Source organism: Telopea speciosissima, chromosome 2 (assembly GCF_018873765.1).
Source record: "Telopea speciosissima isolate NSW1024214 ecotype Mountain lineage chromosome 2, Tspe_v1, whole genome shotgun sequence".
Classification (NCBI taxonomy): domain Eukaryota; kingdom Viridiplantae; phylum Streptophyta; class Magnoliopsida; order Proteales; family Proteaceae; genus Telopea; species Telopea speciosissima.
The window spans coordinates 66809916-67347730 of record NC_057917.1 but is presented as its reverse complement, the minus strand read 5'-3'; the positions used below and the strand labels follow the sequence as shown (position 1 = coordinate 67347730).

Here is a 537815-nt window from a genome sequence, read left to right as displayed (position 1 = left end):
ATAAGTACATAATCTGAACCGTCGATAAATTTATCTTTCCATTAAACTATTATCGATTGTTACAGACACGGCCGATTATTTATCCCATGATTCCCAGCCTCGCAATCCCCCATTGTGCAACACCTCTGCAACCCCACCACCACCTCCGCCCAGCTCCACCCTCCCCTGTCCCCGCGATGACCCCCTGTTCGGCTGTTCCGCTCTACCCTACACCCTACTTGCGGTGCCTTATCCTGCAACCCCATCCCACCATCCTCCCCCTTTCTTCCCTCACTTGCAAACCCACACCAACGGCTCACCAACCGCGAGCCATCTCGCATTACCCGTCGCATCCCCTGCACCCTTCCTCGCCTGGTGGTTCAGTTGATGTTGTTCGAACCGTCTAATCCTTAAACTTGGTCTGCGTCACCTGACCAAAGTCATTTGTGAGTATCAATTTCTTAAATCTCTGCAGAAGTATTCAATCATAGGATTGATAAACTTGAGTTAGAGGTTCGAAATTCAAATTACAACAGTCAATTTGAAACCCTAACTTCTTGATCTTTAAGGCATCACTAAAAGAGAGAAAGAAACCCTACCCATCTAATTGTAAGACCGACAACAATCTCAAAATAAACCAGGGAAGGAACATTAGAGCATCACCACAATAGAATGATTCTTAAACTAATTAAAAAGGAGAAAAATAATAAAATTAGATTTGATTTTGGTTAATTTGTAAAGGAAGAATTAGGCACTAGAGAGCCTTTTGGTTTGGGTATCACAATATGTGGGGCTGCAGAGGTGTAGCGCGTTGGTTCCGCTGCAACCGGCAGAAGAGGAGGAGAAGGAGACGAATAAGAAAAGAGTAACATTGCCATGATGATGAGAAGTTACGATGATAAGGCTCGGTTCAGATTCCCTTTCGAGGGCGACAGATTGATATCTGCAATTCTACTTCAATGGTGACGGGCCATGGCTGAGGCGATGACTGAGACAATAAAGACGGTGCAGGCAAGTGGTAGGTTGCAGCGGCTGCTGCGAGTGGTGGATATCTAGCCAAATTCCTAACGAGGAAAGGGAAATAACGGCAAGTGCGATGCTGGAGCTACGATTTGATCTCCAACGGAGAAAGACAAGAGTAGGAGGTCACAGCTAAGGTTCATCCAAACAGACGGTGGGAAGGTATTACCGAAACATCAAGTAGTCGGTTGCAACCAATGAACGACTCTGATTAACTATTACCAGATCAAAAACTCATATAAGCCTTAAAGTAGATCAATGGCTGGTATTAAATGTTGCGCTGCTACCACTATTTTAGAATGGCAGTGCTCGAGCGCTACGACCTTTTGGCCAACATTTGTAGGGAGTGAAAGTTTTCCGAGTCCTAAGCACAACTCAAAAAAATTGAAATTAGATCGGATTCATGTGATTCCTATTACAAAAAATATCGGGTTTTGTAAAATTAAAATTAGAATCGGTGGAGATTGATTCGGTTGCTGATTTTGAGTCTCCAAATAAGTCACTCAGCTCTCTTCATCCGTGGGTTGCGAATGCGGATCATGTCCTTGTACAAGTACCAGAGTCTTGAATGGTACTTGCACAAGCACATGATCCGATCTCCAATGTGATCTCATCATTACCTCTTTTTAATGTTCAAGGTACGAAATAAGCAATACTGATGCGGTGGCAGTACACATCCGACGGTACAACAAAGGCCATGGTTGTCATGTGTGCCACCTAGCCTTTGATGTACCGTCGGATGTACACCGCCGCCCCACCAGTATTGTAGAAGATCCTGGTAAGAGATTCTCTCTTCAACCTTAGCGAAGCAAAATTCTATCCTTTTCGAAAATGACAAAAATATTTTAGAGAAGGATAGGATGCCTAATGCCGGTATTTACATGTGCTGGAGCATGGGCTGTGCATGATCTCACTTGAGACTGTATACCCACAAAAAAAATTCTCACCTAAAACTTACATCCGCATGCACTGTAATAATTATCACGTGGCAGTTCATGTAAGGCTGAAAGTTTGCGTAGAAACCCAATATCCAATATAGTACCACCATGAGATTTTTTTGGGCAAGATTATATTTCATTTTGCAAAAATCAAGGACCACCATGGGCTGTGCATGAATCTCACCATTAAGATGGAAGCCAAGTTCTAACAGAAACAAACGATGACACAAGGTAGCTTGTCTAGTTGATACGTGCACAAATATGGGTGGAGAGAAAATAAAGGAGGAAAAAAAAAAATTAGCAGAGAAAATAGGATAGTGGTTGGCTTTCCAGATAAAACTTGACATCCTAGCTTTGATAAGGAAGCCAACCTCATTTCTTAAGAGATACATTTGAGATTTTCAATATTATCTTCTATTACTTTGGCATTCTTTAAATAAATAGTACAATCTATTCCGTGAGCCTTGGTGCAACGATAAAGGTTGCTCCATTATGACCAAGTGATTACGGATTCGAATCTGGAAACAGACTCTGCGCGAAAGAAGGGGTAAGGCTGCGTACATTATGACCCTCCTTAGACCTGCAGTGTTGTTACGGTAACTTACCATAACAACTCCTAATAACTTCTTCCATCACCACCATAACTATCCCAACTCCTAATAACACCTTCATGACTACTTAACGTAATCTTACTTACAACTTCACATATATCATGCACATAACCTACTTAAAATGTTGGATGCCAAGCATATAAGAGTAGCACGTAAGAAATGCTAGATTTTCCTTGCAGTAAGAAACCCCACTTGCCCTAGGACAAAGCCATTGAAAAGAAGAAAGTGACCAAGAAAATAATCAACCAGGAATTGGCACTTCATGAATGGTCGCACTCCATCATGGAAGCAAAGCCTCAGAACAGACTGAAAGCATGCCATATTGCTTATAATCATGGTGAGGCATCCAAAATTTTATCATCATCATTCTTATATCAACAATAAACCTCTCTGTTCAGATAGTTCTATATCATTTAAATGAACTAGCAGGCGATCCACCAGCCCAACAGTTCCCTTCCAACATTCATAAATCATGATTCAGGTGGCACAGAACAAAAGCACTCCATGAAATTGTTTCAGTCTCACATATACTTATATCAAATAAGTAGAATTAGAAAGGAAGAAAACAAAATTAAAACAAACAAATGAAGAAGAATTCATTCACTCCCCCCCCCCCCCTCCAAAAAATAAATGAAGAAGAATGCAGCCAATGAAGGACAGTCATTATTGAACTAATACTTCAGGTGACCTGAAGGAGAACTCGGGAACAAACAATGCAGCAAAATGATTATCCAAAAAAAGGGTGCATCAAGAGAGAACCATCATGCAACACACCTGTGAGGGATTCAGAACGGCAAGCACCTACAGCCAAGTTAGCAGCCGATGGCATTTCATCCCACTATATGTCAAGTGTCCATGCTGCAACAGGTTCTGCTATGACAAGTAAACAGGTACTATCAATTAATCTAAACATGACCAAAATCTTTGATTTCAAAATATGTATTGTGGAAGAGAAAGACTTCTGATGCAGTCTAGATCCTCAGATCCCAGTTAAGAATTAGTGAATCCCAACCGTAGGACAGGCCCATGGATTCAGATCAGATATCTGAATGTATATACAGATCTGTAACAGAATGGAGTTACTGCAGATTGACGGAAGGGAATAAGAAGGGGTTCAATCTGCTAGGAGGAAGAACAGAGAGAGAGAAGAAAGGAAAAGGACAACCCACAAACCATGGAAGGGAAGAAAGAAGACAGAAGAGGTAGCAAACTCTTTTAATTCAAAAAAACTAACTCAAATCGTGATGGTTCCCCTTTACTTGCCTTTATAACCAGCTATAAAACTTGACCACGACAGGTAAAGGAAACATAAATAAATGTAGAAAATCCAAACCCAAAATTAAAACTAACTCCTCTAACCGTAGGCTAAGTATGGAGTGTACTAATGCATTAATAACACTAAATAAAAAAAACGAAACTGCTAGACAATAGCTTGTGAAATCTTGGAATTCTGGATTCCGTAAGACAAGCTGTACATTGATAAGGATCATGATTTTTCAGGAATTTCAGAATCGCAAGCATTAAAACCTCCTTCAAATGGTTCCCCCCCCCCAAATGGCAGAACTGCTGCTGTTTCATTGAACCGGGTCACCCAATGAACTGAATTATATTTCGAACCAGAAAAGTTCAAATCTGGCCCAAACCAAACCAATCATGGATTAACTTCACATGCCGAAAACAACCCATAAAGGCTGCTAGGCCTTCAAATGACAATTTCACTATAGTACAAAATGTACACAATTTGATCTTAAAAGTGCTTCAAAAGAAATAATATTTACCAGGCTAATAAGCATATGATCACAAAACAAATTATAGGTCCATCAACCAAAACCAGCTCAGTCAACTGCTAGCTTGAAACATGCAACCAATTGAAGCTTTTGAAGAAGAGCAACTTTAAAAACAAAAAATCAGACTGCTGTCTGAAAATCCCCAAAGTCATCTTCTGGGATATCTTGTGGGCTCTCAAGAGAATATGGTTCTTTTGACTGATGATCTTCTGAAGAATGGAGGACCTCATCCTTCTTGGTTCCTTCAAGACTGAAGTTTGATGGCACAGGATAACTCTGACCAACATTAACAGGTGAAAGTGGTGCAAGAGGAGGGGGTGGTGGCTTGAGACAAATCGTGGACTCTCTTCTGTTTGCTTTCTCATCCAATGAGAGATTGTTGAGACCCTGCTCAAAGAATGTGGAATTGACAGTGCGGCCTCCTTTTGGCTGACACCACAATGCACCATACAGTTAATAGTTCTGCTTTAATTTACAACTCTTCAATTGGACAGTTTACATAAGAGTTGCAAGTGATCTTACATTCTTTATTTGGAGTACCAGAGTTTCCCCTTCTTTTAGACTGTAATCAACTGAAGAAGCTTGCTGGTAGTGCTGCTCCATTTCCTCAGCAGTCTTCTTTTTGTTCAGATATCTTACAAACAATTAAAGAATACAAATTTCAAGAGGTTTACACTGCTTGGTAGTTCAAAATTATAATCCAAGATGCATGTCACAAGGTCTAACCATATGGAAAGTGCTTAACAAGAATTGAGAGACATATAAAAGAATGGATGTGAGGATACTTCATATGGTCATGAAGGGCAGCTTGAAAATCGTAGGCTTGTGTTCTTTCTCTGAACCCAATACCAATGAAAGCATGCCGAAGACGACCACCTATATGAGATGCATGTCAATGACCAAACAAGTGCATAAAGACTTGCAACAGTATAGATGAGGAGAAAAATCAAATCAAAGCAGCAGAAAAACAGTAACAGTGATCGTGCTGCTGTTTTGATCAATGCAACTTATATTCAGTCCCATGTCTGATATTGCACTACTGAAGAATGCGTTTGAAGAATAAGGCTGGAGGTTCTTACCACACCAAAGGGATTAAAACTAGTTACATGCCAAGTTCATCAACATCAAATTCCTTTCCCTTCTTCTTTTCCTTATCCTCCTCCATTAGATTTCTATTGTTCTTTTCAACCTTCTTTTACAGATAGTTTTTTAAGCTAGCTTTCTAAGAAAAGATTTTGGATTGGTATCAGCCCATGATAAATGACATCCATGAAAAAGATAAAATCAGATGCGAATGGACAAAGGATTTTAAATCAAGTGATTGAAATGCTATAGTAAAATAAATGGAACACACTGGATTTAGCATCAACATCATAAGGATATGCCCTGCATTCATTATTAAAATGTTTTTATAAACATCTCACCACTACTAAATCAATAAATAAGTAATAAAATCTTATAGCTCACTACTACTTTCCCTGCATCAGTCATAGATGATATGAATAGGTAGTGCTTAATTCAGATAAGAATTTAAAACGACATTTTAAATCAAGTTTTGTTCCAACGAAAACCTTCTCACAAGTAAGATTGATTTGCACATCATGAATTAAAGATATTTGATTTCTTGGCCTGAGAAGCAAGGCTCACCTTGGCACTGTGTATCAACAAGAACAAGCCAGATCCAACCATAGCATTTAAGGTTGGATATACAGTTCTTGAGATGGGTAGATCACAAACATTTTAAATTCTTTCAGAACTACGAATTAATACTAAAAAATCGCTATCACCGAAAAAAAACAGTTAGGACAGAAGTAAAAGTAAGTGTATCTTACCAATGTTCTCTTCTACTCGTAGCACGAAGTATCTGAATGAACAATGATTACCCAATTACAAAATTGATTAATGAAATTGAAGGAAGGAGCTCCATAACTACAAAGCTCATTTCATGAATTAAATTCCTATTGCCAAAAAAAGAAAAGAAAAGAAGACTATAATTAAGGAATTAAGTTAATTACTAAAAATTAAATTGATAAAGATGAAGTTTAATTTCATTGACAAATGGGACTAACCTACTGCTGTCGATTACAGGTTCAACAGGATGTGGCTCTCCATTTCTCAGAAATGCACAAGCATACAGCTCCCCTGCTCCAGAAAACAAATGCTAATCGGAAACAATCTAACGAAAAACCATTTTCTGCTACCAACTAAATCAAAATTTCACCTGTTGTCTTATCCTCAAGCCTGATAATGCACTCCTCACCCTTGCCAATAACCTTCAATGTCCCCTCCCAAACCCATTTGTTAACATTCCATTCATCAGCCCTAAAAATACAGTTCACTGGTAAGAAATATTATTATAAGTTCCAAGTCCACCTGTCGTATGAATCAACACTGCATCTGGATGTAGTTATCTGAGTGTACAAACATCAAGGCATAGATATGCAGAAAGACAGTGCTAATTAAACAGTGACAGACTGGGAAATTAGGTGAAGCAAACGGAACAGAATCAAACAGAGCATGCTCCATAGCACATTTTTGCTGTTATTTTTGATAAATCATAAGTTCAGTTTATTACAGAGGAAATACAAAGCATAGTTGTCAAGGCGGCTAGGCGACCCAAGGCGGTAGAGAGATACCTAGGCCACAAGGTGCCCGACTAAGCACCGCCTGGGCACCCTAGGGCATGCATTATATGTAGTATTTATGCCATAAATATAATTATTAAAATAATGCAATGTGATCGCTTTAATGTAAATATTTCAATCCAATATGATATAATTATGCTAGAAATGACCTAATATGAAAAAACCAACAAATAATAAACAGAGTATAGGATATAATATAAGCATAATCGTCAAAAAAAAAGTAAAAACTAAGAACATAATAGCATATAATTAAGAAACAGAATTATAGAGCATGTAACCTTGTAACAATGAAGTATGATTCCACGTATCGCATGTGTTTCATAATCCCGTACACAAATTAATAATTGGGTTATAACCAGAATCAATTTCATATAATATGAAAATACAGTATGGCGTCCGCCAGGGCCAAAAGGTCGGCCCAGGAGTCCAAGCGATGCCCAGGTAATCGAGGTGGTCAACTCTCCTGCATCAAATAAGGCGTGCTGTTGCCTTGGACCCTAGACTGCCTGGACGGACACCTAGGTGGCGCCTAGCAACTCCTTGACAACTATAATAGAAATATTTCCTCAAAAAGAGCAGATGCTCATCAGAGTAAGAGAACTGACCAAAATCTCTAGCAATAAAAGCTATACACACACTTTGTTATATAAGTAATCCAGTGAAGGATAAAAAATAGACCAACACTAAAATTCAGCTCCGGGAAACAGATAGGAGGAACATAAGCTAACATGTGGTGAAGCTCTAACAACAGCTATCGGAAAAATACTTAAAACCTATGGAATTTAGATCCATCCCCCTTCAAGTGAGTTTGTTCTGGTGTCTGGACCAATGATATCACCGCAGAAAGATGCCACATTTTTAGTTGCTCTAATTTGTTGTTTGCCCCTATCTACACTAATTTTGCAAAATCCCAATTGGGTTATGTCACTCAATATATCTAATGCAACTCTATGAGTTTCACAGACCATTTCTCCAAATATTTTAGCAGCCAACTGCACATGAGGAGTCAGTGGCAATATTCATTCCTGTGATTTGTCGACATATGAGTCCAATATGCATTTAATGTTTTTCCTAAAGTCCTAGAATCCAAGATAGATGAGGAACAGCACCCAACAACGTAATCCATTGTAGTCTCTTGCCAACAAACAATTTTTATGAGCAACATCATCCAATATATTGTTGGGGTGAGCACGATGGAAGGGAGTTTGGAAATGAAGGGAAATGGATGGAGAGAGTATACCTACAAACACTTCCAATAAAAACTTATAATGCTATATGATGGTGAATTAACAGGTTAATAAGGTAGGTGGCAGACAGGTCATAGGGCATCAACATGAAACGGAAGAGTAATGAAATACGTAATGAATTCCAGTTTGAATTCAGCAATAACTCAGGAGTTATGATTCCACAACCGGCTTGAATTCCACCTTCACTGCATACAGTGTAAATTTTTGGGAAAGAATGCTGGTCAAAATTAATTGAATAGTACCTTTCTCTGTAGACTGTAGGTAGACAGATGCAGCACACCAAAATAAACAGGAGAAGCACCTTGAGATAGAATTTAAAAAGGTCAAAAAGATAGATCATAACTGTTAAAGTGTACTGTGGGGGTACATCTTTGGTGTGTACCATGATGGTACCACGATAGGGGGAGTGTCCCTATCGTGGTACATTCCTTTGCTTTATATCTTTGGTTGTCAGTACTTAGTAGGAGTTGGTTATTAGTAGTTATTCCTAGTTAGAATAAGTTCCCTATTCAGTCTATGATTGTAAGTTAGAAACATTATAAATAAAAGGGAATAGTCCACGATAGACTCTCTAAGCTGAGTCAATCGTAGTTCAGCAGTATTTCTCACTTTCTCTCTCTTCTTCTTCCTCTGAATCTTGGTTGCCGGTGCTATTTCTGTATACTCTGTTTCACTATCCTTGTGGCTCCATTGCTAGCAGTCTCTTTCCTTCTATCTTAAAAGAAAACCCACCACCAGCAGATCCTCTGATTGATATGCATTACTTACACAATGCATGTACCTAACTTCATCAGTAGCAATTCTTTGCCAAGTGCCAAGTTTCCTTTCTACTAAGAATGGAATAAAAGAAACAACATAGGTAACGAACACTTCTTCCCCCTGATAATGTTGCCATAACGCTACTGTCAATCAAGGCATCATGTTGACCCAACGATCATTCCTTATTATATTTGTGATGTAAGTCATAAGAAAGTTGTACCTTGCATCAATACCAAAATTCCAACAGTTTATCTCGGTTTTGACATGAAACAAAATAAAATCCTATGTGGAACACAGGGAAGTCCAGATTTCGACAAATTTTGATCATTTCAGCGAAATTCAAACATGGACCCATATATAAAAGCAAGAATTCAACGAAATTTTGACTTATTTTGCCAAAATTTTGAGGCTTCACCTCCTTCACCAGAGAGCTCCAGAACTGCTATAAAACCTCAAATTTTTGGAACAATTCTTCATTGTACTGCTGAAGCAAGGCTTGATGGTCAATAGTGGAGCATCGACCTCAGCATTTGGGTGGATTTGAAGCATCATTTGGCCAGATTTCCTCAAGTTTAAATTTCCCACCTATAGGGGTGCTGTGATGGATTTCGAGACATTTTCCAGGTAGAGAATGACAAGGCCATCATATGTCATAGAGTCTGAAGCCAAATTACCACTTTGAGTGTTAATTTTTTCTCCAATCAAATGATTAAAACATATGCAAACATGCTTAAATAGGCGCTCAACCGAAATGGACAAAATTTTGGTACCAAAATTCCAAAATATTTTGGTTTCCTAGAGGGTCCGAATTTGACCAAAATCCAATTTTTTTTACCTTGCCTTGCATTACTAATTTGGATGAGATAGAAAACATCTTTTGGTGATCTGAGTAGAGTTAGGAAGGCAAACATGATCTGTGTAGCCAAATCCATTTAGTTGGGATAAAACTTACTCGAGTTGAGTAGAAATTTTAAGCTCATTATTAAATAGTGGGTTAACCTACCTAACAAGAAACACTTTCGTGACTCAAAAATTGCCGTCCTAGGACTGATACCTGAGGGGCCGTATCTGTGTCTGTCCCCTAGGGAGTTCAAGAACAACATTTTAATGAATTCAGTCATATTCTCCCAAGATCATTAAACTCATCTACCATTTCTTTAACAAGTGAAATGTTTAAAGCCTCCTGTCTTTCTCTTCTTTTGGAAATATTTCAAGATATTGTTACTAATTCTCAGCATTGATCAGCAATACTGTATATGAAGTTAGTATAGTACATTATCCCCCTCTCATTGCGTAGGCAGAATTAAAAGTAAAAAAGGGTGTACCCAGTGCATGAGGCTCCCGCCACTGCGAGGTCTGGGGAGGGTCATAATGTACGCAGCCTTACCCCTGCTTTCACAGAGAGGCTGTTTCCAGACTCGAACCCGTGACCACTTGGTCACAATGGAGCAACCTTACCATTGCACCAAGACGGAATTAAAAGTAGTATGATAAAAATTGTATACATATCCAACCTAAAAAGGAGGTCTATACTGATATGGTGCACAAACTTTTTATGTATTTTTAGAGTACTATAATAGATGCTGCCACTTGATCACAGTTGTTCAAAGCCATGCGATGTTAGCCATTTGTGGTTTAGTATTTTACCCCATCTGCTAGGATTGACATAAAATCCCTATGGCTGCAGTAGAGATGTTCCCAATGAGTTTAGGACAGCCACACATAAGTATAGTAAGGAAAATGGGGAGGGGCATTTATGTTCATTAAAAAAATTGATTTACTAGGGATGAGTATGAATCATTTAAGGACCTGCATGATTTAGAGGAGGTGGCTGTATTTAAAATATGAATATTACAGGAAAAAAATAAAAGGACCATACCACAATTTATCAATAGTCACAACTGATATAATGACCATCATAAAATAGGTTTCTACAGATACCCACCAACATAAAGATGGAAAAAGAGAATGACACAAAGATATGTCGAGATACAAACCTGTAGGAAGCTGCACTTTTCCGTGGTGGAATCTGTAGCATTAGACAAATTAACAAAAGTATTAGCTTGAGGCCATGATAAAATCCAATACCCTCTATATTCCGATAGAGAAAAGATCATAAAACAGAACAAGTTTGTACACGCATCAAACAGTACCAAAAGATTTAGCTGCCACACTTGAGGTAAGCAAAACCAATACCAAGGTTTAGTTAAATAAACATATTAGTAACACTGGATACAATTTTTGGCAATATATTCCATATGCATCAACTGTTATTTTCCTCTTCGAGTCTTCAGAGAACCACAAAGAAACATCATCTTGAACTTCGATGTAGCATACACAGTACTTAAGATATATTTAAGTCAAAAGGGGGGGGGGGGAGCCTTAGGTTCTGCCAGTTCTCTGCAAGCACTTTGCATCACGAACTTTTAATTTTCTGAAGTAATAAAATCTCTTTGTCGTCCAGGGGAGGGGACTTATTTTCTGAAATTTGATTGTATTGACAACACGGCATATACAAACACAGGACTTTCATTAGAAGAAAAATTAGTTCATCACATATCTCTTGTTTATATGTGATATTTAGGTGCCTTTTAATCAGCCTATCCTAAGAGCCTTTGTGTTATTACACATTTATTTGGTAGGGGATCACATGCTTATCTGAACTAAAAAAATTTAAGAAATATCTCATAATACATATTATATAAAGTAAGTTGAATGTACATGATGCCATTTTCAACATTGCCAAGATCAGAGTGATGTTTAAGCAAGAATCATCTCTAATCACCATATATTAAAAGAGGTCAAGGATCAAAAGAGTATATTATGGATTAATTAACTTTTTGTTGAAAGAAGCAGATTCACATTTTGTTAAAAACTGGTTATCAAGCAGTGAAAATAATTTAAGGATACTTTACCTAATTCTAATTCAGAAGTTATCACAACAAAGAAAATGCAGTGCACAGGCATAGGACATAGAGATAGACTGCCGTCCTGTCTGAGTGAAAGAAATAACAGTGAAACTGTGATTCCAAAACTACAATAAAGGTGCCAGCTTGCTAAGTATTGAAGACCCACAGATCCAGCTTGTTGAATGTGATATTCAATTACCCGCCCAACTAACATGAAAAGCTTAGCCTATCCAAGAAAAACAAATTCACAGATTTCCTACTACAAATGATCTAGTTGTCCATAAAAGGATGTGCCCAAGACACAGTAAGATGTTTCATCTCTCGAAGCATCAAATGATACGAATTGTGTATATGACTGCTTCCTCTATCCACCGTGACCATAGGCGAACTGGCGAAGGAACCAATGAATAAAACCCGATCACAACCGGAGAAGCCGCAAAAGCCCTTACTTATCACAAAAGTTAGCTCCCACCCACCCCCTCCGTGGTCGCATTTATCCTATTTGTAGTAGAAATTTGCTATTTTTTCGATCACTCAACAAACTTCGAAAGCAGATATCAACATAGAATTCGTACATTATTGATTTACAAAAAACCCCCAAGTTAAAGAACTATCAAATACACAGAAAATACAAAAGAGAATCCGAGAACCTAATCAAGGAAAGGCAAGACAAGGCAAAAAGCTCACCAAATAAACGTAACATTCAGAAACTTGAAAGAGGACGAGTTCTATTGCTTCAGTTTTCTCATCCTCCCCTTTCCCTCCATGATCTTCCAACTCACTCGGTTTCTTCTCTTCTTTTTCTTTCTCCATGATCGAATCCAGAGAAGTAGATTCTGTCAACGATATCGAGATCAATATAAGGAAAAGGAATTCTAGTTCCGTAACTCGTCTTCAGTGGGAGTGACAAACGAGACACGTATGGAATTAACGAAAATGCTACTGGATTGTTAGGCAACTGAAGATTGGTTCGGCGAAGCAGAGGTGATAACACCGTCTTCCGCGTCTGCAGCGAGACGACGATGAACAAGCGAAGTGTCTTTCAGTGCAGGACAGATTAAGTGTGTGTCGTATATATTTTATGAATGTTAATAAGCGATAATCAACGGTCAACTTTGCTTAAAGTCTCTAATGATCATCCTTTGATCAAGCAATATCGATAGGGTCGATGAAAGGGACGGTCTAGATAAGTCAACATGGAAAAATTGGTGGAGAGAGAATTGTAGGAAAACAATATATATCGCTCGTCGCTTACTTCGCAAGTAAGAGATAAGTAAAAGCCGCCTTATCAAACAGTTTACTACTTCAGAATATTCGCTTCTGGGCCTCTGGGGGCGAATTTTAATAAAAAATTTCATAGCCTGTAAAAAATATGATCTGCACCAGCCGGGAATCGAACGCGGGTCTGTACCGTGGCAGGGTACTATTCTACCACTAGACCACTGGTGCTTTCATACAAAATTCCATAGGTAAATTCTATAAAACTCGTGTTATGACATTTTCTTGTCCTCAGGAAAAGATTTGACTTACATTTGTAATGGGTAAATGGCCATGTGATATTTTTACATTTCTGTTAGAATATTATCAAAGATTTTGTTTATGTATTTTAAAGTAGGATAGGTGTTTGATCTCTCTTGCGCAAGATCTGGCTATCAGGGCAGGAAGAGAGGATCCGAACTACTATGGATGTTTTTGTTTTGGGAAAATTTCACGGACACCCTATGGAAGTATCTAATATCTCAGAAATTTATCATACTTGGTCAAAATGTCACAGACACCCCCTATTTTTATGAATTTATTTCAATTTAGTCCACTCCATTAGTCTCTGTAGTTAAGTGTCTGTTAACTTTTTTTAAATGGCGAAATTACCCTTACCACAGTGAAATCCCTATAATACCCTTAATGATAAATTAATGATGTTAGAAGTTAGTTTTTAGAAAAAGATAATTTTGCCCTTGTTTTTATTCTATTCATTTTTTTTATTTCTTTTTTCTCCCCTTCTTCTTCTCCTTCTCCTTCTGCTATTTCTTCCGCTGCCGCCACCACCGCCACCCCCTCCAGCCCTCCTTCTATGTCCGCACAATTTCCTCCCCATCTTCTTCTTCTCCGCCCGAGTTTCCTCTTCTTCTTCCTAATCTTCTTCTATTTTTTTTGCTCCACATTTCTTTGCACCACAGCCAACAATGGATTCCAGAGAGCTTGAAAAAAATGATGGCAGCCAATGGATTCTGATTCTGTGTTGGGTTTGGAAAAATGGGAATAAAAGAAAAGAAATAGGGATCCGATGGTTATTGAGAGGGAAAATGGAAAAGGAAATCAAAAGCCATGATGGGATCAGAAATGATAAATTAGTTGAGGATGGGTGTGGTCATAGCTGGAATTCAGATTGGAGTTTTGTTTAGACAAGGATGAGGGTAAGATTAGAAGTGAAAAGAAATGGAGAGGAGAATCGGTGATGGTGGGATGAGGGTTTTTAGAATGAAAATGATAAAAAAATAAAGAGAAAAGAATAGGGATGAAAGGAGAAATAGGGGTTAGTGGAGATGATGGCGGTTTTAGCATAGATGGGTTTTGAGAGAGAGTCGGTGATGGGGTTTCGAAAATGGAAGATGTATTTGCCTCATTTTGTCGCCCTTCTTCAGCTCGCTTTCAGCCATGGGTGGAAATGGAAGTCCGATCATCTTCTCGTTTTGTCGCCCTTCTTCAGTTCGCTTTCTCCTTGCCTTGCCGCTGGTAATGGTCGCCGTAGCCGGAGCAGGTGATGGTCGCCGGAGCCAAAGCCATAGAGGGAAGAAGATGAAATGACAATTTTATCTTTTTATTTAAATAACTAAGGGGTACAATGGATATTTAGGGAAGAAAATGAAATGACAATTTTGTCCTTTTATTTAAATAACTAAGGGTTAAAATGGATATTTCACCTTTGGGTTCTAACTGTGCTTAACATTTAGGGTGTCTGTGACATTTTGACCAAGTATGGTAAGTTTCTGAGATATTGGATACTTTTAGGGGGTGTCCGTGAAATTTTCCGTTTTGTGTTTTTTCAAGTTTTATTAGTTATACTCAAAGGTACCCCAAAAGTAGTTTTCTTTCTTCTTGTATAATGATATTATGAACCATTGAAATTTTTACTTCTAAAGGTGGCAAAGCCAATAGAGTTATCTAGGCTAGCTAGCTAATATTTATTTATCTTGTGGCCATTCATCATCTTCTTCTTCTTCTTCAGTTAAGGGATGGAGGACTGACTTGTGATTATCATATTGGGTAATATATTCAAGCCATGCTAAGCAAAGCAAATCCACCGAGCAAGGCCATTCTTACTACAGCTTCCATGAAATCTTCTATTATTGGAATATAATAAGATAGGATAACATCGAGAGGTCATTGCAAGTTTCACAGAACTGGGTTCATTGGAGTGCTCAAGAACTCCCCTTGGCATTCCACTCTCAGTTTGTATAATTGAGTTCAATCAGCATGCCCCCCATCAGAAGAAAAAGAAAACAAGGGGAATCAAATGAACTTCTCAACCACCAGTATGTCTGACATATTGGAATTTAAGAAATATAAGTGGCGCCTGTTGTGTTATCAAGTAGGATAAGGCACTGGTTACAAAATTAAGACATGCGAAAGAGCTCAACGATAATTCATTTACTGATACCAGATGATCATGTATCCCAAGAATCTGATGGAATTTCATCGGTTGAAACCGTGGGTGATCCATTAGTGAGGTACAATACCCAAAACAGTCTGGTGTCTTGGGTCAGTGAGAACGGTACGTATGTTCACAAATCCAGTTCCTCTCATTGTCTCTTCCAGATCAGTCGTGTAATATTCATCTAGAAATGGTTCAGTGCTCTTCATTAAAGTAAATAACGCTGGGGACAGTTCCTGCATTAAACGCATCCATAAAATGCAATTTGTAAGAGTCTAGATATTCTAATGGTCATCTGTTTCCAATACAATCCATGGAGGCTTTTTAGATTTCTAGTGCCTTGTAGTCATGTGGAAAGATAACCAGATAAAAGTGAAAAGGTAAAAGAGACTGACCTGCAGGATCTTTGATTTTGGCTACAAAAGAGAGAAAAGGGAAATGGTTAAATTTTGATGGGATATGCTGGCAACAAGACATAGCATAATGATATGTAAAAGAAGATATGGTAGAGATGGTCACTGTACCGAGTTATCTGTCAAAACAATGATCCCTCCAGGCCGAAGAAGACGGAATGCTTCCTCTACTAAGCCAATTATTGCTCTCCTAGGACATTCATGGATCTGCAAAATTTTGTTTAACCAATTCAGAAGCTCAGTTAAATTTTCTTAGGATAAGACTTCGCTGAATTTAGTTGGGTTGCAGAATTACAGCTATTTACACCCTTAGGAAATTTTACCACATGTGTCACAGAGCTATAGAACTCCCAAAGTCCAAACCCCAAAAGATACTCTATACTTGCAGTCAATGTGAAACTTTTGGAAATCTATGGATCATAGGTAAGAATAGCTGCTACACAACTCCACTCCCTCCTTTCTCTCCCTTCAGTGGTACTGAAACCTTTATTCAATACTAATACCATTTTCTAGATATATACCATCAATGAAGAGTACTTTCTAAATATTTCCTTACTATGAGACACGAACTTGATATCTATGTAAGACATAAAATCCACGACTAGGACTCCTCCTAAATTACAAATGCTCCTGAAGCAATTAAAATTTATTGTCTTGAAATAAATTTAAATATTTAACAGACCCCCCCCCCCCTCTTTACTGAAGCTCAATGAATTCCCTTTATTTGATTATTCATCAGCATTGTCACCACTTGGAAGTCTTTAGCATACAGAGATATTGACATAACTCTACATAATGGACACGTCACATGAGAACATCTAAATATCAACAAAGAAATTTTACATTAGCAACGTTAATTTGTCATATCTGGGGAGTATTTACTTGAGCCTAACCAAAGAGAGTCTCTCATCCTTGAAAAGCAAGTCATCTGACCAATTTAATCAGATGACTGTCTAAAGCGAGTACCTCTAATATTTGTGTTGGGAAGAGCATGAGATAACAAAACCAAGCATTTAACATTTATAGATGTAAGATGCTCAATAAAGCTCTAAACTTTCATACCATGCCTACCATAGAGAACTTTATTCTTCTTCTGAACATCAATTTTACTTGAGAAATAGTATTCCTAAACTGAACAACATGATGCCTTTGTACAGATCTGTTAAAAGGATGAAACATACCACAAAAGCAAGTGAAACAAGATCAAACGATTTGGATGGCAAGCCGGTGTTTTCACCATTTGCATGGAACCATTTGATTGGGTTCTTTCGCAGGGCTCTTTCCCTTTCCTTGTATTGAGCTACAGAGAGAAAGTAAGGTGATAGATCTAGCCCCTGTAACAAAAGCATGAAGAAATAAATAATAAAAAAAAATTCTTTTCTTCAACTCCCTGATTTAAGTGTAACAAAAATCCAGTATGGTGCTTGATGTTTCGTTTACAGATAACAGAACGACAAGAAAACAAAATGATGCCCACCAGTAATTAGTTCATATTTCATATGCTCAAGTGAACTAATTTATTTGTCTTCTTTCTGTAGAACTTGACAAGTAGATACAGACTCACAGTGGCTTTAGCTTCAGGAAACTTGTCAGCAAGAAATCTTGTGCTCACACCAACAGAGCATCCAATATCTAAAATATCTTTGATCATGGAACCTCCAGAGTATTTTAAATGATGCTGTTCAATTTCTTGAAGCCAATTTCCACGCAATATTTGATTTGCTTCATCCAAGGAAGAAGCATAAGGTATCGCTCGTTTCACCATTGACATAGTTGCAGCTTCTGCTTCTGCTGCAGCCTGCCAGTTACAGTTCAATTATGTTTCATTATTATATTTGGCAACTGGAAACTTGTGTCACAATCAGAATCAAGCCAATCATTTGGCAACACATTGTATTTCAAAGGTAAAATTTACCATAAGCATGTAGTTGGATAAAAGAATGAAGGTTTACCAGCCATGAAAAGTTTCCCTCATCATATGCATGGAATGGTTTTAGATAATCTGTGCAGGAGCATTCACCCCATCATTCCTTTATGCTTTTCACATTTTGTAAAATAAAAGAATACAAAAAATGCAAGGCATCAGCAAACAGTTGAAAAGTGAGAGATCACGGAATTCTCATTCTATTCTACTCAAAATTGATGATACGTCTTAAGATCAATTCTGAATATAATGGCTATAACAGGAGTAATGGTTATAACGGTAGCAATAACAATGGGTCTGTTCTCAGATACTAAGATCATTTCTTCTTCTTCTATCTTTCTTTTCTTTCTTTCTTTATTTTATTTTTTTTTGGGGGGGGGGGGGGGATGGTGCTGGTGGTGGTGGTGGGCGGTTGGCGGGAAGTAATAAGAGTGATAATTCAATAATCTGATAATGAATCAAGATTTCCAGTTCATCCTTTTTATAGGTACTTCTGATAATAGAGATTTTAGTCTCAGAAGTTGCAAGCTCAATGTTGAACAGTTGGAGCGCAATGTTCTTATAACTGGACTGGATTCCTTTCTAAGAGTGAATCTTTACTCAACTTACTGAGTCCATGCTAGCCTAAGCAGGATATCCTTTGTTTAATATTACATCGATTAATTCCTCTGTAAATGAGTCAACTCACCAATTCAACAAAGACTCAAAGAAAGAACTGATAAAAATTACTATATAATAATTATCTAAAATTATTAATTTGCTTCAATGGATATCATATATGATTGAAATGCTTTTAATTTGTTCTAGATTCTAGATATTTACTCTCTCACCACCTAACAAATGCCCACACATGCAATTGCATGAGCAAGATAATGACCAACTAGATTGTGTGAAACTGGATCGGTCTATCTTGTGGAACTGTACTAAGTAGATTTCCTATACATCAGATAACGACGTGGGAAAGTTACTTTTTTTTTAAAATGGCTCTCAGACATGAAAATAGACAGCAATTTGAATACTTACAAAAACTACGCACTTTGGAGCATTATTGCCAAAATATGCTATATATGAGAACTGACTATGGGGCGTAGGTCAACAGTGGACTAAGTCTAGAACCCACAATTTTTGTTAAACTCTCATATGCCACCTTAAGTCGGTAATTTCTTTCATGTACATCTCATTCATCTACTCTAATCTATGCTAAGTCGACGACAAAAATTGTCTATTTTACCCGCAATCTCCTATCTCTTTCTACCACTATTTTCGCTCTGAAAACCTTCTAAAATACTAATCCCCCCCCCCCCCCGGGGTTCACCATCATGTGCAAGTAGGCATACATGATAGTAGAGTTGAAATAAAACGGAGGTAGGAGTTTGAAGGCAGAACAAAAAATTTTGATAGTTTACATGACATAAGATTAGAGTGTGGATGACTGTATGTAAAATAAATAAGAATCTAAGTTGTTGTATGAAATTAAAACAAAAGAAAATCTTTCATAGGGGAAGAATGAGCTGAACTCGTTGTAATAAAAATTTATGAACTTATGGGAACACTAATCCAAACCCCCCCCCCACCCCCCTATTAGTTTGTCTTAGGGCAACATGTAAGATGTAACCTCCCACTCCACAGTCCACACCCCAACAGAGGCAAGATTGGGTCTATCCTGGTTCTCTGCTTTTCAACATTGGAGATTTCACCTCCATTCTCTTCCAATGATTTTGGACCATTGAGAAAACACATTAGAAAAAAATGCAATACACAGTGAGCTATAAGTTGAATTAGGGGCTAAAATTTTGAGTAAACATAGCTACCTTGCTCATCTATTCTGGCCGTGGTGGGGAAAATTTTTAATAAAATAAGGCAAAACTAGAAATAGTCTAGAAAATGAGGAGAAAATAGAAATTACAGTCAGGATAAACGATGGAGGGGTCTTGGATGCGATCCATCTCCTCGTAAACTTGCGACTCCATAATCTCTCTCGTCATTTCTCGCCACGGAATGTTTGATTTCTCAGCTGTTCTGTTCTTTCCACCCAATTCCAAACAACGCAGCAACATTAACTTCAATTTTAACGTCCACATGAAAGTTAAATTTTTGCTAAAATTTAAACCCTTATACTTAGCCTAGTTGATAAAGAATTTAGTAATTACCTGATGAGAACCTGTCGGGCACCAAGCTTGAGTATGGAGTAGAGTGGCTTGAAGGAAATGACCGCTCCGACCAACCGTGACAGAGGCGTCTCCCCTGCCCACCTCGGCCTCTCCAACTCTCCTTCCTCGAACGACACTACTTGCTTTTGCATCACCACACCATCTTTTCTTCTTCTTCTTCCTCCTCCTCGTCCTCTTCTCCTTTCCGCATTAATGGTTTTGGCGGGAAAAAAGAGGGAAAGGTTACTGGTCTTGTAATGGGTAGTCGATCCGTATAGAGCCGCCATTGGGGTTTCTCAAACTCACTCACGTTGGCACCCACAAAGTAGAGAGTGAGGGAAGAGAGATACAGATCGAGACCCTATCTTTATGATTCTATGAATTTTATGTGATGAGGTTATACAATTGCAGGTTGAAGGCTCCGCCAAAGAAGAAAAGATAGAAGGCGACAGTCCATTATGCCTCATCACTTGTTTTCCGAGGGGCCCGGGGAGTCGATTTTTGAATCTTCACTGAGGCAATGGCACCCGAACGCGTAGATTCGAAACATTAAACAAACGGGCATATCATCCAATCCATCCAGCTAAGAACAAAAAAAAAAGAGGAAGAACGCTGTACGGTCGCGTGGCCTTTACACCAGCTCGAGAGCAATGGGAGTGTGTACAAGGGCATTGGCTAAGGGATTTTTTATTTTGTGGAGGGTAGGGTAGTGTCTGGGTGCAGGCTACACACAACTAGGTCACATTATTTTTCCCCAAAAAGAAAATCTGATAATGAAAATAAAAAGGCACTAGTTTTCATGCATGATCTGCATTGACTATAGTTGGATGGGCATAAATGCTCATCCAAAATGACCAAAGACCCCTCACCACCTGCCATAAGATGAGCTTCGATGGGGAGAATCTCCCGTGCGTGCACGAGTCCTGTCCCCAAAACTAAAATCTAAACTACCTACCTTTGGTCATTTAAGACTAGGTGTTTGGGTGAAGTTCAAACATTAGGCTTTCTCAAACGTGAACAATGCATATGATGTGGAGGTGGTTTCCATCTTTGCTCAACCATCTATTTTATTTTAGGGAGAATGTTTTCTCTGCCGCAGCGCAGCTTGTGCCCAGGCACATGGGCAGCTTGTGCAGGGGGCAAGGTGGTCATTGCACCCACCCCCATGTGCTTGGCGCAGGCTGCGCTGCGACACAGAGAACAACGTCCCTTTATTTATTTATATATTTTTTGGGGGGGGTGGGGGTGCTGGTGGTAAATTTGCTCAATCATCTTCACTCATGGTTTGAGGTATCGTTATCTTGCAAGTGACTAGGGGTGCAAGTTTGGCCCTGACGGCCCAAGCTCGCCTTGGCCCGCCCTGAGCCTGAACATGGCCTAGGTTGAGATACCTTGGCCCTGAGGGCAGGTCAGGGTTGAGAATTTTCGGCTTTGAGGCAAGGTCGAGCCGGGTTAGGGTTGAGGCCTTGGGTTGAGCCTGGCCTAGCCCAACTTGACCCTATCTTCTTCTTCCCCCTAGCCTGGCCAGCCCATGCATCTCCCTTCCCAAGGTCAGCCCCGGCCCGACACTGAGGGCGAGTCAGGGTCGGATTTTTCTAGCCCTGAATTAGGGCCGGGTCGGACTTGGGCCCAACTAAGGGACTCAAGGTTGGTCTGAGGTTTTAAAAAGCCCATCCCAATCCGACCTTGTTGCAGCCCTACAAGTGAACAATCCCAATACCATGTTGATATCATATCAATCACATGGTACGGACAAGGGGTAAAATAGTAATAAAAAAACAATTTTAAAAGAGAATTAAGACCAAATTTGTTTGATACAGCCCATACCGTATCGATTTCTGGGTTGATCAATGCCCGTCCCAACACCTTGTACTAAAACCATGTCTTCAGTCTTGTTTTCTTCTAGTTACCAAAAAAAAAGTCCTGTTTTCTTCTTTTCTTGCATTTTTTTGGTGTCTCCATTCTTGTGGGTGCTAACATTTGTTGTTCTCACCATTTCTCTTCCATTAATGATTCGGTGTTTTTGGTAAAGACCCTGCATAACAACACTTTGTAGTACATTCTTTTTTCTTTTTTAAACAGAACTTTTTTAAATTATTCGGACGAGCCAAATAGTTACGAAATTATATTGATTGCTTTTTGGTACCCATTTGGCTATGTAGGACAATATTAATACTTAATATGTCCCTTTCTTCCACAAAAATGACATTGTAATGCAAACAGAAGAAACAGTTCTTTTGTGTTTTCATAACTAATGGCACATTTAGGTCTGTCTACATGGTCCTTAATCTGTTTGGCACTCTATTTCCTTGGCCATGTAGCGAATTTAAAATCCGGGTTCTGTAAGTTAACTTCTCAACTGAATAGTTCCAAACAAAAAAAAACACACAAACAGAACCCACATCACCAAGAGGCATATAACTCCATCATGCCTTAACAGCAGCCCTCTTCATAATGCAAAGATAAAAGGAATTGCAGCCCCCTTCATAATGCAACCATAAAAGGAATTGATGACAGGAATCTGAAAACTAAGATTAACAAATGCGACACAGAAAATACCAATGAATCAAATATTAGAAGCATAGAGATATAAAGAACATGAATCAACTGCAGGATTTCATTTCTGCTTAAACCTTTACTGGTCTCTGAATAGCCAACCATCAACTGTACACAAAAACCCCTTTGACCAACTTGAACATTTATTCCAATTGGATTTGTCGGCAATACCTCTGTACGATAATAACAAGGTGTACAATTGATTCTAAGGTTACAATATGAGGATAACATCTGAAAGTAATGGAATCAGGTTTTTGTTACCTTCCCATTAACTATTGTACAGTAGCAACAATTTTCGCAATAAAAAGAATGGTGAGTTATAAATTAAAAAAAGAAAAAAGAAAAAGAGTGTCTCAGATCTCTGCATCATCATCGTCTTCATCAGTCTCGTTATCCCAATCCAATGTGAAGGAACTTGCAGACTTCATCAACTCTGTCAGTCCTGTAAGATCCTCCAAATAGGTAGGGTGGTTGATGGCTTGGAGAACAAAGTCCATCCCTCTTTCCCTAAACTCTGATATGACCTGAAACAGCAATTCAAACAAGAACTTGTAGCCAAAACATTTGTCACATTATATACTGGCATAAAAAATTTATATGTTGGTCATATACATAGAAATGCATATTTACCTATATGGATACAATAATTGCAAACAGAGCATTTTATGGGACAGTAACAGATGCCAACAGCAGTCCAGAATGGCATACATGGAATAAGAAATCATAACTAGGGTCAAACTGACTAAACATCATCAATCGGAGAATAGTGCTACACCATATGCGTATGTCCAAATGGATGAAGCACCAGAGTTAGACAACAAATTTCCAAACTCAGATTCTAGAACGAAGCTTCAAGACTTCCTCATTCTCTGTCTGGAACTATCTCAAATGGTACAAGTTAAATGCAACCACAAATTAAGGAGTTACAAACTTACTCCAGAAAGTTTGAAGGTGGATAAAAATAAATTGGTACATTCATTTATGCAAATCCTAGTGGATATATGATAACATTTGTAAATTTAATTTATTCACTAGTCACTAAGCATATGATATAATTCCTCAAGCATTCAATTTGTCAGACACTCAATTGTTTAATCCAAAATAAGGCTCATTACTGCATAAAATATTGTTTTCTCCACCTTGTTTGAATCTCCCCTAGTCAACCTCAAGTACAACCTCTTACGGTTCAGAAAATTGAACTTTCTGTCCCCATATCCGATGCTGACACTAAAATTACTGCAAACATGTCATGTTGAGCATGGAAAATTGGACTTTACATTTCAGTCCGTGATTTAAAAGATGATGAGATCAGTGTAAAAACTTACAGTGCTGCAACAGGCTGTACAACTGTTCGAACAGTGACCAACAAGTGTCATTTGAGAATACTGAGAAAGGGAACCTCGGATCTGATGGGGCAAAATACCAAGAGGTTGCTCACTGCTCAAAAAACCACTGGTGTTGGCAATCTCACCTGGGGCATGTAAACTGTAGAAAGCCACTCGAACGCCAAAACAAAAATCAGAACGGAGAAGGCAACCAAAATGGAAAAGAGGTCTGATTAGTATTCTAACTAATATAAAAAGCATATAATAAAAAATTTTAAAAAAAAACATGTCATCAGCACAATCAACTGGCCTTTGTTGACATAGTCCACTAGACTTACCCATCAGGGTGTTGAAGAATTCCCACTAAAAGTTCAACCGCAAGGGCAGAAGCTATAGGAGCAACCCCTGGACGTGTAACAGTGCACTGCTGATCCAATGTACGGTTGGAAGTTGACTGCATAAACAACGGAAACTATTATTTAGATGTTTTTCCTAATAAATTTGTCAGAGCACAATACAAAAGTTTCAAGGAAATTACATTGATAGGAGCAACAACATCATTGCAGAAATAGCAGCCCAACCGCTGCATTCCATCTCCTATAGGGAATAAGTTGCCCACAGCAGCAGAAGAAGCATCTTCAGTGACATGTTTAGTATCATTTGAAAAACTGAGAGGACTGGCTCCATGGCGCATAACTACAAAGCTATCAAAACCTAAAGCTGCAGTAATAGCGATCTGCAAATGAAATAAATAATTACAATGTAACACAATTGAAGTCAAATATGAATAATCATCCTGACCACCCTAGAATGCAGTCAATATCCACATATCACAAGTGCAGATGGGACATCCCTGAATCTTTGACAAAAGCAATGTTCAGTATCACTAGAGCCTGATGCAAGATTGCAAAGCTTATAACAACCACACATTTAAAATCCAGAAAGAAATGTGAGTAAGTATACCTTGTTAGAATTGGAACAAAGAAGTGTTGGAAGCCATCTACTTTCCCTTGTATCAGTCAACAAAAAAACTGCATCATGAGAAGAAATTAAATCTTGAAGATGTTTGCAGTCTTTGATCACACTCTCTTCTTCTTGGGTTGACACAGGATGCCCAGGCATTGGTATTGCCATCACAATGCCTTCAACTTCCTGGAAACACATGGACACAAACATTGAGAGACCATTTGCAAATGGTAGGTCAGGCTTATAAAAAAGGATATACAAGATGAATAAAATTACCACAGCAGGAAAAATTCTCTTCAGGCTGTTAGCTGCCGCCATGGCTTTCATCTCGCCACCATTGAGGCAGTCATCAAAGGTGTAGAGGGATTGTCTCAACGGATTAGACATAGCCACCCGGCCACTGTCGAGTAGGGTAATATTTCGGACACCCCAAGCCTGCATACGGATAAAATTTTCCATCACCAAAAAATCAGAAGAGGGAACGTTTTTCTTCTCAATCACTGTCAAATACTCACCATAAGCATACGGGCAACTTGGCAACCAAGTGTACCTGCTCCTAAGAGAAGGCATCTAATTTTAGACAAGATGTCTAGGTTAAGAGATGGCAAAGCACGCCACCTCATCAATTTTAAATTCAAATCAGCTGCGGATATGGCCAACCTGCACACATTTTTGTCTAAATGCTTAGAATGTGAAAATGAGAATACAGAGCTAAATTATATATAAAAACAAGTACCTGGTTGGATCCATGGATTCAGCAAGGCTGATACACCTTGGTACCCTCCTCCCTTTATTTAGTTCCCAGCCCACGACATTAGGTACACATTGTGGATCATTCCAGCCTAGATCAATATTATTACAATTTTAGGGAAGCAGGGAAACCAAATCAAACAAAAAGCAAGAGTGATGCAGATCAGCTAGACCGGTACTCTATGAAGTACCAACGAAAGAGAAGAACTCATTGAGTTGACTCAGTTAGAGGGTGTTCTGGAATCTGGATCACCCAACAAACCAGGTCATGGGCCACTACTTAGGATTTATTATTATTTTAATAGTTCCTTGTAAGGCTGGAATAATCTTTATAAATTCCAAGCCAAGTTGGATTTGTTTTCTAGCAGTCCTAGTTACATTAGGAATACTCCTACAGCCTAGCATGGGGGTAGTTTATTTTATTAGTTTGCTTTGTTCTAAAATCCATTTGTGAATACACTTGTTTCCTATTAGCTGCTGGCTATCCTATGGCCATATGAATCAAGTTATTTGTTTTCTATTTAAGAGCATGTAAGGCCTTGCAGCCCCACAATTTTTTAATGAAGTTCTTTATGGCCTTTGCCTGGGTTTGTGACAAACAAGCTAGCTACTGGGAGATTCAGCAGCAACCCTTAGGGGGATTCTAAAGGTCAGTTGGTGGGATACCAGCAAGTTCTCAGTGGGAAGCTGAGTTCATATCTTCTTCTTCTTCTTCTTCATTCTTTCTTCTCAATTATTCTCCAAGTACAATTTTCTGATTCTGTTTTAGAGCATCCCAAATTATTGAAACTCTCCAATTCTTCGACTTTACACAACCTTGGATTCAGAAACCACAGGTTAATCTACGGTTACCTACCGTTTTAGTTTTCAAATCAGCGGTCAGTTGAGTAGAGTCCCATAAATCTGGAACTATTCCCATTGATTTCTGAGCTTATTTGATCCATTAATCCGTGCTGTGATTACCTAATGGTTGCTGTAAGTTATCAACAGATCTGTTACTGGTTTATCATTGATATTAGCACTTTGAAATCTGACCTGCTCTAGCTATACAGTAACTGTTCTTAACTCCAACGGTCTCAGGGTTTTGGGTTTCCTGTCTCAAGTAGGACACTGCCATAGCTTCTAAAATCTGGCTGTTGGATTCAAATCATCTTATGAGGAGTTGTTTTTGTTATTAGCTCCATATCAGAATATTGCACCCATCTGAGTTGTTGATTTACTGTTATTAAATATTCTTCAGTTCTGGTCATACCACATTCACTACAATTCTGATTTACTATTGTGTTTCGGATCCTAAGCCTTCAGGCTTCTAGAAACCCATCAAAGAGACTAAACCAATTAAAATATTTACCCATCTTCTGCTATTATACCTTGTGGAACTGAAACTAGTGCTTCACCAACAAGAGATAATCCCAGATCTGCGAAGCCCTGTTTCTCTCGGTAACATAGAAAGCGAACCCGTTTCAGATTCCATCTTGTATAAATAAGTGCAAGGAAGTTGCGAAGAGGCCATCCAGGATTATTTGGAAGATGACATGGATCATAGAAACCAAAAAGAATCTGCAAACACCAAGTACACTAGCTATCAAAAATGAGGGGGGAAAGTAATCTTAAATATTGCATTCTGATGGCTCATCACCGGAACCATTTCAGAGTACGACTGAACGGATAGTTACAAAAGATAGAATTTGTAAATAAAAATTCACAAAGAAACGGTCAGGAAGGTCCTCAATACAAACAAAGAGCTAAGATGTGGGCAAACCTGTTGACCATCAGTCTGGCAGGTCTCCCAGTCTCTTAAAGACCTAATAGTTGCATGCGAATTGGAAGCTATACTAACCAAAAAGAATGGCACGTCTACAGTAGTTCTGAATTAAGTTAGCTTTCAGGAAGCCAAAGGAGATAAATATTATGTAGAAGAATCAAAGACAAAACAATACATGCAACAGCCCAACCTGCAGTTAAGCTCGAATTACGCCATTCATTACAAGCTGTCGACAGTGATTCTGCCTATTAGTTTGTACAGTAAGATATTCATCAGAATGATAAATGAAAATAATATCACAAACTGAATCATATATCGAAAAATATTTTATCCTCTTGGGCACCTCTTCTGGGCTGAAACACTGCACAGCTGGACGCAAATCAGTTAAGATTGCTGGAGGCTCAAGCACAATAGCAGGGAATGCAAACCAGTAATGGAAGCTCCACTTCTTCAGGTCGGCAAATGATATCAGGAGGAATCTCGAGAGTACTGCACAGTCCTCCTCTGCTTTACCATAGTGAATGTCCTCCCAGATCTAAAAAGGTTAAATTTGGATATGAGAATTTTAACCACATTTTGGTCCATCAGCTTCACTCATTTATACCATCAACTCACTTGCAAATCAAAAAAAAAACTTTTGCAGTAGAGAACCAAAGATAGTTGTACTCCTTTTTGGACTGATAAAACTGACACATTGATCTCATAAACACAAATCAACTGACTGATAAATAAAACTGGTAGCTTCTTTGGAAAAAGGATACCTTCTTTGCTTCTGCTTTCAACAGACTCTGTTTATCAAGGGCATGGAAGCTCTCCAGTGTATTTGTGTTGTAAATGATGCCTGGGACAGGACATCTATTCCTGTTGCCGTGACTTAACACCACTGATGATGTTTGTTCACTTGGGTCAGGTGGCAAAGATTCAGCAAGAAGTGTCAAGTGATTTGAAACTCGAGCATGAGAGCAAGGTGCATAGAAACCTGCTCACGGAGTTAGTTGTATATTAATAATACAAGTCATTAGAAAAAAATAAATAAAATCAGAATCCAGAAAATGCAAAAGAAGAAAGGAAATTTCATACAAGAAATGAATACTTCCATCTAATAAAGATCAAAGGGACCATAAATATAGCTAAATAAACAATAACTCAGGTTGATCAAATCTGGCATCGTAGTATACCATGTCATATTCATGTGGTAGGCATGTGAAGGACTTAATTATGACATGACCAATTAACATGATCTCAAAATTATCTTCCATTCCAACTATTGTTTCTATATAGCACTTAAGTAACTCTTCAAAAATTAGTTGACTTCAAGTAGATTCACATTGCATGCTTGCATGAAATAAATTATGGCTGAAAACATCTTGCAATAAATTGTAAAGACATGGCTGCAGTTGGAACTCAATCTTAGACACTCTGTATCAAGTTTACGTGTTAAAATTGGAACTTAAGATCGAGCTTGACCAACCAGCAAAGCATAACTTCTCACAATGTATTGGGGAAACAGAGAAAGAATTTCCTGCCAAGCGGATCATACCATAAGGTCCCTCTAGAACAGAAACTGCTCCCAGACCACCACTATTAGTCTACAAAAAGCTGTGCGGATAGATATGGTACTGCCATAAATCAAGCCTAAAAAATATGAAATCAGTGCCTTTGAAATATGGTCCAGGAAAGTCCGTCTTAGCATTACAATGGAATATTTTAGAATATTAACGACTATATCAGAAATATGACAGTTTCTGAGTTGAATCATTCTTTAGAAGGTGAGATTCCAAAATTCAAGAGAAAAGGAAGGATATGTGCCAAAGTAACACAGAACAACAGCGATCTTCCCTTCAAACCGTTTTCATGCAATAAAAATCTAGATTGAAGTTCAGAAAAAAGTACCAATATCAACAAAGTAACTAACAGAGAGAATATCTAAGCATAGAACACCTAGAGTGCAAGAAGAACTGCTGCAAACAGTAACCTTCAAAATCAGTTGGAGGGAGCAACTAAAAAAGCAAAGAGATAATGAAGAAGAACTTGCCGGTAATGGAGATCGGCGACTGGTCGATCCCCAAGGTATCGAGCTTCAGAGAAGATAATCGTCGCCAGAAACCCTCATGAACGGTACTCTGGAAGGGCGCGAATTGAAGAACCGGCTTGTCTTCGCTTTCCGCCATTGTTACTATAAATTTCGCTTCCTCTGAAATCTCCTTTCTAACGAGAGAGTCAAACCCATCCAAGGTGAAGAAGGTCCATGTTTCTGTAATTTGCAGTTTTGTGTCTCGAAGGCACCTTTAACGACACGAAACTCCTCTCTATACTCTACTCGATCCCTAGTCTCCACCTCCCTCACGGTTTATTTTACCAAGAAATTTCGTAGATTTTATGGGGAAAAAGAACTTTGTCCACGGGTGTGGTCTACGCCAGCATTCCCGGACAAAATATTACTTCCCAATTTTATATTCAAAAAGATAAAAAAGAGGGTTAGGCATGCCGCAGCACCAGCACCAACTTTCGGTAAGTTAGTGGCACACATCAACTACATGAAATGGCACCTCTACCCCCTTATTTTAAGGAGGAGTGATGCACACATGGTACTGCTACCATAGGCCACACTTTCGGATAAAATACTACTTTCCAATTTTATATTAAAAAAGAAAAGTGAGAGGGCAAGGGGGTCTTTTTCTCATGAAAATGTGGTTGATGATTTAATATACAAGGGACCCATATGGTCAAGAAGGAGAGAGATTCACCAAAAAAAAAGTCAAGACGGAGAGAGAGTGTAAAAGGGCATGCACTACCGGTTGTGTGCATATAATTTTTCCAAAAATTATAAACAGTTGTAAAATATATGGGGCGATGTTCTCTGTGCCGCAGCATAGGCTATGCCTAGGCACATGGGGGTGGGCGCAATGATCATCCTACCCCCTACACAGGCTGCCCATGTGCCTGGGCGCAACCTGTGCTACGGTACAGAGAACATTCTCCCAAAAAATATATATCGAGTTTTGCTAGAGCAAATCAACTATGACATGCATTTTCTATAAACCTCCCATTGAAGTTGGGGCACATGAAGAGACTTTCATCTAGAAAAGAAAAACTGGTCATGCATTGAGCTGTGGTTCTTAAAAGTTTCGTTAGGAGTTTCACAAAAATTAGTATTCACACCCTGCGGCTGTGCACCTAAATTAGTATTCTATCTCAACCATATGATCAATCATATTACTATTACTTACCACATGACAATTAGTATACCTTAACAAAGTTTTTTTTAGTAGAATAGTTCACAAACCATTGTATTCAAATTTCAAAGACTCCCTTACCAAAAAATAAATAAAAAATTCAAAGACCTCTGTGAGGCTGCTATGGCACAAAACAAGAAGGTGTTGGATAATGTTCACCAAGAATGAAGAAAGGTGTTGGATAAAAGTCATACTAATAAGTAATATTAGGACCCCAAAAACCTCAAAAATTTTAGATGTGATTCACTCAATTTTCGTTGAAGGTTTGAGTCTTCAAAAAGAAAAACAAGCAGCCTGAAGGATTAGGGATTCAAAGATAACATATCTTACCTGATTGGACTATTACATCAACATAATTTTATTTTATGTAAATATTAATCAACCCAAGTACCCACTCGGGTGACAACCTTCGCAGGAGCCACCTATACTAAATCAGGATCACAACCACGATCAATTTTTACCCTTTCCCTTCTATTTGTGGTATTGTTATATATTGAAATTTATTATTTTTTAGGGTAAGAGAATGTTGCCTGGTCGTGTGGCTCCTGAACCAACATGGAGTCAATAAGAACACGCGCAAGGGCGTCAACATGGATGAAATTCTTTATTTTATAGGAGATGAGGTGGGATGTATGTGTGTATGTAAGAGTAAATATTTTCAGATTAATAACTTTTCGTGCTGAAGAAAAGTTCTAACTCATTCTCATAAAAGGACAAAGTTTCCCTCCACCCATAGAAGAACATGTTGGGTAATTGTATTACAATTCCTTACAAATAATTGAAACAACACGAATTGCAATACAATAGATTAAGCAGGTAAAATAGGCTTGACCTTTGGTCGAAATGAGAAGACCAAAGCTTGAATTTGATGTAGAACCACACCCGCAACAACTTGAACAAGCTTGAGGTTGAGTCACACTTGTGGTCTGCCTTTAAGGTAATTGATGCCTCCCTTGCCGAGTGTTCTGCACCACTACCCCAAGATAAAACAACCTCCAACTAGAAGATGAAGCGGTCCTTCTAGTCCCTTGAAGGAGCAAGAGCTTCAACACAACAACCCTCTAACACACTTAGAAGAAAAGAGAGAGAGAGAGAATAATACTCTTAGTGATTGCTAAGTATGGGCATGAACATGTATCCAAAAAATATCTCTTACAAAGCAATTTGGTTGGATTTATATAGGCCCAAGACCAATCCTTGCACTCCCTTGGAATTCTCAAGAATAACCATCCACTTATGACCAAATTGAAGAATAAGATTTATGGGCATGAATATGGACATGAATTGGAGTTTAATTCCAAATTCATGGTCATTCCCCACTAAGGGTCATGAATGACCTTAAAATTCATTCATTCTCCACTAAGACCATAAAGGCCTTAAAACCCCATAAAATGGTCATTCTCCACTAAGGACCATAAATGCCTTAATACCCATAAAGGGAGAGACATCACCTATGGCCATGAATTGAGAAATCAATCTCATTCAATATCCTTGACCCACCTTCCCACTCATGATAGTGACCATGAATAGACTTTAGGATACCCATAGAATGTTACAACCTTTGGAATTACTTCTATGATCACATGGGTCCCACACCATAACAAAGCAATCAAAAAAAAAAAATTGAAACTTAAAATAAAATAAAATATATTTTAAATCTAACAATCCCCACAAGTTTCAAAATGACACGAGACACACATCTTGTGGTGAATTAGACACTATAGGATACATCGTTGTAGGTGTCTTCCGACTTGAACCTACACTAGGTCTAATGAACCGCTACAGAGTAGAGGTGAGTCGACTCCTTGAACCTTTTCTCATTGGTGTAGCGACCGTCCCATCAACCATATCCCATAGGTCGACTCTTGCGCTACCCATCATAAAATCACTTTGGACTTTTGAACCGCCATATCCCTTATCTTGAACTCGTGAATGTTTTAGAGAACTCGCCTATAAGTTCTCATACGACGACCACACCCCCTACATTCACTTAGGTTAGTCCCTAGTGTGCACCACAACCCACACCCCCACATTTCTGGGATTAGACTAATTAAGAGCTTTACCGCTCAACCTCTTTCTTTGTGGTAGTACTACTTTCACCATCTACTGACTTGGAATGAATATTTATACAAGTAGTAGTACAAAATCGGTCAACAGGTGATTTCGTTTGTACCCTTGAACCTAATTCGGACATTTAGCCTCTTCACATAGGTAGGGTGTCCATCACATGGCCTATGGATTCGGCATTAACCCCATTCCCAGTAGATGCACTACACAAGTTCTTGATGGACATAGGCTTTGTGAACATGTCGGCTTGGTTACTTTCGCCTTCACATAATCGATAGCTATCATTCCTTCATCTATGTCTTGTCTCACAAGGTTGTGTCTCGAGGTGTATGTGCCTCCTCTTACCATTGTATATCCGGTTCTTGGCTAGATGTATAGCCGCTTGGTTATCACAATGTAGTGATACCGATGGCGCCGATTTTGCCACAATGGAATACCCGCCATTAAATTTCTAAGCCATTCGGCTTAGTTCTGCCTTTTTCCAAGGCTATGAACTCGCTTCCATGGTAGAGCCTGTCCCACAAGATTGCTTTGTGGACTTCATGAGATTGCACCGCCGCTAGTGTAAACACATATCCACTAGTAGCTAAGGACTCGTTTGTATCCGAAATCCAATTTGCATCACAATACCCTTCAAAAAGCTGCTGGTTTACCACTATAGTGTAAACTATAGTTTATAGTGCCTTTTAGGTACCTTAATAACCTATCAACGGCGCTTCAATGTTCCTTACTTGGATTGTGAGTATGTTGACTCAACTTTCCTACCACAAGGACAATATCTCGGACGCGTACAATTCATTAGATATGTGACCGAACCAATAATTTGAGCATATCTTTTTTGATTCACCGGTTCACCTAGGTTCCTTTTCAAGTGACACCCCATATCAAAAGGTATTTTAACATGAAACTTCATGGTACCCATACCTTTTAAGTATGTTTTCGCATATCGGGCTTGGGATAATGAAATATGATTTCCTTGCTTGGTGATTTTGATCCCAAGGATCATATCGATCTCTCCTAAGTCTTTTTGTGTCGAAACTAGACATCAAAAGTTTCTTAGCTTGATTAACCATTTCCAAGTTTGTTCCCATTATGAGCATATCATCTACATATAGTAGTATGAATACATCCCTACCACCATGAAACCTCGCTTATATAAGCATCTTTCAGCGTCATTTACAACGAATCCATTTGAAATTAGAATCTTGTCTAATTTTTCATGCCATTAGCTCGGTGCTTGCTTCAATCCATATAAGGATTTTCAAGTTTGCAAATCTTTCGCTCTTGGCCAATTACAACACAACCTTACCGGTTGCTTTATGTAAATTTCCTCCTCTAAGTCCCCATTAAGAAATACCGTTTTCACATCCATTTGATGGATGACCAGGTTATATATATTGACGTCATTGCCAACATAACCCTTATCGTGGTAATTCTAGACACCGGGGCAAATGTGTCAAAGTAATCAATATTAGGCTTTTGCCTAAAACCTTGACAACAAGTCCGGCCTTGAAACGATCAAGTGACCCATCACTTTTTAATTTCTTTCGAAATATCCACTTGGTTTCCAAAGTTTTGGACCCGAATGGTAAATCCACCAATTCCCAAGTATTATTCGCCAAGATTGAATCTAGTTCACTCTTGATTGCCTCTTTCCAAAAGACGACATCCAGTGATGTAATTACCTCTTTGTATGTAAGAGGATCCATGTCTACTAAATAGACAAGCCACTCATCATCTGTATATTTGGGTCTTTTGAGTCGCTTGCTCATCCTAGGCCGACTTTCGTCATCATTACTCAATTCTTGATTGGTAACCCTTTCATTTGACTCCATTTTCCCATTAGTCAATTGACTATCCTTACTTATAGGTAATATGGACTTAAAGGGAAATAAATTTTTAAAAAACTCAACGTCTCTTGATTCTATGATGCTATTTGGTTCAATAACATCATCCATGGCTTTGATCACCATGAACCGGTATGCCGTACTATTTGTAGCATAACCCAAAAACACACAATCACATGTTTTTTATCCCAATTTTCTTTTCTTGGAATCCGTAACAACACCTTAGCCAAACAACCCCAAACCCGTAGATGTTTTAGACTTGGTTTCCTACAAAACCATTTCTCAAATGGAACCATACCAGCTTGCTATGGGGGATTCTATTTGATAGATAACATGCCGATAGCATGGTTTCCCCACATATCAAGTGGTACACTGAACTCAATAACATAGAGTTCATCATCTCTTTAAGAGACCTATTTTTCCTTCGGCAACCCCATTTGATTCCGTTGGTATGGAGCGGTTGTTTCATGGATAATTCCATTTTCCTCACAAAACTTATCAAGGTTAAAGTACTCAGCCCCTCTATCGGTTCTAAGTCTCTTAACCTTCTTACCAAGTTGATTTTCAACTTTCATTTTGTAAGATATGAACGTCTTTCGGCCTCATCCTTTGATTTGAGTAAATACACCATGGTATATCTAGAGTGGTCATCTATGAAAGTTATGACATAGTTGTTTTCTCCCTAGACTCATATGACTTGTAGTCACATAAGTCACTATGGATTAATTTCAAGAGATTACTCTTCCTATCCATAGTCTTGTGAGGTTTTTGGTTAACTTTGCCTCTACACAAGTTATGCACTTGTTTACTGGGATTCCACCTTATCGGTGATCATGCCTAACTTACATAGTTTGGTGATATATTTTACACTACTATGACCCAACCTACCATGCCACAAATCAAAAAGTTAGAAGAGACAATCATGTAAGCGTAAGAAGTACTAGTTTTCTCAATTACAATATTTCCAACACTTAGTACAAATAACCCTCACTAAGGTATCCCTTCCCCACAAAAATATTATTTTTAGTGATAACCGCCTTATCACTTTCAAAAGCCAATTTCATTCCTACTTTATTAAGCAAAGGAACTGAAATTAAATTACGCCTAATATCCGGCACATGAAGAACATTGGTGAGAACCATAGTCTTCCCTGAAGTGAGTTTCAAAATCACTTTTCCTTTTCCCATAACAGGAGCACTTTGGGAATTCCCCATATATACCTTTTTATCCTCTGTATTCATGGAATAAAAGGAAAACATCTTCATATCACCACAAATGTGTCTTGTGGCACCGGTATCTAATACCCAATCTTTTGATTTTTCAACCAAATTTGCTTCCGTGATCATAGCAATAAAGACATTGTCTTCAACTAAGTTCACTTTTTCAGAATTTTTCTTCCTGAACCGACAATCTTTTTTGAAGTGTCCTAGCTTACCACACACAAAACAAGTAAGTTTCTTCTTCTTGAAAGAAGGCTCATCATTGTCTTGACGATTCTTCCTTTTCTTGTTTTGTTTGTTGGTCTCTACCAAGTTCGCTTAGGCGTCTTTCCCCAAGGTCTTTTTCACCCTTGTCCTTGTGCCGGTTCTTCTCCTCAATTTTGATCCTTACAATCAATTGGTCTAGAGTCAACTCCGTCTTCTTATATTTCATAGACGCCTTAAAGGCATTCCAAGAAGATGGAAGCTTTTCAATCAAGGCACCGGTCACAAATTCTTCCGGTAGAACCATTTTTTCCTTTGCTAGCTTTCCAATCAAAATTTGAAATTGATCAATTTGGCTTGAGACGGTGTCACTATCTTTCATAGCAAAGTTTAGAAAGTTAGCTACCAAGTACTTCCTTGAACCAAGATCCTCAAGAGAGTACTTTTTACCAACGCATTCCAAATCGAACATGCATACTCCAAAGAACTATACACATGGTATAGGTCATTTGATAATGCATTCAAAATTCGATTCTTGCACCGGTAATCGCTTGAATCTAAGCCACCCTTTTGCCCTCCTTTTCAGGATCATTACTTTTTTCGGCATGGGTTCGGTCAAGGCAAATACCACCGCAATTTGGGCTAATGCAAACAACATCATTTGCCTTCATCGTTTGAAGTTTTGACCTCCAAACTGTTCGATCTTGTCAAATTCAGAGATAATCCTCATCTTACCCAAATTCGGGATAAGCTCGTCACCCGACGGATAACATTGGTGGGAATTGAGTCAACGGTAGGAAAAAGAGGAATCTCCTTACCATTGCGGCTAACAGAACTCCGCCTTCTTGGTTGTTGATTGCTCCTTCAATACTTGTGTTTGAAGGATTTCCTTCATTGACACTCCATCGGTGTTGTTGGTCGAAGCATCACCCTTGTTGCTTACGACTCCAAGATCAACCATGAGATCTTATAATATCAATTACCTTAAATTTGTTGGGTAATTGTATTACAATTCCTTACAAATAATTGAAACAACACGAATTGCAATACAATAGATTAAGCAGAGAAACTAGGCTTGACCTTTGGCTGAAATGAGAAGACCAAAGCTTGAATTTGATGTAGAACCACACCCGCAACAACTTGAACAAGCTTGAGGTTGAGTCACACTTGTGGTGCGCCTTTAAGGTAATTGATGCCTCCTGCCGGGAGTGTTCTGCACCACTACCCCAAGATAAAACAACCTCCAACTAGAAGATGAAGCGGTCCTTCTAGTCCCTTGAAGGAGCCAAGAGCTTCAACACAACAACCCTCTAACACACTTAGAAGAAAAGAGAGAGAGAGAGAATAATACTCTTAGTGATTGCTAAGTATGGGCATGAACATGTATCCAAAAATATCTCTTACAAAGCAATTTGGTTGGGTTTATATAGGCCCAAGACCAATCATTGCACTCCCTTGGAATTCTCAAGAATAACCATCCACTTATGACCAAATTGAAGAATAAGATTTATGGGCATGAATATGGACATGAATTGGAGTTTAATTCCAAATTCATGGTCATTCCCCACTAAGGGTCATGAATGACCTTAAAATTCATTCATTCTCCATTAAGACCATAAAGGCCTTAAAACCCCATAAAATGGTCATTCTCCACTAAGGACCATAAAGGCCTTAATACCCATAAAGGGAGAGACATCACCTATGGTCATGAATTGAGAAATCAATCTCATTCAATATCCTTGACCCACCTTCCCACTCATGATAGTGACCATGAATAGACTTTAGGGTACCCATAGAATGTTACAACCTTTGGAATTACTTCTATGATCACATGGGTCCCACACCATAACAAAGCAATCAAAAAAAAAAATTTTGAAGCTTAAAATAAAATAAAATATATTTTAAATCTAACAGAACATTTTACCTATTATCCTAGGGTTCACAAACGCCTCCTAGGGTTTCACTAAATTCAAGAAAATATCATTCCAGAAATTTTGGAACATACTAAAACCCTAGGAGGGTAAAAATATCATTTCCTCCACCCATATATATATATATATATATATATATATATATATATATATATAGAGAGAGAGAGAGAGAGAGAGAGAGAGAGAGAGAGAGAGAGAGAAATTTTTTATTTCCTAAAGTTTTTTAAGTCAAGGGTATAAAAATTAATTTTATCATAATATCAATCTCAAGAGCTTTAATTGTCTTACATATTTTTTCGATTTTCACATATTAAATGACAGGATTTTACCCTAATTGAAAGAATAAGAAAAAAATGTTATATTAAAAAATATAAAAAAGCAAAATTACAATTTCTTTTTCACCTACATTAGTTATAATAGGATTTTCCTATAGTATGTATCTAGTACACGTATTGATTAGCATATGGCTCCTTCTATTGTAGACAACTGTTAATTAGAATAACAAAAGGGCTCAACTTAATATTTAGCTAGGGGTATTTTTTGATAAAATGAGTTTAGTAGAGGTGCCATTATGAACAATATGATTGCATTGAGTAAGTTAAATATTGTAGACATGAGTCTACTAAATCATGGCGTTTGATTTGGTCATTAAAGATACATCCGAAGTTTATAATGTTTTTTGTGGAAATTGTTATCGGGTGTTGTACCTACTAAGTCTAAACTTCCTTGGCAGTTGCAGGATGAGGAATTGTGTGTTTTGTGTAAAAGTGGTTGTAAAATAGATTGGCATTTCTTCCTTTCTTATAATTTAACTAAGCATAGATATGCTACAGGGCCATTAGGCCTTTGGACTGAACACCTACATTTTTCTCCTTGATGCACTTGGTTAAATCATTTATGTTGAATGCTTATTTCTTTAAATCTTGGAGAAAGACTATGACAGAGTACCAAGAGGTTTAATTTGGCATGTTCTTGCGAAGAGAGGGGTGTCGAGTAGGTATATAGATGTAATTAAAGATATGTATGAAGGTGCGGTGACAAATGTGAGATTTGTGGGGGCCAGGGTAAGGAATTCTCAATTACGATTGCGTTGCATCAAGGATCAGCCCTAAGTTCTTATTTGTTTGCACTTAGCATGAATGAATTAACAAAGAGCATCCAAGACGAGATACCGTGGTGTATGCTCTTCGCCGATGATATCGTTTTGGTGGACTTGACAAAAACAGGGATTGACACTAAGTTAGAATTGTGGAGATCGACTTTGGAATCAAGAGGTTTTAAGATTAATAGATCAAAGACGGAGTATATGAGGTGTAACTTTAGTCACACTATGATTTCATCAAAAAAAAAAAACTTTAGTCACACTATGATGGATGATGACATGGTGAAAATTGAGAAGCGAGAGATACCGCCAAGTAAGTATTTCAAATATTTGGGATCTATCATACACAGATAAGGTGACATAGATGATGATATAACACAAAGAATTAAAGTTGGATGGATGAAATGGAGAGGTGTGTCCGAAGTTCTGTGTGACTAACACATTCATTTATGGATTAAAGGAAAGTTTTACAGGACTGTTGTCCACCCTATTATGATGTATGGGGCAGAATGATGGGCAATTAAGAAGTGTCATATAACGAAGCTATGTGTTGCGGAGATGAGAATGTTAAGATGGATGTGCGGCAAAACTAAGGAGGATAAAGTGAAGAACGAACGTATTAGAGCAGAGGTTTGGGGATGCTCCATTAAGGAGAAGTGATCTGATGCCAATTGAGGGAGCTAAAAGAGCTATGGGCAGGACTAAAATGATCATAGGGGAGGTTGTGAAGAATGACATGCATAGTCTGGGTCTTGTACCAAGTATGGCCTCAAATAGAGCCTATTGGAGGGCAAGAATCCACGTTATCGACACCATGTAGTTGAGATTTTCCTGAATTATTGGGCTATCGCTATCCTCTTTGCTTTTACTTACATCTTTCATTTTTCATTACTTACCTTATCCAATTTTTTTTTTAAGTTTCTCCTTACTTTCCTTTTCTTTTATGAGGACCTCAGTTTTTCCTATTTTGTTTTTGAAATGATCCATGTAGCTAACCCCATTTAGTTGGGATAAAGTTGTGTTATAGTTGTTATTGCTTCTTTCTCTAAATCTGAGTTCAAAAGACTTTTATCCATTTTTGCAATTACTTCTTATTTTGTGTGGTTATTGTGCAATAGAGTCATGTTTTCTGGTGTTAAGCCTGATCCATACGGAGTGATGACCTTGATTCTTAGATGAGTTCATGCTTTCTATATCTCTATATCTTCTTCATGCACTACAGTTCCTTCTTCTCCTCGTGTAGTGCATCAAATGACCTTGTTAGATTACTAAAGATTTCAAGGAAGTGGTAAACCAATGATTATCTATGATGGGAGCTAAGACCTGCATTCTTTAGATGTGGATTAGGCTTCAATGTTATTTCATAATGCTATCTTTATTGTGGTTTCTATAAATTATGGTGTTATAAGTCATGCATAAGAGTTTGAGGCCAGGGGTCTCCTTCAAGGTTTATAAGACATCAGAGAACAAGGCCGGATGGAAGTTGAAGTTTGGACCAACTACGAATCCTTAGTTTTTTTATTCAAAGGAGGTCAAGTGGAATGACCATGAAACTTATTTGCTATTTTATCTGATATTTAAGTGTTTTCACTATGGGGTTTTTGTAAAGATAGATCCTTACATACGTATGCAACATTTAAAGTTGCCACATCATCTTCTTTCCACGTGGGATATATAATTGGATGGACATAAATAAATTACCTTATGGATAAGCACTTCCATAAAACATTTTGCCGAAATTTTTTTTGATCTAGGTTGGGACTCTCTTCATAATGGAAAGAAGGAAGAGGCTAGGGAAGCTACTAGATTAGCATCTTCTATTGCGTGGCACATCTGGTTAGCCAGACACAATAATGTCTTCAAGCAAAGGAATTGGCAACCAATGGAGGTGGTTGACGTGGCTTGTCGAGCTCACTCTGAATTCCTTTTGGCACAACTCAAGTCCTCCTTGCTCAGGCCTACTACAGAATGTCAGGTTGAGGTCCAACGTAAGGGTAGATGGTTGCCTCCTCCTCGCAGCTTCTTCAAAATTAACTGCGACGCATCACTCCAAGGTAACTCACTTCAAGGAGGCCTAGGCTTCATTATTAGAGAACGTAGAGACTTATGTTATCTTGCTGTATCGCAGCAGGCCCAATTTCATAGCAGCCTAGTCGGGGAAGCTCTTGCTATGAGATCTGTGCTCCTTCATGCACTTGGAGAAGGCCTGGACAGAGTTTCGGTGGAAACGGATAACTTGGAATTCGCAAACCTCACCTCGGAGCTAGATAGGCATTGCCCCAGTGTTGTGGAGCCAATTATTCAGGACATCTGCCACTTAGCAGCTTATTTCAAACAATGCTCCATTCACCATATTTGTAGGGAGACTAACAGCACTGCTGACTCCCTAGCCAGGAAGGTTTTATCTTGTACGTGTAAAACAATTTGGTCACACTCCTCTCCCTAAAACAATTTGGTCACACTCCTCTCCCTGGCTCCAAAACCTATGTAATCTGGATGCCTCGACTGTAGCACGTCTTATTTATCAATAGATCTTTTTTCAACCAAATTTTTTGGATGCAATCAATCAAAACTACTCCTAATGGGAAGGAGAATGGCACAAACTTGTAAATTGTAAAAATGGTAACGGGTAATTCAGCTCGTCCGGTGTACTGGGTCCCCGGACTGGATCCAAAATCCACATTCCAGATATTTTGTATTACGCACGTATTTTTCAAGAAAATAAGGACATCGAGTGTCATTTCTTAAAGCTAAAGGGCATTTTATCGATAATCACTATAAAACCCCAAAACCTCTGTGTTCTTTTGCTCTCGCAAGTCTGAGTTAGGGTTTTGCGGATAAGAGAACATGGCGGTCGCGTTCTTGGGTCGGTCTTTCATCACCAAACCATCTGTAGCAGTGATTTTCTCTCGCTCTTTCACATCAGCTTTTATTTCTGTTCCTGGTTCTGCTTTCACTTCTCGTTATTCGTCACCTCTTCTTCGACTCCGGCCTCTCGTCGCCCTCACACAGTTTAATCGGATATCACCGGCACCATTTGGTCTGAGATGCTTTGCGACGCGTCAGACGTCATCGTCTCTCAACGATCCCAATCCCAACTGGTCCAATCGGCCACCGAAGGAGACGATACTTCTCGATGGCTGCGATTTCGAGCACTGGCTCATTGTCATGGAGAAACCTGAAGGAGACCCCACAAGAGACGAAATTATTGATAGCTACATCAAGACCCTCGCTATGGTGGTTGGGAGGTCAGTTGTTTTCTATTTGGTGATTTTATCTGAATATTCATTTCAAACGATTTATGTACAAAAATTCTGATCCCCAATGTTGAGCTGTACATATAATTGCTTAGCTGTGTAAGATCTTTGCGAAATTGTTCTGTGTTGTTTGTACAATAGTTTCGGAAATGTGTTGCTTTTTTGTACTTAAAACAATCTAGATGGAGATCGTCGGGGTGAGCATATTGTTTGGTGGATGCTCTGGTAGTGAAGATATATTTGGTGGATTTATAGAAGAACTTAAATATGTCTACTATGGATTGGATTCCCCCCCCCCAAGTCTTTTCCGACAGACTGCCTGATATTTCCTGTATAATTGTGACTGTTTTTAGCAAATTTATTTAGTATTTGGGAAGTGCAGAATTATATTATAGTGTATGAAATTGGAAGTCATGGTCAGGTCGCTATATACTACGTTTAGGGGTTTTGCTTATTCATTTATTTTTTGGGGGTTGTTTGTTTTCTAGTGAGGAAGAAGCGAGAATGAAAATTTACTCTGTCTCAACACGATGCTACTTTGCTTTTGGAGCTCTTATTTCTGAGGAACTCTCCTACAAGATGAAGGGTATGTTCATGTGTACGAGGCTCGGGGTTTCTCTTATTTCTTTTTATGGTTGAATATATAATCTTATTTCCCTTGAAAAATATGCAGAGCTGCCCAGGGTGCGGTGGGTTCTTCCTGACTCTTACTTGGATGTCAGGAATAAAGATTATGGAGGTAATGATACTCCTGAACTCCTGACTTTTACTTGTGACTTAATTAACTGTTTAAGTATCTCTTTCTACAAACATTCATCCATGTGAAGTTCCAAATATAATGAGAATTATAAAATAAAGTATGATTGGTGCATCCATTGCTGTACAAGCTCTAGATTATTTACATGCTATCAAAAGATTATTGTATTTCTATTCAAGTTTTCTATTCATTTTTATTATTTTCTTCCTATATGTCCATTAATATTTTTGTATTTGAGGATGCAAATGTGGTGCAAATTAGTTCCCTATCTTTGCTAGACTAGTCTATTTCAACTCTTGCCAAAAGCAATTGGATTTTATACATATCTAAGTTCAACATGTGAGGGGATTTCTTTTTGTTGATTCGTCTTCTTTAAGACCAAATGTGGATCTGTCCATCTAGCTACTCTGATTTGTTCCTGCTTTTGTTTTACTTTGATTTTTCCCTGCTTTTGTTACCTTGGTGTCTGATTGTACCCAAAGAGAAGTTAATGTAGACACATGCAGTGTCAACCTTTGTCTGGGTCCCGGATATTGTGTTTGAAGGATTTTAGACTTAGTTGTTTGTAGGATGGGGTGTGACAAGGGTTCATGATTTAGGTTTGGAGATATTTATTTTTTGTTCTTCAATTGGCAGGTGAACCTTTTATTAATGGGCAAGCAGTTCCATATGATCCTAAATATCATGAGGAATGGGTGAGGAACAATGCACGGGCAAATGAGAGGTCCAGGCGCAATGACAGACCTCGAAACTTTGACCGGTCAAGGAACTTTGAAAGAAGAAGAGAAAATATGCAGAACCGTGATTTCCAGAACAGAGAGATGCCTCCAATGCCTAACATGGGAGGGCCCACCACCCAACATGGGAGGGCCTCCACCCAACATGGGAGGGCCCCCACCCAACATGGGTGGACCGCCACGAAACCCAATGCCCAACATGGGTGGACCGCCGCGTAACCCAATGCCTAATATGGGAGGAGCACCGCCTAACCCAATGCCTAATATGGGAGGAATGCCAAATGTGCAGAACCAGATGACTAATAGAGATGCTGGACCAGGTGCAGGGTTTCCAAATGTGCCTAATAGAGAAATGGGCGGCATGCCACCAAGAGATTTTCAAAACAGGGATGCAGCTAACAGTGGAGCCATGCCCTATCAGAGCAGGGATATGCCTACTGGTTCCATGCAAAACAGAGATAACCAGAGCAGCTACGTACCTAACAGGGACATGGGGAACATGCCTAGTGGAAATCATTACCAGGTAAGAGATATTCCTGGTAGAGACTATCAATGAGGTTGAATTGTAGATAAGTGAGGTAAGCTTCGAGTGGCAGATCTATCTTGAATTTTTGGAACTAATTGTTAATGTGCAAATATGGATAAGAACGGTCAGTAGTCCATGAATATTAATGTAATTTGAGGGATAAGAATTAATTTTTTCTTTCCTTAGCCAGTAATTTGTAGACTACTGGGTACCATTGATATCTGCAATTTGGTTAGATCTCAATCCTTTCAAATGGTTACACTCAGTGATCATGTTCACTTTTTCACCTTTTTTGTTCTCCAATTGGCTTTTAGTTTGAGGGTTCTCTGTTTCTGTATTATCTGCTTTGTTGTTTTGCTTGTATGTGTTGATGATTATGCGGTTATGTAAGTCCGGGGGGTTTAGGGAGATTAACAACATAAGTAAGCAGAAGCAGTCCAATACAGCATTCCCCTCTCCCCCCAAAAAACCATAAGGACAAGCATATGTATTTCTTTCACCCAAGCCGGTTATAGAGGGGGGGGGGGGGGTTATGGGGTGGTAAGTTGGGGTTTGGGGAAGGGGAGGAGAAAATGCAGACAGGGACATGGGGGAGTGAGGGTGGGGCAGGGTTGGGAGCTGGGGGGTACCACGGGAGGTGATCGGGAGTTGACGGAGTTCATGCCGTGTGGGGGTATGGTGATCTGCGGGGCTCGCGAAGGAGGGAACATGATGCAGGTGAGGGTTGGGTGTAATCCAAGAATTTTAATATATGAGGAGAGAAATGGAGGAAGTTTTTTTTTTTTTTTTGGGGAAATCAGAGTTCTTAGTAGGGTCTTGAGTAATTATAGGACAAGTATAATGGAGTTACAATAATTTTCCTTTTAGTCAGCAGGTGGGGATGATTGGGCTCAATTACCAATTGGAATTTAGACCTTGACCAGTATGAGCTCTAAATGAAACACGAGAATTACCTATGGCAGATGGCAGTGATAACCTAATAATCCAAATTGGCCGGATTTTTTCAAACCATTAGGTAGGTTTGGATGTGGGAGTGCTGAGAGTCAGGAATCCATTGGTTTGGTCATGATTAGTGATCTAGCTGGTAGATCAAAATATAACCTAAGCAACATAAGCATCTGAATAGAAAGTCTTGGTTTTTTAATTTCCGAGTAGGATTGTTTTCACTGCTTCTTTTAACACATCTATTTCGCTCTTATTGGTCGGGAGGATCTCTTGCGGGTGAATCATTTATTCCTTGAGCTCTTTTCCTTTTTAGAAATTCCTCGCCAAGGTCTCTTCTGATCGGATTACCATGTGCCGGAGGTGGTGGAAACTCACTAGGTGACTTTCAAGTCTAATGTGTAAAGTTTTGTGGTTCTGCTTCTAGAGCTGCGGTTGACACCAAATTGGCGTGCCCACTTAGATTACTTTTTTCTGTGTGTTTTAACTGTTGTTGATCGGTGACACTCGATCTCAATTCAAAGTGATTAAGGCTAGTTTTTCCCTCTTGTTTTTCTTGCGTAATGTAGGAGCTCCACAACTAGGGTTTTAAAACACAGAATTGATCATTAGCGATTTTTTATCCGGATTGAATCAGAATCGGTGTTCAAGAGTCCTAGAGTCGGTCCTCGGATAAAAAAACAGGGAATTTCTAGGGTTTTTAAGTGTGAATCGGCCGTGTCAGATCAATGAAAATTGGGATTGATCACGGCCCAGAATAGACAGATTCACCGAGTTCTGATTCTTAAAACCCTGTCTAGTGTACAAAACTCTCTCTCTCCACCCTGCAGCAACAACTCTCTTCTCCACCTCCCTCGCCCTCTCTGTATATATATATTTTTATTTTTTTTATTTTCATTTCCTATGAAAATGCTTCTACATCGTCATATACATCAAGCTCAAGTCTGAAACGTCTAGCCCTATCTGCTAAACCAAAAGCTACAGACACTGGTAACTTGTCATTTAGAAATCTCAAGCAAATAAGGAAACAAATCCCATGGCCATGCATCCCTGCCAACTCTTTTCAGTAATCTAGTCCACCAGTTCTTGATCATCCATCCAAACTCTTTTTTTTTCTCCCCGCATCCGTGCCCTCTGTATACCTTGCAAAAGTGCTATTCTTGAACACCTCCTGCTATACCAAAATTACAAGATGCAGAAATAACACGAGAGTTATGTAATGACAAACCTTTTTCTCAACTACTAATTAAGAGTTAGATGAAAATTTAATTATCCGTAGAGCATTTCAGTATCAATCAGCTCATACAATGGAGGTAACAATGCAATAAAATTAGGGCTTCGTCCTCAATTTTAACATCGATATTCTTCATATCCATACTAATTTTATTTCCATTTCAACGACATCTTCCAATTTGTCGCCTCTAAAGGTTTCTTAATGCCTTCTTTTTCTTATCATTGGAGTTATTTAACAAAGACTTGCCATAGCGTGGTTAGGAAGAAGGGGGCAGGCTGGAAGACTACAAGGTAAGGAGACTATTTCAGGTATGGCTTGTTGGTGAGAGACCGCCATGTTCAGGCTTTCGAGCTTCAACCATAGTTTTGTGCCTTGTCTTCCTCTACGACTTTGCTTGCCTGTCAGACTCAAGTGAAGCGTACTCTGCACATTTTCATCAATCTTATCTTTCTCTATTGCAGACAACTTGTGCTATCTCAGAAGTAAAATTCACAAGTCCTATTGGATCAACAAAACCTGCATCTTAATGTACTATAAAATGAAACTAATTTTTACCATCAAATTTCTCTATTTCCCACGTCTTCAAAATATTCTACCTGAAACTCTGATTAGCTTTGATATCAGTTTGTTATGATAGGATCAATAATTATTGTTAAGAGATCAAGAGAAAATGGTGATATAAGGCACAAACAAAAGACACATACATAAACAAGACTAAGATTTACATGGTTCAACCTTTGGCCTACATCCACGCTCGAAGACACAATCAAGAATTCACTATAGAACGTGAATTGTACAACTGGTGATAGCTCATTCTCACTTCCTTCTTCACAAAATGTCTCTCTTTAGTGAGAGGAATCTGTAGTGCTTATGAAAAAATCTATAGAAAAGTTTCTTTTTAATTCCTCCTAATAGGAATAACTAAACAAGAGAGAGGAATTTGTAGTGCTTATGAATCATCTCTCTCATCCTTTATATAAAAGTTTCAGGATGAGAGGGATTCTGAATGTACCACATCATGTATGCGTTTCGACACCCATCGAACATCGGGTAAGTCATAGTTGATGACGACAAAAGTCACATAACCATCATACCTTGTCGTCATGCTTTGTTGCAACCACATAAAGAGATGGTTGCTTGGTTGTGTAGCCCTTACATCCGTGCAAGGGCCAATGAGAGCGCACACAAGGGTATCAATATGAATGATTTTTTTTTTTATTTCATAGGGGATAGAACGATAAAAAAAAATTTCCATGATATTTATTAACAATTGATCCTTGTATTTATTGGCAACAATCAATTTGTCATTGAAGCATTTAAAGACAAGAATTTATTACAATAAATAATGAGATTTTTAATATGAGAGCCCCACTAACTAATGCCATTCACACAAGAGAGGAAGAAAGAGTTGAGTTCACCTGTGCTTCCCTAGCTAATATGTGGGCAACATAATTAGCCGAATGACCGGCAATATAAGCTCAGTTAATTCTACTGAGTTATGGATTTCAATACAGCCTAGTTGAGCTGCTTCCCAATCTAAGATGTTCATAAAATTGAACCTCATTAAAGCAAGAGATTAGTCTTGTAGAGGGCTCAAACAGGCCTACGTTGTGCATATAATAATCTCAAGAGCAAACACAATACTACATTCGAAAAGGTTTCCAAAGCTTACATCTGCTCCAAAAATGGACTAATAGTACTTTGACAAATGCTATTAAATAAAAAATTGTTTCTCATTTTCTAGATGGGAATACCAACTTAAGAAAGTGCAATTAGAGATGTATTGTGTTGTTCTTTGCTTTTCAAATGGTTCTAGCCTTCTAGGTTGGTCCTCACATATGTGTAGGTCAGAGCTCTCTCTCTCTCTCTAATTAAATTACTCTTATGCTACAAAAAGATTCATTATTACTAAAATAATTAGGGACCAAAAATTTAAATCCCTATTTTATAACAATCACCAGGTCAGCCATCAGAGCGACCACCAAATTGGATTGGACATCATGGATTAGCAGTTCCATAAGAAAAGGAAATGACATAGGGATACCATATGGTGCAAGTGCAACAAATTTTTTTAAGAAGATAGTTGGTGGAGGGAGTTCCTCCCCCATGCCACCAATGTGGGGGAATCTCCATTGTCCTCAAGGCAGAATCAGTTTCTTCAACAATGGGAGTCACATGGTCATGGAGAAGAAAGCGAGAGGGTGTGGAAAAGGATCCCTACACTATCAATGTGGGAATAAGCCCCGAGGAGAAATAAACTTAAAATCTCTTAATTTGGAAGGTGTTGGTCCTTTGATCCTTACAAACTGAGCTACTCCTTGAGATATTTTCATAGAAATATTAATCAGTTGTATTGAAATCTCAAGCAAGGGGACTCTATCCTACCTTTTGGGACATCTTGAAGACTAATTCATCATGTAAAACGATCAGGACAATACCATATGTCCATTTCAGGGGCTTCCAACTCCGACCGTCTATAGGCCTCTCACAAGTCACTAAGTCACATTTTCGTTTTAGCTGCAAATCCTAGAATCTCAATAAACCAGCTCACGAAGAAACTAATTGTGAATCATGATCGAGTTTGATATTATTTTTTGAACATCTTTGGTTCATATGTCAAATTTCAGTCCAAATAGAGATTGATTGAGTGGCAAAACAAAGAATTGAAAGATTCTGAGAAAGTACACAAGAGTGGCTGGTGTACTAGAAGACTTTAATGAAAATCTATGCCAATATTCAACAGTTAGAATTGTCACATAATCTTACAACATGGGAAAATTAGGGGATCCAATGGAGAGAAGTCTCTCTACACGGCAAAATTGCCAAGAAATATTTGTGCAAAAAAATAATTATAAACTACTTTATAATCATCATAAAGAAATTCAAGGAAAGGAGAAATAATAATTTATCTTTTCCCCACTTTATTTTATCGACGAGTGAGTGACTGAGCCCTCTTAATTTCTAGTCCTGCAGCATCTGAACCACAAAATCAGAAAACAAAGCACTCTGTACCCAAAAATGAAACTCAACATCACCCCTAAATTGCTCCACTTCTGTGACTCTTTCAACCCCTGCTGCCTCAGTAACCCATCTCCATAGAAAACACAAGTTCCTTCCAAACTTTGCACACACCTAACCCTCCCTTTCTCCCCACCATACTCATTTATCAAGAAACTCTCAAATGGGTACTTAAATAGACTAAGGTAGTGCATGAAGATCCAGTAACAGGGTATGTTCTTCTTTGATATAAAATACCCAGAGAAGAGAAAAAAAGAACCCATAAACCCTGCTATCAAGGAGCTTCCCATGATGAAATTGGGCACCAGAGTACTGAAACAAGCCACAAATGAATTGGCCATCAGCACAACCAACCAAACCACCAAAGAAAAGTATAGGAACCCATCAATGTCTCTTCTCAATCCCACTAACCAGTAAACAGGGGTGGTATAAAGAAGAGCAACAGTTAAGAGGAAGGGAATGAAAACAAGGGTGTTGGCTATGACATAGGAAGACACTCTATAAGCTCCTCTAGAGGTTTCTCTCATTAAAATCCTCCTCTCTTGTAAGAAAATTGGTAACCCTTCAGTTGTGGTGGAAAGCAAGAATGTTAGAGTGAAAGCAAAGAATCCCAATCGAGTCTGTAAAGTGATCTGTCCACTCTTATTGCTAACATTCACGAATATGGTCCCCAGAACAATCCCAGCTACCAAGGCTTGAATGGTTCTTGCTGCAAAAAGCTGCTTCGTTCTAAATATGTTGTTGCAGAATCTTTGTCCTAGAATTAAGACCTCCTCGAATCTTGAATTTGGATAGAAGAATTTATTTTCTTGCTCCTCTTGATGATCCTCAGTTGAAACCAGTTCATTCAGAACAGAAGAGCTCTGTACAACAAGGCTCTCTGTGACATCAATGGCAAATTCAAGCACATTCACATGCCGAGGAATGCAATGGCCAGAGATCTTAAGCCGTTCTTCAAGAAGATCTAAAGACCCATGATGAAGAACAATTCCATTGGATAGCAACACAATTTGATCGAAAAGCTCAAGAATTCGGAACCCGGGTTGATGGATAGTCAAAACAATTGTCTTACCTTGATTAACCACCATAGATTTAAGCAGAGTTACGACATGAAAAGCAGAGGCTGAATCCAATCCTGATGTGGGTTCGTCGATCAGAAGCACAGCTGGGTCATGGACTACTTCAACTCCGATGGAGACTCGCCGCTTCTCGCCGCCGGAAATACCACGAGAACAATCCCCTCCAATTCTAGACCCGGAAACCCGCTCCAACCCAAGCTCCTTAATTAGAGCTCCCACTCTTGCCACAGCAACACTAAGATGACCACATATCCTTAGACGAGCACTGTACAGAAGTGTTTCTTCAACTGTAAGCAAAGGGAAGAGTGCATCATCTTGGGTTACATAACCCGAAACTCGCCGGAAAGTCGGAGCATTCATCGGCCGGTCATTGACTAGAACCCGACCTGAGATCCGACTCTGTGGAACCAACCCTGCAAGGACCTCTAAAAGTGTGGTTTTGCCAGCCCCACTAGGACCAGCAATGGCTGTGATTTCTCCAGGCTTTGCTACACAATTTACATTCTTTAGAATGTATCTTTGGCTTTTAGAATCATTAGAGTTTCCCCAACAACAAACCCAGTTGAATTCATGGCCTTGTGGATGTAATTGGTAAGAGAGTTTCTTGGTTTCTATCTTATACTGAATTCTCCGGCCACCGCCACCGGAACCGGTGACCTTAACAGGTAATTCCATGGAGAGGAATAGAGAGTGAGGGAGAAGAAGAAGAACTGTAGGAGGAGAAAGATGTAAGGGATGAAAGGAAAGGATGTGAAGAAAAGGGATAAAAGGAGATGAGCTAACACACCAAACAGCCACTTCTAATACACGCTAGCTTACAAGACTGTTTAGAATCTATGAAATTAATTTGCATGCATGGACATAAAAGCTTGACTTAGTTTCAATATTTTTTTTTCGTTTGGTTTAGAGATTTTGGTAAGGAAAAGCTTGGAAAGTTTCAAAGGAAGATCAAAGAGGGAGGGAAGGGGTGTTTGTAATGACATTTTCAGGTGAGCAGATATTGACCAGTGCTGAGTCATGAGTTGGGGTTGGTTGCCTCACCATCTCCCCCATCGCTCTCCATTTGAAGCTGACACCTCTGCCAGTTTCGATTCTTCTTAACACGCATCAGCAGCAACAGCAGCCGTTAGATGGTAATTTTGTAATTTCAAGAAATGTGACAGTTTAGACATCTATTTGGGACCCACGTTATTTTACCTTGGAAAGATAACCTGTTGCTGTTATATATTAAATGAAACATGCAGAAGGTGTTTATTTCTATCACTTACTGAGACGCCATTTCTTCTTCTCTTATTGGTTTAGATTTCCTTTTTCCTACATCCCACCAGCTAAAGTTGGGCCCGCAGTATTTAAAGAGAGATCTTTTAGTTATAGCAAAGTTCTTCTGAATCTGTTGGATTGGAATCTAATTCCATATTTTCTGATCAATAGTCTTGTGTTTGTTTCATACTATTAAATGAAGGGAGAATGTTCTCTGTGCCGCAGCGCAGACTGCACCTAGGCACATGGGCAGACTATGAGGGGGCAGGGAGGTCATTGCGTCCATCCCCATGTAAGGGTGTCAATCGGTTTGGTTTCGGTTCGGTTCCATGCATTGTAGGTGTGACCCAAAACCAAACCGATACTCGACTCGATTTTGTACTTGCAATCGAATCTGAACCCCTCTCGGTTCGGTTCGATCTCGGTTCTATTTCGATTTCATAAAACAGTTTTCATTCGGGTCTCATTTGGTTTTTACTGCAATATAATTCGGTTCTTGTATATGGTTCTTTTTTTTTTATGGAATGACAACACTATCAAATCTTCAAATTGACAATACTACTTTGTTTTTAGTAAATTTCAAAATGCCTTGCCGATTAGAAATTTGGATCGTTCAGACTTAGGAGAAAATGGAACGTTTGAATTTGAAAGAATTGTAAGATTAACTTGAAGTAAAAGAGTAAGACTAAAATAAAAGCAATAAAATAGGAAAGAGAATATGAAAAGCCAATCGGTTAGAGAATTAGAGTTATAATGATAACAATTACCAAAAAACAAATAAGGTTTTAATTACTTACTTATTTTAAATCTTTAATTACTTAATTATCTTATTAAATATTTTTTATCCAATTAAAAGAAATAGGGTTTGGGGATTAAATAGGTATTCGGTTCGATTTTGGTTCAAACTGACAGTTTTGGACATGGAACCGAACCAAACTAATATATCCAATATTTAAATCGAAACCAAACCGAATTAATTCGGTTTGGCTCGGCTCGATTAATTTGGCTCGTTTTCAATTTCGATTAGATATTGACACCCTTATCCCCATGTGCCTGAGCACAGTCTGCGCCGCTGTGGCTAAATACGTTGTGTTTGGTTTAACTACACAGCCGGCCTATGACTAGATCATTTCTTTTTGTAACTGTCAAAGTTTCAGTTTCTTTCTTTTTCTTTTCTTTTCCTTTTTTCAGGTCAAAAGACAACCCGAAAACACAAGTCTCATGACATGAGCCACATGACATTGGAAAGCTTGTGAGCAATTTACGTTTTAAATTTTTTGGTAAAAAATTGACGTTTTAAGTCAAGGTATCCGTAACCGTCTGGGCTTCTGGGGTTGAATTGAACGGTTTTGCCTTGTTTTTTATTTTTTTTAAAAAAAATCATTTTTAGACCTTTTGGTCCTTGATGTATGGAATGGTATCCACGTGGGCGGATGGTGATATCGGATTAGACATTGGATAGGAAAATTATCTCCGTTCAGGTAGGGATAGGATGATCATTGCGTCCCTTTATTACAGGCACCAGGGAATTAAAGGAGACAAAGATCCCATTGGATGGATCGAATTGGATTATTTTTGCCCTCCATTTTGAATAAAAAAAATTCAATTTGCCCTTGATACATGGAACGGTATCCATACCGGCCAATATTGATATTGGATCGGCCGATCCGGTATGGATACTTAGAATGGTGCTTGTGAGTTGCGCTGAGTCTTGTGTTTTGGGCATGGCAATCAGCATGTCTATAGATTTCAGGGATAGATGTTTAACTAGTCTTGGAGACAATCAATTGGATTGAAATAACTTTCTGGGCTTCAATCACTGACAACAAGTTGGGGGATATATTGGGATAATAAAATTGAATGTTTATAGTAGAACCCAACGAATCATGTTCCTATATTTTTGGTACAAGGATGTAGGACCACTATTAGCAAAAACGTGTTTAAAAGTCTGTTTTAAACACATTCTCGTTTCTTACTGTTTTAAACACGTTTTGCTGTATGCTTTCCAAACATACGGTGAAAAAGGCAAACGGCAAACATTCCCGTTTTAAACGCGTTTAAAACACGTTTCCCTTTTTTTTGGCATTTTTTAAGATCTTGGACTTAACTGATCATATCTCTCTCTCCCGAACTCTGATCGGCTTGATTATTTCACCAACGTAAAGATGACTCGAAGGGCTACATTTTTCATGATATCACCTTCAACTCAAAGTCAATGCATGGATACCGGAAATAGAAGCATGTATTTCAAATAAAAATTCATCAATTTATATGAGAATAGTGGCCTTTTTTTGGTTTCTTTTTTTGAAATATAAACGTTTAAAACCCGTACCGTCCGTTTTCCGTTTTTTACCGTTCTCTATTTTTTTGACCATCCGTTTACAATTTTTTAAAACATGTACTGTAAAACTCCGCTTTATTACCGTTCCCTTTTTTGCTAACAATGTGTAGGACCACTATGATCATACAGGAGTACAAGACCCATTGAGGGACCAGACAGAGACCGATAAGGGCTAGAGAAAGACCCACATATATAAGGGGCCCAACAGGAGGCCTATTAGAAGGAGAAGGGCCTCTTGGGCCAGACAAAGACCCATAAAAGTTCAATTTTCGTTTTCATTTTGATCAATTTAAATAAAAAATGAGATAGGTTTCGATGTAAGTGAAAAAAAACCCTAATATAATGTAACTTTCACTCAATTCATCCAACGATTCCTGGAGTAGGACCTCCTCTCCTCGGAGCCCCTGTTTCCTCTCTTCTACTCAAAGTGAGGTTTTCTTTTTCCGTTTGTTTTCTGTTTAAATCAAAGAAAAAAAAGAAGGAAGTTTGATCTCGATATCTGTAGATACAAGTGAGAATGGATCATCTGCACGTATATGTAAGTGAACATAAGGATCCGACTCCTCTTTACCACCTTGCTGTGTATAGGTCGCATGGCAGTACTGGACAGGCGGAAGTAGAGAAATCGAATTTGTGAACATAAACCACTTGTCCTTTTTGTTTCTACTAAAACCCCTATTCTTCTTGTAAATTACAAAAATGGGACAGGATTACCTCTCACACACAGGTGCACAAACGTGGAGAGGAATTGGACTCGATACAAGTTGTCTCGGTCTCTCTCTCTCTTCATGTTTGTTCGTGTGTTCTCTTCTCACCCTACAATTTAAATCTTGCCTTATTTCTTCGGTAATCACAAATTCACAAATTTGCTACTTCTCCGACTTGATTGCTTTCGTGGTCATAGAATTTGTGCTGTTCCTGCCTTATTATTGCTTCGGTAATCACAAGTTCACAACAGGTTCTGTCTGTCCCTTTTGCCTTAATTTCTTCGGTAATCTTTTCCAAATTTTTTTGAAAAAAACACTTATGATATGTGGTTGCATTACGTGATGGATGTCATGCTGCACGCTAAGACTATGTTTGTTTGGTTGCAAGGGAATTAAAGTGGAAGGAAGTGAAATTTTCAAACCATAAATTTTTGTAAGAATTACCCCATGTGATTGTAGAAACAACTTAAATTTCATAGTAATGATACATTTTACATGTAATTTTTATTTTATTTTTTAAACCAAAGAGAATTGGATGCAAAGTAAAGTGAAATTTAATAACCAAAGGGAATTGCTTGCAAAATTAGTGATGCCATGTGTGTTGATTTTCAGTTGGGCATAATCAATTTATTATTATTATTATTATATTTATTTTTTTTTTTTGTGGGATCAATAGCTAAAGAAATTTTAATAGGACAAAGTTTTCCTCCACCCATTGAGGGTGGGCCTTGATGCAACAGTAAGGTTGCTCCATTCCAACTAAGTGGCCATGGGTTCGAGTCTGGAAAATATCTCTCTGGAAAAACAGTACATTATGACCCTCCCCAAACTTGTAGTCAGAACATGAGCTGATTCCTTAAAACACTCACCACGGATTCTCGAGTATTAAGACACAAGAGTGATACTATCCAACAAGCTGCCACAAAGGGACACTAAAAGAAAGCGTGAACTATTGTTTCCTCCTCAGCAAAGCAGAATGGACAGATGACATTAGTAAGCAAATTTCTAATGAATAGAAGATGCTTAATTATTTTTTTTTGGTACGAAAAGATGCTTAATTAATAGCTAGGGAATTAGTACTAAATATCCATAGAAAGAATTTTATTTTGGTAATCAAAGATAAGTTCCAAAGGGCAAACCAATAAGGGTTAGAATTAGAGGAAGCATGACATATACCAGTCAAAGAATAAGCCCAAATCCAACTATCCACTTTTAGAGAGATGGATAGGGGAATCAGAAAAATTGCAGTTAAAAATTAAGATTGAATAAGAAAGGTATTCCACTGTTTAAAGGGTTGCAGAATCAGATTAGAAACTCTTACAGTATGGAGGCATTGTGGCAAGCTAACAATACATCCTCCATGAAGAGCAACCAAAGAAGCCCTAGGGCTGTAAGGTTGCCTCGATTCGAAATATAAATTTTTTTAAAGTAGTTTTCCTTCACCCATAGTGAATTGCGAATTCCTTACTTATAGATTTAAATGTCTTGTAATGAATATCGAATAATAATGACCCTAGATGGGTGGATGAACCAAACTCCACCGTTGGAGGAAAACTTTCTCCCAAACTTTTCTCATGAATGAACTGTGTTTCTAACACATTTAAGGCCGGAAGCCACTCTTGCATAACTGCTACTTTTGCATATCAGATTTCAGATATGGTCAAAAAGCCTTAAATTCAATGAAAATGGTCGTAATTCAATTCTTCGATGTAGAAAAGTTAAATCAATTGGAACTGTATGAAGAACATGCATGGCCACTAAAAACAAGGGGGTTAACATAATGGGCTACTAAAAATTAAACAAGTGGCCCATCTGGGCTATTCCTCGTCTACACAATCCTTGGGAACTCAAAATACCAAATCATCACTCCAAGCAGGTGCAAAGGTTACATGACCATGCATCTTGATACCTCTACATGCATTCTCATTGGCCCTTGCGCAGGTGCAAAGATTACATGATCATGTAGTGATCTCTTGTCCTTAAATTTAACACGGTCTATCCAAAAGATTCCACATCTATTCAATTATCAAAATGACTAAAAATCTTCCATCAACATTGCAAAATAAAGCAACAATCCAAACCAGCTGTTCTCCTATCATATCCCTGAGGCTCCGTTTGGTCGCAAGGGGAATTAAAGGAAAGACAATTTAAAATTTTAAACCTAAAAGATTATTGTAATTATTACCCCACATGTTTATGTTATTAACTCAAAATCATTTTTTATTTGATTATTAAATTTCATTTTACTTTGTATTCAAATCCTTTGAATTTAAAAAATGAAATAAAAAACGCATCCAAAAAGTATCCTTACTAGATGGGAAAAAGAACACTAATCGATGGTTAGCTTGATTCCTACGCCTAGACAAAAACCAATGCCTTTGTATGTGAAAAAACCATTCAACCCCTAGTGAAATTGAAAATCGCATTCAAACCAATGCCTTTGTGCATGCTTTCATTGGTTACCGCACTGGTGCAGGGGCTACCCAACTAGTTACCGTTCTCTTGCCCTTACTAAATATACTAAGAAGTTTAAATAGTTCATAAAATCATGTTGAACAATGATTACAAAATTTTCCTTTTTAAATTTGAAAATTTTCACTTCCCTTCCCTTTAATTCCCCTTGCAACCAAACAAAGCCAATAAATTATAGGACATAGTTTTCCTTCAATCACAAAAGAAGAAAGAATCTCTTCACCACTGGTGACTTGACCTTGTGATTGGACTCCAATGTCTCACCCCTATTTTGTAAGCTACTGCAAGTGAGCTGGGCTTTGTTGGAGGAATTGATAAAGTTTTTAAACAAGTAAAACCCAAGCCTGAGCGTGGCTCAAATGGGCAAACACGGATCCTGTGCATCCGGGCAGCTGGGCTGCATGTACAGCGCCAGACTCAAGGCGGTGCACTTTGACCACCTTAACCCTGCCCAAATGTCTTGCCCGAGCAGGGGTAAGGCGGTCAAAGCGTGCCACCTTGAATCCGGTGCTGCACATGCAGCCCGGCTGCCCGGATACACAGGATCTTTTTCACAAATGGGCTGAGCTTTGGTTGAGGAATATCTTCTTTCCTTCTGGACTTCTCTTCATAGTAGAAATCCATCTTTTTTATTATCAAATGAAAGTATAACATATTCACAATCAACAAGCAGGCAAGTTTTCCCTTTACATATATTATGAGCTTATGTAGCAGAGAATACATGTGGTTAGCAAAGCTTCATACCACGTCGGTGCAAATTTTTCCATATAAACATTAAAAAAAAAAAAAAGATATAGAAGATGAACAGAACCATAATTCCTATCAAGAGCTCAGATCTCATGAACATGAAGTCAAAGAATCAATAAGTGAAAGCCTTCGCCTCTTGTTTGGAAGTGTAGTAATTCCCGGTGAGAATTCTGAGGAGGCAGAAGAAGCCCTGTCAAGGACATTCCTCAAGGCCTGGTGCACAGAACTTGCAAGGAAGTGCCGTAGTTCAGCAGTGTCAGCAGTCCCTTCTATGCAACTTGTCATTACCAAGACATTCTTCACTCTCCCTCCCAAGGTTGAGATCTCTGCGCTCATAGTCTTCAAATGGAGAGCCTCAAGTGCTTGTCTTAGATCAGAGAGAAGCTCCGGACGATAATCACAACACAGAGTTGCTTGGATACAAAAAGGGTGTCCTGATGATGATCCATCCTCATGAGTTTCAACTCTCACCTCATCGACGTCCATTGGTATGACAAAACCTTTACTTGCTTCAATTGCATTTCGCTTCAGCTCCTTAACATTACTAATCACCTCTGCTAGCAATGTAGCCTTGTCTGTCTGAGCACAAAATCCACAAAATAGCAGCTTCATTTTAACGAGCTAATAACAAACTCTAAGGTTTTCAACAGTAACAAATGGTTTCTAATAACAAATTCTAAGGTTTTCAACTACCATTTTGATTTATAGAAGAAGAACATTTGGTTAATACTCCAATATTCCATTAGAGTAACAAAACTTTAGCTTGTCAATCTTGTTCCTACTGCATATATTTGTGTTTTTTCCATCTTTTTGTAAAATTAAAGATTCGAATCCCAATTATTAGCCATTAGAATGACTAGTTTTGCCATCAATATAATTGTAGCTCTTAAATGGCATTTCATTTAATAATTTCTTCAATTTAAAGAATAAAAGTTCATAAGATTCCTATTCTGCATCATTGGTATCCAAAATATGGATAAAGAAATAAAGCTAAAGAGAAATCAGAACCTCTATCTTTGTATTCAAACTTTTTGTTGAATTTGCTTTCCCAAATCCCAAAAAACTCTCCAGTCATTACAGAGGGCAAGAGACAGAGTAGGATTAAACCAGAGAGTGTAATTAACGCAAGCTCTGTCACCAACCGTTTGTATGTGCAGCAGTTTATCAACCTCAGTAACTCATGCTCACTCCCCATGGTGGTAAAAGAACAAACACAAAAAAAAAAAAAGCAAAAGCATTTAAAGGAAAAGCGAAAAGGAATGGAAATGATTCTAACAAAACACGAATATACGAGCAATATATAGATTTAATCCGAGGAAATTTGACTTTCAATGAAAGAAACTTGATTCAAAAGAACAAAGATCAGTAATAATAGCATTAAGTTCCAAAGATGAATTAAACAATTAACTGGAAGTAGCAACCCAATTCATAGAAAATCGGGAAAGGTAAAAGAGCAAATGAAAATAAGGAACCAAACCTTTTCTGTACAGGGGACAAGCTTCCGAAGCGTAGCGAGATGAGAATTAATCCTCTCCCTACGCCTTCTTTCGGCCTCGCTATGGCTCTTCAAGGCCGCAAGAGCCTTGGCTTCAGGTATCGTCTTCTGCCCTAATCTCGTTGGAGCCTTAACAAGCTCCCCCTTCTCACTGTCCAGAACCAACGAAGACGACCCACCTCGACCCATTAGGGTTCGCAACCCACCAGTATGTTGTGACTGTGAAAACCTATCGAACAATCTTGGAAAATCAGTAGAATAAGCATCGCGTGAATTCCAGGAGAAAGAACCCGCCATATATTTCAAGCTGATCAACAACCCAGTAATCTAAGAAACCCAAAGAAGAACAAACACAGAACCAGGTGGACGATTCGTAGGAATGGGCCAAAAGAACAACCTTCGACGATGCAACACCTCTTCTTTACCTCCACTAAGTCCCCATGTTGTGCTTCTTCTCATACTTTCCATTACGCACAAAAAGAAACACAATAATAGATTGGGACTAAAATCAATAGGAAAATGTCCACATTTTCTTCTTTATCGTGTTGAACTCGAACATTTCGATCTTGACTTTGATAGCTTTCTTGACCACTTGCAGAAAACTTAAACCCACTCAAATCCTAGAAGTTACCAAAAAAAGGCAGAGATTTGAGATCAAGAAGTGGAGAAGAACGGTAGGAGAGATGTTTGTTTTTTGGTCAGAGTGGAAGCAGCAAAGCAAAGAAAGAAGCAAAGAAGCACTGAAGCCCCCTACAAACAGACGAAAACCACTAATCAATATTTGCATAATGGATGGGGATGGGGATGGGGATGGGGATGGGGTTCCGCCATATATAGATGAGACAAAGCCTTTTTGTTTACATTATTTAATTTTGATTTACTTTAGCTGACGTAAGTTAGTACGTGCACCACTCTTTAAAGATTATAATACTTACCCCTAAATAATACAAATCAGCAAGTCTAAAAAAGTTGTTCGAAATAATGTTATGATTTTTTTTCTTCTTTTTCTTAAAAGAATATTCAGCTTCTGTGGTCCAGATTCCATATCAGCATGTCCTGTGTTTTCCAAGAGTGATGTAGCATTTCTAACAGTTTCATGTCTTTGCATTTGGCAACTTGCATTAAAAAAAAAAAAAAAGTATCCACAGTTCAAGGGCTGTGTTTGGTGTGCATTTCAGGTTGATTTCGTATTTTTAGCCGATAAAAACTGTAGTCATTCGATTTGTTTTGATGAATAAAATTTAAGACAAATTCAAGATTCAAAGAAAAAAAAGAAGGTGAATTCTAGTTTCAATGTGGATGAACATTACAAATGAGAAGCACTACGTTTGATCAATCTAATTCTACTTCAAGGGTTTGGAACTTTCCTTTCTAGATGGATCATGGAGGTGCAACAGCCTGGAAAGGCATGGGTTGCAGTGGCCGAAAATGGAGTGGGGTTGTAGCAGCCGGTTGCGAAGGTGTAGTTGGAAGTGGATCGTAGGTGATGCAGGGCAGCGACAACAAATAATTGAGTTACCACCTGATGCAGTTCAAAAATAAACTAAAAAATATAAAAGAATTGGGAGAGGGTTTCTTATACTGCTTGAGTGCAGTTTCATCTAAGAGTCATAAGATGTCAGCATGAGATATATAAGGCAAGGGAGAGATCCGTTGAAATATAACCGTTAAAACATAGCTATTGAAAATATAACCGTTGAAAATTAATGACTATTACATTGCCATCATTCCTGCCTCATTTGAGAGTCATAAGATGTCGGCATGAGAGATTCCATTACATACTACTAGCAAAACAAATGCTTCCTTCACTCACAGATATTTGCGAAGCAGGCTAGGGACAAGGCAATTTAGCCCCCCAAAAAAAAAATTATGGATGACAGTATTTTATCTTTGTTAATCTTGATAAAAAAAAAAAACCATTATTTGATCATAATTAACCATCTTCCAATTCATCCCAAAAAGAAAGATAAAATTAGGTTTCTTGTTCACTTTTTGTATGCATCTATTGATATTTTTTTTTTTTTTCTTTTTGATAGAATCTATTGAAAGTTAGGTGAGAAGCAATTGTAGCCTTCTAAGTTCTAATTATGGACATGAAATAAGAAACTATGAAAACTTATCAGCAGGGACATACACTATTTGCTCAAAATATTATAAATTTCTCTCTCTCTCTCTCTCTCTCTCTCTCTCTCTCTTCTCTTGCAATCAAAGTGCTTTTGCATCAATGACCTAAATTCTATTGACTTTCTTTGGTTGAGATATACATAATTGTCCATATCTTTCTGATAACTAGCTCTGAAATAACAAGCAAAAAAATTAAATATATTCTTAAACTAATTTTTTGTATCTAATGATATATATCCAAAAAAAGCGTCATTTATATGTTGGAGTTTTCAATCATGTTATATATGTGATTAAGAAATGTTCTTTGTTCTTACTATTTTGGATGGGTATATATTCACATTAATTAATTTTAAAATAAACAGGAGGGGTGGTACTTCTAGTCTTTTTAATTTATGTGAATGGAATGAAATTATAATCAAGTATATACCAAACATCAGAATAATTTTAACCGACTATTCAAACTGAGTCCAACAATGACATTTTTAGCAACTTTTAATTGGTTCTATAATATTTGATTCCAGTAGCAAGGAGAAGAAAGCTAGAAAATCACACAATCTTGTAGCTAGAATCCAGCTTGATCAACAGATAAAACCCACCAAAATATCAAGTATACATCCCACCCATTCATTAATTTGTGTGAGAAACATTACAATTCCGTTCTATTGGGTTTGGTGACTTTTATCTAGACCGGTTAAAGGTTTAGTTTAATGGTCCAGATGAGATAATGAAGAGGGTGGAGAGTTTGTTGTTATTGGGTCATGTTGGGTCTAAACCCTTGTGTGCAAATACCATATGAGTTGTGATAATCCAATTGAAGAGTGAAGATGTGAGGATCCAAATAAGGGTCTAAGAGGTACAACATGAGTACAATGTGTGTACAAAGATTAAGTGAAGATTGGATCTGAGATGAGAAAAGGGTGTCCATAGGGGCTTGGGTTTGATTGTCAAATCACAAGGGTTGTATTGTTTCTTCTCTTTATTTGTAATGAAAATTGGATCTCACTCTCTGGACGTAGGTTGTTTTTTTAAACTATGTAAATCTTTTGTCAACTCGTGTGTATGTGTTTGTTTTGATTTAATGTTCTCGTTGATACTGCACATACATGTTTGTGTGCCAAACACAATTTTGTGAATGTATGTAGCCTTGTGTATCACACATGATTTCGTGCATTACTCACATAAAAATAACCCCCCCCCAACAAGTTCTTCGTCTTTTGTTATGTGCCTAATGGGACTCAATCTAATGTAGGGCTTTAGATTGAGGTTAAAGGGCATGATTTAACGTATTTCATCAACTCTGGAGTTTTTGACGTATCAATCAAGTACCTAACATTTGGTATCAGAGTCAGTCATCACGTCACAGTTTTGAGTCACGAAAAGGACTACATAGGAGAAGAGCTCCCTAAAGTGGAGTAAAAACCGTCAAGAAAGGAGTCAAAGGACTACCTGTTACCCAGTAAAAACCTACCACCAAAGTGAGAGCTATCTGGAGTGAGAATCATCGAGGACGACAATTGTGGAAGCGTGATGGTTTATTATGTGACTAATGGGACCTAATCTATATGCACAAGATTGGACAAGCCTAATATCAGATAAATTAAAAGGCTTGATTTAACATGATCCATCAACTCTGAAGCTTTTGACCCTAAAATCTTTTAAATAGTCATTAACAACAGAAAAATATATATATCTTCTCAGCTCACATGGTTGGGACTTTGGATGATGAGTTATCCCATTAACAATGAATTTTCCGCTTTTCCGCACCAAGACCAACTTTCTCTTTCACTATGAATATGTGATGGGAAAAATAGACAAAGAAAGCTTTGTTTTACGCAATTCCCACTTATTTAAAGACTTTCGTAGGTGGTTCCTTGTCATCATCTACCAATGAAATGGGTTCTCATTTTCTCAAAGGACGCCAAACCCTTTTGAAGAAAAACATAAATTTTATTTTTAAGTCTTATTTCGAATTGGAGAAAGTGAGAGATGGTGATGTATGAACAGCCTAACTTGGACAAAGCCTTTGGGTTTATTACTAAATAAAACTTCTTAATGCAGCTTCTCTTTAAAGGGATTAGCTGAATCTAGACAACCACTTATAGCACTGGACCATTAAAAAATCTTATTTTCCCCCCTTAATGATGGATGAACTAATTAACATTGGGAGTAAGGATTCTCTGGTTTGTTTTAATTAATGAGAAGAGTTTACACTGGTTTATGATTATTAAATCTTGACATTGGATTCAAGGGAAATTAAAGAGAAGGAAAGTGAAATTATAAATTTAAAAAAAAAAAAAGAAAATTTGTAATCATTATCAAAATGATTATATTATTAACTTTAAATCATTTCATATTTGATTAAAAATCACTTTACTTTACATCTAAATCATTTGAATTTGACAAGTAAAATAAAAAGTGTATCTAAAAAGCATCATTAATAAATATGAAAAAAAATTTAAGTAGTTTATACAATCATATTGGATAATGATTACCTAAGTTTCTTTTCAAGTTTGAAATTTTTTTACTTCTCTTCCATTTAATTCTTTTTAATTTTCCTTGCAATCAAACAGAGTGCTAATAAGGGAACTTGCTGTCACCAAAGTTGTAACTTACTTTTAATTAACCCATCTCTTATTTACTAGAGTTATTTAATGTTGTTTTATTTTTCATTTATTGTAGTATATAATGTAAGGATAAGAAAATTTCCAAAAAGTTGAAAGTTATTTAATATATAGCATTTATATGAAATGACAAGATTTACCCTCATTAAAAAAAAAATATATTATCTTAAAAGACAAAAAAAATAAAGTTGCAACTTCTTAGTTCCCTTTGACGTCTAAGTACTAATATGGCTGAACAAACATTAACATGCTTATGCATCTCTTTGTTATTAAATTAACTTCCATATCTTTCTTTCGGGAGAGGATTTCCTCTTTCGCCCAAGTACTAATTCGGGTAAAATGGAGGGTCCCCATTACGATTAATAGAATAGAGAAGATTCGAGGATAGAAAAAGTGGGTGGGGTCCATGATTCTGTGTCTTGACAATGAAAAAATCTACACATAGATGGCACCATTTTCTTTTGCCCTTTTCTTATAGATGGCACCCCAAAAAATAAAAAATTAGATAATTGCACACAGTAATAAATGAACTTCATATGGTCCCTTTTCAAAATCTAGAGCTAAAAGTTGACTTAATTTTAAATAACAAAAATTAGTGAAAGTAAAGATAAGGTTAAAATAAGTAGATTGACTTATAAAACTTCCAACTTGGATCTATATATTGTGTTTATCTAAGCCGTATGAGTTTATCTATTTTTACAAGATATTATAGAATAATATTACTTATTAGAATATTGTTCCTATTGAAAAATAAAGCCTTGGGGTAGGAGGGGAAGGAAGTTTCCCAGCACCAACAATGAAAGAAGCCCTTTTGTCATTATCGGCTACAACTGTCATGTGGCAATTTGGTCGATTTTCAAACTCCATATACGAGCCCACATCATCCTCCAATTATATGTTAATTTTCAATCTAATTAAAGTTCGCCACATTCTTGTTTTTTTTTCGACCATTCAAAATCTCTTTAAGAAATTGATTTTTTAGAAGAATTTTTTTACAATTTCTTAAAGAGATTTTGAAAAAAAAAAAAGAAACCATGTTCATGATTAATCATGCGGTTGAGATGGATCTCTAAATTTGACATGTGATTTATCCAGAAAACACAAACCATAGAGGACGGTTCACCCATCATCTTAGGGTTCACAAACCCCTCCTAGGGTTTTGGTATGTTTCAAAATATCCCTCCCAATATTCATTCTCACACTTTCACACCCCTCGGTGAATGGGATTCCATTCACTGTGAGTGGAGGGAAACTTAATCCTTTTTTTATGGGGAAAGAGCGTTGCCTGATAACGTGGATTTGGCACCCAGACACATGAGCACATGAAATTACCACCCCGCCGTGACCCCGTGAAATAAAAATCTCATCCATGGTGTGCACTCTCATTGGCCCCCGTACTGGTGCAAATGCCATGCAACCACGCAGCGATCTATTGTCCTTTCTTAAATTTATAAATTTGGGAAAGGATAATCTTTTTAAGAAGTGAAAGAAACATTAATATTTAGACTAAGTCTTTCTTCACCCATAGTGAACCAAGATTATATTCACCCACCATCTTTGTTGTTGTTGGAAAGGACTCATTGGACACTCAAGGGTAGCTCTGGAACTTCATCCAGTAGGGGCCATGATTATGACCATCTATTGACAGGGAATCTCTTCAAAATTGGTGAAGAGATACTTTCTCCTTACGATTTTGTAAGAATTAATAGATAATGATTAGAATCGAGTTTTCTATCACCTAAAATCTCTCCAGACATTGATTCTAGAATTTGGATGAGACACCAAGAGTAGTGTCAAGGGCATTTCTAACATTCGTTAAATAGGGGGAGTAATTATGAGATTGCAACAATGGGCTTCTCTTCACCCACAGTAAAGAATAAATTTCTCCTAATTATTAAAAAAAAAAAAAAAAAAATCCCAGTGCTTGAGGCTCCTACTACTGCAGGGTCTGGGAGGGACAAATATACACAGCCTTACCCCTTGCTTCGCAAGAGAGGTTGTTTCCAAGTTATGAACCCGCAACCACCAAGTTACAATAGCACAACTTAAATTATTGCGCCAAAGCTCACCCACTAACTTTCTCCAAATTATAATAGAAAAAAAAAAAATCATAAGAATGAGTCTCTTTTTTGGCTAAGCTCTATTCCTACCACTGCCCTTCAATTGAACAACCCTGAAACCTTTGAACAAAAAGAATACATCATGTATTGACCAAATGTCCAATTTTGGGATCTTATCCAATTGTATGGTTCACTTGATATTGTATATTTTTCCTTGTATTTTTAGGTACCTAGAATTATTCATTAACATAGTTTCTCCGATCAACCGGTACATCTCCATAAATAGTTAGACGAGCACTTATTTTCTATCATGTGGCAAATCAAATAGGGTTGAAATTTTGTGGACAAATAGAACCAAATGTCCTTTGCTCACATAACTAGTTTCAGTTCAAAGTTCAAACAAAGTTTGACAAGTGAGAAAACAAAGCATTGGAAAATCAACAAAGATCTAATAGTGGTTGGAACACCAGCAGGCATGCATGGAGATTCACAAGAATACATGCTAATACATGGGAGGTTATTTGATTGCATTTGTGGCGAAAATTTTACATGTGGCTAGTCTAGACCATTCCCTAGGTATCCAACTACTAAAATGACTAAATCACCCTTCCACCTGGTATAATTAGGTGTGCCACCTCACCCACTTTTTTGTTGATACGCCTACTCAAAGAAACATTGTCTTTTTTAGGGAAAAAAATGCTGCTTTTGTGTGGCTCCTGCTAGCACGAGGTCAATGGGAGCCCTTGCACAAGCATCTAACAGGGATGGGCTTACGGGACGAGGTGGTTTCATCTTCTCTGTGTCTGGGCATAGGGGCCACACGAACTAGCAGTGATCCCCACCTTTTTGTAGTATTTTTTAGGGAAAGAGAATGCTACCTGGTGCGTGCAGTGCGCGGCCCTTGTGCCCAGACACAGGGTCATGCAAAATGACCGCAGCACCCTGGGAATTTCCACCTTTCCATGAGGGCACTATGGTCATTTCATGTGATTCTGTGTTTGGGCACAGGGGTCGCACACTACACGTACCCACGTAGCGTTCTTTCTCCCTATTTTTTATTACTTCAAAACGACACTTGGCAAAGTTAAATTTGAACTCTAAAGTCTAAACTTGCTGCAAAAATTTATTAAACATTATTGAATGACGAATTTAATAAATCATTTTATTACTGCAAAAATGTATTAACCTTGCTGTGAGGCTGTGATTGTGATCAAGCAAATATCCAAACTAAAAGTAGTAATAATTAGGAAAAGAGATCGCTACCTGGTTGTGTGCGATGGCATCCTCGGGGATTTCTGCCTTTCCATAGAGACACGGCAGTCATTTCTCATGATTTTATGTCATGGCGTTCTTTTTTCTTGATAATTAATAAATAGAAAAATTTCAGGCTGAACTGGCGGCTCCAGGACGGAAAATTATCACGTCAAGTACTTGACGCGGTCAAGTGCCCATCGTGTGGCTGGGCACCGCCCATGTGCGTACAGTGGGCCCCACCATGCACACATGAGCGGTGCCCGGCCGCACGATGCACACTTGACCGCATCAAGTACTTGACGCGATAACGATCCCTCCATGACTCAATAACTGAAAAAGTGAAAATAACATGAATCGATTTGGGAAGTCGCATTCAACCATCAAAGTATGCAAACCACGCTTAGGTACAACCAAGCATTAGAAATTGCAACCAAAATTTAAAACCTCAATTGGATATGGGATCAGCTTCCATTTATTTCGATTTAAATTGGACCAAAATTTATCGTAATAGAGTGAAACCTAGAAATGAAAACTGGGAAGAAAAGGCAAATATTTCAACAATTATATAATCTTTTTAGAGTTTTTTGTTTGAAAGACTTGTATAAGCTTAAGTCCCTTACCAAAAAAAAAAAATTATAAGCTTATTCATGGGTAAATTACCGATCATCCCCTGATTTTTTAAAAAATTCAAATTACCTCCTCTACAGTAACGGTATTAGTCTGCTGTTAGTTATTAGTGTGAAAGAACTATTTTACCTTTGTACTAAAATATTAAAATTAAATTTACAATACTACTTTTTCTTCATCTTCAACCTAAAATAACCCACCCCTTTTCTGCGACTCCGTTGGCGCCACCGCCGCTGCCACTCAGAAAGAGTAGTTTAAACCCCAAGGAGAAGAGAATCAGAAGAGATCCCAAACCGCAAAACCAGTTTTCCGACACTGAAAAGCAATTTTCTTTGTGAAAACAAAGATTCGAGAAACTAGGGAAGGATCTGAATTTTAGAGACTTTCAAATTTGTTTCTGCTCTGGTTTTTTCTCGGGAATACGAGAGATGTTAAAGGCTTAAAGCAGACGAAGAAAGAACATTGTTGCAAAGCAACGTTGTGGGACATAGGCACAGTCAGCTTCCTCTCCAATGCTCCCAATCTCCATCTCCTCTTTCTCTAACCTTTTTTTTCAACTCCATTTTTCATTATTAATGGAACCAACGGTTTTCAAACAAAAGATTTTGACCGATTCATTCCCATCTAAAGGAATCATTTCTTTTAAACAAATGAGATCATGAGATGCCCTAAGTCGAGATTGAATTACATATTTATCTGTTTGGTATCCAAAATAGGGGATCAAAATCGATCGGATAACGAAGGTAAAATAGAAATCTCATGACCCCAGTCACCCAAGAACCAATAAAAAGATCTCATGGCCCCTTTACTTCAAAACATTAATGACTTCAATTATTGTCCGGTAAAATAAATAAATTTCACCTGAAAACCCATCCGTAGCTGTTCTCTGTTCCCAGGTCCTAATGATCTCAAAGTAGCTCTGAAGCAATCAAACAGATGATTCAGATCCGGGTACCAAATTTAGATACTGCTACTGATAATCATAAAGATCGTCGATCCGAACACGGCAGCCAATATGGTTGCCGAAAGGCTATGCAAGGGTAAAGAAGAAGATGCCGTCGGGATAGACCCAAATACAATAAATTTTCCACTTGCCTCCGCCAAGTTCGCCGTTGAGAAATCCCTTGGCGTCGCTTCCTCACCCTATTGCTCGTCTTCTTTGCAAAGGCGAGAAATAAATGAAAACAAAAAGGACCCATTTTCTTCAAACTACACAGGATATATAACTGGGCAAAAATGATTTTCATGTTCAAAGTCACAGTAGAGGAAAAAGAAAAACAACAAAAACCACAGAGAGCTAAAATAGATCATAGAAATCAAAACTTGAAGTTCCAAAAAGAAAAAAGAAAAACTATATAAAAAACCCATAAACTGATACGGGTAACGAAACCTCCGTCAAGAAATAACCCAGAAAACTATATATCCTCCGTCGTCAGCTTCTTCCACTCTGATAGCTCGTCTTTCCCCTCTCTCTCTCTCTAACCTTACCGGCGGCGGAAACCGACGATGACCAACGGGCTTTGTGAGGAAGAGGATCGAATTAGGGTTTTAGTTGCAGGTCATAAAGCCTTCCCAGATCGAGTTGCAGGTGTGAGGAAAAAGATGAATTTAGGGTTTTCAGTTGCAAGGGTAAAATCGTAAATCAATACTGGTCAAGGGTAATTTAAGAATTTAAATTTGTTTAATTAGCTGACATCATCACTTAACATCATAAAACTAACATTAGAGACTAATGTCAGGGGATGATCCGAGTTTTGATTGAAAATTAGGGGTGATCGGTAATTTACCCTTTATTCATTTACCCCAAAAAGAAAAAAAAATTCTATTTTATTCAAAAAAACACAGTAGATAAGGGAAAAAGAATTAGCAATCAAAAACTTTCGCCCAGTCCCTTATCCATTAACTCCCATTTCATCTCTCTTGGGCTTCAGCGTCAAGTCTTTAGTGTCGATGGAGTTGAAAACTCTTACAAGTTACATCCAAGCCAGAAGTTTGGTGATCCAAAACCACCAGAGCCCTATTCCACGAGCTTTTCTGGCAAAAGCACTGAGCCAGGATCTAAACATATCTTGTCCAAAACCAACCTTTTTCACTCTCGTTCTCAGCCACCATGAATGTGAAGACTCAAGACCACAACAGAAGTAGTAGCCGGAGGATGTAATAAACAAAGAACCCATCGAACTAATTCATTTCAGAAAGCAGAGTAAACCTGGTGACTGCTCAAACTTGGAAGTCTCCACTTATCTAATACCCATAATAACAATTCATATTTTACAGTACTATATAACCCAACACGCTGCAGATATAAACTCACTCTGGCACAATGTATAATTGTATATAGAAACACAAAACGGACACAAACTCTATGGGTGCATGAAAACCATAGCCTTTGCAAGTTCTAATGCCTTCTTACGTCCCATAAACTTCTCCACAATAGCCAATGCAAACTCCATGGAAGTTCCCGGACCTCTGCTAGTGATAAGATAGCCATCAACAACGACCCTGTTCTCAACTTCACTCTGATCAGAAAGTTTGTTGCACATGGGTGGATAAGCTGTGGCCTTCTTACCCTGTAAAATAAACCAACATATTGTCAATTGACAAGTTCTACACACAGATAACTAAAAGAGACTCAATGTAGTAATGACATAGCTCATACCTTGAGTAAACCATGAGGCTCCAGTACTAAAGCTGGAGATGCACATATGGCACCATATGGTTTATTTGATTCCATCTGCTTCTTTAGTAGGTTTACCAGTTTCTCTGAACTAGCAAATGCTTGGGCACCACCAAGCCCACCCTGCAAGGGCTCAAAATTAGTTCAGAATGAATTATTCAGTGGATCAGTTTTAAATAGTTCAAATTGTGACCCAACTTACTGGCAGAACAATCAAGTCATATGACAACTTTGCAGCATCTTCAAGGAGCATATCTGCCACTAGTTTCACTTTTCGGGAAGCCAGAATATCTATTTTATCTTCAACAGAGGCAACCACCACTTTTGCACTCGCTCGCCGCAGAATATCAATAATCATGACAGTTTCCATCTCCTCCGTGCCATTAGCAATTGGCACAAGGATCTGAAGATGAGAAAACAAGAAACAGAACATCAAGTTTGTAGGTAATAACATTGATCTGAAAAGGTGAAATCATCAATCGTCCTGCTCTTCCTCGAGACACAAGGGAGATAATGAGCATCTAAACAACTAGGCAAAGCTGATACACAAAAGAAGACTGTAGGAAGAAGAAGAAGAAAATACAGCATCGAAGTAAAAGATGCGTAAGCAGCAGCTAAACAACTATGCTAAGTTGATGCAACTCTCTTTTATCCATTCTTCTTTCCAACAATACTTTTGCCACCAAAACAGTGTGCGGGAACATAGAGAAGAACAATGAATGGGAGCATGTTGAGTCATTCCCCTACAATAGTCAATACGGGCAAATATGCAATGGACAAGCAAAATAAAGTGGGATAAAAACTGTGGCAAGATATCTGAATGAAAAAGATATAGCATAAAAAAGGATATCTAAAAATATTATGATCATCCAAATCTGACCTGAGGAGCATTGTCAAATTTCCACTCCACTGGATTCAGCTCTGTTATCTTATATTCATCCCCATGATTGGATCGCATAACCTGGAAAGAAACCAACTGTTATGTACAGTCAAAAATTGAAAAAAACCAAGAAACTGCAAACAAACAGAGAAAGTTGAGTTCACTTTTCTTCTTTTCCCATTTTGGAAGCAAGAGAATCTTTATCAAGACAAGGAATATACAAGGATCAGGCACCAATACTAGAAGCACAAACAAACAATAGAAACTGCTGGCCACCCTGTAGAAAAAGAGAGGGGGGGGGGGGCATCATTGCTGACAACAATTGTCCAATCAAAATACACAGGTCTTTCTCAAGAGGAAGAATTGGAAATGTAGTGAAGAATGAGGCAGAATTCAAACTCCTAATAGACAACAAAAAAGACAGATGATGTTTTGCCCTATTTCCTGAGAGGAACCCCTTGCTTTGCAAAACATCTGCACTCTCATCGACAGTTTTAGGCTTCCAGTGGAATAAACAATTTGATCAAGAAGCAAGGAGTCGAGTGTGCCTAACGAGATGGGAAAATTTCCATGTCCCACTGAAGGATCTCCAATACATATACATTTGCATTACCCTGCCACGATCAGATCCTATATTGATCATGTACTTCAGCATTCAAAACATGGTGCTGTGAAAATAATTCAGCGCTAATGAATTAACTAGTCCAATGGGGCCCAATTAAGCCCCAAAAAGTCCTGCACCATAAAATCTAATAACTACATCACTCAAAGGGCCTGGGTTCCTCAACAGGTATCAATCAAAATTCAGTTTGACCCCATCATGAAAGGGCTGCCAAACAGGAATACTACCGTTAAGCAGGAATGTAGAGTTGAGTCGATGACAGTTTTTCATTTCCTCCTTTTTATTTCTTTTCTCAATGAATTGGCCAATGAAAGCTTATCAAGTATTCTTATTGTTGTCACTCCCCTTAATTTGCCCTTGTCTATTCAGTTCCTACTTTTGCCCTCCCAACATGAAATTCACAATTCCTTGAAAAGCCCTTTACTGTCATAGCCCTTATCCAAAACCTATATTAGTATAAGATTTGAGGAAATGAGCCTTTACACACAACAGCCATTCATAATGGTTGAACCCCCCCCCCCCCCCACAAACAAAAAAAAATGACAATTGGATAGTTCCTGAGGCAACCAAACAAGAACCTTTTGTATTGGAAAGGGAAAATGTTCACAAATAAAACCAGAAATATGTCGGTCAAGCTGAGCCGCATATAAACCAAAATAGGATGGCTAAGCCTGTCTTGATAGAGCTTCTCACAAAGGAGCAGTCTCCTATAGATGAAGATTTCCTATTCCCAAAAGAAGACATAAAATATGAAACTGATGAAGCTTCTAAGATTATAAAGTTACAAATGGCAGTTAAATAAGAGTCCAAGAGAAAAACAGTTTTGAAAAAGAGAAACAAGGGGCCTACATGAAGAAAATGAAGAAATGCATCTTGCAGAACTCATCAACCATACTTAAGTTTACAAACAACAGTAAGGAACTGATCCCCAAAACCTTTAAGTAGAATGAGATAGTCTAAAACTCTAAGGAGAAAGAAGTAGAAAGAGAAACTGAACTAAACTCCACCTATAGAAGCAATAAGAAAATTTAAAATCATTATCTTGAGAAAACATCTATAACCAGGGACACGACACATCTCTTGTTGACACCGGCGACAGCATGAGTTTCTTCACAGGGACAGGGGAAAGTCAAGAGCCTGGCTTCATCGTCAAGGAGGAGAAACCATTTTCAGAGTGAAACATGGATGATAAATGAATTTTCCTAGATTGTTCTGATTCAGATTGGAACATGGGTGTTTGTGACCAACTTTGGGTGGTAGACATAGAAGGTAACATGTACAAACTGCAGAGCAGTTCTGCATAAGGTTTCAGGTTTCGACCCTGGCTGAAACCGAAACTTAAAACCATGGTTCTGAGGAAGGTAAATACAGGAAAACTTGAGGCTTGCACTATGTCGGAGAACATCATTATTTTATTATTTTATATCTATAAAAGGCAACCAAGAAGATATAAGTAGAATGTTCACTGGGAAAGAAAAACTTCTATCATAGGCTCTCTCAATAGAAGAGGGACCACATTTTACAAGTAGAATGTCCATTGGGAAAGAAAAGACCTATCTTAATAGCCAGATGCCAAGCTTCTATCATAGAAATTATAAAAGAAGCCCTCTCAATAGAAGACAGAACGTAGTCTAAGATTTTCAAAGAAATTGGACTACAACTTCAAGAAGGTTGTCTCTCCTGACCTTCAAATGTATAACTGAAATTCTGAGGGCTGTTTTGTTAACTTGATCTGGAATAGGAGCATCCGTTGACAAAAGGATGACCCTAATATGTTCATCTCGTGGTTATTGAGATCGATTCAAATGATAGGGAGTCATGTTGACCAATTTTCCAAATACTATTATAAACCAGATAGGGTTTATAATCTGAGATTTCAATTTGGCTCTTGACCAAGGTTCTAAATCTTGGTTTCGAGGCCAGTTTCAACACTAGCCAAAACCTAGATTTCCCAGGTTCCAACCGAAACCTGGTATTTTTCTGAGCCAAACTCGAAATCCCATGGGCTGGTTGAAACTGATTGAAACCACCAAAACTGGTTGAAACTCGGTATTTTTCTGTTGAAACTGGGCTGGTCGAAACTCGGTATTCTTGGTCAAAATCACCGAAATATGCGCAATATGGTCAAAACCTGGTACGATCCAGGATCGACCTCACATTTCGTCTCGGGAAGTGTTGAAACCGATATCTCTCAGTCGAAACTGCAAGTTTCAACGGAGATTTAGTTCCATGCTATTGACTCTATTTCTGGCACTACACCTACGAAAGAGATCTGTTTTCTAACTTAACCGATTTCTGGACCTGATTGGAATCAAATCCGATTTTGGAATTAAATCTCCCATTGGTTTACATGCTATGATCTGCAAATGAATCTTACCCCCAAAAAAATTTGATCTGAAAATGAATTCAGACTGGTTTCTAGATCCAAAGTTGCTTTTGATTCTAAGACAGACCGACTTATCCAAATTTTGATCTAATCTCAGACCATTTTCCAAATCTGAATTTCTTATGACATTCAAACCCTAGAATCAAGTTTTATACACAGTCAACTCTCCCTAAGTTCAGGAAATCAGCTCTTTGAATTCTCCCAATCAATTTCGTATAGTTTGGGCCCAACAACAGCACACAGATTGGGTTTCTTTGATCCTTTCCTGCATCAGGTTTTACAAAGTTGGATGAGAATTCTAAGAGCTGGAATAGGCGCTACTATTTGTGAAGAGAGTTAAAACAACAACAGCGGCAACAGCATAGCTTTATCCCAACTAAATAGGGTCGGCTACATGGATCCTTGCTCTCCAATCAGCTCTATTTGAAGTCATACAAGATAAAGAGGCCTAAGCTATGCATGTCCTTCTTCACTTCTCCGAAGGCTATTTTAGGCCTGCCCCCTAGCTCTTTTAGTTCCTTCAATCTGAATCAGATCACTACTCCGTGCTGGAGCATCCAAGGCCCATATTGAACATGGTCATGCCCTCCCAAACGACTCTCCCTTAGCTTATCATGTATTGGAGCCACTCCCAACTCAGCCACAATATGGTCATTCCTTTATCCTCCCTAGTTTGCCACACATCCATCTCAACATCCTCATCTCCGCTACACTTGGTTTATCCATATGACGCTTCTTAACTACCCAACATTCCATACTATACATCATAGCCAGTCGTATGACAGTCCTAAAAACATTTTGCCGATCACAAAGCACTCTGGATGCACGTCTCCACTTCATCCATCCTATTTTAATTCTCTGAGAAACATAATCCTCTAACTCACCTTCTTTATTTACGATTTAGCCCGGATATCTAAAATAATCACTCATGAAAAGAGAGAATGAAACACAAAAAATTCCTATTGACAGGGATTTGATGGCTGTTGAAGAAACAGTCGTTAAAAATCTGGTCGTGCAGGTGGAATTGGCTGGCTGTTATAGAGGGGGGCAGGGAAGAACAAGGGATGAATAAAACATGTGCTCAGCCCTACACCAGGACTGCTTTCCCTGATAATTTGAATAAAATGTGTGTCAAAGTGCTTTAATTTCTGTCGGTTTGTTTTAAGTCATGAATGCATTATGCACTTTATGTAGAAGCCAAGAGTCTGAATGTGACAAACAAACATCCAAACCCCTTGTCTTCAAGTTAAAAGCCTGGTCGTGCAGGTTATAATTGGCTGCTGTAATAGAAGGGTTGGGGAAGGGAGAAAGCGAAGCACAAGGGATGAATAAAATCTGGCCTCAGCCCTACACAAGAACTGACAAATCTAATGATTTCCTAGATAGTTTAAATAAACTCTGTCAGAGTGCTTTTAATTTCTGTCGGTTTGTTTTCAGTCATGAATGCATTATGCAATTCATGTAGAAGTCAAAGAGTCTGGCAATGTGACGAGCAAAAATCCACACCCCTTGGCTTCTTCAACCCTTCTGTCTTGGTTTTCCTACTGGACCTCTACAGATAATGGATGGCAGAGAAAAGAAAGCAAACAAATCCATAGAGAAGGTAAAAGGATCGGCATCCCATTCGGTGGATACCCAATATGGTTCATCAATAATCAGAACCTTCATAGAATTGCTTCAGGTATACTTCCAGCTGGGAAAATAATACTCACAGCTAAAGCTTTTCCAGGAACACTAACTACATCATATCCCAAGTTTGATTGAAGTAAACCCCATAACTTTATTGATGTGTCAAAATCCCAAGCTCATCACAGAACAACACTACTTGTCAAATCATATGCACAAAATGAGATTGGATTCCTTCCCCTCCCCCCTTCTTGTAACAAATTGTATTGAAGAAGATTGGGAGGTACAAAGTACACAACACCACCACCAACCCAAAAGGTCTAGGAGCACTCAAAATGGATTACACAACTGACCTTCTTGACAGAAGAACTGCCTCAACCAGAGGCAACAAAACTCTGCAGTTTGCAACTACAAAAAATGCTACCACAATCAACAATAGATGGTCCGGTAGCCATGGATGTTAATGGCCAAGACAAAGAATTCCGAAATTGTTGCGAGTGGACATAATTTTCCTATGGAAGAAGTTATCACCAGAGGTTCCATTTGTCTTGACGTAAAATGCCCAGAGATAAAATAAAGTAAAAATATATTTTACTTCCCAAAACATATTTTAGAGTTTTGGGGCATGAAATAGTTGGACCTGCTATAGAACTGCACATCCCATATGTTTACCATCTGTGAGATAATGAAAGTAAGATAATTTCTATTCTTTATTTTATATCCAGCCATTTTACATCAAAACAAACAGAGCCTGAAATAGAGCATAAAAAAGGGCGTACCCAGTGCACGAGGCTCCCGCCACTGCGGGGTCTAGGGAGGGTCATAATGTACGCAGCCTTATCCCTGCTTTTGCAAAGAGGCTGTTTCCAGAATAAGAGCATAAATGGCTTTCATTGCTGAAGGTAACAGAACTAGGCTCTCCCTGACCTACCTTCTACGTTTCTTCCCAATAAATGCAAAGTTTCATTAAAGATAAGATTTCATTGCAAGACAACCACTGAAGTTCAATTAAACATGGAGGTCACCTGAGCTCTTTCATTGTCACCTTTATAAACATATATACAGCACAAAAACAAAAGTGAGCAGAAGAAACAAAAGAAACTCAAAAGTAGCACCAATTGGTAACAACAGAAGATAAATTCGATTGAAGTTGCTCAGAGTATTATAATGATGGATAGTATATGCATTGGTAAGAAGAAATCAAATGGTGCCAAGATGGTCCGAGACAAGGGAAGGCCGACGATGTCCTGGGATGATGGGTAAAGATAAGGGGGGAATTGTGAAACTGGTTTCATGTAGCCATTTCCATTTAGTTGGGATCGGGCTTTCTCAAGTTGAGTTAGTAATCTCACTGAATTGTTCCCTCCTGGAAAATTTACTAACGGAAGACAACAATGACATTATATCTGAGACAACAAATATGTGACATCCAGCAAGTGCAAACGAATTGCACCTAGCAACAGTTAATCAAGATGACCGCTTGCTGTTCCCCAACAGCCAGAACCCAGCGGCTAAAGCCTAATATATTCGCAATTTTAACCGATCTCATATTCACAAAACCAAAAAGAAGAGCAATTTTATATGCTGCATTGTCCTCGGAAACTGAAATAACTATATGTATGAACGTCTTGAACGAGCATACATTTGAGCACCTAACAAGAATCACCCATCAAGTTCGTAACCCGTTGTATATTGCTCGTGACTTCTCAAGATTGTAAGAAGTAAATGCCCATAAACTTTTAAGCAGATACATTTCCAGAAAGAATATAATTAACGAAATATAAAAGATGACCTACGTACCATTGCACCGGCAACTTCATCAGCTTTTTCTTTCCCATACAATTGCTCAACCAGCACCAGGGAAAACTCTATAGTTGTGCCAGGGCCACGACTGGTCACAGCTTGACCATCCTTCTGGACTCTCGATTCAACTACATTAGCAGTCGATGCTAATATCTCCATGAATGAAGGATGGCAAGTCGCCTGCCAAAAGCCAAAAGTAACAGTAATCACTAAAATCATCAAGATAGTGATAACAATCAGAACATAACAAAAAATGATGAACGGAAAATCAACATTGTGTGACTGATTCGTCAACCAAGGTCTTACTTTTACACCCTTCAGCAAACCCCAAGAACCAAGTGCAACAGCAGGGGCGGCACAAATCGCAGCATAAAGTCGTCCATCGTCCACGTGCTTTTTGGTCAGCCCTTCTAGAATTGTACAATCTCGAAGATGAGCAGCACCAGGCATTCCTCCCTGGAATGTCAAACACTGTCAAACCCTAATCCCCTAAAAAAAGATTGAATTCCAAAAAAAGGGAACAGTGTGACGACGAAGAATGACATGAAACAAATAGCAAGAGATATTACAGGAAGAGAGATGAGATCGTAATCTTCTCCAGCACAATCAGAAAGAGGAGCATCGGCGACTAGTTTCACTCCATGGCAAGCATCAACTCGTAGCTCCTTTTCGACGGACGCTACGGTGACATCAGCTCCACCTCTTCGCAGGACATCGATCATGATCACCGCCTCCATCGGTTCCGTACCATCTGCAACTGGAACCAGCACCTAATCCACGAGGATCCATAGTTTTCTGATGGTTAAACAAAACAACCAAGAGAAATTAATTGGTTCAGCTAAAGAACACAAATGAAATTACCTTCCGCGCAGTAGACGTCATCGTTGTTACAGAGAAGCTTTTCCGAGACGTAGAGAAAGCAGGAAACGTGAGTGGAGCTGTTGTTCGCGAGAATGTTATAAAAGGGGAGAGGTGCAAGCGAGGAGAGAGAGGCGTCAGGTGGCGCAAAGCCATTACTCGTGGCTCTTGCTGAAGTAAGCATCTCCAAAACTCGAGCCGCTACAGTTTGGTTCGATATAGCTTCCCCTGAAATTTTGATAAGGGGTCCTGGTTTATTTGGTTCTGCACGTTTGCAGATATCTCTTTAAGTGTTTTTTGCTTTTTGTTTTTTTTGGTAAAATCTGGCCAGGCTCGGTAGACTGTTTGTGAGTGGATTTTTGGATTTTGAATAAGACTAGACCAGCCCAATATGGTTCGAACCGAAACCTAACTGCACATAGGCCGGGCCGAGTTATCCTGCATTATGAATATGAAGTATGATCACTGCTGGTAGCCAATGTGGCATTGTGGCTTGACTCTTGAGTTGGCGGAGTCTCTCTCTCAAATCTATCGTTTCTTCTACACATTCGTCTCCACTCCTTATTAATGGAAAATAGTTAGGATCCATTGAAAAATTGGATAATCCACTCGTCAGAGAAACCTTTCGCATCAGAACACCTCTTTTTCATTGAGGGAGCGGGGATTCGACTTCCTCCTGGGGTAGGGTACTATAAAAATAATTGATTCTTCTTAGGTCGATACTCTCAGTCAATGAAGAAAGACTATAAAATCGTTGGATATGTATATCTATCCTGAGTCAAATCCAGTTCGGCCTAATAATTCCCCGATCCATCATGATGATGATATACATATCTCAATGGATTGAAAATTTTTCTACTGTGTGTACATCCCCATATGATGTGAAATTCTCAAATCAAATTTTGTTGTTCAGCATCTTGGACTATATATTGCTAGAGTTATATGCACATTCTATTGTTAAGTACTTGTACTCCTGAAGTGGATTTGCATCACACATTCAACGGGAAGGGATTGTTTTATGTTGCACATCTGGCAGCTCTCTCCCTCTCTCTCCATTTTTATCTCCCTATTTGTCAAGTTGCGAATTGCTGAGCTTAAGGCAAGTTCTTCCAAGTTGAGAGATCAACGGAGACTATATACCTAAGAACCAAACCTTCTCTTTCACCTAACACATTCTTCTTACTTTAACTATATGTAAAAAAACTAACAAAAATGCTCGATTGCAAGCCAAAACAATAAAAATTTATTTCCATCAAGATCTTACTTCTTTTTTTTTTCTAATGAAAAACCAAGGAAATAGGATTTATAGCTAAGTGACCATACAAAATTAGAAACATCATCATATACTAAATATCTTCACCTTTCTACCCTAACTCGCTAAGATAAATAACAAGTGAACCCAACAATGGAATTGTCACACTTCTTAAGAATAAAGTTTTCAAACTTAGTACAATACCATTGACTCTAAATCAGACCTTTAAAACACTCCCATTGTCAACTTCCTTAGGTTGGATAACCTTACGTTTCTGGTGTTTTTGTGCTATTTGTGCTCCCAACATACAAAAACACTAAAAAAACCATTTGATAAACTTGTTTTGTTTCATGTATTTTTTGTATCATAAATCAAAACTTTTGGTCATTTATGTGAAGTGTAACAAATTTGTAGAAACAATTTTTACTTGTTTTTTCTATCATTTTTTGTACCAGTTGAAAAATTGTTACGCAATAAAAAAAGGAAAACACCCATCTCTTAAGGGTGTTACCATTTGGGATTTGGACTCTTTACTCGAACTAGAGAAGTAGTGCTCGAAAATGGCGGAAGATGAGGAAGCCATGAGGCTGGAGTTCCACTTTGAATGGGAGATCTGTTCGCCTGCGATGGAGGTTTGAATCTGCAATGGTGGAGTTCTCTGAAACCAGGTATGTTTTCTTCTTCCTTTTGTTTCGATTCTCTGGTTCTCTTCTCTACTTGATTTTTTTTTTGTTTGCTGCTTCTGTTTCTCTGTTCTCGCTTTCTCTTTTCCTTTTTTTTCTTTCTAAGTTCTGGCGGAAACCAAGAAGGGGTCTTAGGTTGGGGTTTTGGTAGGGAATCGAAAAAGATGGGATTGGGTTTGTCACTGGGAATAGCAAGGGTGGGATGGGTCACTGGACTTGACGGAAGGATGGGCTTGGGTTTTAGTGGAGTTGAAGGACAGGGAAAGGGGTAGACTTTCAGCGGGAAATGGGAGAGAGGGTTGTTGTGGGAAGGAGGCAGAAATGAATAATTTATTTGTTTCATTGCTGATATCGATAGAACAATGGTGGTGATAGAGAACAGGGAAAGGGAAAGGGGTTGTTGCTGCTGTTGTTCGGTCACAATTGTAGAGAAAAGAAATTAGGAAAGAAAAGGAGGAAGAAGTAGAACAGAATGGAGAAAAGATCACCCAAGTTTATCAAATACCATTTTACAACGCATAAATATGTTTCTGTAACAAAAAACACCAAAAAACATCTTTAGTGAAAAAACGGAACAGAAACATGCGTAAGGTTATCAAACGGTACCTTAAGTCTTATGAATAAACTTAATCAACTTCTCATAATTCATCCAAGCTTCTATTGAATGGTGTCCTAGTTGCAAACCTGATTCGATCCCTAGAAGAAGTCCCTTGGCCTCTGCGCCAATGTCACTTCCTGTAACATCATTATCGAAACACACATAAATAAATTGGTTTTTGGTACAGTATAAAAGCAACCCCAACCAGTTTCATTAGTTGAGAAGTCAAAGCTACCATAAAAAATAATCATAAGAGCATTCAAGGTAGGCATGTCATCAAAGTTGGACGGATTTTCTTGAAGAGTTTGAAGTTCAACATGGCAAGTTTTGTCACAAATATAGCAATGTCGCACTAAAATAACTACCACCATCCTAATAATGATTTAGGTTAGTGTTTGAAAGAAGGATTTGGCTGATCGACACATTTTGTAAATGTCTTATTTTGTTGTAAAGTGTTTATTTTGGGTGAAAGTGCCATTTTATTCTATTCCACCATTTTAAATAAAAGGTAGTGGTAAAATTAGAATGTGGTTTGATGTGGTTACTTTTAGCCCAATTTGGACTTTAACTCAACTCGGAAGTATTAGTGTGATTTTTTAGGTAAAACTAATGACAAAATTGGAATGTGGTTTGATGTGATTTCGCAATCAATCTTCATCAATTTATTACATTAGTATACAAAATAAATTACAACTGATAATTAATACATCACATTAGTAGTCTAAATAAATTGTAACTAATTAAAACAAAACAAAAATGGAATAATCACTAGAACACCACCTCTTCCATCATCACTACACCATCATGATCTATAACCTCTACCACTTCCCCCGTTGCCTCCATTCCTACTATCTTGCCTCTACCATCTCCTTCATGTTCCTCAAACCTTTGCCTCCACTCCGTCATCTTCCTCCTCCTCCTCCTCCTCCTCCTCCTCCATTGCCATTGCCACCACCTCTGCAACAAGTAACATCCGCCACTTATTTACCACACTATTTGGAATGAGAAACTAAAAATGGGTATGCATTGTTTGACACCCTTTAAAGTGTCATGTAGATTTTTTTCCTTTACAAATTGTTTGAAATATGAGATGCGGTCCAAGACATGTGTAGATGCTCAGAATGTTTGACAATTCTTCAGATCTCGCCAATGTTGCAACACTCTTATACCCAGTAATCACATTTTTGATCAACGACAAGGAGCCACTACTACAATGGCCGTTACTACAATGACTTCCAAATCCCGTCCAAAACTCTTGCCAAACGATGCGGTATGGTATGGTATGCTCAACAAAAGCATTAAAAAAAAAAAATCACATTTCAAGAATGACAATTTGAGATCCAAAATCTTAATTAAAAAAAATAGTGCTATACTTTAGAACGAGATTTCTCAATCTACTCTTTTCTGATTAGTCTCATACTATTCGAAGTTTGGTGGAGGTACAAACACAAATTCTGCTAATAAGTTTCAGATCTCAGATTGAGCAATCAATTAGATGAATACCCCATTAATGGTGAATTTTGATAATGGCTGAACATAGAAGGGAGCCTTATAGATATTGAGTGCTGAACTGCTGATACATAAAATATGAGGGAGGTGGAGGTGAATACTGACATAGTTGACTGCAAGTAAATCTACCCCTAACTTTCTTTCTTACTTTAGATTGGCCCAGAATGGAAATATTTATAAAATCTAAAAAGAGTTCGTAAATGAACAACTCCCCTTATCCCTCAGTACATCTAATGTGTCACAGACTCACAACACCCCAAAAAAAAAAAAAAGGTAAATCTTTGAATGTTACAATCAAAACGAACGATGAAGTACGTGGGGGGGGCCGAGGGGCTGTAATCACCTTCCATTGGGTTTTTAATGGAGGACGACGAAGCACCACCGCTCATCGTTTCAACTATCTCACACCCAGAAGAGAATCACAGGCAAGGCGATGCATGCACACTCGTCCCTTTTTTTTCCCTGCAAAAAGAAACAAACAAAACAGTACGAAGTCTCAAGCACGAGTGGCAGCTAAAGGCCTCTTCAGTTACAAAAAAAAAGATTATTCGGTTTCCAACTCATTCAATTCAAAGTTCGAACTTACATGAGAAAGAGGGCACGAGAGAAGAGTTAAACTACAAAAACCCCCCATCTTTTACACAATGAGCTAAAGCCCACTTTCAAAATGGGGCCGTAGAGTGAGTGAAGGGTCCATACGTACATGGAAGGCGTGAGTGGAGAGGAGAAAGAGGGAAGTTTCGTTTCGTTGCGCACATTATTTCCGTTTGCCAGAGCCGAAGCCAGAGCCTTCCGTTTCCATTGTATTCACAAGTGGGTTTGTCTTTCCTTTCAAGGGGGGCGATGAAGCCAAAGGAGGGGTTTTTTATGCTCGATAATTCTTCTCCATCTGTCTCCTTTGCTCTAAGAAACGGATCTGCCTTCATAAGAGAAGAAACCCTAGTCGTATTTACAATCTCTGTGGTTCTATTGCTTCCGGACTGGAATCGGCATTCCCGAGGTGAGTGTGGTTTGGTTCTCTTTTGATTTTCCCTTCAGTTATCTTTAATTCCTTAATCTATCGTTCGATACTTTTCTAGTTTGAAGGTATGATTTTGATCGCCTTGAGTGATTTGGTCTGCGTAATGTAGGTTTTTAGTTAGCTTTTGCGGCTTCCAATGGAGCTTGACTATTGTTTCAGTTTTAAAAATGATTTATTTTTTCATTGCTAGGGTGGAATTCCGGAATCGTCTGTATTAATTCTTGGATATTGTTGTTTTTTCCAATGAAGACTTTACATGTGAATACTGATATAGCTGTGTGAGATTGGGGGTTTTAGAGGAGGTACTGGAAGGGGAAGTCCAATATTTTTCCTTCTTTTGGGGGGTGGGGTTGTTATTTTGGCTCCTCCATTTCTTTGGGCCAGAGAGTTGGGGGAGTGGAATATGAGTGCTGATAGGGCAATGTGAAATTGGGGTATTACTGGTGTGTGATTCCAATGCAATACTTTGGCAGAGTTTTCAGATTCTTTTTAATTTTTTTCCCCTTTTACAAGAGCATGTTTGTACCTTTTTCGCTGGAGGATGAAAAATGCTGAAACTTAGTTCATTAAAAACTGGGTTTTTCATGTTGGCATAGTTTTTATCAATGTGGGTGTTGGTTTTGAATTTTTCCCTTGGGCCCATCATAGAGAATTGTGCATTTTATCTGTTCATGGGTTTGTTGGCAATTAGACTCAGGTAAATATGGTTCTGAGACCAGATATATGAAGAGGAATATCTGCCTGGGGTTTCTGAATGCTTTTCCCTTTTCAATTTTTTTCTTTCTGCAATTGCTTGATGGCATGAGCTTGGAGTTTTTACTTGACAAGGCTTAATGGGCCTTTTTCTGTTGATTTGCAAACAGAGATTTTCATTCTCCGTTGGTGAATTGTGGATTGCTGAGCTTTGTTTTAACATTGAGGATTAGCTTTGTGGATAACACTTCATCTTATTCTTCTTTGTTTAAGAAATGATAAGAACAATGTAGCTAAAGTTGGCCTGCAAGATTCGATGAAGATGTTATTCAACAAAGAAATTGAGGGTTTAAATGATGATGGCTTTGAAGGGTCAACCGATGAACGCCGTATTTTTATGGATGTTTTTTGTGGAAATGAGAAGGGTTACACCAGTAAGAGGTGTCTTGTTACTGGAGCTATCAATTTTGAAGCCGAGGGCAGTAAGCACAAAAGTATGCTGTTGAATTCAAATTGTGAGAACTCACTCCTGACAAGTCAATTCTCCACAAAATATCTGTTGGTAGAGGATTCCTGCAATGCAAATGAGAATGCTAGGCGTGTGAAGGACTGCCCTTACCGAGTTGACAGAAGGATTGCTGAATCAGGGTGTCTTCATGATACCTCAGCTTCTTCAGTTGGATTAAATTCCCATGATGTAAATGCTAAGCAAATGAAAGGGTCATTCAATGAACTCTCTGTTGTGAGGGATAGAATCTCAACTGAACTTTCACCTGATGTGGGGAACAAAACTCAGATTGGAAGAAGAAATGAAGTTGCTTCTTGTATCTCCTCTCCAGGTCCACACTGTGTTGGTCAAACAATGACATGCCAGTTGGTTGAATCTTCAGGTCAGGGTGTTATATCTAGTTGTTATCTTCTGAAGCAACAACATGTGGACCGTGGAGGTGACATTGATGATCCTGGTGCTTCCAAGTGTGAAGTATCTACTGTACTTCGAAAGGATGGAAAGGATGTTATTGAAAGTATGCCTTCTTCACCTGTTTCTCAGGAGAATTTTAGAACAAAGCTTTCTATTGCAGATTCATCCATCACCGCCAGAGAAAGGTCCCTAAAATCTGACATAGATATAGTTCCACAGAAGATTGATTCTGTGAAGGATCTCCGTCCATGTCTCCGTAATCATGTCAATCATTTGCTTAAGGCTGCTGGCTGGGGTCTTTCGACGCGGATAAGGAAGGATAGGAATGTTTTGGCTCCAGTATATGTATCACCTGAGGGGGAGCGTGTTCGTGCATTCCAGAAAGCTTGGTGGTCATGTGGTGAGAGGTTGCTAGCTGATAGATACAGTTTGATGCCGGAAAATTATGAGAAGCAGTGGATTGGTATCAGCGAATTCTGGTCCGACTTGTCTGATACATTAGTGAAAATTGAAAAAGAGACGCATCAAACAGAAACTTCTGCCTCGTTGGCTCGTCTGTGGAATATTTTAGATCCCTTTGTCACTGTAGTGTATATTAACAAAAAGATTGGTGCACTCAGGGAGGGAAAACTTATTAAAACAACTAAAAGTGCTTTATTTATCAATCCAAACAATGTGGATGAGGTTAGGAACCAGGTTGTTGAGGATCAGGCAATTATCCAGGTGGATAATCAACCTCATGGATCTTCTCTGGCCATTGGAGGTGCTGAGATTGTTACCTGGATAAAGGACACTGTCAATGAGCAGAGTAGCAATGGAGATTTCTCAGTTTATGGTGAAAAGAGTCAGGGAGGGACTGTGAAAACTTTGAAAGGTGCATCAATTTATCTTACTGATGCAAAGGGTATGGTTGTGGGAGCAAAAACTACAAAGGGGATTAGAAATCAGCATGTGCTAACCTTTGGGCACCAAATGGGCAGCTTGCATCTGAGCTCTTTACCAGTTTGTGGGTCTGATATCTCATGTATCTATTCTGAAAACCAGTTGCATGATGTTCCAATCACTTTGGGAAATATAGATACAGTGGTTGGGAAGGCTGGGAATGTTTTCTCTCAGCAAGATAGCAGTCTCAGTATCACTAGCTCTGATGGGCAGAGTTCTGGAAAGAAAGTGGGGAGGGAAATTAAAACTGCACAAGGTGTATCAGATGTTAATGGTGTGAAAAAGGATACAGCATTAGATAAGGTAGGTAAGGAGAATCTGCAAGGATCTCTGCAGGACCGGTTGGGCCATTCAATATCTTCTTGTGACTCAGAGAACTCATCTGTGCAGGTTGATACTTGCATGCGTTCTACTCCCTTGTTTTCAGAATTTGTAGAGACTCTAATTAAGGGAATCCCTTATGATTGTAATCTGAAAGATGACAATGAAAGTTTCTCAGTCCTTAATCAGCCAAGTTCTGAAATTGAAAATCTTGAACTCCATTGTAGTCAACTGTGTGAGCAGTCTGCAGTTGAACAGCAGAAACTGTTTCTTAATCCTCGGGGCAAGTTTTGCCATGGAATTTTGGTGCACAGTGAGGGACAGGGGCGTTCTCAGGAAAACATGTTTGAAACTGCTGACGGAGGATCCGTGCATCATGAAAATCTATCTTTTGTATGTCAGAGAAGCCCTAGCAGGAAAGATTCTTGTCTTGATAAGGTTGAAAAAGAGAAGAGTAATTTGGATTCCTCACTCTGCCAAGAAGAACCATATTTATCTGAAAGGGAGGTTCCAACAGAAGGACTACAACTGTCTCGACATCTAGAAGAGGAAAGTTGCAAGGTAGTTGGAGCTACAGAACTTGAAATGGAGCATGCATCTGTGGCAGCAACAGTTGTTGGTGCATTAAAGAAGGCACCGAAGAAGTCTAAAAAGAAATCAGAAATAAAATTGTCCAAATTATACAACCACCATGGGGAATTAAGTTTGTCCACTCATCAGAAGGGTAAGCCACAAAATGACCAAAGAGTTAGAACTCGTTCACAGTTCAGTGAAAGCCAGAAATGCCAAAAAGGTAAAGCAAGTACTGATGGTGGCCACAAGAAATCATTGTCTATCAGTTCTTCCCAACATCAAAGTGCAAAAAAATACAGAACTAAGAAGTTGCAGCACCACTGCAATGATTCTCGAAAATCAGCTGTGCTAACTCTTGATAGAAAAGGTCGAAAGAAGCTTCATTTGGAGAATGATTCTGATGCAGCCCCTTTGCCGATGAAGAACGGGTCTCATGATTCCCAGTATTCCAGAAAAATTGGAAAGGCAAGAAAATCTGAATTCAAAGATAAAAATGGACGGAAGAGATCGCGTCGGTGTCAGATTGAGGATGATGACCTTTTGATTGCTGCCATAATCAAGCCCAAGGATTTTGGGTCCAAACAGTCCTCCACTGAAAGGAAGGCCTGCAACTCAAAATCCTTGAGGAAGCTTAAGAGTCAGAGGAGCAGCTGCAAGTTGCTTCCAAGAAGCCCAGGGAAAGGTGGGAAGCACATGGATGGCAAGTTGTTGTCCATGGGGAAAAGAACGGTGCTATCCTGGTTGCTTGATGCAGGTGTTGTGTCTGTGAATGATGTGGTCCAGTACCGGAGACAAAAGGATGATGCTGTGGTCAAGGATGGCTGGATTACTAGAGATGGTATACGTTGTAAGTGCTGCAATAAAGTGCTTTCTGTTTCGGAATTCAAAGTTCATGCTGGTTTCAAGCTATATAGGCCGTGCTTGAACCTTTTCATGGAGTCTGGTACGCCATTCACCTTATGCCAGCTTCAAGCGTGGTCAGCTGAATACAAGGCCAGGAAAGGTGGGACACGAGCAACTCAAGTTGATGAAGTGGATCAAAATGATGATACATGTGGACTTTGTGGTGACGGTGGTGAGTTGATATGTTGTGATAACTGCCCATCTACTTTTCATCAGGCCTGCTTTTCTGCACAGGTTTGTCTTTTGCAAAATTTATACATTTGCAATGTTTATGCGTTTTCTTTGGATTTTCCCTTGTGGCACATTCCTTGTTTAGTGATGCTGTTTAAGTTTAATGATGTGCATGTACTTTATTTCATTTCATCTTTATTGTCTTGAAAGAATTCCATTAATGTAGAATTGGTTTGGTTAGTTCGATTAACTTGCAAACCAGTTTTTTGGTTCAATCCTGGTTTAATTGTCTAAATTTAATGAACTTAGAATCTAATCTGATATGTCCACCCAGCAGTTCAGGTCATGGAGTACTCATTAGCAGTTTATTTTCATCTTATTTTATTATCCTTTTATTGTAAGTTGTTGGCTGGATTAGGGACTTTATAAGTCTAGCCATATTTTAATTTGTCTTAATTCAGTTTCATGGTCAGTTTAGGACAACCACATAGACAGGTCGATTGGATATAGTTTCCTTTCAGTTTAGGACTTTTATTCCTTTTGTTATGTAGTGTTTGAGACAATTAAGGAGTCTCCTTTTTTTTGCCTGTGCAAGAGAGGAGATTACCTTATCTGATTAGGTTGTTGTTGGGTCGTTGAGTGAAGATAGAACTCTTCCCATATCAGCTGGTTGATGGGAAGGAATAAAGGATAAATTTTTGAGTCAATAAAGGACGGCCAACTACTCAGCCCATCGATTGGTAGTTTAGAGTTCAGTTTTATTTTTTTTCCCTTTATTTTCAGCATTATAAAATGAGGGTGGGCCTTGGTGCAACAACAAGGTTGCTCCATTGTGACCAAGTGCCGCAGTGGCGGCAGCCTCGTGCACTGGGTATGCCCTTTTTTTTTTTTATAATAAAGTGATTGTAAAGGCTATCAGCCTCCACAATGTAATGATGGAATAGAAGTTGCTTTTTTGAAAGTGAGATTGTGATCTCCTCTTCCTCCTCTCTCTTTTTGTCTAAGTTGCTGTTCACAGCCCCGGAACAGCCCCTTATCTACTCTTCCTTCTTCTATTAGTCTCTCTCTTAGCTCACCATATCAGGTCTTTCTTTGATCTGCATCATCCATTCTACAATAAGCAAAGACACGTGTTTCTACTGTTTGTGCACCTAGTGTCTGTCTCTAAAGAATTATGTTTAGAGTGCAACTGGAGTGTTTCATGGTGTTGGTGTTTGTCTTTTGAGGTCTTTCATGGTTCTAGTTTCGTATGAGGTTTAAAGGATCTACTTGTTTCCTTTGAAACCAGTGTCATCATTTTGGGCAGAAGAATAATGGCTAAGAAAGGGGAAAAAATGTACCTTGCCACCAGTTATACTGTGTTTTGTTTTCTCAATTGCTGCAATGATGGGAGTTAACCTTTCAATTAAATCTATGAAGAGATGATGGATATTTGCTGATGGACAAAATGTAGATGCATTTAATGTTCTTGTTAAAGTCAAGGTTCAAGAAGTCGGTTGTGACCAGGGCGAAACCCTAGTTGAAACCGAAATATTTCTGATTTTGACCAAAACCTGGTTGAAATCCTGCAAGATATGGTGGATGGTTTTGTTTGACCATTTTGATGGTCAAACGACCATATTTTATGCTGAAACTTCACAGAGACATTAATTAAGCATCCCTAATGGTGAGATTGGACATATCAGACCTCCACATGGCAACTGGCAAGCATGTTGTCCCATCAGCCTCTAGTTTAAAGTTCCCTGTCAAGGGATTTTCACCTAGAGAACTTTTTACCTGATGAAAATGATGGATAGTAAGTTTTAGAACACAATTTTCACATTTCCTGAGATTATGATTTCTGCGTGATTGACAATTTTATAGCATGTTTAACATGTGGTTTCAGTGATTAGCCTACTATGGTTTGGAGATGGTAATTTTTTTGTTTCAAATACCTGTAACAATACATGAATGTGTTTACAAATGTGTCCAGGAGAAAAGTTCTGATTCACTGGAATTTCCATTTCTCTTCTTTTATGGTATTGATTCTGAATTGTACTCTGCTTTTGACTGCTCTATTAGTTGGTCTTCTGCTTTGTTTCTTGTTAGCACTCACTTTTAATATGCGTATTTTGGGTGACTTCTCTGTTTTTGTTGATTAATACTATTGCCTACTAGAACTACTACTACTACAACAATAACTATTACTGGACAAGAACAGGGACCTTGATGTCCCACTTTATTAAGGCTTCTTTTTGTTAGTATGAGTTCAGGATTAGGATGATATTCTTGCACAAGTAAATGAGCATCTTCTTATTCTTGTTTTTTTTTTTTTGTTTAACTTCAGGAGCTCCCTGAAGGCAGTTGGTATTGCCCATATTGCACCTGTCGAATTTGTGGAGGTGTCGTCAATGATACAGAGGCTTCAAGTTCCTTCGTTGTACTAAAATGCTCACAGTGCGAGCATAAATGTAACTTTTTCTCCTTTTAGTCTGTTATGATATATCTCCTGAATGCTTTCCAAGGACGTGAAATTGGTTACAAATATCCCAAAAATATGTTATTTGGATTTGAGTTCTTGGAAAATCAAGTTAATAGGTCCATTGGTATCATAATGAGAAAACATATAATGTAGATGGCTTTATAACTGAAAAACTGATGTGTATTCCTTTCAAAACAGAAAACTGATGTTATCATGTTTCATGTGAAGCTTGGTAAATAATGCAGTGAAGTATCTGAAGACGATATCTGTGTTGCATGTCTTTGATCCTTTGTCATGGTCATTGTTACCATTGCTTTTATCATCAATTGGTGTGTGTCTTTTTATATCTCTCTCCCTCACCCACCCCCTAATAGATATTCTTGTACAGATTTTGGATGGAATAAAAATTCCTTTTTGGCACCCCCAAAAAAGTGCTTATTACAATATTGAATGTATGTGGCATTTAAAATTTGATTATAAATTAATAAGTGGAGGATTTCAAGGGGCTTTCTATTGAAACAAAGTAGGTTATCCATCGCAATGTTTTATTCAAGCTCACACACTTCTTTTTCACGATCGTGGTGTTTTCCGAAAGTTGATTCTGTTTGGAAAAGAAATGTGAGATGACTTTCCTTTCGGTTTTAACATATGCACTTTCATGACACATAAGCAAAGCAAGCTTGTTCTCTGTTGCTGTTTATACCAACATTGGATGGTGTCGGTCAAATGTAAAAAGGATTACATGTTGTCAAAATCAATGTTTTAGAGCCTGGGCCATACTGTATGGGCAGTTGTACCGCTTTAATGGTTCCAAGCCTAAATGGTATGACCTGATCTGGAAGGGGTGGATATGCATAAAATCTGTCCTGCTGAAGTGTTCAATCGGCTGTGTAACCAGATGAATGAGCAATCCATTGGGTTAAACCTACTAGCTGGATCTAGAATGGAATCTTTAGATAATTACTTTTGAGGCTGGTAGACATTAGTATCACTAAATGAATGGTTCAACCAACTGATCACTTGGTTGGACTGGCCATGCCTCTGATTGACCATTGCTCTGGTTAAAACATTAATTATAGGATTTATCTCTCCCTTCGTTTTCCCACTAGTTCCCAACAAGTTAAACCTGTTTCCTGTTAATTTTTTTCGTGCAATTCCCCAGTAAGTACATTATTATATGAAGTTGAAAATTTGTTAATCCTCGTATGCTATTTCCCCTGATAACTTTTTGGAGATCTGTTTTCCCTGATAATCATGATTCTCTTGAACAGATCATAATGCATGTGTAAAAGAAAGTGATATGCGTAAAGAAGACAGTGTTTCTGGTACATGGTTTTGTGGGGGGAACTGTAAGGAGGTATGTCTGCATGTTTCATAATTCAAATTTGAGTTAAGGGTGGTTATTTTTTTTTGGTAGAGGTTATGATTCAAATAGATAAAATATCCAATAGAATGTGAAGGTTGAGGAATGGGTGACAATATGAACTAGATGATTGGCATGGAAACTACCCCTCTGGTGGACCTTGTGCTGGCTCCCCTTTGTTTTTGGGACCTGGCCAATTCTGTTACAACTCTTCTTCCCCTCCCCATTCTTGAAATTATCATTGTCATTTTTGGGTCTTCATAGTGGTGGGGCAGTTGCAGTGCATTGCTGTAGAGCATTCTTCTTAGCAACTCTTTTTTAACTAGGGCAGCTGATGCAATAACCAGTCCCTAGCCATAACTGGAATTGACTAGCAGAAAACCTCAGGGTCACCAGAACAGAGAAAATTATATAACTCGCAGTAGGCTAATCATAATAATGCCAAACTCTGGGCGAGAACTATCCTGTAAGAGTACTATCAGCCTGCATGATATATCAGAGATCTGAGATCAATCCAGTGATGCACGGGGTTCTCCTAGTGAGACTAGGAAAAGGAGTAGGCTATATAGAACTGGAATACAGGCTCAGAGAAATTTAGATCAGAGATCAAGAGATCTAACAACCAGAGACATGTGTATCAAATTTGAAGCAAATGTATGTAGAATTCTGGAAGCTATGAACAAAAAGCTAGTCTGAAACTTGACAGGAAACAGAGGTACAGCAGACCACTATTAAGTGAAGTAAACTAACCTGAAAGTTGAGCTAATAAGAATTAGAAGATAAAAGATATAGAATAGGGCGGAAATCCACCTGACCCATGAAGAGAATCCACTACTCTAAAGAGTCTGTTTTAGCACTGATGGAAATCCATCCAAGCACATCATGAATCAACACAGCCAAATATTGAAGAGAACTTCAATAATATCACTCATAAATTAGTGGGTGAGGAGGCCATAGGCCACTACATCTATATATTGAATTCATAAATTGACCCTCTTATACTCCTAAACTGATTGGAAATTGGAATTCAAATGATTGCTTGGAATAATCAAAACAGACTAGTGTTTGGCACTCCTTTCCAACCAGGGGTCCAGGACTCTACAAAATAGAACATAAACTTAGAATGAAATCTGGATTCAAATTCCTGATATGATTCTAGGACTGCACTTCTATTTCTAACATAAAACTGACTAGGATAAAAAAAAAAGAGCGTCCCAGTGTGCGAGGCTCCCACTACTGCAGGGTCTGGGAGGGGGCAAATGTATAAAACTGACTTAGATAACCCCAAAAATTTGGACTAAACTAAATTTCGTAGTCTTAGCTCCTACCCTTAGTTTAGGCTCATTAGAGTGGCCTATTACAATGAATACCCTTTGGACCAACAGCCCAAACATATTGTAACACACTATAATCAGATTGCAAACCAGAGAATGAAGAAGCAGAGAAGGAGACAATAGAGAGATGGAGGGAAGAGAACCAGCGATAGTTCTGTATGTTCTATTGCTGGTAATGTAGTCCTAGATTGGTAGGAGACCAACTAGGAGCCAGTAAACCAGGATCTGTTATGAACAGGTGAATCGGCTAGGTCAACATAGGTTTTTGGTGAAATTAAGGTTAGGGGTTGTTTAGGGTTTGATGTATGGGTTATGTCAAGTTGAGGTATGGGAGTCTATCAGTGAAGGTCCTGAGATGTTGTGATGGAGTTAGGTATGTAAACTTGAATGGGCAGCAAGGTCAGTGTTAGGGTTTCGGGTTTTTGAAAAGAGGAAAAGATGTATTTTTAGGGTTTATGATGGTCAGATGAGGGAGCAACTTGGATCGAGTTTTCCTTAGGGTGAGAGGAGAGTTCGATCCAAAAAAGGAGGGATTTTGCTGGCTGGTTTGGTCTGGGCAGAATTTAGGTATTGGGAAAAGTGAAAACAAAAAGGGGAAATGTTAGGGTTTGGTGGTTAATGTAGTCCTAGATAGGTAGAAGATCTACTAGGAGCCAGGTAGATCAGACCCTCACAAAGGTGCTGGCCGATTGGGACAGATTGGGGTATTTAGGGTCAAATCTAGGGGAGAAGCTAATAGTGTAGGTTTGAACAAGGTTTGAACAAAATTAAAAAATTTCAGAAATTAGGGTTAGGGTTCCGGGTTTTAGGAAAAGTGAAGGATTTAGGGTTTAGGATGACAATTTGGGGAGGGGCTTTGGATTGAGTGTCCTAGGCAGTGAGGGGGTGGTTCGGCTGAAGTTTGGTTAGGTTTTGATGGCTGGAAGTATAGGATCTGTGTTTTAGGGTTTTGAGGTTTTACAGAGATGAGGGGAATTAGGGTTTTGGGTGTTAGGATGGGGCTGCAAGCTAGGTCGAGTGGAGGAGGGGATGAAAAGGTGTTGTGGTTGAAGTTTGAATGGATTTGAATGGAGGGATAAGGCTGGACAGATTTTAGGAGTTTTAGGGTTTATGAGGATCGATGGGTTTTAATGGAGGATTAAGAAGAAGATGGGAATGCTGAAACAGTAAATAACTTACTGATTTAAAAGGACCTTCAATGGCAGTAACCTTGAAGACAGCTTGAAGAAGAACCTCCCGATCTACAAGATGCAAGGAGTCACTGGAGATCCACCAGCCCTTCACCTTGATATGATTCACAAGGTTTTCTTGATATGACTCACAAGACTCGATCTCAAAGGAGATAACCAGCAGCAACAATGGCAGCCTCAAACGAATTATTTTTTAAAAAACTAAACTGTGTGAGGGAGCCTCCCTCGTTTTCTATTAATAAGAGCCTAAGGGCCAAAATCCTAATACAATTTAAACTCTCCTTCATAAATCATGGAAGGTAGTAGCTAAACTTAAAATAACTTAAACTTTAAAAGGTAAAAAGACCTATTTGTCCCTAGTAACTTAAAATAAAAGACACTTAATTAAATCACTTAAACTAGACCAACTTAAATTGAACCAATTGGATGCAACCAATTTGAACCAGGTCAATTAAAAACTTAAAAATAAAACAAGTATAGAACTATTTTAAGGCTCCTACTATGACCCTATGCTTAGGGTCGTTTCTTCAACTCGAGGAGGCTTGGATCTACATCAGTGGTTTAGAGGATTAGAAGAAGAAAGGTTAGGCTTGGGATGAATCAAACTCACTGTTGTTGCAGAATTTCCTTGGCAGCAGCTTGTTTGATTGAGAAACTTGATTAAAAATTGAATCTTTAACTAGAACTTGAAGGAGACCGCAAGGTGTCAATCGGATCAAACACCGATCCCATCAGCCTTGATCAAGCACTAGACAAAAATCTTCAATGGAGAAGAAGAGCAGCAAAAGCTTTTCATTAATATCAAAATTCGTGTTCAATACTTGCCCTCCTTACAGCCTTATATAAAAAACTCAAAAATAGACTCCTACACTAAAAAGGAAAGGCCCAACCCAATCCTTAACCTATTAGGTAACCTAAAATGATTAGGAAAGTGAAATAACAAAGGAATAGACTCAAAACATGGCTGGACTTACAGAGTCCTAATCCAGCCCAATTTAAGTTGTCACATGACTACTAATTACATAAAAATAAAACGAAGTAAGGAATCCCGTATGCAACCTAATTACTCATATTTTAGGTCCATAAAAGTGGCATATTACATAGAAACTCCATGGGATCAGTCCCAACACGTATGTAACCCAATCCTAGACTTATTCTTTATAAAACAAGCTTATTTTTGGTGATGAATCTGCATCAGATGGGCTATCAAGGTTTATTTATAATATGTGATATACAGCAATTGAAGTATAATCAAATAAGGAAACTAAAAACAGTAAGGAAACTAACTTGTCAAAGACAACTACAACTGTCTCTCATGATAACTCCCCCCATTATGAGAGTTTCCTAACTTTACTACCGCCAAACACGAATAGGTCCAATAACTTAACACATATGTAACCCAATCCATGGCTTATTTCCATTAAAAACCCTGGGTGGCAATGGAAACAAAGGATATTTTGAAAATACAACAAAAAATGGTGAACGATTACCTAGAACAGAATAGGGCATTTGGTTTATCAAATAACACGCAGTGAGATTAGCATCAAACCAGAAATGTTTGGGGACATGCATATGTATCATTAGAGACTGAGCAATCTCCAATAAGTGTTTTTTTTTCCTGTTCAGCAATTTCCCATTTTATTGAGGAGTGTACGAACAACTTGTTTGATGAATCATTCCATGAGTGGAGCAAAAGGCTGAATATTTACGTTGAATGTATTCAAGTGCATTATCGGAACGAAAAACTTTAATGGAAATATCGAACAAGGTCTTCCTTACCTAACCTATTTTTTACGTGACAAGGACCCCAAATATCAGAATGACCTAAAGAAAATAGGGACTAACTTCTAGACACAATATGAGCGGGAAAGGGTGACCGCTGATGCTTCCCGAGTTCACAGGCTTTACATTCAAGACCGGACAGTGATTTGCAGCTAGGAACCATATGCTGAAGTTTGGATAAGGATAAGTGCCCCAACCAAAAATGCCATTGAAGATTAGAGAGAGCACCTGTAGTGGTAGCAGCAACAGTAGAGGGTCCAGTGCAATTCAGATTATAGAGTCCAGCCTGTTCAAGCTTGCCACCAATTGTCCTCCTTGTCTATAGGTCATGAAAAAAAAAAAATGAAAGGAAAAAAAGGTGACAGAGCAGTTAAGAGATTTAGTCAATTGACTAATAGATAATAAGCTTAACGGTAATTGGGGTACATGAAGGACTGAAGATGAGGTTATGGATGAAGTGGGGGAAATCGTACCATGACCAGTCACACTGGTAGTGGATCCATTAGCAAGAATGGCTGGTGAAGAGTTAGACAATTTGGACAATGAAGTAAATAAGTAGATGCACCAGAGTTAATGATCCACAGAGTGGAAGAGGTGGATGTAAGGAAGGCTGATGTACGGATGTGGATTAAGAGGCATCGGTAGATGGTTGCAGGTTCTGGAGGAGTTTAACCTAAAGATTATAGTCATTTGAGACACAGACCCTGATTAAGGAGCTCTAGATGAAGAAGCAATATTGGTGTCACCAGAAGACAGCTTTGCGGTAGTACCATCAGATGCAACAGTATTAGCTGATGATGGAGCTCACTCTGGTCGACCATGTTTAGCCCAACATGTATCAGTTGTATGGTTGGGCTTCCCACAAGAAGTACACTGTCTAGAGGGTCGATCACTCTGTTGTCCACTTGTACTTTTACCACCACGGCCACGACCGCCCCATGAGCCACGTCCTCTCCCAAAGAATCCTCGACCACGGCCGGTAACAAAGACAGAATTGTCTTTAGGAGAGGGTGAGGTAACAGCCCGGGAAGGAGCAACAATACGCTGAAGACGTGCAAAGGGCTCATTAAGAGAAGGCGCCTTTTCCCCAGCAAGTAACTGACTCTTGACAGACTGATAATCTGGATGTAAAACGGCCCTAAATTTGTAACATATAACTCTTCCCGCTGACGTTTTAACTGTTCCAGATCAGTATTAATTAGTTGATGAATATTGAGCTCCTCCATTATACCTGTAAAAGCATTGAAGTACTCATTCAACGATCTGTCCCCCTGTGTGGATGAAAACAATTTATCGTATAAATCATAGACACAATAGTGATATTCTTTTCTTAGGAGAAGGTTTGCTTCAGCTTATCCCATACTCGTTTAGCAGTGGGGTGGAACATTACATTGGCTGCAATAACCTGATCCATACTCTCCGTAAACCATATAAGGAGGGTGTCATTCTCATGCATCCACTCCTCATAGGCTTTCATCTCAGTATGGTCTTTGGAATCAGCAGAAGGTGGTTCAGATTTAAGGAATTTCAACATCCCTTTTGCATTGATGTATACTTTGTCTGCCTGAGCCCCTAACAGGTAGTTACCAACTCCATTAAGTTTTATAGTGGTGATCTGGGCCTTAACGTTGTCCGAAGAAGACTTAGGATCAGCCATCATGCAAAATAGAAACTAATAAAATAGCCAGGTACAACACCTCTGGCCAGCAAAGCAATTTGTATGAACAATCCACAAGAAGTCCAGTAGTAGCAGCAATAATCAACCTTGATATTTGAGAAGATATAACCCAGATCTGAGTAATCAGCAATGGCTGGAGTCAAATGAACTCCAGAATTTGATCGAATGATCCTTAAAAACATTATGTATTTGGGTCTCACATAAACCAGTAATATATGTGAAGAACAGTAATAGGGCATACAAACCCTAAAGTATGATACTGATTTGTAAAGAAGTCAGATAACAGCAGCAGACAACTTTAAATATGAAGTTAGTGAACCCAGAAATTGGGTGATTTTCACTAGCACCTAATCGTGGGGTCAAATGAGCCCCCAAAAGCAATCAAATCTCCTATTAGATGAGGGTAATAATCTCCTTGCTGGTGGAGTCAATTGATAGTAGATAATCTGGAACTCTGATAAACTTCAGATCAGAGTTTAAGGTGCTAATCAATAGGGTCAATAAAAGCCCTAAACCATTAGGAAAGGATGCTGGCTTGATGCATTATATATCAATAACTCTGCTGCCATGATAGAGAAATATGATTGACTGGTTTGAAGGTTCAAAACCCATTCTCCAACATCAATGCAAATGATCTAATGATGCCAAAGATGCTTCACTCGACCAAATCCATTGTTCCAGCTGTGGGTCCACCACCCCCCTCCCAAAAAAAAAAAAGAAAAAAAAAAGAAATTGAAACAATGGCAACAAGAAGTCCAGAACAGTAATGGTACAGAGTTTCTGGTCACTGCATAGCCTGGGTCTCAAGCCTGTCGTAGACTGATGCTGCTCAAATAAGAGACAAAAATTATAGCTCGTCAACTACAGCAGACCCTTCCACGGAAACAATTGCCTTGTTCTCTTAAGTTCTCAGCTTCCCGACGATAATTTCAGAGTGAGAACACACACGCACACTACACAGAGCAACGTCTCTCTAGGAATTTGAATTGTTGACCGCTCTGTGACTGGTTTTCATCTTGCATTTGAAAATTTGTGGGCGATACGTCACCATAGGGCATTGGGACTGCTGATGCAGGACGTTTTTTTTACAAGAAAAAACATCGATGACGATGGGGCGGGGTTGGAGGGAATAACAGGGGGGTGGGGCAGTGGGTTGGGATGAAGAACAGGAGGTGGGGTGAGGTTGCAAAGGTTGGGTTGGCGATAGGAGGAAGAAGAGGGGGTGGGGCGGTGGTGTTACTTCGTCGCCTTCTACGAAGAAGGAGGATGTGGGGCCCACAGGTTGAATAAAGAGAGTAAAAAATAAAATATCCAATGGTCGATATCAAAACTCTCAATATGGTCTACAAAGACACAAGTACATATAGTTTACAAAGACAATTAGATTAAAGGATAAAAAAATGATTCCTGTCAAGATGTGAGAGAGAAAGGGAAGGAGAATTATGGAATGGTTGTCATAATTGTGGTCTATTAGGGTTTTGATATGGTTCCGGTGTTCATGGTACCAGTCGGTTCTATAAGATATTATTTTATAAAACAGAATATCGTAATGGCTATTTCCATTTCCATTTTTACTAATTCCAGAGAAAGATTCCGTTTGAACCCATTCATTGAAATGGAATCCATGGCGTGAAAGTAGCAAAAACCAGGAGTTGAGAACTGGAAATAGCTGTTTCAAAAGAATATGAAGTGCATTATTAGTTCTTGTTTGGTATGCCTAGATGTGGTCAACTGTAATTTACATGGGATTTATTCTGTCACATCCACGCTATAATTATTATCTCAGCTTGCTTTGTTTCTTCAAAGTAATTAATTAATTTATGTTTGCAGGTCTACTCGGGTCTTTGTTCTCGTGTTGGCATCTTAAACCATATTGCAGATGACTTTTCTTGGTCCCTTCTGAGATGTATTGATGGTGACCAGAAAATTCGTTCTGTACAAAGATGTGCACTAATGGCTGAATGCAACTCAAAATTAGCTGTTGCTCTTACACTTATGGAAGAATGCTTTCTTTCGATGGTGGATCCAAGAACAGGCATAGATATGATTCCTCATGCATTGTACAATTGGGGGTGGGTATTTCCACTAGTAAAATTATTGGCCCCCCCCTTCCATGATTTCCCTTCATTTATATGAGAAGTGGACTCTTAATATTACATTTTACTGTCTGCAACTTTTTTATTTATTTTTGTGACCAAAAGTGGTCACGGGTTTGAGTCTGGAAACAGCCTCTCTGCGATAGCAGGGGTAAGTCTGTATACACTATGACCCTCCCCAGACCCCGCAGTGGCGGGAGCCTTGTGCACTGTGTATGCTTTTTATTTATTTATTTGTATTTATATGGAAAGAAAACTGTGTAAAAATCAATTTGAAATTGAACTAAGACTGTTGTTTTCCTTCTGGATGTTGTAGTTTCTTGTTTTTTTGTCCACTCTGTAGCAAAATCCCACCTAAATCAGTTATGTTGGTGAATTCTTTGAAACATGTGGGGAAATTTCTTTAGTTATCTGAAACTTAAGGGGGGTTAAGTGTGTTTACCCAAAAAGTTATTTAGCAATGAGGTAGTTGTATGTTTTTGACAAGGTTCAGGAAACTCGTGTTGATTAGGTGTCTCGACCAGGTCGAGACAACCGAGATCTCGGCGAGAGTGCAGTTTTGTGTTTTGTTTCGGTGGGAAAGTGGCCATAGTTGGCTCCGAAACTTTAATGGAAGCTTGTTTTTGGCTTAATAAACATATTTAAATATTCGAATTGTAAAACAAAAAACACCCAATTTAGTGTTTCGGATTTGCACCCTTGGTTGACATTAAACTTTGAACCCGTATGTAATATTGCCTATTCTACACTTTTTTGAGTGCTAGAGACATAATTGGCAAGTGAAACTAGTAAATTATGCAATAATGGATGAAGACACATATATTGAATAATTATTTAAGAAATAGTTATAGACTAAGTAGAAACTACAAAGTACAGTGATCAATGCATATTACATAGAGACCCAAGTACAGTGAACATTGAACAATACATATGTCATAGACACCCAAGTCTTCCATGTCCCAACAATACAATACTGTGAGTTTGTGACTGTCTGATATGAGCTATGACGTGCTGGATCAAGTCCACTCATGGTCCAATGGAGTCGACGTGCATTGTCCTTCATCTGCATGACATGTGAATGCCTCGTCATAGTGTTCGAGAAGAAACGAGAGTAGTTTCTTCTCTAGTAGGTCGAGATATCCGAGATTTTTGAGATCTTGCCAAAATTTTGGTAAACTCGACCGAATCTATTTTAGTTTGAGATCTCGTATGCAATCTTGTCTCGACCAAGTCATCGACGAATTTTTGAACTATGGTTTTTGAGTGGGTGTATTGCTGGATGCATAAATTATTCAGTGTTGGGTTAAGAATAAAGTCACACTACTAACTGGTTGTACTGTAGATATTGTATGTGGAGAAGAACTTAAGGAGGGTTTTGGGATGCCAAATTTGGTGAAAAAACAATTTTTTGGTTTAAGAAGCTTATAAATGGGGGGGGGAAAAAAAGGCTCTCGATCCTTAGACATGCCAATAATATAATCTGTGTGTCCCATGTGTTATCCTTTGCACCTTGAGGCGTTTTTTCTTGACAATGGTCTTGAGGCATGTGTCTCATAAGCCCTTTAAAGTAGTGGTTCCAATTTCATCCATTTCTCCATCTCGAAAATTCTGCAGGCTCTGAAGCTCTTGCTCACCACGTGAGTGGCCATTGTGACTGGAGTTGATTTCATCGTCAGTTGGTGTGCATCAATTGACACAATGCCATTGGAGATCGACAGACGTCGAGCCTCCATCCTCCTTTGAATTTTTCTCTTAGGCATGGTTTAATGAACTGCTATGCTTCCGAAGTTAGCTCAGGACTTGAAGGATCAAATCTGTTGATCTAGGTTATTTATTTATTTCTTTGTACTTGAGTGTGTTCTGAAATATTCTTTTAATATCTATCAATGCTTGTTTTCAAATGTCACTAAATTTATTTCAGAAAGACAAATTTTATGGTGCTATGTCTTGTACTTTTTTTTTTGGTTGGTATATTATCCCAACTGTTTTTAACCCCGAGGTTCATACTGACAGAAGTAATGTTGAACCAGAACCATATCAGCATTGGACCAAATTCTGGTTGGTAATAATTGTTGTTACATATACCTGGTGTATTTTCCAAAACACCTTCATGATTCCATTTGAGTTTGCAAAGAAGCCTTGTTAGAAGTCGTTACTGCTGTTGATCGGTACTGGTGGGATTCATCGTATGAACTGTATAAATATTATTTATTTTCCCTTCTACTAACTTTATCCTTCTAAACCAGATGTTCTTTGACAGAGTTCTAAGCCAAATATGTATATGTATGCATGTATGTAATTGTTGATTTTTCTTTTCAACTAGTAGAGTGAAATTTTGTTTTCTACTTCATCTTCAGGTCAAATTTTGCACGTTTGAATTATGAGGGCTTTTATACTGTGGTGTTGGAGAAGGGCGATGAGCTTGTGTCTGTAGCGTCCATCAGGTACTATATTCAATAAGAGTTTCCTTTTATTATCGAATGTGATAAATTTGACCTTTGAGAATTCTTAGGTGAGACAAGGGATAAACTGGGAGTTAATAATAAATTAGTCTTGGGAAATTACTTGGTTAGATGAGAGGGAAAGTTAATGAGCTAACCTTCTGTGCTGGATGGAAATCAACTACTGTAAATGGATGATAATAGAAAGTATGATAGGCACGGAACAATAAGCTATGGATCCAAGGAAGGAAAACTTGAGCACTTTGCACTTATTGTGTTAAGGTTTATTTATTTATTTTTTCTTTCTGGAAGGAAAGGTAAGAAATATGTTAAGAATATGCCAAAAAAGAGCAACCTGTGCACTCAGGATGCTATACAAACTGTAAACAGTACATAAGAGCCTTGTACATCAAAACCGAAGGTACGACTGTGAAAACCCAGTCCCCTCACACATTTGCTGTTTGTACCAAAAGCTATATGTATTTACACCTCCTCCCCTCTCCCCTCTCCCCCCCCCCCCCAAAAAAAAAAAAAGAAAAAAAAGAAAAAGAAGAAGAAAAACTGGCACAACCGATTGCCATCTGGAAATTGACTTATTTGCTTTTTTCGCTACCCTGCCTGCCTTCTCCTCTTTAACTTCAAAACTCTACCATCTTTCCTTCCACTAGAGCCAGCATATTACTAGTAGGGAACATCTTTCATCAATTGCAGCTTTATCTTCCACAAGCCCCCTCCTTCCCACTGCGCCAACACCAACAACAAACCAGCTGTGAAACTCCAAGCAGCACCCACTGCTGACAAGAGCTCCCCACCACACCTCCGAGGCAAACTTACAAGTTACAACCCAAACTAGATGGGACATCCTCCTCAGAGCACAGATGCAGCATTCGTTTATCAACCTCCCTTCTAATCAGATTATCACCGGTCAAACTCTTTCCTGAAGTAGCACTCCATGTGAAGAAAGATATATGAAATGGCACCCACTACTTCCAAATAATTTTATAAGGATAAACACTGACCCCTTCCTCCATGTAGCTGCTTATAGAACTTGAACTGAGAATTTACCAGTTTGATACCCCCTCAGAAAAAATCCTTTAGGCCCCGTTTGTTTGCTGGATAAAAAGGGGTGGGTCCCACATGTTGGGTTGGGTTGACAAGGAAAGGAAATAATGGAATATGCATTTTGTAGTGGGGTGGGATTTAGTGGGAGAGAGAGGAAATGGATATGGGGTGGGATTCCATGGGAAAGAAAGGAAATAGGAAGAGGAGAGAGATAGACTCAAAAGCAACTTTTCCATGAATAGTGCCAAAGTCCTGCCACTTTGAAAGTGAATGGGGTGGGAAAGAGGGGTGCCACCTCACCAGACAAGAATAAATGCATTTAATGAGCTTGTCTAGAAGTTTCCCACCCCATGTATCCAAACACACACATCCTTGGTATTTTGTGGGGAAATAGTACACTTTTCTCACCCCTTTTTGCCTATCCCACTTATATCCGGCAAACAAACAGGCCCTTATCATCTCCACCCTCTCTTGCTTTGCAAATTCCTTCTAAAATCCGTAACCCATATCCTCCAATTCTCATTCCATTCCGCACGCTTTTCCACCATAGTTTTTTGGTAGGTTTGCAAAGAGATCAGGAGACATCACATCACCATCTAAGGTCCCTTCTCGCACCAATTATCAAGTCAAAACTTGCTTTCTTAGGTCTTACCATCTCTGACCATAAACGCAATCCGTCCTAAACTTTTGTCTACTCTCTTTGTAAACTTCTTTTATCTTTTCTATATGCCCTTCAACAGCCCTACACCATATGATCCATCCACCCTACGTGTTTCCCACTGTCCCTTCTCCAGCACATACTTTGCACTGATAATCTTGTTTCCATAAATCCCCCTCCTCCTCCACTAACCTCTACAACCACTTCCCAAGCATTGCAACATTCATTCCCTTATCAATCTAATGCTCAAAAATCCTCTATCTTTCCCCCAACACACTCTTCCCAATCAACCAAATAATTTCACCATTTATCATCTTTCACATGCCAACGAAATTGATAGGAATGGAGTGATATTGATTAATATGTTAGGATATAATCAATGTTTGGATGTGTTGGTCCAGCACATTTAAACTGACTAATATGTTAGGACATAATCAATGTTTGGATGTGTGGGTCCAGCACATTTAAACCAGTGGGCTGGACTGCATTACCAAATACTTCTCAGCCGTACCAAAAGTACAATAAATAATATAAATAAGTAAAGTCCCATTTGGCTGTGTTGGTGTCTGAATTAACTGGCTCGTAGGTTCGTGGTTTGTTTTCTAGATTGGACCACTTAAGAGCTCTGCTCTTCTGTCAGATGTTCAGATTTTAAATCATTTGACATAATAATGGAGTATCCCAACATCTCTAACATTTTGGGGCTTCCCAGGTGATTCTAGAAGCTAAAATATTGGAAATGAAGGAAGAGAAAATTGCTAGGTGTTTTTCCTTTTTTGTCTTCCGTTGGGGATTCACAGGCTATATATAGATGCTTTTATTGTTTTCAAACTTGTCTATTAAAGTAATATGGATGTTTACTCTATTTCCTTTTTTTAATACCTTATTGAATGGATATTTATTTCTGAATTAGGAGAGAAGTAATTTTTAAAGGGATTATTGATGGAAATTACTGCATTACATGTTACTTCTTATACTGTGAATTTGAAGGGAAATTTCTCTGTATTCATCCCTTCAAGCTCCTACAATGTTTGTACATTGGTCGTGAATTTCATTAAATTTCTGACATTTTGATCATTTCATTCAGAATTCTTGATCTAACTTCTCAGTGAATATATATGCGTATACTTTTGTGGATTTGTATTACATAGATGTATTATAAAAAGTGGTATATTACTATATTATACTTGTACGATATATATAGGGAAATCATTTGTACATGTTATGAATTATATATATGTACTTAGAAATTCATTCTTTAACTTAAGAGAAAATTACGTTTACCACCCCTGTAGTTTGAATCTATTACGTCTATCACCCCTGTAAATTAATTTATTTCAAAAACCTCCCCTGTATTTTGGAAAAACCTTACAACCGTACCCTTACCGTTAGATTAGAACAGTTAAGTGGTGATGTGGGTTAGTAACATTTTTTCTTAATACCCAAACTAACCCTGGGTCCTTGTGAGATGACCCTTTTACCCTTTCTCCTCCTCCTTTGGTCCACTGCCACCTCCGCCGCTGAGACAAACAACTAGGCCCTGATGAAGTTCCTTTTAGGTATCAGAGTTCTCCATCGTTCACTATGGTCCACCACCACCACCACCACCGCTGAGACGAGATGGTAGAAGCTGGAGAGAATCACATACAAGCTTCTGGACTTGAATAAGCTTGGAAGGCATGATTACTCAATCTTGTTCAGATTTAAATTAGGTTTGAACAAATATGGACCCGCAATCTCTGGTATTGATTCATCATCGGTATCTGGGACGGCGGGAAGTGGCTCAGCAGTGACCGATTCAAAGGCTTCAGAGAAGATGGCGTTCGATATAAAACTCGAGAAGTTTGATGCCTTGGAACCTAAAACACCATAACTATCTTTCCTCCTCCACCGCCAGCATCATCACCTCCCAAACCATAACTGAAATATCCTATCTGGTTTGAAACCTTTGAGTAATGTTTCAAGTGGACTAGGGAAATTGATGGTTGATTTGAGTGGAAGGGCTTATCATCAATGAATTCCAATTCCTTTAACCCAAAAGTAGTACTGTGTGGAGCGTATCTCTTATTTCAAACCTTCAAACGCCTCTTTGTTGATCTGATTCGCCAGCCTTGGTTTACGAAGGGAGGAACAGCTGTAAAGGCAACAAGAAATGTTTCTCTTTACAAAATCCAGTGGGTCCTTAATCGGAGAAATCGCCCCAACCCACCATGAGGCCTGCTCTGCTCTGTAATGTGTAAACCTCTTGATCTCTGTTTTTACTACCAGCATCAACAGCAATCAAGGAGAGAAATGGCGATGGCAGAACAATATGCACTTAAAATTCCTCAACCAAAAGCAATTATTTTCTATATCTATTCTAATACAATGGTGGCTCCCTACTCTTGCAAGGGCGAGTAGAGGTAGGGAGGAGCATGTAACAGGGGTGGGTTTTGGATTCCGCGGGAAGAGATTGGGGTAGGGCTGGCAGCGGTGTACCTGTTGGATCACCGGAGAAGGTGGTCGTCGCCGTAGAAGATCTGAATCCGGGGTTAGTTTATTAATAGAGAATAGGGAAGGGCAAAACTGACTTTTTAAATTAGTAGGGAATATGGAAGGGCAAAACTGTCTTTTCAATTTAAAAATAACAGAGTTAGCACTCAGGGGTACGGACGTAATTAATTAATTTACAGGGGTGGTAGTCGTAATAGATTCAAACTACAGGAGTGGTAAACGTAATTTTCCCTAATGAATGTGTTTGCCCTAAGTGGTTGGGGGTGTTTGTTTGTTAGTGGAAGGATTGGGTTCGAGTCTCCAATACTTACAAAGTTCTTAAATATATTTTTAAGATGGGCCTAGTGTGGATACAGATATTGGGCATGGGACTTGGAGCTAGGCCAGGCTGGAAACAATTTTGGTCTGAAATTAGTAATTTTAGAGAAATTTATGAAAATTTGGACAAATCCAGGAAAAAAAAAACCAATAAAGGGAAAATCTGAAATGAGATATATGGGACACGTACAGTATCAGCTGAGGGGCCAAACTGGAATTTCAGCCAAAATTTCCAGAACTGAAATGAATTTTACAACTAAGGTTTTGCTTGTTCAGTCATAAATCAATGAAGGTTGAATCTCAATTAGCCAGTAAGAAAACAAGAAACGTCAGGAAATAATGGGCATCATGTATTAAACTTTAGGAGGGGGGGGGGAAACCACGATCATGTTCAAAATTCAAATAACAGAGCTTTACAAATGGGAGCCTTTTCTTTTGATTGCTCTCTTTGCTCTGAAGGGAAATCATTTGCACAACATCCAATTTGTCTTGATCTTTGTACAGGATAAGAAATATCATATTTTGGCTTTCTCTTGCCCTTGCTTATGTTTAAGACCTTGACTTAAATAACTTATTCAGTATACCGCATCAAACCTGGCTTTTTGTGTAGGGTGCATGGAGTGGAAGTTGCAGAACTGCCTCTTGTTGCTACTTGCAGTGCATACCGCCGGCAAGGGATGTGTCGACGTCTTTTAAATGCTATTGAAGAGGTATTGATTAGAAACTCCGTGTTTGAATCTTTGCTCCATTTTAGTAGAAAATCTAAGGTCTAAATCGCAGACTATATTAGCTTGGGTGGCTATAGCGACATGCCCTGCTACTAATTTCTTGTTATACTGGAACAACATGATGAACTGCCACATTTTATTCATTACCTAATTGGTAATGATTATATGTTTGCATCACACTTCATTTTCTTAGTCCTATCAGATTTCATTGTGCTAAGAACTTCTTAATTGTATTTCTCTAAAACTGTTTTCCTTGTTATTCAGTTGTTGTTTGCTTATGTGATGGCAGATGTTGAAGTCTTTCAAGGTTGAAAAACTGGTATTAGCTGCGATTCCAAATTTAGTTGATACATGGACATTGGGGTTTGGCTTTGAACCCTTGGAAGATAGAGATAGAACACAACTAAACAAGATCAACTTGATGGTGTTTCCTGGTGCAACATTACTGAAAAAGAGCTTGTGTGAAACAAAAGCTACAGATATCAAACTTTCAGGCAAGGTTTCCTCTCTGTTTTATTGGGCACCCCTTTTCCCTTTTTAAGTGTGTTGGGGAATTGAAGCATAACCTTCTTCTGCAATATAGGACTTGGTGATGCATCATCACCTTTGAGAATGGAAGGATCAACGGAAAATGGTGTTGAGTCTGGACAACCATCTGACAAAAGGTGGAGTGTTACAAAAGTTGGCACAGAAGTGATACAGAATCTGCAGCCAGATGAAGATCAAGGAAGCAGTCTGCAGAGATATAATCCAAGGCCATCTGAAAAACCAATCCTAAGGTTGGGGGAAAGGGAAACATTAACTGTCTCTAATGTTGACTGTTGCAGGGCAAAAGAAGACACAATGGGTTTGTATGATGGGAGTCAGCCTCTTTCCATAGAACAGAGGTAGAAAAAGAAAACCTGTGTATTGCACAGAGAGTAGTAAAAGTATATATTAGATGAATCTTGTGCAATGCCTGGAAGCCAAAAGGAACAGCAGCAAAGTGCAGCCTGATAGTTAAGGAAGAAAAAAATTAAAAGAAAGTGAAATGAAAGGCAGCATGGAAAAGCTTAGAAAGGTGAACAGAGGAAAAATGATAGAGAACAAATATATAGAGGAGAAAGGTAGACTGGGAAGTGAATAAATGCTTTGAAGTTATGGTATTATTACAAAAACACTGGTTCATTTTGGTTTAATGGAGAACTAGATCGGTAAGAAAAAGGGTTCCTTTGTAGAAAACCTCTGGTTTCTTCTTCTTTGACCCTTCCATCTTTCTGTTTCACTGAAGGTTGACAGGAAAACCTAACATTTTTCTATCAGAAAATAGACCAACCAGTTATAAAAATGGTGGTATGAGAAGACTCTCTTCTATCCTACATTTACATGTCACAGTCAGGTAATGGGATCTGTCAAAACTTGATCATCTGCACCAACCACCACAATGACAAAAACACTGCAGTCTCATTTCTGCCGTTAATGCATGTTACAGTTATTGACAAATCATTTTCTCATTGGGTAAACATGGCAGTCTATTACCACCATTGTTATCATCTTCACCTTCATCCTTATATAGGCATAGAGTAAAGACCAAGTATGAATTTCATTCAGAGGAAGGCAAGACCAAGTATGAATTTCCATAGGCAATGCTTGGCAGCCAAGAAAAGAAAAGAAAATATTTAAAAAAAATTTGAATTTGAGGAAAGAGATAGACACATAAATCATTCATTGTGTTATCATAATTTTTGTCTATTTTATGTTTTTTCTTTTCTTGATTTCCAAACATATGGGACCACACTACTTGAAAAATTAGTAAACTATATTATTACCAATAAAATGATGCAAATGCCAAGCATCGGTGCACATTGAGAGGAGGCCATACAGGACGACTCACTATAGGGGACAAAACAAAGGCCCACAAAGGGGACCGACATGGGTCCATAGGGACCACACTTCTTGAAAAATTAGTAAACTATAATTACTTATGAAGTGGTGTAAGTTGATCCACTAACCAACCCCTGGGCAAGGTCTTAAGCGAGCACAGCCAACACATTAGGCCAAACCAAGGCCCATGTTTGCACAATTTTAAAATACATAATGTATGTATAAGAAATTAAACGCCTAAACATTGGAAGCTAACGCTACGTAGAAAACTTAAACTAAATAAGAAACAGAGAGAAACAATGCTAACTGGTGCAGTGTCTCGGCGCGTACCTATGTTCAGATTCAGCCTAGTATAAAAAGATAGGTGTGTCCTCGATCTTTTCCGCCTTTCTAGATGGATGTGCCGGTGTTTTTTTATGTTGGGTTGTATTTAGACGCAGGTAGACGCTGTGCCCAACGATCGATTAGCGTTCTTTTTTTTTATTAGATTATTATAATATTAGATGATCTTGTATGTAAAAGAAAAATTATAAAAATCACAATAAAAAAACTGATGTGCTAAATGATCTTGCACTCTAACGAGTGAAGAGTATCACGCGAATGATGATTTGAGTTGGGAGCTAATAAAAAAGGTAAAACAGGAATAAAAGTATGAATTAGGTCACCTAGATGGTGAGTGTTTAAAAGCTGGTTTGGTTAGGTTTCTTTTGAGCGTTCACGTGTTCCAATAAATGGAATTTTACACGTGGTGAGCCGATGCAATGACACATACGGACAGCTGAAAAATTCCTCTGCGGCCTGCCCCGATTTGCAACAAAATTTAGCCTTTAGCGTACCAAAACGGCACGTGCAGATCTCAGTAAGAGTTTTGGATTCATCGTAGCGCGAGATTTGTTTGTGTAGTGCGGACCCTGGCGTATATTAACTAGTCGTCAACACTCGTTTCGCCACACCCCTCTGTCCCTCACACTCCTAACGCACTCAGTTGCAGAGGTAGCTATCGTTCACGAGAGTCTCGTGGTTTCTGCAATGGTAGCTGCTACTTCTTTCCCCATTTCTCTTGCTTCTCCTACTCCCTCTTCCTCTAAATCCCTAAATCCAGTCTTCACCACCCCAAATCTCAGGCTAGGGTTTCTCTCATCGGCGTCTAAAACCTTAAAACCTCTCCTTGCTCGCCTCTCCACGAGCTCTTGCTCCTCTTCGACCGGAGGATCTGCTCTTAGAGCTAGCATGGTGTCCATGCCTGCGATTAAACCCCCTATGACCCTTGATTTTGAGACTTCTGTGTTTAAGAAGGAGAAGACCACTCTCGCTGGCCATGATGAGGTTAAAGCTTCTTGCTTTTGTTCCCTTTCCCCTGTTTACTACGATTTTTTTTTAATCTTCATTTCCATTGTTTGACTTCGTATTTCGGGTTCTTTTTGCAGTACATTGTTAGAGGTGGGAGGGATTTGTTCCCTTTGCTATCAGATGCGTTCAGGGGGATTGAACAGATTGGTGTCATCGGGTGGGGTTCTCAGGTGAATTCGTGTTACCTTGTTCTTATACAACCTCATGTTGGCTGTCCTTTGTAACTTTATGTATTCCGTTACATGATTTATGGTTCATAATCTTAGAATGGTTATATTTTTTGCTTGGGTTTTGTTGTGTTTTCATGCGATGGTTATTGTTATTATCCTCTCTGAACTGATCTTTTTTCTAAGAGAGCTTTCTGTTATTTTCTTCTGCTAGTGATTCTTTTATGCTATAATTCTGTTAGGAAGCTCTACTGTCGTACACGAAGTTCATTCTTTACACTGAGCTTATTTTCTTATGGGATTTTGTGCAAGCTAGACCATTCTTTTTAGTGCTTTGATATACCCTGTCTTTTCCATCTTCATACCAAATCTATACAAGGTTTGGCTTGCCTCAAATTTCACGTAGAGGCTATGTGATATTCTGTCAATATCTTAGCAGCTAATCCTTCTTTACGTTCTATCCAGGGACCTGCTCAAGCTCAGAACTTGAGGGATTCTCTTGCAGTAGCAAAGTCTGATATTGTGGTGAAGGTAAGTTTCTCTATTTTTAAACAATTCGTTGCTTTTAGGCATTGTAGAGAGGTTTCTTGTTGTTCATTTATTGATTTTTGTGTGACCAGCTGTGGACTCTCTAAACTTGGTTATTTTTCCATTTTCTGTCTTCTGTTATACAGGTTGGACTGAGGAAAGGTTCTCGTTCTTTTGCCGAAGCTCGGGCTGCTGGATTTTCTGAAGTGAATGGAACTCTAGGTGATATATGGGAAACTATTTCGGGGAGTGATCTTGTGTTACTATTGATTTCTGATGCTGCACAGGTTGGCAGATTGTGCACTTCTTATTATTGTTAAGTGTCCAGACTCCTAGTCATATTTTCTCTAAGTTGTATATTGATATTCGGACTGACTTATTTATTTCTTTGTGGTGCCTGTTCTTGTGAATCTCGATCTAGTTATTTATTTCTTTGTGATGCCTGTACTTGTGAATCTAGATCTTTTGCCTTCAAAGTGCAGTAGGCCAGTTGTGACAGATGAAAAAAACAAAGACACTGATCCTTATATATATTTTTTTTGAGGGGGGTGGGGAACGGAAACGTGTAATTAGAAAAAGGTTGTACCTCGATTCTTGGAGGCTTGCAATCTGGAGTTTGCTAGCTTGCCATCAGGATTATATATATAACACTCATTGGTTTTCAGCTGCTGCTTGTTTTAAGGGCAGGCAGTGAAAGGGTGTCATAAATTTTCTTCTGTGCTCTACACCGTTTCAGCAAATACTTTATTGGGCAAGGGTTCTCTGAGCTGCCAGGGATTCCTATGCCCTCTCACATGAACTATTTTTTTCATTAATTTTTTGGAGAGAAAATAATTAAAAATTTTCATGTGAGGGAGCATAGGAAACCTTAACGGTTTAGAGTACCTTTTCCCTATTTTGTTATAGGCTTATAGCTGCCTTTGTAAACAGCTGGATAGCTTTTCAACCCCCCCTGCCCCGCTAGAGGTACATTTCGCATTTTCGCATAAGTGATTCTTGTACCTCGTTACTATCAGGAAAACTAAGATGATCAGTGACTCAATGGTGCTTATGATGGAAATTTTGATGAGTTGTATGTGATTTAGTTTTTATAAATTTTATGTTATTTTTATCTTTGTTTTTCTTCAGTGTGTATGTGATGTTATTTCATTTTTAGTTTTAAGCTTTGAAAAATGTTAAGCTCAGAGTGGTTCTCAGGTTCAATCATGGGTTTGCAGGCAGATAATTATGAAAAAATATTCTCCCACATGAAACCAAACAGTATTCTGGGGCTTTCCCATGGATTTCTTCTTGGACATCTACAGTCGATTGGACTTGATTTCCCCAAGGACATCAGTGTAATTGCAGTATGTCCCAAGGGAATGGGTCCATCTGTAAGGAGACTCTATGTCCAAGGCAAAGAGATAAATGGTGCTGGGATCAATTCAAGTTTTGCTGTCCATCAGGTCTCTCTCTCTCTCTTTCTATAGCTTTTACATTCGTGTGAACAAATTAACAAAATATTTGGAACAATACTCAGGTTAATGTAAACCAAACCTGATTTTGTAGTCTTTTCAATATTCGTTGTGGTGCAGGATGTTGATGGTAGAGCTACAGATGTTGCTTTAGGATGGTCAGTTGCCCTTGGCTCTCCTTTTACGTTTGCTACTACTTTAGAACAAGAATATAAGAGTGACATTTTTGGGGAACGGGGTGAGATCATCGGTATCCTTTATTCATAGATCATGGTTCACTTACTGTACTATCACCTGCTAACTGCCTGCTTCATCCATAGGCATTTTACTTGGTGCTGTTCATGGAATTGTGGAGGCCTTGTTTAGAAGGTACACTGAAAACGGAATGAGTGAAGATCTTGCATACAAAAACACTGTTGAGTGCATCACAGGAATAATATCAAAGACCATCTCAACAAAGGTTGCATGCTTGTCTTTGGTCTATCTAACTCATCTTTGCTCCATCTCCTTGCTTTCTCCGTTTCTTGGGAATGTGCATTGTGCAATGAATTGAAAAGTTTTTTGCTTGTATATTTTGATAGGGTATGGTGGCTGTTTACAATTCCTTGTCAGATGATGATAAAAGGGAATTTGAGGCTGCCTATAGTGCTTCATTTTATCCATGTATGGACATCTTGTATGAGTGCTACGAGGATGTAGCCAGTGGTAGTGAGATCCGGAGTGTTGTCTTGGCTGGGAGTCGCTTTTATGTATGTATCCCTTGTGCTTGTCACCTTTTAATTCAAGGTCATAATATGCTCTAGTATGTAGTAAAGAACCTTTTGCCTTCTATTTTATGTTGCCGTGATTCATCTATTTTTCTGTTGTTTGAAATTGTTGTTGTATTATTTATTTAATGCCAACTATATGATTGAAGCTGTTGAGTTGTTTTTCTATTATAACTTTGCCTCACAGGAAAAGGAGGGTCTTCCAGCATTCCCAATGGGTAAAATTGATCAGACACGAATGTGGAAAGTTGGTGAGCAAGTACGAGCTGCACGACCAAAAGGTGACTTGGGTCCTTTGCAACCTTTCACAGCTGGGGTCTATGTGGCATTAATGATGGCTCAGGTATGAAGCCCTTCTTACTGTGTTAGGAATTGTTCACTTATAGATGTTTGTTGGTGGTATTGATGATAAAACATGCTGTAGCAACCTGTTCACCCTGTGTTTTTCATGACTGACATTCCATGTTTTAATTGATGATCTTTCAGATTGAGATATTGAGGAGGAAGGGGCACTCATACTCAGAGATCATCAACGAAAGTCTGATAGAGGCTGTTGATTCACTGAACCCTTTCATGCATGCAAGAGGAGTCTCATTCATGGTTGATAACTGTTCCACGACTGCTCGATTGGGGTCTAGGAAGTGGGCTCCGCGGTTTGATTACGTTCTCACCCAGCAGGCTTTGGTAGCAATAGACAAGGGTGCTCCCATCAACAGAGACCTCATTAGCAACTTTTTGTCTGACCCAGTGCACGGAGCTGTTGAGGTCTGTGCCCAACTGAGGCCTACAGTCGACATATCAGTTCCACCGGATGCAGATTTTGTTCGCCCAGAGCTGCGCCAATCCGGAAATTAAAGTTGAGAAGATCTTTTCTAGCCAGCAGCATTTTTTTTGATGGAACTTGAATTTAGGGATCTGTAGTCTCTCTACTTGGTTTACCTTGTTTTTATCCTTTGCTGAAACAAGAACTTTTTTGAAAAATTTCACTCTTAAGAAACATTATTAGTAGGGCTCATAGTGATAAGCTTGAGGTTCTCTCCCGTTTGGCCTTAGTTAGTCAATTCACTATTTGTTAAATCAGTCCCAGTTCTGTATGGAATATGCTCCCACCTACATTACTTGCTTGATCCCTTTGCCTTTTGGTTCTTCTGCAATTCCTTCTAAATCATATTCTGTGATAGATACTGTCATGCAATATGGTTTTGTAGAAAGTGCGCAAGAAGTAGAGGCCAGAGGGATCAAGCAAGGTAACCAGCGAACAATGCAGGTGTGAATGTGGGATCTAGAGATTTGAGATCTAGATTGTCAATAAATGGAGATTTGACTGATCAAGAAAAAGGATTTCCATTGGCCATGTTATTTATTTTCTGTAATTTACTTGGTTTACCTTGTTGAAGCCATCTTGCTAACGTTTTTTGGTCAGGTTTCAAACTGCTAACAAGGTTTTGTATGATGAGGAAGTTTTGTTTTGATCTTCTTCAACCTGGTTGAAGCTTGTTTTCCGAAGAAGAAAAATTGAAAACTTGCAGTTTAACAAGTTACGGAATGGTGTTTTTATATTTTTTGAACCATTGGTGTGGATTTGCACCAATCTGTTTTGAAGGTCTTCAAAGTTTGAACAGTGGTGGTGCCTTGTAAAATGACTTGTCTGATCTGTATTGTTAAGGAATCGAAGTCCGATACAAACTCTTTTTGAATTTGAATTTGAATGTATAACCGTTAGAATTCAAATCCATTTGAATTCAACGTAACCCAACCTCGTATCTTATCTCTTCCTAAACGATAGGAGAGTTCTATGTAAACCAAACTCTTATCTCTTTTGAGTTTGAATTGTAACTGTATTGTTTTATAAATACAAAGGATATCTCACCTCATTGAATGAGGATAGAGGACACAGTCATATCTTATTCTTTACATGTATAACATATGTGCTTGCATTTTGATGTATGAATTTTAAGCTTAAGCAGTAAAAGAACAAGACCTAAAAACAGAGGGCACCTTCTGTGTTTGAACCAGTTGAATTAACATGTACATTAAATCGTAAAGTTCACCTGCGTTTAGTTTAAAAATAGGGGAAAATGATCTCTGTTTTTCTGTGGGAGGCGGACATTGGCCACCGCAGACACTGGGGGTGAAATGATTGCCCTGCCCCTCATGAAAGGCGAAAATCTCACCACCGAGATGCTAGTGCACTCTCATTGGCTATCACACGTGGCCCCTGTTCTCCCCCAAGTGCCAACCCCAATAAATAAGCATTGGTCAGATATCAATTGCAGTGCCTGCAACTTATCCCCAAGGGGATGTCATATTCAATCTGGACCGCCAGATGGGGTACTGCACTTGACTCGTGTGTGAAATAGGGAGGAAAAAGAGGAAGCACTATTCTCATAATCGAGCCTTGCTTTATCAAATAGACAGCTCTGTTAAATATGGAGGATAACAACGTTTGGTGAGAAAAAGATGGAAATCGTAGAAGTGATTCTCTCAGGGTTATATACACAAGATTGATTTATGGTGTTGCGTGGAAAAACTGTGCCTCACCAACACACTAGGAAATGCCGAAAGTGCAAGAATGGAACAACAAAGAAGCAGGAGAATGTGATAAAGTATTCAGAATCAGAATGCCTACCTTGTGCCCTCTCTTATAGGACAAGAAGTGATGGAACCCTAATTTTGAGATATGGAGGAAAGGTCCGCTCTACCCTTGTGGGTAAAACGCTTTCCTGGAGAGTCCCAGGTGTACTAGGAAAAGAGTAGGATGTATACTAGGAAGCGAAGGAATTGGTGGTGGTTCATGTTTAACCTCGTAACCCTGTACCTTGGAAGTTGACATGCTGTTGAGACGTCAAACACTGAAGCAAGACAATATTATGTTACGAAGGTGAATCTGAACTGCTTTAGGTCTGTTAATAATCCTGGGAAATTCGAAGTCATGAGTTCTGACCTGTATGAAAAATTAGGAATAGGGGGACATGTAATGTGATAACTTCTCCAGTTGTGATGAAAGGGAATTTGTTCAAGAAGATCAAGGAACATCCAATGTATGGGAAGAATGAAGCCCTAACTAGCTGCACCGGCCTGCATCTTCAAAGATAATGTGATATAAGTTGCATCTCCTTCCTATAACAATCTGGACTGCCAGATGGTCATGGGATGAAGCCCCACTGCCATTGCCAATCGGCCTAATCTTGCTACGACTTGATATTCATGATTCAGAAAGCTGATGCTTGCACCAAGCCACAGTTCTGTCTGCTTTAATCCTTCAAGCTACTGTTTTGTACAGGAAACAGTAGCTTCGTATTGTGAACGTAGAGGCTATTGATCATATTTATCCATACAGTGATCAACGGTTCATGGTACAATAACCTTTAGAATCAACCTTTTAGGTCATCAAACATTATCTTAGACGGAGTAACCATGAGGAGTCCATTCGGCAAAAAAAAAAAACTTTCAATCTTCAAAAACCTTGACCCTCAGACCAGCAAACCATGAAGTCGTTCTGTTTTCAGTAGGTTGAATCTGGTTTTGTATCTGATTAAAAACAAAGAACACCATACAGCACCTATACATTTGTAAACAATCGATTCCGATGAGTTCGTTTTCCTAATGACTACACAAGCAGAGTCACAAAGAATGAGTTTCTGAAAGTGGGTGTCCAGTGATTGAGAGATTCAAAGCCTTCTGGAGTTGATTCACAAGACTCAATTTCCCACCCCAAGAACATAAAGCTAAGCCTTCCCATTTGTTTCAAGTAAGAGAATTTTTGGCCAGTGGAATAAAACAACAATATGATCTTTGGGCTCCATATTTGGTAGCAATCAAGTAGGGTTTGTGATGCATCTCTTCGGTCTTGGCTTTGGACTGTAGTCATCTGAAGCCACAGGTAATATTAATCCATTCAACCCAGTGTGACCGACAACCCAATACAGCACACAAAATAAAGGATTTACTTGAAGTCTAGCACAATGGCTAAATTCACCAAGTTATTTGTTCTGTCCAGTCAACAAACCATGTCGGCAGATTTGGCAGTATCAATCCAGTTCCAACACTCACATATATCAGTCACCACTCCCCCACTGGATGGTCAGAAGTTAGGTTCCAAGGTCGATATGACAATCCACTCCTAGTTTGGGATTCCAAACATTGATCCTCATAATCTGAATAAACCAAGATGACACCATTCCTTGAGAAAAATTAAGGTAAATGCAGATGGACCAGAAACTTCCTCAACCACACTCCAAAGAAAAAAATTTCACTTTCCCCAAAACTGATTTAGTGTTCAATCAATATCAGCCAAAAAAAATTCCCTGGGGGTGGAGTCGAAAGAAGAATCCCAAGAAAGAACAGAAATCCAAAAATGGCAGTTTGAATGCAAGCAAACCAAAAACAATTATGCCTTCTCATTTTCTTTCTCCAATAACATCTCGTTCTATAAGATACAAAAGTAGGACCTTTTAGTCATTGGAATCCAAAGTTGAACTCTTTGAGCACATCTCCTCCTCATGAAGTTCTAGTAATCTCTTTTCTGGATTGCAGAGCCCTAATTAAAAAGCAACATTGGTCCCATCAAATAGTAATTATAAGTAGTACAAAAGAGGGGGGGGGGTGATAATAACTTAAAGAAGAATTTGCTATTGTTGATGCAGAAATCCAAACTGAATAAAACCCTAAGTAATGCCTGCAACTGAAAGGCTGCATTTGGCTGCCAATTGGGAGTCAATCATTTTATTTTTGGAAGCCGAAGTACTTGAATGGATGAGATGATGCTTCAAGATGGAACTATCTAAGACTAATATCTTATTCATTTTTGCAGATGACTTAGTATGATTCCATTTCTAGTGAAGATCAAAACACTCAAAAGCTACAAAAAGCTACCAGAAATGGTTCCATTCCAACAGACAACCAAAAGCAAGGTAGCAGATTATTAAAAGAGAAACTCTTTCTGCAGTTTATTTTCTATAATTTCTTGTGTCAAGTTGACAATTTAGTAGGTTCACCCAATTAGATCCAGAGACTCAAAGACACCAGCTCCTAAAGGCTTGGAAACCCTCTTCACCCACAGATAAATAAAATCCCATCCAGGGATTCTAGTAATTAATCATGGCATTGGCACTCAAGAAAAACAAGTCAAGATAAACTTATATCTATGATGCTTAAAAACAGAACTAAGAGACACTATAGCAAGAGAGACCAACCTGAGCACTTAGGAATGTCCCAAACAGCAATAGATGTTGGTGTGCACTCCGGTTCACAAAGTAGTCGACTATCCTCATGGTTGACATTCATAGCAAGCATCCATGAACCAATTGTGACATCCTCATTGCTGAACATTCGGAAGCTGTAGTTCCAAATAGATGTAATTTAGTTATGTAGAACTTTAAGATGCCAAAAGAAAATGTGACTGATGGCATGAAGATGTCAGTTATTGTTTTTTGTGGCCTTAACAGGATCACTGTAACCAACCCCCAAGTACTTGGCATATCTATCAAGTCAGTTTGAGAACTTTAGCCTATTTTTCATGTCTCTTAAAGAGGAGCTGTCAATCCCAGAAGAGAATCAAAGTTCTTAGCCTAGCCTGGAAACCCATCTATCTTTTCTTAGTTTGAATTAGCAAAGCCCACACCACTTTCATTTCAGGTCAGGTCTCAATGGGTAATATTTAGTCAATTCCTCACCATCCAAACCCTTAATGCAAGGGACTAATCTGTACAGCTTGCTTTGGCTTTCCAGAACCAGAATCTGAGCCAACCCCGTCCCCATAGACAAACACCAGAATGAAAAGTTTCAGTGGCTACCTCTTTTCTGGATGTACATCCAGCTTCCAGAAGGCTTAAAAGAAAAAGAATAAACCTTGGAATGTGACTTGCCTGTCATTTTTCAAAGCAACCAAGCTTGCAACCACCTCTGCAGAAAGAGCATATATAGGCCCATAAGCATGAAGAAAATACTCCTTCCCTAGCAAAGTAGATAGAGGCTCATACCTGCACTGATTAAATGATCTAGTTATCCTATTAGTCGGAACAGGCATAACAAACATCTACCTTTGAAAAGCAAGATCATACTGAAATTACAGAAGGGCCTAGTCCGACCAACCATTTGAGTTTTGGGTCAGTGAAAACTGGACCCTTTTTCATGCAACCAAGGTAAGTTTGAGGGTGAGAGCGTTCCTTTGCCAAGAGTAATGAAAGACGATCTGTTAAAATGGGGAAACAAAGCTGTAAATACACAAGTATAGGAAAGAGTTCCACTACTGAAGGATGTGATCACAGTGAGCAAGCGTAAAGCTCCCAAAAACAGTCACCTGGCCTCAAATATATGTCATCATCAGCTTTAACATAGAACTCAGAATCAAAAAGTCCATAAGCAGCTTTGAAGAAAGCTAGCCTGTAAGAGAGAAACAGATGAGATCTCAGAGTGAGCTGTCAAAAGAACAGACTATAAGAACAAATAAAAGAACTAGATTCAAATTATTTCACCAACGTTTTATATGGAAGTCTGCTGTACTCCTCCTCAATATCCAGCAGCAAGAAGTCATCATATTCTGCCACCTCCTTTCTAAGCTCTGACATCTTTGATCGATCATTGCTTCTCCCAATCACAAATCTGAAAGCCAAACCAGTGGCTTCTTCCAAACTGCAAGCCATTGGATCAATCGAAAAAAGTGAAGATTGAAACAGCAATTTCATGAATTACTCTAGATGTAGTAGATATTTTAAACAATAATAAAATTTCCAAATTCCAGCATTGGTCACATAAAACTGTAAATCCATATTCCCCCATTTTCAGAGCACAAGCAACCGGTAGATCCAGATTCCAGGAGTTAGCAATGCTGGCAGACAAAATTAAGTCTAAAATACCAGTATTCAGTAATTACTACTAATTACTGCACTCCTCTTAGTGGGAACCAAATCTACTTGATCATCAAAGTTCTAATTTTTTTTCAATTCAAACAGGAGAAAATAAGATACACTAAACAGAAAGATAAGATTCAGAAACCAAAATGCTGACTGGTTTTTTTGGTTCCAAGACATAGGGGCAGAGTTACCGTTGAAGGCCTTGGCGATCAGAAGGCATCCAAGTTTTCCTCAACGATTTACGCCTTCCAACAGATCCAAAACCAGTCTGAATACCAACAAACCCCATCACCTTATACCTCTCCTGATCTCCTTCAGAACCAACACGATTCCCAACCCCAACGCCGCCGCTGCTGCTACTCCTCTCCCAAACAACCGAAACAGATCTAGGTTCAGCATTCCTACATTTATACCCAGAGCTCGGCCTCAAAATGGCCACCAATCCGAAAGAAAATCCAGTAATCCCGATAAGAAGACAAAATATTAGAAGAGATGATTTCTGGTTGTAAGAGAGCCATGACTGGCGAGGGTAGAAGAACTTAGGAGAAGAAGGCATGTCTAGTAACTCTCACGTTCATAACTCCAGAGAAACCACTGTAGGGGTGCTGTCTCTGAGGCAAGAAAACAACAGTTTTGCAGATGTTGGAGACCGAGATTTCAGGTTCCTTCTGGGAATTGAATGCCGCAGGGCATTCATAGCGGCGTTAAATTGAAAGAAGGATTCAGTTCTTCTTCTACTTTTTGATTCAGATTGCTTTCCTTTCCCTTCAAATACCCAAAAAGAAATGATTTCAACGGATCAGAAACTTTCGATGGTTAACAGAGAAGAGCTTCGAACCTTCCGTATTGATTTTGGGTGAGATTTATAGAAGCAAAGACTGCGTCTACTTGACTGGAGACGTAAATCAAACTCAAAGTGTGAAAGCAGATCTCTCTCCTCGGTTCTGTTCTAAGGGGTGTCAATGGGTCGGTTCGATCCGGTTTCGGTTTCGGTGTGGTTTTTAGAGAAACCGAGACCAATCCAATAAGAATTTTTTGGTTTTGGTTCGGTGTCAATTTCGGTGTTGTTTGGTTTTGTATCGGTTTCGATTTATGATAACGGGTTGATATTAGTTTGGATTCGATTCGGTACCGGGTTTTGTTAAACAAGTTGGGTTCGGTTTGTGCCTATTTTCTTCTCTTCCTCTTTTCAACTACATAAAATATTTCATTAGCCCCACACTTAAAAAGGAGATCAATGGAACAAGCATTGTTACAAATCAATTTTCCTATTTTCATAACCTCATACTCATTGATTTGTAACAATTTATCTTATAATCATAAATTTGCTCACTAATATTGAAATCAATTCAATGATTCATAACCTTATACTCACTATTTTCTTATTGGTTTCATTCGGTTCGGTTTTCGATTTGTTATCGATCAGTCCGGTGTGGTCCGATTTTCAACTGGTCCCGTCATACGCCAGTCCAAAACCAATCCAATAAGGATCAGTTCGATTCGGTCTTGGGTTTCTTCGGTCGATCTTAACGATTCGGGCTAGGCTTTGACACCCTTAGTTCTATGTGTTATCTTGTTAGGGGTGGAGATGGGTCGGGTTTTGTTGTGGATTCTTCCAAACCCGATCAATCCTAGGTTCCTATTTCAAACGAAATTGGCCTTAACTCAAAAATGTATATTTATTTCTTTCTCTTGTCATTTTAAATTGGGTTGTTGTTCTTTGTGTTGCAACGCAGGTTGCACCCTGACACATGGGGCGATATTAGTATTTCCACCACTCAGGGGGCAGGGCGGTCAATTTGCCTACCCCCATGTGTCTGGCCGTAGTCTGCCCCAAGCACAGAGAACACTTTCCTTTTTAAAATGTACATGTTTTAATACCCGATAAGCTAACTGTGAGGCATGGTTTTAGAGTACAGTATGGGATCGGGTATTGATCACTCGCAAAGCCGATACAATATCAATAAGGTATCGACTTGGATCGGCTATATCAGACACATTTGTCTTTACTTTCCCTTAGAAAAAACATGATTTTTTATTGTTTTACCCCTTGTCCTACCATGTCATCGATACAATATTAGGATCGATGACTAACAAAACCGTTAGGAATATAGGCGATACAATACTGATACCTCAAACCATGTTGTGAGATCATTGATTATTATTTCAAGCAAGCAAAACCCATAGTTGACAAACGTTCCCCACGTAAAGTTCATCATTTTATTGATCCAATAGTTGATTGAGAGCTTCCTATTGTTGAAGACATATGTCACCTTGCCTCTTTCTTTGTAGATTGTTCCTTCTCTTACATTTCTAAGAAGATTAACACTGTAGGTGCCGACTCTTTAACCCGGAGGGTTCTGTCAATCCCGTGTAAGATAGACTGGCTCATTTCCACTCCTTGGCTTCAAGAGGTATATAACTTAGATGTCTCGGCCTTTTTAAGACCCCTTTATAAATAAAATATTCTCTTACAATTCGGTAAACACACACAAAAAAAAAGTTGATTGACAGCTTTGCCTCTAATTAAAGTCCAAATTCCAAGGATAACCTTGCATAACAAACATACAAGGGTAATCCCTGAAATTTTGTGTTTTACACCATTGGTCGTTGATCTATGATCGTCAATTCCTCATCGTAGATGTACTAAATATATAGATTAGATTGTGGAGTAAGTTAGTTTGGAATGTATGTCCATTCTCAAAACGCAGAATTTAAACACTTTTTTGGATAAAATGTTTTCTTTTTTGAAAAAAAAGCCACTTTTTAGATTATTTTGCGTTCAATAGGGATTGAACACTGATACCATATTGTGGATACCGCGACCCACGACGTAGGTTCATTTGCCTTGCGGGTGGGTCTGAAGCTTTCGGTGTTCCTTGGCAAGAAAGATTGTTGGTTGAATGGGATCTTATCATATATTTAAATTTGTTAAAATGGGGATTTGGATCATGCCACTTGTACATCAATATAAAAAGAGTTGTCATCTAAGATTTGGGCTTAGGACTCAATGGAGATAGCTCCATCTATGGTGAGTGGGAAGGGCTGCATGATTTCATAGAATCTGATTAGAGAGTCTGCGGAAGCGGTCAGGTTACGAGAGTGAGAAGATTTTAGCACCTCATTTCACCTCACCCGGTCGAACTGATCATTCTACTAGATGTTTGATTGGAAAGTTCTCCTGTAATGATGTGTTTTATACCAACATGTAAAACTAATTTAATATACGTCAAGTATGTGAAAAAAAATGTTAATATCTGCGACATTTGCAAGTGAAACCGTTAATATAAACAAACTACTTTATCAAATAAAAAAAAAAATGAAAGTAAACTAAGTGTGCTTGTGAATAAAGTTTACTATTTACAGTAAAGTAAGATCTTTTAATGATTTTTTTATTTTTTATTGTAAAAATATTTTAATGATCTACATTATGCCAAAAATAAAGAGAATGTGAAAATGCATATATGTGAACAAAATCAATAAAATAAAGAAAATACAAAAACTGTGAAACACGAGATATCTTACGGCTCAGGTGAAGATGGATGATCAATTTATCTCTCTCTTGTCGGACAGAGTAATGACTGTAATAAAAACCTTTGTTATTAGAATCTCAAGTAAAATAACGACGTCTTTGGGGATTTTCTAAGCCTATTGTTCATTTCTCGTACAGAGTAACGATGATACATGGGCATAATAGAAAATATCGGGAATGGTGACTGGAGAAAAAATGGGGTATTAAAGATTTAAACGGGTGAAAATGAGAAATGTTGGGTTCGGGTCACGTGGATTATAAACAGGGAATCGTGGGCTCAAATATTGGAGTACGTTGAGGAGTGATAGAAAGCAAGAGGGTCACTAAATAGAAGTGTCAATTCCAGGCCTGGCCCAAACCGGCTCAAATATTTCTTGTTTTTCCTCGGTTGCATTTAGAATAGGTACTAAAGTGGTGGGGCTAATTGTAACTTCACTCTTCCTGAGATTTATTCATCATTCCCTCTCCAGAATTTATTCATCCTCTCAAAATGGAACCCCTATTTCACAGAATCGAAGGGACAGGAATGGGAGAGAGGAAGAGTAGGTGTTAACTTATCTTCGCTTGCAGGTTGCGGGTGGAAGAGTTGTAGGTGGTAGCGGGATGAGTTGCTGGTCCTCAGGAGATGAAGGGGAATGACGGTACTTGCAGGGGATCCAGATCTTCTACGACGTGGGCTGCTCGTCCTGCCATGCTACGTAGACACAAGGCGGAGTGCATTGACCACCTTACCCCTGCTCGAGCGCCTTACCCGCGCTCGGGTAAGGCGGTCATTGCGCATGCCCCTGTGTCTGCGCAGCATAGACAGGACAGGGCAGTGCGCCGTAAAAGATCTATGTTGTACTTGCAGGGAAGAGGATTAACAATATGGGAATGTTGTAATGGTTAAGGGTTCAAATAAGGGTTGAGTCATGAGTGTAGGGATTTGGGTTGCCTCCAGTTATGGCGGGAGCTGGAGGATCCAGCCCAACGAAAACAGGGTGGGATTGGTCATTTCACAGGGAAGGCCCACGTCCTTGAGTGTAGGGTTAAAATTGTCATATGAGTTTTATATTTAACACTGTCAGCAAAAATGGGGTGGCTGTAATTGTTGGAATCACAGAGAGGTGCACGTATTTAGGTCATACTATAGGAAAGGTTTGCATAATTTACTCTATATATTTTTAAACAATTTATGTTATGCTTGTTTGTTAACAGGTTCAACTACATTTAAGGATGATATTGAGATTCCAAACATTGGTCCCGAGTCTTTTTGGAACCCATAAATTGGAAATAATTTGTATTTAGATGCTAGAAATTCCATAACATTTTTGTAAATGGTCCTGCTGCGTAAATTCAAAATATGGTAAAACAGTGGGATTGAGTCAAGCCATATAGAAATTTTTTTTTTTTGCAAACATGGATATTTTTGAATAATCAAAGAATGATATGAATATATGAATTCTTTTCCACATTCTTTTGCAATCATTTTTTTGCACACGGTTTCTGATTCTTCCAGCCTTTATATATTGTTTGGGTTAATAGACATACATGGTTGGTCTGAAATAAAAGCTTTTGCCCAATTTGATTTGCATTTAGAACACTCATTTGGTATAAGACCTCTGTACACCGAGAAAGATGAGCTATGAATTAAATTCAGTAAACAACTCCTCGGTTGAATTTTTGCATAACATCCAAGCCTTCATGTAGATAATGCAAAGCTTGTGATTGATTTAATACGCATCAGCCCAAAATAACCATTTCAATTGAAAATCGTTATAGGTCCTTCAAACGTTACAGTAGAAATAGATTTGATTATTACTCCATAAATGAATTTCCACCAGCTGATAGGGATTTCAGAGATTGGGTTCTTCTCAGGGATCGAGAACTTTATAAGCAATCTGGCACTGAAGTACCATCCCGACATGTAAACCCTGAAAGGATAGAGAAATACACCAAAAGATTCATTCAAGTATAAGAGGCCTATGAGACATTAATTGGATTGCTTTATGGTCTTCTGATGTTCTGTGATTTGGAATTGGTTTTCAAAACAGTTAGGGTTTTATTCTGAATTCATAAATAGAGAAAAGAGCAAAAGAAGTACCGTAGGTTTGGGGAGGGGGCCCGGAAGAAAAATTTTCTTTTCGTTTCCTTTTTTGAATCTGCTTTTTCTTGAAGCTTTTTAATGACTTTGCCATTGGCTAGAGTAGCTTACTGGCTTTCAAGTTAATGGGTGAATATATATATGGTTTGAACCTATCAACGGGTTAAAACTCAGAGTAATCAAAAAAGTGAGAAATATTTTAATCTCTGATTGATTTAGACTTGGTTTTTAAATACTGAGTTTACTCTTAGAGATCATGAGGTTGTGCGAAGATGGGTACGTATGATGTGTAAATCCCCAATGTAGTCAATTAATTGAGGGAAGTGGTTTTTAGTGTGGGATTGTGCGCTAACACTCTCATGTGTCTATCTCTCTCCTTCTCAAAACAAAGGGGTAGAGATGTCTTATCATTGAGGAGGAGAGAGATAGACTCATAGGAAGAGATACACTTATGGGAGTACCGGCATAGGCCACACTCCCTGACAGAGTTCTTATTTCCTATTAATGAAAAAAAAAAAAAGGTACTTTCAATGGCAAATAACATTCTGCCCCAATATTTATTCTTTGGATTCATCAAGAATTTTCTGCCCAAAATATTGGAAGTCATTAGAGGCAAATTTCTAAAGATTTATTTTTAAAATTTTTTTTTAAACTGTAAATGTGAAATTATTTTTTGTATTGTGGCATCATTGATTTCATATGATAAGACATATTAAGCTGAACTATGCAATTAACTTCAATGTAAGATGTTTCGGAATAATCAAAAGAACATCAATATTTAAGGAAGGGTTCTTACAATTGGTGTTTGGAACCGTTTTCCAATTTATGCAAATCATCAACTTTCGTTCCACATTTGTTGCGTGCAAATTTGACCTTTGGATGGGAAAAATGGATCAAAGGAGAAATTTTAAAAAAGAAAAAAAACTAATAATTTCAACCTATAGAGTAGTAAAAATAACAAGGAAAATCGACAAGTTAAATTGGAACAATATAAATATACCTTCGGGCTTCGGCTATCTTTGGATTGATTTCTATTTCTACTACTTGGACCTATTTTTATTTATGTGAGTGCTTGGTTTGATTTCTCGGGTATATTTCTAACTTTTTAAAAAATATATACATAATAAAAAATAGGCTTTGATCCCTTTCTATTCCTTGTCAAGAAATCGTTTTGATGTAAATTGTGCTAATGTGTTTAATTTTATGAGCACATGTTAATAACAATGAATAAAAACAAGCGAAAAAGATTCCCACACTAACTGGATGCTTTGCACTTTCATATCCTAACCATGTGGATGGGAAAATTCCGTCTATAATGTCGAAGTGAACCCTCTCCCTCAATCAATTAAATGGATAACGAGATTGTAAATAAACTAATCGGTTTCACACTTTATCTCACCATAGAGAATATTATACATATGATATTTTACTTGACGAAACCTCTATATAAAGACCTTGTTAGGCCATGTGTAGACAATACCACCTGTCCAGAATATTGTGGAACCAAAATTATCTTAGACAATATAAAACCATTCCGGTCATATAAAGAATGATGAGACTCAATGGTTATATTCATCTTAAGATGAACTAAAGAAGTCCATTCCCTCGGTAGACAGTGACAAAACATAAAGGCATTTCTTTATTGCAAATTAGATCATAGCTTGTTTTCAATAAATGTACATACATGTTTGTTGGTTTCCTCCAAACTCTCACAATTGTTCAGTTCGATCATATCCATACAACTCTATACGAAAAAAGCATCCATACAACTCTATGATATCTCAAGTTTAATTTCTTGATATTTGTACTATAAATTTCATGTGGATAGAATGAAGATTGAATTTCATGTAGATAGAATGAATATTGATTAGTTATATGCATATTTATTTTGTGATGAATTTAATTATAGTGAATGTAAAAAGATACTTGTTTCTTCATCTCATGTTTTTTTTAGCTATACACAATGTGAAAGTTTTCCTCCACCGGTGAGGGTTCACCCACCATCATAGGGTCTTAACTACTCCCACTCGAATACAAGATCGAAAATGCCCCTCGGATCTCATCTGAGCATCCTCAAGCTCTATTACAAATAAGATAAGTAGATCTTTTATAGCCAAAGGAAAAAAAAAAAATTAAAAGTTCCTATGACATCTCAGTCGTTGAAATACATTGAGTTTCAAGGGTTGAGATTATACAAAGAGAAAATAAAAGGAAAAACATAAACAACTTAATAATTCTAATATATAGAAACTTGCCCCAAGGTGTGGCTACTTGTTTCTAGGCATTGATACTCGGTTCAAGGAGAAGATTTGAATTGACCAAGAGAGTATAGTCGAAAGAGCTTGAACCAATGAAAATTTTGTAGTCTTCAAGACTCTTGGGAGAAGTAGTTGCCACATCATCAAGCACTAATTAAGGATGTGAAGAGTTCACATCATATTCTTTGCTTCCACATCATCTTTCCACTAAGGTAGTTGAAAGGATATGGAATAGGGACGATGGTAGGGCAGTGGATGGATGAGAGGTTGGTAAAAGAGGTGGGTTGGGGTAGCCATAAGATGAAGAAGAAGGAAGATAAGAGGGATATGTGTAATGAACAGTGGGTGGTGGGTTATTGGGATGATAGGGTAGGGTTTGGGTGTTAGGATTACCAAGTTGTTGGCGAAATAACAACGGTCGGTGGAATTATTGGTACGACGACAAATAGAACACCAGAACCGCCCAGTAGACTGACCACCATAAAAACCCCCACGGCCAAGACAACACGTCCACGACCCCCCATGACCTCCAAAACCCTCACATTGAGAGGATTGGGAGCATGAGTCCAACGATGAGCCAGGTCGTTGAACAATATTGGTTGTAGGAGAACCGGTTGCAGGAGTAGTGTCAGTGATAGCAAGCTTCATCGTAGATGAGTCATGAAGAAAGTCATGACTGAGGAGCATCGCATGAAGATCATCATAGGTAATCAGATTAGTTTGAGCAAGAAGAGACGAGACCATGTTGCGAAAATCAGATTTCAGGCCTCGAAAAATATGAAGGTTGAAAGCGCTTGGACGTAAGGTATGGTCAGCTGCACTGACTTCGGTAGCAATTGTCTTAGCACACTGCAAAAATTTGGAGACGGGTTTATCAAGTTTCTGTGTCAAGTCTTGAAGAGCCATTGTCAGGGACATAATCCTGCTTTCAGGAGGAGAAGAGAAAACAGTTGTTAATGTGTCCCAAATAGCACAACTGCTTTTCTCTCCAAGAACTAGTGGAAAAACCTCTTCAGAGAGAGAAGCAAGAAGAAGACTACGAATCATTGAGTCTTGTCTTCGCTAGTGAGCACTTGCAACAGGATCATCAGAGCATGGAGTACTGCCATCAAGATGACCAAACAGATTTTGGCCATCGAGAAAGGGTTAAACTTGATTTTGCCAGAATATAAAATTCTTAGAAGTGAGTTTAATGGAGATGTAGTGGTGGACATTAGGAAAGGTAGAAGAAAAAGATCCGGATGATAGAGGAGGAGATATGCCAACCGTGGAGGAAATGGGATCGTCCCCATGAGAAAAGAGAAAAAAAAAAAAAAAAAAAAAACATAACCACGAAAAGAAGAAAATTCGTAGGAACTTATTGTGCTCTGGATACCATGATAATTCTGCTATTATTCCTCAAAATATTTAAAACATACATAAACATCTCTCTCATGTCATTAGAGGCCTCCAAATATGCATAGAGCCGACCAAGCTCCAATGGTTGGAAGTAGGAACATAAATAAAAATTCCACCAAAAATTATAAATAAAAAAAAAAAGAAGATAAGATGAGACAAATAACATACCCAGATAAGATAACAAAATGGTTCCTGAAAGAACATCTATTATATACCAAAAAGAATGAGATTTTTTTTTTTCTTATTCAAGCAATAGTAGAGCATAGCAACAACAATAACATCATCTTCGTCAACCTCCTCTCACTAACCCATTAGTAACCACCAGATCTCCAATCTCTCATCGCTTCCAATTCTGTTTTTTTTTTTTTTTGCCCTTTTTATTGGGGTATGATTCTTCTATATACATTTTCCACTATCTTCTACCAGCCAACCCTCTCTCTCTCTCTCTCTCTGAAATAGAACTAAAAAAAGGCCAATTTACGAAAATGAGATAACAAATGCTTTTGTACTAGAGACTGTAATGCCTCACCGAGGACTCCAAAACCTGAGGTGTAGGGCAGATCATCTCCTTAACTCTACTACCTTTCTTGTAAATCTTGAATGTTGGAACAATTCTAACATTCTCTGCCTTAGCTACCTCTGGGCTCTCCTCGACGTCAACCTTCAGTCAAATATACATCCAATAAATTCTTAAATGAAATTATTATTCACACATAAACCAGTTGACAGTCAATCATGAGGGATTACTACCTTGACAAAATTCACAGATGGATACCGGTGACATAGAGTGTCCACAAAGGGAGATATTTGCTCACACTGCTTGTTTGATGCTGCCTTGAAGTACACTACTGAAACACCTGCCATTTCAAGCTTAATTCCACAATTTAATTAACTAGAAACTAGGGGTGCAAGTTTGGCCCTATTGGCTCGAACGCGCCCTGACCCCGAACAAGGGCTGGGCTGAGATATTTGGCCTTGAGGGCAGGTCAGGACTGGAAATTTCTGGTCCTGAGTCAAGGTCGGGTCGGTCGGGTCGGGTCAGGGTCGGGTCAGGGTCGAGGTCTCGGGCTAAGCCTGGCTTGGCCCGGCCCGACCCGACCATGTTTTAAGTTATACTATATATATATATATATATATAATTTAAACGTCACCCACATTTTATTATATAATATATTATATATGAAGATAGTAAGTGATATAATACATTTTATTACAATGTTATTTTATGCAAAATTGATAATTTTCTCCTTGGCCCATTCCAACCCATGTATTTCCTTCCCTCTCCCCATGATCAGGGCCAATCAGGGTCAGCCCGGCCCGACCCTGAGGACGGGTCAGAGTTGGATTTTTCTGGCCCTAAGTAGGGTCAAGTTGAGCCTGGGCCCAGCTAAGAGGACTTAGGGTTGGGTTAGAGTTCTATAAAACCCGGCCCAACCCGACCTGTTGCAGTCCTACTAGAAACTGAAAAACAAGTAACGAGGACAAAGAATTAAAGACTCACTAGGTGAAGATATTTCAGATCTAAATTGATCAAGACCTAATACTTTCTCCACTTCACCACCAAATTTCATGTTATAAACTTCCTCTCCTCGGGAGTTCTTTAATGCAACTTGGGAATGGAATAGAGCTTCTGCAATCTCATTATCACCTGGAAGTTCCTTTCTCAAAACTTCATAGTCCCTCACAGATTCAGCCCATCGTTCTAACTGCAATCCCACCAAGACAGAGTATACTTGATTACTCAATGCAACGAAATATTTGTGAATAAATTTGATTTGAAAGAACCAATTCACCTGGACATATGAGGCAGCCCTTCGAAGAAGGGCCTTGGTGTAATTGGGTCGGATCCTGAGAGCTTGGTTACAGTCATCAACGGATCTCTCCCAATGCCCAAGTTTAGACCAACATGCTGCTCTGTTGCAATGAAGAACAGAGTTGAATGGATCAACCTTTAGGCCCTCAACATATGCTGAGCAGGCTTCATCAAACATTCCAGCTTTGAAGAGGTCATTACCATGATCACGGGCTCTTGCCACTAACTTCACATTGTTCAGCATCATTGCAATTTCAAAGCTACCCGGATCAAGCTGCACAGCTTTCTCAGCTGTAGCAACTGCATTCTCAAACCTGCAAGGCATCCATCATCCAATCTCACTCACCCATGGTTTGTAATCTCGGATCGGATCGGTATCTGTGGATGCCGACCCCGAGATTAGACCGATAGAAAGGTTTGACTGGATCGTTCCTTGAAACGGCGAACTCGGTTGGATTAGCCGATCCGATCCAATCCATGATCGATTTGACTGAATATTTTTGAATTTTTTTCAAAGTTTTTAAGTTTTTTTTCTTCTATTTTTTATATTATCTTGACCGATATTGATACTGACTAATCCGATTCAGATAATATTGGCCGATCTAATCCTGAGATCATAACACTGACCAACTCTGGCCGATACATGACCCGATCCATAAAAAAAAAAATATTTTTGAGGGTCTTTTGACCTATCCGATCCCGATCCAGAAAGGTTTCGGCCATTACCGATACCGAGTCAGGTACCTGGATTTTGAACCTTGCACTCACACCAATCGCATTATCTACTTTTCTAGAAAACTAATTAACTTTATATTTCTCAACTCACCTCCCCATTGTCAGATCAACCTGGGCCATGACAAAGTATACGTAAGCTTCGGAAAAGAATCCACAGAATGTGGCCTGTGAAGATGAAGGGGTAGCTGGTTCGAATTTAGGGATGCTTGAAAGGGCAGACTCTGCATCCTCCAGATGGTGGAGCTTCAAGAACGCTTCTACTCTACCTGCAAAGAGCTGTAAAATTCCATTCCAACCAATTCAAGCTGTATTGTATGATTTGATTATCTAGTTCTACTCTACAATAATGTCGACCTCGATCCAAATTAAAATTGAGTACGGGATCATTCATATATACCTGAGGAGAAGAGTTTCCTCCAGATGCAATGGCGGCATCAACTTCCTTCAATAATTTCTTCCAATCACCCATCTTCCGGGCATCAACACATCTCTTTAGATGCCTCTCCATAGCCTGCAACTTTTGTAACTCCATCGGATCAGGCGGCTGTCCAAGAAAAAACAGGTGTTTTCGGGCATTTTCAGTTTGCCCTAACCTGTAATGGTTTAAAAAAATTTAAAGGAAAAAGATAAAAAATAAAAAATAAAAAGAATTTGTTAGGGTTTTGGATTTAAACACAAATTTGGTTAAAGTAATACACCATGCATATCAAGTTTTGAAATAAACAAGTAGTTGCCTTCAGCTAGTATTTATAGGAAAGATTATCCAGTCTAATCTCCTTACATACCGCAGATGCAGAGATGCTAAATATTGATGGGCCCTGCCATAAGCAGGATCCAACCTGACAGCGGCTTCGCATTCCTTCATGGCCTCGGTTAACCTACCAAGACTCGTCAATGCAGCTGCCCTATTATTTCGAGAAGCTGCATTACCCGGAAATATCGAAATCGCTCGATCATAAAGAGACAGCGCTTCTGAAAAATTTCTCCTCTTGTACTGCTCATTGCCTGCCTTCGTCACCGTCTCTAAATCCCAACTAGCCATAGCGTTTTTCATCGTCATTGTCATTGATTCCCTCGCGACATTGGTCGGACTAGCTTCACCACCGCTACTACTACCACCGCCCAATTTTCCGCCAGTAACCCCGCCGCCCCGCATTATACTACCATGTCCGTAGTTCCGAGTGCCAGAGCCAAGAATGTCCCTTCTTGGAGAGCTCTTGGTCGCCATTCCAGTCTTAAAAATCTTTCCCGACGGAAAAATGTTTCCAGTGGGGGCAAGTACATTCACAGTGGGTGAATTAACGGAGCCTCCACAGCCGCTACCGCCCAAATAGATAAATGGGTTGTAATTACGGGTCGCAGAAGAGCCGGATCGTGTGCTCTCCGCCACAGTTGGACTGCTTACGCTCGAGCCTGATAGCTCGCCTGAGTGGCTCTTTCGGCCAACATCGATTCTTTTGACTACTGCGGGGTTCGTAGTTTCCCCTGAAACCGAACCAGACGAGCTAGAACTGCTGCTGCTCGTGGTGGTCAATCCACTGGCAGCACGGCCACCGTGTCCCGACCACCTACGAGTCGTCAATGGCGAAACCGGCGAACCCAGAGCATCGAGTTGTTTGGAATCAGGTTTGTCCTCTTCGCAACTCAAAGAGTAGCGAAGCTGATCAGAGAAGGAATAATCCAACCCTTTTACGGGTTTGGGCTGGTCTGAATGTGACATTTCTCCTCCAGAACAACGAGACCATGTACTGCCTTCACTGATATATCGATCGCACTAATATATGATGATCAGATCAAACTGAACAAACAAACAATCACGATAAAAATGGACTACGTAACAACGGATATAGCTAGGCATAGACTATTCCCAACATAACGTGAAGACCGGAGTACCCCTAATAACAAATCAATCCTAGCTTAACGAATTTTGCTGCTACACCTGTAGCAGGAATGTTCCTGTTACAAGGCTGGCAGCCAAGGAAATGGCCGGGATTTAAAGGATATTTTGGATAAGGGAGAATGTTCTCCGTGCCACAGCGTAGGTTACGTCCAGGCATATGAGCCTGCCACTCAGGGGCAGGGTGGTCATTACGCCCACCCCCATGTGCCTGGGCATAGTTTGTGCTGCGGTATAGAGAACAACACCCCTTTGTAAAATACTAAAACCTAGGAAGATATTTATGAATCCAAAGGGTAAGTTAATTATTTCATTTCGTTGGCTGCCAACCTTGTAGAAGAACAGGTGTAGCAGCAAAATTTTTCCCTTCTAACTAAACGTTTTAAGTCACGTCAGCTTGCCATGCATGAGTGAACGTATGTATCATTTTTCCAAATCCAAATGGTTTCCGTTATATGTACAGGATTTACGTTTTTCCTTCTAAATTGGAGATTCCAAAGTTTTCCATTTGCTGTATGAATGATGGATTTTCGAGTCGTGTTTGTGGAGTCTAATCTTTAATTAATGACCTGGCCGGCTTGGGTTGATTTTTTACTACATTTTTCTTTTATGGTGGTCATCTGATATATGTTCTGTGATTTGGAATTGGTTTTCAAAACACTTATTAGGGTTTTATTCTGAATTCATAAATAGAGAAAAGGGAAAAAGAAGTAGTACCGTAGGTTTTAATGAATCTGCTTTTCTTTTCATGTGGAGTTTTGGCCTTTCAAGGGGTAGGAGCGGTCATTTCCTCATTGTGTCTTGGTGTGGCATACGCCCCCACCCCACAGAAAACATTTTCCCTTATCATTTACTTAAATTTAATTGTAGATGTCCAACCAAGGATCTCAATCACGAATTGATGTCGGTTGAGAACGATGCCAATATGTATTAGTTGATGCGGCCATTAAGACAGTTTTGCCATAAATGTTATTGGAAAAAAAACCTTTTAGATTATTTTGTGCTCAATAGGGATTGAACACTGATACCATATTTTAGGTATCGTGACCTTTGGAGTGGGTTCATCCGCTTTGCGAACGGGTCTAAAGCTTTCAAGGTCCCTTGGCGACTGAGAGTGTTGGTTAAATGGTATCTTACCATATATTTACATTTGTTAAAATGAGGATTTGGGATTATGCAACATGTACATCAATATAAAAGGAGTTGCCATCTAAGATTTGGGCCTCGGACCCAATGGGGGTAGCCCCATCCGTGGTGAGTGGAAAAAGTACATGATTCTATATGATATGATCAGAGAGTTTGAGTAAATGGTCAGGTTACGAGAGTGAGAAGATATTTGCACCTCATCTCAACCGGTTGAACCGGTATTTATACTAGATGTTTGATTTCGAACGTTCTCTCGTAATGATGTGTTCTATATCAACATGCAAGGCTAATTTAATATACATGAAGTATGTGAGAAAAAAATGTTAATATACGCGATACTTGCAAGTGAAACTGTTAATATATATTCTAAAACAAACTACTTTAACAAATAAAGAAAAAATAAAAGTAAACTAAGCATGCTTGTGTATATAACATACTATTTATAGTAATGCAAGATTCTTTAATGATCTATATTGTGCCAAAAGTAAAGAGAATGTGAAAATACATATCTGTGAACAAAATCAATAAAATAAAGAAGGAAAATTATCACGGCCACCTCCTGACGTTTGCCTATATGTTAAGGCACACCCACTAACTACCATAATATCAACCGATACCCATTTTTGAAAGTGTTAACATATGAAATTTTCTTGACCAATATACATTTTACAATCATTAATTTCTTTCAACCATTATTTTCTCTTTGCTTTGCAACAAGAGTCTTACCAAATCCAACGGCTGTATTTGAATTCTTTTTCCACAGTCTTTTGCCACCATTTTTCTACACGGGTTTCTGTTTCTTCTAGATTATGTATATTGTATAGGTTTAATAAAGATACATGGTTGGTCTGATATAGAAGTTTCTCTTCAATTGGATTTTACATTTAGAACACTCACTTAGCTTGTGATCTCAGTATACCAAGAAAGATGAGCTATGACTTAAATTCAGTAAGTGAACCTCCGGTGAATTTTTGCATTACTTCCAAACCCTTGTGCAGAAGATCCATGGCTTGTTTGAATGAAAATCGTTCTGGGTCCTTCAAAAATAACGCTACAGTATAAATAGGTTTGACTATTACTCCATAAATGAATTTCCACAAGCTGTTAGGGATTTCAGAGATTGAGTTATTCTCAGAGATCGACAACTTTATAAGCATCTGCCACTGAAGTACCATCACGACATGTAACACCTGAAAAGATAGAGAAATACACCAAAAGATTCATTCAAGTATGAGAGGCCCATGAGACATTAATCAGAAAGCTTTATGACAGATTTGGCCAAGGGTTTGCATCTGGCTTTCTCAGCTCACAAAGGTTGCAGGTATGAAGATATAATTTTAATTTGTTGGGGGCTGTGTTATTTGTATTTCTTTTCTTTGACTCCCCTCTTGATTTTTTTTTCCAATTTACTTGTCTGGATTTGGGATTGTAGGATTTTCTGAGTTTGCTTGTTTTGTTCAAATTTATGAGATGCCAAATGGTTTCTGTTATACAGGATTTACGTATTTTTCCTTCTAAATTTGAGGTTCCCAAGTTTTCCATTTGCTTTATGAAAGATGGATTTTCTTGTTTGTGGAGTCTAATTAATCTATAATGACCTGGTTTGGGCTGATTTTTTACATTTCTCTTATGGTTATCTGATGTTCTGTGATTTAGAATTGGTTTTCAAAACAGTTAGGTTTTTATTCTGAATTCATAAATAAAGAAAAGGGTAAAGAAGTGTGGGTTTGGGGATGGGGAAGAAACAATTTCTTGAGGTTTTTAATGCTTTAAACCTAGCAATGGTGCAAAACTGCACAGAACTTAACATAAAATGTGAAAGTTATTGTTCTCCTTTTTCATGTAGTTGAGATTCCTAACCATAAGATGGCCCAGATTAAGACTTGGTTGGTGAGTCCTGGCTTTACCTTTGGTTGGTTGATCTAGGCTTGTGGAATTACATATCTGTTTTGTTCCTATTTGTTACGTCTACATTATTTGGATAAGAACTTTTGAATTTTCTTTGAAAAGCTTAATTTGTGCCTTTTAGCTGCCATTTTATTGAGGATCAAGTCCTTAGTTCTTTTGGTAATTGTAAATTGGGATCTCTTTGTATCGTATGTGAAAACACCTTTTTTTTTTCATAAAATTACTTTTAGCGGCTGTAATTGAACTATCGCTAAAGATTATTAACTTTTTTTATAAAAAGCAACCGTTAGCAACGAATATATCCTACCCAATGTAGTCAATTAATTAAGGGAAGTGATTTTCTATCCAAGGAGTGTGCGGTCTACACCAACACTCTCATGTGTCTATCTCTCTCCTCCTCAAAACAAGGGGGCAGAGATGTCTTTTAATTGAGGAGACAAATAGACTCATGGGAGTGCCGGCGTATGCCACACTCCCGGAAAGAGTTCTTGATTCCTATTACTTAAAAAAAAAATTAACGGTTGTAATTTAATCAACACTAAAAGGTACTTTCAATGGCGAAAAACATTTGCCCCAATATTTATTTTTCGGCCTCATCAATAATTAGAGGCAAATTTCTAAAGATGTATTATTCATTTTTTTTTTTTAAAACTGTAAATACATTTAGGCATAGTTATTTTTTGTATTGTCATTTCAATAGATAAGGGTGCCATTAATTCCATATGATAGACATATTAAGCTGAACTATTCTATTAACTTCAATATAAGATGTTTTGGAATAAATCAAAAGAAAATCAATATTTGAGGTGGGTATATAGGATTTACCATTGCTGAATAGGAACCATTTTTAAAATTTTGCAGAGGAAGATAACCTTACTAGAGAGTCCTAGTATATTTTTGCAATTTGAATCATCAACTTTCGCTCCACATTTGTTGCGTGCAATTTCAACCTTTGGATGGGAGAAATGTATCAAAGGAGAAGTTAAAAAAAAAAAACTAATAATTTCAACCTACTGAGTAGTAAAACTAACAAGCAAAAGTGACAATTTAAATTGGAACAATATAAATATACCTTTGGGTTTCGGCTATCCTTGGATCTCAGGTATATTTCTAACTTTCTTTAAAAAAAAATTTTAAGAAATAGGCTCTGATCCTTTTCTATTCCCTGCCAAGAAATCATTTTGATGTACATTGTGCTAATGTGTTTTGAGCATATGTTAATAACAGTTAATAAAAACAAGCGAAAAAGATCCCCACAATAAAGTCTGTGGAAGCTTTCTCATGCACTTCCATATCCTAACCATGTGGATGGGAAAATTCCGCCTATAAAGTCAAGGTGAATCCTCCCCCTCAAATCAATTAAATGGATAACGAGATTGTAGATAAACTAGTTGGAATCACACTTTATCGTACCGTAGAGAATATTATACATGTGATGTTTCACTTGACGAAACTTGTATATAAAGACCTTGTTATTTGATAGTTTCCAAGCAATCCTTAATTTTAAATCTTTGTAAAAACCAGAAGACATTAAAGTTTTATAGACTCTTTATGTTGTTAGGAATTTAAACTGGAGTGTGTCCATGCTCTTAGGCCATGTGTAGACAATACTACCCGTCCCAAATATTGTGGAACCAAAATTATCTTAGACAATATAAAACCATTCCGGCCATATAAAGAATGATGAGACTCAATGGCTATACCAAAAAAGGCCATTCCCACTATAATCAGTGACAAAGCATAGAGGCATTTTTTTTATAGTAAATTAAATCATAATTTGTATTCAATAAATGTACTTACATGTTTGTTGGTTTCCTCCAATCTCTTACAACTGTTCAATCCATACCCATACAACTCTATACGAAAAAACCATCCATACAACTCTATGATATCTCAATTAATTTATTGATATTTGTACTATAAATTTCATGTGGATAGAATGAAGGTTGAATTTCATGTAGATAGAATGAATATTGATTAGTTATATGCATATATTTTTTGTGACGATGTAGAAAAGAGACTCGCTTCTTCATCTAATTTTTTTTAGCTATACATAATGTGGGGAAAGTTTTCTTCCACCTGTGTTGGAGGGTTCACTCACCATCATAGGCTTAACTACTCCCCCTACAATACAAGATCGAAAATGCCCCTTGGATCTCATCCGAGCACCCTTGAGCCGCATAGTAAAGGAAAGTTCTATCGTCGTGAGAAACTTGGTCCTACAGAATCTTGTGGCTAAGGTGTCAAAATGGAGTTGAAACCGAATATCGGAACTGAAACCGATCGTTTACGATCAGACCGAACCACGCTGTAGAAAAATGATCTGGTTTTGGTTTCATAGGTTCTCTTTCCAGTTCAATTTTGATTTGTACTGCAAAATCGATGGTTCTAAATCGAATGAGAACCAAAAAACCGAATAGAATCGGTACCTCTCACTCGACTATTAATCCACGCATCAATTGAGTTAAGTAATAAAATAATGTTTAATTTAATATGCAACAATGGTTGCGTCATACTTGAAACATAAAATAAGTAAAATGTCTTGGGACTTACTATATAATATATGTTCACATACAAATTGAAAATGGTGGGTTATGTTAAAATGGATTAACAAAATCCTACCTACTAAATGCTAATGGAAGAAATGGTTTGTTTACATTTGAGAATGGAGAAGAAAAAAAAAGAGAAAAGGACAGATGAAGATGGAATTTTTTTTTTTTTCTTTTTTATCACATAAGCATTGGGAAACAGGATGAGTGGGAAAGACTGAGATAGAATGATAAAACACGAGTATATATAGGATTTGTAAATTTGAGATTGTCTTTGGTACCGTTTCCCAAAAACGGCACTACAAATCGCATGTAACCCAGTTGTGAATTGGATAAAAAAAACCGAATAGAAACCAGTAAACCGGGATCGAATGCAAAATGATTCTGTTTTCGATTGATACCTATTTGGTTCGATTATGACTTCCTCTTGTCAAAATGTAAACCGCACCATAATTGGACCAAATAATCAAAACCGGATCAATTGACCGGTGTCTCATCATTTTCTTTTAATTTTTCCCAACCGAAGGAAAGTGGGTAAAAGGAGGGGGAGAAGGGAGGGTAAGGGTTTTAGGTATCGAGATCAGTTCGGTCGTATTGTTATCGTCATGGCCGATTCCAATACCATATCAATGGGTATTGAAATAGGGGAGGGTAAAATAGTAAATAGCATGTATCAGTATTTTGAGAGGCAAAAGTGTTCAATATCGTTATCGGCGACAATCAATACTAGTCCCAATACCTTGCACTAAAACCCTTGGGGTGGGGCAAAAGTGTTCAATGTGTTGCAGGGTAGAGCAGCTACTGAGAGGATCAATGAAGAGCAGCAGTTGCCATCTAAACTCTAAATCGCTCCATTGCAGCTGAGACTGTTTGAAGTGTAACCATTGAGAACGAGAGTGCATATCAAAAGACATTCCTGTCAGAATGCGTTTTCGACTTAGAATGCATATCAAACATAGCCTATATCTCCACACGGGAAAATAAAATTAGATTAATACCTTGTAAATGGATGGATGATCATTTAGAGATCAAATCCAAAAAAACATTAAGTTCTAATTGAGTTTCCTTATCAGACCAATGGTTTCCTCCATCGTCCAAATTTGTGGGCAGTTAAGGATCAAGGTCCCCTACTAAAATCTCAAGTTTAATTATGGACTATTGGATTTGACCACGTGGAAAAATAAGGCTTTAAATTTCCAATAGAAAGTGAAGCTTTTATGGAAATAGTTAAACAAATGAATGGCTCAATTAAGAACGGAAAATGCCAATACGAAGAGGTGTAAGGAAATAGGAAAACTGGGTTTATGAGAATGACCCATAATTGAGGGATAATTTTGGTATTTAAAAAATCAAAGGCTGAAGGGTAGTTTAAAGTTTGCTTTAATGGTAGTCATAAAAGACAAGTTTTCCACTTTTTTTAATTGGTGAAATTGGAAAATTATAGAATACATACATTTAGCCTCTAAAGCCACAGCCACAACTCATTCTGTTCTTTGCTTCAGTACTAAACGTACTATCTTGTCTTATGATATTTATATGCACAAATTTCTTGAGAAGAGGCTAAGGCCAAAGAGTATGTGTTGGAGTTGGAAGAGACTCGACAATCCATTGATTGGAACACCACACTTCTTTCACCTTCAACCCTAGACTGGACGCATACTCGAGACCTGTATGGATACTAACTAATTCTGATTCCATATGACGAGACGAATTAAAATTCCCTACAACAAACAAAGCAAACTTGGCATCTAGCTAAAATATATAAGACCATCCTGTTGAATTCACTCCTGGTATCTGATGTCCTACACAGATTAAAACAAAATAATTGAATTTCGACAAATGAAAAAAAGTATATAATATTAACTCCTCCTCATTATGAGAAAAAACATCATTGACGAAAATGAAAGAGGGATAAGTCTAAATCAACTATCTATTTTTCAATACTCTTCATTACCCAAATTGGATCCACTTTAAAAAAATTTCTCACAGTACTAGGAAGAGCATTTTGGTTTTCCACACCCACCACATTGATTACTTGCAAAGACTTCTCCATGAAGCTTCCATCAGGTGGCAGTGTCTATGAAACTTACAGAGGAAAGTGAATTGGCGTCCCACCTAGTTAATGAGCTTTAAGGCTCAAGACCAAATTTCAAAATTTAAATTTCCTCGAGATATCAGACTCCGGGAGTAGATTTAACAGGATGGTCGAATATTTTTTGCTAGTGGTAGGTTTATTTTGTTTGCTGCAGGCTATATGAAATCTTCCACCTATATGGAAATTGAATTGTTTAGCATTAAAACCGGGCTTGACCATGCTTCCAGTATGGGGTGGAAGATTAAAGAAGTATGGTGTTCTAATCAACAGACCACCGATATTCTTCCATCTCCAACTTTCTCTCCTTGGCATCTTCTTAAGGACCTTTTATATATACAAAACCTAGCTCAGAATATCTCTTTTGATTAAAAAGGAGATAACTTTTGTATGTCAATAGCTCTAAACTTAGCTAGAAATGCTCACGCTAAGAACACTGTCATATTTCGTTTATATAATCCCACTTTGTTTTTTACCATTTAAAAAGATAAAAAAGCAACCCCTTCTCAAGCCTAACAGGAAGGGGCTGGTAAAGAAACGATCCTAAAACTTCATCCTGCTAGGGTATCCTCATTAGCACCTTGACCTCAACTCAAACTACAGTGATTATGAGAGGCCAAAACTTTGGTTTTCCAGATGAGACTCAAATCTCTATAAATGCAATTACTCACTCATCATCCAAGTGACACACACATACTTGTAGACACGGAATATTCAACTTGATGGCCATCTCAGCCAATAAATCAGTGGTTAATCCCACCCATGAGAAATAGCATGTCCCAGACTCCCAGTGAACCAGAGAAAAGAAAGGGAATATCCCCATCTGGGTAGATGAAGGTGCAACCAAGCTAATAATGATATCCAAGAGCAGCTCCCAGACAAAAGGGAGGCTCGGAGACTCTATCCTTTCTCTATTCCCAGGTAGTCCACGAGGTGACCTACAAAGAATAATGCCTTCCCTGATACAAAACGACACAAAATGTTGGAAAGTAAAGAAGCTCAAAACATTGGGAAACCAATGCAATTCCAGAGAGAGTAATGATACAGGACCATTGCTTCGCTGCATACATACATGATATGATTGAAGGCAGGACGATAGTCATTGCTCAAGCACATTGGCCATACCTACGAGGAAGACCAAGCATCAAAAGTATTTTCATTTGCAATGCTAAATTCCCCAAACTAACACATTCAATTTAGGAGGTGCCTCAACTTTCAAAACATTGAGGACCATTTCAATAATCATTAATCACCAGTCTATAATTATGTTTGGAAGTCAAGAAAAGAAAAAAAAAACATAAAAAGATAAAAATCATGATGACACAATGATTGATTAATGTGTCTTATCTCTCTCCACAAATTCAAAACCTTTTGAATTTTTTCTTTTCTTTTCTTTCATTTTCTTGGCTTCCATACATAGCGCAAGACATCTCCTAGTTTTTGGGCTACCTTGAGTTCAAGACCAGCCCACAAGATGTGGGTCTTTAAAATGAGAAACATAGATTCAGTCGCTCACTAGCAGTCAATAAAACAGAGAATTTTCTTAGGCTATACTAGCGTCAAGTTTGGTATGTGGAGTGCAGATCCTAATTTTGTGAATGTACAGACCAGTTCTCTCATTGGTAATCAGTATTCAAGTTCAGCAGTCCAGGATCTATCAACATATAAGATGTGTCTTTATTTGTTTAAAAAAAAAAAAAAAAAAAACTAGAGAGTAATTTGACTTGATGAAGACTAAGGGTATTAGTTGTTATTTCACACAATAAAACATCCAGCAAGGAACATTTTAGCTGTTATGGTCAGATTGAAATAATCCCTTACAACCACTTGAATCGTCATAAAAGGGTTAAAATTCTACATTAGATGCTCTCAATTGGTGGGACATTTCGCATATAATAGATTCATGGCAGTTGCTCCTGCAGTGGGTACACTTTGTCCATTACCTGCAGCCCACACTCGCAGACGTGAAGATAATAAATTGGAGGTCCCTACACCTAATGGACACTGGACAGGACCCAAGCCACCATCAAAACTCACAAAGTACTATTAATGATGGCAAAGAATTTTAAAAGAGCAGATCTGAGGCATGGATCATGTAAATATATATGCCAAAACAGAAATGAGCTTCTTCCAAGAAGCATGCAATTTAGTTTCAGTAAAAGAAAGTGCATTATAAAGAAGGCAATAACACAAAATAAAAATAAAATTTTTTTTTGAGACAACTCAACTTCACTAACAAGACTTGCAATGGAAAAAAAAATAAAACACAAAAAGACTACCAATGACCAGCTTTGACTTGCCAAATGCCCGAAAAAAGGAGATCCTCACCTGTTCAAGAAGATTGCAGTTGGATTCCCCGGGGACGGTGGATTCTGATTAAGCAAAGAAACATAGGCACCAGCTCTACTAACATCATTAGGGTTTGATGCAGAGAAAACTTCAACCTCATTGAGGCCCAGTTGCCTCTTGATCAAGTCAATGTTTTCCTGGAGGACTTCAATTTCACCAAATGGGAGATTTAGATCCAAGGCCTGAACCCCTACAGAGGCCACCTCATCCTTCTTGAACCTCAGGAAAGGCATACACAGCTTCTGAATCTGTTTAAAATCTGATGCCTGTCCAATGGAGGAGTTCCGTAATGCATCCACTATCTCTTGGTCAGGTGCAAAAGCACGGTGCTCAGCGTCATACATCCTCTGCAGTATCCTTAAGCATACCTCTTTCCAACCTTCATACTGCTCATTCACATATATCAGGCCTACTGTGGGCTTGCTTTCTTCAGTAGGAACTGTAGCCGGAGCTCCCTTTTTGTTTGGTTTCTTTACACCCGATATTTGCTTCTGGAGCAGCTTTCTCATTGTAACAATTGAGTCCTGCAGATATTTATTGGCTCTCTTGAGGGTGAGATCTGGTGAATCTGCTGTGGGCCATCCCGCTTTTACAACAAAACCATCCCTCTTCAAAAGGAATTTCCAAACATGTTCTGCATAGTGTGGACAGATAGGAACAAGGAGCCGTGTCTGAACATCCATGAATAGGAACAACAAGTCACGATTCATTCCCCCAGTACCACATGAGAATCTATACTCATCCCTGGCAGACTGAAGATCATAAAATCCTGTTTTTAGAGCTTCTCGAAACATGTATTCATTATAATGTTGCTCGGTCATTTGGACAGCAATCTTGATCTCATTGTCGAACACACGATCAGCGTAAGTAGAAGGAGGACCTGTTCTCAGCGAAGACTCAGCAGCCAGAACTTCTTCCATCCATGAGATCTCTTTTGTGAGCCGCAAAATTGCAGCATTAGCTGTCTCAAAGACAAAGTTTGCATCATCCATTCCGTCCCCAGCATCAGCCAGTGAAAACCGTGTCGCATCAGCAGAAAAATCCTCAATAGACTGGCGTAGTGTCTTGAAATTCCCAGTGGACTTGGACATCTTTTCAGAGTTGAGCATGATGTGCCCATTGCATCTGAAACCACGTGGCCAATGGTGTTTGGGCAGAAGTGCTGTGTGATTATAGATGCAGAACGTGAGATGATTCTGTATAAGATCCTTTCCAGATACTCGCAGATCAAATGGGTACCAGTATTCAAACTCTTGTTTCATCTTCTTAAGAAGAGAATGAGGGATATCTGATGCTTCCGGGAATGGTCCACCCCAGAACACAAAATCCCAGACCTCATCTGTCATCTGCTCAGGCTTTATAGGCTTTACTACGGAAGTAGTACATCCATACATATCCCCATTCTGTAAAAGATGCGCAATAGTGTAATATGCCATGTAAAGTGTAGAATCAGATAAGGACTCAACAAGAAACTGCTCATCCCAGGGAATACGAGTTCCTAGCCCAAAAGACCGGGAACATGCCCACTTATTCAGCCAGCTCAAGGTGTGGAGAAAAACATTCCGTGTCTCATCAGAGAACAGCTTCATGTTGGATAAGCACTCCTCGGCAATTTTCTTCCATTCGGGTTCCCCGTATGTAATGTACCACTGATCTGTCAAAGCCACAACACACTCATCGCCTGATCTTGACATGACTTTTTTCTCCGGTTCACTGTACTCGACTGCCTGGCCAACCTCTAGAAGTTTGCTTCTGAGCAATGGCTTTGCCTCCTGCACTTTCATACCTTTGTATTCTCCCACCAGCATTGTTCCATCAGTGAATCCTTTCAAGTAAGTTAACCTCTTAGCTTCTGCAAGCTTGTCCTTTTCATTTTGGCTCTTTATCTTTAGATCGATGCACACCTTCTCAGCAGATATATCCCCAAATTCTGGTATGTTGATTATAGGTATGACCTCAAAGGGCAAGACCCACTCATCCTTCACTCCAAACTTGGCCCTTAGAGCTGGTTTTAATTTCAAATCATGTAAAGCCATGTAATCATCGGGGGAGTCACTGGGGACACTGGTCACTATCCCTGTACCCTTGTCCGTTAGGATCGTGAGCATGGGGAGAGAGAATATGGTCTCATTGAATGATAGAGGAGACTTTAGGGGCAAACCTATGAGATCATATCCAGTCAGCTCAACCAAGCAAGTTGGTTTCTGAGGAAACCTCGACTTCTCCTGATAAGCAAGGTTAAGGGCTGCCCTGGCAGTCAAGATAAAAACATCAGTCTCGTCAATTTCAAAGGCTCCATACTTCCCATCAGGCAAAACCCATGCGTTTGTCTGCCCATACATTGTCTCAGGTCTCAGTGTCGCAGCAGCCAAGAATACTCTTCTCCCATCCAAAGAACTCAACTTGGGGGGGAAAGGTGGGAGCACTTCCATCTTGATCAACGTGTAGTCTTGAGGCTGGACCCCTTCGCCTGATGCCCTGTCATGATCTGCACATGGTTGACCATCTAATGGTGAGTAGATTGTGTATCTCTTATCCTTGACTATCTTTCCCATCTTCCACAACTTCCTCATCTGCCACTTAACAAAAGAATCATAAAATTGGTTCATATCTGTTGTAATGAAAGAACGTCTCCAATCACAACCCAGTCCAAAAGCCTTAAGATCCTCCTTGGCCAAAGGTGGGAAATATGTTAACCAGTGATATGGGTCCTGGAACTTCGGAATCTCATCACTAGAGAGGCCAACACTCTCCATGATTTGCCACTGAAACATCTGTCCACCTGATTTTGAAGCTGCCTTGGACTTCTTGCTCTTGAACTTATCAGGTAAGGTCTGTCCCCCTCCATTTGCCTCCTCTGGTTCCATTTCAGTGCTAATACTGAGATCTTCTATAGTAGGAAAAACAGGAGGATTTCCATACTCTCTCATCTCCAGGGCAAGTTTATCAGCTGATGCCTTAATGGGCATCCCCGTGCAGTGAAAAGCAAATGGCAGAAGCACATTGGCACCTCTTAATCTATGATAAGCCGCAGCAAATTCAAGCTTCGACAATGAGAAAGCATGACCAAGATGCAGAAAACCATTCATATAAGGATATGGGAAGTTCCCAAAAAATTTCTCCCCAGGTTCAGGATGTCTTTCAGATGATTCAGCCTTGAAAACATCATTTTCCTCCCACAGCTTTTGAATATCCTTCTCTATCTCCAGTAGCTTGTCTCTTCTGGCAAAGCTTTTCCCAGCCTCGGTGCTGGATGCCATCTGACAGAAACTACATAGAAAAGGTAATAAAACTAAGCACTTGAGAAATTACAATTCCTGGACGGCTAATATGCCACATGATGGTAAACTGCAAATGAATATCTAGAAATCACATGGAAAATCAAGAGGACGTTTTTACATTTGAAACAATGAAATGATAGAATAAAAAACAGTAAAGAAAAAAAAGTACAAACTAATTTGTTAATCAAAAACTTCAACAGCAAGTAAAAGTTTACCAGAACCAAGAAACAGCAGAAAATGAAGAAACATTAAGTGTTCAAATTAACAATGACATAAGGTAATAAGACAAGAATGCAAATCAAGGAGGATCTGATTAAGTTGCTTCGATTTTAGACGTATACCCATAAAAAATTTAAATCTAGTAACCATCACCACTAAATAGATTAAGACAAGAAAATACCAGTTTTGCATATTCATTCAGCTTTAAGAAAAATCAAGAGAAACCCAAACCTTGAGGTAAAGATTAAATCCAAAAAACAGGGGCTGGAGCCAGAAAACAATGATTTTCCTCACCAAATTGAAGCTCAACAGGAAGACGCCTAAGAGTAACCAGCAATCAAGGATTAAAAACGATCAGGGAAAAGTGTTCATTTTCATCAATTTAAGGAATTGAAATCTAATTCAAATGAATAGAGATGAATTCCAGAAACGAAATTAAACCGGTTGTAAGTAGAAACCAAAACAAATCGAAAAACCCAAGATCCAAAAACACATAAGGCTCCTACAGTCAACAACTCCTACTCAGTCTTCAAGAAAATTCAACAATAAAACAAATATAAAGAAACAAAAATTAAATCCTAACAAAAGACTGGTTTATTTTGTCCAGATAAAACTTTATGTTCATCTGAATATCCCGTCAGAAAAGCAAAAACTACGATAAAATAGAACCCATTATTAAAATATTTATGAACTAATAACGAAAGAAGAATACACAGAACCATAAAAACTGTCGTTCCCTAACCTTCCACCGGGACGTTATCAGCCTCAAATCCAGAACCCCAGAAGAACCAAACAGATCAAAACCCCAACATTATCACAAAAGTATAAAGAAACTGAGCAGAAACGAAAAACAATGTAGCATAAAAGTTTTATTCCAACCAGAATTCAACGACAAACCATCCAAAGAGATGAGATTGAAGTTACCTGCGATTAACTACTAGTCTTTGGAGAACATCCGACGGAAATCTAGCGAGTAGACGTGGCCTGAAGATTTCAGAAGCCAGTGAGGAATTTGGTTTTTAAGCAGTTACGGCTGCTTAGAGACAACGCAGATGCGAAAATGGAATAATGATAGGGAATAAGGGTTAAGGGGCCTGTAGCCTGTAGGGCTGTAGGTAGGGATGAAGCAAACAAAAACAAAAAAAAAGTAGAAGAGAGAAATTTCGGGGATGGATTCGGGTAGGGAATCGGGTGGTCACCGAATAAAATATGTTGAAAGTTGGGAAAAATTATATCACCCCTTATGTTATATTTAATCAAATTTTCTTATTCAAAGTGTATTTTTTATTTTGGGAAATAGTTTTCTATCCGGGAATGTGGCCTACGCCAATACTTCCATGTGTCTATCTCTTTCCTCTTCAAAATAAGGGGGCAGAGGTGTCTTTTCAAATGGGGAGGAGAGAGATAGACTCATGAGAGTGCTGACATAAGGCACACTTCCGAACAGAGAACTTTCTCCCTTTGTTTTTTTAGATTTCCTCATAAAAGTAAACATTTATCTCTCTTTCCCTCTGATAATTCTAAATCCCTAAATTACCCTTATTCCCCTAGTCTCCTCTCCCACTACCTTTCGATAGTATCTCGTTCCCCACCGCCCAACCCTCCACCATGCCCCCCACTCCCACTTCCTCCACCAGCCTCTCTTCTACCCTCCCATGAAGATATCTGGCAAATGAGTTTCTTAAAATGACTATTTATCGCCATGTGCATCTTTGTCGTTAGATTTTTACAAGAGGATTTGCAAAACCTTTGTTTTTTTATGTGTGGCTAGCATTTTGAGGTGGAAGAAGTTTCAAACATTTCACAACTTAAAGGATATATATATATATATATGGGAAAAGAACTCTCCGTGAGTGTGGCCTACTTCAGCACTCCCATGAGTCTATCTCTCTCTTTCCCATAAGAAAATTTCTCTTCCCCATAAGAAAATATAGTTCTATCCCCTTGTTTTAAGGAAGAGAGAGATAGACACATGGGAGTGTTGACGTAGGCTACACTCCGAGCTTAAAGTTATGAGACTTATCTCTTTCTTCTACTATTGAGCAAAGTGAGATGATGTTGCCAAGAGGATCCGCGTAAGAAAGTGGTGTTGATGTTGATATAAACGAATAAATTGGTTAAGTCATATCTAAGTAGACACTTTTCCTTTAGGACTGAAATACCCCCTATAATAGTGCAATCGGAAATTCTCGCATTTTTTTTTTTTGGTAACTAAATTCTTACATTTTACCTCCAAAATAAATCAACTATAGAATCTCAATCTCGATGCACACAGACTATGATAATTAAGTAGAGTAAGATTAGACTCACTAAATGGAATTTAGAAAAAAGGTTTTAATGCTATTGGGAGAGTAAGGTTAGGCTCACTCTTTATTGGGGCATTTAATGGGTTGATGTCTAAAAAGAAAGTGCTGACGGAGCTTAAGGTTGAGGATGGATAGGGTAGATAGCCTCGGATTAAAATCGCAGTTTGGGAATCTTGCGGTGCTTTGCAGTTTGGGTTTGAGAGCTCGACATATAGAAGATGCTTCATCCAACAATGCGAGCTTGATTGACCCAGTTTTTTTTTTTTTTCTCGAGATCGGCACTGTTGGATGTTGCATCTTCCACACGTCGAGCTCTCATGCCCAAACTGCAAGGCACCACAAGATGCCTGCACTGCCCATGCAAAAGATTTTCTCCAGATGGCCTCACCAAGGAGGAATAAATTGACTCCTTCGAACGGACATTACTGGAATCAAAATTTGATGAGTCCATCGAGTGAGATGATTACTCATCTAGGAGGAAGAGAGAGACGGCTAATGTAACGAGTGGCCAACTGTAGAAGATAATCCAAAAATTGACAATCTGGAAGGGCACCTTCAAGAAGTGAAGTTGCATGTAACTAATGAAATGAAACCATTAATTTGCAGTGTAATGACAAATGAGAAGAGTCAGGGCAGAGATGATGATGAATCACTACGAGGAGTTAAGGCGGGAGGGGGTTGGATTGGAGTTTTGTAACTTTAAACAAACATTGCCTGGTTGAAGGCATGCCCGAGGTTTCGTCACTTGATCAAATCCTCACAAGTGCCCTTTTCTAAAAACTACATATTAACAAAAGTTTTAAAATTACCTTTCTAAATAGTAAATCATGTCTTTAGAAAGGATTTTTAATTACCGATTCTAAAACCCTAATAAAACCACCTCTAATTAATACACAATTCTCTTGTAGAATCATCTCTATATACATGAGACAATTGAAGGGAGAGGGTTCTCTGAACAAGTGACATTCGAGAACGCATCAATGAAGTGCGAGGGAACGATTTCATACATAAAAAGATAAAGAAAGATTAGTAAGGTATTACGATTTCATACCTTAGTTAAGTTGTTAAGGTTATCATTAGGATGTGAGTGAGTTCCAAACCCACCATGTACCTGTGTTACATATTTCCTAATACAGCAAAGAAAAAGAAAGAATAGTTTTCTTTTACAGCCCAAGTTTTATTCAAAATCAAATTGTATTTGTAGAGTTGTGTGAAGGAAATTAACTCCCATATACAAAATATATACAGCACATTTTAATTTCAAATCGGAGGTTAATTTCAGCTAACCACCACAGCCACCACCACCACCACATCCGCCACCGCCACCGCCACAGCCACCACCACCGCATCCGCCTCCGCCTCCGCCACCGCCACACCCACCACAGCCACCATCACTAGGGTTGACAGAAACAGCAGCGCCAGCACCCACCATAAGAATCATGTCACCATCTTTAGTGCCCTTACTGCTAATTCCTCGACTTTGTTGAACATTGCCATAAACAGGAAGAGAAGAACTTGGCTTATAGCTTTGGTTAGTCTTTTCTTTCTTTGGGCTTCTCTTGCAAAGACAGATCAACAGATAAATCCCTAAAACAGATACAATTGTAGCACCGCAAGCAATAAGAGCAATAGCATAAACCTTCATTGTCTCTCTCTCTCTCTCTTTCTTTCTTTCTTTCTTTCTCTCTTTCTCTTTCTCTCTTTCTTTCTCTCGCTCTTGTTTGTGTTCATATGTTCTATGGATCACATCTAATTGTCAATTTATAGGCCTAAGTTTAAGTGAAAATTAATTTCCAACTTTAAGACCAACTTCCACGCAATTTCGTATGGTAATCAGCGAAGCTTATGTGAAAAATCAATAATAAGAAGATTTTGGAGTCTTTGGGTTCAAGAAAAGCTTGTCCTATATTTAGTAGGAAATCAATCTTCCAATATTTATAAATGTCAAGTTTTAGTAGGATTTGACATTGTAAATACGTGGAACTTGACATATGAAACATTAATTCTCAGTTCTGAACTCAAAGACTCCTTAAAAAAAAAACCACTTTATGAAGCACTTTAATTACATTACCCAAAAAAAAAAAAAACACTTTAATTAAAGGGTTAAATACGCATGCCCCCTAAAATGCACCCAATATTCCTCATGCTCCTTAAGGTTCTGACAAGTTCACACGCACCCCTTGAAAATTTCACGTACCACCTCTACTTTACCCCCCTAAAGTCATTTAAGTCCACACCAGGCATTAAAGGTTAAAAAATGACCAAACTACCCTTTCTTCTATCTTTTCTAAAATTTAAAAAGACCTAATTACCTTGGCCTATTTGCTAAAATTTGAAAAGACCAAAATGTCTTCATCTTCTTTTACAGTGCAATAGGCACTTGTTCACGTAACTTAGTGTTTATGTGTCCTAAGAAAAAAAAATTTTTAATTTTCTAAAATACCCCAACACTTCATCTTCTCTCTCTGCTTTTATTTTTATTTTTTCATTTTATATATTTTTATTATTTTTTTTCTTGAGACCCATAAACAAAAAATAACTTTGATGATTAAAGAAATCTTTTTCAAAATCGAAACTACTGGACATAAATTAAATTTTAAATCTACTTATTTTATAATTAATTTTCTTATATAGTAGATTTTCAAGGAAAGTTTTATGGTCATGTGCACTTACTTGTGCCACATGATAAGATGATGTAGCAACTCTAACAATTTGATATATTAGAGATTGATATAAATATGTCATGTGTCAAATTTCAAATCCAAGTTCAGTTTTATATCCTTGTGCAATGGTATGGCCTCTTATGTATGTTCATGTCTCTTTTCCATGATGTATGTACATTTTTAGGAGTCTCATAATTTTTCAATTCTTTTCTTTGTCTATAGCAATTTCTGTTTTTTTTGGTAACAACTATAGCAAACTCCATTTAAGTTGAAAGATTAACTGAGCACATGAGAACTAAGGGTCTAACCTGCCCACACAATTTTAGTCCATCTATTTCTTAGCTTACTCCTTTTCTTTTGAATCTGTTGTTTTTCTACCTATATATATACTTTCTTTGATCAGCTCTGATTACTTCTACATTTATCACTGATTTTTTTTTTTTTATGGAAGTTATCACTGATTTTGTTTTCTTTCTTGTGGCACAAATGGGTTCACGTATGAACAGAACCGGCTGTGGAAGGTTTATTCAAAGCCCAAGTCTTTGTCACGTCAACACAATACACATCATGGCAGGGTTGGCAACTTCGACAGAGTTTTCTATTTAGGAGTGTGCCCCTGCGTCATTGCAATAAACACAAAATTTTTGCCTTTCATGGGGAGTGGAGGCTGGGTGGGGTCATTTCACCCCAATCATGTGTCTGGGTATAGGATCCATGCTCTCGGCCAGAGTCTTTTTTTCTCGTACGTTTTAGAGCTAGGGGTTTAGGAATCAGTATCGGTTTCAGATATGGGTATGGTCTCGAATCTATATCCATCCGGATCACATTGTATCGATCTGAATCTGACATATTTAAATACCCATAGTTTCTATTTTAAAATGGGGTTTTTTGACCTTTTTACCCTTAGTCCATATCGATCTATTGATACATGATCCCTCTTGGATCAGGATCAAAGGACTGCCGATACTGATACAGATCAGATGATTTTCCGCTGATCTACTACCGATCTCTATTCCTAAAATCATGGACTAGATATAAAATTAAGGCTACGTTTGGTATGCATTTTTGGAATGCATTCTAGCTGAGTTTCGTATTCTCGGATAATAAAAATAGTTGTTTTATCTAGGGGTGTCAACCGGTCGGGCTCGGTCGGGTTCGGTCGGGCCTAGCCAGGCCTCACAGTGCTTAAAGCATGCACCATGACCACCCATTTAAGTCTTCAGGCCAGGCCTGGTCAGGTTAGGTCGGGTTTCGGGCTACAATCGTTCTAGTGTAATCAGCCCCTAACCGGGCCTGTACCGGGCTGTAGGCATGTTTAACTCTAACCGGGCCTTAATCGGGTTCGAAATAGTGTAGCCACAAATTCAATGAATATTAAAAAAAAAAAAATTTGAAATCAAGAACAAGATAAAGAAGGGTCCCAAAGTGAGATGAAATCACAATGCATGTTCAGAGTTTCAAGTTGTGGGCATTCCACATCCACTAGTCAAAAGAGTAAAAGGAAACCATAAATAAAAACAAAAGGCCCACCAACCCAAGCTAGTCCCATAATGTTTAGGGTTTGAAAATACAGTTTAGTTTACCATTGCTGGGATCAACGTTAAAGTCTTTGACTATAATAGTCCCACATCGGAGACATTCAAGAGAGTGGGAGCAAAATTGGGTTTTAAATTGACACAAGGTGAAGTTAAAGTGGTGTGTGCTCTGTCTGCTTTAAATTTCAGGCGTGTGTGTGTGTTTTCAAGTTGAAAAAATTTAAAGGAAAAAAATCTAAAAAAATATCTAGGATCAGGCTATGCCAGGCTCTAATCAAACGGGCTAGATCGGGCTTCTAAATGGTAGGTCCGGTTGGGCGCCCGACGGTCTAAGACCCCACACTGGGACCGCCTGATTATAAACGTGTCGGGCTTAAGCCCACACATTTAATATTCGGGCCAGGCCGCCCGGCCCTGGAATTGACACCACTAGTTTTATTGTTCAAGAATGCAAATTAAATTGACTTATAATGCATTTCAAACACTGCCTAAATCTCCTACATGGCATGTTGAAGAGGACAAAATTTTATGAACAAGTGGATAACTATAACTCCACTACTCGAATTTCAAGTTTTAGACAGAGAAAAAAATAATAATAATAACAAGGGAGGCAGTTTTCTGTACGGGAGTGTGGCCTACGCCAGCACTCCCATGAGTCTATCTCTCTCCTTCCCATATGAAAAGACACCTCTACCACCTTATTTTAAGGAGGAGAGAGATAGACTCATGGGAGTGCTGGCGTAGGCCACACTCCCGGACAGAGATTTTTTCCCTAATAATAAATACATAATCTATCTAAAAATGCAGTATAAAGGTTTTACTGCCCAAGTTTTATTCAAAATCAAACTGTATTTGTAGAGTTATGTGAAGGAAATACAAAATTTAGTAATATCAGCTAGAAACCACCACCACCACCACATCCGCAGCCGCCACCACCACCACAACCTCCACCTCCACCACAGCCACCTCCACCCCCACCTCCATGATGGCCACCTCCACCACCACCGCATCCGCCACAGCCACCACCACTAGGGTTGACTTGTACAGCAGCACCAGCACCCACCATAAGATTCATGTCACCATCTTTAGTGCCCTTACTGCTAATTCCTCGACTTTGTTGAACATTGCCATAAACAGGAAGAGAAGAACTTGGCTTATAGCTTTGGTTGGTCTTTTCTTTCTTAGGACTTCTCTTGCAAAGACAGATAAACAGATAAACCCCTAAAACAGATACAATTGTAGCACCGCAAGCAATAAGAGCGACAGCATTAACCTGCATTGTCTCTCTCTCTCTCTCTCTCTTTCTTTCTTTCTTAAGCTCTTGTAATTTTGTGTTCATATGTTCTATGGAGCTCATCTAATTGTCAATTTATAGGCCTAAGTTTAAGTGAAAATTAATTTCCAACTTTAAGACCAACTTCCACGCAATTTCGTATAGTACTAATCAGCGTAGCTTATGTGAAAAATCAATAATAAGAAGATTTTGAAGGAGTCTTTGGGTTCAAGAAAATCTTGTCCCAAACTTCCAATATTTATATATGTCAAGTTTTAATGGGATTTGACATTGTAAATACGTGTAACTTGACATATGAAACAATTCTCCATTGTTAAAAATACTTAAGCTTCTGAACCCAAAGATTCCTTACCAAAAAAAAAAACACTTTATGAAACACTTTAATTAAATTGGACATTTAAACATCATAGGACTGCCTTATCCATCCAGCACCCCAAGATATGGGAGCAACGCACACGTTTCTAGAAGATTTTTAGTGGTGATGATATTTACCAAGATTAAAAGTATCTTTTTACATTGGTTAAGATAAGGCTGGAGTTGTTGTTGTTGTAAAAAAGTATCTTTTTAGTGATGCTAATAAAAAACACTACTAGATAGTCAAGTCGTAGGTTGTAGTCGATGTAAGGGTGCAAGTTAAATTTCGCCATATCGGTCCGAACCCACCCTACTTGCTCTGAGCTCAAACAGGGCTTGGGTTGAGATAGTTGGCCCTGAGGACGGGCCAAGGCTAGAAATTTATAGTCCTAACTCAGGGTCAGGTCGGGTCGGGCCAGGGTTGAGTCCTCGTGCTGAGCCTGGCCTGGTGATCCAACCCTGTTTTAAGTTATATTATAAAATATATATTCTTTTTTTTTTATAAATTAAAATATATATTCATATACTATATATATTATAAACTTTAAATGTCACACATATTTTGTTATATAATATATTATGTATGAAGATAATAAATTATAATATATTTATTATAGTATTATTTTATATAAATTAATAATTTTATCCCCGACCCAACCGAACTCAGTCTATTCCATGCGTCTCGGCCCAGCCCAACCCGACCCTGTTGCAGCCCTAAGTCCGTGGTGAATATTATATGTTGCTATCGTATCTCTAACCTTTAATGGCAGTGGATTTTTATGATCACTAAAACAGAGCTTTGAATCTTTACCAAAAAAAAAACAGAGCTTTGAATTTTGAAAAGATGTTATTATTATTATTATTATTTTATAGGTCATACTCTATCCTATTATATAAGGGGGGGAAGGAAGGAGTGAATCAAGAGACTTGAATCCAAGACCTCCTGGGAGGATGGGTTTTAAGGCTCCACACTCTACCAAGTTCAAATGCAAGCACTTGTTTACGTTACTTATTGTTTATGGGTCCTAAGAAAAAAAAAAATTCTAAAATACCCAAACACTTCATCTTCTCTCTCTTATTTTTTTTTTTTCGTTTTATACATTTTTATTATTTTTTAAATAATTTTGAGGATTAAGTAAATTTTTTTCAAAATCGAAACTAGTGGACATAAATTAAATTTTAAATCTACTTATTTTGTAATTAATTTTCTTATATAGTAGATTTTCTAGGAAAATTTTATGGTCATGTGCACTTAATTACTGGTGCCACATGATCAGGTGATGTGGCAAATCTAACGATTTGATATATCACAGATTGATACAAATATGCCATGTGTCAAATTTCAAATCCAAATTCAGTTTTATATCATTAATGTGTAATGGTATGGCCTCTTATGTATGTTCATGTCTCTTTTCCATGATGTATGTACATTTTTAGGAGTCTCATAATTTTTCAATTCTTTTCTTTGTTTATGGCAAACTCCATTTGGGTTGGAAGATTAATTGTGAGCCCATGAGACCTAAGGGTCTAAGTGTCTAACCTGCCCACACAATTTTAGCCCTTCTATTTCTTCGCTTACTCCTTTTCAAATCCCAAGTCTTTATTGTAGTACAAATGGGTTCACGTATGAACAAGGTTTATTCAAATCCCAAGTCTTTGTCACGTCAACACAAACACAATACAGATCATGGCAGGGTTGGCAACTTGGCCTCGATGCATTATATACGTTTTGGGGAAGAGTTTTCTGTCTAGGAGAGTGATTCTGCATCACTGCAATAAATATAGAATTTTTGCCTTTCATAGGGGGTGGAGGCCGGGGTGCGGTCATTTCGCCCCAATCATGTGTCTGGGCATAGGATCCATGCTCTTGGCCAGAGTCTTTATTTTTTTCATACGTTTTAGAGCCAGGGTTTTAGGAGTCAGTATCAGTATCAAATATGAGATTGGTCTCGGATCTACATCGATCCAGATTAGCTTGTATCGATCTGGATCTGATAGATTTAATTACCCATAGTTTCTATTTTAAAAATGGGTGTTTTTTTTTTTTACCTTTTTACCCTTAGTCCATATCGATCTATTGATACATGATCACTATTGAATTAGGATGAAAGGGTTGTCAATACTGATACGGATCAGATGATTTTCTGTTGATTTGCTACCGATCTCTATTCCTAAAACCATGGACTAGATATAAATTAAGGCTACGTTTGGTATGCATTTTTTGGAATACATTCTAGCTGATTTTCGTATTGTCGAATGATAAAAATAGTTGTTTTATCATTCAAGAATGCAAATTAAATTGACTTAAATGCATTCTAAGAATGCATTTCAAACACAGCCTAAATCTCCCACATGGCATGTTGAAGAGGACAAAAATTTATGAACAAGTGTGGCCTATGCCAGTAATCCCATGAGTTTATCTCTCTCCTCCCCATGTGAAAAGACATCTCTGCCCACTTGTTTTAATGACGAGAGAGATAGACACATGGGAGTGCTGGCGTAGGCCACATTCCCGTACAAAAAACTGCTTCCCAAAATAATAATAAATACATAATCTATCTAAAATGCAGTATATACGTTTTACTGCCCAAGTTTTATTCAAAATCAAGCTGTATTTGTAGAGTTATGTGAAGGAAATACAAAATTTAATAATATCAGCTAGAAACCACCACCACCACATCCGCCGCCGCCGCCGCCACTGTCACCACCACCACATCCGCCGCTGCCGCCGCCACTGTCACCACCACCACCACAACCTCCATCTCCACCCCCACCCCCACCACTATGATGGCCACCTCCACCACCACCATGATGGCCACCTCCATCCCCACCACCATGATAGCCACCTCCACCACCACCATGGTGGCCACCACCGTCACTAGTCGAACCACCACCATGATGGCCACCTCCACCACCACCATGATGTCCACCACCGACAGCACCTCCACCGTCACTAGTCGAACCACCACCCCCACCTCCAGTGTCCCCAGAGTTTCCGTCACAAGTGATGCTTTCTACAGCAGCAGCAGCAGCAGCAGTGGCTAAAGCAGCGCCAGTACCCACCATAAGAATCATGCCACCATCTTTGATGCTCGTACTGCTAATTCCTCGACTTTGTTGAACATTTCCATAAACAGGAAGAGAAGAACTTGGCCTGTTGCTTTGGTTGGTCTTTTCTTTCTTTGGACTTCTCTTGCACACACAGATCAACAGATACACCCCTAAAACAGATGCAAGTGTAGCACCGCAAGAAATAAGAGCAATAGCATAACCCTTCATTCTCTCTTATTTGTGTTCATATGTTCTATGGAGCTGATCTGATTGTCAATTTATAGCCTAAGTCTAAGTTAAAAAATCAACTTTGAGACCAACCTCAGCTCCGTGCAATTTCGTATAGTCAACAGCGAAGTTTATGTGAAACATCGATCAACAATAATAAGAACATTGTTCATCGTTGATATATTCTTTGGGTTCAAGAAAAGCAGCTTATCCTAACATCAACAATAATAAGAACATTGTTCATCGTTGATTCTTTGGGTTCAAGAAAAGCAGCTTATCCTACAATTCCTACGTAAGAGGGCTGAGCAAGCTCCATTGACTTCCCCAAAAATTCCTATATAAGGCATGGTGTCCCACTCCTCCATTTTTCCTCCGCCACCAAAATTTCCGACTTGGAAACACTTTCAATGGATTTCAGTTGGGTCGTGCGTGAATCGTGGACCAAAACTCCAAGTGACCAGGGTTAGGGTTAGGGTTAGGATTAGGATGGGTTAATGGTTAAACCCGGGTTAGTCTAGGGGTTGTTGTAACCGTGGTTAAGTTGAGAGTTAATTAAAAGCAACTTTTTAAATTTATGGTCGTTGGATTCGTCTCCTCCACGTGTTATTCATACAGAGGTACTGTCAGGGAACTTGCAGATCTCCAAATTGAGAGGAGGAAACAACGGTGGAGAGCTTTTCTTCAAAGGGTGTCTCAGGGTACAATGTTGTTCCCTGACGTCTTTGCCGTACTTATATGGCATTTCCTCTATCTGGGACCGTCAATTCCTCTATTTAGTGCTCTATTGGTCCTTTAGTATTGGAAAGTGTAGACATCACATATTGTTACCAAGCAAATCAAACAATGATGAAACCGATATGTCCCGAAATAATATTATAGCTCAAGAAGTTCCCCTGGCTCCTAACAACATTCCCTATACTCTTATGATTTAGGATTTTTCTTAATTATCTAACAATGTATTTTAAAAATCATGGAAATGACTATGTCATGCATAAAAAAGACAGCCCAAAACCCCAAAAAACTAAAAAGCCCTCCCGTTCATGTTCATACTTGAACCAGATCAACCTAGTGTCAAGACTCAACCAGTAAGTAAGCTGATTGAAGCCATTACCAATAAAGTTGAGGTTGCGCCGTCATGCCTTTGGTCGGCGTTGGCCAATCACCATTTTGTGTCGAATTCTATGTATATCAAGATTTGTGGAATCTTTGAATTCTGGTGTCCATCAACCTTATCTCATCTTTCCCAACCTTAAACTAACTTAGACACTTCCAGAAATCCTGGAGGACGTGATGGAGATTACCATAAGTGGGCTTCATCACAAACCATTGCTAAGTTGCAAATGGAGTTTGAGTCTATCTCTAGCTCAAAACCGGCCAATCCCCTTAGAGTAAGGGAGTTCTCTAAGAAGTGGGTTAAAGAATGCTTGCTTTGGGCGTGGTAAACACCCTAGATTATAAATAAGAGATCTATCCCACGTTTTGAGGTACCTTAGAGCACATAAGAAGACCTAAGAGTTCCCTAAGAGAGAGAGTTCAGATTTCTACAAATATGTTGCAGTTGTCCCGAGTTGAACCTCCCCAAATCTGGGCTTAGTTTGTTCCAACCCTCCTGCCACCTTCACGAAAGTTACAGATAGGTGAATCTTATTTCCTTTGCCTTTGATTTCACTCGACTTCATCGATTATAGAGTTAGATATCTTCTATTTACCGAGGGTGTAGTGTTGCTACCCCAACAGGACAAAGAAAGATGTGCCATGTTCTTAGGGTATGTCCCTGTAGTTTTCCTTAGATCTTTTTGTCACTGTTTAGATCTAGGTCTTATTTTTCACTCATGATTTTTTGAGATTTTTCCAATGCCTTTTGCTATTTTTCCTTTAATTTCTTTGACTGTTCATCAAGTTTTTTGTCATATGTTCTTCGTTTTTAAACCGTCGTTTTTTCATCATTTGATTCGTTTTTCCAATATGTTCATGGTTTTTTGACTGATGTTTAGTCATTGATTGTGTTTTTATAGTTTTCATCACTGATTTTCAATGTAGGGTTGTTTCCACCCTCTCCCTTTTTTTTTTGCGTTTTCTTTTCCTAGTATGCCTAGGGGTATTTTTGTCTTTTCACATGTGCATGGATTTTCTAGGATTTATTCTTGTTCATGTTATATTATTTCTCTGCTTATCATGTCTTGCATATTCAACATGTGTTTTAAGAATAATTCCCATGTTTTATAGGGCTATTTGCCATGTATATATAGTAGTATTTTCATGATTTTCAAAATATTCTAACCTTAGTCTAGGTATTGTTTTTTTGCTAATTATATTGCATATTATCTATTTATTTTCAATATACTAACCATGTAGCACATCTGGATTGATGCGGGATCAAGATGCCTGACACCTTCCTTGAACTACAATCTAATATGAACCCAATCCTTGATTGGATCAATTCGAAGTAGAGTCAATGGTTTTTTATGGGCTCTAGACATTATCTAGATGGCGGCTCTTTATCAATTTTTGAGAACCATACCCTTCGATGGACTCTCTCCTAAGAGTCCCGGTTGGAACCAATCCATGTATCTCATAGGAAGTTCGTTTACGGTGTATGGTTTTGGTGTGGGGTGGCCTGAGACGTCTTCTTCATTGTTGAACGAGTTCATTCAAATCCAATGGTTTCCCACTGGGGCGGTGTCTACGATTATTATTGGTGGAGTTTTCCAACTGTGAGGACAAGGATTGGGTGATCAACACCTCACCAAGGTGAACATTCGGGGATTGAGTATGTTCGTATTTGGGTTCAATTGCTTTTGATTCCTACTAAATGTTTCTCCAAAGGTTTTATGTTCACCTAGAATAGTGACACCCAGATGGATCCAAAATTATTTAGTAATGGTGAGTCATGCGGTGATGTTGAATTCGAATCGAAGCTGAATTATTTTAAACAAAATAGATTTTAAAATTAAGATTCATGTTTCCACTGATAGGCCATCACTTGGTTTGGTGAACCAAACACGTCTTTATGCATAGGTGTACTCAGTTGTCAGTATACGATAGAAGAAGTTTTACTTTATAATTACAATGTAATCAAACACCACCATAACATCTAAGCCGTCTTAGCTCAGCTGGTAGAGCGCGTGGCTTTTAACCACGTGGTCGTGGGTTCGATTCCCACAGACGGCGCTTTCTGTTTTTTAAATATTTTCTCTGTAATTCAGTGTTCACTTTATCTTCTTTTTTAGAAGAGAGATGAAGTTGCAGTGGTGCTGCTGCTCCATGTCTCTCCCTCTTCTCGAACATCTAACGGTTTTGATTCCTAAAACCCCATCAAACATCTTTGCAACAATCTCTTCCTCCTCTTCTTCTTCTTCATCGTCAACAACGACGAGAAGAGCTTTATCTCTTTCTGCTCTCTCCTCTACATTTACACTATTTTTCGTCTCTAATTCTTCATCCAAAGCTGCCACTCCTGAGTTTTCAGAGGTCGAAGGTTCTGGTGGAGTGAAGGTTCTGGACCTTCGAGTAGGTGATGGGGAAGTTCCCGTCAATGGAGATCAGGTATCTCCTCAGCCCCATTGGATATTTTGGCAGAATTTCATTTTTTTTGAAGAACTTCAATTGGTTTTCTCTTGTCTTTCTCATGATTTATAATTACTGCTTCATATATCTAGATGCAAGGGTTTTGAAAGCATATTAGATGCTTTCTCTCAGGTGCAGTAGTGAAGGTTAAAGGTCTATCAACTACACTCATGTTTGATTTAACTGTCCTATTGGGTTTGATAGGTTTGGAGAATGAGAAGTTCCTCTTGGACATATCTTTTGAGGAAAATAATTCTTCAAAATAGTTAAATACTGTGCTCGACTCAATTACGAAATATAATTATAACAAATTGTGATGATAAGTATTGACTATCACAAACTGTGATAATAAATATTGACTATCACCAGTTGGACCTATATGATCTAGATTGTCTGGTTGGTGATCTTAGATCTCCATATTGCATTAAACACCCACTTGAAACCTGCAGCATCATAACACAATACATTTGGCCTTGAAAGAACTCCAAAGCTTGATTATTTCAATAAGAAGCAAAGGGACATCAAAAAATGGTGGCAAGAAAAAATTTCTTACCTTGAGATTCATTTACTTCTATGTTGGAAAGACACCCATGTGAAAGACCTAAAGGGCCTTGTTCCTAATCAGGACAACTTGAAAGATCAACTTCACCATATAATTAATCTGTTCTGAAAAGTTGGTGTGACCTTCTTGGAGTGGGGTCCTTAAATGTAGTGATCTATATTCATTGCTTATAAAAAGATGCAGAAAGGTTTTAAATTGGTGAATTTATCTCTATAATACTTAAATGTAGTATTTCATTTTCAACGTAAATGAAAATTGATTTTGGATTAACATATATGACATGTGTCGTTTTAACTTTTAACAAGTTTACATAGAACAGAGGTAGTATCTTGCAGAATACCAAATGGTTGTTTTGTTTGGTTGAAATGAGTTAGCAGGCCTTCATTTGAAATTTGTTTGTAAAGGTTGCAGTCCATTACTATGGAAGGTTAGCAGCGAAACAAGGATGGCTCTTTGATTCAACTTATGGTCACAAAGATGAAATGGGTGAACCAATTCCATTTGTGTTCATACTTGGATCTGGCAGAGTAAGTTCAGAAGATAAGTTGTGATTTTCTTTGTTGATAACATTGTTTATGCTTTGTTATGGTATACCGTATACTTGTGATAGCTGCCACTCACGAAAAAGGCCTTAGGGTGGAAGGTGGGGCAAAATATTAATAATGGTGTGCCTCGTTGTGCCAAAACTTTCCTTGAAGGAAATGGCATAGGCCGCCTGACCCTACAAGAGGTGCCCAATCTTCTGAGAGTTAGCTGTAAAAGACACTATCTCAAATTTATATGTCAAATTTATAAATTTATAAGAATGCTTCTTTCCCCCCATCCATATATATATATATATAAACAATACTATAGAAATTACAGGTACCTCATCTGTGAAAGCACACATGGTTAGATACTATAACATCTGCCACCCCCACCCCCCACTTAGAAGTTGGAAATTTTCTTCGAATCACCATTTGAAGCAGCTCATCAAACTTCATTGATACCGAAACTCTACAAGAAACCATATATTTGTGATATACCCATGTCTTGTTTTTAACTGCATCAGTGACTTGAAATTCTCTAAAAGAAAGCGGATTTTCTTTTCTTGATTGCATTTCTATTTTACTTCCCCATCACCCCCCCCCTTTTTCCTCTTATTTCTTAGTTTTCTCTGGTGTCTTTATATCCTTTATCACATTCAGAATACATGTAGATTTTTTCATTAGCACTGAAAAAGATGTACTTATAAAATGAGTTGAAATGGTGATGATCATGTTTCATCATAGGTCTTATAGAAGGCTTTTGTCACTCACGACCTATCTTTAGATATTTATAATTGAATTGGCAAGGGTTTATTGGATCTAAAGTAAGTTCAAGAAATTAGTTAACATTGATATTTGGAAATGCTTTATGTAGGTCATTTCAGGCATTGAAACAGCTGTAAGATCAATGAAAGTAGGGGGTATCCGTAGAGTCATCATACCTCCATCCCAAGGATACCAGAACACATCGCAAGAACCCTTGCCACCTAATGTATGTATAAATGTCTTTTTCCATTTATTTTGCTGATTATTTTACTCTCTTTTAGCTCTTGAATTGTATAAATAGAAGAAGATAACGATCTTGTAATACAAATGTTTATGAGTTATATTAGATTCATCTGTCAAGCTTAATATAGTCAATTAAAAAGGTCAAATTTCGATTGCAGAATGGTGAAAGAAACAGAATGTCCTCTTGTCATTCGAGGGAAGAAATTAGAGGACATAGATAATCATGTAGTAGTCTTTGAATATGAATAGTTGTTTAATTCTACACTTGTATGCATCTATGGTTGGTTAATCTAGTCTATACAATTTATTACATTTGTAGGCTATGTGATTTTAATTCTCTATTAATGCTAAGGCAAGATTTGCTTTTTGTATCTTTTGTTCTTTTTTTGTGTGGAGTACAATAAGGAACCAATGGACAACTGTTGTAATGATGCAGTATAACATGAGGGGGATGAAGAGCCTTCTCTCTTTATCCTTTTAGGTCCTTACTTCTGGTTCAGGATGTGGATATATCATATCATTACTCAAAAGAATTTCCTGAGGAGAAAGGGCAAGAGTTGGATTTCAACTCTGATGGCTACATAGATGATGCTTCGTATGACAGGGGGCACCATGTGTCAATACAAATAAATTAATGTTTCTGTTATCCATGATTTAATTGCTTTTGTTTCTGCCCCAGATTTCATTCCTCTTCATTCTAGTGTTATTGATTGATTAATCAAATCATTACACTTGTTTTATTGAAGCAAATGTACTGAGAAAAACAGTTGCACGCACCAGAGGTTCACCCTGTAGTTGCATGGATCTTTCACTCCTCTGCTCTACAATCATCAGCTGATTAAAAGTAACACTAAATTTTGCAGCTCTATTTCAACAGATATACCAAACGGGAAGAAATAAAATTAAATCAAACACAAAGCTAGATATTTAATTTGTGGGTTATATCCATGGGGTGTTTTCTGATCTTATTCTTTAGTCTTTATCATGAGAAGGATGAGAAACAGTATAACCTAGTTTAGTTTCTATCCAGGACCCAAACCCTGGGTACACCCGCTCTCTTCACATTCTCTTAAACCTGAAAAGTGCAATGCCTATATAACTATGCTGTACATTTGAATTGGTAGTGTTTCCACTCTGCGTAAAAAATTGACTGTCTCCTAGTAACTCTAGACCACCTCACAACCTTTAGATTGGATCTCTATTCAGTAGTTGGGATAAAGACATTCTTCAACAAATAAGAACAAGCATTTAACTGCAATATTTTATCCAGTTGTACTCAATATTCTCTAAATGTAGTAACCAGTACAGTTTGGATGAAATGGGTCTGATTGAGCGCCTAACCAAGTCCAACGAACCTGATATTCAACCTGAGTTGATTGTTGGTCGACCAATCAAATTATAAACTTTGCATTAATGTCGATCTTGGTATTGCTTGAACTCAAGTCATCTCATTCCCATGTAATACCCTAATTTTTATCCACCTAACCAAGTCTGATGACCTGATATTCAACCAGAACTGATTTTTATCAACCAACCGAAGCTATAATCTCTGTATTAATGTTGATCTTGGTAAGACTTGAAGAAGTATTCTCATTCCCATGCAACACCCTAACATCTATCCTTTTTTTTTTTTTTTTTTTTTTTTGGTGAATGGAAAATAAATTAAAGCAAAAGAGCAGTGTGCAATACTGAAGCAAAAAAGGGCAAGCCTAGGGTGGGGGGGCTAAATAAAAGAGCAAAACAACTAAATAAAGGATGATACATCAAAAGATAGGAGGGAAAAATAACTAAACAAAGGATATACATCAAAATCCCGGGGGGGGGGGGGGAAACAACAATAAAAGGATGATACATCAAGAAGCTGGGGAGGGGGGAGAGATTAGAGGGAAGTCCCAACATGTGGCCAGATGCTTATTTCTTAAAGTGTCTAGGCTTGCAAAACACATGGGGAGAAGTCTATTTCTGATCTCAAAAGTAATGGTTTCCCAAATCTGTTTATTGCTTCCCATATTCTTTTATTCCTTTCCCACGAAACATGATGAATGACAACACTGAAGGCAAGATTCTCAATATAATCACAGGTTGACTTACCACTAAAAGTTTTTAAGATCCACCTCCATTCTCTCTAAAAGGGAAGTATAGTTCTTTGATGAGGTCAACATTTATCAAGGACCCTTTTCAAATAGATCTAGAAAAATGACAAGAAAAGAAGAGGTGGTCCATATTTTCTTGAGAGTTCTAGCATAGACAACAATTGGGGATGGATAGATTTCTCTTGAGGAGGAACACCTGGGTAAGGAGAGATAATGTCAGAGCATACCAAACAGTGAAACCATGTCTAGGAATATTTGAACTGAACCAGACAATCTTATGCCAAGAAACATCCTCCCCTCACCAATATAATATATACATATAGCGCTCACCAATATGCCTGCATGTATTTACCTTACAAATAAATTACAACTTTTATATGAAGGTTATTTAAAATAAGATTAATTCACTATGAGGGCTTCGCCTTCAAATGGATGAAGTGGATACAGTTTTTCATTTCAATGATTCTTTTTGATAAGGTTTATTCAAGTGTTTTGGAGGCATTTATAATGGTAGAAACTCCAAGTTTCTGTTGATAGTGAGTCATAGGAATGAAGGATTGTAGGTGAATGAAGATCGGCTGGCAGTATATTATGTACAGTTCTCTGGGAGGCACTGTCTTACTTTGCAGACCAACATGAGAGTTTATTTCAATGTGAATTCTCTACTTTAAAGTGATTTTATGTTTCTTATCAAAACTTCTAAGAATCCAAACCTTTTTGACCTACCAAAAAAAAAAAAGAAAAAACCCTGGGATTTTTGACAGGTTGGGGTTGAGAAGAAGAGTTTTCAATATGGAAAAGCTAGCAGAGCAGCAGGCCCAATTGTGAGAAGGATCTGGAAATACTTTGTCAAGTGCTATACATATTCATGATGTGTTGGGGGTACAATGTCTTGTATTCTGTCGCTTGGTTTATGGGTTGATTCCGAAGGGCCATTAAGAGGCCGTAGGTCAAATTCTTGTATAGGGTTTCGCTATATATATGTAGCGAGGGTTCGTTCTCTGTAACGAAAATCTGAGAGAGGTGTGAGGACGAGCAGCTGTAACGCTATTTTCCATTGATAGTGAAACAGATCTCATCTCACCGTGGGCGTAGGCAATCTTGCCAAAACACGTAAATCCTTGTGTTCATTGTGTGATTGTTGTTTGCGATTTCCATTCTTTTTTGCATCATGGTAGGTTTCGTTTTCAACATGATGTGGCAACTTGCAAGAGTGAAGTGTACCACCGCATCTCCATTACAATAACTATATATCTATTTCTGTTCTATGTGCCATTGTATATTGGTCAAAAGAGTTGATATAATTGACATGTGAATTTATCAACAACTTTAGGGAGAATCATTTTGTTGATTGGGTTTGACTGCTGGAGTGTGTCTTACAAAGGGGAATATGGGGAGTGGGCTTAATATGCATTAGGTTGACCGTTGATGAATGAGGCTGGAAAATGGCTATGGAGATGCGGAGTTGTGGACAAGGACAAAACAGCTTATGGAGAGAAGTAGATGCCATAATGGAAGTAAAGCCCTTGGCATAGTTGTTAAGGTGCTTAGGCTAACCAAGGCGATGGAAAGGACTAAAAGCCAAGTCGACACCAACAAGGCGACAAGGCATCGCCTAGGCAACCAAGGCGACACCAAAAGTCAAGGTGAGAGAAAGGCGCCTGGACGCCAAGGCGACGCCTTGACAACTATGGCCCTTGGTTGGATACACTAGACAGAACTTTAGCCATTTTGTAAGTCTTAGATGGTGGCAAGATGTTAAATAGCAATTGTTAATATGGTGGATGGAGGTGATAATGTATGCTTGTGTGAAGACACTTCTTTTAGAAGTGCCCATATATTTTGTGGCCTTTGAGGAAGGTGTTTGGTCTACCAATTTTATGTAGTGGAAATGGAAGCACATCAATGACAGGAATGACCAGCTTAGTTACTAGCAAATGCACCTTTAACAGAGTCCTTTCTGTACTCTGTACCCAAAGAAAAGTCAAGTGGTTTTGGTTTATTGATCCCGAAGGATATTCCATGGTGAAATTTTTTGATCTCTTCTATATTCTATTTGGTACAGACAGCGTGTTTGCCAGCCAAATTTATGTAGGGAGTTTTTGTTTTTTGTCTCTTTTTTAGAAGATAAGAGAATATAGGGACCTTATGTCTCACCGAAGGTGGCTTTTTTCTTCTTTCTTTCCTTCTTTTATTTTTTACTTTTCGTTCCTCCATATTTCCCTGGACAAAAGTTGATTGTGTCTCATGAATCTTTAGGATAAATACATGATACCAAATATGTGTTCCCTGACACAGACAGCAAAAGGAAACTGCAAATAGTTGCAGATCCAGTGTAATTTCTCTCATTTAGTAAGCTACCATTTGTGAATCACTCTGTATATACAGTGCTGGGTCATCCATTGTAGCATCAAGTCAATTTAAGGTGCCCCTTTTCTGTCTCTTTTGATATCATCAAGTACTCCAATCTTGCGTGGTTGGCACATGGTTTCAGTAAGCAAGTTTATATTTATATAAGGAAAGGAATTTATACATCTTTAAGGTGGAAAGTATTTGTTCCTTAGGTCATCTATCCTCGAAACTGTAGTCCTTATAACTTGAGATGCTTTAGTTTGAGTGGGTTCAAATCATTCTCTTACTGTTCTTATGAGATTATTATTTTTTTGGGATTTAATGTATCCAGTTTAAACAATTCAATGTTGTTTTGGGGCTGACTTATTTGATAAAATTCTCTTCTAATCAGCTTGTCTATAAAGAGAACTAGAGAAGGGAATCATGTCCTTATACATAATACTCAGTTCTTTTTCTAATGCCTTGCTCTCCAGTTTTTTGACCGACAAAGGCTGTTTACCACCATTTTCAATCCTACACGTCTGGCTAATGGAGAAGGCTCAACATTAGGAACTCTGGTATTTGACATTGAATTGGTCAGCCTACGGCATCAGTGAGGTGAGCTGTCAATATTATAGAATCATTATCTTTATGGAGAAGCAGTTGGACAAATATTTGATAATGTAACTAGGCCATCAGTTCTGTTGAGTTCTTGAATGCTCAAAAGAATATATGTAAATGACATTTTTCATTTTCCTTTGAATTGAAGGGATGAAAACCAAAAAGAAAGACAGTAAAATATGTAAATGTTTTTTTTTGTTTTTTCACTTTTAAGTGAGGATGAAACCATGAGTCTCATCAGTTCCATTGAGTCCCTGAGAGCTGAGAAGAAACAAAATAAAAAATTAAAATGTACACTCCTTTCTCTTTTTAATTGGAGGAATGAAAAATTAGTATAAACAAAATAAAATAAAAAAAGTTTTTTTATTTTTTATTTTTAAATAGATGTATTTAGAACTTGAAATCTCCTATTAATTGCCCTTTGTCTTATTCTCAAAAGTTTTTTAAGTTAGGGTATAAGATGGTTTTCAAAAATAATTTAAGGTGACTTATTATTATGTTATTATCGAAAGTTGTCATTATCTTGCATATTTTTTGAACACACATGAGAAATTATAGTATCTACCCTCATTGGAAGAAAAAAAAAGTGTGATGGTAAAAGGGCAAAAAAATAAAGACACAAATTATTTGATATCTCAAGGGATGTCAATAAGAAAATTTCTTTTTTGATTGAAGGAATTAACACATTGGTGTTGCTCATCATTTCCCCCTTTTTAGTGGAATGAAAGTAGTGCTATTAGTTATCATTTCTAACTCACAATCCATTAATCCAATGGAGGAGGATTATAAATTGATAGATATATTTGATTTTCCCTGGAGATGACAGATTGATATATTTTTCGTAGGACCTATTATATTCACGGGATTCATTACAGCTTTAGCGGCCTTGCAGTTACGTGAGATTCCTAATTCTTCCATTTTCTTGATGTTAGCAACTTACAATGGTTAAATAGGATAATTTTCTTCTTGAGATCTTTTTCTAAACATGTGGGATTTAGAATTAATCTCATTACCTACTTTTTTTCAGTGGAAGGAGAGGGACATATATCTATGTCTTGCTACTTCTTCCCCCAAAGGAAATTTTTGCAAATAAATCAAATAAAACATTGGGGTTCCAGTTCAAGTTGGTTTTACTTATCCTAATATGTAATCCGATTTAAAATTTATTCAATTTTGTTTAGTTCACTTCTTCCACTCGTCTAAGATTTGGAAATGTCTTGTATTGCCCTTGAAAAAGCAAGCCAAAGAAAAGGAAACGAGCATAAATGTAGATCTCCAAAAGAGAAGTGAAGAAAATCAATAGTCGAAGATGGAGGTGAAAGAGAAAGTGAAAACTAAAATCTTAGAACTTGTGTTTTGGCCTTTTAGGTTCAAGTATGGTTTGGGTTCAATTTGGGTTTGGTTTATACAGATTACGCATCATTCGGTTCGATTCAATTCAAACAAACAAATTAAATATTAATTTTAAAACCAAAATCGAAAAAGGTTTTTATCCTAAAAGGAAAACCAAAACAAATTAAATTTCAATTTTTAAACAAAAACTGAATTGAATGTTTTCGATTTAATTCAATTTGATATTAAACAACCTGGTTGTGGTTTTAGGTTTTGGTTCTAAATTGACACCTTTAGTAGAAGCATCTCAGTTGACCCAAGAAAAAAAAAATTCTCAATTGCAATCATGCACATAAAGTAGAAATTTTGAAATTCGTAATAATGTGATAACCCTAAAAAAGATATTGGATTACTTATATACGGTTTTTAGGCTACAATCGAAGTATAAGATTTTTGAAATTCAGAAATTTCAGTTTTGAAAGCTGAAAAATCTACTTTTTCAAGATCATGGTTAGGATTTCTATAAAATGAATATTTTGAATTTTTTATGATTACTCATGGAAATGCACCTTTATTTGAATTAGTTTTAAATGTTTCTTTTTTTGAGGGATAAAGTTCTCTACATTGGGGGCGCAGGATGCGCCTACGAAATGACCAGCCCACCCCCTTGAATGATCGAAATCCTGCCCCATGTGTCTGGGCGCAATTTACGCCTAGATGCGCTACCGGGTAGAGAACATCATCCCTTTTTCTAAAATAGATAATGTTCCAAAATTTGGTAAAAACTTGTGTAATGTTTTGTAAAATGTAAATGGGTTGTCTCTTTTTTTTTTGGGGGGGGGGGGGGGACAAAAACTAAAAAATTTGTTAGATGAAATCGGCAATAGAGAAGCTTTGGCCGAGGAAACAATGAACAAGAATTGGGGATGGTTGAGAACAACAAAAGTGAAACAAAGAGAATCTAGAGGCTCCTTTATCTGGGAGATGAGCCTCTCTAACACAGTTCTGAAAACACATGTACAAAAGAAATAACAGAAAAACAACTACAAAGTAACAAAACATCATCAACACTGGTTTTCAAAACCCAATTTATAGTCGAAGCAAAACCCTGAAACACCAGGATGACAAGGAGGCAATCTAAAAGGACCCATAAGCGGGGAATCCAAAGACTACAAGCAAGGGTAACGGCATCACAAACAATTTTAACTTCTAAAGAGAAGGAAGAGCAACCCCAAGAGACCTTGCAGCAAGCCACCACAAACTTCCCCAAACTGTACAGTAGCGAACACCACGACTCCCTAGTATATAACTTCTTTCTGAGCCAATGGTTGCCATTCATGACAAGCTTTCCATAACTCGCTCTGTGCCTTTGGCTGTAAGTAGTTGTCCCGATTAAAACTGCTAAGTTGGTTGTGAGCCCAGGAAACAATAGGTAAATGGGACTATAACGGGTTTTTTTTTTTTATAAAAGGGACTATATCGGTTTTGGTAGAATTGAGAAAAGATATACCATAATGAAAATCCTAGCTCGTACTAGCCAGTGGATGTAAGCATCTGACAAACCACTATAAATCTTGTCTTTTCTTGTGTGTGTTTTTTGGTTGTAGTATCTTACTCGCATCCTCTAAATTAGTGTATATAGGCTTAGCATTTCCATAGCATTCCAATTCATTATCATCTTGGGTTACATCTTATGATCAACACTAACATGATTGGGTTCGATTATAAATTAATGGGAAAAAGGTCTCTGTCCGGGAATGAGTCTATCTCTCTCCTCTTTATGTGAAAAGACACCTCGACCCCCTTATTTTAAGGAGGAGAGAGATACACACATGGGAGTGATGGCGTAGGCCACACTCCCGTATAGAAAACTGCTTCCTTAAATTAATATAGGGAAATTTATACATACCACCCATGAGGTTTGACGAAAGGATATTTTCACCCCCAATTTTGGAAAATTCCGCGTACCCCCTGAGGTTTGCAAATGGTAACAAATAACCCATTCCGTCAGTTCATGATTAATACTGTTAAAAATTAGACTTGAACTGATAGAATTGCCCTTATAAGAATAACCCAAAAACAAAAAAACAAAACCTGCATTGGGGAAGATGAGTTGCAACTATCCCTTTCCCTGGAGTGTAGATGTATCATCGATACCTGTAAGCAAAAAAATGGGCATAAATCAAAATTATCAACCCAAATTTAAAATTACAACGCAGAGAGATTGGATTCATAAACTCATCAGAACTTACAGATACTAAGCACTTGGTATCTTAATTTGAAAAGGGGAAAAAGACTGTAGAAAGAACGAAAGACGCTATTCAATGGAACCCCAAGATCTGTGAGTGTTCTCAGCAGTTTCTAGTCAATACCAAGCAACAGCCATGGACTGGGTTGAGGCGACAAGAGTGGAAAAAAGAGGAAAAGAAGGAACAGTAGCAGCAGCGGCAATGGCAGATAGATTGGCATCAGTATTGCTGGTAACAACACCTGTTTTCAATAGGCTTCCTCGCTTTCTCTTCGATCTGGGTTTTTTCGTCATGTTGCCGAACGCCATTGCCATCTCCGACACCCACTTGGTATGGCCAAAGCAGGTGGGAAAGTGATTGTAACCGGCGAGTTGTTGGTACCGGCATTGAACTTCCTGCCTTGGCAGTTTCACTGTTTCGACTGATTGAACGGGGCATTCCTGCCATTCCAGAATGTCAAGGTCTTCCTCACTTGCTCGATAGATAAATAAGCGTAAGACGATACACTTTCTTTCAGCGTCGGTCGTAGCGGAATCAGTAGATCCATCGTGCTTCGGGTTCCAATCAGATCCTTCTATAAGATTCATCTCAAATTGAATGAAGTATTTAGGGTTAGTTCCAATCATCCAATGAAAGAGACTGAAATCCAACAAAGAAATAAGATAGACAAAATTGAGCAAAGCGAGCATGAAGCAACTATACCTTGGGATGCCTGTGCAGTTTCAAGAATCCGTGCATATAGATAATCTAAAAAGAGCAGCAACAGCAGTAGCAAAACAAGAAAATGAGAAATGGGAGTTCAACTAAAAAAGGAGAAGAAGAAGAAGGAGGTAAGTGAAGGGAAGAACAGTTCCGGGAGAAGGAATCGGAGACGGAAACGGTCCGATAGGGATACCTGCAATCATCTTCCCCAATCGATTAAAGAAACAAAAGAAAAACCCACTCCTTTTATTTCTCTTAACCATAATTACAGAAACAAAAGAAAAACCCTTATGATTTTGAAATTTGTAACCCTTCGATTGGGGAAGATGAGTTGCAGGTTTTTTCTTTTTCTTTGTAAAGGTAATTTTGTCCATTCACCTCTTATGTTTTTTTGGTTCTTCTTAAAAGGACAATTCCATCAGTTCAAGTCTAATTTTTAATAGTAGTAGTCATAAACTAACGGAATAGGCTTATTTGTTACCATTTGTAAACCTTAGGGGAGTACACAGAATTTCCCAAAACTAGAAGTGAAAATATCCTTTCATCAAACCTTAGGGATGATATGTGTAAATTTCCCATTAATATATGATAATGGCCAAGACATGCCCACAAAGTTTGGCACTAACTAATAATACCATGTGCTAGGAAATAGTATTTTTGCTATAATGGTTTTGCCATGTGCTAAGAACAGAATTTTATATTCTTATCAATTATTAAAAGAAATAAAGCAAAGGTTTGAAGAGAATCGAAAAATTAGAATTAATGATGACCCTTCTTAGTGAAATGAAGGGAGATATGATTTGGGGGAACAAATGAAAATTTGTAGATCCTATGTAATACATGATTATGTAGGTCAGTAGGTGGGCCTTAATTCTTAATGATTGGAGAACTTCTTATCTGTTTTTTTTGTTTCTACTTTTGCTCCTCTTAAAACACACTCCCTCACTCTAATGTGCAAAATTTGAATCTAATCTAACTATGCCAAGTGTCAAAGATTTAAAAAAAAAATGAAAAATCATAAACTTTGAACAATTTTGAATCAAGAAGATGATGTGCCACTCAAAATGGCCCATATGATTGAATTAGAACCTCAATTTGATATATGACCAATACATGAATCATGGGTTTACCCAGTCAACTCAAGAGGGCGAGGCAAGAGCTATCAAGCAAGGAGCAGACACTTTAAAAGCATTGTCTGATGATGCACAGGTGATTAAAGTGGCTCAACTCCTAGGACTCTGAGGCAAGAACTATCATGTGCGGTTATACTTTCATCAAAGGAAAAAAGAAAAAAAAGAAGGGGATGTGTGGGTTTAATCCCACATCGAGTGTATGAGTGTGGTGTGTGTTGTGTATATCTGTCATTCTATGGTCTTAAAAATCGGTTAACCTTTTGGGATTGGTGTGTGGTTTGTGTGATTACACTTTCATTAAAAAAAAAAAAAGTTATGGCCATGGGAATTATTCTTTCTCTCTTACATGAATTAATATAGGGGGAGCATTCTTGTGGGGGAGTGTAGGAGCCATGTGCGCATGGCGGCCAATTAGAGATTTTGCATAAGCACCTTGTGGGCGGGGCGATCATTTCACCCCCACTGTGTCAAGGCGGGGGTTATACACTCCCCCACAAAGAACTTTTCTCCATCAATATATTACCAAAGTTGTTTAAAAGTGTAATTTTTCAAAAGCAATATAGAGTAATAGTAGCCTTTGGCCATTACTTGGTCGGTAAGGCAAGAATACAAAAGCTAACTTCTACCTTGAAACTATGTTAGATTACGTAGGCTTTGAACATACTTCATCTAATTTTTATTTGGGAAGTAGTTTTCTATACAGTAGGCCACACTCCCAGGTGTCTATCTCTGTCCTCCTTAAATCAAGGGGGTAGAGGTGTCTTTTCACATGCGGAGGAAAGAGATAGATTCATTTTACGCCAACACTCCCATACAGAAAACTTTTTCTTTTTTATTTTTCTCATAAAAATCTAATACATATTTATCCAATTGACATGCTACTCTCCTATAGATTCCTATATGGTGTATGAGTCCCATTTCCTTTTCCCATTTCATAGGGAAGGAATTCATGCAGGAGACAAAAAACCCTATCGATGATTCGTAAATAGGGAGAAACGGTTTTGTTGTGCTCCTATTCAATGGCTTTAAGCGTGACCATGCGCATTGCCATTCTCAAAACTTTTTTGCTACATTTTAATTGATAAAGTGAAGTGAGAAGAAAATTTATTTAAAAAAAAAACAATAACCCCATCGGTTGCAAGGGAAATTAAAGGAGTGAGAAGTGAAAAATTTTAAACTTATATTTAGTAATGATTCGTTTTAGAATGTAATTTTTATTTTACTTTCAAATTCAATAAATTTAGATATAGAGTAAAATAAATTTATAAAACTAAATATGAAATAATTTGAAGTTAGTAATATAAATTGGAATCTGGAAGTACAATTTGTAGATTTTGGCATTTTTGTTTCAGTTTTGTCAATTCCAGTTATTCACTTTCCAACAAAAGGGAACCTCCTAGACTAAAAGCGACGACAATCCACGGTGGCATGGGGACTGAAGGGATATAACCGTACAAAGGAAGTCACAATAAGGGCACATTTGTAAAATCAAATTTCAATTCAACAGTACCGTCGGTAGGAGCAAATTGAAGAAATTTCTAAGGAAATAGAGAGAGAAGAGAGAGAGAGGTGGAACTTGGAAGCGCTGAAACTTGCTGGTTCATCTGTTCCATCGATCGAAGCTACCTCGTCTTCTTCCTGATTTAAAATTGCTACTCTTAATTAAAATTCAAATTCACTCTGTATTGGAGTCTCTCAGCCATGTCTCTGAACATGAAAACCCTAACACAAGCTTTGGCGAAGACCGCAGCTGTGATCGAGAAGACGGTTCAGACTACTGTACAGGAGGTCACAGGTCCAAAGCCCCTTCAAGACTATGATCTCCTAGAACAAATTGGATCTGGAGGACCTGGCCTCGTATGGAAGCTCTACTCTGCAAAATCCCGTGGATCCACTCCTGCGCAGTACCCGATCGTCTGTGTTTGGGTCCTGGACAAGCGTGCACTCTCCGAGGCTCGGGTACGAGCAGGTCTCTCGAAGGCAGCTGAAGACGCTTTTTTCGATATGATTCGTGCGGATGCTGCTCGATTGGTTCGGCTTCGACACCCTGGAGTTGTTCACGTGGTTCAGGGTTTGGATGAGAGCAAGAACGCAATGGCGATGGTCACTGAGCCGCTCTTTGCTTCTGTTGCTAATACTATTGGTGCTGTTGATAATATTGCCAAGGTGCCCAAGGAGCTTAAAGGCATGGTAGGTAGTGGAAATTTGTTTCAGTTGCAGGTTTTTGGTTCTCAAATCAATTCATGTTGCCGTGAATCTGAATTATCATTCATTTGCCATGTTGTTCTGAATTCTTTATGCAAAATTGGAAATTCGCCGTGGTTTTCTTTATCGAGAATAGATCCATTACGCTTTCTATTTTAATTTTTCTCTGCCCCTCATTCCTCCTGCCGGGATGTTGGGCTTCCCACTAGCTTGCCTTTGAAATTTACTTCCTATATATATATATATATTTTTTTTTTTTTGTGACGACGTAGCATTCAATTTAAGGGAGCAAAGAGGGTCAAGTTTGACCAGCGATGGATTCACAGTGTGGATGTTGAGTAAGGTTTACTCAAGTGCATGTTACCTCTCTGTCGGCTGGGGTAGTTACACTAGAGTTCTGAGTTCCTTTAAAATTTGGCCGTTTTTGTTGGTAATGGGATCAAAACTATTTGGGTGAATGATAGAGTGGTTGGTTGTCTTCCTTCTCATTATCCACTTCATTTTAAACACTATTGTCCTCCTAAACATCAAAATGTTCCCCCTTGAATGATACTAAGGACCAGTAGGTTGTATTGGGTGATGTAAGTGCACAAAATTGAGGCATATACGTCAAAGATGAGTTGAAATGTTTTTTTGAAAGATATATAATCTGCGACCTTAATGAATACTAATTAAGATGTTAAGAAGGATGCAGTGACTTATACGTCCATAAAAGTCCCAAGGGCTTTTTTGATGCAGCTTCACTTTTTTCCTAATAAATTTTTTTCCCCATATATAGAGTTTGTTAGAAAACCAGAATCCTGTAACCAGATTCAAGAGGAAGGAGAAAGAAGAAGAAGAGAAGAAGAAGAGAAGAAGAAAAGAAACACAGACTAGAGAATGAGAAATCTAGCTTGCGATCATGGAAATTGAATACCTGATTGCAGTCCTTATCTTAATTATTTTTTATGGCTGAAGACATAAAATAAATATGATGAACAAACCTGTCCCTAGCCCAGCCGACCTACCTACAAAAGAATAAAAACTGATGAACCAAAAATACCACTACTAAACTAACTTAAACTAATACACATTCTGTTGACTAAAATACTCTTAGTATCTCAACACTCCCCCTCAAGCTGGAGCATACACATCACCCATGCTCAGCTTGTTACATCTAGTACGAAAACTGGGGGCAAACAAAGCTTTTGTAGGCATCCCAACTGAACTGGAGAGGTAACAAAAGGAGTCTCAATCAGCTTCTTCATAACAGCATCACGAACAAAATGGCAGTCCACCTCTATATGTTTGGTTTTCTCATGGAACACCGGATTACTAGCAATATATATAGCAGTATTAGCAGCTTGATTACCGTATATCTTCATTGTAAAAGGAACAGGGAAACCCATCTCCAAAAGTAAGGACCGAAGCCACATCAACTCAACAGCAGTATGGGCCATAGCCCTGTACTCGACCTCGGCACTGGACTTGGCAATAGTTGTCTACTTTTTACTTCACCAGGTGACTAGATTACCGCCAATAAACGTACAATATCCCATAGTGGAATGCCCGATCGCTAGCAACATCAGCCCAATCAGCATCTGAAAAACCAACCAACTCCATATGCTTTTTAGGCCGATAAATAAGACCTTTACCAGGAGCACCCTTGAGATACCTTAGAACACGAACTACTGCATCCCAATGAGCCTTTTAAGGAGAGTGCATAAACTAACTAAGGACACCAACAACAAATGAAATATCAGGCTTGGTAACTATGAGATAGATAAGCTTCCCAATCAAGCTTCTGTACTGATGCACATCCTTGAGAGCTTCACCATCACTGACCCCAAACTTCGGGTGAGGATCCATTGGAGTATCCACTGGTTCGGATGCAAGCGTACTAGTATCTGACAATAGATCTAAAACGTATTTCCTTTGAGACAAGCTGATTCCCTTCTTACTCCGAATCACCTCAATACCAAGAAAATAATGTAGCTGTCCAAGCTGAAAGTGCTACTCTAGATAACTTCTTACCTCTGTAATACCAGCCATATCATTTCCAGAAATAATAATGTCGTCAACATACACAATCAAAATAATCATTTTTGGTCCTTGACGACGAACAAAAGCAGAGTGGTCAGAATAGCATTGGGAAAAACGTAATAGTAATACTGAATTTCTCAAAGCAGATCGTTGGTGACTGCTTGAGGCCATAAATTGCCTTATGCAATTTGCAAACACGACTACCATTATCCCCTGAGCAACATACCCTGGAGGTTGCTCCATATATACTTCCTCATGCAGATCACCATACAAGAAGGCATTCTTAATATCCAACTGAAATAAAGCCCACTCAAAGTTAACAACAAGAGAAATAAGCAGATGAACGGAATTCAACCTAGCAACAGGGGAGAAAGTCTCAAAATAATCGACACCATAGGTCTGAGTATATCCTTTGTCAACCAGATGGGCCTTTTAGCTGATCAACAGAGCCATCAGGATGATACGTAACAGTGTAGACCCAGTGACACTTCACCAGTCCTTACCGGGAGGTAAATCAACCAAAGTCCATGTCTTACGAGTCAAAAGAGCTTCCATGGCTGCTTTCCAGCCAAGAATAAGTAAGGCTTCAGTATGTTTGGGGACGGTATTGGTAGATAACGAGAGAGCAAAACTATGAAAAGAAGAAGGAAGATGAGATAAAGAGACATATTGCTCAATGGGATACACAGCCATGGATTTATTAGAAATTTCCAGCCAGAAATTTGGAAACATAGAATTCATTCTGTTGAGTCTTCAGCTTCTCAATATCAGTGATAAGGGGTTGAAAGACATCCAGTTCTTTCACCATGCCCTTGAAGGCGCCGTAATACTCCTGTAATGACTTCCCAGATTGCTTGAAGTTGAATAACTTGTCATATAGATCTTAAATTCTGGTCATGTTCTTCTCTTGAGAGAAGGTTTTCTGCAAGTCATCCCACACACCCTTGGCAGTGGTGTGAAACATAATATCTGGTTCCATGCTGTTCCACAACCAGATAAGGACAATAGATTCTCTTTCGTCCATTCTTCATAAGCCTTAATGGCCGATTCTTCCATACTGTCAGATGCTGGAGGTGAAGATGTAATATATTGAAGTTTCCCCTTTGCCATAATGTACACCTTCACAGGCAAGGTTTAAAATCTCGTTTCATTTCGGTGTTTCGGTCTGACTGAAATTTCGTCGAAATATGGTATTTTTTCTATGAGTTTTGCTTGGCCACTTGTGGGTGTAAAATGCCGAAATGACCGAAATTTCACCTAAAATTTAGAAATATTGCATTTTTTCAATTCGAACTTGCGTTTTGTTTCGACTCGACTGAAATACTTGAAATATTCGAGATTTCGACCGAGACGAAACGAGTTTTTGAACTATGTTCACAGGTTGGATCCATAGCAAATGATTTTAGCTTCCCTCGAGCTTGATAGAGGTTGTTTGGACATTGACATTGTCCGAAGCAGCCTTGGAATCAGCCATGATGACAAGAGTAATAAGAAGGGCACCAGCAGCAATGAGAGAAGCAAGAGTCGACAGTAGCACACCAGAAATTATCAAAACAGCAGCACAGCAGAAAGAAAATTTTCAATGTAGAAGACCCCTAGATGATCAACCATCAATAAAAGAACCAACAGTACTAGGGGAGGCATGAGTTTACATCACAGCTGCAGTAAAAAAAAATCAAGACTAACAACTCTCTACCGCTAGTGACAAAAATTTTTTTGTGTCAAATCTGGAACTGCAAATCATCATGAATGGATCCATATCTGATCCTGAAACTCTGTTGTCGATAGCTTCAAGTTTCCATAACAGTAAGGGCAGCAATGGGTGGCTGCACACCACAAGGAGAGAACCTAAAGATCGATCAGTAGAAGGAGAAAAGAAAACCCTAAATCTGATTGCAGTAGGCTCTGATACCATGTTAGAAAACCAGAATCCTGTAACCAGATTCAAAAGAAAGGAGAAAGAAGAAGAAGAGAGGAACAGTAGAGAAGAAACACAAACTAGAGAATGAGAAACCTAGCCTGAGATCATGGAAATTGAATACCTGATCACAGGCCTCATCTTATTTATAATTTATGGCTGAAGACATAAAATAAATATGATGGACAAAACTGCACCTAGCCCAGCCGATCTACTTTCAAAAGAGTAAAAACTGATGAACCAAAAATAACCCTACTAAACCGACTTAAACTAATACACATTCTCTTGACTAAAATACTTCTAGTATCTCAACAGAGTTATTTAATAAGGATATGAAGAATGAGTAGATCAACGCCCTCCAAGGAGGGCAAGTCTGAACTGGGATCACCCCCAAGACACTCGATAAAAAGAGTTTAAAATATGTTTTGCAAAAGAATAATACTCCAAAGAAATCTGAGCATGTATAAAACCCAGTTGTATATGCTGTCTGCCTCTCATTACTACTCCTGGATTCCTAGTGAGCTGTTCAACTAGGATTCATGATAATTGATATGCATAATGAGATGAGAAAACTGATACAGTGTGGATGATTTTTCCCATAGTCCACATGTCATCCTAATGCCCCGTGGGCACAGATTACCCATAGAGCTTCCATTGCAATCTTAAAGCCAACTTCCCAAAAAATAACACTGCTATCTCATGTCGTAGAATTGAATAGCTTCAATAAAAATCCACTGGAATTCCTTCAGTTACCTTGTGTAAAGTTCATGATTTAGATTCAAGTATAGAGATGTCCACTGGAACTCCTTCAGTTACCTTGTGTAAAGTTCATGATTTAGATTCAAGCATAGAGATTGGCATGGCCCATTGGACCCAAAGATGTGTGAGTGGTCCAATGAAAAATGTCTCCTCCTCCCCTACGGGGCCTACATGATTGGAACTTGTCTTGATGTTCTTGCTCCACTTCAGTTAATGCGAAATTTCGAAAACTTTGGCTATTATAAGCACACTTTTTCTTGTTGATTATGATTATGAATAGGAACATACACCGACACATTGGCTAATATGAGAAAGGATCTGTGCATAGTCTGCTCTGCTCATGAGGTCTTCAATCGAGGTGCTGGCCTTATACATTTGTTGAAAAGGTTTCAGTGGGATTTCCTAAGGGAGTGAGGGAAGTGATGAATTTTCATTTCCTTCTTATTGTCATTGGTATAAGATATTGGAATTCAATAAATTAAGTTACATCCACATGGGATCAAACCAAAGTGGCACAAGGGAAGCACAATAATACATCCATGGACTGTGAGGTTATGTCCCCTGTAAATGAAGCCCCCATTTGCCTCCATGAGATGAGATGTTCAATCTGGAAGAAGATCTAGCATTTTTGGAATAGTTTACAAGCTCCAATAGCGAGTGGCTAAGACTGAAAAGGGCTGATAACTGTACTATAGTGAATACCTTGCAGTTTTCGGAATATAATTTCCAAGTACAAGTTTTCAAAGATTGAAACCAACTGATGAATGTGTGGCATCCCCCTCCAGTGCGAGCTCTTCATAAACTAGCTGATGTGAGAGCCTCTAATAGAATCACCTGAACCTCCTGTAGGTCAGAAGTATACAAACAAGATGTTCCCCAGCAAGTGAGAGAGTTCTTTTATTTTTTGATAAGGGTGAGGCAGAATCTTTTGAATTTGACAAGCTTATGCTGTTCTGCCAATTTGACTGAGTCAAAACTGTATCGTATACATAAGGGTGTGTCTCATATATACATATATCTATGTAGGTACATAATTGATTACCAGAACCACAGAAGAATGTATGGATATCCTCATATGTGTTTTGAGTCGGATCACTGAACTCTTTTAGCATTCTAATCTTGTCCTTCATAAGGCCAATAATATCTTTGCACCTTTATGGCGGCATTCTGCTTTTCTCATAAAAATGTTCTTTCCCTTTCTTTCGAGACCTCTACCATATTGCAGAAGGCACTTCTTCTACTTATACACATCGTTCCTGTGAAAGTGCAATCTTGCGTTGAAGCCTCTTGTAATGAATCCCTCTTGATATTGGAAAGTTCAGATCTCTACGTTATTTAAAGGTGCCCTGTATGAAGCAGCTGGAATCTTCCCTTTTCGGCAAAAAGCATGGTATGGCTTGGGCATTGCACCAGCATCTCATTCAGGGTCTGACACACATCTGAACAGGTGTGGGCCCCACATATATGGATAGGAGAGAGAGTACCTAGGGTTGATGCAGTACATCATGCTGTGGGCAGTGCAACTGCATGGGTCTGCAACCCATCTTCTGACAGGTATATAGGAGGACATCCTCAGGGGTTCTCCACTGAATTCAACCACTGGAGTGATGCTCCACAGGGCACTGCTTGGAATGATCTTTCATTTTTGGGGACAATCGACTTAAAGTTGAAGTCTTAGGAACCACTCTCAGAATTTCTTTGTAGCTGGATTTGTAACTTTAGACTCGAAGCTGTCTCAAAGAATTTTAAATTTCTGATAGGGGCTACCCAATTTAATAAGTTGGGTTTTGCTTATGAAGTATGAATCCAATAATGCTAAGCATGCGGGAATTGCATTCCCAACTTTAAGATCTTTTTTCCTAGTTGTGCTGTTCATAATTTTGTTTTGCGTTAGTGGGCATTTTTTTTTTCTTCCAATTACTGATGCAATTGTGTTGCAACCATCTTATTCTTCTGCAAAATTAAAAGAGAAACCTTAAATGGGCCTTAGTGTTATATAGAAGTGTTTCAGCCTCCAATTTATCCGTGGTTTTAGTTTGTATCTTTCTGAAAGAATTTTTTAGTTTATTTGCAGGAAATGGGATTGTTGGAGGTGAAACATGGTTTGCTCCAGGTTGCTGAATCCCTGGATTTTCTCCATAACAATGCCCGTCTCATTCATCGGGCTATATCACCTGAGGTTACACCTTCCTTATCTTATATTTCTTATATATTTGGCTTTTTCTAAATGAATAAAAGAAATTTATTGAAGAAAGAAAGTAGGATCGCATACATATAGCAACAACAACAACAACAACAAAAAATTTCTACCTAGACACCCCAACCTTAGCTAATTCATCAGCTGAGCCATTATCTGGCCTCATTCTCGATAAAAATGAGATGTTCCCTTTCCCCTTGGAACTGAGGGCTCTATCTTTCCTATTGAGGTGTAAGGATTCCATGGAAGATAACCATCTAATGATCAAAGCTTCGTCCCCTATGATATTCAGATCATCCTATCCTTGAGTTGTAAAGATTTCTAACCCTTTAATGACTCTCTTCAAATCTGCATTCTGTCTGAGCAGAGTCCCATATATCAATTGGACCATAAAAAACCAATCTAATATTTCCATGATGGTACCTGTCAAGAATTTTTTTTACCATGGTCCTTAAACACCCGTCTAATGCCTGCAGGTCCATGATTACGGCATAAACTGCCATCAAAATTCAAGATAATAACAATAAAGTGGACCCAGACTGCCCTATCAAAGTCATAAATGATGAAGGAATGAGAAGTGATATGATATTATGGTTTGCACTTCAAACAAACCTGAGGGAATATGAAGCTTCTCCTAACTCTCCTTTGCAACCTATCACATATCTGAGGCTTTGAGCTCCCAAGCCAGGGCCTACTTGGTGGGGAAGGAGGGGGGCTGAAGTTTTCGACAATCAACTTGTAAGGGAATTCTAGTAGTCCATCTGTGATCTGTCTAGGAATAGTAGGCAAAAAGAAAAGTGATTGGGAAGGGAAGTTATCACTGCTATTTAAAGATAAAACCTGCTTGTCTGGTTCACTAGAGGAAATAAAAGCATCATCAAGATCTCCAAAAATTCTGAATTCTTGCCTCTGCTAAATCCCTGGTCCTACGTTAAACCACTAGAGTTGATTAGATTGAATGTCTTATACCCAAACATCAGCACTCTTTGCGTTTGTCCTGTGTTGTGTGTGATATGTGTTAATAATCTGATCTGCTTTTGCAGACTGTGTTTATTACGTCTAGTGGAGCTTGGAAACTTGGTGGATTTGCCTTTGCCATCTCTACAGAACGGACATCAAATGACTTGACTAATATACAGCCTTTCCATTATGCAGTGAGTTTTTCCAATATGGCTGTGTTCCATTTGATTTCACTCATATTTTCGTTGTTTTCTTATTTGATATAAAATTGATGCTGTATCAACTTGGCATAACTACTGCAAGTTTTTGATTTGGGAATTCTGCCTTCTTGATTATTTAGGTGAATTAGCTACCACCTCTTGATCTTAGGGTTGCATCTTTTGTGGTCCTCTGATGTATCCTTATCTTCTGATTTTTATTTTCTAAAGATAGCATATTGAAATACTACTGCTGGGTGAATTTATGTTGCAAATCTTGAGTCCCCTTAACCCCCTCCAGGAAGAAAGTGATTAATTCCATGACAAACACTTTTCCAATTTCTTTAATGGCTCTAAGATGACAGCACACCTTGTTGACATTTCACAATTTTACGTTGATTTATGTGTAATTTTTTTTTGATGAACATACTTATATTATATTCTATGCTTTGTTTATTGCATTTGACATATGTTTCATATAAGCATTTTCTATAAAATTATCATTGCTATATTCCATATAGTCATATACTGCACGCCTAGGCAGGTGCCTTGTTGCCTAGGTGCCCCTCCAACATCTTGGGTTGCCTAGTTGCTGTGACACTATGCTGTAGCAGTGATCCTTCTCTCTGACAGTCTTTCTCAATTCTTTATTTTCACCTCTCTCTCTCTCTCTCTCTCCTTCAGTCTCCAGTCTTCGGTCTCCTGCGAGCTTTGGAATTCCAACGATGTAAACTTTTTTTTGTTGTATTTTACTGATTACTTCCATCCTCGCTTAGGTATTCACTCATTTGGCCTTTGTTCGCGGGATCTGATATTCCGAATTCCTGCCTGATCTTCAGTTATTGTGATAGATCCAGTGATCTTACTTTGTTCTAGGTTTTAAAATCCGGGTCCCTATTTTTCGCATTTAAAATTTTCAATTTCTGATATTTTTCTTCTTTCCGTTCTCTATTTGTTTGCCCATTGTCTTTGGTTTCAAATTTGACACAATTAGGTTCAAAGCAATTTACATTATGGATTTGTGTAGAGGTTCTAAAACTGGTTCCTCCTCATTTCTATTGTTCTGCTGCCATTCTTACCTGTTTCTGTTCAGGTTTTTTTTTTTTTGGGAACTTTTTTGGTTACAATTGGGGTGTTGGATGTTGGAGACAGAGAAGAAGCACGGCTTCCCATCCTCACTTCTTCTTCTTCTTGATCTCCGGCAAAGCAATGTTTCTGCTGAAATTTCCGGCAGAAGCGGCTGTTGTCTTCTTCTTCTCTCTCTCCCCCCCTCCAAAATTGGTAGAAGAAACCAAACCGGAACCGTTAATAAACTGATTAATCGGAACTGATAACAAACCGATTAACTGGAACCAATTAGTAATCGGTTTCGGTATGACCACTTGGAACCATTTAATAATTTGTTTGGTTTCAGTTTAAGTCCATTAAATCTCGTATTGAACTGATAAACACCATTAGTTGGTATTACAAGGCTAAATCTTAATGATCTGTCATTAATTGATCTTTTTTTAGCTATGGATTTCATGACTAGATTTGAAATTGCAGGAGTATGATGTTGAGGATTCTGTACTGCCTATTCAACCATCTCTAAATTACACTGCTCCTGAATTGGTTCGGAATAAGCAATCAACAGTTGGATGTTCTTCTGACTTGTTCAGTTTTGGATGCCTTGTGTACCACTTGGTTGCTCGCAAGCCTTTTTTGGACTGCCACAACAATGTCAAAATGGTAATCCTCTGTATAAATCTGTGGTTATTTTTCAGACATGGTCTTATTCGTATTGTTGTTTACCTATTGTTTACTCCAATTGTTGCTCAGTCCCCTTCTCTTTAGAGGATTATTGCAGAGTTACTGTTAGTTTCTCTTACAAGTGCATGCATCTGTTTCACTTTTCTTCATCTCTCTTTCATGGAGGATTTCAAGCCTTTCTTCCAGATTTTTTCCTTCATTGTTTTTCCATTTATTTATTTCTAGAACTTTAATCAAGATTATACGAACTCTTTCATGTCGTCGTAATGTAATACTGATTTGAAGAGTTAAAACAGTACCAAACAGATAAATAAATAACCAGATTTAGGGAGAAAACACATATAGCAAAATCAGTAGGCCAGATCAAGCTATAACTCAGGTTGAGTACTACTGTTAGAAGGGGTGATCTTTACCGAAAGTTTCAGCAAGATCCAATGTCTGGATCTGAGATTATAGTGGATTCCTAGTGACACTAGGACAAGGTCAATTCTGTTAATTTAGAACTCAGATAAAAAAAGATGGCAGATTCAACACATCAGAATATCAACATGTATTGTGAATTTCAGATCAAACAGATTGTGAAATTGAAAACAGAATCTAGAAGTCAATAGAGCAATTCTGTAATCAGAATTGAGATCAGCAACACAAAGCTCCCAGAATTTTACACTCCTAGCAAGGATAGGGCTAGAAATTGGAGGGAGAAATGGACAGATTAGCAGAAAATAACAGAAGAACAGTACCTTAAAGAAGCATAAACAAGGGCAATGCCACCCAGGCTTCCTGCCGCAAGGTGCTGGCTGGATCACGCACCAGTCACACCTTAATTCCACAAGGAAGATCTCCACGCAAGGAGGAAGGAAGCAGCAGTTTTTTTTTTCTGAAAACAAATCATGGTGAAAAGACCCCTAATGCATTTTATTTATAATATTTGAATCGGGCTGGGAATCCCCCTAGCCGATTCCCATTCCAACTCAACAGTCCTTTTTAAATTCTAATAGCCTAAGTACTCTTTAAAAGCATGTTGTCCTAACTTAAAACATTGAAAGACAATAAAGTAAATATCTAACTTAAATTGGACCAAACAAACCACCGATTCAACTGAGTCTGACTCAAAACAACTTAAAACATAAAAGAAACGGCTGAAAGCTAGAAATAAAATGAACCCAAGCCTTGAAATAGGCTGGGCCAAGCTAGGCCTTCTTGGTCCTCCTGTGATATGTCTTCAGTACTGCATCAACTCTCCCCCGACTTGAAATCATTCGTCTCCGATGAATTGGTGAATGACATGTAGCGTTCATATAAATCCGGATCGAGACGTTTGAAGTCATCCGTGTGGATCCAAGTGCATTCGTGTCTTGGACGGCCTTTCCATTTGACTAGGAAAGCGTGATAACTGGTTCCACGTTGATAACTGGTTCCACGTTGAATTTGTTTTGCAAGTGTCATCCAAGACCTCTTCAAATTCATCATCAGCAGGCGGCTGTAATTGGGGCAGCCTCAGCATATGTTCAGTGTCACCTTCATCTGAGTGATGTCCCAGGTATAGGTAGAGATTAGCCACATTGAAAATATTGCTTATGGCCATATTATTAGGCAACTCAAGCGCATAAGCATTTGGTCCCATTTGTTTCAGCACTTTATAGGGACCCATCTTCCTCAGGTGGAGTTTTGTATTAGCACTAAGTTGAAACGTCTCAGGATTAACACAAATCATCACCATGTCTCCTGGTTTGAACTCCACATGACGATCGGTTGTAGCCTTATACACATCATTGCTCAAAGCTATCTGTCATCGAACGTCTGTGTGCACTTCAGTAATATGACGTAAGAACTCATCAGGTTCAAGGCTGATTCGAGATTGGGGTGCAAGTGGAACAAGATCAATAGGTCGTCAAGGTTGAATTCCAAAAAGTTCTTCAAATGGAATATGCCTTGTCATCCTGTTCACTGAGTTATTATATTCAAATTCAGCAATGTTGAGGATGGCTGGCCATGTCTTCTCAAAATCTCGAATGAGACATCTCAACAAGTTTTCTAAATTTTTGTTTACTACCTCTGTCTGTTTGCTAGTTTGCAGGTAAAACATGTTCGAAAACTATAGTTTGGCCTGAAGTGTATGTGGAAGAGCTATGTGGTGACGATTATGTGTGATGGTTGGACTGGGCCCACGAGATAGTCCATCAATTTAATGGTTTATAATGACAGAAGGACAGTATTCCTAAAATCTGTGGATGCATCCAAGGAGAAAAATGATGAAAAGTACAATTATAAGTTGTTGAAGGAGGTGGTTGGGGAGGTGGGAATGGAGAACGTTGTCAGGTTGTGACGGACAACGAAAGCAACTTCAAGAAGGCCAGTCACAAGTTGATGTATAATAGTAAGTACCGGCTCTTCTGGACGCTTAGTGCAGCCCCTTACATTGACATGATGCTGAAGGACACGGGGAAGGTAAAATTGTTGCAGTATGGTTGAGGGAGCAAGACAAGTAGTAAGTATCTGCTCTTTTGGACCCCTTGTGCAGACCATTGCATTGACATGATGCTGAAGGATATGGGGAAGGTAAAATCAAGGTACTAAAACTCGAGTCTCGGTACCAACTTGACTCTTGGAAAAACCGAGACGAGTCGAGATCTCGCCGAGTTGGTGTATTATTTTTTGTTTCAACTCGAAGCCTCAACTTTGGGTCAACCTGAGATCTGAGATCTCGCCGAGATATGTCGAGTTTTGTCCAATTAGGTAAGGTATTTAAATGGTAGATGGGTTAAAATAATGGGTCGAAACCGAGATCCGAGATCTCGCCGAGATCTCTCCGAGATATTGCACTTTTGAGACTCGTAGGCAGTCTCGTCTTGGATTTTCCAAAAATCGAGAAACTCGGCGAGATCTCGCGAGTTCTTGAACTATGGGTAAAATTGGTGTAGAGTGTGGTTGAGAGAGTAAGATAGGTGAGCACTTTCATCTACAACCATGGATTTGCATTGAACCTTCTAAGGGAGAAGTGTCAAGGGTACTTTGTCAGGCCCAACTTCACCCAGATTCACCACAAACTATATGGCATTAAAGAGCTTTTTTTTTGGGGGGGGGTTAAGGTGGATGGACTCAGATCTATTTTTGCATCTAAGGAGTGCTTTGGGTGGAGGGAGTTGAGTTCCCCTGCTAGTTGGGCAGCACATGCAACCATTTCATCTGAGAAGTTTTGGGGCCAATTGAGTAATCTGGCTAAAGTTTTAGGTCTTGTTGTATCGGACCTTAGGATGGTGGACTTTGCTTTCAAGCCTACCATGCCACAATATGCTGTTGTGGGCATGAGGAAGGACTGCGTCTACAATGTGATGCCATGTGGCAGTAGGAGCTTCCTGAAGATTATCATGGACCGTTGGTTTACATATGTTTATTTAGCCTAAAACAAGGTTTCCATGAAGAGTATCCGAGCCTAATATAGCCATTTGGCCACCTAAATGATCAATCAAAACATCATAAAAAAATTTCACCATTTTGCCGAAATTTTGGCCAATTTTGGTTGACTGAAACGGTGAAACGAAACAAGTTTTCGAACCTTAGGCTGGATAATGTAGCTCTAGATAGGAGACAAAATCCCACTAGAGGCCAAGCAATAGGATCTAAATAAGGCTGCTGGTTTGGCTGGGCAGAATTAGGGTTTTTAGGTTAAATTCTAGGGTTAGGTATGGGGGAATGGGGTAATGTATATCTGATTTTAATAGGCAGGCTTTGGGGAAGCTATTAAAACAGATTTTAACAAGTTTTGAAACAAAATTCAATTTCCAGAATTTTTAGGGTTAGGGTTTGGGTTTTAGGGTTTAGAATCTAGGCTGAAACTAGGGTTTATAATGGAAATCTGAACCAGGGGTTAGGGTTGAGTGTTCAGATGTGTAGGAGGGAGGTTCGAGTGGAAGGGGCTAGGATTTGAATGGCTGGAAGTATGAGATCAGGATTCTAGGGTTTGGGGTTTTAATAGGGTTTTATAGAACTAGGGTTTTAAGTGAGAATTTGGGACAACAGTTCAGTTCGAGTGTAGAACTGATGGAGGGGAAGCTGTGATCAGAATTTGGTAAGATTCTGATAAGGGGTTGTTGCTGGATAGGGCTTAGATGATCTAGGGTTTTAAAAATTCAAACAGAAAATAAGAGGGATCGAATGGGGGGAAGAAGAATGGATGGAACAGAAAATTAAGCTTCAAACTTACAGCAGGAATCCACTGGCAGCAGCTTGAAAATTGAGGGAACCTCTCGATCTTCTCGATGCAAGGAGTCGCAGGAGTCCACCCACCCTATCCACCTTGAGATCCACAAGGATATACACTCACAAAGGAGCAGGAACAGCAGCAGCAGCAATCGGCCAGCAAAGAGTCTTTTTTTTAATCAAAATTCAATGTGGGGGAGCCTCCACGATTTATTATATTTATAATATGGCTAATGCCAATTCCTATTACAAATTAAAGTCTTATCCTTCACAAAATCGTGGAAGGGACCTAATTAAACAAAGCTAAAAACTTAAAACCCTGAAAAGACCTAATTACCCCTATTAACTCAAATTAAAAGGATCTAACTTAAAACAACTAATTTAAAAGAAGATTCCATACTAGCCAATAGGATTTAAGGACATATTAACCAATAGGAACACTTCACTTAAATTAAGCCAATTGAACCAATTGGGTGCAACCAATTCTAAACCGGTTCAATCTAAAAACAGGAAAATACACTAAGTATGGACAATAACCAGCAAACAAACCTACTCTACGGCTCCCTAATCAAGCCCTAAGTTCAGGACTTCTTCTTCTTCCTACATGGGGCTGCATCACTGGATCTCACACCAGTCACACCTTGATTTCACTAGGAAGATCTCCACGCAAGGAGTTTAGAAGTAGCAGCTTTTTTCTGAAAACAAATTGTGGGTGAAAAGACACCCACACATCTTATTTCTAAAAACCCATAAAGTGATGTTTGAATCTGTCTGGGAAGCCAATTCCCATTGCAACTCAACAGTACTTTTTGAAGTCTGAATAGTCTAAGTAGTCTTTAAAAAGAATGTGGGTCCAACTTAAAACATTAAAGACAATAAAGTAAGCATCTAAATTAAACTGGACCAAACAAACCACCGTTTCAACATGCTCTGACTAAAAACAACCTAAAACATAAAAGAAACAACTTAAAACCTGAAATAAAGTGGACGCAAGCCTTGAAATAGGCTGGGCCACGCTGCCTGCGATATGTCTTCAGTACTGCATCACGTCGTTTGTTTTTATATTTACTTTATCTCTCTGCCTATCATTACAAGTTTAGTGAAACCCGATATCATTGGTTTCACCTATATCCCTTGGGTTTATCACCTTGTCTTTTTTTCTTGAAACTGGACTCTTTTTGATGTGTTATTTCTGCCTTTCTTCCTCGTTGCTTTCTTTTAAGCTCATTATCGTCATTAAACTAATAGTAACAGAAACAACAACAACAATAATCCTAGGAAAGAAATAGTTTGACTGTGTTTTCAAGGATTTCCACACCAACTGGGCATGCATATTTCGTAGTAAGGTCTATATTTCTCTTTGTTGTTTCATTTTTCTTTGTTTAACTGTTATTTCTTGTGTTTTGTTCCAGTACATGAATAGTTTGAATTATTTGTCAAATGAGGTTTTTTCAAGCATCCCACAAGATTTAGTTACTGACTTGCGAAATATGCTCTCTGTAAATGAGGCTTCAAGACCAACTGCCTTGGATTTTACTGGTAAGATATTGACCTTCTGAGCTTTGCTTGTTTCAATTTGTTCTTGTGTGTTTATGATATTACTGAGTATTTCTTTCTGTGATGGATGCTTTTGTGATATTATTGAGTATTTCTTCCTGTGATGGATGTTTAGATTTTTCTAATATAATAAAATTTGGAGAACGGAATTATTGTCAAGGTAGATTTAAAGAAATGTTTGGGGACTCTTCAGAATATGCTATGGACGTGAAGGTTTTTAGGGGAAGGTGAGCAAGATGTAGGCTGGATGCAATGCAAATGTGTATTTGTCTGTTTGAAATAAATGAGTCTCTCAAGGATGCTTTTCATCTCATGAAATAATTTGTCAGGGCGACTTGTTATCTCCTTTCTTAATTACGGTTATAGCTCTGATGTTTTAAGTTGATTTTTTGCTAGAGCTTCCTTTTTAGTCTTGTTAAAGGATTTTAGAACTGGAAAAAGGAGATTGAGGTTACTCACCTATAATTTGTGGATAATATGATTCTGTTTTTTGAGCCAAACATATGAATGTGTTTTCGGCGAATTATGAGCCTTCAAGTGAATTTGGATAAATCAATAGTGGCTGGAATGGATTTTGGGCCAAGAAGAGTTGGTTCTTTTGGCTCTCCCATTGAAATACTTGGGTCTTCCTTTGGAAAATCCCATGCAGAAGTAATGTAGTCCTAGGTTTGAATGATCAAACTAGGAGCCAATATCCAGGATCTGATCTGAATGGGTAGTTCAGCTAGGTCAAAATAGGTGATTCAGGTCAAATTAGGGTTTAATGGTAGGGTTAGGGTGAGTCGATGTAGGGGAGTCTTCTAGTGAAGGTCTCGTTAAGTTTTAACAAGTCTAGGCTTGTTAATTAGAATCAGCAGCAAGGGGATGTCTAGGGTTTTGGGTTTTTTGAAAGAGATGAGAGTGGGGTTTCTAGGGTTAGAGTGGTTAGTTAGGCTGCAACTTGGATCGAGTTCTCCAAGGGGGCAGAGAAGCATTCGATCCAAATATGGGACTGTTTTGATGGCTGGAATGGTCTGTGATGATTTTAGGGTTTGGGAAAAACAATAAAACAAAGGGGAATTTAGGGTTTAGGATATTTATAGGATTAGAAGATGAATGACTAGGGTTTGAGATGATTCGAACTTACTGTTGTTGAAGAATTTCCTTGGCAGCTGCTTGTTTGATTGAAAAACTTGAATAAAAACCAAAACTTTACTTGGACGTGAAAGTAGATCTTCAAAGGAACCACCCAGGCTTCACACCGCAAGTTGTCGATTGGATCAAACACCAATACCACCAACGAACCACCTCGGCTTGCCACTGCAAGGTGTCAATCGGATCAAACACCGATCCCGCCAGCCTTGATCAAACACAAGACAAAAATCTTTAATGGAGAAGAACAGCAGCAAAAGTTTTTCACTAATATCAAAATTCGTGTCCAATACTGCCCCCCTTACAACCCTTATATAAAAGACTCAAAAATAGACTCCACTAAAAAGTAAAGGCATAACTCAATCCTTGACCTATTAGGTAACCTAAATTGACTAGGAAAGTGAAATAACAAAGGAAATAGACTCAAAACATGGCTGGACTTGTAGAGTCCTAATCCAACCCAACTTAAATAGTCACATGACCACTTAACCAAGTCACATGATCACTTAAGTGATCACATGACTAGTAATTACATAAAAATAAAACTAAGTAAGAAATCCCGTATGCAATCTAATTACCCATATTTTAGGCCCATAAAAGTGGCCTATCACATAGAAAACCCTTGAGATCAAAGGCCCAACATGTATATAACCCAACCCTAGACTTATTCACATTAAAAAAAGTCTCTTTTGGTGATGTATCTGCATCAAGAAGCCTTCTGGAGCCAATTCATGGAGAATTTTTTGAAAAGATTAGGCTGTGTTTGGTTGTTTTCTCATAGCAAAGAAAAGAAAAAGAAAAGGAAATGAATAGGTTTCCTCCGTCACCTGTTTGGTTGCAAGAGGAAAAATGATAAAAATAACTGAGATAATTTATCTTCATTGTTTGGACTCTGGTTGTTGTAAGAAATTGTGTGAGAAATGAAAGAAGTTTTATTATGTAGTGCACATGTACCAAGGCATTTAACATACAGTTCTATAATCAAATCTATTTGATTACCTCTTCAATAATTGATTTAATTAAATATGAAATAGTGTGGTCTTTGAACATTGTGACGTAGCATAATTAAAACATTGAAAAGTCCATTACGTCTGAGATTTCTTTGGTTGAGAATTATGACCATCCACATGGCAGTGTGGTAAGTATGGACCATCAAGCAAATCAAATCAAGAGTGTTAATTTCTCTCTCTTTTTTTTTTTTTGTCTTTTTCTTTTACTCAAGAAGTGTTCATTTTCCATTACATAATGTGTTTCCTAATGTATGGTACAAGACATGAGGGGAAGGACAAGAAGCTGACTGCTGTGAGTGGTATCTGCCCTTCCTGCTGGCTTCAGGGCTTCTATGGGTGTTAGTTGGTGGGAACACAAACTGACATATGTTGAACCCCTAATAAAATCTCTTCAACTGTGAAAACTTGCAACCTGAACTTTTGTTCGCAAGCTCCTTTAGCCCCTAATGTGGTCTATCTGCAGCTCCCACCTTTTTCATGAAGGAGCATCCTCTCTACAACTCACGTACCCAAATATTGTACACTTTCCATGTCCATCTGCTGCACCGCAATCAGAGTGATGGTAGGCAGAATCCGGTGGGGCATTCTTGGAATCAAGGAGAGGTACCAAATAGCTTGATAAAGTTGGGTCTGCTCAAAGAGACCCTGCACCGCTGATTGCAAAAGGAGGTGTTGGTTGGGGAAACAGCCACATCTTTTGATTTTCTTTTCCCCCAGTTTTCTCATAGAATTTGTGCCCAAAGTTGTCAATATGTTCTCCCTAGTCCCCTTTTGAAAAACAATGAAATGACCTTACATGTGTTATTCTTCACTTTTCCTTTCCTACACCACTTGTGCAAGCAACCAAATGCTGCCTTAGCCTGGAAAGAAATTAATTTTCAATTTGGGGAGAACATCTTTGTATAAATTCTCTTTGGAGACATCCGATAAAATTGGAACGATACAGAGAAGATTAGCATGGCCCCTGAGTAAGGATGACACCCACAAATAGAGAAATGGTCCAAATTTTCTCCTGGGAAGTCCTCGTGTTGCACCCCCCTAAAAAAAACACTTTGTATAAATCCACATTGCAAAATCTCCCAGTAATATAACGTTGTTTAGAATCCTTCGAAAGTTTGTACAAATTGGAAAAATTATTTGGGATTTTCTTGGGAATCAGGGGAGAGGAGGAAATATCACTTGATAGATTGGAAAACAATTTACCAGTTGGGGGTGCTTCTGTTTGACTAAACAATATGAGCCTCATTTTTAGCATAAAAATTTACAGGGGCCCAATATTTTCAACTAAAACAAGTCATTAGGGATGTACTGGTCAAAAGGGCAAGATTTATGCTTTATTTGAAGCCCCTAGAGTTGCAATGGTTGAACAAACTTGGTTTATGCTTTGTTTGCTAGAATAGAACACCGAAGTTTAAGGCACAAAGGTGCACAGAGGTGTGCCTTGCGTGAGGCATGTCTTGGAGTCATGCTTGCATGAATTTTAGCTGCAACATGCACATGTATTGATATGAGCAGTGCTACTTTATGTTGGGCTTAAGCAATCAGTTCCTTCTTGAACAATTTTAAATTATAGTATGAGATTGAAACATTTTTATTTCACCTATTGATGTGCAAAAACTAGTGAGTGTTATTAGGGCACAAACCTCCAGTGAGAGGCACACTCCACATGCCTCGTAATATATTGTTGAGGCACACCCCTTTTGCGCCTTTTATGCTTTTTGTGTGCCTCGCTGAATTGATTGCAAGGCTTAGCCCTTTTTGTTTGAACATTGCATCCTTACGGGTCTGTTCTAGTTGAGTGAATAAAGCTTGTTTTGCTAATTGGTAGGTTATGGAGCTCAGGATTTGATATTCTCGCATTGGTTAATATTTGTTGCTAATTACTTGTAATTTTGAATAGGCTTTTGATGTCATTGTCACATTTATTAAGTGTTGTACGTTATTCTATACTATCTTTATCATTATGTGTATTATGTCACCTCTTAAGTGTTTTAATAGTTTTAATATACATTAATGTGAATTCAGCTGCCAAAGATGCATTTCTATCCTTTTATTGTTCTCTTTAAATTTTAGTTCAAGTAAGAATGTAAGATATTTAGGTTCTTTTTTAGGCTTTTAGCAACTCTACTTGTGCATACGCTACATTTTTTTTGGCCAACTTCTGATAAATTTTGTGAAATATCTGATATGCATAAGGCATAGTGATTTGATAAATGATAGTTGTCAAGGCGACTAGGCGACCCAAGGCATTGGACGGGTGTCTAGGTGACAAGGCGCCTGCCTAGGCACCCTAGGCAAGGAGTATATAATATAACAATAATTTTATATAATTATGCTTATATGTAACATAGAAGTCATATCAATGCAATATGATATAATTATGCTTGTAATGACTTACAATAAGAAAACCAACATATAAGAAACAAAGTATATTCATCAAAAAACGATGCAACAACAACAACAACAACTCAGCCTTATCCCAACTGAATGGGGTCGGCTACATGGATCCTTTCAAAACAAAGTAGGGAAAAGCTGAGGTCCTTGCAAAGGTAGAGGAAAGTAAGAGGAATAAAGAATAAAAAAGGAAGAATAAGATAAGAATGGTGAGAAATGAAAAGTGAAAGAAATCAATGTAAACTTGTGAAGTATCAAAAACTGATTTAATATATGACCACAAGGTGATGCCTAGGAGTCCAAGTCGGTCGCGTTGGACCCAGAAGGCACCTGGACACGTAGGTGATGCCTTGACAACTCATAAATCATACATATTTATTTGAAAATTATGCTCCTCGCATCCTTGAGGTGTGCGCCTCCCTTGTGCTTTGTGACTCAGGCTCCTGGAGGTCTTTGCTCCTCAGTCTAGTTTTAAGGCAGTGCATGTTTTGGTAAGCTTTTAGGGCCTCTACTTCAGGGCTTCCAGAAGTCAGTTTCTTTGGTTTAAAAAGGCAGATCCAACGTAATTAAGTGTTTGGAATATTTATTTACTGAAGCACGAGAACCTAGAAGCCAAGGGACATGGATTTCAGGATTCTTGGGCTTCTGCGGTAAAGATTTCAAACAAAATTATTTTGTTGGTTGTGTGTTTTTGAACCTGCATGAGCCCAGAAGCTGTCTTGTAGTAGCTGCTCCAAAAGCTTACGCAAAGATGCACTTAATGTTCTCATTTCTTGCACCGTAGTTTCCCTCCTTGATTACGTTTTTTTTTCTTTTTTCAAACTCATGTTCATTCTTTGCAGGTTCTCCATTTTTTCGGGATGATACTAGGTTGCGTGCTCTTCGGTTCTTAGACCACATGCTTGTATGTGTTTTTATAATTTCTTTTGCCAGTTATTGAAATCATGCTTTCTTGGTGCGCCTTGAATGAGAATATAAAGTTAAAAGACAATGTTGGTAGATATAGGACTTCGTAAATGATGAATTTCATCTGCTTGCAGGAAAGGGATAATATGCAGAAGTCTGAGTTTTTAAAGGCATTATCCGATATGTGGAAAGATTTTGATTCCCGTGTATTGCGTTATAAGGTTGAGCTCTCTCTTGTCCCATTTGTTGCACCCATTGTTATGATTCATTAATTAGATTATTAGGAGTCTAACTTGTATATATTGTGAAGTATGTGACACAATAAATCAACTAATAGTCTGCTATTAAACTTGATTTTTAATTCTTTCATACCCATATGTATGTTGGTTCATCTGTGTTTCATAGTTCTGTCGAAATAACTTCTATAGTTGAATTATATTAGGGGTGAGGGGGAATCCATAAAGATTAAGGAAAGAATTTGAGGGGAGAAACTCTCTACAGAACTCAAGAGAACATCCTCCAAGGCTTTTGCAAGCTTTGGAAAACCAAAAACAGTACAACAGAGGGGGAGAGCTGAAAGAAATTATAAGAAATACTCTTCCTACTCTTCTGTAGCTATGTACAATATTTTGTCCTATGGTAGTACTTATACAATCTCCAATTTAACTTCTACTTATTCCACTTTCACTACAAATGTTATCTCTAAATGCAACTACCTCTATATTTTTGCTACCTTGTTGGATGTGACTATTAATTCTGATGTCTGATCTTAGAATGGGAGGTCCTTGGAGTTCAGTTAACCTTATTGGAGAGGCTTGCTATAATGCTATCACATCTTCTAGGAACATTTTTGCTTTAGTGGCTGCCAAGATTTGCAAGTTCTTTGTTTGTTGATGTAACCAAACAAAGTATTGAGAGGGATTCTATGTATATTGGAGATGACCCTGCTATATTAATATGATGTTTAGGAATTTGAGGTGGTTAAATGGTTTTCTATATTTTCTACTCTACACTTTTATATCTGTTGATTATTCAAAAAAAAAGGTTTTAGAATGAATATAACTGTCAATGGACCATTGATGTGATTATTCTGACAATATTTCGTTGGAGGTTGAAGATGATCGTTCATATTTGATGCATTTTATATCACATAAATAGGTCCCATTCATTTACCCTCTTCCTGGAAGTTGATGCTTTTAATTGTGCTATTACCTCATCATAGAGTTTGGCTTGAATTTCTTAAGGGTATGGGAACAATAAAAGAGGTCAAAAGTCCTTTCTGGTGTACAAGTATCCAAATTAAACTCTCAAAGACCCTGCTGCCATTTTCCTTCTGAGGACTCTAGCACCTAGAAAAAGGGAACATCCTCCATAAGATACAGGCCTGGATACAAATGCTTTTAGATGACATCTTTTAATGGGTCGGATAGTTTCTTCAGAGAGGCCCAAGATGCACTAAACATTGAAGGGTTTTTATGTCCATCCTTCTCCCAAAGCTGCATTGAATCAAAATACCGTCATTAGGGAAAGGAATCATAGTGAACTTTGAACTGCTAGCCCCTCCCTCCAAGAAAAAAAAAGAAGAGAACAAATTAAGGAAATGTGATTGTGAATGTTTGAAGTGAAGATATGGGTTTATTCATTTCTTTTTCTCTCAAGTTGGAGAAAAAATTAGAAAAGAAGGGGAGAAATCTTCTTCAGAGAAGCAAAAAAAGCTGCACTGTACTTTTGAAAGCATTATTTCATGATGTACAGCAGTCCCTTGTATGTGATGCCAACCTAGGAATTGTTTTTGCGTCTGTATACGTACCATAGAGTGAGTTCAAAACCTGCTTTAGCCTACTAACTGTTCTTGCATGCCTGCAGATATGCGTGAAGCAATTTATAATTTTTTTTTGTTGGATAGTTTAGTTGAAATCTAAATGAAGCAGCTAAGTTTTCGGTGTTATGATTCCATGTAGGTACTTCCACCTTTATGTGCAGAACTTCGGAATATGGTTATGCAACCAATGATATTGCCCATGGTTCTCACTATAGCAGAGTCCCAGGTACTGTAGTTAGGCAATATTTGCAACTCATATGTTTTTGCATGTCTATTGAAAATTTGTCTTTGCAGTCTTTAGGGTATGGTTATATTTTCATAAATAACTCACATTTGATCTTGGAGTGGTTAGCTTCATAAATAAACTCAACTGCAATCTTTCAAGAGTTTTGAAGAATAAATTCAATTTTCAGGGTTGAATGGTAGTATTTTAGAAGTGCTGTTTTCATTAAAAAAATAAAGAAAGATAGATGGAAATTAGTACGTTTGATAATGTGATTTATTTCTTTAAACAGTGTTATTATTGTGAAAGGCACATACAAGAAATCCTATCCTAGCGCCTGTCGCCTGATCCACGAGGCAAGACACACACGGGTGAAATGAGGCTCAAATTTAAAAAACAATATATATATAAAAGTGGAAGAGGTGCAGGTCTGGTAGAACTACTGCTCTGGCAGAGTTGCACCAGAGTGCAGTTCTGTCATCCCTATCTGCTATGTGGCAGTTCAGGTGGGGCCCAAATTTAATGACAGTTTTAGGCCTCGCCTTACCCTAGGTATGTGGCAAGTTGGAGTCCAAGCTGACCCTGCTAAATGTCTAGATAAAGCAAAGAGAATTGGTTAAAAAACAAATATTTGAACAATGCTGGAATGTTGAAAACTACATGGTAAATTGTGCAATACAAGGTAAAGAGCCATTTTAATAATTAGGAGTCCAAATTTGACAACTGACCTGTCCCAGCTTATGGTTCAGATTTGATCAGTTCTCATGCCATGTGGCAGAAATAGGAGTGCAGGAACAGTATTCCCATCTACTCTACTAGACTTGCATCCATTTGGCCTATATACAAACCATTAAAGGGAAAAGGTAAATGTCTCCTCTCCCTAGTGACATTTAGCACTTCACGGCTTGCCATGTAGCAGGAAATGGTTTGTCCATGTGATAGAGGAGTTGACACTCGACACCCACATCATTAGTAAACTTCAGCTCAAATTGAGCAGAGGAAGTGTCTCAAAGTTGCAAAGATGCCATCTTCAATATTCCTTTCCCTTGTGTTAATTCTGTACTTTTATGTAAATTTGGATTGAACTTTTGAACAACTTTTCTTTACTTATTTTGGGTTGAAATTTATCAGTGAGAGTGAAATGGGTATAAAGTTGTCTATCACGTGGACCCATCATAGTTGTCAAAGCGTCGACTAGGTGCCGCTTAGGCGTTGGGGCGGAAAATCTGGGCCAAGGCTAGCTGTCTCCTTATTGCCCAAGGCGCTTTGGTGTTGGCAGCACAAGCTCACCCTTGCGACTCGACTCCCTGATACAGATAAGTCACCTAGAGAGCTTATTTTATTGGAAATAAGCCATGGGTTGGGTTATGTAGGTGTTGGGCCTTTGATCCCATGGGTTTTCTTTGAAATGGGCCACTTTAATGAGCCTAAAATATGGGTAAAAAGTAAGAAAACGGGATTTACTTTATTAGTTTAGTTAGTGTCATGTTTTGAGTTAGTTTCTTTCATTATTTTAGTTTCCTAGTTAGTTTATGTTACCTTATTAATTAAGGATTGAGTTTGGCCTTTCATTTTTTAATGTTAGAGTCTGTTTTTGAGTTTTCTATTTAAGTTTGTAGTGGCCACAGGCTACCGCCTTGTATACGAATTTGGTTAATGAGATTTTGGCTTAAGCCTTTTCTTTTCTTCTGTGACACTCAGATGGTTGTGAGATGTCGTGCTATATGGTGAGATGCCATTGTTGAGAGACCAAAATACAGTGAGAGGCCGTGAGTGAGAGACCCGAGTTTGAGAGACACTACCCTATCTTCTTCTTTCCTTCTTCGATTTCTTGTTTTTTATTTTATTGTTTGAAATTTCCTGCAAGTCTGAGAACCGATCGAAGTATTTACTATTGCTGGACCTGAAGTTTGTGATTGTCTTGTGGATTGATTATCACTTTTGACTGGTCTACATTACTCCCCCACCCCCAATAAGAAGGAAACAATAACAGAAACAGAACTGCTGCCACCGTCAGCACCATAGCAGCAGTAGCAGCAGCATAATAAGTTGACAAAGATGATGATGGAAGTAGGAGGAACAATAAGTAGATTGAAGAAGCAGTAGCTGTGGCAGCCACAAACTTGCCGCCGACAAAGATAAGTTGCTTTTTTTGAGTTCCAGCGCCACTGTCACAGCTTCGTCAAGAACAGGCAACCACAGAGTCGTGATTCTTTTGATGTTGTACATAGAGCACGTTTCCAAGGAGGACAAGTGGTTTTTTGCTCCACTATTGTTTTATTCCCCCTGGTCCTCCAGTCCCTGCTTCTAGAATCCATCGACATCGAGAATGCCCTCACTTCCCCCCCCTCTCTAATATGATATTTTTTTTTATATTATTTTATATATATTAATTCCCTCAACCCCCCTTCTATAATTAGTATTTGTGGCAGAATCCATCGAGAATGCCCTCAATTCCTCTTTCTTTAATATTCTATTTTATTATAACCAAAAGGAACATGAGTAATAAATTAATGTATAGGTAAGGCTTCCAAAGTCCTTCTGGTCATTTTAAGATTGCGATGATGACAAATCTTACGAGAATACATTAGAAAACACTCAAGCACTAGAGTGCCTAGGCGGGCACCTTGTTGCCTAAGCGCTTAGCTGTCCTTGCCACATGGGAAATGGTGTAGAAATAAATATCATGACATGTTGATGGTTAGAAGCTCCCTTTAAACATTAAAGAAATAATTTGTAAGTAAAACAAGAGCATTACACAGTTATAGAAACTTGCATGCAAACAGAAATATTATGTAAGTAGTATAGAAGATGATGAAGCGTATGTTCTATGGAACTTATCCAATCTGCAAGTCAACACTATGCACTAATGAAGTAATGACAGGCAAGAGGGATGTGCCTCGTGCTTGAGGCACAAGGCATGCACCTTAATAGCATCAGCAGCATTTTGAAATACTGGTAGAAGTGACATGTAGGAGGAATACTCTATTGCACCGAGTGTCTTTGCATTCAGGCTTTGTTCCAAATTGGTGGAAGGAGTTCTGTGAGACTAGGGTTTAAAACTTGGTATTGTGGGTAGATTGGAGACCGTCAATCCTGTTTGGAGGGAAAAATGTTGGTATCTGCAAGCATCAGATGGATTGGTGTTGGCCAATCCAGTTCTATATTCTTATTGATACACCTGGTCCCGGTAATTCTAATTTCCCCAGTATAATAATTGGCTTACTTAATCTGTCTAATCTGATATCGGAAAAGAAAAAAATATCACTAGTAGAAAACATGATAAATAATTTACTGTGATATCCACAAAAGGAAATATGTGGAATTGGAAACATATCATGAATGAGAGGATATGAAGAGCCTTTCTGACATGCTTTTCTAAATTTAATGCAAATCATAGTTACGTGTTTGACTGCATATTGTCATCATCAAAGTTTGGGCAACATGAAATGACTTTATAATCATTCATCAATGTGCTTTAAATTTCAGGGAAAGCTAGGATATTTGCCTTAGATGCCTGGTTGAAAACAGTAATTTGATGCTTCTCACTGTTCCTACGTTGAGCTTTCTGGATTACTTGATTGAATTTATTGCTTTGAAGCCATCTCTGCTCCACTTTAGTCTTTGAATGTTTTGACTATGGCATCTATTACTTTCATTTTCCTTCACTCCCAAGGAAGATGTGTGTGCCTGAATTACTTTGGTCACAGCCATAGGTCATAGCCCCTTTGCAAACAGACTCTTCTGCCAAGTGCCAACATATCACATTTTTAGTTGGTTTGCTGGCTGACTTTTCACTTATGTAAGCTATTAAATGAAAGAGGTTGAAAACAGAAGAGCTGGCAACTATTGCACAACCATAATATACCCAGAATACTCCTGGGTCCTGACTGACCAACTTCACATTTTAAAATCTCCCCAAAGGTGGCAGACTGGCAGTTAGTGGTTAGCTATAGTTTGGGAGGTTGGTTGAGTTGATCATGGGTGGTTGGAGTTGTTTTGGTATGGAAGAGACTGAAGAAGTTTGCATGAATGACTAAATTACTGTCATCTGTCATTACTATGCTTAGAGTTATAAACACTTGAATGTGGGGATTCAGTGCATCATTACTCTTTTTTAAATTGTAATCTGGTGAAATGATGTATATGTGATTTTGATTCCTGGTGAATAGAAATGTTTTGCTGGATTGCAATCAAAAGTTAAAACTAACACCATGGATCATCCTTTGATAGGAGCTCCCCTTCTCTCAATTCCTTCACCTTGTCCATAGCATCACCTGACAATGGCACAACAGTGTCCCCATTTACATACTAAACTGTACTGTGACATTAGTGATGGTCGTCATTTCTGTCCATCTCCTTTATTGTTAGTTTTGGGCTTTTCTTTATCTCCTAGTTCTGGTTATAATTTTGTTATACCCCATCCCTCAAACAGAAGGGTCATTACTCAATGCTGGTCCTGCCTATACGGGGTCCTTGCCTCCTTGGAGTATTGTTGTCAAGGCGTCACCTAGGTGCTGCCTAGGTGTCCAGGCTCTTTCTTGGATCCAAGGCGAGAGCACGCCTTGTTGATGCTTCACGAATCACGAGTTTACGTTGATTTATGTTTATTGTTTTGTTTTTTGATGAATTTGCTTATATATTATATCCTATGCTTTGTTTATTATATGTTGGTTTTCTCATATTAGGTCATTACTAGCATAATTATATCATATTGCATTGATGTGACTTCTATGTTGCATATACGCATAAAAAAAGAGCGTCCCAGTACACGAGGCTCCCGTTACTGCATGCAGTGCATGGTTTGGGAGGGGGCAAATGTACGCTACCTTAACCCCGCTTCTCGGAGAGGCAATTTTTACGTTTTGAACCCGCAACCTGATGGTTGCAATAGCACAACGTAATCGTTGCGCCAAGGCTCTCCTGCTTGCATATAAGCATAATTATATAAAGTTATCATTGCTATATTACATAGTCATACACTGGCACAATATGCCTGGGCACCTAGGGGGGGGGTTAGTCACTGTGACAACTGTGCCTGGGAGGGGTGAGTTTGGAGATGGTGTTAACCTTTGGCATTTTTTGCGTAAAGTGGCCACTTTCAAGATTCAAACCTGGGCAGTTGGCTTGGCAACCTGAACCTTTTTACCATTGCCCCAAGCAATGACCTCAATGGCTTGGCAACCCGAACCTTTTTACCATTGCTCCAAGCAATGACCCCAATACCCTGGCCCCCAAACCCTCCATCTAGGGCTGTGAATGGGTAACCGAAAATCCGAATTCGATCCGCATCTGTATCCGTTTAGGGGCATCCGTATTCGTTTAGAGATATCCGGACAAAAATCCGAATACTCCGATAAAAATCCGAATCCGAATACTTAATTATAAAAAATTAAGTAAATAACGATCTTTGGGGTTTTTGAAGATTCAACAGGTTCTAGAATATGAGGAAAAGAGAATCATGATCTAAAACTATGGATTGAGAGTGAATTGTATCCACTGGGGGGAGGAAGGTTCGGGTTACACAAGGTAGAGGTGTAAACTGATGACCAAAAATCCGAATTCGATCCGCATCCGAACCCATCCGAATCCGTTTAGAGGTATCTGTATTCGACCAGAAAATATCCGAATCCGATTGCATCCGATCCGTATCCGAGCCGAATCCGATCCGTTTACAGGCCTACCTCCATCAGGAGAGAAGAAAAAAATAAAAAGAATTATGCAATAATCAAATCATTCCTGCATCTAAGAGTTAAAGGTAGATTCTTGGTGCCATTCAATGAAAGTAGATATTGGAAGTGTGGATTGCCTTTTATATTTTATGCTTGAGAAATATCTGGTATGACAGTTAAAATCATAGCTTGACGTTTTTTTTTCAACTATTCTGTTGTGTTATTATAGGATAAAAATGATTTTGAGCTATCAACACTTCCGGCTTTAGTTCCTGTTCTGAGTATGGCAGCTGGTGAGACACTATTGCTTCTTGTTAAACACGCAGAGCTGATTATTAACAAGGTAACTGTAATTGCTGTCATTTCTGTCTGCTATTTGGTTGAATTAGCTTTTGCATGAGTTTCTCCTGGGGAGTAATACATTATGATCAAATCAAATGGCGAAAGAGGTGTCTTAGGGGTATTTATATTACTACACTGTATGTGTAATTGTAATTACTGAAATACCTTTCGATTTTTTCTATTGATGAAATGGTCAGGTAAGTCACCCTAGTCACCGTGGGTGATGTGATGATGCCTGACTATTTGCAGTGACTAAGCCTATGTAATTGAGAATTAGACTTAACGCCTCAAAATTTTTTTTGTAGATAGTAGATACCACCTATTGCGCATACTGTATAGTATAACTGAACTCAATTGTGGGTGCTGGAAATGAATCTGGCTCTTCATTCTTTCACAGTACAACCTCCTTCGGAGTGATACAACAATGACCCATCTGAATATTTCATTCTATTGCTCTTTTATGGACAAACTGATGCGGGCAGGGTTCTATGAAACCCTAACTAGTGCTCAGATGACCCAGCGAAATGAACTGATGAGAAAACACTTTACATTGTGAAATATGCCACTAATAAACAGTAACCCAACAACTCAACCCAACTTGACGAAGCCTTATTAACTAAATGAAGTTTGCTATTCAACTCTATTCAAAGCCATAATTTTTGTCATCTGTGATATGTGAATGCCTTTTCTCACTTCTCCAAAAGTCATTTTAGGCCTGCCTCTTGCTCTTTTGTCTCCTTCAATATGGATCATATCACTCCTTATCTTATGGTGCATTCAAAGGTCTTTGGTTTAATTATGTATCTCAATATCTTCATCTCAGTAACCCTAATTTTCATCAGTAACCCAACACTGATCAGAAATTAATCGGAAATCTTTGGAAAATTCATTTTTTATACCTCAGTGAAAGCATCTTCTGAATCGAAAAATAGTCAGGAGAGTCGCCGAAAAAATCCCTAAAGTTACTGGTCACGAAACTGTAGTATTAGAGTAACAAGACAGAAGAACTTTATGGTTCCGGCAGCGCAAGAGTCCTTTTTGGTGGTAGGATTCGTCTCAAGATATCAAACCCAGAAGGCTCTGGTTTGTAGGGAGTTGTCGGACCCTCTTTTAGGCCCTAGCTAATTTCCAAAACAGGAGGTAGGAGCAATGTTCAAAGAGAGCAGCAGACCAGTTCTCATTTTGAATAACGATTGTAGCAACCAATGTGGTGCATGGAGCAATACGAAGTGAAACTCTTACCTGCATCTAGGTTGGAAACTAGAATCACAACCCAAGTGGGGAAAAATAACGACTACCATTCAACAATACTCCACCTGTTACTTAAAGACTGTCTACTTTGGGATTTTTAAGTGGTCCAAGTAATCCTTTAGCTTTTTTCTATTTTATCCTTTGTCACACTACGTCACTACCTAGTACCTAAGTAGTTTTACTTCCCTTATGAATGTCGGTCCATTTGAATCCTTGTTATTTGAAGGGTAGACTTGGAAAATAAATTAAGCAAAATGGGAACTTAGGGTATTAATTATGATTCTTTAATATGTGTGTTTATAAAAAGTGGATTATCTTTGAGCAACAGGAGTAGCAGCTGGTAGCAGACATAATATGGTAAAACTGTGTAGCCTGTAGCCTTAAAGAGGGAAGAACCAGATCTTCAAGTCAAATAAACTCCAACTGAAGAACTGATTACAAACTACAAATAACTCTATATTTATGGAAGAGAACTGTAGAAAACCTAGGACCTGTAACCAGTAACTCTAGAGAGAAGAAAAGAGAGAAGAGAAGATGGAAATTGTAAAATACTTGAATTAATTAATTGATAGGTAAACCCCTCTATTTATAATAGAGGGGAAATTACAAATAGACTAAACTAGGCGATGTGGGACTAAAACCCACATTGCCGAATGTACCTAATAATATAATAAATAAACTAACCCCAAAACGATCAGAATACCCCCACGGTATTCTGGATTACATATTCCAACAAGAACTAAAGAAACATAATAAAAGTTGACTCCTCTAATATAACTCTCAGAAACCTACTCTTTGTCACCTTACGAATTGTCTCTCTTAGAAGACTAACTAAAACCCCCCATGGGCCTGTAAGAGGAAGCCCATTTAAAAATGGTTTCCATAATTAAAGCCCATTAAAAAATATGATAATTAATAAGGAAACAAAGAAAGACCCTTTAAATGCTGAAACTTGCAAATCCTTTTCCTTCTTTCCTGGATAGAGCCCCAAGGGTCTCTATTTGACACTTGGACCATGCCTTGCCAATGTGGAGGCATGAGGAGCCATCTTGGAAGAAGCTCCTGCATCAGGAACATACTTGGAACTCCTGTAAGAAGAAAATAGAGCATTAATGTAACTGAATGCTCCCACATCATAGACTTTTTGATATGTTTCATTTTCCCAAATGTCCTGAAATTAGATGTAATTCTCAAAATTAAGATTTACTAGGTTTCTATTTTTGAAATCCGCAACCTCTCTAACTCCAGGAAATATTGTAATGTCTAATGTCTTATCTGTTTTTTTTTTTGGGTAATGGTGCTTTAACCTTAATAGTTTCTACGTCAGTGGTTGTATGAACCTTGGCTGTCTTGCATCATTGGATCTTCATGTGATGTTCTAGTGTCTTTCAGAAACTATGAGTTTTGCATGTATAATAATCTAATTGCTGTCTTATTTGTTCTACAATTACTTAGACCGCTCAAGAGCACTTAGTTTCACATGTTCTTCCCTTGCTTGTTCGAGCTTATGATGATAATGATGCTCGCATACAAGAAGAAGTTTTGAGAAGAACAGTTTCCCTGGCAAAGCAACTGGATGTTCAGGTGATTATCCTTGTGGTGCTCAATTTTCTACTGCTTTGACTTGACATTTTCATCATTGTAACCCTCTTGATTTTCAACAGCTGTAATTTAACTTATCTTCTATCATACCATTCCATATTTTCATGGCCTGATGGGTGTCCTCATTAATTAAATTGTTTTTCTATGGTAGGGAAATATTAAAATGATTTACCTGTATTTCCTTGCCTCTTTTGAACTGTAGACTCACAGGACCATGAAGGCTGTAACGTTGCAAGTCTCACAGTTGCCTCTTTTTATCAATAGGACTGTGAAACCCTACCTAGGGTTTAAGTATCTAGTTGAGACTTGGGGTACTGGTTCATCTTGAGGATCTGGCAATCCCTCTCTTGATGGGTGTCACGAAATTAAGAACTGAAATGAATCCCTGCATGCAGAAAGCGAGAGAAGGAGAAGAAGTGAAGAAAGCTACTGCAAGGAGAGAAGAGGCTCCCGATTAGTCAGTGTGTACTAACTGAGAACTGTAGGGTTTATTTTTTAGTCAAACACAAGTTACAAGACAAGTATACCTTATTGACATCTTGCACATATAAAAACATAAGAGAACCAATAATAGCCACAAAGTACCCCTACGTTTGTAAACATGACAACATAGAACTTTAACACTCCCCCTCATGTTGGAGCATATACATCATTCACGCTCAGCTTGGAACAACCTTCCTGGAAGGCAGGACGAAACAAAGGCTTGGTGAATATCACCCAACTGATCTGCAGAAACCACTAACAGAGTGGCAATTAGTTTTCTAATAACTGCATCCGTTACAAGATGACAGTCGACTTCAATGTGCTTGGTCATATCATTAAACACTGGATTACTTGCTGTGTGGATGGCCGCTTGAATGTTATATCAATGGGTTTGGTAACCAGCCCAAACTCCTGAAGAAGAGTTCTCAACCACATTAATTAAGCTATAGTATGAGCCATAGCTTTATACTCAGCCTCTACGCTGGACCTTGATTTAGTAGTCTCTTTTTTACTCCTTCACTTGACAAGATTTCCACCAACAAAGACAAATTAGCATGACCATTAGGTTTATAAATGAGGCTCGTACCAGAATCTGGTAGGCAACTTCCCACTGAACCTTTTTTGGTGATTCCATTAATGGACTAATAACGCCAATGCCAAAGGATATATCTGGTCAGAATGTCAGATAACAGTGAGATAAGTTTGCCAACAATTCTCCTGTACTAATGTTTATCTGCAAAATCCACACCATCATCTATCCCAAACTTCTGATGTGGGTCCATAGGCGTATCAACTAGTTTGGATGCAAGCATACTAGTTTCAGACAGACAATCCAACACATACTTTTTGTGAGAGAGGCTCATACCCTTCCTACTTCGAATCACTTCAATTCCAAGAAAATAACGAAGAACACCTAAAATCTTTCATTTGAAAATGCTGATGTAAATAAAATTTCACCTTGGAAATACTAGATGTATCATTACAACAACAAACAACAACAAATTCAGCCTTATCCCAACTTAATGGGGTCGGCTACATGGATCCAAACACAACAAGGAAAACCGAGTTCTAGCCAAAAAAAAAAGGGTGAGGGAGAGAGAAATGTAAAATGGGGAATGCCAAATGAAAAATGCAATCTGCTAGATGAAAGATAGTAAGAGGAAAGAAGCCCAACCCAGCACGACAGGAGAATCTCAGCTGAATGGGATCTGCAACATGGATCCTTGCCCTCCAATAGGCCCTACCCGAAGTCATACTTGGAACAAGACCTGGGCTATGCATGTCCTTCCTCACCACTTCTCCTATGGTCATTTTAGGCCTGCCCCTAGCTCTTTTAGCTCCTTCAATCGAGATCATATCGCTCCTCCTTACTGGGGCGTCCTTAGGCCCCTGTTGAATATGACCATTCCACCTTAAATGACTCTCTTGAAGCTTGTCACTGATCGGGGGCAACTCCCACGTCCGCTCTAATATGTTCATTCCGTACTTTATCCTTGTTTTTCCACGCATCCATCTTAACATCTTCATCTCTGCTACACAAAGCTTATCAATATGACACTCCTTAACTGCCTAGCATTCTGCCCCATACATCATAGTCGGTCGTACAATAGTCCTATAGAACTTTCCTTAGAGCTTTAAAGGAATACATCGATCACACAACACTCCCGATGTATCTCTCCACTTCATTCATCCCACTTTAATTCTTGTGAGACATCATCCTCTATGCCACCTTCTTTACTTATGATTGACCCCAGTTATCTAAAATAGTCACTTTGTGGTATCTCTCTATCCTCAATTCGCACCATATCAGTATACACATCATATACTCCGTCTTTGTTTTACTAATCTTAAATCCTCTTGTTTCCAAGGTTGACCTCCAAAGCTCTAACTTAGAGTTAATCCCTTCTTTTGTCTCATCCACCAAAACGATATCATCAGCGAAGAGCATACACCATGGGATCTCATCTTGAATATTCTTCGTTAGATAGTCCATAAACGCGAATGGATATTGCTTAAGGCTGATCCCTGGTGTAACTCAATCGTAATTGGGAATTCCCTTCCCTGATCTCCCACAGATCTCCCACTAGTCACCATGCCCTCATACATATCTTTAAAAACATCTGCATATTTGCTAGAAACTCCTCTCCTTACTAGGATACGCTGGATTAAATCTCTAGGGACTCGGTCATAAGCTTTTTCCAAGTCAATAAAGACTATATGGAGATCCTTCTTGCTTTTCTATATCTTTCCATGAGCCTCCTCAATAAGTAGATGTATCATTACTTGATATGAAAATGCCATCAACGTATACTACCAATAAAATCACTCGAGAATCCGGACAACGAACAACGAATAGAGACTGAATGATCAGAATAGCACTGTGAGACAGTGCATCGGGTAACAATAGAACTGAGCTTATCAAACCATGCTTTGGGCATTTGTTTCAAACCATAAATTGCCATACGTAACTTTCACACTTTCCCAACATTCTCCCCCTGAGCAACATACCTAGGAGGTTGCTCCATGTACATCTCATTCACATCACCACATTAAAATGCTTTTTTAATGTCTAGTTGATATACGTCCAATCAGAATTCATTGCCAAAAAGATAAGTACTTGAACAAAATTAAGTCGTGCAACCGGCAAGAATGTCTCAAAGTAGTCAACACCATATGTGTGAATATACCCTTTAGCAACCAAACAAGCCTTGAGACGCTCAACAAAGCCGTCAGGGTTATACTTAATAGTATACATCCAACAGTATTTTACTAGATCCATACTTGGAGGTAAATCTACTGGAGATGACGTCTGATGAGAAATTAAAGCATCCATCTTCACATCCATAGCCAACTTCCATCCAAGATTCAGATAAAGCCTCATGATTCGGTATGAAATGATAAGGATAAAGAAAAACTATGTAAAGCAGATGGCAAGTGAGAAATGGACACAAACTTGTCAATAGATTATGCAACCATAGACCTTTAGTACAGGAATGGTTACCATCCCGGAGAGCAACTATTAAGTCTGCAGGAGAAGACAAGGGACCCGGAGCATCAGGCACAGAATCAGAATGTGTGGAGGACGAAAGAGGTGATGTGGCAGCTACTGATGATGACTTTTGTCGACGTTGATAAACCTATAACGATGCTTGCTGAGTTGGAGATGAGGTTTCAACAAGAGGAAGCAGAGTAGGAATAGGAGGGGACTGGAAGATGTCAGTTGCAAGCATATTACAAAAACTCGTTTCGTCTCGGTCGAGATTTCGAGTATCTCGGTCGAGTCGAAACGAAATGCAACATCAAATTGAAAAAATGCAATATTTCAAAATTTTCGGAAATTTTGGTCATCTTGTTTCGGAAATCTCGGTAATTTCGGTCATCTCGTTTCGGAAAACTCGGTCATTTTAACATTTTATACCCACAGAAAAAATACCATATTTCGTCGAAATTTTGGTATCTCGGAAATTTCGGTCAGACCTAAACACCGAAACGAAACGAGATTTTAAACCTTGGTTGCAAGGTCACGACCCTCAGCAGAATAATATGATGTGTTTTCAAGGAAAGTAATGTAAGCACTCATAAACTGCTGGTGTGTAACAGGATCATAACACTGATAACTCTTATGAGTACGAGAGTAACCAAGGAACATGCATTTAGTGTGCAAGGAGATAATTTATCCAACCCCGGTCGTATCTACAAGAGATTTATTGTTTAAAACGGATGAAGACATGGAATTAATCAGATAACATGCAGTTAAAACAACATCCCCCCAAAAGGTTTTTGGGGCATGCATATGAAATGATAAAGAACGAACAACTTCTAAAAAATGCCTATTCTTTCGTTCAACAACACCATTCTGCTGAGGGTCATAGGAGCTTCTAGTTTGATGTATCGTACCATGATCAGAACAGAAGGAAGAAATAGCATTTGTAGTAAACTCCAACGCATTAACCGAACGGAAAATCTTAATAGAAGTATTCAACTGAGTCTTTCTTTCATTGTAATAAGGATAAAAAGTTTGAATGATCTTTCAATAAGTACTGCCAAGTCAGGCGAGAATGTTCATCAACAAAAGTAACAAAATTTCTAAAACCAGACTGACTTTGAACTGGACAAGGACCCCAAATATCAGAGTGCACTAAAGAAAATAAAGACTGACTCCTAAATTCACTATGAGAAGGAAATGAAGTACGATGATGCTTCCCGAATTCACAGGCTTCACATTCAAGATGAGGTACGACTTACAACAAGGAACCATTTGTGGAAGATTAGACAATGATAAATGACCCAATCGAAAATGCCACACTAGAGGGGAAACACCACTAGAAGTAGTAGCAGCAGGCATAGGAGACCAGTCACCATCCAGAATTCCAGATAGTACAGTCCATTCTTCTCATGTTCTCCACCAATTGTCTTCTTTTTCTGAAGATCCTATAAAACACAATGAGAAGGATAAAAAGTGATAAAACAGTTAAGAGATTTTGTGAGCTGACTAATAGGCAGAAGGTTTAAAGGTAACTGGGGTACATGCAGAACAAAGCATAAAGTCATAGAAGAGGTGGGGGTGACGACACCATGGCCAGTCCTTGGGTAAAAGACCCATTAACAAGAATAACTTGTGAGAGATAAGGAGTCTTGTAAAAAGAAGAGAGAAAATTTTACTTAACAGTTATGGGGTTTGACGCACTGGACTCGATGATCCAAGACAAGGGAAGAAGTGGTAAGAAGTGTAATAGTACCTGTATGAGCCAAAGTAGCAGAAGATGTGGAGACAGATGATTCAAGCTGCTGGACACACTTCAATAATTGAGTGATCAGATCATCGTGAGACATGGGACCTGAAGAAATATCTTCAGATGAAATACCCAGATTTGTTGCCAGCTGGCACCATGTTAGGATTCCCATCAGACACTGTTGTATTAGCCAACCATTGGGCTCATTCAGGTTTACTGTGTTTAACCCAACAGGTGTCGACCGTGTGATTGGATTTGCTGCAATGTGTACACTGTCGCATAGTCTGATTGGTCTGCTGGCCATTACAACCACCTCCACCACGTCCACGTCTTCCCCCTGAACCATGACCTCTGTCAGAAAAACTACCATAACTACAATCAACAACTGCGGAACTTTCCTTAGATGAAGGAGTGGTTAGTTTTGGTAAAAAAAGGAAGAGATAACCTGTTGAATACGGAAAAAGGCCTTGTGAGAACTCTAACATCTTCGACTCTGGGCAGAAATCGCTTTATGGTAATGGTAGAGAAAAACATTTTGAAGAATGAAAGTGAACATAAAAATAAAAGCTCAGAAAATAGGTAGGGGTTCTAGTGGAACAGAACAAACTATGTTGAGTCAAGAGTATCATTATTCCTTTAGAACATGGATGACACAATCTGGATTTTTGTAGATGAGACATTGTGCAAATCTTTTCAATATCTCTATATCCCTGTCGAAAACGAACAATTTCAGTGGAAGGTTCCGATTTACAAATCTCATTAATCACCAAATTTAGTGAGAGGCTGATGAACGTTAAGTTCCTCCCACATCCCCTTAAGGGCACTATAATATTCACCGACAGATTTATCTCCCTGTTTAAAATTAAAAATATTTTCATAGAGATCATAAATGCGAGACATTCTTATCATGAGAACATCACATTAGCTGCAATAGAGGGCTCCATACTATTCCATAGCTACACTAGAAGGGTGTCATTTGCACGGATCCATTCATCATACTCTTTAGAATCAGAGTATGGAGGTGCAGACATAAGGTATTTAAGCTTTCCCTTGGCATTTATATTACTTTAACGGCTTGAGCACATAGCAAGTAATTAGAAGCTCCACTAATCTTGATAGAAGTAATTTGGACACTAATGTGGTCCACAGGAGGTCTAAAATCACTCACCGTAACAAAATCCAGCAGCACAACCAAAGGAATCAACAGCCAGCAATGATCTGATGCATAAAGACAATTAGCTGACACACCCCGAGAAGTTTCAGTAGCACAACCAATAGCACAACCTTAGCCACCCAAAAAATCCAACCGCAAGAGAGAAACCAGCAACTCACAGTTTATGTAGAAATATAAACAACCGAAAAAAAAAAAGGGTCAAAACAGACCTGCTGCGGCTAATTTCAAGTCGAGAAGGTGATTTAGACAGAAAATACACTCTGTAGAAAACTGAAAATAATCCGATAGCCAGATCTCCTAATAAATCACAGGCTTGAAAATAACAGGTCGCTAAAAACATGCAGAAAACAGAGATTCAAGATTCACAATCTATCATCAGTTCATCCACGCATTACACAAGTTGGGTAGAAGACACCTGGAAAAAATCCCTTGCAAAGAGAGAGAGAGAGATGCAGGAGCGATCTTGAATCACCAGCAAACGGATGAACTGACCAGCCCCAAATTCAGGTCGGAGGGAGTATATATGTGGCCAAAACTTACGTCAAAGTTTGAGAACATGTTGATGGCTAGATTGTTAGTTCCATAAACCAGCCACCAAAGTAGCAGCTATCTGAGAACTTGTAGGAAAGGAGATCAGATCTTCACAAACCAGCAACCAACAGGTCATATATGGATCATATAACGATTCACCAATCACAAAAGAACTGAAAGTTATCAGCTTCCATAAAAAAGAGCAACCATAGATGAAAGGAGAAAACTTCCTGCGCAAGACATTGAGAGACTCCTCAGAACATCCAGCATCAGTTGGGAGAAAATAATATTGTCACAGAGAACTTGGTAATTTCAGATTGTAGTAGTAGTAGTAGAACAGATTCTAGTTTTCCATCTTCACTAGCTAGGGTTTCAATCGGAATACGACAGCATAGGTTGCTGCAGAACCGAGAGAGAAACACAGAAACAGGGATTGGATCCCTAATTCTCTGATACCATGTCACAAAATCAAGAACTGAAACTAATCCCTGCACACACGAAGCGAGAGAAAGAGAAGAAGAGGAGAAGAAAGCTACTGCAAGGAGAGAAGAGGCTCACGGTTAAAAATGTGTACTAACCAAGAGCTGTAGGGTTTATTTAATAGTCAAAAACAAATTACAAGACAAGTATACCCCCACCAACATCATGCACATATAAAAACATAGGAGAACCAATAATACCCAAAACTACCTCTACATTAGTAAACATAACAGCATATAAACTTTAATAATGGGTTTTCATGAATGATCATTTCATGCTCTGTTTTCCTATTTATACTGTCTAGCATTTTATGGCTACTGTTTGAGGGGTTATATATCATTAATTCACCGTAGATTTTAAGTTTTACTTTATATTTTATATTAATTTTTAAAGTTCAACGTTGTGGGCCCCTAATCCATAGGATTTGGGTTGTTTAAAATCTTTTCTGTATCAGTTTCAGATGCTTCCTAATGTAGGACAAATCCAGGTTAGATTAAGTCCCAAATAACCCAGGAATACTTAGCAGTCAGCTTCAAACAACCCCCAACAGCAGGGTGACCAGATGCCGAAATTCAGAAATAAGGCCTAGGTTAATTAACCAAGTTAAGCCACTCAATGGGGCTAATATCAGAATCAAGTGTGAGTCTTAGGTTAACCAGCGAGTCCTCCAAAGGGGATTGAAATCGGGTGGCTAGATCACAAGTTACCAGCAGGAACCCAAATTAGAAAGTAAATGGGACTTATCTGTAGAAGTCAATCCAGCCAGTATAATGGAGTGAAAGGGGGATCGAGTGGGGTGAAAGGTGAGAATGTGAGATGGAATGGTGGTCAAAAACCCGACAGGGTTTGGTGGAGGGGTGAGGAGTTATCACACTCAGAAAATCTGCAACAAAACCTGGGCAGAACAGCAGAGCCGCAGGGCATTCAAAGTCTCCCTTCAAGTAGATGCAGTAGAACAGGGCTGATCTTGATTGAGGCTTGATTCTGATCTTTCAGAGCTCTTCACAGCACTTGTGCCAGTCTCAGGGAAGCAGCAGGTTAAGGGAATCGAGCAGGGTAAGGAGAAAAGGAAAAAAGAAGATGGAAGAAGAAAGAGGGGGGGGGGGTAGGGGATGGCCTTCTCAGCCTGGGTCTCTCACCCACAGCTATCCCAGCTGTTGAAACATGGAATTTCTCCCATAACCGATGGCAACAAGGCCTGAAAATTATTTTCTCCAAATTTGATCATTCCTTACAATAGGGGGCCTATTAATAGCTTAGGCAAGCGTACAAAATGGAAGGTAGAACATAGAAAATACTTTGGCTTTATAGATCCAGCCTTCTAAACAAGCAAGGAAACAAAAATATAAACAAACTGAAATTAGAAGCTACCTAAATGAAATAAAATAAACTTTCTAAAACTGAAAATAGAAACTAAACTTTAGCAGCATTAGGATGGGATCTTTCTCCACTTGATGGGCCCACAAAATCTTCTAAAAAATATCTCCACACAAGGAAAATATGGGCTGTGAAACTGTTCACGTGAACAGTGTTTGGTCTTTTATTTTCTTCATGCTTCACTCTGGGCTGGGGCTGCCTTAGGTGATGCTCCATCGAACCAACAAAAACTTGCCACATCATCAGACCAGGCTGCTTCTCACAGCAGTCGCATCCACAACCTTGCTGGGCTGGTTTTGGGACTTGTTCCTGCGGGTACATATGGACTTGTGATCTACATCAGTTCCACATCAGTTGTCAATGTTATAGGATTTCTTGTATGATAATTCCTTTTAAATCCAGTTTGCTGGAAAGACCTTCAAAGTAGATGTGGTATTCCATTTAGCATTGTTCATAGGATTAGGGTGGTTTAAAATATTTTCTGTATCAGTTTCAGATGCTTCAGCATCAATTGTCAATCTTATAGGATTTCTTGTATGATAATTCCTTTTAAATCCAATTTGCTGGAAAATCCTTCAAAGTAGATGTGGTATTCCATTTAGTATTGTTCATAATTGTGGTTTAGAAGTTTGCACTCTGAATAAAGCACATAGTTTTCCTATTCTGACCTGAAGCTCATATTTGATACTTGTACTATTGTCAATGAGTCTAGTTCAATTCTTTTCGTGTCTATGATTACAATCAATAATCTTGTCAAATTTTTTTTTTAATCTTTGTCACTGCATGGTTTCTAGTAATTCCCATTATTACATAAGATAATGGTCTTTTTTTTTTTTTTTTTTAAAAAATGGTGTTACAGCCTGTGGGTTCCCCCACCCCCCTTTTCCATTGTGTCAGTTTACTCTGAGCGGCCCTGTGTAAGCACAAGACAACCTTTGAAGTGGGAGAAGAAAACAATATGCTGAGATATCCATTCAGTTCCAGTTTAATAGATAGCCTAAGTTGGAGCTCCAGCATAGTAGTCATTCACATTCTATATTTAAAAAAACTATTTCTATATGTATAAAAAACAATGTGTCATGGATGTAAACAAAAGTGATGAATAGTTCTAGAATGAAGAGGAAAGTTATAATTTAAAGTAGGTTTAGAACGGCTGGTGAATATTCACATTCTACATGCACATCCTATGCTTTTGAAACATGAAATGTTCTTGTCAAAAGCACACCATGCTCCTTTCACTTTATGCTAATATTATGTTTTTGTGTACACCTTTTTTTCATGCAAGAGTAGGTGTTGTTATAACCAGTCTCTGTTATTTATTTATTTATTTTTAAATTTTCAGGTAGTGAAACAAGCGATTTTACCTCGAGTTCATGGCTTGGCACTGAAAACTACAGTTGCTGCGGTATGTAGGAGATACTTTGTTCAGCTACATTTATATCTAGAGGTGTTAATTGCTAAATGAATTTTAGATTGTTAATAATTGATATGATCCCAAAGGATGTAGAGTTTATTGAACATGATGAGAACACTATGGATCCAAGCATTGATATCCAGAATAGAATAGCCAAAATATTATTATTGAACAAATATTGATAGCATTGGGATGTGTGGGTAGCATTTCTTAGTTGTGAAATCTAACTTTCCATGGTTCAATCATGCCATATATTTTATAGCCTACTGTGTCAAACATGGTTCAGCGAAATATTTTTGTTTCAATGGGCCTCGAAATGAAATGACATGCGAAATACAAAGAATATAATAATTTGTTAAAATCAGTAATGTGCATAGTTCCGAGATTTCCATTTCGACTTGGGCTTTGACCCAAGTCAAAACCGAAATATTTCAGATTTCAATCGAAATTCGACAAAAAAACTGGATACGATACCTGATACCGATACTTTAAACCATATATATATAACCCTAGTTAATCTAATATGAAGAACTAGGGTTTCTACTGTTTTAATGGTACTTTGCTGTATTGCTGTGATATATGAGTTGCTGCCATCCGAAGAATGTGTTATTGGTGTGGGTTACTGCTGATCTTCTCTATGATTTGAAGACCTCAATGGTTCTGTTTCTCAACTTCGTGTTTTCATCTATCTTGCAGACCCCTCCTGGGTTGGCGTAAAATCCTTTTCCTCTATCCCTTAGCCCTCTCTGCTACCTCTTCCGTGATCGCCGATGGGACTTCCATTTCCCTCTGGCTGGACCCCTGGCATCCCCTAAGCTCTTGGTCTCCCTCCTCCCCTCTTCCCTCCTGTCTCACCTAGGTCTGGGCGTCTCTCCCCCCCTTTCCCCCCCCCCCCCCCCAAAAAAAAAAAAAATGCCCCTCTTGCTTAGACAAGGTTATTTATTTGGCTCCCATACCCTAAAGGGGTTTTTAACTCATCAGCCTGGGACTTTGTTAGACATCATGCCCCCCCCCCCCCCTGTCTATTAGTCCAACTTAGTCTGGTTCAAAGGCCACATCCCCCACCATAGCTTTAAAGTTTGGAGAACCCTTAACCTTTGACTCTCCACCCAATCATTTCTCCTCCACCACCACATCCCTGTCTCCCTCTCCTGTGTTCTTTGCTGGAATGGCAATGAGGACATTGACCACCTTTTTTTCTCCTACCCCTTAGCCCACACTATTTGGAAGAAAGCACTAGACTTCGTTTGGCACCGTAGTAGGCGACCTCTACCCTTTGCTAGGGAGTGACTTTGGTTGGGTAGGGTTTTTTCGGGAAGTTTGATTTGTAATACCGCCAGCAAGCTTGTGTTTGGGGCTGCTATATCTCACATTTGGTTGGAACGGAATCTCCGAAGATGGACCTCCAATTCTCGCTCTATAGACATGATTTGGAAAGGCATCTTCAATGTTAGTTCCAATCTCTTTGTACTTCCCCATAGACCTCTTGTTGATACCCCAAGGAACATGCATATTGTTGTATCCTGGGGTTTAGATGTTTCTCTCCTTTGGTGTCATGGCCCGCCTTCTTAGGGTTTGAGCCTTGTATATTCTCCCACTTCCCCCCCCCCCCTGTTTTCCCCTCTTTTGGGGTTTTTGATAAAGATATTTTATTCACCAAAAAAAAAAGGAGAGCAAAGTCCGACAAGACTAGTGCATTCAATTGGTTATGTATAAAGGATGAGGTTTCTTGCATGTACTAATACCAAAGAGATGTCATTTTCAGTTTGGGGAAGATTTAGGGTTTAGATGCATACATCATTACAAAAAAAAAAAAAAAATCCTTGTTTGATGCAATCATTAAGGTTATGTGGAAGTCAATATTTGAGTAAAAATTCAAGGTTTTGATAATGTTCTTGCAAAAATCTACTTTTGGTCCTTGATTGCAGGCTTTTTAATCCCCAAATAATGATAAACACTACTAGAGTCGCTTTTGCCCGTAGAAGCAAGGAAACAAGTTAATTTTGCCCAAAAAAAATAAAATTGATTAAAATGCCTTACAGGAGCTCTCTGTAAGTGTTTTGCAGTCATGGATCGTGTTCTGTAGTTTATAGAGATGTTTTGAGCATATATCAGCCATTTATCAACCATATCAGGTCATGTATCGACCCAATACAGACAATGCATGTTTTTTTGGTATCATATCAGTACCTTAAAGATACGATATGCATCAGTTAGTATCAGCGGATGTGGTTGGATAATTAAAACCTTGGTAATATCCTACTGAACTAGAACAAGTTTGGGACCCCGTTCATCTTGGTCTGGAAGGCCAGACAGGTCAAGCTTGTTTTCAACTTCAAATCTGCATCTCGAGGGGATTACATCAAGGATCAGTTCTAAGGCCGTATTTATTTGCGGTAATCATTGATGAGCTGAACCATTCAAGATCAGATCCCTTGGTGTATGCTTTATGCTGAAGATATTGTTTTGGTGGATGAAACAAAAGCAAGGATGAATATGATGGTGGAATTATGGAGATCAAATGACTCTAGGAGAAGTGGTGAGGGAAAACATACATAGCTTGGACTAGTAACAACTATGGTTGAATAGAGCTGATTGGAGAAAAATGATCCATGTTAGCCAACACCATTTAGTTGGAATAAAGCTGAGTTGAGTTGAGTTTGAGAATTGAAATTATGGTAATGGTGCCATTGCACTTGTTGCATCTCTTGAATGGCCAGTTGTCCGGTCATCACACATGCAATAGTTACTCCCTTTCCTTTTTCTTTCCTCAATATTTTGGGTTGCTCACTTGGGGGGCTTAGTGTGCCACACCTGACTCATCAGACAAGGAAGTGGTCTGAATGGTCATGGCACTGAACAGGGTAATCATTTTCATTTGTTCCCATTATCTCTATATATCTGGACTGCTTCATTCACTTGTATCATTCCTGATCAGTATTTACTAATCAAAGCAGTTGGTCAAACCAGTAAATGTCAACTAGAAATGCAATTGGTCTATTGAGGTCACAGCTTAGTGGGAATAATACTTGATATGTGCCATCTTCTTGATGAAAAATGCATCTGCTTAGACAACTTCCAACACAAAATAGGTTAATGTTTGTTACTAATCATATCTGGTAAAAAATTATCCAAATTATGAGACAACACCACCAAGGTTTAAAGTATCCTTCCATATCCACCGATACTAATCGATACATATCTTATTTTTAAGGTACCGATACGATACCTAAAAAAGTTGGTATTAGTACATGTAGGAAACCACATCCTTTATAATCAATTAAATGCGCATGTCTCATCGTACTTTGTCTCCTTTTTACACATTATTTATTTTACATATTACTTATTTATAGTGTTTTATGCTTCAAAACTGTACTTTGCATACATCCTAAGCATTTCCATATGTTTCTTGACCATTTCCATACGTATCTAGTGAATCTTGCATTTCTCCGTTACGATACGATACATTTCTTAAAATCACCTTTCCGATACGATACCCGATACCAATACTTTAAACCTTGAATACCACCGAATTATTTAATGGAGTAAGCGGCATATTAGCACTGGTTCTAAAAAAAAACAGTTGGATCCAGTTATGGAACTAGTGACATCTCTCCTGTACAAATTTTGTCAGCTTACTAACGCCTTTATCCAATGATTCCTAAACTCCCTAGTGTTTCAAGAATGGATATTGGTAATTGACGTGTCTAACTGGACCAACTTATGGAGCATATGAATAAATGCCTTAACAACTCACTTGGATCTTATTCCCAACTACTCGGGTTTGGGTAGACGTATCCTGTACTGCTGTTCTTTTTTTACTTGGGCAATATCATCTTTTAAAATAAATGCTTCACATGGAAAACTCTGGAGTTACAAAACTGTATTTGCCTCTTAACTAGTACTATCTAAACAGACTGGCTGCTCATTGATTAGAGGAATAGTGTGTTATTATTGCTATTATTCTCAAACCTAATGGGATTTACATGCATATAGTTCATACTTCATATAGGTGGATAACACCCATATCTAAATTATTAATATGAAAATGGGGATGGCTCCATTGGCAGGTCAGAGTGAATGCTTTGCTTTGCCTTAGTGATTTGGTTAACACACTCGATAAACATGCTGTTCTGGATATCTTGCAAACCGTCCAACGTTGTACATCTGTTGACCGTTCTGCTCCCACGCTTATGTGTACCCTTGGGGTCGCAAACTCAATTCTCAAGCAGGTAACAGTCTTATCACCCGCTACACCTAATTTATTAAAGAGTTGGTTTACTATTGTGATGAAAAGAGTAAAGAGTTGCTGTTGATGAAGCAAACTGACATGTAGCAGCCTTAAGACATCCATAGACTCCTTAGATGATTTACTTTTCATGTGACAAAAGTTTGAGCCTCAAAACCCTGTGCCTCATGCCAAAAAAAGAGCCACTTTTACAAGCGTTTATTATTTAGGCCTCATTTCTCTTCAGGTAAAAATCATGTGACAGGAATTTTTTTTTTAAGTAAAATCGTAACCTTTTGTACTGATTTTACCTGAAGAATTTTTTTTACACTGTTTTCACCTAGAAACGGATAGAGTCTCAAGAGGGAAAAGAATTTTTCAAGAGTTGATGTTGACATGAAATTGTGCATGTGACTAATCCAGCTGGTCTCCATTTGGATGATCCAGTCCTGCCCATCTACCTCTGCAAGGGCCAAAGAGAAAAATTCTGGATTCAAAGCCCAAAGAACTCCGAAACAAAAAACTGTTGGCTTTTTACTAGAAGATGAAACGTTTTAAGAATGTGCACCATATTTCCACCACCTTAAAACCCTATTTCCACCTGAAGATGGTGTTCGATTGCTTTAGCCTGTAGTAGTAGGTGTAAGAAATTTGTTATTTGGGGAACAGCAGCTAATGTTCTTCTATATGAATGTTTCTTTTTCAGTATGGCATTGAATTTACTGCAGAACATGTCCTTCCGCTACTTGTACCACTTCTTATAGCCCAACAATTGAATGTTCAGCAGTTCGCAAAGTACATTCTCTTTGTTAAAGATATACTAAGGTATTTCTATGCTTTCCCCTTGTCAATTTATCCTTTTTGCTCTGAAACCGCAGCAGTTAAGTTGTTTATATGCTTTTTTAATGTTGCAGGAAAATAGAAGAGAAACGAGGTGTGTCAGTTAGTGATTCTGGAACTCCAGAAGTAAGGGTAACCCCTGTTACCAATGGCTTTCAGGCTGAATCATTGGGAAAACCAACTGCGGTTGTCTCTTCAGCAAAGAGCAGCCTAGTATGGGATGAAGATTGGGTTCTTGTGAAGAAGGGACCTGCAGCCACTGTGCACCCTTCTAAGTCCAACCTATCATCAACATTGACAGTGCCAGTTACACACCCAAGTTCGATTACTGCCATGGAGCCACAGTCCATGATGTCTTCAAATACTGGTCAGCAAACAACTTCATGTCCTCCAGTTGACATAGAATGGCCTCCTCGGACTTCTTCTGCTGTTGCTCCTCAATTAAGTGATGATGAGAAAAAGAAGCAGAATCTAGGAACATCTGATGCTGGTATTGATGATATAGATCCTTTTGCTGATTGGCCCCCGAGGCCTAGTAACTCAGTAGCTAGTGTGGGGTCTGCTGCTACAAATAGTATACTAGGGCTATCCTCGCATCACCAGGGGTCTGCATTGAACACAACCCAGAGTAACTTCAGCCCCAGCAGTAATCCCATTGGACTGTCAAAACATATTCAAGGTAGTTCGGTGATAAATTCCAGCAACCAGAGCAGTGGTGTTTTCAATATGAACAGTTCTATAGGCCTCCCTAGACAGAATCAGGGTGGATCTATTTCAAATACCAACAATCTGTACAGTGGGGGATTCAACCCCCAAAATTCTATTGGCTTCATGAAATCGAGTCAAGCAAACTCAAGTTTGGGCATGGCAAACTCCAGTACTTACACAACAGGTGCATTTACTGAAAAGAAAGCTACTGATCTTGGATCCATATTTGCCTCTGCCAAGAGTGAACAGACCATGCCAAGACTTGCCCCACCTCCACAAACTGCTGTGGGAAGGGGAAGAGGGAGGGGGGGCATGGGACACTCGCGGTCTAATCAAGCCAAATCTACTTCTGAGCAGCCAAACCTTCTAGATTTGCTATAAATGGGATGATCTTACCTGTATGGTCAGGAGAACTTGGTGAATCAGTGTTTGTAATTAGCCATTCAATTTTGCCAGAGTATTATTGGTTACATTCAAGTGCGTTGGATGGAGAAGATTCATTTGAGAGTTTCAGAATGCTCCACTGCTCTCGGGAACGGGTAAGATTCATTTGTGGGCTTGTTTAAGAGTGGTTTACTTATTGTAGTGTATTTTGATTGACTGTAGGAATTTTCACATGCCTTCTCCACCACACACACCCCCTCCCTCCTTTTCCCAACCACCTTTTTTTGTGTTCCTTTGTTCTTACGTCTTGTATCCAAGAATATCATCTTAAGGTTAGTGTATTCTTTGGAACAACTCCAGCTCTGGGTCTGGTTATAGTAATAAAAGAAATTGTAAGTTCTGAAAATGTTCTGTATGTTTTCTTTCCTGTGTATGGAGTGGATGGGATGCGTTAGTCAGATTTTTTTTTTATCCAACTCCACTAAATCCTTGAAATACATGGGGTGGGAATAATTTAAAGTATGGCATGGTTTCCACTTAAAGATATGGTTCATTCAATATTCTGTGTATGCTCAGTTACCTTTGCACATGCTTAGGTTTTGGTATTCAAAAAACATGTCCATGCTTATTAATATAATTTTTTATTTTTCTAGTAATTACTCATTGAGAAACAAATATACATGCATTCAGGTTTTTTTTTATTTTATTTGTTCTGAATGGGATCCTGCATTCAGGGGTTGGTCTGGCTCTTGCACCTTTCATGACTACCCATCAGCAATATTCATTTTCCACCAAAAAAAACATGTTAATGAAAACTACAACAGTGATGAATCTCCAGTGTCTGCTCTATGGTACTAACATAGAACCCCAAAGCCTGCAGTTAAGTGTTAACCCTTGTTCTCAACAACCTACATGACCATATATGAGATGTGACATGCATTGTTTAGCACATTTAATGGTTAGTTTTGATAACCATGCTTAACTACAATAACAATCTCTATAACTAAGTTTCAAAATCTAGTATTTGAACTATGTAGACTTAGTATTTCTGGACAAGGTCATCTACCCAGGCTTCTGCAGTTCCATGCTTGACATGCATACTGTCTATATTGTAGTCCAATACAACATTTGTTTACATATTTACAGTTTGAAATCTTGTTTCTACTGTCGTTACATCAATCCGGTGGATGATAGCTGTGGTGTCATTTCAGTAGACAATGAACCTCCATAATTGAACCCCATGACATACAGGCTACCATAAACCCCTCTGTTGCAGAAGCCTTATACGTATACATTGCCATGGCTCTTGGGGTCTGTAATTGGTTTATTGATCCTCAGACACAGCACATTCCTGTCAATATCCAAATTGAACCGAATCAGTAACCATAACGAAATTAAACTCCTACTCCTTCGTATAATAAAGGCGGTCCTTTATATCATGTGGGGAGTATAAATGAAAATAAAAATACTTATGTATCATTCAATGATGTCAGTATCGTTTTGTTATGGTCCACGTAGAATGGTGATTTCTCATGATTATACAAGAGTATATTAAAATTAAAAATATATATATAAATAGTAGCAAGTGGTATATAGTTATAAACCATGCAAGTCTCACGAATACATTTTACATTTTTTTTCACTGTTTTTTAATCCTTTTCTTTTCTTTAAGATCTAACAGTTGCACAGCTGTTGACTTTTATTGAATTTGAATCTATGGTTTTCAAATTGAAGTACACTTTACCTGTTCCTGCACCATTCATTTGCAGTACCGGGAATGCAGATTACTGAAGTGGGAATGATTAATAACTTGAGATAAAGTGGGTGAATTGTTGTATTTTTTATTTTTTTATTTTTTTGGGTGAAGTGGTTTAATTGTTTTTAGACAAATAATCAGGTATCCAGTCTTCTTTATTTATATTTTAGACATTCATCTAATGTTTGGCTTTGCCAGAATTATGGTATACTCTCACATGCACAAATTTCACATTTATTTATCTTTTTGGGTGAATGACTTTTATGTATTTTTTTGCTATTTTTAGTGAGAAATTGAAGCAATCAAGTTCGTATACAATTCCAGGCTATATGGCTCTAAAAAACCATCCCACCTCCTCATTTCCAGACCAGCATCTGAAATCACCATGAGCCAAGTTCTTGACTGTTTCCGAATCATTGCCCAGTTAAAGATTGAAGCCCCAAATCATGAGGGGACAGTTTCTCTTCATCCCAGGTGATGAGATTCTGTGTCCATAGCACCTTTGGATGGGAATGGAGGTGAGAGGATGTCACATCATATCTCCCTTGATTTTCTTCACCCACGGTGATTCTCTTTACCCACTTCACTGTGGGTGAAGCGAAACTTTTTCCAACCATATATACAGTTTCAGTATCGCCTCTTCAAAGATTAAAATGTCATGGGAAGTCATCTTCGTTTACAACTTCTCCTTGACCCCCTGAATGAAGGTTTGACCATGAGAAGTAAATGTCCTTCGCCTTGGGGATGCCATGGGTTTATGAAACCATAGTTAAAACAGGAATCGCAAAAAAAAACTTTGTATCGTAGGACATGTTAATACAGTTCTGGGGCATGCCATATGGGTTTATGAAACCATAGTTAGTTATAAAACAGGAATCGCCAAAAAATCTTTGTATCGTAGGACTTGTTGATACAGTTCAGAATTCAAATGGGATGGTAAAAAAAACAGATTCGGTACAAGTTTTAAACATTTAGATTTGAAAAATATTGAACTGAAATAAGACAAATTGTGGGATTTGTCTTGTTCTAGCCAAAGGTGTTTGGTTTTTTGGATTTCCATTTCAACTGTTGCTCTTATTGGACTTCTTATGTCAGGATATAGATCGAAATAATAAATATTTTTTTTCAGGTGATCTATGAGCTGCTATTGTTGCTGCTTAATCGATTACTTATGAAATACCATTAACTCTCTGTGTGTTATCAATATCTCTACTGCTTAATCGATTACTTATGAAATACCATTAACTCTATGTGTGTTATCAATATCTCTACGTGTGATTCGTTGGTACATAAACTTTAGTCATGCTTTATTAATTAAGTATCAAACCCGAGACCATCCTTGTGCGGCTGCTATTGATTAGGGTTTGGTAGGAGATTTGCTCTGTATCGTTTCTTTCTTTCCTACTTGGAATGAATGGTTAATGAGAGAGGACATGAGAATGATGGACCTCAATAAGAATGTCCCACATAATTAGCAATAGTTGCTCGTGGCAGGGTTGAGAAGAGGAGAGAGAATAAACTTGTAATTAGAGAATGCCTAGCTTGATTAAAATAATAGATATTGAGTTATATTATATATATATTAATTATAGAAACCGATTATAAAATTAAGGGCTTTGGTATGGATGAATTCTTTATTATTAATTATAGTCATGGTTCTAAGTATCGGTATTGTATCGCTCGTATTGGGCGATACGTACCAGTTTTTCTAGTCATCGATATTGATACCATGTCGATACCATAGCGGTAGTATGGTATGAACAAGAGGTAAAATGGTCAAAAAACTCATTTTTTAAGGAAATTTAGGGATAATTTTGTCTGATACAGTCAATTCAAATCGATACCGTATCAATGTCATATCAATTTTGCATGTTATCGATACCCATTTCGATACCATGCACTAAAACCATGAGTACAGTGGCCTCGAATGGACAAACCAAGAGATCAAAATCGAAAAGGAGGGAAAACGATATATCTTTAGAATGGGGGGAACATGTATTTTTAGCTAACGACTAAAAAGAGTCAGAGCCCACATTTTGTCAAGTCCTCTGGATCGATATATGGAGAGAGTAGAGAGTAGAGAGGTATCATTGCCATATGGTTGTTTCTCTTCCACTAACTAATGGGTGTCACGTGTCCTTAGAGCAGTTCCTTGTTTAGTCATCTCATCACATCATCAAACCTACTACTTCTCTTATCCAAAAGAAACGCACACATACAGAGACACACACACACATTAGCACTACATTGTGACATTGTGTGTGAAAGAAAGAGAGAGAGAGAGAGAGAGACACTCTGGGGGGTCAATTCTGTGAGAAGTCATCTTAATCTGGATGGGTGTAATGTAATACTCTGCTCTGTCATTCTTCCTTTTTATGGTGAGGTTTTGCCGCTCTTCAAGGGTGAGATTTTAGACAAAAGAAAAAATAAGAACAGCAAAGAAAAACTCAAAACAGAAAGGGATCGAACAGTGGGAGAATGAAGAATGAAGACAAAATTTAACAGCCTAACCATGAGCGTCATGGGAAGCTCCCTATCATCAATCTCCATCTGACCCTCTCTCTTTCTCTCTCTCTCTCCATCTCCTTAACTTCTGTCTTCTCTCTCTATTTCATGTCTCGATCCAATACTCAAGAACACCTTATCAAGCCTTATGTCTCTCTTTCTCTCGAGGCTAAGAGGGTTTATTGTGATTATGTTTGTTGTTTTGTGACCTTGATGGTCTTATGGAATGGTAGATGGTGATGAATTCTTTTAAGAGAGCCCATAAGATTAATAGAATGACTCATGGTGTTTATTTAATGGAATCAAACAGCCTTTTTAGAAATAGGGGTAAGACTGCGTACATTTGACTTTCTCCAGACCCTGCTAAACGCAAGAGTCTTGTGCATTGGATACGGACTTTGAAACTTCTTTATATATATATTAACAATATAAATTAAATATTACCACTAGAACCATATAATTTTTATTTTTTTTGGCAGGAGTTTGTAAAACTCATGGTAAAAGTGAATACATCTCTTGAATCTATGGATTGAAATTAAGTCAAACCATCATACACATCATCCGATAAATACCTTCTTAAGTAAGAGTCAGTCAAACTGTTAATTTCTCTTGAAACAAAGCTGAAATTACAAGCAACAAAAGAAGAAAGATAGATACACTCTAAAACGACAGGAGGTTGTGACTTGTGTGTTTGTGTGTGTGTGTGTGTGTGTGTGTGTGTGTGTGTGAGAGAGAGAGAGAGAGAGGTCAATTCTGTGAAGTCTTCATCTTTCAAAATTCAATGATTCCTCTACACTGGATGAGTGTAATGCCCTGCTAGCTGTGTCATTCTTCCTTTAATGGTAAGGTTTTTCAGATAAAAACAAGAACAGCAAAGAAACACTCACACAAATAGGGATCGAACAGTCTCTCCTCTCTCCCTCCCATCATCCATCCCCATGTGACCATCCCTCTCCATCCCTCTCTCTGTATTCCTAGTCTCCATGAGTACTCCAAAACACACCTTACCACCCCTTATGGCTTTGCGCTCTCTCTCTCTCTCTGATCCCAATCAGTCAGTGAACATGTGCCCCTTAAATTGTACCCCACAACTCATACAACACTCAATAGTGCTCAAATGGAATCAGAGGGACCCCACCAAGACAGCAAACGGTCTACCACAGCTTGTACTGTTGTACATGTGGTGCACATGCAGAGACGTGGCTTCTACCATTATATGGCCCCCACTTAGAAATAGAAGTAAGGATCAATGTAGAAGAACCAAACCAAACCAAACCAATCCAATCCAATCCAATCTAATCCAATCCTGGGTCATGATTGAACCAATCCAATCACTAAAAAACCGAGTCAAACCAAGAAGCCCAGTCCAGCCCTGCTTTGCAGGTTCCATGAATTCTTGGGTTTTGGGGTTTTAGGGGAGATCGATGATTGTTATGTCGGTTTGACCCTTTACTATATATACATATATTGCTCTTCTCCGTACTCTGACCGAGATTCCTCACTCCGAGACATTCTAACTAGGTACCCTCTCTCAGTTCTCACATGGTTGGAGCAGTCTCTTGGAAATGTCCCTTCAACTTCACACTTTTATATTTAACATCACCACAGGATTTAGTATAGTTTGTTTTGGGATTTGTAGAAGGATATATTGATTGCTTTTATACTCTCTGTGGTGGGATGTAGTGAGAGAGAGAGATATGATTATAGCACCGGCTGACCGGCCCAATAGGAATAGATTTTGATAAATTTCATAATTGGCAAACTCCTTTTGGGCTGAAATTTGAAATGAACACAATGCTTGCCTTAGAAATTTATTTTCCCATAAAAATTGGCCCCATTCAATCTGTCACAGGGTAGATATTTGAACTATGCATTAAGCGCTTCCTAAGTGGGCCTTGTACACTAGCACTTTCTCTCTCCTCCTCACATGAATTGCACTTGTTGCTCTTCTTTCTATGTATGAAAGAGTACTGAAAATGTAAGCTAATGTGGCCTATGAGTAATATAAATCTTATTAGGATCGATCCCTAGTTTTGATTATCGAGACATACTCTTCCATCAAGAGAAACCATTTAGAAAACCAAAAATCGGGAGACCCTAATATTACAGGCAATTTGACCTGATTGAGTGCGAAGAATCCAGCCCTATGATGGGAGCAATCTTGTATGGGTGCCAAGAATACCAATGATCAAAATACCATAACTATTTTAGGAAAACCACGACATCCTAAATTTTGAATGGATTTTGTTTTCTAACTCTATTACGTTGCAGTAAAATATTTTCCCTACGCAATTTTGAATTGATTTAAAATCTCATAAAATATTTTACAGCGAAACAAATGTAATCTAAAGGATAACAACCCACCAATAAATGACTTCCAGTTTCAACCTCATAGCTTGTCAACCCCAAAAAAAAGCACCCTCAAACTGATTTCTGTAATACATTTCAGGAAAAATTACCTCTAGTTCACTAAATAAAAACTAATGAGCTGAGATTATTCAAAAAGGAAGTTTTGAATAATCTTTAGTTTAAGCAGGGGTCATCTTGATCACTATGTAGAGGAGCTTTGAGATATTATTCTAGAACTCTTCAAACTTAAAAGAGGAGTTTAAATTATTTTTCTTTTAATTAGGGAGGTCAAATTATTATTTAGACAACTTTTCTTTGTATTTACCTGGATGGTAGAACTAACTTTGGAATTAAAGAGCTCTAGAAGTCAAAAGCTTCAGATCAAATGATTAAAATTCGTTAGATGAGGCAAGGTATTAAAATCCTCTACAGTACCGGTGGGGCGGCGGTGCACATCCGACAGCACGGCACACATGACCTCTGTTGTACCGCCAGATGTGCACCGTCGCCCCGCCGATACTGCAGAGCAACCCTTACTATGCCAATCTTCTAAGAGAAGTTATCATTTCAAGTAAATCTGAATGGACTCCACTCTCCATCACCCCAGGCTTCCAGGCCCAAGCCTAACGGTCCAAGAGTCCAAACTTGGAGTCTCTAAATGCCACTACACTTTCAAATGTCAATTCGCTGGCGGCGTATACATGTCACCAATTAAAGGGGAAAAATATGTTGACAAGGTCAACGGTCCAAACAATCCGACCACATTCTAGTTTGATGGCCCTTTGAAATACATTGCATACGAATACGAATATGGGAAAGCTCGTGTCAAATAAGGTGGGCCTGGGCCTGGGCCAGTAAGAAAACTAAGGGTAAGGTATATAACAGGTGACCAGTTTAAATCCACTAAATCTCCTAACCAAAAAGTAAATAATAGTACTTTCCTTTATGAGGAAGAGTTTCCTGTGGCAGAAGAGTGCGGCCCTTGTGCGTACACAGTGACCAATGGGACTGCATGTAGAAGCATCAATATAAGCGACATTTTCATTTTTAATAGGCTGGGGCACCGATCAAGCTCCTGACGCAGATCTCCCAAGGGAGTAGCGAACCACCAGGGCAAGCCTTCTTATGAAAGCCTAATGGTCATTGTTGGGGGCATCAACGAGATTTCGCTAGAATTGGAATATGCTTTGGAACCCGACTTCATCTATACAAGGTTAAAAACCCAAAAGAGGGGGGCAAAAAACAAAAATTTGAACATATCAAAACCAATTCGTTCACAATGTACTAAATACCAACGAAAGATCTACAAATCGAACCCAATTTGTGGTTCAATATTCTCTTCGAAGCTATCTTGTTGAACCAATTCAAGTAGCCCTTCCTTATTTTGGCATTGTTTGTACCATTTGCCATTTGGTGTAAGTTTCAGATTTTGTTCCCCCATTCTTTTAAAGCTTCGTTTGTTTGCAAGCGATTTTGGTGAGGTGGGCATGAAGGGCCTTTATCTGCTCCATTTTCTAGGCAACTCCATTTTCCCAAGTTCCTCTAATAGAGGGGGCAGAAATGACTACCCTACCCTTGCCCGAATGGGATCCACCCCCTCTATTAGAGGAACGTAGGAGAAATGTCTCACTACAGATAGCACCACGACAGATGAAGTTACATGAATGAGAGTTGTCTTTAACATATTTGATATGCTCAAAAAGTGATCTATTAAACTCTTTGGCCAAGAAACTTTAGGATAGGTAAAAGTTGAAGAATATCCTTTTTAGTACACCAGAATTTCCCGATCTTTAAGTTGAGAAGGTTTCCTTGTTCTAGTTTCTTCCGTATACTAAAAACTTCAGCTTTTCTATCTAAAATTTTTGTCAAAAAACCTGTAACAATCAAAATAATTTGTCCATCTAACAAAATGGAATAAGTCCACGCACCCCACTTTGTCTAGCAAATCAAAACAGGGTAATTCAAGATTGGTAAGTTATTAAACATAAAAGAAGGTAGTGTAAGACCTTGGAGGAGAAATCCACAGATCCAGCAACCATTTCGAAACAGTTTTGATAACCCATAACGGATCAATAGTAAGATTACCATATTGTGCAAGGTTGGCCAACAAAAAGAAATCTGCAAAGGAAGACTTTGACTCATTCCTTTTAATTTAATTTCATTTTTGTTTCTATAAGAAAAAACAATTTGGTGGTTTTTTTTTTTTAATATTTTAGTAAGTGTCTTATTTTTTTTTTTGATAAAGTAGTTAGTGTCTTCTCTTTATAGATAAAACTGGTATTTTCATTTTTTTTTTAAATTGTTTTTCAGTTTTTTGGAAAAATGTGCCCTTAAAATATGTTACAAAAATTGAAGCAACAGCACCCACTCAAAACAAATAAGGGAAAGGACAAAAAAAAAATGAAAAATGATTCTTTTTTCATAAGAAAACGATCACAATCTTTCGTTTAACTCTATAAACCGAAGGATTCCATAAAACATTTCATTCAACATCAAACCTCATCTTATAATGCAAATATTCCTCTCTCTCTGTTTTATTATGAAAAACTTCAGAACTTGTCGAAGCAGTCAGGAATCGCTCTCTGCTCAGTCAGTCCTGACTCCTGAAGCGACGTATTACTTTGACTTATTCAGATTTCATTATTCTTAGAGACGTGTAACTCAGCACACCCAGAACTTCTGGATCTTATCCCAATTCCCACTTCCCCTATCCACCATTCTTCTCTTACTTCTTCTTATCTTTCATAGAGAGAGAAAGAGAGACAGAGAGAGAAGAAAATGTCCTCACATGATATTAGATTCACATTTAAACTATTATATTCTTGTGAATAAGATGCCTTCATAGCAAGCTTTCCCTTGTTGAATTACTATGATTAGATAATTAATTAAGAATAATAATAATGATAGTGTCCAATGAGAGAACCAAGTTTTGAGTTTTGGTACAGTGAACCTTCCCAATAAGATGTATTGCCTAAGATAATATGATTTTGCTGTACTAATGGGGAAGGCCCATTTAATTTCTTACTTGGGTTTTGGTTCATCACTGAGACAATGCTTTCTTTCTTTTTTATTTGGGGCATTTTTTAATTGGTAACTGGTTCTAATTACCAATCTAATTGTAGGCCCATCATCCATTTTGGAAAGCCGCCCCATTATAGATTGTGCCCATGATAATAATATTGGGGGCGCCGGGGGGGGTGGTTTGGTCATAAAGACCAATGAGAGCACGTGTAAGGGCATCAATATTGATAGTATTTTTTATTTCAGGAGGGGTTGAGTGGTAATTTCACTCGCTTTTATGTCTGGGCGTATAAAACATGCAATTAAACATAACAATCTTTTCACCTAATACGAGAGGGGATTGCTGTTAGACTGCATGACCCCTATACCAGCACGTGGATCAATGAGAACGTGTATGGGAGGAAGTCACAAGACTAATTTGAGTAGTTCACTTCATGGTTTTTTTTTTTTTGTTTTTTTTTTATAAGTCTAAATCGTTTGTTCTTGCTAAGAGTTGGGAGAGTGCATAGGCTAGAGTACTGATATAAATACATGGATACACGACATTGGTTGAACTAGACTCTAAAATTTAACATGTGACTAATTTGGACCATGTTCTCTCCATCCAACGGTCGAAACTGACACATCATCTGTTCATGTAACAGAATAGGCATCTTGTGACGTTTGAAAAATTAAATTACTCTTATAAAAATAATATTTCGACTAAATTATCATTAACAAATCTTAGCATGTATTTTAAGCAACATACTAATTTAAACTTGACTTAGTAGTAGCATTTTCTTTAAATTAAGAAAAATGAACATATAATCACTTTCCTAATATGGTATTCTAATTGAGATAATGTGAGAATTTGCATGCACGTGTCCAAACTTTGGAATGTGAGAAGAGATGCTTAGTTCATGAACTAGCTAGCACTTTTATTGAAAACATATTAAAATTTATTTTAAAAAATGGACCCTCATGATCGCACGAGTACACCATTAGATTCACTCATTCACTACTTACGGACGTGCAGTGATTTTTAGTTGAACTTGATCAGAATCAATTGGTTTATATATGGATCATCTTTTATTATGGGTTTCAGTACATCTTAAAGGAGGAAATATTCTTAATATAATCAAGTTTAATGGGTTGTAGCAACCATGCACAGAAGCTATGATTCCCCAAAAATATTCAAATTAATTAGAAATTTTTATATGTACTTTGTGTCCTTGCTTCCTTGAATTTAGACCCTCATTCAAGTTCAGATGCATGCTCACTGCATGTTGTGTCTTTGTTTTATAGGTAAACTAAGCTAGAGAAGAGACCAGGATCAAGGATATAAGACTCCATGAAATTTTAATAAGTTTAATTTAAAGTAGTATTTTTTTAAAACTAAGATTGTGTTTGGTATGCATTTTGGGTCGATTTTGCATTCTTGAATGAGAAAAGTAATTGTTTTTATTGTTCGAGAATGCGAAATCGGCCTAGAATACATTCCAAGAATGCACACCAAACATAACCTAAAACTTTCAATTTATAGAAGTTTAGGTTAATTTTGAGGAATTTATTAACTTTGAGATTTGATCGAGTTCAAAATTTGATAAAGGCTAAAACTAATGTTTCACTATATCTAGAAATCAAAATTTCATCAATTAAACATATTTGCATTGAAATGGAGGAAAGGAAAGGGGGGGAAAAAAAAAGTCTCCCTAATTAAAGTTAATAATATTGAGAAAGTAAGATCAACGTAAAAGGTTGAAACACATTTAGCAATTAATCATTATTTAAATTCTTGGAGAAGTAGAAGGTACTCTGAAAATGGAATTGTTTATTTTATGGGAAAAGGACTTTGTTTAGGAGTATAACTCCTGCGCCAGACATATGATGATGCGAAATGATTGTCCTGCCCCCATGAAAGGTAGAAATCTCACCCTTGTTGATGCTTTTTTGTGCTGTCCCATTGGCCTTGAACTGGCGCAGGTGCCATGCTCCTAGACATAAAACTCTTCCCTTTATTCTATATATTCATTTGGATGTACAATGAAATATTAAGAGATTTAAATATAATTAAAGATGCACAATCAAAATCCCAATTGATAATAGCTAGCACATCCATAATTCCATATATATAAACTAAATAATATGATATAAACTAAATAATTATTTAAAGTGTAAATATTTTATTGATTAATATGAATAATTATTAAATACAATGATATTATTTATTAATTAATACAAATAGTATTGTATATATTAATTTATATAATAATCAATAATATAATATACATAATAATACTAATATTATTTAATTGATTAAATCAAATACTAATATTTATCAATTTAAATACTATTTTTGACTAAATGTAAATATTTTATTCATTACTATAATACATATTAAATAAAATTCTCCGAATCGATGAAAAAAACACGCTTTAGTGTAGGCATGAAATTAAATACTGCCACACTTATGTGCAGAATATAGCGTACTTAATACTTACTATATATGTATAATTCTTTTTTATCTTTTTCATCTCTACTTTTGGTGGGAGTTAGGGGAACTAGTTGTGAAAGAACCAAATTACAATAATTTAGCACATGTCTTATCTCTTAAGAGGTCAATGGAGAAGAATCATAAACAAGCTAGGTTGTCTTACCAAAAGTTAATTTACAATTTAAATAACACCCAAATGATACCAAAGCTAAACCACAACAAGACATACAAAAAGACATAAAAAGGACGGATGGATGAGAAGGGAAAGAAAAGAAAATTTGCACTTAAAACATTTTTTTCAACTCACATGTATAAAATAATGGTGGCACTCAAAGTAAAGAAGAAGCTAGGAATTAGATGCTCTTTGTGAGTCAAAACTACAAGTTGCCATCTTAGGGAGATAGAAGAAAAATAAATAATAAAATAAATGGAAAAGTGTTCTCATTTTGGGAGTGTGTCCTACACCAGCATTTCCCGAGTCTATCTCTCTCCTTCCTCAATAAGGGGTAAAGATGTCATTTCATAGAGAGGAGAGATATAGACACAGGAGCGCGTTGATGTAGGCCACATTTCCGGACAAAAAACAATTCTCCTAAAAAAATATATCAATGATGATAAATCACTATATTAATGGTTATAGTTAGAAAGAGTGTTCTATTAAAGCTTCATTAGATGCATTTTATATGTAGTAACCTGTGCCCCCTCCCTATATTAGAATAATAATAATTTCCTATGGCTTGATATAATATATAATGCTAGTACGACTAGGACAGTGAACCCATCACTTAAAAAATTAAGAAGAGGATTATGAGAACAAAAAGATGGCCATAGAGACAGTTAAGCTACTATATTAACTATAAGACAATATCAGATTGTGAATAATTAACCACCAATATTTATTATGTCTATCGTAAAACTGTGATTACGAGAGATGGGTCTTGTCCTTTTATTTATATAAATGTGTTAGGTTTCACGGAACCCAAAAAAATAAAAAAATGATCTCACAATAGAAATGAATAATTTGATGTGAAGACTTATAAGTACTTGAACACATTTTCCTTAATGTCTAATTTTTACAGGTGAATAGTCATTCACTAGTCGGCAATAATTTATAGCCATCTTTGTTGGTAGGAAGTTGGCAATCAGAACAGGTGGAGTAGGCCCCCATTGCCGATCCTCGGCAAGCAATGCCTTGTGCTCAAGGATGACTTTGTGCACAAGTAGAACAGCTTTGTGGGGTAGGCCGGGGGGGGGGGGGGGGGTTGGTCACACCATTGAACAGTACAAATGAAGAAGAGAAGAAGACTAGTAGTAGGTCCCAAACAACGTCTTATATGTTGCTGTTGGTCTCTGCTTAATTAGTAACACAGAAATGACAAAACCTTAAAAATTAAAACCCAATTGACCTATTCTCTGTTCTATTCTATTCTTCTCTTGCATATTAATATATATACTAGCTCGTTAAATTCCAAGAGAGTCAAGAATCACGAGTTCCCCTAAGCACCGGCCATCTCGTGACCGTTGCCATCGAGGTTTCACCTCGTTGACTCTCTCAACCCTCAACCGTTTTAATAAGAACCGGTCAGGTGAGTTGGTATTGAGTATTGACTACAGTGTATTAAATTCTCTCTTTCTTGTAAAGAACATAACAAAATCTAAGAAAGTTGGGTGGGTCCCAAGGGTAATTAGGTCAAGGTAACTACCATTGATAGATCATAGTTGAGGTTAATTTATAAATGGATTGCTCTACACGCTAGCTATTTGGTGTGTCTCTCTTGACACTTCACAAAACTATTAATAATGTGTTGTTGTCAATGCATGCTATTGTGGTTGCTTTCATTGGTTTCATCCAATGTGAAAGGGTTGACTAAGAATGATAGAATATAAATGCTTTTGAATGAATAAAAAGTGGAAACACCCAAGTTTTTGAGTTGGTTCATGGTTGGTTGAACCGGATTAGTTGATTCCAACCCAAGTTTTATCGATACAATCTCCCTAGTACATTGAGTTTGTAACTTAGACAATGATTTATTTTTTTTGCCTCGTGAATTATAACGTTTCACTATTTGCTAAATGGCAGTATATGAGTTAATCCAAATGATAGACGATCAGACAAAGATCTTTTTGGTACAATTTCAACTAAAATGGAATATAAGAAAGTAACTAAAATTACAAAAGATGTCATTTTGTATTTTATATTCATCTCCATTTGATGCCATTTTTGTAATTTTACTAAAACTGTGAATCAGAATTTGGACGATTTTTTCTTGTTTTCTTTGGATTAAAATTTGACCATTGAGATGCATGTAGTAAAGTGTTATACTTCACGAGACATAGTGATGCCTAGAAGGACCCGTATAGGGTTTTCTTGTCTATCACATGGACTAACCCTAGTGAAGTGTTATACTTCACATGAGGCATAGTGATGCCTAGAAGGACCCGTGTAGGGTTTTCTTATTGAAATTAGGGAATCTTTATAATTAACATGTTTTGATCTTTCTATTTTTTTTCCTGTTTTTCAAACAAAATCATGAAAGTGCAGTATACCAAAACATCTTAAAATGGAAATAACATTTATAGAAATTGTTAGCAAACACATAGCCTTTGAAATCTAAAATATTATTAAAATTATTATTATTATTATTAAATGAGTAGTAATTAATTGTATGTGAAGATAGTTTGGCCAACAACAAAGAACAGATCTTCATTCATTATTATTAAATGAATTTACTGTACAAACCAGCTGATTCCATATCATTAATGACTAATTAATTATACTCAGCCAACTAAGCATTACACAATCATCTTCTCTGCATGCAAACCATTCATTCTACACCTAATAAGAAAAAGGACTGCCATAGAAAAAAAAGGTGAAATATTAAGTTCTTCCATGGCAAGGTCTGAAACTAGCTGGCAAAAGAGGAGTTAGAGATTTTAACTCCTAAAGACAAAATAAAAAATGAAAATGCCAACTGGCATCAAATTGTTTGGTGAAACCATTTCTACAAGTAACTAATTGATTTAATGGTTATCAATAAATGAGAAAGGAAAGGTTTTATGTTGAAGCAAAGAAAGAAAGAAAGAAAGAAACCAGCAGAAGTCTATTACCAATTTGGTCTTCTGGATCAGAAGTTCAAGCCTTCCAAGGCTTTTTTTCCTATATCTCTGCCTTCTTCTATAAGTTATAAGCTTTAGTTGAAACTTTAGCAATCATGGATCATAATTCAAGGATCAACTATCATAAAAGTTAGGTAAAGACCTTTAGTGAAAGTATGAGACCACTACAATATGAACAAATAATTGAGAAGAAGATAGTTAAGTTAGTTCCATTTTCATTTCTTGAGAAAACTTAATTAAAGTAGCCCTAATTTGCTCCAATTTTTTTATTTTTTTTCTTATTTTATTAACATGAGATGGTTTCTTTCTAGGTGACAGACAACCAAACACAACCTTATATATCTATTACAGTTCTAGAAGGCAAAAGTTCTCTCCACAGTTGAAGGGTCATTCCACTTCCATATCTGCTTTCTATTTTCTACACAGGAGAAGAAAGACCTCAAAAGTTATGCTTGTAGTGCTTTCTCTCTCTATAGTATTCGTTGGGAATCAGTTCTACTGCTCGGAATTAGGTGACAACCAAACTATTTTTCTTTTGGGGCGTTGTTCTCTGTGTCGCAACGTAATCTGCTCCCATGCACATGGGGGTGGGCACAATGACCACCCTGCCCCCGGTGTGCCCACCCTGCCCCCTGCACACGTTGCTCATGTGGCTAGGCGCAGGCTACGCTATGGCACAGAGAACATTCTAAAAAAAAAAAAAAAAAGATTGATGGACATTTAATGGAGAAAAGTAAGTAGGTCCCACAGTTAAAGGGGGTGGACACATCACCGCCATTGACTAGACTTTGGCATCGTACGTGCATGTGCATTGGTTGCTTCTTCAATTCTTTACTTAGGTTAGACAAAGTCACAAACCCCTTACATGTTGGAACAGTGTTGGGATCTTTCCATCCGTCGTCTTAATGCATTGGGCCGGGGCAATGGTTGTATTGTGCCGGCATTTATGGTTGGGCACTTATATTTTGATGGGGCTTCTTATTTTCTAGGCCACATTTCTTATGTTTTAGGTCATATTTGCATTTTCATAGTGAATCAATGGTTTTATGTGGGAGTTGTGCTATTTGTATTTGGATTTGTGGAAGTCTTTCTTTCCGGAAGACCTCCTCAATATTGTAATTTTTCTTTTGCCCTCCGTGGCCTTATATATTGCCTTACTTGTGGGGTTTTTCGTGCCAAAAAAAAAATAGGTTTTATATTTTTCAATAGTTTCGATAATATGATAGATTCACACAAGGTGGAAATATAAGATCAAATGTTTCATGTTTTCAATCAAATCGATTTGAAGGGAGTGATGGTTACAACTCTCCATTTTATTTATATTTATCAGATATATAAGATCTAATGTTTCATGTTTTCAATCGAATCAATTTGAAGGGAGTGATGGTTACAACTCTCCATTTTATTTATATTTATCAGATATATCATATATTACTTTGGTTTTTACCCCACTTACTGGAGAAAATATTAGCTTAAGAAACAATTGAGTTGTAAAAACGACCTTCCAATAGACAGAGGACATGTGGAAGGGATTACTTGAGCCTCTGAGCGACTCCACTCCCACACCAAAACTGACTCTAGTAACTGACTGACACCCCCCCCCCCCTTGCAGGAAGCATTCCCAGAATCAAGGTGATGGATCCCCTCACGAACTGCCAACACAGACACGTGCCAAAACTGGCAACAACCACCGCCTCGATAACCGACACCCTATATAAAGAGGAGAGGGGCCCCAAAAAGGTATTAAACCTTAACTCAAGCTTCGACTCTTTCTGAACTCTCTTCATTAATCGTTTTGTTGGGTTGACTTAAGCATCAGAAAGTCCCCCCTCGGAGTCCGCTCCAGGTCCCTTCAGTGCCCTTCACCTTTTGTAGGTCTCCACGTCACTCGCTCAGATTCCAATGACAACATATGGCTTTATCTGCAAAAACAATAAATTTGGTTTTGATAATGGGAAATTACCTAGACAGTCGGATGTCTCGAACCCTATTTTTCATTTGTGGGAAAGATGCAATGATATGGTCTTGTCTTGGATTCTGAACTCCCTTTCTACAAAGATTTATCACTTTGTTGCTTATATAAATCGTGTGGTTCAAGTTTGGAAAGAATTAAAAGATTAGTTTTCGTGGAAAAATATTGTATGCCTTTATAAATTTAAAAGATCTATTTTACTACATCCTCAAAATCAATTATGTGTTCCAGCATATTTCGTCAAGATTAAGGCTTGGTTTGGTATAATTTCAATTTCAATTTCATGGGGTGATTTCTATTTAAAAAATTGTTTGGTTTGATTTTTACACTTCATTTCAATGAAATAGAAATTCTGAAATAAGTGAGCATTTATTTCAAAATTGATTTCACTTTTGCTCTCTTATAAGCACATGGTTAATTAGATGTTGTTTCCATTGCCTTCCCTCGTCGTTAGCACTATAACCATTTGCTCCCCTCCTGATCATCTTCTCCTCTTCCTTCTTCCTCCTCCACCATATCTTTTCCCAATTAACATTACATGTCATATGAAGCCTTTCTCCTCAATACCTTGCCTTCAATATAGTTCTTGTTTTTTTCCTAAATTAATTCCTACATGAAACATTTCTCTTAATTCTTACCAGAAATACTTCCAACATAAGTTAATAAGAAAAGGAAACTATAGCCAACAAAGACTGCCTAACGGGCCATTTTGATGATTGGACACATAAGAGAAAACCAAGTTAGACCGAACTGACACCAGAGGCCCAGCTTGCATGTGGTTCTTCATATTTTCCGAAATTCTGACTCAAGAAGAATTTATGCTCAAAGAATCACATCCACCAATAGCCTATCCCATAAAATTAATTTTTATTTTCCTTAATTCCCCTAATTAATGGGATGCAATGCCATAGGACCCGAATCAAGTTATTGTGATCCTAGCAAAACACTTTTAATGGTTCCTATACCACATTTATTCCAAAATAAAAATGATTTCTTAACAACATAACACTTTTGCACTGCCCCTTTGCATTGGTTGTGTGGTTTGGTTGCCATCTTCTTCAACGTGTTCTTGAGAACTAGCGGTTATATGGGTGGATATCAACATGGTCTTATCTTTTTTTCTATGGAGAAATCAGCTGCAAGGACACTATACCTCTGGCTTCATTTATATGTCGGCATCTATGGTGTTCTCGGAATGCTCTATTGTTTTCATTGAAGGCTGAATCTCATAATGATGTTATCTTATCAGCACATCGTGCATACTTTGATTTTCTCTTGGCTACCATGACTCCTCCAAGATCGATGGCTACTCCATTGCCTCCATCAACCCCCATAGTCTCAACTTGGACGGCCCCTCCTCTTGGTAGTTTCAAGCTCAACTGTGATGTCTCATGGAATCCAAGAAATAATCGAAGTGGTTTGGGTTTTCTAATTCAAAATCATCTTAGTGAGACTCAAGTAGCTATATCAATCCCTTCTATGTTCAATGACATTTTAGTTGGAGAGGAAATGGCTATTAGGGATGGGTTACTTGAAGCTCTTTCAGAAGGATCCTATACGTTGGTGGTGGGGACTGACAACCAAGATGACATCTTTTATCTGCGTGATTTCACGAAAATTCCGACCCTTTCAATTAGGTCAATTGTCATTGATATTAAACATTTGATTACTTATTTTGACCATGTTTCATTTCAGTATATTCCAAGGGAAGCCAATGTTGTGGTTGATTCCCTTGCCAGGAGGGCTCTATCTCTTACGTATGGAATAGTTTGCCCAATTCCGATCCCTGTGTTTCTATTGCTTCAATCTCATATCCCAGGAGTGTAATCCGTGTTCTTCAATAGTATTTATGTTTACCCAAAAAAAATCAACATTAGAAGTACATGTGAAAATTTCAATTCAATCCATAATTAGATTATGATGTACACAACATACCCACTAAGGCACTATTTGAGTACATGTTAAGTAAAGTAAAAAAGAAATGAAATAACATTCTAAAAGAACCTTTCAATTGGAGTGTCTGATTCGAAGTAGAGTTGTAGTCATATGATTACATTTTGGACCCACAACATATAAAACATAAGAGGTAACAAAATTTGGTGATGATTTCAGTTGCAGATGCAGGAAAATTTTTTCTATGTTTTTGTGTTACTTGCACATTTATTCTTATAGCTATTTTGGTATGATATATATTTCAATTTCATGGGATCATAAAAAATTATGATATATAGTATGATTTTCATCTTATTAATGAGAAATTAAAATCAATTTCATCCAAACTAGTGAAATTGTTGAGGGCTAGTTTCAATATTGAGCCTGTGTTAATAAAATGTCATTTGACATGTTTAAAAAGAAATGAAAGAAAAATCACTCTATTTCACCACAAGAACTGCCACCAAAGAAATATAAGGAATCTATTCCCAAAAATTGAACTACCAAATTGATTTCTTATTCTTGAAATATTTTAGATTGATGCAACTAAAGGTCCAAAACAATTTCAATTTCTTGACCAAAAATCTATTTATTGACTATTTCATGAAATCAATCCAAAATTGAAATCAAAACCATATAAAATCAGCCCTTAGAAATAGTTAAAAACTTTTTATTTTGATCTTCTTTTACTTTTACTTCTAACAAAACGCAGCCCAAGTTTTAGTTCCATCAAACACTTGCATGTGGTTGAATTGCTTCACTTGGAATGGGTTATAATTAATTGCAATTCAATTAATAGCCTCCTCTCATCACAAAAATGGATCAGATTCACATGGTTCAAATTAAAAGGGTTGTCCTTCCAGGCCCTTTAAGGAATATTTTCAACAAAAAAAAGAAAAGATAAAAATATATATATATAGGAAATCAAATTGATTCCAAATAGATTTATTTTGTAGAAGTAAAAATTTCTTAACTAAAGATAAGTAATGTTAAATATACCACATTCTTGATTACAATATTGAAAATATTGCTTTTGATTGTATTAATGCGACTGTTTAGTGAAACTAATGAAATTAGTTTATCAAACTCTAACCTTTAAACACCTACTACTTATTATTGAAAAAGAAAATCTTAATGGAGTATTGTTCTCAGTTTATTGATCCCTAAATTTCAAACACCAATCTTCTAAATCACATAAAGGTTATCGACCTCAAATTTTTTAAGCATAATTTATTTTTAGACACAAAACTCCTATGTGATTGAAGGGGGGGAAAAAAAAAACAATTCTAAATCCCAACAAAAGGGATCACATTCTAAAATTCTATTAATTTACTTTGGTGTAATTTAATTGACCTAGATTAAATTTCTTGACCATTTAAAATTTTGTTCCAAAGTGGAAGGAAGAAGTTGATTAGTTGTTATGTTCATCTGCCATCAACTTGCAGGTCATTTTTCTTTCACAATAGTGAAGTACAAGCACCTAGACCTTTCCACATGCTATGAGATGCATTCTAGTGTTGTACATTCATTAGGAGTTACATTAGTAGAAGTTCTAGGGTTCATTAGTCCTTGAGATTCAAAGTCTCATGTAATTCCAAACTCTAAAGAACAACCAACTAGGTCTGTATAAGGAAATATTTCTATTTTTTTGATCCTACAATGAAGATAAGTGAACAAGAAAAATTTTCTATTCCTCTGTTTTTTTATTATGCTAATTCTTCCTCCACTATAATAGCTAAAAAAACAAATTGTCAAAATTTTTTTTTTTGGTTGGAAGAGAATTTATTGAGGATTAGCATGTGTATAGCCTAAGACGTCCACCAAACACAGGTGGAAAAACAAATTGTCAATTATTGCAATGAAAAATAAGGATAAATCTCTCCTAAAGAAGTTTCTAATTAAACCGACACGAACCCGTTCATAGGCATGCACTAAAAGGGTGTACCCAATGCATGAGGCTCTAGCTATATTCAGACTCAAACCCGCAATCATTACGTTGCAATTGTGCTAAGCTCCATCTTCATAGTGTAGACACTGAATTTTTATCATCTCTCCTGACAATGATGACAACGGGACACGAATGGACACAAAAGTTGCACCCCGAATACCAACCAATCCCAGAAAACCCAAAAAGAAAGAACCCTTGTCGCCAACTTAAGCATGCACTAAAACACTTAATTTGTTCACTAACTATGTGTTTTGACCAAATTAATATGGTTAAACGTTTTTGAGTATTGGTGCTAAAAGAAAGAGGTAAATAATCTCAATCTTATGATTATAAAATGGTAGACTTTAATATGGTCCATAGTGAAGAAGGAAGAAGATGCTTCTTAAAGTGCCCTGACAGTTGAAGTCCTCACACACATCTAATAATAATAATTAAGGGTAGGCAATGGATCAGGTCACTGTTCTAGATTTGCACAGGGTGGCAAGGCATATTATAGAAGTTTCAATGAACCGGGTCGGGTTATTCCAACCCGATTTTGATTTGAGATCCGCCAAAATCAAATCCAAAAGGAAACCAACAAATCAGGGCTGGTTAATTCCTTAAAAGTCAGCTGGGTAGGGTTGGAAGAATAAAGTCTCACATGTCACCCAATCCTTAACCTCACCCTAGTGAGGCAAAGAACATAAATAATTTACTATTTTTAGGAATAAAGAATAATCTTCTTCGTGCCTTAGAGTTTGCAATGTACAGATCTAATGGGCCCTTATTGGATTAAGTTTGGGTTACATTCATGAAATTTTAATCAAATTTTACTTATAATTTAACCTTCAACACAAACTAGAAGCCAAAATTAAGGATCAACCTAGATTTGCATTTCCAGAAATCACGAACATAACCTCGACATTAGCAACTCTAGGGCCTAAACTAATGAAACTTAAATATTTAAATTATGTATCAATTTCAACCAATATTTCAATCTTATATACCATATTAATCTTGATTACGATCCGGATTACGGGACCATGGGAATGATATGAAGTAGAACTTCCCTTTTAAGAGTCTAATTGATTCGTAAATTATCTCCTTGACACCTTAAATTAAGCAAAATACTTACTGTTTAGGAAAGGTTAGAAGCCCAAACACAATTTTTTAAGCTCACTAAGAATGTCAATGTTATCAATTAATTAATGGTAAGATTTATTCGGTCTGGTTTTTTTACAAAACGGTTCAGCCCAACAGAGCTAGCCGAGCCGGGGGGGTGAGAAGGCGAGAGAGCCGGATCGCCTGGTCATCATTCCTCCCTTGTACGGGACCGTGAGTGGTACAGTGGGTAGTGTGGTGGGCTCCTCCTCTCGGGTCAACAAATTTCGTCAGCCTCGGCTCTGCCCCCGTTAGATTATTTAACGGAATATTCATGAGGTACGGAATATTTGGCCAGATTAAGACTGACGACGTTAATTCCATCTTAAGCTTAGCTGGACGCCGCTGGAACGCTTAGGGTTTCCTGAATGCGCCAGCTGGCACGGCACACTGCACATGGCCAGGTACTCCTGTCGCGAGTGAAGTGGACAATTACCAGAATACCCATTATTGTTTTAGGGATTAACCAACATCTTTTAACCCTACTTTTAAGGAATTATCCTCTAAAGCCGTAAATCCAGAAATTCAGTTACTTCTGGATATTTTGGTAAATTGGTTGGCGGTTTATTTAAGATTTTACATCGCTTCTGGCTTGCGTAGGAAGAAAATCTGGAAAGTACGGAACCTTGGAGATCAGCAGTTGAGACTTGACTACTTGGAAGAGTGAAAAGGTTAATAAGGTCTAATTATGTGACAGTGTTAACTGTGAACAAACACAACACACTAGTAATGGCACTGCCCTAACATCAACCCGAGGTTAAGATGCTTATCGTACGCTTTCTGTTTCTCTCTTTTTTTGAAAAAAAACAAAACCGAACAGAATTACAGAAAAATGCAAAAAAAATAAATAAAGCAACGGAGAGAGAGAGAGAGATAACGAAGGAAGAGACGAGACGGAAAATTATAAAGAGAGACAGAGATCAAGAAATCAAGAAATCAAGAAATCAAACCGAAATCAAACAGAAATCAAGAATAGTCGTAGAAGTGTAGAAGAGGAGAGAGAATAGAGAGAATGCAGAGGTGTCTCGTGAGGAAGCAGGTGAAAGGAAGAGAGAAATAAAAAGAAACGAAAAGCTCTCTCTCCTCTCCTCTCCTCACCTCTCTTGTCCTCTCTTCTTTCTTTCTATCTATACTCTCTCTCAATCCAACTCTTCTCTTTCTAAGTTTCTGTCTCTATTATACTTTCTGAGACTCGCATTCATTCCTTACTTCTTCCTTTTAAATCACGAGATCCCCATCTCTTTCTTTCTTATTTTCTTCTCCTTTCTCCTCAATAACTCTCTTTCTTTCAATTTTTCTCTTCATGTCTTCTTCCAACCTTCGTTGGTTTCGTTTCTTTCTGTATTCTTGTTGGCTGTCTTGTAGTTATAGGTACATGCATTGTTGAAAGAGAAGATTGAATAGAAGAACCAAAGCCCAGAAGGAACCAACAGTAAACTGAATCTTTGTGGTTGTTCTGGGAGAAATGTCATATTCAGACAAGCCCAAACCCGAAAAAGGGTTGGATTCCCTCTCTGATCAGTTACGCTCCGCTTTGAGTTGCGAAGACAACAAACCTGATTCCAAACAACTCGATCTGGGCTCGCCGGTTTCGCCATTGACGACTCGTAGGTCGGGACGCGGTGGCCGTGCTACCAGTGGATTGACGACTACTAGCAGCAGTTCTAGCTCGTCTGGTTCGGTTTCAGGGAAAACTGCGAACCCCGCAGTAGTCAAAAGATCCGATGTTGGTCGAAAGAGCCACTCAGGCGAGCTATCGGGCTCGAGCGGAAGCAGTCCAACTGCGGCGGAGAGCACACGATCCGGCTCTGCGACCCGTAATTACAAGCCTGGTCATGCCAGATCTAATTCCGGCGGCGCCCCATTAATCTATTCGGGCGGAAGCGTCGCCAGCGGTGGCGGCTGTGGAGGCTCCGTTAATTCGCCCACTGTGAATGTACTTCCCCCGACTGGAAACATTTGTCCATCAGGAAAGATTTTGAAGACTGGAATGGCGACTAAGAGCTCTCCAAGAAGGGACGTTCTTGGCTCTGGCACTGGGAACTACGGGCATGGTAGTATAATGCGGGGCGGCGTTAGTGGTGGAAAATTGGGCGGTGGTAGTAGTAGTGGTGGTGAAGCGAGTCCAGCCAATGTAACGGGTAATAAACAATTCGCGGGGGAATCAATGACGATGAAAAACGCTATGGGGGCGAGTTGGGATTTAGAGACGGTGACGAAGGCAGGCAATGAGCAGTACAAGAAGGGAAATTTGTTAGAAGCGCTGTCTCTTTATGATCGAGCGATTTCGATATCTCCGGGCAATGCAGCATGTCGAAATAACAGGGCAGCTGCATTGGCGACTCTTGGTAGGTTAACCGAGGCCGTGAAGGAATGCGAAGCGGCTGTCAGGCTGGATCCTGCTTATGGCAGGGCCCATCAGCGTTTGGCATCTCTGCATCTGCGGTAAGGAGACTGGGGACTGAATTCTTCCTATCTTTTTCAAAGATGCCTTTAACTACACATTGTTCTTTGTTTTTCTTTCTTATCTTTTTCCAAGATGCCTTTTAATTACACATTGTTCTTTGTTTTGCTTTCTATACTTGAATGTGAGTGGTTGGTCGTTTGTTTTCCTGTGGATGAAATTAATTTGTAGATGTTCTTGTTTCATGCGAGGATGAACCTCGAGTGCTCACTGTTTTTATGATCTACATTCTGCTTATGCTGTGATCTTTTGTGGGTTTGGTGTGGATTTAGTCGTGTAATGGTTTGTTAGTTCTGTAGATGTTCTCTTGTTGCCTTCTGGCTTTGATGTTTGTTATCATCCTCTTTGTGTTATGTCTGCATTGGTTGTTATTTTTTGTTCTCTTTGGATTGATTTTAGCCTCTCTACAGAGATGTTTTATTGGCATTTGGTGGGCTGAGATTCATTGGTTGCTTTTGTGTTTTTTCCCCCAAATTTGTGCTGCACAATTATTTAAATTGATGGGAATCTTGTCGTTGGTGGGTCGGTTTAATGGTTTTTCTCTGTTGTTTGAATAATCTGGATTGTTGGATGATGCTCAATTTCTCTCTTCTTTGATTCTGAATCCAAGGTCCTTGTTCATTTCTTGCTCTAGCTTGCTGTTTTTTAGTGGTTTTAGTAATATGACGGATCCCCTACTTCAACTTTCTAGTGGCTGGTTACTGATTTACAATTGTGAGCAGTGTTTTTGAGTCAGTTATATATCATTGCAATTGAAGTAATTTTGCTGGCCTGTCTGATTTAGGTTCATTGGAGTCCCTTGATTTTCCTGTGATATGCCATTATCTAGTCTCTGATTACGAGTGTTTCAAGGCGGGAATTTTCCTTCAAATTTTTAAAGTTTACAGACTAGGGCAGGTTGAAAATGCCTGGAAACACCTGTGTTTTCCTGGGCAGCAGCCTGATTTGGCCGATTGGGATTTTCCTTTTAATTTTTTAAACCTTTACAGGTTAGGGCAAACTGAAAATGCCCGAAAACACTTGTTTTTACCTGGGCAGAAGCCTGATCCGGTGGAGTTACAAAAGTTGAAGGCTATGGAGAGGCATCTGAAGAGATGTGCTGATGCCCGGAAGATGGGTGATTGGAAGAATTTATTGAAGGAAGTTGATGCTGCCATTGCAGCTGGAGGAGACTATTCTCCTCAGGTATGATCCCATACTCAATTTTAATTTGGATCGTCGACATTGTAGAGTAGAACTAGATAATCATACAGATTGAATTGGTTGGAATGGAATTTACAGCTCTTTGCATGTAGAGTAGAAGCGTTCTTGAAGCTTCACCATCTGGAGGATGCAGACTCTGGCCTTTCAAGCATCCCTAAATTCGAACCAGCTACCTCTTCATGTTCACAGACCACGTTCTGTGGATTCTATTCCGAAGCTTACCTGTACTTTGTCCGTGCCCAGGTTGACATGACAATGGGGAGGTGAGTTCAGAAATATAAAGTTTTCTAGAAAAGTAGATAATGCTATTGGGGTGAGTGAGAATGGATGATGGATGCCTTGCAGGTTTGAGAATGCAGTTGCTGCAGCTGAGAAAGCTGTGCAGCTTGATCCCGGTAGCTTTGAAATTGCAGTGATGCTGAACAATGTGAAGTTAGTGGCAAGTGCCCGTGCCCGGGGTAATGATCTCTTCAAAGCTGGGATGTTTGATGAAGCCTGCTCAGCATATGTTGAGGGCTTCAAGGGTGATCCTTTCAACTCTGTCCTTCATTGCAATAGAGCAGCATGTTGGTCTAAACTTGGGCAGTGGGAGAGATCCATTGATGACTGTAACCAAGCTCTCAGGATCCGGCCCAAATACACTAAGGCCCTTCTTCGACGGGCTGCCTCATATCTACAGGTGAATTGGCTCTTTCAAATCAAATTTATTCACAAATATTTTGTATCCAACGTTCATTGCCTTGAGTAATCAAGTCTGTCTTGGTGGGATTGCAGCTAGAACGATGGGCTGAATCTGTGAGGGACTATGAAGTTTTGAGAAAGGAACTTCCAGGTGATAACGAGGTTGCAGAAGCTTTATTCCATGCCCAAGTTGCATTAAAGAACTCCCGAGGAGAGGAAGTTTATAACATGAAATTTGGTGGTGAGGTGGAGAAAGTATTAGGTCTTGATCAATTTAGAGCTGAAATATCTTCACCTGGTGAGCCTTCTCGCTTGGGTTTTTTAATTTATCTTTAATTCTTTGTCCTCGTTACTTGTTTTTCAGTTTCTAGTTAATTAACTTGTGGAATTAAGCTTGAAATGTGGCAGGTGTTTCAGTAGTGCACTTCAAGGCAGCATCAAACAAGCAGTGTGAGCAGATATCTCCCTTTGTGGACACTCTATGTCACCGGTATCCATCTGTGAATTTTGTCAAGGTAGTAATCCCTCATGATTGACTGTCAACTGGTTTATGTGTGAATAATAATTTCATTTAAGTATTTATTGGATGTATATTTGACTGAAGGTTGACGTCGAGGAGAGCCCAGAGGTAGCTAAGGCAGAGAATGTTAGAATTGTTCCAACATTCAAGATTTACAAGAAAGGTAGCAGAGTTAAGGAGATGATCTGCCCTACTCCTCAGGTTTTGGAGTCCTCGGTGAGGCATTACAGTCTCTAGTACAAAAGCATTTGTATCTCATTTTCTTTGTTCTTTCCCCCCTCTTGCAATCCAGCCCCATATCTCTCTCCCAATGTTTTCTATCTTTCCACCAATTCATACAGAGCTAGCAGTTCAGCTTTGACCAAAATCAGCGATGTAATAATTTCATAGAGCCAAAAGCCCAGAAGAATCCAGAGAGAGAACCTAGGTCCCGTAGTAGTTTTATTCATTCTTTCCATTCCATTCCATTGTTTCTCTGGTTATATGTTCCACCCATCTTTCATTTTTCAATTCCTTTATCCCCCCCCCCCCCCCCAAGTCCTTAGGCCGGCCTCATTCTTGTATCCTCACCTTCCTCATCAGTAGAAAAAAGCTGTACCTGTACACTAAATTGGCTCTTTTAGGTCTATTTCAGAGAGAGAGAGAGAGGGTCGGCTGGTAGAAGATATTGTGCACATGTATATAGAAGAAACATACCCCAAAAAAAAAGGGGGGAAAAAAAAACAAAATTGGAAGCGATGACAGATTGGAGATCTGGTGGTTACTACAGGGTTAGTGAGAGGAGGTTGACCAAGATGTTGTTGTTATTGTTGTTGCCATGCTCTACCATTCCTTGAATAAGAAAAAAAAATCTCATTCTTTTTGGTATAATAGATGTTCTTTCAGGAACCATTTTGTTGTCTTATCTGGGAATGTTATTTCTCACCTTCTCTGTTTTTTTTTTTTTTTTTTTCCTAATTTTTGGGGGAATTCTTATTTTTGTCACTTGGAAGTCTTAAACTACAAAATCCATTAAATTAGGCTTTTCAATTTGTTCCTACTTCCAACCATTGGAGCTTGGTCGGCTCTAAGCATATTTGGAGGTCCCTTATGACATGAGAGAGATGTTTATGTTTGTTTTTAATCTCATAGAAGGAATGAATGACCCAGCACAGCAGGCAGAGGGGGTGGGGGGCAGAGAATGAATAAATGAATAATGCCCAGCAGCCAGGGCAAAGGACCAAATTCTTGTCATGGAGGGAGATAGGAAAGGGTAGCTTAGTCATTTTAATGCCATTTTGAGGCAGTTTTAGATCTCTGACAGGTTTTGGGATAGAGCAGGAGAGAGAGAGAGAGAGAGTACATATTCTTAAGTGGAGGGGTTGGCTTTTCTGTTTAGTGGTTGTTGAATGCATTTATGACCAAATTTGAGAATGGTGCTGTGCTCTACCCCACAATAAATACGCAAGTAGGTTTAAGTAAAGGAAACTGTCCTCCCCTACCAGAGAAAGGAGAGAGAGAGAGACGTGAGAGGGAGTTGTATTTTGTTTGATACATTGATGGATTTTAAAAGGTACTTTATTTTTTTTGATGAACCCAAAAGGATTTTAATGGTACTTGGTTTAGACTTTGGAACCTCCGGACGTTTTAGGTGCCATGAATGGGCAAGCAAAGAGAATACTTGCTGGACTGGAGAACATTTTATTATATGGTGGTGAAGGTGGGATCTGTCATAGTATGGTTTGTTGTTTACGAATTTACCCTCTGTTAAGGTATTTATTTAATAATTATAAAACCATTTAATGATATGGCACGCGGCCATTTGGACTGGATTGGGATGGAGATGGGCCGATGGGGGAGGGGTTTTAACATGACATGATCTCCACTCCAGTCCAGTCCGGTGTGAGCTGGACGACAGAGAGGTACGTCTCCACTTTTTCCAACGGGCGTGCGGCAGTAATTTAAGAAAAGGGGAAATTTTTTTACCACGCAGCTAATGTACCATACGCCCCTGACCTAACAGCCAAATGAACCAAGGTGATGTCGTGTGTCGGTATTGGATTGATACCGATACCACGGTCGGTATCGGCTGAGTCCAATCTCAATTCCTGGCCAATCCTATATATCTATGGATTGATGATATGCACAATGTATGTGCATGCGTAGGTTAAGACCTGACTCCTGAGTAGTATGTTATGTACTTAGTGGGTCCTATTTTAGTGTATGTGCATTAGATTGGGCCAGCTTAGTATGGATAAGTTAAAGGGATTTGATTTAACGAATTTTTTATATATAGGTATGTGAGGGAGTCTAATTGACATATATAAAAAAAAAAGATTTTGGCTACATTACTAGAATATACTGTTATATAAAGGATCCTGATCCTCTATGGTGTGTTGTACATCTGTAGTGGTTTGAGTGGCGTAGACTGAGCCATGTGTGCAAAGACCGCCTTACCCTTGCCTAGACGCCTTATCCGAGCAGGAGTAAGTCGATCATTGCACACGCGGCTTAGTCTACACCCCACAAGCCGCTACGGGTAGTTGGGTCGTAGACGATCTGCATTGTTATATAAAACTTAGATCCAACTAAGATGCCATGACAAGAATATTACCAGATATGTAGTAGAGCATCTCTTTGTTTCCTTTTTTCGTTCTTCTGTCCCTGCCATGTGGCAAAAAGTGAAGATGTATGTTGGAGGGGTTACCGTGGGGAGTGTGAGGTGGTCCAGTGGGATTCAACAAAGCCAAGCCATTGTGGTGGAGGTGAATTGGTGGTGGTGGGATTCTGAGAGTGGTGTCAGGGCAAAGAGGGTCTATTACTTCTTTACTGTCAAATGCACCCCACACACAAGTAAGGCGGAATGTATCGCAGAAGTAGAAGAGTCGGATCGAACTGGTGGTGGTGGTGGTGGTGGGATTCTGAGAGTAGTGTCAGGGCAAAGAGGGTCCATTACTAAACCAGGCAGTAATACATACAATACGTACTTAGTACTAACCACCACCACCACCACCTCACAAGGGGGGGGGGGGGGGGAGGAGGAGGGTTCATTCACGTACACACCTACCAAAATCAATCGCAGGTAAAGCCAGAGAGTACAGAGCAGAGGAGGAGAGGGTACATGTGGGTCTCCACTCTTCTCTTCTTGCGAAGCTGAAGGCAGCAGAGATGCATGTTCGTAACTGTGTTTTTGTATTCAGAAGACGCCACGTAATAATAAGACAAGAAGCACTCACGCGTCATCCTCGTCAGCTGAAATCAAAGAGAAGAGGAAAATGAAGTAATAAAAGTAACGCTTGTATTGTAATGGATGAATGGATCTCTCTCATCAATTTGAGTTCAATTTGTCTTTGCAAAGCCACACGTATATCTAGAGAGAGAGAGACATGACCCCTCTCTTCCTATGGACGACAAAAGTAAAATATAAATAAATAAATAAACTACTTGTACACCCCCATGAGGTTTGTCCCGATGACTTGCACACCTTTATTTTTTAAAATCTTATTTTCTGACTCTCTGGGACTTACGGAATACTCATTTCGTTAGGATGAACCTCTTAAGTCATGAAGCGTTGTCTCAATTAATTTGCTGTCCCTCCAATTTTCACTTGAGGGCAGAAATAACCACCACCCTACCCCTGTCTGAAAAACATTGTCCAAAGTAGGATCTACGCCCCCCCCCTATTAGAAGATTGGAGGTGCCCACAAATTGGAGGTGATAATTATTCTTAAGTGATGATGTTAGTAGGTCATTAATTCAAAAAAGGCTAAATTACCCTTATAGTGATAGGAGTTTACCATAATACCTTTTTGGATACATTAGAATTTATTGGAGGAAAGAATCTTTCGTTCAACTACAGTGAAGAAAGTAACCTGCAACTCTCTGGAGAATCTGTGAACCAGGAAAAAATTAGTGCAAGGAGTTTCGTTCCTCTTTCTTTCCCTCATTCAATCAATCTCAGCGAAAAGGCAGCAGATCCCTGTAATTATGTCAAATGTAGTTATTGTCGCTTGCCCTAAATCACTATCTAGCTTCAATCGAAGGTACCCATTGTCGCCGCTTGCTCTAAATAACTATTCAGCTTCAATCTAAGGTAGCCATTGTTGTGTGCACTAGGATTTGAACAAGAATTTTTGATATTTGTTGCATATATCCTCAAACCGCTCTCTGTCTATTAGGTTCTTGTACTAAAACTGCTTACTCTTTTTTTTATCTTTTTGGTATGTGTACTTATTGAACTAAATGAAGTCGCATGTTTCTTATGTGGTTCTTATTCTCTTGTATGACTAACTGACAGAGGAGCCTAAACCGATATCTTAAGTAATTAGGGATACAAATTAATATCATATGACAGTGAACTTGGATTGAGATAGAGGAGCCATCGGATTTTTTACATAAGGCTTAATTACAGCCTGTTGTTTTGCCCCTTTTCCGAGAGAATTAAGTGATGCAAAACCATTTCAGTTTCTTCTTCTTCTAGTTGCCCCTTTCGATTGTCAGAGAGTTGCATACTTTCGATTGTCAGAGAGTTGCAAGAGTTTCAGTCGCCAGAGAGTAGAAGTACCTTCCTTCTCGGAGGGTTGCTAGAGTTTCAATCGCCACTGAGGTGTAGGAGCTTCATCGCCACTAAGTTGCAGTCTTCTTCTTTCCAACATTCGTTTCTAATTTTGAACCCTAAATTGTTATTTCAAGATTGGAGATGGAATAAGGGTACAATGGTCATTTTACCAAACAAAAAAATAAGAAGGCCTATTGTGTTTGTTTTGGTAGAAAAAAGCCTATTGTGTTAGGCCTGACCACATGACCCTTTTTCTAACTTTTGTTTCTTACCAAAAAATATTCCTAACTTGACCATATATAAATATATATATATATGCAATGATATAGAAAGTTCCATTGTATATGGGTAGAACATTCATAGTGTAACCCTTGATTTGCATAGGATTCTCTTTTTTTTTAACCTTAGGTTCTGTTTGTTTCGGTGTAAAGTTTTATGCATAAGATTTTTCATGTTGAAAAGTTTTCCAATGTTATTTCCATTATGGCAAAGTAAAACAGTAGGTCCTAGTTGAGCACCAAATTATGTAGTCATAGTAAAGAGTAAAATTGTAGATCAAGGATGATTTAATCCACAAAATCATGACGAATTGAATGTTATGTGTGATGCTAACAAACAAGGTTGAAAGTTGAAATAATATTAACATAGTTAACATGATCAAAAGCATATTTTGAGGTGCAGATGATAAGAGGGATTGGTAGAAGGAAGAACCAAATCAATATATTGACAAATTTAGTAAAAGTTGATTGAGATGGTATAGTGATATGTTGTGATAATGATTTTCATTAAGAAAAAGGATATATAGGCCAAAGAGAATGATGGGTCAAGGTTGTCTAATAAAGTCTTGAAGACTTGTGGTTAATTAACATTAAACATGATTCTTTTAAGCAAAATAAGAACAATAAGAAGAAAAGGAAACAAAGTTGTTTATAGACATACTACCCTACCGTTGCATATAAACATCTTCAAAAAGACCAAACAAGTTTAGAACATTAGATAACAGAGAGAATAGTTCTCTCCTTCTTGAACCAATGGCAGGCTGGATGCCTTCTTGTGCTGTCTCTCTGAGTTCTTGTTCAATAGCTGTTTCTTCTGCTTCATTTACAGTTTCTGTAAAAACTAGATCCAATTTATTTATATCTTTCTTTCTCTCCTTCCATGTATGTATTCTGATCCTGTTGAAGGTAGAGAAGCAAAGTGAAAGAAGCCCATGTGGGTTTCCTTCCAGTTTAGTCCCACACTGTCTAGAGATAATTGATGTCATGGGTAGAAACTTTTCCATGTCCATCACAGTGAGACCCACACTTTAATGAAAACAGAAACTGGGACAGTTAAGCAATGTTCCTAATTGGGAAGAATATGAACAGTTTCTGATATTAATGCTGGACACAACAACGAACACTTGAGAAGTATGGGTTGTTTCATGCATCAATGACAAAATGGTATTGGTGTTCCCCTTCAGTCTGAAGATGGGGTAGGGTGTGAACTGTGAACTGTGAAGCCAGCCCCTTGGGTTTTGACTTCTCAACTCTTCTGGGCTCCTTTTTTTATCCAAATAAGTTTGAATGAGTACAATGGCATGTTTGTCCAAAAAAAAAAGAGTGCAATGGCATGGGAGTAATTAACCATCGGTGTAGACCGAACCGCGCCTAAACCGAGGGGCTTTAAATTGTTGAAACCGAAACCTGTCCTATAAGGGCTAAAGATAAGTATGTTTGAGCAACTCAGCCTTTTGAAATCTCTGGACCCTTCCTCTTGGTTTTTTAGTTTGTTGATAGAAACCACTAATAATCGATTTTTTTCACTCCATGACTGATCTGCATTTTCGAAAGAATTCTATTCCATGTATTGCTAATAATAGCAGGTAGAAATTGTTTGATAGTCCATCCAAAGCAAAGCTGTTTGCTGACCATTTCAAGTCTATCTATAAAGACTGCTAACCTCATTAGATCCTTTCTAGAGAGTCTATTAGACCCAGTTATATTTGAAGAGGAAAATAAGCTTCTGACTAATATCCCTTTGGATGATGAATAAGGGAGGCAGTTTTTGGAATTGGTGTTTATAATCACCTAGCCATGGTAGAATTTTTGCTTTCTTCTTCTATCATAAATGTTGGGACTTGGTCAAGGTTGATACTATTAATTTGCTCATAATTTTTTTTTTTTTTTTTATTCTCTTTGCCTTCCTCTTGGGACTAACCACAATTTGATTACCTTAGTTCCAAAAAACCAAAAAAGAAGAAGATTAAAAAAAAAAAAAAAAAAGACCACCGTACCCCATGCACAAGGCTCCAGTGTTTAGCAAGGTCTGGGGAAGGTCAAATGTACGCAGCCTTAACCCTATTTCCAGAGAGGCTGTTTCCAAGACTTGAACCCGTGACCAAAGCGCTCAACAAGTGAGCACTTGACGCCAAACACAACCTTCAAGATAAGTCGATGCAAGTTGATGAATTTAAATCAATTAGTTTATGTACAATATTGTATAAGATTATCGCTAAACTATTGACTAATAGGCTTATATCTTTCTTGAATCCCAGTGTCTCTGTTCAGACTTCAAAGTAGTCTTTATTAAAGACACAAATTTCTGATAATATTATTGTTGCATGAATCTATCTCTTTCCCATATGAAAAGACACCTCTACCCTTTTGTTTTGAGGAGAGAGAGAGCTAGACACATGAGAGTGCCGGTGTAGCGGACAAAAAACTACCTGTCATACATCTCCATTGCTAATAGATTTGCCACAATGGAGTGATAATAAACCCAGTGCAAGTCATGCTTTTGCAAGGTTATGGGAGTGAGTGAATTGGATAAGTTCTAGCTTTAAGCGTTTCTTCACGCTGACAGAAAGCAATGGACCCTCACAGAAAAGAGTTAAGACTAAACCCCAATTTCAGTCAAAAAATCAGTATCCATTGATTTGATTCTACTTGTTAGGACCCTTCTTACCGGTGAGAACACTTTTCAGGTAGCCCACATACCTCTCTACCCCACAGAAAGCAATTTGGCAGACACAAATCAGCAGCAATTGAGGATGACAATAATGGAACATATACAGAGGCTTCAACACTTGAAGTGAACATTTCGATAAAAAAGAAATAAAATAAAAATTTTAATGCCAGAATCATTTCATTTCAGATATAATTAGTTTTCACAGCATAAAATTTTTGTATTATACCCCTCTCCCCTTTCCATTTTCCCACCTCACTCATGAACAAACATGATTTTACATACCACAATTGTTAATTTGAGGACGAACCTAAGCCCCGTCTGGCTGGATAAAAGGGTTGGCAATCTCATCTGTGCCATCAGTTGGGGATACGAGCATCACTGCAGTCCCCCTACAAACCTGCAATATAGATTAATATAATGATCAACACTAAACAAACTCTCTCTCTCTCTCTCTCTCTCTCTCTCTCTCTCCCTCTCTGTGTCATAACAACTAGTGCATCACAGTTTTCTTTCCATATTTCACTATTTCGCGGGGGGGGGGGGTTGTGGGGAGGAGGGAGAAGAAAAGAAAACCAGTTGTGTGGCCAGAGAGGTTTCTATAATTTCACATGTAAACACTATATCCATTGAATTATTTCACTCATATAGCCGTAACATGCAAATGCCCGAGATATATCAATCCATGTGATTCACGGCATGGCACTCTTCAGAACAATTCCATGCTACTGGTTGTTCATTTGCTTACAAGCTTTCAAATACAGGAAGTTGACTAGGTTTTGATCTGGTTAGTAACTGAAACTTCACCCTGAATTTTAATGAAATTTCAACTTCCAGTCCAACGGGTTGAACGAATCTTAAATCTAATCCTCTACAATTTTTCTTCCAATTTCCTCTTTACTCTCTAATTTCTATATTGCTAAAATCTTCTCTAATCTACTCCCCCCCCCTTTTTCCTTTTCTATCCCTCTTTTATTTCTTAAGAGCTCTTTCCAGATAGGAGATACTACCTATTTTAGCTTTAATTCCAGGCTCCCATAAAACCTTAGATTCTGAGAATTGTGATGGGATTGAGACCAAGGTATTCTATTTGAGGTTTTCATTTTTCAACAAAGGCTCAGAAGACAGGACTAAACTGTGTTTCCTCCGGATGAGATAATATTTGGGGGTTAATGAAAATAGACAAGGAATTGCCCAAATATGTAGAGTATCTAAGAGTAACTACTCTCTGGTCATGGAATTGTAAAGCAGACAACAGTGCCAAGAGGGTGACTGGAAAACATGTATGAAGCATTTATTTTCCTCTTTCCCATACTCTTCATCGACAATGTCATGGATTAACTATAATATAGTTATTCCTGCTAATGTCCTTCCCTCTGGTTTACTTGCTGAGAAAGCAAAAAAAGATAAGATACTACCCTTGGGAAAAAAAAAAGGAAAGAAATTGCAACTGGTGATGTTGAAGGGTTCTGTTAAATTTAGAAAGAAATGCTTATGAGATGGATAAAAAGATAGAATCTAGGGGCATTGCCCTGGGAGGGGGGATACTAATTTCTAATGAATTTACCGAGAACTAGATGGATTTCGTATGACCTATTTCGGCTGAAGTGGATTTTGTGTGAATTAAAGAGAAATAAATGAAAAGTGCATTCATTATGATGATCATATTGAACCACTTTCATATTAAAGGGCACACCCAGTGCACGAGGCTCCCGCCACTGCGGAGGCTGGGGAGGGTCATAATATACGCAGCCTTACCCCTGCTTTCGCAGAGAAGCTGTTTCCAGACTCGAACCCGAGACCATTTGGTCACAATGGAGCAACCTTTACCATTGCAGCAAGGCCCGCCCTCGAGCCACTTTCATATTCTAATACAAAAAGTGCATTCATTATGATGCTCATATTGAGAGACTTTCATATTCTAACTGATTTTTGAATTATAGGGATAATAAAAAAAATGAGTGATTGGGTGGAGCTAAGGGGAAGAAATAATTGGATTATGACATTTTCAGTAAACTGATTGTGTTGCAAAGGCAGCTGAGAAAAATAGCCAAAAATCCAACATATTATATTTATTTTTAATAAAGTAACAGAAATATTTAAGTGCAGCACCACTGATTCATTTTATCATGATGGCTTCTTTTAGTTGGCAAGCAATTGCCAAAAAGAAATAATTTCTGATTGCAGAGTAACTCAGAGATTTTCAGAACAAAGTCTATGCACCCATGAGCTTGTCAGTGACATAGGATCATTTAGATTTGCATGTCATACTTATACTGCCCTAAGCTTGCCTTCGGTTCATCAAAATTTTCAAGTAATGTGTTTCAAGCAAAATAAGTTAGATTGCTCAAAGAAAATTGATGTAAATTAGGAATATTGTGAGAGAACATACTATTAGTCCAAGACGCCGGTGCTGATCAGTAGTCTTCAGTGGATCATCTGGATCTGCACCACAAGAGCAAACAGCAATAAGATGCCAGTACATTTATTATACACGAATAGTCTGTAGGTTATGGATTTTCTAAGGATTTTATTATCCCTCTAAAAAATAAGCATAATAAATTGAATGTATTGCACACAATTCAAAGGGCGCACAATGATACAAGATTAACTCGAAAAATCTACACCATTTATGGTATATTTCGGATGGACTATCGAGCTTCTACTTCTGGAACCCAGAAGCTGTGATTTTGGATATCAATAGGGAGGAGCCAATAGGAGAGGTCATGTTGGAATAATCACCAACCCCAGCGCCAAAAGCCAAGAAGCTGGAACTTATAGGGCGGGTGGCAAAAAGGATTGCAACGCACGGAATCTTATTGGTCTCACTCTTTTGCCATCCAAAAGCCCAGCTTCTGGTACCCAGAAGCAGGATGTCGGTGAGCTATGCCAAACATGCACTTAGTGCATGCTGGGGAAAGCTTCTGGGTAGGCTTCCAGTCCAAAAAGGAAGATCCAACCACAGGACTTCGTTTGGAAAAATCAGTCACTTAGCACCAGAAGCCCGGACAGGGGGAGGTGGTCTTCCAAGCTTATCAGTATTTGGACAGTAAAGTTTCCAAACTAAGTATTTTGGTTGGATCCCTATGCGTCTTTGGAAGCTGAGCTTCTGGAACCCCAGAAGCAAAATTCGAGAAGCTTACCCAAATACACCCTTAGTAACGAACATCATTAGGTATAATGCACCCAAAGCTCATAATTTCTGATCACCACTTGGGTGGACCATGATTCGAAAATCATACTGATGAGATCAATTCAACCGTTCAATTAGTAACACGAATCTACCAAATTCATCATCCCACAAACCAGGACTGTCCAATTGGTGAACCATCCAAGTGGAGGCTCGTTGTTTGCAAGATCTACACAGATGATTCATACACTACTAGATTGACAGTGGTTCACACATTCCAATTCCTCCTCGTTTGAGAACAAAAAAGGATTAGAACATTGGAGCGTGAATAAATAAACCACCTAGAACTGTAGAAACCAGTGACTACTTCCCCCCAAGTCACTTGCAAAGTAGAGCCACGTTGGCTGATGTATGGAAATAAATTGGAAAATTAATTGGGGATTTTATCAAACATAGGGAGTTTCTATGATTCTGATACATCAGGCAGCCAATAAAGAAAACAGCAATGACCTGATTAGGGAAATTGGTCAAATAAAACGAGGCTAGTGTTTATAAATAAGGAACAAGAAAGAAAGGGATAAACTTTGGAATAAAAAGAGTTCTATTTGAGGGCTCTATTGAATCTAACGGGGATTAGACCTGCAGCTGAGAAAATAAGCAGTGTATTCAGGTCATAGGAAAAGACTACACATATGCCTTAACCACTTGAGCAAGCTCAGAAAAATTGGATTTCACAATAGGTTTTGCAGGCCCATTATAAAATGTCTTACCTGCAGGATGAACTCTAAGGTCAGTGGTGGGGAGATTTGGGGCTAGGCTAAGGTTTGGTTGAAGAAACATTTTAAGTTAGAAATAGAGAAATACTAAAAGCAGACAGATATAAACACCTAAATATCACACAATCAGAGAAACTAAAGCTCAGATAACACCTCATTCACACATGCTCAGAATTTTTCCAGAACTTTTTCCTTCAACACAACTGTAACAGAAAATCACATTAAGGGTTTTATATGAGACTAAAACAACCACACACAATTTCCGATCAGGCTCCTTAAGCTCTTCCCATTGAAAAAACTAAACTGATATATAACTCAAACTAATTCAAGTAGATCCCATCTTCAAATAAACGGCCGAACTGAACTAGACAAACCACTGTTTTAGCACTCCACAAGTCTGTTTGTCACTTAAGTCAACTTGACTCTGTAAAATTGATGGAATAAAACAATGGCAATTCTGTAATTTAGAACTGTAAAAAAAACAGAATATTTGAGGGTATTTGGTAGATAACTAGGGTCTGGGACACAAAAGGAATTAATATTTAAAGAGAATGGTTAGACTAGGCATTAACATAAAATAAGGATAGGGACAGAATTTAAGATGAAGGGGTGAGGTATTTTGGGAAAGAGGAGGCTATGGTGAGTTGGTGACAAATAATATAATGTCACCATGTCGTCTTCAACCTTCGATAAGAACAGAAAACCCAGCGGAAGAGGATTTGACTCAGACAGGAGAACTCGTCAATGGAAGCTCCAACTGGGCTGAAACTCTAGGGGAAGATAGCTATTACCTGGCCTATTTATTCCAACTGAAGGGCACCCAAAACAAAGATCAAAACATGAACTACAGTTGCTGCAACTCATGTCCAGCTATAGCAAGATGACCATCCCTGAAGTTTGGTTTGATTCTCACAATTGGGAAGGGATTAGGGGCTGAGTGGTGGAGGACCGGTTAGGAGAAGGGAGAATCCTGAGATAGGATTTTAGAGTTGCAGGGAAGGACAGAGAAGAGGGAGCACAGATGCATAACCACTCTCTTGAGCAAACCAACAATTTCAATATTCAATCTGTGTCCAACGTTGGATACATGCAGTTATATAAAGGGAAAAGCAAAGAATCCTAATTGGAATATAAAACTCTTAACTCCTAATCCAACTCTGAAACTGAAAGAAAGTTCAAACCAAATAACTAACTACTGCTTCCAAGTGCCAACCCTTGTGATTGGACCAAAAATAACGGGTTGGACCGGTTCTTGGTTTGGGCCTCCAAAGTGGGTCTTGTTTGTCTAGCCAGGCTAGAGCAACTGCATCACAGAGATTCCAGGGAGTTGGTCGCCCAGGGGAGGGCTTCCTTCAACCCAAAAACCAGGTTGAAAGGAAGGGGGAAGAGAGATCGAATACAAGTTGAAACTGGTCATAGGTGTCACTGGAAGCAGGTAAGGGAAAGAAAGAAAGAAAGAAGAAACCAGAAGGGAAAGAGAGAAATAAGAACAGTGGAAGAAAACAAAGGAAATAGGAAGGAAAAGTGAGGGCTTACCAGAGAGGAAGGGAAAAGGGAGGATGTCACATAGTGACCTTGGCTCCACACATTACTGCAACTGTAACTCACTAAACTTTTCAATCTCTAAAACTCCAATGTTGAGATTACATGTGTATATACAAGAGGAAAATAGAAACATGGTCAACTAGGAGATTAAAACTTGAACAATGAAACCATATCCTCTGTTACCCAATTTTCTAAAATAAACAAAATAAATTAAAAGATTACATTATTATCCCCTACCAACCCCATTTGGATCAGAAACCTGTTTTAGGACCGGTTCATCTCGGTTTGGGTTTCCAGATCGAGTCATATTGATTCCCGTTAAGTTGACCAACTCAAATGGCTCATTCAAGTCAAGCCACGAGTATTTAACCCTTGTGGCAATCCAACTTGGTCACGATGCCCAAAATGCTTTGCCTGTTGCCAGCCACGATGCCATGCTTAGAGGCCATGGCACCAATGGGATGAGGCACACCACCCCTCGCTCTTAAGCCTTTGGCACTTTTCCAAAAGGAGACATCGTTATGTTCTGAATCACCATTAGGCAATGGCTTCCCCTCAATGCACCAGCATGTCCTGACTTGTGCCCCCACGGTCATTAACATGCTTGTCTCCGTAGCCCACGAGCACCATCCACTAGGCACCCAAGCCATGCACATGTGCCCCTTAGGCACATGAGCCATGCACACACCCTTCCTTAGGCACACAGGCCATGAACACACCCACTCCACTAAGCACACAGGCTATGTGCATGCCCCTTCCTTAAGCGTACATCCATACCTCACAGGCACAAGGGCCACCTTCTAGGGCCTCAAGCCCCACACATGCGTGTCTCCAAAACACCATGCCATCATCTTCATATGAGCCATGCACCTGTGCAGTGTGCACCACTTCAACCTCACTTCTGGAACAATGGTCATAGTATGCCCCTTGAGCCACGCACACCCTTGTGGGCATGGGGGAGGGTCACGATAGAGCCAACACTTAGTCCGTGACATTCTGCAACTTTCCCTCACCTCTCTTCTTCTCACTGAAATCTCCAGCTAAGGGGCATAAAATGGAAAGAAAGATCTACTCTGATCCAACTCCATCTTAAATAGATTTGTATGTTCATCAGGGAAGATCTTGCCACTGAAATATCCTTCTCAAATTCAGGTTGGATCAAACATAGTTAAAATATTTGACCTAAAGAGAAGTAACGGAAATAGACTTAGACTCAACTAAAAAAAAGGCGTACCCAGTGCACGAGGCTCCCGCCACTGCAGGGTCTTGAGAGGGTCATAATGTACGCAGCCTTAGACTCAACTATGACTTATAAAATAAAATGATGACAACCCAAAACAAAGTAAGAACATCAACTAAGAAGCAATAACTAACCCCAAATAGTAATCTAATTGATTGACTAAAACTAAAATCCAAACCCAAACAAAACTACTAAACCTAATACATGAAAAATGCTCTTACTACCCAAAATTAAGAAAATAAAAAATAAACAAAACCAAGAACCAAATACAAGTGGAACTCATAAAAGCATCCTGATCCACATCAATGGAAATGGTTTTGAATCTTCTGATAATTATCCAAAAGAATCTATGAGATATTGAAGAGCTTGTATCTACAAGAATATAAATTGAGCACCTAAAAAAACCAAGAAAGAAAGTGGCAAGACAACAGTTACTCAAGAAGCGAACATATATAGATGATCATTAAAATTTCATGGATGAAAATCGTGGTTATTTGGCATTATTGGTAATTAACTGGTCGACAGAATTTTGCTTCTCAAAAGATAAAGCAAAATTACAATCAAAATTTCTTTCTCACAATGCTAGAACAGGAATCAACAACGAGACACTACGATTGCCTAACATACTTCTTGAGTGCATCTGCATATACAATACAATCAAGAAAACCTAAAATAAATACCTCTTAGGTACTCTATAGCTTCATCCAGCACGAGGTTTAGTAACTGGTCATATCCCTTCAAAGTCCCTGTCACTATAATACAAAAGAATACAAAGTCAGATTCTACATATAGGAAGAAGACTTTTGACTTTCTTTTATTTAAAACCTTATATGCAAAATTCACAAGCCATTATCCAAATATCATATCAACAAGAAGAAATTGCATTGAGAAAACCTACCATCCATTTAGTTACATTCAATGAAGAAAAAAAAAACAGAAACTTTTGACAGAAATATTATAAATCAAAACATCTTACAATTAAATAAATCAATAAACAGCAGTTTTAGGCCATCAATAATTGAATTTAAAAAAGATATTATGGGTTTCACCAAACAGAAAAGGCACATTTGAACACAAGAAAACTCGTTTTCCTAAAATTAATACACAAATGGAAAGCATTCCAGAGCTGTTCAAATATGCTACGGCAGGAGTGATAAATGGGGCAATAATCAAAGAAATAATAGAGATTTAGAAATAACATAAACAAAATTGTGGGAAATAATGAATGAATGGCTTATGACATTGATATTCACAGCCCTCTTATTTATAATAGATGGGAGAACATTCCAGAATGAGTACAAGGACAATAATACCCCTATTACAGATATACTACCCTTGAACCCAAATTACAACAAAAATTAATAAGCATAACATATAAATAGGAGACAAGATAGAGAAGTAGTGTATCCTACATCAGCTTCAGAGGGGGCTAGACAGGAATTGCACGAGTCTTTGCTCCTAGGGTGGTAATGAACCACATGAAAATCTAGACCAGATGCATCCCCATGTTGCCTGGAGCCACACCACACAAAAGGCAAAGGTTCAATACTCTCATCTGGTATTACAAGTTGTTCCAAATATAAGTCATATTTATGGAGATAGGCATCGAGAAATACGAATTCAAACCCTGTCCCTTTGAAAAAGAAATTGGGAATTGGCTCGATGCAGCTGCATTGGACTGGATGGATTGACATGATCCATTATGAAGTCCTAGTAGCAAGAATGGGAGGCCCACAAGGGGCTGGCAGCAGTCTAGGAGTAGAATGAGCTGAAAATAGACTTTGGGTAAGATAGGTTGAGCCTTTTATTTTGATGGGTAACATTGTAGCAGGCCTAATTTATAAGCTCATATTTGCGGATTTAAGTTTGAGCATGAGATTAGAGTTTGAGTTAGATTATAACACCTTAATAGCTAGATAGAGTACTGTTTTGAGTTTGTTTATTTTATTAAGACTGTGAGAGTGATTTAAGTTTGAGCATGAGATTAGAGTTTGTTTAATAACACTTTACACTCGACCAGATTTGGTGCTTGATCTGACAGTTGGCTTATGAGAAATAGAAAGAGAAAAAAAAGTGTGTCCTAGTGCACGAGGCTCCCACTACTGTAGGGTCTGGGAGGGGCAAATGTATGCAGCCTTACCCCCTGCCTTGCAGGAGAGGCTGTTTCCAAGTTTTGAACCTGCAACCAACAGGTTCCAATAGCGCAACTTAACCGTTGCGCCAAGGCTCACCCACTGCTTATGAGATATATAAAACTCCCAAATTACTTTAGTTCTGGTCATATGGATACTCGAGTTTTCTTAGATTTGATCCTGGTCCTAAAGTGTGGTTCAAGCATTATTTGCTTCTAGATTCTTTCTGGACCTCTCAACCCATCATGGCTTCCAAACAAATCCCAAACCTCATTCTCTAATTTCATATGATTAGTGAAAATAAAAATCCAAAACTCTCCTACATCAGAAAAATGCAGCTGGAAACACTACTTCGTAAAGTTCATATCGTTCCTCAAAGAAGGTAAATTTTGTCAAAAGCTTGATTTTTTATGAACTTAATATCAGTAGTCTGTTTCCATTTCCTTGACGCAATGTAAAAAACTTATGTATTATTTTTGGGACATTATCACAGCAGTAATTCATACATGTTTCGTACAAAGAGAACCCATTATTCTAGTTCTTCCAGCATCATAACTTATTTGAAATTATGCACCATAAATTTACAAGTTAAAAAAGAATTTGAGCTGGTTATCCTTCTACGCAGTAAACTCGCAATGGCATCCAAATTACCAACGATAGGTCCAAAGTTTCATCCATTAACTCCTTAGTTTCCACACTACATCCCTTTGCACACAATTGAACTAACAAAAACCTGCTTGTCTACCACCAAAAATAATTTAGAAAATACAAATAGAAAACAATCTAGGAGATTAGAGCTGACCTTGTCTTCCACCAGTTAGCTTCACTTGGACGCCCTTGTCAACAAATTTTGCCAGATCAAGTACTGTTTCTTTGCGGCCTGACTGTAACAAAATAGGGCTACTGCGTAAAATAATGGTAGGCAGTGGCATATAAAGCAAATAATCCAAATGAGGAGAGAGAGAGATAGAAGACCATGATTTTATTTTCTCTGAGTGCCTTTCGATCTTTCAGGTGGAAATTAGTAAACTGTAGGTGATCAAATACTGCTACCGCAGTGTGAACACCAACACCTGCAAGCAGAGACTCAATCAACTGTCACAGACCCAAAACGAACGGGGTAAAATCAAATAAGTCTACGAACTAAAAACAATAATAGAAACGAAATGCCTCCATTCTGTGGCAAAGAAATCATAAAACCCTAGATTCTTCAAAGGACACAAGTATAGAAACCAAACTGAGCTTTCTGCCGCACTTCAAGAACAGATGGAAAGGAAGCCTCCTCAACTTTCGATTTATCACATTAGAAGTATAAGAAAGTTGGGAGTTTACCAACAAAAAAAAACAGAGAAAGTTGGGAGAAGGTTTCCTACTACAAACTACAAAGGCAGTGTATGAAGGAATGATTTTGCGCAATGCAACCAATGAGAGGTTGGAAAATAATATCTTCCATAATGGATTTACGAGGCCCACATGGTCAAGATAAGAAAGAGAAATGTCAGTGTGTCCCACCGTTTATGACTCTATGTACAAGATTAAAATTCTTTGCAATTCCTTCATCTTGTGATGCCCAGTAGTTTGAGCTAAGAGCTCGACACATGGAAGATGCTTCATCCAACAATGTGAGTTTGATTGATCGTGTTTTTCTTTTTTCTTTTCTTCTGGGTTTGGCAATGTTGGATGTCACATCTTCCATGCGTCGAGCTCTCATGCCCAAACTGCAAGGCACCGCAAGAATAAGACACTCTAGAGGATTTTTTTTTCCTATGTACATCCCATTCACAAGGCTCCCCAAGCTATGAGTTGAAAAATATTGGTAAATTACTTTTGGGAAATTGTTCTCAGGGTGGGGTGGGCGAAATGACTATCCCACACCCTTTAAATGGTGGAAATACCACCAGTATGTGTGTTGGCATAGTCTAAGCTGCGGCATAGAGAGCATCGACCCATTGCTTTTATACAGATTTTTTATACTCTCCTCACATAATAAATAGTGGGACCAACACATTTCTTTTTCCTATCCTGACCATGTGGACCTCATGTAGGCCCGATATGAAAATTGCCATTTTATAACCCCTCATTGGTTGTAGTGTATAGATTCCTTCTTATATTGCCCATGTAGGAACTTTCTCCAAAAGTAATTTTATCACATTAAACGGGTTCTAATGGTTTCACTTCTTGTCGATTCCTTATAGGACTTTCAGTTATAGACTCACTGGGAAATCAGTCACAGAACCGTCCAATTCTATTTAGACCAAATTCAGTATAATTTTCTATTTCAATTTCGGATTGATTTCATGAAAATAGTTAACAAATAGATTTTTAGTCAAAAAACTGAAATTGTTTGGTTGTATCAATATAAAATATTCCAAGAATAAAAAAATCCACTTGGTAGTTCAATTTATGAGAATAAATTCTCTATATTTCTTTGGGAAGGATGGTGGTGATGGTGAGACCACTAGGAGAAGAAGAAGTGTGGTGTTTTTTTTTTCGACTAATGTTCTTGGTGCCGCAGCGCAACCTGTGCCCACACACATGAGCCTGCCATTCAAGGGGGCAGGGGGTCATTTTGCCCACCCCATGTGTCTGGGTGCAGCCTGCGCCCCTGATACAGAGAACATTTGGCTTTTTATTTTTAATATAAAATTATTATTTTGCCCATCAAATTAACCATGTGCTCATTAAAGAGCAAAAGTGAAATTAAATAAATGGATTCTGAAAAAACTCCTCAACTCTTTAAAATTCCTTCCACTTGATTTCTATTTCACTGAAATAAGGTGTAAAAATAAAACCAAACAATATCAATTCCAAAAAAATAAAACAAACAATATACAACTAGAAATCATGCCAAAATCAGCTCCAAGAGCCCTACTAAACGGACGGATCAGTACCAGGTTTTAGTGAGACGGTTAGGACAGCCCCAATTCCAGACCCAAATTGTCACCAAATGGTAGAAAAGAACGAGGGTAAATTGGTCATAAAGAAAAATGAAAAGCCTTATAAAATGAGGCGATGGAGGGAAGACTGAGCGTCGTCTTCCATTCACATTTCACAGTTAACATTGAGAAAGGAAGAACTTCAAAAATAAAAAATGAGAGGGAAAACGAAGATGTGGCTCGAAAACTACGAGACTTTCCTGGAAAATCGCAACGAGAACGATCTCAGCATCAATCAGCTCAATCAGGTATTACTTTTATCCTTTTCAAAATCTTCAGTACTTCAATTCTTTTCCGCCATTAAATCATAAGAAATGCATCTTTTTTTGGAATCCTGATCTCTTCAGGATAAGCTTCAATTCTTTTGCACCGATCACTGTCTTTCTATAAATTTCCTTTCGTTGTAGGGACTACGGAGATCTATCCATCTTAAAATTTTCCTCTTATTTTTCTCGAAGTTTTTCTTGCTTCGTGCTATCGTAGGTTTTAGTGAGTTTTGATTAAGATCTGATTTAGTCTCTTCTATAAAATTAGAAGCTCAATTTTCATTTCTAGTATTTGTTAGACTCTGAAAAGTAGCGATCTCTTATGGATCTGTATTTGGTTTGATAGAAATACTATATTCGGTTCTCAAAATTTCTCAGTATTCTGTACAGTGTTGCTTGAGTGTTATATCAATATAACCCGTTCAATCGTGCTTGTCCAAACAGATCATACATATGCACGGATTTGCGAAAGTACATAGACATCCCAAGGTGAGAATGGAATCGCATTTATCTTTCTCGTTGCAACTTGTTTCTCATAAATCTTGCTTCTTCTTTAGTAAGACTGAATTAATTGGTCTTTTGTTCCTCTGCGTTTAATTGTTCAGGATTTTCTCGCCAATTCGATCAGCACAATCAATCTGCTGGTACCTTTTCGATCGACACTGGAAATGAAAGACACGATTTCACCTTGTGCTTTCCACAAGACCGAGGAGGTGATGAAAGATCTCTGCACCCTGGATTGGCAGGAATGTACAGTTCAGTCTGTGGAAACATTGAGTTCAGGGAAAGGGAAACATGCATTAATCCTCGATCAACGCACGAATTGTACCTCTTCTACTGTTCGTGAAATCGTCGGAAAACCGGAAGTTCGAAAGAAGCGGAAAGTCATGAATGTGATCACTGGGGAAAAATCTCTTGCTCTTCTTGCTCTTGCTGCTACTCCATCTTTCGCTCCTCATATACCTCGGAGGTCGTGTTAAATCAAGAAACATTCAGATTTCAGACGGAAGGAGGAGACAAACTGAGAGTATTTCTGTTCTTTCATTAAATACGGTTATTTTTCTTTGATTTTTCCCACTTTTTCAGTCTTCTAACTTGGCGGGAGAATTGAAACTAATTCTGTTGGACATAGAAATCCATATTTGGTTTTGGTTTGCGGCTCGTATGCAGAACTGTGATCTACACAGTGGGGTAGTACCGTCGTACGTAGTTGTTACTCACTAAACAAAAGCGTTAAGGCGGCTTTGTAATCCATGGAATCTACCGCATAATACATCAGGAAGCAATATATCAGTTTTTTACTGTTTGGAGTCTGTTGGCCTTTCAGTAATCGTCTTTAGATGTTCTTGCTCGGATCTGTATTAACACTTGAAACCTATTTAAAGGGGGGATTGCGGGAGAATCGTAAGAACATTTAACAACATTGTTTTATTGAGATTTAATTGAATATTCTTTTAACCTTGGGGCTTTACAGTGGTGTGAGAGATCGATCTTGAGCTTTAGCTTACAATTTACCTTCCTAGAGATATATTTTTTCTTCTCTCAATTGAAAGTGTTGTAATTTCCTTTCACAAGAAAATTAACGAAGGTGACATTGTCGGATTTTGGTGTGAGGCTAGGAAAACACCTTTGATTTGTAGAAGCTTTGCAAAAACCTATAATGTTAAGGTTAGACCGCTTTCCTGGAAAGCAATTGAGATGGTGGAAATCCAAGTGCTTAAGAAGCCTTGGTAATGGATGCAGGGAGTTGTCCGAACCACTATAAGCAATAGACTAGGGTTGCAACAGGGTCGGGTTGGGCCGGACTTTATATAACCCTAGCCCAACCCTAAGGCCCTTTAGCTCAGCCCAGGCCCGACTCAACCTTGACTCAGGGCCAGAAAAATCCAACCCTGACCCGCCCTCAGGGTCGGGCTGAGATGACCTTGATTGGCCTTGATCATGGGGAGGGAAGGAAATGCATGAGCTGAACTGGGTCGGGGAGAAAATTATCAATTTTACGTAAAATAAAATGTATTATATCACTTATTGTCTTCATATATAATATATTATATAATAAAAATGAGGGTGACATTTAAAGTTTATGATATATATATATATATATATTATATCAATATATATTTTAGAGTAACTTAAAACGCCCGAGGTCTCAACCCTAGCCCAACCCAATCTTGACTCAGGGCCAGAAATTTCAAGTCTTGACCCGCCCTTAGGGCCAAATATCTCAGCCCAGGCTTTGTTCGGGCTCAGGACAGGTTCAGGCCGACAGAGCCAAAATTGCACCCCTATAATAGACACCTTATTTTGTCACATAGAGGAATGATAGGCGAGATGAACAATTACTGTCGAGCAGTGGGAAAAGTCCAATTTATGGCCTAATTAAGAGACCTTTATGAATCTTAAAATCATTTGGAATCCTGCTTAGAAGGTTGGCCGGGTCAATAGAATGATTAATGACCTTGGATGATCTTTAAACGTCTCACACCTGTTTTTGACCATTGATCGTTAACTCATTAATTATCATCCAAAACCAACAATTTTAAGTGAAATTTGATTCTTTACGAAGCTAAGAGGTCGATAAATCTCCCAACACTGTGAAAAAAAAACCTTTACCCCATGTCCAAAACAACATTTAGAGAGTGCAAGAGACCCCTTCTGCAGAGCGTTTTGGAATAGTATTCTCTCTATGTTGATTTTTGCTCTTTAACATTTGCCCAACGAACTCTCCACCAAAGTTTTGGTTTTTGTTTCAACTAGATATGTTTCTCTACCTTCTTTTATCGTTTGAACATTAATTAGTTGATTTGAGTTTATTGGCTGGTCTTGGTATCAAAGTATATAGCCACTACCTCACTAGACAATGGCGGTATTCTTTTTATTATTTTTTTTATTTTAATTTAATCCAAGTTTTGCATGGATTTTAACCATGATTTCATAGCATTGACAATTTAATAATCTTAGTTAGGATTTAATTTGGTCTTGTAAAAGTCTTCTTTCCTTCATTATTTCGTTAGTGTAGATTGAGTTCTTGTGGCTTCGATTTGTCATTTTCATCATATTTTATGTTCCCTATTGTTCGAATTTTCTTTGATTTAATTTCACTACACCTCTCTCTCTTAATTGATTTATATGATTTTCATGTTCTCTTCATGGTTTAATCCCTTGGCTTTTATGTTTTTAGTCATGTTATACCCTTTTGATCATTTTAGGAGTAACATTTTGATATACTACACTTGGGGTTTAACTTTAATCAATATTCACGCATGTTCATCATAGGTAGATCTAAGTAAGAATGATTTTAGTAGATGTTTAAAGTTAATAACAATAGATTATGTTTGCTCTCATAGATATTTTTCATGTAGAGGTATGTTCTCTCTTTCCTCTGTTAAATATTTGTCATTTCAATCATCATGGCTTTGTGTTTTATTTTCCTATATTATATGGATTTTAATGTAATGCATACGTTTACAGTTAGAGTGTTTATTATCCAATAAAAATACTTAATAGATAGGGAAACCAGTTTAGGTGGGTGGAACAGAGTTCATACCCATCCTCATGGTTTGACTAATCTCCATTGGATTTATATTGGGAGTCATGTTCATAGTTCCTAGACCTTAATGTACGTGACAACTCTGAAGAACCGTAAAAATTTACTATTCTCACAACCTACTAGAAAGAATCTCTTGATGGCTCTTAGGTATCTGTTATATGGTAATTTAGATGGAATAACCCAAAATTTGTGAGTAGGTAGATTCTAAGTTCTCCTACTGATTATTAAGTTTCTTCTTAAATGGAATTTATCATATGGCAAAAATAAAGTACTGAAAAATTAGAACTACCAAGAGGATGCATGGATCACCGAGGGTTCATGACATATGTGAGCAGGGTATGTCATTACACAGGAACGTTTACGATTGAGGGTATGCATAAAATTGATGCGTTACCAAAATAAAATAAAAAAACCAACTCACACCATTTTTTGGAGTTCTAGTCAATATTACTATATCACCCTTCCATGTAGCACAAATGAAAAATGCCATGCAGACCACTAGATAAAATCTTTTCTCAAGATGTATATCTGGTCTGAAGTATGAACAAGATTTGGGCCATAATTTTTGTTTTCCTCTAATATGTAAACTCTTTTCCGAATAAACTATAATTCATAATCCACACCAATCAGACAACAAACCGTATCAGATTAGAATTTATATTATAAAATCGTTGGTTCCCTGTTTAATGCATGTACAATAATTGATCCACGCTACACCGCGGGATGATCTAATCAGTTTTATAAGTTAAAACATGATCCAACCAAGACAGACAGCGAGCAAAGATCGGGGAGATTTGGATTCGGATATGGATATGGCTATTGTAATTGGCTGGGAAAATGGCATGGACCCATGGAGGTGACCAACTAATTAATCAATACAATTTCTAACAACCAACCAACATGTACAAAATATAAATTTTCAGGTGACAAAATGAGTGTCAATTAAGTGGTAATATGTTGTCAATCAGAGAGCCCACGTGCATTCTTCGTCCTGAAGAGAAGAAGAGTTGGGCTGGGCTCACGATGACGTACGTGGATATACGAGAATGGCTTACAATCGTTCTGATGGAATCTACTCTATATATATGGGTCCTGATTGGATTCAATCTGAATGGCTGTGAGCCATATGTTCACGTACTCTTAGCTCGAAGAGTAGAGGTTTCTCTCAAGTCTCACCCTTCCCCACTAGGTCCCACCAATTGTAATGATCGAATTATACAAAAACGGACAACTCTTGCATCATTGGAATTTATTAAAAAAAAAAAAAATCCTATTACGCTGGGGGATCGCTCCTATGTAGTTTGGGGTTGAGCGGTCATCGTACTGCGCTCAACGCCTAGGCATCACATCAGATTACTCATTCATCGAATGATTGATAGAGAAGCTTAATTCAAAATTCAAAATGATTGGAACTCATAAAACAAAATACATGATAGTAAAACAACCCAACGCTTCTTGACTCACTACCCAAAATGTAGTTGATAAAAGGGGGGGGGGTCAATACGAGAGTACTTGTTTATTGCAATTTCTTAATAAAAGAAACATCGATGATCGATCTGTTCTTAGGCTCCATTTCCATATGTCCATTATTCAAAGAAACTTTGAAAAACCTTTACGGTAGGTAATTAGGGTTGCTTCTGTGTAGCCTATAAAGCAGATGTCATATTTTAAATGAGGCTCAGCTCACAAGTTGAAATTAAGCTTTTTCTTCTTAAAGACTTATACAGGATATGGTATGTTTTTATATATATATATATATATGAATCGGATGGTTGCAGATGGTTAACCTAATAATATGCATGGCTTCATAATCTTATTATATATATGTGCAATGGATTGTATTGATGTTTTTCTCAATTTTGCTTACTATCAAGATATTGAATTCTCAAGCGACATCCAAAACCTTGTCAATTCCTATACAAAATGTTCATGGCCCATGGATAAATGTGAAAGGGAGAACCACCAAACCCAGCACTTGTATGAATGCTTAGAACCTTTTTTCTGGTTGCATAATAAAATTTTCCAAAATTGGGATCAAACCGGGTAAATCGGTCTAAACCGAATTGAGGCTTTATTGAGCAGGTTCAAATTGGGGTAGTACGACCTCAAAACGAACCGAAACACACCACAAACTAAAAGAATCCGACACCAATAAAAAAACTGGATCAAAACCCGAACTTAAACCGATCTACCCTAGATAAGAAATCGAAATATCTTGTAATCCAAACGGGGCTAAAACCGAAGCCAACCCAAAACCAAACTTTCCTTATTGATTTGATTTCAGATTTACCATTCTCACACTGAAACTAACTCAACCGAAACTGAAACTGAACCGAACCGACCAATTGACACTCCTACATTATAGATTCCAAAAGAAGTTATTGTATTGAAAGTGTTAAAGTGTTTGTAACTTCGTGCCATGTCTAGGACATGGAAGGGTACTTTCGTAAATCCATTGAAAAGATATGAACGCGACAGCATGATTGTGTTAGAAAAAAGTCAAAATTCATAAACCCATACATATCATACCATCCAGTTTCCACACGATCATAGCGTGTCACATTATCTCTCATTCTCAAGTATCCCACGAGGAACCCGTTAGCTAGCGTGAGTGTGAGAGATTCTCATTCCCGAATCCCGACTCTTTAATAGGTTTTTTTTTTTTTTTTTTTTTGATAAAAGACTCTTTAATAGGTCGTTTACGTAATAAAGTAATTAGTATACGACTCCGAATTTATTACCATTCTATATATTTTAAATGGAAATTTTCATGTATCTCCCTTGAGGTATCAGGTAATTACAAAAACATTCTTAAATTTTGAAAAATTTTGCGTGCCTTCTGAGGTTTTAAAAGTTAACATATGCTCCCATTTTGGTACTAACAGTGTTAAAATCAAAAGGTAAAATGATAAAAATACCTTTACAAGAAAAAAAGTGTAACTCATCCTCCCCAAAATGTTTAGGAATTTTTTTTTTTTTTTTTTTCAATTTACAATTCACTTACATCTTGTTCTGACAATTCACTTACATCTTGTTCTGAGTATTGTGTACTTTCACGTAATGAAATAAGGAATAATATCTCACCAACAGTTTCTTGGAAATATAATTTCGACTCATCTTCCTTTTTTTCAAACCCTAATGCAAGTTTTTTTTTTCTTTTCTTGCAAAGACATTTTTGTTTACCCCTTGATTTTAATACTGTTAGTCTTAAGCTAACGGACTAAGGGCATGTGCTAATTTTTAAGAACCTCATAGAGGCACGGGAGTTTCCCAAATCTTAAGAGTGATTTTGTAATTACGTGATACCTGAGAGAAGGTACTTAGGTACGTGAAAATTTTCCTATTTAAAAAAGATCATTTCTTTCGAAAAATATATAACCATGTTCTTCAGATTCGCAAAATAATAACTCTTGGGTGACACAACACACATGCATATTATGCCTTCAAATGTTTTTCTTTTGTTATCCTCTAAAACGTGTTTCCTAAATTTTACTTATAAAAAGATAAACCGCAAATCAACAATGGCCATAGAGTGGAAAAGGGCATCTTAGTCAATACGGACAAATCTCCTCTTGTATAAATAGCTTTCTGATCTGATCACACCGGTCACAGGCCACAACTCACACAACACAACACACACAAAGCGTCTCTGACTCTCGACTCGAAGGCTAAGCCACAACCAGAAGGGGCGGCGGAAATGGCATCAGCAGCGGCAGTGGTGACGGTGTCTTCTCCCCTCACCTGCCACAACAAAGCCCAAACGCGGGCAATCTTGCCTCAGAGCTCTGCCTCAAACTCCACCACCTTTACTAACTCTTCCATTAGATCTAGTATCTGTAAATTTAGCAAACTTAGGCTACAAAGCGTCCTAGTGAAACGAACCCACGTCTTGAATCAGGTCCGTTGTCCTTCTGATTCGTGCCTGGGCTCGGATTCTCCAACCGTTGATTCTCTTCCTCTGAGGATTGGAATCATTGGGTTCGGGAACTTCGGGCAGTTCATCTCCAAGGCCTTCAAGCGACAGGGCCACATTGTCTTGGCCACCTCTCGCTCCGACTACTCCGAATACTGTCAGCATAACGGGATCGAGTTCTACAGGTGAGTTTCCCAAGTACTATCATGTGCTTCTCGCTGCACGGGATTAAGTTGTTTCGTGATTCCCTTGTTTCTTTTTCAATATATATATATTTTTTTAATGAGATCGTGTGGGTCCAACAGAAACATCGACGCCTTATGTGAAGAGCAACCGGACGTGATACTGGTGTGCAGCTCTATCTTGTCGACGGAGACGGTGCTGCGTGGCATTCCTCTGCACAAGCTGAGGTCCGACACCATTTTCGCCGACGTCTTATCGGTCAAACAGTTCCCCAGAAACCTATTCCTGGAGGTAAGATAGATCTTAACGATTCTCTATCAATGGCTTGATTTTGTTGGAATCACGAAAATAAAAATGTGAATGAGTTACATGGAGTGGTGGCTCTCAGGTACTCCCCTCGGAATTTGGTATTGTCTGTACTCACCCAATGTTTGGACCGGAGAGTGGAAAACACGGTTGGGCCGGATTACCGTTTGTTTACGACAAGGTCCGGATGGCCCAAAGCACGGTTCAGGAACAGAAATGCGCGCAGTTCTTGAGCATCTTTGAACAGGAGGTTAGTTCAAGACAAACATAGACCTGGTGGTTCAATCCGGATTTGTATGGGCTTACTGAACCGGTCCATAGATTGATTTGGTTGGTTTTATATTTTTTCATTTTCGTTTTTCTCTCTCAGGGTTGCACAATGGTGGAGATGTCGTGCGAAGAGCACGACCGGCATGCCGCGGGCAGCCAATTTATCACACACACCATTGGAAGGTAAGAGAACCTCTCTCTTAAATTTGGATCATTTTTAAAAGTTTAAGAAACTAATGCTAATTTAAATGCATGATTTGTTTTGTTTAATAATAATAATAGTAATAATAATGTGCAGGATCTTGTCACATCTAAACTTGGAGTCCACACCCATTAATACCAAGGGCTACGAGACTCTCCTGCAACTGGTAAATTATTTTTTCTTCTTCTTCTTCTGCTGCTTCAGGGCAAGCAATAATTCCTAGTAATTAATTAATCAAGAAATTTAATTCGTGTTTATCTGCTTTTGCAGACTGAAAATACGGTCAGTGACAGCTTTGATCTATACTATGGACTGTTTATGTACAACGTGAATGCCACAGAACAGGCAAGTGTCTTGCATGCATTTTTTTGTTTTCTTCTTTTTATTCGATAGAAGAAAAGTAAATGTCCAGCTGGCTGGGTAAATTAATATTCCCTCAATATTCGAAGGGAGTATATGTTGAATCTTAGCCATTGGATTGTGACCTAATGGATATCATCCGATGGGAATCAAATGCAGATCGAGAATCTGGATAGAGCATTCGAGACGGTGAAACAGAAACTATTCGGGAGACTCCATGATATACTGAGGAAACAGATCGTAGAGAGGGTCCCATTACAAGGGACCTCCTCATCATCATCATCAACAACAACAAGGGAACAGATGAAGAAGAAGAACAGTAATAAAGCAACTTACTTCTTACCGAGCAGCCAACAGATGAAGGACTTATCCTCCTTTGCCATGACTCCTCTTCCACGAGGTAACAACGATGAGGATGTCAACGTAGCTGCTTCACACACTAACGAACCTAGTTTGGTCCCACGCTAGAGAAATAAATCTGGATCGTTCGTTCGTCGAAGAGTTGAAAACAATCGTGGCCCATCCATCATCCCATTTTGCCAACCACGTACTGTTTAACATGATCCTAATTATGTAATTGTATTTGTAATAAGAATTGTTCAATTGTTATTTTTTTCTTGTAGATAAAGAAGTGGCATAAATTCGGGATTTGGGGTGTTAGTGGCATAAATTGGGAATGGGTGTGAAGAGGAGAATCGTAATCCCTGATGGGGAAAATTATCTCCTGCAATTTCTTGTCCGGTTCAATTCCATAGTGCCTGTAATAAGAGGGAGTGGACTCCACCCGGGTAGAGTGTACGAGCAAGGGTGAAATGGTCATCGTGTCCCCTTGTTAGGGGCACTAGGAGAACTAGATCGGGTAGGGAATTGCAGGGGATGAAGATCCGAGGCGTAGAGATGTAAACGGATCGAATTCAATCGGATAGTGGCATTATCATCTTCGTATCTGATTATATTCAGACAGATTTGGATAAAATCCTATCGATTTTCGGATGGATTCGGATAGTTTCCGAATAGTATTTTTTGAATATGAATTCTCTTAAATGGATATGAACACGGGTCGAATACGAATTTTCAACTATCCGTTGACATCTTTACCGTTTTTATGATAAGGGTTAGGGTTGAGAATTGAGAGTTCAACAACTACCCTTTCTTCTACTCTTCTTAATCTTTGATTTTCTCACATAAATATGTGATTCCATATATCACATTGCATAAAACAATATATATAAACCAATAAAAAATATTTAAAAAAAAATCACATTATCTTAGCTTATAAAATTAAAAAATAAGATAACAAAATCCAATGAGATAACTTAAAAGGATAGATGGACACATAGATATATTTTAAATATTTTATTACCGTTGAATTGCTAAACTAATCGAAATATAATTGATCAAATAAGGGGATTAACATATTCGTATCCAATTAATTTTAGACAGCTTCAAATTCTCCTAAACGGATATGAACGTAAATCAAATACAGATTTTCAAATATCCATTGATATCCTTACCGAGCGCCATACTTAGTGGATCTGATTCGGATCGGCTCTTTAATGGACCCCACAAGTAGCAAACCATTGGCCGAAAGAGGAAATTTCTGTTCACCTAATACTCTCTGCCTGTCCGCAGCATATTTGGTTTTGGCTTTTGATTTGCTTTGCTTGTGTTAAATGCCAGATGTGGGGTTTCTGCTCGGAAGTTGTTAAGTAATACTCATTAATAAAGGGGATTGTTGGCGTTCGGTTTTAGCTTTTGCTTGTGCGTGCTACAGCTGTGTCACAGGGGTGATGATCGAGCTCTGATAAATAACGTAATGGGGTTGTGCTCGAGATTCATTGCATTTCATGGGGCCACGACTCAAAATCTAAAGGGGAAAAAAAATCTTTTCTCAGCAAAGCAAGCTGCGTGTTAGCATCGTGGATATAGGGATCGGTATCAGATTAGCGGAATCGTCCACTCCCGGCAGGCCCTACTTCTGGTTAACGTCTCTCTTAAGATCTGTTTAGTTGGGCAAAGAGGTTGCTTCATATCAATATCGGTGGCTATATTTATATCAGCCATCACAGGGCTTTGTTTCAACTCGAAGGGCGGGCTTGGGTTGGAATTTTTCAGTTCCGAGTCTGGGCTGGGCCGAGCTTGGGCTGAGCCCAATCTAGTCCAATCCTATGTATAATGTGTACAATAACTTATGGGTAAAAAAACGCTATCTGGCTGCAGTGCAGTACGTTGTCTCTGCACCGAGACACAAGGACGCAAAGAATGATTGTCATGCCCCCATGGAAAAGCAAAAATGTTCGAAGGCATGACAGTCATTCCACAGGCCCCTATGTCTGGATGCAGAGGCTATGCTCCAAATGTGCCTAGGTAGCGTTCTCTTTACCTACTAATAATATATGGAAAAATGGTGGGCACATTGCGAAAGTGCCCACCATGATCCATGAAAGAAAATACTCACACAGAAAAATCGATGTGCATTATTTGTTGACATGTTCTCTAAGACTTTGTTTGGTTGGATAGAAAAGAAAAGAAAATGAAAAGAAAAAGAATTTTAATAAAAATAAAAATAAATTACTTGGATACCCCCTGTACTATGGCCCGATTGCTTGACACCCTTAAAGTTTGAAACTACTACTTGAAGCCCCATAAAACCTGATGGTGTTAGTCTGCTATTAGTCCTTTCTGTTTTGCTTTTCTTCATAGAAAAAAATGAAAATCCCATAAAATCAAAATTGAAAAACTAAAACTTCTGTGTGAGGTGCGTTCAATGTTCATGCCTGGTCTGATACTCTGACTAGAAGTGAAGTAAACAAAATTCTCACTGTTGAACCAAAATATATAAACAAATAAAATTCTCATTGGAAAAGCAAAGTAAAATGAAAAGGAATTAGGAAAAGAAAACCGTTCACTGATATGCAGGTCACACTACAGGAACAGAGCACAGAGGACTTTAGAAAGGTTTACAACATGATTCTGGGAATAGAATTTAAGGATGTAACAGACAAACGTTGATGGATGACCCTGGTAGAATAAGACAAGGTTTAATCAAAAGAAGGTTATAACTTCTCAATTCACCACGTAATATATAAAAAGATCAAGGGCAAGAGAATGTTGTATGGGCCTTTAGAGCCTGCGTGTGCGTTGGTCAATGGAAGTGCTTGCACAAGCATTGACCTAGGCGGGATTTCCACCTTTCCATGGAGACAAGGTGGTACTGTGTCTAGGCGTAGGAGCCACATTGGCCAAGCAACCAGGTACCGTTCTTTTTCCCTAAGAACATTTTGTTTAAAATTTTTTATGGAGAGGGTTGGCCACGTCGCTGGCTTTCCTGGAGCTAGCGGTGGTGGCCAATGGAGAGGCTAGGATGGGGAGGGCAGGGGTGGGAGAGAAACAGATAGACACATCGCCGGCATGCCCAACCTTTATCCATTTTTTATTGAGGAACCTTCTTTTTTGTGTGTTAAAAAGTATGAATTTATTAGGATAAAACATGCAAGCTCATGGCGGGGAGTATGAACACATCTCATGCAACCATGGAGTGGAAATGGGTCAATCAGTCGTGCATGTTAACGACAGTGCCCTCCTAGCCAAGGAGTCAGCCACGCTGTTAATCTCCCATTGAATACAAGTAAAACTACAAGATACAAAGAAAGAAGATAAATGTATGATATCTTCAACAATCGCCCGAATGTGCAAGGGAGAAGTTCCACCGCCACTTGTAACATACGTAACCAGATTCAGATTATCTGTCTCAATCATGACATGAGTATAATCATTTGAGATCAACTCCAACATCGCCATCCGAACTGCAATAGTCTCACCAACCAATAAATCTGAAAAGAATATTGGACTTGAGAAGGCAAATAAAGGCGTACCACAGTGATCTCTGCAAATATATCCAACTCCAGATTTGTTTGTAACTGAGGATAAACTAGCATCACTGTTACATTTAACGTAATCAACATGGGGTGCTATCCATTGGTGTGACACTAGATGTGTCGATATAGTATTAGATGAACCAGTAGCAGTTTGAACAGACATGTACTCCTGGAACTCCTTCTCTGCATCAGCAATAACTTCATTGGGATGCCAAACCTTTCGTCCAAACACCATATCATTACGTGATTACCATAAAAACCAGCAAATAAAACTGGAAAGGGTTATCAATGATCTGCACTCCTTTTTCCCCCTTGTGGAAAAAGATTTCCAACCTGAAATCCAATCAGAAATCGAAAGATGACAAATGGTTGGCGAGATAGAACCCAGAGGACATCCAAACCATACCACTCTGGCATAAGGACAACCCAAGAGAATATGTGAGATAGTTTCTCGATCACCACATCGACCACATAGTGGATCAACATTTACATTACGACTTGCAAGAGCATCTCCAGTTGCTAGGCCAGAGGCACAAGCCCTCCATAAAAACCATTGTATCTTGGGCATGGTTCTACAACTCCAAATGATTTTCCAAACACTTGAGTCTATTGAACTCCAAGAATGTAATCTGGAAGAAGTTGCACCCAATAAACGATTATCATACTCCTTATTAGAGAGGAGATGATAGGCACTTCGTACTGAAAAAACACCATTCTTACTCCCCATCCATTCCAATTTGTCCATTTGAGGAAAGATAGATCGATTAATCTTCAAGATCGCACAAATTTTAGCATCATTAAAATAGGTTTGTAGCAGATCATAGCGCCAAGTTCTATTAGTGTGATCAATAAGATCAAAAACCTTCGAAGGTCATGATAAATCTGTTGGAGTTGTAGAGACTTTGTAATCCTTCAATGTTGGCACCCAAGCATCATGCCAAATATCAGTATTGGCACTGTCACCAACCCTCCAACATAGACCAGCACACAAGACCCGCTTCCCCTCCATAATGTTTCTCCATCCCCAACTTGGACGATGACTAGTTGAGGCCCTCAAAAAATCAGTATGAGGAAAGTAGATAGCCTTTAAAAAATGAAACAAAACACTACTGGGATCACACCATAAGCGCCATGCAGTCTTTGATAGTAAAGCACTATTGTGAAGTGTCACGAAAACCCAAATCACCATTCTCCTTTGATAAACATAATGTAGGATTAAGCGCTTGCCAATCCCCCAAAAGACGCCTTGTGAGGGAAGGTGCAACTTTAATTCCTTATTGTACACTAGCCAGCGCGCATCGCTCCCTCGCCTCAGCCGGGATCTGGGCAGGGCACCTCGCCTCAGCCGGGATCTGGGCAGGGCATTTTGGGTCACTCCCAACAATTCTCCCCCCCAAATGCACGCCCAATAACAGAGCACCCATGGCACCGGGGAGACTCGAACTCGCGACCACCTGCTCTGATACCAATTGTAGGATTAAGCGCTTGCCAATCCCCCAAAAGACGCATTGTGAGGGAATGGGCAACTTTAATTCCTTATTGCACACTAGCCAACGCGCATCACTCCCTCGCCCGAGCTAGGATCTGGACAGGGCATTTTGGATCACTCCCCACACATAGTCGCTTCTAAGATATCCAATATAATTTAGACCGTCCATCAATATCACCCCAGAAAAAATTGGATGCCATTTATTGAGGAACCTTCTCAAGGCTATGAAACTCGCCCAAATAATTTTTAATGTAAATTAAGGACTCTAATGTGTAAAATGTTGTCACGTGGGCTACATGTGGTCCCTATATGGATGATACAATTTTCTACCTCATATTCGTGTATCGTGCAGAATCCTTCCTATGTACACTGCCCTAATAGAAAACCCTCCTCATTCCCAAAATACAATTGCTTTATAAAAATCTCTTCATAAAATCATGCTTACTTATTCAACTACTGCAACCACCGGCAATCTATTGCCAAAAAAAAAAAAACCACCGGCAATCGCACCACATCTCTGTGAGATCTTTAAAATATCAACAACCACCACCACCATCCACACGTGAGTTTTTTAAAACATCAATAACTACTACCACCAACGGCAAATGCTAGCAGTAAAGCAGCGTTTGGTTTAGTTTTTTTTTTCTCTCCATTCCTCATTTTCTAATTTTCATTTATAAAATAAAAATTTTCAATAAAGTCTTGAAAATGTAAAAACCCTGTTTGGTTATTATTGTTGTTGTTATTATGCTGTAAGGTGGATTTCAATTCAGACAAAAAAGAAAAGAAAAAAGTGGAGTTCAATTTAAAAATGGATCTGTCCCATCATTCACACCTGCAAAAGCCCTCATTAAAGGGGATCACTATAATGGACCATGAAGCTTCACATTATAATATCAATATTTGGCTTGCATAAGCACATCCAACAAAACTAATTATGAAAGAAATATAATATACCTTGAAGCTTCACACTATAATATCAATGCTCTAATGGCTAACGGCGAACACATTAATTTATGCTGCACTGGTCTCTCGGATTTGGGTCCTCTATAGTGCGACTTGAGTTTAACACACCATCCTTTGGCCTGCAGTGCTCGAACATGCAGCCCAACATACAGATGGGGTGTTGGGCTACATGCCCAAACATTATGGGCCATTAAATGTACACTACACTCCCTGTCGCGCTATCGAGGAACACAACGCCTGATCTCTCTCTCTCTCTCCCTCTCTCCTGTGGTGGAGGATGAAGAGAAGCCTGTCTAGTGCTCTCATGGCTTCCACCTTAGAAACTCGACAATCTCTATGTGACATTACCTTTGAAAATATATATTTTTTTTAAATCCTAAAAGCATTTTTAGCCTTTAATTTACCAAAAGTATAGAGAAATTATATTCAAAAGCCCTTCCAAATCGAAAAAGAGAAATTATTAAAATGTAAGAACATGTTTTGTGTCCAGTAGCTCCCTGCACCAGCAACGAGACCAATGGAAACACACATGAAAGCATCAACAAGGGAAGCGTTCCCCCTTTCATGGGAGGCAGAACGATCATTTCATCCACGTGTCTAAGAGCAACGGACACAGACAAGGTTTTTAGTTCCACATTTTGATACTTCAGTGAGAAAATAGTCTTGAAAGCAACACAATTTATGGTGATCACATTCACTAGTACGAAACTGATTAATATTTGAGGGTACCAGCCACATCCAGTGGGTGTGGGTTCTTTTTAGGGGGGGTGTGTGTGGGGGGGGCGGGGGGGCGGGGGGACAATATCCAGAGCACAACAAATAATAGTATTTGTGCCATAAGTATAGAATTTGGATAGGAATACCATCCATTCCTTCCTCTCAACTGACTGCAGCTTCTTTGTACTTGAAAAACTACACAAAGGATATGTTTTTCATTCACAATCAGAGCACATGAGAGAATTTTGTGCTGTACCAAATCATAATTAAGACCACAAGAAAGATTGAGAAAGAACAGCAATCTTTTATCTAATCTTACAACTTTGAAGGGATTAATCTTTTGATAATTCAGTGAACAGCCCCGGAGCTAAACATCATGAAGGGATTAATCTTTTGATAATTCAGACATGTTTTTTTTTTTTTTTTTCATTTCCACTCGAAAATAACCACTGGTAACTTACATCATCGCAGAATGTTATCTTGCGAGAAAAGGTTTCCATCATGTTATCATGCACCACTTGCATATAGACGGGTCCATTCCTTTGCTGCAAGATTCCAAGCAAAAAACAAGTGGGAAATAAGTGTACAAACATTATTGAAAACATAATGGCAAGTCAACAACTTTAGTGAAATTCTAACAGATTAAATGAAGGAACAAATATTTTCGTACACTGTCAAGTATCTTAGTCATTTTCAAGATCAATTGGAAATATTTAATCTCTTTTAGCCAAAACAGCTAAGAGAATAAAGTGGTCCTGATACTGGTCAATGGCTGTATTGATAAACACCCTTGACTCTTTGCATCAAAATCAAGTGGCCCATAATTTAATTTCAATTCGAAATATCAAATATATTATTTGCCAGTACCTGTTTCAACAGCCTCGGCCTCATTGGTCTTCCAATGCTTTGCAATGTTTTCAGAAAGAGGATCATCTGGGTTTGGTGCACTCAAAAGTGCTTGAATGCTGATACATAGCACAACATGATAATAGGGTTATATTAGTATGCTAAAAACAGTATGCACATATTATCTTCTCATTCAAAAGAAGAGCTAAATACTCCCTTCCTGGGTAGTTGTCAAAGTTTAACATATCTTTTCCCTCTTACTTTTCCAGATGAATAATGTTTTCAGAGGATTTCATCATCTATGCAGGTTATCAACAGGAGTTGAACACCATTTCATCCAAGAGCGAGCATAATTGTTCACCTTAGTAATACGGTTCGGATCTGGAGAGCCGGACTCCATTTGTCTTTGAGAATATCAAGGCATATCCTTCCAAGCTGCATAAATGGATAAGTTCCCATCAGATGCAAGCAACACAAAACAGATGACAGAAGGAAAAGGAGCTGCCGCATAAATGGATAAGTTCCAATTACAGATGCAAGAAACACAAAACAGAAGACAGAAGGAACAGGAGCTGCTTACCTTGTCAATGTTAGGATGATATATTTTGGTCAGGAAGCGAACCTGTTACAAGAGTAAGCGATGAAGATCAAGCAGATGTGTCAAATCCATTCTCCAAAAGGAAATTTATAGGCATATATTAAAAAAAAGAGTAGGATTTATATAAAGTTAGCAAAGAGGTTAACTCAGCTAGAGTAAAGGGATTAATTAGACCATATTATTTCACCAAGGAAGATGAAGATAAGTGAACAAACAAAGGACCGACTAGCCACACTCTCCTTACTTAGACAAGGATAAGGCTATCTCCTTATGCGAGAACTCAGCTAATCAAAATAAATAAATAAAAAAGAAAAAGAAAAAAAGGAGAGGGCTTCCCATGACGTTCGGGCGCATGGGAAAACCCTCTTTATGAATTGTCAAATAGGGAGGGTTATATATAGAGAGAGGCCCTCATTTATGTGAGAGGGCATACCAAGAAATCCAAACGCGGACGGCTTGGGGATCTTTTGCCCATAAAGACAGTTCTTTTTTTTGGGGGGGGGGGGGGGCTGACAAACAATGTTTATGAATAGAAAGTCCATGCTACACTAAAATCAATTACTCTGAATATCCTCGGAATAAAAATTGTGCACCAACTACTTCAACCAAATACCTGAATTAGATAACAGATGGCAGTTGACAGATTATATGGTTAAAAATGCCATACCTTAGGTGCAGCCATTGGATATTCTTCGGGCAAAAATAATTCCAACTTGAAAACTCCTCCTAGACAAGATCACCAAGCAAGAAGTGTTTGTGTCAAATCAGGGGTAAAAATGAAGAAAAGAAGAAATGGGGTGGGCATAAAGTAATCACTATACGCAAAACTGCAATTAATGCATTACTCCACCAGTAATACTTTCCAACTCAAGATAACAAGTATTTAAAAGTTCGTCATACATCAAAGTGTCCCATATTGGTATCGAATCAAACTGACATGCCTGATCTGTATCAATATTGGCAGAGACCAAACTGATCTTACCACTATCCGCTGATTGCGATCCAGTGTAATGACATTTACAAAATATCCAACAAACAAAAACAAGGGCTTTCATCTATCAAAAAAGGGGGGAAAAAAAGGGGGTTTAGTGATCTTGCTTCTTCTCTAACCTGAAGACGGAAAATACTAATCACATAATTTCCCGAATCAATGCCTATTAAAGGTTTATGTGACCTTTCTCCCCTCATTTCTTTTCTCCTCACAGAGTGGCATAGAATCAACATCCGACAAGCAGATCCACACCAACCTATTTGGGATTGGGAAACAGCCACACAAGCTTGGATCCCGACCTTTCAATGCTTCTTATACATGGGCACTTTCTCTCAGTGAGAGATTTCCACCAATGAGGAATAGTTAACAATATTTCTTTCATCGAGAGTCCCCTGTTTCAACCATAAAAGGACTACAAAACTAATCCTAAGCAGAAAACATACACGTCAACAAAGCCTCTCAGAATAACGAGGGGGAAGGGGGCTAAGATAATATATAAGCATTGGTTTTCATTTCACCTATTATTTTCCATTTTCTTTGTTTGGGCTTGTTTGGTTAGGTAAACAGTAAATTTATTGAGAAAAAGAGGAATTCATAATACAGGGTTTTGTCAGTACTCCATACAAGACAACAAAAAGGCAGATGTTGGGGATCAATAAATGGAAAATAGAATGTTACTGTAGAGAAAAGAGAGAATACAAGGGAACTCCAACAGCCCAAAAGGAAAGGATGAAAAGCAAGATCTCTCCAGAATATTAGACCCACATTGCAAATCAAACTCAGCAACTCCCTTCAGGATAGCAAATACAGGTATACAACTAATGCATCAGCAAAGACAGCAACCCTATAGAACTGGGTAGGATCCCAAATTATTTTTCTTGAAACAGGTTTCACCGCCACAAGTGCATGCTAGAGATCACTGAACCCATCAATATCAATGAGGATTTACATCTTCAATAAGCCATTCCCTGGCACCACTTCAACAAATGTTTTGCTTGGGTAGCATCTCTAGAAAGAATTTTCACATTGGACAAATGTTACATGTGTTGGCAGGAAGTAGAGACTGTTAGCCTGCAACAAATTCAGAAAACATATAACTTGACTAATTCATGATACATCAGGTATTCCAAGAAGACATTTTGATGCTCTTCACCTTGTCAATATCAATTCAGTTTGCATTATGTGTTCAAGACTATGGAGACTGGGCAATACTCCATGTGCCATCAAAAGTGGACTTGGGTTAGGAACAAAAGGATTTCTCAATTAAGGCAGATGTGCCAAGAATCTAGAGATAGAGACTTTTTTGGTAAAAGAGATAGAGACTTTAAATCTTAGACAGGGCTTGCTCGCATGAATTTTGTTGGATTGATAGCTCATCTCTTGGAAATCAAATCATATGGGCATAATGACACCTGCAACATATATGGTTTTTTTTGTGTGTGTGTGTGTGTGTGTGTGTTTGTAAATTTTGTATAAACTGCATAGAAAGATATACCTCTAAAAATACAGATATTGTAAGTCTGCATATTTTCTATACAATGATCAATAGAAATACTTATGGCATCTCTTGGGTTTAAAGGAAAGGAATAATCTTATCTTTGCAAATAATGCCCAAAATGGGCCACATATAATTTTATCACTGGAAGCATCATTAAGTAGGCTAAAGCTACAGACGACTTTTGAGACATGGATTGATTTCCGAAGGACTTCCAATGGACATGCAATTCTTCAATGACTATCCATGAGAGATGAGCTGTTCCTTTTTTCAGCTATGTACAGTTTCTTTTGGGTTCTATCACATTCTATATGCATATACTATTGCAACTACACATTTTTCTTTTTTCTTACATTCACTTCTGAAAATATATTTCTCTCTGCCTAAACAAATAAAAGTAAGAGTTTTTGCTATTCCCAAAAAGAAAAAGAGAGAAGGTAATAAACACTGCAGAAAGCAACCACAGACGAAAAGGATTCCAATAGTGCAAGCCTCTTTCTTGGACCATGAATCTCTTTACAGAAAATGACAACAGAAACATCGATAATAGCCTAATGAAATTGTGCAGGTTGAACTGCCAACCATCCATAAATAGACCCGCCAAACTAACTAGGCTGAAAATTAAAATGGCACAACCCTATAGCAGATTTCAAGGAAACTGCTACAGCAACAACCACTGTGTGTGTGTGTGTGAGAGAGAGAGAGAGAGAGAGCACAAAGACAGCGTAAGACTGACATAATATCTTCAATTGGGAACCAGCATCAACTCAATATAGTTACTAAACACTACTAAGATGTCAAAATTAGAATCCCTACCAAAAAGACTAGGTTCTTATTGAACACCGTAATGGTTAAATCCCATCAAAGACGTCCTGCCAGAATTTTGGTATAGTCCCCAAACCACATCAGATTGCATGAAATCTTAAGTTCATTAGATATGGAACCAGAATCATGGAGAGGGACAAGTATTTCCTTACGGAACACAGGCCTAAAAAAAGGTTAAAGGATAAGACCAAGACTCAAATTAGACTTCCTGAAAATATACAACTCATGTAGCAACATAAAACATGTCAGTTGACTAAGTCAACTAAGCCAACTTACACTTCAACTTGTACCAACTCACTCCTCAATGATGCTACCATTGGTCTTTGATACACATGACCAAAACATGTCGGTTGGCACTGGCATTTTAGTGACATAACAAAAAAAAAATTCTAACATTTCAAAACCCATTGGTTTTTTTAGTTCACCCTCCCTAATTTCTCGTCGCACTAAGCTCCTTCTAAAATTTAAAAAAGAACAGCTCTGAACAACTGCCTTATTGCTGCATAAACCATAAAGAAGTAAGCTGGATACTCATAAATAAACTACTCAAATAATGTCACATGTTTGCAAAGAGGCCAAGGAATAATAAATACTGATAGTCACAGTTCACACTAAAGTCCATGCAATCACAATGCAACGACTTTACTTTGAGGGCTACAATCCTTTCCTCTATATAATAACTCCGTTAACAATAGAATTTGAATGAAAAAATATTTAACAGCAACAAAAGTTATATCCGAAGCAATTAGCAAGAACAATGTATCAACCTTTCTCTAATTAAAGAATAAAATACCAGATTTCAAGATAATTTTTAAGGTCTTTCAATTTTTTCACCTATTCTTTCCCCACTCTTGAGCATATTCTCCTTTAGTTTATTCTAACAACTACCCAAATTCCTCGAGAACATCAGCTACATTTAGCTAGTCCAAAATCAGTGTAAACAGAAGAATACAAAATCACATATGAGACAAGTTTTTCAGATAATATATAACAAACTTTTCACTAACACATAATAGTCAACATACATAGGTTTCCAAGGGAAACAGTCTACTCTGTTACAACTTGCTTGGAGAGATTTTAATGCCCTCCAATTCAAAACAATCAGAACTTCAGAAGTTCAATTTCAGACACAGCAATGCAAATTGAGCAACATAATGTCATATAACAGGGAAGGCGTTACTGACAAAATTTACCAGTGTGTTATATACCTTTATATATCAATGAATCTAAAAAGACCGTTTTTCTATGGTTACCTTCGTAAGGAGACTGCGTAGGGCCAAGAATCATAACGTTGAAATACCGCATGTTATCTTCCGATGGAGATGCACTGATTCCTGGGGCTGTTCCAACAGATCAAAGAAAACATAATTGAATTGAATTTTCGCAAAATTCACAATTTACTCAGAGTCTAGCAAAACGATATTATAATATCCATATGTATACAAAATTATTAAGGAATGGGGGAGCGGAGATCAAATAAAGTGCTAACAAATCCAAACCAAAAAATCCAAATGGAGACATAATAAACCAGAATAACACAAAAACTGTATAAAGTCCGTCAACTTATTATAAAATTTCAGATTGTAAAAAACTGAAGCACAAATAAACAAGGCTAACTATAAATCGGCAGGATAGCTATGAGAAATTATGGATTAAAGGAGGATGGGGGGAGAAATAGCGGAAGTGAAAGAAACACACCTGGTTCGCTGAGGAGCCGCTGAGTTTCCTGTTCAATCACATAACAAAGTACTCAACGATCAAAGCAGAATCACAAACCCTAGAATCAGAAAACTCAATCGAAAAAAAACAAAAACGGAACAGAAGGTCGTCGACAAAAATCATCATCAACGGAAAAATCATGAAAAAGGTTTTCTTTCATGAAAAATTTCAAGAATCAACAAACGGCAAGACTGGGAATGCGATCAGAGAAATTAAAAGAGGGATCAAAGTACAGGATCGAGACATGCCTTGATAATCCTTCGAGGTAGGTTGCTGTTCGCCATTAAAGCACAAATTTCAGAGATAGCAAATCAAAGTTCAGAGAGAGAGAGAGAGAGAGAGAGAGAGAGAGAGAGAACGAGAGTCGAGAGAGGAGTCAGACTCAGACCTCTCTTCAAGAAAGAGAAACAAAGACGCGTCTCGTCCAATTTCTCGAGGGGTTTTCTATTTGTAAAGCTACCACAAAGAAATTGGCAATAAAGTACTTTACTTAATTGTTATTATCTGTTATTAGCAAATTTGGGCCTTACTTTCTTGAAAAATTGCCTCTCCAGACTCGATACCAAGCAAATTGGTCTGCATGCCCCCCCCCCCCCGGGGAAAAAAACCTGAAATTAGTGTAACTTGCCAAAGTTCTTTTTTGGAAAAAAAAATATTTATAAAATTAAGAAGAATAGAATTGGTCCTACAAATTTACTAGAGAGCTTTAGCCATCTAGCAAACTTGGCAAAAACATGAGGCATGTGAACATGATCGCATAGGACCTTCTTTACCACCATTGATCTAAAAGTTTTAAGTAGTTGTGTAACATCATAAAGTAAAGCAAAAAGAGGCCAAGCCATAGTGACGAAAGTTTTGAAGTAAGTCATGATACCATTTGATCCGAGTCCATCCAAACTTCTAAATTTTGGACGTCCTTGGCTGCTGTTGCCTTTGGCAGCTTGTTCGATTCTTTTCCTTTTCATTGAAGTTGTTGAACTTGAAAAACCATGATCATATAAGATAGAAATACAATCGTTGTCCAAAATGAGACAGGATGCCCATTCTGACTCTTGAGTAGTCTGTAAAAATCTGTTGTTAGTAATGACAAGGTGATGAGTGATGACCATCAGTTGGTTTAAAACAATGGTTGCATGAGATGGTGAATGAATGATTCACAAGGCTCTCCAACGGAAAATGCAAACCAATCCAGCGAATGATCTTAAAAACAAGAAGAAGACGCCACCAGAAATTCAATTCTTAAGCCTGAAGGAGTGGTGACCCAAATTCGTCTGGAAAATGGACACATGAAAGAAGAAGAAGAAAAAGATGCCAAAATGACTCATTGTGTGAAGAACAAAAAGAACATAATGATTCCACCAGGAAGAACTTTTAAGGAAATCTTTTGTAAGAAGATTATGCAAGTGTTTCCCAAAAAAAATTTAAACTTAGGATGCAATTTAAGTTTTCAGATGAAACAAACGCGAGGAAAGGAGCTCAAAACCATCTTGGTTGGCATGTCACATGTAAGAAGCTACAGATTTGATAGTCAACTCTCGAGTGTAATAAAGGTAGGTTCCAAGTATGACCAGATGTCAGTAGTTCAGAAACGTAACAAGGGATTGAGTGATACATGAGGAGGGATGCGAAAAACTTCCAAAGAAGGGATCCAAAGATCCTCCCAAATGTTAACAGATGCACCATTACCAATTCTCCAACAAACCAGACATTGAAATTCTGGTAACAAATCTTACAATTAGGCGTTTTTTATCATTCAAAACTTAATGTTAAATCAACACGTTTTACTCGTTATTGTATATAAATCAGTTTTGGGACGGCCTAATTCCCAAATGCACTTTTGGCGGCTCTGTTTGTTTCGATGTAAAATTTTACCTGAAAAATTTTCCTTGGGCTCCGTTTGTTTCAGCATAAAATTTTACATTTTACTTGAAAATTTTCACTTCAAAAAATTTTAGATGTAAAATTTTAAATGTTGAAAAGTGTTCCAATGCTTGTTTTTTTATGGAAACAAACATTAGAAAAAATTTTAACATGTAAAATTTTACGTTGAAACAAACGGAGCCTTGGTAAATTTTACTTTGTAAATATAAAATTTTATACGTTAAAATTTTTTTAAAATGTTTTTTTTCTGTCAATAAATAAACATTGGAACACTTTTCAAGATGTCAAATTTTTTAAAGTGAAAATTTTACGCTGAAACAAACAGAGCTGAAATGTTTTTGGCCAATCCAACATTTGATTCTTCTTTCATTGGATAGTACTCGAAATTTTTTTGCAACAACACAGGATTTGTAAAATTTCAACCTACGGTTCAAGTGTTATGACACTTTTAACATTTCTATTTTTTTTTTCTTCAAAAACCAGTCAAAACCCTGTACGAACTCAGGCTCAAACCATGGTGGCTAGACCCTTGGTCCATCCCTTTTGCCTTCTAAATAGACCCCTAGGTGGCATAGGGAAGCCCTAGGCGGCTCCCACCTCCCTCTTGGGTGGCTCATTAAGGACCCACCAAAGGGGGCTGTAGTAGCATCCTAAGGATTATTATTCTCTCCAATTCCTAAAGCTCAGCAGCGTAGCAGTAAAGCCTCGCTGAGCTGCCAGAAGACCCTTTTGGTGCCTCCAACCTTCCCCATTCCCTTTGTTGCCCACGAGATTCTCCTTGATTTGGTGAATCTCCACCTTCCTTGTAGGGATTTCCCATCCTTAGGGTGGGCTAATTCGAATCATTGAGCCCCCAAACTAAAAAATCATGGGCTTAGGGCTCTATACTACCATTAACCTCCATTCTTAGTAAAGGGGGTCTCAACACTAAAGATTATTGTTATGTTTTTGTATCTTCGAGGGCTGCTAAGAGGGATAATCACAGTTGATGTAACTAACTTTTTATTTAACTAAACTTTTTAGCTGGTTTATCATTTAAAAAAAAAAAACCTCTATAATTAGGCTCTCCCCTCGTTCTAACATACACAATAGGAAGTCCTTAAGAAGCCTAGTGCAAGCTACACAACAAGATTTTAGGTATAATTTTTTGAGGGTTTTCTCATTAATTTAGTCATTATTTTTTCTCCACTATTACCCTAGATTTTCATACATGATGTATAGGTAGTTTTCTGCATTCATATGCATATAATCATGTAGTTTCAGTAGTTTATGTTTTCCAATAGATTCATTAGGGTTTCATTCATCAGCCTATGAGTTTGGTGTTTTTTCGGCATTGTGCTTACTAGTCATTTTCATATATATATAGGGGTATTATGGTCATTTGATCATCCTACCCCCTTTTTTCCAAAAATAAAAAATGCATATCCAAATATATTAACAAAATAAGTAAGAGATCTCTACTTGGTCGCATGGTCTCTACACAAGCATCTGGGCCAATAGGTGGGCACGCCTAAGTATCTACCTAGGGGATAGAGGCGTCATCTCACGATGCCCTAGTGAGAGGGCGTAAGGAACACCACCAAGTAGAGATCTTTTTCCCTAACAAAATATATACAATTGTGACTATATTTATTATTTTTAGTGTCAGTAAAAAAAACTACAACTTATTAAATGTATACATAGACAAGCGACTTCAAAAGCCACCACCTAGCATTAACTATTGATTATTATTGCAATATCTGTTAGGTTCATAGGTTTGATAGAAGCATATGAAAAAACTAATGTAAATTCCAAAAGAGTTCTAGCATATGTTTGTCACTTCATATGTTCTGTTATGTCGGACAGATTTACCCCAGTTTTCGTAAAAATTGTATATATAAATTTTTTTACATTCTATTCTTTAGTCCATATCGATCCACCGATATGGTACCAACTTCAGTTAGAAGTTCAATCGACAATTAGGATTAAGTAGGGATCTTTGTCTTACATAATATTCTATTACTTGTAATATTTTTTGGGCAAGAGATCTCTGCCTGGGTGTGTAATCCCTCCACCAGCGTGGGGCCAATGAAAACGTATGCACCAGCATCAACGTAACTAGGATATTTGATTTCATGAAGGGTGGAGCAGTAAATTCATCTGCTCCTGTGTGAAGGTGCAGAAGCCACAAGATCAGATAGTGGTCTTTTTCCCTTTTTTTTATTTTTTATTTTTTATTTTTAAATTGGGTACTTAATCTTCATTTAGTATAGGAATGGATATTGTTTAGTTTACATGGTGATCTTTATTTATAGGCACCAATAGTGCAGCCAATGGGGATAGGATCCTTTGCTCCTACTTCCCACAAGCCATTGCTCATGATTTTGTTTCAAATTTAGGTAGGCTGGATTTGTCATTGTTGAGAGACAAACCAGACCACGAGAAGAAGTCGTCAAGGCACTGATGCAGATTGAGGGTGTTGTGTAATGTGGCCTTTCCAAAGATGAACAAGTCATCGGCGTAGCACAAAGTGGTGATACTAGGCCGGGCACAGTGAGGATGAAATAGGAACTGTCCTGAAGAAGCCAACGTTCCCAAGGTGTCAGCAAAGTACTGGAGCGCAATAGCAAAGAGGCTAGGCGACAGCGGGCAGCCTTTCCTGAGCCCCCTGTTACCATGGAAGAGCCGAGACTGGTTGCCATTAATGGACACCACGAAGGAGGGGTTGATGACGCATTCAACAATCCAGGAGATGAAGTTTGGCAGAAAGTTCAGCCTATTGAGGAGGGAGAACATGAAGCTCCATTGCACAGAGTCGTACACCTTCTTAAGGTCTAGCTTAGCAGCAAACCGCTCTATGCCAGCGGGAGAATGGTAGTCATACAAAAGGTCTTGACAAAGCAGGACATTGTCTGAGATATGCCGACCAGTCATGAAGGCAGTTTGAGTCTTATCTACCAGCAGAGGGAGCACCATTTGCAGACGATTTGCTAGGAGCTTAGCCACAAACCGATATAATATCGAACCCATCGCAATGGGCCTATACTCCGAGAAGGAAGAAGGGTTGTTGCCTTTAGGGATTAGAACCAGCTTAGAGAGCTTAATCTCCGAAAGAAGCCGTTTGTTGAGGAAGAAATCTTTGAAAGCACAACACACCGTGGGACCGGTGATCTCCCAGGTGGAGGTGCAAATTTTGGTGGTGAAACCATCCGTGCCTAGGGCAGAGTCCTCCTTATAATCGAAGACCACTGCTTTAATCTCCTCATCGGTGAAGGCTTTGGTGAGGTTACGCCAATCAGAGTGCTCCAAAGTGCGATCAATAGGTAAGGTGATAGGGGTACACGTGATCTGGGGTTGTCCACCAAAGGACTGCTGGAAGAAATTGGCAGCTTCATTGCAAATGTCCTCTTGAGTTAGCCAGTGCCCAGCCGAGTCCTGAATGGCATTAATGCGGTTCCCGCTACGGCGCGAGCAGAGAGCCCGATGGAAAAACTTGGAATTATTGTCCCCTTCCGTTAGCCAGCTAGTGCGTGACTTCTGTCGGAGCTCAGTCTCCCTGGTGGAGGAAGCCATGTGAAGCTAGGATAGGAGCATCTTTTCCTGACGGAGCAGATCTTTATTGGTGCCCAGAAGCCAAAGTTGGGATTGGATTTGGTCCAGCGAGGATGTAGACTCCGACACAAGGTGATCCAGATCTCTGAAATTTGAGGAAGTTCAGTGCTTTAATCTGTTCTTCACCTCATGGAGTTTGGATACAAGAATGTACATAGGGGTACCCGTATGTGAGGTGGACCAAGCCTTAGTTACCAGAGGCATAAACTCAGGGTAGCAAGGCCAGTGAGTAACGAAGCAGAATTGTCTCCCTCTGTTGCTATGAGCATGATCGATGGAGACAGTGGCTGGGCAGTGATCCGAAAGCATGGGGTTGAGAAACAAAGCCCGCGAGGAGGGGAAGGTGTCCAACCATTGGTGTTTAACCAAAACACGGTCCAATTTGTAGGAGATACGATCGGGATCATTAGAGTTATTGGACCAAGTGAGATGATGACCATTCCAACTAAGATCCTGGAGGCCAGAGTCCCAAATGCAATCCGCAAAGGGTTGCACCACATGTTGAATAATGGGTCTCCTGTCGACCTTACTCATGAGGGTGTAAGATAGTGCTAAAGTCACCCAGAACAATCCATGGTTCAGAGGTAACAGCTGCAATGTCTCGCAGGTCCTGCCAGAGAGAAGTGCACTCGTGAGGGGAGTTGTGAGCATAAACAAACGTACACAAAATTCTTTGCCGAGAAGACTTGATGCCGATGGAAGAGTGTATCATTTGGGACGAAAGAGACAAAACCTGCACATCCACGACCGTAGGGTCCCAGCACATCCAAATGCGTCCGAGGGCAGCCTGGGGGTAGTTGGTATAACATTGCCATTGCTTACGAAAGAGGTGGGATGCATCCTCAAAGTTCTGTTGTCGCACTCTAGATTCAAGAATTCCAAAAATGGAGAGTTTGTGAGACTTGAGCCAATAAAAAATAAGCCTTTGCTTATGGGGGCATTTAGTCCCCTGATATTCCAGCTTGCAAGCTGGATCATTGATCACTATGGGTGGAGGTGGGGTTTTCCTCGAGGCCCCCCAAGCCTGGATTGCGATTACGCTCCCAGGGGTCTACTTCCAGGGGGATATGGCGAGGCGGCGACGAAGTGGTGTTGGGAAGACTACGTCGGCTCAGATTGGAGGACGAAGGTCTGGTGGGCGGATCACTCACTGCCAGGGGGAGAACCTGTTCTGACCCTTGGTCCGGCTCACGGTAGGAGGGCTTTTCCTTTTGCAGCTAATAGATCTTGCCATAGCCTTGACAGAGACGTATGGAGGACGATCAACCATCATGGTCTTTGGAGAGGGGTCAACCAGGTGCTCAGCAGAGGGTTCCAAAGATGGCAGAGAGGTATCACTTAGAGGGTGGATGGGGGGAGGTGGGATTTCTGCTTCCGGGGGAATGGGGTCCTGGTCCATGGCAGTTTGCGAGGCTAGATGGAGATCAGGGGAAGGAGTTGGGATCTCAACAGGGATTGGAGGGGATCGGTTCTGACGACGGTGAGAGCGCCGGGTGCGCCAGTACGAAGAGGTAGAAGGGCCAAGGGGGGGTGTCAGGACTGGGGGTTCCTTTAGGGGGCAAGACAGATCTTGATGGCCAAAAATGGCACAGGAATGACAGTAGGGGGGAGCCAATCATACTCCACGGCTTGGGACAGGCGAGTACCATCGGCAAGGAGGATTGGGATCTGGGAGGGGAGGCCATTTGCAGCATGAATCACAATACAGACCCGAGCATATGAGAGTCTTTCGCTGTTCATCGTCCATCGATCAATACATATCGGGGTACCCAGCACACTTGCCAAACGCTTGAGGCATTTTTTGCCCCAAAAGTGTAGGTTGAGCCCAGGGAATCTAACCGACAGCGGTAGCTAATCCTCCTCTTTGGTGGTCAGGGAGATATCTGTAGACCAGGGTCTGAGGATGAGGGGTTGGGCCCCAAATCTCCAGGGACCAACATCTAGGACCTACTGACGAAGGTCTGCCAACTGGAAATCGAACACAAAGATGCTGCGTTCTAAGCCAAAAACTTCAATAGCACCGTTGTGTTCCCAGTGTTGTTTGATAAATCGTTTAATGGTTGTGAAAGAGGGTTTGGGCCGCAGAACATAGCCTACCAAGGCTGCATCCCACCGGGTGATTTCCTCAGCCATGTCGACTGCAGAGAGCGCGGTAACTTTCAGGCCATCGATTATGCTAGGCTCGACAAAGGAAAGGGACACTCCTTAGTCATTGGGAGTTGAGTTTGAGAATAAGGACGACCATTTGCTAGGTACGTCAAAACTTTCTGCTGCCCTTGGAATTCTTATAGGAACCTTCCCCATCTTATACCTGGGCGCCCCTATATCCTCCCAGAAGGTGACCCCTAATGACTTCCAGGCTCTTACATCCAAGGTCGAAGGCAGATTAGCCTCCTGGAAGGGTACTTCCCTATCCTTCACCGGCTGGCTTCAGCTCATTCGATCGGTCATCATGGGAACTATCTCTTATTGGACTAACATTTTTTTGGCTCCCCTCTAGGGTTATCATCTAGCTCGAGAAGATCATGGCTAGGTTCCTCTGGCAAGGCCACTCGGCTCATGGCTCCCATAAGGTAGCCTAGATCAAGCTTTGTTGTCTTGGGGAGGGGGGAGGCCTTGGTCTGCGTCGGCTCGCTGATTGGAACAAAGCGTGCTTGATGAAACATATTTGGAACATTGCGTTGGCTAAGGCTTCTTGCTGGGTTGATTATATGTCGGCACCTTGGCTCCGACAACATTCCATTTGGTCTCTTCCAGTCCCCTCGCACTGGTCCTCCACCTGGCAAGCCATCCTCAGGACCCAGTCTTCCATGATCATCCACACTCGTACCTTAATCCATGACGAGACCAAGACTCTCCTTTGGTTTGACCCCTGCCTATCTAATGGGGTCATCCAGTCTCCGGACATCCTCATCGCCCCTGCCCTTGGCCACGATCCCTTTGTCTGCATTAGCTCTGTCCTATCCAGGCCCACGTTGATCTTTGAGCCGCCAATCGACACTGCCCTTCAGGTGAGGTGGCCAAAGATATGTTCTACTCGTAAGCTGCTCCGTCTGCCTGAGGACACCACCATTTGGGCTCCAGAGCCTTCTGGCCGCTTCTCCGTCAAGTCGGCTTGGACCTTCCTTAGACCGCCGTCCCCGAAGGTCACTTGGTCCAAGCTTGTTTGGTCTACTTTCGCCCATCCCAGATTCTCTTTTGTCAGCTGGCTTGCGGCTAAAGAGTCCCTTACCACTAGGATCAGGCTGGCTTCCTGGGGGCTCACGACCAATTGCCGCTGCTACCTCTGCAACTTTTCTGATGAGACCTTGGACCACTTGTTCTTCGCCTGTTCTTACTCGGCTACCATATGGTCTGAGGTCCTCAGGCTCTGTGGCTTTACTCATGCTCCGACTGGTTCCTGGCAGGGAGAGCTCACGTGGGCCTCCAACCACTTCTCTGGCTCCTCCCCTATTGCAAAGATTTGGCAATTCTGTTTCCCTGCCGTGGTTTATCGTATATGGGCAGAACGAAACCAACGTGCATTTCACAACCAGACTGCCCACCCCTCCTCCATTGTTGGCATCATTGTCAGGGACACTTCGCTGCGCTTCGCCAACCACAGGCAACCGGTGTTAGACTCCCCCTCCTCCAAACAATTTTTTGATAGATGGCGTCTGCCCATCTCTTTCACTGCTGTCCGAGAGCAACCCTTCTCATGGATTGCTCCACCTTGGGCCTGGACGGCTATCAACTGTGACGGTTCCGTCAGATCCTCGTCTATCGGTTATGGTGCAATTGGTAGCGATCACCTTGGTCAAGCCTTCTTCACCATTGCAGGAGGCACCACTGATACCAGCGTTCTTCGTATGGAGCTAACGGCCATCAAGGCTGGCCTTCACAAAGCCTTCAGTCTCGGGCTGGATCAAATTCAATGCCAATCGAACTCTCTTTTGGCCATTAACATTATCAATGGCATCGTCTCTCCCACTTGGCATGTCATGGACCTCGTATATACCATCTGGGACATACGTGACTCCTTTAACCAGATTGTGTTCCGTTTCCATATTCGGCAGTCTAACTTTTGTGCAGACTTATTGGCTGGTTTCGCTCGCACGAACCAGGAATTATACATGTGTGTCTCTAGCCTTCCTAACCTTTTGACTGACCCCCTGAATAAGGACGCAGTTGGTCATATATATTTTAGGTTGTAAATCCCTCTTATAATTTAATATACTCTTTTCCTTTGCCCAAAAAAAAAAAAATTTAGGCCAAATAATAATTTTGCATCATTGTTATAATAATTTTTTTCAAAAAAAAATTCTGTATTCATCACGGATTAAATTGGAGAACCAGGAGGTTGAAACCCAAGACCTCTTGGTAGGATGGGCTTTATTGTATTCAAGCCTAATGCAGTTGTAAAGTTACAATATTAGCTATGTGACAGATTCGGTAAGAAACAAATTTTGAGGAAGGTTAGACCATAATATCCCTCGCTTACGTGAACCCAAAATCCAAATGGATACTATAGTGGCAAATGAAGCTTTGAAAATTTAGGGGCTACAAAAGGGTGCATTGGCATTCATGGATGGTTTTAAAAAAAAAAATAATAAAAGAATGCACATCAACATGGGAGAGAACATTTGACTAATCCAAATATAGACTTGTTAATCCAACGGTCAAAATTTATGCATCATCCTATAACATACCTCAATTAATGAAATATTAAGGTAAGGGGTAATGTATGTGAAATTATCCGTAAACAAAGGCCCTATTCACACATTGTAGATCTGAAGATATGGGGGAGGGCTCCTCCATGCAGCTAGTGTGGGGAGGTATTTTTTTTTTTTTTTTGGTAGAAGTGTGGGGAGGTATTTGCATGTCACTCAAATAAGTGTCCTGAAAAATGTATCATTTATATGGGGCCCACTTTTTCCAAGCACGTGAGAGAAAATGATAAAAGAAAATGAATGTAAGAAAGAAATTGCACATTAACGGTCTGTCAAGCTTTTTCCTTGAACATATATAACTCTGGGGTGCACAAAAGGAAGGTGAAACATGTCCCGATTAGAATTCCAAACACCAAAGATACTAAATAGAAAGGTACTCTTGTAAATATCAGTTATTTTACAAACTTTTAATTAAAATCATAATTTGAAATCAACAACATTAATTCTTCTTCTTTTTATTATTATTATTATTAGGGAAAAAAGAAGTATGCCTGTGGCCCCTCCGTCTAGACACAAAACCACACGGAATTATCACTTCACCTCCATGAAATCGAAAAACTCATCCATGCATGTTGATGCCTCTGCACACACTCTCAATACAAATATGTTCTTTTGCCAGTCAAGGACCGTGTCCAATATAATCTTTTTCACATGTATATATATGAACATTGTGAAAGAGGCCGGTCTAGGGAAATTGCACACCACAGAGGATCCGCATAGCAACAAGGTCATGAATTATACTTTACCAAGTTCGCTAGGAAGATTAATGATGGAAGAAGGGAAAGAAGAAAGGGAAAAAGCAGGGGAATTGAAAACCATTCATTCCAAATTCCATAGTCCCAAAAGGTGCTTTCCATGGCAATACAAGAGCCATGAGAAGTTCGTAGTTCCATGCATGGTCGTGCCCTTTAATAAGCCTTTTACACCGACGGAGGAACTCAACTGGGGAAGGAAGGTGGTGGACCGGTGTATATATATGGCCTGATGAATTGCGTTACTCTCAAGCAGCTGACTTTGGATTCCTTTCCCACTGTAAGAAGTAAAATATAACATGGAGTATGAATAATTGAGATTGTATTTAGACCAGTTTGGCCGGTTGGGCCTATACTGGACCAGATTCTTATAATCTTTTTATTGTTTTATTTTTCCTTCTTTTTATTATTATTTTTTTTTTGGGATGTGGGTCTGTGGGGAAGGGTTATGAATTATGAATCTTTGTAAAGTTCATTTGAGATAATTAGATTAGACCAGGTGAGCCATCAGGTCCAACCAGGTTTAACTGTGAACCAATTAACTCAGTGTATATGTATTGGTTGGTCAACGTCAGCTTAGGCTTTAATGGTCATCGAATATATGGTTGCCTCTCACGTTATGAAGCCATGAAAAAATGTTCTGGAATCCGTCCTCCAAAGTCAACTGCGCAGGAGTTTGGTTGGATTTAGAATCAAGGCAACCACTTTAGGGCAAGTGAAGGTTCTCTTTATTTTACTTTAGAGTTTTTTTTTTATTTTTTGGGGAGAGGGGGGAGTTGGGAATTGGGGAGCTTTAATAGGGGGAGGGGCAAGGGGGGAGGATAGGGAAAAATATCACCTCAATTTGCCTGTTCGTCAATTTTCTCATTTCTCTCTAATAGAGGAAGATGGATTCCACCCCAGGTAGTGTAGCAGAGAGTAGAGTGGTCATTTCTGTCATCCTATTAGATGGAATTGAGGAAATTGAGGAGATAAAGATCCGGGAGGATAGGGGATGGGGATAGGCCCCAAGGTGGTTTTAACTCATGACCTTTTATTTGAGGAGTTGTTCTTTTGTCAACTGAGCTGACCCCTTGGGGTTACTTTAAAATTGTTTTAAAATTTTCATTACTGAGGTGCCTTGATCCACATACAAAAGAAGAGCAATTTGGCTCTCCTCCAGCCGTGGCAGCAGAAGGACCCAGCCCAGCCAAAAGAGGGGCGTTTGGGTCATTTCACAGGCAGCCCCCCTGTTTTGGCTGGGCTGAATCCTTCAGCTCCCACCACGACTGGAGGAGAGCCAAATCCAAAGAAGAGGGTGGGGGGGGGGGGGGGAGGGAAGGCGTACTGATTTTTCGGATTTTATTTATTTATTTATTTTTTCTAGTTTCAATTCAAACACACACTTTCAATCATTATGTTATTAACAAATGTGCATGATAATGGTACCTTTTGATAATTATATAATGATACGTCACTTTCAACTTATTTTTGAAAACCCTTTTTATACTTCTATCTTAAAAATCTTTTGAAAATAAAACAAGAGTAATTAAAAGAACGAAGATGTCAAGTTCTCAATGCACCTAGAGAGATGTCATTCAGACACTTCTTTGATGAAAGAAGTGGAAGTAATTTAATTTAATTTTATATTTCATTTACAGGTTTAGACTTAAATGAGAAAATAAACAATCTTTTTTGAAGAAAAAATTTATATAAAATTTTACGTTAGTTACACATTTACATAATCTTGATTACAAATGTTTTCGTTTTCTAAGAAGGTAGTTTTACTTCCTTTCATTTCTCTTTATAGCTTGCAACCACATGGAGTAGTTTTACACTTTTACCTCTAAAGAAACAATTCAATTACCCAGTGGCTATGTGAAAGTTTCCAAATTAGTCTCTAAAATTGGGTCTTAACAAAAGCAGTAAAGGAAAGATGTTGAAATGGACAGAATCACAGGAATAAGAAATGGTAGAATGGCGTGTAGTTGGTTGTCATGTCTCAAGTTGAGAAGAACATGATTGAAGCAACCAAACGTAGTTGTGGTTTATGAGTCTTACTTGTGATCTGTAGTCTAAATATATATATATTCACTATTTTCTGTGTCTGTGGGTCTTTATATTGCAGTTGGGGCTGGGCAGTTGGAACCACAACCACAGCTAAGCACAAAAAGTAATAATAATTATAAATAAATAAATAAATAAATAATAATAATTATAAAGGAGTTAAAACACTACTCGGTCTCGCATCAGACACATCATCCCTACATCTTGACATGGAGGCACACGAAATGACCACCACACCCCCTGAACCTTGAGACCACCAGACCCTTGATCATTTTCAAGGTTCAGGGGGTGTGGCGTCATTTCGTGCACCCCTATATCAGGGCATAGATATAGCGTATACTGCACGACCAGGTGGCGTTCTATTTCCCTAATAATAATAAGGGCAAATAATACTACTGGTCACGAGGCCCCTATGGTTGGTTGTCATGTCTCACCAGAGCCTTAGCCCACTTAGTATTTTCTTTTTTAGATCCACTGATCTCAACCACCTGCTAGTCTGGCCCAACTTATAGGCATAAAACTAAACTCTCCATAACCTTGTTGAACCAACATAAGCATCAAGATAAATAAAATTAAAAATTAAAAAAAAAAAAAAACGATGCATATACATTGGTATTTTTGTATCTTGTAAAATTTGAGCTTCATTCATTTAGTGCAAAGGGAAAGAGTTTCCTATACCGCCAATGTGGGGAGGAATCTGCATGTTACCATCAATTAGTGATTTAATAAAATATCAATTCATGTGGATCCAACATTTTTAAAATATATAGAAAAAATAATAATAATTCATGGGTAGGGTCCTCACTTTTTATGAGAGGCCAGAGAGGGCATAGGAAAGAATCCACACATGGATAGTGTGGGATTTTTCCCCTAGTGTAAAATACTAAAATAGAAACAAAGTGTTTTTTGAACTATTAGTTAGTGGTTTTTTTGGTTATTCTACTAAGAATTTATCTAAAATTATGAAACAGATTAATATTTTTTATAGTTAAAATCAGCGTAATATTATTAGATTCTATTACAAGCCATTTTACCACAATTAAAATTTTCCATGATAAACTAAACCGTCTGCCATGTCGATACAATGAGTAGGTTTCTCTTTTTGTAGTAGTTAGTTTTGAGTTCAATTTGCATAAAAAATAAAAAAAATAATAATAATATTGAACTCAAGGGATAGTTCTGTTGGTAAAGACCAACATCTCACAATTAAGAGGTCTTCAGTTCAATCCTCCTTGGGCACCTATAAAAATAATAATAAATAAATAAAACATGACTCTAGAAAATGCATTTAATATTTCTGAAACCCTTTGCACCAAAAAAGCATTTCTGAAATCCAAATATATTTTTAGGGATGTGTCGTCTCCAGACTCTCCATACACGGTTGGGAAATTTTGACCATAGAAGTTATGGGAATATCTCATGGTATCCAATTTGGCTTTTTAAGACTAAGCTGTATTTATTCATTTTTTTTTCTTATTCATCTATTTTTCTCTATCAACACTTTTTTTTTATTTGTTTTAATCAAGAGTAAACAAAAATATATTAAAAAAAAAAGATTATCATATTTTCAATGCACCTTTAAATCATTCTAAGAACAAAACCAAGTAACAATGGAGGAAACAATTTCCCAACAGGCAAATATATTTGTCATATTGCAACTTGGTTGATTTTGGTCTGCTGATGTACATGTCAAGGCTTAGGTCATTTAAGACTATGTTTGGTATGCATTTTTATCCTGAAAATACATATTTCCATTTTTCGAATGTAGAAATTTTTTTTTTTTTTAATGAGAATGTGGAATTCATTCTTAGATGAGAATGAGGATATTGTTTGGATGCATGTTTTGCTAAAATATATTCTTGATTTTAAAAAGCTCTGCATTTCTTCGAACATCTCATAGGCAAAATCTATTTAGTAGGTAATATAAGGAATTTCTAAAAAGACATTACAAGTTTTCCCCTCTTTCAGAATTTAATTGTATTCTACATTCTTTTCATCTCCTCTTCCACAACCTGATATCTCTCTTACATGATCAGTCTAAAAACAATTCCCAAAAGAGGCAAAAAATATATTTCCGTTGCCGGGACTTGAACCCGGGTCTCTCGGGTGAGAGCCGAGTATCCTAACCAACTAGACTACAACGGAGGAATGGGATGCATTCCCTTAAAATTTTATTTCACTAATATCAAAAAACCCCAGATGAAAACCAAAAAATTCATGTTAGAACTACTGTATGGTTCTATAATCTCATAAACAATATGATAATATAATCTCACTTATCAGGTCATCCCACCAATAGAGTGGAAAACAAAACAGTTTGCCAGACCAATTGTCCATTTAGAGATACGCTCCTTTACCTAACCAACCTCATTTCATTCATTCAAGCTAAGCTACCACACTTCACAACAGAAGCTTCTACTAGAGAGGGATCCAAGGCAGCCTTGGCCATGGACTTACCTTCTTCAAGTAAAATTATATTAATGCACTGATATTCCATACCCCCATTGGGAAAAGCTGAAACCTCTAGAACAACAACTATGAAATCAATATAAAACCTTCAATACATTACAGATACCTCTACATTAATGCCCTGATACTCCTCCTCATCCTTCTCAACCATTTTCAATACCCGGCGGGCGCGGGTCAGGAGAAGCTTAGTAGTCAGTACAGTAAACTGGTTAATATTAAAGACAGAACCTCAGTTAACTATCATTTGAAGACAAGGTGTAGAGAGACAGAGAAGCTCATAGCATGAAAGTTCATGACCATAAGCCACTGCAAGAACCATATCACCAGCAATACTAACAGCTATTAATTGTGCAATCTATAGAAGCATTAAACAGGGTTACTCTGTTCTTGAATGATAGAAGTCTGAAATCACCCATTTCAGTTACAAAATTCTCAATATATATTAGAAAGAGGATCATTTAAAATCTTCAATTAAACTGGACAGAAGAACCCACAACTCAATCATGATCATAAGAATATATGATTATCCATGAAGCCTCAAGCATCAAAGTAGGTAACATTCCATTTAAAAAAAAAAAAACCTGAATTAGGTTAGGATTTGAAATTTGATATGTGATTAATCTAGACGATTTCTTAGATATTCAAGGATTCGATTTGTAACATCACAATTATGCATTTGTCACCATACCCAAAAAAATGAAAAAAGAAAAAAAAAAAAGAGAACAAGAATCTCCCTTATTTATATATATTGAGTAATAAGAAAATTACAGAATGGGATGGGAGGAGTTGAAATCTCATAACCCTAAGAATTACAAAGCAGAGACAGAGTCTCAGAGATGGATAATGGGAGATGGGAGATTTGTTTTATTCAAAAGAAAGTGTAAGGAGATTCTTATAAGGTACTGAGGTCGACGGTGGTGAGGAGACCGAGCTCCTTGAGAACCTCAGGGCAGACATCAAGAGTTTTCTTTGCCAAGAATCCCAATGGGCTAGCGTAGCGTGTGCGGGAGACAACTCCATTGTTGTGAGTGAGAACAACACGAGCACGATCTTTTCCAGGAACATGTTCATCACAGTCAGTGATACTGGTCTTCACGACTGACATCTCACAGATATCATCCTCGTGCTCACCGTCCACGGTGATCTTGTATGTGCCCAAATCGTCGCAAACAGCTTCCACGGTCTCTGAGATAGTGCCGTTCACACGGTTTCGGCATGTGAGTCTCACGGGTGCATCAGCCATGGGTTTGCTTACTCTGGTCTCGAACAAGGCACGGCAGGTGTCGCAGTACACCCTTCCCTCAACAACGAAGTCATGACAATGAGCCAACCCAAGGAGGCCAAAGAAGAAAAGGGCAGCGATGAGGAGAGCTTGAGAAGACTTTGCCATCGTTGATTTTATTATTGTTTTTGGGGGGGAAGGGGTTTCTTTGGCTGTGGTGTCTTCTTGGTTTTGAATTATCAAACTCGATGAGTGCTGCGGTGAATGATGAGGAGAATGGGTGTTTATATAATGATTCAACAGAGGATGTTAATGGCTATTCTTGGGAAGAAACCGTTTTTCTGAGATTTTTATGGGGGAGAGGGAGAGGGATTGACCCATTCTCTCCCCTATTTTGCAATTTCCCCCCTTTCTGAACCGATGAAAATGGCAGTTTGTTTGTTTGTTTGTTTGGAATGGCTTGTAGTTCGCCACTTCTCTCAACCGAGATGAAAGGGAGACAGACAGAGAGCCAGAAAGAGCCTAACCCTTTTTTTTTTTTTTGGTTAAATGTTGGCTGATTATTAGTTTATTACCATTAAGGGTATTTAGACTGGATGGCAGTTTTTTAATTCTTATTTTAATTTTGAGAGAGTTCTCTAAGTTGGCAACTTAGAAAGAAATCTCCAAACAAACTCCAAACTATTTTGCCATGTGACAATTTAGATGGGATCTAATTTTGTAGACACCTACACCTTGAGACTCTCTTCCTCACATGAAAATTTTCAATCAATTAAAAATTTCCAAGTGGTTAAATACAAGTTTTCAAAATTTTAAAACAATGAGGCTACGTTTGGAAACCAAGAAAAGAAAAAAAAAAAAAATTTAATTTGAGGAGAGAGATGGACACAGAAAATTCTTAAGTCAATCATTGTGTTGTTATAATTTTTGTCTTTTTATGTTTTTCTTTTCTTAGCTTTCAAACATATCCTAAGAGGGTGCATAGTAATTCCCGAAATCAGTAGTTATGCATGGAAAAATATGGTGATACATGTTAATACATGAGAAGGTATTTGATTGAATTAGGTTTTGAAAATTTTTTTTTGGTAGATAACCGGGCTATTCATTCACGCGCGCCCAACGCCAACAGAAAAACAGGATACATAAAACGATACTGAAAAAAGATAGATAACATGACCAACAGAAGGTTTGGGTATACAGAACCCAAACCGACGAAGCGGAAAGTGACCCGGTCTCGCATGCCATAGACTGAGTCCTCCGAAGAGGGGGATGGGTGAAACCCATTGCCCTAGATAAAGTGCTATCAACACAGCAACTGATAAGCGCATGCACTCTCGTGCCAAAAGAAAGGACCCCATAAGTGCTAAGAAGATCTGCGCCATCATACCCACGCGAGCCGGCACGCTGCCGCGCCGAGAGGAGCTTTGGTGAACGATGACAGGGCCACAAGATCTGAATGGCGAGAGGGGTAATGGAGCCGGCCATTTCCACGGCGACACCAGCGCCAGAACCGACGTAACCTACAAAACTAGAAACTAAAAAAGAAAAAGAAAATAAAAAAGGACAGATAACATGGCCGGGAAAGGGTGGAAGGGGGAGGGGACATGGATCGGGAAAAGGGGAGAGATATGGTGAGGGGAGAAGGGATGGGGAAAAGGGAAGATGGAATAGGTGAGGGGGAGGGGCAGGGGGTGGTGGTGAGGGTGGCGACGCCGGTGAGGGTGAGGGAGATGATGCCGAAGAGGGAGGGGGTGGCGGTGAAGCCGGTGAGGAAGGGGGAGGCGGTGACGCCGGTGAGCAGGGTGGTAAGGGACAAGGAGGGGATGGCGGTGAGAGCGGTGACGCCGGTGAGGGTGAGGGAGAAGGGCACAGGAGGGGCGGAGTTGCACACGCGAGTCATCATCGTCGTCGTCGGCATCAGCGTCGGCATCGGCGTTCGATGAACCTCCAAGAGTCATGGCTGAAGGTAGCACGTCACATAGACGGAGAGAGAGCACGCCACAAGGGCGGAGAAAACAAACAAAGGCGGCGGCGACAGGTTGCGTTAGGGTTTTGAAAGGTTTCTACCGAGAAAGAAAACCTAACGCGAAACTCACCATGTAGATATCTAAAGACCATAAAAAAGTTGGACAATTGACCATCCAATGGATTTTGATTGGTTGTAAAACAACTATTGTACTGCTAGTATTTTTCCTTTAACTAATTCTAGGTTTTGAAAATTGATCTCTGCAAAGCAGGGGTTAAGGCTATGTACATTATGACCCTTCCCAAACCCCGCAGTGGTAGAAGCCTTGTGCAGTGAGTTCTGAGTATGCTTTTTAGGTTTTGAAAATTGGCACATGACAAATCGATACCACTCTGGATATCCAACGGTCAGATTTGTCATATCACTCAATCTCCCCTGAAAATTCCTTGAAGAAAGCTTTCATTTTGATTTTTTTAGAGGTAAATCCACCTCCCATGTTTTTAACAACCAATGGGAATATGCCATTCTTCTCCCTTTCTTGAGATATTTTTACTCCACAAAGGATTTCCAACATCGGCCGGAGAAGATGTTGTGCATGGAAGTAGGGATGTAAACGGATCGGATTCGGCTTGGATAGTGCTATATTCGCATCTGCATCCAATTAGCTTTTGGATGGATTCAGATAGTGCTAAATGAATAAGGACACAGATACGGATCGAATATTTTATCCGCTTACATGTAAATATAGCTTTTCGGATAGCTATAGCCTATCCGTATCTGCATCCGCTTAGCTTTCGAAAGGATTTGGATAGTGCTAAACAGATACGGACACGGATACAAAAAACGAATTTTGACTATTCATTTACATCCCTACATGGAAGTGCAACATAGGATGCTTTATAAATCAAAAGATAGGATGATAGTCCTTTTATAAACCACAATAACTCCGTGTACTGTAGTGCTTTACTGGGGGTTTCACAAGAAAGGGAGAAAGGAGGGCTTTCATGAACAGTTGGAAGTTAATTGTCCAAGTCAAGGGCATAGTGAGATTTGGCCACAGCTCACATTATAAGCAAATGAATTGACTATAATGTCCAAAATAGAACTAGTGCCCAAGCACCAATCAATTTAAGGGTGTAAATCGGTTCAGTTCCGGGTATTTGGTTTGGTCTAAGAGAGTGTTAGTGTGAATTGAAACCAAATTGAGAACTAAATCGGTTCTGAAAATTTGTACTCAAACCGAATCCTACTTGGTTTAGTTTGGTTCTTATTTAGTTTTAGTATTTGGTTCGTTTTGATTCGAGTACTCAGTCCTTATAGATGTGATCCTTTTTCTCTTAAAGTATAATATTATAATATATTAGTATTATAAAATCAAATTCACTAATGCCGCATTTCTAAGCTATTAGTAGGGAAGGGGTTTGCTGCAAAGTTGTGTGGCACCTATGCCAGGATAGGGGAGAGTGGGATTCCACACACATGCCTCCAAGGGAAGGGGAAGGGGAAGGGGAAGGGGAAGGGGAGGGGTGGGGGTAGTCATTTCATTGCCCCACGTGAAAAGGTAAGGGGGACACTGCCGAGTAGCATTTCTTTTAATGAGAGAATGTTCTCTATCCGAGAGCTTGGTTAGGAACCTCCCATGCAAGCAGAGCATCACTTGCTAGACAACGGTACCGCAAGGATCCTTAAGAAATCTCCACGTTTAATGTTGAATGTCTCTCTTGGAAGATGTAGAGGTGGTTAGCTGACTTGCTATTTGCCATGGGGGGAGTTGGGTTCCCATTCACGTACGAGAATAGGGAGTGAGCCATGCAGATGGCATCCACCTCGAGTGGGTCCCACATGGTGGATGCCATCTGTGTGGCTCACTCCAATGGGAATGGGATCCCACCTCCCATGGGAAGAGCCAAGACTTTCTAACTTATATTACATTTGCATAATTATAACCTTTAATCCAAAAACTTTGAAATTTTGTGTGGCATTTGAAAATACTGCCTAAATTTAGCATGCTGTTTTGGAAGGTGTTAGTTGGGGCTGTGGTAGTCAAGGCTAAGTTATCAAGCTACGTTATCCAAGTTTTTAAATGATGAACCTCATTATTGTTTTTGTAAAATGGAAGTTGAATCTGAGTGACATGTTTTACTATCTTATGAGTTTTCTATAAGAATTTGACAACCGGACTTGTGGGTATAAGATAAGAATTCTTCCATTCGCTATCTCCTTTTACTTTATTTGGATGTATCGTAACAAAGATTCTTTTCTGCCGGCTGGTTGATAAATTTAAAACTATCTCAAATTGAGTTTATGAGTAAAAATTTATCCCCTTGTGCTCCCCTATTCCAATCACCCAGGGCGCCAGATGCTTACCATAATTTATCAGGAGGACTGCATGAGCACCATGTCTTGCAATTTATGATGACAGTGATATGATATCTTCTCTAGAGGCGGGATGGGCTTCACTACTTTTGTCGATTTATTTTTTTTTTAGTGAGGGAGATTTCTCATTCTAAAAATCAAGAAGCCCAAAAAGTGACATAGGCAAAACTGTCTTACTTGCCATATACAGGCCTTCCTGATTAGAGGACCAGAATCAACGACTACATTCGATATACTCCACGATACGTCCACAAAGTTGGGCCTCGAAACTGGAAGAGGAGCTCCATTTCATATTTCCATCCCATAGAATTCCAGAAACAGACAATAAAGTAGAATACAGTCACTATTAATCCTCCAAATTCTGGGTTGGTACATACTAAAAGTACAACTATTAATAAACGAGAACTAAAGAGGAAATTAAAAAGAAAGAGAAATAAAAATTCCAAGTAGCAGTAGTAGATGTAGTAATTGCAGTAGTCCATCTGATCTTTTGTGGCAATTTTCAGGAAAAACAAACGGTTCTAAAGCAACCACGCCAACCCTTTAAATTTCATCCAACATAGCAGATGGGAGACGGCTCAAACGGGACTGATCACGTCCAAACATCAAACTATCATGACAAACAATAAGCAGAGCACACAATAATAAGGATCAGAGGGATAAATATTTTTCCATGAAAAAAGGGAAAGATATTCAAGATTCTCTCGACTAAAGCAACAAGATCCCAAGACATCCAAGCAGGCAACACTTTTCCCGGTCTTACACCATTAGGGAGCTATGGTTGTCCGCTTCACTGCAGCAAACAGGATAGTAATATATTTCCACGTTAGGAGAAGTTCAACAGAAAGACAAACCAAATTGAAAACACCGGTCGTGTCACTCACCTTTGCATCCTCATCTCCGCCAGCTTTGGCACCAATGTCCATCTTCTGGGGGTCATCCGCTACAGTAAAATAATAAAATAAATACCACAAATTAGCTTTCTGAGCAAACAAGACAAGTAATTTGTGTTGGAACAAAATGCCGAAACATGATACATAAGCACCACAAGCATTCAATTACAAGGAAACTGCATCAGCAACGATGCTTGTGAGGGAATAAGATGGTGAGGCTACTACCACTACTGTTGATCAATGAACAAACCTCTATCATTAAAAATTTGAGTGAAACAAAATTTGACTATGAATTACTTGGGGTCAGCTGCACAAATCCTGTCCCATCAACAGTCTAAATTATAAAAAGGAAAAATTACCAAGTATCCACGTGATCGAATATTGTGAAGTGATCAAAATTCAGGGTCCCCAACCCCCTCCCCCCTCTCCCTCTTAATGTCTAGTTTCTTTGCCTTTTTAAAATGCCTGAGAACTATTTTACTGGATAACTAATGGAATCTTGGATTGTGCATAGTGTTCACATCAGACACTAAAGTAAGCTACTTTCTTTTCTCCAAAAGTATTCTGTTCACTATCAACTGTACGTATGTTCATACTATCAGGCTTAGGGAAACACTTGAATAAATCTACTGATTAGATATAAACTTGAAGGAAATAATGGATGAACAATATGTTTCAACAGCTAGGGAGATAGCAGGAACACATTTGATCAATGTGTTCTATTGCCCAATGCAGTGAACTACTTACCAAGTGCAACAATTTAGGATTCCAATACATTGGATTGATCACAAGTCAAAACAATCTTGCATGATACAACAACAACAACAACAACAAACTCAGCCTTATCCCAACTTAATGGGGCCGGCGGCTACATAGATCCAAACAAAACAAAGTAGAGAAGATAGAGGCCAGCACCAAAAAAGGGATGGAAAAAGAGATGACAAATGACAAATGAAATATAGAAAATAAAACACAGTAAAAACAATCTTGCATGATAACACATAATAAATCCCTACTCCATTGGTTTGACCTATAATACCATACATTAATTATTGCTAAAAACATATGTTTTCCCTCACTAAAGTCCACTTCATCTTCCCATCTGCACTTCAAATTTAGGACTTCTTCACCACGAGAGATCTGAAACTGAGCAACAAGTTCATACTAAAAATGGTCTATCACCATCACCAGCCAGGCTAAACTCGATTGGATCAGCAAGGAAATTGCAGAGAACAGAAAAGTTGTTCAATATTTTGATGTATAATATAGGAGTAGTTCAAGAAAAAAAGATACAAGCCTAATCACAAATATGACTATAAGCATGAAACTATAAATAGCAGAGATGAAAGAAGGCATTATGAGCCTTGCATGAGTTTTTATTTTTATTTTTAAAGTACCTCCATCCTCCGGAATATCAGAAGTCCACAAGGTAAGGTTGTCCCTCAGAAGCTGCATAATTAATGTGCTATCTTTGTAGGATTCCTCACTTAGGGTATCCAGCTCTGAAATTGCTTCATCGAAAGCTTGCTTGGCAAGGTGGCAGGCCCTGTCATGAGATCATGTTCAACCCCACAAGGGATTCAATGAAAAGGTAGCAAAAGAATATTCAAAACAAACAGGAACCCATACCTTTCAGGTGAATTCATTATCTCATAATAGAAGACAGAGAAATTCAATGCCAAACCCAAACGGATTGGATGGGTAGGAGACAAATCAGATTCTGCTGTACTGAAGGCTGTCTGTAGACAGATTGCACAAAAAGAAAAGTGAAGCAAGTGAATACAATTGTACAATAATCTTAATTTTTGACAGAATTTGTGCAGGCACTTCAATCAAATCTTCAGGATGCCCAGGTTCAGAATATGTAGCCCCAAGAAACAGCATATTCCCAAACAGTCATAGAACAAATAGCTGTACAATATTAACAAATTGAAAACACTGCATAGTTGGCAAGGCATAACCTAGGTCGCGAGGTGGGCACCTTGTTGGTGTCGCCTTGCGTCCAGGCCCCTTACAACGCTTTGGGTCGCCTAGACACCGTGAAAACTATGAACCACCAGAGTCTGAATTTCAGAATCCTGTTACCCTTTTTTGAGTTAACAGTTGCAGATATTTATTTCTGTCAGCTCCCATACAAAACAACCACCCTTGCATTTCCGGGATGCTCCTGCCTCTATTTCTTCTCTTTAATAAAATTCTCTTTGATGTAAAACAAAAAAGTAAAAGCATTTACAAGTGGAAATTACATAAAGTAAAATGCAATGAAATTCAGCTTGCAAAGTACCATTCACTAAGATATTTTCACTCAGGCCCCAACTGGATGCAAGGGAAATAAAGGGAAGGAAAGTAATTCCAATCAATTCCAAATCTAGTAATTAATTTTTGGACAATGTTTTCTATCCGGAAGTGTACCCTATGCCCTCGGACAGGTGTCTATCTCTCTTCTCCCCATGTGTAATGACCTCCCTGCCCCCTTTAATTATACCAAAAGAGGGGCTGTGAGTGGCTGTTTCCTGCCGACATAGCGTATGCTTCCAGACAAGAAACACTCTCCCTTAAATTTTTACTTTACTTTGCAACCAAATCCCTTGGATTTGAAAAAGGAAAAAAAGATTAAATCTGTAAAGTATACTAACCAAAAATCGTAAGGGTTTTAAGGTTACACAATTCCGATTTTCAAACCAATTTTACTTCCCTTCCATTCCTTTTACTAGCAACCAGTCAGAGTCTCAGAATCCACGGTTTTGATAGTATGAATTTCAAACTCATGAGAGTGAAGGCAATAATTTAACGCCTCAGTGAAGGCATTCCATAAAATACATAGCCAGCAAACCTAGAGAACAAAAGAATTAACACCCCCTCCCCCCCCAATACCACAACAAACAAGCCACAAAAGTAAAGTTCAGATAACGTTGACTAATTTGAATAATTTTCTCAAACCTTAATCGACTTACATCCAAGTTAAATGGTGCTTCAAATGCAGTTCGATAAACAAAAAGGCTGTTTTATTCAAGTGCGTAGTGAACAGTAGATTATTTCAAAGAGCATCCAGATCCGACGTGTTAAGACGTAAAAAATATAAATTTAACTACAAGTCCAAAGTAAATACAGATCAAGAAAACGGATATGGTGCATTGCTAGAAGAAAGATGTTAATGCTAAAAATCTAATCTTTTGTCACGTACCTGATATGCTTTGAGTGACCGATCAGCAACCTCTTTCCTCTCGTTACCAGCCTTGAACTCTGCAAGATAACGATAATAATCCCCTTTCCTGCAACCAACAAAATTCCGTACCTAAAGTGCCCACCAAAATAGCAACAGAAACACCGGAGATCATCCAACAATATCCCTCACATCTTATAGTAGAAAACGGTTGATTCTCCAGCAGAAGACGAAGGAATCAGATGCTCATCGATCACAGTCATGATATCGTTACAAATGCTGGAGAGCTCCGACTCGACCTTCTGTCGGTACTCCTTGATCCGTTTCGCGTTCACCTCGTTCCCCTTGGCCTCCTCCTTCTGCTCGATAGATGAAAGGATCCTCCATGAAGCCCTACGAGCACCAATGATGTTCTTGTAGCCAACGGAGAGCAAATTCCTCTCCTCCACAGTCAATTCGACATCGAGTTTCGCGACGTTCTTCATCGAATCTACCATTTCTGCCAGGAATTCAACGAAGAAAAACATAAACCAGAAAAGAAAAAAAAAAAAGCTACCAGCAAAACACCGTTCAGATTACAGGTCTAAAGGGAGAAATGGAACCCTAACCATCATAGCGCTCGGCCTGTTCGGCGAGCTTAGCGATGTAAACGTAGTTTTCACGCTCTTTAGAAGAAGCCATGACCGATCTCTGAGATTAGGGTTTAGGGCCTCAGCTTTCCGAATTCGATTCAGTATGAGCTTGAAAGATTCCTCCTCCGAGTACGATGAAAGGGCGCAAAAGAAAGGAAGAGAGAGAGAGTTGAAGGACGTCCACGGGATACCGGTCATGTATATGTGACACGACCGAATCCCACATTTCTCTTCGCCACGTAGGATAAGCCAGCCAGTGTATCTTTTTGAGCCTTCATGGTCGGGGTTTTCTTCTGGTATGAATGTGGAGTTTTAATGATAGAAAATACTCCTACACCATTGGATTGGAATCAAGGAATATTATTGGATAATAAATAGTTGAAAATTGGTCCCTCCAATGGCGGGACCTTAGTGTATCAAATATCCTGTCTTTTCCTTATCTTTGAAATGATAAGAAATCTCTCTCAAGGGCAAGAATGTTCCAAAAGCTTTGATGTTGTTTGATGCCGTTCGTTTTGAGTCAAAAGACCTAAAATACCCAATCTTAACCGTCAGAACTTTATCTCTAATTTAAACAATTTTTGTTTAATAAAGATTTTGCAGTATCCAGACAAAGTTAGCCCACATTGAAGATATGGGTCAATTCAATTTTCAGATAAGAAAGATTATGTGTTATCCTAATACATGTTCTGCCCTTTTCCTTAAGCTAGGATTGACACATGGTAGACCAAATAAAATTGCCCCAGTTCTGGATCATTGTGGGTCCTTTTTTTTTTAGAACCGAATGGGATCGTATGTGTGATGTTCTATATCTTTACATGATGCATGAAATTGGTTTGGCTTATAACGTGAAGTTCACCCTTAGAAATGAGCATCTTATATACATCTAACAATGTTTGCACAGTCATGTGATTAAGCAGTACAAAGATGCATCCATTTAATATATCCGAAGGTACAAGACTAAGGGTTGTGGTTTTGCTTAAGGGTGTCAAAAGTTTGCACTTCAGTCCTAAGACTACGCCACATGGCTTGTTAGTTCTCTGTGAGGTGAGTATGTGATATGGTGTATGCAAATGCATGGTGTAAGTTAATGCAAACAATTCACCTCATTATAATATTCAGTTTCAAACAAGTGCCTACACAAACCAACATACCTAGTTTTGGTTTAGCGAAGTTTGATCGTTATCCCAGTAAAGTTGCCACTATGATAACTAGAGGTTCAGACAACCGAACGTTCATGGTCTAAGTCTCAAATGACAAAGATTCTCTACCTGTATTAGGGTCTTGAACCCACACATAATAGCACACGAGAAAAGCTATTAACTCAAGGGATTTTCATATTTTCGTCGTGTCTCCTGATCTGATTTGGATAGTTGAAGGAGAGGGATGAATATTTCTCTTTAAGGAGTCGTCATTTAGATAAAGGTCTAAGACCCATATATCTCATACCCTTTGGGGAGAAGAATAACTCACAATGGATAAAACAAGGATTTTCTCAGATTTATGACCAAGTTTGAAGTAACATGCTAGGATGCTTTTACATGGAAAATTATCACCTACGGTTCCCTGTCCGGTACGGTTCCCTAGTGCCTCTAATAAGAGGGAGTGGATCCCACCCGGTCAGAGTGTTCAGTCAGGGGTGGAATGGTCATTTTGCACCCCCTTGTTAAGGAACTGGAGGAACTATACCAAGCAGGGAACCGCAGCCAATAAAGATCCGCTTTTACATATCAAGTTTCAATCAAAACGGAGTTCTTCAAGTGGCAAAAAGGTAAATGAAAAATTTTAGGACTACATTAAGGGTGAATGGACTTAGCCATGAGGTTCATAAATATAAGTAAAGTAAATGTTTGACTTTGATGATCAAATTTGATATATGAACGATCGAAAGCATTTCCTAAATATGTTAGTCAAAAGTACCACATCATCATTGCAAGTGGCACACAACTATGTGCTTAAACCAGGTAAGTTCCATTACTTCTATGGTTTCCAAGGACCAGAGAACCTTTCAACCTAAAACTTATCCCCCCCCCCCCCTTCTACTTTTTGAACTAAATCTTTTTTCCTTTTGTTTTTAGTGAACCTTTCACCATAAGACAAGGTAATTGACAGAGAAAGAAACCAGTGATATGATGGGATTAGTCTTCACAGTGACCTCTAATAGCATTTTGATCAACATACTGCCACTTTCCTATTTAGGGAAGGGGAAGGGGAAGAGGAAGGAACATCCATTCAAATAACTTGAAGCCCAAAATTTTGACTTTGATTGTCGGTAGCTCATCCATGTAACAATGGAAGGCAATTTTTTTATGAAGATCACAAGATAAACCTGAGCTACCTCTACCCATTCCCACTCAGAGGGGAAAGAGTGCAGTAATATATAGATTACTAAGTACACAAGCATAGACATGGATAGGATGTGTGCAAATACAAAAGGGAGTATTTGATTGAATTAGATTCTGAAATTTAACACTTAACTAATCTAAATCATGGCCCCTCTATCCAACAGGTGAAAAACCATACCATCTGTCCACGTAACAGAATTGATATGCCTTGTGACATTTGAAAAAATAACAGATATTTGTAACAATAATAATCACCATTGTATTAATAGTATGAAAAACAATTGCCTGTTACTTTTAGAATTTTCATATAAAATATTTTCCATTATAACAACAGGAGGCAAGAAAATCCTCACTAGGGCTATGTTTGGAAGGGAAGAAAAGAAAAGAAAAAAGTTCAAAAATTTTTGGATATGAGGAGAGAGAGACACATAAACCAATCATCCTATCATCATAGTTTTTGTCTCATTATATTTTTTCTTCTTTTCTTTTCTTTTCTTTTCTAGGCTTCCAAACATAACCTAAAGGAAATACACATGCATCGCAATAGTGCTATGAACAATAAAAATTCCTTGGGATTCTACTAGGGATGTAAACGGATCGAATTCGACTCGAATAGTGCTATATCCGCATCCGCATCTAATTAGCTTTTGGACGGATTCAGATAGTGCTAAACGGATTCGGATCAAATATTTTATCTGTTTACAAGTAAATATAATTTTTTAGATAGCTACAGCCTATCCGTATCCGTATCCGTATCCGTTTAGCTTTCGGACGGATTCGGATAGTGCTAAACAGATACAGACACAGATACGGAAACAGATTTCGGCTATTCATTTACATCCTAGATTCTACCCTTGCATATTAATGTTGCCTGCAATACAACTACCGCTAACGTATTTTATTCCATCAAATAGTTCTTTTTTTTTTATTATTATTACATATGCAATCACAGGCACAACACTATGCTCATCAACCCTCTGTGAAAACCGAATTATTACTAGTCATAGTTTCTGCCATTCATCTTCTATGTGCTCATGACTGCCTTGTGTGGTTTCAAGCAGTAACAGTGAGGGCGCCAGATTCAGTAAGCAAGGGCACAAGCTTCCCCTCCTGGTGCTTTGCCACAGTTGCTGCAACCGCCAGAAATCAGAGATCAGATATCAATTCATTGATGTAAATCTTTTAGATTCTGCTCGACTCACTTATGTTTTTTTTGGTAGAATGCTCGACTCACTTCACTTGGAATGAAAACTGACTATTATGGTTTGCCCATGGCATCAACAGAAAATGGACTCATCTCCATTCAATAATGGAAATGGTATCCTTTCACACGTTCTAATCAAGGAATCACTATGGCTGAGAGATGACTCCACTCTGAAGCAACCCTTTACTCATAATACAATATAAGGGAATTCAAAGTGAAATGTTGTCATTCCAGTTGTGATCAAGCCTAAGGAAACCAAAAGGAAAATAGTGAAGTTTAACAGATCATACCGTCACAGCCTCCAATGTGATTTCCACCAATGAACACATTAGGAACAGTCCTCTGCCCTGTCCACTCTTTGAGTGCAGATTGAATATCGCTTCCATCACCTTCACAAGGGAGGAAAGACAATTATAAGAAAAAGACAAATATAATAAAACAGTTCCCTTGAGCAACCACCACCGTTGACTTATGTAAACATTTCTCAACATTAAGGCAGAATATTTTATCTTTTTTTTTTTTTGTCTCCTCCCACGGTCCCACCCAAACACCCCCCCGCCCGGGTTTGAAGAAAAAAGGCAATATATTGGTAGTAATATTGGCCCTCAGTGATAGATAATGGGTGTGAGATCAGTAGTGGTGATACAGGCATCCCCCTTTTACATCAATTGAAAGCACAATTTTTCTCCAAAGTAGTGGTGCCTCAGAAATGTCAAAGCAGACAGTTAAATGATGAATTAACTTCAGTCATGCTGACAGTTCAAGTATTGGAATTCTGGAATCCGAAGAGTCTACATTATAAACTCAAAAAAACTCTTGCTTTAAGATTCCTGTCAAATAACTCAATAATCCAAACTGAACCTATGGCATACAACAACAGTATCTGTGTGCACCAATAGATACTCCAGCAAGGAAAAGCGCTTATCATCTTGCCCTTTTTGTAATTAGTAAATGATGGGATTATTCTGTTCCGTTCTCAGTTTCATTAAGCCCACTTGTTATTTTTAATTTTTTGCATACGAAGTACACTCATTCAAGTCTAGTGATACTATTGGGGGCATATCCCACAACATAGTAGTCAAGGTGTCTTAGGCAATGCCTAGGCACCCAGGCCATAGTTGTCATGGTGTCTAAGCAACCCAATGCATTGGAGGAGGCCTAGACTCAAGGCGATATCAACAAGGTGCCTAGGGCGACCAAGGCACTGGAGGCCTGTGTGACGCCTTGACAACTATTGACCAGGTGTCTTGGTTGCCTAGGTGCGCATCTAGGCGCCTTGTTGGTGTCGCCTTGCATCCAGGCTCCCTCCAACACCTTGGGTTGCCTAGACGTCGTGACAATTATGTCCCACAGAACATAATAACTTAATCCCAACTCCTACCCGTCCCTAACTATACATAACATAAATATTCATTAAATAGCAATGCATCCAAAAGCCTCTATGAACTTCTGAAACTGGTTCGCAAATTTAATCTACTGATGCTTTTTCATAGCCAAGTTCTGACACCCAAAAGCAACATATGAAATATAAGCGGTGAAAATAATGGGAAGAACCAAGAGGGGAGGGGGAATCTCCTAAGAGCTTTCTTTATGAATAAAATATTCTGAAGTTTTATCAGATAGTTTATCATGGAAAACCGGAAAAGATTCAAATGTTACCTCTCACCTGAGTTTGTATGAACCAAAATATAGAAGACAATCATACTATTTGGCATTTGAAGAAAGCAAATACATTTGGTTCGTAGTACTGGTTATGAGAATAAAGTACTCACCTTCCACATCCAGTTCAACAACCTTGTAAGTTGCTTTTAGCTCCGATAGCAACTGCTTGACGCTCGTGCAATAAGGGCAGTAGCTCTTACTGCACATGTGAAATAGAGAAGTGGAATGAGAGAACAGTTCAATGAAACTTTGAAGTAAATCAAAGATTTAATAAACAAGATTTAAAACATCTCCAAGGAGATAAGGACACAGAAGTCCTGAAAATGAGAGACTTGGACAGTTCAATGAAACTGTGAAGTAAAGAAAAGAGTTTAATAAACAACATTTAATACATCTCCAAGCAGGCAAGGACACAGACATCCCTTCAGGCAAAACATAATAAAATCTATACAGCAATATCCGAGGGTAAGACAAATTTTCTTGCCCTTGGATGATTCAAAAACAAAGGGAAAAAATACGCAAAATAGAAAAGGAGAAATAATACCATCTAACAATAGCTGAGAAAGGGATGGGGTTGAGAAGTAACAATTACAACAAGACATTAGGCAGCTGGGTTGACGACTACCAAAAGGGGTCTAAGCCTTCAAAGCATAACGTACCAGATACCTTTTTGAGAAAGAAGAAAGAAAAGCAATGAAATTGTTTTGTTGTAGAAACATGAGCAGCCTGGTCACGTTTGTTGAGCTCCTTCATCCGTGTTAATTGAACTATTAGTAGATATATTTTTCTTTTCTTTTTACAGTTCACATAATTTGTAGATGATTAACCAATTTCGTGGCCAATGTTTTCAAACTTCAGGGGCCTGAATTTGTCAATTTGAAGCAAACTTCCACAAACTGAAAATTTCCAGGCAAAAATGCTAATAGTTGAAACTAAAAAGCTCAAACTAATCAAACTATTTTAAAGAAACAGAATCGACAGAAATAAAGAATAAAATCAACAATTTGCAGAATGTAACTTAATTTGTTGATGCTCTACCATCAACCATAAGGCCACATGTTCCATTCTGGCTCTTCAGCCCCAAGACTATTATATAAAAGTATGAACTACCTCTAATTATTTGGTATACTTTTTAATTAGACAAAGATGCCTTCTATTTCATAATATAATTGCCACTACCTCTCATTCTCTTCCCATGCTACTTCCTCTCTCTCTCCCTTTTAAACCGACACTCTCTTCTCTCTCTCATACTCATCCCTCCCTAAAAAATTAGCTCGCACTCTCCCTCCCATACGTCTTTCCCTCTCTCTCCACTTATTCAGAAAAAAATCCTCTGGAAAAAACTGTTCTTTGGGCATAGGACACTAAAACAGGAGAGGAAGGTATTAGGCAAAACTTATACTCAGTGATGGTTACTTCTATATTATTAAAACCACAATATGGTTCCGTTGGGTCCTAACGGACTGTCTAAATTTGCAAATTTTTATTCATCTTATCACCCATTTAATAACTCATAATCATATTTTGGTAAATAAATATTTCTATTTGACAATTTAAAACATACTTTCCAAGTACTTAAATTGTTTAACAGATAAAAATGGAAAAATTAATAATTCCGATCCATGCATTAGCATAATTTTTCATTCAATTTGAATTGCTATTTCCTCCATCACGGCTACCACTTGGTTGTGAGATTACGAACAAGAAACAAACCAATGCTTCTGCAAATGATCTCTATGAGAGAGATGGTTTCTGAAGAAAGGGCGGGAGAGAGAAGAGAAGGGGTGAGAGAGAGATCGAGCTTGACATGGAAACTCTCTCTCCACCAAACGTCTAATATATATATATATGTTGAGAAGTACTGTTCACGTGACACTGTTCACGTGAACAGTGATTTGGTTGCTATGTGTAACTTCTATTTTCCTAGTCCTAGTTTCTAATTATGTCAAGTCCTAATTCTACTGTGAGTTGTTAGTCTTAGTTTCAATTTGAGTTGTTAGTTCTAGTTCTTTTCCTATTGTAACTTGGAATCCTATCATGATTAGAAATTCCTAATCTGATTAGGAGTTCCCCTTTCAATTTGTAATTTCCCCTCTATTATAAATAGAGGGGCTTTCCTATCAATGAAAACAACAAGTTATTATTCTCTCATTCTCTCTTTTTTCTCTTCTCTCAAGTTACTGGTTACAGGTCCTAGGTTTTCTACATGGTATCAAAGCTATAACCAGTTGCTGTTTTGAGAGTCGTCTTGGGTTTCCGGTTGAAGAAGGAAACCCTAGTTCAAAGAAGGAAAACTAGGGTTTCGTATGCGATTCAATGAAGGTTTTTTATGAAAAATTATACTTGTGATTGTGAAAAAGTTGTTCTGCTGATTTGATGATCGAAGATTTATATGGTCTTCTATCTATTACTGCTTCAATATTTGGGTATCGGTTTGCTGCTACTGCTGAAGATCATATTTGAACTAGGTTTTCTCGTTTCCATCGAAGGCTACACGAACAATGTCGAATTGAACAGAGATGTTGATGTTGAATCTGCAGCTAAGGGTTTCTCCACCTCGATTCCCCCTTTGATTAGTGCCTATCTTTCCTTGATTTCTACTGTGGGTTCTGGTTTCTGAAAGGAAGAAGACTTGACGTTGGTTCTGGTTTTCTTTCTTGTTTCTGATTACAAGAAAGTATTAGCTGTTGGTTTGCTACATGCGCCTCTGATTTGCACTTGTTATACTACCATGATTTGCTGATCGATTGAACTGCTTTGCTGTCTCGCCTTCATTCTCCATCAAGTATTTGCTTGTTCATCAATATCTCGGCTGTGCTAGCTGATCGATGCTGCGTTGTCTCAACTGGTATCGATTGTTGCTGCTATCTCTGTTGCCGATTGTTGATTGTTGTCCGCTATAAGACGAGAGCCTACTCCCGCAAGAGTCGTGGTTTCACAGCCTTGTTGGTAACGCTGCCTCTGTTTTGTGAGGAAGTAGACTTCCTCTTCATCGTGACTTCCCTCTTTTGCTAGTCATGGTATTTATCTTTAAACTGTTTTTAATATTGTTTCTCCAAACTACCCTTCCACTTAAAGTTCATCTACGGTATCTCCTTTAGTCATATCTTTATCTACTTTATGTGTTTCCGTATATACCCCTTCCTTTGTGGCTAAGTCTCCTTTGTCATTATTTTATAATTCATTCCAGATTTACCCTTTTGCCTTAGCTTGTGCTAAAATTGAATTTCACCTTAATTACGACTGTAACATTTTTTTGCCTTAGCTTGTGCCATTCCCCTATTTATTTACCCAAGAGCCTCTTGAAAATTTTGATTATTTACCAAATTGCCACTCTCCATAACCATCATTTTACTTATTGCAATCCATTGCTTTTTGATTACCAAAAAATCCTTGCAAAATTCTGGTTATTTACGGCACTGCCATTACCTGTTTAATACATTCTCCTATTTGACTACCCAATCGACCCTTGAAAATTCTGGTTTATTACTAGTTTACCCTTTGGCTTGGATTGTATTTAACAGTGGATTTCCACCAAATTACAGTCATGCCATCCTTTTTTTTTCCAACACCGTTCCCTTTCAATAATTCTAATTCCCTTCATATCCCAAAACATACCTTTGGCATTTACCCATAACACCTTTGGAAACTTCTGGTAAATTACAATTTTGCCATTCCTTCCTTTTTAATTACCCATAGCACTTTTAGAAAATTCTAATATTATGTTTTTGCCCTATCTTTTACATTATCTCTGTTATGTCCACGTGTACTACACGTGAGGGGGGGATTATGTACAATACACCTGCAGACATTGTAGAAGCAGAACTTGCAGGAACACTTGGTGCAAAGCATAGACGATCAGAGTTTTCTCCATTGCCAATGGGTATCTACTTTATTATTGGGTTGAGTCTGCCGTAAGGGGGAGATTGAAGTATTGAAATATTGAAGATATTTGGTTGTTGCCTATTTGAGGACTTTCGATTGGGTTGATACAGTTTTTTTCCGCTGCCTGATTCATTTTGTTTTCGCTACTTGCTGCTCTAGTTATTTCACTTCAAGATTCTAAGTCACTATGACAATCTGAGATTCATCACTAGATAGCTATTGAAGATCGTTGAAAGCTGCCTTTTTTGGAAGACATTCCAGTCCCGGTTTGCTGATCATGTCTGTCCAAGTTTTGAAGATCTATTTTTTCAAGTTCTTGAAGGTTTATTTGAGAGCTGCATTCATATGTCAAGCTGGATTCTACTACAACTTAGTTTTTTTCATTTTGTTCAAGTTGGGCATTAGTACCTTGTATGCGCCAACTTGAGGGGGAGTGTTAGCATTATTAGGAGTTCTTTTTTCTTTAGTTCAAGCTGGATCTTCTTTCTTTACTTATTTGTATAATCCAGCTTGAGGGGGAGTGTTGAGAAGTACTGTTCACGTGACACTGTTCACGTGAACAGTGATTTGGTTGATATGTGTATCTTCTATTTTCCTAGTCCTAGTTGGAGTCCTAGTTTCTAATTATGTCAAGTTCTAATTCTACTGTGAGTTGTTAGTCTTAGTTTCAATTTGAGTTGTTAGTTCTAGTTCTTTTCCTATTGTAACTTGGAATCCTATCATGATTAGGAATTCCTAATCTGATTAGGAGTTCCCCTTTCTATTTGTAATTTCCCCTCTATTATAAATAGAAGGGCTTTCCTATCAATGAAAACAAGAAGTTATTATTCTCTCATTCTCTCTTTTTTCTCTTCTCTCAAGTTACTGGTTACAGGTCCTAGGTTTTCTACAATGAAAACAACAATATATATATATATATATATATATATATATATATATATATATATATATATATATATATATATATAGAGAGAGAGAGAGAGAGAGAGAGAGAGAGAGAGAGAGAGATAGAGTTTGATATAAAAACTATCACCACCAAAACGTACAGAGAGAATACCTGACCTTTTCGATCCACCAAACCCTTTTCAACCCTCAATCAGACAGAACCGCTGCTTCATAGATGGGGGCATCTTTTACAATAGCAGGGTAATGAGATGGGTATTGAAGAAACAAAGAGGATAATCAACGAATGCACATGAGAGAGAGAGAGGGAGAGAGAGTTACGGTCCAAAGTTGATGCAGAAAGGAATCTAGCTGGTCATGCTCACCATGTATATCTCCTTGGTCTCAGGCACAAACAAGGGTGTTGGCACCCTTCATATTACTCAACCCAATGTCGTTAACATTCATTTCTTGCACACATGGACAAGTCTAATGTTAGATCAACCATCACTTCAAAAGCCAATTTCTCCCCAACATTGGTTGTGTTGTGTGGTGACATATGAACAGTCTTGCTACTGCATAATATACTCAAATCTATTTTCCTTTAACACTTTTACTGCATTTTTTAATAGGTTACTATCTGCCCCATCAAGATTAGGGGCCAAAGTTGAGAGGCCTCAAGCGCAATTAGCAGCCAAAGATCGGGAGTTGGCTACTGATGCAATAGCGCTAGCATGATTGGACCAACATGACCAGATTTGGGGGCCCAAACCAAGGTGTACCAGACCTAAACCAAAAACCGGAACCGAACCAATTGACACCCTTAATCCAGACCATATCCTCTCTAACAAACGGTCAGAATTGCCACATCATTTGTTTACATATCTTAAAATGGTAGACCATTTAGAAAGCCCTTCCTAAATGGGGCTGTGTTAAGGCAATTTTTACTGTTTATCAACGTACTCTTGATTAGCCTTTTATTTATCAGCTTGTCATTAAGGATGTAATTGGATAATCTTAAATCTGGACCCGTTCTTGAGGCTGATCTAAGCCTCCAATCCATTGAAGATTGCTGTTTTCCTGGCCTGGGTGATACCCTGTTTTTTGGGGGTTTTCTGGCAGAATCGAGATCTGCCAGTGTGGAAGCTCTGACCATCAGATCTTAGTGCGATTTCTGGGCATTGAAGACCCTTCTGTAAGGCACCTTCGATTTTTGTTTGGTGCCCATCTGACTATTTGATAATCTGATTTCTGAAATCACCCAAAATCTGGGTGTTTAATTTCAGAATTGCTCTCTACTACTGCTGTTTTCTATACCTTCATCAGAACAAGTTGATATTGTGGGGTTTTTATCCCCTAGTTACCCCTATTATATCTCACCAGATTTCGGGGCACATCAGAAAAAGTTTTTCTAGAATTCTGTTGACTATTGTTTCTGATCTCAGAGGTTTATATTGTTGATAATTTTGGCAGCTGGCTATATCTGTTTATATATCTGGTTATGTTTGATATCATTCATCTGTCATGGGTAATTCAGAACCCTCAGTAATGCCACAGTACTTTGTTGGCTGAGGAATAGTATGGAGCCTTATGTGGCTGCCAATGTCATATTTCATATCAAAGCCAAGGGCGTTTGGGACGATCTCAAAGAGAGTTACTGACGCAGGTCCAAGCATTAGAAAGAAGAAGAAGCCTTGACTTGGCTGTTTTGTGTTGGAGCCTTTCTCTTTTTTTTCTATACTTAGTTTTTTTTTGAGCTCTTAGATTGAACCGGTCCAACCAATGGTCCAATTTAAGTGATTCTTTCCTATTGGCTGCTTTTGTTTTATTTCTATTGGCTCTTAGAGCATCTTTTATATTTTTGTTTAAACTTTGTTTGTCTCCCCCCTCCACGATTTTAAGAGCGTGGAGTTGTTTTGTAACTAGGAATGTAACTAGGACTCAGATCTGGGATTCCTAATCCAGATCTGAATATCTGTAAGGCCTTTGTTTTAAAGCTATAAATAAGACAATCATGGACAGGCTCCCCCACTATTTCCTGTATAAAATTTGCCTGCTTTTCAAGCTTTGTTGCTGCCATCGTGCTGCTGCCTCTGCTCCTTTGTGAGTGCTTACATCCTTGTGGATCTCAAGGTGGTGAAGGGTAGGTGGACTCCTGCGACTCCTTGCATTGTGAAGATCGGGAGGTCCTTTCAAATCATTCAAGTTGCTGCCATTGGTCCTGCAATACAGTGAGTTTGAATTTGTTTTTATTTTAAACCTTATTCTACTTAGACCTAATCTACAGTCCCCTCCATCCACCAAACCCTAATTCTCCATTAAACCTGCACTCCTACCTCCACTAGGATTCCCCCATAACTCCAGATTTAGCCTTCACTTTCAAACCCTACTTCCAGCCTACATTCCCCACATCACCCCCCCACACTCGACCTTAGCCTAGCTCTTAGTCTCCACTATAACCCCTCCATTCCCTCACTCCATTAAACCTAAAACCTGCAACTCGATTCTGCCCAACTGCAGAATTTTAGAACCCTTCCAAACCCTAATATTCTTATGCCATTAAAGCCTCCTAAACCTGCATATTAAAATCCTATAAACCCCATTATCATTATTTAACCCTAACCCTAATTTCTGCCCTAATTAGCCTAATCTGTCCCAATTGGCCAGCCTTGTTAGGTAACCCTATTCCCCTGGCTCCTAGTGGGACTTCTCCTACCTACGACTACATCAGTTACTCTCAAAAAAAAACATGTCCAAATTATATGGAGGTGGTCATCATGTCTCTCCACTAAGAGATGAATTAATTTTTCAATTACAAGAGCGGATTCAACAAATTGAGACAACTGCATCTACATCTACTGCTACCATTGCTCACTTAGGTATTGGAGCATTCCTTTCCACCTTTTCCTCCACACCATGGGTCGTTGACTCTGGTGCCACCTCTCATATGACAGGCAAGTCCAATGTCTTTTCTTCTTGTCAGAAAATTAATCTCCCTTCCAGAGTCATACTTGTTGATGGCTCATCTATTCAGCTGTCTGCTTCTAGTTGGTGTCTCTTTACCTTCTTTTCCTATGTTAAATTTTGTTCTTCATGTTCTTAACTTACCCTTAAATCTTCTATCTGCTAGTCAATTGACTAAATCATTAAATTGCTCATTCACCTTCTATCCTACGTGTTGTGTTTTTCAAGATCTCCAGACAAGGATGGCCTCTATTACTTTGTCGACTACATAAATCCCAGCTGATCCTTCGTTACTACCATTTACTTCATCAGAATCTTTGGCTGAGGGTTCCTCCCCTCCTGACTTGAAGGTACTCGAACTTGTACTTAACAGTCTCATATTGTTTATGCCGTGTCTAAATTCATTATTGTGTCTCATCTTCCACCTTTACTTCGCAACTTTGCTTTGTCTTTGTCTACTGTGTCTGCGCCTACTAAGTACCAAGAACCATTGTTGCATCTTGGTTAGAAGAATGCTATGAATGTAGAAATGGTTTGCTGACTTCACAAGGCTATTTATGGGCTGAAACAGTCTCCCCGTGCTTGGTTTGATAAGTTCAACAAATTTATTGGTGGTTATGGGTTCACTCAATGCTTCTCTGATCCCTTTGTATTTGTTCGTCGTCATGGGGCCAAGGTCGTCATTCTTGTTGTATGTGTTGATGATAATATCATTTCTGGTAATGACTCTTCTGGCATTGAAGATGTCAAGGCATATCTACATCGGCATTTTCAGATGAACTTAGAGAAGCTCAAGTACTTCTTGGCAATTGAAGTTGTTTGTTACAAGAAAGGCGTCAGTTTGTCTCAGAGGAAATATATCCTTGATCTTCTGTCTGAGACTGGCATGTTGGACTGTAAGCCCATTAATAACCCTATGGGTCCTAATCTGCAACTTGGGGCATGTGATGATAAAGATTTTAAGGATGAACATTAGTAGAGAAGGCTGGTCGGGAAACTTATTTATATGACTGTTACTCGTCCAGATATTTCCTTTGCTATTGACTTTCTAGTCAATTTATGGAGAATCCTAAACAGGCTCATTGGGATGGTACTTGACGCATTCTGAGATATCTTAAAGGTGCTCATGGGAAAGGTCTTGTTAATCAACACCATAATCACAGTGATATTGTGGGTTACTCTAACGCTAATTGGGCTGGTGTTGCCGATGATCGCCAATTTATTATTGGATATTGCAAATTTGTTGGAAGAGTAAGAAGCAGACTATTTGATGCAGATTTATCACCAAACTGGGCTTCTTTTATTAGGAATAAGCCTAGGGTTGGGTTACATACATGTAGGGCCTTTGATCCCATGGGTTTCTAATGTAATAGGCCACTTTTATGGGCCTAAAATATGGGTAAATAAGTTGCATACGGGATTAGCTCCCATACTTAGTTTTATTTCCATACTTAGCTTTTTATTTGGTGTTTTACATTGAACCGGTTCAACCAATGGTTCAATTTAAGTGATTTTATTAGTTTTTCTTTTAGTTGTTTAGTTGGGCTGGATTAGGACTCTATTTTGAGTCAATTTCAGTTTAAGTTAGCTAATAGGTTAAGGATTGGGTTAGGCCATTCCTTTTTAGTATCTAAGTCTATTTTTGAGTCTTATATATAAGTTTGTAAGGGAGGCCAGCATTGAATACGAATTTGATAAATAAAAATTAGCTTTATGCTTGCTACCATTGCTGCTGCTCGCCTGCCCTTTGTGAGTTTATATCCTTGTGGATCTCAAGGTGGAAGGGATTGGGTGGATCTCCAATCGACTCCTTGCATCGTGAAGATCGGGAGGGCTGCTACTTATCTCCTTGCATCGTGAAGACTGGGAGACCCCATTGTTCATCTTCAAAGCTGTTGCCATTGAAGACCTGCAACAAGTAAGAAATTCTGCAACTATTCTTCTTCCTTCTAGAAGGTCACATACAAGGTGATTTTTGAGATCTACCAAACCAGCCATCCGATTGAACTCAGATTTTCACCATACCTCTATTAACCCTAATTTGGGAAGTGATTCAAATTTGACCTAATTCCTGTGGCCTGATTTGAATATATTCTCATATTTTCCATTCTGCCCCTACCTCCATTAAAGCACAGTTTCAGACCTTCAACCATACTTGATTCTGATTTCATGCTCAGAATAAGTAGTTGATTTCATGACATGTTAATTCTGAAAATAGTAACCTAATCATATCTCTAAACCCTAGAATCCCCTTCTACTACCTCCATTAGGAATTGTCTCAAATAACGTTATCTTGCTGCCCAACTCACCTAACCTATTTCCATTCACTCAAACATCATAAAACTTACACCATTAGACTTCCCTACACCTGTCCATCATTACTATATAAGACAACCCTAACCTAAACCTAACTTTAACCCTAATTTTGACCTAAAACTCAAGTTTCACCCATTCGGATGACCTGTTCAGATTAGATCCTGGTTGAACTGGCTCCTAGTAGGTCTCCTACCTATCTAGGACTACATTACCATTGAGGCTTGGTCGAGTGCAAGCTGAATATAGAGCTATGGAACATACTACAACGGAAGTGATGTTGAAACCTCTCATTCAAGAATTGGGATTCTCAATTGCTAAACCTATGAAACTGTATTGTGATAACCAAACAACGATTTATATTGCCAATAATCCAGTTTTCCATTAGAGGACTACACAAATTGAGGTTGACTGTCATTTTGTAAAGAATGCAGTTATGTAAAAGCTGATTTCGACTCCATTTGTCAACTCCAGAGATCAACTTGGTGATATGTTCAAAAGGCATTTTTCCGGCCTGCATTTCTTAATGTTTGTTCCAAGCTGAGTATGGGAGATATATATATTCCAGCTTGAGGGAAAGTGTTAAAGTATGTATCATTGCTGTGTTCCAAATGTATGGGATAATATTTAATAGCAGAGTTGTAATAAGTTAGCTATTGTCTCTTTAGTTATTTCCTATTGTAATTAGACTTAGGTAGTTATTCTCTTCTATTGTAATTAGTCTTAGACTCTTAGTAGATCCTACTAAGAGTTAATTACTTGTTAATATAAGGAGTTAAGGACAGAGCTAGTCCACGATAGGTGCATTCACTCTATTGTGTTATCGCTCAACCTCAGGCTTGTTTTCACCTTTTTCTCTTCAACTCTTCTTCTTCTTCTCTTCATTACTGGTTCTTTAAGCTTTGGTATTATTAAATTACTCATTGTTTCTTTCTTGGACATTACATGAGAATACTCTCTTTTCTCATCCGGTACTACTACACCAGATAATCTTTATAGTAGTCTCTACGCAGGTTCTAGGTTGACAAAATGCACCTACCCTTTGGGGTATTGGAAATACCCTATTTTCGCTAAAATGGTTACATAATTGCTTTAGGAAAGGAATACTATTTAAACAAACTCATACAACACTCCAAATACCATTGCTGAATAAGAAAACAACAAAACCCCATTCTTCAAAGGTCAATACACATTTCACCTATTGCAAGATCATGGAATCACATTTGCATCCACATCAGCAAGGGGCTAAGTTCCTTAAACACCAGCAAAATAATGTAAACAACAACGAATACTGTTTTAGGGGATATAGATATTACCAAGCCCTATCCTAATTACTTGGGGTTGGCAACAAGTATTTTAAAAGTATATTTAGAATGAAACTAAAGCAACAGAGGAAATTCAAAGTATTGATGCCTCACAAGGTGTATCACTTCTCATGATAGATTATCTAGGTGTCTAAATTATACTTTGCTTTACTGGGCTTGTGAGCAACAAAGCAAGCACACACTTCAGCCACTTGAGAGAGAGAGAGAGAGAGAGAGAGAGAGGACTGCCACGGGACTGGTGATTACCACAAACATGTAATCTAATCTAAAAAATTCATAAGAGCCGACGTTCATTTCTCTTTTTATATTTTATTTTGGGAAGGTGGTCAAAATAATATCATGTAGATTAGAGAGAACAAAAATATGGCATAAATAGTAAGTATTGGGTGTTGAAAATTAATGACACATAATGACATAAATCATATTTCTTTTTTCTTTTTTCTTTTTTTTTTTTTGGGGGGGGGGGGGAGGGGAGGGTTTGGGGGAGATAGAAGCTTATTCCTCATTCTTAGAATTTTGTTCAGATCACAGAATAGATCCAAGGCTCCATTATTGAAGGATAAACTGCTAATAATATGACCCCAGACAACTCATCCTCTGTATGTTCCAGCTGTCTCTCTCTATCCCTTCCCCCCAGCGTATAGCCACACGTGCAAGTTTGCAAGTATATATAGTCAGAAGAGAGAGAAAGAGAGAGAATATACTAGCCAGAAGAGAGAGAGAGAGAGAGAGAGAGAGAGATAGACTGTTATGTGAATGCTTAAAAACTTGTAGTGCATCGCATAGAGAAGAGGTTCTATGTCTATATTTCGCATGCTCAAACCCTAACACCTAAAAAGTAAGTTACTAGAAATTGGGCTATCAACTTATCAAGAGAACCATCCACAATCGCAGTATTACACTGATGGGGAATTCAATGTTGCATTAGGATAAGACTTCTTGCCATGTCGCTGTGAGAAATCTCAACAATCCACAATACATATTATCCTTACATTTGTAATCACAATTAAACTAAAAAAAAAAACAACAGAAGATCGCTGAAAAACACTCTAAGAATTTTCACCCAAAAGGGGGGCTGGAAGAACAAAGACTGTAAATTGCAAAATGGATAAATACCCAAAATAGATTCTCCAAAAACATCCCAAATCTAAAACAAAAGGAAGATTACCTGAACACCACGGCCGGGTTGGATGAAACGATCTCCTTTGTCTTAGCCAACGCCATTTCAATCTTCAAAAATATCTCTCACACACAATATTATTTCTGAATTCTCTGGTTCTGCTCTGAACACACAAAGTCAATCTCAGTTTTGAAAATCTTCGATTCATCTGCAACCCTCTCTTTATAGGAAATGACGACGACGCGTGGATTTAGTGCTTCCACTACTCTATGGCGCTGCGCACCCGGCAGGTGTCCGTAAGAGAAACTGGGCTTGGACCGGTTTCCTGGTCGGTTCGTTTGGTGGGAGAATGCTGGCTAGAGGGCTAGAGATCCAAGAGAGCTAAAAATGGGTCCACTGATAGGCTGTGTTTGATAAGTATTCCCATAATAGATTTTAAGATTAGAATGCATTCTAAAATTCAATTTTTCTCTACTTTCTCGTTTCAAAATGTGTTCTAGATCTCTATTCCGAGAATCCATAGATCTGTTCCAAGAATTCATTAAAGAGGGGAAGATGATTCTCTATGACGTCAGTGTGTGGTAGTAATTTACATGCCACACCAATGACTATCTTGAAAATGGTATCATCCACATATTCAAAATAAAAAAAAGAAAATAATAAAAAACCATATAAGAAAATTACACTCATGTGTCATGAATAAGTTTTTCCTTAAAGAGGAGTATTAAATATGAAAGTATTTGCGGTCGGCAATGTATGACAAAATTGATGGGTGAATGCAATTATTATATTATGTGGAAAAAATGATACGACAATTCTAATTGTTGGATATTTAGGAAATTGTCTAAATACATTGCATGAAAAATATCAGCACATACTAAATTATTTATCCTCTCATCTAATCCCATGTATAAGGATTGTCCGTGGGAAGGGTCGCGTAATGGTCTTACTCTTATCCTCATCATTTAAATAAACAATATGAATCTCTTACTTTTATAAACTTAACTTAAGCAATTAATGAAATTAATCTTTTCTCTTACACCCGAAATGAGGATCAAATAAGGTGGGAAACGGGTAAAGACAAGAACATGAATGGGTTAAATTGTATATATCATATGGCAAAGGTTTTCCACAACACTAATGTTGAGGGCTACCCTAATAGGCACATAGAAGGTTTCATATATAGAGGTGTCCATTTGATGTGGAGAGAGAGAGAATCTTAGTGTGGGGTCCATTAGTCAATATATGAGAAGACATGGAAACGAATCCCTACACTGGTGTTGTGGGGATCTTTTTCCCATATTGTATATAGTATATATTTTTCTACAAAAAAAAGAAGTATATAACATATATTTTGTATTTAAAGTATTTTTGTTTTTTGGGGGCAAGATTTATTAAAGTAGGTAGGTAAACAAGTAAGTGGAATAAATCCTTATCCTTACTCTACCTACTTAGCTTAAACATAATAAAACCTTAATAACTTTACCCTCTAAATTAGAGTTGAATAAGACAGCTAAATAGGTAAAGCAGGCATAACTAATAGTCATGTTAATGTATGTCCATGCACCCCTCGTCATCTCGTGGACCCTCTTGGTAGCCTGGATATTTCCATGTTTTATCTTGTAATATGATCAATTTTAATTGGGCTGAAAAATGATAGAGGAAAGTTTTCCAATGGTCAAGGAAGAATCCCTTTAGTCACTTTTTTTGTATCCATCATATTGAAATCATTAAATCTAGGCCAATATATATGGGCTCATATGTTTAATCATGCAATATACTTTCATCTAAACATACAATACATGCCATATATAAATATACACAAAAAACCAATGCAGATACCTTTTAATGTTGATATACCAAAAGTAATACAGATACCATAATATGAACATATACTACATCACAAGGAAAATTCAAATCTAGTACATACCGGGATCGTATTGGCTGAGAACAAAGGGTGTGTTAGCATCTCCCACTCTTTATCTCTCTCCACCTCATAGGAAATGACTTCTCTGCCCCAAGAAGAAACACTATCCCTAGCTAATATTTTGGATGGGTAGGATAATTTATTGACGAGAACGAAAGAAAGTTACTGTATGTGTTTAAATACACCAAGCAACATCTCTTTGGACAATTAATGAGTTTAAAAGATCATCATCATCTTCGAAGTCATTAGGAGACACAATAAGCCCCTCGTTCCTATGAGGGAGAGAGTCGATATAGTATGTGGGCATCCATTACAAGCAATACATCTATTAATACTTTGTCCAAATCTGTTTCTGATCTACGTGACACAATTGCAAGGAAATCAACCTTTGCATCTTCAATTTAATAGTTAAAAATACAATGATAAAAAATTAATACATGATTAACCATATAATTGAGATATTACCCAAAAATTAATGTGACTAACCAAAGAATATATTAATTTTTACAATTAAAATGTACATTCTCAAACAGGTAGTTGGCAACACAACCTCCTCTATTAACTGTATTGTGCCTGCCATATATTGTGCGAAATTTTTTGCTCTAATCTTCCAAACATATAACTTTGCCGTGTTTGTGCAAATTGGCTGGTCATGCATGTGCGACTGATTTTGGAAATTAGACCCCTTACCAAGAACAACCAGATCAGGTTCTAGACTTCTAGTTAAGCCTGACATGGCCCAAGTAACAACCATATGTCCCAATACATTGTTCCCTCTATTATGCATATTCCCATTATTTCCATTAACTACGATACATATTCCTTTCAACCCTAACTTCACAGTCAAAGGTTCTCTTGCCTCATTATAGCTTGTCTGCTTCACTTATTCAAACTCACCCCCGACCTCTCCCCTCCCCCCAATAATAATAATAATAATAATAATAATTGTCGTTGTTGGAATGTAGTTGAATGACATGGAGATCTGCAAAAGGCAAAGGACACTGAAGAGATCTGGAGCGGACTCGGAGGGGGGATTCTTCGATGTCAAAGTCAGTCTGGCAAAACAGTAAGAGAAGGATATTGAAAGAGTCAGAGCCTAAAAAGTGAACGTACCTCTTTGTGATCCCCCTCCCTCTATTTATAAGGTTTGCGATTATCGAGGCAATGGTGATTCCTGTTTCAATATGTGTCTCACCTGACCGTTTGGTTGGGTTTCGTGTCTCCCAAGTTATGGGATTGTTTTCCGTTATAACTGCGTCAATAATTAGAGTCCAACTAAGAGTGTGGAGCATACTGTTGGGAGTCGACCCGTCTCCCTCCACATGTCATCTTCTTGTTGGGAGATCGGTATTTGGTATAACAATAATAATAATAATTTCACAACAAATCAGAGCATGCATGATCCAAGTAAATTGTTCACGAACAATGGATTGAGATGAAGTGCATCAGCTATTACCCACAACCAGAGAGAAGAAATACTCTTTATGAATTGGTGAATTTGGCGACGTCCCTGAACCCATGCATTCAGAATACTGTTTTGGAACCAACTGAAATGTCCCTCAAACTCATGATTTTGACTCCAAAATGCCTCACTCATTGTGGTCACTAGTGATCCTTTTATTTTTATTTTATTTTATTTTTAAATTCCGAATAATACCTGGGACCGGGAAGGCCTTTGAGATTTTATTGATAAAAAAGGCTAAAGAATACACGGGGGACATAACCCGCCTTACTTCAACCCAAAAGCACACAAGCTCACTCCAAAAAGCACGCCCAACCCCAAACATCTTTACAATCTAAACACTGGAAAACCAGCTTTGTCTTCACAAAAAATAGTTTGAAGACTAAGAGGAAGATTTTCTCCTGCGGGGAAAGCAGAATTAGTGATCTACGGATATATTATTAACGCAAACACCAAGAAACAAAAAATAAATAAAATAAAAACCTATTCAAGCAAAGATGACATAGAGATTTAACCTGGTTCACATACCAATTAATTTGGTTTGCTACATCCATGGGCGAAGCTGAAGATGATTCACAATGTAATATTAGAAGAAAAAAATACTATGGAGAACTTTCAAGAACACCAAATTAAAAGTCGTTGCAAGAACTCTCCCCAGAAAACTCTAACATGAAAATCCCCAAATCACACCTCTCATTCGATCTTGCTAACACAACAAGACAATAAACAAGGTAATACTCCTCCAAGTTGAGTCAATCCATTGGGTCTGGTAGGCCAAAGCCCTTCTCTACCATCACAAACCTCACAAAAAATTCCCCTTCGGATTGCCACAAAAAATGTATGAATAGGACAAACTTCGAAACGGATACAAGAATTCAAGACACACATAACACTTGTCGTTAGTACTTAATCCTCCCCATGTAGACAATAGATTGACTATGGAATAACATAGGGTTTGGATCCGCTCTCCATCCCATCCACACTCTCCTCCATAGAGTGCATAACTCAATTCTGACACTCGAGACCCACATCCTATGGATGATGTTGATCGATGATATATAGAAAACAGACTCAATAATGAAATGATCAAGAACCCAGTGAGGGCAGAATGCCACAACTCTACTGAAAGTGATGGAATGGGTCACTTCAATGAACCCTTTACCACTGCCACCAAAACTCTCACTCTCACTCTGTTGTTACTGTGTGTGTCCCTTGATTTTTAAGAGTAAGAGATATATCAGTAAGAGAACCAATTAAGATCGATAAGAATAAAATAAGCTAGTTAATGGTGGGGGTGACAGGTAGAGAGTGAGCACGCATAGCTTCCAGCATGAACCTCCATGCCAGAAAAACCATGTGTGCTCACTCTCTTCTGTCACCTCCATTAGTAAACCAGGTTGAGAAAAAAGAAACCATCACCTGTGCACCGCGAGAGACAACTAAAGCCATCGTCTCCTCCTTCTCTTCCTTTTCACCAGCTAGCTATAGAGAGCTTGGTGTGTGTGATTTTCTGAGGAACAAGTGAAGGTGTCGTGGGGTTTATATAAGACCGGAAGGGTGGAGGTGGAGGTGGAGGTGGTGGTGGTGGATGTGGTGGTGGACCAGGTATTACGTATGGAATAAATATGAAGTAGAGAGGTGTTGGGCCTTATCTAGAATGGGTCACAGAACTTGAGTTGTAGTGTTGGCACGTAGTATCCATGTGGTTAGTACACAGAAACACAAGATTAATAGAGAAAAAAATAATGCTGAAACCATGGGGAGGATGAAATTTCCATCCACTAATGCTATGAAATGATGGTAATTAAGTGTACTTTGAGAAGTTAGGTTAGATAAGACAGACAAGCCCCATGAACTTAGAAGTTGTTAACTTTATGGATACTGTCCTGTCTCACTGTCTGCCTCATGTTGCTGAGACATAACAGGGAAGGATGAAATTTTCATCCTCATCCTGGTTAATTCTAGTCATTCTCTTCTAGAACAAACAATTCTCTTTGTCAAAGTATCAAATAGTGGCCCCAAATTAATGGGCAAGTAGATTCTTCCCTCTCAGTTTTACTAGAAAGAGTATTACCTTTCAAATGTAGAGAATTTTTTTCATCCATGGTGAAAAAAGAATCTCTTTTAAACACGGGAGATTTAATTTTTTACTTTGACTAGAAAGAGTTAATGATGAAACTCATTGTCCCAAAAATCCAATCACAGGGTTGAATCACCGTGGATGAAGAGATTCTCTTTTTACTGCGAGTGATGAAAAACTTTCTATCTTTTTTCAATTTGTTTAACAGTATGAAGCAATCAGCCAACCAAAAACGGACAAACACTTGACAACATATGCCTATTGACCACACGAAGATTTACAAGAACTCAAAAGTGGTTTTAAGTATATATGCTTTATATTATTAATTATATATTACACCAAGAACCATAAAAAATGGTCATTCCCATCACAAGATAAAGTGTGTTGTTAGGGGGACTTCATACCTCTCTTTTCTATATAATAATTAGAAAGATGTGACACCTATTAATGTGCATAAAATGCAATTAAACAAATTTAAAGGGTAAAAAATATAAATGTTCTAATAATAAAAAAATATTCTAAAGATGCATGGTTCCCATGTAATGAAATGATTTAAGGATACTAATTAAGCTAATGATATTATAGCATAGTGTGCAAGGGGATAAGGTCCATCTTCATTAATTAATATATCCACTTCTAAACACAAACATGATTCACATCTCATTGGGACAATTCCATTGGCTACCACCTTCTTAAATCTTCTTCTAAACTAAGATTAATCATTTGGGGGTTATTATAGCTAGTTAATTTGGACCGACTGGGCGGACCAAGTATTATAGGAACTGGTCACCTCTTCAATTGCCATTTTCTGGTTCGACTGAAAATGACTAAAAATAATGCAAAATATTTGTAGAAAAAAGGACCAATAATAACTTAAGAGAAAACTTGGTTTTCAATTTTGTTTTTTGTTTAAGCTTTAAGTTGCAACATTTTATATCCTATCAAATAAGCTAGCCATTAATAAGGATTAGTTGTCACTAATCATTTTTATATGTAATATAGTCTTGGACCAATGATGATAAATGGTGGGTTTAAAGCAGGCAGGAAAATGCTTCCCTTATTGGAGTTAGAAGCTTTTTCCTTTAGGCTTTTGATACCAATTTCCATTTTGGGAGATGAAGATGAGAATAATGAAGGGGGTGCTTCCACCCAACCCTTCATTTGATTCCTATAGCTTTACCTTTTTTAAGAATGTCATTAGAAGGCCTTAATTAAAAATTTTCTATGGGATTTGGGTTAGAATAATGTTAAGCATCTTCTCTAATGGGGCTCGACACATGGCTTCTCGTGGATGCTCCCGAAACTATGTTCAACCACGTGGTAGCTCTACAGCTCACTCCCCTAAAGTTGCCAACTTGCAAGCCTGGCCCAATAAGCATTTGGATCAACTTTTCTATGGAAGCCCATGCTTGGGGGAGTGATGAAAAGATCAATCACAGCAGATTCTTTCTCCATTAATGGTCACACAACTACATCTTTTCAGCTTTTCTTTCTTCTTAGTTTATAAGTGAAATTAATTTTAATTACAATGCAAGCAAGGGAATGCATGAAGGGTTTACAACAACATCATTAGATAACTCTTTTATCTTTCAATGCCCAATTACACGATTCTTTCTTGATTTCTTCCTTTTTCTTCCTTCTTTCAGCAATTTAAAACTTTAAATAAGCATAAAGCTATTTTGATCTGTCTTATCCCTTAGTGGTCGAATCATTTTCATAAGGTAGTGCTCCTGCTATCGATCTCTGAATTCACATCAGGGAGTGAATGAGGCGATTCACTGCTCTAGGTTTCCAACTGCAACATCAAATCATTGGATGAATAGATCCTCTCTTCGTTTTCGGTGAAGAAAAACTTTTGGAGAAAAGTTCTTTGTGAGGAAGTATATCGCCAACACCCAGATACAGAGGGGGCCGAAATGACCACCCCACCCCCATGAAAAGTGAAAATCAGATAAGGGAAAAGTGGGGTTTTTATTCGGATTAAGTTTTTCTTCACCCAAGATGAAGAAAGAACGAGTGATTGGTGATGTGATGCTACGATTGGACTCTGGGTTTATTATTAACTCCCTCTTATTGTATGAGATCTAAAATATCCTTCTCTACTCCAATCAGAGAGTCGGGTCACATAATTGAAGAGACTATCTTTACCATGGTGAAAACTCGATCTCTTTTTTTTCTTCTTCGTAGCAAGTCTCATGGTAATACCTGTTCTAAAGTCCTCACCCCCACCCCCACCCCACCCCACCCCACCCCACCCTAATGGTGGTGGTGGTGGTGGTGGTGGTTGTTGTTGATGAAGTGGACAATGAGGTTGCTTAGTATTTGCCATGCTCAGTTTTGAAATGTGAACAATACATTGTAAAACAGGCACTAGAGATCCCAATATTCTCTACTGCTTAAGTGATAACAGATTTTTTTTTTTTTTTAATTGAGAATGTTAAGCAATAGAGGATCTTGTCTCCCATCATCAAGAAAGCCATGCAAAGACACAGAGAGGATATTCCATGGCATTCAATTCCAGAATGATTACTCATACTTCCTTGCCTATCTGCATCCCAGACAAATTGGCCCTTTGCGACAAAGTAAATTCTGTATGAGATAAACAGGTAAATTTTGAAACCTGGTGGTTCCTGCTGTACAGAAGTTGCAATGAAATGAGATTATCAGAGATTTTTTAAATTTTTTTCCAAAAAGTTTGTGCATGCTGCCAGACTATGCATGCCCTCTCACAGTCACAGCAGGACAATTATCCTCTCAGGTTCCCCGCCCGGTACAATTCCTTAGTGTCTCTAATAAAAGGGGGGGTGGAGTGGTGGACCCCACCCAGACAGTGTATTCAAGCAGGCGATAAAGTGGTCATTTCTACCCCCTATGAGAGGAACCATACAAACTGTACCAGGCAAGGAACCTGAGAGGATAAAGATCACAGTCACAGTCTCTCTTCTTCCCTCCCCCTCCCACACCTCTGACACTCTCATTACTCTCTCTCATTACTCCTACTTTCCCAGTTTGAAAAATCGCATCACGCCCTCCAATTGGTGGGGGCATGCAGATACCAAGTCATCCCTAGCTGCCGATCCAACAGACCTTAAACAACAGAAACTTTTACAGAATGGAAATTTTTTTTTTTTGCTTGATTCAATAGTAGACCAGAGCACCAAAAAAACATTCACATTAAACTACACCTTCAAAGTAAAAACAGCTCAAGTTAATTCTTTCACTTTGTTCTTTTTCTTTGGCGGGGGTGTTGTTGGACTTAACAGTTACACTCTATACATGACCAAAATTTGGTTTATTATCAACAGGATCTAATGCCTCAGTCCAGGTATCATTTTTGGGAATAAAGCCTGCAACCTTAACCCCGCAAGTAAATGTCTGATAAGAGAGAGGTGCTCATGATGGATGCCAACCCAAAACAGATTGATACTCGGGAGAAGAATCATGTTCAGGATCTCACCAAGTTCCGAATTCTGATCAATCGCTAATAAAATGGCTTGGCAAGCCAATAAATTTAGAGCAACATGGACTCTGGATTCTCGATGTAGCCTTTAAATGCTTTTAACCACTCAGCATCAATTGCACCTAAACAGAATAACATGAAGATTTTAGGTTTTAACATTTTAACAAATGATCAAAGCTCTTACCCGTAACATAAGAATTATAAATGACAGGCACATACCATCAATTACACGGTGATCACAGCTTAGAGTGACTGACATAAATGTAGCGAAACTGAATTGATCAGGACTGGCCCCAGGTACAACTCTCTTCTCAGCTGCTCAAGACCAAATTAAGGTCAGGACAATTATAACAAAACCAATACTGGCCCCAACAAGCTAACAGAAAAGGACAAATACAACAAGTGTAACAATGATGAGCAGTGAAGCATACCAGACCCAACAGCGAGAATACCCGCTTGTGGAGGATTGATGATGGCACAGAACTGCTTAATTCCAAAAGGCCCGCCCAAATTAGACACACAGTAAATGTGCCTCCCTGAAAATATAAGCAAAGCAATATTTAGACAACAAAATTATGAGGCAACTGATAAACCACCAAGAGTTGATGGGGAGATACTCAAAATGCAAACATCACCTCATAGTCTTCAGGTTTCAAGCTGTTGTCCTTTGCTTTTCCAGCCAGTTGTTTGACTTCTTCAGCAATTTTAGATAATCCTTTCTTGTCGGCATCCTGTGAATATAGAATATGATTTCTCAAGTGCCATGACCTACTAAAAGAAGAAAATAAAGAATGAAGTTGTTTAAAACTGCTGAAAAGATTCCATGACTGACCCTAATAACGGGGACATACAATCCATTATCTGTCTGCACAGCTACATTGATATTAATATGGTGATACCTAGATCAGTAGTCATAGCCAACTGTTATTAAATATATGTGTATTATAAAGGACAAAAGTACAATGCTTATTATGTCATACTCACTGCCGGATGTAGTCATTCGTCCAAGAACTATTGCACTGAGGAACTTTACGAAGAGCCAAAGCAGCAGCCTGAAATTTCAGTCCCACAGAAGTTATTCTTTATCAGGGAATACTTGGGATATCAATGTACTTCTTGAACAACATGGAGTTACCAAATCACGAGTGGCGAGTGTAAACATTTTAGTTAAATAAACATTACTACATCATTGAGATATTGATTGCACTGAGGAACTTTCTAAAATTTAAAAAGGAAAAAATCTATATCAGACAAGGCCCAAAAAGGTAAAAAAATGCTACCCAAAGAAAGACTTCTACACCCAAAAGGAGGAGGGAAGGGGGCGGGGGGGACCAGATGTAATTTATTACTCAATCTTTTGATTCAAAAGACCAAGATAGCAGTTTGTGATCACATTTCAACTTAAACTTATCTTGGAAGTCCTTAATGATAAGACAGGCAGTCCAAAGAAAAAAAGGACAACATTTATTATTTCCTTAACTGTGTTACATCTAGTTTTCTGATGCATCACAATTTGAGCGAATTTTGACTTGATAAGATTAAAAATCCCATTTTTGCACAAAATCCTAATAGTAAACTACACCAAAGGACTGGAATAGTCAGGACCTTTATTACAAGATCATTGACAGAAATCCGCTTCCCACCATATGCTTCCTGTAGGGAGTTAAGTTGGCTGCGCAAGCTGAAGCAGACAAATGAACCAAAGATTAATAACGACTAACAACAACTCAGATAACAATGAGAAATCATAAATAGAAAACAAATATATTAATGAATGCAGCAATTAAACTCACTCCATAAGTTTGTCAACACAGGTGTCTACTGTTAAATAATAATGAGGATTCGTTTGTTTTGAAAGCAATAAGCGTGAAGCTGTGATCTGCAAAAGAGGCAAAGTAGATAATAAATTTCAATTTTGAGCACAATAGAACATACAGCAGGGAAGTTTTAGACATTTACTTTTCTTATCTGGGAATGTGGCATGTCCATGTAGTCTATTTCTCCTGCTATGGCAGTATCTTTAGCCTTGGAAACTGGTGCATGGGCTCCCTTTTTGCTAGAAGCTACATGGTTAAAATACATGATAAAGATGCCGATTAAATATCAGCTTTTAAAAATGTTCTAAACAAATTGAAAATAGACAGTGATGTGCTTAAATGCAAAGTAATCAGTAATCAGTTGAAGTAATCCATATTCAACAAGTACAAGGTGCTACAAGGAATTGAAAAATCTATAGCTAGCAGCACATTTCCTTCAAGTCAAAAGAAAACAAAATTCTAGCAGAATTTCAATGGTTAAAGACTAATAACAAAATATATCATGAATAGCCATTGGATCTTGAAAACATATGGGGAAAACTACCCAGGTAATCTTCAATATCAGCCTTCACAATGCTTCCATCAGGACCAGTTCCTTTGATGTTTGAAAGAGGTACCTATCCCAGGAAAGAAGAAAGTTTGAGAGAAAAGGAGAAAAAGGAAAAGCAATATCAAAATATCCCCTAGAAAAAAGTCAACAGGATACGAATCTGTTGTTCAGAAAATAAAAGGAAACGAGCTCTGGGTTTTATAATAATTGCTAGTGCAGAAACTAAAATGACTAACATTGTGCTCTTCTGCCAACTTTTTTGCAAGCGGACTTGCAAAAATACGATCTTTTGCTGGAGGAGCTTCACTAGGCTTAGCAATCTTTTGTTCAGGTGGACTGACAGGCTCCTCCACTGCCTTTTTTGTGGGAGGCGTAGCATCAGATGACTCTTTTACTCCATCAGAAGAACCAGATGTTGAGGGTTCGTAATCTTTAAATTTCTCTATATCATCCTCTTCTTCAACAGTAATGGCAATCACCTAATTAAACACAAATCAGATTTCCAGGGTTAAAATACAACATTAGGATAATAAGAATACATATTATTCAAAAAATTTCACCATAAAAGAACTGAAGGTCGTATAACTTATAGGTGGCTAATTACAAATAATTTAGACTAATTATTTGGAAGACTAGTGAGAGACCATGATGTCAGTATGTCACATGGAAGCATGTGGTAAAGTTGTTCCAGGAAAAGACTGATACATGGGGATAATTGCTGTGGCCTTGTGGGGAAAAGATGCATGAGTTTAAGAACATCATTTCATTGATTTTGGATGACCATATAATATATCAATTATAAAGCGAACAGTAAAGAGGCAGATACTAACTACTTAGAAAGTAGGTATGGATGAGAAAGGGATGGGATGGGAAATCATTCCTGCGCATTCTGAGATTTTCACTATTTCTCTAGGACTTCATAGAAACCAGGAAAAATCACAATGTGTCTGATACTGAGTTTTTCAGCTAGAGCTTCAACCAGTCAGTACAATATGACAGTTTTTTCAGCTAGAACTTCCATCAGGACCAGTTCCTTTGGTTTCACACAAGAACTAAAAGTCTAAAACTATTCAAATGGTCAAAAACAGAATAGGAACAAAAAATCTAATACACTAGTATGACAGAGATGACAGTTTCCTGCAAGTTGATCCATATGACACAGTTAAAATGACTACCTCACCAACTTTAATATCTTTTGACCCATCTCCACGAATTATTTTAGCAATATAACCCTCCTCCATACATTCCATCTCAACTGTAGCTTTGTCCTTGGAAAAAACCAGAGAAACAAAAGCCAGGTCTATGAAACAAGATATCCACTTCAATGATAGAATTTGAACTAACAGATGGTAATAAGAACCATACAGTTTCAACTTCACATAGTACTTCACCTGGTGAAACTTTATCACCTTCCTTTTTCAACCACCGTGCAATGTTACCCTACATTTCAAAGGACCATGTAATGAGGAAAGAATAACATGAAACTATTGCAAACTTACAAGAGAAAAAGTACCTAGGTTTCACAATCTTAATGTCCTCAGATGCATTGCAAATTGCATACCTCTGTCATTGTAGGAGAGAGTGAAGGCATTCCAATCTCTTGGTGTGGAGGAATCCCTGAAATCACATTCCAACAGCTATATATAAATTCAATGGTGGAGTTTGTACCATTATCTTCAATGAGTAATAATGGTAAAGAAAAACCAAGCCAAAACAACCACATATGACCAAGAAATTAACCATAATATGATAAGGAACAACTTCTAATGCTGTCAATATCAAAGACCAAGTAGGGAAAAAATGAATTACTTTAGACATAATAAAAATGTGTCCAAAAATGGTAGGCCAATGATCGGTCTCAAGGAAATTTATGTTTTCCTACTTTCATATTATCATTTCCCATTTGCTTAGCAAAATTGTTACTCTAACAAGTTCCACCAAAAAAAATGAAATGGAATTTTTTAACTACACAGGGATTAACCACTTAGTTATGATTATGACAAGAAGAGACTGGTCATAAATGGAATAGAGTTCCAAGATGTTGGAGGCTTTCCAAAGGTCTCAGTGGCTGGATACCATTCATCATCAATTAGGAGTAAGATAAGTTATTTTGTATATTCTGTCTATGGTCATTACTCATATGTACTGTACTTTTTTTTTGAAGAGCTACAGTCTGATCAAATTGCAACTGTTACATCATTTTCATCAAATAATACTTTCTTGCCTCCCCCCCCCCTCCAAAAAATAAATAAATAAAATAATCCTAGAGATTAATTTTCTTAATAGTGGGCGGCGAAGAGGGGAGGAACTGAATCAACGAACCCCAGAGCAGAGTGACAGTTTATTTAACTCCTCGAACCCCTTAGATTTGTCAGATATGTTGAAGTATATCAAGAGGAATACAGAAAGCAAAATACCAAATCCATAATCCCCAAAGCATACCTGAATCTGTTGAAAAACCTCTTCTTGGGTAGGCCTGTGAACTGATAAAGGGGAAAAAAAAGTAATCAAACATTTGCAGACACAGTCATCAAGAAAGGATATCAATAAGTGAGATGGTGAGGCCACAACAGACCATGGAGAGCCATTTTTAAACACTGAACCAGCCACTGGAATGCTCATTCTCATTGCAGTTTTAGAGAAATTTCCCTTTAGTCTCCCAGACAAAGACACCTTAAAACAATGGCATATGTTATTTAGAATCAAGTATCTATAGACTCCTAGTTCAGAGAATCAACAAATTTAGTGTAACTAAATTAAGAAAGAGCTGAAATGAGTAAAAGCAGGAGGGTTCCAATCACCATGAACATGTCAAGATGCTCAGCTCTACAACTGTAGTTGGATCGGTTGATCATACTAGGAATAACACCAAGATACCAATTACCATCCTTCTTTCTATACAAATAATCATGTTGATGACTCTTTAGAAGATCTGGCAGAGGAATATAAGAATACTTTTAACAAATAGTATTAAAAAATTATCTACCAAAAAAAATTAAAAAATTTATGAACATTGCGGATTCCAAATATTGACCAAGCCCCATCAAGCCAATGCATTAAGAAATGACAATGCAAGCATAACAATTACTTAGAGGAGAAAATTGGTTGCTGATCTTAGGACATGATATTTTATATCTGATGCAATCAAGAGGAAAGGCTTTGTTTTCACAATTTTAAATGCTTTCAGTGTCTTACTATCCCTTGCTTTCTTGAGAAATTAAGTTCTAAGCCAGTTCAAATTTCCTACCTATGAGATTCTAGGCCAATTCACATTTCTTACCTATCTCCCCTCTTAATGTCATAGCCATAGCAAGATATCTAAAAAAACAAGCTCCTCAACATGTGCCACAATAACCTCAGCATAAAATAGAAAATCTGAGCTTCAAACATTGAGCTGAACAGGAAGGATGGAGAGACCCACCCGCAGAAAGGCGTATTTGGAGGCATAGAACTTACCTGAGGGCTACTTTTCTGGAAACAGGGTCAGGACTTGATTGTACTATATTTTAAAGGGGGGGGGGGCACAATGCCAAGGGCAGAGGAGACTAATGGCCAATTCATCATGAATTGAGAAGTACAAAAAAGTTGAAGATGACCAAGTGGTGCTTGGGAAGGTGGATTAGTTTAGGGTTGATAGTGAGTCCTAGAATCGAGGATCTTGTGGCTACAAGAGGACAGCACACACAATGAAGACCACTAGTGATGGATGATAATGAAGGAGAAGGTGGAGAAGCAGATATAGTGTAAGGAAAAGACTGTGCGTGTACAAAATTGGCATAAGACACCAATGCTTTCCAGAACCCACTGCATGCAAATTCCTGGAGCATGGATTCAGCTTTTATGCCAGTTGTTGGGCAAAGAAATGTGTAAGTTTTGCAGAATTTACAATAATGAGGAGGTTTGGTGACAACGGAGAAACTAATGCTACTTTGTCTTCCCATTTATATCAACATTGGAGCACAGATTCTGCTGCTTCTGCTCATTCAGTCAGACGCATATGGGCATAGACCAACAAAGACATGTGTTTGTGCATAATTTTCCCAAGTAAATGTGCATACAACCACATGGTCATGCATGCAGTGACAAATACATATCCCATCTTCAACCAACAACATACACTTGGAAATACATGATTGTGTGTGGAAATTACACCAATTCGAGAACAAGCATGCGCATGAAGACCCTGACATCCATGCATGCACTCACAAATGCAACTGGGACATGCAGAACTATATGCAAACATTATGCACTCACAAATGCAATTGTGCATGCAGAACTACAGCAAACGTTACACTACACTATTTAGTTCATTCAAGTAAAAAATAGAAAAAAAGAATGAAAGATCAGCATCACAAAAACCAAATACTGTGCAAGACAGCTCCTATTGACTAGAGGTTGAGAAAGATCTCAATTCATTGCAATTGGCTAGTTACCATCTCTTTGGCCAATGGAGAGGCGAGTATCTTTAGAAAACCAACGGACGAGAATAGCAGACTCATTTCGTAGTATGTCTGGAGCATTGCGTAACTGCAAAATTCAAATTACACTGCTTAATAATGAAGCATTAAAGAAGGCATACCCAGTGCCCAAGGCTCCCAACACTGCAGGGTCTGGGGAGGGTCATAACGTACGCAGCCTTACCCCTGCTTTTGCAGAGAGGCTGTTTCCAGATAATAATGAAGCATTCTATTTCCATATAATTGACAGCATATTTTAAAGATATGAAGAACAGTTGAGTAGCAAAATCAAATTACGATAAAAATGTGTAGTTACAGAACTAAGCAAATTTTACAAAAGAATTGAACAAACGACGATATTGAAAGGCCTATAAAGGAAAACTACGAAAAACAAGTTTGAGCATATCATTTCTAAACATGGCAATTTTTGAATCAACACAGAAGTATCAGGGATTCTCTTACGTGACATCTAAAAGCAGTTTTTTCAAAGAAAAGGTCAAGCAAATTGGAAATTTGTCCATTTAAATATGACTGCAAACTCATAGAACTCGGGTTTTTGAGCACAATACTTTCAGAAGATTGAAGTTATTATTGGTGGGAACTATTGTTTGGAAAAATAAATAGCATGCTGTCAAATCCAAGTTTCACACACTAATGAGAAATAAATGTATATCCCAATCAGGAGCACTAATACTGGAATCTAGACATATGAAACTTTGGGATTAGAGTATGTAAGTAGTGGGCTAAGAATGTTTTATTAATCAGGTGGACAACCTTTAAGATGTCACAAGTACAAGCAATTTGCAGAACGGATATATGAAGCGTCCCAAAAAGTGCATTGAATGAATTCCCACAACCTAAAAGGGTAAGTGAACATCATTGGTTTCTGAGAAGCCAATTCCAAAAGGGTGCACTGCTTGAATGTTGACGACGAATGAATAGTGCATAGTGTATATGTTCCATGTATAGCATGTAGCATGTGATGAACACTGCCCTCAGTGCCCCTTGAATCATAATCCATAATTTCTTGATGTAAAACCGTACATGCCTTCCGGAAATCAAAGTTTTTCTAAGTTAAACAATGAGGTTTGGTAGCAGATTCTTTCAGAGATTAACCAAATTTTCAGTTCAGGCAGTCCCTTGGAACCTACTAACATGAATTTGGAACTGTTGAAGCTCCCCGATCAACATGACAACTCACTGCCAACAGGGTGGATCCTGCTCCTATCATGAACCGGGTTTCTTTTACCATTTGGAAGTGAAATTCCATTGATTGGCAAATGTTTTAGATCAGATACGGCATGAACAAAGTTTCCTAGTTTTATGCAGAATCCCAAAAGGTTCTCGGTGAGATCGTCCTTGTTGAATTACAGAATTTAATATCAAAATCGTCAATAAGATTACCGTACATATGCTTACACATAAATGCCAAAAAAAAAAAAAAATTTTGAAAAAGAAAGGGAAAAATACTTGGGTTTGATTTAATAATACCTTTCTGGAGTGACTAAGAAGAAGTGTTGCGTACGTCATGATCTTGGGTTCCAATCGGGAACAACCCAACAATGAAAGATGACGAAGAAACTCTTGTCTTGCCTGCAATACAGTAGTAAGAATTGAGAAGGAATTGTAAGGGCAAGCAGCAAGAACTTTCCGCTAATTGAGGGGTAGATGAGATCGCAGGCGGAGAGCTTCCTCACCTAACGACTAACGGTAGAGAGAGAGAGAGAGAGCAGTCCAAGGACCCGTGTTTTCACAGACTACTGGTTTTGGCATTTTTTAATTTGAGCAGGAGATCGCTGCTTGTCTTGTAGCCCCGGCACCAGCACGGGCCAGTGAAAGCACGCACAGTGGTATCAACCTGGATTTCAGAAGGGGGTTGGACGGTAGCTGCAGAGGCCATGTGCATCATGTGGGGTCCTCTGTACCACATGGCCTCTGCAGCGCTGCACGATGCGTTACACCACCGTGCTGTAACAAAAGAGGATATCGAACACGGTTTTAGTGCATGGTATCGGATTGGGTATCAGTCACCTGATATGATACCGATATGGTATCAAAACAGATCAGCTGTATCAGATAGATTTACCCATGAAATAGGTTTTTTTACCATATTACCCCTTGTTCGTAGAGTATCACTAATACAATATCGGGATCAGTTACTTGCAAAACCGATACCAAATGATACAATATTGATACCTCAAACCATGAATGTGAATTTTATTTTTCCCGGAGGAGGGTTTTCTACAAGGACAATAAAAAAAGACATCAACACACTGCAGCAATAAGGGGTTGAAAATGATTTTGTCTATGTGAGATCTACATGGTCAAAATATTAGAGAGCGTATCAGTGTGAGTATGACCCCCATTGGTTTTAATGTAAGAAGGGTGTAAAAGAATATGTACAAAGGCGATGGACCCTTTTGGGCCCTTTTTCACTTCTTGTTGCATATTTCTCTCTCTACACGATGGATCGAGATCCTCTATGGTGCGGGGGTGCACTAGACGATTGCACCCCTAGAGCTCAACACGTGGTTGAAGTGTTGATCAGATGGTGAGGATGGATACGCACCACCGAACTGGATGCACATACGATAGAGGGAAGGATTTTCAGCTTGATGATGGGCATCCATCCGAACAGCACCTCAACCCCAGGAACCCCCACTTAGTAGAGAAGCCTCTCTCTCTCTTTCTCACACACACACAAGCAGCCTACCACTCCCGGCCCCGCCCCCGCCCCCGCCCCATTCACATGAAACCGCTTAAAGCTATAATCTGCATAGAATTTTAAAACACCGTACAAGGGGGTTGGAGAAGTTTAACTGTTTAAGTGCGTCTGTTCATAGCAGTAACCTATCTACCTAAACATTTTTCTTTTAACCAAAGCATTGACTTGAATTGTAGGCATGACCCAATTCTTAGTTATCTCACATATACAAATTACAAACAAGAATGTGGAAAGCTTTCCTTCACACCTTCTCCTGTGGAAAATGGTTCACCCAAACCATCTAGGGTTATTATTATTCCCCATACTAAACAAGGTCGAAGCTACCCCTCCTTCATAATAATGCCTATCCTACTCGTGATGACTCACAGGTGAAGGGATTCTCCTTCACCATGGGTGAAAGGAATCTCAATCCAACAAGAATTATTCCTCTGGTATAATCATTGTTTCATCCTTGCATGGTACACAACATTGTGGTGCCTCTCTGGTGCGCTCCCTTCAACAATACAACTTCATATCATTCCACTTATCAACTCGCACATCATGCCATCAATAGACACTTAAACCCAGATATGCAGAGGGAAGGAAGAGAGTGAGATGCAACGGCGATTGCAACGACGGGTTGGGTAAAGAGAGACTATAATAGCAGTGGAGAAAATGAAGTTGCAACAACAGACGGGTACAACTGAGATGCAAAAAAAGGAAATCCGAGGATCAACACCCAACTGGTGTATAGATCCTTCCTCTCCCCTATGTTTTTTTTTTTGTTTTGATGGGAAGCATTCTTATATTACTATTAGATAGAGAAAAACATATTTACATCATATAGGAAATGGGGCATTACAGACCTGTTATTTATAGAGAAAGAGGCAAGGGAACGTAGTCTACTAGTCCATATGTTATTCTTAGGTTTAAACTGTACATTTATAAAGTTTGATGTTTTTTATGCTAGTTCAAAAAAGTTTGGTATAAGACGTCATGGAATAGGTAAGTTTTGCTTGGGTCTTCTCCCCTATGTTTTTCTTCTGTTTTTTGATTTCTTGCCAACCAAACATACTCTCACTGTTTTGGCAATGCCTGTATTGCTCATCTAGATGATTCAATATTAAACAAAGTGGTATTTGTCACCCATTGAAGAAAGCGATCTCATTGACCTTGTCCCATTTACATTATTAGAGTCTGATGTACATTGACCAATCACTGCCGAAGAAAAAACTATGTGAGTTCTCAAAATTTGCAAATGCATATCGTATGGAGAAACATAATGGACTAAGATCAGTAATGCAGGACCCTGGTAGAGCTTCACAGTGTCAAGAACCCATAATTGTAGAAAAGAAATTCCATTTCCATGCAAGTATTATACATTTGTACCCAATGGAACCACCGCTAATTGTCAGTCTAATTGGTTGCTCACTTTATCGGCAAACCAAAGGTCAACATTGAACTGGAAACAACGGCATAATGCTAAATGGTAATGAGTTTCAGTTTCAGAACAGCCAGCAATCAAATTCATTTTGGTCCATACACAAGAAGTTCATAAGCAAAGGCACAAGAAGTAATTGTTAGAAAAGGCAACAAAGGTCTTCAAAGAAGCCTTTTTTTTTTTTTTTTTGGGGTAGAATTCAAAGAAGCCATTTTACCAGAAGATAAAGAGGTGATTGACTGCCATTATGCAATCATATTTGTGAAAGGACACATACCACAGATGGAAACAAAAAGAACAAGCAGAGAGATGTTTACAACAGAAGGTTCAGGAAGTATTTTCTGTAAGCCAAACTTACTTCAGTTCCAGCCACAGATTCAAAGGCGCTCTGACACTTCATGATAGTTTCAAGCATCTCAGATTACAAATGACTCAAAATTCTGTTACATGCAGAGAAAAATCTCATTCCAGGTTGCCAAGTAAAGAAACAAAGAAAAGATAAAAAGCAAAGTGAGATAAAGCAACCAATGAGGATTCAACAACCAAATACCCAAAATAATATGGCTAGTCCAAACCGTAAAATCATTCTGAGCCCAAACTACAAGAGGACAAGCCCAAGCTCTGATGGTTTCAATGCATTTCTTATTCGATAGTTGTACAGATAGTAGTGGAGCTGCCCATCACCCGGCCCAAATTTCAGTTCCTTCAGGAAAGACTCATTGTGCATGATATCTAATGCATTGAAGACATCGTAATCCTTGTGTTTTGCCACGATAAGTGCATCATTCATCAGTTGAAGCAACGGAGTCTGCGTGGAAACATTATAGTACGAATAAGCAGCCTTCAGAGTTGAGTAATTCTGGTTACCAAGTATAGATGATGGAAGTGTGTAGAAGCTGCAGAAATCAGTAATCTCATGAGTATCTGGACTCTCAACCAAGTAGCTATCCACAACATTTTCTTTATGAAGTAGCCAGTGTTCGACATCATTCTCATCAAAATCAGGTGCAACGATAAACTGACTCAAGTAGTTCCTAAGCAGTCGGGTTACGGCAGGTACATCACGTAGCTCCATTTTCCTGAACCCCGGGGTAACTGTTGACTCAGGCAACTTATAAAGCTTTATCGTTCGGCTCATTGTCATCCTTGCTCCAAGTCTAGAGAAACCAACATCAATAAGTTTTTTTGGGTTCAACGACCTATGCCAATATTGGCAAGTTGACATTGGTGTTGGAAGAACAACTCCAGCTGTATAAGCCGCTTGCCAAATATTTTCCAGGTGCACCCTCCTCGTAACCTCCTTAATCATAACAGGTGCAAGCCTCTTTGATCTAAGCTTCTTATGAACACACAAGAAATTAATTTCGGCCATGATAACAACATCATCCCGGACCCTGATCCTTGCAGGGACACCTGTAATGAAAGCAACCAGCTTCTTTGAAACCTTAACTCGTACGCCAATGTGCCAACTCTTGAAATAACCAGGAGGGCGAAGAGCCCATCGAAGAAATTCCTTTGAATAATTAAATCTGAACATGTTCTCATCATCTTCAACATAATTGTTTGTTAGGAGGTTGTATATCTCCGTGCAGGTATCTTCACTGTCAATGTCGCAAGTGGTCCACTCATATGGACTTGGAAGATTATAAGGTTCTTGTTTAACTTCAGATAAGGGCGTTGGCTGTTCAATTGGACCTTCAGGTAAACTAGTGTCTCCAAGATCTTTGAATTGACCAACTGGTTGGGTTTCCCAGAACTTATGTTTCTTCGCTAGAGAAAGTGAATCTTGAACTCTTCGGGCTACGGCATCAATTGAGCTATCATTCTCGGGAGGTGGATTCACATCAGGGATAGGCTGTGGGTTCTCACCAGGAGAACCAGGTGGAGAATTGCTACCAACCATCTCAATAATCAATCCAGAACAAGGTGTTCTGTAGAAAAACGAGAATTTTATGTTCCAACAATAAGTTAGTCAGCTCAAATCGGATTGAAGACTACCGGAAAACTAAACAAAAAAATACACACACATGGATTTTTAACACTCTAAACAAAATCAACCAGTATATTAAGTACTCTTTATGTAAACAAAGAAAATTGACCCTCTAGAACCAATACACAAACAAAAGTCCTTTTAATTTGCAAATCTTTTCTCTGAGTCTGCAGATCCCAACCAATAATGCCACCCATTTGAAGGGAGGATGAACATGCTTTCTGCTGTAGGGTAAGGAATCACCTGTTCGTGGAGCCTACCTTCATATCATATGCTAGGCTTTCACTAGCATTATATAAGCCTATGTTAGTCCCCCACTACTACTATGAATACATTCAATAATACATATGGGTACTTCAAAGAAAAGAGCAACTCAAAGACACATCAGTGCATGTGCTACAGCCAAGTTATACTAGCAATTGGCAAGCATAATTATTTCATTTCTTTTTTCAATCTTCCAAAGAAAGAAGAAATGAAGAATAGGATGACATGAGATAGTGGACCTGAGCATACAACCCTCATAAAACAAGTCACAAATGCAAGAAAAATACCTAAGAGTCCCAACTATGCTCTACAGTTATGTCAAAGCAAAAAACATTATATGAAAGTCACTAGGGTACCTGTCCGAAGAATTCCATCTTTTGTTACTGTTACATTAAAGCATGAAACTTCACCAAAAAAAAATAAAAATTAAAGCATGAACTGAACATCTCAAGGACAAACATGCAACGGTACTGATAAACACCATGTCTAGGAGGCTCATGCAATTAAAAAATGATATAATTAGATTACAGAGACACAATTTCAACATAACAGACAAGGTGCCTGGATATCCTAAACATTTCAATTTTTAAGACAGCTATGAAACAAGTAAATGAAGAAAAATAGAATTGAAGCTTCCTCCATCTATGCTAGGAAATTGGATAGCTACTTCACCTAGAACAGATCCAAATGCATATGACTAGATGGTTCCCAAACATCAAGTCAAGTCAAACAGTATATGGGCAAAATACCATTTGTAATAGGAGTGTCAGGGTGTGTAACAGGCCGTACTGGGCCGGGTTTTCCAAAACCCTAGCCCAACCCTAGGTCCCACCCAGGCCCAGGACGAGCCCAGCCCAGATCGACCCTGACAACCCTATTTTTTCCATTTCAAGGCTAGGCAGGGTTGGACTAAACCTGGCTCGCCTTTTTTTGCCATTTTTATCCCTATATATACTAAATAAAGGGGGGGAAATTGAGACATCACCAACACCAACATTCTAAAAAATATTGTTGCCCTGTTGCAATAAATCAAGAAAATACAGACCCATAATATATCAATAACATGTAAATATAGACATGGTTTGATGGATGGATGCATGAGAAAGAAATAATTTCTGTTGAGTACAAAAAAACAGCAAATGTTGAACAACGTATCACCATGGATTGGACAAGGTTACACTACCTTAGCATATGTTGAACAAGACCATGAAACAGACATCTCACTGCTCTTCGAGGACACATTCAGTTTGTAGCGGAGTTTGCCATGAGTTTCGGTTGGCAAAATTAAGTATTATCCTTAAAACCTTTAATCATCTAGAGAGTTGATGTCAAATGTGTTGAGAAACATGCATAGCTCGCTGCATCATTATTCAGCTAGTTTCAACCCTCTGACCTAGCCAGTTGGCCGACCCACAGATTTAAATCTACCTTTGAGAGATCAGTTTGTACTAATATCTTGAATGGCATAACCTATTGCCAATTTGATAGGCCAACGAACATGGTCAAACTGAACCTCCAACTAACATGTGCAAGACCATTTTACACTCGATCATTCTTATGTCATTCAGAGTTCAATTCAAAGCAAAATGTTCTTCAAATCAAGATCATTAAGGTTCCTAATGAAAAATTGTTTCCAGATCAACTCCTCCTCTTCTAACACAGTTGTTAATCGATAAATTCTTCTCTGGAATGATTTTTTTTTTTTTTCCTTTTTTTTTGTTTTTTTTTTGGGGGGGGGGGGGGGGTGTGGTCCAGCAGTCAACTTGGTGTATAATAATTGGCTTTTAATAATAATGAGGTAAGATCCTTCTGAGGGTTAACTCGGCAGCTAACCTATAAAATTTATAAGCTGAAGATTACAATACCTATTCATTGGGCCAATCTCATGTTCTGCCGAAACGATCTCAGTTCATTAATTTCTTAGGTTCCTGAACCATTTGACATCCAGCATTCTATCTCCCATAAAATTCAAACCTAAAATGTTTTCAGGTCTATAGAAACACTAAAGAATCTAAATCTCGATCAAAGAAGTACTATGTTTGAAAAAATAAAATAGTTAGATGAATAAACACTTTCCACACAAATCAATGGTCATCCTTCTACGCATTATCAGAAGCATTGGAAAAAAATAAACAGTTCCAATATTGAATCCTTCATATACACGGGTGATTGATCAAAAGGTGAAGAAAATCAGATTTCACCGTTTCAGGAAATGGGCGCATAGCAGGCGGGTTTGAGAAAAGAGGGAAATAATAAATAAAAGGGGTTGCGGAAACCCAAAGAACTTTGAATCAGATTTTAGAACCAAACCCTTCAATCTCAAACATGGAAATGCAGGAAAAAACGTTAGACATTCCGAATCAAGATTTTAGAGACACTCGTTATAATGATAACCTTGAACCCAACGAAAAAGGGAAACTAAAAGGGATAACAAAACCGGGTTATTATTTAGGGCTGGAAATCGATTGAATGTAAGATTGAAAGAAGAGAAAAGAAGAGAAAAGAAGAGAAATTTGGTAGATGATCGATACCTGGATTTGATGGATATCACCAAGAACTAGAGTCTTCGAGGTTGACCTAAGAACCAGAAAGCTTTCCCTACTGCAAGAAGGTGAAAGCATTTCGATAGATGTTTTATTATGCTACGAACTTATGGTGAACCTGGTGGCAGCCAGTCCGCCATCGTGAGTGGGAATATTAAAATTCTTCAAACCCTTTTTTATTTTTTTTTGGATTTTTTTAACATTTGTGATTTTGTGTGATTTTAAGTTATCTTTTAGGAGAAATGTTCTCTCTGTGGGACGCAGGGGCCGTCCAGACTCTAGACACATGGGGGAGGAAATGATTGGTGCGTCCACATGAATGGCAGAATTTTTACCTCCAATGTGTGGATGCGTGGACTTTCATTGGCTGCCGTGTATAGTGTGACCCGTATGTCCCATGCAGAGAACACGACCCCCTGTTTATAAATTTGTTTCTTATTCTATAATTATTTGTTAGGAAACAGAACTCTATCCGAGAGTGTGGCCTACACCAGAACTCCTACGAGATAATCTCTCTCCTCCCATATGAAAAAACATCTCAGCCCCTTATTTTGAAGAGGAGAGAGATACAAACATGGGAGTGGTGGTGAAGGCCACCGTCTCAGACAAAAAACTACTTTTTTTTGTTTATCACTTTATCTTGGTTGTGGAAGGTTTTTCTCGTCTAATGGTTGTTTTGTTTAACGAGGATGACACTTTTGTGTTTTTTTTTTTTGCCAAGTTAATATGGAGGATGGGTTATCTGGTAAACAGTTTTAAATCTCTTGCATGACTTCATGCCAATATATTAACATTAATGAAAACTATGTCTTCTTTAATAAGAATACTCCTTGTTGTCATAAAACCCAGATTTATAATCAACTTGGTATGGAGGAAATGTCTTTCAATTCTCTTGGCGTTCACCTTTATTGGTCTCTAGAAATAATGGTAGATTTTTATCTGATGTGGTTAATCAAGTCTAATAAAAAATTTGGAAGAATGTTTTCTGTGCCGCAGTGCAGTTTGCTCCTAGGCACATGGGCAGCCTGTGCAAGGGGGCAGGGTGGTAATTGCACCCACTCCCATGTGCCTGGGCGCAGTCTGCACTGTGGCACAGAGAACAACGCCCCAAAAATCAGTTTAGTCGTTCAACTCTTATTAAGTCTGTTTTAAGTTTTGTTTTTACTTATTTAATATCTTGCTTTTTATTTCCTAAGACTATTTGTTCTAAATTCTACTCTATTAATGCAAAATTCTGACGAGGAGAGGCTGGCAATACGAAAAAACTCTCTCATCTCTTGGAATGATTGTAGCAAACCCATATCTAAAGGAGGTTTGGGGTTTAGACCAAATTTTGTACATAGTGAAAGCCTTTTAAAGAATCCTTCCAATTAATGAGGTAGACTTGTAAAGGCCAAACATTTTTCACATGAGAGTCTTTTAAGTTGGGATTTCTTTCCAAGGAAAGGTTCTTTGTTTTTTTAAATGGTTTTTCTCATATTATTCCTTCTTTAAAATATCCAGTTTGCTAGAAAGTTTGGAATAGGTTGGCGGTTAATATATGGAAGGACCATTGGCTGCCTAAATGGTCTGATATTTATATTATGCCACTTACTTGGAATTCCTCCCTTAATTACAATAACTTCTAATTTGTTAGTGGTTAGGAATTGGAATCTGACTCTTCTCCAATTAATTTTTCCTAGTCACGACCAAATCTTATTTCAAGGATTCCGCTAGCCTTTTTTTGAACATGATGGTTTTCTCATATGTCCCTACACCAAGAAGGATCAAGATCGTCTCCAAGAAGCCCAGCACCCAGGGTACTGCCAGGGGCATCCAGCGGCTGAGTTGTGCTGCACACATCTCGATGCACGTCTAAGGATGTGTGTGGCATAGTCCAAGCAACACCCTGGGTGTGCTGGGCTCCCTGGAGACGAGCTAAATTCTACTAAGAATGATGTCTCGACAACTAAAGTTGTTGCTCATTTCTTGACTACCCTTTTTTGAGGTGCATGACATCACCTTGGTGGCAATAGACAATCCAATTCTGGGAACATTTGAAATTTTGTATGGCACTCTAAAGTTCACTTCAAGTTTCAAGTGTTCTGTTCGAAACTCTTACATTAGGGTTTATCAACAAAGGATAAGTTGTGTCAATTTTTGCATATTGATGATTATATGTGTATTGTGCAATAAGAGTAGAGAATTAAAGGTTTTCTTTCCCATAGGCCTAGAGAAGTATAACTTTTATTTTTGGGTCAAGTAGAGAAGTATAACGGCTTCATTATTTGTTACATGACATTACATGGGTTAGCCCATATATATAGATTTTTTGGGCAATTTAGTTTAGGCTTTGGAGGAAGTTTAATTGGTTTAGGTTGAGTTTGAAATAAGAAAAAAACCATTCATGCCCTTGATTACTATTTAATGGGAAAAAGAACTCAGTCAAGAAGCATGGTTTACATCAGCGCTCCTATGTGTCTATCTCTCTCCTCCCCCATGAAAAAACACCTTTACCCTTTTTTGGGAGGAGAGAGGTAGACAAGGGGAGCGTTGGCATAGATCGCACTGCTAGAGAGAGAACTATCTCCCTTTAATATATAGTAAGGTCAAGTTTGGAATTAATTCGCAAAACCCAAACCAAACATAAAGGGTCACAATACTTTTGGTTGATTGCTCTCTAAATGAAAATCCTTACTCTCCCCTTGCTTACTTTTTTGTTAGAACATTGTACGATGTTTTTCCTTGATAATTTTATTGGGAAAAGAATACTACCTAATCGTGTAGCTCTTGCGTCTAGACACAAAAGTACTGCGCTGTCCACATGAAAAGGAGGAAATCCTTCCCAAGGCAATGCTTATATGTGCACTCCGTGTGTGCAGGCTCTAGAGGCCCAGGCAACGGTCTCCTTCCCTAATTTTATTTAGGACAAGAGACTATTGCTTGGTTGTGTAGCCTCTGCACCAACGAAAAGGCCAATGAGAACGCTCAGAAGCAGCAACATGAATGGAATTTTTTGTTTCAGAAGGTGTTGGATGGTAATTTCCCGTGTTCCTATGTCTAGGCTTAGGAGTCACGTGACTAAGCAAAATTCTTTTCCCTTTTATTGGAAAAAGGATCTATGCACTAGCAAGGAGTAATGAAATCTTGCACGTTAGCATATTAATGATTGTCGGATCTCCCTCGAGGCATCGTAGCCATTCAACATATCAATTGCTACTACTCTCTCTCTCTCTCTCTCAACTCCTTGTCCCCATCTCTGCCTACCGGTCTCTCCCTGTTCCAACTCTGTACCCCGCCCCCCGTTGCCCTTCGTCGATCCCCTGCCAACCCTCTCCTCCGTCCTGAACCCAACCACCCCTCTAACCCTCCCCCTGCCCAGCCCTCTCCTCCCTTGTGGAGGAAGCAATTACCAATTCATGAGACTGTCGATGCAATCCGAGGAGGCAATCGATGATCCCAGTTTGTTCGAGAGTCTTGGCAATGGGATGAGAGAGAAAGAGAGAGCGTGTGAGACAACAATCTGGATTAAAAAATGATACTCAGGCAACAAGGATAGAGGCGTGAGGTTTCTTCTACAGAGGGGAGTGGGAGATGCAGTGGCTGTGTAGGTCAGGTTCAAGAGGAGGAGAGGTTAGGGGAGAGGAGAACGAGGGCAGAGAAAGGTGGCAGGGAGGGGGTGCTGGCATGCACAGAGAGAAAGAGAATGCGATACTTCTGAAGCTTATCCAGATTCAATTCCAACAATTTCTTATCCGGTAATAGGATCCCTGTTGAACCAAATGGTGAGCCTGATCACATCACAGAAAAGAACTCCAATAACCAAACCATATGGCATACAAAACATAAAAGCAAGTAAATGCCAATCATCAAAACTAAGCCGGAGTAGAGTCCGTCTGAAGGGAATAGAGAGATGGTAAGGGATCGATGGAGGGCATGGGCTGTGGTGGTATGGGGAAAAGCTGAGAGAGAGAGAGAGAGAGAGAGAGAGAGAGAGAGCAGGGTAATTAGAAGGGGGGGGGGGGGAGGAAAGAGAGTAATGGCAGTACAGAGTGGATAGGTCAAAATAACGATAGGTTGAATGCAAAGAAGAGGATCCGATGATCCATATGATGGTAGCATGTAATATTCCATCACACAACACTAACGTGTAGTTGTGTACATCCTTCATGATTCCAAAAAACAGAAAGTGGCAAAAAGAGAATTGGCTGTAGCACCTGCATAAACATGCGAAAGTCTATACTGGCAATCGTTTTAACATCGTTCACCCTGGCAAACGTTCAAAAAAAAAATATTTTGGATGAATCACGTTCAATTTTTTTAAGTACTAAAAACAAAGCAAAAGCGCTGGGAATTAAGAATGAAACATTCTTTATCAAAGATACCAAAAACCTGGAAGTTTGAAAATTTTAAGTTCACAGGTGTAATCTGACACAGTCATTATTAAAATTGAAACAGAAAACCTTCAACAACCTCCATTTAAAACCATATGCATAAAATGATCCGGGTCCAAGGTGGCAAACTTATGGGCCCTCATTCCTTCTTTCCTATCCCATGAGACATATTATAGACTCCTCGTACCTGGATGAAGAACACCACGTCTAATGAATAAATCATGCCGATAACAAAGCAAAATTGTCATAGTAGAATTTTGATGTTCTTTATGTAAAAAGTAAGGAAACAAACTCACAATGAGAAACACAGCGGTAGATGCCAAAGCAAGAGGAATGGCAACTGAGGTGACCTTGTCAAAGGGTCCTTTCAAGTACGTGTGCTTGTGAATGTTTTGGAAGTATTTCTGCTTCTCCATAAGCTTCTCTCTGGGTCTAAAAGGTGTCTCCGACATTCTGCAATATATTTAAAAAGTAAAATGAAAATTCATGAATTATCTGAGGATAGAATAACTGTATTCTTACATGAGCAACTTCACACCCCTGCTACAATAGACAAACCCATTTTCTGCTTTAACCCATCCATTTAATAAATTTCTTACCCGTACCAACTAGACTTTGTTCCACTTCTATTTCAGGCATAAATAGAAAAAGGATGGGCTGGGGGGAAGGACATCAAAAACTGGATTCAATGGCTGGCTACATCTTAATTTTTATCCACACCAAGTAAACCAACCCCCCCCCCCCCTCTCCTCCCATTTTTGGTACTAGAAGCAGTAAATAAATCACGACTCATGATGCCTAAATCCACAAAAATCAAACATGGACCTTTTTGTTCTTGAATAAAAAACCCCAGATGGTGCAATCTACAACAGTTTTAATACAATATTAAAAATTCAAAAAGCTTTTCAGTTTGAACTGCACTAATGTAGACAACCCATATCATGAAGGCAGAACAATTAAGCTACACAGAAATTAAACTGGATTCCAACACAAACAAACAAAAAATCAGCCAAAAGGCTTTCGATGCCAGATTGGCAATTTAGCACCTCTAATGAATGTGCTTAGGTAAGGTGCCCTAACTAGTAATGACCACGGTATTTGCTAATGATGTCTTAAATTGAGAACAACTAGCTTGGTATTTAGTCATTCTAATAATGATATATTTATCTCCATCCCACTTAAGAAAGAAGATAATAAAGCCTTTGTCAGCAGAAAAAACTCAGAACCTATAACTCTGGACATAATTCCAGAAATTTTTCTGTACCAATAACATATGTTCTCTTTCACATAAATGTATAATGTGCAGAATTTATAGAGGGCACTTCTTAGCTAGATTCAGAAGCAAAGCTCAATTCACCAAAATGTTTGACTTCCATTACAAACTAAAAATATTCAGAAACATATAGCATTGCAGAGTCGCGACAAAAAAAGTGAAAGGTCTTCAAAATTAGGTCTTTATTTTGATTTCAACCAGAAACATGTCAATAGCCGAATAAATAAAACCATCATTCCAACTGAGCAGGAACCAACAGACAGGAAAGGACAAGTAGCATACTAAGACCCAAATAGATTATAAATCTGATGCAGGATATAAAAGTCGTTCTCGCAGAGCACTAAGATCACAGGAAAGTTCAGGAATCAGGAGATCAGCTACATCCAATTTATCATGAAATGATTGCCCTTCAAAAGTATACCCAATATCCAACTTTCTAAGCCACACTTTCCATACTAATACAAACTTCTAATTTCTTCAACTTCTACCAGCAAGCAAATTTGGTCCTATTAATGAACAAACAAATAATCCTTTACATGATCTACAATGTTCGACTACAAATCTAAAATTAGACAAGGACAAAGGAAAAAACCAGTATTACACCTTAGAACCTTTAATCATCTAGCCAGTTGATGTCAAATGAGCTGTGTGGTTGCATCACTCTTACAATTGGAGATAACCATGGTTAGTTTAATTTAATATTATTCATATGAATCTAAAAGAAACATGCATAGTTAGTTGCATCATTATTCAGATAGTTTCAACCCTCTGACCTAACCAGTTGGCCGACCTACAGATTAAAATCTACCTTTGAGGGATTGGTTTGTTCTAATATCCTGAATGACATAACCTATGGTCAAGCTGAACCTCCAACTAAAATGTACAAGGCTATTTGACACATTCATTCTTATGTCATTCAGAGTTTGAGGCAAAACCGAAATGTTCTTCAAATCAAGATCCTTAAGGTTCCTAAAGAAAAATGGTTTCCAGATCAATTTCTCTTCGAGTAACACAGCTGCTAATCATTAAATTCTTCTCTGGGATGATTCTATCGTGTCTGAGGGGAAACTTCAGACCATTTATTTTGGGAGGGGGTGTTACTTTGGACCTCTTCATAGATATATTAGTCTAGCAGTCACCTTGGTGTCTAACAATTGGCTTTTAATAATTATGAGGTAAGATCCAGCTGAGGGTTAACATGGCATCTAACCTATAAAACTTAAATTTTGAAGATTACAATACCTACTCATTGGGCTAATCTCTTATATTCTGAAGATTACAATACTTATTCATTGGGTCAATCTCACGTTCTGCCGTTAATTTCTTAGGTTCCTGATCAATTCAACATTTAGAATTCCTCTCCCATAAAATCCAGACCTAAAATGTTTTCAGGTATATAGAAACACCAAAGCATCTAAAATTTCAATCGAGCAAAGAAGACCGATGTTTGAAATATAGAATAGGTAGATGGATATAAATTTTCCACACAAATCAATGGCCATCCTTCTACGCACATCGGGCGCATTTGAAAATAGTAACCAATTCCAAATTCATTCTTTCATATAAAAGAGTGACTGATCAAAAGTAAACCAAAAAAGAAAATCAGATTTCACCGTTACAGGAAATAGCCGCATATCAGGCGGATTTAAGAAAAGGAAGAACCCAAAAAAAAAAAGTTGCGGAAACCCAAAGAATTTGGAATCAGATTATAGAACCAAACCATTCAATCTCAAATAAGGAAACGGAGGAAAATACGTTAACCAATCCAACGAAAAAGAGAAACTAAAAGGCATAAACAACACGGTAATGATTTAGGGCAGGAAATCGATTGACTGTAAGATTGACAGAAGATAAGGGAAATCAACTGCGCCAATAGTCTTCAAATCTCAAAACCAAATCCGGTTGTAAACCCTCAATTAAGGCATGAAACCATGAACCCAAAACAACTAACAAAAAAAAACCCTAGCTTGAAGAATTACAGTTCCACATGAATCTTATCAAACGCAAAAACAAAGAAAAAGCGATGGAGAGATGATCTATACCTGGATTTGAAGGATTTGGTCTAGAACTAGAGTATTCGAGGTTGACCAAAGAACCAGAGCTTTCCTCGACTGCGAGAAGATGAAAACATTTCGGTGGATGTTTATTATGATATATGGACTAATGGCGATCTGGTGGCAGCCAATACAGAATCGCGAGTGGGAATATTGGAATTGGTCTGTGATGCTATACACCACCAACCGAAAACCGCATGCCAAGGTTCCTAATCTCGGGATCGGTCATGACCGATACCGATTCGGATCGGTCAAAATCTTTTTGATCGGCCAAAAGTGATTAAAATCTAAGTTTTATCGGATCGATTGTTGTATCGGTCATAAAAATATTAAAAAAATAAAAAACAAGATTGGAAAAACGGTAATTATTTCTTAATCCAATTTTTTTGGTTGAATTGACCTTTTTCACCTCCCAGCGAACATGAAAGTCAGGGTTTTAAAAATCTTAATTACCTGATTACTAAAAAAAATAAAAATTTTAACTACCTTAAGCCAATCAATATTTATAATTTATATAAAATGAAATATTCCCTTAATCGTTTCCCTGGTCAAAAAACAGTAAGACCCCCCATTTTTCTCGCGGATTTGATACCCCAAATCCATGAATCATAGCTTGAAAGGCTCCGAAGAAAAAATATGGGTTTTAAAAATAAAAAAATGACACGTATCAGATCGGATCTGTTGATCCAACCAAGTTGGCTGATCTAAAAAATGATCTAATAAAACTGTGTCATATCGGTTTACTCTTGGGATCGGCCTCAACTGATACCAATCCGATCTGGCTGATATCCGATATGCCACGTGATTGATATTTTGGGTCGATCGGGCCGGTTGATATAACTTTACCGAACAATCCAACGTGCCTAGAAAACAATTTGGAGCCACTCGTTTCACTCTCTCTCCCGACTCTGAGCCACAAAACCAAAACAGAGGAGAAGATTTCTATGATGATTAGTGTTGTAGCGCACAGATTCCGATTGGTTCCCCAAACGTTGTCGCCTTTCTCTTCTCCTTCTCCATCACCCACTACCACAAGGCCTCCAAGGCTTCTATTCTCCGCTTCTTCCTCGTCCTCACCATCTCCGATGGACGCCCAAATTGGACAGCCGAGATTCATGGAATTCCCGCATCTATCGGTTGTTCATCGGAATCTAATGGTGGAGATTATCTCGACCATGGAGGGCAGGCTTGGCTCCCAACTCCGGCCTCCCACACTCCCACCGGACGTCCAATTCTTCCAGAACGAGAGTGGAACTTCCCAAGGTTCCCTTTACATCAGAACCGGCGACAAGTTTTCTTCGGTAATTGTACTTCTTTCTCTCTTTTTCTTTTTTGTCCCCGGCTCTTACCGAGTCGTAACTCGTAACTGGTTGATTCGGCCGATTATGCTCGACTCGCTTCAGTTTATTTTTAGCTTTCAGAACTCTGGGTTTTATTGTGTTGTGGTCCACATAATTATTATTGGATTTGTATATAGTTGGGTCGAGTTTTTGGTTCATCACGTGGATTTTGGTAAAATTGTAATTATGTGGGGATTATGATTTTTAGGGTTTCCTTTATATCTCATAATGTGAGAAAAGCAAGGGATATCACATTGTGTAGTGGAGACTAGTGTGTAAAGTTTTTTTTTGATTTAGTGAAAAATCTCTAGTTCTCTCGGGTAGATATAGGCATTTATATTGAACCACATTAAATTTCTTGTGTTGTATCTGATTATTTTCTTGGTTTTTTACTCGTGGTTGCATATTCATCCCCAACATAGTCCCCATAATCGTACCACATGGAAGGGTGATGTGGCAATTCCGACCTGTAAGATTTTAGACTCAAATCCAATTATATACAAATATACTCTCAAGTGGAGTGTCAAATGTGAATTTATTAAAGAGTCAAAGTGGTGTTAACTATACCTTGGACTAAGATGCTTATTGATGTGGACCTACGAGAATGCATAGGAGATGACTCTAGGGTTGTGAGCAATGTATCTGGTGAGAATGGCCAATAAACAAATGGGTTTCTTCAAGTTTAAGGTTTGGTTTCATGGTTCATCTATTTAAGGATTTATGGAGAAATCCAACACAAGGTTTCGGCTCTCTCACTAGATTTCATGGTTGTATGGTTCTTAGCTTAAGGTTCATGAAGACTCCAGTGATCTATGAGCTCATTGGTATGAAAGTACTTCTTGCACTAACACTTTTTTAACCATGTAGGTTGATCTTCTACTGGGGAGTTGGCTGCACTGTGAATTGCCATCAGGAGGAGCCTTGGACATAACCACTCTTGTAACCTACCTCAACCTTTCCACAGATGCACCACACTTCCTTTTGGAGTTCATACAAAGCAGTCCCACATCTCTACTCCTCTTACTTGATCTACTGCCTAGGAAGGACCTTGTGCTTCACCAGGACTACCTTAACACATTCTACAGTGATACCCAGTTGGAAAGATTTCGGAAAGAATTAGAGAAACTCCCAGAGGTCCAGCCCTACTTCCTTTCCTCTCTTTATCTTCGTCCCATCTTTTCTCCCACAGCCAATTTGATTCGTATAGATTGTAGTCGCAAAGAGGAGGGGGAGGCAGCAGGACAGGGCAGCATGGATGAGATCATACATGATCATATTGGTCCCATTGCTAAGGAAGTCTTAGGAATCTGGTTGGATCAGTGTGCTTGTAGAGTAGGGGGTAGAGAGGTTGGTGAGTCCGAGCAAGCCCTCTTGGGAAAGAGAGACCATCTAATTAAAGACACTGCAGTGAAAATCGATCTCGTCTCCAACTTGCCAAGGTTGTTTGGTCCCGATGTGGCAAGCAGAGTCATTAGTGCCATACAAGAATTTTTTGATGTATAATAGTTATGATTTAAAGAAACTACAATAATGTAAAGGAGCAGGTAGTATATGACTGTCATTTTCATCATTAATATGTATAGAGATTGTTGGATCTTGTATGTAGTAAGTAGTAGATAAGAGGAGTTTGTATCTTGATTAGGTAGCCCCAGTTGTATTGATTTCAGAAATGAATTGGAGCTCAATCCTTTCGAGCCTAGAAGTTGATGGTCTGGCAGTTGTGTTCTTTATCAAATCAGTCAATTTTGGAATCTACTATGAATGATCTTAGCATCAGACTTGAGACAACCGGACAAGGTATATGATTCTTTAACCATGAGATATTATAATCAAAGATTACTTGGTTTGAGGCTTTGAACCTAGCAATCAATGGTCTAAATGGTCTCATTGTTCCTAGTGTTGTCTAAGAAGAAGGCTGAGTTCCAAAATTCAATTGAAGATCCAATTCATGTCATGTTTGCATACTGTTACCCTATAGGTGTACCCTAAATGTTTTTTCCTTCCTGTGATTGGAATGCAGGGATGATGGCTGTGATGATCATTGCATTTAGTGTTCCAGAGAATCTAAACTGATTTGACATGCCTCAATTGCCATCACTAATCAAGAAGAGGAGGATAAGATTGCAGATTTGCACAGCAAGTTGGAGTAGCATGACAGCAATCTAAGCTAGCTGGAATTTTTACCTCCCGGCAGTCTCAGGCTCAACCAGGCTTTGAAGCATGAACAGAGCTTGAGAGGTTTTATCTAACTGGACTTGGGAAATACATATCAGTGCTGTAGAGTGCAACATACTAGAACAAAACCAAACCAAACCAAAAGGCTAATATCAATCTGTAACCCGGCCAAGTTCGAGGTCCATGGCAGATAAAACCCTGGCTTCCTTTTAAGTTTGAGGCTCGGTTAGGTTTTCAAAACCATGCTGGACTCCTTGAAACAAAAATTTAAGGCCCAATTCATATATTATAAAGAAGGAAGCTTCTGTGGTAAAGATATAAATAATGGAAAAAAAAAATAATCAAGTACTGAGTTGGAAAACTTTACTTTTCTTTTTTCCAAGGGCCGAACAATGTGTGCATTGAGTTTCCCGGCGGGGAAGGGCAGGAAAGGGTATTAGGAGGGTACTTAGAACATAGTAAAACCCTAGGAAGAATTTTTTGGAACGATGGTGGGTAAACCATCCTCCATGGGTGGAAGAAATTGTAACCTTACTTTTTCAGTTTTGTAGTATAAGTATTTATTTTATTGATACTTCTTAAGGTGTCATAATTTGTAATCTTACCTTTATGCCTTTTTAGGTTTTTTAGGTAGAATTTGCTTTTTTTGTATTTAAACATACATTTTTTTTTTGGTAACGCATGTCATTTCACATTCATATTAAAAAAAAAAAGTACAAGAATATAACTTTTGATAGTGACAGTCACTTTTAAATTATTTTTTGAAACTTTATTTTACCCATTACTCTTAAAAAACTTTTAGAAATAAGATAATGGGTAAATGGGTAATCAACAGGAGGTGTAGTCCAATATAGTAATGCACTTCTTTCCATGAGACTAAAATCAAGTCATTGGTATGTGTGTTCGAAAAACATGCTAAGACCGCCTTGAGAATGAATAATGGTAAGTCATATTTAAATTATGGAGGAGGGTTCCCTATGACTCCAGTGTGGGGAGGAATCTCCACGCCCCACCAATGGCAGTGAATGTGAGAGGACACATGCTAGAATCTGTGCTCCAACATCGTGCGTTTCTTCTTGTCTTAAATTATTTTGAAAATCTTCTTGTGACCCTCAAATAACTTTTGGGACCAAAACAAAGGGTAATCAATAAAAGAGTACAACTTCTTTGTTCCCCACATTGATTACTATAATATGCACCTATTTACCGAGTTTTTTTACGTGATTTCCTTGCACTAAGATACCATTACCATACAATTAATGATCAGATGGTGTTGTAAGTTTTCCCACAGGGATTGTTGCAACCATATCCTGTAACCAAATGATCAAAACCAATCAGTTACAGAGTTAGATGTCAAGAACTGCTCGCTTGGGCTCTTAGTTATATTGGGCAAGGACCATGCATGCGGCTTGAAAACCTTTCTGATCTATTGCGAAGCAGGGCTGATCAGGCCACGAGTGAGCATATGGTCCAATTTTTGACCAAGAATTTTTAGGATGAACTCTAAAGAAAATGGCGAACCTAATGAACAGGCATCGGACCCTTGGTTCTTTCTATACATGTTCCCTTTCTTGGGAGCCTATGCATAAGATCTGCTAGATTTATTACTAGCAAGAGGAACAATCCAAAAGGTTGTGGAACAATCAAAGAATGTGGATGATAAGGGGAATCTCATCTTACCTATTGGGATCCATTGATTACTTCTTATTGTTGGCCAAATAACTGTCCAGGGATCAAACCATGGTTCCCTAGGGAGACCAAGATATTTATTCTTAAGGTTTTGCACGCCCTGGGTTAGCCCATAGTGTCCCATGGGTGCTCCATTTTAATTTTTAGGGCTTCCCATGGTCGCCCATGGGAACCCTGGTGCATCCCTATTAGGGTTTCTCCTTCCCTCATGTGTCCCATAAAATTTATTATCACAGTAGGGACAAAGAAACTCATCCCTAGTCCATCACATGGCAAGGGGGATCCATCCCTAACTCGAATGCGCAGCGGAAAAGGTCGATTCGAGTTTCTTTCGCATCCCATAAATATTAATAATCAATAAACTAAAGGAATTAATGAAGAACTGCTAACCTGATGAGCCTAAAGTGTTGCTCCTCCAATAGACAGTGATTCTTCCTCCAGCGAGCACTCCAAGCAAACAGATCTGAACCTCAAATGGTGCTACCAAGGTTCTTCACGCCAATCCCAGATGCCCTCAAACTCCTCAGCACAAATCTAGGGTTTCACAAACCCTAACTCTCAAACATAGGTGAGAGAAGCAAGAAGAAGAAGAGAGATCACAAGAGGCAGAGAGAGAAACCAAAAACGTAGGAGAGAGAGTGTCTGCTCCAAAAACGTGGAGAGCTTCCTCTTCTGCGTTTTTTGGTCCCCTATTTATAATAATAGGGTTTAATTAAATCCTAGATAGATTTAATAGAGCCCTAGTGAGAGTCTGACTCTTTCTCTCTTAGTCTGGCAGTTCTGTTTAAACTCAAAGTGCTACACAGGTGAAGAAGCAGAATCTAATAGGGAAAGTATTAATTAGATTCTTTATTTAATTATTAATGGATAATTACAATTAGCACCAAATCCATTAATTAAATAAAGAGCCAATTAAATTAGCAAATTCCAAATAACTCCCTATATGATAACAATTTATCATATACAACCCCCTACTAATCAACACCATCATTATGGAATCTAGGGCATGTACACATGTACTGCCAAACCCCAATCCATAGTACATGTCCATATAAGAGCGTTTGTGCATCCGATCGGGTCCCACAAAACTCGATAAAACACTTTATTTGAAATAACTATAAATAATGTATCATTTTTATGTAAAATAAATTTTGCAAAACCATTTCCAAAACGGTACTGGATCTAGATTCTGATCCGACCATGCACAGACAGTCTCTATCTTGGTGTTCCCCAATCGGACAGTGGTGACCGTGTTGGATAACTCCTTCACTCACAAAGTATTCACGCATTCCCAGAACACCGGCTTTGACTTGCTTGAGTCTCAGTCATTGATGAACCAAAGAATGTGATCACACTTTGCGTGTGAGGTTCCCTCAGTGCAGGTGTCGGTGACACATGTCTATCCCTTCCTACATTTGGCAAATACATGAGGGAATCGACAAAGTAGATTCATCGCCAATGCACACATCAAACATGTGAGCACTCGCATTCGTATCCTGACATCACATGTTTAGGTATACCCAATGCGACGACCATAGGATAAGGGTGCCCAACCCAAACCCTAGTCGTGACTACCATTTTAAGTATAACTTACGGACACATAATGCTCAAAAAGTTTATATCGCATGTGACAATATTAAACTAAAATGTATAAATGTTCAATATGAAGGTGAACCGGGTTGAACCGGACCGAACCGGGTTTGATGGACACACACTTGTCCAACAATCTCCCACTTGTACATCAAAACCAATTCCCCATACATTTTAAACCCAGGCCCTCCATGTGTTTCTCAAACACACCTGGTGACAAACCCTTTGTCATGGCATCAGACACATTTTCAGTTGTGTCCACTTTGGAGATACTCACGTTACCCTGCTGGATAATCTCTCTGATGAGGTGATACTTTCGCTGCACGTGCTTGTTCCTCTGATGAGCCCTAGGCTCCTTAGCTTGTGCAATGGCCCCTCTGTTGTCACATAACAGGGGAATAGGGCCCTTGACAAGATCAGGGACTACCTCCAAATCTGATAGAAATTTCCTCAGCCAAACACCTTCTTTTGCTGCATCACAAGCTGCAAAGTATTCTGCTTCGGTAGTAGAATTGGCTGTAGACTTTTGTTTCGCACTCCGCCACACAATAGCACCTCCACCCATTAGATATACCATCCTGGAAGTGGATTTTCTGTCATCCTTGTCAGTTTGGAAATCCGAATCTATGTATCCCAATACTGACAATTGATCAGATCCAAAAACCAAGAAATATTCCTAGTCCTTCTCAGGTACGTGAGGATATTCTTGACAGCACTCCAATGCTCGCGTCCAGGGTTAGATTGATAACGACTTACCATGCCTACTGCATAACAAATATCTGGCCTCGTACACAACATGGCGTACATAAGACTCCCTACTGCTGAGGCATAGGGAATCCTCTTCATCTCTTCAATGTCTGTTTGAGACTGAGGACATTGAGATCTGGAAAGATTGACTCCATGTCTGAAGGGAACACTTCCCCTCTTGGAGTTCTCCATACTAAATCTGGCCAGGACTTTGTCTATATAAGTAGCCTGTGATAAGCCTAGCATCCTTTTCTGGCGATCTCTTACGAGTTTGATCCCAAGGATATAGCTAGCTTCACCAAGGTCTTTCATCAAAAACGTTATGGATAACCACTGTTTTACTGATGAAAGGAATCCTACATCGTTACCAATCAGCAATATGTCATCTACGTATAAAACAAGAAAACATACTGCTCTCCCACTGATCTTCTTGTAAACGCATGGTTCATCCATGTTTTGATCAAAACCAAACGATTTGATTGATTGATCAAACCTGATGTTCCAGCTCCTGGAAGCCTGCTTCAGCCCATAAATGGACCTTTGCAATTTGCACACATTTCTTTCTTCCTCCAAAGAAGAGAACCCCTCTGGCTGTTCCATGTAGATTTTCTCTTGAAGGAACCCATTTAGAAATGCAGTCTGCACATCCATCTGCCAGATCTCATAATTAAAGTGTGCTGCGATAGCCAATAAAATCCTGATGGATTTCATCATCGCTACTGGTGAAAAGGTTTCCTTATAGTCTATACCCTCTTTCCAGGTATAGCCCTTTGCTACTAGTCTCGCTTTGAATATTTTGACCTTTCCATCTGCGCCTTTCTTCCTCTTAAAGATCCATTTGCATCCAATTGGCTTGACGCCAAGTGGTGGATCGACTAGAGTCCAAACCTTGTTGGAATGCATCGAATCAATTTCAGAGCGCATTGCTTCCAGCCACCTAGTGGGGTCAGCATCCTTTAGAGCCTCAGAGTATGTCATTGGATCATCATCCGATTCAATCGATTCCATGTGGAACTCTTTCACTGTTTCCTCTTCGGTTAGAAGAGTTAGCCTGGTGGGTGGTCTAATAGTCCTCCCACTGCGTCGAGGTTCCTCAGGTGTGGGTATGTCAGTTGGTCTCACTACGAAAGTGACGTTTGAGCCATCGATAGCTCTTTTATGACTCTTGGTTCGGACCTCGGGTCATCATTTCTTCCTCAAAAAATGTGACATGTTTACTTACAATGACCTTTTGGTCAACTGGGTCATAGAAATAATAGCCTATCGTGCCTTTGGGGTAGCCTAAGAAATAGCATCTCGAAGTCCTGGATTCCAACTTGCATCTGCATTTGCTTTCGCACATGTGCTATGCAACCCCATACCTAAGGTGTTGAATACTGGGCTTTCGCCCCTTCCACAACTCAAAGGGTGTCTTGGCTACAGACTTAGATGGAACCCTATTCAAGATATATATCGCCGTCTCTAAAGCGTACCCCCAGAAAGAAAGAGGCAGCTCACTATAAGTGAGCATCATCCTGACCATATCCAATAGGGTCCGATTGCATCGTTCGGATACACCATTTTATTGTGGTGTGCCTGGATTAGTTAGCTGACTAACTATCCCTTGGGGTATGAGATGTTCTTTAAACTCATCCGATAGATACTCCTCTCCACGATCTGATCGTAAGGACTTGATGCGTTTATCGAGCTGTCTTTCGACCTCGGCTTGGAATTCTTTGAATTTATCAAAGGCTTTTGATTTCCTACGCATCAAGTATATGTAACCATATCTAGAGTAATCATCAGTGAACGTGATAAAGTACTCATACCCATATCATGCTTGTATGTTTATGGGTCCACACACGTCAGTGTGTATTAACTCCAACAGATCTGTGGCTCTAACACCTTTATTGCTAAAGGGTTTCTTGGTCATTTTGCCCTGAAGACATGACTCACGGTGGGGAATGGTTCCACCCTCGGACTCTCTAAGGGCCCATCCTCACCAATCTGATTCGGTCCACATTTATGTGACCCAATCTTAGATGCCACGAGATATGTTGAGTTCATGAGTCGCTTTCGTTTCAAATCAACATTTGAAACAACATTCGTTCTAATAGGGCAATCTAGAAAATACAAACCACTTTGCATATATCCGATGCCACAAAGGAATTATTAAAACGAATAATCAATTTAGAATTGAAGGAAAAACTATATTCGTCCAAAATAAGTTTTGAAAATGAAATTATCTTCCTCTTGAAAGAGGGTACATAACAGCAATCCTTTAAAACTAAACTAGCATAACTAAAATTTAAAATAAAAGTTCTCACAGCCAATGCCATGGTCTCAGCTCCAGTGCCCATCCGAAGACGCACTTCATTTCTTTCCAGGTTCCTTGTCTCCTTGAACCCCTGCAAATCATTGCAAATTTAAACAGTGGATCCACTATCCACCAACCAAGAATTGGTCGGTTCAAAAGACAAATTAGACTCATTAAGAACTTGAACATCACATGTACCTTCTTTAGCAGCCTCTATTTTATCCGGCTTCTTGTCTTTCAAAGTTGTCAGGTAAGCACGACAGTTTCTTTTCTAGTGACCCTCCTTCTTGTAATAGAAGCACTTGTCTTTGCCTTTATTGCCAGACTTCCCACCCTTGGCTTTCAGGGTCTTGCCCTTACTTCCCTTTTTCTTCTTCTTCCCATTTGAAGAAGGCTTTGCCTCAGTTGCATTGACCTCAGCCTTGTCCTTTTTCAAGGACGCTTCAGCCTCTACCAACGCATTAGCAAGCTCGGTGAGCTCCATCTCCTTCTCGGACATCTTGTAAGACATCCTAAAAGGTGCGTAGGCAGAAGTGAGTGACGCTAAGATCACATCAGTCTTGTATCGCAGGCTAAAATCAGTCTCCATGGATTCCATTTTTTCAAACAGATTGATCATTTTCATTACATGATCCATCACCGGAGTCCCCAGGACATCTTGGAGTTATGGATTTGACTCACCGCATCGAGAATGTGCGTGTGTCAATGCACTGTTAAACAATTCAGCAAGCTTATCCATTTTACCCCCAGCAGTGCGTATATCCTTGACTGAGTCCACAACTGACTTTTCCAAAGATCCTAGGATATAGAGTGATGCCTTGGAATCCCTCATGAGGAACTCTTGCATCTCTTCATTTGCCATAAAATCGTTCCAGTCGGGTTGAGGAGGAACGTGTTCATCTAGAACTGTGTACAGTCCTTTAGCAGTCAGAAGCAACTTAATGCTCCGGTACCAATCGACATAGTTTGTATTCACTAATGAGTGTTAATAGGTTGAAATTAACGGCAGTCATCGTATATTAATCTACACATGCACAAGTAAATAACCACATGCTAATTAATGACCATTGAAAATAATAAATTGAGCACGCACACATCAATGGTCTTTCATGATTTGGGTTTCCCTCATAACCCAAAAGATGAATTGGATACCTACAACCCTTGCATGCATAACTGACCCTGTCGGGAGTCATTATACACACCATGGTAGTGTGGACTAAGCTGTCCGCCTCATGGGCTTCCAATATTTTTGGCCACCTGGGTGTCATGTCCAGATCCTGTCGGCTGACATACACCCAAGTCATGTACTTACATATTGCATTAGTTAGAATCATGGAATCATGAAAGATGGCCCACTGTCGCAGTGCCCTCTCACTATCCATACCCTAACGTATCTAAATAGAGGTAAATATAGATAAATGTGTGACAGAGGTCCTGGTAATGTCATGTCGGCTTATGGGGGGTCATGTCACACACTTTCTATATTTATCTTCAATAGAAGGCCATGGACATGTCTACCAATTAAGACTAGTCCATATCATACATGTATTGTGAATAAAGAAGGATTAATTAACTCTCACATACATGGATAGATTTAAACAACATAATTAATCAACATTAATTAAAAGTGATTATGGGATGGCGACATTTTTATCAGAAGCAATTAAAGAACCCTCCCAATAAAAATAAAACTAATAACTTTGGGTGCATTTATCATGCCATGGATGCCACGCCTCGATCATCTCCTCCGCCCGATTACGTCTTCAAAGTAGGTGACTTGTATCTCCATAAGCTTTGAGCACTACATGTGGATCACCATCAACATGCCCTGAGAGTCCTAACTCCTTTAAAATTACAATGAAAACCTAGAAAAAATTCTATACACTTTCCTTTTCATAATAATAAAGAAACCCCGCATGGAGAAACCAACCCACCATTTAGGCTGCCCATGGGGTGGAGTACATTTGTTTATAAAAAAGATAGGGGGAGAGAGAGAAAGAGAGAGAAGCATCACATCCACCCATAACCCCATGTATCACATATATAAACAATCCATCCATTTATTAGAATGTCATTCCCATAATCACATCATAATATAATTCCATGCATGGGCATTAAAGCAAGTAAACCAAAAATTAAAACATGGATTCCTTCAATTATTGAACCACCACATCGCATGTGATAACATGTATCCAAGCCCATAAAATTAAAATCGCATTTTAATTGCAAGTGGGTAAAGAGGGAATCTCTTCACCCATCATCATCCTCCAAAAAACAAAACAAAATAATAAAATTCTGTTTTGAAAAATCAGTTTTTTATTTATTTTTTTTTTTTTATTGTTAAACTGGAGGGAAAACAAGGGGGTGCATGCAGCCCACTTGCGCAGGCTATCGCGAGCACTCACTGCGCAGCCCATAGGCACAAGGCCCACGGACAATAGCCTTGGGCTGCGCGTAGGCCCGCGCCGTAGGCTAAAGCCCATGGACGGCGCTGCAGCCCACACCGCAAGGGGATGCGCACAAGGGTAGGTTCATGGGGAGGACGTGTGCGAGGCTTGACGGCATGCGCTCCCCGCATATAGAATATGATTAAAAAATTTTAAATTAAAAATTAGTAATCACAACCTAATTGGATACATGCCTCAATAATTGGAATAAATAAAACAAACCAAATCCATCATCACATGGGTAGATTGTTACACTAACAACCTTGTAACTACCCATGTGCACATGGGAAGATTGTTACAACAACCATATTCTAACCACCCATGTACCAACTTGCATCACACTCATGATAATCATATTAACCATTAATTATTCAATATTCATGGGTGGGAAAGGTGGCTCTGATACCACACTGTTGGCCAAACAACGGTCCAGGGATCAAGCCATGGTTCCCTAGGGAGACCAAGATATTTATTCTTAGGGTTTTGCACGCCCTGGGTTAGCCCATGGTGTCCCATGGGTGCCCCATTTTAATTTTTAGGGCTTCCCATGGTCGCCCATGGGAACCCTGGTGCATCCCTGTTAGGGTTTCTCCTTCCCTCATGTGTCCCATAAAATTTATTATCACAGTAGGGACGAAGAAACTCATCCCCAGTCCATCACATGGCAAGGGGGATCCATCCCTAACTCGAATGCGCAACGAAAAAGGTCGATTTGAGTTTCTTTCGCATCCTATAAATATTAATAATCAATAAACTGAAGGAATTAATGAAGAACTGCTAACCTGATGAGCCTCAAGTGTTGCTCCTCCAATAGACAGTAGTTCTTCCTCCAGCGAGCACTCCAAGCAAACAGATCTGAACCTCAAATGGTGCTACCAAGGTTCTTCACGTCAATCCCAGATGCCCTCAAACTCCTCAACACAGATCTAGGGTTTCACAAACCCTAACTCTCAAACACAGGTGAGAGAAGCAAGAAGAAGAAGAGAGATCACAAGAGGGAGAGAGAGAAATCAAAAACGTAGGAGAGAGAGTGTCTGCTCCAAAAACGTGGAGAGTTTCCTCTTCTGCATTTTTTGGTTCCCTATTTATAATAATAGGGTTTAATTAAATCCTAGATAGATTTAATAGAGCCCTAGTGAAAGTCTGACTCTCTCTCTCTCTCGTCTGGCAGCTTCTGTTTAAACTCAAAGTGCTACACAGTGAAGAAGCAGAATCTAATAGGGAAAGTATTAATTAGATTCTTTATTTAATTATTAATGGATAATTACAATTAGCATCAAATCCATTAATTAAATAAAGAGCCAATTAAATTAGCAAATTCCAAATAACTCCCTATATGATAACAATTTATCATATACAACCCCCCACTAATCAACACCATCATTATGGAATCTAGGGCATGTACACATGTACTGCCAAATCCCAATCCATAGTACATGTCCATATAAGAGCGTTTGTGCATCCGATCGGGTCCCACAAAACTCGATAAAATACTTTATTTGAAATAACTATAAATAATGTATCATTTTATGTAAAATAAATTTTGCAAAACCATTTCCAAAACGGTATTGGATCCAGATTCTGATCCGACCATGCACAGACAGTCTCTATCTTAGTGTTCCCCAATCGGACAGTGGTGACCGTGTTGGATAACTCCTTCACTCACAAAATGTTCACGCATTCCCAGAACACCGGCTTTGACTCGCTTGAGTCTCAGTCATTGATGAACCAAAGAATGTGATCACACTTTGCAGTGACAGGGTTCCCTCAGGTACAGGGTGTCGATGACACATGTCTATCCCTTCCTACATCTGGCAGTAATACATGAGGGAATCGACAAAGTAGATTCATCGCCAATGCACACATCAAACATGTAAGCACTCACATTCGTACCCTGACATCACATGTCTAAGCATACCCAATACGACAACCATATGATAAGGGTGCTCAGCCCAAACCCTAGTCGTGACTACCATTTTAAGTATAACTTACGAACACATAATGCTCAAAAAATTTATATCGCATGTGACAATATTAAACTAAAATGTATAAATGTTCAATATGAAGGTGAATCGGATTGAACCGGACCAAACCGGATTTGATGGACACACACTTGCCCAACATTTATATCAATTGGTATCTCTGCATTTGGATTCAATGTGACCAGCAAAGTGATCCATTACTAACAAAGTGATATGAGCAAGGTGTTTCGAGTTCGGAGTTGCATCACCCTTGTTTGTACCACTAACAACAGTGGCATGTTGAATAGCTTTCCAGGGACATGTATTATTATTTGGTAAGGAATCTTTAGGCAGCGAAACAAAATCTGGGAAGGAAAAGACTTTAGAGACCAAACAAATTATAAGAGTAATTATGTTACATAATAGTTGCATCAATAATTCAAGTCTCAGTCTGAAGTGCATCAAAATAATCTTCATTGCTATAAGCTAGCAGTGATAAATGTAGAAGATTCTTGTTGCTTTAAGCTGTCGGCAACATGAGCTACCACCCCAGCACCAGCATTGTGTAGCCATTCATTTTTCACCTGAATCAATAACAAGAATTAATCAAGATCTAAAATGTAGAAGACCAGGAACAGAACATAAATAATTAACAAAGTGAATGAACAATACATGAATATTGTTATGGGCAAAGAAGGGCCAAAATGCCGAATGAAAGCTGACATCAACTTTCTTCCACCCTACCCTTTGTAGTCCACGTATCATTTCCTCTGTCAACAATATAATCATCAATGCCATTGAAATAGAATGCAAGGATACAGAAATTCTTGAAACAAATTTCATGTCAATATAGGAGTTTACCTTCAATCATATCATGGTACTCTACTGTGTTTTCAGTGTTGGGTTCATTTTGTGCTGCCTCCTTTGCTTTTGCTGCTTCCGGTGGAAAATGGGGACCATCAGATGATACTGGTGGACAATACTCCACATCCACAACATGCTTGTAACCATCCAATGAACGTCGAGGGGGCTGTGAATTTTTGTGGGGGAAAAAATAAGAAATTTGAGTATGTTCACATTCATATATTTTTCATTATTTTGGTTTCCTTCTCAAACTTTTCTAATTTGAAAAAAATCAAGAAATATTACGACTCCTAGACTATGAGAGTAGGAAGCGATTAAGTATACCAATGATGTAATACCAAGAGCAAAAAAAGGTAAAATTTGTGGAAGGACTCCAGAGCAATTACTTTATTTCTCCAACCATTTATGAAATCCTTAAATGCATTGAATCTTCTTATTCTTATTGCAAGTCCATTACTTTTACTCATAATAGAAATTTTCCTAGAAGTCAAAGACACACTACTTTTTCAACAGAAGAATCATAGTACTAGTCCTTGTTCTTCTCAACAGGTCAATGCTCACCCAATGCATCCAATTCGAGAGGAAAATTAATAATTAATCAAACAATTTCTTTCTTCCAGTAATACCCAATTAAAAAAAATATCAAGCTTAACATAATACAGCCCAGAGGCATCAATCATGTCATACATTACACTTCAATGTTACAGGAACTTTTTGAACAGTTCCCAGAGTTGGACATAGAATAAGACTAAGCAGATCTAAGCATATGAAGCTCAAGCTAAATCATCACAGAATGAGTGCCATAAAAGATATTCCACAAAATTAAGCACTTAAATTTTCCTCCTCTCCTCTCCCTTTCCCCCCACAAAAAAAAAGATGCATATTTAATTGAGTGTTTATTCTACTGTATATGGCTGGAACATGGTTTAATGATATCCAAATCGGGAGTAGTTTAAAAACATAATTCACCGGATCACCTTAACAAGTTCTGACTCCCTTCTTATAGAGGATGTGCGCCAACCAACCATATCTGAATATATTAAGGAAAAAAAATTTGAAAGTGATAGGAGAAAACAAAATCCTGCTAAATCCCAAACAGAAGCTTTCTTTCCACCTCTTTTTTTTTTTTTTTGGAGGGAAGGGGGATTAAGTGACTTCAGTTAAACTCCCAAACATAAATTTAAAATAAACTATTAGCAATAATAATAGAACAAACTGTGCAGAAGGATACGGTCGTAAGAGACATTTGCATAAACAATACGACATCTAAATGCAGCAAGAGCAGATCTGTAAAACAAACAAAAGCAGATAATGACTCTCCAATTGTTCATCAACAAAAATATTAGCACCTTGATGAAATTGACTGTATTGCCCCAACTTACATAAAGTTTCCATCCTCACAATCAGATGCCATTCTTAGAAGAAGAGGTGGGCTGCTGGGTTTACCATCAGTAAGGAACAGCTGACGACCAGTTCGGCCAACTAAAAAAGTGCCTACGGATGGAGCGAGTTTCTCCAAGATCGGGACTCCCAACAGAAATGGAAGCTGAAAGTTAAAATATAAATATTAAAGGCCTATTTGTTTTGGCATTTCATGAAGACTACAGTCATGAAATGCATATAAAAGTTATGTTCCACCGTGGCAATTCATTAACTATCGACTTGTGTGCCTTCTGTACTACCTGAATAATCTTTCAGAAATGCAACAAGCAAGAACATACGCAAGGATATCAGTGGTAATAGTTTGCAGGTCTTCAGCAAAAAAGTATTCACCATAGAAGTGAGATACTACTGATAGAGATTACGACGTACAAAAATGGTCTGTTTTAAAGAATAAAAAAGGGCGTACCCAGTGCACAAGGCTCCCGCCACTGCGGGGTCTGGGAAGGGTCATAATGTACGCAGTCATACCCCTGCTTCTCAGAGAGGCTGTTTCCAGAGATTCAAACCCGTGACCACTTGGTCACAATGGAGCAACCTAACCGTTGCACCAAGGTCCACCCTCGGTCTGTTTTAAAGAATAAAAACATAAAATCAAATTAACAATGTAATAGACACAAACATATATAACGAGGGACAAATGATGTGGAAACAATATAAACACATACAAAAATTCAAAGATGTTGTTTGGAGGTTTCAGTCTTGAGTATACACTTACTATGGTGATTCATTGATACAAAAAACAATGCCATTGCATTCTACTGAATTTTGTAATGTCAACCTATTGCTTCTTTTCCCTCTTAGAGAAATCAGAATTAAGGTCTTCAGAATGAGTTTGAAATGATATAGGGTGTTAAGGAGCCTTCGTCAGAGATTGAGCCAACATAAAGGATTTTGGAGAAAACTCTCCATTGGACTGGTGCAAAATTGAACCACAAAGATTTCTTGGAATGTGTGACAAAATCTATATATCTTAGTTGGGCTTGAACTATGCAAGTTTTTCTAGTACAAGTTTCCACTTCCATCTTCCAAAGAGTTAAGGTTCTACATTGCAAATCCTGTACAATTGAATGTTTATGAAATTTTCAGCAGCTTAGGAAAGAAAATATACAGCATAAACATGAGATAAAATTACTAAAGGGAAACAAAAGTGACCATGTCCAAGCATATCAGAATATGAAGAGACAAAAGGATGCATCAATGGAAACAAAAGATTTAAGTCCAATTGCCAAATGAGTACATTATACCCGTCAGAAACGGACCTGCTTTCTCCCTCTCACCCCTAGATGTGGCGTTGCCAAGGTAATAAAATTTATTGGCTCCAATCCAGCAATTGTTCCTCTTTTCGAAGAGTATGCTGAATTTTCTGGATTTTCATTCTTAGGACCAGAAAGATCAGGCTGATCACTAACCAAGGGATTTGATGAATAAAGAACAGCAATTGCATATCTTGCAAACAAACCACCAAGAGAATGGGCTAAAAAGGAGATTCTTTTCAGGCTTTCTGTCTTTTGGAGAACTTGCATAACCTATTCCAAAGAATGCAACCACAACATCAACATTAAAATCAACTTTTTTTCCCCTTATTTTTATAAACATGTCCTCCAATGAGAATCAACATCAAATAATAAATGACCTTGAATAAAAGCAAGAAAGACTCACTTCATCTGCTAACCGTTTTCCAGCTCCCTCAACTCCCCTGAAGGTTTTAGTGTAGGTATTAGATGAACTTGCTGCAAAATAATACAGTTCAAAATATGCAATTATTAAAATTCCTTGAGAATGTAATAAAAAACTGTAAAATCTGAAAAGATCGGAACCCATCCTCAATGAACTTTCACAAGGATATTAAAGCAAAGGGTTGGCTGGACAGCCAGCCCACCGAGGTTGGACCCCTAGTTGTCCCATGTGATGATTGACATCGCAGTTTCGACATGTCTAGGGAATGGTCCGGATTGCCCGGGCGTCGAATTCCAGACTCAAACTCAATCACATTCTCTCCCATGTATTGTCATGCACCCTCTCGGTAGTTCTATATTCTTTCTCATTTTTCCACCTGGACAACTCCGTTCAGCTGTAACTTAACAGGTGAGCAGGAGGCCTTGGGATATACCAGTCCACCAAATTTCATTCCTATCCAACCTGCCAAATGCCCCAATTGTGCGTCATCCAACCAACCTTTGCCCAATAAATAAGTACATTATGTTAGATTGTTGAAAGGGGGAAAAACTTAGAACAAAATTGGTAAATAATGAAGTCAAACAGGTAGCTCAAGAGAAAAGAGGGGGAGGTAAAATGAAAGTCACATCATAAATTGTACAAGGTCATACCATATATTAAAAATTTGCTTCCCAGGCGCTTTTTCAACTCCGCTTCTACATATGTCCAGTCACTAGGGCTGCATTGTTTCTGGGATCAGTAATTATTAATGCCACATATTTGAAAACAGTAACGCTACAAAAGTAACCGTGACATGACAGCAGAGTTCTTGGGCAACAAAAAGAGCATTTCTAGTTCTTAGGCAACAAAAAGAGCATTTCTAGGTGTAGGACACATCCCACAAGCAGTAAACCAGCAACCATTAATTCCAGGAATTTCATGGCAAGACCAATAGAATTTAGTAAATTAAATGACCAGGAATTCGAGTGGCATACATGAGTGTGGGATGCCAAATTCCCAACGCTGTTTTTTCCATGTGCAAGGCTCTCAATGATGGGTGCCTGTGGAAATGGCAATTTCTTGTTTGGGAATTTCAGTGGTTCCTAGGTGTGTTTGCTGTGGCAACTGTAAACAAGAGGTTTAAATAATCTTTAGTACTGATGTGTTGGAAGTTGGAACGAAAGCATGGGTACTACATTCTAGACTTTCTGAAAGTACTAAAAGTATGCTAATTTCTCCCAATGCTAATCCTTGGATGCCATGCAACTTTTCTCTAGTAAAGGAATGGTGTAAGTGGCATGTGAAAGAAACAAATCCCAGATGAAATTCAGTTCTTTCCCTGCTTTTTGCATAAGAAATTTGGATTTAGAGATGGAAATGAAGATTTGAAACTGTTTCTAAAGTACTCACTGAATTATTATGGAATGATAACTCAAGGAATATTTCTCCACAGATTGCACTTAACTGTGACAATTATCAATTTTATGAAGTCGTCAATATGGAGATTGTTCCAGATAGAAGATGTGCAAATTGGTTAAAATGCAGCATGGATTCTTAAAGTTATACACTGAGGTGCCTCAGCAGGACATCCACATTTAGGTGGAGGTGTTGTGGATATCACAAATTGCATCATTGCATTAGTAATGAAGTAGTAGCATTCTCACATTCTAATTGGATGCAAGGCAGTATGGCATTCAATGTAGTACCCGTCTTGCTGAGATTGGAATTCTTATCAATGATTACTCAAAGGAATTTGGCTTGCATGAGACCACACCTGAAAATTATTCAAAGTTGATTGTGGATGCTATCTCTGGAAGTCTCATTGGACATTGGTGGAAAGAACTGAGACCAATTGTGGAGACTCCTATTATCTTTCTTACATACATAGAGGGAGGAGAACAATGTATCTTATCCATCAACAAACTTGCATTGTGACCTAAAGGACAACAAAGTTTTCGTCTATCAAACAGATCTGCCTATAGGTATTAAAAAAAATTGTTCTCTTGGACTAAAGGTTCTCTCTCTACCAATTAATAACCTGTGGATATGCTGATTTCTACATGATGGCTATCTAATTTTTCTACAGGAGTTTTTCCTTTGGCTTAAAGTTTTTGCTCCCCCTCCCCCTCCCCCAACCCCACCTCTTCTTTTCATAGGGTTTTAAATGATTTTGATTCATTAAAATAAGAAAGAAAGGAATATTGTTAGGCCCTTGGAATGTTTTGAGCTTAAGAAGAGAAGGGTTGTTCCAAACAACTTATGTTCATCCGAAGAAATGTTCTCCTCAATGTAATTAACCATTCATCTTTATTCTGTTCCGTAGTTTGACACTGTTGGGAGGGTGGGCCTTGGTGCAATGGAAAGGTTGCTCCATTGTAACCAAGTGGTCACGGGCTCAAGTCTGGAAACAGCCCCTCTGTGAAAGCAGGGGTAAGGCTGCGTACATTATGACCCTGCCCAAACCCCACAGTGATGGGAGCCTCGTGCACTGGATACGCCCTTTTTTTTAAGTTTGACACCGTTGGATGATACTGAGCATTAAAACAAAGCCAAGGAATTGATATAATGTGAACGCCTATAACCTAGAATAGTTAAAAGCTTACAATGCAGGGAAAGTGGATAAACACATGAGAGGGATCAACTAAAACCTTAGCAAAACCAGAAAATGGTACAGCGCTCATCAAGCAAAGAATGTTTTCAGCATGCATTGATAAAGACAAAAGTGCTATCCCAATGACATAACCACGATACAAATTGAGAAAACAAAGCACTGGTTTGTTCCTTTCATTGCTTTACAGATTACCATCCATATCACTTTTACAGATTTTAGCCAGTAATACAATATGGGAAGATAATTTTGGGATACCACATACCTAGCTAAGATGCCATGAACAAGAACAAGAAGATGATCAGGTTCATCTTTTAACTTTGCAACTCCCTTGGGTGTCGCAACATTTCCCTGAGTGGTACTCATTGCTTTAATTCCGAAGCTTTGGTGTTTTGGGCAAATCTTCAAGCCTGAACACAGTTTAGCTAACAAATTTGAGCCTCCACCCAAAATAAGAAAAAAAGAAGATAAAATTGGACCATATTTATTGAAGTTCATCTAAGATACCGTTAATTGTGGATTTGGATCTAACACCAATATATAGTTTTTCCACATATTCATACCATCAACTACATATGTCCACATTTAAATTACTTTGTTTTAAGAGGGAGATAGCTTGTTTCAATCATGTAAATCAAGAGTCTTTCAAGCACATTGACCACCTTCAAGTGTGTTAATTAGCATATGCCTTTTTATAGAGTTTCATTGTCTGGAACAACAAAGTCGGCTCCAGAATGGGAGCTTTGATATTACAAAGTTGCATCTGCTTTTCTAATAGTTTAAGTTAACTCTGAATACAAGTTCAAAAGAAAGACTGTTCAACAGTTTTCAGCTTAATTGCATAACTAATAGAGATTTCAAGAATTAAAGTTCAGACCTGGTTTTCAGAATCTTTTGCGCAAATTGTATTGCTTCTGGTTTTCATCATAAGTCATCATTGTAATGTCACATGGTCACTTTTAACTACAGAAAAAATATGTGTAATATGTCACATGGTCACTTTTAACTACAGAAAAATATGCCCAATAAGGTGTTCCATATTCTACCCATCCACACCTCGCCCCCAGAAATAGTTGTTCCATATTGCATGATGATTTCAGATTTGTCCACTAATAGACCTAGATAATTTGCAATGACAGACAATTGGTGGCGAATCAGTGGACATAAAGAAGACTAGCTGCCTTTTGCAGGAGAGATGGAACAGAACAAACTTGAATTGGTTTTGTAGTTCTATATTGTAATAAAAGCCCTTGATGTTATGAGGTGATAAGATCTAGGGGAAATAGAATTGAACTTATAAAGTATAGCTCAGTTAGGAGATATTCTCAGTAGCTATAATGCAACTCAGTTTGGAATCCTCACTCTCAAAAAGCACTTGGTTTAGTATTGGGGCGAGTGATAAACCTATGTTTTGGCCGGATACCTGGTGCGGTAGTAAGTGTTTCAAAGAAGAATTCCAGCTCTGTTGCGGAAGCTCAAAACAAATTGGTCTAGATCATGGATTCTTATGGTCAAAGCACTCGACATATAGTCTAGACTCCTTTAAGAGGAGCCTTAAAATAATTCAGAAATTAATATTGGTTCCTGCCTGCTAAATTAGCTCTCTGGTGTACAGATTGATACAACAATCTCAACAATGAGGCTTTGGATTCTCCCTGGGAGCAGCCAGTTTTCAGCAAAATCCTATTCAGATATTTTCTTTCCCCCAGGGGACTATGATATTCCCTTCAAAAGAATTTGGAAGGCAAAAGTACCTTCAATAGTAACTTTCTTCTCTTGAACTGCAGCAAAAGAGAACACTCAAAACAACTGAACTTTTGAAGAGCTTAGGATATCATTTAGTCAGTGGATGGCTCTCTTTGATTCAATCATTTTGAAGAAGCTGATTACCTAAACGATTCTCTCATACAATATATGGCTTCATTTCATACAAATCTTCAACATTGATGGTCCTTTAATTTGCCCTGTAACTTTGAAAAAAAAAGGATTGTTACCAGTTTGGACATTAAGTGCCAGAGGATTGAATAGTGAAGGAAGACACATCTTGAAGTTATTACTTCATACCATAGGGTGGACTCTATGGATAAAATGCTAACACACTACTTTTGTAGGCCAGTTCAAAGACTCGATGAAGTATTAATTAGATGATGTTCGGGATAGCCTAGTAGTGTATTCGAGTCGGCTTAGAGGTGGTTTTATGGTTGCTCTGTTCGTTACCTAAGAGAGAACAGCTGCAATTAAGATTTTTCTTTTGGTTTTTTACTCTTTTCTTTGATTTGATTTGTCTTCCTGAGTTTTGCTTAGGCTTTATGCTTATGTGTAGCGGCCATACGACGCTTTGGGGCTTTAGCCATTTCTTCCCTTTCCCTTCTAATAAAATCTCCCTTCGGAATAGCTATGTTCTTTCAAGAACTCTAGAAAACAACAGTTTTAAGTATCCTTAACGAGAATAATGTCGGTGAATAACCAATTCGTAATTAGGCTCTGTAGGCTGATTTGAGGAACGGATTAAAATTTTGAGCTGAAGAATCCCTAGGAGTTAAAAAATAAAAAAAACATTCTCACCATGTGAGGAATATACTTATATAATAATGCTAAATTCAAAATTTTCCTTCATTTGGAGTCGGAATCGGAATCACAATCACTAGCAGTCGAAGAATTGTAAAAGAAAAAGAAAAAGGAAATAAATAGGAGGAAGTAATTACCTGAAGAGTTGCAGAAATTGGAAGAGAAACCTTGGGGATGATCAAAGGACGAACAAGAAGGTGTAGAAGACGAAGAGGAAGAATGAGAGGACGAAACCCCATGTCCACCGTTCCCAAGCTTGAACATCGGCCTCTTCGAGAAACAAACGTAACAAGTGCGGATGAAAGGCGCAGAAGCCGCTGAAGCCATAAATAAGACAAAAGCAGCAGCACAAGCCGCAAATCGAGAGAGAGAGAGAGAGACCGACTCTACAGGACAGATAACAGAGATTGAGAGGGTGGACGCGTAGAGATCTTTTTTTCTTTCCCCGGGCCTCACATATCGCTATGTCAGCGTCTTCGTCGTCATCATCGTCGTCAACATCATCATCATCATCATCATCATCTGGCCGTCCTCCTCATCATCACTGGGTGGGGGTGGGTTCACAACCATTTTTCATATCGATTTATCGTTATCAACTTATCATCATCAATTCATGATCATCAAATATCATCATTCACGTGATGGCCATCTGCTTTAATCGTCGTGCCATGCCCTGCGATTTTGTGATTCTCTCTGTGCACAAATAATTGCGTCAAATACCTGCTCGCGGACTGCCACGTGATTCCTCTATACTATTTCAGGAAAGTTTCTACACGTAGTTTAGAAGAATTTTTAGAGACCCATCTGCTCAGGCAGCTTCAGTTAACTCCAGTTTTCCTCTCTCTCACTCAAAAGACCGGAGTTATCCTACTTTGGACTTGTGAGTGGAGTGACCGACGAACGACGACAGGTCGATATATATTTATAAGAGAGAGAAGGCAGACAGGATCACAGGAATATTGGAATAACCAATTCTTCCTTATGTGGTCATGGATCGACTCTCGAGACTTGTAGTAGGAATGTTCTTCTACTCTGCTGGCAGCGAAGGAAATAGGATTTTAAAGGATAATTTTAAGGAGAATGTTCTCAGGCCACTGCGTAGGCTGCGCCCAGGCACATGGGGATGAGCACAATAATCACCCTACCCCTTGAATGGCAGACATGTGTGTCTGGGCATAGCTTGCGCTGCGGCATAGAGAACATTCTCCCTTTAAAAATTACTAAAACCTATGAGGGAATTTATGAACCCAAAGATCCCATTTTCTTGGCTGGCAATAGGAAATTCCTATTACAAGTGTAGCAGCAAAATTTCGTTCCTCCAACATGGTTTAAGTATGTATCCACACGTGCTCCGTATCTTAGACCAGGGGTAAATCTTTTTAAAAAAATTCAACAAATGTGAACCAATACAACAACTCAGCTTTATCCCAACTTAATGGAATTAGCTGCACATATAGATCTCTGTCCTCCAGTGAGTTCTATTCCAAGCCATACTTATACAAGACCTAAGCTATGCATGCAGATATAATAGCAAAGTGATTGAATTCTCCGTATCTTGGCTTTGATAGGAGACTCTGTATTTATAATTGTATATGCTGTTTACAATTTGAAAATTTGAAATACATGTAGAGATAAGGATAGTGATTTGTTACAAGGATTATCTTAATGACCAAGAGAGAAAAGAGGAGAGGATTTTGTGGACTTAATTAGCCTCCACCGTTGTAATTCAAATTTGAATTTGAATTTTAGTTTAGCCTCCGCCGTTGTAATTCAAATTCAAATTTGAATTTGAGGTGGTTGCATTAATACCCCCGCAAGCGAATCGGCCCATTGGTGACGGTGAGGTTGTCTCTTAGAGCATTGAATCTTGGCGTTGGTAAGCCTTTGGTCATAATATCAGCAACCTGGTCTTGACTTGGGAGAAAGCGTATATAGAGAAGCTTTGCAGCTACTGTTCACGAACAAAATGATAATCTATCTCTATGTGTTTTGTTCGTGCATGGAATAGAGGGTTTGCTGCAAGATAAGTGGTCCCAATGTTGTCACAATACAGTACTGGTGTAGGTGAGGAAATGCCAAGGTCACTTAGTAGCTGAGTTATCCAGATCAACTCTGCTAATGCGTTTGCAACGCCCTTATATTCTGATTCTGTGGAGGATCTGGCCACTGTGTTGCTTCTTGGAGCTCCATAAGATTAAATTATGACCTAGATAAACACAGAAGCCACTCGTTGATCGACGATCATCAGGAGATCCAGCCCAATCTGCATCTGTATACGCAGTTAGCTGGATGGGAGATGCAGCCTTGAGTGGATGCCGTGGTCAATAGTTCCCTTCAAATAACGCAAGATCTTCTTGACAGCTGGCCAATGTTCATTTGTGAGGCAATGCATGAACTGACAGACTTTGTTGACAAAGAAAGCAATATCTGGTCTAGTCAAGGTCAAGTATTGGAGTGCGTCAACTGTGCTTCTGTAGAGGGTTGCATCAGAAAATGGTGTGCCACTATTTTGACTGAGAGCCGTTGTAGAGCTAGGAGTGGGCATGGGTTTGGCAGCCTCCATATCAGTCTTTTTTAACAGGTCAAGAGTGTACTTGGTTTGTGTCAAGCAGAGACCAGTAGGAGTGCGCAAAGACTCTATGCCAAGGAAAAAATGAAGGTTCCCAAGGTCTGTAATTGCAAATTCTGTGCCAAGGCTCCTAATGATATCCTGAACAGCCGTTGAGTTTGACCCTGTGATTATTATATCATCAACATAGATCAAGATATAAACTATAGTACCAGGCAACTGTCGCACATATAAGGATATGTCTGCCTATGAGACTTTGAATCCACGAGTGACTAGGAACGAACCAAGTCTTTGGGCCCATGCTCTGGGTGCTTGTTTTATCCCATACAAAGCACGTTGGAGATGGCATATATGCTTAGGGTAATCTAGGTCAACAAACCCTTGAGGCTGGCTCATGTAGACTTGTTCTTGTAATGCTCCATTTAAAAAGGCATTTTTGACATCAAGTTGTCGGAGAACCCACTTGTTAGTGACTGCAAAGGAAAGAACTGTTCGGATTGTAGTTGGCTTGACAACAGGGCTAAAAGTATCGAAATAACCGATGCCCTCTTGTTGGTGAAAGCCCTTTGCAACCAATCGGGCTTTATAACGGGAAATTGACCCATCAGCATTTCTTTTAATGCGAAAAACCCACTTGTTACCAACAATATTAAGGGAAGGATTTGGAGGGATCAATTTCCATGTCCCATTGCGCATTAGAGCATTGAACTCATCACTCATGGTTGCACGCCATTTGGGGTCTTTACTGGCTAATGTATATGAAGTTGGTTTTTCCTCTTTGTCCATAATGGTGGCAAGTAAGGCTTGAGGAATCGGGTGTCTGTAGCAAGAAGGTTGAGTTTGGTTACAGGTTTAGTCACACCACTCCTTACTTGAGTAACCATTGGATGTGATGGTGGATTGGAGCTAGGTAGGGCCCGTTCAGGAAGAGCTAAGGATGGAGATGGTTCTGGTTGGACCAAGGGAAGAGGTGGGTCGGATGGAGGTAAGGGAAGGGCCAGTTCGTTTTGAATCAAGGCTGGTGCTGGTTCGGTTGAAGGTAATGTTATGGGTTGTTCAGCGGCAGCAAGGTTTGCAACAATTTCTTTGATTTTTTGAAGGTATTCAGACATGGAGGAGTCTCCTTTTTTGACTTGCAGTAGCTGGTACTTAAGCTGCATCACACGAACCTGTGAATGCGAAGCATATATGCGCTCCAATGTGGTCTAGGCAGAATTAGAAGATGAGGCACCGATAATGTGTGCCATTGAATGCTCAGTTAGGGATGAAATTATCCATGACAGGATAATTTAGTCTTGGCGCCTCCAAGAGTTGTACGCAGGATTTTGGATAAGGTCGGTTGTGGTGGAGTTGGGTGGTGGTGGAAGAGTTTGAGGTGGGCATGGAAAGCTCCCATCAACATAATCGAAAAGGTCATGTGCGTGGAGAAGGGGGAGGAATTGAGATCGCCATAGGAGATAGTTTGTTCTATCTAGTTTGATGGGTAAGAATTGGAGAAGGTTTGTGGGAGAAATAATAGCTGGGTTGGAGGAGGTGGCAGAGGTGGTGGAGGAATCAGAGGATGCCATTTCAAAGAGGGGTGTTTGTCTATGGCTCTGGATACTAAGATAGAATAGCAAAGTGATTGAATTCTTCATATCTTGGCTTTGATAGGAGACTCTGTATTTATAATTGTATATGTTGTTTACAATTTGAAATTTTGAGAATTTGAAATACATGTAGAGATAAGGATAGGATTTGTTACAAGGATTATCTTACTGACCAAGAGAGAAAAGAGGAGAGGATTTTGTGGACTTAATCAGCTTCCACCGTTGTAATTCAAATTCAAATTTGAATTTGAATTTGAGGTGGTTAGGTGAATACATGTCAAAGTGTGGCTTGATCTTTTGGCATCTTGGGTGGAGAATATCTTCATTCATCGTGATTTGATGTTGTGATTGATCCGAACAATGAGTTTTATCATTAACTTTTACCCCATATTGGTTTCAAAACTTGTAAATAAGGTGAGGAGAGAGAATTATCTCTTAGACCTTTGACAATATGTAGGAGTTAATGATAAAACTCGTTGTTCAGGAGCAATCACAACATCAAATTAAATCACGGTGAATATTGAAGATATTTCCACCCTAATTAGTAACATAAAAGTTTGACCATAAGGTAAAAGATTTTATTCACCCAATTATAGATGTAAGTCAAGATGATCACGACTCCATTCCGGGGGGGTCGGGGGGATCTTTATCCTCTCAATTACACTACTCCGTACTTGACCTCAAGTACATCTAACAGAGGAGACAAAAATGACTATCCTACCCCCTGCCCGAACACATTGCCTGAGGTGGGGTCCACCTCCCTCTATTAGATGTTGCCTGAGGTGGGGTCCACCTCCCTCTATTAGATGTACTTGACGTCAAGTATGGGCAGTGTAACTGAGAGGATAAAAATACATCTTGGGGGGGGGGGGGGGGCTGGGAATTCTTCCAATTAAAAGCCACATAAAAAGAACACAAAATTACCATATTACTCAAAAATAGGTTTTGTTTTACCAAATTATCCACAATCTTTTGTTTAACAAAATTTTCCAAAATAAATCTGTTGTATTATTAAAAAGAAGGCCTAAAAAAATTCCTATAGACCCTCACTCCCATATTACTACAGTTTCTCTCAATTCTAGGTGTAGATGGTTTACATTAAAAAAAAGGAATAAGTTTCTCTTTTCCTCGACCACTTGGTGAATGGATTCCCACCATCCTAGGGTTGGCAAACCCCTCTTAGGTTTTAGTATTTTCCCCAAAATACTCTGATACCCCTGTGCATTTTTGAACCCGCTTCGACATGGCTGAAGGGATGACTCTGTTTTGTCTTGTGATTTTTGGAAACATCACATTCCATTATTAATATTACATGAAAAACTATCCTCAAAAAAAGGGGTGTTGTTCTCTGTGCTGCAGCGCAGGCTGTGCCCAAGCACATGGGGGTGGGCGCAATGACCACATTGCTGAGTGGCAGCCCATTTGCCTGGGCGCAATCTATGCTGCGGCAGAGAGAACATTCTCACAAAAAAACCATAAAAATAGATACTTCAGATTTATTAATCTTGTGGTTTTTGGAAACATCACGCCCATCCATTGTCACACAATAACTAAAAAAGAAAACAACAACAACAAAAGAAGAAAGAAATCATCTCATCATTCTGCTACGGAACTTCCACGGAGGACGCTATTGTTCCTCTCCAAATTCTTCTTCCAGCACTGATGCTTCCAACACTGACACTGTGATCTCTTCTTCCACCCTTCTTCCTTATTCTCTTCTTCCTCCCCTATTTTCCGCCCGCTTCCACCCTCTACCCCTACCATCATCGACTTCGACCTCACCAACTCTTTCCTCCTTAGGGCTTTCTCCTCTTGCAAATCCATCTCCTTCTCCTTCTCCTTCACTTCCTTCTCTTTACTACTCTCCAACCACAGCCGTCTCATCTTCTCCCTTATCTCACACACCTTCTCTTCATGCCCTCCCTCACAAAACCCACACTTCACCTTTCGATCTCGTTCAGCCCTAATGCTCTGCACCTGTTCCCAAGTCAATGCCAGCCTCAACGCCTCCTCCAGCGACTGAGGTCTTTGCGGAACGATCCAGTCCTGGAAATCTTCTCGTAATCCATCGATGAACACCGCTTTCAATAAACCGTCTGGAATGCCATGGTTAGGGTTGGACCACCTCTTCAGTATCCACTGCAGTCTCAAATAGTAGCCGTGGACGGACTCGGTGTCTCGTTGCCTTATTGTCCTTAACTCGGATCGACACTGGTCAAGTAACTCGGTCCTCTGGTAGAAATTCAGGAAGGAAGATTTGATTTCTTCCCAATTCAGAGATGGGTTGGGCTCGATGTTTAGGTCGTACCAAATAGCAGCTTCGTTGTCCAGAGTAACTGGGAAGATTCGTAGAATCATGTCCTCAGACAACGCGTTGTTGGCACGACAGACTTTTGCGAATCGGCTCAGGTGAGTCACTGGGCTCTCATCCGGGTTGCCTCGGAAAATTGGAAGAGGAACAATGTTTAAGTAGCCAGTGATGTTGGTAGCTTTACACGGTGAGTTCAGTGATGCAGCAGTCTCACCAAAACTGGAGACTTCTTCCTGACCGGACTCGGACACGGATTCCGATTCCGAGTCGAAGAAACGATTTCTGTGTTCTCCGGATTCAGTTTCAGTGTATGTGGTGTGTTGTTCATCTTGCTCTTCATCCTCGATATCAGCATCGTCTTCGTATCCGTTTTGGTGGTTTGTGTTGTCGGATTGGGAAGCTTCTTCTGTTTCTTCTTCATCAGCGGTGTCTTGGTGGATGGTTGTGATCGGAGGACAGAGAATTTTTCGGCGATGTTTACGTTGAAGAGGAGGCACCATCACCGATGAACTGGAGGTTTCCGGCAACAAAAACAAGACTCTGATCCTAAATATGCGTTAAATTATTGTATCGTTATTTTGATGTTTCTGAAATGGGAAATTTTGCAACTTTGCAACGGTTGGGGTAATGACTCATGAAACGAAACGATGCACCAGTTTGGGTCTGCGCTCATTTCGGTCCTAACCACTGGTCATGTTCGTCGGAAGGAGAATATTTAATGAAAAAGTTGGTATAATCATCAGACGGCTAATATTTGTTGATATTTTTAATTGATGAACTGATGGATCCACATGAAAAATTATCCTCTCCAATTCTCTATAGTTCAGCAGTGTTAGTGTGGATGTCTGACGCGTGGCAGTTTGGACATCCAATGGTCCGAACTCATTGACTATGTTGAGCTCATACCGTTGGATGTTCGAACTACCACATGTCAGACATCCACACTAGCACTGCCGCACTGCCAAGCTATAAGGAATTGGAGAGGATAATAATCTAGACCCACATGCCATTGATGATTTGAGTTGTTTTTTGGTAAGAAGATTTTTATTCATTACAACGAGAAAAAATCATAGATGTCGCATTACAAAATTCTGTCAACCACAGAATGACATTTGGCCAAACTATTCTACCTATTACTAACAGTGCCTTCATAGATAGGGAGTCTCAACTAAAATGTTAAATCTCCCTAGAAATATATTGAAATTACAATCAAGAAAATAGGTGACCAAATGAGTAATATCCTCAATCATAGGTTGTACATATAAAAGGAGATTGTATTCTTCAATATAAGGATCACATGTATTACATACTCCATCAATTTTTTCCAAGCTCAATTCAACCAAATATAATTATAAATATCAACAAAAATTACAAAAAAAAATCCCAAAAAATTAGCAAATATTCCAAACAAAAAAGTCAAAAGGAACCCTAAAAAAATTTGGTTCACTTATAGTTGAGATACGAAAATAAAAAGAAAATTTTGACTAAGGCTGGCTTTTTTATAAGGTAGAGATGATCACATGATGGAGCAAGCATTAGGGTTTTCATCACTGAACATGGCGCCGGCACGTTCATCAAAGATGGAAGAGTGAGCAGGACCGTGGTAGTAACCATAACCAGGGTCATTGTAACCATGCTTGTAGTAGTTGTAAGATGAAGAAGGCTGAGGAGTAGTACTACTATAGTAGGTGACCGGTTGGTGGCTCTGATGTTGGTGTAGTTGATGAGAGTAGTAGTACTGTTGGGTTTGATACTCCGGGTTGTATGGAAAAGGCCACAGCTCTGCTCTCCTTCCAGTCTTCCTCACTGTCTTCAACACTTTCTTCTGTTCTGCCCATCCTGTAACAGTCACCTTCTGCAGTCCCATGTCCACGTCCACCTCATCTACTCCTTCTAGTTTCTTAAGAGCCTTTCTGATCTTACTCTCGCATCCAGCACAGTCCATGTGTACTTTCATCTCTGTAATCTGAACCATCAAAACCAACATCAACTATTAGATAAGAATCATCATATAATGAAAAAGAAAGAGAGAGAGAGAGAGGTGCTAACCGTCATGTTTGGTTGTTGAGAAATTAATCTTTCTTTGGTGTGGTATCTGAGATCTGAATTGTTGAATGGTGAATGAGGGATAGTGTGTGTATCTTCTCTATATATAAGGGTTTCCCTGGTTCTTGTAGAAGGAGAGATAAGAGGGAATAGTTTACTTTCTAGCTAGATTCCTGCAAACTCACTCAAGGTCCCCCACCGACTTTGGGCTTTGCTTCCATGAGAAGAACCGTGTGGAGGTCATGGAAGGAAATAAGAAAGAAAGCGAGGAGAAAGTGCCTCCCAAGTGGGCTAACTCAACGGCTACTTTTCTATTTACAATAGGATCCATGGTTGACCTATAACGGGCATTAACTATTCTTTCAATCAAGAGGAAGAGATGGGAAGTGTATGGATAATTAAATAATAATTTAGAAAGCAATGGAAAAATGGGTTTGGAGATCCATGGATTTAGGTATTTGTATTGTGTTTGTATCATCAGTCCATATGTATCGGTATTATCGGCAGATACCTTGATACCCATTTTGATATACTAATGATATGGATCGATGGTATCGGTACTATTGGAAGATAAAATAGTGTAAAAATTGATGGTATTGATATTTTAAAGATCGAGTAAAATGATTCGATCTAATCCGATATGATTGTTCCATATTGATATCAGTTTCGGTATTGACCGAAATGGATACAACCACTGATGCCGTATACTAAAACCTTGTGTAGATTCGACTTTGATTAGAGAGAAGAATAAGGGAGTGAAGATGATGGAGATGGAGGTGGTGGAAAGTAATGGGAAAGCAAGGTATATCTACTTTGCGATGAAGGTTTTAGAACTTGAAATTGAACACCTGCCTCACATGGATATCCACTCAATTCTGATTTAAATCGGTCTAAATGGGATTAAATTAATTGGAAGTGGGTGAGTTGGACTTGACCAGAATCATTTAGCTTTACCTTTTTAGAATCGGATGAAAAAGGGTTCGAGGTTGGCTAATTCTGTTTTTTTTAAACCATTTTTGCGATTCACATGGCAAAAACGTTTTCCCATTTGATCCATTATGAGTTTGAAATTCTGAGAAAGTGAGGATTCAAAAAGAAGTGGGATCAAAGCTCTTTTTTTTTTTCTTTTTCTTTTTTAATAAACCCGAATATTCTTTGGGACCCGGGCTGGCCCCTAAGATTTTATTAATAATCCAAAAAATTATAGAGATTACAAGGGAGGAACATGCCCACCTTACCCCAACCCAGCACAAGAAGAAAGCTCTCACACTCACTCACTCCCTTACAATTCCCCCAAGAGTCACTGCCTAATAGTAGGGATTCCCAGTGAATCCTCCCAAATTATGCGATTGAGGCCCTCAGGGAGGGTTAAGTCCAGACCGATCCTGGTGTTGATATCCGATGTGCACGCATAGTTCGCAAGCCAATGTGCCGCTCTATTTCCTTCTCGATACATGAATGCAATCTCTGCCTGCAGACCCTCCGTCAGCCTTTCTATCTCATTGTACCAGTACCAAAGCTTCCACACATTGCATTTTCTCCTAAGCACACATTGTACTGTAAAGGCCGAGTCCGAGTTTACTACGATTCCTCTAAGGCCCATTTCCTCACACAGCTTGAGCCCATCCCTCAAAGCCCTAAACTCTGCAATGGAGTTTGTACAGTCTCCATAATGGTTAGCGAATGCCACAATGACTTTTCCTTCACCATCCCTTATGACTCCCCCATAAGTGGGACCAAAGCTTCATCATCTCATCATTTAATAAAAATGGACAAAGTTTTCTTCCACCCATAGAAGAACGGTTCACCCACCATCTTAGGGTTCACAAACCTCACCTAGATTTTTAGTATGTTTCAAAATATCCTTCCAATACCCATTCCCGTCCTCTCCCACCCCATCCCATTCACCATTGGTAGAGGGAAACTCGATCCATAAAAAAGAAGCTGGGTATCAACCATGTTTTCGAGGGATTTGCTGCAATTTTCAGTAGGACCTCATGGAAATAACTGATCATCATATATATATATATATATATATATATATATATATATATATATTTGGTAACTGAAATAACTGATCATATAGGATAATGGAAAAAGGTTCTCTGAACCACTAACGTGGAATGGAATCTCCCACGCATCCCTACATTAGCACTTTATAGAAGGAATGAAAGATCCAATAGTTCAATCTATACAGCATTGCATCTCACCGTCCCTCTACCGCTGCTAGCTGCACCTCTTTATCCCTTCCAGTTCCCTGCCCGGCCCAGTTTCCAAGTGCCCCTAACAAGGGGTGGCACAATGAACACCCTATCGTTGTCTGGGTGGGATCTAGCCCCCACCCCCCTTATTAGAGGCATTGGGGAACTGGACAGGCAGGGAACTAGATGAGATAATTTTTCCATCTGAAATCTCCTCTCATCAAAAACAAAACTTATCTTAATTCCTGCTAATGAGCTTCGATAGCTCTAACCTTCCCAATGACTTCTGGACTTCCAGCCGCTTGAATCCATTTGGAATTTTGGAAAGACAAAGAACTCGAATCAGTGAGTACATTAGAAAAATGGAAGCTAAGGAAACATATACTATTATTAAGATTTAAGAAGTTCAAAGTCAACAACATAAAACAATTACCCTTCATGTTAGCTAATTCCTTCATAAAATCTTGGGAAAATTACTTGGACTCCCCTTGTACTATGGCCATTTTGCTTAGTCTTTCCAACATTTGAAACAATTACTTGAACATCCCCTGTAGTTTACCATTTCTTTCAAGTAGCCCTGGCCGTTAGTCAATCACCGTTAGCATGGGTTAAATATTTTATAAATACCTAAACTACCCCCTAAGATATAGTGAAATGACATATTTACCCCTTCTCCTCTTCTTCCTCCTGTAACCCCAACGGTTTTTGGGGTGTCCCAGAATCGATATCCATTAAGACTACAGACGTATCTGCAGACAAATTTGGTTCTCTACTTAATAGCAAGACTCACCATACAGCAAAAAAGCCACACACTATGTGGAACTTCCCACATAAATCCATCACAAACCTAGTTTCCACCAAGCACTCCTGATTTCCCTAGGTGCACAGGGGTGTCAGTTTCAAAAACGGAAATACAAATTTAAGAAACAAGACAGATACTTTGAAAGAGAATACCTGATATTCCAGGGAAGAGCCACACAATAGGATCATTTGGCACCACATTATAAATTCAGATATGGGTTGGTGGATCCTTCAAGGGATCCCATCCTTCCTGTCTCCGGCAAAACAAAGATCAACAGCAAAAGATAGGTGGATGAAACAGAAACACTAAAGAACAATATGAAAGGAATTGCACAATTTCTATGAAATTGGCATTTCCAAAACCTTGATATAGAAATTGTCTCACTGTGTACTTTCAGGAGAATGATGTATCCGACTTAAATTTACCAACCCACACTCAATTGACTCCGGCATTAAAGCCTCACATGCCACAGAACTGTCAGAAAAACCTATAGGACCACACATAATATCACCAAAAGCCGAGCTTTTCTCACCAGGAGTTGGAACTGGCTCCTCTCTCTTCTCGTTACAGGAGCTGAAACTGAAACCTCCATCTCAGATTCTACTCCAACCCCAGCCTCTGCTTCAGCCCGAGCCCCAGAAATTTGAGGTGGTAGATCGAGATTCCAAACCCTTCTGGATGCAATCAGCTTCAGGTCCCACAACCAACTATAAGTGAAATAAAGCTGCTGAGATTGATAATGGCGGAAGCGGCAGATTCAGTTCAAGTTGCAAGCCTTTATCTCCCAACCAGAAAAGGATTTAGGAGTTGAAAACATAGGGTTTAGGGTTGCCAATGGAAGGATTTCCTTAGCCCAAAATCTCAGGATGAACTGTTAAAGGAAGGTCGGAGTTCAAGACAGAATTGACTAGTTGCAGGAATCGTTGGAAACAGAGGATAGCAGGGAAAGCTTCAGGGAGCTCAAAGAGCTAGGACGGATGTGAAGAAAAAGAAGTAACGAAGAGGGATAGATGAGGGACAAAGAGGGATGCGCACCACAGCTCTTGGCAGTAGGTTCAACAAACGAAGAGGGATAGATGAGGGAGAACGAGAGAGCGACAGAGAGAGAGAGTGAGCCAGAGAGAGAGTTGCAGGCTACAGGCCTAAGGTGCAGAAAACTCACCGACCTCCGTCCCTCGAACGGTCTCCCTTCTCCTACACGAAGACCTATGGTTGCTTCTTCTTCGGCGACGGCGACGGCGACGGCGACGGCGACATCCTCGATTTGGGGTTTTTAGGGTTTTTCAAAGGTAAAACATGTAAAGGGCAAATGTGTAATTTATACTTGGCAAGTTTCAATAGTAATGATTATAAGGGTAAAATGGATATTTTCAATTAAACACTAGCAGTGTGAGCTTTCGTGGGGTGTTAAGTAATTGTTTCCAAGGTTGATAATCGTAAACAAAATGGCCATAGTACAGGGGTGTCCAAGTAATTTTTCGTCAAATCTTAAATAATAGCTACTGATTACTGTTCCATGTTAGCTAGCTAATTCCTTCATAAAATCGTGGATTTTGGCCGATTCCAGTTGATACCTAACTCGATGAATCAGTCTATGTACATAAGGTGACTTAGTCAACCCTACAACTCGCTGACTCGTGAATCGGACTCTACCCAACTCTATAACGGCCAATTGTAGAATCGACTCGGGAGTTTGTTCAAGTCAACTTGAGGGCCATGCTGTATTTTAATGGAGGCAGTTTTCTTTTTTGGAGAATTCCTTGACCTTGGAGTTTAAATGGTGTTTGCAACAATAAGGGGTATTATCGACTTTGTATAATAGTAGCAAAGCAATTATAACTGTATATGGGTTCATAATAAAAATATATATATGGGTTTACTTTTCCTTCACCTGTGAGAGAATCTCTTCATCCATATATTTCATCAGATCATGAACATTGGAAGTTTATCAAGATCATGAACAATCGAAGATGGGAGTTAATGATAAACCCAAAATCCAATCATAATCACATTATCATTGCTGACCTTGGGTGAAGAAAAACTTAATCCTATTAAAATATATCAATACATGACTCGTGATTATTTATGCAAAATATTTGAAAAATAATGAATGTAATTAATGTGTTTTATATTTGATGCAAAATATTAATTCATAAAATAAACTTTCACAGTTTCACCATTATGTTATACATAATAGGACTGATGTCCTCTGTGCCGTAATGCAGGTTGTGCCTAGACACATGGGTCTGCCACTCAGGGGGGCAGGGTGATCATTACGCCCACCCCCATGTGTCTGGGCGCAGCCTAACACAAAGAACATTCTCCCTACATAATAAAACTAGAAAAGATACAAATATAAAGGCAAAGAAGGTTCAATTATAAAGTACAAATCTCATGTGGAATTATGGAGTGAAAACTCATGTAGGGGGTCTCCTATGGGAAAGGGAATTCTTCCAAATCAACAATAAATAATTTTAGGGAGAAAGAATTTTGCCTAGTTGCGTGCTCCATGTGCTTAGATGTAGGGAGGCACAAAATGACCACCCCACCCCAATGTAAAGGCGGAAATCCCACCCCTTATGCATGCTTCCATTGATCCCTGTGCTGATGTTACCCACGCGATCAGGTAATATTTTTTTTCTCATAATTTCATGTCATTTTTTACATTATAAGAGATGTGACAATGGAAATTTCCCACTTTTAGTATATATATGGCTAAAAGGTCGCAGTACGTACCCATAAATAAGCTTGACGGTACGTTTTTCAACTAATAACCGTTGATGTAATTCAATGCAATCTCAGCAGTTGAGCTACTTACCTGAGACCGGTTGCGACCATAATCTCTCCCCTGCCGCCTCTCCATCTCCGCCCCGCCCTCTCACCTCTACCATCCCCGCAGCCCCTTTCCCAATGATTTTGATAGAGACGACGACATTGCAGGATTTGGAGTAAGCATCTGAAGCGCACTAGAATCCTCTTCCTCGTTCCTCTCTTCTTCGTCTATACTTTCTTCTGTAATATTGTCTCTTCCTATCTCCTCATTAAATTGTTCTCCTTATGGTTGGTTGCACATGGATTATTGTGTGATTTTTGATCTATGGAGGAGAAAAGGATCGTTCATTGTATTGTGGGAGGATGCACGGACAAAAGATGAATAGAAAGGTGTACACTGCAGGATTAGTTCCAGTACCAACAATTTCCAACCAAGGCCGACCCTCAGGTAGCCGACGAGTAAGTCGATTCTGGTCTGCAATCATTTTAACTGTTCACAGAACATACTCTTTGCTACTTCCGTGTTTCGCTCTCAGCGATCCCAATAGGATAGTAAGTAAAGCAGATTGGATTTACCTTTGACAACCATTTATTGTAAGCAAAAAACAAATCTACCACTAATTCGCTATATACGGTTTCAATTAATCCACAGACCAGGAGGAAATTTTGTAACAGTTTCTAAAGCTACTAGTTCTGTCGTGCCATATAGACAATCCATTTTGCAGTTGCAATACTTCCTTTTCTAGTTTCTCTGTTCCTGTCCATCTCTTCTTATCTCGTCATTAAATTAATCACAGAAACCCATCAATTTCATCGTCTCATAACTTTCCCCTGCAAAGAGTTAGATCTCTCACCGAATTTCAGACAAAATTCCCCGGATTTCCAGCAAAGACCTCCACGGTCTTCAGATTTTGAAAAGACTGAAGGATAAAAACTCAGCTTTCACTTGTCTTCTCCCTCCCGCTAGGACTGACTTGGGTCTCTCTCTCTCTCTGTTTTTCTTTCTCCACTCTTCTGCCTAATCCCACCTACTTTTTTAGTTTTACACTTGCGACCACTATTTTGCAACTAATTTATTGATAATAAGTTTGAACCAAAGTTTCTCATTTCATTCGCATCTTTGCAGAGTCATCGTCTCTTTCTTCTCAAGTAACGACACCCTGTTCTATCATCAAAGCCGCTTCATAGTCACACTAATTTCATGGGGGGCGTGAGTTGAGAAGTGAGGCAACATGTTGTTACCGTAACAGTCGAGAGCCAGTTTCTATGAAAATTTAATCGATGGTGTAGATTAACTTTTTGCAAAATCTACGGTTATACTCAAAGACCGTGTGAATTAGGTGAATACTCGTACGTCCTGCGACAACCCACCCTAATTATATAAATCATATCTATCAACCAAATAGACAAAACTCTCCTTACCCGACACAAATCCGATGTCGAAGCAGAGTATTAATCAACTCTAATACCAGATTAAACAGAGAAAAGCGAAGGGTAGAAGAGGAATGCCCACCGGGGATGGAGGGAATTCATGCATCATTAAAAATCAATGTATCGTCTCCATCCCCAATCCTCTGAAGGATGAGGACAAACATAAAACCTCACGGCCTTTTAAGATGCATTGGGGAAATGGATGGCTTTGGAGAAACCAGAATGGGGATGTTAGAGGATACGCCAGCCCCACCTAGCAAGGAGAGCCAAATTTAGGCTCTCGAAGTCTCTCAATCCCAGAACCCCAACCAGTTTGCTCCGGAAAAGTTTTGACCATTTGTGCCAATAGTTATCTTGGTCATCATTATTCTTCCACCAGAATTTCCTCACTGGTTTATCCAAATCATCACAAATGCCTGATGGAATAAAAAAAGTATTGACATGGCATACGCAGGAATACTATCGATAACAGATTTTATGAGGACAGCCTTGCCCGCCAAATGGGAGTCAGGTAAAGCGGGTAAAATGGGTCTTGGCTACAAAAAATGGTGCACCAAGATAAAAAGGAGAAGCTTCTTTGATGATTAGAATAAAAAAACCAAACAAAATCTCTTAGCCAGTGAGTCTTACAGCATATATTCTTGACTAAGACCTATGGCCTAGTACAAAAATGGGGAAAAATTCCATATCATCTGGAATGGTTAGATTCAGCCCTCGGAAAGGGAAAGACATGACAAAGTCTACAACACAATGTATAGAGGTGACTGGCAAGCTAGTTTCTTGATGCCTTCATGGAGTCCAAATCTCAGTGACTGATGAGGATTCAACAGACAAACTCAATAATAACTAGTCATTCTCCTCAAAGCTAGGATCAAGAACTCGTACTTGATATTCTCCTCAGCAATTTATACATACCGAACACATTCTTCTGCCACCATTGATGTGGGATGAAGAATGATCTGTACATGGGAGGTGAGAGCTCCCTGTCTAGGTAGGGTAAAGAGGCAACAACCTGGATTTTATACAATTTCGGCATACACATCAGACATTATAATGAAGATGAAAAATATCCAATCTAAGAAGAAAAAAAAATCCATTCCCCAAATCTTACCTCCCATGTTGACAAGTTACTTCCACGTGAAGGGTATGGCCGTTGAAGTTCCAATTCAACGAGAAAAGTACAGGCATCAAGATCCCTTAGCTGCAACAGAAACTTGAATGAGGATCCCTTGGGGGAAATCATCTTCTTTTTTAAAAAATATATATATATAGTTTAAAAAACATAAAAAGGAAACATTATCTGAGTTGAAGCAATGGGGGGTGTGGGACTTTCAGATCAAGGATAATTACATATTGCTTATCAGATGCCACATTCTTGTTATTGAAATAATGTGGTGCTGCTGCTGTCCCACCCAAGGAAGAATTGAATGGGAGTGGCAGGAGCCCCCGGAACCCATCATCTATCCATCTAACTTCACCCACATAATCAGGAATGAAAAAGGAAGAAGGGAATCGATGCCATTCACTTCCAACACAGACCACAGCACCTGCAAGGTGAACATCAGATCTAGAAAAAAAAAATTCCCAATATTCAATTCCCATATATTTAAAGATCAAACTAATACAATAGTCCAATTCTCACCTAGTCCAGCATCGTCATGATGTTCTAAGTGTTTGTAGATCTCAATAGGTGCAGAATAACCATGAATAAGTGAGAACGTCCGACTATGAGAGGCACATAATATGAGGCTCAGGGCCACAGGTCTAAGTACTTTGGCAGTCTACTAGGAATGAGCAGAGGTGGACCATTATTAGTGAAAGTTTATTAGAGTTGGAGAAAATTTTGAGAAAGGGGAACTCACCTTTATAAGGAAAGTATTAGCATTGGGGTCGTACTTGTCCCTGAAAAGATCTGGAAAACTCTCAATGACAGCTGAAGCAGCAACGCAGACAAGTGGGTATATTGGATATAGGAACCTGAAACCAAATGTTAAATGCTAAAAGTCATCATTTGCATCTCTCCCCAGCATTCACTGCAGGACACACCATATTAAACAATCTTGGGATCACCATCAGAACCTGAACATGTTCTCAAAAGAAAATTTTAAAATATTTCTCATGAACAGGTCTCAAATCCAAGTGCTGCTTAAACTAAAACATGTTCTATGTTAACCAGGTACAGGATGGAGTTAAGAATTAAGGGTAGTAATGATTATGCTCACTTGCTGAACCTTAGCCACAGAAATATCACTATTTGTAATATTAAGTATAATATTTTGACAAACATGATTGACACTTAATATTTTAACCCTATTTACATTTCAATGGGGCCATTCTGACCATGTATAAAGAGGACATGATCTTGCTTAGCCACATGTTAAATTTCAGAGCCTAATTGAATAAAAAAACACCTCCCCTGTATTGGCATATCCACCCTGCGTATGTCCATGCACACCTACGAGTATTCCAACCACTATTGGGTCCCTCCTAATTATTTGATGTTTTGTTTTGCCACTTGGCAAACCCCATTTGGGCTGAAACTTGACATATGAGCAGGGGACTTTGGATCCTACCTGTCCACAAAATTTCAACCCCATCCAACCAGTCACGTGGCAAATATAGGTGTGCAGATCAGGAAATTGTTTTTAATCCATCAGACCAGGAATCCCATGCCCTATATTTAAATCTCTTTTTTTTCTCAAACACAATTTTAATACAACCTCGCCTTGAAATCTATTTACATGTAAGCAAGTTAATATAACTCAGTTTCAAGTTCAATTTCTACGTCAAGAAATCTCACAGAAATGCATAGAAAATTCTGCACAAGGACTTCGAACAGGAACAAGATTTGGACTCAAAATGGGAGGGGCAGCTCTGGCAGTTTTCTGAAGCCTTTGCCCATATTTACAATTGAATGCTACATCATAGATGTTAATATCATGTATATTTTCAATTTGCAGGTTGTTGGGCAACTAGCAGCGTCTGGCAGAGTGCTGTCATTGTTGGCAACACTTCTTAGTGCACAGGTGATGTGGCAGAGCTACTGGTGAGTTGGCAGCGTTTGGATAGGTCAGGCAGTGACTGGGAAGTGCTGGCCAGTGCTGGATATGACATACAGTGGCCGTGCAGATGAGTCAGTTTCGGAGCTAATTTGGGCATGCCAAATGGCAGAACTGGAAGGAGGATTGTACTGGAGAACTGCAGTGTCATATTATCTTTCCAACGCAACTGGAATCGCGTCGATCTGATTCCATATGAGGAAGTTATGGCCGTTTCCGTACGATTACTCTAGAAGGCCCAAATGTTCGTCAAAATGTCTCAACGAAGGACTTCATTCATTTCTTGAATATGTGGCAGGCTGACTTGTCAAGGTGATATGGCAAAGTGAAGTGTCAAGGTGATGATGTGGCAGATGCTATTAGCCAAGGCCACATGGCATAGCTGTTGGGCCATGCACAGCAGCCCAGGCAAGTCTGGCCACAGGGCAGAGGGTCCTGTGGCCACAGGCCACATATTTCGTAAATATTCAGAACAGTTAGGACCCTTTAAAGATGTGAACAGAATCTGGGAATAGAAGCGAGAAAGAAACAAAAATAAAAAGAACACGAAATAACAACCAGGGGTAAAAAAGACCCGAACCAGAAAGATATTTCCTTAAGCTTAGCAACGTAATTACTTTAAATGAAAAGGGCTAAGTTGGAATTTCAGAAATGCATGGAAATTAGTTTAGGAATTTGTCAAGGGAGGTCTGTGTAATTTACCCTAACAAATATAATTTCAATTACTTAAATGATATTAGGCATAAATGTCTGTCCTGGTTTCGAGCCAGGTTTCCTCAAATTTCGATGGGCATCAAAACTTGCGAAATTACCAACATCTCGGTTGAAACTGGTCTAGTCAGGGGATTTTTTGAAGTAGCAGGCCATCTCGTCTCAGTTTCTTGCGAAACCGAGATTTAGAACCATGATTGTTGGTCATTGCACTTTACTTGGGTCTGGAAAAAATTATTGCAGTACTCTTCAAAAGCCTTGTGAGTGACCAAAAGTACACAAAGAAAATAGAAAGGTTGTTGTACCGTTGCCTTCACTAGGCTTCATGCCCTACCTCCATATAAACTGTCTAGGGATTCCATTGCTCTTCCAAAGAAAGAGTAATAAAAGAATACCTGTCAATATAGGCCACCAAGGTCAAAGAGAGGGAAGAACTTTTGGCTCTAATACCAATTAATGCAATCTTGGGTCACAAAGACTATTTTGGGGTCGCCATGGGCTAATGTAGTTCTAGATTGGTAGGAGACCAACTAGAAGCCAAAAACCAGGATCTGATCTGAACAGGTAGTTCGGTTAAGCTAAAATAGGTGGAAGTGTAAAATTAGGGTTAGGGTAAGTTTATGTAGGGGAGTCTTCCAGTGAAGGTCTTGAGATGTTTTGATGGAATTAGGTATGTAAACTTGAATGGACAGCAGATTAGGATTAGGTTTTCTGGGGGTTTTGAAAAGAGAATAATGGGGGAATCTAGGGTTTAGGATGGGAGTTAAGAGCAGGGGCTTGGATCGAGTTTCCCTAAGGATGAGAGGGAGGTTCGGTCCAAGTTTGGGCTGTTTCTGATGGTTGGTTTGGTATAGGCAGAATTGGGTTATGGGAATGATGCTCAGAGATGGAGGAGATGCTAGGGTTTAGTTTAAAGAATTAGAAGAAGAAGGGTTTGGGTGGAGGATGACACACTTACTTATTGTTTGAAAGTATTCTCGACCCTTGCAAATAATTTCCAGCAGCTAGGGCAGAACTGGAGCTTGAATGGAGATCGATGGAACGGGGTTGGGGAAGGCTATCTCAGCCTGGGCATCTCACCCATCCTATCTCAGGATTTTCACAAAGGCTCAAGCCAATATTTCATTAATCAAATTCGTCTTCAATGCTGGCCTCCCTTACAAACTTATATAGAAGACTCAAAAATAGACTTAGACACTAAAAAGAAAAGGCCTAACCCAATCCTAAACTAATAAGGTATTGACTAAGAAAGTGAAATAATAAAGAAAACAGACTCAAAATAGGACCCTAACTAATTTAATGAAGTAAATCCCGTTTTCCTACTTTCTACCCATATTTTAGGCCCATTAAATTGGCCAATTACAAAGAAAACCATGGGATCAAAGTCCCAATACATATATGACCCAACCCAAAGCTTACTTCCAATAAAATAAGCCCTCTAAGTGACTTATCTACATCATGGCCCAATGATAAACAACTCAAATAATAGCGGTGTTGGCAATTCTATTATTTATTGGAAGTTCAAGACTAACAAGAGAAGAGGAACAAGTTATGGACTTAAATGGAAGTGAATACATAAGGGGGTAATTCTGGAATTAATAATAAAAAAGGAAAAATTATAGAATTAACTATGACTAGAGTGATTTATTATAATTATAGATATAGGGTTCACTAATATCGTGGGAGATTGTCGTTGACCACTCGATGGACAGCAACAAGCAGCAAGAGGACTTCGAATCAGATGTTAGAACTAATCAATGGGAGCTCCAATCCAAATACGATTTTGGGAGAAGTTTGCCAACCCTCAGCCCTACTGAATCCAACAATTGCAAGCCCAACAACCAACCATTAATATGAAAACAAGCCGCTGAAATCAGATCTAGCGGTAAGTAGGAACCAGATCCGCAATGTTAAGTTAATACTCCCAGTTCAGAAAAACTTCCGGCCTCAGGTCGAGCAGCTTGAATCTCCATATGGTAGGTAAGTAAACCATCACATCACACCTCAAATCAAAAAGGATTTGCTGAGTTCTGAAGTTCCGTTTCTCAACCAACAGTACCCAACAACATGAAATAGGGAGTAATAGTAGAAGGGAAAAAGAACAAGGAGAATAACAAGAAAAAAGAAGGGAATAGGAATGAAATATGAAGGGAAGAAAGGAACCAGACCTGGAAATAAGAACAAACAAGAATCGAAGAGGGAGGAGGAATGCACTGCCTTACCAGCAGGCAGTCACGCGCCACTTCACCACCTCACCTGGTGGAGGGGGTAGGTAGGAACAACTCTAAAACCCTCCCGGATAGGATCCCAAAACCCCACTCAGAACCCGAAAATTGACTGAAAACTCCAACCTCTCAGAATAACAACAAACTCTAGGAAACAATAATTAATAAGAAGGATAAAAACCCCTCAAAAGATGGGAATAATCTGATGAGCGGTTTGGGAGCAATTTAGGAAATAGTGATCTCACGGGCGGAGATCCCAGAAACAGTGAAACTGAAATTAAATCCAATCCAACCAGCGGATTGGATATACTAATAGGAATATACTAAAGCAAATAAAACTCTAAAGACTAAGCTCCTGGGAGCTGGCTAGTCCATGCAAGAATGGTTGCTCGATCTTCAGGAACCTGGTCCACATTAAGGTCTGGTTCAAGCTGGGTAGAGTGGTCCAAGCTACATCATCACCACCGTGAAGATCCTACCAACTTAAAATTTCAATTCATTCAACTCCCTTCCATTGCTAGTTGGTTACACATATATAAAGAGAAAAACTCCAAACAGAAAATACATTGGGTCGTGCTGGTCCAGCCATAATAACATAACTGCATTAGGCTGAGTTTGATTGAGTTGAATTTTGGGTCCATTAGTGGAGTTGTACCGGCCATGCATCAAAGATACGGAATTTTTCTTTATCCATAGTAATAGAGATAGAATTCTTACTATGATTCATGAACTAATCAACCAGCTTTAACCTGAGTCAATATCTTACGAAGCACAATTACATATAGAAGTCCCAAGGATAAGAGGGAGGAAAAGAACCTTTGGCAAATGATAGATAAAATAAGTGAATATCTGTCCTAACCTTTCTTCTTTGTGAGGTTGTAAGGACATAAATGTCAACCAAATGTAGACCGGTGAGACTACAATCAGCAGGTCTGGGGCATATTTCTTCTTTGCAATTGGCAGAATTCCCAGGAACAGCAATGCAAGAACAAAACAAAAGTTGAAATTGTTAAATCCATTCCTCAGATAATACAATGGACCTTCAACCCCATACAAATGGCTCTCACCACCTCCCAGGACATTATATACTAATAGATTGATGACAGATGATGTCCATCGTCCATAGTAGTAATAATCAATAAGTACAGAGAGTCCCTGGAACAAACCCAAAATCCTTGAGTACAGTTGCAACAAATAAGAAGAAGCCAACACAAATCATATTCATAAAACACCAACAACAACCTGGATATTTTCTATCCTCAACCAGGAGGAACAACATGCCAAGGCTTGATATTCAAATCTTCAAATTGTAACTTGAACCAAATTGTCAATAACCAATAATTAATGGGTCATAAACAATTGTTGGGCATAAATAAACCTAAGACATGTCTTTAAAAAAAAGATTAACACAACAACCAAACAAATAAAAATAAAGTAGCAACAACAATAACAACCAAAAGCGGGGCAAAAAAAAGGTGAAAGGTTTCCGGGTCTGCACAGGCCACATGGGAGGGAGACATAGCAATTCTGGTCATTAGATATTTAGGAAATGATCCAGATTGGCCATGTGTCAAATTTCAGCCTCCCATGTATGTACATGCACCCTCCGTTGCTTTATTTTTCCACTTGGCAAACTACATTTGGACAGGGGACCACAGGGTTTATCTCTCAAGCTGTGAGAAATAGACTTCTGCCATCTATTGGGTCTACGAGATATAAAAATTAATCAATCTTGGCTTTTTGCATATTAGATCGTTTTGGTCATGGGTTTTATAATACTCTCCCTATACTACATCATTGGTTTTGGATATTTACCACAACGAGTAGGAGTATTTTTATTTCTAATTCAATAATGGACTTCATCTTAAATGAGTTGAATCGGAGTGATTACAATGGCCTTCAACATAATTGGATCAGAACAGAGTACCAGACTTGGATAAAGACCAAATCTATTGACAGCCCTAAATTTAAAAATGAAAGTGTTTTGCTCGATTATTATAGTGTTTGTCTATTCAAAACAAATCTTTGGTTATATTTAGCCCATCACCAACTTGCCACATGGCGCCTAGGTCAGTCCCCGTCATGGAGGACAGCACACTCATCTTATAGGTTTAATTTAAAAATGAAAGTGTTTTTCTCGATTAGTATAGCATTTGTCTATTCAAAACGGATCTTTGGTTATATTTAGCCCATCACCAACTTGCCACATGGCGCCTAGGTCAGTCCCCATCATGGAGGACAGCACACCCATCTTACAGGTTGAATTTCAGCTTGAAAAAAGCACGAAAAGAAGTCAAAACTGAGTAAGTTTGGGAAGTGCCTCAAAAGTGAGTTGAAAATGAAAAAAAAAAAAAAATTATAAAAAATGGCAATAGATTCCATTCATATGAAATTTGACCAGTGAAATGGCTGTGGGAATCCATGTGGTCACTTGGCAAAAAAATTGTGACTTGGTGACAGGCTATATGTAGTCATGGTTCAAGATTTCCGTCAAAATGGCTGAAATCTTGCAAATTATTTCGGTTTCAAAACTAAACATAGGTCAATTCACTAGGTATGCAAAGTTTCGATAAAAATTTCGGCCCAAAGGCCGAAATTTCGGTTTTGGTGTCGTTTCTGTCAAAACATTACAAAACAGTACTTACAAAAGCACTATTTCAATCAAAACAGATGCATTTTGCACATTTCGTGGTTTTCAATAGTATAGAGGGTAAACCAACCCTCATCTGGGAGCTCAGAATCAGTTGTGACTACTACAACTTCACGGTGTCATATTTATTTAGTTGTTTTAATTGAATTTTGTGTGCCCTATTACTAAATTATGATTTATGTATAGAATAATCTATAATAGAGAAAGCATACAACAGGGTACGGCGTACACTAGCAACCTAGGGTCCAAAACCAAATTGCCATTTCGATGTGTTTTTTTATAATCTAAAGGTTCCAATATATTTAGAGATGCATATTAGAGTTTCCCTGAAGTTACGGGCCAAAATATGGCCATTCAACCACCAAAATGGTCAAACAAAACATGCAGCCAAAATCCGAATTGTTTCAGTTTCAACCAGGGTCGAAACCGAAATCTCAAACTATGATGTAATCAAGCTTTCCCCTTTAATTATGTACCAAAAAATATGAAGCAGATACAGTTCTAGAGAACTAGTAGTTTCGTTAACTTACAAGCAGAGTAAGAGAAATAGCGGCTCCAGAAAGAAACACTGGTTTGAATCGTCTAATTAAAGAGTAGCAAGTTATTGGCAGAAAAACCAGTATAGAGAAAGGCCAACCAACAATCACTCCTATGGCTGCAACTGAAACTGCCATGGCATATTTCTCGAGAAGGAATAGTGCTGATGAAAGAGAAACGGCATACATAGAGAATGAACTTGGCAAGAAACCTGGCCAATGCAGCCAAAAGGAATGACATCAGACAAACCATAGGAAGTAATTAAAGAAAAATTTTAAAGACATGATTATACGTATTATCCTTTCATGCTTAGAAGTTGGAATGATACTAGTACTGCCATACAGTGAAGCTTCATTTGCTATGCATATTCTTGGGCATATAGTTGTCCTGCTAGAATTAGGTCAGATTGCCTTAGGTCCTACCAGAGCCCTAATGACCTGGCACCCGTTTGTGCCTTCACAGACCTCACCTCAGCTCGGGTCTGAAACTGCTCAGTCAGGTTAGGTTTGAACCAGCCAAATAGTTAATATTTCTAGTGATTCCGTCATGTAAGTGTACCAAATTTTTATTCCCCATTCCCTCTAGCCCACAAACAAATAAAGAAAATTTCAATTATAGTACACTACAACCCAAGCCAAACTTGAAAAGTTAATTGTATCAACCCAACCCAAGGTGGATTAAGGGCAAATATACTGCCCTATGGTTGAACAGAAGAGCAGATTGAGTTGGGATTAGGCATGTGATGTTTTACGGTTCACATTCTTAGGTTAGCACTTAGCACGTACCTAAGTTGCAAACAACACCCCCCGGCAACTGCATTAATATATATTAAATGCACGCATAGATAGGATATGAAAGAAACAGCTTACTTGTGCTAGCAAAGAAACATCCACTGGTCAAGCACAACATTGCCAGTGCATAAGAAGCGAGACGTTTTCCATATTTCCTGGAAAGGGCCACCACCAGTACTGCCTCAGTGATGGCTGAGATGACACCAAGAAAGAGCCTTACAGCATAAAATACTCTAACCTGAAATTTGCAAGAGGTACAGTTGGAATAATCCAAAAGAGAGAACAATTATTCAATCAAAAAAGAAGGGGGGGGGGGGGGGGGGGAGGGACTCATGTATATGCACAAAACAACCAAACAAGTATAATGCTATTCATCCTATTGAATTGGCCCCATTCAGAAGATCTATAACACCTAAAAATCGGCATGACTAGGTATTTATTACAATCTGGTCTGGGAATTTTCCTGGATGATTTTTTTACCATCTAAGGAAATATAGTAGAATTTAATCTTCCACCTTTCAGATCTCGTAAGCGGGAACCTCTAAAATGTTGGACCATCATCCTTATATTATCCTTATCTTGTCCTATATAACTGAGCTTAATGACAGCTTGTGATCAAGTTTACATTTTCTTGGGGGGAAAAGTGTCAACCATATGTTGTGTGTGTATATATATATATATACTTATATAGGGAGAGGGTTTCCCATACTTCCAGTGTAGGGAGGAATCTGCCCACCACACAAAAAGGTGTTCTGAAAAAGGTAATTCATGTGAGAGGGAAACTGCACAAGGATGGTGTGGCTATCTTTTTTTCCATACATATATAGAGGAGCGGGATTCTAAGCAGGCACATTTGGAGAGGTTCACCAAACAAGAACCTGGTTCTGCCATGTGGCAAGTCAGATGGGGCTGAAATTTTGAGCCCATGTAGAAGCCAGGGTCCACTGCTCAAATATAAAATTCCAGCCCGATTAGAGTTGGGCATGTGGCAAAACAAAGTATTGAACACGACCACAGGGAGATTGCATGCCGGTATGCTAAAAAATACAAGGTTGCATGGGCATAATTGGGAGGGTATTAGATTGAATTTGAGTCCGAAATTTGACTACTGGTCAATCCAGATCATACCCCAGATAACCAACAATTGGAATTGCCACATCACCCTTACACATGGCAGAAATAGGTGCCCCATCTAGATAACCTCTCCAGATATGCCCACCCAGAAAAATTGCTGCCAAAAATTTTAAACTCAAAGTACTTCCAGTTTTACAATATGGAAGTTCCCAAACCAGCATAACTTTAAAAGCATGTCCCGGAGAGATATCCTAACAAATGTAATACCTTTCTTTGGGCAAATTAACAATATGACACTAAAAAAATTTTAAACAGTTGCTGTCAATTAGTATTTGAGATTTCCAAATTTAACAAACTTTGGTCTCTTTATTACCAGATTTTAAGGTCCAATGAACAAGGTAACACTGACCTTGGAATTATCTTAAATGATAATTTCTAGTAATCTATAAAAAATATCCAACATTGTTCAACAAGGAAAGGGAACATCTCACTTTTTCGTCACTGAACAGCCAGGAAGCTGGTTGACCCACTAATTCATGAAAAAGAATGTATAGATATGAGCGAAGAGCAAACTGGGAGCTGCAACATACAGAAATAAATAAATCAGTACACAACAATTTACAAAAACAACAACTCAGCCTTATCCCAACTAAATGGAGTCGGCTAAAATCAGTACAAAACAATTTAATCAATAAAAATATCCCATCAATCACTTCAAACATTAAGGTTAACAGGTAGCGGCCACAAATCGAAAGCTATAAGTATGCAATGAAACAATTTTGAAGGAGTAGGCTTTCTAGATTGTAAATGCTGACATTCCTCGTACAATTGCTATGAGCATAAGATTTTTTTATGTACATGTGTCTGTGCAACTGACACTGTTGGGGACTGTAATTTTTTAGGATGTTGTCCCCCACACTCCACCCATATCCATTGATTAAAGGGTTCTTTTATTTTTTACTTTGTATGTGGAAAATGGTAGCAAGATAATCTAAATACCATAAACCATATAACAGGGAGGAGAAAACATCAGAATCCAACTAGTAAGCATGAGTTAGAGTGCTCTTGTTTATTACAACGTACTTCCTATTTCTAGACAAGGAATCCCCCCCCCCCCAAAGCCTTTTTGGTTGATTCTGTAAGCATGGGAGTACAATTTTAAGGATCAACAAATCTCTCCTATGGTCATTTTCCATTTCTAGACAGGAAAATGTGAATGACATTCCAAACTTACATGTCACTCAGAACAGTTAAAGGGCAGTTCGTCTTCGACTTCGAAGTAAAACCCACCCTTAGTGTTAGATTAATATTAGAATCAATTATACAATTCAGAGTGAAAAAACCTTCTTTTGGGAAACAGAACTACTTAAAGATTCGAACAAAGAGAATCAAAAAAGAAATGGTATATAATGCGTAGAGAGAAGGAAAGATACCTGTATTCCCAAGTCTGGAAACCAGATTTATAAAGGAGGTAGTGAAGGGGCTCCCAGTAATTGAAAACCTCATCGCAGTCGTGGATGATGTTTGAGGTGGCACTCATGTGCCTCAGCACCCCAAGCACGAGTAAGGGTAGGAACCAGCCAAAACCCTTACCCTCTTCCCTTCCCTCCGATTTCTCCGGTTTGTCGAGCTTCGAATAAGAGGACGACGATGATGAGGATGCTGATGGATCAGACACCGGACGTCGCTGATGCGTCGAGAGAGACATTTTGATGGTTTCTCTTTGTTTCAATCACACGAAAGAACGAAAATCATAAATGTTCTTCAGTTCTTCGTCACTCGCGCATAGAGATTGAGAGAGAGAGAAACTTAAACCTAAAGCAATCAGAAGGAAACGAAATACCTGCAGCGTGATTCGCTTTGTTTGTCTGCAAAGCAGTTCTCTCTCTCTCTCTCTCTCTCTTTCGGAAAAGAAGAGCTGAAGTAGAAAAGAGACTTATACCCAAAAAAAAAAAAAAAAAAAAAAAGTAGAAAAGAGACCACGTGCGCTTCGGACTAGAATTCGAACCAAACATGAACCCGGCTCATCCAACCCGGGTTGATACTTGACCAATTAAACCGTGACAAACCGAAACTACCCTTCTCGCCAATGTGCCTAGCCGAGTCGAACCTATAAAACCAGGATTCACCAGAAACCTGCTCAGATTCCTGAAGAATTCACTCTATCTCTATGGCGTTTCTCCTTCTTCCTGCTTCTCTTCTGTAGGGGTCGAAAGTCGAAGCATTTGGGTTTCTAAGCGAACAGCATTTGAAAGATCAAAGAAACAACAATGGCGTTCCGAATTGGTGGCCTGGTTGAAATCTGCAGCAAAGAAGAGGGGTTCGTGGGTTCTTACTACTCTGCAGAGATTATCTTTACAGCCGAAAAGACTCATTTCTTGGTGGAATATAAGAATCTTTTAGCCCAAGACGGGAAGCGATTGTTGAGAGAGATCGTCCGTGCTGATGAAGTAAGGCCTTATCCTCCTGCAATTCAAGTTTCTAAGCTTGGTCTGTTCGACAGAGTGGATGCCTACGACAAAGATGGATGGTGGGTTGGAAGGATCACTAGAAGAAACAAGTCCAGGTATCATGTGTACTTCGAAAGCACTGGAGAAGAAATTGCCTACTCAGTTTCTCAATTGAGAGTTCATCAGGAGTGGAAAAATGGCAAATGGGTATCTTCTTGATAAGGTATGTTTCTTGGTCATTTTGTCTTTGTTCTCCCGCTCTGTATTTTAGCTTCTTTGGCACATTCTTTTAGATTCTTGAATCACATCGATGCACCAAGGGTTCTTTGGATTTTGATACTTCGTCTTGTGCTTTTCTGTAACAAAGTTTTTTCATTCATTTGCAAGACTGATTGCCTCGTCGTTGCTAATTTGTTCTTGATCTGTTATCACTTCTCTCAGGCCCCTGAAATTGCTTTGGTTCCACAGCAGAGATAGAGAGGAATGAAGGAGGTGGAGCTGTAGAATGCAAGACTGTCAAAAGGAACAAACTTGCTTTTGATCCATAATAACCAAATTCTGCAACTAAGAAGGAACTAAGCATACAGATAAACACACACTCAATTCTGGATTGTATGAAAATCCATCACTTTTCTAGTTTTCTTCCTGTGGAACCTGATTCTCGGTATACTCTTTGAAGGAAAATTCTTCTGTTCTGCAGTACATGCAGAGAATTGGTGGTGGAAATACAGTAGCCATGACAAAATGTATCTTTTCATCTAGTTTCTTCAAGTAACTTGAGATTTTAGCTCAAGCTTTGTTACTGTATGACTTATTCCACCTTGCTCTGTACCCAAATTGGCTGTGACCTGAAAATTTACAGAGAGCAACTAATGGCCGTACCCAGTGCACAGGGCTCCCGCATTTAGCAGGGTCTGGGGAGGGTCAAATGTACGCAACCTTACGCCCTGTTTCCAAAGTGGCTGTTTCCAAGACTTGAACCCGTGATCAAGCGTTCAGCAAGTGAGCACTTGACCAATGCGTCAAGCACGACCTTCCATTAAATTGATAAACAAATTTTGCTGAAGTAGGGGCGCACCTTGGGCTGGGCTAACAAGTTTCTGAAATCTGATAGAGCCAAATTGACATGTTTGCGTGGTCAGGAAATGCCAGCCCTAGTTCAGCATTAGGTTGGGTAATGATTACCAAGGTTTCCTTTTTTAAGTTAAAAAAATTTCACTGCTCTTCCCTTTAATTTCCCTTGCAATCAAATGAAGCCTCTGTTAGAACTTAAGAAGCTAAGATTAGAAGTTTGAACTGTGCCCTTATTAGCTTCAAGTCTAGCAAGATATGTAAATTATACCCTACACCAACACGAGGACTGATCTTAGGGAATTAGTTGCATTAAAGTTTATTTTCCGCCATATTCTTGAATGGGCTCGGCCACTTAAATCTTGAGCCAATTACTCATAACCAAGGTTATAGTAAGCGGAATCATGGATTCCGATCCAAATCGGGTGAAACGGCATGAAATGGGCCGATTGAATCCAGACCAATATGGTAGATATAACAATGATAATATGAAAAATAGAATTATCTTGACTTAAATGGCTATCAAATATAATTAACTGCGGTATAAGAATGTTTCACGAACAATCTTGAACTCATCTATTGCAACAAAAAACATATGTTGTTAAGAGAAATAGTGGGGTTGAGTCGTGCCACTTGTCACTCTCCTTAACATTTTGGACGCATCTTACAATTCAATCAGGATTACTAAATCAGCCTCCAAAATGAAATAATCTCCTAGGTCCTTCTAGTTGTTGTTGCACTCACTTAGTGGGCCACGTCAGGACACACTCATATTGTTCTCAATTAAAGGAAATGAGACTTTGAATACTTCTTAAAACAGTAAAATAGAAGGAAAAAACAAGGAAAATAGTATGAAAGAGTATGGTTGTGTGTGTGTGTGTGTGTGAGAGAGAGAGAGAGAGAGAGAGCATAGGACACTTAGAAATCATATCTCAAGTGTTAAACACATCCTCTATTTATAGAGGAAAGATACCCCTTAGAAACACTTGTCCAAGAGAGTTCACGAGATGTGTATCTTAGAGAAAGAAGACATAGAAAAATTGTTGTTGCCGAAACATAACAAGTCGAAGGAAGTAGTATGAAAGAGTGTGTGTGTGTGTGTGTGTGTGAGAGAGAGAGAGAGAGAGACTTGTAAGGATGTAAACCGATCGAATTCGGTCAGATAGTGGCATTATCAGATTCGTATCAAATTATATTAGGACGGATTCGGATAATATCCTATCGGTTTTCGAACGGATTCAGATAGTTTCTGAATAGTGATTTTGAATACAGATTCTCCTCAATGGATATGAACACGGATCGAATACGAATTTTCGACTATCCATTAACATCTTTACCATTTTTATGATGAGGGTTAGGGTTGAGACTTGAGAGTTCAGCAATTACCGTTTCTTATACTCTACTTAGTTTTTGATTTTTTTACGTTTTCTACTTTTGATTTTATCTTGTATTTATTTTAATAGATATGTGATTCCATGTATCACATTGCATAAAACAATATATATATAAACAAATAGAAAGTCTAGCAAAAAAGAATCACATATCTTGACTTATAAAATTATAAAAATAAGATAACAAAGTCCAATAAGGTAACTTAAAATGATAGACAAACACTGAGAAATCATATTTCAGGTGTTAAAACATCTTCTATTTATAAAGGAGAAATATCCCTTAGAAATATTAGAGTTTTGGAGAAACCCCAATATCTAACTTGAGCTTTCACGCATCTAAGTCCATTTTTGCCAAGAAGAGAAGAGAGTTGGTGAGTCTTTTTTCCAAGGAACCCTACCCTTGTAGTTTATATGATAATATATGAGTATCACTTCAGTATCTTCCAAAACCAATGTTGGGATTCACTTCACTATCGTTGGGGATTGGAAATCGGAATTGGAACGGGAATCGGATCCAGTTGTAAATTGGCAATCCGACCGATTCCTATATTCGTGATCGTAACTGTAATAACTGTAATAACTGTAATTGTCTGGTCAATTGGTCATTTGATCTACCAACCAAGCCGATACATAAGCTTCGGATATCCGGGGAGAGAGAGAGAGAGAAACACGGTACGAAAACGAATGGATACAATCTATTCCCTATCACCCCGAGGCCCGCCCGAGATATTTATTTCATCAACAGTCACCACTAAGCTCCGAAGCTGTGGAAGTTGAGTAAAGCTCCACAGATATACTATTCTTCGTGATTGAGTGAGAGAGAAACTAAGCAACACTAGAAAGCTGCTCCTCCTCGTCAACAATGGCAGTTCTCAACTATCTCTGCGTGAATTCTGCAGCGACTCCTATCCCTCAAGACTCAACAGCACCTCCACCAAACCCTAAACAGACCCGAGTGGTCCTCCCCAAGAAAAAGCCTCTCAAGTGGTCGACTGGAGTTTCTCCGGGTGAGTACGGAGGTCCACCGACGACAACGAAGCTCCGCAAGTATTGGGGAGGCGACGACGAAGACCCTCTCGAATCGGATGATTTTATCTGGAACAAAGAGTTCATGGGTCGAATGAAGAGACTGTTTGATGAGCCGGACTCGTCCTCGCTTCAATCCACTCCTGCCCAGGTTCTCCATTATCTTTGGAACCAACTTAGGGCTTATCCTTCTACTTATTCATCTAGATTTCTTCAGTTTGAGTAGTTTAAAATGACTGATACTTAGCTCATTAATTGTGATGATAGGAAGAGTCCTCTGGTTTTCTAAGCCTTAACAGAGCTATGAGCCTTGACAGGTTGGTTTAATGTTCTGATTTCGGTGTACCTTTTGTTGTCTTTTCCCTGTCTTTCTGATTGCGTAATTGCGCGGTGCAGTGTTGATATTGATCTGAGCAAAGAACTTGCAGCGCCTTCCAAGCATGTTTTACAAAAGCAAGTTGAGGCTGCAAGACAAGGCCTTTCGGTAGCTCAAGTAAGAAGAAAGGTTCCGAGTTTTAAAGTACAGGTTCTGATTGTTTAATCTCTCGTGGAGTTTTGTGCACTTACAATATGGTGGAAGGAGATGTTTTTCAGAGCAATGGCAGTGCTTCACCCAGGTGGAGATTGGCTCCGACCAGACGTGAGCAAGAAAAGTGGGATAGGGCAAGTAAGGCTGCAACAGGAGGCAGTGTAAGTCACCATCTTTCTTATGTTTAATACCTTCATTTTCGCCAATTGCTATTGTTGTGCCCATTTCTTACGTACTGATTTTACTAGGTCACTTCTCAATTTTGCCCATTCAATCTCATGAACTCTGACTTGTTTATATATCTGAGAATCTGTCTTCTTACTCTTACCCTTGGCAAGACAACCAGTATCCTCTTTTTCAGCATTCTGAATTAGTTCCAAAATGTAGGAGGTGATGTTTCGTGAGCTGAGGCGCCCTCGAGGAGACCCAAAAGTGATAGCTGCTCAGTCAAGGGAACAGTATTTCAAGGTATTATTTCTGTGTCCAGTTCCATCGTAGCAGCTTGTCATACTAATGATTTCAGTGTTGTAAATTCATTGAGTTAGCAATGTCCTTTATATTTCTAGTAATTGCTTTTGCAGTTGAAGAAGAAGTTGCAAATCCTTACTTTGGGTATAGGTGGCGTTGGAGTAGTATCGACGTATTTTTCTTATTCTCCAGAAGTTACGGCTAGGTGGGTATTAGATGAGCCTAATTTAATAGAGAGGATTTGTTTGGAAATCAAATAGTGTTTTTCTCTCCCTTGAAAAAAATAATTCCTTACAGTCTAGCAAATGTTTCCCCTTCTTTGCTCTGTGTTAGCTGCAGTTTAGCGCATTCTCTTTCTCTCTCTCTCTTTCAAATTTAGTTTCATATTTTGGCACTCTAATGGGATATGAGGAGCTAATTGGTTCTTTGTTGAGGGCTTTACTTTATAGTCTTGTGGAAAATATGATTGAATCCTCAACAATTTCAGAATTTCCTCTATTTATTCACAATAACAAGAAAGTTTAAGAAATAGTGACCAGAATTGTTCTTCCCCTATCAACTTGGGACTTGACTGCTTGTTAGTTGTAACTGAGAACTTCTGATAAAAATGACATTTTGGATTTAGTGAAATTTTATATTGGGGTTCAATTTTTCATCATCTTATTTTAACCACTGGATTCATTTGGTTTGTTCTTTCATTCTATATTCTGACTTTTACTTAAACTGTACTCAAAAGGTTCAGTTGGTTCATATCTCATATGCCAGAAGCATAATAGGTTTGAAAAATATTTGTTTTTTTTGGGGGGATGTATGAAAGGTTTGTTTTTTTCTTTCTTTTTTGGCTCATCTATTTTAGAAACCAACATCTAAGCCCTCAAGTTTCATACTCTAGGCTATGCTATAATGTGTTAAAGTCAAAAAATACAGATCATTGAGCTGTAGTTGCATTTTCCTTTAAATATATGGTGCCGCCCTGTTTCCATGGTGGCGGGTGTTTGGTAGTTGTTTGAAAAGCATATACCCTTGTTCAAAAACCCAAGTGATACAAGACACCCTTCTCATCTCACCAAAACACTCTTTCTTCCTCCTCCGCGTGCCTCCTTCTCCACCGCCACCACTGCCGCTGCCGCCTCCTCCTCCTCGGACTCTTAAGGCCCACCCACGTCTTCCATAACAGCCTAACTGTCTCCCTAACTGCTACCTCTCATCATTCAATTCATCTTCTTCGGTTCCATTTCTCTCTCTCTCCCTCTCTCCTTCATCCTTCTCTTCCTGCTAACTACATTGAAGAAGAAGAAAGATTACTTCTTTCATCACCAAAAGATGAAATGGGGAAGAAAGAAATCCATTATCAACAACAGCAACAACTACCACTCTGCATCCTCTCGCCCCTCCTTGCTCTCTCAAGTCTTTCCCATCTCTTGGATTTCAAAATTCAAGCAAATGGGCATCAAATCGAACCCAAACATTCTAAAACTGAAGAATCACCGAATTTTACTAATATGGTCTCCGACATTAGGAAAAACAGAGGTTCTCAGCGAGTGTGAAATGTGAAGATCACGAATTTGAAACAGAAACACCTCCGAAGAAAATTATAAGGGATTCGAACTGATAAACAGAAAATCTACCCAGGTGGAAGAATTACAGAGAAATAGCAGTTCTTATCGGAAATAGAATCAGTTGAAGAGAATCAGCAGAGTTTAATGGGTTTGAACCCAATTGAAGCGATTCAAGCGACCGTGGACCAGAATTACAGTTCAAGGCAATCTCTTTACATTTCTTCTCATGCGAGGAAGAGCAATCAGGAGAGAAATTCTCGGTTCAGAAACAACCCATCAATTGGGGTCGGATTCAGAACAGAAGAAAGCAAAGACTTGAAGATTGAGTTCTCGTCTTGATATGAAAAACCGAGAAAATCTGTGTGCGTCAATGGAGAATTACAGAGGAGAACAAAACAGAGTAGCAAAGTTAAAGTGTGTTCTCCAAGAACTCCTTGAAGAGAGAGGTGTGCAAAATAAAGAGAACCGTCTGGAATGAAGAGAAGTTGGTGAAATTGGGGCCTGAAGGTGGGAATGGGTTTCGATAGCAGAAGAAGAAGAAGAAGAAGAAGAAATTAAGCAACACAGAGGATGACTAGAGACAACCAATTGATATTAGAAGAAGAAGAAGTAATTAAGAACAACTGCATGTGTGTGTTCTCCGCGCCTTTCTTCTCTAGCCGCAGAGCATAAGACTCGAGGCAATAGTAGGGGGCATATCGCGGGCGTTTTCACGGTTCAGAGGTTTTTTTTGGTAGAAACGGTTCAGAGGTTGAAGATGAAGTTGGGAGATAAAGAAATGGCAAGTCATTCTCCCATCTTATTTTCGTTTTTTATCACAAGGGTAAATGAGTCATCTCACAATGACCTAGGGTTAGTTTGGGCATTATAAAAAACTAACTACGACATGTCAGCACTTAACAGACAAATGTTAACGGCAGGGGAGGTCTTAGTAAACTTTCAGAAACTACAAGGGAATCGTATAAAAGGTGGGAAAATCAAGGGGAGGAACGTGTAATTAGGGCAAAGTACAGGGGAGGTAGATGTAATTTTCCCTTAAATATATGGTGTGTGAACGTCATGGTTGGTTTAACCAACTTTCTTAGACAGAGGTCCATTTGTGATTTTTGTCATCCATCCAACAGATTCTGCTTTCCACCCCTAGGATGAGACACGCCAATCCATAGTTTTATTTTACTTTTGTACTGAAGTGTACACTTAGAAACCATCATTATCCATTAGAAACTAAAGCAGAACTCATTTTCTCTAAAATTGAAGTAATATTCATCAGATTTGAGTTATGCTAAATTGTTGAAAGTGTCAGACTCTCATAACAACGTTTTGAGATATTTTTATGTGCATTTATAGCAATAATATTCCCACTCAAAGCATTTTGCATTACTTCTGTTGTGCTGTCTTCAGCTTTAGTGCAGGACTGCTTGGTTCTTTGGTCTATATACGCATGCTTGGGAGCAGTATTGACTCTATGGCAGATGGAGCCAAGGGGGTTATCAAGTAAGCATTGCATGAATCCTGTACTCTTAGATGTTAAATATCTTATACAGTCCAAGTGTTTGGAACAGTGAAACAACAACAGGTGGAATTCAATCATTTCAGTTATAGCTTTGCATTGGCTCTTTGCTGCCCCACCCAGCAAAAAGGTTTTACTTTGTCTCAAGGTTCTGGCTATACACGTTGTACTGTTAAAATTTAAATATCATCAATTAAATGCACAGTGCAGTGGCTATCACTTGGTTCAAAGGTAAAGGCTTGAATTTCCAGCCTGAAGGTGTACGTTCAAGTTTGAGGGTGGCCATTTCATGCACAAAGATGCTGAAGAATAAGACATACTCCAGTCCACCCTCCCTGCACTCTGCCAAAAGTAAAACTCATGCCGGGCCATGGTCCTTTTTATATGCAAAATATAGCATTGCATTTGTTTCATTCTAAGGCACATGAACCATGAGATGGTTGTGAACATGAGTAACCTGAGATTATTATTGGCAACACTGTTGGCTTATCCATACATGTTGTTTGTGAGGGTACTCATTACAGACTAGTTATTGAAGTATGTAAACAAACTGTAGTCTGAGTCAGATGCAGATTTCTTTTGAGGGGACTTTTATTTGCTATATATTTGATACAACTTAAGCACAAAGTGTGAGCAAGGAACAAATGGGTGAAATATCACAGGGATCCTCTCTAAAGTTGAGACAAGTGATGTTAGGTGAACATGAAAGGAAACTAAAGCATTGCATTTGTTTCATTCTAAGGCTCATGAACCATGAGATGGTTGTGAACATGAGTAACCTGAGATTATTATTGGCAACCCTGTTGGCTTATCCATACATGTTGTTTGTGAGGGTACTCATTACAGACTAGTTATTGAAGTACGTAAACAAACTGTAGTCTGAGTCAGATGCAGATTTCTTTTGAGGGGACTTTTATTTGCTATATATTTGATACAACTTAAGCACAAAGTGTGAGCAAGGAACAAATGGGTGAAATATCACAGGGATCCTCTCTAAAGTTGAGACAAGTGATGTTAGATGAACATGAAAGGAAAATAAAGTAGAACTCCACTGGATTTGTGGAAACCTAAAAAAACCTTAAAGCTTCATAAACCAAGGTATTTGAGATTTAGGATATAGTACGAAACATCAGGGAGCCTAGCAGAGGATAAAGGGACCTGTTGCTTCATCAACCAAAAATGGGGAAAATAAGGAGGGGGGAGGGGAGGGGAAGAGGGTAAAGAAGGAGGAGAAAAGGGAATGAAGCGGAAAAGAAGAGGATAAAAAGAACAAAAATAATAACAAAACACATCTTGGAACAAGAATCAGCACACAGAATGGGTACATTTCCTCAAATAAGGCACTCGCCTTGGCCTCACCTAGGTGCGTAGCAACCACCTTCTGTCACTTTTTCACATGACAGCTATGTTAGATTATGCTTTTAACTGTGAATCGTCAAGCTCCTTGGGGGGGGGGGTTATACTCTCAAGTTCAATCTATACATTAAGTATAAGATATGTAAACTGAAATGAGACTTAAAAGTGTTGCTTAAAAACAATTAATTTCTATACATATGCTTTAGAATTTTCGTGTTGTATAAGATTATAAGGGTTAAAAATATTCAATGATGACTTGCATATCTGATAAAGTAATATAACATATAAGTATGCATTAGGGTGGATGCTTATGCACTTTGAGATCCAATTGTAAACTACATCATGTGGAAATCTAATATTGCTCTTGTATTTTAAAAAGAAAGCATCTAAGAAAAACCTTACGTTAAGAATCATAACCAAATGGCCCACTGTTTGTCAACCAATCCGTTAGATCTATAGAAGACAAAATCCTCTATATGTTTTTAAGTTGCTGACTATGGTAACTAATACGGCAAGGACATGGAAATGTTTAGTATCAAACATGAAATTTACATTGATACTACAAGTATCTGACAAGATATGGATCTCATTTTGGAGCTTCCATGATGTAGTCATAATGGGCATTTAATGCCCCATCACTTCCCCAAGCCTCTCAACGTCTCTCCTCAAAATCTTTCCCCCTCCAACGTCTCTCTCTCCCTCCTCTTTATATATTTGTAATTTAGTTTTAAAAGGAGTTAGTGATTGATGTCTACTTCTTACCTTTGGTTGTGCTTTTGTAACCCCATTGTGAGTTTGAGTCCTCTTGTGGTGAGAGAGTCCCACACTTGGGTGAGTGAGTCCCCAAGAGACCCCAACGTTAAATGGTTCTGACCCTTGAGTTAAGTGGTACTCTCTGACCCTTTTTATACTGTACTTGGTTCTTCAGTTGTAATAGAATTCTTCTCTATTTTCTATCTTAATGTTCATTTTCATTTTGAGTGGCATCATTACTTGTAACATCTGTTGCTAAAATATCAGTTCTATCATTTGTATGTTCAATGACCAGAAACTGTAATATTAGGATTGAGAAATCGGATCTCTTAAGAACACTTAAGCATCCAAAATATGATCTTTTAGGGTAGTTTTCTCATTGTGCATGCTCCTGCAATTGGAATGCTGAAAGAAGTATGAGATAGGATTGTCTTCTATGAGGTCGACAACAACAACAAAGCCTTATCTATGAGTTTGACAAAAGGTAAAATTTAACATTGCCTTTTTTATTTCCCCCTTTTAGTGATTTTCTTGATACAAAGTTCTTTGCTTCATAATCAAAGAAATCCTATTTAGGCTCTCTTTATGCAAGATCGACATTTTTTCTTCACATTGAGGGGAAGAAACATGGTTTAATGTTCAGTTTGCTCTAGATTTAGACTAATGACTCTTAAGGCTGATTTCCCAAGGGAAGACTCAAATTAATCCAAGTCAAGCCAGGCACCTAGGCATTTGTTTGAGTTTGAGATCCAGAAGTAGAGATAGAGGCAAAGGTTGCAGCAGGAGGGAGAGACGGTTCAATACCCGATTTGAGAACCTGGTGAACCAGGTGTACTACTTTCCAACCTTCTGTGAACTTTTCTTCTCTTATTTTATTTGTTTAGTTTAGTGATTGATATCTTAAAGAGTTCTAAGTCTAGTCACTCAACTAATCCACTCGTGGAGTGCGAAACTTACGGTTGAGAACGGGTTCACAGCTAAGAGAAAGTTACCTTCCTTTTCATTGAGTTTTCAACAGAATATTCCCATGTGGTCAGTTCCTAATTTCATGTTTTCCAGCTAGACAGTTTGAATGATTGCTTTGCTTGATAGATCTTCTTCCCCACATGCTGTAAAGTTCTTTTCATAGATCTTACAAGGATTGAGCATAGTATCATTCTCACAAATTCGAGTGCATATCCTTAAAAAGAGAAAAAAATCAGGTGCATTTGTTTGAAATTTCTTATTTTGAGATGTTAACACATACTGATCAAGTAAACAGTTTTCATGCTGGCCTTAAAAAAGGGTGTACCCAGTTGACTTGGCCCCTGCCACTGCGGGGTCTGGGGAGGGTCATAATGTACTCAACCTTACCCCTGATTCGCGGAGGTAAACAATTTTCATGCTGGCCTTACTGACAGAATAAATATTTTCTCGGTGTCAATATATTATGTTATCTTGAAAAGGTTTCTTAGTTCTCTATTTGAAGAGTTCCTGCGTTTTTTTCTCTCCCTTACAATCTTTGTTTCTTTCTTTCCTATCCTTTATTTTTCCTTCTTTTCCACTTCTCTTTTTAGTCAGAAAAAATGACCGTGTAGATGGAGAAGGCAACTTGGGCCCCTGCCTTCTAACATGTGGCATGTCAAGTGGGGCAATCCAAACTGTTCAATGGGTAGAGGAGGCTCTGTATTGGTCAAGTGTCAAATTTCAGGCCCTAATTCAATTGGATGACCCACCATGTATTGCACGGCTTCCATTTTTTCTCCTCTTCAACGGTCTCGGGTCATCTGACCATGAGTGGCCTTTAACTAAATTGTCCTCTTGATTTCAACAGATGCCAGGATTTTATTTGGTCCCAAACTTGACGCATTTGCAGGGGAAGGTGGGCTCTACCTCCCAGTGGAATTTGGGTCCTCAATCGACCTGCCACATGGCAGAAAATCATGCCCAAGTGCCTTGGAAGGAAACTCGGCCAAGTCACATCCACCTTCCCCATTTAATTTAACCAAAGGATTTTATTCCTTAAGGGCAAATACAGGTTAGAATTTTCTTTTGGGGGGCAGAAGCTTTACCCCTCAATGAAGCTTTTAGGTTTAATTTTTTGAGTGTTTGGTAATGCCCATCAATTGGGGGAAACTGAAGAGCAAAGTTTAAGCATTTTGGGAGCTGATTCTGGGAATTAAAGTTGCCATCAACAGCATTTTATGAGAATGGGATACTAATTGGTCCGAATTCAGGAAGGCCCTGCTATTGATTCCATCAATAGCAGAATGATTTTGTTCTAAATAAACATAAGGAATAGATGCCTAAAGATGTCCCTAAGGCCTGTTGCTTCCAACCAGATATGTCAGGTAGCCCATAGAGTGGGGTACTTGAGTTGAAGTGGTAACAGTAATCATAGAATTGCACACACCCAACTTTCACATTTGTGGAAGCTTATTTTTTAATTATTTCATGTTCTTATTTGAAATAAAAACCGCTTGAAATAATCTTTTATTTATCTATACCTACTTTGGACCCAATTTGATTTTGGAGATTTTATCTAGAGACTTGTAGGTCTACGTATTGTTTGTCTAACTTTTGCGAAATCCTGAGGCACACAATTTGACTGCCATAATGTACTGTCTGAAGAACTGTAAAAAATTAATAAAGAAATAAGTCAACCATGTGTGCCCTGTTGCCTACTGAAGAGGAATTTATGTACAATGTGTTACCTATTGAGCATCAGAGAGGTCATGACCGATTTAGAGTTTAGCAAAGTGGTCCATGACTGACATGGGTAATCTGCTGTACATGTACATCCATTCACCTATTTCTCTCTTCCATAACCTCGTCAGAAACACTAGAGTTTTGTCATTGTACTCATTTTCTTTCAAATTAGCATGCCAAATTCCTTAGTTTCATTGTGAAACTTAGGGTGTACTGACAAAAGTTCATGTGCAGGGGAGCAATTGCACAGCCAAGACTATTGGTTCCTGTGGCACTGGTCATGATCTATAACCGGTGGAATGGGTAAGTGAAGTACTTGCATACTCTTAAACTGTACAACACTGGGTTCGTTATGGCAAGGTGGATGTTGTGATTGGGTATGAAATCTGTGATGAAGCATCACTGTTACAAAGTTGTTCACTTTGTGTTCATCTACCTCATATCTACCTTATTGACTCCATATTTAGATTGTTATTCTTGCTTTTGTTATTTTGATGATGATCAGTTGAATCCCCCCCCCCCCCCCTTTTTTATTCCTGATTGTCTGAAAATTCTTGCAGCCTCCTCGTGCCAGAATATGGGTTGATGCACCTAGATTTGATACCAATGCTTGTGGGATTTTTTACATACAAGATTGCTACTTTTATTCAAGCTATTGAGGAGGCCTTGAGGCCCTTGACAATAGTTGAAAAGAAGACCCAAGTCTGAGACTACATTTATTTTCCAGACTACTATGGAATGCAGCTTGAAAAGCTAGTCATAGTAATTCTAGATTGTCATTTTCCCACACTGTAAGAACTGAAGAGTAATGGTGTCTCCGGTTTGCCATAAACTTGGTAATGTGAAATACATGGTAACTATTAACATTTCTGGTGTTGACCACCAAGATTATGCTTTGTTATTGGAAGGAATTGGAATTTGATCTTGAGGAAACAAATACAGATATCATTTTACCCCATTCTAACATGGACAGATATTTTATATGTGATCAAGATCACACCTAGCAATGACTAAATTACTTCTTCTTTTTTTTCCTTAAATTAGTTTGTCATATTTGACTTTGTGGATATTTTTTTCTGGATCCACATCTCTGCAAGAAGATAAAATCTCAGGAGACTTGTTTTGATTAATCCAGAAAGGTTGAATCAGGTGAATTGATCTGGAATGCTCAACAATCCAGAAGGAAGCTCTATTATACAAACCCATTTATCACAATCATTGATGATTGATAGGTTTCTTCAATATTTTATATTTGTCGGCGGATACGGAAATCTTCCCATTTTAAATTTCTTATTAATGATAAATCTGAGTTAAGTACAATTGAAGGACTAAAATATGATAAAGAGGGGGAAGAAGCTTATTTCAAACTGAAATGGCTACATAAATTAGTGCACCTCTGCATCAAGTTGGTCATTCAATTGGATGGGTTGCCGCTGCTACTTAATCTGGCACTTTAAAAGTAACATAAACATGATAAGCTTATAATTCTTCATAATTGCATTTTCACATATTTTACTTGGTTGACCCTAAAAACACGAGCACAAGCCCACTAATCAAATCCATATTATTGTGTTCAGTCTTCTGCTTATAAGCTTTGTATTTCATTCATTTATCATCTCTGCTAGGACTTTGGGAGAGTTTTTAAAAAGTTATGATCGATTGGTGAAAGGAAGCAGTCCCCAAATGGCTTTTGCCAAAAGAAACAAAAGAAAAAGGGGAAGGAAAAGTAGAAAGGACAGAAAGATTAAATAATGCAACCATCCTGAAAAAGCCAGAAGTTTCTTAATTACTAGTAAAATACTGAATTTGCAACAGATTTTCCGCAGATGGTTTAGATTCGACAAGTCAATGAAATATTTGTTTAGCACAAAGAATGTAGATCAGTTGAGATTAATAAATGATGAAGCTTACCCTATGCTCCAAGACCCATATATGTTAATCAACCTTCTTGTTATCCTGAAGACCGACTTTGATTTGATATTCTTAATTTGAGCCAAGAGATTTGATCATGTTGATGTTTATCAAGATATAGAGATTATCCATCCTCATCCCCCCCCCCCCCCTTTTCCTCAACTTAAGGGTGTCAAATTAGGACCAGAATCGAAATCGGCTGTTTAAAATGGGATCAAACCGAATTGAAACAAATCGGTTCGGTTTTGGTTTTAAAAAAATCTATAATCTTTTCTTGAATCGGTTTCTGGGCTGAAACAATTGATTCAAATCTAACTGAGTTATCTATAGGTCTTTTGATGCTTTAATCAATGTAGATAAAAAGTTCTATACTTTTTTAATGTTTGAAAAAAGTTTGGTGGATTATGATCCTACCAAATAAGAGATTTTTTTGTTGTTGATGATGTAAAAAGTTGGTCCAAACAAATAAGAGATTTTTGTTGTTGATGATGTAAAAATGTAAAAAATCGGTCCCAAACATCTAAAATAAAGCCCAAAACGAATACAAATCAGATAAAAACTAAACAAAATCAAACCGAGAGGATTTTGTTCTGGTTTGAAAAATGGGCTCCTATTTCAGTTTCCACAGGTTAGATCTTGAACATAATTAAAACCAAACCAAGTCGGTTTGTTTCTGGTTTGGAAAATAAACTCCTATTCAGTTTTGATTTCCACTTTCCTCGAGTCATATCTTGAACCAAACCAAAATCAAACTGAAATCGAACCAATTGACATCCTTAGCCCCCTCTACCCACCATTTGTTTTTTTAAAACGGAAACCATGATTTACTACCATTAATTGAATTGGATATTTCATGGTGGACAGAACTGAGAAGTGAGAAGGTTAATAATAGTAAATGACTAATAATATAGAGAGGCCTGTATATAATATACACCCAATAGCAAATATTTCAATTAGCTTTGGAGCAATATACAGAAACAAAGAAATTCAACATATTTGACCAGCTGAGCTGTTGCTCCGCCGCTTTGCCGGAAAAATCTGTTGGGAACCACCTCTAGTGGTGGCCAACCGCCACTGCTCCACCACTCCTTCCAATTCAAACTGATTCACTGCTGGTGCATCAAACAAGCAATTCTCGAAAAATCCAGTTGACCCTTCATATGATGGCTTGGTTTTCCGCCGTCCAGCTCCGATGGGTACGTTTCGAAGTGTCCCGCCGGCTGTCCAGTATCTCTGACATCCCTTACAGAAGTGCCGAGGTTGGTTAACGTTGTAGTTATTGAAGTAACAGAACTTGGTCTCCATGCTTTTGCACCTTGGGCATGGAATGATCTTCTCTGGCCTTCTCTCCATTGTGTCCACTGTCTTAGAACTCTCCTCTCTTACTTGTCTCCCCTGCAATGGAATTGTTGTGCCAAAAAGCTTGAACCCTGGTGCATCTTGGCTAATATTGTCTGTGTTTGCCATCCTAGATCGATTTGATCAAAGGAAACACAGAAACAGAGAAACAGAGAAACAGAGAAATAGAGAAATAGAGAGTGAGAGAAGAGATGTATAAGTAGAAACTAGAAACTAGAAACTAGAAAAGCTTGTTAGTAAAAAGGACAACTCAAAAAAAATTCTTTAAGGAAAGAGTTATGAAAGTGGTAGTATATATAGGAGCAAACAACCCATGTCAAAAGGTCTCTATGAGAAAATGAGAGTTGTGATGACAGAAGCCAGAACCACCAGCTTATATCATAAAAAAATACCAAAGGCCAATTAAGTAAAAAAAGCTGATGTTGAACTTTTAGTCCATGTCAGCATATTACATCTGACATGGCAATAGGTTTTTTCTTTATGTGGGTCCCTCAACCTGATTGGTGGGCTAGTTAAATAATGTAGAGAAAGTGGATGAAAGCATAAAGAGATGGAATTAAAGAATCTCTTATTAGAGTCTTCTACTGGTACATTTCTTTCATTTCCCTCTAACTGATAAGAGTATAGGGTAGATATATATATATAGGCCTTATGCGATCTTATCCAAATGTAGACATCAGAACTGAACTTATAGGACTTCTTTAGCATTTGATGGATGCACAAAGTTTTTTAGTCTTGATTCCCCACTTCATAGCCCATCACATTCTCTTATGTGCAAGCTATTCTTTGGCGTTTTTGATGTGGCAGAATACCTTTGTAACTTAAAATTAAAAGAGAGAGAGAGAGAGTTGATTATTCCCCACATCATAGCCTACCCTAGTGACAAACTTCCTATTGAATTTTTTATTGCTTGTAATATTCTATCAATATGATCACCAAAAGGGCTCATCAAGGAGAATTAATTATGAAAATTGGTGAGAATTTGGCAAATGATATTTATTGAACAATAAAGATTCAAGGGAATGCTAATCAGATTGGACATGAAATTATTGCAGAAATGATGTTCTTGTTTATAATCTACACTACTTTGTAATCCTTTCTTTCCCTCTTTTAGATCATTGTTTATGGTGTTTTTATGCTTTGATCCTTAGAGTTGGATATGTGTTCATGTTGTGACTCTATCAGTAATGTTCTTCCTCTTCTTCCTTGTTTCAAGTAATCTTTCTTTTTTCTTACCAAAAAAAAAAAAAAAAAAAATTCTTTTTTAAGGATAAATGTTGGGATTTTGATACTTTGGTGTTTCCTCAAATAAAGAATTAGGTTTTGGGTGGAATTCCAATGAATTGAATGTGGGATTTATTTATTAAGGAATCTTATTCAATCAGTGCAAAAGGTATCACTTTTCATTTAAAAACTAAAAACAAGAGGCATCTCCTTTTGACCTTTTTCTTTTACTGGGAAAAGTGGGACCTTTTGGGGCTCCTCTCCTTTGAACATAGGAAGAAAAAAGATGAAAAAAAAAGTAAAAATAATAATAATAAAAGACAGAAAAGTAGATGTTTTTGGGTGGATTGGAAAGTTTTAATTAATGCTCCAAAAAAAAGTCCTACTTTTCTTCCTTATTTCATCTTTTTAATTGAAGTAATCTTTATTATTGAAGAAATTTTATGGAGCTAGTTAGAAGTTGAGTTCTGCCTGGCCTGCTCTTCATCATTAACCAGAGTAATATGTACAAGAATAAATTGTGTTTATTAATATCCAAGAGCTGACCTACCAAATAAAAAATAATTAAGAAAATCTTGAAGATCCTTGGATGTAATATTTGCAAGATTTCATTTACCAAAAAAAAAAAAATATTCATATATGAATGTGTAACCAACTAATAATTAATATTTCCTCCCCTAAGAAGTATCAGAAAGACCCTATACCTATTCAGTTTCCTCTCCCCCACCTTGATGAGTTTCATTCAATACTGTGTTCAAACAGATTGTGGTTGGAGCAGGGAAGAGAGTAGTCATCACACAAATGCTTCTGGGAAGTTTATTGGTGGGAGCTAAAAGCAAATCTCAGATCCCAACCCCAATTGTTGCTCAATATCTTGTAAACAATGACTCTGACTTGAGTGATTTCTCCTATTCCTACTATTAATAAGCAATTTCGTTGACTGAATATATATAAATGGGAAAAGACTCTCTGAACCTAAGATGTACACTGCGCCTCCTCACATCCTATTTTTAATGTTTCTCTCTCTCTTTCTCTCTCTCTCTTAATAAATGAATAAACAATGTTTATATGAAAGGGTGGAGAGTACGTGCTTGTTCAATTTGTTTAGGTCTTGTTTCAAATATGATCTATAATAGAGCCGATTGAAGGGCGTGATCCATACAGCCGATCCCATCTAGTTGGGATAAGGCTGAAGTTGTTGTTGTGTAGATATGTGAATACTACTCTATAAAAAGTAGTATTTTGTTTTGCCATATTAAAAATTAAAGAATTAATTTTGATTGTCACTCAGAAAAGACTAAAATCATTATGATGCTAACATCAGCTGATGTCAGTCTCATAATTTTAAATATCCAAAATACCCTTTATTATATGGAGTCCAAATGGGCAAAATCATGATGCTGATAATCCCAAAATAAAAAAAAATATTTTATCCAAGAATCTTTTTTTTTTTTTTTAGAACACAAATCTATTAAGGAACCTATGATTGGAGGGGACTGTTGTTTATTTTATTTTTCTTTAATATGAAGTAGAAGATGGATTTATTAGAATTGGTTAAAGTCCATTGATTGTTTTGGGATTTTTTTTTGATTTAATGGATTTTTTTATTGACAATTTGACATCCTTTAAGGTGTTAAATAATTTATAATTTTATATTTTTACTCTTTTAATATAATAAATATATTTTTTTCAATGAAGATAATTGTTGTAATTTTACACGTGTATTTAAAAAATGTACAAGACAAGGACAATTTTTGATAATGACATAATGATAAGTTACTTTCAAATTATTTTTTAAAAATCTTTTATACTCTCAACTTAAAAAAAAATTTGAGAATAAAACAAGATCAATTAAAAGAAGATGTCAAAATCTAAATACACTTATTGAGGTGTCATTTAGAGACATTGAGAGGAGGCAATCAAAGGTTGATCATTTCATAAGTGATGGGTGATTCAGTTAGAATGCTAAGTGCTTGTTTGTTTGGCAGGATATATCTGAATAATGGGGAAAAGTTGGCCACTTTTCTAGTGAATTGATTGTGGCACCCCAGGATTTACCATCTTTCCATGGGGTTGTGGTGGTCATTTTGCGCACCCTTGTGTTTGGACACTGCACATGCCCAGATAACATTCTTTTTTCCTAAGTAAATAAACCTCTTAAACAGGTCCGATGGTTTCAACTCCAATCAATTTTTTATTGGGCTTTCGTTTTTAGACCAGTTGGGAAAACCCCTTCCAAAACCGTTCCTTTCATTTAGTAATTGGTTCCCATTTCCAAAGCCAGCTCCCAGAACCATCCCATTTAGTAATTGACGGGTCGATTCCAGGTTTCAGTGGGTCGGCTCTTTGACGGTTCTGATCCCAAATTGACACCTTAACTCTGGTCCAGTTAGGTCCACCTTTAACCCATACTTTTGGGCCGAAATGAAGAGTGGTTTCATCCGTTTATCTAATGCCACATATGATCCACTACCATTCTACCAATACTCGGGAAGTGTAGTACGGTATTAGCCAGTTGTCATTGGATCGAAATAAAACTTTCGGATACATCAGCTATAAAATTTCAGTGTGTCATTTTGATAAGGGAAAAAGCTGGGCATACCGCCAGTGTATCATAAGTTAGCGCTATCAGTGTCTATCTTTCTTCCATCTTTTAAAATATTTTGCCCCTCCTGATTGATGCTCCGTTCTATACCCCTATTGGTGTCACCTGCAAGTTTACTACACATGGGCGGTATGTGTATTCCTCTCTCTTTTGATAAATATGTATTAGGGTTTTCAAATGGGTCCAAATTTTATGCATATGTGATTCAATCTTTCTTCTAATAGGGAGCAAAAATGGTATTACACACCCTCTTCTCTTCTATTTTATGACTGAAGCAGTCATATATGCACATAGCCATGCACAAAGCCTTGGCCTTTCAAATGTTTAAGGACCGAGTTTCCCTCCACCCACGGTGAATGAGATCTCATTCACTGATCTCATTCACCGAGTGGTAGAAGAGGGTGGGAATGGATATTGGGAGAGTATTTTGGAACATACTAAACCCTAGGAGGGGTTTGTGAACCCTAAGATGGTGGGTGAACCGTCTTCTATGCGTTGAGAAAAACTGTTCAATGTTTAACGTTAAAATATATATATATATTGTTTTTTAAATACACTTTGAGCATTTGACAAGCATTTCAACCGTTACAGCTAAATGAAAAGACTATGACACCTCTAAAACTGGTATGGAATGCCTACTTTATCCTTCAAAAGCAAAACAGCCAAAGAGAGAGGTGATTTTGGATATGAAAACAAGGATTTAGTACCGAGATTTCAATTGATTGCTAAGGTCTAAATGACCATTAAATCCTTGGAGAAGTTTTCCCCACCACAAGATGAAGGTTCACCAACCCATCTTAGGGTTCTCAAACCCCCATATGATTTTAGTATAATTCCCAAAATACCCTCCCGATACGCACTCAGCACTCATTCTTTGGCTGAAGGAAAACTTGGTCCTAAATCCTTTGGCTTTACTATTGTTTTATGTCACAATGGATGAAATGTCACTACAGAGTACAAAATTGAGGATGATTTTCCTTGGATCATCACAAATTGTATTTTCAGTTCTTAACAAGATTAGTATTTGCAGGATACACAGTTCTTTAAACAGACAAAGCCTGTATTGTTATTATGATAACTCGTGTGCAAAAGCAGGTTCCAATTCTACTAACTCTCTAACATATTGGTGATATACATGTTGGTGCAGGAACAACCATTCACCATATAAGTGATTCATGATTGGAACCAGATCTCCCAAGTCAAAACGGTAACCAGTTCTCATGCTTGATAGAGAACATATGACATGAAGGTCCCTAATACATAATTTATTTAACAAACACATTATTTTTGACAGAAATTTAACTCTCCTGAGAACTAGAAAAACCATTCTTCAACCAGTGTTCTGCAAACCTGCAGCAATGCCCTTCATGGTCAAGATTAGGGTGTCCTCCAGTCCAGGAGCATACTCGCTTGTTGGGTTCAGCTTCACCAGCTCCGCAGCTGGTTTACTTGATTCCATGATCTCCTTCGAGAGGTGGGGCCTCACCTTAACATTGTAGTGAGGATCTCGGATCCGCTTCAGTGTGTAGGCTTGGCAGGCATTTAATGTTGTGATGTATGAATCACGAAGACGGAGTCGCTGCTTCAAGTATAGATCCCCTTCGAGAAGATCCTTGTGTCCAGCAATCTACAGAATAAGGGGAAAAAGGGTCAGTTACCAATAATTTCTAATCCAGCAGAAGTTTAACTTAAGTGGAAGAAAATGACTGAATCTTATTTCACCTGGAGGAGAAGCTGCTTGGTTTCTTCATAATTGGCTCTCAACTTCTCTCCAAACGACCACAGATCTTCTGACACTAGGAGTTTGTCATAAAGAGCAGCAATACCTGGGTCTCCCTTGGCGAAAACCATTTCAACCAAGTCCATTGTGACTCTGAAGAAAGGCCACTCATTGTACATCTCCTGAAGCATATGGAGATTCTTGATATCTTTCTGAATAACATGCTTGAAAGCTGAACCAAATCCAAGCCACACTGGGAGATGAAACCTTGTCTGGGTCCATGCAAAGATCCATGGAATTGCACGGAGTGATTCAATGCCCCCACTAGGTTTTCTCTTTGATGGGCGGCTACCAATGTTCATCCGGCCATATTCAAGTTCTGGTGTAGCCTGCAATCAGAAATACAAAAAATGTTTCATTGTTACCAACAGGCACATTAGTGTCAAGCAGTAACAAGATGCAAAGAATTGAGTGATAACATACAAGGCGGAAGTATTCTACAAAACGGGGCTCTTGGAATACAACTGAACGATATTCCTCTGTAGCCACAATAGCCATCTCATCCATGAGAGCACGCCATTCTGGCTTTGGTGACACTGGGGGATTCATTCCATGCTCTAGTGTAGCAGCTGTGAAACGCTGAAGGGTTCTAAAACACAAGTGTTCCTCCCCAAAAGACTGTTCAATTACTTCACCTTGCACTGTCACACGAAGTGACCCATGAATTGTGCCTGCTGGTTGAGACAATATGGCAAGATGAGTTGGACCACCTCCTCTTCCAACAGTCCCACCTCGGCCATGGAACATTGTTAGCTTCACTCCATATTGCTGAGCAACCTTTATAAGATCCTCTTGAGCTTTATATAGCTGCCAAGCTGCGGAAAAACGCCCAGCATCCTTCCCAGAATCTGAGTACCCAATCATGACTTCTTGCTTCCCATTAATCCTGTTCCTATACCAGTCTATTGAGAAGAGACGAGCCAGAGCAGCAGGAGCAACCTCCAGATCTGCAAGCTTCTCAAACAATGGGACAACCCTCAATGGCTCCTTCACATGACATTCACGCTGTAGGAGCTCAACAGCAAGCACATCTGATGCTGCTGTTGCCATTGAGATGATGTATGCCCCGAAGTTGTCTGAAGGGAGTTCTGCTATGACATGGATGGTGTCCAACACGTCTGCGATTTCTTCAGTTTGTGGAAGATCTGGCCCAAACAAGGGACGCTTTCCATTGAGTTCGGATAGCAACCACTCCTGGCGCTGTTCCTCAGACCAGTCCTTGTAGGACCCAATTCCCAGGTGCTTTGTGATGGCATCTATGACATCAGTATGCCTGTCTGACTCTTGTCTAATATCAAGTCTAACAAGAGACAGTCCAAATGTAGAAACTTGGCGCAAGAAATCCAGAAGGCTTCCATCAGCAATTGGCCGATCACCACAAGCACAGAGTGATCTGTAGCAGAGTTCAAGTGGCTCTAAGAACTGCAGACATATGAACCGCCAATTAGTACTCAATCAATCCCAAGGGAAAAGCAAGTAGAAATAGCCATGAATGTCTATCAGACACTCATTACAACGCAGCAGACTATCGAGGATTTTAGTAACAGTAGCAGATCCTTTGTTTTCATAATCTCAGTGAATAACACAAGTGTGGGGCCGTGGGGAAGGGGGGGGGGGGGCGACATTTTTTCTTCTAATTGAGCAAAAAAAAATTTATGAATGAGAAACAAATTGCTTTCAGGCTTCATTTAATTCCTCCTTGAGTTCAATAAAATATTTCCTCCAGGAGCAAGTTCTCTTTTTCTGCAATTTTTTTAAGTTTCAGGATGGATGGTAAGACCTGTTCGACATTGGTGTAAGCTGCTTCCTCAGGAATGTCAGAGATTCCATTGGATAATAACTGACGAGAACGCTCACGTGTATTGTACAACCTATCCCTCACATCTCCAAGGATAACACGGTAGGGCTCACTAGGAGGAATGTGTTTCCAGAACTCTGCATCCAAAAAAGAATTAGATCCATTAAATCCCTGTTGAATGGGTAAATTCAGAGAGGGGGGGGGGGAGGGGAGCAAATTACATAGGCTCCATCAAGTAACAAGTAGATTGAAATAATGGAAACTGATATTGATTTTTTTAAAAATGATATCTTTTTCAAACATGATTGTATATCTAACTTCAAATCCTGCCAAAATGGATAGTTAAACTGTGCAAATGATTTTTTATCCCTATTATATTTTTCTAGTCAAATTCAAGTAACTTGGCAGAAAAGTGAAGTTAAGTTTAATTACAATGTTTACTAAGAATTCAAGATTGTTAAAAAAACCATTGTCGCAAATGAATAGATAAGGTTCAATTTTATTTTTTGTTTTAATTTCAAGTCCCCTTCACTTCACTTAACTTTTAACCAGATGGAGCAAAGTGATACATTTTCTTCCTCAGGACTGGGAGAATAGATCAAAAGGGGCTACAAATTTAAAATGCTAGAAAAATTGGTTGGGTGATTATTCTAATTAAAATATTCGATGGTTTTAGCACCATGGATGGAAAACACAGATTATTATTTTTTTTTTCAAATAAGTCAGCTTAAAAATACTTGGCAGGTTTGCGATAAGTTTCATTTTCCAAGTTCAAATGCTTTGTTCAGAACCAATATGAAAAGAACCAAGCTATAAAATACCAATGTAGTGCTTTGCATCTTTTTTTAAGGACCGATGCAGTTCATCTGCATGGACACGAAGCTCATCACTGCAACGCCACATAGACATCTGAAAGTGGAAAGAGTAAAGGAAATTATTGGAATAAAAAAAAATGAATTCACAGAAATAATGATTCCAATGAGGAAATACCGAACCACCTCAAAAAATTTAGAAGAATGAAAGAGATATTAAAGACTGGAATTGGTATCTCTACCTCAAACATAAGATCCTCAATCTGGGAAAAGTACAAGTTAGCAGCCATCATTCTAGCCAACAAGCATACATCCCTTGTAACCTCAGGAGTTACCCTTGGGTTTCCTACATTCCATGTAAAACAGATGTTAATAAGACATTTTACGATTGGAATGAACACAATGTCTATCCAGTATAAAAAAAAAAACCCTAAAACCCTAATTAACTGAAACCACAGTTTGAGTTCCCCTCATATATCACCCACATTCCCAAAACACCCAATTCATCCAAAACCTTTTACAGTAATTGGTTAATGAATTAAATCTTTAGGAGGAAACAGTATTTTCTTTAACTCCAAAATAAATGCAATTAACTACCAATCAATATTCTAAAACTTGGACCAAATCCTAAAAAATTATGAAAAGGGCCATTGCCCATGGTTGGTCCCGCCTATGCAAGGTCTTGGGAGGGGTGAGTTTATCACTCCTAACCATTGGCATTTTTGCTGCATAGGTCTTGGGAGGGCTGAGTTTGGAGTCAGTCCTAAACTTTGGCATTTCTGCACAAAGTGGCCACCCTTAAGACTCGAAACAGGGCATTTTCCCTGGCAGCCCAAACCTTTTACCATTGCTCTAAGAAATGGCCCCTTGTATCCTAAAAATTATAATGGATCAAAAAGATTTTATATTGGATATGTATCCTTTCAATCCGAGTCCAACAAGAGTCATAAAAATCAACTCTGATGCATATCTACTGTAGCATTTAACCAATATTTAGGGTTTTTGATAACAGTGAACAGGGTCATCACAGAATTGCACAAAGAACATGATCATACCATCACGATCCCCACCCATCCAAGATGAGAACCTAATGAAAGGGGCATTATAAGGAAGACGTTCATTGATCCCCATGTTCTTCAATGCTGTGTCAATGCGCCGTAAGAATTTTGGGACACCCTTCCAGATTGTCTCGTGAAAGTAGCTCATGCCTCCCCTCATCTCATCTTGTGGAGTTGGAGGAGTCCTACGAATTTCATCTGTACGGAATGCAGCTTGAATCTGCATGCACAGATAAGTATAAGAAAACGCAATATCAGATGTGCTTCTAATTTAAGAAAGAATTCACACAAGTAAGGAATTTCAATTGTCAAATTTACATCAAATCAAAAGTTCTGTCACACTACAAATACATGTCAGAATGATGAACACAGGAAAAAAGAAATTAGAAAAGAGCAGCAAAGGCTCTCTTTTAACAGAAAAAAAAGGGCACTGGTTTGGGTAACAATTTATGACCAGTCTTACATTGGCCAAGCATAAGTTTTGGGACGAGAGTTCATCCATTGCATAGAAATAGAGTTATAACGAACGATACTTGGTCTGAAAACTAGGAGAATATAAAGAATAACTGTTCAGGCATTGCATGGTAATAACAATATGGATAAAGGAAATTGAGAAGTTAAAACAAGTCTTCTTCAATTCGATAACATTAACCGAAACATTAATCTCAGAGTGGTATTGAAAGTAATAGGATAAGAGATACTCAAGGAGTTAAAAGCAAAGAGTCTGAAATAGAGAGTTGATATTTTACCTCTCTCTGTAGAGCTTCATCAAGTTCCAGTTTATCATCAGGAGTGATGTCTTTGGCATACAGCTGTGCCAAACAATTTCGTATCCTGCACAAAAGGAAACAAGTAATGAAAATTTAGAAGAAAAAAAATATCCCTAGATTTAGAAACACAAGCATGGTACACTTAGTGACATCCCCTGAACCAGGGAATTTCACACAATGAAAACATGCCAATGAGCCCTGCTTTTCTTTCTTTCCTTTTCATGAGGCTAGAAAATAAATTGAATTCAAATGAACACAAGACCTTGAATGCTTCTGGAGCAAAGATCTACGGACTGATTGAGTAGGATGGGCAGTTAAGACCAGATCCACAGTCTGATTCTTCAAAGCATCAAAAACTTCTTGTGGAGATTTCTTCAACTTATTAACAAGTTTCTTGAATGTTTCCTCGATGTCTGATTCAGTTGTTGCGGAATTCTCATCAGCAAAATCCCCCTTTTTAAGCTTGATCCTTCTCCGGTAAGCAATCTGAACCTCCTCAGCCAAGTTGGCCAAGTTAAGCATGTGGGAAAATGCTTTAGCAATAACAATAGAGTCCCCTGCGTCCAAACTTGTCAACACATTTCCAAGCTCCTCCAGCTTCTTAGGATCTCGCTTCCCTTCATACTCAGCAGAAAGCTCATAACATTCTTGAACCTATAAAACACAAGCAATAAGAAATTAATGGCTTTTATACATGAAAAATCCTGTATCAAAATCACGGCAATTTTTCTGATTTACATATTAGTGTCCTCTACATTTTTATTCTACAGCAATGCCACGATCAAAGCCATACTGGTTAAGCACTCTTCGTTTATTGAAAAGGAAAGCAACAACCCATTTAGGAGGATCAAACATAATGAAAATGTGCTTTTTACAAAGTCATTGAGAAATCAGGTAAGACTCACTAAGCAGGCAAACCAAGCATTAGGGGGAAAAAAACAATGCAAAACTTTGATCACCCATTGACATTGATTCTACAAAAATTTCGGCTTTAATCCCCTACGGGACGCCGGGAGGGGTGGTGGTGGTGGAGGAACTGAGTCGATAAACAAAGTAGTAGATGAAGGAGTAAATCAATCGCATACCGTTTCCTTGAGATCTTCTCCATGCAAGTCTTGCAGGATATCGAGAAACCGATCCAAAAGAAGGGCATCGTACTCGATCAACTTATCATCTTCAGAGACCTTTCCAGGAACCAAAGCCCTCAGCTGAGCGTCGATCGACGCTAGCTTCTCTAAGTTCCGAGCCATCTCTGTTCTTCAATGCTTCTCTTTTCTCCCCTTTTCTCTCCAATCTCCTCTGTTATTATCGATCAAAACAGAGGGTTGATGTGATCAAAACTCTCTGTTATGGTCCCTATTTATAAACAACTGATATAGAGATTGAGAGAGAGAGAGACGAGAGAAAGTGAGCGAGAGAGAGAGGGAGAGGAGATAGAGAGAGAAAGAAACTCTTGTGAATTTTGACCTATGGCCCAACACTTTCTGTCTATGTCTGCGTCACTCTCAGCAGTTTCTCTTTAATTTCTACGGTGGTAAAGTGTACCTTACTCAGTCTTTTAGCCTCCAACGGAATATTCCTCCAAAGATACTTCTTAAACCATCAAAACTAAAGTAAGTTAATATTTGCTGTAAAGTTTTGAATGTCAAATTACTAAATAAAGACCTCCCTACCAAAATTCCAAAAACCTTTTATAAGAAAGTAATTGGGGATAAATCCCTGTTCAGCAGATTTAGGAAATCTCTTCACTATTTTCTAGCTTCGTTATGTGATTTTCATTAAAAATATTGGTCACCCTTTTAGATCTAAAACCCAAGTTGGGTATCTCTTCTTTCCAACATTAACACGTTAAGGTCCTCGTTTTACACTATCCCCCCTCTCTTGTCCATTGTTAGTAAGTTCGGGTACGATAATAATACGGTAACGGATACATTCGACAATAGCTCACACGGCAATAGCTCGTTTTCAAAAAATCCAACACAATAAAACACATATGGCAATTAACTTGTACGTATTTTAATACAATTGCTTTGAAATAGTACGGAAGCAAAAATACGGGTTTATCCTAGTAAAATCAAGGAGAAAACTAATTTTTTACAATTAAATTCTAATATTCTCATGCTTTAATGAACACTTAAAACCAATATGGCTTTCCAATTTGAAATCATTTTCCATCTTTTGGATATCTACATCTAATATTAATTAAGTTTAATCAATTAATACAACATTTGATATGACGATTAATACATAAATATGTAGTAATATTTAATACAACAATTAATACGGCATTTAGGTTTAGGATTTAGTTTTTTATTTTGTTTAATTAAATTAAATTATATAAATATATATTTATACAGTAATTAATACGATCATTAATACAGCTGCTTTTAAAAGTCGTCTACAAAATTAAGCTACCCCATAAAATATAGTAAGAATCAAGAATTTGAATTATATGATCAAATATGGTAATTAATACGTAAACTTACTAACTGTACTCTTACCCAAAGAGAACAGTAGGTTAAGGGATTGTATGCAACCATAGGATGGGTAGAGATCCCATAATACTGTGGATGGATTAAAATTGACAGTTTTGAGGAGGATAGATGTTCTATGTAAAGTTTGCCCAAGGCAAAATGCCATCAACAGTTTAAACCTATCTTTTCCATCTGAGATTTCGAGATCCCCCCCCTCCCCCTGGCTGGTTCAGATTGAGTTGTGATGCTTCCTACGACCCAGTCTTAAAACGGGGGTGGTGTGGGGGGTTTTTGATATGTGATCATTCCGGCAGGTGCTATATTGCAGTTTCTAATCCCCTACCCTTTGAAGATATCCTAGTTGGAGAAGCTACGGCGATTCTGGAAAGGCTGTTAGAAGCGATTTCGGAGGGTACTCTTTCCATTTTGGTAGAGAGTGACAATCAATTGGTTATTTCTTATCTCCAAGACCCCTTGAAGCAAACTGATCTGAAAGTGCAGCCGATTATATAGGATATAAGGCATATCATGTCATATTTGGATGATTGTACTTTTGCTTTTGTTTCAAGGTCTGCTAATTCAATTGCAGATAACTTTGCCAGGAGGGCCCTATTCGTTTCGGGAATGATGGTTTGACACATTTTTGATCCCTGGTTATCTGGGGTTCTCGCCTCAGATACTAGGAGTGTTTCCCGTCCTCTTCAATAAATTCTCTTTTGACCAAAAGAAATAAAAAAAAAAAAATTTTAAACCTATCTTCAAACTCATCCCTCCCAAGATCCAGCATTGGCAAGACCAAAATTGGACAATCAATGACCCTTTTCTTATGGACCCATTAAAGCATTATTGCACCAGATTGATAGGTACTTAGGTAGTATCAGTACCAGTTGAAGTCGATACCACAACGCTTCTTCCAGAAATTGAATATGGGAGGAGAAAGTGGAGGTAATAAAGCAGAAGGTTAAAACCTATCTCCAAACTCACCCCTCCCAAGATCCTGCGTAGGCAAGACACTATTTGATAATGACCTTTTTTTTTGTATTTTTGGAGCCATTAGTGCAGCTGATTGGTGGGTACTTGGGTAGGTCTAATGCCACTGAAGTCAATACTCAATACCAAAACACAACTTTTCAGAAAATGGATGTGAGAGGGGAATCCTAAAGTGGGGGAGTTGGATTAGGATCGTCTCCTAGCGCCCAGAGTGCTGTCAGGGGGCATCCAACGGTTGAGCTGTGTCACATATATCTTGGCACATATCTAGAGATATGTGCAATACAACCCAACGGCTGGCAGCACCCTGGGCGTGCTGGACTCCCTGGAGACGAGCGAAACTCGTAGTCAGGACTGAATGCTAAAACCTATCTCCAAATTCATCTCTCCCATGATCCTGCATAGGCAAGACCAATACTGGATAATGACCCCCTTTTTTTAATGGAGCTATTGAAGCATTACTACACCTGATTGGTAGGTACTTAGGTAGTACCAGAATACCAGTAGGAAATCAATACAAAAACACAACATGAAAGTGAATGTGGGAGGGGAATCCTGAGGTGGGGGTAGTGAGGGCCCCCATATGGGCATCTGGATTTAGTAGTAGTTAGGCTAGAAGAGCTTCTTCAGATGAGGAGGCTTTACTCAACTCTGTTAGGGTGTAGGCAGTGGGGTGGGCCTTTGGTGTTTGCATGCTTATTGCAAGTTTGTTACCCTCTTGTAGGACTGAATCCAACATCATTTGGATCAGTTACCAGAGAAACAATTTCTGGCCTTTTTGTGAAGAAAAATTGTAAGATGATTTTCTTAAAAGGTGTTTTTGTATTTCATAGTAGCTGTGGATGTTAAATTGCAAAGCACATCTAATTAATTTATTAATTAATGTGAGAGGATTATATAAGCATGCCACATAGGGGGTGGTGATAAAATAATTTCAAATATAAATACAAAGAAGTCATTTTATGTGAGGAGAAAAGAGATAGATAGATAGAAAAGACAAAGAATAATTAGAAAATTTCATATGAAGGGACATTAGGAAACCAGGTGGTTTAAAGAAACTTTCTCTTTTCAAAATTTATGAAAACTTGATGAGAGGGTGAGTGTTGGTCTTTTTCCCCCCAAAAAAAACAAAACAAAAAAGAGCCCATTTTTGGGGGATGTGTGGGGGAGATCTCTTCACTTTATTTTCTTTTTTCTTTCACTTTTTTCACTCACTCACTCAATCAATCAATCAAAACTTCTTCCAACTAATTCACAAAGACAGATGAAGAATTGACACAACAACACATGTAATATATGTATTGGCTGGATCAAAGGCATGTCTCTTTCTCTCTCCTTGAAAATTGACTTAGCAGATTAGGTTGGGATCTGTACTAAATCAAATTTGTTCACCTTAATCCAATCTCAACTAAAGTTCTTTAAAAAAAAAAAAACTTAAAACAACCTAGAAGCAAGTTGGTAACCTTTTTAAGTCCTTAATTATATTAATTTTGAGTAGCTAACTAGATGCAAATAGAATCAAAAGTGAAGAAGTTCAGCCAAATATGCATTGAATGAGGGGCAATGTCTATCTACTCACCTAGTTTATGGATTTTCATTTGCATTTCTTATAAATATGAAATTGATTATTATAAATAAATAGCCGTCACATATGGGGAAAATTTATATACATGGAAGTCCTTCCTAGTTTTGTACTCCTGTTTATTATTTGTCCATTCGATAAATAAAACTGTATAATTTAATTGGATGTCTAAATCCTATCCAAAAGAATTAATGTTAGAGGAAGGGTATAATGGTGGTTTGCGAAATTTATCGAACCCTTCTTACAAGTGGTAGAAAAATGCAAGCTTTTGAAAGAAAATACAAATATACTAAGATATATATTGTTTAATTTGGCTTTGAAATTTAACAAGAAATCAATCCAAATCATTCCTTTTCTATCTAATATTCCAATGGTTGGAATCCTCATTCAGCTTGGAATATTCTTTTTTTCTCTCCTTTTCCATATATATAGGGAACTCAATTTGACTTGTGCCACAATGAAAATCCTTGTTTTTCTTCAAGTGGCAATTATGGAGCAAGAGTGGCAATGGAGGAAAAGTCAATCAATTGATGGGTTAGACTAGACTTTACGGATATAGACTTGTATTTAGTCCCCAAGGCCCCATTGTAAGCCAACCATGTTTTCAGGACAAGGATCAACAAACCAAGTTGGTTTCTATTATAACAGACTAGACATGACCAAGTGAAATTTGGACATAATGTCGAAATCATTTCAACATTCAATATCAACACTTGCATTAAGGAAACCAAAATGCTCGCTTAGAGTCTGAATGGATCCAAGATAGATGAGAATAAATTCATGTTATGAACAAGTCATTTTATAACTATTAAGTCAATAATGTCATTGCAAGTCACAGGCAATTAGATTGGATCTTGGAGTGCACTTATCAGATCCAATGTTCACATAAGAGAGCTCTGTTTTCATGTTTCCAAATTAAAAAAAAAATACCTATTTTGAAAATTGACATTTCTACAGATTTCACATTTAGAGGATATGGATTCCATGAACCTTTTTTAGAAACGATACATCCAATATTCACGGGCCAATCAACGACCGCCACGTGTCACAGGCGACCAGCTCCATAGCTAAGGGGACGAACCGAGGTCCCGAGCACCACTCGGGGCGCGGCCTCCTCACCCGGGCGCTCACCCGAGGCATGGCCTCCTCACCGGGCGCGGCCTCCTCACCCAAGCGCGCCTCACCCGGCGCGGCCTCCTCACCCGGCGCGGCCTCACCCGAGGCGGCCTCCTCACCCGAGCGCGGCCTCCTCACCGGGCGCGGCCTCACCCGGCGCGGCCTCCTCACCTAGCGCGGCCTCCTCACCTAGGCGCGGCCTCCTCACCCGAGTCGCGCCTCCTCACCCGAGCGCGGCCTCCTCACCGAGGAGCGGCCTCACCCGGGCCGCGGCCTCCTCACCAGCGCGGCCACCACTTGGGCGCGGCCTCACCTAAGCGCAGCCACACATCCGCGCCGCCTCACCCAGCGCGGCTGCACCCAGGCACAACATCGTGGGCACGTGAGGTGGGGGCCACCCATCTGCGATCCGATCGTATCGCTAAGACTCATGTCACTACCAGGACTCTAGACCGCCGCTTAGGGGTCACGCTCATCCGCACAGATTCAAGCACCAAGGACATTATCACCACACGCGGATATCTATCCACCAAGGATCCCGATGCCACCAGGACACTCCCTCCGCCGGGAGATGGCCAATCGTGATAGAGCCCCGTACCAGGGCCTCTATCCACTCAACGGCACAATCGTCAATCAAACGGGGACTCTCCACACCGCCATATGTTACTATAAAAGGCAAAGGTACACAACCCCATAGGACATCAAAACTCATCTTGAATAATCACTATTCATCTATTTGCGCCAGGAGATCTAACTTTGGCATCGGAGAGCCCTAGGTCGGGACCACACCGGTTCTCTCGATTGACCCCTTTGGTCCACTTGCGGTGACGGCACTTCAGAGATCGCTCGATGATTTCTTGACGCAAGATTGGCGCCGTGCACCAGTGGGAACGACGCTAGCCATTACACTACTAGCTCGCTTCCATACTCATTCAATGGCACGAAGGAAGACTACCACCACCAACAACGGAGCAAGGAATGGATCACCACCCCCGAGTGCTCTCGCCGCAGCCAACGACCGGACCATGTCCCTCTCGGAGGAGGAGATCCCCTTAATGACCGATTCGTGATCGCCGAGCCCAACAATGACGAGGCCAACGATGTGGTGGTGGAGGTGACACCGACCCCAATGCTCCAGCCAGCGTGGGTCATATCAACGACCGCAACGCAGATCCTCGATGAACAACGACTCTTTCGAGAATACCGACGCAGCGTGCGACATCTCACCGTCGGAGGACTTCACGGCCAAGAAGGGTGGAGTCCATACCTCAACAAGAGCCAAACCCTAGGAGATCATCTCCCGGGCGCGAGGTCGAGAGACTTGCGCGATAGGCAACCCCACTCCCAGCGGGGAGCCTTCCCAGCATCCCAGGAGAACAAGAGACCTCTCGCCACGGTCGAACGTGGGAGGACGCCAACACCCAAGGCGAGGTGTCTAACCCGCAGAGATCGGTCCGGAGGTCCGTGTTCGACAGACGACCGGAAGAAAGTCACATACCACGATGAAGCCGGACCTACAGAGAAGAAAGCCCCTCACCTTCACGACAGGGTTCATCACGGCATGACCATTCACCATCCCGCCAACACTCAAGGCGGGAGGGGACATCCAGGAGAGAACGTGAACGGGGTCGCAGCGAACGTCCCGGCTAGGCGTGGGGGGCAGACACGCGACGAGGAGCTCGATCAAAGACTCGCGACCGGATGAGAAGGCTGGAAGGGTTGAAGAAGCAGACCAAAGGCGAGACACATTCCATACCGGACAACACCCCTTCTCGGCAGAGATCATGTCACTACACTACCTTCCGGGTTTCGACTACCCACCTTTGAACTCTACAGATGGTACCATCGACCCTAATGACCACATCAACTACTTTAATGGCATGATGACGCGTATGGGGGTCGGACGTGTATCCTGTCGGGCATTCCCTGCGTCCCTCAAGGGAGCAGCCACATCATGGTTCTCCAGGCTACGACAGAGATCTATAGGCTCGTTCGCAGAGCTATGCGAGAGTCGTCACCCGCTTCCAAGCGTCAAGCGAAGAAGACCACCGTCAATCTACTAAACGTGGTACGAGACCCAGGGAATCTCTCGGGGAATACGCTTACCGAGTTCACCAAGGAGTCCCGGAGGTTCGAGACTTGGATGACCGAGACACGACATGCAGCCCTAGCGGGAGGTATTAGGGACCGGACTTGATCAAGGACCTGGCACGTCATGAGACCAGGACTATGAAAGAGCTCCTGGAGCGGTGCAACGAGTTTGCAAATATGGCCGAGGTACTACAAGCTAGAACAAAAATAATCGAGGCCAAGCCACGGGACAACAAGAGGTCGCACTGATGACCGCAAAGAGGTAAGAGGTCGAGGATAGGCGTCGACAAGAGAAGAAGCGACCGCCCATCTAGGAGGATAGACCGCCGCCGGGAGAAGTGAGAGGGCAAGCACCCCGAATTCACACCATGAACACCACCAGTCCTGGACTACTCATGCGGATCCAGGACGTGACCTACTCCATTGGCCACGACCCATGCTAGCGGCGCCGAGAAGCGAAACCTAACAAATATTGTCTCTTCCACAAAGAGAATGGGCACGACACGGAGGAGTGCTATCAATTGAAGAGAGATAGAACAACTGGTAAGAGCGGAAGCTTGAACAAGTATGTGAAGGGGAGACGTGTCAACCGCTCGGGCCAAGGAGATAGAGGTCGCAGCGAGACAGAGTGGAACCGAGACGAGAAGAAAGAAGAACAGGTCGAGAGAGAGACCGCCCGGAAGAGCGGAGAGATGCCACGAACCTAGTGGCACCGAGGGACCTCCTATCCTCACCATACTTGGATGACCAGGGCAAGAGTCCACCGGAAAAGCTAAAGCTCATGCCAGGTTCGTGGGAGTGGCGAGAAGCCCAGAAGATAGCCAGGACCGAGGCGGTGATCTCCTTCTCGGATGAAGACCTGGAAGGACTAAACTTCCCGCATGAAGATGCCCTGGTAGTACAGTGGAGGTCGCCAATCGACTGCACGTGGTCCTTGATAGACACTGAGGCGTCGTTGGCGTACTCTCCTTGGACGCCTATCGGCGATTCGGGTTCGGGGACGACCAACTCAAACCAGAGCCCACTTATCTCCATGGATTCTCGGGTGCCACCGCCTCCATCGTAGGTACCATAGAGCTACCGTCACCTTCGGTACACCCTCAACAAGTAACCATCATGGTAAATTTCATGGTAGTCAAGTCCGTGGTGTCCTTCAACGGCCTCTTAGGGCGACTATCACCGACCCTTAGAGAGTCATATCACCACTTCACTGAAGATGAAGTTCCCCACCGAGAACGGGGTAGGCGAAGTCCGAGGAGATCGGAAGAAAGCAAGGGAGTGCTACGCCACCTTCATTGAAAAGAATAATGGCAACACCTGGAATGGCACTCGCCTGAGAGCATGATCGGACCAGAGAGATGAACTGAAGCAGAGAAGGGGAAGGCCGCGAAGACCTCATCCCATGGCCACTCAACCAGGATGACCCCTCAAGGTCGTTCGTCGGCTCGCCTAAGCAAGGAACAGAAGAAGAGCTTGGACACCTCCTCCAAGCGAACATAGATGTCTTCACATGGTCGACCTCGACATGCCAGAATACCACGCTCCATAGCGGAACACCGACTACATGTCGACCCAACCAGGAAGCCCGTTCAAGCGTAGCGGCGTACTTCGCCTCGACCTGAGGCAAGCGGCAATCAAGGAGGAGGTCGAGAAGTTAAGCCGATCGGGGTTCATCGAGAAGGAGAAGTTCCCAACCTGGCTCGCCAACGTGGTCATGGTACCAAAGCCAAGTGGGAAGTGGAGGATGTGTGTCGACTACACCGACCTAAACAAGGCATGCCCAAAAGATGAATACCCACGCCCCGGATCGACCCTCGATCGCGCCACCGCCGCCATGAGATCTTGAGTTTCATGGACGCCTACTCCGGATACAACCAGATCCTCATGTATGAGGATGATGAGTCTTACACCGCATTCCGGACGGACAAAGAGAACTCCTTCGCTACAACGTCATGCCGTTCGGGTTAAAGAATGCGGGGAGCCACCTATCGAGAGAATGGTCAACAAGATGTTCGAGGAGCAGATCGGGCGCAACATGGAAGTATATGTGGATGACATGCTCGTGAAAAGCGTCCACACCAACCAACACCTGGCCGACCTAGAGGAAGCATTCACGATCGAGGAGGAACCAGGTGAAGCTAAACTGCGCAAAGTGCGCCTTGGTGTAACGTCGGGAAAATTCTGGGGTTCATGGTCTCGATCCATGGAATAGAAGCCAACCCATCCAAGATCAAGGCCATCCAAGAGATGGCACCTCCTCGAAGCAGTCGAGGGAAGTCGGAGGTTGAATGAAAGGGTTGCCGCCTTTCCAGTTAGTCGTGTCACGATCGAGGTGATAAGTGCTTACCATTCTTCAAAACTTTGAAGAACCTCCAGAAAGCCCTAAGGACTTCACATGGACTAAGAGTGCCAAAAGGCGTCGGAGAATTGAAGGAGTACCTAGAGAGCCCACCCTTGCTTGGGCGGCCGGAACCTAACGAAGAGTTGCAGCTCTACTTGGCCGCCACCCCCTGCGCGGTCGGCAGTGATCTTGCTAAAGGAAGAAGACAAAGTCCAGAGGCCGATCTACTACGTCACCATGTCCTCGATCGATGCGGAGACCAGGTACACTAGGATCGAGAAGGTAGCCTATGCATTGGTAATGGCAGCCAGGAAGCTACGACCATACTTCAAGCCCATACCATCACAGCCTCTCAGACCTACCCTTGAAGAAGATATTGCATAAGCGGACGCTCCGGACGATTGATAGCATGGGCGGTGGAGTTAGCGAGCATGACATCGGGTTCCAACCAAGGACAGCCATCAAAGGCCGGACTCTTGCGATTTCATTGCGAGTGTACCGATCGAGATCGAGTCACAAACGGGGAGCCGAAGAGAAGGATCACGGATCGTGGGACATGTTCGTGGGCGGTCGAGCAATGCGGCGGAAGCGGCGGCTCATATTAACCAGCCCAGGGATTTCGTATCCAATATGCTCTCGATTCACCTTCCAAGCATCCAATAATGAAGCGAGTACGAGGCATTACTAGTTGGACTCCGGGTGGCCAAAGCCATCCAAGTCACACACCTATCCACCGGAGCGACTCCCCTCGTGGTGAATCGGTGAATGGGGAGTATGAGGCAAAAGATGAGAGGATGGCATCATACCTAGCACGCGCTCAAGCATTGATCGAGGGTTTGAGAAGTTTGAGATGGTTCGAGTTCCCAGGGAGGAGAACGCCGCGCGATGCCCTATCCGAGGCTAGCCAATGAGGAACTCCGAAATTTGGCTGGCGCGATCTATGTGGAGATCTGCACGAGCCAACGTATAAGGAAAGCAGTTAACGAGATCACGGAGGGACCTAGCTGGATGGACCCTCTACTCAACTACCTCGAACGATGTCTTACCCGAGAAGACAAGGCCGAAGCAAGGAAGATCGGGATGAGAGCTGCAAGTACACCGTCCTAGACGGAGTGCTGGCAGCCTGCGAGGGCAACAAGCACCACTACTCCGGTGCCTAGGACCCAAGGGGGCGAGTACGCCTTAGCGAAGTCCATGAGGGGATATGTGGAAGCCACATGGGGACGAGCCCTAGCCACAAAATCCTCCGCCGGAGACTATACTAGCCACGAATGCAAGAGGAGGCCATCCAATATGCCAAGAAGTGCGAGCAATGTCGGTTGTTCGCGCAGACCCCATCTACCCGCCACCAAGTGACATCAATCCTCAACCCCATACCTTTTGCCATGTGGGGACTAGACATCTTAGGCAACTTCACGCTGGCCCGAAAGCAGAAAGTACAGTGCGTCGCGATCGACTACTTCACCAAGTGGGTTGAAGCTAAACCCTTGGCCAAGATAACGAGAGACAGAGATGGAGAAGTTCGTCATAGCAGCGTCATCATCTACAGTTCGGGTACCACGGCCTGTGTCGGTAGCATACCCACGAGCCAATGGTCGGTGGAGGTCACCAGTAACGCTCGGGAAGGAGTCAAGAAAAGGCTAGAAGGAGCCAAAGGCAAGTGGGTAGAAGAACTACCAAGCGTCTGTGGGCATACAACTACGATACGGACGCCCACGGAGAGAGCCCATTCCGGCTAGCATATGGCATCAAGCATTGGCGCCGGTAGAAGTCTGCGCTATGTCCCATAGGGTTCGCACTTGAATGAACGCACCTATGTCGACGGACTGCGGGCAAACCTAGACTTTATAGATGAGGTCCGCGAAAGAGCACTACTAAGGAACGTCGCCTACCAAGCGTCTTGCCAGGTACTATAACGCCAGGGTCAAGGAAAGGCTATTCTACCGGGGAGATTTAGTACTACGGAGGGCAAGTGCATCGCAGCCCACAGGCGGGAAGTTGTCACCCAACGGGAAGGACCCTACATAGTCTCCAAGCGAGATACGCTCGGGGACTTACCGCTTGAAGACTCCAGGGGGCAAGAAGGTAGACCGTACTTGGAACTCGAACATCTCAAGAAGTACTACCGGTAGAAGCATAGCGATAGTGGTAGTGATAAGAAGCGATGCTGATGAAGCGACATCAAGGACAATGTGAATTTCAGGTCAAAATAAAGAAATGTTGCAAGAATACTTGTCTTCTCCTACCACTCAATCGAATCACGGCCACTACATTGAGGCAACATGCCAACATCGAGGCTTCATGCCTAAGGCGAGATGCCAACACGAGGCTTCATGCCTAAGGCGATATGCCAACACCGAGGCTTCATGCCTAAGGTGATATGCCAACACCGAGGCTTCGTGCCTAAGGCAACATGCCAACATCGAGGCTTCGTGCCTAAGGCGATATGCCAACACGAGGCTTCGTGCCTAAGGCGATATGCCAACACCGAGGCTTCGTGCCTAAGGCGACATGCCAATATTGAGGCTTCATGCCTAAGGCGATATGCCAACACCGAGGCTTCGTGCCTAAGGCGATATGCCAACATCGAGGCTTCGTGCCTAAGGCGATATGCCAACACCGAGGCTTCGTGCCTAAGGCGATATGCCAACATTGAGGCTTTATGCCTAAGGCGACATGCCAACATTGAGGCTTCATGCCTAAGGCGACATGCCAACACGAGGCTTTGTGCCTAAGGCGATAGGCCAACACCAAGGCTTCGTGCCTAAGGCGACATGCCAACACCAAGGTCAGAGGATCACCAAGGCACGACGTCACTACCAAAATCCGAGGACTATCAAGGGTCAGAGAGCATCAACGCGCAAATAATCACCAAGAGACAAGGTAAGCAAAGAAAAGCAAAAGCGATCACATAGAAAAGTCATAGTAGTTACAACTCAAGTTCAAAAAAGGAAAAAGATGGAGACGTCTACGAGGATCGGGACGACCGTGAAGGTCAAGGGATCACCAGTGGTGGGTCACCTCCGACCCACGAGACATCATGTCCGCCTCAGAGGACGTGCAGGCACCCCCTCTCGAGCGGGCAGCCTCCACCTCGACACTTGGAGCGCTCTCCACCCAGTTGCACCGGGCGCCGCAGCAAACTCGAGAGAACCCCAGACAGAGAAGTCATAGTCGGGGTCACCTCCAGACACAAGCGGCTAAGTCCCGGACCCCTCCCTCATAGGCGGGCTGAAGGCTGCCGACAGATCTGAGAACGCAGAGGATGCCCGGAACTCAGCCACAGCCGCTCACTGCAGATGCCACTCCACCTCATGCCTTCCCCTCAATGAATGAAGCTCCTCCTCCAAAGCAAGAACCCTAGCCGAGCTCTCGGCCGCACCAGAAGTCACACGCAGCTCCTCGGACACCTCTAGGAGCTTCCCGGACGCCACAGAGCTCCCGACACCCTCTGCGCGTCGCCTCGGCCCTCTCACGGGCATTGACTCGACCAGCTCCCTCTCCCGTCACGCAGGTGCGTGTATCGCACCTCACGAGAAGCGTGACCCTCCGGTCGAAGCACCGCCTCGGCAATACGGTGATGGACCTACAATCAACATGGCAAGCGATAAAATAATGTAAAAATAAATGGAGCAATGGACAAGAGGAGACAGATAAAGGAATAACTCACCGAAGCCATGTCATGGTAGAGGGTCCGAGCCGACAAGCATCGCTAAGCCTCTGCAAGGCCATCCTCGCGGTAGGGAACTGCCCCTATCCACCCACTCCGCGATCAGCGAGCCCGACCAAGGTCGAGCCCTCCGCACGCCCAAGGTGATCACCAGGGGACTCACCCGGTGTGGGAAGATCGGTGGCAAGTACGCCGCCGAGGAACTCACACCTTTCCCCTTGGAAAGGGGCACTGAAAGATTCGGAGGAACAACAGAGGGAGGCAGAGGCACGAGCCTCGGAACGCCACCGTCACTCGGGAGAAGTACGGGGAAGGAGGACCCGCACGCCGCAGCTCGTCCACGGGGGCATGTCCTCGGTTCACCCTTCCGCTTCGCTTCCAACAACCACAAAGGCAAGCACCACTAACATCGGTCACTCCGTGCGAGATGGACCACCCCGAGAAGCGGCCTTCCTCCGCAGGTTGCCGCGAGCAAATCAAGTCCTGGACGCGTATCCACCGTATAGATCGACCAACAAATCGGGATGACACATACATTCAAATACCAACATGCCAATCAAGTACAAAAGACAATGCTCTTACCAGACTCGGCTTCCGAGAGACAGAAGGCCTCCGAGTCCAACTCTGGGCGTGGAACTGATCGCGACCCAGGCACGGCTGAGGAGTCACCCTCAAAATCACTCAACTTAAGCCCCGATTGACCCTCTTAAGGTCAATAACTTCCCTAATGACCGTAGTGGGCATCGGGGACCGTGGCAAAAAGAAGCGATCCTCCAATACTTCACGTTGCTAGTGATCCCCGTGAGAAGCTCCACGAGAGGCATAGGGCCCTCGAGCACGCGGCGAGCAAAGTGATAACATCCATGGTTCCCCTTCTTCAACGTATAAAAGTGGGAGAACAGGGAACATGGCGGCTGCGCCCCAGATGGCGAAGAAGACATAGAAACCCAAGATCACCCTCCAAGAGTTGGGCAACACCGCCCGGGGTGAGGTGCCAATGCTCTAACACCAACTCGACAAAGCGAGGATAGGAAGGCGAAGGCCCTGGAGGAAAAATGAACGGTAGAGGCAGATCTCCCCGCCGATGAGAGAAGGCATACTCGCTAGGCCGGGGCACGCAACATGACCTCGGCGGGAATATGAAACTCCTCACGGAGGGAAACCAAGTCGAGAGGGTGACAAGATGCTAGCAACAGGCCTAACCTATCAGCGGGACTGGTGAGGATGGCGCCCGTAGGGTGGCGATCCCTACGGGGACCGGAGACACTAGAAGGTCCCACTCGTCCATCAGTATCACTAGGGGAGGGTATAGAGGAGGGAGTACCCACGGAAGAAGGCGATCCGGGAACGCTCCTCCAAGATCCAACCCCGATCAAGGGGCCAGGGTCACCCGGAGCGACATGAAGGACAAGAGGGCAGACGAACTACTTACTCGAAAGCAATCTCCCAGGTGGCAAGAAAAATGAAAGGAATGTCACCCGCAAAATATAACAGCAGATCCATCACATACAAGAGGAAGAACAGGGAAGAAGAGCGAGGGTCCATCACACCCACGCCGCGGCCACCATAGGCGCGGCATCAGGGCAAGGCGCCGGCCACACCCAAGCATGGCCACCCAGCGCTGCCAGCCAGCGGCCACCCTCGCAAGGCGCACCACACCCGCAGCGTGGCCTCACCGAGCGCCGGCACCCCCGAGCGCGGCCTCACCACGCCACACCGTGGCGCGGCCTCACCTCGGCCACATCCGCGAGCGGCGCAGCTCACGCGGCCCACGCCCCGCGCGCGTCACCCGGCCACACCAGCGAGCGCGGCCTCACCGCGGCCACACCCGCCGGCGGCCTCACCGCGGCCACACCCGCGAGGGCGCGATCACCTCGGCCACACTAGCGGCGCCACACCGCGGCGCGGCCTCACCGCGGCCACACCCGCATAGCGCGACCTCGAGGAGACACCCTACAAAAAAAAAAAAGGGTGGGGATCGATTTACCTCGAAAAAAAAAGTGACCGCACGGAAGGACAAGCACACGGCGATGACGTAGCCACACCACGAGGCACAATCAAGGGATAGAGGTCACAAGAGCCAAGGCACTCAAGCCAAGCACCACTCAAGCTTTCCAAGCAAACCAAGGCACCAAGGGCACCAAGAGAACGCAACCCAAACACAAGGACCCAAAATCAAGCAAAATGGATACTAGTGGAGGTGACCCAAAAACAAGCACATGGTGGGCACCAAAGAGAAGACAAAAGACAAAAAGGGGGAATTAAAGGAGAGCAAAAGGGGAGACAAAAAGTAAGAAAGAAATGAGAAGTGAAAGAAGAAGGGAGAGGAAGGAACATATACCTACAAAAACAAAAAGAAAAAGTGTAGGAGGTAAGGTTTGAACCCCAACCTCTCCTACCTCATTAGTGGATTCTGAGCAAACCCCACAGAAAGTCTATTTGCAGCGGACCCCTCACTATGCAAAGACACCTACTCTCTTGGACATCCTATCCCAAGAGAGTGGGGGCAAATGATACATCCAATATTCACGGGCCAATCAACGACCGCCACGTGTCACGGCACCCGCTCCATAGCTAAGGGGAACGAACGGGGTCCCAACCACTCGGGGCGCGGCCACCACTCGGCGCGGCCCCGCATCGACGCGGCCTCCTCACCCAGGCGCGCCTCACCGAGCACGGCCTCCTCACGGGCGGCTTCCTCACCCAGCGCGGCCTCCTCACCCGGCGCGGCCTCCTCACCCAGCGCGGCCTCACCCAGGCGCGGCCTCCTCACCAGCGCGGCCTCCTCACCGTGCGCGGCCTCACCCAGCGCGCCTCCTCACCTAGCGCGGCCTCCTCACCCGGCGCCTCCTCACCGAGGAGCGGCCTCACCCGTGCCGCGGCCTCCTCACCGGCGCGGCCACCACTTGGCGCGGCCTCACCTAGGAGCAGCCACACATCCGGGCGCACCTCACCCGAGCGCGGCCCGCACCCAGCACAACATCGTGGGCATGTGAGGTGGGGGCCACCCATCTACGATCCGATCGTATCGTTAAGACTCATGTCACTACCAGGACTCTAGACCGCCGTTAGGGGGCACGTCATCCGACGGATTCAAGCACCAAGGACGTTATCACCACACGCGGATATCTATCCACCAAGGATCCCGATGCCACCAGGGACACTCCCTCCCGGGAGATGGCCAATCGGATAGAGCCCGTTACCCAGGGCCTCTATCCACTCAACGGCACAATCGTCAATCAAACGGGGACTCTCCACACCGCCATATGTTACTATAAAAGGCAAAGTACACAACCCCATAGGACATCAAAACTCATCTTGAATAATCACTATTCATCTATTTGCGCCAGGAGATCTAACTTTGGCATCGGAGAGCCCTAGGCCGGGACCACACCGGTTCTCTCTGATTGACCCCTTTGGTCCACTTGCAGGTGACGGCACTCGCAGGACCGCTCGACGATTTCTTGACGCAACAGAAACATATAGTAAAGGAGAAAAAAAATTTGTCCGTGAGTTTATGCCCTAAGCTAAGACACATGGAGAGAGGGGGTGGAATGATCGCCCCACCCCCATGAAATGTGTAAATGGCGCTCTAATTGATGCCCCTGCATGCTCTCCCATTGGTTCTCGCACATGCATAGGAGCCACGTTTTTGGATAGAGAACACTTCTCCCATGGTCAAATATAAAAAGAGAAAGAATCCTGCGTCCAGAGATAGGAGTGGGCAAAATGACTGCCATGCCCCCATGGCAAGGTAGAATCTCTCAGGAGTGCGATGATCATTTCGCCTACCCTTATGTCTGGGCACAGAGGTAGTGTACCGTATGCACCTAGGTAGCATTCTCTTTCCTAATATAAATTTTTTTTTTTTTATTTTTTAATAAATTACTTAGACTTCCCCTAACCTTTATGACAATTTCATGAACCTCCCTTGTATTTCTAACAATCACACAAACCTCCTTTACTTTTCAAATTTGGTTGCACTTTAACCCCAGGGGAAAAAGAAGAAGAAAGGGAAACGTGCATCGATGTTGATCCTTTATAAGTAACGGTATTTTGGTCACAATAAATTTTTTACTAACACTGTTAACGGAATGGGGTTAAGTGCAACGAAGTTTGAAAAGTAAAGAAAGTTTGAGTAATTGTCAGAAACATAGGGGAGATTCACGCATTTGTCAGAAAGATTGGGGGACGTCTGAGTAATTTACTCTATTTTTTTTGTTTGTTGGTATATCTATCTTATTTGTTATTTTGCTTTTGAGAAAATCTTATTGTCTATAACTTTACATTATTTTGTTCTGTTAGTATAACACACTTCTATTTTCTATCCCAATAAATCATATCATTTCACATGAACATCGAAAACTATTGAAAATGATAAGTCACTTTCAATTTTTTTTCAAATACATTTTTACTTAGCCTTGACTTAAATTACTTTTTAAGAATAAAACAATGAACAATCAAAAGAATGTTACAATTTCTAACTTCACCACCTTGGTGACAATAAGAAACACCCTTGGGTTTTTGATGGATTAGTAAAATAAGTTGTTAGTTAAGAGGCTGTACATATATGAGGTACACCCTCAGCATTGTCCAGCTCTCCCACAGCTCAAAAGACAATCTCCCAAATGAATATTATAGTAAACAAAAAAATCTTATTAATATGGAAATACTAACAATTACCTTTTGTTTTCTGGTTTATAAACTTTCTTTATGACAATAAGGGGCGGATTAGCCCTTAATTGGACCTACCTTGGAAAAAAACTTGATAAGTTGCTTGCATTATCGAGTTGTATTGTTGTACTATTTTAAAAGGACAATTGAAAAAAAAAAATGTCTCAACAACTTATCAGATCTGCAGATCCATGAGAAGGACAAAAATAGAAGGGGGGAAAAAAAATTTACTCTCCGAAGGCGGCAAAATGTAGTGGACCCAATTTTTTTGCACAATCGTGCCTTCAACCATGAATTAGGGAGCGAGCGGCAGAAGGATTATTACACATTCTCCTCTCTCACCCAACCAATGGTTGAAGACACGATTGTGTACATTTGTGCTACTACTTGGCATGACCAGCCCAAAGGCTAAAACTACGGAAAAATTTTTGCTGCTACAAGGCAGGCAGCCAAGGAAATGGAATAATTAACTTTCCTTTTAGGTTCATAAATACCCTCCTAGGTTTTATTATTTTTTAAAATACCCTTTAAGATCCCATTTCCTTGTCTGCCAGCCTTATAGCAGGAACATTCCTGCTACAAGTGTAGCAGCAAAATTTCGTTCTAAAACTACATAATTTAATTCACTGGACGAATTGAAATGCCAAAAGAAGGGTATAATGATAGTTTGAGATATCTATTGAGCCCTTCTCTTTTCTTCTCCTTACTCCCACCAGCGATCAAAATGACCCACAATTTCTCCAAAACTGGAGGAATGACATTGCTCTATTACCATTGCTTTTATGATTTAGAAAGAGGGGGAAAAAATAATGGGACACAGATCTCTACATGATGGTGTTAATTTCTTACCCCCTCGGCCCTCGCACAGGGCACCGTGAAATAATATTCTTTTATTAGCATATCCCTTAATTGCCATCGTCTTCAATGGTGGTGGTAAGTCTAAATTTGAGTCTTTACTCACAAGTCAAGTTTCAACAAATATGGAGTTGGCTATGTGGGTAGGAAATAAATCTCTGAAAAATCCTTTAAAAATGGTTGAAAATATGAAAATTTGAAGAAAATAAATAAGTAATAAAAATAAAATACAATGAGATGTATATGGTTGAATTTGACATTAAATTTTAAAAAGAAATCAATCCAAAGTCTAAGTGACACATTATCTGTTTTTTTTTTTTTTATTGTTTTGGATATGATCCACGCATCGTCGACTTACAAATGTGTAATGAGTGAGACCTCTCTCCTCGTACGAGGAGCTGAGCTGGACTCTTATCTATCCAGTGGTTGGAATTGTTACATCATTTTGCCAATGATGCAAGAGTTGACATATATTGTGGAGATATGTGCCTTCCTAAAACCTAATTGGTCATATAAAGGACCTTTTACCAAAAATAGATAATAAATAAAAGCTAATGGTTATTACCTCCACCTCAATTTTATTCCAATAATTTGTCCGAGAAATCCTCTAGGGTCAGATTTCATGCACCTTGTCAAAACAACCCTTGCATTCAACATTGCTCATCCCTAATATGTCACTCTTTTTTTTTTTTTTTTGGGGGGGGGGTGGGTGTGGTTCTAGTGCACGGTATTGGATCGGGTATCGAGCACTTGCAAAACCAATATAGTATAGGAATAGATTAGTCGTATCGAACAAAATTACCTCTGAATCTCCTCCCCATGTCCGTATCATGTCACCAATATGGTATCTGCACAATATCGGGATCGGCTACATGCAAAACCGGTACTTCGAAGTTCGAACCTAAGGCGGCAGTAGAAGCATATAGCAGAGCACATTCCCTTTTATTCTCCACTCACGATAGCACAATATGGATTAAAAAATCTCTGATTAAATTAATTTATTAAAAATGTGATTATTTAAATGACACCTTTCAAAACTTGTCATTTTCTTATAATTGCTTCTTATTATTATCTAAAAGTAATTTAATTTACAAGTATAAAAGAGTTCTTAAAAATAATTTGAAAGTGATTTAATGTATAATTTTCGAATATATATGTGAAATGAGTATTTATCTTTATTGGAAAAAGATATGGTATACCAAAAGGGCAAAAACAATAAGATTACAAATTATTGGACAATACGAAAATCTTATTAAAAAATTGCCCCATCTCTACCCCCTTATGGATATCTTTCAGTTTTATATTACCTTTCCCTTAACTTACAACATCTACCTTATGGTTGCACATTGGGAGGTTTATATTTTGTGGATTTGCTTTTGCTTTGGAATCATGATTCAGGTCGAATATCCTCCTTTTCCATGCCTTAGAAAAAAAAAACAGGGGTGGGGGTGGGGGGGCGGGAGGATGGGGGAAAGAAGATTGTTGTCCAATCGTGTGGCATCCTACATGGATTGAGGCATCGATATCGTTAACCACCGATCCCAATCCTTGATCGATACTCTATCGATGGAACGGTACGAATCAGGGGTAAAAAAGTAAAAAAAATCTATTTTTTTTAAAGAAACTCAAGGGCATTTTTGTCAGAAATGAACGATGTGATCTGATACCGTATCGATTTTTGAGAAGACTGATATCTGATCTGATACTGTACACTAAATCCATAGTGTTTGGTGAGGAACACATAGGAACATCAACCCAGGGATTTTTTTATTTTATAAGGAAACAAGGAGGTCATTTCATGGGGTAGTGCTGGACAAAGAGTGTACGCAACCAAACAGCTTTCATAGTAGGGATTTCAATTCTACTTTTGTTTAATTTTGAATATTTTTTTCTTTTTCACGTGGGAAGGGACCAAGTGAATCAACTAATGGGTTAAACTAGACTTTAGGAATATAGACTTGTGTTTAAGTCCACTAATGTGAGCTGTCCAAATCCAAAGATGAGAATTTTTTATGGTTATGAACAAGTTTTCTACTATCAATCCTATGATATAAGATAGAACACATGGGGGAGTCTTCAGTCTTGGGACAATTAAGTCAATAATGTCACTGGCAATTAGGTTAATTGGATCTTGAGTTCACTTATCAATTACAATAATGTCAGCACAAAAGAGAGCTCTCCTCTCATGTTTCCAAACCAAAAACCTATTTTGAAAATTGACATTTATATATAATGGTTTTTGTACAATTGGTCAATATATGATAACCAAAGCTGATTAAGACTGCCATGGAATTTTTCATGTCTAGAGGTTATGAATATTCCATTAAACCTTTTCTAGAAGAACTAGTGGACCAGAAAATTATTGGAATCTACATCAACAATGGTATCTTTTGGAATATTATTTCAGTCAGTTTTAAAGCATTTTAGTCATGAAAGTAGTTTAAAAAAAAGGGTTTTATTTCATTATGAATTTTTGTAATATGACTACTACCATCTCAGTCACTCTGATCTAATCTAATGGTATTAAATGCAAATTGAAATCGAACCGTTAAACTAGAATCAACCGTTTAATAAATGGTTTAATTCGATTTTACCGTTTAATCATTATGTTTGAACAGTTGACAAATGATATATTTAATCCAATTATATTGTTTACACTATCTCCACATTTGGGTAAGTACACTGTGAATTTAGAATAGATATGCAAATACGCAATCAGAGAAAATAGTTTAATATCGAAAAATTATTTAAGAACCATTAATAAACCGTTTAAGGACCATTTATGAGCTTATTACCTTAAATCAGCAACAACATTGAGACTATAATCATTTAAAACCGGAAAATCAAAGCCATTTATAAACAGGGGAACCGAAACTATTTAATAAATGATTTGATTTGATTTCCACCTACTATACTTGAACCAAACCAAATCAAAATGTGTAACCATAAACTGAACAAATTAACACCTATAACGCCAAACTTGGTATTTTGATTATGGGAAAAAGAATATAGTTTGTTTGTGTGGCTTTTGCACTCAGACATAGAAGCGTGTGGAATTACCACTTAGATCCTCATGAAATAAAAGATCTCATCTGTCTTGATGCCTCTGCGTTGATGCAAGGGCTATGATTTCAGTATAATTTCTCAAAGTCGAACTGTCCAATAAAGGGTTTAATAAGAAGAGAAAATGTGGAGTACATAGGTGGGATGTGAGAAAACAATCACAAGTAACTACACACTAGTGTCCTGCCAATTTGTTGTTTTTAACTTGTGAAGAAATGTTCTCTACTTGAGACGCAGGGTTACGCCCATACACATGGGGGAGGGGGCTTCCTTGAATGACAGAAATTTCACCCCCCAATGTGCCAGTGCACAGATTCTTATTGGCTACCACGTGCAGTGTGGCCCCTACGTCCCATGCAAAGAACACTCCCCCTTTATTTATATATCATGATCTTGGAGGTTTTGGATATCCCTTTTTTACTTTTTTGTTCAAATAATATTATTTGAAGAAGACTCTGTTTCCTTGTGTGAGAACATGGGCCCTACTTGTGTTTCTCTTGTGTAGAAGAGTGGTCCTTGCGTGTGAAAGTGTGTGTGGAAATGGGCTGCATTTCCGCCATTCATGGAGGAAAGCAACTTGATAGGTTGCCTCCATTATTGAGTTGTAACTGCTCAACAACTTATCAAATCTGCAGGTCTATGAAAAACGACAGAAAATGGAACTCCACTTAAATAAATAAATAGCAAAAATAATTGTTTAACTCCACTTATCTTTGTCTTGGTCTCTTCTTCACTTTATCTTTATCAGATATACAGAATAAGAGAAAAAGCTTTTCTGTTTTCTAGGGTTTTTTGGTAAAATTCTACTTTGCAGTAGGATCAAACAATTTGTATGTTCCACCGACTAAAGTTCCTTTCTCCACATAATAAATAAGTTGTACATGTGAGGAGGGGTATTTATGAAAATAAAAGGAATAGATTAAGGATGTCAACGGATATTTGAATATTTGTATTTGTATATATGTTTAGGAGAATCTGAATCTGTTTGAAAACTAATCGGGTACGAATATGATAATCTTCCTATTTGACCGATTATTATATTGTTCGTTTAGCAATTTGATGATAATAAAATGTCTGAAATATATCTTTGTGTCCGTCTATCTGATTAAGTTTTTTTTTTTTTTTTTATTATAATTTTATAAGTTAAGATAATGTGATTGTTTTTCTAGACTTTCTATTGGTTTACATATATAGTTTTATGCATTGTAATACATGGAATCACATATCTATTAAAATAAATATAAGATAAAACCAAATATAAAAAACGTAAGAAAATCAAAGACTAAAGAAGAATAAAAGAAAGGATAGTTGTTGAACTCTCAAGTCTCAATCCTAACCTTCATCAATAAAACGGTAAAGATGTCAACGGATAGGATATTATCCAAATCTGTCCGAATATAATAGGATACGCATATGATAATGCCACTATCCGACCAAATTCAATCCGTTTACATCCTTAGAACAGATGGTTGCCTCTCAAATGTACATGCAACTGCACGTACATGCAGAGAATCTATTCTCATATCCTCATATGTATCTCTCATCTCACATGAAATGACATCGTTGCCCTCCTTTACATGATATTGTTTCATCGCACCTGATTGGCACGCTCCGCTTATTCATGAAACTCTCTTCCTATAATAAGTTAGGTAAATGTCTATGAGTTGATGTGTCATGTTAGCTAGTCTACAGACACTCTCTCTCTCTCTCTCTCTCTCTCGGAACCATCTCTCACCTTCCCCTTTGGCCGGTTCTCCATCCCATGAATTTCAAGATCACTTTTCCTGGAGTGCAGGGAATGTTCACGTATGTGAATCTACGCCGTTCAGATGGAATCCATTTTATGGGAATGTTCCATCTAAACAACTATGAGTCATTCACGTGTGTTCATGTATGTGAACATTCACCCCCCTTTCGTTCCTGATAAATTATGGTTACCAAGTCACACTAGGGGAGGTGTGTTAATAGTTTTTTTTTTAGTAATGTCATTGACGTGCACACAGTTTATTTATTTATATTTTCAAACCTTTCTTAAACGTCTTTGTCTGCAAAGGTTCACTTAACCCAGTCAACCAAACATACAAATACAATTAGAGCAAGGCAAAAAAATACATATGCGACAGAAAATGTCGTGTAATGCATTTAGTGATAATTAGTTGTTTAGAGTGTTATTAATTGGGTGAAGATAAGATTAAAAACAAAAAGTCCATACTTGATATAGAAAACATAACAAAATAGAAAGAAGAAACAATTATACAATCATAACATATGGATATTACATGGTTTGGTAAGGTGCCTACATGCATAGGTGATGCAAGCAATTTTGTTAAAAATGGATTAAGGGTTACAAGCTCGATCTTTTCCTCACGTCTCTCTGTGTCTATAAAGAATTTATCGTAAAGTCTCCTTCACAATTAATTCATAAAAAAAAAAATAAAAAAAAAATACAATTTTCCAAATTACCCATGAGGTAACTCTGGGTCTCAAACTTTGCGGATTTTTAACGGTCTTTCGGAGACAACCCACAACTTAAACTACAGAATACAAGACTTCAACCCGCAACAAATTCAACCCTTCTCACCTTTAATGACAGCCATATAAAATGCTATAGGGGAGACTAGCAACTTGTATTAAGCATCTATTTGCGTCCTCAAGAATTTCAACTTTTGTGAAATACTACCTTCATATATATATATAACAATGATTCATTTCTAGGAAATGAGTAGCTAGCTAGACTTTAAGTATGAAATCCTTGTTTTTTCTTCAGGTGGCAATGGAGCAAAAGTCAATCAATTGATGGGTTAGACTAAGATTTTAGGGATATAGACTTGTATTTAATCCCCATTGTGAAGCAATAACCACTTTTTCAGGACAAGGATCAACAAATCAAGTTGTTTTTCTAAAGGTTATGAGTATTTCATGAAAATCCTTTTCTAGAAGCACATAGTAAAGTAGAAACATTTCAGATTCTAACATCAATAACCTGGTATCTTTGGAATTTCAGTGCAATTGATGTTTTAGATTTTCAAATATTTTATAATTTTACTGTTTTGCCCTATTAGTATAACGTACACGTCTTTTTTTTAATGAGGGTAAAATACTAACTTTTCACATATGTACTCGAAAAATATACAAAACAATAATAGTTTTTGATAACGACACGATGATAAATCACTTTTAAGTTATTTTCCTTTTATACCATTAGTTTAATTAACTTTTGGGAATAAGACAACATGCTTCTGACTTGGCATGACTAGCCCAGAGGTTAGGTTAAAATATGTAATCTCACTGGATGTCTAAATCCCATCCAAATGAATTGAAATGCTAAATGAAGATTATAATGTCAGTTTGAGATATCTCTTTTTGAGCCCTTCTCTTCCCTTCCCCTTAGCCTCACCCTTTCCTCAAAATGATCCCCATTTTCTTCAATACTGCTGGAGGAATGACATTGCTCTGTTACCATAGCTTTTATGATTTTAAAAGAGGAATTGTTTCAAAGAAAAGATTCTTCTATTAGTTTATCCCTTAATCACCATTGTCTTCAATGATGGTGTTGTGTCCAAATTTTGAGTCCCCACTCACAAGTCAAGTTAAAGAATAATTAAGTTCATATTAATTAAAGTGCCTAAAAAGAGGTTGTAGCTTGAGAGGTATAAATTTTGTAGATCTGCTTTTTACTTGGAATCATGATTCAGCTTCGAATATTCTCCCTTCTCTTCTTTTCCATGCCTTAGAACAAAAAAAAGGGAATCTTACTCCCACCCTCACCCCCCAAAAAAGAAAAGGAAAAAATTAAAAGTTTTTGACAATTGTTTTGGGATAAAGTTTTCCTTCATCTATAGATGACGGTTCACCCACCATTTTAGGGGTCACAAACCCCTCTTAAGATTTTAGTATATTTTAAAATACCCTTTCGATACCCATTCCTGTCCTCTCCTATCATCCCCTTCACCGTGAGTGGAGGGAAACTCGGTCCATTGTTTTGATATAAAATATTCATTTCTAAGAAATAAATGCATAGACTTTTCTATATGAAATCCTTGTTTTTGTTAATATAGGAAAGGAAACAAAAGTGAATCAAATTATGGGTTAGACTTAGACTTAAGACTTTAGGGATATAGACTTGTATTTAAGTCCACAATGGTAGCTGTCCGAATCCAAGATGAGAATTTTAAGTCATTCTACTATCAATAATGTGAGTCTTGGGACAATTATGTCAACAATGTCATTCCAAGAGCCAATAGAACTGGTAGTTAGATTGGATCTTGAGTTCACTTATCAGATACAATGTATGTATAAGAGACTGCTCTTCACATGTTTCCAAACCTAAAACACATTTTGAATTTGACATTTCTATGGCTTTTTACAATAATCAATATATGATAACCAAAGCAGATTAAGACTGCTATGAAATTTTTCACATTGAGGTTGTGAATATTCCATGAAACCTTTTCTAGAAGCACATCAACATGGTATCTTTGGAATATTATTTCAATCAGTTTTAAAGAAAAAGTATTCTCTATTCGAGAGCGTGACTCATATGCCTACATGAGACCCTATCAATGTCTCCTTTTTTAATTCATCTTTGAAATCTGGGAAGTCATTTTAAGGAGAAGAAGAGTTAGTCAAACACAAGGGTATAGGCGTAAGAGCCACGAAACAAGAAACTTTCTTCCTATCATTTGGTAGTCATTATATTTTTTAAAAATATTATAATAATAAAGGAGACTGTTCTATGTGAGAAACGTGGCCTCTACATGTGCACAGAGACCAATGAAAGAGGACGCAAAGGCATCTTGGGAGACAGGATTTTTGTCTTTCATAGGAACAAGGCAGTCATTTTGGCCCCCACTGTGTCTATGTCTAACTGTCTAAGTGTGGACTATACATTTCTATGCAAACAACTTTTCTTCAAATAATTAGAAAAATAAGTGTTGCGTGGAAATATTAAAAATTATTTATTTATTTTATTTTTTCTGATTTTCCAACTTTGCCAATTAGCCCCCTGCCTCGGAAGGCAACCGGATAGGTTCCCTCTATTATTGAGTTGTACCGTTTGTTTTGTTTACTTATAAAGTAATTAAAAAAAGTAAGTAGCTCAAAGAACTTATCAGATCTCACGTCCATGAGAAGGACAGAAAGAAAAAGTAAACAACTGCTCATCCATCCAATAAATAAATGGCAAAAATAAGAGTTTGATTTCACTCATCTTTGTCTTGGGCTCTAGGGACTTTTTCTTTAAAAAAAGAAAATTAAAATAACTAAAAAAAAAAATTTAATATCTATATGGTCTCTAGAGACGAGTCCGGATCCTCTACTTCCAGCTGCCCGTTCTTCCATGTGCACCCTATACACAATGGGCACGCAAAGACTGCCTTACCCCTGCCCAAGCGCCTTGCCTGAGCGGGGATAAGGCAGTCTTTGCACGCCCCGTTGTGTGTAGGGCGCACATGGAAGTAGGGGCAGGCGGAAGTAGAGGATGTGGATATCTCTAGAGATTGTTTACTCCACTTCTTACCCTAGAAAAATAATGTCTCACTCCAGGACTTGGATCCTCTATAGAGCGGGTGGGTTTTCAGCGCACATCCAACGGATGGGCTGGCACAATTCACATTGGGATGTGTATTGAGGTGTGGAATTGTGCCAGCACATCCACTGGATATTGTCCCTAGCGGTTGTGCAGGAGAGGAGCTACGACCTATAGAAAATTTTTGTTGTTACCCAGGTTGCAGGAATATTGTTCCTACTACTTGGTCTTATAACCAAAGAAATGGAATAATTCACTTCTCCTTAGGGTTCACCAAATACTCTCCTAAGTTATAATATTTTTTGAAATACCCTTTTTGATTCCATTCCTTTGGTTGTGAGCCGGGTAGCAGGAACATTCCTGCAACCCGATAACAGTAAAATTTTGTCCGCATCCTACTCCACTTATCTTTATGTAATATACAAAAAGAAGCTTTTCTGCTCTGTAATGCTCATCTCTTATTAAACAAAGTGTCCAAAATACCCTTCATCCACCTAAAGTACTTTTCCCCTTAGAATAAGAGAAAGAAAATTCTTCGAGCAATCTGGGAGAGTATGCTAGCATTCTCATGTGCATTTCTGTCTTCTTCATATGAAATGACATCACTGTCCTTCTATGTATGATACTGTTTCATCACACATCACTGATGATGCACTCCCTTATATAACTTATCCAAAAATCAGCCCTACTTATGATAAGCTAGGAAGAGGCCTATGAGCTGATGATGTCTGATGTTAGGCTACACCAAACACACTATCTCTCTTTCTTGCCTCCCTTTTGACGGCATCTCTCGCCCTCTTCATTGGCTGGTTCCCCACCCCATGAACTTCGACGTCACTCTTCCTCATAAATTATGGTTACCAAGTCACACTAGGAGAAGTGTGTTAAATAGGTTTTTTTTTTCTTTTTTTTATAGTCTATATCCATTGTACATACAATGAAAATATGTTTTGGGAAACAGTTTTCTGTACGGGTGTGTGGCCTACGTCAGCACTCTCATGTGTCTATCTCCCTCCTCCTTAAAACAAAGGGACAAAGATGTCTTTTCACATAAAGAGGAGAGAGATAGACTCATGGAGTGCTGGCGTAGGCCACACTCCTGGACAGAGAACTTTTTTCCATTATTTATATTTTCAAACCTTTCCTAATGTATGCTTTTTCTTATTAATTGTTTAATGGTATCATCAGTTATACGACTCTATTTGCAAGGTTCACTGAACCAAACTATACAATTAGATGAAGCAAGAACATTCATATTCGACAAAGTATGTATTATGCATATAAAAAGAAAATCTATAAAACATATGGAAAACACAATGATATAAAAAGAATAAACAATCACACAACTACAACGTGTAAGGATATATATGGTTCGGTATGCTACCGATGTACACGGGTGATGAGAGCAGCACTTTCGCTAAAAATAGAGAATAAGGTTACAAGTTCTCTTCCTCATGCCTTTCGGTGTATACACAAAATTCCTAGTAATCTTATAATAACCCTCATCGCTACTAAATTATTGGAAAACAAAGAAATTCATTTTCCCAAATTACCCACATAAGACAACTCCGGCCCTGAAATTCTACGGACTTTTCTATTTTATATAATATAATATAATATATGTATATTAATGGGGTTTTTTTTTTTTTGGATAATATATATATTAATGGTTAGTTATGGCAAAATCTTGAGAGAACATAAGGTGGGAAATTCCATATGCATGAGCTACAGGTTCTTGGATTACTATCATAAACTCCAAGGTCCACTACTCACATGTCAAATCAGCCCAAACTGAATTGGCTACATTGCAAAATAAAGCATAGAATATCTGGATTGAGCTCCTCTCTAGGGAGCCCAGCACACCCAGGGGGCATCCAGCCGTTGGGATGCCCCCTGGGCGCTGAGCTCCCTGGAGAGAAACCGGATCCAAATACAGGAATGTAAACTTGACCAATCTAGACCATACACTATTTATATAACTAATGAACTCAAACTATGTATGCCTCATCCCAACTAAATGATGTGACAAAATGGATCTTGTTTTGGCCTTTAGATCTTCAGAAGATGCCATATTTACCCAATAATCAAATTTGCCACATCATCATTTCTCTTGGGATGTGCGAATACGAATTGTTTGGTTTTTTATATACATATATGTAGTTTGCGAAAGGATAAGTATTTTAATGCTAATAAAGTATGTATATTTTATATGTGAGAGAAAAAAAAAAACAAAAAAACAAAAAAACTTGTAACTGTCTATATATTACATGTTATTTATTTCCTTTACTTATGGTAAGGTTGCTCATTGAAAAGTTTCTTAAGAAGAAGAAGAAGAATAAAATACTCCAATTAAGAAGAAGGAAGAGGAAAGACAAGTTTACATGTCCAAAAATGAAAATGTATCAGACAATGAAAAACATAAATGATGCCAAAATAACCTAATATCATTGTTCCCTTTCAGAAATCTTTTATTTCCAGTAAAGAGTACATGATTCTTTCTCTCTTTTGTTGTTGTTCTGTCATTAAAGACAAAAGGATTTGGTAAAGCTCATTATCCTCATTCCCAAATCAGCCCATATAATTCCAAAGCCCACAAAAGTAAATGTAATTTATTATTTAAAAGAAGAAAAGAAATGAAATTTCTCAATCACATGCACCCAATCTTAACTATAACATAGACCTGCCCTACTATATGACCAAATCATTTTTTGTATTGTCTTAATCACTGCTGGTATATAATCAATCGTTATAAGAAAAAAAAAAAAAAAGGTCATCAACTAACTTGGTGAGTTAGACCTTTTAATCAATGTGTATATATATATATATGTAAGTTTTTGTTTTTTTTTGGGTGAAATATATGGGTAAGCTTTAATAAGAGCTGAAATGCCAAATGCTTGATTGAATGCAACTAAGAAATAAATTGGTGGATATAAAGTAGTAGTCTATAACTCTATATGGATCATGAGGTATCACGTCTCAAACTTGTATAAGCACATGTTTATGAGGAGGCTACATGTGAGGGCATGCCCAAGTCCCTATAACAGTACTGCTTTAAACATCTGTTTAGTTTTCCAGTTTTTAGCTAACGAAAGTCTTCATCATAGAGAAGCTTTCATGAGAGAAATATTGTGGTGACATAATCATGTTGAAGAATTGATTCTATTTATCTTATCTCCTTTTTTTTGTTTTTAAAAAAAAATAATTTCTAAGCTAATTATACTGTTTTCAAAGAATCATGGCCTTTGTTTATAGAATTAAACAAGTGAGAAAATATAATAAGTCCACTTGTTGCAATGCTTGAATTTTATTTTATTTTTTACAAATAAACTTCATATAATGTCTCTTAATTACCTAATACCTTAGACAGTATTAATATTCTATCCATTAATAGAAAGCGAAGGCCCCCAGTTGACTCTGATTAGAATTACCTCCCTTGGTTGGACATGCTTACAATATTCAAACGAATATAATTCTAATAATAGAGTACTTGTGGATGATATCAAATTGATTTCTCAAATGGCCTTATTGCTAGTAAGACAAATTCCATGATGTTGGTCCTTACTTAGCATGACAGCATGTGATAAACCCCATTTCCTATAAGTTTTCTTCTAGGGTAGGCTTGATTAAATAAAGATGATATGATGGAGGGGTGGAGTGTTTTAAATGTAGTATATTATATGAGCTTATGCTATATGGGTCAACTCCTAATCTCTTAGATCTCATCTAAGTTCATGCTTATTTAACATTTGTGAAAAAAGAATGTACATAATTAAATTAATAGCCACACAACCAAACCATTATCATGGAAAACGTATTCTAGGTGTGAGAGAGTGATAAACTGAGGTTGAAGAACCATAAAATTGTTAACAGATGCCATGGGCTGCAAACCCTGTAGAACTATGCACTTCTAAGTGCTGTACTGTTATTCTATTACTACAAATGGTACGTAAATCCACCCTAGAAAATTTGACAGCTTAGTTCTTGGACTTCGTCTAACAGGCCACCTGAAGGTCAGATTAACACATCTGAAGGCTACGTAATGAATCTTTGGAGAAATAAAGCATCCAACCCAATGTGGTTTGCACGAGGAGTAAATGAAACAACTCTAATTGGGCTAATTCCCACCACATTTTCCCTTATTGATCTCTAGCATGTAATAACCTATTGTGATGCTTTGATAAAAATTTGCAAAATGATAATCAACACAGTTCAACAACATCTACAATATTCCTACCAGAAAATCCTAAATGCACACTAAGCAATTTTACTCCCATGAAAATTCAAGTGCACATATTTGGTAATTGACAAAGCAATGACAAGTAATTCCAACCCCGGCCCCCCTCAAAAAATAAAAAAAACCAAGCAACGACAAAATGTTGTTGAGAATAATGCCAGGCCCATATGAATGCCTGCTCATTAATTCAGGCAGTGTGAAGAAAAAACTGCCAGGGAAACTTGTTCTCAGAAAAAAGGGGGGAGGGACTAAAGTGATTCAGAATACTTTATGACGGACCAGTCAGCTTTACAGCCTAATTTGAGACTAATAAGAAGGAAAAAAGAAGAAGCATAAATAAAATACACCATAAGCACTACAACTTTGATTACAAAAAAGGACTTAAGATTATTCACATATATGATACAGCTTCATCTGGAACTCATCAAGTGCAAGATACATGAGTGGCAGCCATAAAATCAATAACGGGATAATGCCGATAAATTCAATCATCACTCCAGTTCTCATCTACTCCCTCATCACTTCCCACACAAGCCTGAGTTTTTCACATAGTTGTAAATCAGAAGTAATGACACATTAATACATTATATAGCGAGATAAAAAACTGAATATAAAATAAACAGGACACTAACCTGACGGATGGCATTTGCCTTCTCCAAAATGGCAGCTACCTTGACATTGGTTGGTGCATCTGGTGTGAGGGATTGCCTTGTAGGTATTGTGCGCCTGAGGTTAAATTGCTGAAAGTTCAACAAGAGTAAAGACACATCAGACAAATTACATATGTTTTGCATGCAGGCTCATGAGCTGAGGAATGAAAGACAGGAAGACAGCACACAGGGAAGTTGGCCAGACTGAGTGCTCAGCTAAACACATGTACTCTTCCACATGGGAAGGTGGTATTGCTGGACATGGGCGGTTGTTGTCCATAGATCTTAACTTAAAAATGTTCGCTACTAAGGATAGAATTGAACATTATGTTCTAAGGGTTGTCACACTGTACATTTTCGGAATGTGATTCCAAAATATAAATGTTGCGTTCATATTGTATGTGTGTTGAACTGGATCACACTGAGAGTCTTGTGTGGATTACCATCAGTTGTTTGGCAACAAGATCCTCTGATAGTTATTTTTGTCCCTATGCCTGAGAGGTCCTTACAGTTATAGCTGGATCTTGTGCGTCTTGGTGTACTAACGGTTGATGCCTTCTTGGCTAAATATTGGTGCACTGGACCCACATTGTTCTTCTGTTAATGGAAGAGATGCTCAACATGGGGTCCACTACCCAATTAGGGAGAATTCAAACGCTAGGTGGCAGTTTTGTAAATTATTTACAATCGCATCTAAATTATATTCTTATTTAATAGTTACTTTGAATTTTTCAAATGTTTTTGTGTCCAATCTGAAATCAAGATTCTCTGTATTGGCTATTTCGACGGATTAGGGTTTTGCAGAGTCATTTTCCATAACCGTGAATCCATCATGTGATATTGTTAGTGTAGGGATTTAATGTAATTATTTTCTATCAACCTGGGTTATCTACTATATCCAATTGAGGTTGCACTACTATGTAAATATTTTATTACTGCAATGAGTGACTCATTGGTAAATATTTTATTTAGTTAAAGTGAGTCTGACTCACATTAGCAGCCATAGTAAGATCATCCTATAGGGTCGCACCACTTGGCATCTTCACTCAACACAAGGATTAAGGTTTTTGATGTATGTATATATATATATATATATATATATATATATATATATATATGTGTGTGTGTGTGTGTGTGTGTGTGTGTGTCTTATAAGAAGGGGAGAAGCATTAAATTGACTTCTCAAGAGAGGGAGTGGCAAAATTGTACACACTCTCTCCTCCTCTTCCTCATTCTTGAGTTTGACTGACTTTAGCAGCCATAATAGGATCATCCTATAAGATCGCACCACTTGGCATCTTCACTCAACACAAGGATTAGGGTTATATATATGTATGACTTGGTTTTCATGCACGGTTGTGTATAAGAGGGGAATCTTTTACAAAGAGGATACCCAAGAATTCATAACTGGTTTTGGGAAATGTCATTGTTGTAGATTATCTCCCAATTGTTCCACTGGATTCGAGAAGCTCGAAGTAGTTCAGCTTGGTTTTGATTCACGGAGAATAGAAATTGAATTGGGAAAGAAGATGGGTGAAGGGGGAATCTCTTCACCCACCATTTAAAACTATACATGCGCTTTGAGCCCATTTCTTTGAAAAAAGTTAACTTCAATGCTAACTTTCTATGGTTTGGGCCCATTTCTTAAAAAATGTTATAAAAACTATTTACATATAGGTAGTTACTATACGGTATCTCATTCTATATTATGTCTAATAGTTACCAAATAATTTAATTTTTTTAATCAAAAATAATTTTCATTAATGCTTTTTTTAAATAGGCCATAAACAAAAACATAAATGATACCAAAGATGGCCTAAACCAAGTGGACCCGATACAAAGTTGACCCAAACAGCACTAAATCAAATATGACCAATTCATATGAATGAGATATGGAGTATAGGCTAGAATTACCATAGTACCCCTAACACTTGAAAAAAGAGAATTTATACATGATAAAAATGAAAAGCTAATTACCCACAATAAGGCCATTCCTCGCCGACAAGGTGACATACTCATCAAAATGGAGCAATGAGTTTGACCCACATTGAAACTCTAGAGACATTGTCCAATCTCTTCCCCCTTAGAGTTTCATAGTTTCACTCATCTCAACCCCTTAAGCCTGGAACTCATTATTTCTCTCTCCTAATAGGTCCTACACCATCTTTTCCTTGAAAAGCACTCCAACATCCATAATTATTTTGTGATTAATTTCAAAACAAGTGTTTTGTTGGAGGTTGGTGCTCTTGACATGAAGCCAAGAAAACATTTAGGGTTATTTGTTTAGAGGGATGTTGTGCGGTGGGAGAGTTGTAATGGTGGGACATGTTGGTGGGGTGAGCAACATGTCCTGGAAAGTGAAATGGAGGTGGGGTGGAATTTAGAGGGAGAGAGAGGAAATAGAGTTGGAGTGGGATTCAGTGGGAGAGAGAGGAAATGGGAGGAGGATAGACATAGACAAAACATGAAGGATTCCATGAATAGTGCCAAAGTCCTACCGAATTGGTAGGACTTTGGAAGTGGGTGGGGTGGGAATGTGGGGTGCCACATCACTAGACAAGCAGCAGGCAAGAAAGCACATTTCCAAAAGCTATCTGGTAAGTTTCCTGCCCCACTACTTACCTCTAAACAAACGGCCCCTTACGGAATTATGGTGGGTTCAATGTCCATGCAATGTCAGATAATAAAAAAATTAATTAGGGTTAATAAAATAATGTCAAAGAAGAGGGTGCTTGGTGTAGAACTTTCATGTCACTGCAGCACCAACCAGCAAGCACACCTGATTGCAATTTTAGATTTCTGTTATAATCTAGTTGGTCAAGTATAATCATTTAAATCAGGTGTCTGATGGCAATTTCAGAATTCTCTGCACTCCAGTTTGTGAAGTATAATAATTTAAATCTGTTATTATGCTCCAGAAATATTAATAATTTCCTACATCCGATGCTAACTTTATCACGATAAAAGTAGAAAATTACTAACCTTTGCTCTGATTTGATACATTAAATCTTCCCTCTCATCCACTTCCTTGGCATTTGCAGCCTGGCTAGATTCTCTGGGTTCATTTAACTCCTGCTGATCCAGCGGAACACTTGGATTAAAAACCAAGATAAAAGAATGACTTATTTATAATTTCTTACACACACACACACACACACACACACAAACAAACAAAATCCTTATCACCTTGTCATTTACCGGACATTCAGTGGCCTCCTTGATATGTGGTTGCTTTGGCAGACCTGGAATGGGTTTCTGACAATTGGTTGAACCTGGAACTAGCGGATCATTTGGATGATCCACAACATCAGATGTAGCCCCTAGTTTATCTTCTACTTCATCCAAGTGGGGCATCACTGTACACCATTGCAATGGAGGTAGTGGAGGTTGTGGTGCCAGTGGTTCATTAAGATATTGCAACTGGGGCTCTAGTAAATCCTTTGGAACAGAACTGCTTATACTTTCATGCTGATCCATTAAAGGATTCAAAGCATCAAAACTTGGAAGATCAAGTGAAGGACCTGAATGAAAATGTTCCAAGGAGGCTGATATGGATTCAGCTGACGAGACTCTATGTAAAGCATCATGTAACTCATTGTCCTCACTTCCGGTGGAGTCACCAGATTCCCACTGCTCAGAACTTGATTCAGAATGATGCCTAAGCAAATCCTCAGACGTACATGGTGATGATCTACAGAATGTGTCATCATCGGATTCAGAATCAATATCCTGCCGAGTAGAACGCTCTGGGAGTAACTGGAATGAAGGAAATATAACATCTCTAATATTTTCATGGAAACGATGTCCATCAGGAAATTTTAGTTTCAGTTTGGAAGTCTCAAAGCCATTTATGGAGTGGAATGAGATATTCATATGTTCTAAAGGTGGTGAAGAAGAAGGTGAGTTTTCTGGGGATTCACATTCAGTCTGTTCTTTTGGAGTTCTTTCAAGGGAAGTTTGATGTTCAACTCGGGCTTTCCCTTTCATCTGCTTATTGCGAGGAGGTTCCTGCGACATTACAGGACTGATTTTCACAGAGCAAGCAGGTTCAGATCTCTCTTCATGGAGTGATACTTTACTTCGGAAACCATTCACTAGTATTTTATGGACAAGGTCAAACATATTAGATGAACTCTCAGTATTTTCTTGGCCAGCTTCATCAAATGGGGTTTTGACAACAGACACAACTGGCAACTCAGGTGAATGACTAGAGGTGTTATGTGAAACTTCAGATTTCTCAATATTGGTTTCCAGGAAATTGGATTCAAAAGGAACTTCTTTCCTGGACCCACAATCATTTTGCTTATCATTGCATAATGTGGAGCACTGAGAATGACTAATTGGTTGGACTATGTTTACCACATTTCTGACCAAGTGATCCTCCGCTGGGCTGATGCTATCAGATGATTTAAATTTTCCCCCTACAGAGTCCAGTTCCTTTTCTAGCTTCCCTACATATTCGTCAGAATGGGATCTTGGTACAACACTGTTTCTTGAAACATCATATGAGCTATCTTTAGTATCAGCCAGGGAACTCTGATTTGGAACATTTGACAAACTGCAATCTGGAGGTTTTGATGGCTCAAGTCCTAACAAGCCACCGTTTGTCCAGAACTGAATCGGAGATGTACTAGAAGTTTCAACATCTGATTCTTGAGATTTGGACAAGCTGCTTTCAATCTTGTCACTCAAAGGAGCATGTGAATTGGGCATGCCGGAGAGTGATGGATCAGAGGTAACTGGTTCAAACACATTTTCTCTTGAATCAATAAGGATACCACTATTTTCACAAAAGTCAGCTCTGGCTGGACCTTCTGGAGTAGGAAAAGATATCCCAGTGATTTGGGGGGTTTCTGGATTAGGCAAACTCTCTGCAGCTATCACTTTGTTGGAGATCTGAGACATTTCTTCGCTTGAGGAACCGTAAGATGGAGTATGAGGTTCAGTATCAGATGAATCTGAATTTTGAGCAATCATCTTTACCATTTTATTTTTACCAGCTCCATGTTCCCCATCGGTACTTTCAAAGTTGAACGAGGCATAATCTACTTCTCGTTTGGTCTGGCACTCAAAATCAGTTTCAACTTCTGATTCCATGGTGTTAAGTGCATCCATGTAATTGTCTAGCTCACTTTCAATCTCCTCAAATTGATTCCCTACAGTGACTGATGCTGGCATGTTTTCATCAATAAACAAGATTTCATCTGAATTAGCATACCCGAGCGATGAAGCTTCCTGCACCAACTCACTAATTCCAGAGCTTACTGCGTGCAACTCTGAGGTTTCACACTGGTCGTTCTCAATATCGCCACACTGTAGATCAGATTTTATTATTTCTGTTTTTTCATCCCAACTAACAAAAGATGAATTTGGGGCACTTTGCTCTTGTGATGACCCATGTGTCAAATCATCATCCATAGTTTCATTTAGTTTATCGGGAACAACAGAACTAAGGGTTTCATTGCACTCTGTCTTCAACCTTGAAGTGAACAATTCATCGGTTTCTTGCTTTTCAGTCTGTATGGAAGAACTTCCATCCAAAACAAATTCAATGCAACCCATCTTATTTCTTGGATCAAAAGATGGAGAAAGGTCCTGCAGCTCAGAATTTGATCGCACATCAAACAAGGAGACGGTCTCAGCATCAGAGCTCTGTCCATTTATCGTTGGGGAAGCAAACAACATTCTGCTCATCCAGACTACCAACTTATTAGCTCTATTTAACTGAAGATGGAAGAAATAACTCTTATGCCAACTGTTAAAAACCGAACAGCCATGATCTAATTTCCATATATACTGACCTGCTTCTTGAATCAAAAGACATGGAACGGTCTTGCAGTTCAGAATTTGATCTCACATCACACAGAGGGACAGTCTCAGTAGCAGAGCTCTGACCATGTATATTCTGAGATGCAGATTGCATTCTGTTCAGAAACCAACCTGTTAGCTATACTTGACTGAAGATGGAAACAATAACTGTGGGCTACATATTCAAAACCATACCCCAGGCCCGAGCTATTAAAATACTACAACTGCTCCATCCTGTCTCTATCTATGCTTCAGTTTTAATATTAAGGTAATCACATAAGAAAACACAAATACATACCGTCCACTGTGACAGGCTGTCAACCCCACACGTGAGATTTCTCCATTCTTGTACCTAGATCCCCGTCTCTGTCCACACAATTTATTAAAAGGAAACTTTTATATGCAGGAATAGTAATATAAAAGAGACTCCTAATTAATAGCTCCGTTTTCCATCAAAATATGTATTGCAGTGGGACAAACAACATAAATATGAAGCAATCATCTTGCTTTCATAATTAAATATGGACCATTTCTTGCACTTCAAAGTTTATAAATACTGATGCTTCTACATGCATAAAAGAGTTGGAAATTCATCTAACAGAAAGTCCAAAACCCCAGAAATCATCTCTCACAGAGTCAATATGTACAACCAGGAAATTTCAATGGGAGATGAATCCACATCATCCATTTCATTAAGCTTCAAAATGGATTTTTGACTTATTATTTTCAGATGAATCCAATGAACTCCCTCAAATAATTTCAGTTTCTTTTTTTCATTAAGCAAATACATACCTTAGTTTTACGAGCCTTCTTTTCTCTTTTAACTTTATCAGCATCAGTGGATTCAGAACTAGCCAGTACCCTCCCAAAAAAGGATGGATCTGAATATCTTTTCATACATGCTCCTGAACCACCAGTGTCAAATCTGAAAGATAAAACACAAATGCCTTCAACATGTACTGTAAATCAGAATCAAAATTTAGAACCAAAATTCTAACAATAAAATTATACTTGTCGAGCAAATGCAGATGTGGTGGATCACGACATTCTTCATAAGAATCCACAAAGAATTGTGGCAAGTCACTGTAGATGAGATGATTTTTCTCCGTTCGAATTTTGCGATGCCAATCAGAACCTACAGAGTAACTGCTTTCTGTTAAGAACTTGAATTGCCTGATCAACAGCAATCAACTGTATGACATTTGAGAACCAATACTACCTTGGAAGCAACACGAAACAGATTTGATGAATCAAACACTCAATACATTATATCATTTCATAGTATGGCTGTTCATACCCATCGTTCTTTAACTATGTAACAATAATCACACAATTTTCTTTTAGTAGGTAAAAATTCATAGTCAAGGGACTTAAAAATTACTTACAAGCATTAAAACCAGCATCTAAATCATGAACATACACCATAAATCTGCAAAACTCGAGGGGAAAATAAATGAAACCCAACATCTGCCCATCCAATGACATACAAAACATGAAAATGCCATAAATATGGAAACGAGGCTCAAAAGAAGCTCCAACTAGAAGTATTAGATTCTTTAGCTTGAACAAATTAAATCCATGCAAACCCATTTCCACAAAACTTAATGCTTTATTCTACCAGTTTCTGCTCTATTAACTTCCAGTAACACTTTTCCAGGGCATCAATTATGAGACAAGGTCACCAAATAGGTGATACATGACAAGAGAAAAGTAGCAAGGTTCTAATAGCAGGAACTGTTACTGAGAAAACAAGTTTCCTATTCTGCAAGACTGCAACTTGCTAGTTCGGTGATACATGACAAAAGAAAATTAGCAAGGTTCTAATAGCAGGAACTGTTACGGAGAAAACAAGTTTCCAATTCTGCAAGACTGCAACTTGCTAGTTCACTCCTGAGAAATACCTTTCATGTTCAAGCCTAGCAACGTCTTCATGGTTCTGTGGCCTTCCCACATAAAACGGAATGATGAGATCAGGTCGATATGGCCAGGCCAAAATCATTATGAGGGGTGACGTAGTTTGAATAAGTATGATGCTGGAAATTTCAGATTGTACCTCCATATGTATGCATGTCACTCAATTCTTAACTAGCACACATGTTGTCCAGTTATCCCTTCAACCAAATGAATAAATTAATAAATGAAACACGCTACCGAATTACATAAGATGAAACATGGTTCAAGATCTTAGTATCGCAGGTTTCCAAGACGAAACCTTAAGTCGATCTGAAATTCAACCAAGTTTCACATGGTTTCGGTCGAAACATTAGTTTCAACCTGAACCTTGTTGAACCACCTATAAAAATTCACTTATCCCCATCGAAACGTGTCTGTTTCAACCATGGTTCAAGAAACCGAGACGAAACCTGTGCTCGCAAGGCCATTAAGGGTCTGTATGGCAACATTTAAAAAATACTTTTGTTTTTTTTTTTTTTGGGGGGTGCTTTTTTAGAACACATTTGGAACAGAACATGTATGTGATGTGCGGTCTGTTTTGTTTTGTTTTTTTTTTTAATGAAGCGGGTAAAAAAATACATTTGGAACAATTGTGAGAAACAACTAAAAGAAGCTTAAAAAAAAACAGAAACACAAACTTAAAGCAAAAACATGCACGATGACGCACTCAATATTCACGAATCACCACCACCTCCACTAAACCACCAACAACGCCACTGCCACCACCTCAACCTCCATCTACGCTGCCGCCACCCACATCACCTCCACCATCACCACCACCACCACAAAACAGAAGATATACTTCTGTTAATATGCAATCCATACGTGTTTCTGTTCTTTTGTAGTGGCAGAAATTTTTTCCAATTTTACCATACAACATTTGTTGGTACAGAAGTACTCCAAAATAACAGAAACACAAAAAAACTGTTTCTAACTCAGAAATAGTAATTTGGAACAGAAAAGTTGCCATACATACCATAAGTAATTACAAAGTCATTTACTTAAATTATGTTTGGCATAAATCAGTTGTCTAGTCTCACATTTGGTTTATACTGTTCTTGGAAAATATGATCTTATCTATAAATAATTAATTGCTCTCGATTTAGAGAAATGTTCTTGTTCTCTAATAAGTTTGACTGGTCAAATGATTTTATTTTTACATGAGACTTTTTGTATTAGGTAGAGCACAAAACCAGCTTTCCAACAAATCCAAGATTGCTTAAATCTAAATGGAAATAAATGCCTTATTGTTGCACCAAGGCCCGCCCTCAAATTTGTAGACATCAAAACAAAAGTTATTTTGTCGCTCTGTTGGTTTTTAGTGATGTTCTATCATAATAAGATTTATGAAATTTTTAGATTTGAGAAAAACCCTAGCATTTGAAAATTGAAAACCACCCCTAAAACCGAAAATTCAGTTTTTGATCTTGAACAGGAGAGTTGACTTCTTTTCCTTTTGGAATTTGAATTTTTAACTATTTTTATTAGATTCATTTGGGGGGTGTTTGCTTATTTATGAATAATATCTGAGTCATTTACTGAAACGATGTTTGGCATAAATCAGTGCCAAACCTGGTTTGATATCATTTCCAAGAACAGTATAAACCACATGTATGTTTCGATTGTTTCAAACTATCATTATTTTATTTTGAGTGTTCTTTTTGTGAAACTTATTCATGGATTGGGTTTAAAATTTCAAAAATAGGCAGCACAAAACAAATCAGGGCCGAAAACCACTTTCTAGGCCTCGAAATCAAGGTATCAAGTTGGCCTGGAAAAAATACCAGCTCAGTTGAAACCTGCCATTTCTCGGTTTTGGAGCTGACCAAACTGGCCTCGAAATCGAGATTTCTAACCTTGGAATGAAATTAATGTTAATAGTTGTTTCTGTAAATAGCATTGCTAAAGATAAGGATATAAGCTTTCCTTCTTTTCATATTTTTTGTAAGTATCTTCCTGTTTCATAGAAGTTGCTTAACTTTAGCCACAGATGCAACAAATTGTAAGGAAAGACCCATCAAGTAATGATGCCTCCCAACTCATCACCCAGACTCAGGCATTCACAAGGTCATTAACTAATACATATATGCTCGTTAATGTCAAGATAAAATGGGTCAATAAGGTATGAGGTGCTACAAAGATATGATTGTAATCAAGTTAAGCAATTATGTCATGTTTATGCATTGAATACTTGTTATAAGTGAGAGTTGCAAATATGCATACAATATCACAACTGAATAAAAATTAGCCAAGCAAATGAAAAGCTGTATCAAAATTAACAGCAAATAAACAACGTCATTAGAAATGTCAGAACTATAACCGTCAATGAGAGATTTAAGAGACACACCAGCTGTGTAAGCAAAATGTAAGTGACTTAATTGGGACATAACAGCCTTCTCAAGCGGAGGAAGCGCAGTTTCGATGTTTTGTACCCGAACCATCATTTTATGGCTCCTAGAAGCTGTGGCCATCACTTGCTCCTGTAAGTCATGAAAAACCTCTGATGCAAACCTACAGACATGACCAAGAAGTTGTCTCGGGAATCAGACATGATCTACTAAATACACATGCTCAGAATAGAAATTTTTGAAACAATAACATAATTGCTTTGAATTAGCATGAAAACTCAAAATAGAATGCCCAAAAGGACTGATTTTAGGGGAAAAAACAAGTGATGGATGCCAGTCTGAAACTTCAACTTCCAACTTGTTGAATATCAAACCTCTCGCATATCTAAGTCCTCAAATCAGGTTTGTTTTTCAATCATTGCAGCGATACTAAAATTTTATGTTCCAAAAGGGCTGATTTTGGGGGGAAAAGCAAGTGATGGATGCCGGCCTGAAACTTAACTTCCAACTTGTTGAATATAAAACCTCTTGGTTATCTAAACCCTCAAATCAGGTTTGTTATTCAATCATTGCAGGTAGTAATTGTAAAATTTTATGTTCCAATCACAAGCAGGAATTATTAAAAAATAAACCTGGTCCAAAGGGGTATCAGAACAGAAGAATTTCTATGCAAAAATAAATCCGAAGACAAATTTGTAAATATGATGCAGAATTCAAAAATCAAGAGGTTAGAAAATTATCTAGATAACCGGAACGTTTTTAAAATGAACAGGGCTTTGAATCATTCAGGCCTAGCATTCGGCCATCCAACTAGTTCAATCGCCTGGCCTGCTGATTGCACTGGAAGTCATTCCAAAAGAAAAGGTTGTCTGTTCATTATTAAAGGTTTCATTAGTAAAGGTCAATGGTCTGAATGACTCAAGTTTGGTAGATCTCCTGTTCCCATGGTCTTTCAAACAAGCCAAGATCAATCAATGACTATGAAGGTGCAGGATGGGTTATCAAAATATGAAGACACACATACCTGAAGGTTGTGGACCTGAGCTATTAACAAACAATAGAATATGCACTTCCACATATGTCAGGCTCAAGCAAAATTACAAAACCCTCGACAATTAGGGTGAAACCAATAGACCCTACAATTGACCCATGAGGTTCCAAAAGGCTTTCTAAAAATAGTAGGTGTTATTGGGGTTTAAAAAAGGTCACAGGGTATACCAATGCAGATAGAGGTTGTAGGGTTTCAAATTAGGGCCCATTTTACCAAAAATCAAACACGGCCACACTACAGAGTTGCATTTTCAAGCATTTTCTCCGAATCCCCCCACCCCACTCCAATGTGGTCTTTCTTTAGTTAGTAACTGTCCAGATTAGCACCATAAAAGTTGTTTTATGTGCAATCAGAACATAGACTCAATTTCCTTTTAGCAAATACAATATATAATATCAGATACTGAAAAGTAAAAAACTTTAGGGAATGGGATTCATTACACAGAGGTGCTAGCATACCCCACCCCAGCGGCTTAGAGAACTTTTTCCCTAAACTTTATAAGAAATGGCATCATCACGATGGTTATCATAACTTTTAGGAAAATGGGAGCAATCCAGACCTAATCTGCATCAAGTTAGCACCTCCATCTTCTCCTTCACCTCTATCATTAAGTCAACGTGAACAAGCTCGTTTCATTTTTCTTTTATTTATCCTCATAAGTTTTTTGTTGAGTTGGAGTGGAGGGGCACAATTGTAAATTACACTTTTTATAAAATCCTATTGAGAAACAGTATCTAGAGGGGTAAAACAGGAAAAAAAATTGCTAATCCCAAAAACCTCGTAATACGTGAAGACAGAAGTGGAGAGCCTTGTGAATCATCTCCACCCCCACTTCATCTATCACTTCCACCACCGCCACCTGCACATCTAACACTTTCCTCTCCTGTCAATTGATCACTGTCACCCCGACCTTTGGTTTCTCCCTTGTCTGGAGAAGAAGCAGAGATCAAAGAAAGCCAGAGAGGATAAGTATCCTGGGCTATCGTTGTTGGGTTCCTATGAGTAAACTGGAGTACATAGAAATTTTTGTTAAAAATCAGAGCACTAGAGTTATCTTCTAGGTATGGAATTGGACACAGTAGTTGCTTTGATTGTTTGAAAGGTTTTTATGAGCATCATCTATAGAATTCCCTCATTCTCTAGATACGTTAACTGGCCGAACCAGTGCTGTGTGAAGCGGTCTTTTATCTGCAATTTTTCATCCACAGCCTCCATGCTTTTAATTCCCATCGCACAAATTCCTCGTCTTGTGATTTGTTCCTTGAGTTAGACCATTTGAGAAGCCTACTCCGGGAATCAAAGAAAAGGGAATTGAAACTGCAGGTTGAGCTGTTGGAGTATAAGAAGAGTCCAAGAGTCTGTGACCTGGAAAGGTAGCTTAAATCAAAGAGCAATTAAGCTGAGAATCTTGTTCAGCATGTTCGTTTGCTAGAAGCTGAAAAATCAAGCCTTTTTGAGCAAGAGGCATCTATCTCCCATTTTAGAAGGACAAGAAGATGTATCAAAAAGAGAGGAGCTTGAAAATTCAACAGCCTCACAAAGGAGTCTTGAGATGGAATTAGTTGAGTTGTGGCACCTGAACAAGGAACTCTAGCTTCAGAACAGGAATTTTGCATGCCAACTCTCTTCTGCAGAATTTCCAACTGTCTGATCTTGCAAAGGTTTCATCCGCCAGAGTTTGAGGGTACGCCACCCCTATCTCCCCCTCTCTGCCCCCAGACACTGATGTAGTTCAAGGAAGGTTGAAGAGAAGAAAGAGCCAGCACCAGCTAGCTCATCGAACCTGGCCCATCAAGCCAGCCTAGGCCTTTGGGCCCAGCTATTGGTCCACTTTCATGGGTCAGATTAAGGCCCACTACTACAAGTTGGATACTCCATGCGTGGGGGACTATTAGTTGCTTTATTTAGTTTCTATTTTAATATAGACTCTTTTATGTAGTCGTAGTTATTAATTTAAGGACTGTCCGACTGTTTCTACTTTGTTAAGTAGAGATAGGTTAGATTCTATTTTGTATTTAGTTTCTAATTAGAGGATTACCATATAGTAAGGAGATCTAATTTCCCACGCAAGAAGGGGTCCAGTTTCTGTTTATCAATAAAAGGGCACAATTTTGAGATTGAAGAAATTGGCTGCTGCCTTTGTGTGCTGTGAGAGACAGTGATGGTGAGAGACCTACGGTTGGTGAGAGGCCTCGGTTATATCCCTTCTTCTTCTTCCTTTTAATTTTATTTTCTTCTTTCAAATCAGTTCGTGTGCATCAAATAAGAGTTATTTTCTGTCTTGAGCTTGCATCGAATTTCCTGCAGTCCTGTGGTTCTATTTGGAGCATATATATTCTGTTTGAAGTCTGTTGGGAGGTGTTAAAGTGTACCGTGAGGGGGAGTGTCCCTGTTGTTGTGTGAGGTGATGAGTTGAGTTGTAGGGTGTTGCTTTTATTTTGTTATTTTACTTCTATTGTAATTAGACTTAGACTCTTAGTAGGTTCCCTACTAAAAGTAAGCTACTTGATATAATAAAGTGGTGGGGCTTGACCATGATAGGACATTCTGAATCCTATTGTGGTCCTAGCTATCACTCTCTCTTCTCTTCTCTCTTCTTCTTCCTCCTCTTTCTCTTATAGGTGCTGGTTTACAGGTTTGATATATCATCACACGGTATCAGAGCTTTGTTAACCAGTTCCTACTTTTTTTCTCTGGTTTGAAAGTCCTTTGAGTTTTCTTTTCTGCTTTGCAGCAACCTATGATGCCATATTTTCTATATGGAAACTTAGTTTGAAACTACATGAAAAAATAAACTAAGGTTTCTCTCTACATATATTGCTAACTGTTTCCCCCCTTGCTTGGAGCACCATGGGAGATGGATTTACCTCACCTTTATCAACTATATGAAGATTATTATAAGCAGCAGCAAGTCCTTGGTGTCCCCCCCTCCCCATCAGGTTTGAGTTTTAGAATTTTACTGATTTCATAACCCTGGCGTTACACTGTTTTTTGAGTTTTCTGGGCAGAATCGGTATCTGAAACTTCTCCAGCTCTCTCCACACTATATTTGTTTGATATTTAGGGCATTGAAGCCCCCCCCCCCCGGCGGATTAGGGCCTTTGATCCAAGTTTGAGGCTGATCCAAGCCTCTGATGTGGAATAACTAAAAAGTCTCCAAAAATCTGGTGGTACCCTGTTTTTCTGGGTTTTCTAGACAGAATCAATTCTGAAATTACTAGATATCTGTCCATCAGATCTGTCTGATATTTCTGGGCATTATTGGTCCCTCTGAAAGGACCCCTCAACTTTGGTTTGGTGTCAATCTGACATCGTGATTTTCTGACATTTGAAATCACCCATATTCTGGTTCTGTGGTTTCAGGGCATTATGGTCCCTCTGAAAGGGCCCCTCGACTTTGATTTGGCGTTAATCTGACACCTCGATTTTCTGACTTTTGAAATCACCCATATCCTGGTTCTGCGATTTCAAAATTTCTTTATATTACTGCTGCATATTATCCCCCTCTCTTCCTCTTTCCCTCTCACCCATGCTCACCCCTTCTTCCTCACCCTGACCAGCCCTTTCCCAGTCACCACTCCCCTGCCCACTCACTCTCACCTCCCTCTCCCTCTACCATTGATCATAGGAGTATCATATCCTTCTCTGTCTCCCCCACTTATTCCTGCTGTCAGTCTTCACAAGGTTTTCAACCAAAAAAAAAAAAGTCTTCACAAGGTTCTGTGATTAGTATTTTTTCCCTGTTTTCTCCTCTAATACTGTTTCTCTAAAGGATTCAATACGAAGTGAATTTGCAAATTATGCCCCCCCCATGGTTCAAGATCTCGCCGAGTTCTTGGCGATATCTCAGCGAGATCTCGGTTTCGTGGGATCTCCAAACGAGATGGGCTGCCATACTTAAATAATACAAGATCTCGATCGAGATCTCGAGATCTCGGCACAACATCTCATCTCGGTTCATCTCGGTCTAACCAGGCCCTATTTTAACTTAAAACTTACCCTGTTTCGATGAGTTTCACTCTCTCTCTCTCTCGCCTCTCTCTCGGCTGTTTCGCCTATCTCGCCATTGTGAAGGGGAAAACTCCTTTGGGGGTTGTTTTTCATTTTTTTTGACAAATCTCTCCTCCAACACTTCATCAAAGCTTGGTGCATTGAAGATTGAAGCTCCTAATCTCCTCCAAGTTGCATCTCAAGCACCTAATGTAACTATTCATCCCTAAAACTAAATTTTTCATAGAAACATGTTTAGATCTTGTTTGTTGACTATGAGTTTTTTATATGTTATACATTCTTTGAGATCTCGGTTTCGTGGCCTGGCTCAATCTCACTTTACTGGGTATGGTCAGTTTGGGGGCTTTGGACAGGCCGGCTCTTCATCATCATTACTGCCTATGAGTATGAAGGTCAGTCACACTCACACACTGAGTCAGGTTTTGTGGAAAGCATCTTTGGGGTCCCGGACCCCCAGCCATACATGTCTATGCTGGTTCCACAGGCACCATCTAGTAGTGGTGGCTCTCGATCGAGTTCCTTACGTTTCGGAGATATATACCCTAGGTCAGGGTACCTCCAATACTCTGGTGACTCGGTTTATAGGGCTGTTGTTGTGCACGACTTTGAGTGTTACTTCCACAACCATATGTCATGGCCAGCCTTTGTACTGCAATCAGAGCAGAGCTTGATTAGACAACAACAACAACACCTACGTGGTCATTATGATGATCCGACCCGGCATTATTTATTTGATCTATGCGACTATGTCTTTGGAAAGATTTCTAACAATTATGAACAATCAATCCATCATTATGTAGTATGTAATGGTTTATGGTTTGATGTATTTGTTGCCTTGCACTTCTACTTTAATTATTTATGAGTTCTAAACATTGTGTGGACTGTGGAATAGCCTAGGGTAGACCTCACGCACGCCGTAGACTACCAACTTAGGGTCCTAGTCAAAGTACCATTTTGGGTTTGAATTTGTAAGAACTAATGGTTCCACTGTGTTTGGAAGGCCTAAAATAGGGGGAATGTCAAGTTCCGGCCCCTATCTTGGCCATATGGCCACAGAAACCTAGCATCGAGTTCAAAAAAAAAAATAATACATCATCTCGCCGAGATCTCAGATCTCGGTTTCGTGGCCTGGCGAAACCAGTACCGAAACCGAGACCTAAAACCTTCCCCCCCCCCCCCCTCTTCCAACTCAACAAGCAAACTTATGAGGATAAAAAAAAAGATAGTCAATGGAGCTGATTCACTCTTCATAGTGACGTATAGAAAGATCCTAAAGGTAAATACACCATCCACATAGTTTTCGTTTGAACATATGAAAGACTACAGTATAAGGAATTCACAATAACATTCACTATAAAGCAACAATAATAAACTAGAATTTAAACGACATGTCAATTAGACGATAAAAATTTGGTAGAGAATTTGATGACTTTGTAAAGGGAGGACATAGCAACCTCTAAAGTCTCAAGATACACTATAATCCAGTAACAACCATTTAAAGCTATCCTAAACTTGCATCCAATAAATGCATCAACCATTCCATTGAATGGGTCCATGAAAAATGTCATGATTATTTGACCATAGCTATCACTCCACCAAACAAATCACACAACATTCAACATGTAAAACCCACTTTTCCTTATCTTAAAGAATGTCCCCTAGTAATAATAAATTTCCTTATCACAATAGGCTGATCCACACTGCTGCATCAGTGTATCTTGAACCATTTCATTTTTTGGCTTAAACATGCACGGCTAGAGAAGAAGAACACAAGTAGGAGCTCTCCTTGTTTTAATTTTAGTTATCTGTACATACGTTGACATACTAATTAGAATGCTTGCCCTTTCTCATATCCATCAATCTGTACTCTTAATCTAGCAAATATCATACCATGATTTGCATAACCTTTCAACTGTCACAAATATCTTGTCTATTGGACCACAACCAAAATATTTAATGTCCATATGGCCACATTTGCCTCTTTATTCTTTATTGTTTTCCTATTTCCCTATCTTCTGCTCCCCCTCCCCAGAAAAAAGAAAATTAATAAAAATAAATGGATAAGTTTCCATACTCTCCTGCCATGCATTAGTTGAAGAGAGCCACAGATAAGAGAGAACCAATTAAAAAGGTAAAATGAAGAAGAAAGAATGCATGTCTCTTGGCAGTTAAGGGACTGCGATAGTGAACTGTTGTTCTCAATGGAACCCTTCACCTTAGATGAATAACAACAACAACCACATAGCCTTATCCCAACTAAATGGAGTTGGCTAGATAGATCCTTGCTCTCCAATCAGCTCTATTTGAAGCCAAATATGATTCAAATCCTAGGTTATGCATGTCTTTCCTCACCACTTCTTCTATGGTTAATTTAGGCCTGCCCCTGACTCTTTTAGTTCCTTCAATCTAAAACAAATCACTCCTCTGTACTGGTGCATCCCAAGGCCTCCGTTGCACATGACCATGCCACTTCAAACTGCTTTCTCGTAGCTTATCCTGTGTCAAAGCTACTCCCAAATCAACTCTAATATGGTAATTCCTTACCTTATCCTTCCTAGTTTTGCCACACATCCATCTCAACATCCTCATCTCCGTTGTACTTAGTTTATCTATTGATGCTTCTTAAGTGCCCAACATTCCGCACCATACATCATAGCCAGTCGCATGATAGTCCTATAAAATTTTCCTTTAAGTTTTTAAGGAACACGCCGATCACACAACACTCCGGACGCACCTCTCCATTTCATCCATCCTATTTTAATTATATGAGCAACATCATCCTCTACCTCACCTTAGATGAATACTAAATGATATTTTAATCATGAAGACATTCATATTAAAAGTGGAGGAATCCAGCATCGTTATACAGAAGAGAAGAGAAGAGTTCCTTTTTTGGTAGTAAAACACTAACTTCTCAACCACCTTACGCCATACCATAACCTAAGCTGTATCTTATCTCTGTTGTGTTTCAAATTGTATTTTTCTATTTCAAATGTATATAAATATAATATCATCTCCTCACTATATGCGAAGTGGTGAGGAAGGATATCCATAGTCTATGTCTTGTACCAAGTATGATCTCGGACAGAGCCTATTGGAGGGCTAGGATCCATGTTGCAGACCCCATTTAGCTGAGTTTCTCCTGACGTGCTGGGCTGTGCCTCTTTCCTCTTACTATCTTTCATCTTTCATTTTTCTATTTATTTCCCATCCTTCATTTGTCTTTTTCTTTTCTCTTTCCTCATCTCTTTTCCCATCTTGTCTTTCCCTTTTTTTTTGTTAGAACTCTGTTTTCCCTACTTTGTTCTGTTTGGATCCATGTAGCCGACCCCATTAAGTTGGGATAAGGCTGAGTTTGTTGTTGTTGAATCTTCTCACCAAAATGCGTCAGTGAGCCTTCAGTCCCACATATTTGTTATCTATTGTACAGCATCAGAGCTTAAGACTAGCTGTCATCATTTTTAACTCCAACAACTCCTGTAGTACCACTACTCCCACTAATGTCCCCCCCCCCCCCCAAATTTTTCTCTGGTTCAGCCTACAAGCTTGATTGACAGAATTATCTCATATGGTGTGCCCACTTTGTTCCTCTTTTAAAGGGGCATGACTTGTTTGGATATGTTGATGGATCCTACCCCTTTCCAGCCAACTTTCTTCAGTCTGGTTCCTCTAATTGGCAACTTAATCCAAATTTGCTGCTCTTTTAAAGGGGCATGGCTTGTTTGAATATGTGTTTTCCCAAGTCGTTCATTATTCTATTTTGCTGCTTTCTGGGATGCACTCTTCAAGATGTTTAAAAGCCAATCACGGGCTCGCAAGAATGCAGTTGAATATTCAACTTCAAAGTCTCAAATAGGGGAGCCTCTAATGCAGTTGCCTTAGCCTGGCTGGACGGACATGACCCACTTTGGAGGCCCAAACCAAGAACCAGTAAACCAGTTTTCTGGTCTGGCAAGGGCTGGTAGTTTACTTAGGATGCAATCTTTTATTTTAATTTTTTTTTTTATTTGAATGGGTAGATTACTTAGGGATTACTTTGGGTAGTTTTCTTTTTTTGGTATGGCTTAGTTTGTTAGCTTCTTCTTCGGGTTCTTTACATTTTCTAGATAGGTTTCTATTTCTATGTAAGAGAGTCTTCTCTATATATGCATTGTAATATGGTAGAAAAGTTCAGAACTGAATATTGATATTGATAGTATGCTCAAGAGAGTGATTGTGTGTGTGTGTGTGTGTCCCCTCTTCTCTCTCCCCCTGCAATTCTGATTCTTCCCAGGCTTCCGCTCTCCTCCAAACTGGCCCTCCACCAGCCTCTCAATGCATGATTATCTTCAGAAGAAGAAAGCTATCTCTGACAATCTTGCTGCCATCAGCCAATTAGTTTCTGAAGATGAACTGGTACTTAATATTCTTTCTGGTCTTGATTCTGAGAACTATTCACTTGTGACTTCAGTAAATACCAAATCTCATCCTCTCTCTCTTGAGGATCTTTGTGGCTATCTATATACTGAGGAACATTGTCTTGAAGAACTCAACAAGCCACTACTTGAGACACTGCCATAAGTTCAAGCTGCTACTGGAGGTGGCTCTGCAAATAGAGGTAGGTTTTCTCACTCTTTTTTTCCCTCACAGCGACAAGGTCAATACTCTCCAAATTCCTCTTTTAATGTTAATTAACGTGGTCATGGAAAGAATTGTAGCAGTTTCAATTACCACAGAATTATCAATTTTATGGTTCTTCTAAGTTTACTTGTCAGGTTTGCAACAAAGTTGGTTTGACAAGCACACTTGAAACACAAGTAGGAGCTCCCCTCATATTTAATTTTGGTTATCGGTATATAAGTTGAAACACTAATTAGAATGTCTGCTCTTTCTCATATCCAACAATCTCTACTATTAATCTAGCAAATTATCAGACCACGACTTGCATGACCTTTCAATTGTCACAAATATAATGTCTGTTGGACCACACCCAAAAGAAAATATTAACAATAATGATTGATAGGTTACTAATTGTCTTGTCATGCGGAAATTGAAGAGAGGCAGAGGAAATGACAACCTGGTTATTTAGAAGAAAGAAGGCAGTCTAGTCTCGCGGCAGGAAAGGGACAGTGATAGTGAACTGTTGTTTTCAATAGAACCCTCCACCTTTGATAAAAACCCAATATTTTTTTTTCAAATCATGAAGACATTTTATGTTAAAAGTGGAGGAATCCGGCGTACCTTTAGACTTCCCAACATGCATTCCTGAATCCTGAAAGAGGACCTTTCCATTTTCATTGATCATGTTACTATGTTTTAACTAATAGCAATAGCTTCTCAACGAAGGCACATAAAAACAAGAAATGCATTTCTCGAGCCTAAGATTATACAAAACCCTGTAGGGTTTCTATCCAGAAACACTATTCTATTCTATCTTCATCTGCCAAGGACACATTTCTCTTCCATACTAGAAACAAGGACTCGATGCAAAGAAAACCAAGACGAAGCTACTGGCTAGGGCAAGCCAACAACAACTCTAGTAAAACAAAAAATAACACCTCACTGCAGGGGCCAGATTACAACCAAATCAAAACGAATTAAACCACGGCGGAGAGTGACATAAAAAATTCAAACTCATTACAAAATCCAAATATTAAGAAGTTCACAATATCAAGGGAGCCAGGTTTTTTTTTGTTTTTTTTTTTGGGGGTGTGTTGGGTTGGGGTGGGGGTTTTCAGTTTACTACAAGGAAAACAGAGTTCGAAAAATAGGGAAAGTAAAAAACAAGTAAGACGACAGAAAGAATAAAGACTTACTCAGCTAGATCGCCCAACTGCCGTAGAATCCCGACGAGTCCTGCGACGGCAACTCCATCGAGAATAGCCTTCGGATCTTCGCTATCGGATGCTCTGTATAGCTCTGGAGCGCCCAAGCCATACTCATTCCTCACTCTAACCCGAGCAAGTGGCATTCTCGGCGTCTCTTGTTTTCTCTCCTACGTTCCTTCCCCAAATCTAAGACAGATAGAGAGCTATTCTATTCTGAGTCACGATCAATAAACAGAGAAGTAGACGAGAGCTCGAAGAAGATATCTTATGGCGGAAATGAATTGAAATAAAAATGGAAAACCTTAAAGGAAGTGGAAGATTAGGTAATGAGATGAGAGCAGGTTAACTGCCGAGCAAACATCTCAGTATCTCTCTCTCTCTCTCCTGATCGATGGAAGACGAAGACGACCCTTGCCAACTCTGCAAGGCATTCTCCTCACAAACATCATTACACAGGAAACGTAATGATTCTCGTGATTGTTCTGAAACATTGGCTCTTATGTCTCGACATAATACTGATAGGGGAAAAGACCAGAGTAACCTTGTGTTGATGCGGATACGGACCATGCAATTGCTGTACACTTGACAGTTGACACGGTACGGAACCAAAGGGTGAGGGTCCATTGCCAAGGGTGGACCGGTTCACTGGCCCCGTTTTGGGTAATCTGGTAATTTTATATATAATAAATGGGGTGAGTGTCAGTGTCATTTAAGTTTACATGAAGTTTGAGAAATATATACTAATCAGGATTGTGTTTTCTCATTACTGAAATCTTCTTGGGACTCAGAAGTCAAAACAAATGTGAAGTCAAAACAGTAGTTGCAATGGAATTTAGGGTTGGTGACGAGTTGCTCCGGGCCAGGTGGGTGCAGAACCATGGGTTCATTAAAAAAATGTCAAAAAGGGGGCCAAGGTGAGGAACAAGAGGACTCGGTTCCTGTCCAGCACCCTGCCCGGGCTGCGTGTGCAGTGCCACAGTGAGGCGTGAAAGATCACCTCACCCCTGCTCACCAAGTCCGGTGCTGCACATGCAGCCCGAGCAGGGTGCTGGACAGAATCCTTTTTCAAAACAAGAAACTCGAAATTGAGATCTTTGATGAAGCCTGCACTCTCAACAGGCTCAATTCAAACTGCGCTAGAAGTTGTCCTCATTATGAGCTCTACTAAATGAACATTAGAGGGAGTGAATGGTTTTGATATCCGATAGGAATAATAAGGTTGATGAGCCTGAGAAAGAACCAAAAAACAAAGGTCCAGGTCAATTGATGAGGCTGGTGATTGGAAACTACCTAGATTGGTTCGGAGAGCACTTGTCCAACTTCCTTCAAGTGGAGAGAGGCTCATGGCTTCCTTTACAAAATCCTGAGCCAAATGCTTTGTAAGCAAAGAAGAAAGTCTTTCCACCCGTAGGGTGATTTACGATCAACAGAACAAAGCAAGCAACGGAGGGACATCCTATTAGAGTAAGCTAATCATAGACCATCGTTGGCTAACCATTGAGCCCACTCTCATCTCATAGTGTAGGCCCCTATGGTTGGGAGCTAGAGCTATCGTAAGCTCGTAGCATCCTATAAAAGGACGGATGGTCTCAGACGTGTCTGACCTATTGTCAAACATGTAGTCGAATTAGTTAATTTTCAACCATATCATTTGAAAAAAAATAAATCATTCATTATGGTTCCTTCATACAAAGAAAAATAATAAAATAATAATTTAGTAATTGAATATTTTCTTGGATCGAGTTTCTGTCACCCATAGCGAAGAGGAAGAGGCCAATGGCCATCATGCTCTTGGATTGTAAACAATAAACATAGTTCACTACTAGTAGGCAAGGGATTTGAAGGATATTGTTTTTTCTTATGTGAGGTCAAACATTTTTGAGTGCTTACATGTATATGATTCTCTTTTTTCTTTAAAAAAAAAATATGTAGTTGAAGGATTAGAAGAAAGGTAAAGGTGGGATTCTATTTTTTTAAAAACAATCTAAATCTTTGACTGTTTAGATCATTAAAACAAAGAGGTCAATGGATTGAAGTCCTTTTGGACTGAAATTTGAACCAACTTTTATTAAATAGGTAGTTTTTTTTTTTTAAATTCTACACAGCTAGAGAGAATTCACAAGTAGGGAACGGGTGGAGTGATTAATACGCAGAGAGGTCTTTTGAAGGTAGCATGTGAAACCAATTATCGCCGGCTAGATATTCTTGTCTGATCACTATTGTACTCGAATATTTTAAAGCTTTAATTAATTAATTGATTTATGAGACTAAAGAATAAAGATAACTTCCAGTTAAGACTTAAGACTAGAGTAAGTTGGGTCCACACAAAATTATTCTCCCAATCAACTATTACATACACGTGTTGTAATGTGAACCCGAGTGAGCAGGTGGGTTCGAGTAAGAATGTTAGCCTGGTTTGAAAATTGAGTGGGGTGCAATTGAACCGGGATTGAAACATACAAATTTTTGAATTTGGACAAAACCTTCAGATTTGGCAACTACCAGGGCAAGGAGGATGGGGTCTATCGTCCATGTTTGACAGTTTTTAGCTATAAGGGTACCAACTAGTTGTCTTCTTTATTTATATTTATTTATTTTTTTTAAGTGGAGGTAGTTTAAACTCCAAGGCTCGACTTCGAGTCTTTTGTGTTGCTCTAACTTGAATTTGGATTTCATCATTGTAGGAGGTGTGGGTCTTATGGGATTATTATCTATTTCGGTTTTCTATCTGTTGTCCAGTTCCTCTCATAGGGGGTCGAAAATGATGACCTAACCTCTTGCCTGAACACATTGCCCGAGTAAAGTTAAGTCATCATTTCTGCCTCCCTATAAGAGCAACTGGACAACCGTATTCCCTCCCCACATGGGGACTGTATCGACTCATCCAACCTAGGGTTGGAGTTAATACATTCTCATAAAATATCCTCCAACTTTATTTGTAGGAATTGATTATCAATGGATTCTCTTGGTTCATTTCCAACACATAAAACAAAGGAGACAGTCTCCCTTCACCCACCCCAAACAAGACATTCATTCTCATTGGACATTAATGGGATGGGATAAGGTTCATTATGAAGATAGGGGCATTTTCACGTTTCATTTGGGGGTAAGTATTAATTACGATAGATTGTGGAGGAAAACTTTCTCCTAAAATAGAAATAGGAGAAAACATCCTAAGTTGTCATTTCAAGCTCCTCTCTCTCACTTGAAAGATTCAAGTGGCCCTTTTCCCTATCTTTCTCATTAGTATAACGATATTGAATTTTGTCGCCTTGTAAGGGCTCTTGCTATTGATGATTTGAACCCGAACATTACTCCCAACTATCAAGATTGTTCTACGAAAAAAATGATTATTTTACCCTTGGGGTGGCTTGGATGCCTAAACATTATCAGAATTTAATGAAAACTTACAGTTATACTTGTTTTTATCATAATAATGCTAAGCCTAGACTTTGGTGCAAATATAACACTGTTTGACCATCATTTCTTCAAAATATCTATCCAGCAGATCTCCGGCTTCAAGTGCAGCTTCAATTGTGTTCCCGGTCAAATGTGATTGATTTTCTTTTGGGATTGGTGTGTTGTTTGTGTGATTATATTTTCTTAAAAAAAAAATATGGTTGATTTTTGCATCAAAATCTGACGATTGGATACGTTGGAAGCGCTGTCTGAAGTTCAACCCCAAAAAGCAATTTATCGGTCAACTATAGAGTGCCACATGGCAACCTATTGTGGTGCCACCAAGGGTTACCTGGCAGTAGTGCCAAGTCTCCTCTAGTGGTGTCACTTATTTTATAATACCCAAAGTACCCCTACCCAATGAAACCTATAAATAGGGCGTTACCCTTCTTATTTCTTCACACCTTAGTACTCCAAGTACTTTTCAAACACCCCCGAGCTCTAAAGAAAGCCTGAAATCCAGAGAAGAGATTGAAAACCTCCTGCAAGAGAGAAAATCCCCTAGAAAGTCCAACAAATATGGAAAATTTTTAAAAGACCCTTGAGGATTGGTACTCTTCCGAAAGTGCGGCGGCAAGAGTGTCAGAAATCTGTAAAAGTGGGTTGGCAAGCCCTTTGGGCCCTATAGGTAAAACGGGGGCGGTGGTGGTGGTGTTCGCGAAGGAGAAGAAGGGAGGGGTTGAAGAAGATAATAATGGTTCCACCATCATCCCCAAAAAACATTGCAGGTTTGAAGAGGAGATTGCCGATTTTCAGTTGGCTAAGTGTTGGCTTAGCACAATATGCGGAGAGTAAATGGAGCTGATCCGAACTCAAATCTTCTCTAACCGAACTTGTGGCTTGTGGGATGTGGGCACCTGGCACCCCAATTGCGTTAAGGATCTTTATCACCTCCAATTCTCAGCCCGGCCAGTTCCTCTAACAAGGGGGACTAGAATGATCATCCTACCCCTATCCAAAAATTCTGTCCTGGATAGGGTCCACCATCCCCTATTAAAGGAATTGGGGAACTGAACCGGGCAGAAAACTAGAAGAGAGAATTTTTCCTTGCGTTCACTCCTTCATCGGGGATGAATAAGGACTAGTTGAGTGCATCGTACGTTGTCCTCAATACTCACACCATACACACACACCCGATGTCGGACTATTCCTCAATACTCTTCTTTGCTTTCACTATGTACGGTTTATAGTTTATAGTGTACGTGTGTTCCACATGATTTGCTTTACACACTCTTGCCTGTATTATGTAACTTGGGTTGGCCAACTTATCAACTCATGCATGAAATTAATCTCATTTCTCGTCAAATTTTAAAATTAGTATAACACAAATTATGGGAGAGGGTTCCCCATGACGTTAGTGTGGAGGAAATCTACATGCCATACCAATAATAACGATGAGAACTGTATCATCCACTTAGTGCCCACATTATTAGAGCAAGAGAGAAAAAATAATAAATAACCCAATGTGAGAGGAAAATAGTACTCTGGTGTCTCGTGGCGATTATTTTCTCTAGTCAAATTTTAAAATTAATATAACAAAAATTATGGGAGAGGCTTCCCCATGACGTCAATGTGGATGAAATTTGTACGCCATACCAATAACAATGTGGAGAACGGTATCATTCACATGGTGCCCACATTGTTAAAGCAGAAAAAAGCAAATAATAAAGAACCACACGTGAGAGGAAAATAGTACTCTGGTGGCATGACGATTATTTTCCCAAGAAGTTTATATCTAATAAATTAAAAGGCAGAAGATTGTTGTCAGGGTGCATAATCCATATACAAGCGCGAGGACCAATGAGAGCACACACAAAGGGATCTACGTGGATGGGATATTTTGGTTTTAGGGGCCGAGGGTCATTTTGCACGGTCTGTGCTTGGGCACAGACTGCTGCATGCAACCTGACAAGAATATTTTTCCCTAAATTAGATTATGGATAAGGTTATTTGAGCCGCTAGTGGAGGGTATGCTAGCACCTTCTTTTTATATCTTTCCTCCTCACATAAAATTACCTCTCTATCCCATTATTTATGAAACCATTTCATCTCTCTTCATTGATGTGATACCCCCATGTCTCTTGTTCAGGGAACCCTCTCCCTTAAATTCCAATAAATTCCAATGTACGTATTATAATATAGATATTTATTTGATTTTAGTCAGATCATGGCCCACTACCAACATTTGATTTGGTTACTACTTTTGGATAGCTCTTTATCATCGGCTTGGATCAAAACTGTAGTGAAAGGATATAATCGAACCAGTTTTGGATGAAAATCCAAATCTTTTAACAACCGTAGTTAGAGTTGAGTTACCACAAAGGAGGCATCGGTTTCATTATCAGGGATTGTAGGGGTATGCCTATTGCAGCTATCTCGGAGCCTATTGCTTGTGACTCTGCTCTCCAAGGGGAAGCTCTGGCAATAAGGGAGGGTCTCTTTCAAAGGATTGCAGATTGCTTGGATCATCTAACTGTTGAATCGGATTGTAAGGAGTTAATTGGCTACATCAACTCTCCTACTCCTCTTCCCCAGGTTGAGGTGCTTAATATCATTCTTGATATTAAACAGCTAGCTTCTTATTTTGTAGTTTGTTCTTTTCACTTTGTTTCCAGGGAGACTAACAGCATTGCTGACTCCTTGGCCCGGAGAGCCAAGTCCGTTCCTTGTAGGACTTCATGGCCAATCTCCTCTCCTTGGTTGCTTGATCTTTGTAATCAAGACACTGAGTGTTGGTTTTCTTTCAATCAATAGTTTCCTTCTTACCAAAAAAAAAAAAGTAGTTAGAGTTGAGTTCTCTACCCAAAAAAAAAATATATTAGTTATATTGGCAGGACAACAATTTTGGGCGAGGTTCATGGCACCCATCCCAGCGAATTTTTATCTGCTGCTGTAACTGGAACACCACTGTGCACACATGGCCGCTGCTGCACCACACGATGCGCACAACAATAGCCATGTGTGCACAGTGGGGCCACTGTGCACACATGGCCATTGTTACACCGCACGATGCGCACAACAACGTTCCAGTTATAGCAACGGATAGAGGTCCATCCCTAACTTACATTTCTTTTACCATAACCAAACCCAAGCCCACAGTTGAGCTGGCTCAAGCCCAACAACCCTTAATTATAACAGCCAGCCCAGTCCAACTATTCGAACATGTAGAATTTGGGCAGGGATGATGTCTCTGGTCGAATAATTATCACCTCCAATTCGCTGTCCGCTCTAATTTCCTCCAATTCCTCATATAGGAGTGGAAATGACCATCCTACCCCACCTTAGGCAGTGTGTTCGAGCAGGGGGTAGACTGGCCATTTCCACTCCTATGTGAGGAATCGGAGCGGGTAGCGAATTGGAGGGGATAACGATTCCTCTGGTCCATGGTTTAAGTGCATGGTATCAGATCAAGGATTTGTCACCTTAGAAACCGATACAATACAAATACGGATCAGACCCGATTAGATGGTTTTGCCCTTTGTTTTCATTAAAAAAAAATGTTTTTAAAACAATTTTACCGCCAATTCTTACCATTCCACTGAAACGGGATCGACCATGTATAGAGATCAATCTATGGCGATACTGATCCAGATACAGCCGATTTGTGACCGATACATCAAACCATGCTCTCTTTGCAATCATCTACTGGCTTATAGCTGCATCACTCCACTGGTGAAGAAATCTTTTGCCTTTTTTATAATGCTTGCAAAATTTTTATTTTTTTCCCCCTGATAGAATCAAATTTCATTAATAAAAAGAAACTTCAACCTGCAACAAGCATCTAAAATTCAATGGGGAAAAAGTATTAGTACGAATGAAGTCAATAGTCTATTCCTTGTTAGAGGGTTTCCCCATCTGATTTCTTTGATGTCCAAAAAGGGTTAATTGAGGTCGAGGCATTACTAAAATGACAAAGTTTTCCTACATCGGAAAGGCAATGTGGCCCTGTGCCTAGACACATAGGAGCGTAAAATGATCATCCACCCTTATGAAAAGCACAAATTTCATTCCTATTGATGCTGCTGTGCATGTTCCTATTGACTCCCATGTTAGGGTAGGGGTCATGATGCCTTTCAAGAACCCTCTCCCTTAATACATAAATCTTGAAGAAAATTCTCCCAGGGGTGAGGTGGGAGTGTGCACCCTATGCCCAGACATAGAGGTGGGGGCGAAATGATTGCCTGCGACTACTAAGCTGTAATGGAGCAACGTTACGACAAGCTAGTAGGTGACACCAATGGGGATGCAAGACATGACATTATATATTATAACTAAAGTTGGTGGTCACTATTTTTGGGCTTTTCAGTTGAACCTCCATGGTTTTGGTGCATGTTATTGGAATGGGTATTAGTTAAATAAAAAATCGATACAGTATTGGATCGGTATGGACAAAGATCAGCTGTATTGGACAAATTTACTCCTGATCCTCCTTTAAAAATAGATTTTTTTAACAGATTTATCTCTTGTGCGTACCATCTCACCAATAGAGTATCGGCAAGGTTCAAAACCAGTACGGAAACCGATACTTAAAAACATGTGAGGCTCCAAATTGACACCCCGTTGTTTGAGGGGCCCAGCGAGGGTGCTGGTCTGGGATTTGGATCATTCCATTTCGCACAGTTCTGTATCTGGGTGCAGCCTGCACACAGCCTTGTCAGGAATCTTTTTCCCAAACGTCTTCTGTTTTTCATCCAACACAAAACTATCCTTTACAGGACCATCGTTTTCAGTCGAATTGGATCAAAATCAAAGCTTGATTTTGATTCTCAATTTTGCTTGTAGGTACGGAGAGACTAGAAGTTGTCAAACATTTCGCGTGGCGGGTAATTTTATCAGTGACCTTGAATATCACAATATTTACAAATTTAGCCCAAAAGAGATAATTTTCATCTCCCTTGGGCGTAGCAGCAAAAATTTTTCCCTTCGGTGGTGGCTCTTCCCGACTTCCCTCCGTCAAAGGTAAATCCCACAGCCGATTAATTAGCCAACAATTTAATACGAGAGAATATAACCAAAAAACGAAGAAGAAGTAAGAGAAGAAAGTTACAGATTAGCTGCTGCATTACAAGTTCACAACTGAACAGAGCATGAGAACAGGAAAGAAACCCTATTAACAGACCAAGAAAACAGGAAAGAAACGTATCTCGTATCCTAAGTGCAACCTTACAAAAACAGCAAAACCCCAAACAAGAACACCATCAAACACAGGGAAAAAGAAAGAAACTTCTTCTTGAAACGACGGAGCAGGTTTAGAAATAGGCAACAACCCTTTTAACCTTTCAACGATGGGAACGAGGAGAAACCCATTTGCCATTCTTCCAGTCCTGATGAACCCTCAACCGAAAAAACGGGTATGTATTATTCTCTCGAGAATGAGAGAAATAAACAGAGTACTTGTTGGAGTCCTGTACAGAAGTGATTCTTCCAACCCACCACCCTTCATTGTCATAAGCATCGACTTCTTCAAAGACACGGAAAGCAGAGACTGGAATCTCAGGTGGACGAGGCCTAACTTCTCTGTAATGTACGATCTCTTTTAACAAACCCGACTCATCAGGGGTTAATAGTGTCTCATATTCTACCAGAAGCTTCGTCTTTCCTACTGCGAGAACCTTCGCGGCGAAGTAGGAACCCAAGAAACCTTCATCGTTGCTACATATTTCAACAAAATCACCGGTTCGATATGCTTTCGCCATTAGTGTGTTTGATGCTAGCGATCTTGAGAGAAAAGATTGCAAAGATCTCCAGGAATCAGATCAAAGTTATTTGTGAGGATCTGGTTTCATAGAATCAGGATTGAAGAAATGAAACCCCTTTCCATTTCCGTTAAGACGTACACTGAAGTCTGTCCTTACTCCTTTTAACTCCTAAACCCTCAAAGGGAGGTGGAGTGTTTTTTTATTGGAAAAAAGTCGAAGTCATAGTTGGAACTTGGAAGTTGGACTACAGTTGTAATTTCTAAATAGGAAGTTGAGTGGTTGGATTAGGATAGAATATTAACTCATTACTATAAAAACTCTTTTGGTATGATTTCAATATATATTTTTATGGGAGGGATTTCAATTTATGAAATTATTTTGAATGATTTTTGCACTACATTTCTGTAAACGGCAAGAGATCAATTTTTGATCATGTAGCACCTCCACCAGTGAGGGCAATGAGAGTGTACATAGAAGCATCAACATAGATGTGATTTTTTTATTTCAAGAGGGGTAGTATCTTTGTGGGCTAACCACGCGACCATATAGCATTCTTTTCTCTTTTGTTAAATAGAATCAATTAAAGTAGAAATCATTTCAGCCTATTTCGTCCTAAAGAGTTTAGTTAGTTGGTCTGGTTCTAAATTGACACCCTTAGCACGCGTTTGCAACGATTGAAAGCATGGACAAATTGTTTGGTGCATCTTCCCCTCATGGCACAAGAAGAGATTCAGAACTTTTTGTTCACTTCACCTCCTCGGGGAAAGAGAGAGAGGGAACAAATAGAGAGTCTTCACTTAAGATGTAAAGACCCACTAAATACAAATGACTCTATGACAGTTCCAATGGAAATTTGAGAAAACCCAAGAGAAGGAGAATTAAGTAATTAACAACAATGTATGGACAATAAAAATTTCTCTATAGAAGAAACTTGAAAACTCAAAAGAAATTTGTTGTAAAGTAAATAGAGAGTGATAGAAGCGAATTGTGAAAAAGGAAGAGATAATGGTTGACATAAGTAATTTAGAATGGTTCAGCTAATGTCTACACCCACTATCAAGAGGCACCTTCTAGGACTTTTCACTAAATATGATCAAACACAATCAAATAACATAATTTCTTTTACGGGTTCAACAAGACCTTTGGCTTAAACACATTTGACTATGCAAAGATTGCATGTAATAGTCAACACCTTTGTATTTTTTTTGGAGGTAGTGGTGGTGGTGGCAAGAAGGTAGTGGCAGTGACACGACTTGGTAGTGGTGAGAACATTAGGAGAGGAAGGTCGTAGTGTTTTATTTTTAACATGAAATTACTGCTTTATCGTCAAATTAATCATGTTTATCAAAAAAAACAAAAAAAAAAACTAATCATGTGCTCGTTAAAGAGCAAAAGTGAAATAAATTTCAATTTCAAAATAATTTTTACTATATTCTTATCCTATGTGAATGCGTATGCAATCCCCCTCCTCAGTAAACCTACCACCTGCTCGTTAACACGATTGATGAGAGCTAATCGATAGAACAACTCCAGCCTACCTTGGCTGGAAAGGCAGCCTACAATCCAAAAGAAGCCTTTGACTACGAGAAGTAAAAAAAATAAAAAAGCTCATTGATTATTTCAGAATTTCTATTTCACTGAAATCAGGTGCAAATATCAAACTAAACAATTTTTGAAATAAAAATCACCTCATGAAATAGAAATAGACATCATACCAAACCAGACCTTAGTACTACTACAAAAGCGCTGCAGAACGCAGGGTTGTAAGCATCCCGAGTGGAGTGTAGTTTAAACCAATGACCCAGAATATCAAGATATTTACAAATTTAGCCCACAAAAGATTTTTGCCTCCTCCTATGGTGGCTCTTATCTCGACTTCCGTCCTTTACGGCTAAAACTCACCGCCGATTGGCTAAAGAATTGATATACTGATGCAGTGAAAAAAGTTGCAGATTAGGTGCATTACCAGTTTACAACCGAACAGACCATGAAAAACAGAAATTAAGAAACCTATTTCTTATTTTCTTACACAGAATTGAAGAACAAACACAACTACATTCAGCTTGACAAAAACATCCCATCGCTTCTTCCTCACTCTTACAGTCTTACTGAAGTATGATCGTTTCAAGGCCTGAGAGTTTCAGAATCAAATCAAACATGTATCCTAAACATAAAAAAAGGTTTTTAGAGCAGCAAGAATAAAAAGGGCAAAGAGACCCAGTTTCAGTAATAAACCAGGGAGAGAGAAAAGGGAAAAGAAAGGAACTTCTTACTAAAGAGATCAGAAAAAAAAAAGGGTAACAACCTTTGAATGGTGGGAACGGGAACGAGAACGGGAACGGGAAAGGGAAGGAACCCATTTGCCATTCTTCCATTCCTGATGAACCCTCAATCGAAAAAACGGATATGTAATCTCGTCATCAGAACTTGAGAAATAAACAGAGTACTTCAAACCCTGTATGGAGGTGATCTTTCCAACCCACCATCCTTCGTTGTCATGGACATCGATTTCGTCAGAGACACGGAAAGTAGAGGGTTTAATCTCAGGTGGGCGAGGTCTTACTTCTTTGTACTGGACGACCTCTCTCAGTAAGCTCGATTCATCTGGAGTTAATAGAGTCTGATATTCTACCAGAACCTTAGTCTTTCCCGCTGCGAGAACAGTTGAGGCGTAGTAGGAACCTTTGAAACCTTCCTCGTTGCTACAAACTTCAACCAAATCACCAGTTCTATATGCCTTCTTCTCCTTCTCCATCAGTGTGTTTGATGCTTGCGATCTTCAGAGAGAGAGAGAGAGAGAGAGAGAGAAAAAGGCCGCAGAAATCTTCAAGAATCAGATCAAATTAGTGCAAAGGCCTGGTTTTATAGAACCTTTAACTCCTAACCATGGAGGGGTAGTGTTTAAAAGTTCCTTAGAGCCAAAGTTATAGTCGAAGTTGGACTTGCGGTTGAAAATAGCAAGTTGTGCTGTTGAGTGTTGATGGAGAAACGTTTCGATTTTCCTCTCGCATTAACCTTCTATTTGCTACGGAAGGGTGTGTTTGGTTTGTTTACAAAAAAATAAAGAGGTTGAAAAAAGAATGATTATATGTATGACTATAACCATATAATTTGGGAGTGTGGGGATGCCACTTCTATGTTCTATCGGTTATTTAAATCTTATAAAAAAAAAAAGATGTATTTAAATTTTGGCACCTACCTAGTAAATATATTTAGAACTAAAAAATAATTTGAAAGTGATGTATCATTGCATCATTATCAAAATGTGTTATTGTCATGTTCGATTATACATATAAAATGACACTATTACTCTCATTAATAAAAATCATTTATCATATTAAAACGACAAAAAAAAAAAGGAGATAAAAAAACAACTGGCTACATGAATAGTGATTTGGTAGTTCTTACACGATCAATTGGTTTTTATTTATCAGTCTTAATCTGTTAGTTAAGTTGGTTCTGTTTATAAATATTAAGTTATGTTAATTACTCCATAATTGATAGTTCTTAATATGTTTCAATTCATCTAGTTTCAAATGGATTTGTACATTCATTTCTAATTGATCGATGTATCTGGTTAATTGGATTAACCACATTTATTTTGATTTTGATTTCTATTTGTGGGTCTATTTCTATCTCCTTGGAAGTTTAATATAATTTTTAGGCCCTTTTATTTTTAAAAGTAAAAGATAGAAAAGAATACAAATTCGTCATTCATAAATAAGCCAAACCTCTTCTTGACATTTAATCACTATTTAAAATAAGTATGATTGTTTCCCACCACACTAATGTAAGAAGGAATCTGGATGCTAAATCAATGAGGTTTAAAGAATAGTATCGTCCATATAGAGTCCACATGATCATAATACTAGAAAAAAGTGTCAATGTGGGTCTCATTGTTTGTTATTTGAAAAAAATATAAAAGAATATGCACAACAGCTGCGAATGCTTTCCTTTTCCCTTAAAAGAATTCAACCACCCAATATTGTCTCCTCTCTCCTCTCTCTGAACTGTTATGTGAGCTAATGTGAGAAATGGCGGCTACAATGTCTATAAACACTTGATTTGGCCCAAGAACTTCATTGTTGGTAGCCACAATTCTCTCTCTCACCCCAACAAGATTTGAGGTGCAATACAACCTGTTGTTAATTAATCCTGTGGGGCCGATCGCGTAACACTGACTTTGTTTGTATGGATATTATGTGATGGATCACTCCGTTTACTATCTAGCCCCATACAGGGGATCCACAAAGGGACCATAATGGGGGCTTAAGAAGGCCACACATTTCTTGAAAAATAAGTAAAGAGTACATAATAGTTTTGTGACTAAAGGTCCCACCAACGGGACTTGATCCACTGACCAAGTCCATGAGCATTGGAGCAATGCAAAACACCAAAGCAAACCTTGGATCGATAGTTCAAGCAATGAATCACCACAAAGGCATTGTTCTGGTGAATCATCACTCTTAAATACGACCCATAGTCAGTTCGGGAACAACAATAAAACATTTACGGATACGTACGACAATTAAATAGTCCAGTCTATATAAGAAAATATATGGATATATATTCATCATGCAATAGACATATAAATAATGATTTTATCTAGATAATAGCATCTAGATAATGATTTTATGAAAAAGAAACCCCACAACTAAAATAAACACAATATAATATTTCTTATTCAAATATTGAAATTATATTAAAGAATGCTCCAATCATGCTTTATGTCTAATTATACAGTATATCCTACATAGAGTTAAATGGATGGGCAGGATTTGTTTGGCCAACCCTAAGTATTTGGAGGAAGTTTCTCTGTCATACTGTCATGCTAAGATTTCTTTTTGAACATAACCAATCCCATAATTTCATACATATAGTTGTCTTTCTCTAAAAAAGTCCCCTCTTTGATTTTTAAGCCCTATTAGTTTTAGAAGTAAAATTAAAAAAGAATATAAATTTCCTATCTTTCCCTCTTATCGGCCTAATAATTCTAAGGGAAACTCTTTCCTTCTTTTCGCTCTATGAGTTATATTTTCCTTGACACCTGTATAAAAAGGAATTTACACGGTACATCAATGAGATCTAAATGAAGCCCACATGATCATAATAGGAGAAAAGTACCCATGTGGGCTCATTATTTATTGGGAACTGGTTTTCTGTCTTAAATGGGCCCCACATGATCAGAATAGGAGAAAGTACCAAAGTGTGGTGTCTTTTCATATGGGGAGGAGAGAGATAGACTCATGGGATTGCTAACCTTTTTCAATCTCTCCCTTTCAGATGGCATGGTAATTTGTCCTGAAAAGGAAAAAGAATATAGAACCCATTTTGGGAATTAGAATAACAAACCATTTATCATTTCATAATCTATTCTATAATCTCACAACCAATCTATTTCTATTTCCAACCCTAAAATTGTTTCTTAGAACAATTCCTCATAAATAGTAGAGAAATTGGACACTCCTACATACATATCAAGCAAGATTTTGTTTGGTTGGTGTGGCTGTTTATATATAGTATGATCGAGTTCAGGTAGGGGGTAGAAATATAATTACACATCTTTCCTCTCTCTCTCCCACCTAATGGTCTAACCAACAGCCTTGCCAATGGTCGAACCGTTTGTTTATTTATCTACTAAACTAGGTGCATGTTGTAAACTAGCCAAACATGCACCAACCAGAGGTGTTGGTTTGAAATAATCTCTATTCCATTCAATTTATGGCCTCATATTGATCCAACCTTTTTTGCTATATCCAATAGTAAGAAAAGGTAGGTAGGTGCATGACGGGCTCTAGTACGGCCCAGCCCATGCATTTGGCATACCCAGGCCATCAATTAGCCATGTGAGAACGATACTATATATCCTTATGGGCTGTGGGCCTTGTTTTTAATCATGGGCTTGAATCCATTGAATTTCCAATTAATGGTTTTCGGAAGGACAACCATGGTGGGATACGCGAGCCCATTGATACCTGGTTGGCTGTTTCTCCAAAAACACCAGTGAATTAAGAACCAGTTTAAGAAATGTGTCTAAAACTATGCAATATCTCTTCAAGTGGTAGATTATTTTGCAAGTTGCAAGCGGTTTAAAATTGGGTTACTTCGGGATGAGCCTTTTTAGGGCTCGTGGATCTCGCTTGCTCTCAGTTTCAGGCCCAATTGCTTTTTAATATCCACATGTGATTAGGACTTTTGAGCCCATCGGGCCCAATGGGTATGTTCTAAATGTCTTTGCTAATTCATTTGTATGGGCAAAGTCCCTGGGACGGGTTGTCGTAAGAAACCTCTAATAACAGCCCAAATTTCTGGTAAATGGGTATAAGAACAGGCTTTCAAAAAAAAAAAAAAAAAAGCATATCCAATGCACAAGGTTCCTGCCATTGCGGGGTAGGGAGGGTCATAATGTATGCAGAGAGACTGTTTCCAGACTTGAACCCGTGACCTCTTGGTCACAATGGAGCACTCTTACCATTGCACCAAGACCCACCCAAAAATTTAAAAAAGCAGCAAAAGCTAAGAAAAACCTAAACATATTTTTTCGGCGAAAGTTTTCCTTCACCTGTATAGAATATGAAGAATTCCTTTACCATCATGGGTGAACTGTGAACTCATGATTGGAATCTTGAGTCATCATTACACTCCCACCTATTTTGGCGACACAACTGTTTCAATTGTTTCTTTGTATCTATTTAATTTCCCCCTTTTTTTTGTTTGTTAGGAAGACATGACATCAAACTACAGCTAAACCTGTACTTGAATAGCACAAGTAAGTTGACATTCTGATAACCATAACAGTATCCTTATTTTTACAAAATTTTCCCTGAAAAAACTTTCTTTTTAACAATTTGTATCCATATACCAATAAGTTTTAAGGGAAAAAGGCAAGCACATGTGACTATACAGTTGAGATGGTCTGATCCTTCTTTTAGGACCAAAATGGTTCTCACTCTCAAATCTTAACTTCAAGCTTTGAGGGTTAAATTAAATCACCTACAGCCCTAAAATTCAAGTACTTCAGAGTGCTCCTTGAGAAAAAGCCATTCATGGTAAGGAGTGTGGTTGAGGGTAAGTTGATAATTTGATTTGATGAGATTATTTTTGTCTTTATAATATATTGTGTTTAGATTTGAAAAAAAAGAATCCAATAATAACTAGATACTTAGTTATTGCTAGTAGGATTTGGGGTAGTCATAGTTTCTTTTGGTATAAAATTGTTTTGGAAGTGGGAGAGATGATAATTTTTAGTACAAACTATCCAATTATTTTGAGATTTTTGAGGACTTTTTTCCCTTGGTTTTCATCTCATTCCTTTTGTCTTCTTCTTTTTATTTGCATTATTACAAATATATAGGTATTACTCCAAAGTGGGATCCCTATCATGAATTCCTCTACTTAGTCATTTACAGTAGCTTTTTTATCAAGTATGTTCCCTTTGTCACAATCAACCTTTTTTTATGGTTTATCAAGCTAAGGGTGCTTAGCTTACATGGCTTCCAATTTCAGCCCAACCCTAATAATCATCCAATGAATTCTATTTTTGGGTGCTTCTCTCTTCATAAGCTTTTCTTTCTTTGGGCTTTACATCTCTACAGCTTCAGACATCATTTCTAGTATCATTACTGACAGTGGATGATTAATTATGGTCTATATTTCCAAGATCCGAGGTTTAAAGTATAATTAGCTTCACTCCTTTTACTTGATAATTAAACTCTCTCTATACATTGGTAGCATCCAAGGTTTGAAAAACATGATTAGAAGAAAAAAGGTTAATTAAAAGGTATTTTAATATTTTACAACATAATCTATTGTGATAACTTATTAACAAATAGAGAATCTCACACTAACCTAAAAGCCAAAGACTGTTTAAGAGTTGAAGTAATGCTTTGTCTACTAATTACCCATATAAACACAATTTTACCTTCAAATAGTATGTAATTACTTGGATCACTCTTTTTTGTTTGGAGGTGGGGGGTGGGGTGGGGGAGAGGGTAAGGAGTGGAGCATCCATTTTTCAACTATTTCCAATAAAATATTAACAAATGGAGAATCTAGTGCTAATCTTAAAAGCCAAAGACTCTTTTCACTTTGGTAAAGAACCCTAGATCACTAATGACACCCACACTAGGCATCTTGAGACTTAAATTACTGTAATTACTTGCATAGTTAGTAAAAACACAAATTTACTTTTAATATTATGTTGTTAAAGTTGAACAACTCTTATTGCTTTGACTAATAATAAATTGGTATGGTGCAGAAGAATAACTGGAAGGGTTAATTAGTAGAATTGGACATTAATTGGGACCTGAATTTAAGTAGGTATCACAGAGGTGGTACTGGGCATAACCTTTATTATTAATCTAATACCCAAATTAAGACCATAGAACCTATCATAATTGAGTAACATTGACACCACCAGTGAGGGGATAGAAACTCCATCATGATAGTGACCTGGGAGCACCTTTTAAGGGACAAGAACACAAGGTTCCCTTTTTACCAAGGCTACTACCAAGTTATGTAAGTACTATTTGGATTGATGGTGTCCAAACAACCTAGAATTCTCTCTTTTACAGCTAGGGAGGGCATAACTCATTAAAAGGAAGAATAATTTGGTGATTGAGTTCCCAGTCCGGCGGTGTAGCATACGTTAGCATTTCCTTATGTTTATTTCTCTCCTCCCACAATAGGGAGTAGATATGTCATTTCATAGGAGGGAGGAGAGAGATATACATAGGTAGTATCGTACGCTGTAGTGCATTTCTTTTCCCCAATTTGTTTAGCTCCAACCTCCTATTTTGCTTAGCCCATTACTTTAAATAATTTTTTAAGCTATATCTGCTAATTACAATATACTTCTATTCCATTGGAGTGTTCCTGAGTTAGAAGTTTTTTTAGTAATTATTATTATTATTTTGTTTTTATTCCCAAAGAGCACTTTTGAAAGAGAGAAATGTATTTGATACCACAACGTTAAAAATGTTTTTGAATTAGAAAAGAAGTAGAATGAAACGCTTTTGAAAGACACTTTATCAAAAACACTTCTAGCACTTGGTGGAAATAAGAAGCGAATCACCAGAAGCAGCCAACAATTCGATCTTCAATGTAAAAAAAATTGAATGTAGTGCATAGTTTGTGGCATTGCTTCAACAAGTCACAAGTCTCACATTATAACAAATTAACTTGTTGCCACCAGAGTGGAGGCTTCAGGTACTTCAACTATTGTACTGCTCAACATGAATTGGATAAAAGAGTAAGCAAGCAAAACAAGTTATGATTGAAAATGTATTGGGACTTAGGTAGAACTCATCTTTAAAGCTAGCCATTAAGGAGATGGTGCTTATGTCCTTATAAATCTTTACATCGGGCTACCCACATCTGATGGAAGATAATTGCTTTCGTGTGGAATCCCCAACAATCTCCCCCTTCATGCATGATGGTATGTGGGAACTGAGATCTTCCCTGATGGATTTTTTTTTTCATTATCGGAGATGGAATTGCCATGTATTAGCTCTGATACCACTTATTGGGATTCAGGGTAGAACTCAATCTTAAAAGCTAGTCATTAAGGAGAGAATGCCTAAATCCATAAACCTACACATTAGACTACTCACATCCCAGGAAGGTTCCTCCTTGGAGAATAGCTTCCATTATTGAGGATTGTCACATCATAGCTCAGTCCTTTCTAAGCATCTCTTTCCAGCACACTTTACGTGAAACGAATTCTGTTGCAGATTGTTTAGCGTCCTTTGGTTCCTTTGTTCAACAGGATTTCTCTTGGATTTTTCCCCCCCTGAATGTATCTCTCTTCCTTTATACTTTGACTAGTCTGGAACATTGTTCCAACGTTAGTAGAGCTTCTTATAAAAAAAAAAGGCTACTCACATTCGATGTGAGATAATTGCTTTCACATGGAACCCCAACAAATGTTTAGTTTTCTATCATTGTGAGAACCATTGCGGGATCCAATGACATTGAACGTCATGTGCCCCGACTCTCAAGGTAACTGGTGTAACATTGAGTTACTACTATGATATTACAAAATTTTTCATTCTTCTCAAAAGCAAGGGGCCGGGTTCTAATGATTACAACATTTGTTGCTCCTCTCAAAAGAAAAGGGGGCTGGAATGATTACAAAGTTTGCCGCTTCTCTCAGAAGAGAGGGGGGGGGGGGGTTTCTAATGAATACAAAGTTTACCACTCATTTCAGAAGAAAGGGGCCCTAGTGATGTTACATCCATCGAGATTAGGATCTAAAACCCTCATTTAAAATTGACTCTAAGGATAAACCGGTTTAAATATAAGAGTGGAAACTATCAAGTTAAGGTCCTGAGAAGGTGTTAGGCACCTTAGTTTGCTGGGTAAAAATCGATCTTCCATTTACTTGATATTTATTAAAATATGATATTTTTCAAAAACTGTCCAATGGATTTAAATTAATGTACCATACATAGATCCTCATAGCATTTTGTAAGAAAAGAATTAAAAGAGAATAATAGATGATTATTACAAAATTACCCTTCAAAGGGTACTAAATGGGGATACATTCTAAGGGGTTGGGGAATGGATTATATTGGCTTGGTAGTGCATAATTAAGGAGTATTCTCTAGCTTGAAGTTATTACACAAGGTATTATAGAAATGACATTATACATGAAATAACCTAATAAACATGACAAAAATGGATGAAATAATTACCTAAATGAATGTGCAATATAAAAATGCATGAAAAGTATCAAAATTATGAAAACAACCCCTAAAAATTCGAAAATAAAAGGCAAAATTACCAAAACTTTCTTATTTAATTAAATATACTAATATGGTAAAATTAACCTCTAAATTCACATGTATACTCACACAAAATGACATAATATAGTATAACATAATAATGCAACTTCAACCATAAAGATTAGCAATAAAACTATTTTTTTTTTCTGATTTTATTTTGGTAATGCATGAATTATAACACAATTACATATATGAAAGTAAAGGAAAATAAATACAACTATAGACATAAAATATAGAAAAATTTCTTGATGATGCCAAATATTAATACATGCCAAAACCCTTAAGAAATCAATCCTAAAAATTCCATCAACATACTTAAAGGCAATATCAAGTTAATTAGATGAAGGAGAACAATCAATAAAATTTAAATAACCCATAGAAAATAGATCTTAAAAGGAAACTAACTAAAACATAAAATAAACTCAAAGAAAAGTTTAAATTAAATTCAGAAAATATGAAAAGTTGCCATCTCAAAATTAGGACAGAAACGACCCATTGAGATCATTCGACCATTATTCCCTCAATACTAAACCATAGTAAATGACATTTTGATGGTCCTCATGATTCAATGGATGTATCTATTATTGAGGAGAGAGAGGTATCACAAATCAGACCAACCCGTTTGAACCGATTGAAAGTGATCGATCAAACTCCTTATAGGTTTGGTATTGGATTTGGATTTTAGAAATCGCTAAGAAACCTACCAATAAGAACCAACCCATGGTCCCAAACTGATCAATTGGACCGAAATCGAAATTTTATTTGGCACTTTTTTCTTTTTATATATGAAAAATCAAGACTGGATCAATAGCTAGTGCTTCAATCTGTTTTTGTAGAACGAACATCTTATCGGTTCAGTTTCAATCTAACTTGGTATATACAAGAAACCAAAAAAATCAACGGAACTGATCACTTTGACACCCTAATCAGAGAGATCAAATAATGAGATGTTAGAAATGAAGAGGATGCCGAAGATGGAGAGGACAACCAGACCCAGTGTTGGAGTCTAGGAGGGGAGTTCTTGTTAGGGTTTCAAGTGAAAGCACATCTCTCAGCTTCAACAATCAGAACACAACCTAGATAAGCGGGAAGAGAGAAATAGACACATAGGGTGCTAAGCATACCCAACCTTTTCCCTTTTTGATTTACGAAACTGCATTGGCCGCATAAGTAGTTTTCTTTTTGGGTAAAAGTTGTCCTTTACTTCGGATGGTGGGTAATAATTACTTTACATCCTACTAATCAAATTAAGGTAAAAAAATGATCTTTCACTATCCTCAGAGTCACAAAGCAAACAAAGAATCGGTGAGGAGAAAACTTTCTTCACAGCGAGTGAAGGAAAATTCATTCCCTTGATATGGTACCTATAGGGTTTCATTTCTTGGAAAACAAATAAATGAGGACTTGATACTGCTGAGGAGACTTGAACTACCGATCAAATTCCTAACACAATTCTCCCAAAGAAGTAGCAAACCACTGGGGCAAGCCTTGGACCGGTACCCCCTATACATTCTATTGTCTCCATTGATGAGCATTGATTCTAAATTCCCCACCAACAATGGCAACATATGGTTTTACCCCCTCAATATCCAATCAATCAGCGTAGACGACTGAAGAACAATATTTGATTCTTTAGGGAAATTTTTTTTGCATAGGGCTGTCCTTTCATAGGTCGGTGGGTATTGGTGAGGTTTTTTTGTTTTAAATCATAAAGGATATGAAAGGGATAGATTGAGAAGAAACCAATCAATCCCTTCCATTTTCATTGCTTTCTTAACCACTAGTTATAATGAACATATCCACACCCACATGAAGCTTGAAAATTCCATCTCTTTATGCATATAGCTTTATCAAAGAAGGTGGGAATTGGAAACTAAACCTATCAAGGGCTCATAAATCTTCTCTGCCCCTTAGTAACAATTTGATAATATTTTTCACTATTGTCCAATTGATATCCTATTGATACCATCTGAATTCCTTGGTGAAGGACAACTCGATCTTATAGAGTTTTTCTACATAGTAGGTATAAGAAAATTAAATTCATCAATGATCGTAAATGTTCTGCCCCCTATAGTATGAAGTTGATAAAACTCTCCATTGGTCTTTGATTCCCTTATGTAAACCATCCGAACCCCTCGATGAAGAAAAACTCAATTCTATGAAAAAACACCAAAGAAAAACCACACATAGCTTAGTCTTTGGATTTTAACAAATTTTGCTGTTTTATTTAAGAGAATATGATGTACTCATTGCTCATGGTACGTATCCTCAGAGTCCCTATCATTCTTGAGCATGTAGGTTTCCTTATAGGTGAGTGGTTTGGTGTGAAAGATGTCAATATGCACCGGCAACATATAGAATAGTGTCTCTTTTTTTGTTCTGTTTTATTGAAATATAAACGTTTAAAATCTGTACCGTCCTTTTTTCGTTTTTTACTTTTCTCTGTTTTCTTTGACTGTTTGTTTACAAGTTTTTACTATTTAAAGTATTTATGTCAGTTTTCATTTTTTTAACCATTCTCGTTTTTACTATGTTTTAAATCCCTCACCTTTTTAGTAATGAAGTTCCACTCTTGAGGATAGAAATTCTATTCTCTCGTGGTTCATTAATTGATGGTGGGACCATGATCCAAATTCAATTTATTTATTTTTTTAGTCGAATCTATTGGTAATGTGTAAAATTGTGATGCATTGATGATGTATTGGATCAACCTTTTGCTTAAGGAATCTCCGTGATGGGGTGGGATCCACAAAAAAGAGGGGCCTATTGCGTTGCTGATTCGGTGCCTTGTCAGTTCACAAACTTTAATGAGTAAGTCATCCTAATTAATTGAAGGTGGGAGTGTGGGACCGACTGTTATCTCCGTTTCTTTGATGGGGATAGCTATTGGCTATTGGGTCCCGCTTTGTGGTGATGAAATTCTCAATACTAACATTTACAAAATCCCATCACTTAAGTTTCATTTGGCTTTTTAATTAAATCCACCATTTGATTTACTTCTCATTTTTATTTGGCTTCCCTTCCAAGTAAAGAGATGCCTTAAAAATTAAAAAAAGGGGAGAGTTGTGTTGTGCATGGTGCACGACCAAGAACACAGTCGTCGTATGGGGATGAGGGGGTGCATTGTAGATTCTCATCTCCTATCTAACGGTTGTGTGCATGATCGTACATGAATTGATTCTTATTTCTTAAGAGTTCAATCCAACGATAACTTGATAAAAAAAAAATCTCTTTACTGTCGATGAAGAGAAACTCGGACCAAGAAAAGTTTCTTGTAATAAGATTTTACTTGGACCCATTTATTTTCTGTTTGGTTAGGTACAAATTTTTCATCAAAAGTGTAATTTGAAAAATGCCTTCATACAAACATCCATGGTTTTAGTGCATGGTATTAGAACGGGTATCAGTTACCTGCAAAATCGAAATGATATCGATACGGTATCGGTTTGGATCGATTATATCGAACAAAATTACCCTTAAATCTCCTTAAAAAATGAGTTCTCTGACCATGATTTTATGTCCTATAAATGAACATTGAAAATTTATTCCTATAAACTTCCTCTTCAATATAAATTTTTACTTACTAAATGATTTTAGAAAAAATGATATACAAACTGTAGCTTGTACATGCTCACTCATCAGAATCTCTCTCCTCCCTAACACGTGGCCCCTTATAAATGAACCGTGACGGAGTACTAATATGGATAATTACTAACTGTTCGTGAGCTGCTAACTTGTGGTACAAGACATGTGTTCAATATCATCCTTGATTCTCGAGATCAGTGACATTCCTTATATTGTATCCAAATTCTTCTTTTTCTTTGTCGAGCAAGTCTGGCATATTAAGATTTTCCCTCTAGGACTCTCCGTGATAATATCCTAACATATTAGACTCTTTCGAGGATTCTCCTTCCTTGAAGAAACAACCTGTTATTACTGAATTCATAGCACAACCTCCTGGTAGTTACAGAGTTTTGTCCTATCAATACAAACGTAAAGGGATCAAACAATTCTACGTTTTTACACTATCACTCCACAAATTGACATCGTTGTTTGGAGAACTGACTTGAGCATTGGAGAGTCCCCCCAGAGTCCGATCTGATGCTCTCTTATACCCTTAACTCTCTAGCCTTACAAGAACCATCATCTAGACCAGCTTGTTCAATTTTCTGCCACAACAATGCCAATACATGTGGACAACATATAAATCCATCCCCTATTTTTTTTTAATTGAAAACAAAAATAATTGTTAATCATATTGAGCAGATGTCATCGTGTGCAAAGAAAAAGAAAAGATGCTCCTGAGCATAATCTATGAGGTCTATTGGGGGGAGGAGAGATTTGTATAGTAAAATGGATCTAGCTTTTTATGAATCTTCCTGAAAAGGAAAATTACCTTTACACAATCCTATTTTGCCCTATTTCTAAAAGATAACCTAAATACGACTAACTTTTGAATTGAACCATGTATATAGATGTCATAAAATTTCGATATACAAAATTTTCAGAACTCTATTTTATCACTTGATAAACTTTGATAATAAAAGAGAGACCAAATCTATAAACCAATGCCTGATGAGAGATTCTTGTAGAAGGTTTTGTCCATGGAACCTTAACATAGAAAAAGTCTTTCATTCTTTTGCCTTTTGGGGACACCTTATAGGGTAGTTTATTTTATTTAAAATAATGCTATAGGGTAGTTCATAGAGAAAGGGAGAAGGATCTGTCCACTGCTTTCTCTGACATATGGAGTCTAATTTAATTGTTGTGAGTAGTGGATGGATGGATGGATAGGTTTAAGTCTGGCCATATCTTACTTTTCATTGATAGATTATTTTATTGAATGGAGTTCTGTATCTTATAAAGGAATATCACTTCACAAAAAAATAATAAGTAATTCTGACATATCACATTAGAAAATAAGTCTTGTAAGATAATGACATATGTGTCCTAAATGTTGGAGGATTAGGGAGCATTCAAAGCAAACCAAACAACTCATGATCATCTTGAAAATAAGAAAGATTCGTAGGAAAGAATTTGGACATTGGAAATGGTAAATTTTCTTTATACAAAAAATAAAGAAAGGAAAATGGTTCTTTGAATTGCTGACGTAGGGTATATTAGTATCGTTATGTTTATCTCTCTTTTTCTTACGTCACTGTTTTTCAATTTTATAGTTTGAGTATGATGTATGATGCCCTCAATCATACTCAAGCTATAAAATTGAAGTTATTAGATAAATTAGGACAGTTTGAATATATTTCAATAATGGGTAAAGTACATGTCACCCCTTGGTTTTTAAATGAAACTCAGATCACCCCCTGGTTTTTGAAAAAAAAACTCAAATCACGTCCTGATTTAGACGTAAATATGACAAATTAGTCCCTACCATTAGTTTTATATTGTTAAGTGATGATGTCAATCAATTAAATAAATTTAAATTCTTAAACTACCCTTGACCAATGTTGAAGATGAAAGAAGAATAGTATTCTAAATTTAATTCTAATGTTTTAGTATAAAGGTAAAATAGTCCTTTCACACCAATGACTAACAGTAGACTAACACCGTTACTGTAGAGGAAGGTGATTTGAGTTTTTTCAAAAAATCAGGGAGTGATCTGAGTTTTATTTGAAAATTAGGGGGTGACGTGTAATTTACCTTTCAATAATTTATAATTGAAAAGAAGAGTGTCTGGGAAAGTGGCATATATCTGCACCCAGACACAAGATGGGGTGAAATGATCGCCCCGTCCCCATGAAAGGTGAAAACTTTGTTCCCATTGATGCTTCTATGCACATTCTCATTGGCTTCCAAAATAATATAAGGGTCACACTCCCGAACAAAGAATGTGTTCCCTTTATAATTTCTAGATCCCATATTTTTTCTTTAATCAAGGTGTTTTAATCTCCAAAAAAACAAATTGCAAGTCACAAGATTGCTTAGCCCTCAATATATGGATGGATTGATGGCCTGTTGGTAGAATAGGACAGAATTGTAGTAAAGAGTTCAAAAGCAAGTCCAAGCAGACACCAACTTAAACAATTATTGAGTTACTTGGTCCTGGTAGCTTAAGGTCTATTGTAAGGAATTAGATTAATTTGGTTTTCCATTCCCACCAGCTATTTTGTCCCCTAGTTTTAACCACCACTGGCAAACTTCCAAGCCTTAGGTCTCCCCCCTTCCCCTTCCCCTTCCCCTTCCCCTCCCCTCCCCTCCCCTCCCCTCATTAAAATTTAAAAGCAAAATATTCTCTCAACTACCAATCTTAGTTTTGTAAGTGTTCCAATGAATTTGAGTGGAGAGGTTTTATTTCATTGTTTTGAAGTTCCCTAAGTTTAAAAGGATGGTAGTGAACCGCTCATGGTTGAAGGAAAGATGTATTCCATTCATTCATTTGATGTGAATAATGTGATTTGCTATTTCTTTTCATCCTACCTTATCTATGGTACCTTTCCCACCTCATTAGAAAAGTCAGATTTTTTTAGCATATCTATGTCATTCATTTCAGTATCAAATTAAGAGTCAAATTCCTTGTTTTGTTTTTAAGGAAAAATTCTCTCCATGACCCTACCCCTACCCTACAGTATGTACTATCACCTTCTCGTATGAATTTTTTGTTTTTTTTATTCTGATCATGTGGATCCATATGAATTATGTCGTTCATCACATCGTCATTGGTGTGAAGTAAAAGATTTCCCACATTGGTATCATAGGAAAATCCTTTCCCATTTATTGTTAAAAATTTTTCTCACTTAAAAACAACAGTATTCATTTTTTTAAAGTCTCCAAATCCTTTCCAAATCATACCTACCTTTGTTTTTACACTAATAGTGGAATCCAAGATCCATCAAATGAGTGCCTTTGCAGAAATAATATTATCCATGATGTTTAAATATTATTTAATTGGTTAATTGCCCCCAAAAAGAAAACAAAACCTAAGAAGGATGAAAATCCATCTCTGTTGGACCTATTATAAGCAACACATACCAAAGAAGAAATTGGAAACCTTTCATCACTCTACTAAGGCTTATAATACAAGAAACACATGCAAAATAAGAAATTGGGAAACTATCATCTTTTAATTAATACCTAGCTAGGGTAGGGTGTATTAAATTCATTCTACTATTGCTTAAAATACAATGTTCTCTTGAATCAATAAATTATTTTAGAATCTTAAACATATAAACTATATTTCTTTGGTATAAACTATATTCTTATATTAACAGATTTCACACAGTGGTCAAGTCAACCTGATCAGCATGGTTTGATACAACAGGATTTTTTTTGACATAAATATTAAAATAGATCAAACTAGTAATAAATACATTAATTTAAGTATTGTAGAAAGTACATTCTTTTCCTTCATTACCCATTATGTAGTCATTCTTTTCTTCATCTTTTAATTACTTAATAAGGACTCTTTCTCTTCCATCCCATTTACAAACATGCATCTGTCTCTCTTTTAGCAACTAACAGTATCTATTCTTCTTTTCATATATCTCTTTCTGAATTTAATTTCTACTACTCTACTGTCTCATCTATCCATTTTTTATAATAACCCAACTCATTTAAGTAGAAAACAACTCAGTTTAAGTGCTTTAGGATTTTTCTTCTCTGTCACTATGTCTAATGAAGTATACCGTTTCACTATCTGCAATATGATAGTACATGAGTTAGTCCATATGATAGAGGGCTAAGAAAGCATCTCACTGGTACAATTTCAACTTAAAATGCATAGTGAAAGTAGTCAAAATTACAAAAGATGTCATTTTGTATTGGGGGAAGGTTTCATACACGGCCGTGTAAGCATGCACGGTTGTGTCACCTCTCACAAAGAGTTGGAAAAGTCATAAACCCCCACCCATTAATTAATGCCTTGAAACTCACATTTTGATAATTTTATTTAAACTTTGAATCATGTTTAAGTGATTTTCCTTACTGATTTTGGATTAAAATTGGGCATTGAAATGTATGTCATGAGGTCCTCTACCACATAGGCTAATTAATTCATGTATTATAAAATGATAAATAGTAAAATGTTATATTTCACTAAGCATGGTGACACCTAGAAAGATCTGTTTAGGGTTTAACAGCTGTTGAAAGAGTACTCTCAGCGTAGTTTGTGGTCTTCACGTGAAGGCATAGAATTTTATCTCGACAATGCCATGCGTCAAATCCACAACCCATGTAGATTGATTAGCAGAAGTGACGATCGATAAGGCTTTAATGGCCACTACACATTTCCTTGATGAAATGGTGATGGGATATTACGTAGGGCCCACCCACCCACTTATTAATGTGATGTTGCTGGATCCCTCTCCTCTCAACCCATCTCCAAGCTCCTGCCGTGCTGCCTCAGTAAGCTTTGATGCATCGTTAGATTGGCAAATTGTCCTGGTTTCTTAATCCACATGATCAGCTCCATTATCACACATCTTATACTGGATTCTTCATTCCATTCAACTCATGGTTTTAGTGCACGGTATCGGAATGGGTATCGACAACACGTAAAATCGATACGATACTGATATGGTATCGACCTGGATCGGTTGTATCGAATAAAATTACCCCTGAATTTTCTTAAAAAACGAGCTTTCTGATTATTTTATCTTTATCCGTACCATGCTACCAATACGGTATCTGCACAATATCGGTGACTAACAAAACCAGTACATATCACCCGATACGGGCGATACGATACCGAAACTTAGAACCATGATTGAACTGCTGTCCTTTCTCGTGTAAAACCAGAAATGAGTTTTGAAGGAGAAGAGGAAAAAAGAGAAGAATCTGAGATTTGTGGAGCTGGTAGGGATGTAAAGGTAGGGATGTAAATGAATAGCTGAAATCCGTTTCCGTATCCATATTCGTATCCGTTTAGCACTATCCGAATCTGTCTGAAAGTTAAACGGATGTGGATACGGATATGCTATAGTTATTCGAAAAGCTATATTTACATGTAAACGGATAAAATATCCGATCCATATGCGTGTCCATTTAGCACTATCCAAATCAGCCCGAAAGCTCATTGGATGCGGATGTGGATATAACACTATCCGACCCAAAAAATTTTGCCCTTTTTTTTGAATTGTAATCAGTATTGTCAAATTTTTCTATCCAAAACAAAAAAAAAGTATTGCCAAATTTTATTCCTGGGTAGAGAGGAATGCTAGCTTTTAAGTAGCCACTGAATGAATGAACATTCCTCTACTAGTTTTTATGACTAATTAATTATTATTAATGACTACTTATGAGCTTTAAATTTTTTTTAATTATATAATGTTTTGAGAAGTTATTTAAGACTACTTTTGACCTCCAAAAACGTACAACTTCTGCGTCATTTGATTCAGCATATATAGGTGCATGGTTTATTAAATATAGGATTGAGTATTTAATTTAGTTTAGGAAAAAAAATACACCCACTAATACCCAAAGGAAAGCCTTCCCTTGATATTGGATTGCCAATCACTAGAGCCATGGGCAAGGTAGATTTGGTTATCTCAACTTACTTTATGGTTAATGGAATGAATCGAGATCCTCTACTTCTGCCTGCTTGGTACTATCATGTGCCCTATAGACACAGCATGATGATGAAAAGACCGCTTTACCCCTGCCCGAGCTAGGATAAGGCGGTCTTTTACCACCTTGCTGTGTGTAGGGCGCACGGCAGTACCGAGCAGGCAGAAGTAGAGGATCCGAATTATAATTGAATTTTCCTTCAGCCATGGTCAATGGGTATCCATTGATCGTGATGTTGGATCGGTGTGCTTAAGGTATCGCACGACAATAGGAGATAATTTCGATCATCCCTAAATATCAGACAGACATTTAGGACCCTAGGATGGTGGGATTTCCTCCACTGTGTGGTCAAGGAAAACTTTGTGCTATGATCAATACTATATTGGTTTGGCCCTAGTATTTTAAATCATTGAATGAAATAATTTTTCCAAATTTCAGCCAATTATGAGAATTTGTATAGTGAGGTGGTGAAATTCTAGTACAAATTAAGGCAACGTTTGGTATGCATTCTTGGTTGATTTCGCATTATTGGATGATAAAAATAGCTGTTTTTATTGTCCGAGAATGCGAAATCGACTTAGAATGCATTCCAAGAATGCATACCAAACACAACCTAAATTTTCAAACATTGGATATAAGTGCCGTCCAAAAACTTGCTATATAAGACAGTTTTTTGTGCCATGAAAAAGGTGTTTGAGTTTCATGCGAAAGCAATTACCTCACATTGGATGTGAGTAGCCCGATGTGAAGATTTATAATGACTTAACTACCCTCTCCTTAAAGGCTAGTTTCTAAGAATAAGTTCCACCCAAATCCAATCAATTGGCAAATCTAATTGTTGGATGGATAAAAAACCATTGATTGATGTGTTAAATTTTCTTACCCATCTTAATCATGTGCTCCACCTAATTTGACATTTCCCTTGTATTAAATTAAGGTTCTGGTATGTTTTGAGGTTAAAGCCATTTAATAGGATCTAAAGTCAGTATAGGAACATATGAATACACTTGAAAATTTTCGTCTTAGGTTGGTGTTAACAAGAAACCAATGGAGCCTAAACCCTAAATCAATTTATCCAAAATAGAATTTCATCAAGTGTTTTAAGGCATTATGTTAACCAACTTAAACAATTTTGTTTTAAAGCATTATGTATCAATGCGACGAGTAGATTGTGATGTGGACAACATATGCTTAAATTGGAGTGTAGGAAACACATGCCATTAATTATAGATACGTTAGTAGTAGATCAAATGTTTTAGAACTTCATATTGAAACACCTAATAACATTTCTTTTGCTATTTAAAACAGTATTTGGTTTAATCTGCACACTCAAATAATTAAATTCCCCTGATGGATTTGTAAAACCTAAATCCATTTAATAATGCCTCCACCATATAGATTGAATCATTTAAAGCCATTTGTACTGTTATGGGTTCTTATTGAAGTAGCAATTGCGCATTAGGATTAACTAGGGGACCATTAATCCATAACAAATCCCAATTATCCAATCTAGAAACTGTTTCAAGGTACATATATATTACCTCAACATAATTCCCTAAAACATTCAAAGTTATCCAATAAATCAGATGATTATGATTATGACTGATCATGTTAATGTTAGAATCATTTACATATTTTGCCCACTTTTTATTAGTGGGTAATTATCAACAAACCTTTTTTTTTTCTTCATATGAATAGACGTTTCCATTTCCAGTTATTAGGCATTTCTCCTTCAAGAAAATTTGGTCCATTGGATTTAGGGGAAGTGGGGGTATCATGGTCATTGATCAATCTATCACCATTGGAAGATTCAAATTAGAATGACATGATGTGGCTATGTTACTATGCTTCTTTGTGCCATAATAGCTTCTCCTTTACTGAATCACCATTCCTTGAGAAGTCATTATTGGTAATGAACAGCAGTTCAGTGTTAGAAAAACAATGCCCAGAAATGGCGAGCTACCCAAAAATCCAAAAAAAAAAAAAAAAAAAAAAAAAAAAAAAAAAAAAAGAGAGAAAGAGAAAGAGAAGAACAAGCACAAGACAAGATTTACGTGGTTCACTCCCAAGAAGGAAGGTTATATCCACCGCTGAGCGTTATAACGATTCCACTATTTTTGTGAAGCAAATACAAATCCTCACTCTCACATCTCTCAAAGAGATAACAACATTATATAAGAAAACCCTAACCAAGAAAGTACAAAACTACCCCTAAAGACCCACTCGATTTGGTTCGGACCTGAACCAACATATGTCGAAATACATATCAAATCGAAGATCTCGACGAGCTCCATCGAGTTCAACGCCTAACTCGCTGAAGTATGCATTTTTTTGGCCATTCTGGTGCATTTTGAAGGCGAAACAATCCACCAAAGAACCACCACAACACTTTCTGAACTGAGATCAGGTTCGAACTTCATGTTAATTCACGATGACTAACATTTCATTCTCCTCATGACATTCTAGTGAAAGTAAATTCTTCACCGCATCAGTTACCTAAAAGTACTCACAAATCACAAACAGGTTTAACAAATTATATATGTACTAAAGTTTTAGTGATGAATTGCAAACTGCCTAACTGAACTCTCACAAATGCCACAACAAAACAATGGCCTAAAGATCAAATTACTAAACCACTCCATGAGCAATTGAAGACACCGCTCGGCACCAAGGCCTACTCCGAGAAGATAAAAATTACTAAACCATTCCTTGAACAATTGAAGACCTTGAACAATGGGACACCAAGCAAGGTCATGGGTTCGAGTCTGGAAACAACTTCTCTACAAAAATAGGGGTAAAGCTACGTACATTATGATCCTCCCCAAACCCCGTAGTGGTGGTAGGAGCTTCGTGCACTGAGTATGCCCTTTTTTTTTTTCTCCTCCATGGGATGCGATTGTATCCCTTTCCCCCCTCCTGACTATATAACTGTAGCACTTTGTTGTCATAAGTGTAGGGAACAAGCTTCCCAGCCTTGTCAATATATAACAAGCACTGGTAGGTACATTGAATACTGATGATATCATATATATATATATAGACGTAGACACCCATAGAAGTGTGAAAGACCAAAAGGTGATAAAAGACAAGAAAACAATAGTAGAAAAAAATCCATTAAAGGGCCACAAGAACTTTCATATGTAGACTCACACCTATTGTAGTTGAAAATTGGGGTTTAATAATTTACCTACCCAAAAGAAATTAAAGTATGAGAAAAAGAAGGGAAGGGGGAAGAAGGACAATCAAATTAAACACAATTGGAAGAATTAATTAGGCTTTCTTTCTGATTAGATACACATTAAGAGCAGTAATATATAGAACCAGTAATGGAAGTTTAGGGGCACCCATGTTTGGCATATATGTACTTCAAAATGAAAATTTTACTCTCATTGATATGAATTGAAGTAAAGTTTGAGACTACACCGACAGTTTGTAAACAATGCAAATACATTTTGTACCTATAAGGGCAGTTTCCAAAGACCAAGCAGAATAAATGGTACATATATAAGGGAAAGTTGTAGAGTTAGGACCCCATCTAATTAAGCAAATCATATAAAGAGAGGATGCTTAGGCTAATAATTGACCTAATTATAGACCTTAAGTATTGTAAATTTAGTTTATATATGGCCCTTTAAGTGGATTCTTTCTTAACCCCACTTTATAAGGTTGTTGGAATATAACCTTTGACCAATGATCTATTGGACCAAGACCTACTAGGGTTCTTATATATTACACTCATATACTACCTTTTTGATCAAGTATGTGAGATTTGAACGACCCTGATCTTCCAATTCATTCAATTATATGTGCCAAGTTGTCAGTTAGATAGTCCCCTCTGTCAACCAAAACTCTCTCAGCTAAGATTACAACCAAATCAGGATTAGGGGCCAAAATTTATGACAAGTGGGTTTATATTTTCTATTAGTTGTCACCATCAGTCATATCCTATTGACTTAAATAGGTTAATTAAAGGACATTTTCATTAATTAGCCTGTCTTAATAAGTAGAACATGAGAAAAAAAAAATTATATATATATATATGCACCCATGCAAGCAAATATGGCCATCCATAAACATCAATGCATGCATGCATTCCAGAGCCAAGCAAAAGACTTGAATTCTAAAAAACAACGGTTTAGAGGGTGTATCCAATACTCAGGAGATCTGTTTGCTTCTTCTGGTAAACTCTAAAATATCAGAAAGAGGAAAAGGATCCTTACAAAAAACCATGATCACTAACAGCAGTACAGTGGAGATATATATTATTTAGTATTATTAAGCATTAGCAGTGGTGATGGAAGATGGTAGTGGTGGTGATTATATTTTATAATGAAAATCTTTTAGTCAACTAGAATCTGAGTTCATGCCTACCCATGGAGCTACCCTTAACTCATTTGGGTTGAAATAAAAAAACTTTCATTTATTGAGGTAATAATCCCACATCGGCTGTGTGTGCTTTTACTATCAAATATAAGAGTCACAAGAGCCCCCCTACTTTAAACCAATTGATTTTAAAATAGAAGCTTAATATGGTATCAGAGAGGGGGTCTTATTCTATTCACGAAGATAGAGCC

At 38.7% G+C, this 537815-nt stretch overlaps 36 protein-coding genes, 4 long non-coding RNA genes, 4 other non-coding genes and 1 pseudogene across 61 annotated transcripts; 17 read left to right on the top strand and 28 right to left on the bottom strand.

Moving 5' to 3' along the window:
- Window positions 1–4228: 4228 nt before the first annotated feature.
- LOC122651444 lies at window positions 4229–20428 on the bottom strand. Its single transcript, XM_043844829.1, has 15 exons — window positions 20035–20428; window positions 19791–19903; window positions 17913–17962; window positions 17525–17758; window positions 17142–17294; window positions 16072–16167; window positions 15939–15963; window positions 12583–12692; window positions 10984–11015; window positions 6557–6657; window positions 6405–6477; window positions 6168–6199; window positions 5121–5211; window positions 4858–4969; window positions 4229–4764 (listed from the first exon to the last, which is right to left on the bottom strand). The coding sequence occupies exons 1-15, from the start codon at window positions 20319–20321 to the stop codon at window positions 4456–4458; spliced, it is 1818 nt and encodes a 605-aa protein (XP_043700764.1). The 5' UTR covers window positions 20322–20428; the 3' UTR covers window positions 4229–4455.
- Window positions 13274–13344, bottom strand: TRNAG-GCC. Its single transcript has one exon. It is a non-coding gene; the product is annotated as a tRNA-Gly (tRNA).
- Window positions 20429–22715: 2287 nt separating the features above from the next.
- LOC122651898 (ubiquitin-like modifier-activating enzyme atg7) lies at window positions 22716–29743 on the bottom strand. The gene is made up of 14 exons (XM_043845461.1): window positions 29432–29743; window positions 28158–28375; window positions 27740–27931; window positions 27587–27641; window positions 27394–27488; window positions 27002–27191; window positions 25618–25723; window positions 25397–25541; window positions 25158–25316; window positions 24879–25067; window positions 24454–24651; window positions 24254–24369; window positions 23916–24075; window positions 22716–23114 (listed from the first exon to the last, which is right to left on the bottom strand). Exons 1-14 carry the CDS (start codon window positions 29565–29567, stop codon window positions 22944–22946), a joined length of 2130 nt encoding a protein of 709 aa, XP_043701396.1. The 5' UTR covers window positions 29568–29743; the 3' UTR covers window positions 22716–22943.
- Window positions 29744–41806: 12063 nt separating this feature from the next.
- LOC122651902 (multiple organellar RNA editing factor 8, chloroplastic/mitochondrial-like) lies at window positions 41807–44543 on the top strand. 3 transcript variants are annotated; one of them, XM_043845468.1, is made up of 5 exons: window positions 41807–42251; window positions 42749–42846; window positions 42934–42999; window positions 43654–43828; window positions 43956–44543. In XM_043845468.1, the coding sequence occupies exons 1-5, from the start codon at window positions 41851–41853 to the stop codon at window positions 44308–44310; spliced, it is 1095 nt and encodes a 364-aa protein (XP_043701403.1). In that variant the 5' UTR covers window positions 41807–41850; the 3' UTR covers window positions 44311–44543. The 3 variants fall into 3 exon arrangements, with proteins under 3 accessions (XP_043701403.1, XP_043701402.1, XP_043701401.1); XM_043845467.1 differs by having other exon boundaries at window positions 43902–44543; XM_043845466.1 differs by having other exon boundaries at window positions 43881–44543.
- A 4736-nt stretch (window positions 44544–49279) lies between these two features.
- On the bottom strand, window positions 49280–51282 carry LOC122651899 (ABC transporter G family member 10). The gene has a single exon (XM_043845462.1). It carries the CDS (start codon window positions 51226–51228, stop codon window positions 49411–49413), a length of 1818 nt encoding a protein of 605 aa, XP_043701397.1. The 5' UTR covers window positions 51229–51282; the 3' UTR covers window positions 49280–49410.
- A 6666-nt stretch (window positions 51283–57948) lies between these two features.
- On the bottom strand, window positions 57949–78088 carry LOC122651904 (transcription factor bHLH30-like). Its single transcript, XM_043845470.1, has 4 exons — window positions 78078–78088; window positions 71132–71135; window positions 59558–60158; window positions 57949–58659 (listed from the first exon to the last, which is right to left on the bottom strand). The coding sequence occupies exons 3-4, from the start codon at window positions 59870–59872 to the stop codon at window positions 58171–58173; spliced, it is 804 nt and encodes a 267-aa protein (XP_043701405.1). The 5' UTR covers window positions 59873–60158; window positions 71132–71135; window positions 78078–78088; the 3' UTR covers window positions 57949–58170.
- Window positions 70546–79287, bottom strand: LOC122651901 (protein DJ-1 homolog B). Its single transcript, XM_043845465.1, has 8 exons — window positions 79117–79287; window positions 78825–79025; window positions 78562–78711; window positions 78253–78435; window positions 71819–71899; window positions 71141–71341; window positions 70921–71061; window positions 70546–70831 (listed from the first exon to the last, which is right to left on the bottom strand). The coding sequence occupies exons 1-8, from the start codon at window positions 79267–79269 to the stop codon at window positions 70625–70627; spliced, it is 1317 nt and encodes a 438-aa protein (XP_043701400.1). The 5' UTR covers window positions 79270–79287; the 3' UTR covers window positions 70546–70624.
- A 4576-nt stretch (window positions 79288–83863) lies between these two features.
- On the top strand, window positions 83864–109250 carry LOC122651896 (increased DNA methylation 1-like). 2 transcript variants are annotated; one of them, XM_043845459.1, is made up of 9 exons: window positions 83864–84155; window positions 85040–88764; window positions 91028–91151; window positions 92434–92519; window positions 100340–100581; window positions 102963–103049; window positions 108188–108287; window positions 108595–108799; window positions 108889–109250. In XM_043845459.1, the coding sequence occupies exons 2-9, from the start codon at window positions 85186–85188 to the stop codon at window positions 109194–109196; spliced, it is 4731 nt and encodes a 1576-aa protein (XP_043701394.1). In that variant the 5' UTR covers window positions 83864–84155; window positions 85040–85185; the 3' UTR covers window positions 109197–109250. The 2 variants fall into 2 exon arrangements, with proteins under 2 accessions (XP_043701394.1, XP_043701395.1); XM_043845460.1 differs by lacking the exon at window positions 83864–84155 and having other exon boundaries at window positions 84939–88764.
- A 1937-nt stretch (window positions 109251–111187) lies between these two features.
- Window positions 111188–115354, top strand: LOC122651900 (ketol-acid reductoisomerase, chloroplastic-like). Its single transcript, XM_043845463.1, has 10 exons — window positions 111188–111494; window positions 111596–111688; window positions 112151–112216; window positions 112360–112500; window positions 113431–113658; window positions 113788–113905; window positions 113988–114127; window positions 114249–114416; window positions 114622–114777; window positions 114921–115354. The coding sequence occupies exons 1-10, from the start codon at window positions 111198–111200 to the stop codon at window positions 115287–115289; spliced, it is 1776 nt and encodes a 591-aa protein (XP_043701398.1). The 5' UTR covers window positions 111188–111197; the 3' UTR covers window positions 115290–115354.
- Window positions 115355–118657: 3303 nt separating this feature from the next.
- On the bottom strand, window positions 118658–122047 carry LOC122651903 (probable beta-1,3-galactosyltransferase 14). Its single transcript, XM_043845469.1, has 7 exons — window positions 121480–122047; window positions 120915–121067; window positions 120736–120818; window positions 120528–120627; window positions 120302–120415; window positions 119630–119772; window positions 118658–118974 (listed from the first exon to the last, which is right to left on the bottom strand). Exons 1-7 carry the CDS (start codon window positions 121842–121844, stop codon window positions 118889–118891), a joined length of 1044 nt encoding a protein of 347 aa, XP_043701404.1. The 5' UTR covers window positions 121845–122047; the 3' UTR covers window positions 118658–118888.
- A 9013-nt stretch (window positions 122048–131060) lies between these two features.
- Window positions 131061–134827, bottom strand: LOC122652263 (TPR repeat-containing thioredoxin TTL1-like). The gene is made up of 7 exons (XM_043845955.1): window positions 133893–134827; window positions 133505–133700; window positions 133199–133383; window positions 132353–132686; window positions 132061–132265; window positions 131310–131416; window positions 131061–131220 (listed from the first exon to the last, which is right to left on the bottom strand). The coding sequence occupies exons 1-7, from the start codon at window positions 134825–134827 to the stop codon at window positions 131068–131070; spliced, it is 2115 nt and encodes a 704-aa protein (XP_043701890.1). The 3' UTR covers window positions 131061–131067.
- Window positions 134828–144391: 9564 nt separating this feature from the next.
- LOC122649564 (leucine--tRNA ligase, cytoplasmic) lies at window positions 144392–149626 on the bottom strand. Its single transcript, XM_043842762.1, has 3 exons — window positions 149473–149626; window positions 145028–148318; window positions 144392–144642 (listed from the first exon to the last, which is right to left on the bottom strand). The coding sequence occupies exons 2-3, from the start codon at window positions 148306–148308 to the stop codon at window positions 144639–144641; spliced, it is 3285 nt and encodes a 1094-aa protein (XP_043698697.1). The 5' UTR covers window positions 148309–148318; window positions 149473–149626; the 3' UTR covers window positions 144392–144638.
- Window positions 149627–151321: 1695 nt separating this feature from the next.
- On the bottom strand, window positions 151322–159979 carry LOC122651023 (loricrin-like). The gene is made up of 4 exons (XM_043844366.1): window positions 159496–159979; window positions 156046–156273; window positions 152199–152441; window positions 151322–151407 (listed from the first exon to the last, which is right to left on the bottom strand). Exons 1-4 carry the CDS (start codon window positions 159977–159979, stop codon window positions 151322–151324), a joined length of 1041 nt encoding a protein of 346 aa, XP_043700301.1.
- A 3098-nt stretch (window positions 159980–163077) lies between these two features.
- On the top strand, window positions 163078–163150 carry TRNAK-UUU. Its single transcript has one exon. It is a non-coding gene; the product is annotated as a tRNA-Lys (tRNA).
- A 71-nt stretch (window positions 163151–163221) lies between these two features.
- Window positions 163222–170896, top strand: LOC122650055 (peptidyl-prolyl cis-trans isomerase FKBP17-1, chloroplastic). Its single transcript, XM_043843352.1, has 4 exons — window positions 163222–163525; window positions 164513–164635; window positions 165510–165626; window positions 170562–170896. Exons 1-4 carry the CDS (start codon window positions 163244–163246, stop codon window positions 170682–170684), a joined length of 645 nt encoding a protein of 214 aa, XP_043699287.1. The 5' UTR covers window positions 163222–163243; the 3' UTR covers window positions 170685–170896.
- Window positions 170897–177687: 6791 nt separating this feature from the next.
- On the top strand, window positions 177688–226753 carry LOC122651354 (SCY1-like protein 2). Of its 2 annotated transcripts, none has more exons than XM_043844723.1 (14): window positions 177688–178294; window positions 185083–185187; window positions 186249–186359; window positions 187908–188090; window positions 193724–193850; window positions 199246–199307; window positions 199444–199530; window positions 201271–201357; window positions 207256–207369; window positions 210075–210203; window positions 220342–220404; window positions 224484–224645; window positions 225348–225466; window positions 225556–226753. In XM_043844723.1, exons 1-14 carry the CDS (start codon window positions 177806–177808, stop codon window positions 226568–226570), a joined length of 2853 nt encoding a protein of 950 aa, XP_043700658.1. In that variant the 5' UTR covers window positions 177688–177805; the 3' UTR covers window positions 226571–226753. The 2 variants fall into 2 exon arrangements, with proteins under 2 accessions (XP_043700658.1, XP_043700659.1); XM_043844724.1 differs by having other exon boundaries at window positions 178156–178294; window positions 185072–185187.
- Window positions 196917–197019, top strand: LOC122653309. Its single transcript, XR_006331744.1, has one exon. It is a non-coding gene; the product is annotated as a U6 spliceosomal RNA (small nuclear RNA).
- A 2794-nt stretch (window positions 226754–229547) lies between the features above and the next one.
- On the top strand, window positions 229548–233500 carry LOC122649863. Its single transcript, XR_006331333.1, has 3 exons — window positions 229548–229647; window positions 231317–231319; window positions 233488–233500. It is a non-coding gene; the product is annotated as an uncharacterized LOC122649863 (long non-coding RNA).
- An 11568-nt stretch (window positions 233501–245068) lies between these two features.
- On the top strand, window positions 245069–245593 carry LOC122651022. Its single transcript, XM_043844365.1, has one exon. It carries the CDS (start codon window positions 245069–245071, stop codon window positions 245591–245593), a length of 525 nt encoding a protein of 174 aa, XP_043700300.1.
- A 4476-nt stretch (window positions 245594–250069) lies between these two features.
- Window positions 250070–254518, top strand: LOC122651544 (TPR repeat-containing thioredoxin TTL1-like). Of its 2 annotated transcripts, XM_043844960.1 has the most exons (8): window positions 250070–251231; window positions 252138–252187; window positions 252290–252435; window positions 252532–252716; window positions 252799–253132; window positions 253228–253432; window positions 253543–253649; window positions 253739–254518. In XM_043844960.1, exons 1-8 carry the CDS (start codon window positions 250252–250254, stop codon window positions 253889–253891), a joined length of 2160 nt encoding a protein of 719 aa, XP_043700895.1. In that variant the 5' UTR covers window positions 250070–250251; the 3' UTR covers window positions 253892–254518. The 2 variants fall into 2 exon arrangements, with proteins under 2 accessions (XP_043700895.1, XP_043700894.1); XM_043844959.1 differs by lacking the exon at window positions 252138–252187 and having other exon boundaries at window positions 252240–252435.
- Window positions 254519–261287: 6769 nt separating this feature from the next.
- Window positions 261288–288923, bottom strand: LOC122651545 (sm-like protein LSM7). 3 transcript variants are annotated; one of them, XM_043844963.1, is made up of 6 exons: window positions 288915–288923; window positions 270936–270959; window positions 270763–270844; window positions 268509–268580; window positions 263530–263582; window positions 261288–261537 (listed from the first exon to the last, which is right to left on the bottom strand). In XM_043844963.1, the coding sequence occupies exons 2-6, from the start codon at window positions 270936–270938 to the stop codon at window positions 261448–261450; spliced, it is 300 nt and encodes a 99-aa protein (XP_043700898.1). In that variant the 5' UTR covers window positions 270939–270959; window positions 288915–288923; the 3' UTR covers window positions 261288–261447. The 3 variants fall into 3 exon arrangements, with proteins under 3 accessions (XP_043700898.1, XP_043700897.1, XP_043700896.1); XM_043844962.1 differs by lacking the exon at window positions 288915–288923 and adding an exon at window positions 271105–271263 and having other exon boundaries at window positions 268509–268574; window positions 270936–271055; XM_043844961.1 differs by lacking the exon at window positions 288915–288923 and adding an exon at window positions 271105–271243 and having other exon boundaries at window positions 270936–271055.
- Window positions 265754–266414, top strand: LOC122651546. Its single transcript, XR_006331472.1, has 2 exons — window positions 265754–265980; window positions 266360–266414. It is a non-coding gene; the product is annotated as an uncharacterized LOC122651546 (long non-coding RNA).
- LOC122651021 lies at window positions 272979–274142 on the top strand. Its single transcript, XM_043844364.1, has 3 exons — window positions 272979–273144; window positions 273607–273651; window positions 273768–274142. Exons 1-3 carry the CDS (start codon window positions 273052–273054, stop codon window positions 274140–274142), a joined length of 513 nt encoding a protein of 170 aa, XP_043700299.1. The 5' UTR covers window positions 272979–273051.
- LOC122651020 (arogenate dehydrogenase 2, chloroplastic-like) lies at window positions 280410–282471 on the top strand. The gene is made up of 7 exons (XM_043844363.1): window positions 280410–280810; window positions 280931–281099; window positions 281197–281364; window positions 281485–281567; window positions 281683–281752; window positions 281857–281931; window positions 282106–282471. The coding sequence occupies exons 1-7, from the start codon at window positions 280410–280412 to the stop codon at window positions 282412–282414; spliced, it is 1275 nt and encodes a 424-aa protein (XP_043700298.1). The 3' UTR covers window positions 282415–282471.
- Window positions 285496–286059, bottom strand: LOC122651019. The gene has a single exon (XM_043844362.1). The coding sequence runs from the start codon at window positions 286057–286059 to the stop codon at window positions 285496–285498; it is 564 nt and encodes a 187-aa protein (XP_043700297.1).
- Window positions 288924–289150: 227 nt separating the features above from the next.
- LOC122652366 (ubiquitin-conjugating enzyme E2 36) lies at window positions 289151–295937 on the bottom strand. Of its 2 annotated transcripts, XM_043846078.1 has the most exons (9): window positions 295824–295937; window positions 295719–295788; window positions 295450–295477; window positions 295005–295091; window positions 291108–291166; window positions 290423–290464; window positions 290204–290277; window positions 289864–289961; window positions 289151–289541 (listed from the first exon to the last, which is right to left on the bottom strand). In XM_043846078.1, exons 2-9 carry the CDS (start codon window positions 295752–295754, stop codon window positions 289504–289506), a joined length of 462 nt encoding a protein of 153 aa, XP_043702013.1. In that variant the 5' UTR covers window positions 295755–295788; window positions 295824–295937; the 3' UTR covers window positions 289151–289503. The 2 variants fall into 2 exon arrangements, with proteins under 2 accessions (XP_043702013.1, XP_043702014.1); XM_043846079.1 differs by having other exon boundaries at window positions 295719–295893.
- Window positions 292899–294450, bottom strand: LOC122652367. Its single transcript, XR_006331589.1, has 2 exons — window positions 293975–294450; window positions 292899–293438 (listed from the first exon to the last, which is right to left on the bottom strand). It is a non-coding gene; the product is annotated as an uncharacterized LOC122652367 (long non-coding RNA).
- A 14584-nt stretch (window positions 295938–310521) lies between the features above and the next one.
- Window positions 310522–310594, bottom strand: TRNAE-CUC. Its single transcript has one exon. It is a non-coding gene; the product is annotated as a tRNA-Glu (tRNA).
- A 1216-nt stretch (window positions 310595–311810) lies between these two features.
- On the bottom strand, window positions 311811–312308 carry LOC122651018 (anther-specific protein LAT52-like). The gene has a single exon (XM_043844361.1). The coding sequence runs from the start codon at window positions 312306–312308 to the stop codon at window positions 311811–311813; it is 498 nt and encodes a 165-aa protein (XP_043700296.1).
- A 4696-nt stretch (window positions 312309–317004) lies between these two features.
- LOC122652101 (14-3-3-like protein D) lies at window positions 317005–321338 on the bottom strand. Of its 2 annotated transcripts, none has more exons than XM_043845774.1 (7): window positions 321147–321338; window positions 320731–321037; window positions 320560–320647; window positions 319005–319114; window positions 318773–318921; window positions 317367–317425; window positions 317005–317275 (listed from the first exon to the last, which is right to left on the bottom strand). In XM_043845774.1, exons 1-7 carry the CDS (start codon window positions 321217–321219, stop codon window positions 317273–317275), a joined length of 789 nt encoding a protein of 262 aa, XP_043701709.1. In that variant the 5' UTR covers window positions 321220–321338; the 3' UTR covers window positions 317005–317272. The 2 variants fall into 2 exon arrangements, with proteins under 2 accessions (XP_043701709.1, XP_043701710.1); XM_043845775.1 differs by having other exon boundaries at window positions 317367–317422.
- Window positions 321339–324398: 3060 nt separating this feature from the next.
- On the bottom strand, window positions 324399–339058 carry LOC122649890 (glutaredoxin-like). The gene is made up of 4 exons (XM_043843147.1): window positions 338919–339058; window positions 326492–326580; window positions 325010–325108; window positions 324399–324645 (listed from the first exon to the last, which is right to left on the bottom strand). The coding sequence occupies exons 1-4, from the start codon at window positions 338972–338974 to the stop codon at window positions 324569–324571; spliced, it is 321 nt and encodes a 106-aa protein (XP_043699082.1). The 5' UTR covers window positions 338975–339058; the 3' UTR covers window positions 324399–324568.
- Window positions 334660–335061, top strand: LOC122649891. The gene is made up of 2 exons (XR_006331337.1): window positions 334660–334907; window positions 334953–335061. It is a non-coding gene; the product is annotated as an uncharacterized LOC122649891 (long non-coding RNA).
- An 8748-nt stretch (window positions 339059–347806) lies between the features above and the next one.
- On the bottom strand, window positions 347807–356223 carry LOC122649785 (annotated as a pseudogene).
- A 2905-nt stretch (window positions 356224–359128) lies between these two features.
- On the bottom strand, window positions 359129–365572 carry LOC122651857 (glycylpeptide N-tetradecanoyltransferase 1-like). 2 transcript variants are annotated; one of them, XM_043845416.1, is made up of 2 exons: window positions 365567–365572; window positions 359129–360699 (listed from the first exon to the last, which is right to left on the bottom strand). In XM_043845416.1, exon 2 carries the CDS (start codon window positions 360669–360671, stop codon window positions 359367–359369), a length of 1305 nt encoding a protein of 434 aa, XP_043701351.1. In that variant the 5' UTR covers window positions 360672–360699; window positions 365567–365572; the 3' UTR covers window positions 359129–359366. The 2 variants fall into 2 exon arrangements, with proteins under 2 accessions (XP_043701351.1, XP_043701350.1); XM_043845415.1 differs by lacking the exon at window positions 365567–365572 and adding an exon at window positions 363554–363691.
- Window positions 365573–367895: 2323 nt separating this feature from the next.
- Window positions 367896–379284, bottom strand: LOC122651859. 2 transcript variants are annotated; one of them, XM_043845419.1, is made up of 4 exons: window positions 379279–379284; window positions 378522–378524; window positions 368235–368391; window positions 367896–368125 (listed from the first exon to the last, which is right to left on the bottom strand). In XM_043845419.1, the coding sequence occupies exons 3-4, from the start codon at window positions 368388–368390 to the stop codon at window positions 368078–368080; spliced, it is 204 nt and encodes a 67-aa protein (XP_043701354.1). In that variant the 5' UTR covers window position 368391; window positions 378522–378524; window positions 379279–379284; the 3' UTR covers window positions 367896–368077. The 2 variants fall into 2 exon arrangements, with proteins under 2 accessions (XP_043701354.1, XP_043701353.1); XM_043845418.1 differs by lacking the exons at window positions 378522–378524; window positions 379279–379284 and adding an exon at window positions 371254–371351.
- Window positions 372180–374317, top strand: LOC122651858 (red chlorophyll catabolite reductase). The gene is made up of 2 exons (XM_043845417.1): window positions 372180–372566; window positions 373473–374317. The coding sequence occupies exons 1-2, from the start codon at window positions 372210–372212 to the stop codon at window positions 374106–374108; spliced, it is 993 nt and encodes a 330-aa protein (XP_043701352.1). The 5' UTR covers window positions 372180–372209; the 3' UTR covers window positions 374109–374317.
- A 6523-nt stretch (window positions 379285–385807) lies between the features above and the next one.
- Window positions 385808–395003, bottom strand: LOC122651855 (putative lipase YDR444W). The gene is made up of 11 exons (XM_043845411.1): window positions 394787–395003; window positions 392347–392491; window positions 390145–390212; window positions 389477–389547; window positions 389077–389343; window positions 387757–387920; window positions 387606–387661; window positions 387352–387404; window positions 386372–386540; window positions 386183–386280; window positions 385808–386094 (listed from the first exon to the last, which is right to left on the bottom strand). Exons 1-11 carry the CDS (start codon window positions 394974–394976, stop codon window positions 385990–385992), a joined length of 1386 nt encoding a protein of 461 aa, XP_043701346.1. The 5' UTR covers window positions 394977–395003; the 3' UTR covers window positions 385808–385989.
- A 7622-nt stretch (window positions 395004–402625) lies between these two features.
- On the bottom strand, window positions 402626–403212 carry LOC122651856 (heavy metal-associated isoprenylated plant protein 28-like). Of its 2 annotated transcripts, none has more exons than XM_043845412.1 (2): window positions 403168–403212; window positions 402626–403084 (listed from the first exon to the last, which is right to left on the bottom strand). In XM_043845412.1, the coding sequence occupies exons 1-2, from the start codon at window positions 403171–403173 to the stop codon at window positions 402635–402637; spliced, it is 456 nt and encodes a 151-aa protein (XP_043701347.1). In that variant the 5' UTR covers window positions 403174–403212; the 3' UTR covers window positions 402626–402634. The 2 variants fall into 2 exon arrangements, with proteins under 2 accessions (XP_043701347.1, XP_043701348.1); XM_043845413.1 differs by having other exon boundaries at window positions 402626–403081.
- A 7781-nt stretch (window positions 403213–410993) lies between these two features.
- LOC122651854 (dol-P-Man:Man(6)GlcNAc(2)-PP-Dol alpha-1,2-mannosyltransferase) lies at window positions 410994–423211 on the bottom strand. The gene is made up of 10 exons (XM_043845410.1): window positions 422851–423211; window positions 421909–421996; window positions 420422–420581; window positions 419546–419763; window positions 417225–417520; window positions 412233–412347; window positions 412013–412151; window positions 411721–411917; window positions 411482–411571; window positions 410994–411382 (listed from the first exon to the last, which is right to left on the bottom strand). The coding sequence occupies exons 1-10, from the start codon at window positions 423123–423125 to the stop codon at window positions 411242–411244; spliced, it is 1719 nt and encodes a 572-aa protein (XP_043701345.1). The 5' UTR covers window positions 423126–423211; the 3' UTR covers window positions 410994–411241.
- Window positions 423212–423687: 476 nt separating this feature from the next.
- On the top strand, window positions 423688–424344 carry LOC122651017 (protein AGENET DOMAIN (AGD)-CONTAINING P1). Its single transcript, XM_043844360.1, has 2 exons — window positions 423688–424074; window positions 424255–424344. Exons 1-2 carry the CDS (start codon window positions 423688–423690, stop codon window positions 424342–424344), a joined length of 477 nt encoding a protein of 158 aa, XP_043700295.1.
- A 2755-nt stretch (window positions 424345–427099) lies between these two features.
- LOC122651979 (protein CONSERVED ONLY IN THE GREEN LINEAGE 160, chloroplastic) lies at window positions 427100–437176 on the top strand. Of its 2 annotated transcripts, none has more exons than XM_043845584.1 (9): window positions 427100–427506; window positions 427629–427672; window positions 427752–427848; window positions 427950–428045; window positions 428272–428352; window positions 428466–428557; window positions 431313–431405; window positions 436453–436521; window positions 436779–437176. In XM_043845584.1, the coding sequence occupies exons 1-9, from the start codon at window positions 427192–427194 to the stop codon at window positions 436924–436926; spliced, it is 1035 nt and encodes a 344-aa protein (XP_043701519.1). In that variant the 5' UTR covers window positions 427100–427191; the 3' UTR covers window positions 436927–437176. The 2 variants fall into 2 exon arrangements, with proteins under 2 accessions (XP_043701519.1, XP_043701518.1); XM_043845583.1 differs by having other exon boundaries at window positions 427623–427672.
- A 1879-nt stretch (window positions 437177–439055) lies between these two features.
- Window positions 439056–439730, bottom strand: LOC122652449 (dof zinc finger protein DOF1.5-like). The gene is made up of 2 exons (XM_043846189.1): window positions 439655–439730; window positions 439056–439601 (listed from the first exon to the last, which is right to left on the bottom strand). The coding sequence occupies exon 2, from the start codon at window positions 439594–439596 to the stop codon at window positions 439117–439119; it is 480 nt and encodes a 159-aa protein (XP_043702124.1). The 5' UTR covers window positions 439597–439601; window positions 439655–439730; the 3' UTR covers window positions 439056–439116.
- Window positions 439731–444301: 4571 nt separating this feature from the next.
- On the bottom strand, window positions 444302–464174 carry LOC122650321 (phosphoenolpyruvate carboxylase 2-like). The gene is made up of 12 exons (XM_043843716.1): window positions 464163–464174; window positions 450621–450822; window positions 449798–450189; window positions 449515–449599; window positions 448763–448985; window positions 447950–448053; window positions 447717–447804; window positions 446878–447032; window positions 445521–446519; window positions 445040–445426; window positions 444558–444944; window positions 444302–444485 (listed from the first exon to the last, which is right to left on the bottom strand). Exons 2-11 carry the CDS (start codon window positions 450783–450785, stop codon window positions 444648–444650), a joined length of 2895 nt encoding a protein of 964 aa, XP_043699651.1. The 5' UTR covers window positions 450786–450822; window positions 464163–464174; the 3' UTR covers window positions 444302–444485; window positions 444558–444647.
- An 18323-nt stretch (window positions 464175–482497) lies between these two features.
- Window positions 482498–504136, bottom strand: LOC122652046 (protein SCAR3-like). Of its 5 annotated transcripts, XM_043845685.1 has the most exons (11): window positions 503769–504135; window positions 492911–493074; window positions 489622–489745; window positions 489403–489535; window positions 488909–488976; window positions 488604–488726; window positions 487670–488488; window positions 485989–487630; window positions 485785–485874; window positions 482785–482892; window positions 482498–482687 (listed from the first exon to the last, which is right to left on the bottom strand). In XM_043845685.1, the coding sequence occupies exons 1-11, from the start codon at window positions 503921–503923 to the stop codon at window positions 482637–482639; spliced, it is 3477 nt and encodes a 1158-aa protein (XP_043701620.1). In that variant the 5' UTR covers window positions 503924–504135; the 3' UTR covers window positions 482498–482636. The 5 variants fall into 5 exon arrangements, with proteins under 5 accessions (XP_043701620.1, XP_043701619.1, XP_043701624.1 ...); XM_043845684.1 differs by having other exon boundaries at window positions 485989–488488; window positions 503769–504136; XM_043845689.1 differs by lacking the exon at window positions 492911–493074 and having other exon boundaries at window positions 485989–488488; window positions 503769–503898.
- An 8376-nt stretch (window positions 504137–512512) lies between these two features.
- On the bottom strand, window positions 512513–512989 carry LOC122652047 (protein AGENET DOMAIN (AGD)-CONTAINING P1-like). The gene has a single exon (XM_043845690.1). The coding sequence runs from the start codon at window positions 512933–512935 to the stop codon at window positions 512519–512521; it is 417 nt and encodes a 138-aa protein (XP_043701625.1). The 5' UTR covers window positions 512936–512989; the 3' UTR covers window positions 512513–512518.
- Between the last annotated feature and the right edge of the window lie 24826 nt (window positions 512990–537815).

Excerpts from the sequence above, each read along its gene's own strand:
- LOC122651444 (XM_043844829.1), bottom strand. The coding sequence starts at position 20,321 with ATGGCGGCTCTATACGGATCGACTACCCATTACAAGACCAGTAACCTT. Across the intron at positions 17,759-17,912 it reads AGGGAAACTTTTCATGGCTG|GCTGCAGCAGAAGCAGAAGC; the intron begins GTAAACCTTCAT and ends TGTAACTGGCAG. Across the intron at positions 6,478-6,556 it reads GCTTGAGGATAAGACAACAG|GGGAGCTGTATGCTTGTGCA; the intron begins GTGAAATTTTGA and ends TTTCTGGAGCAG.
- LOC122651898 (XM_043845461.1), bottom strand. The coding sequence starts at position 29,567 with ATGGCGGAAAGCGAAGACAAGCCGGTTCTTCAATTCGCGCCCTTCCAG. Across the intron at positions 27,192-27,393 it reads GCCAGACTGATGGTCAACAG|ATTCTTTTTGGTTTCTATGA; the intron begins GTTTGCCCACAT and ends TGGTGTTTGCAG. Across the intron at positions 24,370-24,453 it reads ATGTTGTTGCTCCTATCAAT|TCAACTTCCAACCGTACATT; the intron begins GTAATTTCCTTG and ends TTGTTTATGCAG.
- LOC122651902 (XM_043845466.1), top strand. The coding sequence starts at position 41,851 with ATGGCGGTCGCGTTCTTGGGTCGGTCTTTCATCACCAAACCATCTGTA. Across the intron at positions 42,847-42,933 it reads ACTCTCCTACAAGATGAAGG|AGCTGCCCAGGGTGCGGTGG; the intron begins GTATGTTCATGT and ends AAAAATATGCAG. Across the intron at positions 43,829-43,880 it reads ATGCAGAACCGTGATTTCCA|GGGAGGGCCTCCACCCAACA; the intron begins GAACAGAGAGAT and ends ACCACCCAACAT.
- LOC122651899 (XM_043845462.1), bottom strand. The coding sequence starts at position 51,228 with ATGGAATTACCTGTTAAGGTCACCGGTTCCGGTGGCGGTGGCCGGAGA.
- LOC122651904 (XM_043845470.1), bottom strand. The coding sequence starts at position 59,872 with ATGGCGGGTTCTTTCTCCTGGAATTCACGCGATGCTTATTCTACTGAT. Across the intron at positions 58,660-59,557 it reads TTGTCCCCTGTACAGAAAAG|ACAGACAAGGCTACATTGCT; the intron begins GTTTGGTTCCTT and ends TTTTGTGCTCAG.
- LOC122651901 (XM_043845465.1), bottom strand. The coding sequence starts at position 79,269 with ATGGCTTTGCGCCACCTGACGCCTCTCTCTCCTCGCTTGCACCTCTCC. Across the intron at positions 79,026-79,116 it reads TGACGTCTACTGCGCGGAAG|GTGCTGGTTCCAGTTGCAGA; the intron begins GTAATTTCATTT and ends CTCGTGGATTAG. Across the intron at positions 71,342-71,818 it reads AATTTGACAATGCTCCTCAG|ATCCTTGTGCCAATTGCTAA; the intron begins GTCAGATTTGGA and ends TCTCATCTTCAG.
- LOC122651896 (XM_043845459.1), top strand. The coding sequence starts at position 85,186 with ATGAAGATGTTATTCAACAAAGAAATTGAGGGTTTAAATGATGATGGC. Across the intron at positions 92,520-100,339 it reads GTGGGGGGAACTGTAAGGAG|GTCTACTCGGGTCTTTGTTC; the intron begins GTATGTCTGCAT and ends TTATGTTTGCAG. Across the intron at positions 108,800-108,888 it reads TACAGATATCAAACTTTCAG|GACTTGGTGATGCATCATCA; the intron begins GCAAGGTTTCCT and ends TCTGCAATATAG.
- LOC122651900 (XM_043845463.1), top strand. The coding sequence starts at position 111,198 with ATGGTAGCTGCTACTTCTTTCCCCATTTCTCTTGCTTCTCCTACTCCC. Across the intron at positions 112,217-112,359 it reads AGTCTGATATTGTGGTGAAG|GTTGGACTGAGGAAAGGTTC; the intron begins GTAAGTTTCTCT and ends TCTGTTATACAG. Across the intron at positions 114,778-114,920 it reads TGGCATTAATGATGGCTCAG|ATTGAGATATTGAGGAGGAA; the intron begins GTATGAAGCCCT and ends ATGATCTTTCAG.
- LOC122651903 (XM_043845469.1), bottom strand. The coding sequence starts at position 121,844 with ATGCCTTCTTCTCCTAAGTTCTTCTACCCTCGCCAGTCATGGCTCTCT. Across the intron at positions 121,068-121,479 it reads GATCGCCAAGGCCTTCAACG|TTTGGAAGAAGCCACTGGTT; the intron begins GTAACTCTGCCC and ends AATGGCTTGCAG. Across the intron at positions 119,773-120,301 it reads GTTGCTTTGAAAAATGACAG|CTTCCGAATGTTCAGCAATG; the intron begins GCAAGTCACATT and ends TTGGAACTACAG.
- LOC122652263 (XM_043845955.1), bottom strand. The coding sequence starts at position 134,827 with ATGTCACATTCAGACCAGCCCAAACCCGTAAAAGGGTTGGATTATTCC. Across the intron at positions 133,701-133,892 it reads TTAGCATCTCTGCATCTGCG|GTTAGGGCAAACTGAAAATG; the intron begins GTATGTAAGGAG and ends AAACCATTACAG. Across the intron at positions 132,266-132,352 it reads GGGCTGCCTCATATGTCCAG|TTAGAACGATGGGCTGAATC; the intron begins GTGAATTGGTTC and ends GTGGGATTGCAG.
- LOC122649564 (XM_043842762.1), bottom strand. The coding sequence starts at position 148,308 with ATGGCATCCAGCACCGAGGCTGGGAAAAGCTTTGCCAGAAGAGACAAG.
- LOC122651023 (XM_043844366.1), bottom strand. The coding sequence starts at position 159,979 with ATGAAGGGTTATGCTATTGCTCTTATTTCTTGCGGTGCTACACTTGCA. Across the intron at positions 152,442-156,045 it reads CGGATGCGGTGGTGGTGGAG|GGATTTATCTGTTGATCTGT; the intron begins GTGGCCATCATG and ends TATCTGTTTTAG. Across the intron at positions 151,408-152,198 it reads CGGAGGCGGAGGCGGATGCG|GTGCCCTTCCAGATTGTCAA; the intron begins GTGGTGGTGGCT and ends CACTTCTTGAAG.
- LOC122650055 (XM_043843352.1), top strand. The coding sequence starts at position 163,244 with ATGTCTCTCCCTCTTCTCGAACATCTAACGGTTTTGATTCCTAAAACC. Across the intron at positions 163,526-164,512 it reads TTCCCGTCAATGGAGATCAG|GTTGCAGTCCATTACTATGG; the intron begins GTATCTCCTCAG and ends TTGTTTGTAAAG. Across the intron at positions 164,636-165,509 it reads TCATACTTGGATCTGGCAGA|GTCATTTCAGGCATTGAAAC; the intron begins GTAAGTTCAGAA and ends TGCTTTATGTAG.
- LOC122651354 (XM_043844723.1), top strand. The coding sequence starts at position 177,806 with ATGTCTCTGAACATGAAAACCCTAACACAAGCTTTGGCGAAGACCGCA. Across the intron at positions 185,188-186,248 it reads ATCGGGCTATATCACCTGAG|ACTGTGTTTATTACGTCTAG; the intron begins GTTACACCTTCC and ends CTGCTTTTGCAG. Across the intron at positions 188,091-193,723 it reads GCCACAACAATGTCAAAATG|TACATGAATAGTTTGAATTA; the intron begins GTAATCCTCTGT and ends GTTTTGTTCCAG.
- LOC122651022 (XM_043844365.1), top strand. The coding sequence starts at position 245,069 with ATGGCTACTCCATTGCCTCCATCAACCCCCATAGTCTCAACTTGGACG.
- LOC122651544 (XM_043844959.1), top strand. The coding sequence starts at position 250,252 with ATGTCATATTCAGACAAGCCCAAACCCGAAAAAGGGTTGGATTCCCTC. Across the intron at positions 251,232-252,239 it reads TTGGCATCTCTGCATCTGCG|GTTAGGGCAAACTGAAAATG; the intron begins GTAAGGAGACTG and ends AAACCTTTACAG. Across the intron at positions 253,133-253,227 it reads GGGCTGCCTCATATCTACAG|CTAGAACGATGGGCTGAATC; the intron begins GTGAATTGGCTC and ends GTGGGATTGCAG.
- LOC122651545 (XM_043844961.1), bottom strand. The coding sequence starts at position 271,155 with ATGATTTCTTTGCCACAGAATGGAGGCATTTCGTTTCTATTATTGTTT. Across the intron at positions 270,845-270,935 it reads TCAGAGAAAATAAAATCATG|TCAGGCCGCAAAGAAACAGT; the intron begins GTCTTCTATCTC and ends ATTTTGTTACAG. Across the intron at positions 261,538-263,529 it reads ACCGGCGTCTTGGACTAATA|GTTTGTAGGGGGACTGCAGT; the intron begins GTATGTTCTCTC and ends TCTATATTGCAG.
- LOC122651021 (XM_043844364.1), top strand. The coding sequence starts at position 273,052 with ATGAGAGGGAAAACGAAGATGTGGCTCGAAAACTACGAGACTTTCCTG. Across the intron at positions 273,145-273,606 it reads GCATCAATCAGCTCAATCAG|ATCATACATATGCACGGATT; the intron begins GTATTACTTTTA and ends TTGTCCAAACAG. Across the intron at positions 273,652-273,767 it reads AAGTACATAGACATCCCAAG|GATTTTCTCGCCAATTCGAT; the intron begins GTGAGAATGGAA and ends TTAATTGTTCAG.
- LOC122651020 (XM_043844363.1), top strand. The coding sequence starts at position 280,410 with ATGGCATCAGCAGCGGCAGTGGTGACGGTGTCTTCTCCCCTCACCTGC. Across the intron at positions 280,811-280,930 it reads AACGGGATCGAGTTCTACAG|AAACATCGACGCCTTATGTG; the intron begins GTGAGTTTCCCA and ends TGGGTCCAACAG. Across the intron at positions 281,568-281,682 it reads ATCACACACACCATTGGAAG|GATCTTGTCACATCTAAACT; the intron begins GTAAGAGAACCT and ends AATAATGTGCAG.
- LOC122651019 (XM_043844362.1), bottom strand. The coding sequence starts at position 286,059 with ATGGTGTTTGGACGAAAGGTTTGGCATCCCAATGAAGTTATTGCTGAT.
- LOC122652366 (XM_043846078.1), bottom strand. The coding sequence starts at position 295,754 with ATGGCGAACAGCAACCTACCTCGAAGGATTATCAAG. Across the intron at positions 295,478-295,718 it reads TACCTCGAAGGATTATCAAG|GAAACTCAGCGGCTCCTCAG; the intron begins GCATGTCTCGAT and ends GTGATTGAACAG. Across the intron at positions 290,278-290,422 it reads ATCATCCTAACATTGACAAG|CTTGGAAGGATATGCCTTGA; the intron begins GTAAGCAGCTCC and ends CCATTTATGCAG.
- LOC122651018 (XM_043844361.1), bottom strand. The coding sequence starts at position 312,308 with ATGGCAAAGTCTTCTCAAGCTCTCCTCATCGCTGCCCTTTTCTTCTTT.
- LOC122652101 (XM_043845774.1), bottom strand. The coding sequence starts at position 321,219 with ATGGCTTCTTCTAAAGAGCGTGAAAACTACGTTTACATCGCTAAGCTC. Across the intron at positions 318,922-319,004 it reads ATAATGAATTCACCTGAAAG|GGCCTGCCACCTTGCCAAGC; the intron begins GTATGGGTTCCT and ends ATCTCATGACAG. Across the intron at positions 317,426-318,772 it reads TGATATTCCGGAGGATGGAG|CGGATGACCCCCAGAAGATG; the intron begins GTACTTTAAAAA and ends ATTTTACTGTAG.
- LOC122649890 (XM_043843147.1), bottom strand. The coding sequence starts at position 338,974 with ATGGCGTTGGCTAAGACAAAGGAGATCGTTTCATCCAACCCGGCCGTG. Across the intron at positions 325,109-326,491 it reads TGTTGAACTGGATGTGGAAG|GTGATGGAAGCGATATTCAA; the intron begins GTGAGTACTTTA and ends TCCCTTGTGAAG. Across the intron at positions 324,646-325,009 it reads TCACATTGGAGGCTGTGACG|CAACTGTGGCAAAGCACCAG; the intron begins GTATGATCTGTT and ends TGGCGGTTGCAG.
- LOC122651857 (XM_043845416.1), bottom strand. The coding sequence starts at position 360,671 with ATGGTTGGTAGCAATTCTCCACCTGGTTCTCCTGGTGAGAACCCACAG.
- LOC122651859 (XM_043845419.1), bottom strand. The coding sequence starts at position 368,390 with ATGTCGGAGACACCTTTTAGACCCAGAGAGAAGCTTATGGAGAAGCAG. Across the intron at positions 368,126-368,234 it reads CTACCGCTGTGTTTCTCATT|GTACGAGGAGTCTATAATAT; the intron begins GTGAGTTTGTTT and ends TTCTTCATCCAG.
- LOC122651858 (XM_043845417.1), top strand. The coding sequence starts at position 372,210 with ATGATGATTAGTGTTGTAGCGCACAGATTCCGATTGGTTCCCCAAACG. Across the intron at positions 372,567-373,472 it reads CCGGCGACAAGTTTTCTTCG|GTTGATCTTCTACTGGGGAG; the intron begins GTAATTGTACTT and ends TTAACCATGTAG.
- LOC122651855 (XM_043845411.1), bottom strand. The coding sequence starts at position 394,976 with ATGGCTTCAGCGGCTTCTGCGCCTTTCATCCGCACTTGTTACGTTTGT. Across the intron at positions 389,344-389,476 it reads GAAAACGGTTAGCAGATGAA|GTTATGCAAGTTCTCCAAAA; the intron begins GTGAGTCTTTCT and ends TCTTTGGAATAG. Across the intron at positions 386,281-386,371 it reads GTACCATGATATGATTGAAG|AGGAAATGATACGTGGACTA; the intron begins GTAAACTCCTAT and ends TATTGTTGACAG.
- LOC122651854 (XM_043845410.1), bottom strand. The coding sequence starts at position 423,125 with ATGTCTCTCTCGACGCATCAGCGACGTCCGGTGTCTGATCCATCAGCA. Across the intron at positions 420,582-421,908 it reads GGCTGTTCAGTGACGAAAAA|GTTAGAGTATTTTATGCTGT; the intron begins GTGAGATGTTCC and ends TGCAAATTTCAG. Across the intron at positions 411,572-411,720 it reads TGGCATCTGATAAGCAATAT|CTAAGGGATCTTGATGCCTG; the intron begins GTAATTATCCTT and ends TTTCTGTTGCAG.
- LOC122651017 (XM_043844360.1), top strand. The coding sequence starts at position 423,688 with ATGGCGTTCCGAATTGGTGGCCTGGTTGAAATCTGCAGCAAAGAAGAG. Across the intron at positions 424,075-424,254 it reads AGTGGAAAAATGGCAAATGG|ACTGATTGCCTCGTCGTTGC; the intron begins GTATCTTCTTGA and ends TTCATTTGCAAG.
- LOC122651979 (XM_043845583.1), top strand. The coding sequence starts at position 427,192 with ATGGCAGTTCTCAACTATCTCTGCGTGAATTCTGCAGCGACTCCTATC. Across the intron at positions 427,673-427,751 it reads AGAGCTATGAGCCTTGACAG|TGTTGATATTGATCTGAGCA; the intron begins GTTGGTTTAATG and ends TGCGCGGTGCAG. Across the intron at positions 431,406-436,452 it reads GGAGCCAAGGGGGTTATCAA|GGGAGCAATTGCACAGCCAA; the intron begins GTAAGCATTGCA and ends GTTCATGTGCAG.
- LOC122652449 (XM_043846189.1), bottom strand. The coding sequence starts at position 439,596 with ATGGCAAACACAGACAATATTAGCCAAGATGCACCAGGGTTCAAGCTT.
- LOC122650321 (XM_043843716.1), bottom strand. The coding sequence starts at position 450,785 with ATGGCTCGGAACTTAGAGAAGCTAGCGTCGATCGACGCTCAGCTGAGG. Across the intron at positions 450,190-450,620 it reads GAGAAGATCTCAAGGAAACG|GTTCAAGAATGTTATGAGCT; the intron begins GTATGCGATTGA and ends TGTGTTTTATAG. Across the intron at positions 445,427-445,520 it reads TTGTAGAATACTTCCGCCTT|GCTACACCAGAACTTGAATA; the intron begins GTATGTTATCAC and ends TTCTGATTGCAG.
- LOC122652046 (XM_043845684.1), bottom strand. The coding sequence starts at position 503,923 with ATGCCACTTGCTCGGGTTAGAGTGAGGAATGAGTATGGCTTGGGCGCT. Across the intron at positions 488,489-488,603 it reads TCTTTTGATTCAAGAAGCAG|AATGTTGTTTGCTTCCCCAA; the intron begins GTCAGTATATAT and ends CTGGATGAGCAG. Across the intron at positions 482,893-485,784 it reads TGTATCAAATCAGAGCAAAG|CAATTTAACCTCAGGCGCAC; the intron begins GTTAGTAATTTT and ends TTGAACTTTCAG.
- LOC122652047 (XM_043845690.1), bottom strand. The coding sequence starts at position 512,935 with ATGGCGAAAGCATATCGAACCGGTGATTTTGTTGAAATATGTAGCAAC.